Source organism: Hypanus sabinus, chromosome 4, assembly GCF_030144855.1.
Source record: "Hypanus sabinus isolate sHypSab1 chromosome 4, sHypSab1.hap1, whole genome shotgun sequence".
Classification (NCBI taxonomy): domain Eukaryota; kingdom Metazoa; phylum Chordata; class Chondrichthyes; order Myliobatiformes; family Dasyatidae; genus Hypanus; species Hypanus sabinus.
In genome coordinates, this window is record NC_082709.1 from 121,654,296 (window position 1) to 122,231,011 (window position 576,716).

The following is a 576,716-nucleotide window of genomic DNA, read 5'->3' on the forward strand; positions in this document are numbered from 1 at the left end:
GTTGCTGGGACTGGGTAATTTTTGTTCGGTTGGGATTACTTTTTGGAACAAAATTTGAGTGGAGGTGTAATTAAAAACTAACATTATGGGGTCTACTTAGGAATGGACACTTTTCACTTATGGACAGAACAATGAATGAAGACATATATTTAAGATAATTAGTTGAAGAATTAGAGAATGTTTTGAGGAAAAACAATAAGGCACCCAGGAACTGTTAAGTATCTGAATCACCGTGCTTGCAAGGGTTGGGCAGACTGAAATTCTCCTCACAAAGTACCTGGAAGAACATTCAGAATACAAAATAAGTAGTAAGACCGCTCCTTGTTTCGGCTGCCATTTGATGAATAGGCCTCCTTCCATTCCATAAATTCCTATGGATCCCTTCTGAGTCTTTTATAACAGCAACAATGCAGTTCTTCTGTAAATGAATCATGTTTGATTTTCTGCCATACTCATCTGTCCAAAGGCATAGGCCAGTTTTCCAGACACAAAATTATTGCCCATTCCATTAAAAAAACTTGCTTTTGCCAACGCTCATTTGGTCAACTTCCTGGTCGACTGGGCACTTACCAAAATGTGCTGTCTCGCCCTCGTGTGGTACATTTAGGCACTGCAATAACTGTCAGCATTTGCACCAGAGTTAAACCAGTTTCAAGACAAAAGTATTCACTATCAATGTGTAGATCAAAAAGCAGCTTTGGAGAAGTTGTTGTAAAATGCAAAACTTCATAAGTTACTGATGATTTGTGGTACTCCATGGAGACATTTCACTATTAACCACCCAGAAAAGTTTCGAGAGCACAACTACTCTCAAAGACTACCAATCAAACTCTGGCCCAGAAAGAGACTAGTTAAACACATGGAATCTCATTCCATCAAGTGATAACTTATTTTCTGAATTTTAGTGTTGATAAAGAAATCCACTGTCTGGCCTTGGTTGAATATAGTTCACGATGGATTCTGCAAAGTTTCATTTGTTATGGATAGAGCTGGATCTGGCTGGCATTTGACTTGAAGGAGAAAATTTCAATATTCCAGTTATAGTGTAGGAAGTTGGGGAAGTAAGAAGGCCAAGTGTTTATCTATTTTAATTCATTTTTGGGATCAGAATGTTGCCAGAAAAACCAGCATTTAGTACCCACCACCAATTGCTCTTGAGAAGGTGGTAGTCAGACAGCTTCTTGAACTGTTGCAATGCAACTGATAAAGGTATGCCCATCTGTGCTGATGGAGAGAAGGTCTCAGGATTCGGACCCATCAATGATAAGTGATTATATTTCCAAGTTGGCATGGTGCATGACGTGGTGGGAAACGACAGGTGCACCCACTGCCTTATCGTGCTTGGTGGCCGAGGTTCTGGGAATGGCATGTGCTGATGGAGGAGGAGCTTGTGCAAGTAACATCAGTCCACTTTGTACTAAAGTGGCGCACAGCGCAGCCGCAATGTATTGACGATGGGAGAATTGAATGTTCAAGGCGATGGACAAGGTGCTTTGTTTTGGAAGCTATTGGTGCTGCACTCATCCAGGCAAATTAAGGGTATTCCAACACTAAACCATAATGCAGCTTTAGAGGGCAATGAAGGTTTGAAGGGGATGTGGGAATGGGAAGGAATATTTCAGAGAGACTTCAGTTACTATCTTCCTACTGGCTGCTAGCCTGCGATGAGTATTACAAACATGGCCAGTGCTGTGCCCTTCATGAGGGGCAGTGCATGCACATATACTCCTTCCTGTTCATTTAACTCCTGTCTCTGGCTGTATGTCACCTGCCCTGCAATAGAGAGGGATATAGACCACTGAGGCTACAGCCATCTGCTTGGATGAAGTGGCCTGTCAGGATTGCATGTGAGGCTTTTTGTGCCAGAGATTGGTGGGATTCCTGCAGTCACGCTAACTGTGTGAACATGGGATTATTAAATATTAGTCCTTGACAGGGTTAGTATAGAAGTCACAGAGCACCACAATACAGAAGGCCATCCAGTCCATGCCAAACTGTTATGCTGTCTAATGCAATCAACCTCCAACCAGACCATAGCCCTCCATACCCCTCCCATCCACATACCTATCCAACTTTCTCTTAAATGTTGAAATTGAACTCGCACTCACTAGTTCTGCTGGCATCTCAGTCCACATTGTCATCTACATCTGAGTGAAGGATGTCCCCCTCATGTTCTCCTTAATCATTTCACCTTTCACCCTTAACCCACGACCTCTGGCTGTAGTCTCACCCAACCTCAGTAGAAAGAAGCCTGCTGTCATCTACCCTATTATAATATGTATAGCTCTAGCAAATCTCCTTTCATTCTTCTATGCTTCAAGGAATAGAATCCTAACCTATTTGATGTTTCCCTATAATCTGCAGTCCCCAAGTCCTGGCAACATCTCTGTAAACTTTCTCTAACTCTTTCAATCTTGTTGATATCTTTCCAGTAGGCAAGTACCAGAACTGCACACAATTCTCCAAATTAGGCTTTACCAATGTCTTATACAACTTTAGCATAACATCCCAACTCCTGTACTCAGTACTCTGGTTTTTGAAGGCCAATATGCCAAAAAGCTTTCTTTACAACCTTATCTATCTCTGATGCCACTTTCAGGGAATTATGGATCTGTATTCCTACATCTCTCTTTTCTACCATAGTTCTCAATTCCCTCCTGCTCACCATGCAAGTTCCACTCTGGTTTGTTTTGCCAAAGTGTACTTGTCAGCAGTAAATTTCATTAGCCATTTTTCCATCTGGTCTAGAACCTGCTGCAAACTTTGATAACTTCCAAACTTGCTGATCCAGTTACCAGATAGTCCAAGCAGATGTAACAGGATTTGAAGGTTAAAGCTGACAGTGGGAATTAATACCAATCAAATATTATAGTAATTGTGTCCTCTTGCAGCATTGTGTTGATCAGGAACCGTGATCTAGGACTGCTACTCTAATTATCTTCATGCAGATTTCCATATGTGGAGTCCCACAGTTGGCTGCTTTTTTAAATGGACATATCAGATTTTGTGTAAAGTTAAATTCTTTAAAAAAGAGTAGTGTTTATATGGAATGAGCTCCCATTTCCTTTGGCAGATTATTCCACATAACCACCATCCTTTGCATGAAAAAGTTGCCCCTAATGTTCCTTTTAAATCTTCCACCTTTCTTATTTTCTTATCCCACCTCAGAATTCTCATAATTCAAAAGTCAATCATTTCAAGTTGTCACTCATCCAGGAACCGAGTGAGTGGAATAGGGAGTTCGAACTTATAAAATATATGTTCATGTGTATCTCACAGGATGGCCATACTTAGACGAACTCATCTTTTCAATACCATTTCTCCTGGTCAACTCACCTGGCTAGAGAGCTGGCTCAGCTGTGCTCTCATAAACTGTCAATCATCTGACTTTCCTCCACCAAGCTTCTTTCTTCTCCTGTCCCCGACATCATTCCTCCCCCCTCTCTCTCTAGCTAGAATAGTGTCCTTTCAGATTCCATTGAGATTCTTGACATCCTGTTTCTGGCCACAGATCAAATCCCACTGTTAAAACAGAAGCAAACTGCAGTCCAGATGAAGGAACTTCACCTAAAACATCAACTATGCATTTCCTACCAAAGATTCACCTGACCTTCTGAATTCCTGCAGCATCTTGTTTTTCTTTGTGATCCAGATTCCAGAGCCTGCGGTCATTTTGCTGCTCCACTGTGATTTCTGCTTTCCTGTTCTCTGACCAGGTTCTCACCCAGACTTGCTTCCACACCCTCGTGTCCTTCCTCAGTACTCGCCTTTGCCACCATCTTGTCCTGCATGGTTTTCGGCTCTGTTTCCAGCACCGCCCCCCCCACCCCACCATTTGGATCGCAGCCAGGATCTCACAGATTTACACTCTATTCATGTTTTGCCCCTTTCTGCCTTGCATTTTGAAGTAGTCCAGATGAAGGATCTTGACCCGAAACATTCATTATCCATCTCTCTCCACCAATGTGCCTGGAGTTCCACCTGCATTTTGTATTTTGTTTCTGATAATAAATGCCTACACTGTCCCATCCACTTCCTCTCTATCCATTCTGTTTGAGTCCAATCTGATGTACAGCTGGTGCAGGTTATCACAATTATGAACTGTGCTCAAGGAACGTTACTCATCTGCTTTGTCATGATAAGCCTCGAACTGCCTGAACGTACCATCAATCACATGAGCATGTGATCATCAATATGAACCTGTAGCTCGATGCAGATACTTACACTGATTTGTAGTCATACTTGTGAGTAACTGCGTAAAATGCTAAGAGTAATTGGGCACGAGAATTTTCACAGAGAACCTCAATGGGTGTATAAATGCATAGGCATGGTATCATATTTACTTGTTGTACCTGTATACGATGGCTGCTCCTTGGCAACTCTGGCTGACAGCTAATTAAAATGGTTAACATGATCCTTGTAATGTTGATATGCTTTACCCATTTCAGCCATATATTGCTGCAACTTCTGATTTAATACAGAATTACATGTAGCTTGGTTTCCAAAGTAACTTCGGCTTCTTCAGTCTGAAGCACATACCAGAAACGTAAGGGGAATATTCTAGACTACTAAAACAGCAAATTCTTGGTACAAGTAGATTATGCTGCATTAAAATTCAGGTTTAATTCTTTTCCCATTAGTTTAATGCTATTTGTGAGAACATAAAAATGTTCCCAGAATTCTGTCAAACTCACTGCATTGTGTAGTTGATAAATAATGTTATTCTACTGAACAATTTGAAATTTCTTATTCCCTTGTGATACAGAAATAAGCCATTGGTCCATTGTGTCCAGCTAATGGAAAAGATCAAGCCCATCGGAACATAAATTCTCTCACAGTAATCCCTTCTCCCTGCATTGCCATTAACTCTTCTCAGCTTCTATCATTTAGCCGTACCCTAGGGGCAATTTAGTGTAAGCATTGAACCTAACAACCTGCGCACCTTTGGGATGCGGGAGGAAACTGGAACACCTGGAGGAAGCCCAGATGGTTACAGGGAGAAACTGCAAACTCAACATCAGCTGCACCCAAGGAGAGGATTGAACCAGGGTCACTGGAGCAGTGAGACAGCCAGTCTTCTACCTGCACCATCTCACTGCCCTTGGACTTTGAAGTTTCAGTTTTCATTTTTGCTTCAGTTCATTTTTATTCATATTTGGGAATATCAGTTAACTCCAGGTATCAAAAACTTCATTTAAGAGGCACATCAGTTTTTGGTCTCAGTCTTCAAGTCTTCATTTCTCAAGCACAATGCATTGAGAAATCTTCTATAATATGCCATGTTGCTCGATAGTGCAAACTTTCTATGTAAGTATTCCTCACATTCTTATTCTTGCCCTTGTGGAATATGAACATAATTCTTCCAACTGCATTGCTGAATGTCTTATTGCTTTGACCAAGTGCAATGTTATTTTAGCAAAAATACTTACCATCCTTACAAAGCACTGCAAATCATTTCTAAAGAATCTGGTGTGTGTGCATCAATTCTCTTGGTTCTTGGTTCTGGTGGCTTCTTTTTTTTTTGTTATTTTGGGTGAATTTGTTTCGAGGTAGCCTGCAGATAATGAACATTGAGCTGAACTGAAATATTCCTGGACACTTTTGATTTTGTTTTGTTATATTCTGTGTTTCTCAGTCTTCTTTTTGTTGCTACTTGCATGTTTTTTGCGTGTGCGGGGGTTTGATGCTTTTTTCTTTGTACGGGTTGCATGGCTTTCTTTGTTTTCTAGCTGTCTGTGGGGAAGACAAATCCCAGTGTTGTATACTGCATACATACTTTGATAATAAATACACTTTGAATCTTTGAAATAGCTCACCAAGAATTTGATGTGACCTCTGAATACTCTATTCCCTATCAAGATGACGGGGACTTCTCTGCCTCATACTACCTATGCAGTTTGGATTCAGCATCTTTTAGTGACATCTACACTGTTCCAAAGGTTGAGATTTAATATCAAGCATGATATACTGTGTGTGAATGCTCTGAAATCTGATTGCTGGTTTCACACAGAAATGACACTGTACAATGTTTACAGAATGGATTAGGCCTTCCCATCATTATTTCCTTGAAAACATTTCTTTTCTTTTACATAATTGTATGTACATACCTTAACTGGCCCTATTTCCACATCAGCATTCTTTCACCAGCATCAGACCATTGAGCAATGGATGACTCAAGAGTGTAAGTACTATTTTGAAAGTCACTTTCAACACTGAAAACAAAAGGTATGTTCAGCATAGTTGACATTTATTGCCCTCACAGATTTTCACTGGGGAAAAAAAAACAAACTTGACTTTAAAAATCAGGGAGTATTTTTTAACAGTTAAAACTTAATAATTCAATGCTTTCTATACTCCTCACATTTTCCTCAGCTCTATCAAAATTCTACTCCTAACCTATACAGTAGGGTCAATTTTCAGTGACCAATTAACATGTCTTTGGGATGTGCGAGAGGACTGAAGCACCTGGTGGAAACTTATGTGGTCACAGGGAGAGAATGCAAACTCCACAGAGACGGTGCCAGAGGTTTAGATTGTTCTGTTTTATTCTGCCACTCACCCATAGAAGCCTGACATGTTTAAGCAATACAATGATGTATCGTTCCATTGCCAAGAGTCCAAATCCAGAATCTTGTGAAACAAATCACAACTGAGGGGTGATCAAAGTGTAAGCTGCTGATTTCTCAGAATTTCCACAATTAATCACCAAATTAAAGTTGATTTCTCCACATCATTTCTCTTATAAATACATGTAAATAAAGAGAAGTTGCATTTAACTGAAGCAGACATGAATACAAATAGCATATTATAACATGAAATGCAAACACAGTTTCCTCTGCCAATATCCTCCACCTGACTTTCTGATCATTTTCTGCTAAAACAAGTTTTTAATATGCACAGTATTTTGTCCTGGAAGGATGCTTATAAATTTGACTGAGGCGTATTCAGGTTAGAAAGAAATGAATATATTGGAGGTGAAGGACAAAGTTGAACAAGTATAAGGCAAGTAGAGACAAAATAATCACCAATAGAAATTGAGAGCCATTTATATTGATGTTTTCTCAGAGGTGCTGCTTGTCCATCTCTTTTCTGAAATGTGGCAATCACATTGTTCGATTAAGCGTTGACACATTTGATTACCATTTATTCTCCCCTGGCCTGGTGCTGCACATACAATTTTTGCAGAGGATCCTCTGTCTCGGTAGCTCAGGACTGTGCAGATAGCATAGCTGGCAGGAAAAGCCTGCACTGGGTTCTGTTTCCTGGCACAGAACCTGATTGCTTGAAAACACCAGGCTTATAGGCACAGCCAAGGGCCTGACTAATTCAACTGTAGGTAGTGTCCGAGGTCAACTCTTGATAACTTGTATTTCTAACCTGGGCATTGCTTGCTTTATGATACTGTAGATAAATATGTAGTTATGTATTTTATTGTTTCATCATGAGCATTTATTATTATTATTATTTTTTTTTATTGAGCTCAAACAAACACAGAAACACTAAACATATGCTATCAAAGCCAGGGAATCACACATAAGCAGCAACAAATATATAACTATTAACTTTAAAGATAGAAATAAACAAGAAAATCCACTCTCAATACTGTTGGACAGAAGGAACTATATCTACAAGGAGTCACAAAACAGAACCATTTACAGAGATAACCTGAAACGTTGACAGATTTGAACAGTCTTTACTGCTTTCAGGTTATGGGAAGTTTTCAGAGTATTAACGTACAGTTTGAAGTCTGACGTAAAAAATATAAATGAAGGTTTCTTATTGCTGTATTTGCATTTATGGATATAAAATTTGCTGTAAATTAACAAAAGATTCATGATAAAGAAATGATCCATATAAGACTTGGTATTATTAGTAAACCCAAATAAGACATTTTCAAAACAAAAAGTAAAATTCACATTAATATATTGATCTATAAATAGACAAACATCAACCTAAAATGTTATAACATATTCACAATCCCAAAACAGATGAAATAAATCCTCTGGATATAAACCACAAGATGAACAGTTAGTTTCAATATCAGCATTAAACCTTGTCAAATAAACATTGGTTGGACAATATCTATGTATAATTTTAAATGAAATTTCTTTAATTTTATTCCTCAATAAAGATTTATTAAATAAGCCCCAAATACTCCTCCACCTCAGATTCCTCAAGAGACTATTCCAAAAACTAACAGCCATAGGAATAGAAGTAATCATAAGCATTGTTACTTCCTTATCTTTGTTACTTTGCCATGGTTTCAGCTGTTGATCTGTTCGGACCATAAAGCTATAAGAGCAGAATTAGGCCACACGGCCCATCGGGTCTGCTCCACCGTTCCATCATGGCTGGCTTATTATTCCTTTTCATTGCCCATTCTTCAGCCTTCTTCCCGTACCTTGACAACCTGTGCAGTTGACCAATGCCTCATTAAAAGCTTCAACAGCACATTTTTTCTCTTATATTCTAGTCCTCTTGAAATGAATGCTAACATTGCATTTGCCTTTCTTACCACCAACTTAACCTGCAAGTTAACTTTTAGGGAAGTCTGCACAGGGATTCTCAAGTCCTTCTGTATCTCACATCTTTAAATTTCCTCCCCATTAAGAAAATAGTCTAATCCTTTATTCCTTCTACTAAGGTGCATGATCATACATTTCCCTATATTCCATCTGCCACTTCTTTGCCCATTCTCCCAACCTGTCTAAGTCCTTCTGCAGAGTCCTGCTTCCTGAACACTAACTGACCCCTATGGCCTGCCCCTCCACTTGTCTTAGTTTCGCTGCAGAGTCGGCCACAAAGCCATCAACGCCATCAAATCATCCTACAAATAATTGACATCTAACATGACTAGTACATTGCTAGTCACCGGCAGCCAAGTAGAAAAGGATCCCTTTATTTTCACTCTTTGCTTCCTGCCAGTCAGCCAAACTAAGATCCATGCTTGTATCTTTCCTCTAATACCAGGGACTCTTATCTTCTTAAGCAGCCTCGTGTGCAGAATGCTGACAAGAGCCTTGGGAAAATCCAAGTAAACAACATCCACTGACTCTCCTTTGTCTATCCTGCCTGTTATTTCATCAAAGATTTCCAAAAAATTTGTCAGGCATGATTTCCTCTTTAGAAAGCCTTGCTGACTTCGGCCTGTTTTATCATGTGTCTCCAAGTATGCCAAAGCAACATCCTTAATTATGGACTCCAACATCTTCTCAAACACTGAAATCAGGCTAACTGGCCTATAATTTCTGTTCTTTGCCTCCCACCCTTCTTACAGGACTGAAGGTGTTATACTTGGATGCACACAGTATACAGAATAAGGTAAATGAATTGCAGCACAGTTACAGATTGGCAACTATGATGCTGTGGGCATCACTGAATCATGGCTGAACAAAGGTTATAGTTGGGAGCATAACAACTGAGGATACATATTGTTATGAAAGGACAGGCAGGATGGCAGAGAGGGTGGTGTGGCTCTGTTGGTAAATAGCAAAATCAAATCTTTAGAAAGAGTTGACATAGGGTCATAAGGCATTGTATCATTGTGATTAAAGATAAGGAATTGCAAGGGTAAAAAGACCCTGATGGAAGATATAGACAGTAGTAAGGATGTGATCTACACATTACAATGGGAGATGGAAAATGCATGCCAGAAAGCCAATGTTACAATAGTCATGGGGGATTTCAATATGCAGGCAGATTGGGAAAATCAGGTTGGTGCTGCAACCCAAGAGGGAGAATCTCTTGAGTGCCTGCGAGATGGTTTTTTAGAGTAGCTTGTGGTTGAGTTCACTGGGGCACCAGTTATTCTCAATTGGGTGTTGTGCAATGAATGGAATTGATTAGAGGGCTTAAGGTAAAAGAACCCTTAGGAGCAAGTAATCATAATATGATCAAATTCACCCTGACATTTGAGAGGGAGAAACTAAAGCCAGATGCTTCAGTATTACAGTGGATTAAAGGGAATTACAGAGGCATGAGAGTGGAGTTGGCCAGAATTGATGGGAAAAGAACACTGGCAGGTATGATGGCAGAACAGCAATGTTCAGAATTTCTAGAAGCAAATGGAAGGCACAGGATATATACATCCCAAATGAAATATTCTAAAGGCAAGATGACCCAACCATGGCTAACAAGAGAAGTCAAAGCCAACATAAAAAGCAAAGAGAGGGCAAATAATGCTGCAAAAAAATTAGTGGGACATTAGAGGATTGGAAAGTTTTTAAAAGCCACCAGAAGGCATTAGGAAGGAAAAGATGGCATATGAAAGTAAGGTAACCAATAATATTAATGAAGGTACCAAATGATTCTTCAGATACATAAAGTGTAAAAGAGAGGTGAGAGTGGATATCGGACCACTGGAAAATGATGCTGGAGAGATAGTAATGGGTGACAAAGAAATGGTGGACAAACTGAGTAATTATTTTGCATCAGTCTTCAATGTGGAAGAAAATGGCAGTATAATAGAAGTTTGAGAGTATTGGGGACAGAAATGAGTGCAGTTGCTATTACTAGGAAGAAAGTTCTTGGGAAATTGAAAGGTCTGAAGGTAGATAAGTCACCTGACCCAGATGGTGTACACCTCAGAGTCCTGAAAGAGGTGGCTGAAGAGATTGTGGAGGCATTAGTAATGATCATTCAAGAATCACTAGGTTTTGGAGTCATTCCAGAAGAGTGGAAAGTTGCAAATGTCACTTCACTTTTCAAGAAGGAAGACAGGCAGAAGGAAGTAAATTATATGTCAGTTAGTCTGACCTCAGTGGTTGGGAAGGTGTTGGATTTGTTTGTTAAAGATGTGGTTTTTGGGAACCTGGAGACACATGATAAAATGGGCTGTAGTCAGTATGAATTCCTCAAGGGAAAATCTTGCTTGACAGGCAACTGTGATGTTAGCATTCATTTCAAGAGGACTAGAATATATAAGCAACCATGTAATGTTGAGGGTCTTTAAAGTGCTGGTGAGGCCTTACTTACAGTATTGTGAGCAGTTTTGGGTCCCTCATCTTAGAAAGGATGTGCTGACATTGGAAAGGTACAAAGGAGGTTTACAAAAATGATTCCAGAATTGAACAGCTTTTCACATGAAAAGCATTTGACGGCTCTGGGCATGTTTTCACTGGAATTCCAAAGAATGTGTAGTGACCTTATTGAAACCTTTCAAAAACCTCAATAGAGTGGATGTGGAGAGGATGTTTCCTATGGTGGGAGAATCTAGGACCAGAGGACAGAGCCTCAGAATAGAGTGGCGTCCTTTTAGAGCAGCTATGAGGAGGAATTTCTATAGCCAGAGAGTGGTGAATCTGTGTAACTCATTGCCATAGAAGTCAAGTCTTTATGTATATCTAAGGCAGAGATTGATGGATTCTTGATTGGTCAGGGCATGAAGGGATTTGGGTAGAAGTCAGGAGATTGGGACTGAGAGGGAAATGGATCAGCCATGATGAAAAGGCACAGCATACTCGATGTGCCAAATGGCCTAACTCTGCTACTATATTTTATGGTCTTATGGTTTTAAAGAGCAGAGTGCCCTTTGCAATTTTCCAGCCCTCTGGAATCCTTTCAGAATCTAGTGATTCTTGATAGATCACTACTAATGCCTTCACAATCTCTTCAGCTATCTTTCTCAGAACCCTGGGGCGTAGTCCATCTGGTCCAGGTAACTTATCTATCTTCAGACTGTTTAGCTTGCGAAGTACCTTCTCCTTAATAATAGCAAGTACACTCACTTCTGGCTCCAGACACACTCAAATTTCTGGCATACTGCTAGTGTCTTCCACAGTGAAGACTGATGCAAAATGTTTATTAAATTTGTCCAGCATAATTCTTCAGCAGTCAAATATCCATTCTTGCTTCTCTTTTACTCTTTACATATCTGAAAATATATTTTGTATTCTCTTTTATATTATTGGCTAGCTTACCTTCATATTTCATCTTTTCCCTACAAATGGTATTTGTAGTTGTCTTCTGTTGGCTTTTAAGAGCTTCCCAACCTTTTGACTTATCACTAATTTGTGCTATATTACATGTTCTCTCTTTTGTTTTTATGCTGTATTTGACTTTCCTTCTCAACCATGGTTGCCCCATCCTTCTTCATTTTTGGGATATATCTATACTGTGGCTTCTGAATTGCTCCAGAAGCTCCAGGCATTGCTGTTCTGCCATCATTCCTGTTATAGTCCCCTTCCAATCTTTGGCCAGCTTCTCTTTCATGCTTCTGTGATTCCCTTTACTCCACTGTAATACTGATATATCTGAGTTGATCTTCTCTCTTTCAAAGAGCAGGGTGAATTCTATCATATTATGATTACTGTCTCCTAAGGTTTCTTTACCTTAAGCTCCCTAATCAAATCTGGTTCATTACACAGCACCCAATCCAGAATTATCTTTCCCCTAGTGGACTCAACCACAAGATGTTCCAAACTGCCATCTTGGAGGTATCCTACAAATCCCCTCTCTTCAGATCCAGTACCAATCTTATTTTCACAATCTACCTGTATATTGAAATCCCTTTTCATAACATTGCTCTTATCATGCACCTTTTCTAGCTCTTGTAATTTGTATCCGACATACTGGCTATTGTTTGGTGCCCAGTATATAATTCCCATCAGGGTCTTTTTACCCTTGCAGTTTCTCAACTCTACCCACAGGGTTTCTACATCTTCCAATCCGATGTCACTTTTTTCTCAGGATTTGATTTCATATTTTACCAACAAAGCCATCACACTTTCTCTACCTACATGCCTGTCCTTTCAATACAAGGTGTATCCTTGGATGTTGAGCACCCAACTTTGATCATCTTCAGCCACATCTCAGTGATGCCCACAATGTCATATCTGCCAATCTCTAACTGTGCTATAAAATAATCTAACATTCTGTACACTACATGCATTCAAATATACCACCTTCAGCTCCCTTTTCAGTTTTGCTTTCATATTACATCTTAATTCATCGCACATGATTACAATTTTCTTTGCAGTCATAATGCATCAACTTGCATACCAACTGCTCATCCTCAGCCCTATCACTCTCTTTACTCTTTCCTGCTTAGACTCAGAGCCATCCACTGTGCCAGTGGCCTGGCAGCTGCTACTAACCCTGATAGGTCATTTCACAACCCCCCCCCCCCCCAGCAGTACACAAATGGGTATACTTGTTAAAGCTCTATCAAAAGTGCTCCTTTTCAACAAAGTCACAAATGAGAGATTTCATAGGTTTCTGCTTGCCTGTATTTTTGTTAGATAATCGTACTTAGCTTTGAAGAGAAGGAGGGCAAGGAATGATGCTATCTTCAAGGGAGGAGACTGGGAGAAGCTTGGGTAGGATATTGGGTTTGCAGGAAGATAAGTTCAATAGGGAGTGTATAGGAGGGAGCACTTGCCTGAGGGAGCACCATGGGCACACTAAATGGAGGGAGGGAGGGAGGGAGACAGTGCATAAGGGAAGGAGGAAGCATTTATGTTGAAGATCTGGGTGGGAGCAATTAAAATGGAGCACATGATCTTCCATTGGCTTCAGCTAAGAAAGAGAGAACATATGAAAGGGAGGGAGAAGATATATGAGTAAGGGAAGACAAGCTTGAGGATGTGTAGAGACCTTGATGTATGTTCAGTTTGTCTATTCTACAGAAATTCCATAGCATCATCTACATGAACATTGAACCAGGTGATGGAATTTCTGACCCTTATACCAAGCAATATTTTATTGGTTATTTCTATTGTGTTATGTTGTCAATGGGCTAATTTCTGCTTTTCAGCAACATGAATGATTCCACACACACTATAATTCTCTCCTACATGTTGCTATCTTGCAAGCATCAGAGATGAATTAAAGGACTGAAACCAGCATCCTTTTCCTTTGAAACAAAAGTCCTGAGCTGAGATGAAGAGTGATAAAGTTTGATAAAGTTCTTAATTTTGATCTTAAAAAATGAGTGAGTTAGTTTGATTTTGTTTTTCTTCCAGTTCAATTTTATTACATTCTTTAGTAAGAATATTTAAATGTATTTTGATCCATTTTTAAATGCTTCTCATCAAAGATGTTTAGAAACATTTAAAAGGGTCATCCACTACAGAGTCCAGTCAAAGAGCCATCAGGGCATTACAGATTATAGCAGTGATGATCTCTGAATGGAAATGAAAATGCACCTGTTGGGAAGTTGGAACAGGCACATCCACTTACAATTGACGTGGTCCTGCCTGATGTGCTTCTGGCATCAGATAGACCCCTCATGATGTCCAAACTGCTCGGGCAGATGCTGCACCACTTGAGGTCCAGTGTGGTCCACCTTGTAGGGGAGGCTACAATTATATGTTCCCTTCTTTTCTGGTGTAAGTGAAAGTATATAAGTGCAATCTGAAATCATTGTTAAATACTTAGAGTACAGCATTGAGAGCCTTGCGGCATTCATGTCTGTTTAAGGGAATTCTCTGCTCTAAGTGTCAGAAAGAACTGTGTCCTGTGTAAACAGTTTTCAATGTGTTCAGACTAACAGGGACTCCTTTTTTTCAGTATTTACCTGATGAGATTTTCATACCAGGGGGGCCAAAATGAATAAAAGGCAGATCAAGTGGACCAAGGATCCTCTGGGAGGTGGTAAACAACCTGCTTCCTTGGAATCTTTGAGAACTCTCTGTCCTATCTGGACCTCCTGGATGAACTAGGTCGCTGGCTTAGGTTTGCCAAAGCTGTCAAAAGTGAGGTGTATGAAATACTGTGGAAAGGCCTCTAACAGCTCTCTTTATATCTTTAATATCCTTGCTAGAGGATCTTTCCAAGTGGCTGTCACAGATCTTTGGTTTGCGCTACAATGTGCTACTCAGCACTGGATGAGAGCAATCAGTCATGAAGGACACATGATATATTCATCACAAAGTAGTCCAAACCCTTAGGTTTCTTAGCCTGAAGGAGACAGATTCTGGAGGAAAATTACTGTCAGCAATTCCTTTATTTCTTGGACCAAGTTGTTGTTCTATCACTGCAGCTGCAACTGGAGGCACTTTGGTACACTACTGATCTTCTGAAAGAAAGATCCCAGTGCATCAGACCAGAGGAACACCGTAGTACAAGCTCGGCAAGTGCAGAGAATACTCTGCTGTGTGCTGTACCTCCTTCAGCCTGATGATACAAAGGCAGCAGCCTGTGTCAGAGGAGGAGTTGTCCTGTAGCCTTAACAACACGAGACGTGGCGGGAGAGCAATGGGAGCAGGAGGGGGAATCCCAGCAGAGAGCATCCAGCCTCATATCTTAGAGTGTAGAAATCATCTCATATTCCAGCTTGCCTAACTCTCAGCAGAACCCCATCACCCTCATTTCTGCAGTGCAGTTAAAAGATTCCCTGATAGAAAAAGGCTCTTCATATGGAGCCTCTAAGATCATAGTCTGCAACACCCAAACTCGGAACCTTCTCACCAATGTGATCAACCAATATTCAGCTGAGGAAGCCTTGCTGGCACAATAACAAGTTAAAATCAAAGTCAAAGTAAATTTATTCTCATACATACTGTACATGCCACCATACAGTACCTTGAGACTTATTTTCCAACAGGCATTGACAGGAAATTAAAGAAAGACAGTAGAATTTATGGAAAATTACCAAACAAATAAACATGTAATTAACTAATTAATACTGAGAGCTGTGGGCTTGTAGAGTCCTTGAAAGTGAGCCTGTGGGTTGGGGAATCAGTTAAAAGTTGAGGAGAGTGAAGTTATCTACACCGGTTTAGAAGCCTGTTGGCTGAAGAGTCATAACTGTTCCTGAACATGCTGTTATGTTCCTGTACCTTCTACCCAATAGTAGTAGTGAGAAGAGAGCGTGGCCTGGATGATGAAGGTTCTAGATGATGGATGCTGCTTTCTTGTGACAGCACTCTTTGTAAATGTGTTCACTGGTAAGTTGGGCTTTGCTGAATCCATTCAATGGTCTTGGCTGAATCCACTACATTTTGTACTTTTCCATTCCTGAGTATTTGTGTTTCTATACCAGGCATGGTAAAACCAGATATAAAACCCTCCAGTGTCTATCTGCAGAAGTTTGTCAAAGTTTTAAATGACATACCAATTCTAGACAAACTTCTTAGGAAGTCGAGCCTCTGCCATGCCTTCTCTGTAATGGCACTTACATGCTGGTCCCAGGACAGATCCTCTGAAATGATCACACAAAAATTTAAAAGCTACTGACCTTCCCCACTTCTGTTCTCCTAATGAGGACTGGCTCATGGACCTCCAACTTCTTCATCCTGTGGAAAGTAGTCAACTCTTTGGTTTTGCTGACATTGAGTGGCCCCATTCAACCAGATTTTCAATTTCTCTCCTATATGCCAATTCATTACCATCTTTGATTTGGCCAGCAACCGTGGTGATGTCAGCAAACTTAAGTGTGGCATTGGAGCTGTACTTATGCACACAATCATAGTCATAAAGTGAGTAGAGCAGCTGGCTAAGCATGCAGCTTTGTGATGCATCTATGCTGGTGATGATTGTGGAGGAGATGTTGTTGGCAATCTGAACTGACTGGGGTCAGCACATGAGGAAATCTGCACGGGAGGTATCTAGGCCCAGGTTTAGAAGGTTTTGGGCTAACAATCTCATATAGAATTAGCTTGGATGGAGCACCATGGTCAGCTTTCTGTATGAACTCTATGAAACAAATTTCTCAGTAAGAGAGAAAAAACCTGAAAAGACAAGAACCTTACCAAAACTATCAAATAAGCAATTCCTCAAGTGTCATTGTTAAGACAATTGTGCCGTGCTAATAATTGAAAGTCTTCTTTGGCTTTTGTCAACCAGGAACCTGTCTGAAAATGAAAGTGTAATTGAAAAATTTAGTACTGCACAATTCTTCAGTTATATAAAAACATTATAATAGTGCAAGCATTTAAATTTCAACCCCTTGAGAGTGACTTTCATGGATATTTGTACCCTTAAAAGTCAGTCAAGTAAACATCTAAAGAGATGCTCCGATTCCGTTGGAAATATTTATAACTGTGTAACAAGAAATAAATCAGCCTACCTTAAAAAGCTGGGCAGATGATCCAGGTTAAAAACTGTTGATGAGTCACTGATTAACCTGTAAAATTAACTCAGTTTCTCTCTACAGTTCTGTGTTTTCCAGCATATTTTATTTCAGATTTGCAGCAACTTGCTTTTATTGTGACAAATAATGAATATGTTAACAAGGTATTTTTTGTATAGAAATTAATGAGTATTCCAGGTTTGCTGTGAGTCACTCTGAATGATTTCCCTAATGATTCACTGCTGCTGTAACATAGGCATTGATTAATTGTCATAACTCCAAGTCAATGAGCACTGAAGAATGAACAACTGTGGAAAACATAAATGATCACAGCTCAAAGTTCCCAAAAATAGAAGAGCTTGAAAACATAATGGTCACCTCACTTCTAAATAAATTACCAAAATACTTCTGTCTCTGAAAAGCAACCAAAGGGAAGCGGATTAGAGAGTATCAGCTACAAGGGTAAGTTGGACAAACTTGGAAAGCTGTTTCTGGAACGTCTGAGGCTGAGGACCTGAGGGAAGTATATGAAGTCACTAGAAGCTTAGATTGGATAGAGTCTTTATCCAATGGTAGAAATGACTGATACTGGAAGGTGTAGATTTAAGGTGAGAAGGGGAAGGTTTTAAGGAGATTTGTGAGGCAAGTCTTTTTTACACATAGAATGGCAAGGGAGGTGGTGGAAACAGACATGCTAGTGATGGCTGAGAGGTACTTAGATGGACACATGAACAGGCACCTGGAAAGGTAGAAAACGGAGAGGTAAAGATCATGTGCATGCAGATGAGATTAGTTTAAGTTCTCTTCACAGTTAGCACAGACATCAAGGGCCAAAGGGCCTGTTTCTATGCTATACTGGTCTATGTTCTTTGTAATATAAATGATTGATGATCTATTTATTGATACTATTCACTGAAGAAATTATTTTAATCTTGTTAGTATGTCCTTTGGGATACTTCATGCCTATCTGAATAGGGCAGACATGAACCAATTTGCCTTATTACCTGAAGAAGTGTTAAGAATTGACTTAAACATTCTTTTTACAGTTTGACAATTGCTGTGCAATTTTAACAATCTCAAAAGACTTCAAAATCAAGTTAATGAACATAATCATCCACCAAGCTGTTTGATGCCATGGTAATAGTGGTCTGTGAGTACTCTGCCTGCTTCAGTTAGCAGGCCCACTTTGCGGTGCAATGCGAGCAGAAGCACACCAGTGCAGATAGCTCACAGGATGTCTTGCGGCAACTCCCTCAGAATCCTTAGACAACCTTACCTTACAAACCCAACAGCTCGCAGGACAAGGGCAGCAAGAGCACAGGAACACCACCCGATCGAAGTTGCCATCCAAGCCACAGGCCATCCTGATATATCATCATTCCTTCACGGTCACTAGATGGAAATTGTGGACTTTATGCTGGGATTGCTGGTCTATGCACACACGAGGGATTTCAGCCGAACAAGGAAGTTACTCACACCACTTTCTCTGAGGCATTTAGGGGTGGACATAAAATGAATGCCCAGCCTCCGAAGCCCATATTCCTTGAATGAATAAGAAGTGGGAGACGTTGGCACTGATTAAGTCCACTGGTGATTGCATCAAAGAGCTCACATATGTTTGATATTTATTTTTCATTGAAAATAGTTTGGATCATTGCCTCTTGAGGACATCTGCAATCCTATCCTGTTTCTGCATTGGCCTTAACTAATATCATGCAACCAAAAGCTGTCAAAATGAGACAAGTAGTGCAATATTAACGGATACAGGGACGTCCTCTCCCTTTCTACAGTAAACACCTTGTCTTCTTTTATTTGTTGCAGCTACTCTGCTGTACAAATTCCTGCTAAACGGGAAGTTTTGACATGTCTGGAAGGAAACAACTTACAGTGGTTCAGCTGCTTAATAAAAATATAGCTAATTACCCATTATGTCAGCTGACTTTCAAGTATAAGACAGGCCTTCAGCTAAAAATGAATTTTATGTAACTATGCATTTAAGTAAATCACAAAGTCCAAAAACATTTCCCCTAATTATGTAGTTTCAACATTCCTATTAGATGAGAATAATTCCCAATGATTCTTCTTGTAAGAAGTCAAAGGAAATGCCATTATTTAATAGTTCATGATTTGTTCCCAACTCCCCGCCCCAATAATAAGACATGATGAACTGTTTTGTTTGTTTATTGTTTATGTAGTTTGCATCGGTTAAAAAGCATACTTTAAAATTTTAGATAATACTTTATTATTTACAGAGTGATGCAGTATCACATGGGAGACCAGTGTTGTTCTCCTCCCGCCACCCTCAACCCTAATCCCCCCCACCCCCAACCCACTCCATGTTACAGTAGTAGGGGACCTTGACACGTCTGATTTGGGCACTAAATCATTCTGGAGTACAGGTATCATATGAAAAATAACTAAAATTTTTACCATTGCTTTCTATATTTCCTTGCCATTACAAAGGGTTTTTCAATTACATTTCAGTCCTAATAGATAGAGCTGTATAACATCTTAATATCCCACAGGCTCATGGTATAAAACATACTGTATGTACACAAAACCAAGTTTCTTTAATAGCAGTTTCATGTGGTGACCCACACTTACAGTAAACTCTATGTATGGCTTTACAAGGGTACATTTTAAAGTACAATTTGCATGTTATTTATTTAAAAGCGTTTTAAGTGAACGGGTTAGTGTGCTTACGATAGCTGTCATGGTATTTGAATGTCGTGCTAAAACCTTAACATGAGGGTCAACGGGGACTGCCCCAGATACTGCTTCAGCAGCCCTCAATAGACAAATATAGTTCATTACAACTTCGTCTACCTTAGCAACGATTTCCTGTTGCTGTGTTTCAGAATTCATTACTTTAACTAATCGCATGCAGGCTTCTGTTAAGCAACACAGTACTTGAAAGCTGGAAGTCATAGCTAAGAGCATTTCCTCTGGACTCTTTTCCACTGCAGCCATTTTTCTGCAAGCACTTCCCAACTCTCGTGATTCAATTGACAACAGTTGCTTGTACTGGTTAAACCGAAGCTGGTAGTGATCTGGCTTCGCCTGTTCTTTCTCCCCAATGCTTGCTTGCAGGAGAGACAGCAACTCATTGGCATCTTTCTGAGCTGCCAGAAATCCGCCTGGCATCGAGTACACCTTCTCCTTCAGGGTGTTAATTCTGCTGATCTTGATGTCAAGTTCCACCTCACCAAGGCTGGCATCATTCAGCTGAGGCTCTCTGTGGCTACCAGACTCCCTGTAAGGTGCGGCGGTCAGTCCCACATCTCTTCCAGCATTGGCAGGGCGAGAAGTGGTGCAGGTTGCTGTGGATGAACTGGGGAACTGAGGAGTTTGGTCTAAGTAAGTTAATTGGTCCTTACTGCTATAACCACCATCACCATCATCATCAGCATCAACATCCTTATTGAGGAAACAATAGATGAAAGGCCGATGACACTTCCAGTTGCCCATCTCCACCTTCAGGAAAGGCAATTGTCTAGGCTGCCTTAAATCTTTTTGCACTGAAAATGTCTGCGATAGTCTCCGACTCCCCTTACTGTTTGCAGTGGTGGAACTGCATGATGAATTTGTTGTCACTGATCCTTGAGAGTGGCACTCGGATATGCTCTCACCCAGAGGAAGTTCTACTCTCTTCTGTACAAGTTGGGGATTGGGTACCTCGAGGAGATCGGAATATTGGAATCCTATGGAACTCCTTGATTTTTCTAGTTGGGTTTCTGCACTTCTCATTCGTGGTGTAATGCTACTGCTGCAACGCCTCAGCACCTTCTTTCTGGGAGGAATTTTAAGGCTTCCTCCTCTGCCCTCATGGCTATTCCTATGAAGTGATGTTGAATGCCCTTGTCCTTCTTTGAGAAGATTAGGTGACTCTTGGCAGGTAGTTGGCACCTTTGTGTCATTGCAAGTGTTTGATGGCAGGGGAATGTTGTCGCCTTTGAACTGATTACTGAAAGCTGAAGTTGCACCTCCTCTTCCTCCTTGCTCAGGCTCTGTGCAAGCTACACTAGGGGCGGCAGAAAAACACAGAGAGTCATTAAGCATCTCCTTGACAACATGCTGCAATTTACAATCTGGGTTGCACTGCTTGTCCTTAGCAGAGAGCTGCTTCTCCTGAAAACCTCCAGGCAGAGCTTTATCATTCTCACTGGCAGCTCCTTTACTCAGACTGGGACACTGCTCAGAATGCGGGTCTTGTCTTACCTGTCTCTCAGAACAGGCAACTTGTCTCCTTTCCCTGTTAATTCTTTCCTCCAGCTCCCTATCCTTCTGAGTCCTCTGTTTAGCTAACTCATTGTCCCTCCTCAATTTGGATGGTAAAGATGCAAACAATATATTTCTAAAGTTACATCGTGAACTTTTAAGTAACTTATGTTTACCCACTGTAACCAATTCCTGGTGTTTAAATTGATCTAGGTCTTTTGATGTCGAGGCTAATAATGGAAATGTTAATGTGTTAGATCTATGAGGCTTAGAAAAATTCTGATTAACTTTGACACAGTCATTTTCATTTGGGAAAGTGATTGATGTGCTTTTAAGGTGAGGAAATGTGCTGAAAGTAATTTCTTGAGATGCGTTACTACTGTTATCAACTTTGGGTTTACATGTCTCCTTCAGTGTATCTTTATTACAATCTGCAGAGCTAACTTCATGAGATAGACCTGACAAAAGAGGACTAGCTTCTTGACCTTGAACATAATCATTTCCTTTACCCACTACCTTACTTTCAACGACAAAATTATGCGGTTCAACACCTGTGTAAATAATACCGCCGTTTACTAAGGTACCTGTGGTTTCTTTAATCTTGGGTACTCGGTGGCACCCGTCACGTATGGTACCAAATATAGGTTCAGCATTTGAAGGTGCATGCGTGTTATGGGTTGTTCTTCTGTGACACACGGCTTCAGCTTGGGGATGCAGATCTTTATAGGACGTTCCATGACTTTGAAGCAAAAGTGTTCGCTGATCTTCTGAAATGTAACCAAGACTCTTTAGAGAAGACTCTGATAGAATGTGTTTAATTTCAGTGGTACAATGGGGAGAGTCCACTGGAGTGGCGCATGTGCTACTGCTCGTACTGCAGGGTGCATCTACTGAAGAACACTGGGAGCTCTGCAGAGAATAATGGCCCTCACTTTGTAAAGAAGACATTCTTTTTGTCATATGATATTCACAAAGTCGAGTCACACTCTGCTCAGCTTCGGGAAGCTCTGAAGAGTGATCATCAGGGAAAAGCTCAGTATCATCTGAATCAGTCAGGTGCTTGGCGGAAGACCCGTAGGTAGTATCAGAAAGAAAGCTCTCATCACGTCCAAGCCCTGAAGTGCTGGCCAGGGAGCACCGGTCATCCATTTCAGCATCAGTTTCTTTCTCATCAAGTTCAGTTCTAGAAACTAGGCAAGCTTTGTGAAAGTTTTTACCATTAATTAACCCTGGGATGTGCTTATCATTCATTTTTTCTCCTGACACTTGAAACCACCTTTGTGTCTCTTTTCGGAAAGTAGTGCTCTCTAAGTCATAGGTGGTTGTGCGTTGGCTATTCTTTCCGACCAGTGTGTTGTACTTGCTGTTAGTTGACAAGTCATCACCCACTTCCATCTTTTTGTTTGCATGTTGCCTTTTCATTGATACACTACCATCAACTGCTATCTTGATGCTAGTATCACCCACCTTGCACTTTTGCTTACTTGAACATGAATACATCAGAGACCCCACCTGCAGCTTGCTGAAGTAGTCCGTGACAGATTTTGTCTCCATTGTTTCCGGCTCCATTTCAATTTCCTCGGAAGGAAGAATTTGCTTCGAAGGCACAGCTTTGGACTTTGCACTGGTTCCTCGCTGAGTGCTCAAGCAATGCGTGACTTTTGGAATCACTTTGGAAGTGGGCCCTACGTTCTCGCTCTGAGAAATCGGGAACTCAGTTTGCTCTTCTTGAAGTTGTTGATAGCCTTCGCTGGTGGCCACAAGCATGTGCATGGAACCCTCAGAGTGCTTCTGCGCTGAGGCTACCTCAGAGCTTTCAGTCATTTCAGAGGAGTTTGTTTCATTGCCAGAATCCGATGACGACTCAGGACTATAAGCTCTTAATATCACTACACCTGTATACCATAAGAGAATAAACAGTCAATTAATTACTTCATCATAGGCACTTTTGTAATCTCAAAAAAACAGGTTTATTAAACAAAACGTTTAGTATTCTTAAATCTCTGTGCATAATAAGCACCCTGCACATGAAATATCAAACATGATTGCTCCATTAGCATGCCAGATCAGAAAATGGGATGACAAAAACTGATGGTAAAATTTGTTCTGGAATGTTTCCAAGTTGTTAACAAGTTTACAGATGGAACATTATGACAGTCAATGAATAAATGTTACTATGGTGAAAGAACCTGAGCTGTCATCCGTTTGCTGAACAGACTGCTCCTCGGAAGCTGCCAGCTCCTCCAGGGCTTGCAAGGTTGAAACCACAGCGTCATCCAGTGCCTGCTCACCACTCTGCTCTTCAGCCTGCGTAGGAATGGCATCTATGAGTGACACAGGGATGTCATCACTTGTGGAACATTTGCTTTGGCTATCATTTCCTGAGCTTTGTGCCGGCTGATGCTGGCTATCTTCTTCATCCGAGCTGTTGTCTCTGAAGCCAGGAGGAGGGGCAGCTATTGCTACATTCAGAGAATGCAGCAGAAAGTCATCTTCATCGTCATCATCACCCCCAGGGGGAGGAAGTGAAGTTAAGTCAATTATGTCATCACTCGATCCAGAAATATTCAGGATGTCCATTTTGTCCACCTCACCAAGAGGGATATCCTCCTCACAGCTGGCTTCATCTTCATCCTCAGCATCATCTGTGGTCTCTGAGTAGCAGATGTCATGTAACAATGGTTCTTCAATGCTTTCTGCATTTGCAAACATTCTGCTATCATTGATGTTTGCATACACAGCATTTGAATCAATGTTATCTACATCAATCCCTGGGAATGAGAAGTCTTGGCATTTAATGTCGCTTGCGTTGTTCAAGTACATTTGTTGGTCCAAATTGCTGGGACTATCATCCAACAATCTTTCATAACCAAGGTTTCTTGGGTTAAAGATAGCAACATTGTGGTCCTCAAAGACAAAGGATACCTTAGCTCCTCTTGGAGTTTCCTGTACCGTTTTGGTAGACTCTTTCCCAGAACGAGGCATCCTGTTGAAGTTTTTGTTTTCAGCTTCCACAGCGTCCATGTATTCAGCACCTAGATGCCTATGATCATTAACATCTGTGATTTCACTTATTAAAATCCCCCTTGAATCTTCATGGTAAATTGGACTATCTGAGAAATCTACATTTTCATGCTTTGTTTCTCTCATAGACGATGATTGACCATCTTCTTTCTTAGGCCTGTTATAGCATGAACTCTTCGGTAAATAGTTCCATTCTACATTGTGCATGTCATGTTTAGTCTTGTACTCCGAGCCTATTAAAAAAAGATAAAAGAAGGGCAATTATTCACAAATATACAGCCTTGCTAATGATCATGACCGATAAGGGATGTTTAACCGTTAACAAATGGGCATTTTGCCTCACAAATTCATTCAATAAGAGTCAGTTAATTTCAGAAGCAGAATACAAGACCCCAATGCATCTAGAATGATTAACTTCACCAACAGTGGGTAAACCTCTGGGGCTGTAACGATATCTGTGCGATGTTTCTGTCTCTAGCAAAATAAATTTTATGTCATCCATTGGAATAAAAGTGCAAATTTGGGATATATTATCTGTATTGTATTCAATGAAATATCACTTGATCTATGTCCAGATACCATTTCCCATCTGATTCTTAAGAAATTTGGTGAATAAATTCTTTAAATCCTTGATTGAAAATTAACATATGACTAAGCATCTATGGCCACTTACACATGCGAGTTTTAGCTTTAGCTGACTGTATCTTGCTAAGGGATTTAACAAATTCCTTTTGGAATTACGTAAATAACATCCATTGACATTCGCCAACCCACAAACCTGCTTCATACTCATTCAGCATGACTATGCTTTACCAGTTTACGCTGGCTTTCTCTGCTCACTTTGTTGAAAATGGGCAGCCATGCTGTGCAGAGTTCCAGACCCTGAATATTTCCATGACAATATCTGTTAGACCAACTGGTCTATAATTTTTCATTTTCTCCCCTTTTCAAAGTGCAGGGTGATATACATCTGAGGTCAACAGAAATTCAGAGGAATATAGTTCGGGTATGTGCAATGCTCCAACCTATTTTCTTTACAATCCAGGGATGGAAAATATCTGACCTCAAGGACCTGTTGCTCCCTCAGTGCCATTATGTTCTCCAAAGAAAATTTTGCATATACAGATTTTGGTTACTTCCACCTCTGATTAACTATTACTTCCTTTTGATTTCCAGCTAACTATGTGGGGCAAAGCTGAGACAGTGACTCCTTCCAGCTCATCTGCAGAAACAGCTTGATTTCTATTTTTCATGTCTCTCTTTTTCCTTTTTAAGGTGGATGGGGTTTTGTCGTAGACCATCACTGAGAGTTATAATCAGATTTAAAGTATCTTGCAGCGGTGGGTCTTGCTCCTTGGGGCTCAAGACTGGCCGCTTTTCGATAACTCAAGGACGCGGCCTAGAAGACGGCTATGCCTTCGGGGTTTCGAGACTTCACAGGCCTGTGGACAACTCTACACTGGTGCTGCTGACTGAAGCATTGCGGGAGAAAACAGAACATCGGATTGGCTATTGGGGTCCCTGTACTCCGTGAATTGTTCACATTCTCTCTCTTGCTAGTGGGGGAGAGTTTGTTGCCAATTCTGGAGTCGGTGAACTCGAGGAAAAAGAAGTGAATTGGATGACTTTATCATTGCAAATCAGTGAGTTGTTCTGCTATGTCTCTCCTCCCACTGTGAAAGGGTGACACCTCTCTGTCTCTTTATTGGGGAGAGAGAGAGCGCCTGTGGTATGCTGTATTGATGGGGTGAACGATTAGTTTCTGTTGCAGATAATGGTCTCTCTTGGTGGCTTTGCTATTGCTTGCTGAGTGGAGGGTGCCAGTGCTTTTTTGCTGACGCGAGTGGGGAGGGGGAGGGGGGAGTAGGGGCCTTTGGGGTTCCAAAGTTTTTACTGTCATTCATTCTTTGGGGAACTCTTCTGTTTTCAGGGATGTTTGGGAAGAATAAGAATTTCAGGTTGTATATTGTATACCTTCTCTGCTATTAAATGGAACTGTTGAAATCTGCTTTTCTGTAAAAACTGATTCAACACACTCACTGGTTATTCAACATAACCAGCCCAATTTGAACATTTTTTTCTACTGCACTGAACACAAGGATTTTAACCTGTAAATCATACCAGCATCTACTCATTCTGTTCTCTGACCTCCTTAAAATATTTTCAATACAATCCTGCAAGAAGATTTTGTTTTTACTGTTTGCAGAAAACAAAACTGAACTTTCTTCATCTTTCTTCCTTAAACAAAAGTTGTAAAACAATATTCTTCACTTTCCTTCCTCCAGCCTCGCACTAATAACTATGATACTGACATTATTCTAAAAAAGGAATTACGATTTCAATGGATATAAGTTAGACTTAAAGATCTTTTGCTCAGGTAGTCAAATACACGGGCATTGAATTTAAGAATTTCTAAGCTGGAAATTCTGCATCCATATCCACTTAATTTCTTTTCAAGGCATCCCTGTTCAATTACTTCATCAATATCTCACTGTTTTAAATCATGGCATACTGGCTAAGTTACTGGACTATTGATCCAGGGAGCTAAGTCTGAATTCCACCTAACAGTGGTGAATATAAATACACATACAGAAATAAAAACAAAATTGGAAGACGGTAACAATAATGGCCAAGACTGAACTACCGCATGGTTGTATGAAGCCATTTGGTTCCCCAATGTTCTTCATGAAACAAAATTACAGACTTGAACATGATTCCTCACCTACCAAAATCGTTGCTCTTAACCATCCATGCAATAGGCCAGTAAGTTGAGCAAGTTCAGGGACCAGTTTAGGATTGACAGTAATTGTTAGCCTTGCCAACAATGTAAGCATCCTCTTTTTAGCCAGGGCATCAAAGCATTTGGGATGAAGGCAGGGGAGTGGGGATGATTGGAAGAATTGGATCAGCCTATGATTGAATGGCAGAGCAGACTCGATGGGTTGAATGGCCTACTTCTGCTTCTATATCTTATGGTCTTATGGAAATGTTGAATTTCACTTCTATGTCCCATCCTTATGCAGTCTTATACAATACTACATCTTTGCCCATCATCTGTACTGTGGGGGGAAAAAACTACTTTTTCAAGGGCGCATAAACAGTTTCTCAATCATACAGCATGCCAACAAATTGGCACTGTTTCTGTCATTAAAAAAATAAAATGAACATAATCATGTACAGAATATGGTGGTTGAAGGCAAGGCCAACAATTATTTCTGATCCCTTATTGGTATTGAACCATGCCAGTTAGGGTCGTGAGTTTAGGGTCACCGATGTAATAGACTGTATGTTTTTCTATTTTAGAGAGCTGATGATTTTTTTTCTGAAAGTACAGAAAGTTCACAGTCACCATTACCAACCAAACCTGCCATTTTATTATTGGTTGTTATGTATTTATCTGAATTTAAATTCCACAGCTCCCATGGTAGAAATTGAACTCATAATTCCAGTTCATTAGTCCAGGTCTTCCCAGTAACATAACTACTACACTGCAGTCTCCTTGGATAAGGCATGAAAATTAGCAGGATCAATTGATGATAAAATAATAATGCATGAAACTATTAAGATGTGTAAATATAATGGGTAGATTATTATGCACAAGAGGAAGACAGTCAAACCCAGAGGAGTAAACTCACTTAGAATGTAAAATAAAAGCTGTGCTCTGAATTTATTTGCTTGCTAGAATGGTAGTCTTGACATAGAGAACTGTATTTTGTTTGCATTGCTACAGCCATTCATTCTGTATCACGGTCAAATCGCTTCCAAAGAGCTGACTCAAGGCCTAAATAATGAGCCGTAGATTCTAAGGGTATGGGCTTAGTGTTGAATGATTTAAAACGAAAACAAATCTTTGAATGCTTCATAAAACAAACAAAGAAAAAATCAGATGCTGAAAATCTGAAATAAAAGCAGAAAATGACACATACTCAACAGATCAGGCAGCTTCTGTAAAGAACGAAACAGGATTAACACCTCACTTAATCACTTATTGGAATGTGAATTGTCTTTCTTTCTTCAGAGAAACTTCCAAGATTTCTAATATTTTCTGTGTTTATTTCATTGACTTTCTCCTTCCTTGCAATTATGAATGAAACCTGCTGCCAGCATAATGTAACTTTCAGGCATTTGTTTAGTCTCAGCTGTATGTTTGGGACTGATGTTATACTAGAATTATTAAACTCTATTGCACAGAAACAGACCTTTTGGCTCATGATCTGCTTGTAGATTTCTATTCCATTTCTTTTTCTATTCTTTTGAAAGCTAATAGCCTGCACTGGCCCTAAGTACAAGTTACGAAGAGATTCTGTCAGAAAGAATACTCATGAACCAGAAATTTTGGGTGCTAATCCTACTTAAGATGACAGAGCAACAATATATGCAACTGCATCTGTGATATGATGAAACTGCATAGAAGAGGCTTGGTATGACTTGTTCATTAATGCTAGTTGCATTTTGCTCTTAAGGGGATCTGTTTTTATGGAGCAGATATGTAATGAAACTAGATATGCAGAGAAATACTTAGCATATTGATAAAGGCATTCAGAGCCACTTCAAACCATTAAATGAACAGACATAAAAATATAACCCTTAGGGAAAAGGTTAAGTCCCACAACACCAGCACTGGAAGGGCCTCTGAGATTCATGGTAAAAGTTATTTAATTCATACACAGAGTATGAAAGGTTTTGTTTTCTTTCATACATTACAGGAAGCACTACGGATTAAGTTCTAGTTTTACATTCCACCTTAATCTCAGGTTGTAAAGTTTCTAGTTTTAACAAGTAAGAATAAATAACAATGAGGAAAAATCTCTTTTCTTTATTGATAAAATAACATGCTGGCAAAGAACACGTTCCCTTTCATTTTCTTTTAAGAATACGACACATAGTTTTCGAAAGGCTCTTTTTTTGCCACTAACCAATCTTAATTAACTATAAGAAAAGTTAGTTTATTGTGTGGAAATAATAAAAACTGCATAAGTGAGTGGAAAAACGGAAAAATAGGAAAGCCATTCGAATGAATATATGAAAGAAAGTGAAAATTTAGTTAAGAGATATTTAGGGTGCAACTCAGCCAATCTATAATAGTTAGTTCTGGTTCTGATTCAGTTATGCTTTATTGAGATGTTAAGTTAATGCATGAATTGTGTCAATTTTGACAAAAAAGCTAAACTGAAGCAAAAATGAAATGAAATCAGTCAGTGGCGAATGCAATATTGGCATTCATTTCTAGAGGTATAGAATATAAGAGCAGAGATGTGATGTTGAGGCTCCATAAGGCACTTGTGAGACCACACTTGGAGTACTGTGTGCAGTTTTGGGCTCCTTATTTTAGAAAGGATATACTGACATTGGAGAAGGTTCAGAGAAGATTCACAAGAATGAGTCCAAGAATGAAAGGGTTGCCATATGAGGAAGGACTGGCAGCTCTTGGGCTCTATTCCATGGAGTTCAGGAGAATGAGGGTGGATCTCATAGAAACATTCCGAATGTTAAAATGCCTGAACAGATTAGATATGGTGAAGTTATTTCCTATAGCAGGGAGTCTAGGACAAGAGGGCATGACTTCTGGATTGAAGGACGTCCATTTAGAACAGAGATGTGGAGAATTTGCGTTAGTCAGAGGGTGGTATATCTGTGGAATTTGTTGCTACGAGCAGCTGTGGAGGCCAAGTTATTGGGTGTGTTTAAGGCAGAGATAGATAGGTTCTTCATTAGCCAGGGCATCAAAGGGTATGGAGAGAAGGCAGGGAAGTGGAGATGACTGGAAGAATTAGATCAGCCCATGACTGAATGACGGAGCAGACTCGATGGGCCAAATAGCTTACTTCTGCTCCTGTATCTTATCTTAAAAATTGAACCTCTATTGGCAACCTATGAAATAAAACCAGTTTTAAGATGGCATCTTCAACAACATATTAAAAGATTATCAATATATCTGTCATATTTGAAGAAATGTTTGTGCTGCAGCAAATATGTAGTTATGAATTTAAAAGTAAAATTTGGAGTGAATTACAAGAATTTTGTTTCCACCAGGACAGATAGGAGAGGAGGAAGTGCTGGGGAAATTAGCTGGTATGGAGAAATATAGATGGGTAATGATAAAATGAAGCAATCTCATATAGACCAACAATGGGACCATCAAGGTTGAGTGTGATGATAATGTTAAGCAAGTGGTGGTGACTTGATTGTAACACAATCATGATTGAATACTGCTTTGATAATTTAGAAGCCTTGACATGTGGTCTCAAGCAATGCTCAGAGCTGACTGGATCAGCTGTGGAATTTAAACTCAATTACCTAAATAACTTTGGAATAAAAAGTTTGTGTCAGGACAGTGATATATAAAGTCCATCTGGTTTGCAGGTATTCTGGGGTAAGAATCGCTGTTGTCTTTGCCTTCTCACGTCTTGAGCTCACTTCAAGCTCATAGCAATGTGATTGACTGCTGACTTTAGATTCCAAGAGGGAGAATTTGTAGAGTGCCTATGAGATGGCTTTTTAAAGCAGCTTGTGGTTGAGGCCACTAGAGGATCAGCGATTCTAGATTGTGTGTTGTCTAATAAGGCCTTAAGAAATTGGAGCAGAATTAGGCCACTTGGCCCATTGAGACTGCTGTGCCATTCAATCATGGCTGATCCTTCTGTCCCCTCCTCAGCCTCTCTCCCCATAGCCTTTGATGCTGTGTCCAATCAGTCTCCTATCACGATTCACCTTAAATACACCCAACAACCTGGCTCCCACAGCTGCCTGTGTTAACAAATTCACCACACCTGGCTAAAGAAATTTTATCAGATCTCTGTTTGAAATAGACACCAATCTTTCCTAATGCTGTGCCCTCTTGTCATAGACTCCCCCACCATGGGAAGCATCCTTTCTGCATCTACTCCGTCTAGGTCTTTCAACATTCAAAAGGTTTCAATGAGATACCCCCTTATCCTTCTAAATACCAGTGAGTACAGGCGCAGAGCCATCAAATGTTCCTCACATCATATCCCTTTCATTCCTGGAATCATCCTTGTGAACCTCCTCTGGACCCTCTCCAATGCCAGCACATCTTTTCTAAGTTGAGGAGCCCAAAAATGTTCGCAATACTCAAGGTGAGACCTCACTAGTGCCTTATAAATCCTCAGCATCACATCCCTGCTCTTATATTCTAGACCTTTTGAAATGAATGCTAACATGGCATTTGCCTTCCTCACCACTGACTCCAGCTGTAAGTTAACCTTGAGCATGTTCTGCACATGACTCCCAAGTCCCTTTGCATCTCAGATTTTTGGATTTCATCCCTATTTAGAAAATAGTCTGCACGTTTATTTCCTGATCATGCATTTTCCAACATTGTGTTTCATTTGCCACTTTCTTGCCCATTATCCTAATCTGTCTAAATCTTCATGCAGCCTGCCTGTTTCCTCAACACTGTCTCCCCTTCCACTAATCTTTGTATCATCTGCAAACTTGGCACAAAGCCATCTATTCCATTATCTAAACCACTGACACACAGCATAAAAAGAAGCAGTCTTATAAAAACTGCTGGTAGGGAGCCAACCAGACAAGGATCCTTTTATTCCCACTCACTGCCTCCCACCAATCAGCCAATGTTCTAACCATGTTAGAAACTTTCCTGTAATACCATGGGCTCTAAACTTGGTAAACAGCCTCACGTGTGGCACATTGTCAAAGGCCTTCTGCAAGTCCAAATATACATCATCCACTTCATCCCCTTTATCTATCTCACTTGTAACCTCCTCAAAGAGTTTCAACAGGTTTATCAGGCAAGGTTATTCCCTTAAGAAAACCATGCTGACTTTTTCCTATCTTGTATTGTGTCACCAAGTACTCCATAACCTCATTCTTAACAATTGACTCCAACATATTCTCAACCACTGAGGTCAGGCTAACTGGTCTGTAATTTCCTTTCTGTTGCCTCTCTCCTTTCTTAAAGAGTGGAGTGACATTAGCAATTTTCCAGTCCTTTGCCACCATGCCAGAGTCCAATGATGAAGTACTGTGGCTTTATAAGGCATTGGTGAAGCCTCACTTGGAATATTATGGGTAATTTTCGCTCCTTACCTAAGAAAGGATGTGCTGGCATTGGAGAGTTTAGAAAGGATATTCATGATTTCGGAATTGAAAGGCTTATCATGTAAGGTAATGGGGAGAAGGTTGGAGAATGGTGTTAAGAGGGAAATGGATCAGCCATGATCAAATGGCGGAGCAGACTCAATGGGCTGAATGGCCTAATTCTGCTCCAATGTCTTATACTCTTATGGATTAGCAAATGTCCTCATCTGTTGCCAGGCAATACACTCAGCTGTGCCAAACTGTTAGCCAGAAAAGGAGTACCATCAGCACAAGGAATGCAGTGATCAGGTAGTGAGGCTGGCAGTGGAGAATGAGAATTTTAACACAAGAGGCATGGGGTGAGGTGACCACAGGAGCAGAATGTGCTGGAGGAGAGGGAAACGGCCAAGGTACAATTGTGAAAGGGTTATTGCAGCCTGGGCATAAATTAGAGACAAGCTGTCAGAAGCTTCATTTTGTTTCAAACTAGTCTGTTAAACTAGTCCACATTTCAGGATTCTGGAAAAATTCACATGATAGGGTATGCAAAATTACATTTGTCATGGGACTTTACTATCATAGTTCTATGCCACGCTGACACCTGACTAGATATTGAACTGGGTTGTAAATTTCTCTAAGCATGTTTCGCTTATGGGAGAGGCCAGTGATACTGAATCTGGACAAGAACAACATGAAATCTATAGCAACATTTACCTGTGTACACTTCATAGAGTGTAGCAAGTGATGTGGCCAGCAAAATAGCTGGGTGAAGTCAGCTGAAAGCAATATTATGATATAATTTTTTGCCAGGCACGTGCAATTGATCTTGTAAACCATCTGACTGAAAGTTTGCAGAATGTATCCTCTATAGACGAAGTTGTCAGCTTAACATACTTTGAACTGGAAAACTTAACTCTAAGAAGTGATTTGGAGTTTGTTGTGCATTTCTTTGTAAATTCTTTTCGGCACTTTTTTAGATTGATAAAAGTATTAAGTTGTTAACTTGTAAAACTGAATAGAATCCGCAGATCTGTCAGAGAACTCCAGTAATACAGGTAGTGCTCATGTTATTTAGTTGCACACTAGACAGAATATTGAAATTGAGTTAAATATACACAAGCAATGCAAACTGAGTACTTAGCTAGCTCCAGGGTGCATAGCTTTCAGGATCAGATGAGAATTGATAAATGATGAAATAAAGGTTATGTCTAAACAATCTTATAGAGCTTTTCAAAGAAGTTACCAAGAAGAATGATGAAGGGAGGTCAGTGGACATTGTCTGCATGGACTTTAGCAAGGCATTTGAGAAGCTGAAACACAAGGTTAAATTGCTTGCATTCAGGATGGATTCAATGTTGGCTTAGTGGGAGAAGCTGGAGAGTGGTAGTAGATGATCGTCACTTTGACTGGAGGCCTTGGACTATTGGAGTGCCACAGGGATTGCTGCTAGTTCCATTGTTGTTTGTAATCTACAACAGTGATCTGGATAACAATGTAGTAAACTGGATCAATAAATTTGCGAATATCATCAAGATTGGGGGTATAGTGGATAGTCAGGAACACTATCAAGGTTTGCAAAGTGATCTGACCAGTGCAGACCAGTGTGAAGGATGATAATCTAGGATGTGATCTATAGAGTAGTCAAACTCTGAGGTGTGTCGTCGAACAGAAGGACTTGGGAATACAGATACATAATTGTTTGAAAGTGGCATAACAGTTAGATGGGGTCATTGAAGACCCAAGTAACAAGGAAAAGTTGAATAGGTCAGGATTTTATTCCTTGAGACACAGGAAAATAGGGGTGGGGTTGTAGGTCTTACAGAACTATATAAAATTATGAGGGGTATAGATAGGATGAATGCATGTGGGCTTTTCTCTCAGGTTAGGTGAGACTAGAACCAAGGAACATCAGTTTATGATGAAAGGCAAAATATTTAAGGGGAACTTCTTCACTCAGAGGGTGGTATGCATGTGGAGTGATCTGGCAGCAGAAGTGGCAGATGCAGTTCATTTAAAAGAAGTTTGGATATACACATGGATGAAAGGTTTATGGAGGGCTATGGTCTGAGTATAGGTAGATAGGATGTGCAGAAGACCAGGCCAGTCTATTTCTGTGCTGAGGTGCTCTACGACTCTATGACTAAAGGAAGTATAGCAAACGTACAGATTTAAAGTTGATTGATTCAATAGGGAATGGTACATACAATGGGAAGATATTCTGGAGCTTTTAGATACCTTTCACTTTGCATTTGACTAAGTGCCAAATGGTTAGTTGGTTGCTGTTAGGTTAATGAAATTAAACCTACTGTGAAATGTCTGGCTCAAAAATTCAATTGAGTATATTGAATTGACTTCAGTTGAGTATGTGGAGGAACAGATCAAAGCAGCAAGCATATTTCGAGTTACCATTGAGGAACGAGCTTATGGACAAAAGCTGATTAGGCAGACCTGAGTGATTTCAATTCTAGTATGTCAAAAATCATCAACACCTAACAAATTTAATAATAACATCACCATAGGGAGTCATAAACTCATTCACTATTTTCACTGAAGACAGTGCACGAGGAATCTCACTTAATCTCTCAACCTTGGCATAAACCTCTCATGTAAACTTCCATTGCTGCCTTCTCATAATGTATCAAAAGACTATTAGATTATAAGACAAAGGAGCAGAATTAGGCCATTTGACCCATCGAATCTACACCACCAATCAACCGTGGATGACTTATTATCCCTTTCAACCCAATTCTGTTGCCTTTTCCCTGTAATATTTAACACCCTAACTAACCAAGACTCTATCAACCTCTGAGTTAAATGTACTCAATGACTTGGTCTCCAAAGATGATCATAGGAATCAATCACATAGATTTACCACCCACTGGCTAAATAAATTACTTCTCATTTCTGTTCTAAATGGACATCTCTCTATTCTGACACTGTGCCCTCTGATCCTAGACTCCCCAACTACAGGAAACATCTTCTCCACATCCACTCAGACTAGGCTTTTCAATATTTGATAGGTTTCAATGAGATCCCTCCTCATTCTTCTAAACTCCAGTGAGTACAGACCTAGAACTATCAGACGTTCTTCATAAATCAATCCTTTCATTCCTGGAATCATTCTTGTGACCGTCCTCTAGACCCTCTCCAATACCAACACATTTTTTTTCCTCAGATAAGGGACCCAAAACTGATCACACTATTCAAATTGTAGTCTGACCAATGTCTCATAAAGCCTCAGCATAACATCCTTGCTCTTATATTCGAGCCCTCTTGAAATGAATACTACCATTGCACTTGCCGTCCTTTACCGTTGACCCACCTTGCAGGTTACCCTTTAGGACTCCTAAGACCCCTTGCATCTCTGATTTTTGAATTTTCTCCACACATAGAAAATAGTCTATGCTTTTATTTCTTCGACTAAAGCGCATGACCATATACTTCCCTACACTCTACTCCATCTGCCACTTGTTTACCCATTCTCCCAATCTGTTTGCCCTTCTGCAGACTCCCTGCTTCCTCATCATTACTCGCCCTTGCACCTATCTTTGTTTCATCTGCAAACTTGGCCACAAAGCCATCAATTCCATCATTCAAATTGTAACGTGAAAAGAAGCGGTTCCAATACAAACACCACCTGTCTACGGTTGCCAGCCCGAAAAGGCCCCCTTAATTCCCAGTCTGCATCGTCACTCAGCCAATCTTCAATTTCATCGTTTCTCTCCTGATGGCTTTCTTAGTTACCCTTTGTTGGGTTTTAACAGCTTCCCAATCCTCTACCTTCCCACTAATTTTTGCTATATTATATGCCTTCTCTTATGTTTTTACGCTGGCTTTGACTTCCCTTGTCAGCCACAGTTGCCTCATTATCCCTTTAGAAATACTTCTTCTTCTTTAGGATCTATCTATCCTGTACCTTCCATTTCCCCCCAGAAAATCCAGCCATTGCTGTTCTGCTATCATCCCTGATAGTGTCCCCTTTCAAACAACTGTGGCCAGCTCCTCTCATGCTTCTGTAATTCCTTTTATTTAATTCTAAAATTAATATCTCTGATTCTGTCTTCCGTATCTCAAACTGCAGGATGAATTCTATCATGATTACTGTCCCTTAAACACCCTAAACAAATCCGGTTCATTACACAGCACCCAATCCAGAATTGCCTCTCCCCTATTAGACTCAAAACACCCATCTTGAAGACATTTTACAAATTCACTCTCTTCGGATTCAGCGATTTCCAGTGATTTTCTGAATCTACTTGCACATTGAAATCCCCATGACTATCATTGTCCTTACTACATGCCTTTTTCATCTCCCGTTGTAATTTATATCCCAGATCCTAGCTACAGTTCAGAGGCCTGTATATAATTCCTATCAGGGTCCTTTTACACTTGCAGTTTCTTAACTCTACCCACGAGGATCTTACATCTTCCAGTCTTATGTCACCTCTTTCTGTGGATTTGATTTTTACCAAAGAGCCACCCCACCCCCTCTGCCTACCTGCCTGTCCTTTCAATATAAGCTGTATCCTGGTATGTTAAGCAGCTATGTTATCATCTTCTTTCAACTGTGATACCCACAACTTCATAACTGCCAATCTCTACCTGCGCTATGAGATCATCTACCTTATACCGTGTATTGCAGGCATTTAAATGTAACACCTTCAGTGCTGTACTCATCACCCTTTTTAATTTTGCCTGCATGTTACACATCAACTCATCACACATTGCAATTTTGCCCTGTCATCTGCCTGTCCTTCCTCAGTACACACTGCATCGACTTGTATGCCAACTGCTCTATCTTCAGCCCCATCACTCTGGTTTCCATTTCCGTGCCAAATCAGTTGAAATCCTCCCCAACAGTTCTAGCTGTACCTAAAAATATTGCACATTCAGAGTGTATGTGACACTCTGGTATTTGGACATAATAACAAGTGGCTTTCCAGTATCAAGTTTAGAAAGGTTGCATGTTCAGAACTAATACCTGCTTCATTATTTGCAATGCATTTTCCATGAGCCATGTTAAATATGGAGCGACGAGAGTCCACCAACAGCCTGTAATACCCAGCTGTCAAACAGGCAAGGTTCATTGCATCCGTTGACTCCATTAATAATATAATGGGCTGAAAAAAAAGATAATAGTTTGAGAATCTTGCATTGCAGCGTGGAAAATACATTTCAGTTTGTTAAACCACCAAACCCGCCCTCGGTAACCATGAATTATATAGTTCCACGAAGACATCTGGCACCCGTAATGAATAGCAGTTAAAAAGAAAGCTGATGCTGAAAACTTTAATCTGTAAACCTCCTTTAACATCAACAGAAACAATTTTGTGATTAGATTGGCATATTCACTTGTTAAATTCTGTCCATTTGGAATTGCCTGAAATTAAAGCAATTGAAGGTGAATAAAATTGTTAAACACAATCTTCTGTGAAGGTAAGTTAGGAGATCTTACAGTAATATCAAATCTGAGTTGCATGTCTAATTTAATGATGATAGTAGTTGCCTCCACTCTAGAAACTACTAACTGGTCCAAGAGTTTTAAGAGATAGTACCAGAATTTTGTGAATTAATTTGTTGTGGAAAACACAGGATTTTGATTTATTTTCATTTCCCTCTGCCGATCAATTTTCCTCCCATTGCATCTGCCTCAACCTCTTGCTTTGTAAATCAGGTTCCTGATCACTCACCTCACTGACCTTCCTGACACTTCCCAATGAATGATGTTTTCTTACCTTGACATCCAGCACATTCAGTTCAACTCTCACATTGTTTTCCTCTTCCGAGAACATCTCGATCTTATTCACGTGGCTGAAGTCAGCCAGCAGGGCCACCAGGTGTGTTTTTGCATTAATCACATGGCTTATTCCATACCTTGGCCCGACTAATAATGTGACTTCAGAGTGCTTCTCCCCTTGCTGATTTATGTAATAAATAAAGACAAAATGAGGTCACACTCTCTTTTCAACACTTCTTCATTTGTAACTTAATCATACTCCATAATAAGAATTAGGAAAAAAATCATACAATAATTTCCCACTTCAAGAGAATGAGAAAGCCTATCACTTGACTGGAAGAAATGTTGCCTACTGATAAATCCTGGTACATTTCAATTCATTAATTCTCATAATTGCAGGGAAGGTGTTGTGAATAACAATTGTGCGGAGAGTAAAAATAATCTGCTTCAATTGGATGGCTAGTACTTACCATTACCTGTAGTCTGAAATCTTTTTTTTTGCTCAAAATAACAACTGTTCTTTATCTGAACATGTATGTAACTGCTTAAATAAACAATAAACGCAACATGATCCAGGAAAAATTACAGTAAAGTGAGCAACAGAGCAGAGTCAAAATGATCTAGCATGATTGCATTGAAATATTCCCTCTTAAAATATAATTTTTAATGACGTACTCTTATCTATGGCCATGGTACGCCTCTTGTAATATTCTCGTGGCATTTGCTAAGATAAACCCATGGTTATAAGTAGGACTGGGGGGGATTCAAAAACAAACCAACATAAAAATAACTGTACACTAGAAGGAATTGATGCCTCTATTCCCTACACTATGATGAACCACTCTCAGACAGTGTTGAAACTAGTCTTTGAATATTTTTATATGGCAGAATTAGAATCTATCTAAAGAATAATGGAGTTGAAGCTTATTGTAGATAAGTGGGAACAGAGAGTTGAATTTAAATCAGTTCAACCATGATCTTATTGAATGCTAAGATTGACCCAAATATCTTACTCATGTTCCAGTTCACATCTTTGCATGTTTGCATGGTTGAACAATGTGAGCTTAATTACTTTTCCAGAGTTTAATTTTATTATTTATAGGAGCAAACTTCTGATGGTCTTGTCCTTTGTAGATTTCATCAGACATTGGTCAACCCTTGTAAAAGACAAATGGATCAGGGTGCCTGGCCATTAAGTACTTCACGTAGGTGTTACCTTGCTAAAATAAACAGATGATAACCTTACTTAAATAATGAATAAAATAATTTTAAATCTGCTGACGTCTTGGTAGTAAAACGCAGGAATATTTTGTCTGCTGAGTCATTATTTTGGTACCAAAATGAGAGAAATTCCCTGTAGGTTTTTACTGAAGTAGAACTTGCTGAGCTGCATAGCATTTCCACATTCAGTACTTCTCCACCCACGAACCTCGGAAGAGTGATCCACTACTCAGAGATGCAGTCAACCTCTTAGAAGTTCTTACACTACAAACAGTCCCTTGCAAATTTTATCTGATAAAATTTTGGAATATTATAACGTCTTGGGATATTATAATGTTAAAAAATTGTCTTACTAGTTGATAAAGATGAATGCAATTTTGTTAATGACTACACTTCAAATTAGCCACAATGGCTATAAAAAGCTTTGGAATATCTTGAAAGAGATATAAAAATGCTATGTATATAAATGATTTTATTCTTTTATTCTTTTCATAGATACCTAAACAGAAGAATTAGCGACATTTACTTCAACCATGACCTCATTCCATTGTCTGTCTGTCTTTAGAAGTAAGGTAACTATCTTTTAGTTCTTTGAAGCAAGAATCCAACACTTTTTTTTTCACCATTCAGTGTAGCTGGTGAATTAAAACTTCTAAAGCAGGTCAGCAGTATGTACTGATTTTCTCCAAATGGAAATGAATTTTACTCTTTGACAATATGAGGGCTGTCAACTGAGGAGAGAGGTGACCTGACACAGTCTATATAAGCTACATTAGTGACATGTCATGATCAAAGCTGCATTTCCCATTTTCACAAAAGTAATTTCTCAACAGTCTCTTGATAAGGCTATCAAATTCAGTTAGCAGTGAGCAGTCAGCAGAATGTTTTCCAGTATGGACCCGGTCTGAGCCTTTCAATTTTATTTTGACCAGTAGAAAATGTGATGACTATGTTGTCAACCTGTGTTGCAACCAATCTTTGACTTTCCTGAAGTTTCTAATGACAAATGGTGACTAACACATAATAAATGAACATTTCCAAGTGAACCTAATCATGCACTAACATGATGCTTAAACTTATGCCACTGGAAGTTTTCAACCTATTTTGAAGAGCAAATTCACAACTTAAAACTACATAACATTGTTTCTAAACATCTTTGAGTTAATTTTACCCAGCAACCAGTTTTCCTAAACTGTTGTGCAGTACACAAAGATGATTAAATCAAAATCAAGATTTGACATAACTGAATTGTTTAAGTAGAACATATCAGTAGATTACAGCAAAGAGTCAATGAGGTTTGTTTGTAAGCAGAATTATCAGTTCAAGCCAATATATTATCACTGATATTTTTCTTTGTGCCTAAAGCATGTTCATCATGGGATTATAATTACTGACGTTTAAACAGCTCAGATGAACACAATCTTTTTGTTGTAACATATATATATATGTTAGAAGAAAGAGGAAGAAATAAGATACGTTACCATCAGCATAGCTTTAAAAACTCTGCCTCCATACAATCGCAGGTCACTGAGAAACTTTAAGTAGTGCACCTTGGCTTGTAATGCAGAGAGCTGCAATTGAAAGCAAGGTATGAATTAAGGTAAAACATCATTTAAATGGTGATGATAAATGGCTGCCACTGAATGGCACCAAAACAGAATTAACTGCTTAAAATTCACTCCTTTTCCATTTCAAATCAGGTATCCAGATGTTCCCCTCAATATTGAAGTTTGCAGTTGGGTAAATGGACTCAGAATGGAAACACATTTAATTCACAGGTATTGGCTGATCCAGAAGAAATTTTGCCAAAATACGGAATGTATGAGTTATGGTTGAGTATGGAAGAATACAAAAGCAACTCCCAACTTTGAAACTATTCAAGAACTTAGTCAAACAACGTCTGGTTCTTCACTGTCGAACATCGGTTTAGATGTTAGCAAACACGGCCTGGCAAAGATTTCCGGTGTGTAATAGCTGCTTCAAAGAGCTGGAAACCGAGCCAGAAAACAATTCTAGTAATGCAAGGCAAGTGACTGCCAATTAACATAACAGATTTTTCATTTTCTTCTTCAGAGCACATCCGAATTCCATTATTGCTTTATTGCATCTTTATTTCCTTTTAATTGAGAAATTTTATTTCCCAGTCAGTTATGTACTTAAAGAAGGATTTAAGGGAGATTGACCAAGCAGTAATCTCTACTTCATATATCTACCAAAGCCAAGATGTAATATTTAACGCAAGGCAAAGCATTCTGCTAATGAAAAATTAATATTCATTTTCCACTTTGTTGGAGATAATTGTTGTATTAATAGCAGGTTCTGTCTTTTGCACATGCATTATATAATTTGAAATAATAGCATTAGAGTTTATAAAGATTTTCATCTTTAGTAAATAACAGTTGTATTTCATGGTGCAATGTTACCTTTTTGCCAGGAGGAACAAGATTTTGGTTTGCTTTCAGTATGTGGGTAAGTGCTTTCTTAACGTTCTTCTCTTTCATACTTTGTAAAACCATGGGAGGGAGGAAAGTGTCAAGGCCCCATTCTTTCCTGGAAGAGAACTGCATGTCAGACAGAGGGCAAGATTCGTTATTTCTAAGTTATCTCATTATTAATGTGTCAAGTTATAGAAATGAGGAGATTCCAAGATGGCCTTGGGATCCATGTCTATTGTAAAATGTTGTTCTTGCTTACTGCAGAAATAATCCAAACACCAACAAAGAGAGAAAAATAGCACAGGTTTTGGAAATCTGAAAGCAAAAATAGAAAGACTCATCAGGTAGGACAGCATGAATGGGGAGACAGACAGAATTAACATTTCAGTGGAACTAATGTAAGTGAAAAGCTAACAATGTGAAAAGTTAAATCTGCTTCTCTCTCTATAGATGCTGCGTGACCTGTGAAATGTTTCTGGTAGATTCTGTTTTCATTATCACCTAACAAGAACTGTGTGGATAATGTGTCATTGGTAGGTTAAACATTGAGTGACGTAAACTTACTTCTTACTAGTTTTGTTGTTACACACTCAGCCTGGAATTAAACCAGATTGTGTATTATGCCCAATACTTTAAGGAAACACTGGGCCCAATTCTGCAGTTGGTATAACTGACATGAGGAACATTGTTAATAAAGTGGACATTTCTGTTAACTGGACAGATGAAAATCAATATGCTGCTCTATGAAGTGGAAAGTTTTGGTGATATGCAGATGAAACTCACCAGAATGACAGAAAAGTAGAGCACAGAAACAGACCCTTCAGCCCATCTAGTCCATGCCTAGACAAGAAGCCTATCAAAATCTCTTGTTCTGCTGAATTTGTGTTTCTTTCAAAAACTGCTTTATAGCCATTTGATATAATAGGTACATTATTGGGAAAAGAAACACAAACCCCCATACACTATGCCTCATATAATTTCACCCCAACACAATAGAAATTTACTACTTTAGAACAATGTGTTACAATGGTATTCCATACACTTGTTGCAGTAATGTAGCTGGACGTGAACATAAAACATAGGACATAGAAATTTACAGCACATTATAGGCCCTTGGGCCTACAATGTTTGCTTCCATGTAACCTACTCTAGAGACTGCCTAGAATTTCCCTACTGCTTAGCCCTCTATTTTTCTAAGCTCCATGTATCTAAGAAGCTCTTAAAAGACCCTATTGTCTCTACAATAGGTTCTTTTAAGGGTCTTATCCGCAATACGGGGAATTGCAAATTCTTCTACAAGACAGCACCTTAAAGTGGGAATATACTCCTGAGAGCTATGATTTACAATCCTTACCTCTCATGGAAGGTGCAGAACAATCTTCTCTATGACCTAATATAGCACGACATCATTTAGAGCACAATTCTCAAAAATGATATTCTGATGGATCAGCAATGAAAATCCAGAAAGGTGGATACTTTCAATTACAGACAGGAGTAGGGATTATGTGAGGAAATTTTTTATCGAAAACTGATTCTGAGTGACATGAGCTGCCACCCTTTTGGGAATCACACAGCTCAATTTACAAAGGCTAAACCCTAGAATTTTGTGGAAAACAAGTGAAAATACAACAGAACCAGTCTTGATATGTACTGACTCTAATAATGTTAGGAATGCGGTAGAAAGAGATCTTCCTATCTAGTCAGAAACCAGATGGGGAACACACAGAGGTAAACTACTTCCACATGGAAGAATATTTATGAATTATTATTGACTAGACCATTAGTATAGGTGTTACATATCCTAGAACACAGTGCAGCCACTTATACAGCTTCGGAAATCTGAACAAGCAAAACAGGCTGTTGGAATGGACTTTACTTGGTAAGGGGGACCGGATCTTGTTAGTAACTAAGTAACAAATAATCAGGATGATGTTATAAGAATTCTCCAAGATACTACTTAACCTAATTCCAAAGGATTTCCAAAGTGGTACAAGTATGAAGCTGATGGTCAAGGTTAGGTTTGGGAATGCCATGCCAAAAAAGGATAAAAAGCAAATACCTCCTTCCCTCAAGCTCTGATTCATGAAGCCCACCAAGGATTCAGACACAATCATAGTAATCACGGTGGCGAGCAAGTCACCCATGCAAAATTAGCCAGGTTATAATAGGGGCTATAACCAATTGTCATAAATTGTAAAGAATATCAAGCCTATAATAAAGGAACAGTCACAAGTCTCCTATAAGACAAACAAAACCAATCATGTCAATGCAAGTGTGGCAAATTGATTACAGAGGCCCATTTCCAACATCCTAAGGAAATCCACCTTATTGGAAACCTAATAGATATACTCTTGTGACAGTTGATCTTACGTGGCTTGTCTCTATAACTTCTAATAATGAAGCTGCAACTGTCACAGCATTCCAGAACTCCATAATCCCACGTGCTAGCACCCCTGCCTGCATACATGCTGACTTAGGATCTTCTTCCATTGGTAAAGGCTTTCAGACCATGTGTGACAACAAAGGCATACAAAAAGGGTACAGCCCTCCATTCCACCCCAAAACGAGTGGCGTGGTGGAGCGAAGGAACCAGGAGACTAAGCGAGGCCTGGCAAAATTGGTCTACTCTAGAGGCCAAAAGTGGGCTGCACTTGACCCTGAGGAGCAAATGTCCATTAGCTATAGGCAAATTGTGAAAATGGGAATACACAAGAATGTTACACTTTATTTCTTAATGCACAATGTCCACCTAAATACAACCTTGATTGCTAACTCAGTCCAACCATCACCTACACCCGATACAGCTCTCCTCAAGGAATTGAGACTGTATGGGAATTCGAGAGAAAGCAAAAGAACTTGACATGAAAGACTGGATCCCTCAAAAAGGGAACTGGGTCTTTGAAAAGAAATTCAATAAAAATAATTCTGACCCTATTTTATCCTAGATAGAAACCTCCTTGTCATACAACCCAGTTTATCAATGGTAGGACTGTGGTAATAAAGACCGGGAGGGGAAACAAAACTAAAAGTAAAATTGCCTCGCAAGAGGAAATCTGCAGATGCTGGAAATTCAAACAACACACACAAAATGCTGGTGGAACGCAGCAGGCCAGGCAGCATCTATAGGGAGAAGTACAGTCGACGTTTCAGGCTGAGACTCTTTGTCAAGACTAACTGAAATAAAACATAGTAATGGAGTAAAATTGCCTCCATCAAACCAGCCCCAGCAGGATTTATCCCTTTGAATGTGTGGAACCCTTACATTAGACTAGTGTATGGGTTCACTGCAGAACCCTACATCCCGAAGCGAAGAGGGGTGAGATGTATTGAAAAGATAAAAACACGTGTTTAGATCTAAAAACAAATGTAAATATTCATATTCACTTGATGACAATCTCATAGGTATATTGCCCAGGGATAATAGACCCAAAACATGTTTTCAGAGTAAGAAAGATTCAAACGCCAGAAAGAAATGTTGCTCTTTTTGTCCTCTACTTTTAGTATTTCTGCTCATAATAACATTATTCAGTGCTGCACTTCTTTCCATTTGCTCTTTAGCAGAAGAAGTCGCATTTACTGTGCAAATTGTCCCACCTGGCTCGGTCACCTCAAAATTGATTGACTCTGAGAACATTAGACCTGTGAGCAATGATGATTCTAATTTAAACATCACCACATGGCCCGTACCCCTTGGTCATTTGTGAACTACTACCCTGACACCCTTAAAACTTACCTCTGGCAAAGTGATTGTTCCCATCCACTTAAACATTCACTCTGACTGCACTGCAGACAAAATGAACATACTGTTGATACTTGGGAAGGCAATCACTCGCGGAAATAGTAATGATACCCCTACAAAACTGAAAGATCCCAGCCCAGGTACTGAGGGTAGAGGAATCCCTCTACACTCGAATGATTCCACTTACGGAAATATGACATTGAAATGATTAGACTAGGAAAAAAAATTGTGGAAAAAAGCATTTTTTTAATGAAGACACTTCTACATGAGTCTGATGTCTCAATGCATTTTCCCTTTATGGCTAACATGCAATGTGTATGAACATACTAAGCAGAAACATAGGACTGGTCTGCAAAATGCTCACAGTTATTTTTTTGTTGGTTTATTAATCTACCTCTTAGTCTTTAAATTTTTTACAATTTGCTGTACATTGGGTTTTAGACAGTCTTTTTTACATATATGCGGGGTTTGTTTTCTGATTTCTTTGTTTCGTGGTTGCCTGTTAGGAGATGAATCTTAGGTTAGGTTGTATAATGTATCCATACTTCGAACTTTGCTTCCTCCATGACATAACTGGTTAATTTTGTCCAGGAACATAGAAATCACTCTGGTAATCAGGACTGTTACACAGTGAATGCTCAACAAGAGGAGATACACTCCATATGGATCTTCAGGATGGAAGTTTGACTGAGCATTCAAGTCCACAGATAGTTCAGGACTTATGGAGTAAGGAATTGTTCTTTTAATGACCATCTCCACAATCTAGACACTTTGATCTCTGGGAAATTTAGGTTTTGTTTTCATCCGCCAAATGTGTTATTCCCCAATGATGATATTTTTATTATCTTATTACTCTAAGAATCACTAATTTCTGTACTTTTCTTGCTTTACAAGGCCATATAATCCTCAATCTTGATACAGTTACAAAGCTCTTTCTTATAATTTATACCAGAGCAGCAAGCTGAGAGACTGGATCTCCTTTATCGTATTAATTCTGCTGCTTAATTCATGCATAGATATAATTTATAGGCATCAGTTAGTCTCAAGAGACCATGGATTTGCACAGTTTCCAGGGCACAGGCAGTTGCCATGCTGCAAGACACCCCTCTCCACGTCACCGATGTTGTCCAAGGGAAGGGCAAGGGCCGATATAGCTTGGCACCAGTGTCATCGCAGAGCAATGTGTGGTTAAGTGTCTTGCTCAAGGACACAACATGCTGCCTTAACTGAGGCTCAAACTAGCGACCTTCAGATTACTAGACCAACGCCTTAACCACTTGACCACACGCCAACACAAATATATACATAAGCATAAATACACATCCAGTAATATTCCCAGGAAGACACATTTAAATATAAACCCCACATGACGGGAAATGAGTGGTCCTTGAAATGTAAATAATTCAGCATTAAAGAATACCAAACATCAATTGTGCTGCTTGCTACTAAGAAGGGAAATAGCTACTATATCTTTGAGATACAATGCTGCCAATTATAATTATGGAGAATTGGTCATAGCAAAATATATTTTTCTTGTTGGAACAACAGAAATCCAACAAGACAAATATATTTTGCTATGAACAATTCATCTGAGAATTTGAAAAATCAGTACCTCTGTTGCTATTTTCTGATGAAAATGAGAAGTAACATCCTGTTGATATTTGTTTCTTGATATGGTGAACTTTTGATGGAGTTGTGGACTACCATCAAAGGTCACACATCACTAGAATTCTTATTTCAAATCAACTGCAGCATCTTGGGCAATTATATCATCGTATTTTTTTGCCAAGGCTGATTTGACAATTTTGGGAGTTAATTTTTCCATCTATTTTTTTCTGTCTAGGGCCACATTGACAAATTTACATTTAGCACAATCAGTGAGATCTCACTGAGACATACAATATACATGAAAAGGCTTATAAGACGCAGGGAGAGGCTGTTTCCTTGGCTGAGGAATACAAAACTGGGAACAACATCAAAACAGGTTGATCTAAAATGGGGAGAACTTTCTTCACTCAAAGAGTGGCGAATCTTTAGTAGTTGAACACAGAAGAGTTAACAACTGCATCCAAGCCAGACAATTATAGATTTTTGGACTGCAAAGAAACCAAGGGATGTAGAATTAGGAGAGGATAGTGCAGTAAAGAAATTCCTGGAAGATTAGCCATGATTTTGTTGAAAGTGGGGAAGGTCCAAGGGTCTAATTAGCCAATTCCTGTTTCCATTTCTTAAGTATGTCCTGACTGTGTGTGTAGTAACTATCAGTACTAATTCGACAGAACCAATGTATTTTAATACTGTAAAACTATTGCAGTTGAAACCTGCATTGCGATCTTTTCAATGTGATTGTCAACCTGAAGAAAGATGGGGGGGGGGGGTCACCACACTGACAGAATAGACTGTATAATCTTCTCTTCAGTTGCAGGAAACCATTATTAAAGTTAGATAAATATGAAACTATGGATGCTGGAATCTGGGGCAACAAGCAATCAGTTGGAATTAACTGAGCAAATCTAACAGTATCTGTGGGAGGGAAGTAGCTGTTGATGTTTCCGGTTGAAACCCTGCATGTTGATGCAGGTTATGACGCAACAATTCTTTTCCTCCGACTGATGTTGCTTGATCCGTTGAGTTCTTCCAGCAGTATGTTTGTTCCATTAAAATTAGACTTGCTTCCAATGATTAAATGTTCTGCAAGTGATGATCTGAACAGTGGGTAGAAATGGCCAATTAAAAGAACAAGACATAGACAGTGAAAAGACATTTTAATTTCACTATACTTACTTCCAATCATCCACATTGATTGGTGTTCATTCACTATTCTCCCAGTACATTATGGAATGCTTTAACTTTCATTACTTACTCGATGTATTTGAGAGAGACTTTCTGGGATTGCTTGGTGCTGACAGTCAAGATGTACATCTGCAAAGCAGCGAGTCGGAGAGCCACATCATACTTCAGCTCAGGCCCAAACCTCTCCTGCACCACGTCATTGCAGCTCTGGAGGAGAAACAGCAGGGGGAGAAGTATAACCAACCAGTATGCCCTGTAACTGCAATCGGCTCGAGATAATGAGCGTGCTTCTGATCTGTAGGCTCTGATTTGTAGTGCCATTGTCACTGCTATACTCCTCATGCTTGCAGCATTTATTACATTATTTTTCTTCTTCCCCTTTAACAAAAAGATCTATTAAAGCAAATATAGAGTTTTACATGAAGATCAGGTATCATTCTAATTTAGAGTCAGACATGTCACCCTGGTGTACAGTCTACAGCAGGAGTATGGAAAGCTGTGAGAAGATCAATGTTTTGATCTCCTTCTCAATTCTGCACAGTCCATGGACACAGATTGGTTCTAAGCTCCAGAATCAGGAACTCTGAAAGATTGGTTTTCTAACAGGAGGAGTGGTTTACACTTCCCTCTCTTTCCTTGTTCCATTTGTCACGAGAATTAAACAGAAAAGTCTTTTGTGAGTGGGTTCTGGTTAGTTGGGACACATCTATAACAATACATTTTAGTCCAATTAGCGGCTACCCCAATTAGTCAAAGTTTAGGAAATAGTTAAAAAGGTATAAAAAATAAAAACTACCATTTAACAGAGTAAGAAATTATGTACTTAAGCAACATACAGAACAAATTAAAACATTGTCAATATTGTTACAGTATAATAAAACTGTATATTATTTCCTAATTGTTATCGTGAAGGAACTTATTCAGTGTATCTTTTCGTTTGATTGACTGTGAATGAACAAAACCAGTGCAGCCACCTAGTGCCTTCACACAGACCACCTTCATACGATGCTGTCAACAATTGCATTCTCCAAATCTACATTTTTGATGTAACATTCCAGATGATTGTCAATATCTTCAATTGTCAACTCTTCATAGATGCTACCTTGTTGAAGTAGTGAACTAGTTTCCTTTTCATTCCAGGCTGCTTCTGGCATCTCCAAGCCTGAATGCTTGAAACTGCAGTGTGCAGAACAGTTCTGAATTGTCTTACTGCTTATTTCTCACTAACTATCAGTGACAAAAATCACTGCTTTTTGAACACAAGCACACATAACTGGTGCTATTTAAAAACTGTTCATTCTAAACACAGTATAGTGTCTCACAGCCACACAATTGCACATGTCTGACACTAATTGGAAACTGTACAGGAAATGTTCATTTATTTGGGACACTATGACACTTAATTGGGGCAGGAGGCTGTTCCTGACTAGTTTCTAACTTCGGTTGCATGCACATATGTGTTGTTAGACACTACACTGTGCTTACAGCAAACTGCCTACAGTGTCAGTAGTGTGTGTTTCTGTTCAAAAAACAGTGATTTTTGCCACTGATAATTGGCAAGAAATAAGCAGTAAGGCAGTTCTGAACTGTTTTGCTGACTGTGGTTCCAAGTATTTAGACTTGGAGATAGATGCCAGAAATGGCCAGCAGTAAAAATGAAACAATTTCACTATTTCAACAAGTTAGAAACTATGAAGAATTTGAAGGTATTGACAATCATCTAGAATGTTATCATGAAAATGAAGATTTGGAGGATAAAATCATCAATAGCTTTGTATGTAGTCCATTATCTGCAATAGGTGCCATGCTGAATTTGCTCATTTACAGTCAATCATAAGAACATTACAGTGTATGCACATTGATGAATTCCTCTGTCATCAGGCACTAATACACAGTTATATAGTGCCATAGTGTTCTGATTTGTTGTGTATTTCATTTAAATGCAACATTTGATACTCAGTTAATCAGTAGTTTATCTTTTTTATACTTTTTTAACTATTTCCATTGAACTTTGCTGTGTGTGTGTGTGTGTGTGTGGTGATAATGTCAAAGCATTATTTATCCCAGTAGGGTATATGCAATGGCTGTTCTCAGAATGTTGGCAGGGTTTGGAAGCAAAGGGCAAAAGTTAATGACACATTTGAACCTTCTTCAGAAAGTTAAAACAAGTCATCATGATAAATAAAGGAAGAGAAAAATTCCTTTAACCAGTATGTGGGGAAGAAAACCATAGGGCTGAGCGAGGGCTGTGGTGATTTAACATCATGATGTCAAGTCTTGTAGTTCTCAAAGAACTGAATCATGATTGGTGGGTGAATGTGCGTAGACCTTGATTGGCTGCTGTCTGTGTTTTACTCTGAAAAAGGTCACAATGAAGTCTAGCTGCAGAAACCAGTAGTGAGGCCCACTCAGCTCTACATGGAGTCTGTCTAGTCACTGGCAATAATGCTTTGACATATTGTCATTAGCATCTAAATGTAACTTCTCTCTCCTAATTGGTAGGTATCTCAGGAAAGTAGAAGTATTCCTCACAGACCAACTTCTTCATTTTAATACTCATGGAAGACACAGGACTTGAGAATAAGAATGCAGAGAAAAGCACCTTAAAATTGGGAACATTCTTTCCAACTAATTTGGAACCCCATCATCATTATTACTCATTTCCATTCATTCGAAGGGACTATATTGCTTTGAAAATATACTTCCCTATGATAGTCATTTAAAGGTATAATAAAGTTCTACACTTCCATAAAATTTTCTGGGATGATTTCCCTCGTTAAAAGAATTGTTGCTGACCCGTGAATCATATCCCTATTGATGATAACAGACTTTCACATCCCATTTTACTGATGTCAACTGATTTGCTTTCATATAACATGCATTGACCTAGAAATTACATTTGAAGGCATTAGAGAATGATTTTATAATAGGTTAGAATCACATTACAGCACCCATTACTGTAATTCAGTTTTAAATCTCTTCAGTGGAAATTTCACTCCGCTATAAAAGAAGACAAAGATATTTGATAAATGATTCAATAAACTGACTGTGGAATGCAATTTTCAAGTTACAATTCCAGCTGAAAATTGTAAAATCACTGCAGTTTAACAGACACAAGTTAGTCCAATAATATTGCCAATATAAGAACTGCCTAGTACCATCATTAACACCATCAAAAAATTTATCCCTTGTGCATTTATCAATATTTGTTCCCTGAACAATATCTCTAAAGCAAATTATTTGTCCAGAATCAAATTGCTGTTTGTGGAAGCTTGTTGTGTGCCAATTGGCTGTCATGTTATTGTCATCACAAGGCTTTAAAAAGTGCTGCAAAGTGTTCCAAAAGTGAAACAAGACACAGTGAATAACCACAGATCTCTCTCCCTCTCATTTTCTCTCTCTCTCTCTCTCTCTCTCTCTCTCCTTTTCTCACTCTCTCTTTTTTCTGTCTTCAGTTCTGATGGTTAATATTGACAGTGTCAGCTTCCTTTTATTTTACACATCTGGAAACTTACCCTTGCAGTTGACAACAAAAAAACTTTGAAATAATTCTCTGGAAGAAGACATGAATGGACTCAACACAAAGGATGGAGCCATGTAATATATCAGAAACTAATAGTTCAGTATTAGAGTATGAATATACTGCATCGCACACTTACCTGAACATACAAATACTCAAAAGCAACTGCATCTCTCCGTAGCAAATCAATAGGATCCTTCGGGACAAAGCTGATCCGGAAAAGACACTTCATCTTGTGGGATCCTGGTCTCTGTGTTACCTAAAGCAAAGTTATAACAGATGAAGGCCCCTGGACAGAGTTCCCAATATTATCTTTAAGGTCTGTTTGGGCCTGGGGTGAGGGTCTTTGAAGAATCAAGGGCAGTTACCAGTTGGAGACAATACACTCAACCCAATCACGTCCCTGTAAGTATTCAATGGTAACTTGAGCTACTCCAGTGTTACTAGTTGCTTTCCTGTGCACATTCTTAAAGTACCACATCTTATCCCATAATTGTTCCTTGAGGTGGAAAAAAGTGAAAAAATGTTTTCAGTAAAAATTGAAATAAGAGAAAGAGCTGGGAACACACCAGTCAGAAGAATCCTTGTTAAATCCATTTCCCCTTTCATACCAGGTGTCTTGCCTGCTGGGTTTTTCCAACATGGTCTGTTTTCATATGAAAAGTATTCTCTTTTGACATAAAATATTACATAACAAGTTTTGGCATTCTGCATGCAACATTCAGTACAGCCAACATTTATTAAGGCAACCAACCCACCATTTGATCTGGTTCTGGGGTGAGGCTGTTGGGAAAGAGATGTGGTTTGATGCACAGTGCTTGATCAGATGCTGAGCACAGTAATATTTCTGAACTTGCGAAGAGACCATATGCTGAAGAATCGTTCCACTTTAAAAACAATTCAGACTGGATCACTAACTGATCAATCAAATCTTGCATGTAACCTTCATGCTGGTCATATACAGTTTTACTAATATTCATTTGAGATTCCATGTTGTCAGTGATAACTCCAGGTATTTATACATAAGCTCTATGTAATAAAGTGCCAAAGACACTTTGCAGGAACATTATCAAACTAAGTTTGACAAGTCATGGGGGATAATGGAGAAGATGACCAAATACTTGAGCAAAGAGCCAGTTGTTAAGAGAGTCTTAATGAACTGAAAAGTGATAGAGAGAAGGGGACCTTTAGAGAGGGTACTTGAAATTTGTGACTGAAGTTACGGTGACGAATAATGGAGCATTTGAATTTAGAAATGCTCAGGATGAAGAATCTACAGCAGGAGGGGATTACAAGGGTAGAGTGGGTCAAGACCAGGGAGTGAGATACTACAACAAGTGAAAGAATTTTGCTTAACAAGGAGCCAAAGCAGATCCAAGAGCACAAGGGTGATGGGAGTTTTGACACTTGGTGCCAATTGGTCACATGCATTTGTCACATGTACATCGAAACATACAGTGAAATGAGTCATTTTGCATCAATGACCAAAACCGTCTGAGGATGTGCTGGGGACAGCCCACAAGTGTTGCCATCCTTCTGCGCCCACATAGCATCCCCACAACTTGCTAACCCTTACCCATACGTCTTCAGAATGTGAGCAGAAACCAGAAAACCTAGAGGGAACCCACGTGGTCATGGGGAAAACATACAACTCCTTGCTCACAGCAGTGTGAAGTGAACTAGGTTGCTGGTGCTGTAAAGTATTATGCTAACCACTGTGTTCGCGTGCCATCCTGCTAAGCTTCTATGACCCCCACTGGTGCTGTGATTGACATTGTGAACCCCATTGATGGGGAAATTAACTCCTAGCGATGGAGGGGAGCTTCAGCTTCTCGTGAAGTGGAGACGATGACAGAGTTTGTGGCGCTATAGAGGTGGAACTAGGCAGATTTAGTGATGGTGTGGATATGTAATCTGAAGTTCAGCTTGCAATCAAGTGTAATACTAAGGCTGAGAACAACCTGAATCAGCTCCAGAACTGCCCATAATTTTGAAGTTGTCAGCAAACTCTTATTGAATGGCGGTGCCTGAGCTCTTTGGAGAGGCTCATTGGCTCATGGTGGTAGGAGAGGAACTAGGTGTGTATGGCAGAACGATAAATGGAGGAGAGGTGTCTAGAAAGTGGTGGGGGTGGATGAGCGGGGTCTGTGTCCTCGGCACTTTCTCAGGCTTTGCAGGTGCAATGGAAGCGTCCTTCTGCATGAGCGGCCAGGGAGCAGGTAAGTCACTCATTCACCACTGCAAGTCTGAGAAATGGCGTTGAATAGTGTGCTGGATATTGTGCATGTCTAAGTCTTTTCTGAGTGCTAAGCATCATTCATATGGGGGAACTTAAATGGAACTTACACCCTTTATGATCCAATCATTAATCTTTCATTTAACCTTCATGTTTTATTGTTTGTAGAGATTAGATTGCAGTGTATTATAATGAGACACTAAGCCACTCTCTGAGTTGAAAAGTTGAGATTGCACTTTGAGACCAAGTGAACCCCAGGACCAACATAGCTGCCATTAAACCTTAATACTAGTACAGGAGCTTTCAGAGATAACTTCCTCCACTCAGTTGTTGCTTCACTAAAATGTAGAAACCATAACATTACTACTAAGCTTACCAAGTATAATGTTCATTGTTATCTAGTTGAAAGTTATTATATTGATGCCCCACTTGGGCAGTGCAGCCTCTTGCTATTTAGAATAGTGCAGAATGATGGGAAGGACAGCATAGCAGTAAAAAGTGTAAACAATAGTTTAAATACATGCATTACAAAAATATATTGGTTAGAGCAAGCTGAGTAAAAATCCACTGGACCACTGGTTTCAGGCCAACAATCCGCTATTGTAGGTGTAATGTTTTAGAAAATGCCACAAGAATTCACTGTTATTACGCATTCCTACAACTGCAATTTTAATCTTGTTAAACAATATCTATTGCACAATGTGCAGTAATTAATATACAAAAAGACATAAAGGATTTTAAGTGTTTGTCTGCTTAAGTACCAAAGGCACATTTGTTTTTAGAAAAACACTTTGTATTTTATCCAAAGGCATTACAGCTTACTCAACTGGTAATACTTTTTTACTGAATGAAATTGCTTGAGATTAATGTATGAGGGCATAAGTTCCCCAAGTGGTCTGTGTAATTTTAATAAAATATTAATGAAATAAATGTAAATGAAAAGGAGGATTTACTACAAGGTCCATGAACTTCCTAGTTTTCATTCCAGGTCCTCAGTGTTGCTCATACACCGAGGCACATGGACTTGCACATAAGCATGGCCCCTAGTTGGTGTTGGCCCCTCTGGCAAAGCAGGCCTTCGAAGTCACTGCGATGCCTGATTGTTTGTTACTAATGGGCAGTCAGCCTGATCCATTTCCAGTACCGAGAAACAATCTCAGATAAGTCCCCTTCAAATCAACCAGATAGCCCTTGTAAACAAAGGGTTTTCAGAATACAAACCATACAATGCTCATTTTTTTAAGCACACTTGAGCCTCTTGTGATATAAAATTTTGAAGCAGCCAACCCAGAGAAAGTTTCACTTAGTCCTCCTAAAACCATTAATTAGTAAACTTGGGTGCACAAGAGGAAGATAGTTCCACTTGTAGGGGAATCAAGAGCTAGGGTCAATGTTTAAAAGTAATTGCTGTACACTTAACGCAGACAGGAGGTGTTTTTTTTCTTTTAGTTGGTCTTGGGTCTTTGGAACTTCAGCTTACCATCATGAAAGCTACTGTTTACCGGGGCTGAGGACATTACATGATGGCAGGTTGAATAACTTTCTTACGGTGCTACATTTGGAAGATCAAGGAGTATGTAAGGTGATAAAAATATAGGAGATGCGAGTGGGGCAGATACACAAAATAAAAGTACATAATCAACATGGTAGTGAGTCATTTAGTACTAATATCAGAAAATACTTCTTAACGTAACTGTTACAAGGGCAAAACACTGCAGATATTGGAAACCTGGATAATGGACAGAAATACAGGACCCTCTCCATTGCACATCAATGGGTCTGCCATGGAGAGAGTGAAAAACACGAATTTCCATGGTGTGCACAAAATGGATGATCTGACCTGGACCAACTACACCTCCTCATTAGTCAAGAAGGCACAGCAACATCTACACTCTCTGAGGAGATTGAAGTGTGCAAGGCTCCCTTACCCAATTCTAACAACTACAGGAATACCATCGAGAGTGCCCTGTCCGGCTGCATCATTGTGTGGTATGGATGCTGGATAGAAAACCCTATAGAAGATAATAAAAACTGCCGAGAGGATCACCAGGGTCTCCATCCTCCCATTTGTGATATTTACTGGAAGCGTTGTAGCTGAAAGGCCTGAAGCATTGTTGAGGACCCCTATCAACCATCTGACAATTTCTTTGACCTACTACCATCAGGAAAGAGGTACAAGAGCATCAGCACTTGGACTGCCAGACTGGGTAGTAGTTTCTTCCCTCAGGTTGTGAGACTAATGAATACCATGCCACCCCCGATGTCTCATCACTAGGGCACAATGAAAGGGATGATGGAAAACAGTGTAGAAATTCATTCTCAATTTATTAAGCTGAAGGCACAATGGTGAAGTGGCAAGATGGTAAACAGTACCTTGAAAAAGGGTTCAGTCACCACAACTATTTTCACATTTTAAACACAGACACAATGAGATGAGGCTTTCCATTCCAGGACAACTCAAATGTCCTCTTTCTTTAAGAATCGTGGTTTCCCTTCTGCTGCCATCAATGATGCCCTCACCCGCATCTCCTCCACTTCCCGCACTTCAGCCCTCACCCCATCCTCCCGTCACCACAACAGGGACCGTGTTCCCCTTGTCCTCACCTACTACCCCACCAGCCTCCAGATCCAGCATATTATCCTTCGCAACTTCTGCCACCTTCAACAGGACCCCACCACTAAGCAAATTTTCCCCTTTCTACCCATCTTTGCTTTTTGCAGGGATCTTTTCCTCCGTGACTGCCTCCGTGGTCCACATGTCCCTCCCCACAGGTCTCCCACCTGGTTCATATCCCTGCAAGCGTAAGTGCTACACCTGTCCCTACACCTCCTCTCTTACCACCATTCAGGGCCCCAAACAGTCCTTCCAGCTGGGGCAACACTTCACTTGTGAGTCTGTTGGGGTCATCTATTGCATCCGGTGCTCCCAGTGTGGCCTCCTCCAACGCAAATTGGGGGACCTCTTCATCGAGCACCTCCGCTCCATCTGCCACAACAGACAGGATCTCCCGGTTGCCACCCACTTCAACTCCGCTTCACATTCCCATTTGAATATATCCATACACGGCCTCCTCTACTGCCATGATGAGGCCAAACTCAGGTTGGAAGAGCAATACCTCATCTACTGTCTGGGTAGCCTCCAGCCCCTTGGTATGAACACCGAATTCTCCAAATTCCAGTAATTCCCTCCCTCTCCCTTCCCCCATCCCACTTTCACTCTGCCTCCTCTTCCAGCTGCCTATCACCTCTCTCATGATTCTGCCTTCTTCTACTACCCATAGTGCTTTTCCCTTACATTCCTTCTTCACCTCTCCTGCCTATCCCCTCCCTGCCTCCCCTCCCCCATCCCTTGATCTTTCCTCTGATTGGTTTTCCACCTGGCACCTTTCACCCTCCCCCCACCTTCTTCATAGGGCCCCTGCCCCCTCCTTCTTCAGTCCTGATGAAGGGTCTCGGCCCAAAATGTTGACTGCTTGTTTCAACGGATGCTGCCTGACCTGCTGAGTTCCTCCAGCTTGTTTGTACGTGTTTATTTTCATATTTTACTCTCTCAGTTCCTAAATTTAAAATATATTCAAGTTGGATTTGTAAGGGCTAATTTACAGAACATTGTGCATCATATCAAAACAAAAGTTCTAAAACTTGTCAACAATTTATTAAAATTTAAAAACCAAAATTATGAGGTTGAGAAAGTGTTCATCCCCTTTGTAATTACTGCACTAACTTTCCTCTGGTGCAATACTATATTACCTTACCAAATAACACAATATGTTGACGTAGAAAATCGAAGGTTCACCAAAATAAATATCTGCCTTCTCTCTCTGTAAGGTCCAACAGTCTGGAAGATTTTCATCAGACCAAATCAAAATGAAGACAACAGAGCATTCGAGGCAAATCAGGGAAATGATAGAGAAGCACAAATCTAGGGAAGGGCACAAGACCTTATCAAAGGCACTGAACATACCTCAGAGCTCAGTGCAGCCCATTGTGAAAGAGTGGAAAAAGTATGAAACCACAGCCTCTCTGCCTAGGTCAGGTCTTGTTTCTAAACTTAGCCACTAGAGAGGAATGGCACCTGTAAAAGGCTACTGTGATTTCAACAGTCACTCCCAGTAAGCTGCAAGTCAGTGGATGAAACTAGAGATGGAGATGGAGATTTTCATGCTTTACAATCTTCCTTGTTTTTTTGAGTTTTACTGTGAAGAATGTTGCATGTGATTCACAAACCAAAATTCTCAGTTAAATTGATCAAAATCCCTGGTCGTAACACTCATTTATGTGAATACTGCATTGTTTACAGAGTAATGCTGTTTTGTTCGACTTTATTCAAGGATATTCATTACGGTTGAATGTCAGTTGAATTTGAAGAAAGGGTTGGAGGCTGAATACTTTTACAACACACTGTATTCTGCTAGTGAATTCAGTTCTATGGTGGAGTGAACAGAGCATTCAGACCCGTGAACCAATCATCTCTTTCATTCACCTTTCTGCCACATGCTCCTCACTCTACCTCCTCGCTTATTCTGTTATTGTCAGTCGACTGATGACATTACATTCTTTACATGTGTCAATCATTGTATTTATTGCTGCATTCATTATTACCATTTATACTGTTTACTCCCTGTTACCAGCTGTACTGTGATCTCGTGCAAACAATGAATTTCATTGTACCCTAGTGCATATGGCAATAAACAAGGCTACAATATGCAAGTCTCACTGCATGCTTGGTCCATGCAACAGAAATCTGATTCCCACTTTTTTGAATATAGTCCATCAGAACCTGTGGATATTTGAGCAGAGTAGATTTTTTGTTCTTGGTAAGAATTTCAAATGGGGAGAGCCCCAAGCTGATGAAATGATAAAACAGGTTGAACTGTTAATCCAATATTCTTATTTCAGGTGTGAATTTCTCTGTTAAAATCCAAATAGCATGTGAGCTGGTAGTTAGCCTCTGTTATGATGAAAATGGGAAAGTACCTGTAAAGGATATGGTTCCAAGATATTCTATCCTGTTGATCCATATAACAGCTGTGGTTCCAGTCAGCCATTTCTAATGCGATAGTGGTACTTCTCGCACATTTGCTATGACTAGGGTTTTCTAATATTGATCTTTACCTTTACAAAACAACTGTTAAGTTTTGTAACTTCAAAACATCAAACTAATTCAAAGGAAAACAAGAGCGCTGAAGAATGCAAGTCTTAGTTTACGAGGGGTGATTGTTTACGTAGTTTACGTGGCCTAAGGTAGAAGGTGATGAGTTATACAGCTCTCGTTACATGCACATGCAGTTCAACTCCTTGAGTGATTATACAGGAAATTTGAAGTTAATAACCTATCTCCTTCTATCTTAAGCCACAAACTTATCAATCACCCCTTATGCGTTATGAACTGATGAGTTATTAACTTCAAACTTTCTGCATAATCACTCAAAGAGTTGAACTGCATGTGCATGTAATGAGAGCTGTATAACTCCTCTCCTTCTACCTTAGGTCATGAATTTATCAATCACCCCTGCTGTGGACACTTCCTGGAGGTCCAAGATCCGTATGCACCACGACCGCTGGACTAAGTGTGTAAATGTAGGAGGGGACTATGTTAAAAAATAAATGTGCTAGGTTTTCTAAAATTGACTCCTACCTTAGGCCATAAACTTATTAATTACCCCTCGTACTTTAAGCAAGACTTGCACTTATCATTATGATGTATGCAGTTCATGTATTTTTACCAATAATGAAATTATATAAAAACAAAAATGCTTAATCACACAAAATATTTACTATATTACTTAATGATGGGATGACAGGGAGTGGGGGGAGGGTGGGGAGGAAGGGGAGTGAGGGGAAGCTGGGGAGTGGGGGGAAATATTTAATACACTACACTCCTCTTTGCTAGTTATAAACTCCAACTCAATATAGACTGTTTCTCAACTATATACACAGTATACTGTATAATACAACTACGAGGGTTCGTGGCCTAAGGTAGAAGGAAATGAGTAATACAGCTCTCGTTACATGCACATGCAGTTCAACTCTGAGTGATTGTGCAGAAAGTTTGAAGATAATAACTCATCAGTTAATAACTCATTGGGGTGATTGATAAGTTTGTGTCCTAAGGTAGAAGGAGAGGAGTTATTACCTTCAAACTTTCTGCATAATCACTCAAAGAGTTGACCTGCATGTGCATGTAACGAGAGCTGTATAGTTCATCTCCTTCTACCTTAGGCCACAAACTTATTAATTGCCCCTGCTGTGGACGACTTCTGGAGGTCCAAGATGCTGACTTCTACAAAGAAGGATCCGTATATTCCATGACCGCTGGACTAAGTGTGTAAATGTAGGAGGGGACTATGTTGAAAAATAAATGCGCTAGGTTTTCCAAAATTGACTCCTTCTACCTTAGTCCACAAACTTATCAATTACCCCTCTGTCTATTTACAGACATCCACAGCATAGTAAATTTTAAACTGTCTCATTCAGACCAGGCCTAAACATTTAATCGCCGTGGAAGATTTCTTACTCTTGCGGGATAGTGTCCTTCCTGACTAGGGGAATCACTGCTTGGTAGGTGAGACTTGGGGCTCTGAAACACTCTCAGGTTCTGGGGCCTCCTCCATGGTTGTTGCAGTAGTTGATTCCAAGACAGCAGGAAGTGGTTCTGACAGCTCTGGACATCTTTAATCTCCTTCCTTTTTCTTCTTCTATTTGGTGCATCATGATCTTGAGAAGGTTTATTTAGTTCACTGGAGGATCTCTCCTCTTGGTTTCTTCATCCACAACATCATCTGACAAATCCTGTTTTTGTATCTCCATTGACCCATTTCTTTTTGGCCTTCCATTCATCCAGCTATTTGTCTCCCACTTGAAGTTCATGCAATAACCTGAATGCATACAGAGTAGATTCTGAATCTTTATACTCACAAAGGCCAAATGCTTGCAACTTTCCTAAAGCTCCTTGAACTCTCTTCCAGCTTAAAATCAAGCCTCATTTTACAAGTACCTGCCTGATTAACTTATCAGAGGCTTTCTCAGATATGCCGCCTACAAAAACTGTTGTACGCTTGTAGTCAGACCATGACTTTTGTCATTTTCACAATTCCTCTGAGCAGCATGGCCCTTCCTTGGTCCAATATGCTTTCCAACCTGAGGCTCAGAGTTTGGCATCAACACCTGTGTACTGTCTGTTGGGAAATGGTTCATAGTGTTCAGCATGGATACAGTTGTGGCATCATCCGGTACCTTTTTAAATTTGCTTTCAGACTCCATTTCTGGGGCTGTGGCATACAAATGATGGCTGGATCTCCGATCAAGTTGCATTTATCTGAGCCTTTCAAGTCCCCACAATGTTAGCCCTCCTGTTTTACCACATACAAGCTCAATGTTGAATTGGACTGTCACGAATGGCATTCCCACAGGATTTATCCTTTCTCCGGTATAAGTTTGTAATTGGATAGCTGCAGGCATCAGTTCAGTATCTTTGAAATGCTGTTCAAACTCATTTACTGGAATGACTGAAACGGCCAAGACAATGTCCAAATATTTTTAAATAAATTTGCTGTTCACGTCTGGTATAATCCATTTTGCTCGTCTATTGTTAGTTTTCACATTGTAAATCTCAAGGCTAGTCAGTCCTATGTCATTCTATTTCAATTTTCCTCAACAGCATGCAGGTTAGTGCTCTTTTTGACACCGCAATTTGTCTTTTTATCTTTCTCTCTTCCCTGTGTAGACCACTTATTTTTGTCTGTCTGACATGCTCTTTGTATGTGTCCTACTTTGCTGCATTTTCTTTAAGCTTTGCCTTTAAACCTGCATTGGTCTGGTGTATGTGAGTCCCTGCCACAATTGTAAAACTGGTTTCTGTTTAGATTTCGTTCATACTCACTTTCATTCCTGACTGCAACTCAATTACATCTGTCTGCTGTTTCCATCGATATAGTGATTTCAACTGCTCTTTTAAATGAAAGCTGTGCTTCAGTAAGGAGCTATTTTGGAATGCTTTCTTGTTAGATTCCACAGACTAAATGATCTCTCAGTACATCACTCACCCCATTACTGAACTGACAATGCTCAGGCAATCTCTTCAATAAAGCCATGAATGCTGAAGTGGATTCCCCCTCTTTTTGATTCTGAGCATGAAATCTAAAGCAATCAACAATGACTGGTCCTAATGTTCTTGCGTTACTTTCACAATATCAGCAAAGCTCATTTTTGCTGGTTCGATTGGAGCAGTCAAACTTTGAAGCAAACTCATATGACTTTAAACCGAATGCACTCAGCAAAATTGGTACTCATTTCTCATTGGCTGTTTCATTTGCTTCAAAATACTGTTTAATTAACTCAGTATACACAAGCCAGTTACTGATGAGCAATTGAATGCATCTATCTTTCAAATGTAGCCAGCCATTTCTGCTCTTGTTTATAACTATTATCACTCAGTGCTCACTGTTTAACAACTTATGTATAACACTGTGCTTTATTTTAAGCAAAGCGCACATTTATCATGTGGTAGTGTCACAATGTATGCAATTCACACATTTTACATATAACCATACAGAGTTATATAAATAACAAAGAATGCTTAAATATTACATACACAACAACATACACATCAAGAGCATTTACCTGAGTAAGGGTCTCCTGATCATGAAGTAGAAGAAGTTTGTTTGGCTCTCCTTCAATGCGCTGTTCCAGCATCAGTGAGAAATGCTCAATGCATTTAATGGACAGTTTTTCCTGAAGTGTCAGGATCACGTCCTGTTAACACAGACAAAAAACAACTTCAAAAATGACTCTGGGTTTGTTCATCTGCCGAGACACATAGCACCATAGCATGAGATCAGTAAAGGTGAAGACCATTTGGTTCATTGCCCGCAGGCCAGTTCTCTATCAGAGCAATTTCTCAGTTCTTCATACTAGCCCTTTCCCTGCAGACTAGCAAATTGTTTTTCACCATATATTTATCCAATTGCCTTTTGAAGGCCACATCTGCCAGCATTACATGATCATATACAGCATTAAAATTGTTATGTCACTCTTTATTCTTTTTCCCTTTATTCCTCCTTGAGTGGCAGGGGCATGTCTGGAATTCTCTTTGCCAAGCACAGTTGAGGTTAAATCATTGGAGGCTTCTAAAGAGTATGCAGATACACATTTGAAAGATTGGGAAATTCAGGGCAATGGAGAAGAGATGAAGCCAGGGACAAATTAGCCGCTATCAGAGTGACCAGAGAACCAGACCTGAGAGATCAGAAGGCCTGCTTCTTCTCCTTAACCCATCTACTTAACAGCCTCCCACAAACAATCAGGACTATCCTTTTAGATATCTCCAACAAATTTCTACTTGTTCTTTCCTATCCATTCTTTTCATTGTACTCCCTAAGTTCAGGATTCATTCTTACAAATCTTTTCTAGGCCCTCTTCAACTTTGCTGATAATGCTGTTACACATCACAAGGTTTCTGAAGGTGCCTTAATGCTACATTGTCATATTACATTCATCATCTCTATTCATTAGTGTACCAAATATTCTGCCAAATTGGTGAAACCGAATTTAGCCCTGAACTAATATATGTCATCTTGCCTGATTAATCATTTTTCCTCTAGGTGACTACTAATCCCATCCAAATAAATGCTTCTGAAAGCTCTCCCACCATTGAATTTAAATGGACTGAGTGTACTTGCTTGTCTTATCCTTATTTCCATTTATAAACAGAAGATTAATATTCTTCCTGAATAGGTTAGGACTTTTTTCGTAGAAGATTGAAGGGAGATTTGATAGATGTATACAAAATCATGAGGGGTACAGAAAGGATAATGCAAACAGGCTTTTTCCACTGAGGATGGGTGGAACTACAATTAGAGGTCATGAGTTTTGGGTGAAAGATGAAAAGTTTAAGGGGAAAGTTCTGCAGTCAGAGGGTGGTGAGAGTGTGGAATGAGCTGCCAGCACAAGTGGTGCATGTCAGCTTGATTTCAACATTTAAGAGAAGTTAGAATCATTACATGGATGCTAGGGGTTTGGCGAGCTATGGTGCCAGTGAAGGTTGATGGGAGTCGGCAGTTTAACATGGTTCAGCATGGTGCTGCACTTTTCTATGACTCTTGGCCACTCCTCAATCCACTGGTGCAAAGTCTGAATCTAAAGAGAATCTAACAGTATGAATCTAAAGTTATGGATCTTGCTCCTACGATATCATTTGCTTGAAGTTTGAATGATATCAAATTGCCATCAAAACAAACCATCTATTTAGAAATTACTGAAGGAAAACAAAAATTTAATTTGCTCTAAAGGCCCTCAATATAATGAAAGTTTTGATCACAGTGGAAGACAACTGCAGGCCTGATGATATGATGCTTTATTTCAAAGTTTAATCCTTATCAAGCATATCTGGGGACTGTTTCTTATATATGAAATCATTTGAATTTCTACATTAAACTGCAGAGCCTTAGTCATTCAGTACATTTGTGACAAAGATTTCTTAATTCCTAGATATTAAAGGTATAAAGGTGACTTTGTGGAAAGAAAGTAGTGCTGAGATAAGCGATCGCCCATGATGGGATGGGAGTGAGGAACTGGGACACTGTACTTTTAGTTCCTGTTCTTACGTGTTTACTCACTTTAGTGTCTGCTTCATATCTCTTAGCACCCACCAGTTGCCTCCCAGCTAAAGGCATGTTTTGGGAAGGACTGAGTGGTGGAAGTTATAGTGGTCTTCTCTCCTTTCTGACCCAGAGTCTAATCCTGCCCATTATGAGGGGATAAAGAACCGCTGCTTAGGTCTAAAGTGAAAAAAGTTGGTGCTGTGAGTCGGCAAAAGCCTATACGATCAGCAATTAACACAGGCTGAAACAAATGTCTCTCAAATAGGAATATAAAGTTGATGAAAGCAAGGCAGTGTATATTGTCTACATGGACTTTAGCAAGGCCTTTGTTAAGGTCCTGCATGGGAGGTTGGTCAAGAAGTTTCACTCATTTGGCATTGAGGATGAGGTAGTAAATTGGATTTAATATTGGCTTTATGGGAGAAGCCAGGTAGTGGTAGTAAATGGTTGTCTCTCTCTGGAGGCCTGAGACTAGTTGTGTGCCGCAGGGATTAGTGCTGTATCCGTTGGCTGTCATCTATATCATAGATCTGGATGATAATGAGGTAGACTGGATTATCAAATTTGCAGGATGCAAGATGATACTGAGATTGGGAGTGTAGTGGACAACAAGGAAGGCTATGAAAGCTTGCAATGGGATTTGGACCAGTTGTAAAAATAGGCTGAAAAATAGTTTGGCAGACAAGTGTGAGATGCTGCACTTTGGGAGGACAAGCCAGGGTGGGAGTTCCACAGTAAATGGTAGGGCACTGAGGAGTGCCGTAGAACAGAGGGATCTGGGAACATAGATCTACCATTACTTGAAAGTGATGTCACATGCAGATAGGCTCATAAAGAAAGCTATTGACACATTGGCCTTCATGAATCAAAGTACTGAATACATGAGTTGAGATGTTTGTGGAAGTTGTTTCAAACATCGGTGAGGCCTAATTTGAAGTGTTGTGTGCAGTTCTGAAAAAGCACAGGAAAGATGTCAATAATATCGAAAGAGAACAAAAAAATTACAAGCATATTAACAAGACTTGAGGAAATGAGTTAAAGGGAAAGGTTGAAAAAGTTATGATTATATTCCCACAGGCATAGGAGAATGAAGGGAGATTTGATAGAGGTACACAAAATTATGATGGGGATAGATAGGGTAAATGCAAGCAGGCTTTTATTCACTGAGATTGGGTGGGACTAGAACTAGAAATCATGAGTTAAGGGTGAAAGGTGAAAGATTAAAAGAAACATGAGGGGGAACTTTTTCACTCAGAGGCTGGTGAGAGTGTGGAATGATCTGCCAGTGGAAGTGGTGTGTGTGTGTTTGCTTTCAACATTTAAGAGAAGTTTGGATAAGTGGATAGATAGGAGGGATGCGGAGGGCTACGATCCAGGTGCTGGTCTATGTTTCTGGGCAGACTAATAGTTTGGCGTGGATTTTATGGGTCAAATGGCCTGTTTCTGTGCTGTAGAGACCTATGACTCTCTAAAGGTTGGAGATATTGGAGATTTTCAGTCAGGCATGTTGTAACAAAATGCATCAACTCCAGTGCAATGGCTCATTAACACAATGTGTGACCTTGAATTAAAAGACTCCACTTAAAGCTTATTGCAACAGAATAGAGCAGTGTTTAGTGCTAGTATGTTCTGTCCAAAGTTATTCTAATTAATACCAGATCATCAAAATAAGTAACACTTCTTGTAAAGTGAAATTGCAATACAAAAAACAATCATTTTCAAAGTTCATTTCTTATAAAAGTACATGTATGTCACCACATTTGACCCTGAGATTCGCTTTCTTGACTGCAATCATAGTAGATACAAGAGGCACAATGGAATCAATGAAAAACCACACCCAATAGGACAGACAATAACCAATGTGCAAAAAAAACTAAACAAATACAAAAAGAAAGAGGAGAAAAAAAAATAGAAATAATGACAATATTATTTTTCCATGGAAGTCATGCTCGTGATCTGAGCAAACTAGTTGTCGACAAGGAAGCATTGAATGCCTGGCTCAGAGTTGGAAACCTTTTCCCAGAAACAGAGGTGTTCCTTGTGGCAATACAGGAGTAGGTGGTTATCACAAAAAAATATCAAAAATACATCTCAAAAGACAAATAAATTCAAGATGATAAATGGAGAAAATGTGATGGAAAACCAGAGACAATCCAACCCATTACAGGATTTAGCAGCAGGTTAACACATTCTGATTACTTACACAGACATAATCAAGTGCCAAACATCATTCACCGACATCTTGCTTGAAGATACAAACTCATAAAATAAATCATACCTTACTATAAATGCAAGCCTGATCCAGTTTTAGAGTCAGAATCTCACAAATTATATTATGACCGATCTGTTATTTCAGATAGGACAATCCATAATAATTGTCCAGATATAATAATACAGGATAAACAAGCCAGAACAATTTAATTGATATATATAGCCATTCTGTACACACAAAACTTACAGAAATCATTAAGTGAAAAACACCAGAAATATGCTGCATTAAAAGAGCAAACTGAAAGACCTTGGAACATGCACAAGGTATACATACATTGTCCCAATAGTAGTAATATCTACAACTGGAATCATCCCAAAGGCAATACACAATATCATTAAACAATTAGGGCTAAACAGCAATACCTACCATTTATAAACCTTCATAAAGCCACAATATTGAACACCACTAAAATAGTCTGAAATTTCCTAGCAATTGAGAAATGAGCCTGCTTGGCTATGTCCATACCTCAGGTTCTACCAGCCTGAACTGAGAAGAAATATGTTCATATACTGTATGTAAATAAGTTAAATACTTAGAACATGAGATGAAGAATTCCTGAGTGTCAGTCCATAGGTTGTGGGAACAGCTCAGTGAGGGGGGGAGGGGAGTGATATTGAAGTTATCCTTTCTCATTCAAGAGTTTGAGGGTTGAGGGGTACTAATTGTTCTGGAATCTGATGGTGCAGGTCCCAAGGCTCCTGTGCCTTCTTTCTGATGGCAGCAGTGAGAAGAGGACATTGTCTTGATGATGGGTATATTTAAGGCAAAAGTTGATTGTTTCCTGATCGGTCAGCCATGATAGAATGGCAGGGCAGACTTGATGGGCTGAATGGCCTGATTCTGCTCCTATGCCTTAAGGTCTTACGATTGATGCTGCTTTCCTGTGACAGTGCCCCATGTAGATGTGCTCAATGGTGGGGATGACTTTAGCTGTGAAAGGCAGGGCTGCATCCACGACTTTTTGTAGGCTTTTCCATGTTATGCCATGATGTAACCTGTCAATATACTCTCCACTACACGTCCATAGCAGTTTGTCATGTTTTATATGACATGCCGAATCTTGCAAGCTTCTAAGAAAGCAGAGGCAATGCCACGCTTTTTTCATAATGGCAATTATATGCTGTACCCAAGACAGGTCTTCTGAAATAATAACACCAAAGAATTTTTCAGTTGCTGACTCTCTCCACCTCTGATCCCCCGAAGAGAACTGGCTCATGGACAGCTGGACTTCTGATTACCTCCTCCTAAAGTCAATAGTCATCTCCTTGGTCTTGTTGATATTGAGTGAGAGGTTGTTGTTGTGGCATCACTCAGCCAGATTTTCAGTCTTCCCCCTATATGCTGATTCATCACCTCCATTGATTTGGCCAATGGCAGTGGTGTTGATGACAAACTTAAATATGGCACTGGAGCTGTGCTTAGCATCACAGTCATAACTATAAAGTGAACAGAGCAGGGAGGTAAGCACACAGCCTCATTGTGCATCTGTGTTGATGGAGATGGTGGAGATGTTGTTGCCAATCTGAACGGTAAATGAGTAAATCAAGGATGAGGTTGCAGAACTTAGACTTTTATTTACCCTTTGTGTTCGTTTCAATCAATTCTCCTGCGCCTTTCTCTAGTATTTTTGATAAAACAATCCTTGAATTTAACTTCTCTCTCTTTCAGGCAACTCGCACCATTAAATCAGTTATATACCAGCCCAGTTATGTTACTGGGCTGGTAATCCAGCTACTGTGTCTAATATGCCATAGACACAAGTTCAAATCCCATGAGGGTTGCTGGTGGAATGAAGTTGCGTGATTACACTAAATCTGGAATAATGATCTAGAGCCACCGACTGGTATGAAACCTGACCAACCATCAAGAACCAAAGTAGCCTTGGGAGGTGGACACACGCACACACTGCTTTCCAAACTTAAAAGTCCTTCTCACAATCGCCTTGAAATGTCAAAATTGGAAGAGCAAACCCGTAGACTTCTTCCCATTAACAGATCCATCAGAGATAGCAACATAGTCACAATGCAGATGGGAGGGAATGTCTGCTGGGGCTTAACGTTCAATAAAAGGGATCTTTATGATAGCAGCTCACATACAAACAAGGAAGCCCCTGTGTGACTGATGATTATCAGCTGTCCTCACTAAGCACATGAATCAGAAGTGCTCTTGCAAGGAAGAGTCTAACCATTTCATCATGACAGCAATGTCCTGAGATGTTGGGCACAGTCAATATTGACCTTCAAATTATCTGTACCAGTCATTAAACTCCTGTGGTGGGAGGGGTCAGTCAGATTTTCTGCATTCTTTGTCAAATTACCCATTTCTTGACTTTCCTAAGCCCTCTGCAGACACAACTCAGGAGAGTGATGGGAGAAAAATCTATTTACTTGGATGGGTACAACTACAACAGTACTCAAGAATTTGGCATCATTCATGTCAATGCAGACCATTTGAACGGGCAATCCAACCATCACCTGAAACAGCCAAGCTCTGCCACCAGCGCAATGTGAAATATAGACTCTCCCACCATTTCTTAGTAGCACTGCATAAATCTGTGACAACTACACTTAGAAGGAGGCAGGCACCAAATCAAGTTCCCTTCCAAGTAGCAGAATATCTTGATTTGGAAATACAGTGGATTTTGGGTACTGGGACATATTCGGACAGGTATACTTTGGCCCAATAAACCAGCTGCCCCAGTTAGCTGAGGTTTTACGAAAAAAGTATGAAAAGACAAACTACTGTTTAAATGCGTAACGATTTATGCATTTAACTGGAATACATAACAAATTAGAATACTACTATAGTACTATAAAACTGTATTATTTCTTAATAGTTATTGTTGGAGGAATTCATCAAGTGCATGCTGCTGTGCTCTTTTGATTGACTATATATAAACAAAATTAGCGCAGATAATGGACTGCCTTCATCCAATACTTTTGAAGATTGCATCCTCAAATCTTCATTTTCATTATGGTATTCAATATGATTGTCAATACCTTCAAATTTTTTGTAGTTCTGAACTTGTTGAAGTAGTAAGATTGTTTCATTTTCACTTCTGACCGTTTCTAGCATCTCCAAGCCTGACTGCTTGAAACTGCAGTGAGCAAAATAGTTCTGAATTGTCTTACTGCTTATTTCTTGCCAACTATCAGTGACAAAAATCACTGTTTATTGAACAAAAACACATTTAACTGACAGTATTTAGAAACTGTTTGTTCTATGTACGGTGTAGTGTCTAACAGCTGCACAAGTTCATGTGATTGAAGCTAGTTACAAACTGTTCAGCAAGTCTTCTGTCCTAATTAAGTTGCATTGTTTTTCCTTTCTTTGCCTCTTGGTGCATCGGGCAGCAACCTTGCCATTTATTTTCATTTTTTTTTGTCTGCTTTTATTTCAAGCCCAAGTTGCTAGCTTGACACTCAACCCAGGACAGATAGAAAGTGTACAAGGAGCTGTACGGATTTGAATCTGAGACCACTTGCCTCGAAATCCAGTGTGGGTGCCATTACACCACTAGCTGGCACAACTAAGTGGCATAGTGTCCCAAATAAACAAAGGCAATCTCATCTATTTTCTCAATTAGATTTTGTTCTTTAAGAGTTGTCCCAAATAAGTGGCTGCTCCGATTAATCAATAGCCCAACTAACCAAAATTCACTGTAACATCATTCCTGCATCATAGCTGGGTCAAAGTTCTGTGGCTCTCCTCCTAGCACATTAATTTGAGAGAAAATTTGTTGCAAATTAAAACAATTAAAGATTACCACTATCTTTATGATGCCAATTAGAAAGGAGCAGTAAGCGTTGGCTTTGACAGTGGCAGCCATGTATTGTGAATAAAAAAGTAATTTGCAAAAATAACATTAATATAAACTCAATCAAATGTTATTGCACTCTTTATATTGGTACTATTCATTCCTAATTAAGGCATAACTCAATTTAGTTTTTCAGGAAATCTGTGAGCGTTGCACCTCAGCCCATTTAATTACTGGTATATTTAAATTTTATTTTATCAAACTTGACCTTTAGCAAGATGTGATTTAACTTTAAAGACATTTGAAATATCCAGCACTGATTATGCCCATGCTCAAGGCAAGGTGAAAAAAAAAATTGCATTCACAGCTTTAATTGTGTTTGCAGGTTTTTGCAACACAGCTCTCCTGTGATATAGGAGGGATGCTTATTTATGTGACCTTCTCTCGTCTTTCATCTCTAGCTTCTTAATGTTCCATGAAAACCTCTCAGATATTTCTCTACTTACAAATATTGGATTTATAATTATATCCATTAATGCCACTGACTCTGTGGGCTTTTATGTTTGACTTACAAAACAAGGTTTTACCACAATGAATACCAGAACACCCACCATTTTACACTTTTTAAAAATTTTATGAGATTTCAGATTAAAAAACTGCTTTTCAGGACAGTCCACTTTGCAAATTGAGGAATGGCTGTATCCTCTATTTCATTGCCACAAAATGACACCACATGGAATCAGGCCCTTTGGCCAACCCACATAGTCCATCGAGAAAATAGTTCAGACCTGCTTCAACACACAAGACCCGTAGACCCCATGGGCATAAAGCACCTAGTGATATGTGATATCAAAACATTGTTTGGTGTTGCTGCACCCACCCATTGCCCACCATGTGTACGTGAGTCACGTGCAAAGATGACTGGACATAATCTGGAGAAGTGGAGTTAATAAAAACAACACCAATCAACTACAGAACAAAAGGTGGTGTGTAATGTTGTTAAATTTCTAACCACAGTTGTTAAATCTAATCTGGCCTCCTCTCAACTATTACATCTTCATTTCTCTCATTTTCTCCTGAATTTGTTCAGACCTTGCTGTTGTCCTGCACCATGAGCCTGGGCCCTTCATTCTGGATTTCTTTCCAATTCCAAACAAAATTGCACAGCCGTATGCGTGTGCTCCATATAAGCCCCGTCTTAACCCATTTCATTCAAATTGCATCACCACAATTACTTACTTGTCTGTCGTGTAGAATTGTAGAGTCATGGTACTGTAGTGGAATAGGTGGAGACAATTTACCCCATCGAGTCCATGCCAGCTCTTTGCATGGCAATCTAGTCAATCACAAGCCCCTGCACTTTCCCATGGCATCTATTCAATTACCTTTTGAAAGCAGCAATAACCTCTTTTCCCACTACTCTAGGCCAGCAAGTTTTAGGTCATAACCACTAGCACATAGCTGCTCCTCCAACAGATTTGCATTTTGACTATTACATATCACAGCATTGTAACCCAACTCCCAGGTATGAAGTTAAAACTAAATTCCATACAAAGAACAATTTGGACCTTGTCACACTTGGGTCAGAATGCCACCTGTAAGTCTTCTTCAGGCTTTTTTTCTGCTGTGACTTAAGAAACAGCCCAGTATAAGCTCTGCCACCTGGACGAAGCTCCAGGGCAGCCAATAGCCAAGGAGTGTGTGGAGTGGGAGTAATCTTTGGAAACTTCCTGCAGGATGACTAAATTGAATGTACAATCAAGGGATATATTTCAATTTAGTGGTCAGAGGGGTGACATGATTTTCACATAAAATATAAATGCATATGTCTATCATATTACCTGTTACAATTTAAATCCAATAACAATTTGTTACTTTTTTCCAATTATGTACTGTCTCTCAGGAGGTTCAATACAAGTTGCTGTCAGTAAAGATCCTCATACCCTTCATGCTAGAATACAAGCCAAAAATGGCCACAATTTAAGTTAAACATTTTAGTTATGTGTGATTAGCTTTACTTAACTGTGATACTGTTACATCAGAAAGGAGAGATACGTGGATGATAGGGATCTGATCTGGGTGTAAGTAGATGGGACTAGGTAGATCAGGCATGGATTTTATACGCTGAAAGATATTGTAGAGTTGTACTTTATGACTCAATTTAGCTCACTCTCTCAAACTGCAGTGAGAATTTGTCTCATTATGGACACTGTTTCCTTCTGGTCCCTTCACCTTAAACTTCCTGTTCAAGTCTGCCTCAAAACATACCAGCAAATTCAGAATTGTCTGTTTCATAGTGGGTACTTTCACCAGCTGCTTTAAAAATCCATCTCCTAGACATTGCACAAATTCCTTTAATTGCAGTCCACAACCAGCCTGATTAGGGTGGGTCAGTACGTTCTTAGGAATACAAAGGTGAGTAGTGTTGTGGAAAGTGTAGAAGATTGCTGAAGGATATAGTGAGCAATTGCTGATATGGGTAGAGAAATGGCAGATGGCAGACCTTTAACATTGTTACAGTGGAAACTTGGGGTGCAAGTTCATGGCTCCTTGGAAGTAACTGCACTGTTTGATAGGGTGTTAAAGAAGGCATATGATATTCTTGCTTTTATTTTTCAAAGCACTTTCCAGAATTAGAAATTTATGTTGAGCTTTTTGGAAACTCTGGTTAGGCTGCTTCTGGTGTATTGCATTCATCTCTGGTTGTTCCAGAGGTGGAAAAGTTTTGGAGAGGGTGCAGAAGAGGTTTCACTGGATGTTAGAGGGCATGTGCTGTACTGAAAGGTTGGACAAACTTGTGTTGTTTTCACCTGAGTAGTAGATGCTATAGAAGTTCATAAGATTATGAGAGGCATGGATTCAGTAGACTGCTGGTATTTTTTTCAGATGGTTGAAATGTCTAATACTGGAGCATGTATTTAAGGTAAGATAAGGTAAATTCAAAGGAGATGGTGGTTTTGTACAGTGAGCAACGAGTGCTTAGAATGTGTTGCCTGGGATGGTGTTGGAGGCAAATACAACAGAGGCATTTTAGAGGCTTTTAGAAAGGAACATTAATGTACAGAAAATGGAAGGATACAGACATTGTAATTGTGTAAGCAGAAGGGATTAGTTAGGCATTAATTACTAGCTCAATTGCCTAGGCACAACATTGTAGGCCAAAGGACCTGTTCCTGTATTGTACTGTTCTATGTTCTGTCCATCCATTCCTCTAGAATATACTACCTTTTCTAGGTATTACTTTAGTAAACATTGCCTGAATAGCGTCCAATTCATTAACCCATTTCAATAAGGAACCCAATGCTATACAGTATACACAGAACTCCAGATCTCATGGATACCTATATAACTAAAGCATAATCTCAGTATGCTTGCATACAGTTTCCCAGTCAATAGCCAAAACATTGTGGACTTTCACAACTACATTGCTTTTTCATCATTTGAATGTCCTTTCATACTTCTTCTGCCATAAAAGAGTAATGTTACATTTCACACATAATTCTTCCCTCATTTCTGTACAAATAAATTTCACCTGACTCTTTTGCTAATTACTATAAAATCTGTTTCACTTTGTCGCAATGTTTACACCATTGGAAAAAAGAAAAGGGCGGGGACCATCATAAAGGACTCCTTCCAACCTGTGCACGGACTGTTTGAACTGCTTCCGTCTGGTAGGCGCTTCAGATCCCTCCAGACTAAGACTAATAGGCACTGGAGAAGTTTTTTCCCTACTGCGGTCACTTTGCTGAACAGTTAACTGCCGGTTAACTATTGGCTAACTATTACTTGGATTGCACTACTTGTATGTATAATCTATATTTTCATTTATATTTATCATTATTATTGTTATGACCAGAGAGACAACATCTGCCGGAAGTAAATTCTTTGTATGTGCACAGGTACTTGGTGATTAAAGTCTGATTCTGATTCTGATTCTGATTTATTCACTCCATCATGAATTTTATTACTTCTCATGTTTCCAGTTATAGTCTTTGATCAAGTTATGGGTGTTGGCATAGGCTCCTTTGGTGTGCAGGTGTTGAAAAATTGGGTAGCAAGAAAAGAAGGATATTGTTCAGATAGGAATGTTGACAGAGCAGTGGCAGATGGAATTTAATCCCAACATCTGTCAGGCAATACATTTGGGAAAGCAAACAAAAAGATATAACAAGTTGTCTTTATCCCAATGGGGGGTTACTAATAACAAGATCAGAGGCGAGCGATTTAAAGGGACATCACAAGACAGTTTCTTCAAGCAAATGGTGTGCACTTGGAATGGGCTGTCTTAAATAGTGGTTGAGGCAGGCACATAAACAATGTGTAAAAGGCATCTAGGTACGTACATGGGTAGGAGAGGTGTAGAGGGCCATGGCCAAATGCAAGCAGGTGGGACTTGCTCACTGGACAACAGTGTTGGGATGAATGAGTTGGGCTGAAGGGCCTATTTTCCATGCAGTATGAACTATGACTGTGATTCAAATATAAAGCACAGGAACCTTCTGTTACAGGCAGGCTGCTATTTCAGGAGTCAAAGAACATTGGGGTCTAAGTATAGCACAGGGTCAAGCTCTTCAGCCCACAATGTTATGCTGAAGCTAGTAAACTAATGGCATCTAATTTAACTAATCTCTTCTGCCTACACATTGTAATATTTGCTGAATTTACTTGGGAAGTTGGGGCATATTGACATAACAATTTTCACCTTTCAGAGACAGTATCCAATCAATCTTGCAACATTTTTAGAGCTTCTTCTCAACTTCCACACCATCCATGCTTTGCACTATTTTAATAGGCTTCTAGTACAATGAACTAGATTGAGGTAGAACAAGTCCACTTCACACCAAGTCTCCTGTACTACCAGAAAGATCTGCTTTTTAAGGAATGATTGAATATTATTTACTGATTCTAATGAATGTTACCTGTCTTTAAATATTGATAATGGAACTGGGATTTCCCCATTCATCTAGATAGGTGGATCAATATGTTAAATAAATATACACTATTTAAAACACTTTCTTTTTCCTGAAGATAGATTTGCAGGGTTACAGAAGTTCAAGGTCTTCAAGATTAAAAACAATTAAAAAAATAATGCTGTGGGTGGGGGGGCTCATTGCATTATTGAGTCTGCACTGGTCTTTGAGTGGTGCTGTTTAGTTAATCGATATTTCCTTTCACACCCTTCTCCTTCCTCATAACTCTTTACAAGTGCTTATCCAGTTCTCTGCAACAGGGAATAGAGTATAACACTGAAACACGCCATTTGGTCTGTGGTATTATGGCAAATTAATCTGCCCTCACCTAGTTCATATCCCTCCATTCTCTGCATAGTCCTGTACATATCTAGGAGCCTCTTAAATGCTTCTGTCAACCTATCACCACCACAACCCCTGGCAACACATTCCAGATACCCACCACTCTCTGTCTAAAAGTATGCCTCGCACATCTTCTTTGAACCTTTCTCCCCTCACCATAAAGTCTTGCCCTCGGGTATAAGACTTTTCAATACTGGTGAGGGTAGCTTGTCATTGCTAAGGCCCATCTTCCAAGTCTCTGACCAATATTTCCTCTTCCAAAAAGTAAGGGATTCCTCTCTAGGAAACATGGTGAGTGAACAGGTTTGATGTACCAAAGCCAAACATTAGAATCAAAGCTATTGAAAGAGAGGAACAGGAGTGATCAAAAGCCAGAGAGAAAGGAAATGATTCAGAGGGCTTTTTTGTGTAGCTTATGATTAGAAATATTAACTAGTCATGATCTTTCAATCCAGTCACACAAACTGTACACTGCAGCATCGTTCAATATCATTGTAAGTGTACAGAAACTTGTCTGATGTGGCGAATGGCCCACGCGGCAAGCAAACTGGCTCCAACAGTTGCGGGCAAGTCTCTGTGTGCGGGGCAGACCTCGGCCCAGAAGAGCAGGGAATGCTGGGAGCAGGCACTTAAGCGCGTACTAATTGAAATGGTAAAACAGTTCAACCAGACTCTGCTCGACACAGTGTGTTGATTTCACTCGCTGCGTATCAGCACGACCACACTGAGCATTTTATCAACATAAAGTCTAGGAGATCGTGCTGGAAGGGTAAAACAAGGGAAAACACACCAGTCCTCATAGATGGATCAGAAGTGGAGAGAGTGAGCAAATTGAAGTTCCATAGAACCATAGAACATTACAGCACAGAAACAGGCCCTTCGGCCCTTGACTGTGTTGAACCATTTTCCTGCTTAGCCCCACTGACCTGCACCTGGCCCATATCCGTCTCATCCACGTACCTGTCCAAGTTTTTCTTAAATGTTAAAAGTGAGCCTGCATTTACCATTTCATCTGGCAGCTCATTCCACACTCCCACCACTCTCTGCATGAAGAAGCCCCCCCCCCAATGTTCCCTTTAAACTTTTCACCCTTTACCCTTAACCCATGTCCTCTGGTTTTTTTTCTCCCCTATCCTCAGTGGAAAAAGCCTGCTTGCATTCCCTCTATCTATACCCATCCTAATTTTATATACCTCTATCAAATCTCCCCTCATTCTTCTATGTTTCAGGGAAGAAAGTCCTAATCTATTCAACCTTTCTCTGTAACTTAGTTTTTCAAGTCCTGGCAACATCCTTGTAAACCTTTGCTGCACTCTTTCAACCTTACTAATATCCTTCCTGTAATTCGGTGACCAAAACTGCACACAATACTCCAAATTCGGCCTCTTATACAACCTCACCATAACATTCCAACTCTCATACTCAGTACTTTAATTTATGAAGGCCAATGTACCAAAAGCTCTCTTTACAACCCTATCTACCTGTGATGCCCTCTTTAGGGAATTATGTATCTGTATTCCCAGATCCCTCTGTTCTACTGCACTCCTCCGTGTCCTACCATTTACCTTCATGTTCTACCTTGGTTTGTCCTTCCAAAGCGCAATACCTCACACTTGTCTGCATATTATCCTGTGTATCAATATCTGTAATGGCCTTACCTGGACCCAGCATATCGACAAGCTATAAAGAAGGCAAGACAACAGCTGTATTTCATTATTAGTTTGAGGAGATCTGGTATGTCACCAAAGACCCTCGCAAATTTCTATAGAGGTTGAGTGGAGAGTGCTCTGAGTGGCTGCATCTCCATCCGGAATGGTGGGCGCTACGGCATATGATTTAAGTGAGGTTCAGAAAGTTGTAAAACTAGTCAGCTCAATCATGAGCATTAGCCTGAAGGAGTATCCAGGACATCTTCAAGGAGTGTTGGCTCAGAAAGCCGACATTACGGACCCCAAACACCCAGGGCAAAGTTCAAGGTAAAATTTATTATCAGAGTACATACACGTCACCACTTTTCAGCAGGCATTCTTAGCAAATCTATAGAACAGTAACCGTAAACATCAGGAACTGTAAACTGTAAACAAATGGTGCAAAAGCAGATAGAAATAAATATGAGAAGATGCCCTCTTTAAATTGTTCCCAGTACAGGAGCCTGAAGACAGGCACTCAATGATTCAGGAACAGTTTCTTCCTCTCTGTCATCTGATTTCTGAATGGACATTGAACCCATGAACACTACCTCACTACTTTTTATTTCTATTTTTGGATGACTTATTTAACTATTATATATATTTATTTATTTACTGTAATTCGCAGATGTTTCTCTCTATTATCATGTATTGCATTGAACTGCTGCTGCAAAGTTAGCAAGTTTCTCAATATATGCTGGTGATATTAAACCAGAGTCTGATTCTGAAGGCTGGATTATAGTGTTGAAACCTCATGAAAATATTATTACCTTCCACTGTAAAATTCTAAGCAAATCAATGTAAGGTTCTGCTTAGGTGGAAAACTGCCCATAATGCAAATGCATCCTTTTTTTGTGATCGTCTCCACACTTATCTTAGCAGCTCAACTGGAAAATCTACGCTGCTGCCTTTATTTCTGAAGGTTAAATAAAAGAAATACATTAACTTTTATTGGCACATTTTTCTTGAAAAGTCCTGACAGAAATCAAACTGCATCCAAAATGCAGGATTATTTCAAAGTATCATTATTAATCTCCCTGCCAATACACATACTTCATTGCAATTACTGTGAGCTGAGGTCTGACAGAAACTCACTTTTAATTGAATTGATGCAATTTCTCTGGATGTGGCTGCAGATACATGTGACAGAACGCTTCGATCACTGAGGATGGAGATGCAGTAGTGCCTTTTCTGGAGGCTTTTACTTGGGCAGAAAGCAGGATCTGCCTATTTTTGGAACCAAGAGTGAAACAAATCTCTTTTATTTTGGGTAGCCATGACCAATTTCATTCTGTCTGTGCCAATGATTAAGATCCCCAAAATTTTAATCTAAATTAAACCCTTGTGAAATCCAGCCATGCAGTGGAGATTTTGGATATAAAAGTGAAGTGGGGATTTGGGTAATAAACCAGTGGTTTCATGGCTTTTGTCTGGCACTCCTCCCACATCCCACATGTGCGTGTTGGTGAGTTTATTGACCCTTACATGATTTGCCCCACAGTAGGGATGTTATTAAAATCTGGGGGTGGGGGTGGGGTTGATGGGAATGTGAGGAGAATTAGTACAGGATTTGAATAAAAACAGTGCTTAATGGTTGGCATAGATTCGGTGTTGAGGGTGGGAGACTGAAGGACTTGTCTCCATGCTGTATGACTGCATGACTCTTTTGAATATGCCTACTTCCAACCTTCATAATAAACTAGCACTAATCTGATAAAGACCAGAGTTAATGCACCAGTCCTGGTTCCCTCACTAACTGTCCATTGCTAGTAAGGGTGTCAAAGGTTATGGAGAGAAGGAAGGAGAATGGGGTTGAGAAGGAAAATATATCAGCAATGAAGAAATAGTGGAGCAGATTTGAAGTGCTGAAAGGCCTAATTCTGCTCCTATATTTTAAAATCTTATACTACATATCCACAAGGACTTGTCATTAATCCTCGATTAAGATAGGTGGCGTTGTGGATAATGAAGTAGGTTTTCAAAGGTTGCAGAGAGATTTAGGCCAGTTAGAAGAGTGGGCTGAAAGATGGCAGATGGAGTTTAATGCTGATAAGTGTGAGGTGCTACATTTTGGTAAGACTAATCAAAACAGGACGTACATGGTAAATGGTAGGGCATTGAAGAATGCAGTAGAACAGAGTGATCTAGGAATAATGGTGCATAGTTCCCTGAAGGTGGAATCTCATGTGGATAGGGTGGTGAAGAAAGCTTTTGATACGCTGGCCTCTGTAAATCAGAGCATTGAGTATAGGAGTTGGGATGTAATGTTAAAATTGTACAAGGCATTGTTGAGGCCAAATTTGGAGTATTGTGTACAGTTCTGGTCACCGAATTATAGGAAAGATGTCAACAAACTAGAGAGAGTACAGAGGAGATTTACTAGAATGTTACTTGGGTTTCAGCACCTAAGATACAGAGAAAGGTTGAACAAGTTAGGACTTTATGCTTTGGAGCGTAGAAGGTTGAGGGGGGACTTGATAGATGTATTTAAAATTATTAAGGGGATAGATAGAGTTGATGTGGATCGGCTTTTTCCATTGAGAGTAGGGGAGGTTCAAACAAGAGGACATGAGTTGAGAGTTGAGAGGCAAAAGTTTAGGGGTTACTCAAGGGGGAACGTTAAAGAAGTTCCTCAGAGAGTGGTAGCTGTGTGGAACGAGCTTCCAGTAGAAGTGGTACAGGCAGGTTTGATATCGTCATTTAAAAAAAATTGGATAGGTATATGGACAGGAAAGGAATGGAGGGTTATGGGCTGAGTGCAGGTAGGTGGGACGAGGTGAGCGTAAGTGTTCGGCATGGACTAGAAAGGCCAAGATGGCCTGTTTCTGTGCTGTAATTGTTATATGGTTATATGGATTGTCATCTATAAATCATCAATCCACATTTCAAAGCAAAATATATAAAACATTTTCAACACACCTGCTCTGATATAAGAAAAAAAAATTCATGCATGTATGTGTTTTTGCAATTATAATTAAAACCAAACAAGTTGAAATCTTTGTTATGGTCTCCATTAATACCAATCGTACTGTGAAGGCAATATTTCTGATTTCCTAACAGCATTAACATTCTCAAGTTTACAGATGAAAGGCAGCAGAATGTTAAAGTAGGCCACTGCATCACATCTGGGTGTGACAGTCAGAGAGTCAGAGAATTGGCAGCTTGAAAAGTGATAATGTAGTCAATTGTGATCAGTGTAAACACTGCTCCCTGCTGATGTACTTTATTTAACAACACAGCACCCTTACAGATTATACTCACACTAACAGCTCTCTCATGATGTTACTAATAGTAGCTCGGAGTACTTCACCCCTTCATAATAATACGAGTGATATTTTGGAAATATGATATCAGTTGTTGCCTCATTACTGAAGCCTTCTGGAGCTGTTGGTGTTTTTGGTAAGTTGTCCCTTGGGTTTGAGGGTGATTTGTTTCCCCTCCAGTTCTGTGAGTTGTGAAATGGCTGATGAAGTCAGTTTAGGATATGTAAATCTTGACAGGTGACAGCATGTTCTTGATGATATAATTTGAGAGTTGGTGTGTGTCTTCTGCTATTTAAACTGAGCTTCTATGTTTCTCTGGCATAGAGTCTCAACCCCATCTCAGATGTTCCTTTTCCATTCTGAGCAGTCATGGGATTCACTGAATTCCCCTAAATCACTGTGGATGTTACATTTTTTTCCAAGGAGGTTTTGATAACATCATTGAACTTCTTCTGTACACCTGTAAACTGTAGTTGTGACTAGGCTTGGAGTAGAGTCTTGCTTTGGGATCCAATCATGGGCAATTGGCACTCCTTTAAAGCTGACTGTGTGCAATTTAGGTTTGGTGATGAGAAAGTTGGCTCAGTGTCTTTCCAGTGTGCTGAAATAGTGTGAGGGAAGGTCTCACTGCTGCCTGGTAGATCATGGGGCTTGTGCTGGGCTTGAGCTCTTGGTCTTCAACCAACACTTTCCTGTCAGCTGACTTTTGTTGATGATGTCTGCCCTTAGAGAGCTATGGCTTCCATGATGTGGAAAGTCATTCACATGTTTTGCCTTTGATCATTGTTGTCAGGAAACAGCTTTAGAAAATCTCTCAGAGGGAGTCTGGGAGAGATCACTGCAGATGGCAGCTCCCTGACAACATGGACAATAGGACAAAGGCAATGGTTAATGATAGCATCATGCAACCAACTGAAATCTGCGATGGATAGGTAACAAACCTTCTCCTGTCTGGAGGACAGGGGCTGGAGAGTGGGGGTAGGTTGGAGAGAAGGGAGGGCATGAGTTGAGGGCAGGTGGATGGGAAGAAAGGAGAGATAAGTGGAGGAAGAGTGGTGTGACAGAAGACATAGAGAGGAGTGCCTGTTGAGTCTTCTCTTCCATATTGTAAACAATTTGATTCTTGTGTTGCAGATTTCTGTGCTTCTGTGCACTGGTATGCTGATTTTTATACTGGTAATTCTCTGAAAGTACACCTTGTTCTTTCTCTCTCTCTCTCTCTCTCTCTCTCTCAGTCATGTGATTACTTTGGACTGCTCCTAGATAATCTGCCTTTGACTCTAGAAATCTATCTGCTCGTGTTTTGTTGTGTCCAGTTCTGTGCTTTGTAAATTTATATTTTCAGTCATGGGATTAAATCACACAATGCTGCCCATCCTGCCTCGACATGCTAACCCATTTGTCTGCATTAATTCCACATCTACTGTATCCATACCCTGCTCATTCAGGTATTTGTCCAAATGACTTTCAAATGTTGTTCCTGTTCCTGTCTGTAACACCTAGTCTAGCAGCTTATTCCACATGCGAACCAAAGATGGTGTGAAAATGTTACTCCCTCAGATCCCGTTTAAACCTCTTCCCTTTCAACTTAAACCTGTGCTCTCTATTTTAAGACACTAAAATAGTGTCTTAAAATAGTAGGAACTAGACTCAGGCTGCTAACACTGCTTTATATAATTACCTCTTTCATGTTGCTTCTCAGCTTCCTCGCTCTTGGAAAACAACAGTCTCTCCTTATAACTCAAGCCTTTCAATCCAATCCATGTGAATGTTTCCTGTACCAGATCTAACTTTCTTGTAATGTGGTCTCAATACATCTCTCTGGAATTGGATCTTGGACTTCTTGATAGAAAGACGACAGTTAGTCCGCATTAGCAGCAACATCCCTAGCTCCAACGTGTAGAGATCTGCCACCACCCCAGAGCTGTGTGCTCAGCCTGCTGCTCTTCACACATCTGATGCATGACTATACTGCTAGATCCAGTTCTAAACAAGTCATCAAGTTCACGGCTGACACAACAGTAGTTGGTCTCATCAACAATGATGACTAGACATACAAAGAAGGGGTAGAGCGGCTGGTAGAATGGTGCAAACACAACAACTTGAGTGTCAGTGTAAACAGTACTGAAGAGATATTTATGGTCTTTAGGAAGGTGCAGTCTGACCACTCCTCACTGCACATAAAGGGTTGTTTTGTGGAGAGAGTTAGGAACAATAAGTTTCTGAGAGTGCACATAACTGATCACACTTGATCTCTCAATACCACCTCTTTAGTCAAGAAAGTACAGCAGAGTCTCCACATCCTGAGGAGGTTGAAAGAAGTCTCTCCGCCACCTTTATTTTAAACTGATTTTTACAAGAGTACAAGAGCACCATTGAGAGTGTCTTCATCATCATCTGGTATGGAAATTGCAAGGCATCCAACCACAAGTCTGTACAAAGGAATGTGAGGACTGCTGAGGGGATCATTGGGGTCTCTCATCCACTCATTCAAGATACTGTGAGCTCAAGGCCTTTAACATTGTCAATGACATCTCCCTTCCATCCGACATTCATTTTGACCCCCTACCATTGGGCAGGGGGAGGTACTGTACCAACAGGAAAAAGACTATTAGGATGGGAGACTGCTTCCTACCCCAGGCCAAGAGAGTACTGAACTCCCTGCCACCACCCAGGCCTCTACAGGTATGAAGCAGCAGTGAGTATCATTATACTGTTTACTTTATAACTTGTAATGTAAATGTACCTTATTATTTGTTAATTTATTTGTGTTGATAATCACTTTATGTGTTGCATGTGAGCTATGCAATACATACTTAGTTGTGTACCTTGGTTTGGAGGAACATTATTTCACTTGGCTCTTCACATGAGTAGAGTTGAAATGGCAATAAACTTGAACTTGAACGTGAAGACAAATGTGCCATATTCCTACTTCACCATCCTGGTTACCCTGCTGCCACTTTAAGGGACTCCAATATCCTCCCAACCACTGACGTCAGGCTATAATTTTCTTTCTTCTGCTTCCCTCCCTTCTTAAAAAGTGGAGTTACATTTGCAATTTTCCAGTCCTCTCAATCCATTCCAGAATCTAGTGATTCTTCAGTTGGACTCTGGGGTGTAGTCCATCTAGTCCAGGTGACTTATCTTTCTTCAAACCTTTCAGCTTCTCAAGCACCTTCTCCTTAGCAATAATAACTTCACCCACTTCTGCCCTCTGACACTCAAATTTCAGGCCTATCGCTAATGTCTTACACTTCGAAGACTGACTCTGTCACAACCATGGATTCGGCAGCACAGCAGATACGGCAAATGTGCTCATGAATATGCACATGTAAGCTAACTATTATTTCATTGTGATAGCATTTAACTCTATTCGTTCTGTCATAGTGTTTGTACAAACTTGAACCCAGGACACAGCATGCTTTGCTGCCTGCATTCCGCCTTGCCTGAGAAATTGGACAGTCAGGTCAACTGACTCTGAAGACTAGCGGTGTTCATTTAATGTTCAGATGCTCTTTGGAACTGTGCTCTCTGTGCACTCATCCGCGGATAGCCACCTGCACCCTTGTGCTTTTCTTTCCCATCACTTGACTCCGGCTGAGAGGAATTATGATGCTGGGAACCGGAAATTTCTGGCTGTCAAGGAGACCCCTCAGGGTTCTCCATTCTCTCAGTCTGTTGGGGCTCTCAGGCCCCCTCAGGGTTCCCCAGTCTCTCTGTCTGTTGGGGTTCTCATGCCTCTCTCTCATTGCCCAGGTCTCGAGTGTTCAGGTCTTCCTGGGCCATCAGTTGCCAGCTATGGGGGGGAGGGTGGGTCTTGTAGTGACTTCTTCAGGCTTGTGCAGGGCATCAGAGGATTGGGCTCTGAGGTTTTTAGATCACCTGAATTGGGTAATTGTTGCTAACAGTTGGATAACAGTTAATGGTTTGAGTTCCTTGTGTTTTTCTTGAGCTTTGACTCGCTTTGTACAGCACTTTCCTGGTACTTACTGTTTAAGTTTAATTCATTTTAACAGGCTCAGGGATTCTGTGTTGGTTTTATCGTTGAAGCAGATGCCCAATTAGCTCCAATCGGAGGGTCCTCATTATGAGAATGATTTGTCTCACGGTGTCACTCGGTCAGGCTACCTCTGTATAAACTCATGTTTCTGTCTCTACATGGAAGTCTTTGGGTCTGATATTGCCAGTGCACACCATAGCACTTATTACCAGTATCACTGAAGGACATCTTGGACAAGTCCCTCACATGGGACTTCCAGCAGACACAGGTCTGTGGCGCCTCAGGGGCTGTGCCTAGTGAGGGGGGCCTTGTTACAACCATGGATTCGGCAGCGCAGCAGATACAGCAACTATGCTCCTGAATATGCACGTGTCAGCTAATTAATACTGAAATGTATCGTTGGATGATATTTCAGTCAAATTTCAGTAATGCCTGCAACGTCAAACCTGTCGGTCTCCAACTGTGCTACAAAGATCATCTACCTTATTCCGTATTCTGCGTGCATTCAAATATAACACCTCCACTCCAGTATTTATCACCCTTTTCGATTTTGCCCACATGTTAAGCCAGACCTCATTCTACTGATCACAATTTTGCCCCGCCATCTGTCTGTCCATCCTTATAGTCACACTATATACTGCATCGACTTGTATACCAACTGCCCCATCCTCAGCCCCTGATTCTGATTCCCATCCCCCTGACAAATCAGTTTAAACTCTCCGCAACAGCTCTAGCAAACTTACTCACAATGGTATTGGTCCCCCCTTGGGTTCAGGTGTAACTTGTCCTTTTTTGTACAGATCATATCTTCCCCAGAAGAAATCCCAATGATCCTGAAATCTGAAACCCTGCCCCCTGCACTCATTCATCTGTACCATCATCCTATTCCTGCCCTGACTAGCACCTGGCACTGGGAGTAATGCAGCAATGACTACGTTGAAGGCCCTGTTCTTCATCCTTTTCCTCAACTCCCTGTACTCACTGTAAAGTACTTCTTCCCTCTTTCTACTTACCGTATGTCATTGGTGTCAATGTGCACCACGACCTCTGACTGCTCACCCTCCCTCAAGAATCTTCTGTAGTTGCTCTAAGACATCCTGGACCCTGGCACTTGGGAGGCAACACACCATCATGGCTTCTCTTTCATGGCCACAGGTTCCCCTGTCCGTCCCCCTCACTATCGAATCTCCAATCACTACCGTTCTGCCTGACTTTATACTTCCCTAAGGAACCTCAGAGCCAGCCATAGTCCCACTGGCCTGGCTGCTGCCTCTGTGTCCTGATGGGTCACCCCCCCACCCCCCCAGTAGTATCCAAAGAGGTATACATGTTGCAGAGAGGAATGGCCACTACCTGACTCATCTCTCAATGACTTTAAAATTCTTCTATACTTCCAATGGCTAGCTCCTCTGGGCTGGGATAGTTATCCTTGTAGATAAATTTAGAGAGAAATTTGCAGGTATCAATAGTCAGCAACAGGACACAGATCATCAATACATTTCAAATTTTGTTTTGCAGAGGAAGTTCAAATCAATAATAACTCACACACATCATGAATATACCTTAATAACTGAGAATATCAATAGGCATTGAAAATGGTAAAAGGGCTCTTTGGATTCAACTGAAATTCCACTCCCCAAATGTTCACGCTCTTTGGCTTGAGACCTGGTGTATCTTAGGCTTTGGGACTATATACCATTCACATATTTGCTAAGGGGACCTACATTTGCTTTGGAGCAATCAGAGCAAATGCTGAAAGCCATCTCTGCAAGTGGTGAGAAGTAACTGACAGGTTAGGATCCTCTGTTCCCACAGAACTAGAGCCCTTCTCCAAACGGGTGGCACACGCGCCTGCTGTCCTGGTTGCTTTGGCTGCTTTAAGGTCATCTGTTGGCCTTCATACTCCTGCTCTGCACGGTCACCATCAGCTTCAAGTTCCTGGCTGTCAGCATCTCTGCGGACTTACCTCAAGTGCAGCACACGGACACAACCATGAATAAGGTGTACTAATGTTTCTAGTTTTTCAGAAGTTTAACAAGATTTGTCAAATCACTGACATTTTTGCCAAACCTCTATAAACGTATTGATGAATGCATTCTGATCATGGCCTGGTGTGGTAACTCCTACGAAAAGGAATGCAAGAGGATACAGAGAGTGGTATATTCAACTCATTCCATCATGGCCAAAGCTTTCCCACAATCAGGAATATCTATAAATGGAAGGCAATATCTGTAGTGTTATTAAGGACCACACTGTCCAGGCCATAGCCTTTTCTCAATGCTGTCATCAGGAAAATGATACAGGACCCTAAAGAACTGTACTCAAGGTTCAACGAAAGCTTCTTCCCTACTGTCATCAGGTTCTCAACCCAATCTGAAACACCCTAACACTATCTCAGACAATATTTTTTTCTTCACTCTCTCTCAGCATGCACAAAAGTCATTTTTGTTTATTTAGTTGGATAATTTAAGTTAATATTTGTAATGTACCACGCAGCTGCTGCAAAAAAGCTGATTTTCATGGCTTTCATACCCTGGGTATGTGTGACAATATGACAATAAACTTGATAGGAAATGTGAACTTTGGTGTTCACAAAATGCAACCTGAACTCCCCACACACAGCAGGTGACATCAGAAGTGCACTGTTCACAAACTCTGGCATGCTAACCCTAAGGAAGAAAACATAATAGACTTGCTTTTTTGGAATAACTGCTGTGGCCACTCACATCATTTGAAAATGATATGATCACCACTTTCTTTCAGAGAAATCAGCAGTGTTAGTTAATGTGAAATCTTCTTTGATAGCACTCTATATAAAAAAGTTCCACACTAGCTCTACAGGCTTCAATGGTAAGTTAATTTCCCTTGGAACATGTCTATGGTATGCCTGCGAACAGGACCAGGAGAACATTAGTTAGTACGAGTCCATGAATAGATGAGGATTCGAACATTCCTTGTGGTGGTATAGTAGTGGCTGAGTGTGTTAGGATCCCTTGTGCTGCAGGTGTGATGTTGATGATAATTAGGCAGAAATTTCTTCAACCGAGCTTGATTGAAGTTCCCAGCAATGATTTGAAAGGTGTCTCACTAGGCTGTCTCTTGTTTGTTCATTCCGGCACTCAATACATCCAGTGTTTCCTTAACATCAGTCTTTAGTGGAATGTAAACTGTGGTCAGGATTATGGAGGAGAACTCTCTTGCCAAGTTGAGTCGATGTCACTTAATCATTAGATGTTGTAGGTTGGGATAACAAGAGTGTGTTAAGACCACCATGTCTGAGCACCATGACGAGTTTATCATCAAACACAGACCCCCACCCTTTGCCCTCCTCAAATGAGTAGTACAGTCCAGCTGGTGGATTAAGAACCCTTCTGTCAGGACCACTGTATCTGGCATGTCTGAGGTGAGCCATGTCTCCTTGAAACAGAGAATGCAGCAATTCCTCATTTCCCTCTGATGCAGTAATTTTGCTCTTAGGTCCTCTGTCTTATTCTTCAGGGACTGTACATTTACTAACAAGATACTAGGTAGAGGAAGTATCATACCTCTCTGTTTTAGTTTGTCTTGGAGTCCTCCCCCTTTCCTCTCTTCCCACCATGATCTGCATTCCTGGGAGTTGAGTCTGCTGAGTCCTTTAGGATATCGCAAAATCACTGGGTTGTTAAGATGATTTAAAAGTACGTTATTTAAAGGAAAACTAAAGGTTCCAGCTTGCAGTGATAGTACTTCAGAAGAAATATCTCTATTAGTTTGGTCAGCAGCCCACAAAATGTTACCATATATCGCCAATGCCATGTTGATCCTGCTTACCACTCTTGCCAAAGGAGGACAGGAACATCTGATATGTAAAAAGACATGCGGCAATTGCTTAGTTATGTTGTTGTTCTTGAGGAAAATTGGCTAGAAATTCATCCTGAAAAGAAGTATTAAACCTGCTGTGTAGCGATACCAGATATTTAAATGGAACGGACCTCAAAGGAAGAGGACAACACACTTGACTATGTAGTTACATAATACCACAGACATGGAGTGCATGTCATGGCAAATACGTTTCAAACTGCTGGCTACTGTCAGATGTATTCTATGTTTTAGCAACCATTTTCTCTCTGGTATTTTCCTACCATTTTGTAAATTGGTAGTTCTCGTTTATCTTTACAATAAATAACATTTCTGAAAGTTGCCATGGTGATTGCTAAGTCGAGTACAGCAAAACCTCACTTTCTGAATTACACAATGCAGTAAGCTGTCCTCTTCTGTATTCATGTCTAATGTCTTACTCACTTACACCAAGTATTAGCAGCAGACACCTACATCAGGCAAGTAGCTTGAGTCATTAATTGTCGCCTCAGAAAGCAATTACAACGGCACAAGCTTCAACAGCACAGGTTAGCTTTCTATTTCTAGTAATTCTGTAAGCTATTTCTGCCTCATGTTTTTCTTATTTTCCTTCAAAGATTTCTAAGTGCCTGCACCTCACTTTATTTTCAGATTTCAGTAGCATTTATAGGATTAGCTTTGATGGCAGGAAGTGTTGTAGAGTTCTCTGATCAGTTGACAGCTGTGGGAAGTGCATAGAGAAAGGAATGCAAAACCAGAGCAAGGTATAGGTGACCACATAGTTCAATAGTGACAGCCTATGCTAATGAATTCATTGACTATTAGAAAGGTCCAGCTTGAGTATAATGTCTAAAGGTTCTGTAGGAGTACTTTGTTAAACAATGGGCTTGTGCATGGCTTTTGCCCCAAGATTCCTGACCCAGCCTGCATATACCTTCATGCTCATAGCAATACTTCAGCCAGTGGTATCATTGCTGCAGAACCATGAACTGAGAATCTCTGTAGCTAAGTGCTGGACATTTGTAGCAAACTCCGTAGATTTAGCTTCAAATTTCAGCGTTTGAACTTTGAACTGGGCTTTGCAAAAATATTGACATCATTAGGTAAAGGGGATATGCAAATATGAATCACAGCCAAGAGAGTTCAGTTTCATAATCTGTGAGATTTTACACAAAAATAATCACTTCTCTGGGCTGTTCAGTTCACTCCTAATTCTCAAGGGAAAGGACATCACTTCCCATGGCTTGGATGTCCTTTCTAATATAACTCCTTTGGATCGGTAACTAATTTTAATGAATGAATTTTCTCTTTAAACCCTTTCTACGAGACAGGTACCATATAAAAGTTGCACCTGGATTCTGCACGTTGAAGGATTTCATACTGCGGGACATTTTCAGCAGCAAGCAGGACCCAGGGAGATTTATCCTGGATGATAAGACAAGCTTTCTAGTTCCCTGGCTCCACATTCCAATGATCTCTTCAATGATGACTGTCGACATGAGAGCCACATTGGTACCCAAGCTTCAGTGTAAAATGCAAAAGGTTGCTGAGGATACAATTTCACTGCCTGCATCAAATCTGGGGTGCCTTGCACCATGAGCCAAGCAGACGTGCAGACTTCATCAAATGTGCACCTCATGCTGCACAACTTTGCCAACGTGAGAGTAGTCGGTGCCGGTGGGTGTGCAGTAAAGAGTCCTGGAGACTGAGGGCTGTGAAGCCAGAATGCAGACAGAAGAACGGGAGTTGGGAAGGAAGATGACCAGCTCACTGATGTGCTTTTCAGCATCTGCAGCCTCATTTCTCAGCTGACTGAATGAGTCAGCCATCAGTTGCACAGTATATAGTGGTCTCTCTGGTGGAGAAAACTATTTGAAGAAGCCAGTAGTAACATTTCACAAAAAAAAAACAAGGGACTTTTTCCACATTTCGTCCTTAATACAAATATGTTGCATCAATAAATTACAGTTGGCTGTAAGATATGCACAAAGCACAAATGAGAGGAGTTCCTTTCTAGTTTTTGGAAACGGAAAGGGAAAAGAGATCAAAAGATAAATGTTACAGCAAGCCAAAGCTATCTTGTGGTCAGCTGAAAGCGATCCCAGGCTGGCTTTCACTCATTGGCCGTAATCCCACTCAAGGGATCAATTGTTCCGGGGTAAACTGTTTAAATAGGCATACTGGGGAGTGTGAGTTTGAGTTGAGTTTTCAGACTGGTGTAGTTTTACTGAATGAAGGGTTGTTTTCAAATTCCTGTTTGTTTTATTTTCTGGCTTTGGGTCTCATCGGTAGTTATCGGAGAGTGAGCACAACAATGAAGTTCAGCAATTGAGAAATGAAAACACACTCAGTGTCAGTTGGCCAAGTTACCAACATAATCTCTGACATCATTCTGAAAACTTCAGTCACTTCAGATAACCAATGTTACATTAAATGACAAAATTAAGTCTTGTTTAATATTGATTGAGAATAATTATTCAAATATTTCCAGATTAGCAGCAAAAAAAATTGATTGCCTTAAGGTCACTGGGCCTTAAATGGGTCCACTGCAGTTGATACAGTAAATGATTGGCACGAAACTTGCTGGAGTTTTAGTTAATTAAGGCTATAAATTTAGGATCTTTGGCTTGATACTAACATAGCGCCATGTATCAAAGTCAGTTGATGCAAAGCACAGAGAAAGAACTTGAATTTATGAAACAAATTACCACATGCTAAAGGAGTCAAGCAGTTTACAATAAATTACTTTTCAAGAATAATAATCTTTTTATAGCCAAACATAAATGCTAATTTGCATGCAGCAAGTCCTAAAAACAATGATGAAATGGTTAATTAGTTCTTTAGCCTTATGTGATGCTGGTGAAGTGAGCATGACAGGAGTTTTGGAAGAACAGATATTCTGTAAGCACTTCCAAGAAAGGGAGGCATCTACAAACTGACTGTGGTACAGGACACATGTAAAGTAAATTTGTTGCAACCTGCTTTGACATTCAGCATGGTACATTGAATTCAATAATTCATTTGAAACAGTATTGTTGACAATGCTCTAGCCCTTCAACTGTGCACTGAGTGTTCAACCTTAAACTGTGGGCTTGGGTTCCTAGCAAGATTGAACGCATAATCCTGCCTAAGCGCAAGAATGCTTCTCACCGAGCCAGATCAATGATGTTATCTGTCTAACTAAGAACATACAAAACAGGGGCTGGAGAGGGACATTACACACCCACATCTTCTCTGTCATCCAGTCACATCATAGCTGATCTACAGCCTAATTCCACAGGCCAGCGATTTCCCCAAATCTTTGGACGACTAAAATTTATCAACCTAATGCTTCAAATTAACAACCAACCAAGCATTTACTGTGGTTTATGAAACAGAGTTCCAAACTTCTATCATCTTCTGTGAGTAAAAGCATAAACAAAGGTCACTCTTGAGGCCTGGCTCAAATATTCAATCTATTTCCATGACATTGGAACCCGACCTGTTTACACAAAGCCCAAATTAGTCCACTGATGATGCCATAGCCTCCATCTTCCCCAGCTGGACAATGGCGTCTCATATGTCAGAATGTCATTGACTTTGGTTCTGCTTTAAATACAATCATTCCCCAGAAGTGGAAGGGAAAACTGTCCATGTTGGGCCTCAACATCTCCCTCTGTAACTAGATCTTGGAATTCCTGATAAAGAGACCACAAACAGCCTATATTGGCAGCAACGTCTCTGGCTCCATCGTTGGTGACCCTAGGGCTGTGTGTTCACAATGCTAGCATACAAATGTACTGTCAAGTTCAAATCCAACTGTGTCGCCAGTGAACACATCATTAAGTTCACTGGTGACACCAGAGTGGTTGGCCTCGTCAGCAACAGCGAGGAAGCAAGCATACAGGGAGGAGGTGGAGCAGCTTGTGGACTGGTGTGAACATTAACTACCTGAGTTTCAATGTGGACAAGAGATTGCGGACTTCAGGAAGGTGCAGGTTGATCGATCCCTGCTCCATGGCTTCTCCACGGAGAGAATCAGGTGCACCAAGACTCTTAGTGTACACATCACTGACGATCTCACCTGGTGCCTCGATAGCCCATCTTTAGTCAAGAGAGCACAGCAATACCTACACTTCCTGATGAGACTGAGGCAAGCAAGTCTCTTCCCTCCCCCTCTGCCCCCATTCTCACCACCTTCTACTGGCGTGCCATTGAGTAGCCTGATCAGCTGCATTACCAGCTGGTAAAGGAACTGCAAAACATCAGATCATAAGACACAGCAAAGGATAGTGAGAACTATCGAGTTCTCTTCTCCCTCCGTTCAGGACATATATCAGAAGCACTGCTTATGCAGTGCCTCTTGCCATGTCAGAGAACTCCTTCCATCCTTCCCATAATCTCTCCGAAGAAGGTACCACAGCAGAAGAACCAGAACTGTCAGGCTGGCTAACAGCTTCTTCCGCCAGGCTTCCAGCACACACATGCACACCCCCTCCACCACCACAGATTCATTCTCATCCTACTCTGGTCACCTTTCATCTTTTATTACTGCGGCATCACATATTTATACAACAGTTTTATTTTTTATTATAACAGTGCCAGTGTAAGGTAAAGTAATGGGAGAATTGTACATAATTCACAACCACCAAGATTGAGTTGGGGTTTTGCTTTAAGAGGCCGGTCTGACGTGATGATGTTATTACATAAAGAATTTTCGTTCACTTTGATGTTCAGGTTTTGGAGATCATCAAAACGTGTCATGGAATTAATTAAACATAAAATGCCTGACTTTGTTTCATTTGCAAAAACCTACACCAGTAACATTATGTCTTACATAAGCTTGTATCTCGCACTTCATGTCAACCTGTGAACCTTCAGACCAAGCCACTCAGGGACTTGCACTAATGTATATTTTGTGACTGTATGTACTGTGCTTTACATCAAGATACCAGAAGAATAATACTTCGTTCCGCTGTATACATGTGTATGGTTGAATAACAATAAACTTAAACCTTAAGTTGACCTTATTCCTGCTTTTATTCAATTCTTCAGCCAAAGAAAATGCTCACTTTCTACCCAACTGAGTCTACTTAAAGCTCTGAAAGTTGTACCAAATCATCTTCACTTACTCAATTCCATTGATCCAATTCCAGTTTGTACAGCCTTATCTGATAATAGCTTTTAGAGTCAAGGTAATTTCTAACTCTACTCTACATTTTTAATACTTTAATACCTGCCCAAGTATAAAAGTCGATTTAATGATCAACATTTATAAATCTTATTAGACCTTCCAGTCACACACTCCATTTATAAAACAATCAGCCTTATTGTGTCGAGGTTCAAAGTAGATGACCTCACATTTGCCAACAGTGGAAAATCCACTTGCCACTGCCTTGCCTATCCATTCAATCTATTAATACCTCTATAATTGAATGCTGCTGTTTACACTGTTTACAGTGCTACCTATCTTTATCATGCCCATGTCAATGAAGATCTATTATTTCACTTGCAGTTCTAGATACACAGAGGGAAGATGAATTCATGTTGCTGCTCTAGGTGGAGTGAACAAAGAAAAAGTCATGACTCATTTAGTTATTAGCTAAAGATACCTGGTGGTAAGTCATCTCAGCAGTCTCTCTGATTTACTCTTTGCAAAAAAGCTTATTAGTTTACCCTTAATTAAGTAAAATACCAACCAATTGGATGGTGGTGAGAAATGGGAGTGAGACTGGCAGTGTGCAATTAACCTGTACCAGTCTGTGCTGCCGTAGGTCATATGCAAACCCTGTGCTATGACCTCATTAATGTGATTTCAGCAACCACGCAGGGATAAGTACTATATACTGTTCATAGCCTCAGAGGATTCCCACAGGGCCCGATTTCATGAGTGGCCTGGAACAGTTCATGCCAGTGAGTTTACTGGAAGCAATGTATGATCAAAAAGAGATCCAGCTGGCCTGGCGTGCCAAATTCCACTTCTTGAGGTTTGGCTCTAATGTTTCAACCATTCAAATTTGCCCTCCATTTTAAAGGCAGTGTAAATACTCACTTCCTACACAATTGGTTCTACTTATTATCCTGAAAAACTGCAGTGAATCACAGCTAAGCTTTCTAAGTTCCAGGGAATGCAAGGCTAGTTTGTACAACTCTGCATTATAATTTAACTCTTGGAGTCCTGGTAGCATTCCTTCAACTCTACTCTGCTCTTCTCTGGAGGCCTTAATAAGTCAGGTAGTGAGAGGGAGAAACGTAACATCATAAATGGCTGTGATGATCCAGTCCCTGACGAGCAGAAAACCTCTTTTAAACACTTTGAAAGGGAGAAGAATACTATACCTGTGGGAATCCCAGCAGCATCTGAAAATCATGTGATATAATTTGCAGGGGCTGACATCAGAACTTTCTTTAAGAGGGCAAACTCTTGCAAAGTGTTAGGGCCTGATGGTATACCTGCAGGGCACTGGAAACCTGTGCCAACCAACTGGTTGCCATGTTCAAGGACAACTTGCTCACTGCAGTTACCCAATGTTGCAGTCAGAGTTTCCTACCTGCTTCAAAAAGCGATCAGTCAATCATACCAGTGCCCAGGAAGAGCAGGGTGAGCTGCCTCAATGACTATCACCCAGTGGCACTCACATCTACTGTGATGAAATGCTTTTAAAGGTTGGTCATGACTAGAATTATCTCCTGCCTGAGCAAGGACCTGGCCTACCAACACACCAGATCTACAATGGATGCAGTCTCACTCAGCCTTGGAGCACTTGGACAATATAATACCTAAGTCAGGTTGCTGTTTACCGAATACAGCTCATTGTTAGCATCATCATCCCCATAATCAACAAGCTTCAAAACCTGGGCTTCTGCACCTCTATCTGCAAATGGATCCTTGATTTCCTCATCAGGAAACCACAGTCAGTTTGGATCAGAGATAACATCTCTTCGCTGACAGTTGTCACTAGCACTCTCTCTAAAGAGTACTCTCTCTACACTCACACCTGTGTGGCTAGGTACATCTCAAACACCATCTATAAATTTGTCAGTGACAGAAATATTGTTAGAAGAATATCAGATGGTGATAAGGAGGCATACAGGAGCGAGATGAATCAGCAGATTGATTGGTGTCTCAACAACATGGCGCTCAATGTCAGTATGACCAAAGAATTGATTGTGGACTTCAGGAAGGGGAATTTGGGAGAACACACACCAGCCCAAATTGGGATTGGGGGGGGGGTGGTCAGCAGAGGAAAGGTGGAAAGAGTGTGCAGCAGCTTCAAGTTCCTGGGTATCAACATCTTTGAAGATCTATCCTGGGCCAAACACATTGATACAGTCCTGAAGAAGGCATGCCAGTGGCTACATTTCAATACGAGTTTGATGAGATTTGGTATGTCACCAAAGACATTAATAAATTTCTACAGATGTAGTGTGGAGAGCTTACTGACTGATTGCATTGCCATTTGGTCTGGAGGCATCAATGCTTAAGCTCATAGAAAGCTGCAGAGCATTGCAAATGTAGCCAGCTCCATCTACGGGAATGAGTTTCCACACTATCATGGACATCGTCAAAGGAGATGCCTCAAGTATGTGGTATCCATCATGAAGGACCCCCACCATCAATCTTTTCTCATGACTATCATTTAGGAGGAGGTCCAGGAACCTGAAGATGCACACTCAACATTTTAGGAATGGCTTCTTCCCCTCCACCATCAGATTTCTGAATGGTCTATGAACCCAGGAACACTACCTCATTTTTGGTCTCTGTCTTTTTTTGCACTATTTATTTATATTTTTATATAGTCTTACTGTAATTTATAATAATATTGCATTGTAGTGAAGCCACAAAACACCAATTTCATACATATATCAGTGATAATAAACCTGACTCTGATTCTGAATTTTCCTCTCAGGCAGCATCTAGAGTTCTCCAGACTCATGGGGAAGTGGTATTCGGATACAACGCAGGGAAGTGGTACTCAGATACAAAGGAGGGAAGTGAGATTCAGGACTGTACAACCTCACATGCAAAGGTCAACATTTATATCACTCAAACAACTGCACCATGAGTCTTACTCTGTTATTCCTAACATTCTTCAATCTCCATCACAGAAGAAAATTGTGGTCAGTCAGAGACAAATATTTAGGAATAAGTATTTTTGATTGTTGCGTCATCATATGTTTAGTGTCAAACAAATCTTGTATGACCATTTTTGCAACTGTTGAGGGGTGAAGCATGGAGGAACAATTGGTGAAACTTTTGAAATGCCTGTTTTGCTGCTGCTGCTACCGTGCGATCGAAAAATCTCCGGAAGGAAGGCCCGAATCCTCGGCTTTGCCTGTTGCTTGGCGGCCGGGGACGGGGTCAAAGCACTCCGCAGAGATGGTGCTCGGTGTCGGAGGGCTAGTCGGAGGCTCGAAGTTTTTGGACGGACTCAGAGTTGGCTGTGGTCGGAAGCTCTCAAAGTGCTGTATCGGCAAGGTTGCGGCGCTGGAGGTTCATGGCAGGAAGAGTTTTTCTTCCTTCTACAGTCTGCGTGAGATGATGGGCTGTCGAGGACTTTGAGACTTTTTACCGTGCCATGGACTGCTCTTTATCAAATTATGGTATTGCTTTGCACTGTTGGAACTATATGTTATAATTATGTAGTTTTTGTCAGTTAGTCTTTTATCAATTATGGTATTGTCTGCACTGTTGTAACTAAATGTTATAATTATGTGATTTTTGTCAGTCTTTTATCAATTATGGTATTGTCTGCACTGTTGCAACTAAATGTTAACTATAACTATGTGGTTTTGTGTAGGTTTTTGGTTTGTTGGGTGGTAGTGCTGGTCTCTTGACTTGGTGTGTCTGGGTAGTCTTGTTTTGTCTGATGGGTTTGGAGTTCCTTTCTGGGGAACGTGCTAAGACGGTAGCGCAATATCGATACGCAGCAGCCTCTCCGGACTCTGGATTGGGGATTACCAAACATTATGTGGTTTTTCTTGTGTGGTCTGTTTTGTCGTGAGCTTTTTTGTGATATCATTCCGGAGAATGTTGTCTCATTTTTTAACTGCATTGCATTTGTGGTTTCTAAATGACAATAAACTGAATCTGAATCTGAAGTTAAATTCATTCCACTTGAATTGAATTGACTTTATTTCTTGCATTCTTCAGATACACGAGGAGTAAAAATCTTTACGTTACATCTCTATCTAAATGTGCAATGTGCAAGCATATTAATGTATAATAAATAGAACGGTCAATGTAATATAGAGTACACTCAAATCAGCCTGAGCTCATCAGTCGATGGCCTGGTGGAAGAAACTGTCCCGGAGCCTGTTGATACTGGCTTTTATGCTGCAGTACCATTTCCCGGATGCTAGCAGCTGGAATAGATTGTGGTTGGGATGGCTTGGGTTCCCTATGGTCCTATGGGCCTTTTTCACATTCCTGTCCTTGTAAATGTCCTGAATCATGGGAAGTTCACAACTACAGATGCGCTGGGCTGTCCGCACCACTCTCTGCAGAGTCCTGCGATGAGGGAGGTACAGTTCCCAAACCAGCCAGTGATGATTGTGCCCCTGTAGAAAGTTCTTCGGATCTGGGGGCCCATACTAAACTTCCTCAGCTGTCTGAGGCTGGAGTTTATATTCAAAATAACTAATAAAGTAGAATAATAAGATCTGTTATTCAAAGATTTCCACTGGAAGTGTTGGGATAAGTAATGCATCCTTCACCTGCGGCTCCATCAGGACACTCGCACTTCCGAGTCAGAAGACTTTGGGTTCAACCCTCATTTCAGAAACTCTACCATGAACACCTAAAGGTCAGTGCAGTGCCGAGAGAACAATACGCTGTTGGGTGCCTTGGGATTCTGAATACTAATGATCAGATTTATTTCACGTGTACATTGAAACATCAAAACATAGAGTGAGATGTATCAACAACCAGCACAGTCCAAGGATTGTGCTGGGGGCAGCCTGCAAGTGTCCCACGCTTCTGGCTCCAACACAGCATGCCCACAACTCCTGGAATGTTGTTAGAAACTGGAGCACCCAGAGAAAATATACATCATCACAAGGAAAACATACAAATTCCTTACCAACAGTGATCAGAATTGAACCCCAACTGGTGACTGCTGGCACTGTAAAGTGTATGAACCATTATGCTACCATGCCACCCCTAAGATATGAACATGGAGACCTGTTAAACTCAGTCCCTCTATAATGTCTCAAGTTTTTAAAAAAAAAAGCATGGCACCGCTCACACCACTTGTCTTGCCAGTGACACATTGCTATTTCTGTGATGTTGTTGTTTGCAAAGTGACCGCCATGCTTGCAACCTAGAACTGATTGAAGCTATGGAGTAATACTTACTCCATATGTAGCTGATGTCCCTTTAAGAATGCAGACAATAGAAAAGAGCACACTCTTGAACTCTTACAGTCAGAACTAACTGAATTAACTTTGTTGGCCTCAGACTCAGCACAAAGGTATAAGCCACTTGAGGGATATTCAAATGTTTATGTGGATAAAGTTCATTTAAGAACTGCAGTGTAGAACAGCGCAAGAAAATAATTTTGTAAAAAATGTATTAAAATGTACTAAAACACAGGACATACTGTATGAAAAAAAACAAGCATTAACTGTAAATATACAGAATCAGTCAACTCCCATAGTTGCATCACTCCTGGACAGCAAAAACCTGACTGAACACGTTGTTTAGTTGGTCAAATACCCACCTTCATTGTTGTGCTATTGTCAAATCGAAATGATTTAGTTTGCCCATTCTCAAGATAAACTTTCAGAACATTCGGCATGAATAGGAGGGAATTATCTTTGACAGTCTCCTGTGAATAAAAAAGGCAGACATATTACAGTGTAACCTTTTCAAAGCTGCAGTGGCATTTCTGCAGCATACATGATTATATTCCCTCCTCATTAAATTCAGAGACCACATTGAGCTGTCAAACACTTCTAACACTAGACTACTTCGAGCTTGGAATATTCTTTCATCATAAATTTACATGAAATAATTTATGCAAGATATATTCAAGGGTTATCTTCAAGAAATCCTGTTATTTGAAAAACAGAAAATCTGATCTCTTTATTCAAAGTAAAATAAGAACATTGGGCACTGCCTGGTTTCCTTCCCACTTTAATATTTTCTCCATCTTTCTCTGCATCATGGCTTGGTTTTTCATTCTTTCAGGCTTATTTTCCCACTTGTGTCTTTCCTCTCTCAGTGGATTGTCATTTCTGCGATCTAACTCTTACTGTGACCGATACTTTCCCTTCTCACCTCATTTGTTTTCAGCTGTGTCTTTATGCAGCCTTTACAAATGTTCCATTCATGACAAGTGATGTTTTACCAACTTAATAGATCAGGCATGGGGTAATGTGAGAAGGAAAATGTCCCTGGCTGCTACTGAACCAACGAGATTATGGCATGGCATTCGAAGGTTAATTCAGAGAGCAGGCAAGGTGCATAATCCTATAATTAAGTGTTCAAGAAGACAATGTTTGTAGCATACCTTAGATTAGAAAGGGAGTTTTAAAAAAAGCCTTTCCTAAAACCTGAAATTGGGCTGAGAGGAAGCAAGAGGACTTATAGTCAGGGGAACAGATAGGCAACTCTGTTGACGTGTAAAGGAAACACGGATGGTAGTTTGCCTCCCAGGTCCCAGGGTCTGTGATATATCTGAACGCATTCACAATATTCTGAAAAGGGAGAGTGAGCAGCCAGAAGTTATGTACATATTATTGCCAATGGCAACAGTAGAAAAAGGTCCTGAAAACAAATTACAGAGAGTTAGGAAAGAAGCTGAGAAGCAGGACCTCATGGGTAGTAATCTTGGAATTGCTGCCTGTGTCTTGCAACAGTGAGGATAGGAATAGAATGAGTTGGTGGATAAATGTATCGCTGAAGAATTAGAGGAGGGGGCAGGAATTTAGATTTCTGGATCATTGAGACCTCTTCTGGGGCAGGTGTGTGTGGCCTGTACAAAAGGAACGAGTTGCCCTTGAGTCCAAGGGGGCACCAATATCCTTGTGGGCAGGTTTGCTAGAGCTGTTGGGATGGTTTAAACTAATATGGCAGGGGGATGGGAACCAGTATGATAGAGCTGAGGATGAGCCGGCAGGCTTACAAGTAGATGATGTAATATGTAATATGAATGCAAAGAAAAACAAGCCAATGACTGGGTATAACTACAGGCAGACCAAAGAGTTAAGTTGTATCACAGAGGCAAGATTTAAAAGAGTGAAGAATGCAGGACTGGAGATGCTGTATTTAAGTGTACGTAGCATTCGGAATAAGGTGTAAGAACTCGTGGTGCAATTAGAGATTGATCGGTTTGACGTAATGGGTATCACTGAGTCGTGGGTGAAAGAAGGCCATAGATGGGACCTTAACATCAAAGGATGTAGTTTGTATCAGAAGGATGGGCAGGAAGGCATAGGCGGTGGTGTGGCTCTGTTGGTAAGAAATGGAATTACATCTTTAGAAGACGTGACATAGGGTCAGAGAATGTCAACTCTTTGTAGGCAAAGTTAAAAAACTATAAGGATAAAAAAACCATTATGGGAATCACACACAGGCCTCCAAATAGCAGCCAGGATATGGGATTGAGATTACAAAGGGAGCTGGAAAAGGCATGTAATAAGGATAATATCACAATTGTAATGGGGGACTTCAATATGCAAAATTGGGAAGATCAGGTTGGTGTCAGATTGTAAGAGAGGGAACTTGCTGAATGCTTATGAGATGGCATTTTATAGCAGCTTGTGCTTGAGCCTTCTCGGGGAAAAGGCTATCTTAGATTGGGTGTTGTGTAATAACCCAGATCTTATTAGGGAGCTTAATGTAAATGATGCCTTAGGAGGCAGTGATCATAATATGATTGAATTCATACTGCATTTTGAGAGGGAGAAGCATAAGCCAGATGTATCAGTATTGCAATGGAACAAAGAGAATTACAGAGGTATGAGAGAGGAATTTGCCCAGGTGGATTGGAGAAGGGTACTGGTGGGGATGACAGCAGAGCAGAGATGGCTGAAGTTTGTGGAATAGTTCACAAAGTGCAGAGAAGTTCTCAAATGGCTGGGCTAGGTAATTGTGGCTGACAAGGGAAATTAAGGACTGCATAATAGCCAAGGAAAGGGCATATAAGGTAGCAAAAGTGAGTAGAAAGTTGGATGATTGGGAAGCTTTTAAAATCCAACAAAAAGCAACTAAAAAGGCCATAAGCATGGTAAAGATGAAATTTGAGGGCAGACTAGCTGATAATATAATAAAGGTTTTAATAAAAGTTTTTTCAGTTATATAAAGAATAAAAGGAAGGTAAGAGTTGATATTGAACTACTGGAAAATGATGCTGATGAGGTTGTAATGGGGCAAAGAAAAAGCAGATAAACTTAATATGTATTTTTCTTGAGCAAACACGAGGAAATCTGCAGATAATGGAAATTCAAACAACACACACAAAATGCTGGTAGAACACAGCAGGCCAGGCAGCATCTATAAGGAGAAGCACTGTTGATGTTTCGGGCTGAGACCCTTTGGCAGGACTAAGCCCGAAACATCGACAGTGCTCTTCCTTATAGATGCTGCCTGGCCTGCTACAGCCCACCAGCATTCTGTGTGTGTTGTATGTATTTTTCTTCAGTCTTTACTGTGGAAGCAACTAGCTGTATGCCAGAGGTCCGTGAGTGTCAGGAAATAGCAGTGAGTGTCATTGCTATTACAAAGGAAGGAAGTGTTAGGCAAACTCAAAGGTCTTAAGGTGGATAAGTCACCTGGACCAGATGGACTACATCCCAGAGTCCTAAGAGAGGTTGCTGAAGAGATAATGGATGCATTGGTCACGATCTTTCAAGAATCACTTGATTCTGGCATGGTTGTGGAGGACTGGAAAATTGCAAATGTCACTCCACTCATTAAAAAGGGAAGAGGGCAAAATAGAGAATATTATAGGGCAGTTAGTGGTTGGGAAAGCATTGGAGTCCATTTTTAAGGATGAGGTTTTGGAGTACTTGGAGACTAATGATAAAATAAGTCAAAGTCAGCATGGCTTCTGTAGGAGGAAATCTTGCCTGACAAATCTGTTAGAACTCTTCAAGGAAGTAACAAGCAGCGTAGACAAAGGAGAGGCAGTGGATGCCATTTTCTTGGATTTTCAGAAGGCATCTGATAAGGTGCCACACATGAGGCTGCTTAACAAGATAAATTCCTATGGTGTTACAGGATATATGCTGACGTGGATAGAAGAATGGCCTGTGTGGAATATGAATATCTGCATGTATCAGTTGCGCTAAATGATTCGCCAAGTTAGTGTTGTGTTTCCCTATGCAATAAAAAGCTCTGTATTTTGAAAGAAGTAACCAATTCTTTCTAAACCTGTTGCCTCAGTGACAGCCTGTGCTGGAATGAGATTCAAATTGACTACACAGCATTCTGTGCCATAAAGCGGTCACCTAGAGGCTGATGTCAATGCTCTGCTGTCCATGCAAGGTAGCGCATCTGTCAACACTTACCGGGACCTGACCATTGATGATGACTTCCTCAGAGAAGCGTACTTTCACAGGATTAGATCTCAACCTTGCCTTCTTGGCAGCACTCATGAAAGCTGACTTGGGAGACTGAAACATGGGATGAGATTCAGGTATTATTAATGGTACCATTAGCTGGCTCAAGTAGTCAAAATGATATTGACAAACCCTCTAAAGGGTTACCAAAGAGATTTTAACTCGACATGAATTTTAACATGAAATGTAGCAAGTTGTTCTTAACTGTTTTTATAGAGGAACTACTAAGTACACAATGCTTTCTATATCCTGCATTATTAGAGAGAGCATCATAAATTTTAACTTTCTTTGTGGTTCAGACCTTTTAATTGGCTAATAGGTTGGTCAAGTGATTTGAAGCAAGGCCTCTGCACTGAGGCAGACAGAAGCAATTTCTACAATGCAGTGAAATGATCAAGATCAGGAGATCAATGAGCTGTGAATAAAATTCCTTTTATCAGTTCCCAATCATACAAATGTTTTGGGACAGAGAAGCGTATTTAACTGAACAAATTTCATGCTAACAATCTCATCGTCACTGTGCAATTTACTGGCTTAATCCACAGACTTGTTCTATGGTGACAATTATGAGTATGCTCTGGAAGGATATTCTAAAATCTGCTATAGAAATGAAATAACCTACACATTTCTTATATTTGAAGATGGTGTTTAATTTATGTTTTCAAAACTTACACCTATCCCTTAACAATTCCTACCAATACTCAACAATTAGCCCATGACTTGCTAAATTCTTCTTTTAGCATTCTTCTAATTTTTAGCTTTTCTCAAAAAGATGTTTCACAATGTTTTCATGCTCGTGAGCTCATTATCTTCACAATATTTACCAATGGAAATTTCATTCATGTGACATTATTTTAGATACACAATCAGCATCAAGCAGATGTAACTGCAATCTGACACGATTTGTGCTTGACAATTTCATCCAAAATAACAAAAGTATCGGAATAATCAGATCCAAATTAATGCATGAAACATACTGTATATCAGTAATCAAGAACTTTGAATAGATAATGAATGCATTATTTCCACAATGAAATTTTATCATAAGAACAACACAATGGAATCTGCTTCAGAATGTTTGAAAGTGAATGTGATTATAAAGTAAGAATGATTTAGCATATCCTCAAAAAGCTCTTTATCCAATGTCTTCATTAAGAATGACTTTCAACACAATTGTCTGTCTTTTCCCCATTTCAATAAAGTTTGTTGATTAAAATAATCTGGGCTGTAAGCAGGGTGCAGAGGAGATAAAGGAGAACGGCAGATGGAAGGCGACATTGTTGGTGTGGCATTAAAGAAACAACAGTGGAGTCTTGTTGTAATGTTGGGAGATTAAAAGGTGCCGATGTTTAAAAGGACCTGTGTGTTCTCATTCACAGGTCACTGAAAGATGATCTGGAATCGAGAGGGTAAGTGTTACGTTGTCTTCCTGACAAATGGGTACAAGAGTAAAGAGTACTGAAATTATATAGTATCCAGGTGAGACCAGGATCTCTGTGTACCGGTTTGGTCTCCTTACCAGAGGAACCACATACTCATAGCAGAGGGAGGGCAATGGAACCTCACCAAGGTGCATTTGTGATCATGGAACACAGAACAGTACAGCACAGGAACTGGATTATCAGTCCACAAAGTCTGTGTTGACCATGATACCAGTTTAAACTAATCCCATCTGCCTCCACATGGTCTCAGTCCTTCCATTCTCTGTCTGGTCTAAATGCCTCGTAAATATTGTTATTGTATCCACTTTCACCACTTCCCCAGGCAGTGCAGCTAAAGGCCCCTACCATTCTTTGTGTAAAAGAGGTGCCTCAGAGATTGCCTTTAAATTCCACTCCTTTCTCCTTAAAGCAATGCCCTCTAGTATTTGATATTTCTACCCTGGGGAGGGGGGAACCAACTATCTTCTCTATCTCATAATTTTAAATACTTGTATCAGGTCACCCATCAGCCTCTGATATTCCAGGGAAAACAATCCAAGTTTATCCAGCCGCTCCTTAATACTTTCTATACTTTCTAATCCAGGCTCTATCCTGATGACCCTTTTCTACAGGCTCCCCAAAGCTTCCACGTCTTTCCTCTAATGTGTCAACCAGAACTGCACACAATATTTCAAATGTCCCTCACCAAAGCTGCAACATAACCTCTCTCTGTTTATACTCATTGCCCGAACTGATGAATGCAAGTATGAGGCATGTCTTCACTACACCCTATCTACCTGTGTTGCCTCTTTCAGGAAGCTCTACCCTTCGGGCAACTGGTTTATTTTTCTATGTGATTAGGCACATTCAGCTTTTATTTTGAAATGAGCAGTTTCATATCTGTATTAGGTCACTTCCTGTGCAGTCAGGAAGTAGTAAGTAGGAAAGCACACTGGCTGGCATATTGGTCTGTAACACTTAGGAGGCAGTGATCATAATATGATTGAATTCATTCTGCAATTTGAGAGGGAGAACCAGAACTCACAAATCTCAGTATCACAATGGAATAAAGGGAATTACAGAGGCATGAGAGAGGAGCTTGCCCAGGTGGATTGGAGGGAATACTGGTGGGGATGGTGGCAGAGTAGAGGTGGTTGAAGATTCTGAGAATAGTTCACAAAGCACCAGATAGATAGGTCCCAGAGGAAGAAGTTCTCAAATGGCAGGGGTAGGCAACCATGGCTGACAAAGGAAGTTAAAGACTGCATAAAAGCCAATGAAAGGGTACATAAGGTAGCAAAAGTGAGTGGGACATTGGATAATTGGGAAGCTTTTAAAATCCAACAAAAGGCAACTAGAAAAGCTATAAGAAGGGAAAAGATGAAATATGAGTGCCGACTAGATGATAATTTAAAGCAGGATACCAGAATTTTTTTTTTAGTTATATAAAGAGTAAAAGGGAGGTGAGAGTTGATATTGGACTACTGGAAAAGGATGCTGGTGAGGTAATAATGGGGGAGAAGGAAATGTCAGATGAACTTAATGGGTACTTTGCATCAGTCTTCACTGTGGAGGATATTACTAATGTGCCCGAGGTCTCTGAGTGTCAGGGAGCTAGAGTGAGTCCCATTGTTATTACAAAGGAAAAAGAGTTAGGAAAACTGAAAGTCCTTAAGGTGGATAAGTCACCTGGGCCAAATGGTCTACATCCCCAGATTCCTGAGAGAAGTTGCTGAAGAGATAAATGAAGCATTGGGCATGATCTTTCAAGAAACAGTTGATTCTGGTAGTGTCCAGGAGGACTGGAAGATAGCAAATGTCACTCCACTCTTTAAGAAGGGATGAACACAAAAGAGAGGAAATTATAGGCCAGTTAGCCTAACCTCAGTGGTTGGGAAAGTGTTGGAGTCTATTATTAAGAATAAGGTTTCAAGGTACTTGGACAACAGTAAGATAAGTCAAAGTCAGAAGGGTAATCTTGCCTGACAAATCTGTTAGATTTCTTTGAGGAAGTAACAAGCAGGACGGACAAAGGAGAGGCAGTGGATGCCATTTACTTGGATTTTCAAAAGGCATTTGATAAGGTGCCACACACAAGGCTGCTTAACAAGATAAAATCCTATGGTGTTACAGGAAAGATACTGGCATGGATAGCGGATTGGCTGGCAGGCAGGAGGCAGTGAGTGTAATTAAAAGGGGCCATTTCTGGTTGGTTACCGGTGACTAGTGGTGTTCCTCAGGGGTCAGTATTGGGACCACTCCTTTTCACATTCTTTGTCAATAATATAGATAATGGAACTGATGGCTTTGTGGCAAAGTTTGCAGATGATACAAAGATAGGTGGAGGGGTTGGTAGTGCTGAGGAAGCAATGCATTTTCAGCAGGACTTAGACAAATTGGAAGAATGGGCAAAAAGTGGCAGATGGAATACAGTGCTGGGAATTACTTGATAATGCATTTTGGTAAAAGGAACAATAGTGCAGACTGTTATCTAAATGAGGAGAAGGTTCCTCCACCTCTGTATCACCTCTGTCCTTGTCCAAGCCTCCCAGAAGGTTAATTTACAGTTTGAGACTGTAGTAAAGAATCCAAATTCAATTATGGCATTTATTTAAAAGGGAATAGAATATAAAAGCAAGGAGAAAATACTGAGCCTTTATAAGATACTAGTCAGGCCACACTTGGAATATTGTCACCAGTTTTGGGCCCCAAATCTCAGTAAAGATGTGCTGTTATTGGAGAGAGTCCAGAGGAGGTTCATGGGAATGATTCTGGGAATGAAGGGGTTAACATATGTGAAATGTTTGGCAGCTTTGGGCCTGTACACATTGGAATTTAGAAGAATACGTAGGGATCTCATTGAAACCTACTGAATGTTGAAAGGACCAGATAGGATGAATGTGGAAAGGATGTTTCCTATGGTGGGGATATCCAGAACTAGAGCCAGAGCCTCAAAATTGAGGGACAACACTTTAGAATAGAGATAAGGAGGAATGTCTTTTAGCCAGAAAGTAGTAAATCTGTGGAATTGTCTGCCACAGACTGCGGTGGAGGCCAGGTCTGTGGGTATATTTAAAGTGGAAGTTGATCATTTCCTGATCGGTCTTGGAATCAAAGGATATGGTGGGAAGGCAGGTGTATGGGGCTGAGTTGGATCCAGAATCAGCCATGATGGTGCGGCAGAGCAGACTCAATGGGCTGAGTGGCCTAATTCTTGTCCTTTGTCTTATGGTCTTATGGTCAGCAGTTTATATTAGGAGTTTAATAAGTTTCTATCTAAAGCCACCTTGTTGTTTCCCCAAAAGCTGATGTTACGTTGTATAGAAGTTAATCTAAAGGTATCAATAAGATTTTGTTGGAATAGAATGTTAGCTTGCAGTTATTGCTCATTAACCTAGATGCTAATAGTTTACACATAAGATTTACCTGTACTATTTTCTAGTTGGAATCATATAATATTTATGTGCAGGAAAGTTAACTAAGTTCTTACTCATCTGTGTATATTTATTTAGTGAATGGAACAATGTGGTAATTGCACTGAATTGTGTTATTTTTCAGTTTCACTCCTTATTCACTATGTGATGTCATTGATTTTGCAATAAAACCAAGGAGCTAGGAATCTACACCCTGTGACAGAGAGTACACCGACTCTTCCAAATCTAGCCTTTTGTGAATCCACATTTTCCCTCACTCCGTCAGGGTGGCATGGTAGCCTAGTGGTTCGCAAAGTGGCTTTACAGCGCCAGCGATCACTGATTGGGGTTTGGTTTCCACCGCTGTCTGTAAGGAGTTTCTAGGCTCTCCCCATGAGCAGGTGGACTTTGTCTGGGTGCTGTGGCTTCCTCCCACATTCCAAAGATGTGCAGTTAAGGATAGTGAGTTGTGAGTATGCTATGTTGGTACCAGAAGTGTGGCAACAGTTAGCACAATCCTCACGCTGTGTTGGTTGTTGATGCAAAGTGACACATTTCCACATTTCACGGTATATGCTGATGTTCCGATGTAATGTATTTGTGACAAGTAAAGCTATTCTTCTCTTTGATGGCCATCATTTCAGCTCTGGGATTCACTGTGTTAAACACTTGACAATGTTTTTCTACACTTCCTTATCTCGCACTTTCACTCTATTTTGCCTGAGGAAGCTCTCACACAGCATTCTGAGATATTTTTCACTCTAAGACCACAAGACGTAAGAGCAGAATTAGGCAATTTGGCACGTTGACTCTGCTCCACTACTCCACCCTGGCTGATCCATTTTCCTTCTCAACACCATTCTCCTGTCTTTCTCCCAATCTTTGACTCCCTTACTAATCAAGAACCTATCAACCTCCACTTTAAATAGATCAAATGACTTAGCCTCCAATCAATTCCACAGAGTCAACATTTTATTGCGAAATAAATTCCTCCTCATTTCTGTTCTAAAGGAACATCCATCTATTCTGAGGCTGTGCCCTTTGGGCCTAGATTTCCCCACTACAGGAAACATCCTCTCCACAACCACTCTATCTAGGCCTTCTAATATTTGATAGGTTTCAGTGATGTCCCTCCTCATTCTTCTGAACTCCAGCGAGGAAGAATATTCTAAACTGATTTTAGCTTTGTGCGTCTAGAGTAATTTTGCTGTTGCTCTTGTTGATTTCCCTTGAATTTTTTGGTACACTTTCAGTTCTACTTTTAGTATACTTGGTTTCATTAATTAACTATCCTAATAAGCAGATTTTAGGGCAATAATGCCCAAAAGGATCAATGGCACAGCTGTTGCCTCTTAGCTGCAGTGACCCAGACTCAAGCCTCGCCCTGTGTGCTGGACAGATGGAATCTGCATATTTGCCCAATAACCAAGTGAGATTTCTCTGGGTGCTGTTGTTTCCTCACACACTCCAAGCATGTGTGGGTTGAGAGGCCATTATAAATTGCCTTTAGTGTGTAGGTGGGTGATAGAATCTAACAGGAGTTGATGGGTATATGGGGAGAATAAACTTGACTAATATAAACGGGTGCCTGATGGCCAGAGCAGACTTGGTGGACTGAAGGATCTGTTGCCATGCTGCATAACCCTTATCAGCCCAAATGAGCTATTACCTACAGTGCCTATAAAAAGAATTCACTCCCCCGCCCAGAAGTTTTCAAGTGTGACTGTTAATAAAAGATTTGAAAATGAAGTAGCCAGCATTTTTTAAAAGTTATCTTTTTTTCCCCCAACTTATATTTAATTCAGAAAATAGATCATGGGACTTCTTATGCTTGTGGAAATGATATTTTTCTTGGGCAAGTTTTAAGTATCCAGTCAGCACTCCCTCAAAACAATCTTACATGCACTAATGAAGAAGGTTTTTTTTTTGTGGCTAATTTATAGCTCACTTCCTGTTGTCTAGTGACTGACTTTCTAAAAATGGAACCATGATAGCACTTACAATTAATTGAGAAATTGTGGGTGATAATCTAAAGCCTAACTAATCAGAAAATATGAATAAGCATTATTTGACGGGTTGCATTACATTTCTAAGGGCACATATACTTGGAAAAGCAAGTGCGAAATCTGAATGGTATGAAATAAACACAGTGGATGCAAGACTAGAGTTACACTGTTGGATACTAATGTTCAAGCACTTAAACGTGCTGGCCTGCAGAAATATTAACATTTGTAGCAGAGGTGTTAAATAGCAGTGGGAGTCAATTCAGACCAACAAGATAAATGATTATATATTATTAGCCCAACAACTTTGCATCAGCGCCTTTGTGTTTTGGTAAGGAGATTAACTAAATCCAAGGGTGTTTAATAAGTCTGGGGGTCTCTGGATGATTTCAGTGCAGATTAATATCTGAAGCTTTTAAGTGTTTACACACCCATTCACCTTACGTCTCGCATGATCAGAGCATGGATTATATGCTTTGCGAACTTCATTAAACAAATCAATATCACACAACTAGCCCATATGCACTGCTGAGCTGCAGTTAACTTTGAAATGTAATACCAAGAACTCACATCTTCAGGTATTGGTGCGAAGGGTATAATGATCATTTTAATCCAGAGACCTCAAGGGTTTATTATCTTACTGCAAAATTAAAGAATATTTCCAGTGACAGAGAGTAAGATGATTTGTTACAATAGCATAGTGCTGTAAATACATGTTTTGGGATGGGATAATGGTTTACCAGGGAACAACATGGTGAAAAAATATATACTGGTCCAACTTAATTATGATATTAACTCTGTGGCACTCATTGTGATAAACCATGGACCATGTTGTCAGACAGAGCCCTGGGATAACTTGGTTTCAACAGTGGAGTGCGAGACTGGGACTCCCACGAGCTAAGCAAATAAAATATTATTAACCCTTGGCCCACAATGGCCTTACTGCAACACCCAGCCCAACACGTTGCACACAGAAGCTTCTACTTGATTTTATGATTGCCTGTGTCTAGAACTCGACTTCCATCCTGCCAAACTGAGATCCCACACCACCACCTCTCTGTCAATTGTGCGATAGTTCCCTCCACCATCCAGTCTTTGCCAACATCATGACACACTTTCCTAACCATCCAAGCATGACCATAAGACCACTAGACATTGGAGCAGGATTAGGCCATATAGCCCATTGGGTCTGCTCCACCATTCATTCATGGCTGATCCTTTTTCTCTGTCTCCTCCTCAACCCCAGTTCCTGGCCTTCTCCCCATAAATTTTGATGCCATGTCCAATCCAGGACCTTAAATCTCTACCTTAAATACACCCAACGACCTGGCCTCCACAGCTGCATGTGGCAACAAATTCCACGAATTCACCGCCCTTTGGCTAAAGAAATTTCTCTGTTTTGAAAGGCCGCCCCTCTATCCTGAGGCTGTGCCCTCTTGTCCTAGACTCCCCCACTATGGGAAACATCCTTTTCACATCTACCCTGTCTAGACCTTTCAACATTTGAAAGGTTTCAATGAGATCCCCCCCTCATCTTTCCTCACCACTGGCTCAACCTGCAAGTTCACCTTCGGAATGTTCTGCACAAGGACTCCCAAGTTCCTCTGCATTTCAGATTGGAGCCAACTATTGTGTGTAGTTCTAAAGTTCTGGTCACCTACGTACAAGAAAAATATCAATAAGATTGAAAGAGTGCAGAGAAAATTCACAAAGATATTGCCAGGACTGAGGACTTGAGTTATGGGGAAATGTCAACGAGGTTAGGAGTTTTTTTCCCTGGAGTGTAGAAAAAGGGGAGTTTTGATAGAGGTATGCAAAATTATAAAGGGCAGAGATAGGGTAAATGCAAGCAGGCTTTTTCCACTGTGGTTGGGTGAGACTAGACTAGAGGCCATGGTTAACGATGAAAGGTGAACTGTTCAAGGGGAACATGATGGTGAACTTCTTCGCTCAGGGGGTGGTGAGATTGGGGAATGAGGTGCCAGCCAGAGGAAATGCTGGATTTAGGTTAAATTTCAATGTTTAAGAGGAATTTGGGTAGGTACATGTATTGGAAGCATATGGGGGCTATAGTTCAGGTGCAGGTTGATGGGAATACGCAGATTAATAGTTTGGCACAGACTGGATGGGCCAAATGGCCTGTTTCTGTGTGCTGGTGCTCTATAACTCGATAACTACCTGGAGCCTTCCTATAAGCTCACCGTCCTCCTGGCAAAGACCACCTTTCCAGTTACAACACACAGTACATCTCTCCAACATAAACACAAGAGATACTGCTGATGCTAGAAATCCACTGTAACACACACAGAGCTCAGCAATTCAGGGAGCATCTATGGAAATGAATAACAAGTCAGCATGTTGGCCAAGACCTTTCTTCAGGACTGGAAAGGAAGGGGGAAATCTTCAGAATATAAAGTTGGGGAGAGAGGAAGGAGGACTAGGTAGAAGGTGATAGCTGAAGCCAGGTGGGTGGGAAAGGTAAAGGGCTGGAGAAGAAGGAATCTGATGTAAGGAGAGTGGACCATAGGAGACAGGAAAGAAGGAGGGGCACTGAGGAGAGGTGATAGACAAGTGAGAAGAAGAGGTAAGAAAGAGGCCGGAGTGGAAAATAGAAGAAGAGGGAAGGGGAGGGAAAGAACTTACCGGACGGAGAAATTGATGTTCGTGCCATCAGGTAGGAGGCTATCTCGGCACAATATGTGGTTTTGTTTCTCCACCCTGAGAGTGGACTCATCAGAGCAAAAGAGGAGACCATGGACCAACATGTTGGAATGGAAATGGGGATAGGAATTAAAATGGTTGGGCACTAGGAATCTCTGATTTTGGTGAATGAAGCACAGGTGCTCGATAAAATGGTCCCTCAACTTGCATTGGGTCTCACCAATGTGGACGAGGCCATATCAAGAGCACTGGATATGGTAAACGACCATAACAGCTTCACAAGTGAAGTGTTGCCTCATCTAGAAGGACTGAGGGAGGAGGTGAATGAGCAGGTGTAGCATTTCTATTGTATGCATGGATAAGTGTCAGGAGAGAGATTATCTCTCTTCTCTCCATATTCATTTCTCCACCTTCCACACACAGTCTGCCTCTCCAATGTCCACACATTACCCTCCTCCACCACCCACATACAATCGATCCCTCCACCATCCACAGTCTATCTCTCCACTGTCTGTACACAGCCCTCCTCTCCAACTACAAATAGTATGCCTCTCCACTGTCCACACACAGACCATCTCTCCACTGTCTACATGCAATCTCTCACCACTATCCACACACAGACCATCTCTCCTTAATTCACACACAGCCTATCTCTCTCCTCCACCCACACACAGTTTTTCTCTCTCCTCTTTCCACCATTCCATTGTCCACTAACAGTAGAGTCCATCTCTTCCAACATCTTTGCCATGTTGACTTTACTCATTCCTTAACTACGTAGCAAATAGTTATTTTTAATCATGAATCCCACCACGATCCCTCCACAATCCCTCTCTACAAGCCCCAACCTTTCTCATCTAGTATCCACTCTCCTCCTTTAATGATACCATCCTTTCCTGACCCTCCTGCCTCACCTTGAAAATCCCAGGAGAGACAAATCTGTCTGTGGATCAAATGTGATAAATAGTAGCATCCATAGTTTACACAAGTTTACTTCTTAGTCATCATCCCGAAAACATTGATCTGGTCATTGTTTGACTGTTTTTCGTAGCAGCCTATTATGTAGCTCAATTTGTTCCCTGCAATTCCTCAAGAGAAATAAATTACCTACAAAGCTGTTAGATATCCGGATTGGTGAGAAGTGTTGAACCAATCACAATGAAAATTGTGACAAAGTTCCAATATATGCTAGGAAAGTATTAAAGATTTAGAGAAAAAAAAAACCCAAAACACCATGTGTTGCACTGAATTCTTGGAAAGATAAATCTGTATTCCTTCAGTGCCACAAATAATAAATAACAGACTCTAAACAAGGTTTGTACTCACAGGATAGGGCTGAACGACTGTCAGGATGATTGATTCCTTGCAGCTCCTGTTGAGGAAAAGAAATGGGATTTTAGATTATCTTTACCTTTCACAATACATGTAACTTTCCAACCCATATCTAGAGGTAACTAATATTTACTTCTTTTCCGTGATTCATAAGGAGGCCATCAGTTTGATAACAGCCTGCAGCAGCACACTCCATTCCCCCTTTCTTTATTTCTTTAATGCCACACAACTTGGTAATTGGTTTGTTATTGCCATATATACCAAGGTGCAGTGCAAAACCTGGTTTTGCATGCCTTCCATACAAGTCATTTCATCAGATCAGTACACTGAGGTCGCGCAAGTGAAAAGCAAAAATAGAATATCGAGTTGGACTTACAGAAAAAGTGCAGTGCAGGCAGACAACAAGATACAAAGTCCTTGATGAGGTGAATTGTGAGGTTAAGCATCCATCTTCTCAAGAGCTTCATTCAATGGTCTTATAACAGGACAGACCCTGTCCTTGAGCTTGATCGCACATGATTACAGGCGTTCTGAATTCTCCCACATTCCCATTAACTCTCCTTAGATGCATTTGGCACTTACCAACACTAAAGAACAATTTACAGTTACTAACTAACCTACAAGCACAATCATGGGATGTGGTCAGAAACATGAGCATCTGGAGGAAATTCATGTGGTCAGGGGAAGAACGGGTAACCTCTGCACTGGTGGCATCCAAGCACAAAATCAAATGCAGGTTCCTGAAGCAGAGTGGCAGCTGTACCTGACTGCTGCCTCACCAATCGAAGCTCTATTATACCCATCTCTAAATATAATGAACAACTGGCTCTGACCTCTGTAAGACAGAGGCAGTTGTGTTTTTTTTGTTATATAAAACTTTCAACAAAGGTACTTCAGTCAAACTTTTAAGGAAACCATAGTGTTTCTAAGAGTGACATCTGTAATTGACAATGCAGTCAGTTCATATGGCAACAGAAGATGCCATTCCTTGATGGACATGCTTTTGCGTCAACACTAATCTATTTCATTTTGACTCTTTGTAGTTTTGATACATGCTGTTTGCCAAATGACACTGGTGAATAAGCCATTGAAGCTTATTATTTACAAAGTGCTGATATATAGAAATTACTGAAATTACTGATATCTTCACAATAATGGAAGAGCTTATTTAAAAGGAAAAGCTAGTAAAACAATGGTTTTCCTTGGAAAAAGTCACAGATGTTGTCTGTTAGCAACAGTTCTGTTCAAAGACCTGAAGGAGAATTTTATCTGCCAGAGAGAAAGAGTATACCAAGAGTGTGCTTTTGATTGAGGCTTGGCCAATTTTCTAGTAGATATACATCCTTCCCTTTCTCCTACCTCCCTCAAATGTCTATTAACCCTCCCTACCATTTGTATTACCTGCAGCTCCACCACTTTCCCACACCTTTTTACACTGGCTATTTCCCTTTTTTTTTTCACTTCTGATGAAGAGTCCCGCCTGAGACATTGTTGGGAGACATTTATCTCCACAGATGCTCCCTGAGTTGCTGAGTTCCTCCCGTGTCAGGGAGTACTTCATAATGACATACACCTTTCTCTAAATTAGTCTGTTGAATGGAAGCATGGAATTATTGAAGGTAACATTGAAAAACATAGGATAAGTAAACACAAGAGATGCTGGAAATCCAGAGCAACACTCACAAATTGCTGGAGGAACTCAGCAGGTCAGGCAGCATCTTATGGAAATGAATAAACAGTCAACATTTTGGGCCAAGAGCGTTCACCAGGATAGATAAGTCCCTGGGGCGGGATGAAATCTATCCTGGGTTACTACAGAAAACAAGGGAAGAGATTGCTCTGCCTTTGCCGATAATCTCTGCATCCTCACTGACCATGGGAATAATATCTGATTGCTGGAGGGTGGCAAATGCTAGTCCCTTGTCCAAGAAAGGGACTAGGGATAACCTTGGGAATAATAGACCAGTGAGTCTTACTGGTGGGCAAACTGTTAAAGAAGATTCTTAAAGGCAAGACTAAAGAGCATTTGGAGAAACATAGTCTGAGTAAGGATAGTTATCGTAGCTTTGTGAAGGGCAACCCTGATTGAAATATTTGAGGATTTTAGTAAGGTGTTTGATCAGGCTGTCCATGGTGGGCTCATTCAGAAATTCAAGGGGCATGGGAATTTGTGGATTCAGAATATGTTGGCCCATAGAAGGCAGAGGGTGATTGTAGATGGTGTGTATTTTACCTAGAGGTCAGTGACTAGTGCCGTTTCACAGGAGCCTGTTCTGCAAACCCTGCTCACCTTGTGAATTTTATAAATGACTTGGATAAGGAGGTGGAAGGGTGGGTTAGTGAGCTTGCAGATGACGCAAAGGTTGGTGTTGTGGATAGTTTGGAAGGTTGTTGTGGACAGGACATGGACAGGATGCAGATTTGGGCTGAGAAGTGGCAGCTGGAGGTCAACTCGGAAAAGTGTGAAACGATTCACTTCGGAAGGTTGAATTTGAAGGCAGAATACAGGGTTAATGGCAGGGTGGAGGAACAGAGGGATCTTGAGATCCACATCCATAGATCCCTTGAAGTTGCCACACAATTTTAATGGGATGCTAAGAAGGCGCATGGTGATGTTGGCCTTCATTAGTCCACGGCTTGATCGAATTCAGGAGCTGTAAGGTAATGTTGCAGCTCTGTAAAACCCTGGTTAGACCACACATTCTGGTTAGAATATTCTGTTCACTCCTGGTCACATCATTACAGGAAGGAATTGGAAGCTTTAGAGAGGGTGCAGAGGAGATTTATCGGGATGCAGACTGGATTAGAAAGCATGTCTGATGAGGATAGGTTGAGCGAGCTAGGGCTTTCCTCTTTGGAGTGAAGGAGGATGAGAGATGCTATGATGGTGCTGTACAGGATGATAAAAGGCATAGATACAGTAGCATAGATAGCCAAAAACTTTTTCCCAGGACAGAAATGTCTGATATGAAGGGGCATAATTTTAAGATGATTGGAGGAAAGTAGAGAGAGGGGATGTCAGAGGTAAGTTTTTTTAACGCACAGAGGTACCAGGGGTGATGGTACAGGCAGATGTATTACAGACATTTAAGAAACTCCTAGAGGGGCACATAGATGATAGAAAAATGGAAGGCTACATAGAAGGTAAAGGTTAGAATGATTTTAGGGTAGGTTAAAGTGTTGATACAACATCATGAGCCAAAGTATCTGTACTGTGCAGTAATGTTCTACCTTTTATGTTCTAAGTAATGAAAGGATAGGTACAGAAAAGGAGACAGGATTTTAGGGGCTGCAGGAAGAGCTTTGTTAAGTTGTAGAGGGGTGCAATTTGTACTGACAGGGAATCCCAGAAATGTGAGAAATAGGAACATGCTATTGGATTTACTGACTTGTCAATGGTTCAATGTTGCTATTTATCTATTGCATGTATGCATGTTTAGAGAAAGGAGTCTGATTAATGACAGAATGTCCAGACTGACTTGCTTTCTCTCTTTCTCAATTCTGACAAAGTGTTTGGACCTGAAGTGTTAAGTGTTGTTCTTTCCACTGATGCTGCTTCATCTGCTGGGTTTCCAGCATTTTCATTAATGATTTGCAGCGTCTGCAGACTTGCTGATTCTCAGAAATATAAAATAGTCACTAACAAATCTAATAGTGATTTCAGGAGACGTGCATTTGCTACAAGGTGGAATTGAGTGACTATAGTAACTGGCACTGATGTACCCCAGGAAAGGTCTGCTAAGTACAGGAAGGATAAGGACCGGGGGCAATCATACAAGGAAGCCACTCACAGAGTAGACTTTGCTTTAGATTGTTTTGACAAGATTCCTGCAGTTTCTTGTGGTTCATTTCTGTGCTGTACTTTCTATGTTTGTGGTACAGAATTTAAAGGACCCAGATTTAGGTCCAGAAAATTTGGTTAGATTACGAGAACACAGTTCTTGCTGTAAAAAAAAACAAATAATTGGCCAAGAATTCAGAAGTCAACATCTGACAATTTAACAAAGGCATGGTTATATTTTTGCCAAAACACAACAGATTGATATCTGAAAGGTGAAAAGTTGTAATAAATTATTTCAAACTGAAGAGTGAAAATACATACCCACAATATGCTTTGTCATAATTTATTCTGTTGGGAGTGACTGACTATCTGTCTAAAGTACATTCATTATGCAAATAAAAAAAGTCTGACTGTCCCTTTCAAGTAGTGTGACAACAACAAAGATTTGCCTACTTTAAGTCTAAGAAAGTTGCTATGAATATTGACAATATTAAATGAGTGTTCAGCATTACCTGTAACTACTAAACATTAACAAGTGATATGCTTGTAATATAAACCAAAATTTTTAGGTCCTTGCTCTGAAAGTAATTTGTGTACCATGCAAACCATTTATTCTTAATCATTTCAATTATTTAGCCAACACACACTTTTAGAGAATACACTCTGCCCTGTTAAAGGAAAGGTTAGTTTTTTATTTCTCTTTAACTTGAGGTTTTATTGTATGATGACAGTCGAACAAAATACGAGTGCTGAATCATGAACGCAAGTCAGGTTCAATTTCTTCCTGAAAGTGTTACGCAAAATATCACAATTAAAGAAGTTACTTGAACAAAAGGCGTCTGAAGGCAACATACATTCACTTTATTGAACTTGAATCTAACCTGTGGGGTAGATTTTGACAAAATCACAAATTGATGGTATAAAACTCATAAGAGTTGTTTGCTCTTTACACTGTAAACAGGACCAGTGCCTAATGGAAGATAGAATCTAAAACTGTATGGCACAGAAACCAATCTTTCAGCTCATGATGTTGTGCTGGACTATTGAAACCAATGCCACCTCATCCCTTCTGCCTGCACATGGCCCATTTTCAGCATGTTAACATGCTTGCCCAAGAGTCTTTAAAATGCCTCCATTATATCTGGTCCACTAGCAGTCCTGGCAGGACAATCTTTTGAATTTTTCACCTCTCACCTTAAATCCATGTCCTCTAGTCTGAAGGGCATTTCAGGCTGATGACATGTGTCTGCAAAAGTGACACTAAAACTGTCACATCAACATTACTGTTGCATAAGGAAAGAAACCTGCCTTCATCTACTGACTAAGACTTGTATGCAAGTCCAGACCCATACAAGTAACTACCAAACAACTGTCTGGAAAACAAGAATATAACTAAACGGATTGCTGGGCTACTGCCTAGACAGAAACAAATAGGATGTACTGAACTGAAAGGAGGAGAGAGCCTGTTTGCAGACTCAGGAGACCACAGATACTGGAAACCTGGCAGCAACACACAAAAGGAGATGGAGGACCTCAACCCGTCAAGCAGCATCTGTGATATAGGAAGTCAACCTTCACCTTGACTAGAAAGAAAGATGGGAGATTTTCAATATAAAAAGTTGGGGGGAGGTGTGGAGCAAGTGCTGGCAGGTGATAGGTGGATCTAGTCTGTAAAGGCTATTTATAGTGGGCACAATCAGTCACGGTGTACCTCCATAGACTTCCAAGGTATTGGAACAGGGAAACGGAAATGCAGCTATAATAAGGAAGCTGACATTTAGAGCAAAAGGCAGAGTTCTCTATAGCCATTAGTGATTTCTTACCTGAGGGCAGGGGAGGCAGATTTCAAAGTGACAGAACAGATTGGAAGGAAGGCAAAATGCAATTGGCATGATGTTAAATTCAAGTATGGAGTAATTTGATGGTACTGGGGTAAGCATTGATCAGAGTCAAACAGTTTGGTTTTTATCTCTCTCCACATCCTTAATTTTGTGCCAAATATTCACAGATATTGTCATAAGAAAGTAACAGTGAAATATCGGTGACTCCTGCAATCAGGTAACAGAAATTTGCCCTCACAGAATTCATACATCACTAACTAAAAATTTGAGGCATGGAATAAAATTTGCTCTCATGGAATTTATGTAAAAAAGGGAAATAAATATACACAATTTATGTTAAATCCACATTTTTTGATGTATGTGCAGATAACAATGCCTCATGTTACAGAAAATTGCCATGGATGCAAACACAGTCCTGAAAAGCAGGAGGTTGACAAATTGATCAGGCATGAGCTATTCTCGATGGTTTGACATGGGACATGCAATTGCCTCAAACAGAGGACAGAGAAAATTGGTTTGACAGATCCCCCGTATCCTAGACTTTGCCATGGTGTCCCAAGGTGACTAACTGAGCCTCTGGCAGAAGCAGCTATAAGTCTCATCATTCGTCAATATTTCTACTGGTCTCCAATCACCATCGCTCCAAGGAACAGAGTTAAACCAGGGAGTGAAGTTTCTCAATTACATTTAATAGTGTCATCCTTTCCTTTTCCTGAGGATCCTGCCCACACTCTAATGTCATGTGGCCAGTTTGCTCAAATTAAATAGGGGTTAAATCTGAAAATTTTCGGAAAAAAAGTGTGTAGTGATTGCAATGTACAGTTAACCTGGACCTGGTAACTGTAACCTCCAAGAGGACCACAACCTTTTTGTAGGGTTTGGAGGCTTGCATGCCTCAATGACCTGGAGAGCTATGCTGGCTGGAGACAGGGTTTTATGCTTTGGCTCTTGGTAGGGTCACCCATGCAAAACAGGTCAAAGGGCAAAGGCCAGACTAATGGTGGTCCAACAGTCCTCCAGCTATGGGGGTTCAGCTCAAGGCTAACAACCCTGACTGGCAAAACATAATTTTTACAGATACACCAATGAAGAATCCTTTTATATCTGAGTGTGTGGGTATTCCTGAGTCTCCACTTGGGACTTGCATGTCTGACAGTAGTGAAAGCAGAGAGAAAGCTACTGACACGATGAAAGAAGTGCTGAACACCACCAGAGGCGGAGCACCTACAATGCCAGCAGTAAGTAAGTGGTATCCGTAAGTCAGGCAACATGGCAACACTGCACTGCCTGCTCATTGTATTGACTGCAGTCCTTCACCAGCACCAACTACACAGCTCATTTGCTGAGCTCAACAGCAAGAGGTCAATATTGTGACTGGCCAACACCAGTTAAAGCAAGTCTGTTCCTCTTAAAGGAGAGATGTATATTGTGACTGGAACAGATGCTGGCTCTCCCTCGGGAAGCTGACATTGCACCAAAGAGACTGAATGAGTTGTTGGGGAGGTTTGCTAGGGTGGAAATTGCTGGCCAGTCACAGGCCATCAGACTGGATAACATTATAGAGTGCTACAGAGCAGAAACAGGCCACTCCACCCATTAAGTCTGTGCCAACTACTGACACCTATTTACTCTAATCCTTCATTCATCTCATTTTACATTCTGCCCTTATTCCCATCACCTCCCTCCAGATTATATTCTTCACGTACAGACTGGGGCCATTTCACTGTGGGCAATTAGCCTTTCAACCTGCACATCTGGAGACGTGGAGGAGACTGAGCACCGGGAGAACATGCAGACTCCACACTAGCAGCACCTGAGGTGAGGTCTGAACCTGCCCTCCGACACTGTGAGGCAGTGGTTCTATTAACTAGGTGATTCTTCGCCTACTAGGCCCTCCAGCAAGGTTGCATGACTATGCAAACCGATGTCAAAGCACAAGCACCAGGTCCCTAAGGCAGTGCCGTGAGAAGGTCACGCCCTCACAATGGTCGGTATTGGTGAATTCCTCTTTAAATGGCAGAATCTACCCAAGGTGCCTCTAATCTCAGCAACTGTTCTATGTTCAGCATTCACTTCAAAATGGTCATAATCAGTCAGGAACCATAGCTAGCATGCAGAATGTTCTTCTTCAAAATAATTCACATATCTGGAACTCTCATAACCATGCTATACATCACCAACATTTGATTGCTTCATCTACATATTCCACAATATTCACCAGCAGACTTTTCTCTCTCTTGCATGAGAATGTGGTGCACAGCATGAACCAGATGAAGAGGATCAGACAAATCTGTGCACCCTAAACCCAGTGGAGGAGACGCCGGTGCCCATTGCTGAAGTCTTGGTTATTGGAGACATGGACATGCACTTCATTTACTCTTTCCACTTGCCCTTCATTTCACCAAACTCTTCAGCCTTGCAAGCTGCAAACATTGTAAGTGTGTATTTTATCAACCCTTCACCCCTCCATGACCTTTGTAGCTTTTTAAATTTCAGATAATCGAGAAGAACAAAGCCATTCTGAAAAGGGCAGTGTGAACTCTTTGGAGAGAGACCCTTTGAGAAAATGGAGAATGCATCTCTGCTAAAAGTAGCATCAGTTTTCTTGTTTTAGAGGCCGGTGAATATTTTATATATATCACATTCTTTCTCTTTAGTTGTTTTTTTTTGTAATTCTTACCATAGGGTGGCATATCCTATTGCTCACAAAGTTAAAATAACAACTTGATTAAAGAATTACCAATGACAAAGGAACCTAGTTCCTAACTCCAACTTGAGCACACTACATATATGACAAACAGATGAGCAGCATGGATTGTGCTCTGAAAGGCTTAGTTTCCTACCTCTTCCATTTCAAGATAAATAAATAGAAAATGAGAATGATCCCAGCAAATTAAATGTTATCCATTTCTGCAGAATTGATAGGGAAGATGCCCCAATTTTAACTCAACAATATGAACAAGCAAAACTGCTGAATTAAGACATAGGACATTCCTTGCCTCAGTTAAGGTCTTTTAGAATACTCTCAAATTGAAAGTGTCACAGGCATTTGGCTCCAGAATAGTTGCAAAGTTCTTTAGAAAATGATCATTCTCTTAGTAAGTTTAACAGTTAAAACAAAGGCTTTTTTATATCTTAGCAAAGAAATCTGGACCATGTTGCAACCATTTTTCTATTGTAACATGTGACAACTATTAGGGCCATATTTTGTTGAAAATCAGGCATAAAATTCTTCATCAGGTTTATGTACTAATGCTGCCACTGTAATAGCCAAAGTAATGAAAGAGGTATGATACAACATGTGCTTGGTTTTGAACTTGTAGAAGATCTCAGTGGCAAGATACCTTTTGAAGTTGGAAATACAGGATTTTCCAGGCTTTGTCTTGTGAGTTTCCTGAGGATTGAGGATGGATGAACTACAAAATTATTAGAAACATTCCAACACTTGTGACATTAGAAAACAAATAGGTTTTTGCAAATAAAATGAAGTGAGGTATTTTATGTGTAATAAAACTCATAATACGTTTTATTGAACTCCAAAACCAAAGCACAAAGGCGTGCTAAAATTCTTTATGCAATAACATCATCACATCAGACCAGCCTGTTAAAGAGAGCCCCCCCAGTATTCACTGCAAGCCTATCTGGAGCTTGGACACGCTACCTGGCTCAGGTCCTAAGTTCCATGGATGGAGGAACAGCAAGTGCCTCTGTCTTGTCCAGAGGTGCATTGACAGGGTCGTGGTCATGTTGTAGCACCAGGGGCATAGCAGTGGAATACTCCAAATCTTGGTGGGCTGGTGATCTATCGAAATATGTTCAGATTTACCCCTCTCATCAGTGATGAAAGTCTTTTCTCCCTGTTTCAAAACATGGAACAGGCCATTGTAAAGGGGCCTAAGGGAAAGTTGGTGTGCATCATGGTGGGCGAAAACAAATGAGGTGGAATGTAGGTCAACAGGGACCCAGGAGTGCTAGATGGGAGGTAGGAATAGGTGAAAAGGAATTGAATTTACTAAAGAGGGTGAAATGCTCTTGAGAGGCCGACTAGGTGGCCATGGCATTAAGTATGAATTCACCTGGCACTTGTAATGGGTGCCCATGTACCAGCTCTACCACAGATGACTACAGGACATCTTTTGGAGCTGGACCCATGGAAGATGATCATGCCAACACTCATTGGTCAGGGAAACCCTCAGAACAGCCTTTAAGGAGTGGTGAAAATGCTCACATCGGTCAATGGACAGCAGGTGACACACTGTGGTGTGATGTAGCCAAACACTGAGGTTCGGCACCATCGCATCCCGGAGGTCTGAAATAAACTGGGGACCACAGTCAGAGGAAGTATCAGATGTGGTGCCAAACCAAGCAACCCAGGTGCTGAAGAACACAGAGCCACATCTGCAGCCATCGTCAATGCTAGAGGGACAACCTTTGACGACCTGGTGGTACAGTCCATCATGATAAGGAGCTGCATGGAACAATGGGAGAGGAGAAGACCAACAAGGGCCACATTAATGTGGTCAAACTATTGCTCAGGGACCTCAAGAAGTGCCAATGGTGCCTGAACATGAAGGTTGATTTTTGCCCGCTGGTACTCCATACAAACTGCAATCCAATTGCGCACATCCCTTCTGAGACCGTGACACACAAACTGTAGGACAACCAGTTTCTGAGAATCCTTCCAGCCCAGCTGTGAGAGGTCACGTATGGAGTCAAAAACAGTCAATCTCCAGCTTGTGAGCATGCTGGGGCAAGGGTGACCGATTGAGACAGCGCACGGGAGAGAAACCCCAGCTTCCCCAAACTTAATGTCAGCCAACAGCAGGCCCGTGACTGCTGTTCGGTGAGCCTGGACCTCTGGGTCAGTAAATGTGGTTGGCTGCCATGCTGGCAGAGTCACCCCCTATGTGTATGGCCTCAATGTCTGGCCGTGATCAGCCACAGCATTATTATCCCTTTGATATGTTAAATATCCGTTGTGAACTTGGATACGTAGGCCAGGTGGCATTGATGCACATAGACCAAGAGCCTGATATTTTGGCCATCGCATGCATGAGGGGTTTAAGGTCAACGGACACTGTGAAATGGTGACACTGTAGAAGAAAACAAAAATGGAAGACAGCCAAATAGAGGCTGAGAAACTCAATGTGCTGTACTGCCTTTCAGGGGGACGGAGCCGCTGGCTGCAGAAAGTGAGGGACTGATCGTGCACAGCACCCACAGCACAGTCTAGCTGTTAGTAGTAATGGCTATAGGAGTGCTGGGGAGCGGGTATGCTGGTATGGTTGCACTAGAAAGACCACGTTTGATCATGTCTGCTGACCAGTCAAGTATGTGATTAGGAATATTGCATTTAAGAGCACTATAGAGGAGAAGCATAAGTTCAGCATCTCACTAAATGAGGCAGTGATAAAAATTCACCATGCCTAAGTATTTCAGTATCGTGGAGCGGTGGGAAATCCATAATAATGGCTACTTTTGATGAGAGGGGTTTCACACCTTCTGCAGAGATGTGATGGCCGAGAAAGTCAATGGCTGACAACCCACACTGGCATTTAGCAGGGTGAATAATCAGCCCGTGTTGGCTTAAGCTCTCAAAGTGTGCGGAGAGGAGATAGATGTTCAGATTTGGATGCATTGGTGACAAGTGTGTCATCCAGGTAAACAGAAAGAAAATCTAAGTCTTTTAACAAAGAGTCCATCAGCCATTGGAAAGTCTGAGCTGCAATGGTAAGCGCAGAAGATCAGAAAGGCCAAACTGGATTATCACAGTCATTCTGGGAATGTCCTCCGAGCACACAGGCTCTTGATTGGTAGCCCCCCAACAAGATTGACTTTGGAAAAATTAACTTTTCAGCCAAACGTGCTGGAAAGTCTTGGCTGTGCGGGACTGGGTAACAATAGGGGGCAGTAGCCTCGTTAAGGTGCTGGTAATCACTACGTGGGCGACAGCCACCATTGGACTTAGGGACCATATAGAGGGGTGAAACCCAGGGCTATTCAACCAGCATACAATGCCAAGTCTTTCATGTTGACAGACTCAGCCTTCATGGTCGCCAGCTTTTCTGGGTCCAGTATATGTGTGCGGATGTGGACTGGTGGGCTAGTTGTAGAAATGTGTTCGACCCCATGTTTTGTGACTGTAGTCGAGAATGTGGGCTTGGTGAGGTCCGGGAGTTCACCCAGCCCAGCAGTTGAGTAAACTCACGTGCTGAGGTGCATATTCTTGACAGAGTTGTTTTGGGGAATTTACTGGAGGAGCAGGGTAATGACCCAAAGTCCTTGACATCCACAAGCCGGCAGATTTTAAGATCAACTAATGGTCCTTGGGCACAAGGGAAATCCACAGTGAGCAGAGGTCTAGCCACTTTAGCCAGGACGGAGTCCCATGTGTAACATCACCCACTGAAGCAGAGCATCACCCTGAAAGTCCGGATCCTGCTGCCAAAGGTGGGCTCCAGCGAGGTTTTGTTGCTCTTTGCCTTCTGATCAATAGGTGGTGCTGGCAGCACACTCACTTGAACACCTCTGTCACACAGGCAGTGTCACCCTGAAAGGGTGGCTGTAATGAACAGTAGGCAACCCTGGCAGCTGGAACCCATGGTGTTCACAGACCTCTGATGTCCTGATGCATTGGCACTTTCAAAGCTGCAAGGCAGTCAACATTTCCTAGCGTTCATACTAAAATGAGAATGGTAAAAATACAGGCCTGGCCTCATCTGTTTCATAGCCTTGGGCATCCTTCTTCTGGGTGCCTTGCTGACTGGACTTTTAAAGCCAGGAAAAGAGGAGGAATTATGCATCTCTGCCTGGCTGAATGTAGACTATCAGCCATTTTAGCAAGCTCCCTTTATGGGTGCATTTGTGAGTTTGCTGCATTTACTGCATGAAGAGTTCTTTAAAAATAAAACCAGGCTGGTGATTTCCCAGCAAATAAAATGAAGTGAGGCATTTTATGTTGAATGAAACCCTTAACACATTTTATTGAACTTCAAAACTAAACACAAAAGCGTGCTTAAAGTCTTTACGTAATAATGCCATCATGTCAGACCAGCCTCTTAAAATGAAACCCTAACTCAATGTCGGTGGTTGTGAAGTATGTACATTTCCCTCAGTTACGTTATCCTACAACACAATGCACGAATTACCTATAAAAGCTGGTGCCATCACTTGAAAGTCAACGGAGGAGACCGAGGATGCAAACTAACACATGAACACTAACCAAGATAATGTCCTGGTTAATAAGCAGCCCAGAGCCCACAGAAAAGTTTAAAAAGTAGTTTTGTCCCATTTCCCTGCATTTCCAAGGGTGTTTAGGAGCAGAACCCGCCCCTATTTTGACAGGCCTCCTAACCCAAACAGTCGCACTTGAACTGGCATTGATAACTGATGTTCACACAGGCTTAGGTAAATCTTTCTGCACAGGGATGTGTTTTTTTGTGCTGGAGATAAGCCTATTTTAGATTATAAAATCCGAATTGCATTTCCGCTGAGAAAGAATTTTAATGTTTTTCAAAGTCAACAGAAAATGACTTCACACAAAATATGGACGATGTTTAATAAGGGCCAATACATTTTTCAAGCTGGTAACATATATCTCCATGGTGTTAGGTTAGCAAACAGTTGCTGCTTCGTTAATCTTCAGTTGTCTATGGGGACTAGTGCTTCATGCTGACATGGATAATGTAAGATCTGGCATGAATATGGGAGTGTAGTGAAGCTCTGTTGCCATCTGCATATGTCCTAAACAATCATGTATATTGCATCGTACTATGTACTGAACAATTGAATGCAAAAAAAGTAAATATCTTTATATATCTATTTATATATTCATATTTATTTTATTTAAATATATCTGTTCAGGTATTCTGGTTTTCCAGAATAGTACTGTTAATTCTTCATTATACAATAATAAACTGCCTTAAAGGAATTATTGCTAGTTTTATTGTTTATAAAGCTAACTTTTAAAAATATCTTCTCTCTTTTAAATTCTCAAAGCTATTGTTAAAAAAGTCTTAACTCAATTATATGCATTAATTGTCATTAATATCATGTTTATTGCCTGCCAGTTCTTTGAAATCCTTTACTCTCCAGGTGCTAATAAGATATCCGGTCCTGACAGAAGCTATCCATAAAATCAAAGTTTCTGGAATTTCCTTCTTCCATCTGTTCAGTTTCACCTTCCCCTTGCTCATACTCAAACAATCGGTGAGAAAGGTGACCTCTCTTCACATTATCCTTGCATTGATATTTTCAATGTTACAGAACAAGTGATCTCTTGGCTGGAAGTTCTGGCCTAATTCATTAACATCAATATACTTTTTGGCAAGGTTGTCGCATTGGGGATGCCCTGTTGGTAAAGTTGACACTGTGACTTCTAATTAGTTTTCTGTCAATTTACTACCCACTCCTGCAATGCCCATGGCTGCCTTGTTAATTCTCAGGTTATCGTCCATGCTTTGATTGGTGAATTTCAATTAACTTAAAGTTGCCCATGACTTTGCTCTGCTGTTCCTCTTTGTGTCTTTGCCATGTTAATACCTGCCACAATTCATCCCCCAGCCCCTTGTGTTCAGCCTAATACCCAGTGGCTCCATTCTACTGTGTTCTTTATATTGCACAACTTTATTGCGGATAATCTTACCCATGAGTACTGGTAGAGTAGGGAAGATGAAGGATCTTAGGCTGATGAAGGGTCTTAGCCTAAAATGGTTGCTGTTTATTCCTCTCCAAAGCTTCTGCTGTCTTTCTCCGGCATTTTCAGTGTGTTGCCCCAGAATTTGAAAGCTCCCTAATGTAGATGTAGAAAATTCTATCATAGTGCTATGAACTGCTCTATGGTTTTAATTAACAAACCTTCTTCTGAATTTTTATGCAAGCTTGACACTTTGCCAAAGTGGCCAACATTCTTGTCCTGACCACCAATCAAGTCATAGAACTCTAGATTTAATTTCACATCATGAGACTTGTCTGATATCTTCTAGAACTCTGAAAGGTCCCATTTGAGAAGTGTTCTCTTCATTTTTATTACCCCTTTGAATTGTTGGTCGTCTCCACTGTAGGCATCAGAACTTCATTTTGACCTCAGAAAATAAGTAAATTTACAATCTGTGACCACTTTATTAGGTACACCAGTACACTTGCTCATTGATGCAAATATCTCATCAGCCAATCAAGTGGCAGCAGCTCAGTGCATAAAAGCATGTAGACATGGTCAAGAGGTTCACTTCTTGTTCAGGTAAAATATCAGAATGGGGAAGGAATATGATCTAAGTGACTGACTATGGATAATTGTTGGTGATAGATGGGGTGGTCTGAGTATCTCAGAATCTGCTGATCACCTAGATCTTCCTGTACAACAGTCTTTAGAGTACCCAGAGAATGGTGCAAAATGGAAAAAAAAACATCCAGTGAGTGGCAGTTCTGTGGACAAGAATGCCTTGTTAATGGGAGAGGTCAGAAGAGAACAGCCAGATTGGTTCAAGCTGACATGAAGGCGACAGTAACTCAAATAACCACGTGTCACAACAGTGGTGTGCAGAAGAACATCTCTGAATGCACAACATATTGAACCTTGAAGTGGATGGGCTACAACAACAGAAGACCACAAACATACAGAAATACACGATGACCACTTGGTTAGGTACTACCTCTTGGCCACTGAGTGCATATTGCAATTATATACAAAGATATTCACGCTGGACTGACAGCATGTAATGTGCTGCCCATAAAAGTTGCAAATAATGTTGTAGAAACCGCTGAATATGTGATTTCATTGAAATCAAAAATTCTAAAAATAAGAGGACCTTCTATAATAGGCCGCTGATTCATATGTCGGTCATATATCCAGCTTAATGAAGAATGTCTCAGCTTTCTCAGATGTGGAATATCTATTTTAAAAGTATCTGAAGATGACTGGCCCTAGAATTGTGCTTGAGTTGGCTATGAATGCCTCCAGGATCTATGTCCATCTTGCTAAAGCTAACTACATTGTAAGTATACAGTGACAGGATTCTTGATTAATATCACTCCGTAATAATTATGGAGTGGGTTGAATAATGCATCAACGTTCACTAATATTTTGACTTTTACTGTGACAGAATGGAAATGATACTTAATTTTTTATGAAGTCGGACCCTTTCCAGTATCATCAGTCTATTTACACAGAATACTCAAAGTGAGAATAAAATTTGCACAGTAAAGTGTACACGGCATCGTTGCACAATCAGTTTGGTAAATTCTAATGTTTGCTCAACTTGATTCAGATTGACTTAAATACACTACCTGCCTTTGATCTGAGTGGATTCATTACTCTGACATCCTTTTCCGATTTTCATACAGTAGGCTAAATGAACATAACATATAATATGTTATGAATTAATTACCTGGTTATAATGACACCGAGATCTGAATTGAGTTGTAGATTTACTTATTGTACCTCCATCCAGCTGTTTACACACTACTTCAGGACATGCTAATTTTTTTACTATTGGGTGGATGAAACAGCCCACTATTTCAGCTGATGGACACCAATTTAATATGCATGACGGTACAGCATTTAGCAATGCTGCCTAACTTCTCCGTGGTCCCAGGTTTACTGCTGGCCTTGGGTGTTGCCGGTGCACCCTCCCTGTGACTATGTGGCTCTCTGGCTGTGCCAGATTCCATTCACAGCTCAAAGAGGTGCTGATGTGATGTGTTGTGAATTATCTTTCAGTATCGGTCAGTGGCCAAAAACTATTATGTTTTGTAACTTCAAAACATTCAACTCATTCAAAAGGAGACCAAAAATGTAAGTCGAATTTTGCAGTTACCTTAAGTGAGGCACGCATATATTATGTCATAGTGTGATGACATATGCAATTCATGTATTTATGTATGTAACCTGTAATTAATTATTTAATCAAACAAGAATGCTTAATCTACTAATATTTAGGATTACTGAAATTTTACTTAAATATTAAATACATAAAACTCATCCCTGCTTAACTATAAACTCCAACTTAATATAGAATGCATCTCAACTATATAGACAGTATACTATATAATACAACTACATTATACGACCATCCATAGCACTGTAATTTTTAAATTGCCCCATTCAGGCCTAAAGGTTTAATCACTATGGAGGATTTCTTACTCTTGTGGGATAATGTCCTGACTCTGTTTGGCAGGTGAGACTTGTGACTCCGTGGTGGTTGTAGGAATTGGTTCTGAGACTGCAGGAAGTGGTTCGGACAACACTGGACATCTTTCCTCTCCTTCGTTTTTCTTCCTCTAGTTTATGCATCTTCATCTTGGGAAGGAACATTTAGTTAGAAACATAGAAAATAGGTGCAGGAGTAGGCCATTTGGCCCTTCGAGCCTGCACCGCTATTCAGTATGATCATGGCTGATCATCCAACTCAGAACCCTGTACCTGCTTTCTCTCCATATCCCCTGATCCCTTTAGCCACAAGGGCCATATCTAACTTACCAGAGTTCACACCAGAGTATTCTCTTATTAATCCTTCTATTGCTCCCTTTATGATCTGATTTCTCCTCTTGGTTTCCTCAACCACAGCATCATCTGATGAATCATCAGGTCTTGCATCTCAATTGCCTTCTTTCTTTTTGTCTTTTCATTCATCTAGCTGGGCTTTGGTCTTTGCATCTACTTCTACAAGCAACCCTCGTCTCCCACTTGAAGTTCATGCAATAAACTTAATGCACGCAGAGTAGATTCTGGTTCTTTATACCCACAAAAGCTGAATGCTTGCAACTTTCCTGAAGCTCCTTGAACTCTCTTCCAGCCAAAAACCAAGCCATGTTGCACAAATAACAGTCTGATTAACATACCAGAAACTTTCTCAGATATGTTGCCTAAAAAACTGTTATAGTTGGACCATTGCTATTGTTACTTTCATCATCCCTCTGAGCAGCATGGTCCTTCCTCGGTCCAATATGCCTTCCAACCAGAGGCACATTCTCATTGCCACTGGTATGCCTTGAAACTTCAAAAGCTGAACTAATTCAAAGGAGGACATGGGAGTCCAAATTGAGAGTCTACCTTTGGGTTATTTAAGCAAGGCACACATGTGTCATGTGGTAATGCAATGATATATACAATTCATGTATTTATAACATAACTCATAATTAGTTAAATGAACAAGAATGCTTAATCAACCAATACATATACAAGATTACTCAAGTATTACTTTAATGTTAAATACACAACAAAAACCATCAAAAAGGGAAGTTGGCGGGAGTGGGTAAGAGGGTAAGTTGCAGAGCTGAAGAGAATAAAGATGAGGAACTGGAGTGATAGGTTTGCTCTGCAGGTTGATGGCATGGAGCTAATGGGCTGAATGGCCTTCTATATATGTAAACAAAGATTCCAATTTTCCTTTCAGGATATCACTTGCCTCAATGGCACCGTGAAGACTTCAACAATTTATACTGAGGGCACAGCTAAAGAGACCTCAAATGGATCAGGGGCTCAACAGGTGAGGGATTAAACCTCAAAGGAACCAGAGGCAATTCATTCAAAAATAGCTCGAGTTCAGTTGATGAACTTGGTGAAGCACTAATGAGTGCCTATGCCAGGAACAATGCTCAGAGAAGACCAGGCACTCCTGAGAAAGCCACTGGGCTTGCACAGGTGAGTTAGTAATCATTGGTAAGCTGAACAGAATTCCTAATGTTCCATCAACCAAACCTTGCAAATAATGGAATGTAAAAAGACTTGCTTGTCTTTTCAGGCTGTCATATCATGTCCTGATCTGACTTTCACATGAAATCTTCCATTGTGATTTTCATATGAAATTTTCCATTGCCCTTTCATCACCAGGATAGTCTGATGGTGCAGCAGTTGGTGCTGTTCCCTTGCACTTCCAGGGGCTTTGGTTCAAACCTCCCCTCTGGTGACTGTGAAATTATCCCTGAGTGCACACCCCAAAGTAGCAAAATAACTAAAGAGATTGACATGTGTTCCAGAGAATAGGTTGCAGAGAAATGAAGTGTGGGGAATGTGGCAGATGGGACTACAATGTTAGGAACCAACATGAACTCAATAGTCTGTATGGTCTCTATCTGGGTGTGACAAGTAAACATAATCACCTAAAAAATTCAATGAATTCAGGAAAACACTGAATAATTTCTTTCTAATCCTTGAACAGTATAAAGCTTTCTTTCTGAATGACAGCCCAAAGATCACTGGTGAATCACATTAACAGGCTTCTTGCAGCTGATTAACATCATTTGGAAACTCAGTAGAGCTGAGTTTAAAGGAGAATCTTCCTTGACAAGATGTTGATGGAATTTTTACAAGCATTGTGGGTACTGTGAAGGAGTGGCAATCCACATGACGTTTAACTAATAGTAGTCAGTGTTGAATGTAGAATCTCGATCCCTGCACTTTCCAAGCTGGGTTATATTCAAGCATAAGCCGACATTGATAGCAGAAAGACAGATGAAATGTAGAGAAGCCACAGGACTTGATAGAACTTGATGAATCTATGATACAGTAGTGAACCTTCAAGTAAGCCATACCTTCAAAGCTAGAGATTGCAAACCCATCTGAAGGTTTATTGCACAAACAAGGCACAGAGAAATCAGGATCATTTTTATCACTGCAAAAATCTCAATAGAATGCCCCATACATTTACTTTGACAAGCTTTGTATTCTAGTTAAACTCATCAGAGGATCAGCTGACAGCATTTTTATCTGAGAACATGAATAAATGAAATGAAAGTAAGAACAAATTGTTCAGCACCTCCCCACAGTTCCATCATTCATTGGTTCAATGGTTCCATTTAATATCGAAGAAAGTATGCAGTGTACAACCTGAAGTAGCAGCATGACTGATCATTTATCTCAACATAACTTTCCTACGTTAACTCCATGTTCCTTCAGTCTCTCAATATCATAAGATATAGCAGTCTCCATCTGGAATGTATTCAACACTTGAGCCTTCCGATGTGGGGCATTCCGAAGATTCACCAGCTTCTGGGTTAAAACTTCTTCTCACCTCAGTCCTGAATGGACGACCCATTATTCTGAGATTGTGACTCCTGGTTCTAGATATTCCAGCCAGCTAAACATCATCTCCTGCCAAGCACCATGAGGATTTTGTACACTTTAATGAGATCACCTCCCATTCTTCTAAACTGAAGATCCTGTACTCTTAGTTTCTCCTTTTATGACAAGCACGCCTTTTCAAGGCACTTGACTGCGTGCTAAGCCCGTGCATCCACAGGGAGAACTTGCAAACTCCAGACAGGCAGCACTACAGATCAGAATGGAAGCTGGCTGCTGGGGCCATCAGGCAGCAGCACTAACTGTTGCACCTCGCTGTCAGGAAAGGAATATCAAGGATCTGATGAGTTCAAGGCACATTTTGATAAGACAAATCCACTTTCACCCAATCTCATTCCCTAGAAAATGACCAGGAATTTACTTCTGGCATAGCTTAACATGGCTGTGCAGGTTTGTGAATCAACAGAATAGTTTCACAGCAGAATGAGTCATGAAAATAATCGTGTGTATGAATGAGGTATGACTGTGTTACTTCAAACATTTACAGAGGCTATTATAATCAGCACATCCCTCTTCCAGCTATATTTAAGGAACAAAATTATCTATGGTCAGATAATTAACTTTCACACAATCAAAAACAATATTCAGTTCCTTTTATCTATTACCAGTATCTTTGGTTATTCCCCATCCTCAGGAAGACTGTGTTGCTTTGATCACCTAGTAATATAACCAGTAAACTCCTGTAAGTTAATTCTATTACTGTCAACAGATTGTATGACTACTTGCTAGATAATAACTTGGGCAGTCTAGACCCAAAGATCAGCTCTGTAGCTAAGCTAAACTGCACCCGCCTCCTACTATATCTATGCCTGAACACCTTGCTCCTGATTTCCCCTCCTTTTGGGCTGCTTGTCCAATTTTAATTCAATAATTCAATAATGCATAAACAGCATTTGAATATGAGGTAAATGCCAAATCCAGCCCCTGATATGTCACCAAATCCACAAACTAACCTGACTCCATTTCTAGATCTAGCTGATTTGCAGTTTACTCTCTGTTGTGTCCAGCTCATCCATCATTCCTGCCCCATGGACTCTGTCACAGACAGCAAAGCTGAGGAGTTCATACATGATAAGCAATCTTCAAGGATCTATTCTTCTCCATTCCCAACTGTAATGGCTATACTGTAAACTAAATGCTGTGCAATCCAGCTCGGAAAATATGCTTGACTTTGCCAGACAGTATCCAGCAAAACTAAAATGCGTATAATCATTTTGGTACAGTGTAAGCCAATCTTGCTCACATTTCTGTGAAAGCTAAGGCTAGTTATTCATAAATATGTCATCTCTTTAGTGTAAGGATTTCATGCAGCCAGCCACTGTTTTTCTAGGCTCAGCTTGCCCAGATGAATCCACAATTACATTATACACAAAATCCATTTTCTCAATCCCTCTGACAGTGGCGGCAATGAGAAGCACTGACTAGTTCTCCTTGGTGCAGATGATGATGCACTATATCTCAGTGACTTTGAGGCTCCAGTAGCTGTTGTTCTCAGTCACCTGCAGATAGCAATTCCAAATGCAGAAAAGGTTGTTGGGAGACTAACTGTAGATAACTGTAGCTAGGTCTCTGGACAACTGAATTCTCACTAATTTCCCAAAACCCTTTAGCCTCTGAATGTTTACTTACCTCTTGCATGTACTTCATCACCATATTACAATTTTTCAACATTTTCATTTTGGGCACAACCATCAACAGCATGTTTCACAAGTGTACACAGGACGCTGCACCTTATATCCTAGATTAGTTGGTCTTCAGTGAAAATTGTTAAGGGTGGTGGTGCTCCTTTAACCCATACATACTGTTCGCATCAAATTTGACCCATTTTGACATTTGACAGCAGTAAACCCCCCTAATTTCCATTTTTTAAGCTTAAATTTGATTATTTTTCCTAAAGTGACCCAAAATGCACAAAAATGAAAATATTTAAAAATTTTAAACTTTTGTACAGGTGCTACAAATTTTTGTACATTGAGGCTGTTCCGGGTCAAATTTGATCCACATCTATTGAAATGGATTTTAGATCTCTAAAACATTAATTGAGGATTAATTATCTATTTGTTAATGTCAGATGGGCTATTTATACATTCTAAATAGATCTGTGGTTCAAAATTTGGTATGGACACTTGTTATAAAGGGATTCTTGGGCCGGGCCAAAATTGACCTGGACCACATTGTGAAGGTATAGAATATGAACATGTTGCCTGAGTTAACTGATTTTTGTGTGCTTACGTCTTGTAAATGAGTGAATTTTCTGTCTCCTTTAACAAGCAACACCCAACGGTAAACATTTTGCAGCTAAATACTGTATAACCAAGCTCATCAGATTAACACCACACAGAGAATTGAGGACACAACTCAGCACATCACAGAAACCAACCACCCCTTCATGAACTCTGTCTACACTTCCTTCTGCCTCAGTAAACCAGTCAACATAATCAAAGACCTCTCCTGCTCCAGACATACTCTCTTCTCCCTCTTCCATCAGTCAGAAGATACAGAAGCATAAAAGCATATACCAGTATTTACAAGGGCAGGTTGGAGGGTCCCCAGATGGAATATAAGGTTCTGACGTGTCAGTCCATAGCCTCCTCTTGTGCCAAAATGAGGCCACCCTCAGGGTGGAGAAGCACCACATTACATTCTGCCTGGGTGCCCTCCAACCTGATGGCATAAACATCAATTCTGGCATCTTCCAACTTCCTTCTCTGTCCTGAAGAGGGGTCTCAGCCTGAAACGCCAACTATCTCTTAGTTTTCATAGATGCTGCCTGCCCTGCTGAGTTCCCCAACATGTTGTGTCTGTTGCTTTGGATCTCCAGCATCTGTGTTTAGGTATGTGGGTGAGTTAGGTGAGGGATGTAGATCTGTATGATGTCTTGGTACAACAAGTCCAATACCAATTCTTCTGTCTTCTACAAGAAAAGCAGAGGATTTGGGGTGTGTTCTTAGGGAAATGGCATAAAAAGTTGAGATCCTGGTATAGTGACTCTTTAACTAAAACAGTCATTTTAAAAGCTGAATGGTGCTTGAAAATGTGAATCGATGGGGCAGTGTGTGGCTGGCCAGCAGACTTGTTCTCCTGTTCACACTGCAAAAAGTGTTGGTGCATCTGTACTATAGAGGAGGCCTCATTCTCATGGGAAGGCATGCTTGAAAAAGAAAGTGTCTGACCATCGAAGTTGTGGATCTAGGCCACGTTGAAGGTGGGGTTCATGGCTGCTGCTGGCAGGTATCAGGCATCAAGGGTTATGGAGGCAGAGATCTGTGGGAGAGTGAGATGTTGGATCAGTGCAATTGTTGGTCATTATTGGGTGGGGGGCAGATCATTGGAAAAACTGGTGTTGGCTGAGGGTCAAAGTTTAGTATTGGACTGGTTTGTGAATTGGGAAGTTGGATGTGGCAGTGGGGCGTAGGGATCAGGGTCCCAGAAGACTCTGAAAGAGCATTTACCTAAAATAGGTTGTATAACATAGAGCCTCCCTAAACCCTTTAAATGACATTGACACAGGCCAGGCATGCCTCGTGCTATGTGTTCGCTAGATTGGATTGATTCTAACATGTGGGTTTCTCTGTTTATTCATGCGTTAGAAGTGTGCTGTTTTCCTTTTGAAAAAACAGAGCATTTCATGTCACTCTGCAATTTTACTCTGATAAATTTAAACTGAATTAGATAGCGTTCCTCGGTTTTCCTGTGTTATACCTACTGATCTGCAATAAAATGTCCACAGACACATAACTAAGCCAACTCCACAAATTCTGGAACTGAGAAGAATTCTGTGCAGAACCACATATCAATTAAATAAAAGCACACACATGGGAGATGGCTTTAACTGGTGTATTCACATTGCAGTGAGAGAGAGAGAGAGAGAGGGAGAGAGAGAGAACAATGCGCATGTATAGACAACAGATCAACACGTAGTGCCAACGTGGGTGGGGTGGGGGGTTCATTGCTCTAAAAGAAATAGATCCATACATTACATTTCCTCCCCCTTTAGATTAATGCAAAATAAAATGGTGTATTACAAAACATTTAACTTGCGGATACAATATGGTCTTTTAAGAGCCTCTTAGATAGGTACTTGGAGCTTGGAGCTTAGAGGCTTATTCTAGGTAGCTTTTAGAGTAGGTCGGCATGGTCATCACAACATTGTGGGCCGAAGGGCAAGTAATGTGCTGTAGATTTCTATGTTCTATGTTCCCTTTCATAAACCCATGGTCCAACTCCACTCCTCCTCTTTTTTTTCTCCAGTCCTGCTGAAGGGTCTCAGCTGGAAACGTCAACTGTACACTTTTCCTAGATGCTGCCCTGCCTGCTGAGTTCCTCCAGCATTTTGTGTGTGTCACAGTTCTAAAGGTTCAGTTTTTTGAGTGGTGCTTTGTTTCTTTCAGGATAGGAATCAGGTTCAGCAGGTGTCTTGTCAATGATAATGTTCTCGTCATGCCTCCGGACCTGTGGAGTGGTATCAGGTTTAGCAGGTGTCTTGTCTAATACAAAGCTCTCAGTTTCTGATGACACGTTGCTGACAGTGATATCATTACTGAGAGGTAAGTCCAGTGACTGTAATGTGTCCATCTTGTTGGATGCAATAGTCTCAGGTGTGTTCTAGAGTTGTGCATCCACTATCTGGTCCACATTATGTCTCCAGGTCTGATCTCCAACATTCACTGTGTACATCAGTGGTCCAGATCTTGTAGCTATCCTACCAGGTGTCCACTTGTCTTCTCAGTAATCACGTGCTAGGACTTCCTGTCCAATCTCAAGGCTCCTTGCTGCTTCACTTGGCAACTGGCTGAACTTTTAACTCTGTACTTCCCTCCATAGGTCTGGTCTTAGGAGGTCTATTTGAGATCTCAGATTCTTGCTCATGAAAAGCATTGCAGGTATTTGATTTGTCATCACATGAACAGAGTTCCAGTACACAAAAAGGAAATTGTCCACCTTGTGCTGTAGTGGAATGTCCTCCTTGTCATTCACTTTAATGCACTTCTTGAAGGTTTGAATAAACCTTTCAGCTAACCCATTCATTTTTGGGTGGTGAGGAACTGACTTGAAATGTCTCATGCTATTTTTCTTCATGAACAGTCAAAATTCTTCTGACAAGTATTGTGGTCTGTTGTCACTCACAATTTGTTCCGGATGGAGACAGTCTGATGAGGTGATTGACTTCATCGGTATAACCTCAGGCCATTTTGAATGAGCATCCACAGCAATCAGAAACATGGAGTCCATGAATGCCCAGCAAAGTCAATATGTACTCTTTGCCGTGGTGACGACGGCCACTCCCATGGGTGTACCTGTGGGGTGCATTTTAAACTTCTTGGCATTCCAAACAGCTTTTGGCCAAGTCTTCAATCTATTTATACACATAGCTCCAGGTGAGACTCTTCATCTTGACTGTACCCAGGTGTCCTTCATGCAGTTTAGAGGGAACCACACATGAGATCCATACATCAGTGTTCTTTGACATACATTGGCCCTGTTTTGCTGAGAACTCTGGAAACGTAGGGTTACCATGAGCTGGCCATCCTTGCATGGTGATTTCATAGACTTTTGACAATGTGGGGACGTTCCTTTTTTCCCTTTGTATTTCAGAGTTTGTTACCAGCAACTGGTCCACCAATGCGGTGTGGAACACTTCTGCTGATCACAGTATGAAGACTTCTCTTCTTCAGTTGTCAATGGTGGAAGATGTGACTAGCTATCAGCATTGCTATGTTGTTTGGTACCCTTGAACTCTATGTCATAAGAGCACGTTCCTAGGAGTCTGGTGCCCAACATTGGAACTTGGTAGCAGTCATCACTGGAATCCTGGGATTGAAAATGGAAACAAGGTTCTGGTGGTCTGTCACTAGAGTAAACAATTATCCGTAGAGGTAGTGGTGGAACTTCTTTATTCCCATACGTGTTCCCTAAGGGCCTCTCGATCAATCTGTGCATAGTTCCGATCTGTGCTCATTAGTGATCTTGAAGCAAACACAATCAGACATTCAGATCCATCTATCAAAATGTGTGACAAAATGGGTCCAGTGTTATATAGGGACACATGAGCACTGTTGGGCAGGGATGGGCCATAATGGGTGAGCAGTTCATTCGAAATATTAGTCCTCTTTTGCCTGATTCTGTTTTACATTCAGTAACTGCAGGAAAGAAACGCGGATGGTAGTTTTCCTCCCAGGTGCCAGGGTCTGCTCGCGTCCATGATATCTTGAAGTGGAAAGGAGAACAGCCAGAGGTCGTGGTACATATTGCTACCAATGACATAAGTAGGAAAAGGGAGAAGGTGCTGAAAACAGACTATAGGGAGTTCGGAAGGAAGTTGAGAAACAAAACCTCAAATGTAGTAATCTTGGGATTACTGCCTGTACCACGCGACAGTGAGTATTGGAATAGAATGAGGTAGAGGATAAATACATGGCTGAGGGATTGGAGCAGGGGGCAGGAATTCAGAGTTCTGGATCAATGGGATCTCTTTTGGGGCAGGTGTGACCTGTACAAAAAGGATGGTTTGCACTTGAATCTCAGGGGGACCAATATCCTGGTGGTAAGGTTTGCTAAGGCTATTGGGGAGAAATTGAACTAGAATTGCTGGGGGGTGGGAACCAAACTGAAGTGACGGAGAAGAGGAAGGTTGACTCACAAATAGAGAAAGTTGGAGACAGTGCAAAAGGGAGGATAGGCAGGTGATAGAGAAGGGACACACTCAGACCGATAGTTTGAGATGCATCTATTTTAATATGAGGAATACTATGAATAAAGCGGATGAGCTCAGGGTGTGGATCAGCACTTGGAGCTATGATGTTGTGGCCATTACAGAGACTTGGATGGTACAGGGGCAGGAATGGCTACTTCAGGTGCCAGGCTTTAGATGTTTCAGAAAGGTCAGGGAGGAAGGGAAAAGAGATGGAGGCATAACACTGTTGATCAGAGATAGTGTCACGGCTGCAGAAAAGGAGGAAGTCACGGAGAGGTTGTCTACGGAGTCTCTGTGGGTGGAAGTTAGGAATAGGAAGGTGTCAATAACTCTACTGGCTGTTTTTTACAGACCACCCAGTAACAGGGACATCGAGGAGCAGATAGGGAGACAGATTTTGGAAAGGAGTAATAATAACAGGGTTGTTATGGTGGTAAATTTTAATTTCCCAAATATTGATTGGCATCTCCCTAGAGTGAGGGGTTTAGATGGGGGTGGAATTTGTTAGGTGTGTTCAGGAAGGTTTTTTGACACAATATATAGATAAGCCTACAAGAGGAGAAGCTGTACTTGATCATTGGGAAATGAACCTGGTCAGGTGTCAGGTCTCTCAGTGGGAGAGCATTTTGGAGATAGTGATCACAATTACATCTGCTTTACCATAGCATTGGAGAGGGATCGGAACAGACAAGTTAGGGAAATGTTTAATTGGAGTAAGGGGAAATATGAGGCTATCAGGCAGGAACTTGGAAGCATAAATTGGAAACTGATATTCTCAGGGAAACATACAGAAGAAATGTGCAAATGTTCAGGGGATATTTGTGTGGGGTTCTGCGTAGGTACGTTCCAATGAGACAAGGAAAGGATGGTAGGGTACAGGAACCGTGGTGTACAAAGGCTGTTGTAAATCTAGTCAGGAAGAAAAGAAGAGCTTACAAAAGGTTCAAAAAACTAGGTAATGATAGAGATCTAGAAGATAATAAGGCTAGTGGGAAGGAGCTTAGGAATGAAATTAGGAGAGCGAGAAGGGGCCATGAGAAGGCCTTGGTGGACAGGATTAAGGAAAACCCCAAGGCATTCTATAAGTGTGTGAAGAGCAAGACGATAAGAAATGAGAAAATAGGACCAATCATGTATGACAGTGAAAAAGTGTGTAAGGAACCAGAGGAGATGGCAGAGGTAACAAATCGTTTGCTTTGGTATTCACTACAGAAAAGGATCTTGGCAATTGTAGGGATGAAAAGCTTGAGCATGTAGATATTATGGAAGAGGATGTGCTGGAGCTTTTGGAAAGCATAAAGTTGGATAAGTCACTGAGACTGGACGGGATGTATCCCAGGCTGCTGTGGGAAGTGAAGGAGGAGATTGCTGAGCCTCTGGCGATGATCTTTGCATCATCAGTGAGGATGGGAGAGGTTCCAGAGGATTGGAGGTTTGTGGATGTTGTTCCCTTATTCCAGAAAGGGAGTAGGGATAGCCCAGGAAATTATGGACCAGTGAATCTTACTTCAGTGGTGGTAAGTTGATGGAAAAGATCCTGAGAGGCAGGATTTATGAACATTTGGAGAGGCATAACATGAATAGGAATAGTCAGCATAGCTTTTCAAAGGCAGGTTGTGCCTTACAAGCCTGATTGAATTTTTTGATGATGTGACTAAACACATTGATGAGGGTAGAGCCGTAGATGTAGTGTATATGGATTTTAGCAAGGCATTTGATAAGGTACCCCATGCAAGGCTTATTGAGAATGTAAGGAGGCATTGGGATCCATGGGGACATTGCTTTGTGGATCCAGAACTGACTTGACCACAGTAGGCAAAGAGTGGTTGTAGACGGGTCATATTCTGCATGGAGGCTGGTGACCAGTGGTGTGCCTCAGGGATCTGTTCTGGGACCCCTACTCTTTGTGACTTTTATAAATGATCTGGATGAAGAAGTGGAGGGATGGGTTAGAAAATTTGCTGATGACACAAAAGTTGGGGGTGTTCTGGATTGTGTGGAGTGCTTTCAGATGTTACAGCGGGACACTGATAGGATGCAAAACTGGGCTGAGAAGTGGCAGATGGAGTTCAACCCAGATAAGTGTGAGGCGGTTCATTTTGGTAGGTCAAATATGATAGTAGAATATAGCATTAATGGCAAGACTCTTGGCAGTGTGGAGGATCAGAGGGATTTTGGAGTCCGAGTCCATAGGATGCTCAAAGCTGCTGTGCAGGTTGACTCTGTGGTTAAGAAGGCATACAGTATATTGGCCTTCATCAACCATGGGATTGAGTTTAGGAGCTGAGAGGTAATGTTGCAGCTATATAGGACCCTGGTCAGACCCCACTTGGAGTTCTGTGCTCAATTCTGGTCACCTCACTACAGGAGGGATGTGGAAAACATAGAAAGGGTGTGGAGGAGATTTACAAGGATGTTGCCTGGATTGGGGAGCATGCCTTATGAGAATAGGTCAAGGGAACTCGGCCTTTTCTCCTTGGAGCGACGGAGGATGAGAGGTGACCTGATTGAGGTGTATAATTTGATGAGTGGAATTGATCATGTGGAAAGGCAGAGGCATTTTTCCCCAGGGCTGAAATGGCTAACATTTCATAGTTTTAAGGTGTTTGGAAGTAGGTACAGAGTAGATATCAGGGGTAAGTTTTTACGCAGAGAATGGTTAGTGTGTGTAATGGGCTGCCGGCCCTAGTGGTGGAGGCGAATACAATAGGGTCTTTTAAGAGACTCCTGGATGGATACATGGAGCTTAGAAAAATAGAGGGCTATGGGTAAAGCCTAGGTAGTTCTAAGGAAAGGACATGTTCGGCACAACTTTGTGGGCCGAAGGGCTTGTATTGCGCTGTAGGTTTTCTATGTTTCTATGCTTCAACTTTCCTGATTGAAGCCATTGCCACGTTATTTTCACTTTAAATTCAGTGCATCTCTCACTGTTACTGTGCATTGAACTCATGCATTTGTTACCATGTATGACAGCCTTCTTGTGCTCTTTAACACTCACTGTTTTGTCACGTAACTGTTGGTGCAGTTCATGACATTCTCTGACATTCAGGTTCGTACTTGTTGCTTATTTGTTGTGTCTGTCCACAACTACATATCAATTAAATAAAAGCATGTACACAGGAGATGGCTTTTACTGGTGTATTTGGATTGGAGACAGATACAGAGAGGGACAGAGAGAGAGAGAGAGAGAGAGAGAGAGAGAGAGAGAGAGAGAGAGAGAGAGAGAGAGAGAGAGAGAGAGAGAGAGAGAGAGAGAGTGAGAGAGAGAGAGAGAGAGAGATGAGAACAATGCACATGTGCAAATAACAGATCAATAGGTAGTGCTAAGAGTGTGGGTGTGGTCATTACTTTAAAAGAAATAGACCCACACATTACAAGAATGCCCAGGGGTGGTACATCTGCATTGAACTGTCGGCTTGAGTCTAGAATAATTAATGCCATGGGTCGATATGCTTTATTTTTAAATGGCTGCAGCATTTAGCTCAACTGAGGGCCATTAATGTACCATATGGAACCGTGGATGATTTCCCAAATTATATCAGCAAAGTTCAAACCTCTTTGCAATAAGGAGTATGCATGCACCCAGTTCATTGTTAACTGTGGTACAAGGTGGTGCACCGACTCCATGTCCTTTCCTAAGGTGCAGTATGTATCCGACTGAAGATCAATTCTAAAATCAAGGAAACCTTGCATCATCATCATAAATTTTACAGTGCTGATTATTGTAATGATACTGTTACTGTTACTTGGGACATAATCTGCTCATCCTCACTCTAAAATCCCTGTTCAGTGTTTCCAAATTCCTCCATGGCGTCATGCCCATTATCTTTGCATCCCCCCCCCACCCCGCCCTGTTAAATACTTTATTTCTCCATATTCTCATGTCACCTTGGGCAGCACTGCCTTCTCCTACCCAGACACAGTATACTAACATTCCATCCCTGCCACACCCCCGATCCTTTACGATACTCCTCAAAACACACCTCTCCATTAACGGTATTAGTCACCTGTCCTAACTCCTTCAATACTGAATGAGGTATTACAGGTTGAAACTCTGTTGTCCATCATCCTTTGGTGCCAATCCACAGAAAACTCTAATCACTGAAGTTGTCCCTTGTCTGAGCAGGAGAACTATTCTTTGATCTTTTTAAGTACAGGTCAGCCCCAGGTTGCAGCAGTGTGAACTGTTCGTAACACGATGAGTTTGCAAGTCTGAAATGTGATTGCCAATGGATTTCCCAGTTGGGAGAAGATGCCTGCAACACCGAGGCAGCAGGCAAATCCGTACCACTGGTTCCCAGATACTTGAACATATGTCCAAGAAGCTGGGGAGGATCTGCTTAGACATTTTTTGGGTCATGTGTCTGCAAACTGAAGTTACAGTAAATTGGAAACGTTGTTGGCTGAGATTCTGAAAGTGTATTTATTTATTAATTTATTTAGTGATAGTGTGGAGTGGGCCCTTCTGGCCTTGCGAACCACAGCACCCCAGCAACCACCAACAAACCCGATTAACCCTAACCCAGTCATGGCATAATTTAAAATGACCTACCCAGTATGCCTTGGACTCTCGGAGTAAAGCGGAGAATCTGGAGAAAACCCACACATTCCACAAACGCACACAGAGACTCCTTACAGAATGACACCGGAATTGAACTCTGACCTCTGGGACATCCCAAACTGTAATAGTGTTGTGCTATTCCACAACACTAGTGTTGGCACCCATACTAGTTTCACTAGTAGTTTAATTAGCTGCAGATCAATACAGGTCTTAGCTATGTTTACTGTACTGTGCAAAAATCTTGAGCATACAGGGTGCCTAAGACTTTTGCACAGTACTGTAGATGCTAGAATTAGTAAATTACAGGTAGTCCCCGAGTTACGAATGCCCGACTTACGGACAACTCGTACTTATGAACCGAGGAAGCAGAATGCCATCGGCCATTTTAAGTCGGATCCCAACGCCGTCTGCCATTTTAAGTTGTTGCCGTTAACACTGTGTTGAATGTTTAACTTTGTATTTGGCTTAAAATTTTCTTAGTAAGATTCACCTTGACCCCCACCCCCCCCCCCACCCCCGTTCCGGTCGGCTGGTGGCGCAGTGAGATTAGCGCTGGGCTGGAGAACGGGGGTTTCCGAGTTCGAACCAGTGACAGACTGCTCCCGTGCCGGGTTGATGTCGATCCAGTGACTCCCATACCATCCGTGTCGGGTTGATATCGAGCTCGCAACTCGACCTCGTTAAAAAAAACACTGCCACCTCCAGTTTAAATTCCCACGCGGAATATTGTAGAGGATCAAATACCCAAACCCAGCACAGATCCCTCTTGTCCCATTCAGCCTGTCTCAGTGCAGTGGTCGTTAGGACCCAGCGGAGCTCGGGACCCGTTGCCCGCAGAGTTTCTGTTCCGTTGACGGTGTGCAGTGGTCCTTAAGACCCAGCGGACCTCGGGAGCCGGCGGTCGTTGGGACTCGACACCCGCAGTGTTTCTGTTCCATTGACGGGAAGCAATCGCGATTGAAAATAAAATGGAAATAATAAAGCGTTTGGGAAGAGGTGAAATGCCATCAGTCATTAGAAAAGCATTAGGCTACATTCGGTCAATGATCAGAATAATTTTAAAGGATAACAGATATAGTGAGAATAATGGAGCATGTGAAAAGCCCTGCCCCGATGAAAGCTACAATTATTACTAAGCAACGCAGTGGTTTAACTATTGGAATACATACGTTTCTTAAGTGTTTTATATGCACAGAAAGGTAAAATATATACTATATACTAAGACAAACGTTTGACTAACTGACGCTAAATAATACCGGATGTACTTATTCCGATTTACCTACAAATCTGACTTAAATACTGACTCAGGAACGGAACTCATACGAGACTGTAGGGCTGTCTGTAGTATAGTCCTGTGCTATAGGCTCAAAACACACTGGATCATAGAAAATGCTGGATTACAGAACGCCAGACCTGAGAGTTTGACACATGACCTTTAACCTGTTAATGTTCCAGTGAATCTCCCTGTAATAATCAGCTGCTTAAGCTGCTACTCAGAAGCACATTTTTAGATTTGCAAGTGATTGAACTGGTAGATAATGTTGTTGGAGTTGCTACTTAAGTGCAAGGTGGCACAGTTTTGGATTCGCAGATATTCAGGATGCCATATGGGTACAGTTCTCAGCCAGGTAGTTAGCTGCTTTCAGTCTATTTAAACCACAGTAAACAAAAGGCTTTGCAAACTTGGGTGGGGACAATAGGTTCAGAGCCACTGTCAACTCAAATCCACTATTGCACCAAAATGAGTACAGAAACCAACATCACCTCCTGTGTGACGACAGAAGGCATAAGTGCCCTGGGGGATGAGACATCTGCTAGTGGCCTGGTGCCACCTATCCGTCCTATGTTGCAATCCCTTGCCAGAAAAGTTGATGCATCATCTTCCTCCAGTAGCCATGGTAACAAACAACAGTGACAGAGACAACCAGCTGAGCGCACACCAAAAAGGGGCATGTGAGCATTGAGTGGTGGTGTAGATGAGTGCACACAAGTGTATCAAATACTGTGCTGAGTGACCTGCTGTCCGAGGAACGTTTCATACAGTTTGCCAAGACCACAGCAAATGACGAAGGCTGGAGTGCAGATCCACCTTCTGTGCACATCAACAATGTAAGAATCATTGTGGGCAGTTCTTCAGTGATTTGGATGGATATGCTAATATTCCCAACGAAGCACGCACAACCTGATTACACGTTCATAACTACAAGAGATTCTGCTGATGCTGGAGCAACACAAACAAAATGCTGGAGGAACTCAGCAGGTCAGGCAGCATCCATGGACATGAACAAACTGCCGACGTTTCGGGCCGAAAACTTTCAGTTGTCTCCAGGTATTAAGTCTTTCTGCGATACCTTGACCTCTCACTAACACATCACCTTCCTTACCAAAAAATAGATGCTGAAGATCCCCAACTCATGGATAAAGTATGAAATTCAAAGTTCAGAAGCACAAGTGCAAAGAGAAGGTTTGAAAATTCTCAGGTCAAGGGGAGAAAATCATCAGTGTTGATAATATTCTGTCAGGTATCCTGAGTTACCAACAAACGGTCAACAACCTTGTCAAAGGATACCTCAATGACCCAGAAAGCTATGTTGGCTGGAGACGGGGCCTTGTGCTTTGACTCTTTGTGTGGTCACCCAGGCCAAACATGTCAAAGTGTAGAGGCCAGACTAAGAGTGGTCCAGCAGTCCGCTAGGTTCAGTTATTCAGCTCGGGGCCAAGAACCCCGACTGGTCAAAAAATATATTGTTAGGGAAACTGCAATGAGGAAAACCTTTTCAGCTACCCTGAATGCCAGCAGCATAATGGGCAATAAGTAAGGAAGTATCCTGATTCAGGTGCTCAGTTTCATTTGAAGAAGTATTTCTTTTTTCATCACTTCATAATTGAACATCGTTTTGATTATACCTTCAAAACTAGTTCAGTACATTATCACTGGAGCATTGACAGTGTTGGTGCCTCAATGGGTAACCAGAATCTGAGGTTGATTGATTTCTAGGACAAACTATTGATCATTATTCCACTGCTGACATTAGCTATTCCAGGAATAATCAGCTTCTCCAGGGGTAAATAATCTGCAAATACTGGTATTATATGGTCAATTTGGTATTGGATGGGACAGGACCAAGAAAAAGACAGCAGCCTTTATTGGGAAGGAATAAATTTATAAAACATCCCTTTATCATGATTCTCTTCATGGATATCAGGAGGGTTGTTTGTTAAGCCAGTACATTTGCTGTGATTTGCTGATAGTCCTGTGGACAAGTTTTCAGAGGGGCAAGTCTCCCAGTTCCTGAGGTGGATTGGTAGGCAGAGAACCAACAGAAGAAACCTGTCCCCTACGTACCAGGTTGTCCCGGAAGTCACAGCATGTTTTCCACTCTAAGGAGGGTCAGAAATGGTGATTTAAAGAAATGATTCACCAAGCAATTCCCTGAATGAACATGCAGCAATGAGCATATACAACAGCTCTGATACAGTCAATGGGTAATAAAAATTATGTTCTCTCAGTAGGCTCTTGCACGAATGTTAAAAGATGTTTCTAAGAAGTGATAAGGGTTATATACTGTGGAAATTGCAGTGCCTTCTGTGCTCAAAATGAGCTTTTAATCATTTTGGACATGGTTGTCATTGCTGATATTTTATGAACAAATTAAACAAGAAAACATATTGTGGAATTGTCACGGATTCATTGCTGTTTTTGGTTTCCAAGTGAAGTTGCATTAAAGGAACATGGGAGATTCATGTGAAGAAGTATAGTGAGGATAAAGTCCTTTACTGCACGTACAAGGGTTGATGGTTTAGGCGGCAGTCCAGGCATTTTGCATTTGTCATAAGCTAGAGCTCTTCTTCTCACTGTTTCTTCTGTTGCTCTCTTTTGCTGTAGATGACTTTCATGCTCCATTGTATCACCCACTCCATCTTGCTTCATCACCCAGTCGCTGGAAGGACTGCAGTGTTCTGAGAGACAACATCAGCAACAGAAATAGAGATGGTATTTCAAGTGTGGACATGGCCTACAGGGGACCCAAAGGTTCCTTTCAGCATCATTATTGCTTACTAAATTTCGATTTTCCTTCACTAATGAGAGTCACTGCACCTCTGAATAGATGCATAAATGATCCCGCAAAGCCAATGGGCAAGGGAAAGGGGATAACCTTTGTTCCCAGGAGAGAGTGCAAGGACTGTGCTAAACTCTTAAACATAAAACCATAAGATGTAGGAGCAGTATCAGGCCATTCAGCCCATCAAGTCTGCTCCAGCATTTCACCATGGCTGATTCCAGATCCCATTCAACCCCGTACAACTGCCCTCTCACCATATCCCTCAATGACCTGACAAATCAGAAATCCTACCAATTTCCGCATTAAATATACCCATGGACTTGGCCTCCACTGGAGTCTGTGGCAGAGCATTCCACAGATTCACCACTCTTTGGCTAAAAAAATCCTTTTTATTTCTGTTCTAAAAGGTTGCCCCTCAACGTTGAGGCTGTGCCCTCTAGTTCTAGAAACCCCCACCATGGGAAACATCCTCTCCACATCCACCCTATGTTGCCTTTTCAACATTTAATAGATTTCAACGAGATCCCCATGCATTCTTCTAACTTCCAGTGAGTACAGGCCCAAAGTTGCTAAAATTCTTCATACATTAACCCTTTCATTCCCAGAATCATCCTCATGACCCTCCTTTGGACTATCTGCAATGACAATACATCCTTTCTGAGGTAAGGGGCCCAAAGCTGTTGACAATGCTCCAAGTGTGGGATGACTAGTGTTGTATAAAGCTTTAGCATTATCTCCTTGTTTTAATATTCTAATCCCCTTGAAATAAATGCCAGCATTGCATTTGCCTTCTTTACCACGGACTCAACCTGTGAATGAATCTTCTGGGAGTCTGGGCCAAGGACTCCTAAATCCCTTTGCACCTTTGATGTTTGAATTTTCTCCCCATTTAGATAATAGTCCACACTATTGTTCCTTTTACCAAAATGCATTCTTATATGTTTCCTAACTGTGTATTCCATCTTCGTTGTTTGCCCATTCTTCCAATTTGTCTAAGTCCTGCTGCAATTGCATTGCTTTCTCAGCACTACCAATGCCTCCATCTATCTTCATGTCATCCGTAAACTTTGCTACAAAGCCATCAATTCCATTATCTAAATCATTGACAAACAATGTGAAAAGTAGTGATCTCAATACTCAGCCCTGAGGAACACCACTAGACACCGGCAGCCAACCAGAAGAGGTCCCCTTTATTCCTACTCACTGTCTCCTGCCTATCAGCCATTCTTCTATCCATGCCCATCTCTTTCCTGCAACACTATTGGACTTTATCTTGTTAAGCAGCCTCATGTGAGGCACCTTATCAAATGCCTTCTGACAATTTAAGTAAAGGACATCCACTGCCTCTCCTTTGTCCACCTGACTTGATACTTCCTAACAGAATTCTAACAGATTTGTCAGGCAAGATTTCTCTTCATAGAAACCATGCTGACTTTGACTTATTTTATCATTAGTCTCCTTAATAATGGACTCCAACAATTTCCAAATCACTGAGGTTAGGCTAACTGGCCTATAATGTTCTCTCTTTTGTCTTCCTCCTTTATTAAAGAGTGGAGTGATATTTGCAAACTTCCAGTCCTCCGGGACCATGCCAGAATCAAATGATTTTTGAAAGATCATGACCAATGCACTCACTGTCCTCTGGCATACAGCTATTGTATTCCACAGTAAAGATTGAAGCAATGTACTTATTAAGTTTATCTGCCATTTCTTTGTCACCCATTACTACCTCACCAACATCATTTTCCAGTGGTCCAATATCAACTCTCACCTCCCTTTTACTTTTGATGTAACTAAAAAAAACTTTTTTTATTTGCCTTTTGTTTGATTTTAAAAGCTTCCCACTCACTTTTGCTACCTTAGGTGCAGTCTTATCTTATATGGCTTTTATGCCTCTTACCTCATAAGCTACCTTATATAGCTTTTATGCAGTCCTTAACTTCCCCCGTCAGTCATGGTTGCCTACCACTGCCATTTAAGAACAACTTCTTCTGTGGGACATATCTATCCTGCGCCTTGTGAACTACTTCCAGAAACTTCAGCCATCTCTGCCCTGCTGTCATCCCCACAAATATCACCCTCCAATCCATCTGGGCAAGCTCCTCTCTCATGCCTCTGCTATTCTATTGTGATACTGATACATCTGACTAATGCTTTTCCCTCTCAGATTGCACTATGATCGCTTTCTCCTAAGGGTTCCTTTATGTTAAGCTAATTAAGCTGGGTTACTACACAACACCCAATCTTAGAGAGCCTTTACTCTAGTAAGCACAAGCTGCTCTAAAATGCTATCTCATAGGCATTCAGCAAATTCCCTCTCCTGTGATCCGACACCACTGTGATTTTTGCAATCACCTTGCATATTGAAGTCCTCAAATAAAATTGTGACATTACACTTATTACATGCCCTTGCCAGCTCCATTTTTGATCTCATCTGCATAGCTTGGCTGCTCATGGCATCAAAGCTTGACTGTTGTAGTGTAAATAAACTATGGTATTATAATATTGAGGTCAACTGCAGAATGACAAGGGGGAGATGCTTCCTTTTGTGTAATAATGGTAGTCTGAATGGATAGAACAGTGTGTGAGCAACTTTTTCCCCCTTCCACAGAAAAACAAATTGGTGTTTGATGTTCCCACAGTTCACCAATGTTTATCTGTGGGGGGGTTATTTGAATTTTCTTGTGTGGGGGAGTGGGTTGATAGTTTTTTTTCTTTGAAAGAACTCCATGGTTTTCTTTATTTCAAGGCTATCTAGAGAAGACAGATCTCAGAGTTGTATTCTGCATATGTACTTTGATAATAAATGAACCTTTGAACCTTTTGAACCTAAGGCACCAAAAACCTTCGGAAGCATGGCTACTCTGAAGCTAGCTCAAGTTGATTAAGTGCCAAAAGCAAATCCTTAGTCATTTACTGAGCAGTATTAGAAAATTAAAAATACTGGATCTCCAGAGTCTTTTGGATTAAATAACAATACAGCATCTGTGCTCCAAGTTACGGGATATGCTGTTCTCACAACAATCTTTCATTCCATATTTTATCAGCTGTCCTTCTCTCTTTCCCCTACTTAAACAGGCTTATTTACAAAGTGAAGAAATGGCCAATATGTCAAGAAAGATGCTCCACTATTTAGATGCTTGCAATAATTAACTGGGCAATTAACATTTTAGATTATGTTAATACTGTGATGGTTTACTGATTATTTCTAAGGGTCTGCATGAAGCACAATCATCTACTCTTTGGTTTGATATCTGCTACCTCAGTTTTACTGAGTTCCTGAAGGTTTCAAAGGTACACTTAATGTCAGAGAAATGGATACAACATACATCTTGAAATTCTTTTTCTTTGCAACAATCCACAAAAATAGAGGAGTGCCCCAAAGAATGAATGACAGTTAAATGTTAGAATCCCAAAGCTCTCCCAGCTCCCCCTCCCATGCATTAGGAACAGCAAAGCAATGACCCCCCCCCCACTAGCAAGAAAAACATTTGTACCCTTCACTGAGCACTCAAGCGTGCAGCAAAGCATCAATAAAGACACAGACTTGCAGTACCCCAGTTGATATATAGTAGGTGGTTAGTAACTAAGGTCATTATATTGGTGATCAGAGTGTCTTTTAGTCATTCAAGAACTCAATAGTTACATCTGCACATTCATGTAGATTCTGCGGAGACAGGCATTAAAGACAATGTCTGGGATGGAGAGCTTCACTAACATGCAGCTTAGAAACTGACCTACGATGCAAAGAATCACTTCTGCAGCATTGTAGTTTCTCTGTGACTCATGAAGGATGGCAGGTAAGAGGCCTTATTGTGTACCATTCCCCTTCAGCAAGGAGCTTTTGCTCTTCAATAGCTAGGGCAGTTATTTCTGAATATGGTGCAGTAAAGAATAAATTTTCAACTAACGAATGCTTGTGTGCCAGCAACTGATCTTTGATAAATTATGATACAGGCAAGTCACTATTTTTAGGCATGAATAGTTGAATAATTTGGCTATTCAAGTCAGCTTCTGAAAGTAATAAACTTCATTATTTATTCCAGACCTATCTCTGCTTCCACCTATCAACACACAAATGTGTCAATCTCATACAGCAGTGCGAATCCCCGGTCATCGTTTCCTGATTTTGGTTGGCTAATGATCAGTGTCCATATGTAAATAAAAAGCCATTACCTTACAAGGTCAATGACTCTCTCCCTGGGAGCTGTGTTGACAGGTTCGTCATTTATCTTTATTATTTGGTCTCCCGGTATCAGCTTGCCTTCAGATGGCCCACCTGCAAGAAAGTGTTAGATGTGACAAGAGCCTTTAATGTTACATGAGCTGCATTATCCATTGATTTCGAAAACAGCAGCTTGTTAAAGTGCCATAACTTAAGTCAGCCCTGGCTTTCCTTGACATTTTGTACTTCATTTTATTATTCATTGCCCTGGCCAGAAATACCAAGTGGTAGAACTCTGTGACCATCTCCCAGTTCTAGAAGAACTATAGCTAGGTCTTGGGGGAAGGCTAGGCAAAGTATTCAACAGTAAAACTATAATGACACCCAAGTTAATACCACCCTATTCACTTGTCTTTGCCTCATTAACCACATCATTTGATTGACAGAAGGATCAGAGGAGACTAAGGCTTACTTATATCCTTTATTTTACCAAAGTGTGCTACTGATGAAAACAGGGACTAAAGCAAATGCAATGGACTAAAGGATTAGAGAAAATTAATTGGAGAATATAAGTTACATTGTTTATACTCCAAGCAACACACACACAATGCTGGGGAAACTCAGCAGGCCAGGCAGCATCTATGGAAAAAAGTAAGTAGTCGATGTTTCGGGAGGAGGGCAAGTATAGCACTTGTTCCTACACCTCCTCCCTCACCACCACTCAGGGCCCCAAACAGTCCTTCCAGGTGAGGCGACACTTCACCTGTGAGTCTGTTGGGGTTAACTACTATGTTCGGGTCTCCTGGTGTAGCCTTCTTTATATTGGTGACACCCAATGTAGATTATGAGACTGCTTCACTGAGCACCTACGCTCCATCCACCAGAAAAAGCAGGATCTCCCGGTGGCCACCCATTTTAATTTCACTACTCATTTCTGACATGTCAGCCCATGTCCTCCTCCACTGTTGTGATGAGGCCACACTCAGGTTGGAGGAGCAACACCTTATATTCTGTCTGGGTAGCCTCCAAACATCAATTTCTCAGACTTACAGTAATGCCTCTTCCCTTCACCATTCCCGATTCCCATTTCCCTCTCACACCTTATCAGCTCCCTCTGGTGCTCCTCCTCCCTTTTCTTTCTTCCATGGCCTTTTGCCCTCTCCTATCAGACTCACCCTTCTCCAGGCCTTTATCTCTTTCACCAGTCAACTTCCCAGCTCTTTACTTCACCCCTCCCCCTCCCAGTTTCACCTATCACCCTATGTATCTACTTCCCCTCCTCCTCATCTTTTTCTGCAGGCCTGATGAAGGGTCTTGGCCTGAAACATCAACTGGTTATTCTTTCCTATAGGTGCTGACTGGCCTGATGAGTTCCCCCAGCGTTTTGTGTGTTTTGCTTTGTTTATCTCCTTACCTGGTGTCACAGACCGCACAACAACTGGCTTCTCACTGCCCGCAACAAACCCAAAGCCCAGCACTGGATCCCGCTTCATCTCGATCCTCCGAGAAGTTGGCTGTACAACCTGGCTTCCCTCGAGTCGAGGGTCTTCAAAGCTTGTTGACTGGGTCACATGGCTGGAAGAGAACACAAGGAGAGAATTCCTTTTGGTTGCTGCAGCTTTTCTGAGAGTTGATCATTGGCATTGTGATATTAATACAGTGATTAAGATGATGGCATGATAGTCCATTCCAAACCCAAGCTAGAATTCTCATAACCCAGTTCTTACTGATGTTGATATGCTTGAGCTTAAAACACCAAGTTTGATCAAGAACAGAATGCCAGCACTGAATTACAAAGAAAATCATTCTGGCCTGGACAAATTACTGAACCAGGTTGATATGGAACAGTCCAACCCATCTGTTTTATTCCAATATAAGAATTATTTTAACCAGGTCCGACATTTCATCATGAACACAAGAGATTCTGCAGATGCTGGAAATGCAGAGTAGCAGCACATACAAACACACTCCTCAACTACAACCAAATACAAGGGAGAACTCAGGGCAGAAATAGCCATTCACCACCAAGCTTACTCTCCCATTCATCAAGATCACAGCTGATCTGCCTCTGCTCCATTCACCTGCCTGAAACTCATTTCCTTATTGTCTACCTGCACCATACTTCCTCTGTGATGTCATCACTATTCTGTTATTGTTTTCTCTTGTTATGTCTTGATGTACTGATTTGATTTAATGATCAGTATGGACACCATGCAAAACAATGGTTTTTCCCTGTAGATGCATCAATAAGAAACCAATTTGACAACTTAGGCAGAAGTTGCCTGGAGCCTGTCCAATGCACATTCTGAACAGGGCCAATGGTTGGGAAGTGGCCCACCATGTGTCTCAAATGACAGCAGGACCCACAGGAATAGGATCTGTAAAGCCATGTAGAGCGGAAAATCAGATGCACAACCAAATTTTAATGTTTTCCATTGGGTTGGAATGAGTTTGGTGACTACTTTCTTTTTTGGCCTCGGGCCAGAGGGTGGGGTGCCACTACGTTCTGTCCACACATAGAACCATTGAACACTACAGCACAGTACTGGCCCTTCAGCCCTCCATGTTGTGCCAACCTATATAATCCTTAAAAAAATGTACTAAACCCACACTACCCCATAGCCCTCCATTTTTCTTTCATCCATGTGCCTGTCCAAGAGGCTCTTAAATAATGTTTTAGCCTCCACCACCATCCCTGCCAACTTTCCAGGCACTCACAACCCTCTGTGTAAAAAACTTACCCCTGAAGTCTCCCCTAAACTTCCCTCCCTTAATTTTGTACATATGCTCTCTGCTGTTTGCTATTGGTGCCCTGGGAAACAGGTACTGACTATCCACCCTGTCTATGCCTCTCATAATCTTGTAGACCTCTATCAAGTCCCCTCTCATTCTTCTACGCTCCAAAGAGAAAAGTCCCAGCTCTGCTAACCTTGCTTCATATGACTTGATCTCCAAACCAGGCCACATCCTGGTAAATCTCCTCTGCACCCTCTCCATAGCTTCCACATGCTTCCTATAATGAGGTGACTAGAATTGAACACAATACTTCAAGTGCAGTCTCACCAGAGATTTGTAGAGTTGCAACATGGCCTCTCTACTCTTGAACTCAATCTCCCTGTTAATGAAGTCTAGCATACCATAGGCCTTCTTCACTACCCTAACAACCTGTGCAGTGACCTTCAGGGATGTATGGATTTGAACCCCAAGGTCCCTTTGTTCATCCACATTCTTAAGTAACTGACACTTAATCCTGTACTCAGTCTTCTGGTTTGTCCTTCCAAAATGCATCACCTCACACTTGTCCGGATTGAATTCCAGGCAAAATACTTTCCTTCCACAACTACCCTCTGCTTTCTTCCTTTAAGCCAATTTTTTATCCAAACAGCCAATGTTCCACTTATCCCATGTCTCATGACTTTCTGGATGAGTCTCTCATGAGGGACCTTGTCAAATGCTTTGCTAAAGTCCATGTAGACCACATCCACTGCCCTACCCTCATCAATATCTTTTGTTACCTCTTCAAAAAACTCAATCAGGCTCATGAGGCATGATCTTCCCTTCACAAAGCCATGTTGACTATTCATGAGTAGACCGTACTTCTCCAAATGCTCGTAGATCCTATCCTTAAGAATCCTTTCCAGTAGTTTGCATACCACCGACGTAAGACTCACTGGTCTATAGTTCCCAGGTTTCTCCCTATTACCTTTTTTAAACAAGGGAACTACATTTGCCATTCTCCAGTCCTCCGGCACTTCCCCTGCAGTAAAAAAGGATTCAAAGATCATAGCTAATGCTCCTGCGATCTCTTCTCTTAATTCCCACAACAACCTGGGGTGTATCATATCCAGCCCTGGAGATTTATCAATCTTAATGTTTTTAAGAAGATCCAGCACTTCTTCTTCCTTAATCTCCACATTGTCCAGCACACAGGCCTGCTCTACTTCAACCTCATCCTGATCAAGATCCTTTTCACTCGTGAATACTGAAGCAAAGTATTCATTTAGGACCTCCCCAACCTCCTCTGCTTCCAGGTACATGTTGCCCTCTTTATCCTTTAGCGGTCCCATCATCCTATTCTCGTCATCCTTCTGTTCTTCACATATGCATAGAACACCTTGGGGTTCTCCTTAATCCTACATGCCAAGGCCTTCTCATGCCCCCTTCGAGCTCTCCTTTCTTTAGCTCCTTCCTGGCTACCCTATATTTCACATGAGCCCCTCCTGCTTCCTGCTTCTTATATCTAACATATGCTTCCTTTTTCCTCTTGACGAGTTGCCTCACATGTTTCGTCAGCCACAGTTCCCCTTTCCTACCATTTTTTCCTTGCCTTAGTGGGACAAACCTATCCTGAACCCAGCTCAAGTGGTCCCTAAACTTCTCCAACATTACTTCTGTGCTTTCCCCTTTGAACATCTGTTTCCAATTTACTTTCGCTAGTTCCTGCCTCATCCCTTCAAAGTTAGCCCTTCCCCAGTTAAGCACTTTACCATTTCATCTGACTTTATCCCTTTCCATAGCTATACTGAAGCTAAGGGAGTTGTGGTCACTCTCACCAAAATGCTCCCCCACCAAGAGGTCTGTCACCAGACCAGGTTCATTACCCAGAACTGGATCCAGTATAGCCTCTCCTCTCGTCAGCTGGTCCACATACTGTGTCAGGAATCCTCCTTGAACACACCTGACAAATTCAGCCCCACCTATCCCCCCCGCACTCAGCAGGTACCAGTCAATATGAGGGAAGTTGAAATCTCCCATAACTACTACCCTGTATTTCCTGCACCATTCTAAAATCTGCCTGCTCCTCGGTGTCCCGAGGGCTATTTGGGGGCCTATAGACTACTCCCAGCACAGTGATTGATCCCTTCCTATTTCTGACTTCCACCCAGACTGTCTCCGTGGACACTCCTTCTGCAGCGTCCTCCCTTTCTATTGCCATGATACTATCCCTGACCAGCAATGCCACTCCACCCCCTTTTCTATCTCCCATCCTATTCCTTTTAAAACACCTGAACCCCGGGACCTGCATCATCCAATCCTGCCCTTCCTCCAACCAAGTTTCAGTAATGGCCACAACATCGTAGTTCTAAGTACTAATTCATGCTCTAAGTTCATCCTCCTTGTTCCTAATACTCCTAGCATTGAAATAGACACATTTCAACCCCTTTAACTGGCTGCAATTATGTTCTGTCCCCTGCCTGTCCTTCCTCATCAACTCAGAACTCTTAGCATCATGCCCTTATCCTTCTACCTTAATCCCTGCACTCACATTCTGATTCCCACCCCCCAGCCAAACTAGTTTAAACCCTCCCCAAAAGCTGTATCAAACCTGCCCACCAAGATATTGGTCTCCCTGGGATTCAAGTGCAACCCGTACTTTTTGTACAGGTCACACCCACCCCAAAAGAGGTTCCAATGATCCAGAAATCTGAATCCCTGCCCACAGCTCCAATCCCTCAACCACGCATTTATCCTCCACCTCATTCTATTCCTATTCTCACTGTCGCGTGGCACAGGCAGTAGTCCCGAGATTACTATCTTTGAGGTCCTGCTTTTCAACTTCCTTCCTAACTCCCTGTAGTCTTCTTTCAGGACCTCTTTCCTTTTCCTCCCTATGTCATTGGTACCAATATATACCATGACCTCTGGCTGTTCTCCCTCCCACTGCAGGATATCTTGGACGTGATCAGAAACATCCCGGACCCTGCACCTGGGAGGCAAACTACCATCCGAGTTTCTTTCCTGCATCCATGGAATCGCCTGTCTGAACCCCTGACTATAAAGTCCCCTATCACTACTCCCTCCTCTTCCTTTCCCTACCCTTCTAAGCCACAGGGCCGGACTCTGTCCCCTCCCAACAGTACTCAAACAGGAGTACTTATTGTCAAGGGGTACAGCCACAGGGATACTCTCTAGTACCTGACTCTTCCCCTTCCCCGCTCCTGACTGTGACCCACTTGTCTGTCTCCTGTGGCCCCGGTGTGACCACCTGTCTGTAACTCCTCTCTATCACCTCCTCACTCTCCCTGACCAGACGAAGGTCATCGAGCTGCAGCTCCAGTTCCCTAACATGGTCCCTTAGGAGTTGCAGCTCGATGCACTGGGTGCAGATGTATTGCAGCGGTGAATAGGCACAGGAAGCCCCTGTGATCCCATAAGATGGCCCTGATGGGGTATAGACACCCCCCCACCACCAGCTCTCTGTCTATTAGGGTTCCACACCGCTTGCAAAGCCAGACATTTGCTCTTGTGACATTTAATAGCCAAGTAATAGGACCAAGCATACATTGGAAATGCATCTAAAATGTCTGTAATAATGCAAAATTTGGACAATTCTTGAAACTGTATCTCCAAGCCCTCGACTGCTCCTACACAGCACGTTGCAGAAAGGTAGGAGATGAATCCAGATCATTACAATGGGGATGCAATGACTACTAACGAGGCTTATCTTTCCCTGATCCTGGCCTGGATACACCTGAAAACTGATGGAACGTTTACTGTCATCAGTTGGTCTGATCATTTGCAGAAGACTTCGGAACTTGTGTTGTCAACAAGTTCATCCCCTGAATGTCTGCATTTTGCAGTTTTTTTTCCCCTCAGCCACTGTTCAACAACTATGGTAGTGGACTGGAATCAGTAATATCACATTACCATTAACACTCCAGTGAAAGAAAAACTCTTTAACTATTCTTGCATACAAGAAAAAGAAGGAAGGTGAAGTCCCTCAATGCTAGAAAGCAATTTTCACCAACACTGTTGTCACTTTACACTACTAACTCAATCCAGATACACAATTGTCACCCTGTCAGTGTCTTAACAGGCAAACTCGGTTCGGCAGTGTGTCATGCAGCCAGTATATTAAATTCTGTTCCCTTCCTGTCAGAGAAGGTCCAGGAATTAGCTGGCCAGATGGTCAGAGACAACCAGTGAAGCATCCTGTGCAGTCATATTGTGTGGTTGCAACCTGTTCCTGTTGTTGCCTATGGTGACCTACACCTGAGGCCCATTGCCTTACACATATTGCTGCTTTTATTACATATGATCTGCGTTAACCTGAGCAACAGGAGTCAGTTAGAAAGAAATGCCAATGGTACTTATTTATTCACCTATCTATCTATTTAGTTAGGGATACTGCTTGGAATAGATTCTTTCAGCCCTTCGAGCCTTTCCACCTGCAACTCCCAATTTAACCCTAGCCCAATCACAGGACAATTTACAATGAGCAATTAACCTACCGACAGTGGGAGGAAACCAGAGCACCTGGAGAAAATCCATGCATTGCACAGGGAGGATTTACCAACTCATTTCAGCTGATGCCGGGATCGAACTCTGAACTCCGACACCCCGAGATAACATTATGCTGACTGTTACGCTACCATGGTGCCCAATTGTGATTACTAATGGAATAGAATTATTTCATGCTGCTATCAACCGCATGACATTGTTGGAGCTTTGCATGGCTTTTGTTTCCTCCACCTGGACATCGAGGAACAGATATGTAATCAGATTAAGGAAGTGTGTAAAAATAATAGGGCTGTTGTCATGGGGGATTTCAATCTCCCTAATATAAACTGGGACCTTCTTAGTGCAAGGGGTTTAGATGGGGCAGAATTTGTTAAATGTATCCAGGAAGGTTTCTTACATCAATATATGGACAACCTAATGAGAGGAGGAGCTGTACTGAGCTGGTGTTGGGTAATGAGACTGGCCAGGTGACCCACCTTTCAGTGGGTGAGCAGTTAGAGAACAGTGACCACAACTCCTTAACTCTCAGAATAGCTATAGATAAAGATAGGTATGGTCCTTGCTGGAGAGTTTTATATTGGAGTAGGGCAAATTACGAGGGCATTAGGCAGGAACTAAGAAACGTTAATTGGGAACACCCTTTCTCTGGCAAGTCCATAGCAGACAGGTGGAGGGTGTTTAAAGATAAACTGCATGGTGCACAGGAAAGGTATGTTCCTGTTAGAAGGATGAACAAGGATGGAAACATGAGAGAACCTTGGATATCCAGAGCGGTGATTGGGGTGAACTAAATATACCTGTCTGGACAAGCCCACCCCCCCCCCCCCCGCTGACTGCTCCTGTGGCTCCTCCCACAGACCCCTGTATAAAGGCAATTGGAGGCACTGCTCCTCCCTCAGTCTCTAGGATGTTGTGTGATAGTCTCTTGCTGCTGACTGCTCTCTTCCAGCTAATAAAAGCCAATCTCTCACCTCATGTCTCCAAGAGTTATTGATGGTGCATCAATGATGAATTTAGCCAAAAAGAAAAAGGAAAAGTATGTAAAGCTTTGGAAGTCAGGATCAAATGAAGCACGTGAGGAGTATAAAGAAACCAGAAAAGAACTAAAGGAGGGAATTAGGAAGGCCAGGAGGGGCATGAAAAGTCCTTGGCAAGCAGGATTAAGGTGAATCACATGGTATCCTGTACATACATCAAGAGCAAAAGGATAACGAGGGAGAGGGTGGGACAAATCAAGGGTAAAGGGGGGAGTATTTGCTTGGATGCAAAGAATGTGAGTGAAGTACTTTATAAATACTCTCCTTCAGTATCTACCAAGGAAAAGGATATGGAGGACCAGGAGATCAGTGCTGAGTGTATAAATACGTCAGGGCATTTAGAGGTCAAGGAAGAGGAAGTGTTGGCTCTCCTAATGAGTATTAAGGTGGATGTCCCCAGGACCCGATGGGGTTTACACCAGTTTATTGATAGAGGCATATGATGAGATTGCTGGGGCCTTGACCAGTGTCTTTGTGTCCTCTCTAGCCATAGGTGAGGTTCCAGAGGACTGGCAAATGGCTAACACTGTACCTCTATTTAAGAAGAGAACAAGGAAAAATCATGGAAACTATAGACTGGTGAGTCTCATATCAGCTGTAGGGCAATTGCTGGAGAAAATTCTAAGGGATAGGATATATGAGCATTTCGAAACACTATGTCTAATTCGGGAGAGTGAGCATGACTTTGTGAGTGGCAGGTCGTGTCTCACCAAATTGATTGAAGTATTTGACAAGGTGATGAGAATGATGAAGGTAAGGCAGTGGATGTTGCTATGTTGATTTTAGTGAGGCGCTTGACAAAGTCCCTCATGGAGGCTCATACAGAAGATGCATGGGATCCATAGCGAATTGGCAGTTTGAATTTAGAACTGGTTTGCACAGCGAAGACAAGGGGTAGTGGTTGAAGGGACTTATTTGAGTTGGAGGTCTGTAAATAGTAAAGTTCCGCAGGGATCTGTGCTAGGACCTCTGCTGTTTGTAATGTACATAAAATGACGTGGATGAAAATGTAAATGGATGGGTTAGTAAATTTGCGGATACTGTAATACCAAGATCGGTGGAGTTGTGGATAGTGCAGAAGACTGGCAAACAATACAACATGATATATATGCCAGTTGCAGATATGGGCTGAGAAATGGCAGATGGAGTTTAACTCAAATAAATATGAAATGTTGCACCTCGGTAGGGAAAATGCAAGGAGACAGCACACTGTGGGGGCAAGGTCCTTAACAGTGTTGCTGAAAAGAGAGATGTTGGGATGTATTCATAACTTCTTGAAAGTGGCTACACAGGTCAATAAGGTGGTTAAGATGGCTGATGGAATGCTTGCTTTCATTTTTTGAGGCACTGAGTTCAAAAGTCAAGGGGTTATGTTACAACTTTATAAAACTCTAGTTAGGCCACATCTGGAGTATTGCATGCAATTGTAGGAAGGTTATTGAGGCTTTGGAGAGGGTGCAGAAGAGACTTACCAGGCTGCTGCCTGGATTAGAGGACCTGTGCTATCAAGAGAGGCAGGATAAACTTGGGTTCTTTTCTTTGGAGCATTAGAAGCTGAGTGGAGATCTGATAGAGGTTTACAAGATTATGAGAGGTGTAGAAAGAGTGGACGGAGAGTATCTGTTTCCCAGGGTTGAAATGTCTAATACCAGAGGGCATACATCAAAGATGAGAGGGGATAGGTTCAAAAGGGATGTGAGGGGTAAGGTTTTTGCTCAGTGAGTTGTGGATGCCTGGTATGGAGGTACAGGCAAATATATTAAAGACTTTTAGGAGACATGGATGTAAGGAAGGTGGAGAGCTATGGACTTGATTTAGGCAGGAAGGATTAGTGTTTGGGTGCTTTTGATTTGCTTTTTAGCTGGTTTGGCACAACATTGTGGGCTGAATGGTCTGTTCCTGTGCTGTACAGTTCTGTGTTACATGTTTTCTTTCTCCAATGAAGGGCCAGAATCATTACAGGATGAGATGTTCAGTCAGTGCTGGGCACCATCCACAACACTAATCTTGAGTAGTACATAGGGCAGCCTCTCCTCCCAAGAGTCAGCCTAGTAAACCCTTGTTGACTGTCTCTAACTCAAACATATGCTACCTAGATAAGGAGAAAAATTATTGCAGAGTATAATAAATCATTGCCGGGTTTGACCGGAATCCTAACAGCCTTCACATGGCAAGAATGTTCCTGAGATCTACAGATATGGTTACATTCCGAGGACACTTCAACGAACTCCATCAACATTTTTGCTTTATCTAGGTCACCGTTGCGGATAGCTCAAAGCTTTATTATTTCTTATTTCATTTGGTAATTCTGCAGAGGCATAGACATTGTTTTGTACACTAAACCAGAAATGAGCAGCAGCCAAATGCATGCATTGCATAGCATACCTGTCCCTAAGCATATTTTGTGTGCTAAAGGCCTTTCCTTAGAGTCATGGTTGGTGTGTTGAGGGTTAAGGGGTGGGAGTGAAATTGGATTTCCAGTCCTTGGCAGGGTGAGAGGATTTCAAGGGTTGGGGCAAACAGAGAGGTTAGAGGTAACCTAATGTAGATGATTTCAAGCAGATCCCTTTGAAATCTTCCTGAGGCAGACCACACATTTATCATGAAAGCTACCTTTGCGCAAGCCTTACATGCAGGATGGATCTCCAAACATGCTCCAGATACCCATGGAAACACATTTCCATCACCCAAGGAAACTGTTCTGCATTTTTAGGCATTACTGTTAAGGCAGTGCAGGTTAAATATGTAACCTGCAGGCTCATTCTGCATTGAGATCCCAGAACTTTTTAATGGAGCAATTCAATTTTCATCTCAGTTGCAGTAAATTCTCAATTTCTTATAGAGGGGCAACATGATAAAGTTCTGTCACAGAAATGTGTACCACATGAAAAAATTTCTAGGCCAGGTCTTCACTGGTTTAAATGCACTCTGGAGGTCCACTACAACAGGCTAATTATACACAAACTAGACAAAAGACTTTGCCACTGATGCACCATCAATAACTCACTCTGAGACGTAAGGCGAGATATCGGCTTTTATTGACTGGAAGAAGGAACCAGAAGTGAGTGACCATCATACTACGTCCTGGAGACTGAGGCCGAGCATAGGCCTCAGATCGCCTTTATACAGGGGCCTGTGGGAGGAGCCACAGGAGCAGTCAGCAGGGGGCATGTCCAGATAGGCACACGTAGTTCACCACAGCCACAACAATATCCACATTGTGTTTGGGTGTTGCAACATCCAAAATACAAGACACAGGACATAATCCCAACAGGGTGGATTGGCAATGGACGCTGAGAGGTTAACGTGAGGAGCAGAGCATCTGAGACTTGAGTGTGGTGGACAGTCACACCTCAAGGTGTTCAGCCGTTCTTCTACCTGAGGTGAACTACTTGGTTTCTCACCTGACTCTAGTCTAAACATGGACAATGTTCACATTTTGCTGGTTCAGATCACATCATGGGAATGATGCTAATAGTTTTATATGCATAATTAACATGTTTCCCTTATGTTAATTTGTAGGAACAGTTCCCACTGTTGTCTAATTTTGTACATCTCCTGCTTAATGTCAGGTCGAAGTGACAACAAGCTTGTAAGATCCCATCCCATGAATAAAAGGCATGCATAATTCACACATGTAAAAGCCGACATGTTCGGTACAGAATTTGTAATGTTCATTTATTCATTAAATTTTTTACAGCCAAAGTAATTCATCATTTATTTACTGGAGCAGGGCCAACTAAATATTACATAGAAACATAGAAAACCTACAGCACAATACAGGGCCTTTGGCCCACAAAGTTGTGCGAACATGTCCTTACCATAGAAATTACTAGGGTTACCCATAGCCGTCTATTTTTCTAAGCTCCATGTACCTATGCAAAAGTCTCTTAAAAGACCCTATCGAATCCGCCCCCACCACCGTTGCCAGCAGCCCATTCCATGTACTCACCATTCTCTGTGTAAAAAAACTTGCCCCTAACATCTCCTCTGTACCTATTCCAAAGCACCTTAAACCTGTGCCCTCTTGTGGCAGCCATTTCAGCCCTGGGAAAAAGCCTCTGACTATCCACATGATCAATGCCTCTCATCATCTTCTACAGCTCTATCAGATCACTTCTCATCCTCCGTCGTTCCAAGGAGGAAAGGCCAAGTTCACTCAACCTGTTTTCATAAGGCATGTTCCCCAATCCAGGCAACATCCTTGTAAATCTCCTCTACACCTGAAGAAATGGTCTAGTATCCATCTTGAAAGTGTCAGAAGCATTTAAGACAACATAGAAATAAAAGTAAAGTTGAGGAAAGTACCCAGCAGTCTGGGAAGCATCAGTGGGTTGAGAAATTGAAATTAATTTTCAGGTCAAATGCCCTTTGTTAAAATGGCCATTCTGAATAAAACCAAATAATTACTGGAAATTTAACAGTCCTGATTATACTGGAAGACCTGGCTCTGTGTCTCCGGTTATGGATGCCGAGTATTTTCAGTGTTTTCTGTTTCCATTACAGTTTTTCCTGATCCATTTTTCTAAATAACATCCATGCAGACCAACATTATGACTGGCACAGTAAGATAACTGATTTTTTAGATCTTCCTGTCCAAATCTTTGTTAGTTTTACGGCATACGACAAGGTGGAGAACTCCTACAAAAGCTTTTGGTGGAGGGGGGGGGGGTCACAGGAGAACATGGTTAAATTAAAGGCCTAATACTCAAAAGCCAAGACCATCAATCTAATGATTTGAGTACAAGTCCCACCATGACTACCAGAGAAGTTAAATTCAAGCTATTAAGTACAGTAATCTAAGTTTTCAAAGACATATTATGAAGCACCCAAATGATCTTTGTGCTATATGATATAATCTCAACCTCCGTTTAAACCCCTACACCCTCACCCCACACCAAGGTGTTCCTTACTCCCTTTTTTTTCTTGGATCCTGCAAGTTACTGACATATACTACTGCCCTGATGATCGGCAAAAGACACAAGTGCAGATCAATGCGAAGCAGAGTAGTAGTGTGATCATTCGAGTTGAGGGGTTATTTCTTTAATGTAGAATGCCTGTGCATGGCTTCGTTTAACGCAGGGAGGCTGAGGTACAGTGTATGATAGACTTAGCTCAGGATCTAGTGGCATGGCTTGCAATATGACTGGGCATATCACTGTCGCTGTGGCATGTCATCATCTTCCATCAACTCCACCACTGAGGTCGTTCTTTGTCCTGGAGCCTTCGCCTTTACCTTGGCAGCATGAGTGACCTTACCAGGAGCTATGCTCCAGGCAGCATCATTCTCGAGATGACAGGATCTCACCAGCCTTTCCAAGGTGATGATCCTCAGAGAAGAAATATAATAGAGTACCAAACTTATAATAAAATGAAAAATCACTGATCTAATTTGTTCCTTTGGTAAATAAAAATTAATTAACCAAAATGCTTCTGTACAGGCAACGTACTTCTCATATAAAATACATCCATAGAGAAACTGGTTATGCCTGGCTTTACGGCAACTTCATAATTCAGTGGGATCATGTTTTCAGGAAATATTAGATCTTGCACTATATAGGTCTCTACAAAACTAAAGCAGTTCTTTGGCTTATGTCTACTCAGCAATTTAGAATCTTTCTGTCTTGGCTCATACAATAACAGAAAATTTAAATTAACAGCCTTAAGAAAATTATATGCATGCAGTGAGGCCGTTTTGGCATTTTAGACCTTTTTCTATCATAGAGTATATTTCTCTCACTTTGATACAAATCATACTTGACATGTTTGAACAATCTTATTGCACATTGCTTTTTATCATTAATCATGTGGCTCCTAGATCAATTTTTGCAAAAGCAAGTTAAGACAAATCTTAGTTAGAGAATGAACAATTAGCATAATGTGTATTCATTGATATTTAAGTACTAAAACTGCCCTGCAGGAACTAAATTCAGAATGAAATGTCACTAACTCTAAAGCTCCTCATAACCTCAGTGTATATTATTTTCTCCTACTGACCTAACTCAGATCATATATTCTTCTCAAGTATAGATCCAAGTCTGGACGACAAGCCTTCAGCTGTCTTAGCTTCCTCTCTGAATACTTCCTTTACCTACAAAAACCTTCTCAAAGTTCAATGTTTGACAATTATTTTGAAATTGGAATTGGGTTAGTATTGTTACATTGTGAGGCATGGTGAAAAATGAGGTTTTCCATGTCATCTATACATTCCTTTGTGCTACCTCAATGCATTGTTGTAACAAATTAATTTCATTAAAACAATGCATTGAACTTGTACAAGGGAAAATAATAATGAACTGCAGAATAAAGTGTTTCCGTTACAGAGGAAGTGCAAAGCCAGCAAACAGTAAGGCACAAGGCAGAATTATGAGATCAGACCACACCAGGGGACTTTATCATAAAAGCAGGATAGAAGCTGTCCTTGGGCATGGTGCTGTGTGCTTTCAGGTTCTTGTATCTTCTGACCAGCGGGCAATGTCCAATTAACCAAGTTTAAATTCCACAGCTCCCCGAGTGGCAATTGAACACATGAAGTCATCCCTGGATTTCTTAACTAATATTTTTGACCTCTTAGGTTGGTCCACACCAACTTCCCGACATTCAGGGAAGCCAATTTCTAGCAATGGACCTTCTACTTGGAAGTAACAAGCAGTGATAATAAAACCATCAAAAAGAGTAATGAATACAGGCCTGAAGGTGTTATATTTTAGTGAACATAGTGTATGGAATAAGATGATGATCTGGTTACATTGTTAGAGTTTGGCAGGTATGACATTGAGAGCATTGCAGAGTCATGGCTAAAAGAAGATCAGAATTGGGAACTTAACATCTAGGGATACACCTTATATTGAAAGAACAGACAGCTAGCAAAGGAGGGGTAGCTTCACAGTAAAAAATGAATTCAAACCCTGAAGAAGGGGTGACATAGGAACAGAAGATGTAGAATCCTTGTGGGTAGAGATAAGAAATTGCAAGGGTAATGAGACTCTTGATGGGAGTTACGTACATGCCCCACCAACAGTAGCCAGGAATTAGTTAAAGTCTGTCCCGAGTCTTATAGGCTCATCAGGCCCTTGCTTATGCCGGTTTCTGTGGCATGAAGTGACTGAGAGTAAGAGACTCACCCATGCCCCAATAGGACGCCAGTCTATCGTGAGGTTAACCGCGATAGACTTTTGCCAGTACCCATTTACAGCTGGGTGGACTGGAGCAATGTGTGGTTAAGGACACGACATGCTGCCTTTGCTGGGGCTTGAACTCACGACCTTCAGATTGCTAGTCCAAAGCCTTAACCACTTGACCACGTGCCACACAATGGGAATTAGAAAAGGCATATAATAAGGGCAATGTTATGATAGTCATGTTGGATTACAATATGATATGGAAAATCAGGTTGGTACTGGATCCCAAGAGAAGGAATTAGAATGCCTACAAGACGGCTTTTTAGAGTAGCTTGTAGTTGAGCCAACTAGGGGAAAGCAATTCTAGAGTGGGTGTTGTGCAATGAACCAGATTCGATTAAGGAGATTAAGGTAAGGGAACCTTTGGAGGTAGTGATCATATGGTAGAATTCACACTGCAGTTCAAGAAGGAGAAGATAAAGTCAGATGTATTAACATTACAGTGGAGTAAAGGGAATTAAAGAGGCATGAGAGAGGAGCTGGCCAAAGATGATTTGAAGTTGATACTAGCAGAGACAATGGAAGAACATCAATGGCTGAAGTTTCTGGGGGCGATTCAGAAGACGCAGGATGGATACGTTCCAAAGATGAAGAAGTATTTTAAGGAGGATGAGGCAACTGTAGGTGACAAGGGAAGTTAAGGACAGCATAAAAGCAAAGAAGATTGGGACTATTTAAAATCAATGGAAGGCAACAAAAAAAAACATAAAGAGAGAAAAGATAAAATATGAAGATAACCTAGTCAACAATATCAAAAAGGGTACCAAAAGTTTTTTCCAGATATATAAAGAGTAAAGAGAGGCAAGAATGGATATTGAACCACTGGAAAGTGAGCTGCAGAGATAGTCTTGGGGAACAAAAAATGGTGGACAAAATTAATAAGTATTTTGCATCAGGCTTCACTGTGAAACACACTAGCAACATGCCAAAAATTCAAGGGTGCCAGTGGCAGAAGTGAGTGTAGTAACTATTTCAAAGGAGAAGGTGCCTGGGAAGCTGAAAGGTCTGAAGGTGTATGAATCACCTGAACCAGGTTACACTGCAGGATTCTGAAAGAGGTGGCTAACGAGATCGTGGAGGCATTAGTGATGACCTTCCAAGAATCAGTATACTCAGGAATTCTTTTGGAGGAATGGAAAATCGCAAATGTCACTTTGCTCTTTAAGAATAGAGGAAGGCAAAGGAAGGGAAATTATAGAGCAGTTAGCCTGACACCAGTGGTTGAGAAGATGTTGGAGTCCATTAGTATGGATGAGGTTTCGGGGTACTTGGCCAAAGTCAGCATGTTTCCTTGAAGAGAAATCTTGATTGACAAATCTGTTGGAATTCTTTGAGGAAATAACAGGCAGCATAGACAAAAGAGTGTCTGTGAGGCATTGTGTACTTGGATTTTCAGGAGGAAGTGTACAGATGAGGCTACTTAACAAAAGCCTATGGTATTACAGGAAAGGTACTAGCATGGATAGAATGAATATTGGCTGATTGGCAGGAGGTAAAGAGTCAGAAAAAACAGGGTCTTTTATGTTTGGCTACCAGTGTCCAGTGCTGTTCCACAGAAGTCAGTATTAGGACTGATTTTTTCACATTATTTATCAAAGATTTGCATAAGGAATTGCTGGTTTTGTGGTTAAGTTTGCAGATGATACAAACATAGGTGAAGGGGCAGGTAGTGTTGAGAAAGCAGGGTGTCTGCATAAGGACTTGCACAGATTGGGAGAGTGGGCAAAGAAGCAGCAGATGGAATACAGTGTAAAGAAGGTCATGCCCTTTGGAAGAAGGAATAAAGGCATAATTTTTTAAGAAGAGAGAAAATTCAAAAATCAGAGGTGCAAAGGGATTTGGTTAACTTGCAGGTTGAGTTGGTGATAAGGAAGGAAAATGCAATGTTAGAATTCATTTCAAGAGCAATATGATATAAGAGCAAGGATGTGATACTGAAGCTTTATGAGGAATTGGTCAGACTGTACTTATAGTATCGAGAGCAGTTTTGGGCCCCTTTTCTAAGAAAAGATGTGCTAGCATTGGAGAGGGTCCAGGTGAGGTTCATGAGAATGATTCCGGGAATGGAAGGGTTAACATACTTGGAGTATTTGATGGCTCATGGCCTGTACTCACTGAAATTTAGAAGAATGAGGGTGGATCTCATTGAAACCTATCAAATATTGAAAGGCTTAGTTAGAGTAGATGTTTCCTGGAGTGAGTAAGTCCAGGACTAGAGGGCACAGCCTCAGAATAGAGAGGTGTTCATTTAAAACAAAGATGAGAAGGAAAGTTTTTAGCCAGAGGGTAATGAATCTGTGGAATTCATTGCCACAGACAGCTGTGGAGGCCAAGCCATGAAGATGGAGGTTGATAGGTTCTTGGTAAATCAGGGTGTCAAAGGTTTCTGTGAGAAAGCAGGAAAAAGGGGTTAAGAGGCATAATAGATCAGCCATGATGGAATGGCAGAGCAGACTTGATGGGCTGAATGGCCTTATTCTGCTCCTACGTCTTGTGGTCCTATCAGGAACAAAGGTGTGAAAACACTTTTAATGACCTATGTAAGATCTATTCCCATGCCTTGACTGAAGCACCACATTTTCTGGCCAGGTGACTCAGAGAGTCAACAGGCTGTTCAACCACAGGAGTTACTGCATTTGAGCATTATACGCACATTTCCTGCCGGAGTTACAAAATAGCAATCTGGTAGTACGTCCAAGGTCTCCACTATGTTAACTGTGGGGATTGATGCCAACTGTAGCATTCATGTTCACAGCTCAGTTCATACTGGTTAACTCATTGTTGGAACCTCCAGCTCTTGCCATCTCCACTGAGTAATCATACACGACTGAAAATTCATCCTGTTCGGCAGCCCCAACGGGGATGTTTACTGATGTCATCTCATGGTACACTGCCTCTGAAAATCATCTCATTGATTTGTAGAGAATGACTTACAGAGAGAAAAGACAACATGCGAATGCTACTGTATAAAGTATTAGCTGCATCAGAATCTGAATCACAATCACTTACGTTTAATAGCAATGGGATGTGTTGCAGAATTTGTTGTTTTTCAGGCTGTAGTACATTGCAATGTAAATAATTAAAAAAAATTAAATTAAATAAGTCATGCAAAACAGTGGTGAGGTAGTGTTCATGGATTCATTGTCCAATTAGAAATTTGATGGCAGAGGGGAAGAAGCTGGTCCTGAATCATCGAGTGTGTGTCCTGTACCTCCTTCCTGATGGTGACAATGACAGGAGGGATGTCCTGGGTGATAGGGGTCCTTAATAAAGGATGCCACCTTTTTGAAGCATCACCCCTTGAAGATGTCCTAGATGGTACGGACATGCCCATGATGGAGCTGACTGAGTTCCCTACCTTTTGCAGCTTTTTTTCCATCCTGTGCAGTAGCCCTTCCTCCCATACCAGACTGTGACAGGGCCAGTTAGAATACTCTGCACAACATACCTGTAGAAGTCTGTGAGTGTCTTTGTTGACATGCTGAACCTCCTCAAACTTTTAATGCAATATACTCACTGCTGCACTTTCTTTGTAACGGCATCAATATGATAGATCCTTGGATAGAACAGCTCCGATGGAATGCATCCATTATTCCCATTTTAGACTGCTTCAACTGTATCAAGCAGGAATTTATTTCCATTAATTTCTGCCTTAACAAATTGAGTATTTAGAAATATTCATGATCTGGTGTTACTTCTGTGCCTGCTACCTGGCAATACTACTGCACCAATTTAACTTAGGCAAAAAGGTGACCCAAGTGTTTGATTGTTGAATTAATTACATACAAAACTAAGAAGCTTAAGTCTGTTGTCAGTTTTATTAGTTCATGGTTTAGAAAAATTATATCGTAAGTAAAAATGGGTCATAGTAAATAAGGTTGGTCACTCAAAGGACAAGATATCAGGTCAAATATAAACAACTTGGGGAATTTAACAATTATATCTGGCAATCAATATCTCTCTCAAAGTGTATACTTTGACATTACTGTTAATTAAGACAATTTGTTTAGTTTATTATCAACTGGGAACAACAAGGAACATTCAAAATTATAAACACAAGAGATTTCATGGATGCTAGAAATCTTTTGCAAAACACAAAACATTATGGAAAAACTCAGCAAGCCAAACAGCATCTCCAGTGAGAAATAAACAGTTAAAGTTTTGGGCCAAGACTCTTCATTAGTACTGGAAAGGAGAGGTGCAGGTGCCATGCTAAGACCCACATGGGTCCCACGGCCCTAACTTTAGATTGGAGAAAGTGGGAGGAACCGAAGGAGAGATTGTTGAGGGTAAAGATCAGTACCACCAGATGGAAGAGGGTGGTGATGGAGGGGAACTGGTCAGGTCTGCTGTCAAGAACAAAGTGAAGAGCTTTAAGGCTCTCCTGATGAGGGTGCAGGTGAACAGAGACCGGACATCCATCAAGAAAATTGAAATGATGGAGAGAACGTGAAGCGTCACAGATGGGTGGAAAGAGACCAAACTAAGGGGATGAAATGGAGTTACGGCATACAGTGTGAGTTCAATAGGGTAGGAGCAGGAAGAATCAATGGGCCAACCAGGACAGTCAGGTTTGTGGATTTTGGGTAGAAGGTCGGAAGGAGCAGTGCGGTACTAAATGTATGAGGTTGTGGGCAGTGGATTGGAGATCTCCAAACTCAATAAGGTTTGAGATAAATGTGCAAAATTCTTAAACGTTACATTGTAGACAATAATACCTTGATGTATTTCATAACCCAGAATTATTTGATATCCTTGAGATCATGCATTATTTGGAATTGATATTAAGTAATGGCTATTAACATACTTCAAAATCCTAATTAAAAATACTTAATATTTTTATTGGCTTAGAACCAGCAATCTAATCTTTAGAGCTATCACCGAACTGGGATTTTCACCCTGGTGGTTTATGAATGAATACATTGATCTACTGATCTAAAATACACTCCAACTGATCCACTCTTCTCCTTTGTTTTTGCAGAGTGCTTCATTCTTTGGCATGAGTGTGACAAAACTAATGTGCATTAAAATAAAAGTCATTGAGACCACGCTAAGGGCCCAGCTGTTCTCATTTTAGACGGGTCTTATTCCAGTGGCTGGCACCGCACAAAGAGTAGGCAGAGGTCTCAATGTATTTAAACAAAGACAAGATGAAGGAGATATAAATCCAAAGGGATTTGTGCCTCGCACCACTACCATCACGTGTGATTCATCCAGGGGGGTGGAGAGTACAGATCAAAAAAGGGAAGAGCAGTGACATTATTTCAAGGGATTTTGAAGCCATTAATTTTGTAATATTAATTTGCTTGTTTTCTGGTGCCCTTTCCGTTTCCCTGATTCATTCTCCCACCGTGATTCCCTAATATTTTTGTCGGTCCTCTTTAACGGGCTACCTAAATTAATGAAAACATACCAGCCATCCTTTCCTGCCTACGAGTGGTCTAATTAGCATTAAATGAGGCCTGGGTACAAAACCTAAATCTATGAAAGCAATCTGTTACTCACACAATATATCCAAAGAAAGAATTCAAACCCATGGGAACAGGTTCAATGTGTGTAAGGTAGCCTCTGAATTTCCCTTTCTAAAAACAGAGTCCGCACCACAATTTTGCCTCACTGGCTCAACAGCACTATGGGAAACGCTCAGTTCATGAAAGTCATTCTACAATACCACAACACATAGCACAGTGGGCAGCAGGCATAATTAATGGCTCACATATCCACCAACCCAGGGTTCAATCTTGTTCTGTTTCTATGGTTCTTGCACATTCTTCCTATCTCTGCTTAAGCTTTCTCCTGGTTCTCCAGTGTCCTTTCACGTCCCAAAGACATTTAGGTTGGCCGGTTAATTGTTCATTGTAAATTGCCCAGTGAGTGTAGGTGAGCAGCTGAACCCACAACTTTCTGACTCTGAATGAGACGTACAGAACTACAGCCATGAGCCACTGCTTATGCTATGACAGCAAGGCATATTAATGGACCTGCTCTGCACTTCAGAGGCAGATGATTGGCATGAGAAACTAATTTGTTCTGCTTCAAACAAGAGTAAAATAAGCAGGTTTGAAAAAAGAGTTGTCAAATTTGAATGACTGATGAGTAACCATGCAGAATCATTCTTCCTACACTACCAAAGAGTTCATGATTCACCTGTAGCTGACGTGTCATGTGCGGTTTCCCCCCATTCATCCAGCATTTCAGGTGACTCACTAACCATCCTTTATTTACAATATTCCCTGCTTGATTTATTGTGGTTAGAGCTGATTTCATCCAGCTAAAAAAATCTTAGATTTTATACACTAAAGAAAGAATGAAACCTGTTCTCCTATTAGAAAAGTTATCCTATCCTTCAATAATCAGATGCTGTAACTTGCTACTCATTAATTGTAAACATCCACTGTTTTATGGTTCTATCAAGTTAGAAGTAAAATGATGCAGGGGCTTAAGAGGCTGAACAAATTTATTGCTTTCATTAGTTTGAATCTTGCTGTTCAAATTAATGAAATAAATCTTGAGTGACACTGAAGGCTGTTCACCTGTTCAGCCCAGCACAAATCACAGGATGATACCTCAAAGGAGAGAATATAAATTAAAACTGACAAGGATCCTCCAACTCCTCAATATTATCAAGCTATTCCTTTTGTCTTTGCTTTCTTCTTAATCCAATTCTTCCACACCTTGCGAAACACCTGTCAGTGAATCATTCACAGCAGTGGCAGAAATTATTTTAGTTATGTCTCAAAGATCATGGAACAAAGAGCTGAATTACACTGGGCTCTTGCTCCTTGTACTAAACACAACCACTTTCCGAACACCACATGTTACTGAAAGCAAGATTTTTCTGTAGATATGTTGGTAGTAGTCTTCAATATCAGCCAAGATGATTAAATCAGCAGATATTATTGTAACTAAGATATGAAGTCTTTAGTTTTAAATGGGTTCAAGTGTAATTAAAATCACAGACAGAAAGATTTCATATGGCTATATTAACAAGTCTTTAGCAACTCACTCAAAGTAAATTATCAAAGTACATACATGTCACCATATACAACCCTGAGATTCATTTTCCTGTGGGCATACTTAGCAAATCTATAGAATATCATGGCAAAGTTATTTCCCATGGTACGGGAGTCTAGGACAAGAGGGCATGACTTCAGGATTGAAGGACGTCCATTTAGAACAGAGATGCGGAGAAATTACTTTAGTCAGACAATGGTAAATCTGTGGAATTTGTTGCCATGAGTGGCTGTGGAAGCCAAGTCATTGGGTGCATTTAAGGCAGAGATAGATAGGTTTTTCATTAGCCAGGGAATCAAAGGGTATGGGGAGAAGGCAGGGGATGGGGGATAACTGGAAGAATTGGATCTGCCCATGATTTAATGGCAGAGCAGATTCGATAGGCCAAATGGCCTACTTCTGCTCCTAACATCTTATAAACTGCAGAAGACAGCAAACTGTGCAAATGCAAATATAAATAAACAGCAATAAATAATGAGAACATGAGATAATGAGATAAAGAGTTCTTAAAGTGAGATAATTGGTTGTGGAAACATCTCAATAGACGGGGAAGTGAGTGTAGTTATCTCCTTTTGTCCAAGGGAGAGGTAGTAACGGTTCTTGAACATTTGGTGTGAGTCCTGAGGCTCTTGTACCTCCTATCTGATACCAACAGTAAGAAAAGAGCATGGCCTGGTGGTGGCGATCTTTGATGATGGATGCTTCTTTCCTGCGACTCTCTTTGGCTTCTTAACAACTATTATACAGAATTGGCAGAAGCAGACTTTAATGTGAGAGATTTAATTTAAACAGGATTCCTTTGTTATGAAGGTTTCCTTTGGCCCTAGAGAAATCAATCTGCACGGGGACATACATGATGTTTTGATGTCCCAATGACAATTACGTTTCCCCTCAATGTAAATTATTGACCATCATATAGAGATGTTATTACTTCTTTTGATTCTCGAGGCCCAGCAACCATGCAGAATAGTTTAAGAATAGAAAAGATCTGCAAATATTCCCCTGATTCAACCCATTCTTCCCACCAGTAATCTTAAATCCAGCATTACATTTAAAATTAATCTCTCTTTTCTGGGTCTCAGGCTCTGAAACATTGTCTCTGATTCACTTTCCACAGATGCTGCCTGACCAGCTCAGTGTTTCTAACACTTTCTATTTTTATTTCAGTACAGTTATAGATCTGCTTGGAAAATTTAGATGCATGGTAGTCAAGCATAGGTTATTTGGATTCATTTTTCAACCGAAAAGGCGTCTAATGTGTGAGTGAACATAAAGGAAATAAGTTATGCTGAATTTTACCTTGGTGACGACACTGGCGTCCGTATGCCTGACACCCAGCAGGGCTAACCAGAGTCGGGTGACTGATGTCAGTCAGCATGCATTGGTGGTTTTAATATCAGCCCTGGCATTTTGTAGATCAACACACCAGCAAATGTCATCTCTTAGAGGCAGATTTAGCAATGGGACAGACCTCCAGCAGCCCCAGTTAAACAGGCTGAATGATGCTGTGCTGCTACAGTTGTAGAAAAGTGCAGTGCTTTCTCAAACCCTTCAAATTTCTGACCAGTCAATCCATCGGGTTCATGTCGACTCCTAATGGAGCAAACCCACCTGTCCCATTACCACTCTCCCTCTTTCTTGGAATCCTGCAACCTGCTTTTTCTCACACAAGCCTATTAAATCCCCTTTGCTTTTTTTTCCCCATTAAGCCACACTAAAGGTGATTCATATTTGCAAATTAACCTGACCAGAATGTCTTTGGGATATAGGAGGAAACAAGTGTGGTCAAAGAGGAAGTTGAGAAAGCTACACGCAGAGCTCACAAGTCTCTGGATCTGTGAGTAAGCAGCAGTAACTCTGCACCACCATCCCCAGCTCCCCAGCCACCCACCTCCCCTCACTGCTGCCGGTGCTGGAGCTGCTAAAGTCGACAGGGAGTAGCAAATAGTGACAGACAGCTTCTGTCCTCGTACCCTCATTGACATTTCCCACTCGCTGCAGCCACACTGTGCCCTCTCCTTTCGCAAGTACAGGCAGGCTTTGCAGCATGGGGACCTGCAGGTACCCCGACCCCAGCCACCCATATCTAATCCGATTAAAATGGCTGTTTGCGCAGCCTGACACTGACAATGTGTTCAGCTTCCCATCTGAAGTCACGCGTTCAGTTTGCTGCTCTGGAGCTGCATGAAGGAGACCACCCGCAAGCGGTTACCAAATTTTATTAATTCACCATTCTATCTGGATGCACCATCGGTTGGCATGACAACTGCTCTGCACATAACCGCAAGAAGCTGCAGAGAGTTGTAGACACAGAGCACATCATGAAAACCAACACCCCTCTATGGACTCTATCTATACTTCTCACTGCCTGAGTAAAACAGCCACCGTATTCAAAGACACCTCCCAATCCCAGATATTCTCTTTTTCCCCCTCTCCCATCAGGAAGAAGACACGAAAGCCTGAAGGCCCAAACCACCAGGCTTAAGGACAGCGTCTCCCCTGCTATTATCAGACTCTTGTACAATAAGACAGGCTCTTGACCTCACATCTACTACCTCTTTATGATCTTCCACTCTAGTGTTTTCCTGTGCTTTCTCTGTTGCTTTTACAATTTATTCTGCATTGTTACTCTTCTACATTAATGCACAGGGTATTGATTTGATCTGTATGAACAGTTTGTAAGACAAGCCTTTCACTGTGACAATAATAAACTGATACCAATTCCAAATAACTGACACTGGACATTGTTAATATCAAGGCATTTGCTGAGACATGTAGGCACCCAACAATGTACAGTAGCTAACGCTTGACAATCCTGCTAATTAGTACCCAATGCAAAGCCTGCAGATGTAAAGAGGCTGATTAACACAACATCACTGTCCCCTAACTATCTCTTGGGCTTTTAATAAACTTGGCTCCCAAGGTCATGATTCCCACCTTCATCCTCAAAGGCAGTCCCTTGGGATCGAGAATGATTCGGTCTGTGCGTTCTGTGGTGTTTGATGAAGTCAATTTGCATTTTCCGACTTTGCCGCAGATGGGGCAGGAGGTGTCTGACTGAACAAATGGGTGGCTAGTTTAGGGGGAGACACATCAGATTTCTGAATGGCCCATGAACACTAACTGAATATTCATCTTTTACATGAAGTTAAGATGGGACCAAGTGGCTGCCTCTTTGAGCTTAAATTTCTCTCCTTAATGTCTTCTTTTTTTCTTCGGTTGTGGTTCTATCAAGGTCCTGATCTGCAGCAGTGCTCAAACAATGTTTTTTTTTGGAGGATGAATTTATGTACCTGCAGTTTACCGGCTGACTGACTGCTTTCCAACATTTTCCAGGCACCTCTTGGAAGGTGTCCAGGGTGCGGCCCTGTGGACAATCGATTCTAGACCGGTGAGGCATCGTGGGAGAAGGAGCATCAGGATTTCACTGCAGCAAATGTTTGGACGGAGGTTTCTGTAATCAAGTGGTCACATTCTCTCTCTTTCTCTCGATGGGGGGAGAGTTTGCTGCCGATTCTCGTGGTGAAGAATCTCAGAATGAAGAGTGATGCGGTTTACTGTAATATCGTAACAGTGACAGTCAGTCTCCCCTTTATCTCTGAAAATGGATGATAACTCTCTGCCCCTTGTTAGTGAGAGAGAGCGAGCCTGTGGCATATTGAACTGTTGGGTAATCTATAGTTTTTGTTGATTGCAGATCGTGGCCTCTCTTTGGGTGTTTTGCTGTTGCTTGGTGGGTGGTGGGTGCTGATGCCTTCTGCTGAAATAGGTGGGGGTGGAGGCTGATGTGTTGATGCTTGCTGCTGTTTACGTGAGTGGTGGGGAGAGGGGGCTTTGGGATTCTAACATTTTTCTGTTGTTCTGTTTCCTGCGGATGTCTTCCAAGTCCAGTATTTCAGGTGGTATACTGTTTTCATTCTGTGATAATAAGCAAAACCATTCAGTTATTCTTTAAACTAACTGTAATTTTATCCCTTGTGCAGAACTGCCCAATTTTTGCAGCAAACGTCCGTGATAATAAACCTGATCTTGACTTCTGTTTCCTTCACAATTTTCAAATGGCTTTTGTGTGCTCTCAACAAATGCACTCAAGGTTTCTGGTGTCAGCCTCTCCACTTTGAGCAGTCAGGGACAGGCTATTTCTTTGAGTTTTCAAGACAGCTTTGAGAATGTCCTTGGATGGTTTCCTCCGTTTTCTGAGCAGGATGGAAGTTGGAGCAGAGCGCCCCGTTCAGGAGTCTGGTGGCAGCCAGGCCACGGCACACATTTCAGCCAATCAAGAGTAATTAGACGACAAATGACTAAGTAATGAGTCTGAGAGAGAACACAACCAGTTGCTTTGCAGGATTTTGCAGAGAAGATGTTACTGGCGCTTTTACAGGCCTTGAGTTGCCTACAGTAGGTAGCCCACATCTCAGAAAACTGGAATGCCATAGGGATGTACTGAATAAATTGGTGAATTTCATCTTTGCATCTGCCTTCATACAGAGATGTCTCCTGAGGTATGTAAAGTGGTACATGTTTCCAAGATCTTATCATGGAGTTTCATCTAACCATCATCCTTTGACATTCAGTGGCATCATCATCACTGAATCCCCTACTATCAACATCCTGGAGGCTACCATTGACAGGAAACTGAACTGGTTTAGCCATATAGGCTACCAAAGCAGGTCAAAAGCTAGGAATCCTGTGGCGTGTAACTCTCCTGCTGACTCCCCAAAGCCACCTACAAAGCTCAGGTCAGGAGTGTAATAGACTACTCGCCACTCGCCTGGATGAGTGCAGGTCCATCAATACTCAAGAAGCTTGATACCATCCAGTACAAGGCAGCCCACTAGACTGGTACCCTTTCCACAAGCATCCAAACCCTCCACCATTGATGAACAGTTGCAGCCGTGTGTATTATCTACAAGATGCACTGCAACAACACACCAAAGTTCCTAAGGCAGCACCTTCCAGACCTATGATCACTACCATCTAGAAAGACGAGAACCGCAGACACCTGGGAACACCACCACTTGGAAATCCGCCCGCCCCCCCCCCCCCCCCCCCCCACCCCAAGTCACTCACTATCTTGACTTGGAAACATATTACTGCTCCTTCATTGTCGCTGGGTGAAAATCAAGGAATTTCCTCCCTAACAGCACTGGGGGTGTACCTACACCTCAGGGACTGCAGCGTTTCAAGAAGGCAGCTCATCACCACTTTCTCAAGGGCAACTGGGGATGGGCAATAAATGCTGGTTTAGCTGGCGATGCCCACATCCCATAAGTGAATAAATTTCTAAAAATCATTGGAGGGAAGTATTGTGCATTTGAGGCAGAATTGCTGTTCAGTGCAAGCCCATTCCTTTATACATTGCACTGAATGGGTCAATAATCATAGCAGCTCCAACCAGCCAATGTGTGCACATGCAAGCTTTGTCTGCACACTGGAGTTTGATGACCTGAGGCTGGAGCTACCTTAATTCCGGGATGAATCTGATATAGGTGATGAACAGTTTCCAGTATCCTGAGCAGACGATCTCCACTGTGGTGGAAGCCTTGTTGGAAGTGCAAGGAAGACTAAAGGTCAGAGCAAGCATGAAAGGCTGAAGGAACTGTTGGGGCAATGTCACAGCCTTACCTCACTGGAATAAATGGCAAGTGCAGGATTAGTTCATTAATTACCTTGTTTGTAACTATCTTAATGTGCCACTTGCTAGATCTGCCATTTTTTGTAAAACAAATTGTTATTGATTTGGGAAGAAAGTTTAATAAACAAAAGCATAAACGTTAAGGAGGACTTGTTAAACTGAGGCATAAAGCACAGTGAGAAGAGATTTCTTGGATGCATTAAGGTCTAATCAAATGTAAACGCTAAAGGCCAAACAGTACCATTTCATCAACTTAGCAGCTCTATCATGTTAAACTTCTTGCAGTTAACTGCATGTAACATTATTGGCAATAATAGTAATTATGTATGACTGATTCTTAGCTACACCCACAAAATAAGTTTGAATACAATTATTTTGAAGAAACAATCTCCTATAGACAGTATAGTCTGGTATGGCACAACAACAGCCCCTTTGGACCACGATTTCCCTACCAGATTTTTTCCCAGCAATATTAATTTCATTTGACTTCACTAAATATGTATCCTTCTATGCCTTGCCTACTTAAATGTCTGTTTCAATATCTCTTAAGCTTAATGATTGTATCTATTTCCACCACCTTCTCTAGCAACAAGTCCCAGATGGCCTATTCTTGGTCCTGTTATTTTCTTATGTTAAATGTGGCCTAACCACTATTTTGTAAAGATAATGTTCAAACTTTTACATTCAATTCCCTGATCTATGAAGGCAAGCACATTATATCTACCTGGTTTACAACTTTCAGGAAACTATGGACTTAAACTTCACTGAACCACTGCTCTCCAGTATACCTTGGAACTTCACCATTTACTGTATAGGTCCTCCCCTATATGACTTCTCAAAATGCATCACCTTGAAATTGTTGGCATGAAATTCCACCTGCCAATAATCCGCTCAAATTTCCACTTGATCTATGTCATGCTGAAGAATTGGACAACATTCTTCATTATCCACAACACCACCAGTTTATGTGTTCAAAAGTTCATTTATTACCAAATACAACTCTGAAATTCTTCTTCTCCAGATAGCTTTGAAACCAAGAAAGAAAAGAACGGCAACACGATCATCAACCTCCAAATCCCTCCTCCCTGCACAAAAAATGAATCAGAACAGAATAGACACATCAACCATCCCCTGCATACAAAAACCGGGAAAGATTGGATGAAAAACACAGAATACAATAAACTGTAAGACCAAAAAAGGTGCACAGCCCAAGTCCACATGCAAATGCAGAAAATCTGTGCAATATTCTCCCTGTCCGTAGTAGAGCAATCTCACCAGTCATAAAAGGGCAGTCTCCCCTCTCCGGCAGCAGAGTAACTCCCCCAGTGATAAAAAGGCAGGCAGCCAGTGCTTAATCTCCCCTGTTGCTTTAATTGGTGAACAATGAAAGGCTTAATCAGCAAAATGGAGAGTCGAACATTGGCTCGCTTGCTACAAGTTTCTCACATGTTGCCCCTGCCTCCCAGAAACCCTTCAGAGACCGCAGAGTGCTAAAACACCCAAACGATCTCCAAACTGCAAATCCCAGGGTCTAAATTCCAGAATCACAATCTAGATGCAAAACAAATGTAAAGGACATAAAAGGAGTTAAATATAGGGCTTCATGGTCTGTCCAGAAGATGGCGACTGTTGTACACAGGCGCTATATTGACTGGTAGTTCCCAAAATCAGTCTATTATTCATAGATTTACATATGATTTCACATCCGATTCATTGATGGACAGGTTATCACCAACAGGAAGGGTCCCAGCACCAACCACTGGAGAAAGACTTACAATCAGAAAAATATCCTTTTACCAATAGCAGCAAGACAATTTTGTGTCTAGTTAGCCAGCTCACCTTACAGCTCATGTATCTTCACATTCTGGGCTAGCCTACCATGTGGGACCTTGTCAAATGCCATACTAATATTCATATAGACGATGTCTAACAATCTGCCTTCATCAGTCTTCTTAGTACCTCCCACAAAACATTCAAACAAATTAGTGAGGCATGATTTCTGCCATTTGCTATGCTGACCATCCCTGATCAGTTCCTTTCTAAATGCATTGAAATCTTGTCCTTTAGGATTTTCTCCAATAATTTCTCTGCCACTGACTTTTTCATGCTGCACTTGGAACAACATTAGTCATCCTCCAGTTTTCTGGTTCCTGGTCTGTGGCTAACAAAGATGCATAGTCCCCTTCAGGACCCAAGTTATTTCCTCCCCTACCTCTCCTTAGCCTTGGGGACAGATCAGCCCTAGTGTATTCCATGAAATCCAACACTTCCTTCTTCTTAATAATGATCTGCTCCAGATTATCCAAATGCCATCGGGCAGGATGTCTAGGTGCCGTAGGTCTCACACCACCAGGTCCAGGAACAGTTATTATCTCCAACCATCAGGCTCCTGACCCAGCAGGGATAATCTCGCTCATCTCAATGCTGAACTAACTCCATAACCTATAGACCCACTATCAAGAACTATACAACTCACGTTCTCAATATTATTTATTTACTCTTTATATTATTTGCACAATTCACTTTTTTTACACTGGTTGTTCATCAGTTTTTTGTCATTTACAGATTTTCCATAGATCTCATCGTATTTCTTTATTTTCATGTAAATGCCTGCAAGAAAATTAAACTCAAGGTGATGTTCAATATATATACTCTGACTAAAACAATTGCATTGAACTTTGAGCATACTCCTCCTAAATTCTTCTTGGTGAATGCAAATGAGAAACATTCATTTAAGATCTCACCCAAATTTGCTTGGCTCCACACATAGGCCACCAGTTTGGCCCCTAAATGATCCCTAAATAGATCCATCTTTATCCTGACTACCCCTCTGATGTGCTTATGGGATGTCTTGAGATTCTCCTTAATCTTCCACCAAAGATATTTCACAGTAAAGTAACGGCTGCAATCTTCAAAAAGCAATGCTGTTCCTGACCTTTCTGTTCCCTTTGAGATGTCACCAAGTCTTCTAATATACTCAGACTTTGTCCTGTTATTCAGAGACATCACAAAGTCTTTTAACTGATCTTCTTTCATGTCCTGGATGAGGAGCCCATGTAGAGATTCTCAAAACTTTTACAAAATGAAGTGTGTTAAATCAAAGCAGACTTTAGGTCACCTCTGAGTACATGATGCCACGTTGATAGCTATTTTCAGGTATTGCCAGTGGAACGTATTTAAATGAGGCCATCAGACTGTCACTGACATTCACATTGTTGGGATTAATATGCAGGAATTAACCTGAGGCAGGAAACTTGATCTGCACTAATACGAAAGTGCAAGACTTGCACAAAAAAAGCACAAAAGCAGAACAAGTCAGAGAACATCCAAAGCAAAACTTAATATTTGAGGCAAGAATGGAGAAAGACAAAGGTTCTGGAGCAACCTTGTGGAAGCTTTGTACTTCAAATGACCTGCGCTCACCAGAACTCACGTAAAGACCTATGGACTGAGCAAAATCTCACATTCCCCTGTCACGTCATCAATCAGGTTCCTCAAAGCAGACAGATAAAGCTACTTGCATCAACTATGAACAAGATCAGATGATGAACCAAATGTTTATAAAGACTGGCTGCAATAATTATTTGGGCTGTCCTCACTGGCATCCTGGAAACAGTTGTCTTATTTTTTTTATTTAGAAATACAGCGCAGTAACATTCCCTTCTGTCCAATCCATCCAGCCCACCTCGCCCAATTGCACACCTGTGACTAATTAACCTCTAACCCAAATGTTTTTGGAATGTGGGGGGGAACCGGAGCACCTGGAGGAAACCCACTTGGTCATGGGGAGATTGTACAACTTCTTACAGACAGCAGCGGGTCACAGCTGCTGTAATATCATTACTAACCACTACACTACATGACACCCCTTGTGTATTTGTGAAGTCCAGAGCTGGGGTATTGTATATTCATGAAAGGTGATTTCTCTCTGGGAAAATTAACTTGGAGTTGATCAATAAGAAGTTAATAACTTGCTTAAGTATAACAAAATAATTAACAGGGAAAAGGGACTACCGACTGCTAAAACATAGTTTATTTTTAAAGTAGATTGACCAGATGACATACTGTAATGTAGTAATATTCAATGCGTTAGATTCTGGAGTGGCAGGGCACAGAAAAATACCCATTATTTCTCATGAGGTAAATCTCCGCCCTCATAATCAAGAGGCAGGGTGTGACAGAATGGGACAGCTACTTCGACAGTTGTGAGGGAGCTGGACCACCCTAGATTGCCCTGAGTTATCACAACCACAGACTTGGCAGCGCAGTAGATACGGCACTTGCGCTTGCGAATATACACTTGTCAGCTAATTATTGTTTCATTGTGATAGCATTTAACTCCATTCATTCCAATTTGTTGAGACTTGGACACAGCATCACTTCGCTGCATGCTTGCATTCCGCCTGGCCTGAGAAATTGGACTGTCAAGTCAACTGACTCCGAAGTCTAGCCACCTTCATCTTATTCTTAATTGTTATTTTTAGCCGCAGCATAGACTTTGTTTTCCATTTGAGGGTTTTAGTTAATGGCCCTCTTTGGCCTAGCATTTACTGTTTTTTTTTCTCTTTTACACTATTTCACAGCTATTTCAGTGTCACTCACTCCACACTTGGGCCATATCCACACTGGGTGACATGAGACATCTCCCGTTATCCAGCTAAGGAGACAGACAAAAGAAAGTCCATAAAAGGTCCGTATCCTCTTAACAAATTTGGGATGAAAGGCAAAATTAAAGCAAAGCAGACTCTGATAACTTGGTAAAAAGGAGGATCACCTTTCTCCCCACCAGTCTTCGTACTACTTTCAAGCATTCGGAAGAAAAAAGCTCATCACATCGAAGAGAAAAATGTTTTCTCAAGGAAAGATAATTTTTAGTTTAGTTACAGATCTCTGGATATATGTTACAATGACAATCCTTCAATCTGGTAATACTCCACAATCTGAATGGCATCTCCCAACAATGCAAACCATCTGTGAGCAAAATTGGAGGCTTGTTGTGAATCCATTGGTAGTATCCTCTTTCATTAAGGTAACCCTTATAATAAGCCAGGCAAACATTATGATTGAAGCCATATTTAGCTTACGGAGTTACTTATTAATGAGCACGTGCATAGTCTGCAAATGCCAAATACACAAGAGTGTTTACTTCAGAACCGCCTTTTGGGCTGTGTGCATTTTCCCTCTGCATAAATATTAAAGCTCTTTCTATAAATTGTACTGTGAATTCAGCTATTATTTCCAAAGCCCAGTACTGCTGGATAATTTCTTCAGGTGCTTTTGCTGTCATAAGTCCTGTAATTTTGAAACAAGGTTAACTGTGAATTAATCAAGCGGTCTCATTACAAATTCAGTTTGAAGCTTCATCATTATGTTCAAAGCACCAAGTCAGAATCCGCAGATTAATTCTGTTGAAGCAATGAAAAAAATATCAAGGATATTCTTGGCAATGGAGTGAGGAATGGTAACATAATATGTAACAGAAGAGATTATAAGGACAGCTTGGACCTTTGCCTCTTTGCTGGTTTTCCTAATCATTGAGTGAGAGAAAGTTGGACAGAGACCTGTGGGCTTGATATATTTACCAGTTCCAGACAGTAACAATGTTCCATGATGTATCCATGTTTCAAGCGATAACACTAACATTTCTATTATTTTCTTCAGTAATTGTTAATTATATATAATCCATCTTTCAATAAAATCCTAGTTTTACAGAAAAGCGTCTGATGTTACACATTTTCTTATGGAATGAACCTGAGCCACTTGGCCCATCAGGTCTATACTGGTTCACAGAACAATCTTATCAATCCAACTACTCCATGAATTGTCCCTGAAACAACTCTCTCCACAGTCCTGACAATAATATTTACACTAGGGACAATTTTACAGTGGCTAATTAACCCGCCTGTTTGCATGGATTTGGAATGCAGGTGATGCCAGATCACTTGCAGATAACTCACACAGTCAAAGGGAGACATGCAGACTCCACACAGACAGTACCAGAAGACAGGATGAAACCTGGCTCATAGGGCTGCAAAGTGACAGCTCTGCTGGCTTCACTATTGTGCCATCCTTTCTGGAACCATGAGAGAACAAACAATTTAAATTCCCTTAGCACACTATTGAAGGCAACTCTATGGCCTCAGGTGGGTAGCAAGCTTCATTTTAAGATAATATGCAGACACCAAGTTCCTGAGACCAGTGTCCTTCTATCAACATAACAACCTTTCAAGTGCAAACAGGAATACCAAAGGTGTCCTACGCAAAATTCATAAATGAGACAGACCTTGGGAATTTGCTTTTCTGCCTGGGATCAGTTGATTATGTGAGTTCCTCACTATGTTGATGATTCGGGACTCAAGAAAGGATGAGAAATGAAGAAAGCAATCAGACTCGGGAATGAGGGAAGAGTTAGTTAACAGGAGGAGAGAGACCTGAATATGCTTTTACATCAAGAGCTTAAGTTGCAATGGAAATGTCCTAGTTTCTTAAGGTAATATGAAGGATTTTTAATGGAGCAATAAGCCAAAAATGTAAAAAGAGAAAAATCTATGTAAAGGCTGAAATTCAATGTCCCTAAACTTTGAATGTGCAGAAAAACAGAATGAGAGTGTGTTAAATGTAGACTGCTTAATTATTACTGGCAGACTTCCCATAGGTTTCAGAGGACAAGATACTCACTCCTCCTTCACACTCCTAAAGTATGAAGCATAGAAAAAAATCTCAAATGGGAGCACAGTTTTCAGGATGCAGAATATGTAGTGGATGGCAGACCAGTGCAAGTAACCTGAATGAATCGGACAATCTAATCCCAGCTCTGTAACACACACAAAATGCTGGTGGAACCCAGCAGGCCAGGCAGCATCTGTGCAGGGAAATGCATCTTTGGTGCTTCCGGCTGAAACCCTTCATCAGCACTAGAAAGAAAAGGGGCAGAAGATAGGGGGAGAGGGAGGAATACAAACTGGCAGGTCATGTGTGACACGCACAAAATGCTGGAGGAACTCAGCAGGACAGGCAGCATCTGTGGAAAAGGGTAGTCAGTTGACGCTTTGGGCCGGGTCCCTTCATCAGATTTCCAGCATTTGCAGATTTTCTCAAGATGATGTGTGAATCCAGATGAGGAGGGCAGGTGGGCGACTGGAGAAGGAGGGATGATGGGGAATAACGTGAGAGCTAAGAAGTGAGGTGGAAGAGGCAAAGGGCTGAAGAAAAAGGAATCTGACTGGAGAAGTCAGTAGGCCACAGAATAAAGGGAAACCGAGATGGGGAATAAGAAGATGGACAGATCATGAGGGCAGGGGAGGGGTAGAGAAGAGGTGAGGGTGCCACAGGGATTAGGGTAAATAGAGTGGGTGGGGAAAAAGGAAAACAGAGAGGAGTGGTTGTAGAAATCAACATTGATGCCGTCAAGTTGGAGACTGTAATAACGGGATACAAGTCGTTGTGCCGTCAACTTGCATCGAGCCTCACTGCAGCAGAAGAGGAGGCCGAGGACAGACATATCCGTATAGGAATGCAAAGTGGAATTGAAATGGATGACCACTGGGAAATCTGGGTAATTGCGGTGGACAGAGCGAAAGTAATCCCCGAAGTGGTCCCCCGATCTGCATCGGGTCTCTCTGATCTAGAAGAAGCTGCAGTGGAGCACTGGCTGCAGTAAATGACACTGACAGTCTCACACATCAACAGCTGCCTAACCTGGAAGAACTGGTCCCGGAATGGTGGTGAGGGAGGAGGGGTAGGGGCAGGGGTAGTATTTAGCACAGTTGCAGGGATAAGTGCCTGGAGGGTAATCAATGAGGAGGGGCAAGTGGACAAGGGAGTTGCAGAGACAATGATCCATGTGGAAAGCAGAGGAGAAGATGGAAGATGTGCTTGGCAATGGAATCCTGTTGGAGATAGTGGAAGCTGAGGAGAATGGTATGTTGGATGCAGAGGTTTATAAGGTGGAAGGTGAGAAGAAGGGGAACACTACCCCTGTATGTCAGCCAGGGAGGGAACAGGTTTAGAACAGACATGTGGGAAATGGAGGAGATTCTGTGATTCCAAACTCTGTCATAAGATTACCAGGCACATAGAAGAAAGGACTCAGAAATATGCATAAAGCTCCCATGAAAAGATGTAATAATCCCCACTATCCCCTGGGAATGTCCACGAATATTTAAAAAGGAGAAGGAGCATTTGGAGAAGGAGTATTGAGAACTTGGAGATTATGTATTAGGAACATAGGAGCCCGGCTAATGGTAGCACCATACCTCCTCACAACCTGCCCATCTGCTCAGCCTGTCAAGGTCTTCCTGCTCTGTCTGTAGTTCCTACGTTGGCTTCATCATTCATTTCAGAACTCAAAGGGAAATCATCTTTGACTACCAACAGACTGATTATAAAAAGGTAGCAAGTCTTCTCTGATCCTGCAAATTTCTAGTCAGCATAAAAGGATGATCCTGTATGGAGTCCTTACCCATACCCCTATCCTTCTAAGGCAAGCATCCCTCATCATGCAAGACTCTTGGAAATTGGATGTGAGATTGGGGGTCTGGTACCTCCTTGCTCCAACTATTCCCCAGATCTGGTGCTGCATGTTTACCCATTACACAAGTGCATTCATAAGTTTGGGAACATAGCTTTGACTGTGAAGAATTGGATATGCAACAGCTGAAGTTCATTTTCCTTAGCTTATTTGAAACCTGTGTCAAGATCTTTGGATTCAGTACCAATCGCTTCCCCGGCAACAGGATTTTTACCTTTTTAATATGCAGGGCTTTGTCGGACCTCCTTGTTTTACACTGTGTCTAAGGGAGAACCAGCTAACCCTATCCTTGTCTGAAGCACAAAGAACTGTTCAGTGGAGGAGGATTGTGACTCACCTGCAGTAACATATACATATTTTTAAACAAATATTATAAAAATGCTTTCAATTGACTGCACGCTCACAGCTAAATTTGGCATTATATTTATAATTATTTCCAATGTTATTGAAGTGTGTATTTATTTTCTTTTTAATTGCCATCCCAATACTTCATTCCACAACTCTAACTAATGTAAGGAAAGCCTTCTATGCCTCAATGCCTTCTCTGGTTGCTATGATTGTCAAAATATGGAGGAGCCGTCACAAACTCCCACCGCCCCTGAATGATCCTGTGATTTCAGTCTCTGGGAAGCGTAAGATCCATCCCACCTAGAGCACCTGGCCAAGTACTAAAGACCTGTGCTGGAGCATTCACTTAGATCTTTAACCTCTCGCTTTGGCAGTCTGATCTACTCCCGTGCTTCAAGCAGGCCTCAATTTTACTGGTGCCTAAAAAAGAACATGGTGACCTGCATTAGTTATCCAGAAGCACTTACATGCAAAGTGATGAAGTGTTTTGAGAAGTTGGTGATTAAGCATATCAACTATTGCCTGAGAAGTGACTTGGATCCACTCTAACTTGCATACCAGGCTCAACAGGTCCAAAACAGGTGCCATCTCACTTGCTCTTCACTCAACCCTGGAACATCTGGACTGCAAAGGTACATACATTATAATGCTCGTTAGCAATTACATCTCTGCATTCAGTATCATCACCCCCTCAAAACTAATCACAAAGCCCCAGAACCTTAGCATCAATATCTCCTTGTGAGGTTGGGTCCTTGAAAGTGGAATGCGGCCAGTGAAGGAGTGGAGCCTTGCGGCTTTGACTCGGGGAGCAGCCTTGTTGAGGGAAGTGCCTTGTGAGAAAAGTGCGAATCTTTGGCTCCAGAGACTCTTCGGCAAGGAGTCTGAGAGAGGAGACTACGCCACAGTTGGAGAGGGTGAGAGGTGGTGAAGAGATGACAGGTAAACTGATTCAGTGTGATGCTTGCCTGATGCGGGAGGTCAGGGACAGTGTTGGTGCCTCCGGCTGCTACAACTGTGGTAAGAGTATCCAGGTTCAGCTCCTGAAGGACCGTGTTGGGGCACTGGAGAGGCAACTGGTTGACCTCAGGTTCATCTGGGAAAACGAGAGTTTTCTGGACAGGACCTACAGTGATATTGTTACACTGAGGATACCGGAAGAAAGAACAGGGGCAACAATGAGGAAGGGATGGATGTTTGAAGTACAGGAGACCCCGGGGGATGTGCCTCTAGAAAACAGGTTCACCCTCTTGGAAGCTGTCGGGACAGAAGACACTGCCAGTCTGAGAGGCGGACAGGTCTGCGAGTCAAAAATTGGCACTGCAGCAAAGCCGAAGAGACAGACGACAGGCAGAGCCGTGGTAGTAGGGACTCCATAGTGAGAAGTACAGAAAGGGGTTTCTGTGACAACAGGCGGGATTTAAGGATGGTGTGTTGCCTCCCTGGAGCCAGGATCCAGGACATCACGGACCAATTGCCGAGCATCCTCAAGGGTTAAGGTGAATAGCCAGAAGTGTTAGTGCATGTTGGCACAGATGACATCAGGAAGAAGAGGAAAGAAATTCTGCAGTGTGACTTCAGAGAACTCGGAAGAAGGGTGAAAAGCAGGACTTCCAGGGTGGTTATCTCCGGTTTGCTTCCAGTTCCTCGTGCTGGTGAGGGCAGGAACAGGGAGATATGGGATCTCAATGTGTGGCTGAGGAGCTAGTACGACAAGCAGGGTTTTAGATTCTTAGACCACTGGGATCTGTTTTGGGGTCAGGATGAATTGTACAAAAGGGATGGGTTGCACCTTAACAGGCGGGGGACCAGCATTCTGGCAGGCAGGTTTGCCACTGCTACATGGGTGTGTTTAAACAAATAAGTGGGGAGGGGGAGGAGACAAACTGGAAATATAAAGATGGAGTTAAAGGGAAAGAGAGAATAAGAAAAGTTAAGAAAGACAACAGAATTGACGGGGCAGAAAGCTCAGGAAGGAATCAGAGAGTATGGCCAAGTGTGACAGGGATCAATGTGAGAAGCGAGGGGAGTAATGGATTAGAAGTATTATATATGAATGCACAAAGTATAAGAAATAAAGTGGATGAGCTTGAAGCTCAGTTGGAAGTTGGTAAGTATGATGCTGTAGGAATTACAGCGACATGGCTGCAAGAGGACCAGGGCTGGGAAATGAATATTCAAAGATATACATCCTATCAAAAGGACAAGACAGGTGGGCAGAGGGGGTGGGGTGGCTCTGCTGGTGCGGAATTCAATTCAGACCCTTGCGAGGGGTGACATAGAATCAGGAGATGTAGAGTCAGTATGGCTAGAACTGAGAAATTGTAAGGGCAAAAAGACCCTAATGGGAGTTATCTATAAGGCCCCCAAATAGTAGCCTGCATATAGGGTGCAAGTTGAATTAAGAACTAAAATTAGCATGTCGCAAAGGTAATGATACAGTTGTCATGGGGGATTTCAACATGCAGGTAGACTGGGAAAATCAGGTTGGTACTGGACCCCAAGAAAGGGAGTTTGTAGAGTGCCTCTGAGATGGATTCTTAGAGCAGCTTGTACTGGAACCTCCTAGGGAGAAGGCAGTTCTGGATTTAGTGTTGTGTAATGAACCAGATTTGGTAAGAGAACTCAAGGTAATGGAGCCATTAGGAGATAGTGACCATAATATGATGTTTTAATCTACAATTTGAGAGGGAGAAGGAAAAATTGGAAGTGTCAGTATTACAGTTGAACAAAGGGGACCATGGAGCCATGAGGGAGGAACTAGCCAAAGTTGACTGGAAGGATACCCTCAGATAGTATTTCTGGGAATAATTCAGAAGGTGCAGGATCAGTTCATTCCAAAGAGGAAGAAAGATTCTAAAGGGAGTAGGAGCAGCCGTAGCTGACAAGGGAAGTCAAGGACAGTATAAATATAAAAGAGATTAAGTATAACATAGCAAAGATGAACAGGAAGCCAGAGGATTGGGAAACTTTTAAAGAGCAACAGAAGATTACTAAAAAGGCAATACGGGGAGAAAAGATGAGGTACGAAGGTAAGCTGGCTAAGAATATAAAGGAGGATAGTAAAAGCTTCTTTAGGTATGTGAAGAGGAAAAAATTAGTTAAGACGGAAGTTGGGCCCTTGAAGGCAGAAACGGGTGAATTTATTATGCGGAACAAGGAAATGGCAGACAAGTTGAACAGGTACTTTGGATCTGTCTTCACTAGGGAGGACACGGACAATCTCCCAGATGTAATAGTGAGCAGAGGACCTAGGGTAATGGAAGAACTAAAGGAAATTCACATTAGGCAGAAAATGGTGTTGGGTAGACTGATGGGACTGAAGGCTGATAAATCCCCAGGGCCTGATGGTCTGCATCCCAGGGTACTTAAGGAGGTGACTCTAGAAATTGTGGACACATTGGTAATCATTTTCCAGTGTTCTATAGACTCAGGATCAGTTCCTGAGGATTGGAGGATAGGTAACGTTATCCCACTTTTTAAGAAAGGAGGGAGAGAGAAAGCAGGGAATTATAGACCAGTTAGCCTGACATCAGTGGTGGGAAAGATGTTGGTCGATTATAAAAGATGAAATAGCGGCACATTTGGATAGCAGTAACAGGATCGGTCCGAGTCAGCATGGATTTATGAAGGGGAAATCATGCTTGACTAATCTTCTGGAATTTTTAAAGGATGTAACTATGAAAATGGACAAGGGAGAGCCAGTGGATGTAGTGTACCTGGACTTTCAGAAAGCCTTTGATAAGGTCCCACATAGGAGATTAGTGGGCAAAATTAAAGCACATGGTATTGGGGTAGAGTACTGACATGGACAGAAAATAGGTTGGCAGACAGAAAACAAAGAGCAGGGATTAACAGATCCTTTTCAGAATGGCAGGCAGTGACTAATGGGGCACCACAAGGCTCGGTGCTGGGACTGCAGCTATTTACAATATATATTAATGATTTAGATGAAGGGATTAAAAGTAACATTAGCAAATTTGCAGATGACACAAAGCTGGGTAGTAGTGTGAAATATGAGGAGGATGTTAGGAGAATGCAGGGTGACTTGGACAGGTTAGGTGAGTGGACAGATGCAGTTTAATGTGGATAAATGTGAGGTTATCCACTTTGGTGGCAAGAATAGGAAGGCAGATTACTATCTAAGTGGAGTTAAGTTAGGAAAAGGGGAAGTACAAAGAGATCTAGGTGTCCTTGTTCATCAGTCACTGAAAGTAAGCATGCAGGTACAGCAGGCAGTGAAGAAAGCTAATGGCATGTTGGCCTTCATAACAAGGGGAGTTGAGTATAGGAGCAAAGAGGTCCTTCTGCAGTTGTACAGGGCCCTGGTAAGACCACACCTGGAGTATTGTGTTCAATTTTGGTCTCCAAATTTGAGGAAGGACATTCTTGCTATTGAGGGAGTGCATCATAGGTCATGAGGTTAATACCCGGGATGGCGGGACTGTCAAATGTTGAAAGATTGGACTGACTGGGCTTGTATACACTGGAATTTAGAAGGATGAGAGGGGATCTGATTGAAACATATAAGATTATTAAGGAATTGGACATGCTAGAGGCAGGAAAAATGTTCCCGATGTTGGGGGAGTCCAGAACCAGAGGCCACAGTTTAAGAATAAGGGGTAGGCCATTTAGAACAGAGTTGAGAAAAAACTTTTTCACCCGGAGAGTTGTGGATCTATGGGATGCTCTGCCTCAGAAGGCAGTGGAGGCCAATTCTCTGGATGCTTTCAAGAAAGAGTTAGGTAGAGCTCTTAAAGATAGTGGAGTCAAGGGATATGGGGAGAAGGCAGGAATGGGGTACTGATTATGGATGATCAGCCATGATCATATTGAATGGCGGTGCTGGCTCGAAGTGCCGAAAGGCCTACTCCTGCACCTATTGTTTATTGATTTCCTCACTTGCAGACCCCAGTGAGTTCAGATAGGCAACAACACTTCCTCCATAATCTCCATCAACACAGATGCACCACAAGGCTGTGTGATTAGCCCCCTGCTCTACTCACTTTACATTATGTGGCTAAGTACAGCTCCAAAACAAAAGTCAAGTTTGCTGATGACACCACTGTTGTAGGCCAATTCAAGGATGATGATGAATCAGCATATAGGAGGGAGACTGAAAATCTGGCTGAGTGGTGCCACAACAACAACCTTTTACTCAATGTCAGGAAGACCAAGGAGCTGGTTATTGACTACAGGAGAAGGAATCTAGAGGAAACCATGAGCCGGAGGTGGAGACGGTCAGCAACTTTAAATTCCTTGGTGTTATCATCTTGGAGGATCTGTCCTGGGTCCAGTACATGAGTGCAATTACGACGAAAGCAAGGCAGTGCCTCTACTCCCTTAGGAGTTTACGAAGATTTGGCATGACATCTAAAACTTTGATAAACTACTATAGATGTGTAATGGAGAGTATATTGATTGGTTGTTTCACAGCCTGGTATGGAAATACTAATGCCTTTGAATGGGAAATCCTTCAAAAAGTAGTGGATATGGCTCAGTCCATCATGGGTAAATCTCTCCCAACCATTGAGCACATCTACGCAAAACGCTGTCGCATGAAAGTCAGAGACCGCCCCCCACCCCCCAACCATTCAAGATATATTCCCTTCTCTATTACCATGAAGAAGAAGGTACAGGAGCCTCTGGACTCAAACCACCAGGTTCAGGAGCAGTTATCACCCTCAACCTTCAGGCCCATGGACCAAAGGGGATAACTTCACTCAATTTCACTTGCCCCATCATTGAAATATTCCCACAACTATTGAGTCACTTTCAGGGACACTTCATGTCATGTTCTTGATACTTACTGCTTGCTTGCTTGTTTGTTGGTTGGTTGGTTGGTTGGTTGGTTGGTTGGTTGGCTTGTTTGTTTATTTATTTATTATTTTTGTATTTGCTCAATTTGTTGTCTTTTGCACACCAGTTGAATGCCCAAGTCAGCGCAATCTTTCATTGATTCTTTTATAGTTATTATTCTATGGATTGATTGAGTATGCCTGCAAGAAAACAAACTTCAGGGTTTTATAGGGTGACATACATGCACTTTGATATAAATTTACTTGAAAATGAACTTTGAAAGAGTAATAACTGGATGAATATTCTAATTAAAGTGGTGGCCCAGACCCACTGAATCTTTTAACTAAACCATGCTTGTTGCACTGAAAATTGTTGTCATTCCCAAAGATAACTTAAAATTAGATCTCCTTACAAGTTCCACCTTTCTCAGAAAGGTACGTCCATGTTTCTTTTTTAACCCATCATGCCACAAAACTCCCCATGTCTATTTCTCATAGTCCTTCAAAGACCTTGTATTGATACTGAATATTGAGTAAGTGAATGGCACTTTGTGTCCTAGATGGAAAATGGCAATATAACAATATTAAGTTTTGCATGCTAGCTTTTTAGCAAAGCTATTCAGCATCTAGCTTGCCTTTAGTTACTGCAGTTTACCATCACGTTGATAGTTTCACAGTCCCCAGATCAAACTTGCACACACCTCGGCAATTCCCTTCCATATATACACCTTTTACATTGTTTCTTGATGCCACGCCTGCCACATTGCACTTCTTCAGCCTAACTTACACAGTTACCTTGTGGTTGCAAATCCATTGGGATTTGATTTTTTTTTGCTTTTTTTTTACAATGTTTGAGAAGTTGGAAATCAGTTTTATGATATTCTTTTCAAAGTTTTCAATATGTATCTAAACATAAAGCATACAAATCTACATCCGTGAGGCTGGTGCCCATGAAATTCAAAAGATAAATGGTAGACATGCTCAGAAGGTGGTGGATTAAAAGGTAATCTGCTAAAAAACAACAGTTTTCTTTTTTTTTGTATTTGAAGGCATCAAGTCTCCAAGAAATATTCAGCATAACTGATGCTGTGACTTTATCATTGTAGATGAGGCAGCCTATTAATTAACATAGTAATAAGTAGCTATAAACAGACACACCATTGACAGTGAATGTAATTGTGCCAAAGATAATCCAGCCCTCCTCATCACACTCCCACCCCCCCCCCCCCAATCTGTGTGAAGTTGTTGATATGGTTGATGGTCCTTTGCACCACACCATTCTCTCCATTCAATACACAATACATTTGCATCCAGGTCTTGTAATATATTTCTAAGCTATTGAATAAATTTGTTTCTACCTCCTTCAATTACCTTCGCTAAAACATATTCCACAGCTCTTAGCAGCACTTGAAGGCAAACTGAATATCTGGCAGGGCATTCAAGTTCTAATGTGTCCATCACCTCTCTGGATAACTAGACTCCAATCTCCAATTCACTCACTCCACACATATCCATGCAGGAAAAGATTAATCTTCTTAACCCACTGATCAAGCTGGGCTCACAGAAGGCATGTAGGAACCAAGGTGGAATCAAAAAATACTTCGGCGAAATTGATCATTTTGATCAAATATAAGTGGTAGATATGAACTCTATCTGGAATTTGGACCATATGATCCTGAAGCTTGTGTCTGAATTGGATCCAATATAAAGTAGGAAGTTCAAATTTAGAACCAAAGAGTTTAAAAGTAGATTCAATGGCAAATCCTGCAAGAATACAGGAAGACTCCAAAAACAGCAATTGCCTAGCTTTATAATTGCTGTTCACTTAAAGAGAAAGCCAGCTTCGTATCAAACATCCATGCTGTCACTTTTATGTGTGTTGAAAGTGTAAGAGGGGTTTAGCCAAAATGCATTTTTTTCAAAATAAAGAAAATACATTCCTTTCATATTTATATGTGTATTCATACTGTGATCTTGATTTACAAGCTGGTTATGTGAAGTATTTGTTTTAGAATCATGTAACAAAGACACGGCCATTCAATCTACATCCACAGCTTGAAGATTCAACATATAATTAGCTTAAGTGTTCTGCCTGGCAAATATATAACACTGTGCACATCTGCTGTGTCTCAGTGCACTTGTGAAGTTAAATATTCTCCACCATTAGCAACATACCTTTCCAATTATTTCTCACTCAAGACTTTCACCAAAAGACCTCTCTGACAGCCTCTCTCAGAATTTCCAGAGTTCAGCTAATATATCATATTGTAACTCCTGAATTTCATAGATGAAGTATGCGATTTCTTCACCATTTTGTAAGGCTATATCTGTTTGGCATACAACAAGGCTAAGCTTTTATAAGGCGTTGGTCAGATCACATTTAAAATATTGTGAGTAACTTCGGGCCTCGTCATCTAAGGAACGATGTGCTAGCTCTGGAGAGGAGTTTGACAGGAATGATCGAAAAGCTTAGCGTATGAGGAACACTTATGGCTCTGGGACTAAACAATGTCATTCAGAAGGATGAGAGGCAAATCTTATTGACACCTACTGAATACTGAAAGGTCTGGATAGAATGGATGCAGAGTGGATGCTTCCCTTAGTAGGACAGTTTAAGATGCAAGGGCCCAGCCTCAGAATAAACAAATATCACTTTAGAACAGAGATGAAGAGGAATTTCTTCAGCCAGTGGATAGTGAATCTGTAGAATTTGTTTCCACAGTGGCTGGTGGAAGCCAAGTACAAGGTGCACTTAAGGCAGAGATTGAAAGGTTCTTGCTTGGTAAAGGGGCTAACAATTATGGGAAGAAGATAAGAGAATGGTGTCAACTATAACTTAGAAACCATAAAAAACCTACAGCACAATACAGGCTCTTCAGCCCACAATGCTGTGCCGAATGTGTACTTACTTTAGAAATTACCTAGAGTTACCCATAGCCCTCAATTTTTCTAAGCTCTATGTCTCCATCCAGGAGACTCTGAAAAGATCCTATCGTATCCGCCTCCACCACCATCACCGGCAGCCCATTCCACCCACTCACCACACTCTGCATAAAAAATTTACCTCTGACATCTCCTCTGTACCTACTTCCAAGCACCTTAAAACTGTGCCTTCTTGTGTTAGGCATTTCAGCACTGGGAAAAAGCTTCTGACTATCCACACAATCAATGCCTCTCGTCATCTTATACACCACTATCAGGTCACCTCTCATCCTCCGTCACTCTAAGAAGAAAAGGCCAAGTTCTCTCAACCTGTTCTCATAAGGCATGCTCCCCAATCCAGGCAACATCCTTGTAAATCTCCTATGGACTTGGACCTGAAGATCCCTCTGATCCTCCACAATGCCAGGAGTCTTACCATTAATACTATATTTTGCCATTATATTTGACCTACCAAAATGAACCACCTCATACTTAACTTCATCTGCCACTTCTCAGCCCAGTTTTGCATCCTATCAATGTCTTGCTGTAACTTCTGACAGCCCTCCACACTATCCACAACACCCCCAACCTTTGTGTCATCAGCAAATTTACTAACCCATCCCTCCACTTCCTCATCCAGGTCATTTATAAAAATCATGAAGAGAATGGATCCCAGAACAGATCCCTGAGGCAAACCACTGGATTAATGACCTCCATGCAGAATATGACCCATCTACAACCATTCTTTGCTTTCTGTGGGCAAGCCAATTCTGTATCCTCAAAGCAATGTCCCATGCCTCCTTACTTTCTCAATAAGCCTTGCATGGGGTACCTTATAAAATGCCTTGCTGAAATCCATATACACTACATCTTTTGCTCTACCTTCATCAATGTGTTTAGTCACATCCTCAAAAAATTCAATCAGGCTCGTGAGGCACGGCTTACCTTTGACAAAGCCATACTGACTATTCCTAATCATATTATGCCTCTCCAAATGTTCATAAATACTGCCTCTCAGGATCAATCCATCAACATGATGGGCTAAATGACCTAATTCAGCTTCCATATCATATTGTTTTATGGTTTGGTCACTCTGCTACTGGAGTCCTGTAGAGTTTAATGACTGACCCAAACCTTGTTGGGTTTCTCTAGGACTTCACTACTGAAATGGGTTGAAATGCATGTCTGGAGCAGGTTCCAAGACCCACTGATTTCAATACAAACTGTAGGTTATAGTATTAGGAGTTAATGAGGAAGGCAAGTTATTAATTGTAAAACTATTTTTCTTTAGAGTAATGTTTACATTTAGTCTTCTGTGCTTTAGTTAACATTAGTCTCCAAGTTAATGTTTTTTAAATTACTTAATTTTTAATAGCTCAAGTAACTCTAAAATCTGAGATGGTTAAAGCTTGGTTAATGTGCTCAGAGGTTCTGCAGTTCTGTCTCCAGTTTCGCTTGTGTTTAGCAAATGATTCGCATGTGCTCTGATATTTGAGAACTTGTCGCCATCTGGACTGCGTTACTGGATAGAGTGTCATGCAGAGTGTCAGTAAGATGAACACTTCACATCCAGACCAAAGTATGTTTGGACAATGCCCACAATTCTAATCCAGCACAAACCAGCCCTCTACTAATGTAGTGGTAGTAGACTTCCCAATCCATGTAGCACAGACCATCCCTTTGGACATATACCTGGAAAGTTTACATCATAACAGTGCCAATGGAAAATCATCAGTCTAATATATTAATTCAGTTTTCTCTCCACTGCCAATCGTTGCCGGTGTTTTCCATTTTTATTCCAGATATCCTGCCTCCACCGTAATCTGTTGCCCCTGGTGTCGAGATTACACTCTGATGTCTATCCACAACATTGGGGCAAATGCACCCAAAATTAACTGCACCGGTATAGGAAAACACGTCACTCCCCATCCCAAGTTTAAGCTCAAAACGTGGTTGAATGTGGACAGAATCTGCAACAAATCATCAAAATGAGGCAGTGATTTCAAACAATTTTTAAAGTAACACTTCAAAAAGTACTCCTTGATATTTTTAATTCATGTAATCTGATGTACTTGATTAATACAGTTCCAAAGTTGTTTTATCACACGAGAAAAACACTTTAATTAGTGCCTGGTCCAAAAGACATGGGAGGACCACATTTTAGATAATTGAAAATGACTATTAAATTATCACACTGAATCATTTGCAAGATAAATTTGTATACAGTAGTCAGCCGCTTAGTAAATTAAGAAATATATTTTATAGATTTTAAATTGCACCCAAAAATATTTGAATTTAAGAGTCTCGGGAAGTATTGACAAATGCACACTATTGAATGGAAATTCCCAGGTGATGGATCTGGGGATGCGGTCAGCTTGCAGGAGGAGGCATCTTCCAGGATAATATATTGAATCAGCACTAATGACTATAAAAATGTGATTCATGTTGTATGTAATTTGCACTTAACATCCACAATCTTTTCTGCTGATCTGGGTGATTGGGACAAAGTGCACCTTGAGAAGAGTTGCAGCCTTATTTTTAAGGTTTGGCTAAACTTCACTCTGGCTTCTTTTGATTTCCTTTTTACTTCACCTCTGCTACTCAGCCCCACGTCTCCCATAGCCATCCATCCTGGAATGGCTCGATCAGCTTCATTTGATTTCTCTGGCTGAGATGTGCAGCTCACTTGTTAAAGGCTGACAGTTCTCAGTAACACCACACATAATAATCAATTTCAATCAGCAAGGATCGGCAGCTACTATGATATACATTTTTGTTCAACAGAGCTGGTCTCTCTGGTTTTCGGCAACATGCACAACACGCTGGAGGAACTCAGCAGGTTGGGCAGCATCCGTGGAAATGAGCAGTCAATGTTTCAGGCCGAGACCCTTCGTCAGGTTTTCTGCAGCTTTCTATTGGACAATATCAAAGGGTTTGGGCCTGAAACATCAGCTGTTCTCTTTTCATAAATGCTGCCTGGCCTGCTGAGTTCCGCCAGCATTTTGTGTGTGTGAATGTTGAATATGTGCCTGTTTCTGTACCTCATTGGGCAGCTCATGGGTTGAATTTACCTTGGTATCATACATACATATCTTTGCTTCTAACTGGAAAATTTTGTTCCTGACTATATTACCTTCACCTCCAATTCCTGTAAATGTCTAATTATGATTTGGTATTTTCACTAAGCTATGACTCAGCTCTGAATTCAAATTACGCAGAAACACATTAACCTTTTCTGTCTGTTCTTACGAGCTCACACACCTTGCTCTCAAACGTCATGACTTTTGTACAAGCAAGATCTAATTCCATTCCTGCCACTGTCTGTAAGGATTGTAGGTTCTCCCTGTGACCAGTGAGTTGTGGGCATGCTGTGTTGGGTGCTGGAAACATGGCGATACTTGTACAGTGTCTTTCACAATTTGAAGCAAATTGACATGTGTCACTGCATGTTTCAATGTACATGTGACAAATCAAGTTAATCCTTCTTTCTAATTACCAGGCAAATTCCACAGCTTCCTCTGCCATTCTGCATCTGACTTCATCAAGGTCGAATGGTGAACATCTGAAGGTTTATCTCAATGTATCTAATAGAAGATAGATTTTACTATTGTACATGTTTGATTTATTTCCTTTTTAAACCCAAATGCTCCCTTACTCCTTGATGTTCTTTCCAGTTGCTTCCCCCTTTTGGTGAAAATGTGGGAATTCTGTCCCAATTTTTTCCTTCTTGATAATTTAAACTCAAAAGTGGCCCCTATTATTCTTAACATTATAAGCCATCCCATTTTAAATCAACTTCTTCTCTTACTTCCTATCTCTAGAGACTTAGACTTAATTGTTATTTTACCTTATTTCGGAAACTTTGGACTTCACACTGTTTGGAGAATCAGTATCTCTGCAGGCTCTGTAATTTTTACTGCATCACCATAGGAACATCATAAAAGGAGTAGGAGTAGGCTATCCCTTGAACCTGCTTTCCATTCAACAAAATCATGGCTTCAGCATTTTCCTCTCCTGACCCTGATTCCTTTAACTCTAGCAACCACTAATTTGAATGAACTCAGTGGCAGTAACTCCACAGCCTACTGGCCTATTTACTTTGACTCCCAGGTATTGATCCTTAATCAAAGCAAACTTTCTCCATGTATCTACCATGCTTAGCCCTCTTAACGATCTTCTATGTTTCAGCTGGATTATTTCTGTTTCCTCCAAATACTAGAATGAAGTTCACTCATTCAATTTCTCCACATATGACCCAAGTTTATTCAAGTCCCTCGTATGACAGGTTCCTAGTACCAGGAAACTACCTAGTGAACTCTCACTGCACTCCTTCAATGGGAATTGGACTAAGGCATCTTACCCTTCTGCTCAATTCCCCTTCCAATACAAAATGTACATTTGCCCTTTGCATTGCCTGCAGCATTTGCATATTACTCTTCAGTGACTTGTAGAGAAGGATGGTCAGATTGTGCTAAGCATTCACAATAGCATAGAAGGCGTTCAACATTTTTTGTCTTTCCGATTAACCTCATGTCTTCTCCACACTTGATTCATTTGCCATGTCATTGTTTATTCATTCAACTTATTTGTACCTCTTTTGTTGCTCACAATACTCAGAATTCCATTTACCCTTGTGTCATTAGTAAATTGGAAATATTAAATATGGTCACTTCAGCTGAACCATTGATACAGATGAGTCCAAGTGTTGAAAGTTCTGAGTTCAAAGTTCACATGAGTCACCATATACAACACTGAGATTCATTTTCTTCAGTAAATTTAAGAAACACAACAGAATCAATGAAAGACCACAGCCCACAGGAAGGACAAAAAACTAATGGGCAAAAGACAACAAACTGTGCAAATACAAAATGACAAAGAAACTAATAATAATAATAATAATAAATAAATAAGCAATAAACATCAAGAACATGAGATGAAGAGTCTTTGAAAGTAGTCCATATGGTGTGGGAACTGTGCAGTGGTGGGGCAAGTAAAGTTATCTCCACTGGTTCAAGAGGCTGATGGTTGAGGGGTAATATCTGTTCTTGAACCTGCGGCGTGAGTCCTGAGGCTCCTGCACCTTCTTCCTGATTGCAGCTGTGAGAAGAGAGCATGGCCTGGCTTTTGGGGGTCCTTGATGAAGGATGCTGTTTTCCTGCAACAGCGCTCCATGTGGATGTGCTCAATGGCGGGGAGGGCTTTACTCGTCTTGGACTGGGCCATATCCGCTTACCTTTTGTAGGATTTTCCATTCAAGGGCATTGGTGTTTCCTACCTGGCTGTGATAGAAACAGTCAATATACTCTCCACCATGCACCTATAAAAGTTTTTCAAAGTTAGAAGTCATGTCGAAGCTTCACAAACTTCTGAGGAAGTAGGGGTGCAGCTGGACTTTCTTCATACTTGCACTTACATGCTAGGTCCAGGACAGATCCGCTGAAATGATAACACTGAGGAATTTAAAGTTGCTGACCCCCTCCACCTCTGATCCCCCAATGAGAACTAACTCATAGACCTCCGGTGTCCTCCTCCTGAACTCAATAATCAGCTCCTTGGTGTTGCTGACATTGAGTGAGAGCTGGTTGCTGTAAAGTCCCTGAAAGTGAGTTTACAGGTTGTGGAATCAGTTTAGCTTTGGAGCAAGTGAAGGTATCCACACTGGTTCAAGAGCCTGATGGCTGTAGGGTAATTGCTGTTTCTGAACCTGCACAGTGACCCTGGAGCTGACCAATGTAGAAAACTGCATTTGAATTATTTAGCATCATCGCATCCCAATGCTTAACAGGTATTTGAAGAATCTGCAAGACCTCTTCAAAGGATGGACCAGAAATGGAACAACTTCATTCAGGAGGTCCCAAAGCACTTTAAAGCCAAATTCATTTTTTAAAAGCTTGTCACAGCTATACTGGAGGAAACGTAGATACCTGTGCACAGAAATGTCCCTCAGACTGCAAAGTAATATTGATATATTAGAAAGCTCATTCTGGGATAAACCTTAGCAAGGATTTATGCCTCAGTCTTTATTTCAAATATCACCAGGATTATAGTGGTCACTTTAGGGTTTCATAAGCTCCCAGTTTAATATTCTAACTGAAAATTTTCACCCTCAATGCATTCTAATACTCCCTCGGCACTATATACTGCAGCATTGAGATTAGTGTGTTCAGGTCCCTGGATTAGGACAGATACCACAATTTTAAGACTTCGGGGCAGAATTCCACGCACTGAACTAAACTGTAATTCACAGGCACTTTCAGACAATAAAGGAAGGTGTTTTGTTCTCATTCAAATCAGATAAATACTTGAAGAGAATTCTGAGAGAGTCAGGGAATAAAAACAACGAAAATTTATCAGCAAATGCTGTTAGGGATTTAATTTCCTATTCAAGAGACCATGCTGACACCTTCCATGTCTTTGCCAACTGCTTTCCCTGTTCCATCTTCCCATTTCTTTATACCGGTCATAACCCCACTATAGAAAATAAAACCTGCCGTATTGAAGATACAAATTAAATTCTATTCCTTCTTGAAAGTGGTAAATTATTCCTCCTTATTCTTTCCACCCCATCTCCTTCCATCAACGTGACTGTTTACGCCCTCCTCCCCTACATCTCCTTTCCATTGTCCAGCAGGGGTTACTGAAATACGGATCTTCTCAGCTCTGATTATCTGTTGAATCATAGGCAGTGAATCACCTGTAATTGTTTTTCCTTTCATTGCAACACTATTTCCCAGGTCAATTCCAAGGTGTGCCCCCTTCTGATTTATGGATGGTGTAGGAAATTAGCAGAAATAGGTGGTTGATAGTCAGCACCTACTCAGTGGCCTGAAGACCCTGCATCCATTCTGGATGATCTCTCTTTCTCTCTTTCTCTTTCCTCTCTCAATTTATCTCTCTTTCTCTCTCTCTCTCTCTCACTCACTCACTCATTCCTCTCTTTCTCTTAGGTCTCCTTCCTTCTTCCTCTCCCTTTCCCTCTCTCTCAGCCACTCAGATTTGGGCTGATATATAGCAAGCATAGCTGCCCTCAATATGAGGATTCTGAAGTCATCACCTTTATTCCTAACTTAAACATAGTTTGACAGTCACCAGTTCTATCCCACTGAAGTTGCCTCATTAGGGAGGACCATGTCCAACTTGGACACATCTACTCTCACTATAATGCCCAATGTGGATGATGATTGTTCACCATTCCTTACCTAAAAATTTCTACTTGCCTATCTTTTTTTTCCGCATATTTAATATGCAACTTACAACCTGTCTCCCCAATCAAACCAGTGGTCATGCCCTGGAGTCACTGGATCAGCTTCAAAACTTCGTCAAATTGAAACTTGGTATTCTTAAGCAGAATGAGAACTGTCATTCCATTTGAGATAAGAAATGAATTGAAGTTAATGGTGCTGCAAGTGACGTGATTCTCCAACACCTTAAACAGGTCAGATTTACTGATGAGGAGCCTACTCAAAGGGAGCTGTAGTTAAAGTCTTAGACCTACTACAGAAATAAGGACTGAATTCTAAAGACACTGTCATTCTAAAGGTAGCAACACAGCAGCAAATTCAGCAAGTGGGGTAGAATTTAACCTGAAGTGAATTGGGATGGGTAAGGGACAGGGTGAGTGTGGTGGTGGTAACACAGCACTAAGTAAGATGGTTGTGTTGTTGGATGCTTATCTCACAGCATCGAGATATAATTTCATACACTCTCACCAATTTAACTGCTTCTCTATACAGTTGGAAGTGAGACTGGCTTGCTGATAATTAAATCATTTGCAATTCTATAGATAATAAAAGCAGCAGGCCATGACCAACGCTAGTAAAAGAGAATCTGGCTACTCGTCCTGACTTCCAATGGTATCGTCATCGGCATACCTCCCAGTAAATGGCACAGTCGTATCAATTGCATCGCTAACATAGAGGCTCAGAGGTGGGAATTGTGCATCAAGTTCCTCACCTCTTGATCTCGCTAAGCTCTGCCAAAAGCTGAGGTCAGGATGGGATACACTCTGGTCACCCGGAAGGATGCAGTAGTGGCAATACTCAAGAAACTTCACACCAACCAACACAAAGCAACTCATTTGATTAGCACCTATCCAAAGCCTAAGCACCATCTCCCGCATAACATGGGAAACGATGGCTGCAGTGGATGCCATCCACAGAGTACACCACAGCAAATTGCCCTAAAAGCGTTTCATCTGAAAAAGTCAAGGCAAGGGGGACGGAAGAATATCACTTCATTCATCTCTTCCCCAAATCACATGCCATCCTGATTTTGACTGAGTTTGTGTTCTTTCTTTCTCACCGAAGCGAAGTCCCTATCCAGGTGGGGACAATCACTCTACGTGAGGTACAGCAGTTTAACAAGGTTCACCACCAACTACAGATAGGTAATAAATGATAGCCTTTGCCTGTGCTCCAAGAGTCAACAATTTATTTTTAAGGAAACAAGAATTAGCTGAGCTCTGAAATTTACGTGGTCTTTGGCATCACCACGATGAGGCTCCTGCTCTTCCTCAGCGTATCCTACTGAGCAAGGCTTACAAACTCATTAAATACACACGGCTGAGGATTTGTGTGTCAGGCAGACTTGGGAACTCCACATTGTACCCACCCCAGCCTCTGGCTGAGAAGAAGAACAGCCCTTGCAGTGTAAAACAAAAATCCATGCACTTGCAGCAAATGAGCAGGAGCATGCTACTGTAACAGAGGCTGGGCAAAACACCATGGCAGACATGTTGGAGACAGAATAATTATTTGAGGCATTTAGTAACATATTTGCAGAGAAAACCTTACCTTTTATGGCCAGGTTTGGACTGTCAGCCACAGATCACGAGAAAGGTTGCTGTTCTGGGCAGTTTCTAATCCATTTCAACAGGAAAGAATGCAGTCAGTCTGACACAGCTGTCAGGTGAAAATTTAACTGCACATAAGAAAGGCAGAAGGTGGAAGATGTGCGTTGTGTCTGTGATCAGGAGGTGGTACTGCAATCTATGCTGAATAAGTACAACTGTCTTAGCAACACTTCCAGAAGCCGCAGCTACAGGGCTCCGTGCCACTGAGCGGAGCACAGCGCCTTGCTTTTAACCCCTTCAAGAGAATTAAAATAAACATTCCATTGCAGCAAATCTCCAGCACAGCATTGTAACCTGATTTTTATGCTTTTAGGACGTTGAGAGATCTCCTGTGCATCCCCACATTAAATCAGCTCCTGCAGCTCCTGCTATGGTGAAAGCATTCCCTAATCTGAATGCAATGTCAGAGGCACAGCTTCAGATCGGTAAGATTCATCCAGCGTGCGTGTGAAGGGTGAGCAGGCACAGAGTGTGCAGCAAGGCAGTTTTGGCATAATAGTCATCTGAAAGCGTAGACAGCAAAGGTCATTGTTATTTCCCTTCAGTGAATGCAGAAAATACGATTGTCTACTTTATGCTCTGTCCTCTGATTCTGTGAATAACAATGATTAGATGATAATATGCCAAAAGTACTGCTCAGCCAGCAAAGCTATATTGACGGGAGGCTCAAATATCTGGCAGGGTGGACTGGCTGCTTTACTACTGTGTGACCCTTGACACTTCAGTTTTCTCTGTGTTGCCCAGGTGCAGAAGCAACAATATCTGCCTTGATAACGGCCAGGAGCGAATCCATTGCACATGAGAAAGGAAAATTATTATCAGAAATGATAAAAACTTTAATGAATAGCTTTGCAATTTTGCATTCATTTTCATCTGAATGCATTGAACCTGAATGCAATGTGTACAAGTTTCTTTGAACGGCTATTTGGCTTGGTTTTCAGATGTACCCAAGAGTAACTGGGGCAGAGGTTGATTATATAAGGTCAAAGCTTCTGCCATAATTCAAATTTTCTCAACTGAACGTGCACTTAGAATGGATACTGGAAAATGAGAAGTATTGTAATGAGTAAATTTAAATTCAAAGTAAATTTATTATCAAAGTATACATTTCTCAGCATGTACTATGCTGAGATTCATTTTCTTGCAGTCACTCACAGAGAAACAATAGAATCACAATGGAATCAATGAAAAACTACACACAAGCAAAGACAGGCAAACAACCAATGTGAAAGAGATGTCAGACTGCAAATACAAAAAGAAAAACAAGCAATAAATCAATCAATCAATCAATAGATGGATAGATAGATAAATAATGCTGAGACCATGAGTTGTAGGGTCCTTGAAAGTGAGTCTATAGGTAATGGATTCTATTCAGGATTGAGGTGAGTGAAGTTATCCTCTCTGGTTCAGGAGCCTAATAGTTGAGGGGTAATAACTGTTTCTGAATCTGGTGGTGTGGGGCCTAAGGCTCCTGTACCACCTGCCCAATGGCAGCAACGAGAAGAGAGCATGGCCTGGATGGTGGGGGTTCTTGATGATGGATGCTGCTTTGTTGTGGCACCGCTCTTTGCAGATGTGCTCAGTGATGGGTAAAGCTTTTCCTACGACGGACCGGGCCAGATCTACTACATTTTGTTGGCTTTTCCATTCATGGGTACTGCTGTTTCCATACCAGGCCGTGATACAGCCAGTCAGGATATTCCCCATTGTGCATTTAGCTCAAAGCAGGAGATGGGTATTCCTGGGCTTCCAGATAATGTACCTGACGAAAGCTGTGATGGATATTGTAGCGTGATTATTTTATGGCCTATGGGTTCCACTGTGCAACTAGCCCAAAGCTTACAAGTGGCAATAGGTTTCATCATTGGGTTATTAAACACTACAGGCAGGTAATGTTTCATGTTAGTTTAGATTAAGGGCACGAGCTTAAAAGAGATGGATTGGGATAGCATGAGGTCTGGCTCAGAAGGAGAGTTTTATTTATTTATATTTATTGACATATGGCATGGAATAAGGCCTTCCGACAGTTCAACCCACACCGCCCAATTATTCCTGGTTTAACTTTGGCCTAGTCACGGGACATTATACAATGATCAATTAACCTACCAATCAGTATTGCTTGGAACATGGGAGGAAACCGGAGCACCCGGAGGAAACCCATGCAGTCATGGGGAGAACGTGCAAACTCCTTACAGGCAGCGGTGGGAATTGAACCCAGGTTGCTGATCTTGTAAGGCGCTGTGCTAACCACTACACTACTGAGTCACCCCAGACTTGGTGGGGGTGCTGAAGTCTGCTGGGTAACAGGCTTCTGAACTCCAGGCAAATATTAGCCAGTACGTGTGCATAATGTGGTCATGCTCAAAGCACTGCTTCATCTCTCCTTGCAGGCAGTAGTGGATCTCTGGATTCTGTACCCTAGTGAGTCGCAGGGATAGATCATCATAACTATTTAACGTGGAAGCAGACACATTTTTGAAGGGTTGTGGATTTGAGGGTGAGGGTGACCTGGAACCAAGGAGGAATTGCGGCCTGTGTCGATTGAATGGCAGCTTGGGTTTGAGAGACCAGCTAGCTCGCTTTTCCTCCTATTCCCTAGTGTTGCGTTCAAAAGGGTGTAACATTTAAATACCTGCATACATCTTTGCTTGGAGCTAATATTGCTGGTTTAGCATACTAAAGATTAGAGTCAAAATCACTTCAATCTCAGAAATAAGGGGAAAAGCATCATCTTGAATTGATATTCTTTACCTTGACAGGAGGTATGCTAACTGGTAGGTACCCATAAAGAAAATGGCTAAAACTGCACTCTGGGCTTCCTACCAGAACTCACCAATGAGGATTACTCCTTGAAAATTAAAAAGTGGGGAGAGCAGATAATAGTGGGGATGGGGGGGAAGTCAGACACAGAAGAGTGGATTATTCAACTGGGTAAAGGATGACTTTCAGCTAATCAAGCCAAGTCACTTTTATTGCCATTTCAACCATAACTGCTGGTACAGTCCACAGTAAAAACGAAACAACGTTCCTCCAGGACCCTGGTGCTACATGAAACAACACAAAACTACACTAGACTATGTGAGACAGCACAAAATTAGACTTCAGATCTACACACGACTACATAAAGTGGACAAAACAGTGCAAGACAGTACAATAATTAATAAACATGACAATAGGCACAGTAAAAGGCAAATTACAAATTAATAATAAATTACGTAAATGTAAACAATGTAACAATGTTTTAGCAGGAATTGAGAAAGAAATGAGCAAAAATTGCAAAGGGAGTGGAGTGGAGTGTGTGTGTGTGTGTGTGAGAGAGAGAGGGATGGATGGATGGATGGCTTGGGGGAAGAAACTGTCACAGAGTCTGGTTGTGATGTCTAATGTTCTGAACATTTGCTTAATACTTAACCAATGATATGTAGATATTTGGTTTGTCACCTAAACACTTGAAAACTCCTACAGATATATTGTGGAGAGCATTTGGACCAGCTGCATTACCATTTGGTATGGTGGTAGTGGGGGGGGGTGGGGGGGTTACTGCACTGGATCAAAAGAAGCTAAAGAGAGTTGTAAACTTATTCAGCTCCATCATGGGTACCAGCCTCTGTAGTATCCAAGACATTTTCAAGGATGATGCACCATCAATAACTCTCCGAGACGTGAGGCGAGATATAGGCGTTTATTGGCTGGAAGAAAGAACAAGCAGAATTGACCACCACACTACATCCTGGAGACTGGGACCAGGGCTCAGGCTCCAATCACCTTTATACAGGGGTCTGTGGGAGGAGCCAGTCAGCAGGGGGCGTGTCCAGACAGGTATATGTAGTTCACCACAAAGGAACAATGCCTCAGAAAGGTGGCATCCATCATTAAGGACTCCCACCACCCAGGACATGCCTCCTTTTCAATGTTACCATCAGGTAGGAGGTACAGAAGCCTGAAGGCACACTTTCGGCTATTCAGGAACAGCTTCTTCCCCTCAGCCATCTGATTCCTAAATGGACATTGAACCTGTGAACCTACCTCACGAACAAGAGAAAATCTGCAGATGCTGGAAAACCAGCCAGCACACACAGCATGCTGGAGGAACTCCGCAGGGCAGGCAACATCTATGGAAACGAATACAGTCGACGTTTCAGGCCAAGACCCCTCGGCAGGACTTCCTCACTACCTCACTACTTTAAATTTTTTAAGATTTCTGTTTTTGCACTACTAATTTTAATTTAACCATTTTATATACATATAAATACTGTCATCCAGTTTTTTTTTCTGTAGTTATCTCGTGTTGCATTGCGCTGCTGCTGCTAAGTTAACAAATCTCATGACATATGCTGGTGTTAATAAACCTGATTTTGATTCTGACATTTAATGTCAGGTTTACCAGCACATGAAATTGGCAAAGGGAAATCAATGTGCTTGTTAAAGGCAAGGTTTTATTCGCTTTCCCATTAAACTAAAATAAACATATACATTTATTTAAGGTTATGTAAGTGTATATATAGATAAGTGCATGTATTGATATCTGCATCTCACTATATGTGCATGTGTGTGTGGTGAGATATAGATTTTCACATTTAATTCCCATACTGCTGTTTCATACACCATAGGAGTTTGTATCTTTGTTGCCCTTTCTTAGAGCAGCTCAAATTTAATCCAGTTTATTGTCACCAGAGGTGTGGTTCAGGAAGGAGAACTTCCACTTCTGAAGGTACTTGGAGCAGTTCTGGGACAGTAGGGACCTATTCAGGGAGGAGCTGCTCAATGCCTTTCTGGGAATTCCACAAATGTACTTGGGGAAATATTTTAATTTATTGGTGGAGGTGCGTAAAAGAAGATGTCTAAGGCAGCAGAAGACTAGGAAGCAGGATATTGATTACAGACATAAATAGCCCAGATTGGGAAGCAACAACTGAAAAATTGCTCAAGGATAGATGTAGCAAGTTAATATTCCCGTATGTGAGTATTTCAGAAAGATAGAGAAAAAGAAGGAGCTGGTGACAGGGTAGGTTAAAGAAGGTACAGTGAGTGTCTGAGAGAGAAGTTTTTTTGCATGCTAGGTGAGTGCTATCACATTATTGGGGACAGGGGATGGGAGGGGGCAGGGAGTGGTAGGGAGCAGGGGGTGGGAGGGGGCAGGGGGCAGGATAGGATGTATTCTAAATGCTCCCAAATAGTAAGAGGGAGATACAGAATGAATTGGCTGGGAAATCATGGAATGAGGTAGGACTGTGGAGTGGTGAAATTGGGAGGGGGACAGCTTCTGTTGGTGGGGAATGAAGTGAGTCAAATGCTTAGCGCCGGTGGGGAAAATGTTTGGGGAAATTGAATCATTAGGTGTAGATTAGGCAAGGGCAAGGAGCAACCTAAAGTTGAACTTCTCATTTGTAAGAGAGTTAGCTTTGAGGCCTTGTGGGAAAGCAAAGTTAAAACTCTAACAGAATAGTGGCTGAGTGTTAAACAATAAGGTACAAGGTAGACACATTCAAGGATGAGAGTCAGGGACCAAACCGGAGTGCCATGGGTGGCAAACATGCTAGAAAATATGATGAACCAATGAAGTACTGTTGTATATGATATATCCCTGGTGAACGCTTTAAATACAAGCCAAGTTTTATTAAAAAAAGCTGGAGAGAGAAGGCAGAGTGATTGGAATGAGAGGAAATGAGAATAAAAGTGAACCTAAAAAACCCTCTGTGGACAAGTAAATCTTACAAGTGGACAGTAATAGGAGGGGTGGTGTTAATCAGGGAAAGCATGGCCGGTAGAGGCAATGACCATTTTGACTAGCCTTTACCAAGATGTTGCCAAACGCATGTTATTCGAATGACAAGAATGCAGAGCTCTGAGGTGCAAAGGGATATGAGAGCCCGGATAAATGGTTCACAAGTGTGCAGCTAAAACAAACGATTAGGAAGCTAACATATCATTCACTGCTGGAGAAAGGAATACAAATTTAGGGAAGATAATATTTCAATTATGTGGAGCATTGCTATTACCACTTCAGATACAGCAAACAGTGTTGATCTCCTTATAAGGAGGTGGGTTAATGGATTGCGAGCAGCTCAATTAAGGTTTATTAGACTGAAAGGAGAGACATTAGAAACACTAGACCAAGGGACAAAAATGAAACACTAGAGAAACTCAGAGAAGTTTAAGCTGATAAAGGAGAGCAAAACAAGGATGTGATACAGAGGCAATTTGATTTATTAAAATGGATTTTTTAGAGGAGGTAGCAAAGAAGGTTGATGTAAGAAATGCCAAAGCTCTAATCCATATCACAGTTTGGAATTGGTTTGAACAGAAAACAAGAGTTGTGATTCTTGATTCACAGAGAGTGAAAGAGCAGCGCAGCACGGAACCAGACCCGTTGGTACACTAAGACATTGCCAAGCAACAAACACCTACTTTTTATTTCCAATATTTATTGTCTTAGTTCTCTCATCAGTTTCCCCAGATACCACCATTAACCTACACAATAGGTGCAATTTACATTGGCCAGTCAACCTACAGATCTACACATCTCTGGGATATGTGAGGAATCGGGAGTACCTGGAAGACACCCAGGGAGAGCCTGTGAAATCTCCACAGATAGAATACGAGGTACAAGATAGAGTTTAAATAGGACTGATACAGAGAAACCCTTCCCAGTAGTGGATAGGTCAAGAACTAGGAGATAAAGATATAAAATTATGAACAAAGTATGCTGGAGTTATATGTTATGACCTGTAACTTTTTTCCCTATAGGGTGGCAAAAACAGAGTCAATCAGGAGTTTTGAAAAAGAAATGAAATAGCCAATGGGGCAAATGTGGAAAAAGTTACAATTTTTGCAGCAATATTTGGTCAAATAGGACTGAAAAGAATGTTTTACAACATTTCAATGCAAACATGATGGGACATATTACTTCCTGTACAGTAAAGATTTTACAATTCTGTTATGTTCAAAACATACTGTATAAACCTGTGCCAGGTATAGTAGACAAATAACCCTCTGTAAAAACTTACTTTTATCCTGTTCTCCTTGTTCTTGTTCTCCTAGTGATAACTTTAACCAGTTAGCCCCTTTATCACTCAACCAATGGAACGTGCTTTCCCAATTCACTTTCCTACTTTAAAATCTCCAACAAATCTACTTTTAGATTTCTAAGTTGTGGTGCAACTTTTCACTATCTTAATTCTCTCCTTACAATGTTAATTTTGTGTCCTGGCAATGCTTTTTTACAGATTAGCCCAGGTGGAATAATCTCACTGAGGCAAGAATCTATAAGTTCTTGTGCTCATGAATTAAATTCCTCCCAGAGGAAGTTATGAAATTCTGAGCTAGTAAGGAATAAGAATGTGACTATAAACTCTGCTGGAGGTTCTAAAAGCATAAGTGGAAACATAAACCCAATGGGATCGAAATCATGAGTGGTTCCAGTCCAGTTGCTTGCACATCTTTGAAATAATCTAGTAAATGATTAAGGAGCCAGGAAGATGTATGTGGGCAATAAATATTGTCTGATATTGACCTTTAAAGATCTTTGATATATTTTTATTCCTGCTTCCCTTCCATAAAGGTATGTACCCCATTAAAACCACAAATCATTAATAAATGCCTTTTGTGGATCCATCAGTTTTCACTCCTATTTTCAAAATGAGTACTTACTTGAATATTTCAAACATTCACTGTTCAATTTGCTTATCTGTGCTCTTCAGCATGTACTGTCTCAAAACAAGCAAGTCATGGCTCAGATCATCAAACTGCTAAACCCTACTGGAAGCATTGCAAACAGGACCACTGGAAAAGTATAGAACATTAGGCCTTTACACGCCTAACAAAATTTCCATTTGTATAATACACCTTCATGTGTGAGTAGGTAGGGTACCTTGGGATATCCATATAGGCTATCAAATCACATTCCTTAAACACCAACAAAACTAAATCGGTTATTCTTTTCATTGGACAGCGCAGTTGTGGTCATCAATTAACTTTGTAATAGTCCTTCATTCATTTCAAAGGAGAACATGTGGGACAATATAGATTCAGATGCATATACCTATAGAATTTGGCATATAGGTATTGCATCTAAAATCAATTGTGGCACTCAATTTACAGACACTTTTTTTTTGTAATTTCCTCCTGCTGTTGGACGATCCTCCTGTGATCAAATAAATAATTTGTTTCCGCCAGAAGAGCAGAAACATCCCGTCACCATCCTTTAGTGAATACTTCCACCGGATTCAACCAATCAAAACAAACACAAAAACTCCTTTCATCCAGCCTCAAACTTCTCAATGTATTGACCATGGATACTGAAATATAACTGTGTGCTTATCTGAATTAAACCCCCAAGGTCTGGATAAGCACATAGATCAGAGAGGAACTGAGGACTATGATTCTGGTGTGGGTCCATTGGACGAGTCAGAATAATAGCTCAGCACAGACTAGATGGGCTGAAGGGCCTGCTTCTGTGCTGTTGTGCTTTTTGACAGAATGGCTCCAGTTATGGTCAGGACCTGCTCCTGGCTTGAGTGGAGTTTATTGGGGAGATAATTGGTGACTTATGTCAGCCAACCCAACACGTTTGCTAAGAGGAAATTTTAGGTTACTATCTCCATTAAAGTAGTGTCAAGAATAATTGCATGCAACTGCCGGCCATGGCTCTCACTTCTGTATTTGAAAGTTGTAGTCTGAAGTCCCATTTCAGATGCTGAAGCATTTAATCAAAGATTATAGTTTGGCGCTGATGGAACACTACTATCAGAATGGCAGTCTTTTGGTTGAGGCACTATACCATCTGGCTGAACTTCTATGTAATAGTTTTGGATTGAGCGCTTCTTGTGACTTTGAAAATTATATCTTCTCTGCAAATCTCAGCTGCTCTAAACATAGCCCCACCAGCTTGTGTTGGACTGGTTCGAAGAATTTCTTCTGAGTTGAAAGGAATTAGCAATCACAAGAAAAAAAGAATTTAAATTCAGGAAATTACTTTGATTGAACTTAAAGCTGTAGAATTCAAAGAGACTTGGCCTGCTTTAATTTAAACTAAGTCTCAATGCAATGGCATATGGGTAAGTTATGTATTTAACAATGGCATTATGAAATTATAGGTCGCCTGCACTGGTTTCTGACTGATAGCAAATCAAAGCACTTTGATTGATTAAATAGTGTCAGCAGATTTTTATCCAGAATTTGCAAAGCATTTTCAGCATTCTCTGTTTTTATTTCAGATTTACAGCATCTGCAGTTTCTCTTTGCTTTTCATTTGGCCAGCTGGCAGCGCAATAGCATCAGCGAAGCATATCGAGTTCGAATCCAAGTTGGGCCACTCCTGAGCCCGTCTTTCATCCGTACTGGGTTGAGCGTCGAGCTAGCCACTCGGCCTCGTAAAAAAAAACAAGGGATGAGTCAGGAACGTTCATATCATGACCCGGATAATCTCAAAGGAGACCAATCCTGACACCATGCGCCAGACAAGAATGGCTGACTGTCTGGTGTGACATGCTAAAAAAATTTGCAAAAGATCATACTGATACCATGGCAAGCTCTGTACATTTTTTTAATATTTCTTGACAGGATACCAATTTAATATTAGAGAAACATTAAACAGGCACATAAATCAATATTCACCGCCTTATATAGCATCAGCATCATAAAACCTGATAAAAATATGTTTTAATAAAAATCCAGTTGCTTGCTTCGGTGGGCGTGTTGAGTTTCACAGTAAACAAAGAAGCAAAGATTTGGGCTGCATCCTGCATCAGCCCAGTGTTTTCCTATTTTAATTTCAATCCCATACACTTGCTGACTGCAGAAGTGGAGGGCTGAGGTGTTGGGTCATAAATATTTAATTGTTTGGAAGCCTGACTTGTCACAAGTCAAAACTATTTAAAGATCTGTACACACAAAATGCTGGAGAAACTCAGCAGGCCAGGTAACATGTACAGAAAAAAGTACAGTCAAGGTTTCGGGCTAAAATCCTTTGGCAGGACGGTAAAGAAAAACTGAGGAGTAGAATTGAAATGTGAGGGGAGAGAGAAACAACAGGTGACAGGTGAAACTTGGAGGGGGAGGGATGAAGCAAAGAGCTTGGAAGTTGATTGGTGAAAGAGATAGAAGGCCATGGAAGAAAGAAGAAAGGAGGGGTGGGGGAGGAGCACCAGAGGGAGACGATGGGCGGGCAAGGAGATAACATGAGGGAGGGACAAGGGGATGGGAAATGGTGAAGGGCGGGGATTGGAGGCATTACTGGAGGATTTTCTCTTGTTTGTGATTTTATTTAAAGAACTAGCTTGGACTTGTTTTAGGGTTGCTTACAATAGCTATTCAGGATTAGGATAACCATGGATAAATATTAACAGCTGGAACCCTCCTAGACACGGATGCTAATAGCTATGTTAACTTTGCTGATCAAGTCTACCCAATCACCAGCAGTCTCTTCGTTCCCTACCCCACCACCACCCACCGCTGTACTATTTTGTTGTTTTATTCTTCAGATATGTTGTTACATTTTCTTTTTTAAGAACACCTCATGGAATATCTCTCTTTTCAGGTGTGCTTAGTTCTGAGTTCTGCATAATTAATAACAGCAGTAAGGGCCTTGCACACTGCCTCCTCCTCTTCCCACCCCCACTCTCCCCTTGACATCTCACAGGCTCATCTCTGCCCATCTCTCAACACCTTCTCCTTCAGTCCTGCCCCCTCAGTTCCCAACCTCCTTTCATCCACCTCTTCCCACCAACCCCTTCAATCCTCTTTCTCCTTTTGTGATCTGCCACCTTTTGTTCTTCTTACTTTTCTTCACCACGCACCTCCTTCCCATTCCTTCATCTAGAAGTCTCATAACCAACGCCCAATGGTGAAGAACACAATATACTAGCATGTAACCCATAGCCCCAAATAATTGTTGTAACAAATTCTTTTAATTTACATTTAATAAGAAGGAACATATTAATTAACACATAAAACTATAGTGCAGGAACAGTCCCTCCATCTCGTAATGCATGTGATAACAACGATGTCAGTCTAAAATAATCCATTATGCCTGTAAATGATTCATATCCTTCTATTTACTGCCTAATCATGTGTCTATCTTAAACATCACTTTCATATCTGCTTCTACCACCTCACCTGGAAATGCGTTCCAGACATCTGTCACTTTCTGTGTACAAAAACAACTTCCATTGCACATCCTTTACATTTTTACCCCTTCACCTTCTGTTAACACTTCCACCCTGGGGAAGATAACAACACTATCATAATGTTGTATTCTTTCAGGTCACAACATTTTCTTATTTCTGAGACACAAACGTTCTGCATGTGCTCTTTGGCCAAAACCTGATGTTAAGATTTACACTCTGTTATTTCTGTAATTGATCTTTAGAATATTGAGATGTTTCCTGATAAAATTTAATAATTCAGTGATTTTTTACATTAATTTGTTGCCTGCAAAGCCAACACTGAAATTAAATACTGGGCAGTTGCTTACTTTTCTAAATATTTGTTCTAAATCTCCAAACTCTAAGGAAGTGTGCTAATTTTCTATTATCTGATACAAAGGAATATGTGTGTTATTTCAGATATAAGGCAAACAAACATATTCTGCCAGCACATCTGATAAAATGGCCATTGAGCTGTGAGTCAAGTTCATCATCTTAAGAAGTAACATGCAATTACTGTATGAAACAATCCAGGTAGGAGTATTTTTTCAAGTATCTATTGTTACATTAATGAATTATTTAAGTTCTGTTCTGCTCATACCATCGAAATATTTGGATTCTTTTCAAAGTGTGCATTTTAAATGTAATTCATGTCATGCTGAATAGATAGTAATTCTATGGACCAACAGAAAAATTAAGAATTTTGTGTAAGGTGACATCAGGTGGTTATGTGGAGACTCAAAAGACTGGAGTTCCTCTTGACATGCAATTATAGCAGTGTGCAATTTTGCAGAGTGCCATAAAGAATTTTCACACAGGGGGCTAATTTTAACTTCTATTGCCAGCTGTGACTTGGATGTTAAAGGGCTCAGAATGGAGTCAACAATTTTACAGCACAATTAACCTGACAATGAAGCTAATGTCCTTTTGAAAATACACTCTCTGCAGGCCACCAAGAGCCACTGGCTCCACTGATATAACAGGTCCAGCCACAAGACTGTAGACATAGGAGCCTGCTGCCCCAAAACAATCAGCCACTCCACACTCACACTGTATCTCCCCCTCCTCCACCACATTGAATCCCAGGATTGACCAACTCTCCTTGTTTTATGCACCATAATTTGCCTGTTCTGTGTAATTGTTCTCCTTCCTCAAAACCACACCCCATGTCTTCACTGAAGTCATGGGTAGCACCAGAGTCTAACTACACCAAAATTTAACTTTGTTGCAACTATGAGATAGCATTCCTTTAAAAATCAGAAAATTAAGATGTACTGAAATAGATTACCTGTGTGGTATGTTCCATTTTCATTGAGAATGTATACTATCTAATCTGAATGTGACACTATTTAGGTGTGCATACCTCACCCTCGATCCTGGAATGGACAATTTGTCCTGCATCTCCAGGGTCCACTATTGGGAGACGGACACTTGAAAGTTCCAGTGCCCATCAATCGTTGTTGATGGTTCTTAGATCTAACAGGATAAACTCTCCAGCCTAAATGGCAGCAACCAAATCTATGGAGGTTTCAGGAATTGATAAATTCTCTGACTGCCTTCTGTTAGCTCAGTCATTTGTGAGATGTCAAGGTGAATATTCCAATGGAACTGGGTCTTCTCCCAGTTCGTATGCCACCGAGTGTGTTTGTGTCTGCCTGTACACCTGTCCTGAGCAAAAATTTCTGTCAAAAATTTTATCGTTGCTCCAACACTTTTCTTTATCTTTCTCACCTCCAGCAAACTTCCAAAAGATTAGAGCTAAGCTTCAAAACTAATGGGAATCATCCAACCTACAATGGCAACATTCCAGAAGAAATGTCAGCCCAATTGATGCAGTTGAACAGCAGGATACAGGCAGTGCTAATAGTTTATCAGTGCTTCCCGGGCCAACTCCAAACCATGGTTGACCCATTCACTAAAGCACATGAGAAAATGGGCCTTACATTTGACATCCACAAAGTGAAGGTGCCAGCTTAACCCTGCTGGGTACAATAAAGGTTCATGGCAAGATTCTGGAAAATCTAGACCATTTTCCACATCTTGGGAGTCACTTCTTACTGAAAATAAAGATCAATGAAGAATATCACCAAAGCCTTCAATAAGCTGGCACAACCTTTCTTCAATTGAAGAGTATTTGAAGAACAGGAGCTCAGAGCTGGGACAGAACACAGCAATGATCCCTGCCTATCTACAAGCTTCTGAAACCAAAATTACACATAGTAGACACCCCAAAGAACTAGAACATTGTCAACAATCTGCCTTTGAATTTACAGGAAAGATTCTTCTTTTGAATTCATATAAAGAGGTTCTTCCTGTGAATTCAAAGACAGAATTGATATGTTTCCAACACTTCTGGGTGCTTGTTGTATGTAATCTGAGTCTCAGAAGTATGTAGATGGGCAAGATTCAGGGACCAGATTGTCTCAGTAGCACGTAGATTCCAGCGCAGCCAACATTACCAGCACCGAGACCCTTGTTGTGCACATTTAGACATGGTGGGGTATCACGTTGTTAACAATATCAGCACTAGACACCTGAAGCCACCGATTCTGAACTTTATCATGGCCAGACAGAGATAAAGATTCAAAGATGTGCTCAAAGAAATGTGACATCTCCATTGACTCCTGGGAAACTCCAGCCCATGATGATAGACTAAGTAACAGACTAAGGCAAATGTGCTGCTCCAAAGAGCATTGTATAAGGTCATTTTTACCCTTGGCCATTAGGTTCTATAATCACTCACCCTATAGCTGGGGAAATGATGACCCCCCCCCCCCCTCCTGTTAGATTGCTTGTTTTTTATTCTTTCTACTTCTCTTCCAATATTTATATCTGTGCACTTGTAAGGCTACTGTGACACTATAATCTAACCTGGTCCCAACTTATCGATGTAGTTATAAAAAAGGCAAGACAGCGGATGTGCTTCATTAGGAGTTTGAAGAGAATTGGTATGTCAACAAATAAACTCAAAAACTTCTATAGATGTATCATGGAGAGCATTCTGACAGGCTTCATGACTGTCATACGACTGTCACGTATGGGGGGAAGGTGCTACTGCACAGGACCAAAAGAAACTGCAGAGGGTTGTAAATTTAGTCAGCTCCACCTTGGGCACTAGCCTACATAGTACCCAGGACATCTTCAGGGAGCGGTGTCTCAGAAAGGCAGCGTCCGTTATTAAGGATCTCCAGCACCCAGGGCATGCCCTTTTCTCACTGTTACCATCAGGTAGGAGGTACAGAAGCCTGAAGACACACACTCAGCAATTCAGGAACAGCTTCTTCCCCTCTGCCATCCGATTCCTAAATGAACATTGAAACCTTGGACACTACACTTTTAAAAAAATATACAGTATTTTTGTTTTTTCCATGTTTTTAAAATCTATTCAATATATGTATACTGTAATTGACTTATCTATTATTACTATTATTTTTACTACATATATTATTTACATTTTTTAATATTATGTATTGCATTGAACTGCTGCTACTAAGTTAACAAACTTCACGTCACATGCCAGTGATAATAAACCTGATTCTGATTCTAATTTCCTTTGGGATCAATAAAGTATCTATCTAACTATCTATCTATCTATCTATCTGTATAAAATGGCAAAGGAACATCCAGGATGTTATTGAGAACTCCAAGGCCACAATGTGTTGGGAGCACACAGCAGCCTTGCCAAACGAGTGAAAGTAATGCTCTGCCTGTTTGCCCTCCCCATTGGCCACATCCTGTGATATATGTAGCAGTCTGCAATTCCCATTTCAGCTTCATCACTTATCCAGAAGCCACTAATATTAGGGTCACACTCAGTCCTAAATGACTGCCTCAGTGTGTGTGTGTGTGTGTGTGTGTGTGTGTGTGTGTGTGTGTGTGTGTGTGTGTGTGTGTGTGTGTGTGTGTGTGTGTGTGTGTGTGTGTGTGTGTGTGTGTGTTCCTATATTCAACAGCTGAGACTTCAGAGACATTAATGGCAGCATATGTTTAAGTTTACAATGCAAACCATGTGAGAAAACAAATTACTCATACAGCTTCCATTAGCTAATGAGTTACTTTATAAGCATTGTTACAGATTCACTGTGAGAAACATAGCAACCCTTTTGGTGATAACAAACCCTTGCAAACAAGATGAAGATGATAATTAGGTAGCCTGTTCTATTGATGCTAATTGGGGACAAAAACTTGAGGTAAACCCCTTGCTCATTTTTAAATTTACATTCACGTGAGAGAACTTCTGAGTTGTAAAGTGACTCATTTAATTGTGCAGCATTCCCAAAGTATTGCACCGAAGTGTCCACCTTGAATGTTTACACTCAAGTCTTTGGTGAGTCAAAGTGAGTGCACTAGCAACTGAACCAAGATGTCTGCTAATGTCTCCGTTTACTGACTTACCTGGAGTAGAGCGGATTGTGGACAGGGGATATGTGCAATTTATGAGATGTACTTGTGTGTCATTCGCATTCATTTTCATTAGTGATTTTCAAAGATTCTACAGGTTAAGATGGTGAATGTCACCGCTACAGCTAACTGGTCGAGCAGCAGATCCTGGTGCTCAGCCAGCACGGCCCTCGCAGTTAGATTAATTAAATGGTATACATTCATCTTGCAAAGTATTTCCTTGATGGCCTGTGGCTTTCATGTACATCCTGTTCTGTTTTGTTAAAGTTCCAGTTGCAATGGATTTCAGATTAATTCTTTTGAGACAACATGCCTTGGAGCTCTGCCATTTTTTTTTGGAATATTTATTGGCTTCCTTTCTCTCTGAATGCTGTTGCTCATTGGCTTCCAATGAGAGTGAGCGGCTCCTTTTTCATTCCATGAAAAATGTCCCGATGCTAACAAATGTAAAGGAACACATGGACCCGGACAGCAGATTGAGTTGTTCCGATCTTAAATGATGAAAATAGCAACCTTCTACCAGAATATTGTGGACGGTATTCCACCGTGGAAATCTGTTCCTCGCCTTGGACAAACCAGGTGTTAGGACCACAACTGACAGTTCAAAGGGCTATGTACAGCTTTGAAGACCCTTATTTCTAAATGGTACAGTACAGCTTCTTGAGGTGCTCAGCTCTCCCTGCTCTCCCAACAGAGCCCATTACATTTTCTCTGATTCCGTAAGTTATCTCAGGGCATAAACTTCAAACAATGCTAATGGACAGGCTCTTCATTGCTTTAGGTATCTTTGGGAACTATGTACCACTAACCTAAAACCCTGAGAATACTGTGATGAGATGGGTCACCAGTAAGCCCAGCTCCTGTTACAAACATGTCCGAAAACATTTGGCTTTCATTTTTGACAAAATATTTTTTTATTAATAGCTTAGATATATTGACCTTGTTTGTGTAGAATTTGGACAAAATCAGAAATTATGTAATACCTAGCAGCCATTTCCCATCTTGGGTATTCTCAATTTCAGTCAGTAGCAGTATAACATACACGTACAAAATGTTTCACTAGAAACCACTTAGGAATTACAATTCCAACAGATCTCAATGCCATGGAAACCAGTGCATTAATATTGCAAGGCTTTTCATCACATTTGAACAAGCGCACATATGAAAATAAAGAAGAACAAACTTACATAACACCTTTCCTGACCTGAAACACTTTCACCCAGTTCTTGGAGTGAAGTAATTTCAAATTTAAAAATTGCAGCAGCTAACTTGTGCCAAGCAAGTTCCCACTTACAACAGTGTGAAAATGCACAGGTAAGGTGGTTCAGCCGATCCAGGTTGAAAGATGAATATTGAACAGTATACCGAGAGAACTCTATTGCTCTTCTTCAGAATAATGCCCTGGAACCTTAAAATCTATCTAAGAAAGCAGTTTCAATAGACTGAGGGCACATTAAACAGTGCAGTATCTCCTCAGTACTACATGGTATTGTTAAGTAGTTTATTATTGTCAGATGTACCAAGATGCAGTGAATAGACTTTGTACTGAGCACTATCCAGACAGATAATACCATATATTATTATGTTGAGATAGTAAGAGGAAAACACAATGCAGTGTGGAGGAGGCTGAAGCACTTTATACCTTCTGCCCAATGAGAGAGAGGAGAAAAGAGCATGGCCACAGTAGGATGAGTCCTTGATTATGTGGTTATTTTCTTGAGACAGTAGAGTGTGTAGATGCAGTCAGTGGAGGAGAGGTTTGTTTTGTGACCATTGGGCCATGGTCTGCTTCATCAGTTGATTACAAACTTATATACATAATAGCTCAAAAATCACCACAAATTTGGCTGAAACAATGGCATCCAATGCAATTATTTCCAGGCACTTGAGTGCAACTATCTCTTGAATTTGAGCTAATCAATTCATAGATTTAAATTCTGAATGTTTCAGAGAGAAAACTCTTCGACTAAAATAATTGGGGAAAACAAAACATCCACGTTTAAATACCTTTGAGAAAATGCAATGCAAAGAAGGGAAGTTACAGTTTGATTCTGTCTGGATGACTCATAACTGGTTAAACAATTCAAATATTCAAAAGCAGAAATAATTATTTGCCTGGCAGCAGAATGTATTGTTACAAAACTGATTTAGATTTATCCAACACAGCACATGAGAGAAATGTCCATAGGCTGAACAGTTGAGCTCCATGATGCTTACTAGGGTTTTGGGTTTGAGCAGGTGAAGGGCATATAGACTTGTAACATCTGTCTGTGAGAAATATTTTAAACAAGATTTCCTGCCACCTTTCATCTTCCTTGACATCTGTCATATGTGAGGGAATCTAGAAAAGGTAGCAACTGTTTGGTATTGGAGATGGGGGAGAGAGAGAGGGAAAAAGAGTGAAAGAGAGAGAGAGAGAAAGCAAATGTTTGTATGTGCGTGTGTGCGTGTGTGTGTGGGGCACACGTGCACCTGTCTGTGCGTGTGCGCGTGTGCGTGTGCGTGTGCAAATGTGTGTGTGTGTGTGTGTGTGTGTGTGTGTATGTGTGTGTGAGAGAGAGAGAGAGAAAATGGAAAGTGGTCAGAAGTGCTTGGGGACCGGGGTAATTTAGTGCAAGTTTCCTGGAGGGCAAAGAATTGGAACAGATTATTGTACGGGGAGAAACTCTTAGGCAGGGAGAGAAATTATAATAAGATTAAAAAGGCCATGGAGACAGTAATGTTGGTGCTTGTTCACATGTGACGACGATGTTTTACTCCCAGATGAGTTCAATGCTTTTTATACTTGCTCTGACCAACAAAACATAGAGGCATCTTTACGAACTTCCACAGCCCCCAAAGACCCTGTGATTTCAGTCTCTAAGGCCAATGTGAGAGCAGGAGGGTGAATCCACAGAAAAGCTTTGGGACCAGAAAGCAGTCTGTGGTACCCATTAGCTTCAAGCAGGCTTTGGTTATTCTGGTGCCTAAAAAGAACGTGGTAACCTGCCTCAATAACATTGTTCTGTAGCACTTACATCCACAGTGAAGAAGTGTTTTCAGAGATTGGTGATGAAGCATATCAACTCCTGCTTGAGGAGTGACTTGGATCTACTCCAATTTGTCAACCATCACAACAGGTCAATATCTGATGCAATTTCATTAGCTCTTCACTCAAATCTGAAACATCTGAACAGTAAAATACATACATTAGGATGCTCTTCATTGACTACAGCTATGCATTCAGCATGATCTTCCTTTCAAAACTAATCAATAAGCTCCAAGATCTAGGCCTCAATACCTCGTGCAACTGGATCCCCCATCTCCTCACTTGCAGACCTCAGTCAGTTTGAATTTGTAACAACATCTCCACCACAATCTCCATCAGCATACATGCACTAGAAGGCTGTGCGTTTAGTCCCCTGCTCGACTCGCTTCATACTGATGACGGTGTGGCTAGATACATCTCCGATCCCATAGATCAGTTTGCTGATAATGCCACTACTGTTGACCGAATCAAAGGTAGTGATGAATCAGCATATAGGGGGTAGTTTGAAAATCTGGCTGAGTGGTGCCACAACAACAATTTCTCACTCAATGTCAACAGAACCAAAGATCTGATTATTGACTTCAGATGGAGGAGACCAGAGGTCCATGAACCAGATGTATCAGGGGTTCAGCAGTGGAGAGAGCCAGCAACTTTAAATTCCTCAGCATTATCATTTCAGGGGATCTGTCCTGGGTCCTGCACATAACTGCTGTTAAAAAGAAGGCACAGCAAAGCATCTACTTTCTTAGAAGTTTGCAAAGGTTCAGCATGACATCTAAATCTTTGACAAACTTCTACAGATGTGTGGTGGAGAGTACACTGACTAGTTACATCACGGCCTGATATGGAAACACCAATACCCTTAAATGGAAAATCCTACAAAAAGTAATGGATACAGCCCAGTCCATCGCAGGAAAATTCCTCTCCATCATTTAGTACATTTACAAGGAGTGTGGTTGCCAAAAGCAGCATCCATCTTCAAGGAACCCCACTATCCAAGCCATTCTCTTTTCTTGCTGTTGCCACCAGGACAGTAATACAGGAGTTTCAGGTCCCACACCACCAGGTTCAGGAACAGTTATTATCCCTCAACCATCAGGCTCTTGAACTAGAGTGGATAACTTCACTCAACTGCACTTACCCCATCAATGAATTGATTCCACAGCTTATGAACTCAATTAATAGGTAATCATTTCAACCATTGCTCTACAACTCATGTTCTCAATATTTATTGCTCATTCCTTTATAATTATTATTGATCTGTGAGGGCAAGCTTGCTGTCTGTTTTCTTCACAAACCTTGTTTAACACTTTCAGGAAGCTATGAACTCATCACCAAAATCACTCTTTTCATCAACAAACACCGTACTATTCACTATGAATGTCCTATTTCTGAAGAGATTTGGTCTGTCAACAAATACATTCAAAAACTTCTATAGATGTAACTGTGGAGAGCATTCTGACAGGCTGCATCATTGTCACAGGACCGAAAGAAGCTGCAGAGGGTTGTAAATTTAGTCAACTTCATCTTGGGTACTAGCCTACAAAGTACCCAGGACATCTTCAAGGAGTGGTATCTCAGAAAGGCAGCTTGCAGTATTAAGGACCTCCAGCACCCAGGGCATGCCCTTTTCTCACTGTTACCATCAGGTAGGAGGTACAAAGGCTGAAGGCACACTCTCAGTGATTCAGGAACAGCTTCTTCCCCTCTGCCATCCGATTCCTAAATGGACATTGAATCCTTGAACACTATCTTACTTTTTTGATATATATTATTTCTGTTTTTGGCACGATTATTAATCTACTCAATATATGTATACTGTAATTTATTTACTTATTTGTTTATTATTATTTTTCTTCCATATTATGCATTGCATTGAACTGCTGCTACTAAGTTAACAAATTTCATGACTTATGCCGGTGATAATAAACCTGATTCTGATTCTATCCCGATGTGACTTCCCAAAACACAAGATTACAATCTCCTCTCATTCTTAAAAACTCTTGAGAATACCAGTCCAATTGAAGCTATTTCTCCTCATAACACAAAGCTGTCAACCTCGGAGGAAGTCTAGTGGATCTTCATTGCTCTACCTCAATGTTGAGGTTAAGTATGATTAAACTCTGACACAATACTCCATGTGTGGTCTATCAATGTAACTGCATTAATTACTCCTGTAATCAAATTCTTATAATAAAGGCTAATATACTATTTGACCTAATAAGTGCATGCTGCACCTACATGTACAAGCACACAGAAGTCCCTTTGAATATCAATGCTACCAAATAATGTATTCATTTTGCAAACATTCTTCTCCAGTGTCCTGTGTAACATGCACTCATGTGGATAACTTTGGCTTTTAACATTAGGTCCCCCCCCCACCCCCGTCTTGCTCTCACCCACTATCTCAGCCCTGTGTCAGTTTATAATATCAACCTCCAAACATAGAAATTATCCATTTATTCTCACTCTTTGTTTTCTGACTAATAATCTGTTAACAATCCGCATCAGTAGGTTACCCCCATATTTAAATGGATGAAATCTGTTAACTAACCTCTTGTAAAAAGACTTATTAAAACCAAATACATGAAATTAGCATGTTATCATTATTCCACAAGCCATCAACTGAGAGCTCCAGTGGACTAGCCAGACAAGATTTTTCTTTCATAAATCCATATTGGCTTTCTCCACCAAGTGTTCCATTCAGGGTGTTCTGTTACTGAATTTCTGATTGTAGATTCCAGCATTTTCCCCACCATTGATCTTCAGCCAACTGGTCAGTGGTTCCCTATGTGTCTGTTTCTCATCTTTCTTAGTTGTTGGTGTTGTGTTGTATACTTTGCAACCAAAGGCACCAAATCCTTAGGGATTTCCCCAGTCCTCAAGCACTTTTGAAAAATACATGTTAAGGTTTTGCATACATAATAACAGACCTCTTTAAGTACCCTTGGATATACATTAACTGGCCCTGGAGATTTATTAACTTCCAACCTTTCCAGCAGGACATCACTTCCTAAGAGCTTTCAGTCACTTAAAACAACGTTTTAGTATCTGCACAGTTTGTTGAGTTTTGCACACTGGTTAAACATCCAGGTTGGTGTGGTATTTCACTGATTCTGTTATGGTTAGTATCCTATTATGGATTTACTGAGTAAGCCTGCAAGAAAATGAATCTCAGGGTTTTATATAGTGACATATATGCACCTTCATAATAAATTTACTTTAAACATTTTTCTGTAAAAAGTCTATTCTTGCTTTCACTACTTTTTCCTCTTTACTTTCTATTTGAAGCTCTTAACAGTCTACATTTACATTTCACTCCAGTCTGCTCATTTATACTCTCAAGCTTCTTTCTCAGTTCCTCGTTTTTCCTTTGCTTCATTCTAAAGTAATCCAACCCTCAGGCCCAGAGCTATTTCTGGCAATTTTATAAACTTATGTATTGGATTAAATATTATTTTTATTTTTCTCTTGTCAGCCTCGGATGAATCAATTTTAGTTTTGGGTTTCTGTGCCTTGGAGGAATATATTTCTTTTGTAACCTGTGCATTCTTTCTTTAAATGCTGACTTTGCCTGCCTACTCTTACACCCTTCAATGCATCCTCCCCATGCTGCACAGCTAACTCTCCCCCCATACCTTCATAGCGTATGTAGATTTAAAACTCCAGCTTTAGATGATACTGCGTTACTTTCAAGTTAATGGCATATTACCTCATATAAGGGGGATTGGCTGCAGAAGTCAATTATCTGGTCCCAGATACGTCATTTCATGAGTTCCTTGGGGCAGTAAACTGAGTCCAACCACCCTCATTAATAATTTTCATAAGATCAGAAGTGGGGATATTCACCAATAAGTGTATCAATCTTCAATTTTATTCTCAACTCCAGCAAATGCAACAGCCCTTGCCTACATTCTGCAGGATGTACTGATAACAGGTTACAGGTAAAATTTGCATCACTAAAGAACCAGGCATTCACCGTTTCCAAGGGGAACAGAACCAGAAGTATAGTCACATATCTTCAGATTCAGGTTCGTTTACTTGTAACGTATACATCGATATATACAGTGAGATGCAATATGCTCATTAACAACCAACGCAACCTAAGGATGTGCTGGGGCCAGCCCACAGTCTTGCCACACATTCCAGCGCCAACCTGGCATGCCCCTCTTGTTCAGCAGAACAACATAAGCAAGAATGACAACAAAATCAACACAACAAAGCAAAACAACAACAGAAAAATGAGCTCCATTCCCTCCCTCCCACCCACACACATACAGACAGGCTGCCTCTATCTCTCCAAACTCCAGTCATTGGCCTTGGTTTCTCAGACTTGCAGACAATGGGCCTCCAACATCTAGTCCAGGCATGGGCAAACTACGGCCCGAGGGCCATATGCGGCCCGTTAAGCTTTTTAATCCAGCCCACAGAACTTGATGAAATTATATTAATAAACCTTGTTAACGTTTTTTCCCCGCAATTCTGGCATTTTCCCAATAGATGATGCACTCTATATACATTGACCTTTGTTGAGGTGCAGAGTATTACTCCACATTTGCACTTTACTCTTTTTTCGGCTCAACCTATTTGTGTGAACAGGCGTTCAGCGTCATGAACATCAACAAAGCCAGCCACAGATCCAAGTTAACTGACCAACACCTCAGATCCATCCTGAGAATCGCCACAGCAAAACTAAATCCAGACTTTGATGCGCTGGCTAAAAAGGGAGACCAACAACACTGTTCCCACTGAAATTAAAAATAAGTTTCTTCGTTGTGTTATGTAAAAAATGCATTTGAAAATATTTTTTTCAATAAGCCTTACATGTTACATGTCATTTCTGTTAAGTGATGGACATGAGTAGTGTGCAGGTGCACGTACGTTCTCAAAATAAAAAATGCGCTCCAGATCAAATAACGCGCTCCGCAAACTGGCGCGCTGTCATTCTTCTGTCCTTGTGCTGGTCGTTGTTGAGTTTTGGCACAGGGGACAATTGAATAAGAAGGAGCAGGACAAGTAGACCTGCATCTCCTACCGTTTTTGAAATAAAGACAGTCAGGAGGAGAGTGATGATGATAATATCTTGAAGGATAACAGAATTTTCAGTGCTTTAAAATAATACTGTTACTATTAAAAAAAAGCTGTATTTTATTCATTTAATTTTCAGTGTTTTAAAAGTCATTTCAATAAATAGCTAAATACCATGGGACTTCAAAGACAGATATTTTGTTTTAATGCATTTGTTCATTTTCAATTGAAATTAAAGCACATGTTTTCTAAATATCCCATGATATTTTATTTTCTCTTATGAGGTGTATTACCAAAACACTCCGTCCATCTGCTCCTGGTCTGGCCCCCCTGTCAGATTTTAGAACCCTTTGTGGCCCACAAGTCAAAAAGTTTGCCCACCCCTGATCTAGTCCCTGGCCCAGACTCCCAGAGCTCTGATCCCCTGATATTAACAGCAAATGGGTGACTAGGGAGACTGCGGGGCCTCTTAAAGACCATCAGGGCTGCCTTAGTATGGAGCTGCAGGAGGTGACTGAGACTCTTAATACCTACTTCTCCTCAGTGCTTACTAAGAATATTGTAGATGTCAAAAAATGAGGGTAATTAATATGTCTTGGGTCATATGCATATTACAAGGGAGGATATATTTGCAATCTTGAAGCACATTAAGGTGGAAAAATTGCCAGTAACTGACCTAGTATCTTCCCCAGACCATATGGGAAGCCAAGGAAGCAATCATTGAGCCCCCTTTAGAGATACCTGCTTCATCGTTAGCCACTAGTAAAGTTCCAGCAGACTGGAGACTGGCTAACATTGTTCCACTGTTCATGAAGGGTAGCAACTACAGTCCAGGAACTACAGGCTGGTGAGTCTGAAGTCAGTTGTAGGGAGGCTACTGGAGGGATTTCTGAGGGAGAAGATATACCATCTCTTGGATAGTTAAGGCTTGATCAGGAATAGTCTGCATGGCATGTCATGTCTGATGAACCTCTTGGAGTTTTTTGAAGAGGTAATTAAGGGGATGGGTGAAGGTAGGGCAGTGGATATTACCTACGTGGACAGCAGTAAGGTCTTTGACAAGGTCCCACATGGCAGGCTGGTCTGGAAGGCAAGAGATTCAGGGGGAGCTAGCGAGTTGGATTCAGAATTGGCTCAATGAAAGGAAGCCGAGAGTAATGGTTGAAGGTCAATTCTCTGAAGGTTGACGGTTTATTATCACCAGTCCGTGAGTAGAGGGTGCCCCAGGGGTCAGTGTCAGGATCTCCATTATTCATTATGCATGCAAATGAGTTTGATATGAATCATTTACATGGCACAATTAACAAGATTGCTGATGATGCTAAATTAGGGGTTCTTGTTGATAGTGAAGCAGGATACAACAAATTGCAAAGAGATCTTCATCAGTTAGGGAGACGAGCTGAGGAATGGCAAATATATTTCAACTTAGGTAAGTGCAAGGCAATGTACTTTGGACAGGACAGGATGTGTACAGTGAATGGCCAGGGTACTGATGAGCATTATAGGACAGGGGAACCTGGGAGTGCAGGTGTACAGCTTGCTGAAAGAGGCTGCACAAATAGAGTGGTGACAAAGGCATTTAGCTTGCCCGCCATTAACAGTCAGGGCATCAAGCTTAGGAGTGGAGGCATTACGGTAGCACACATAAAATGCTGGAGGAACTCAGCAGGCCAGGCAGCATCTCCGGAAAAGAGTACAGTCAACGTTTCAGGTCAAGACCCTTTGGCAGGACTGGAGAAAAAAGATGAGGAGTCAGAGTAAAAGGGTGTGGGGAGGGGAGGGAGATACACAAGGTGATAGGTGAAACGGGGAGTGGGGACGATGGGGGTGAAGCAAAGAGTCGGGAAGTTGATTGGTGAAAGAGATACAGGCCTGGAGAAGGGGTAATAGACAACAGACAATAGACAATAGGTGCAGAAGTAGACCATTCGGCCCCTTGAGTCTGCACCACCATTCTGAGATCATGGCTGATCATTCACTATCAATACCCAGTCCCTGCCTTGTCCCCATATCCCTTGATTCCCCTATCCATCAGATATCTATCTAGCTCCTTCTTGAAAGCATCCAGAGAATTGGCCTCCACCGTCTTCCGAGGCAGTGCATTCCACACCTCCACAACTCTCTGGGAGAAGGAGTTCTTCCTCAACTCTGTTTTAAATAACTGACCTCTTATTCTCAATCCATGCCCTCTAGTACTGGACTCTCCCAACATCTGGAACATATTTCCTGCCTCAATCCTATTAAATCCTTTAATTATCTTAAACGTTTCAATCAGATCCCCTCTCAATCTCCTCAATTCCAGTGTGTACAAGCCCAATCTCTCCAATCTCTCTGCGTAAGACAGCCCTGCCATCCCAGGAATCAACCTAGTGAATCTACGCTACACTTCCTCAATTGCCAGAATGTCCTTCCTTAAACCTGGAGACCAAAACTGTACACAATATTCCAGGTGTGGTCTCACCAGGGCCCTGTACAAATGCAAAAGGACGTCCTTGCTCTTGTACTCAATTCCCCTTCTAATAAAGGCCACATTCCATTTGCCCTCTTCACTGCCTGTTGCACTTGCTCATTCACCTTCATTGACTGATGAACTAGGACTCCTAGGTCTCTTTGCATTTCTCCCTTACCTAACTCTACACCGTTCAGACAATACTCTGCCCTCTTGTTCCTGCTTCCAAAGTGGATAACTTCACATTTATTCACATTGAATGACATCTGCCAAGTATCTGCCCAGCCTATCCAAGTCTCCCTGTTTTCTCCTAACGTCCTCTTTGCATGTCACACTGCCACCCAGTTTAGTATTGTCAGCAAACTTGCTGATATCGTTTTCAATGCCCTCATCTAAATCATTGACATAAATCGTAAAGAGCTGTGGTCCCAATACAGAGTCCTGTGGTACCCCACTAGTCACCTCCAGCCAGTCCGAGAAACACCCATTCACTGCTACCCTTTGCTTTCTATCTGCCAAACAGTTTTCTATCCATGTTGAAACCCTGCTCCCAATGCCATGAACTCTGATTTTACTCACCAATCTCCTATGTGGCACCTTATCGAATGCCTTCTGAAAATCTAGGTACACTACATCCACTGGCTTACCCTCATCTAACATCCCTGTTACACCCTCAAAAAACTCCAACAGATTAGTCAAGCATGATTTGCCCTTGGTAAATCCATGCTGGCTCGGCCTAATCCTATTACTGCCATCAAGATGTGCCACTATTTCGTCCTTAATAATGGACTCAAGCATCTTCCCCACGACTGATGTTAGGCTAATAGGGCGATAGTTCTCTGTTTTCTCCTTCCCTCCCTTCTTGAAAAGTGGGATATCATTAGCCACTCTCCAATCTTCAGGAACTGATCCTGAATCTAAGAAACATTGGAAAATGATTACCAATGCATCCGCAATTTCCTGAGCCACCTCTTTTAGAACCCTCGGATGCAGACCACCTGGACCCGGGGATTTAATAGCCTTCAGTCCTACCAGTCTACTCATCACAGTTTCTTTCCTAATGTCAATCTGTCTCAATTCCGCTGATATCTTATGACCCTGGCCCATCCATACATCTGGGAGATTGCTTGTGTCCTTCCTGGTGAAGACAGATCTAAAGTATGCATTAAATTCTGTTGCCATTTCCCTGTTTCCCATAACAATTTCTCCCAATTCATTCTTCAAGGGGCCAACATTGTTCTTAACTATCTTCTTTCTCTTCACATAGCTAAAAAAGCTTTTGCTATCCCCTTTTATATTCCTGGCTAGACTGAGCTCATACCTGATTTTTTCTCTCCGTATTGCTTTTTTAGTTAAGATCTGCTGTTCCTTAAAACTTTCCCAATCATCTGTATTTCCACTCATCTTAGCCCTGTCATACTTCTTTTTCTTTAATGCTATACAATCTCTGACTTCCTTTGTCAACCACTGTGGCCCCTTCCCCCTCTTTGAATCCTTCCTTCTCATTGGAATGAACTGCTTTTGCATCTTTTGTATTATCCACAAGAATATCTGCCACTGTTGATCCACTGTCTTTCCTGCCAGGGCATCCGCCCATTTAACTTTGGCCAGCTCTTCCCTCATGGCTCCGTAGTCTCCTTTATTTAATTGCAACACTGACACCTCTGATCTGCCCTTATCCCTCTCAAATTGTAGATAAAACTTATCATGTTATGATCACTACTTCCTAATGGCTCCTTTACTTCAAGATCACTTATCAATTCCTGTTCATTACACATCACCAAGTCCAAAATAGCCTCGTTCCTGGTTGGCTCAAGCACAAGCTGTTCCAAAAATACATCCCTTAGACACTCCACAAACTCCCTACCCTGGGGTCCAGCAGCTGCCTGATTCTCCTAGTTCACCTGCATGTTGAAATCTCCCATAACAACTGCATTACCTTTAGCACATGCCAATGTTAACTCCCTAATCAACTTGTACCCAATATCCACGCTACTGTTTGGGGGCCTGTACACAACACCCATTAGGGTCTTTTTACCCTTACTGTTCCTCAGCTCAATCCACACAGACTCTACTTCCCCTGTTCCCAAGTCACCTCTTGCTAAGGACTGAATCTCATTCCTCACCAACAGGGCCACCCCACCCCCTCTTCCCATATTTCTGTCTCTACGATAGCACGTATACCCTGGTATACTCAATTCCCAGGTCTGATCCCCTTGCAGCCATGTCTTCGTTATCCCAACAATATTGTAGTTCCCCATTTTGATCTGAGCTTCAAGCTCATCTGTCTTATTTCTGACACTACGCGCATTCAAGTATAGAATTCTTAGCCCATTCCTCCTCTCTTTGCTTAAAACACTGTCTATTGTACCTAACCCAGCTCCTTGAACTTCCATCAGGCTAATTGCACCTTGAATTTTGATGACCTTCTCAAGATCACCCAAACCTTCTACACATTTAACCCCATGCTCCTTCTGACCAACCCTCTGTACATGTAGCTTTTCCAACACATGTTCTGTCTCACCTTTCTCCTTTACAAAATTAATATTTGGGAAATGTGTATTCCCCACCTGTCCCTTATCCTTCATCATATCATCTTCTCTCATAATCTGGATCCCTGCCCCCTGCACATCTAGTTTAAACCCCTTAGTAACTCCTATTACTCCTATTAGTAATCTAATAGGAGAACACAGAAGGCCATGGAGGAAAAGAAAAAGGGGGGGGGGAAGCACCAGAAGGAAATGATGGGCAGACAAGGAGATAAGGTGGGAGAAAGAAATGAAAATGGGGAATAGAGAATGGGGGCAATTACTGGAAATGCACACAATTGATGTTCATGCCATCAGGTTGGAGGGTACCTAGACAGAATATAAGGTGTTGCTCCTCCAACCTGAGTGTGGCCTCATCACAACAGTAGAGGAGGCCATGGATGGACATGTCAGAATGGAAATGGGAAGTGGAATTACAAAAGGTGGCCACTGACCCATCCCTCTTTATCTGATGGACATTATGGTGCAGTTTTATGAGTCACTTGGAGTATTATGTACAGTTTTGTTCATCATGTTACAGGAAAGATATTGTCAAACTGGAGAACGTGCAGTATAGATTCATGAGAATTCTACCTGGTCTAGGTTGAGGATGGCCATATTTGATGTTTATTCCTTGGAACTTAGGCTAATGAGGGGTGACCATATAGCTGTTTATAAATTCATGAGGGGTGTCGATAGAATGCTGGAGGAACATTTTCCCAGTTCTGGGGAGTCCAAAGCTAAAGGCAACAGATACAAATGGGGAGAAATATAAAAGAGAGTTGAAAGGCAACTTCATTACACAGAGGGTAATAGAATGAGCTGCTCGAGTAAGAGATTGAGGCAGGTATAATTGCAACTTTTAAGAGGCATGTGGATACATAGAGTGAGAATTTGGAGGGTTATGGGGCAAATGCAGGCAGCTGAGACTAGCAGGAAGGATGCTGTGGCCGGCATAGACCAGATGGGACAAAGGACCTGTTTCCCAGCTGTATTTTTCTAAGATTCTATGATTCTGACTCCTGGGAATTCACAGTTATTATCAATTGCCATATCTCTACTATCAATCAGAAACTCAACTGAACCACTGCATAAGCTGCATGGTTATGGAAGCAGGTCAGAGGCCGGGGATCTCATGATTAGGTAGAATCATAGAGGAGTACAGCACAGATCCAGGCCTTTTCGACCAACGAGCCCATGCTTACCATGAAGCTCACTCGCTAGATCTAAATTCCTGTGTTCCCTCTGAGATCCACTCCTCCACTACCTACCCAAGTGTACCTAACCCAACCACTTCTCTGGCGGCTCCATTCCAGATACTCACACGAGGAAATCTGCAGATGCTGGAAATTCAAACAACAACACACAAAATGCTGGTGGAACACAGCAGGCCAGGCAGCATCTATAGGGAGAAGCACTGTCGATGTTTCGGGCTGGGACCCTTCGTCAGGACTAACCAAAAGGAAAGATAGTAAGAGATTTGAAAGTAGTGAGGGGAGGGGAAATGAGAAATGATAGGAGAAGACCGGAGGGGGTGGGATGAAGCTAAGAGCTGGAAAGGTGATTGGCGAAAGTGATACAGAGCTGGAGAAGGGAAAGGATCATGGGACGGGAGGCCTCGGGAGAAAGAAAGGGGGGGGGGAGCACCAGAGGGAGATGGAGAACAGGCAAACAAGTAAATATGTAAGGTGTTGTTCCTCCAACCTGAGTTTGGATTCATTTTTACAATAGAGGAGGCCATGGATAGACATATCGAAATATGAAACACCTTATATACCGGCTGGGTAGCTTCCAACCTGATGGCATGAACATTGACTTCTCTAACTTCTGTTAATGCCCCTCCTCCCTTTCTTACCCCATCCCTGACATATTTAGTTGTTTGCCTGTTCTCCATCTCCCTCTAGGGCTCCCCCTTCCCCCCCCCGTCTTTCTCCTGAGGCCTCCCATCCCATAATCCTTTCCCTTCTCCAGCTCTGTATCACTTTCGCCAATCACCTTTCCAGCTCTTAGCTTCATCCCACCCCCTCCAGTTTTTTCCTATCATTTCGCATTTCCCCCTCCCCCCACTACTTTCAAATCTCTTACTATCTTTCCTTTCGGTTAGCCCTGACGAAGGGTCCCGGCCCGAAACGTCGACAGTGCTTCTCCCTATAGATGCTGCCTGGCCTGCTGTGTTCCACCAGCATTTTGTGTGTGTTGTTCTCTACATAAAAAAGTTGCCCCTCAGTTCCTCTTAAATCATCCCCTCTCATGCCAAACTTGCACACTCTAGTTTTAGGATTCCCCTCGTCTGGGAAAAGACTGTTACCATCCACCTTATCTGTGCCTCCCTTAATTTTAAACATTTTGATAAGGTCACCCTTCATTCTCCTATGTTCTTTTATTTTCATTTATTTATATATACACACACAGTATATATAAAGCACAAAATAGGTCTTTCCAGCCCTTCTGGCAAAACTGCCCAGCAAGCCCCCGATTTAATCCTAGCCTAATCACAGGATGACTGAGTAACCAAACAGTGGGAAGAAACCACAGCAGGGACGTTATAGGCAGGGACGGAAAATGAACCAGGTTCACTTGTACTGCAAACTGCTGTCCTAACAGCTACGATACCGTGCAACCCTGAAGAATAAATGTAGTAGAATGTGTTGGGGAATAAGAGTAGAGTGAACCGCACAGCATTTTATACATGTGGTATGCACGGGGGGATGAACTGGGACAGGTTGAAGCCAGCGGAAACAGGTGAGAAATGGGCAAGTACTTACAATCAGTATTCAGCAAGGACAAAGATGTGGATGATAGCAAGATGAGAGCATGTGGATATTAAGAAGAAGATGGAACATAGATATCCAGTCTCTTGAAGAAAATTAAAGCAGCTGAAGCCACAGGATGACAGCATCAAGAGGGGAGTGCACTGGGGACTAGACAGAAATCATTGTATCTTATTCAGTAACTGGCAAGGTCACAGTAGACTAAAGAACAATATGTCATCATGAATCAATAAATTTACTAGAAAATGGAGAAGTTGCGAGGAGAGATACATCCTTCCTCCTCTGAAATCTCTGGCTGAATCCAGCCTGGGTACTTGCTTCCCCACATATAATTTGCTAAGGGTAAATTGTGTTTGACTAAACTAATTGAATTTCTTTTCCTGGAACAACAGAGAATGTCAATGAAGGAATTGCAATTGATGTTGCCTTAATGGATTTTCAGAAAGTGTTTGATGAAGTCCCACACAAAAGGACAGTTAGCAAATCTGAGGTCCTTGGAGGTAAAGGGTTGAAAAGGAATTGGCTTAAAAGCAGAAAGGTAAATGACTGTTTGTGAGGCTAGAAAATAGTTGTCAGCAAAGATCAAAAGGAAATTTGATAGACCAGAGAAAACAGAAGGGAGGTCTGTCATGTTTATTACAGGTTGCCATAGTTACAGCTTATTTTAAATGTTTCTTAGCATTGGTAAGTTGGGTAAATTGGAAAATTAGTCTACTATTGTCACCTGTAACAAGGAACAGTGAAAATCTTGCTTTGCATACCAGCCAAACAGACTAATTCATTGTAACAGTCCATAGAGTAGGTACAAGATAAAACAATAACAGAGTGTAGAATAAGGTGTTATCGTTACAGCGCGGCGCAGGTAGATGGAAATCTTATAGAAAGTCACACCAGTGTGCTTTTGTGAGCACTTGAGAGGGAACTTATGCCTGAGGTGGGAGACAGGGTGAGGCTTGGAACCTGCAGAAATGGGAAGCAGAATGTTATGACGTGCATTATAATTTTGTGGTAGTGCCTGTCATAGCATTCCGTTGAATCTCCTTTTGTCCCATCAATGTCTCAAAGCATGGAGTAAAGGCTGATACATAACAACCACTCAGCAAGGAATTCCATGACAGAGTGGGAAGCAGGGTGGTCCACACTTTGTACTGTTCCTATTTAATGATTTCTCATAACCTTACATTTTACATATTTCTCATTATCTTACATACAATTGTCATAACGTGGAGCTAGTACATACATGCAGGTGTGAATGGAATACCCTATGTCACAGTGTAGTGGGTGTTGGGTTGTTTTAGTTCTGCAGTTGATACAAGACATTTCTGACTGGAGGAAGTTTGACAGCAGCACAAAACTCACTCTGTTACCCTCTGCATTCATCTATCACCATAATGAGGATACATGCACAAAAAAGATGGTGGTGTATCTGGCAGTTTTAATGCTGTTAACAGCAAAATACATTACTATCTAAATAATTATCGTTAGCACTAGTGACCAGTTCCTCTTCTAAGCACAGCTTGAAAAGCCAACAAATAAATTGCAAACGCAAGGAACATACTACTCCAACTGAAAGAAAAGCTACTGGGTGGTGTTAATATGCTTTCATCAGCTTTAGGCAGGAAATCTGTCCTACTGCAATGAACTCAGCACATAGACCAGTGATTTGGGAGTGGGAACAGATCCTCTCTGGGGCCCCCTTTCTCCAAAAAAGGGATGAACTCTCTTGCAGCCTCACTTGATGTGGGTTCAATATTGATCAGAATTTAGCCTGGATTCGTTGTACTCCTGTCACATGAAGAAAGGAAAATTTAACAGCAAAGAAGAAAGTTATTTTACCCTCTTGATTTAGTTATTAATAACAAAGTCAGATGAGAGAAGCACTGTGCTTTTGGTTTGGGCAAATTTAATTGAGCTCCAGAGGTTAGATGTCAACAATGGTCTGTGTATCAAAGCTCTTGCTTTCATTAGTATTACACATCACTCTCTCTTCAAATTCCTTATGTTTTTGGAAGTTGTTTCCTCATTCCCTTATGGCATTTTTATTTGATTGCTTACCCTGGGACTGGGTCCTTAATGTTAGTATTTCACATGCTAATTAAAGCCATACCAATCACAAGGCTAGTTGTAATTTATTTCTTCAATGATCATTTTAAACAGACTGGCAGAGCAGCAATTAATTTTTCCTGATTGATTGGAATCTTTGCCTGCAGTATTGGGAGTTCTGGAGATGTGTTGGTACTTGAAGCTACTCAGCTGGACGTACCTGATGAGATGACATCAGGAAAGAGTGAAGTGCACCTTCAAATTGCCCACACCAAATTGCTGCTTTGAAGTTAAAAGTACTGCAATTTACTGAAACAAATTGATGAGTCACAACAACACTGAACTGTGTAAAGTCAATGGGAGGGGAAAACACTTAGATTGTATTGTAAACCAGTGGAAATCTGGAGAATGAAAGGCTATCCACCAACTCCATCTTCTGAAAAGACACCATATAAAATTTACCACTTTATCAACTGTGTTACACATTTTCTTTTCTGAGAGTATAACACTATTAACTCCGTGCACTCAATAGGGTGTCAAGTGTATTATTCGGCTATGGATTATTGTTCACAGAAGCCACTGCATCTCATTAACTGACCGTGATTTTCAATGGAAACAATCCAAGGTCTGCAATTTGCCTATCGTCACAATAGGTCTACAGCAGATGCCATCTCATTGGCTCTTCATGCGGTCTTGGATTATGTGGACAATACTAATACTTAAGTCAAATTGCTTAGCATTTAACAACATCATTCCTACAGTTCTGATCAAAAAGCTCCAGAACCTGGACCTCTGTACCTTCCTCTGCAACTGGATCCTCAGCTTCTTCATCAGAAGACCGTAGTCTGTGCCCATCAGATATAACATCTCCACCTCGCTGATAATCAACTCTGGTGCACCTGAAGGATGTGTGCTTAGCCCACTGTTCTACCCTCTCTACACACATGCCTGCGTGGTTAGGCACACCTCAATTGCCATCTTTAACCTTGCTGATGATACAAGTATTGTTGGCAGAATTTCAGATGTTAATGACCAGGCTTACAGGAGTGAGATAGATCAGCTGGTTGAGTGGTATCACAGCTACCATCTTGCGCTCATTATCAGTAAGACCAAAGAAATGAAAGCGGACTTCAGAAAGGGTGCACATGCCAGTCCTCATCAAAGGATTAGTCAGAATTAGAGTCAGAATCAGGCTTACTATCACCGGCATTTGATGTGACTTTTGTTAACTTAGTAGCAGCAGCAGTTCAATACAATACAAAATATAGATAAAAAGTTAAAAAAAATAAATGAAATAAAAATAGTAATAATAAATAAATCAATCAATTACAGTATACATATATGAACAGATTAAAAAAAACATTCAAAGAACAGAAATACTTTATATTAAAAAAAGTGTGGTAGTGTCCAAGGGTTCAATGTCCATTTAAGAACCAGAAGGCAGAGGGGAAGAAGCTGTTCCTGAATTGCTGAGTGTGTGCCTTCAGGCTTCTGTACCTCCTACCTGATGGTAACAGTGAGAAACGGGCATGCCCTGGGTGCTGGAGATCCTTAATAATGGATGCTGCCTTTCTGAGACACCACTCCCTGAAGATGTCCTGGGTACTTTGTAGGCTAGTACCCACGATGGAGCTGATTAGTGACAGATAGGGTGAGTGATTTCAGGTTCCAGGGTGTTAATATCTCTGAGGATCTATCCTGGCCCCAACGTATTGACACAGCTACAAAGAAGGCATGACAACAGCTATAATTCATTAGGAGTTTGAGAAGATCTGGTATGTCACCAAAGACACTCGCAAATGTCTACAGATGTATTGTGGGAAGCATTCTGCATCACCATCTGGTATGGGGAGGGGGCACTCCTCAGGATTTAAATAAGCTGCAGAAAGTTGTGAATTCAGTCAGCTTCATCATGGGCACTAGCCTCGCCAGCATCCAGGACATCTTCAAGGAACGAAGTCTCAAAAAGACAGCATTCATCGTGACGGACCCCCATCACCCAGGATATGCCCTCTTCTTATTTCTACCATCAGGAAGGAGGTACAGGAGCCTGAAGGCACACACTCAATGATTCAGGAACAGTTCTTCCCCTCTGCCATCCAATTTCTGAATGAACATTGAACCCATGAACACTACCTCACTTTTTCTATTTTTGCACTATTTATTTAATTTAGGTTTTTAAATATATATTTGCTCGACTTTAAAGCCTTTTATTATTACATATTGTGATGTACTGCTGCCGCATAACAACACACTTGCCGACATATTCCAGTGATATTAAACCCAATTCTGACAGGCTATAATGTTCCCACCGCATTTCTCAGCTAAATTACGTCAAAGAAAGCGAGAAAGCTGCAGGCCTTCACCTCTAACTAAAGTTTCCTCACACCTGGCGATCACATCCCTGGTACAGATACTGATCTTATTCTATTGCGAGGTGTCCGAAACTGAAACAACTTATGATGTAAATTAAATTTTGTCCAAATGAGCACTCACTTGTTCTAGCTAACAGAATTAGAGCCCATAGTATAATAACATTAAGCTCTTCACATCTGTTATTAGGAATCTTCTCCAAAGTGCAGCATTAGACCTATTGTACATCAATGATTTCAGAATATTAAAGCATTAATATTGAATGCTTTACTGCAGTTTTATTTTTAATGATATTAGAGTCATACATCACCTAAGGCCCATCAAGACCACATTGACCGTCAAGCACCCAATTGTACTTATTTCTCTTCACTTTCCTTTCAACTCCCCTGAGAACAAATTACTGATGCATACACCAGGGGCAAAACAGTAAAAAGTTAACCCATCAACCCACACGTTTTTGGGACGTGGGTGGAAACCACAGCATCTGGAGAACATACGGACTCCACACAGTCAGGGTCAGAGGCCAGAGGTAAACCCTAGTGCCGGAGTTATGAGGCAGCAGCTCTACAAGCTGCGCCATGGCGCTACCTCAGCGAGAAGCTGACAGCACATGTCTCCAACCGTGAAGAAATCTGCCTACAAACACCTACCAATTTTCAAATGGGTGCACCCAACAGCATTTCTTCTCTTGTTTGCCTAGGGTTCTGTGGACTTACACATCTACTGGCGTGTTTTATCATGAAAAGTATTTGAGATTGACAAAAAAATCAGTTCTTAAGAAGCAAACAATGGATGTTTGCCTGCACCACATTGACAATTAGATAATAGGATTTTAAAGTTATATTTGCAAACAAGGGATATTGGCTGAAGATAGAGTAAGATTGTATTTTACTTTATGCTTTCCTAAGTGTTCTAAAAGGGCTGCTGGAGCAGATAGTCCTGGGAGTACAGGTGCAAAATGTGGTCAGGCAGGTGAAAGAAGTGGGGAATAAGGCAAATGCAATTTCTAGGCTTTTAAAGACCATAAGACATAAGAGCATGCTTAGGCCATTCAGCCCACCAGGACTGCTCTGCCATTTCATCAAGGCTGATTTATTATTCTTCTCAACCCCATTCTCATGATTTCTTCCTGTAACCCACAATATCCTCACTAATCAAGAACCTATCAACCTCCGCTTTCAATATTCCCAATGACTTAGCCTCCACAGGCTTCTGTGACAATAACTTCTACAAATTCACCACTCATCTGGCTAAAGAAATTCAGCCTCATTTTTGTTCTAAAGCGATGACCCTCTAATCTGAGGCTATTCCCTCTGGGCTGAGACTCACCCACTCTAGGAAACCCACTCACCCTCTCCACATCCACTTTAACAAGGCCTTTCAATATTTGATAGGTTTCAATGAGATCCTTCCTTGTTCTTCTAAATTCCAGTGAGTGCAGGCCCAGAGCCATCAAACATTCTTCATACATTAACCCTTTTATTCCCAGCATCATTTTCGTGAAACTCCTCTGGACCCTTCCCAATAACAGCACATCTTTTCTTAGATAAGGGGCACAAAACTGCTCATGACACTCTGAAGATAGTCTGACCAATGCCTTATAAAGTCTCAGCATTACATCCTTGTTCTTATATTCTCGTCCACTCAAAATGAATGCTAACTTTGCATTTGCCTTCCTTACCACTGACCTAACTTGCAACTTAACTTTTAGGGAATCCTGCACAAGAACTTTCCGCATCTGATTTCTGGATTTGCTCCTCAATTAGCAAATGATCTATGCCTTTATTCCTTCTACCAAAGTGCATGACCATACAATATATCCCATCGCTACTTCTTTGCCCATTCTCCTAATCTGTATAAGTTTCTCTGCAACTGCTTCTTCAAAACTACCCACCCCTCATCCTACTTTTGTACTGTCTGCAGACTTGGATGCAAAGCATCACTTGCATCATCCAAATCATTAAGACACATAACATGAAAAGGAGTGGTCCCAACACCGATCCCTGTGTAACACTATTCATCACCAGCAGCCAATCAGAAAAGGTTCCCTTTATTCACACTTTTTGCCTCCTGCCAATCAGCGAATCTTCTATCCATGCTAGGATCTTTCCTGTAATTCCATAGGCTCTTGTTAACCAGCTACATAAATGGCACCTTGTTAAAGCCTTCTGAAAATACAAGTAAACAACATCCACTGACTTTCCTTTGTCAATCCTGCCTGTTATTTCTTCAATGAATTCCAATAGATTTGTCAGGAAAGATTTCCCCTTAAGGAAACTTTGGCCTATTTAACTTGTGCTTTCAAGTACCCCGAAACCTCATTCTTAATAATGAACTCCAATATCTTAATAATGAACTCCAATATCTTCTTAACCACTGTAGTCAGGATAACTTGCTTATAATTTCATTTCCTCTGAAATGGAGTGACATTTGCAGTTTTCCAATCCTTTGGAAACATTCCAGAATCTAGTTATTCTCGAAAGATCACTACTAATGCTTCCACAATCTCTTCAGCTACCTCTTTCAGAATCCCAGGGCATAGTCTATCTAATCCAAGTCACCTTCAGACCTTTCAGCTTTCCAAGCACCTTGCTCTTGGTAATAGCAACAACACTTCAGTCCCGACACTCTTGAATTTCTAGCATACTACTGGTGATTTCCACAGTAAAGACTAATGCAAAATTCTTCTGAAATTCGTTCTCACTTTCAAAGTTTCCCATTGCTACTTCTCCAGTGTCATTTTCCTGCAGTCCAATATCCACTCTTTCTTCAGTTTTACTCTTGATAAATCCGAAAAAATCTTTTGGTATCATCTATTGTAGCTTACCTTCATATCTCATCTTTTCTGTCCTTACTGGTTTTTAGTTGTCTTCTGTTGGTTTTGAAAGCTTTCCAATGCTATAACTTCCTACTAATGTTTGCTCTACTACATGCCCTCTCTCTTGCTTTTATGCTGACTTTGACTTCTCTTGTTAGCCACTGTTGCCTCATACTCTCTTCAGAAAGGGAGATGCCAGAGAGTAGTGGTGGATAATTGTTTATCGGGATGGACTAGCGGGGTGCCTCAGGGATCTGTTTTGGGCCCAATGTTGTTTGTAATATACATAAATGATCTGGATGATGGGTTGGTAAATTGGATTAGTAAGTATGCCGATGATACTAAGGTAGGAGGTGTTGTGGATAATGAGGTGGGTTTTCAAAGCTTGCAGGGAGATTTATGCCAGTTAGAAGAATGGGCTGAACGTTGGCAGATGGAGTTTAATGCTGAGAAGTGTGAGGTTCTACATTTTGGCAGGAATAATCCAAATAGAACATACAGGGTAAATGGTAGGGCATTGAGGAATGCAGTGGAACAGAGAGATCTAGGAATAACAGTGCATAGTTCCCTGAAGGTGGAATCTCATGTAGATAGGGTGGTGAAGAAGGCTTTTGGAACGCTGGCCTTTATAAATCAGAGCATTGAGTATAGAAGTTGGGATGTAATGTTAAAATTGTACAAGGCATTGGTAAGGCCAAATTTGGAATATTGTGTACAGTTCTGGTCACCAAATTATAGGAAAGATATCAATAAATTAGAGAGAGTGCAGAGACGATTTACTAGGACTGGGTTTCAGCACTTAAGTTACAGAGAAAGGTTGAACACGTTAGGTCTCTATTCATTGGAGTGTAGAAGGCTGAGGGGGGATTTGATCGAGGTATTTAAAATTTTGAGAGGGATAGATAGAGTTGACGTGAACAGGCTGTTTCCATTGAGAGTAGGGGAGATTCAAACGAGAGGACATGATTTGAGAGTTAGGGGGCAGAAGTTTAAGGGAAACATGAGGGGGTATTTCTTTACTCGGAGAGTGATAGCTGTGTGGAATGAGCTTCCTGTAGAAGTAGTAGAGGCCAGTTCAGTTGTGTCATTTAAGGTAAAATTGGATAGGTATATGGACAGGAAAGGAGTGGAGGGTTATGGGCTGAGTGCGGGTAGGTGGGACTAGGTGAGATTAAGAGTTCGACAAGGACTAGGAGGGCCGAGATGGCCTGTTTCCATGCTGTGATTGTTATATGGTTATAATACATCTTTCTTGGGATGTACCTGTTCTGTGCCTTCCAAATTGCTTCAGCCATTGCTGTCTATCTTCATCCCTGCTCGTGTCTCCTTCCAAAGAAGTTTGGCAAGCTCCTCTGTAATTTTCTTTACTCCACTTTAATACTGATACATCTGCTCTCAGCTTCTCCATTTCAATATAATTACTGTTTCTAATGGTACCTTTACCTTAACTTCCTTAATCAAATCTTCTTCATTACACAACACCCAATTCCTGAATTGCCTTTTCCCTGGTAGGCTCAACCACAAGCTGCTCTACAAAGGCATTCTACAAACTTCCTTTCTTGGGACCCATCATCAGTTTGATTTTCCCAATCTATCGGTATATTGAAATCTTCACTAACTAATGTGACATTGCCCTCTTTACATGCTTTTTCTATATCCATGGCAATTTGCACTCTATGTTCCGACTACTGTTTGGAAGCCTCTATACAAATCCCATTACCAGCTTTTTACCCTTTGGAGTTTCTTAACTTTACCCACAGGATTCTACACCTTCCAATCCTATATCACCTCTTTCTTTGATTTCATTTTTTAGCAACAGAGCCATCCCACCCTCTCTGTCAACCTGCCTCTTTTTTCAATGCAAGGTTTAACCTTGGATGTTATGCTCCCAACTATGATTAGGTGTATTGCGTCATTTTTGTACAGGTCATATTTTCCCCAAAATAGATCTCAATGATCTGGGAATCTGAACCCTGTCCCCTGCACCAGTTCCTCAGCCAGGCGTTCATCTGAAATTCATCCTACTCTTACTCCCACCTGCGCATAGCACAGGAAGCGATCCAGAGATTATTACTTTTGAGGTCTTGCTTTTCAACCTTCTACTAAACTCTTGATTTTCTCTCTTCAGGACATCTTCTCTTTTCCTACCTATGTCACTGGTGCCAATATGTACCATGACTTCCAGCTGTTTCCCTCCCCCTTCAGAATGCTGTGGATCCGATCCAAGACATCCCTGACTTAGGCATCCTGGAGCCAGCATACCATCCTCTTCCACAGAATCTCCTGTCTGCTCCTTTAACTTTGGAATCCTCTATCACCACTGCACTCCTCTTCTACCCCCTTCGCTTCTGAGCTGAATTCAGTACCAGAGAGTAGTCTCTGCAGCCTCCTCCTGCTAGATCATTCTCCACACCCCCCACCCCTCACCTCCACAAATGTATCCAAAGTGGCATACTTGTTAAAACATTAATTATTTAAACAGAGGTCATGCTAAACATTTTTAAAGCACTGGTCTGGCCTTAACTAGAACATTCTGTTAATGTTAAGTAGCTCTTCTATGATTCTAAGATTCTTCCAGGGCTTTTGGTGGAGAGGAGAATATGCCAAAATGTGTAGCCATTTTCCATTTCATGCACAGAGCAGTATGTATGCAAGTTCATCTATAACCAGTTTGACTCCCAGAGATGAAGTTTAACTCCTGAAACAGGGAAACTTGCAAGACAGGTGGTTTCCAAATAGCCAGCTGGGACCAGGAACTTTGAAAGAGCTGCTGTGATGAGGCACCCAGTCTTTGTTCCATAAAAATATAGAATTGCCCCATTCCGTTTTAATACCAATAATGAATCTGCTTTCACCTCCGTTTTAGACATTGCATTCCAGATGCTGACAGCTCTCTGAGTAAGAAAATTCTCAAGGTTGGGGGTGTTGTGGATAGTGTGGAGGGCTGTAGGAGGTTACAGCGGGACATTGATAGGATGCAAAACTAGGCTGAGAAGTGGCAGATGGAGTTCAACCCAGATAAGTGTGAGGTGGTTCATTTTGGTAGGACAAATATGATGGCAGAACTGTTGGCAGTGTGGAGGATCAGAGGGATCTCAAAGCTGCTACACAGGTTGACTCTGTGGTTAAGAAGGCATACGGTGCATTGGCCTTCATCAATCGTGGGATTGAGTTTAAGAGCTGAGAGGTAATTGCAGCTATATAGGACCCTGGTCAGACCCCACTTGGAGTACTGTGTTCAATTCTGGTCACTTCACTATAGGAAGGATGTGGAAACCATAGAAAGGGTGCAGAGGAGATTTACAAGGATGTTGCCTGGATTGGGGAGCATGCCTTATGAGAATAGGTTGAGTGAACTCAGCCTTTTCTCCTTGGAGTGACGGATAATGAGAGATGACTTAATAGAGGTATACAAGATAATAAGAGGCATTGATCATGTGGATAGTCAGAGGCTTTTCCCCAGGGCTGAAATGGCTAGCAAGAGAGGGCATAGTTTTAAGGTACTTGGAAGTAGTTACAGAGGAGATGTCAGCGGTAAGTTCTTTATGCAGAGAGTGGTGAGTGCGTGGAATGGGCTGCTGGCAGTGGCAGTGGAGGTGGAAACGATAGGGTCTTTTAAAAGACTCCTGGATGGGCACATGGAGCTTAGAAAAATAGAGGGCCACGGGTAAAGCCTAGGTAGTTCTAAAGTAGGGACATGTTCAGTACAGCTTTGTGGGCTGAAGAGCCTGTATCGTGCTGTATGTTTTCTATGTTCCTATGTTGCTATCTCTCCTCTGGTCACTGACATAGCATAGCCTGGTCCAACAGAAGTGATGATTTTCAATGATATATTAACTCACTCTTGTCTCAAAACTAGAATTTATGGGTGGGAAATGGCTGAAATGTCAGTTTTATGTTGGATGACAGTCAACTAAAGAAACTTTTCATAAATAAATCTCTACAATCTGAAGTTTGGCTTTCTTACTAATCATCAGCTCACACTAACACACACAAAATCCTGGAAGAACTCAGCAGGTCATGTCCCTCCACAGATGCTACCTGTCCTGCTGAGTTCCTCCAGAATTCTGTGTGTGTTGCCCAGCATACTCGGTATCTGCATAATCTCCCATGACACACATTACTTTCTTCTGGTCCACAAAGTTTGAACCCCTGTGAATATAGAAACATAAAAAAGGACCAGAAATGGGCCATTCAGCCCTTCAAGTCTGCTGTGCTGTCCAATATAATCATGGCTGGATGAATCAGAAAAAAGGGAGTAAGTCTGCAGCTTGATAAATACTCATTCCATCATGAATAAAATTATTTTGCATAGAAAATGTAGATCCAGCAATCAAGGAACAGATAACATCTTGAATAAATATTAAAGGAAATGACACGTTGCATACATTTTGAATCCTGAGACATCAGGTTCGACATTCTCCTGGATTTCACTACACTGATTTCAAACTCTATACATCCTTCCTTATGTAGGGACACTAAAACTGAATGGAATACTCCAAACATGGTCTCACCAAAGACCCTTAAGAAAGAAATAACTTTTTTTTTGTAACACATGCAAAATGATGGAGGAACTCAGCAGACCAGGCAGCATCTATGAAAAAGAGTGAACAATCAACATTTTGGGCCTAGACCGTTCATCACACCCGAAAGGTCAACAGTTTACTTTTTTCCAAAGAGGATGCTTAGCCCACTAAGTTCCTCAAGCATCTTGTGGGTGTTGCATCAGATTTCCAGCATCTGCAAATTTTCTTAAGTATTTAATCTTTTATCTTTTTATTTTTTTTAAATGTTTTTCTTTCTGAAGCTCCCAATTATATGGTTAGCAACCGTTGTCAGCTGTATTCTTGGGAATTTTATCAAATCACTTCCTGCTTCAAAAAAGCTTAATATTTCCTCCTCTAAGTTTTGTTTGTATTAAAAGGCAGTATTCAAGAGATTGGCTTTTTATTCACAAGATATTCCCGCCAACATGGGAACCACAGTGAATTGGCTTTTTCTATTCATATTTGGCTTGGTCATGAAGACAGATGTTATGGGACATTGTGGCTTGAGTCATTGACTAGTAGTGTGCTGTAGGGACTGTACTGGGACCTCTGTAGTTTATGATACATAGATATGACCTGGATGCAAACGTAGATGGGTGGGTTAGTAAGTTTGAGGAAAATATGAAGATTGGCGGTGTTGTGGTAGATTGAAGACTGGCTGAGGATACAGTGGGATATAGAATCAGGATTTAAGATTGAAATAATGGCTCATTAAAAATCTGAACAGTGATTAATTATATAGTTGTTTTTCTGTTTTGTGCTAGCCTTCCCTTACCACAGGTGTTCTAGAGGCACAGGTGGTGTTTGAAAGGCAGAATGTGAGGAGAGTTTAGGCACTCCAGTGAAGTGTGGAAGATGCTTGAACTCACATAAAAGTTCTTGGCATAACTGATTTGGTACCTTCAGTAATAGAATTCGGTTGGCAAGATTTTTCTGATTTCTGTTAACTTAAATGATGGATATTGGAAATTTGTGTGGTTCCTAGCCACCCAGAGCACACACTTTTTTTTCAATTTTGCCACTTGTTATGTTTCATCTGATGCATCGAGTTGTACATTTTGACTAAGTGGAGATTTTCTTTTTTGGGAAAATAGAAATCATCTTGTGTAGCTTTCCGTTCTAGATTCTTTTCCTTCAAAGGATATTAAAATTTATTTGAATTTCAGTATCAATAGGTCAGAGTCAAACTTGAGAAAATGACTAATTTTTTAAATAACTTGGCATTCTTGAGAATTATGATTTAATATAATGGAGGGAGATAAATTGTGGAATAGGCCCTATCGGCCCTTTGAGCCATATTGCTCTGCAAACCCTGACAACTCTGATTTAACCCTAACCAAATCACGGGACAATTTGCAATGAACAATTTTGGACTGTGGGAGGAAACCAGAATACCCAGGAAAAACCCACGCATTCCACGGGAACGACAGACAGAGACTGCTTTCAGAGGTTGCTGAGGTTGAACTCCGAACTCTGATGTCCCAAGCTGTTATATCATCACGTTATCTGCTGTGATACTGTGGTACCCTGTCCAGCCTTCTTTGTAATTTCATCAATATGTTAGGCCCAGGGTAGATCTTCAGAGATGTTGACACCCAGGAACCTGAAATTGCTCATCCCTTGATAAGGATTGGCATGTGTTTCCTGATCTATCTCACTCCTGTATGCCTCCTTTCTGAAATTCTGCCAGCAATATTTGTGTCATCAGTAAATTTATAGATGGGGTTTGAGCTGGCCGAACCACACAGTCAAGTGTGTAGCGAGAGTAGAGCAGTGGGCAAAGCATGTATCTTTGAGGTGTGCCAGTGTTGATTGTCAGCGAAGAGCACATGTTATTCCCAATCCACACTGACTGATCTCCCAATGAGGAAGTCAAGGATTCAGTTGCAGAGGGAGGTACAGAGGCCCAGGTTTTGGAGCTTGTTGATTAATGTAGAAGGTATGATGGTGTTGAATACTGAGGTGTAATCAACAAAGAGCAGCCTGGTGTAGGTTTGCTGTTTGTCTAGGTGATCCAAGGCCGAGTAGAGAACCAATGAAATTGCATCCACTGTAGACTTGTTGTGATGACAGACAAATGGCATCAGATCCAAACCCTTGCTTAGTCAGGAGTTGATTCCAGCAATGACCAAAGCACTTCATTACAGTAGGTGTGAGTACAACTCCTTGGTGGTCATTGAGGCATCTCATCCTGCTCCTCTTGGACTCTGGTATGATTGAAGCAGGTGGGAACCTTCAAATGCAGCAGTCAGAGATTCAAGATGCCGGTAAGTTCTCAACAGCTTTCAGTGCCTTACCAGGTTTACCATCAGGGCCTGAAAATAGATAAGTCACTTGAACCAGGTGGTGTAAACCCCAGGATTCTGAAAGAGGTGGCTGAAGAGATTGTGGAGGCATTAGCAATGATCTGTCAAGAATTTTAAAAGGGATAGATAAGATAGAAATAGTAAAATTGTTTCCATTGGTAGGTGAGACTAGAACCAGGGGACATTGCCTCAAGATTCAGTGGAGAATATTTAGGATGGAGATCAGAGTAATGAATCTGTGGAATTCTCTGCCCAGAGAAATTGAGCTTCTTCACTAAATATATTTAAGATACAGTTAGATAGATTTTTACATAGTAGGGGAATTAAGGATTATGGGAAAAGGCAGGTAGATGGAGCTGAGTTTACAGACAGATCACCCATGATTTTATTGAACGGCGGGGAAGCTCGATGGACCGCTTCGTCGAGCACCTCCGCTCCGTCCGTCACAATAGACAGGACCTCCCTGTTCCCACCCACTTCAACTCTGCCTCTCATTCCCGTCTAATATGTCCATACATGGCCTCCTCTACTGCCATGATGAGGCCAAACTCAGGTTGGAGTAGCAACACCTCAGCTACCATCTAGGTAGCGTCTAGCCTGGTGGTATGAACATTGAATTCTCCAATTTCTGGTAATTCCCTCCCCCTCCCCCCATCCTAGGCCCCTCTCTGGCCCTCTCCCCTTTCAATTTTCTGCTCCTTTATCTCTACAGTTCTTTCATGCTTATCCCCTCCCCCCTTTATCCTTCCTCTGATTGGTTCTCCAACTGGTGCCTCCAGCCCTTCCCCCTCCCCATCTCTATTACAGGGCTTCCGCCCTCTCCTTCCCCCCCCACCCCCGTTCCTGATGAAGGGTTTCGGCCAGAAACGTTGGCTACTCTTTGCTCATGGATGCTGCCTGACCTGCTGAGTTCTTCCAGCGTCGTGTACGTATTCTTTGATCCACAGCATCCACAGTTGTATTTTAGTGTTTTCTGCAATAGGACTGCCCCTGCAGCCTCGTCACTTGCATCAGTCAACAGGAAGAAAGGTTTCGAGAGATCAGGTGCTTTTAACACAGGGTGGTGGCACAGTATGGTTTTCAACTTCTCAAATGCTTCCTGACAAGGACTGCTCCACTCAAATTTTTCTTCCTTCTGTAGGAGCTTTGTAAGTGGGAGGGCAATATCCTCAAAGTTCTTACAAAATTTTTGTTAGTACCCCACCATGCCCAATACCTTCTCAATGCCCTCTTATTTGTTGGGACAGGAACCTCGGAAATACCCTGTACTTTAGCCTGCACAGGAGCCAACTGCCCCTGTCGTACCACATATCCCAGGTACGTGATCGTGGCATGGCCAAACTCACTCTTTGCGAGGTTCACTGTGAGATGCGCTGCAAACATTCGTTTAAACAGTTTCTCCACAGCCTCAAGGTGCTTGTTGCATGTATCACTCCAAACCACCACACCGTCAATATAAGCCTTTGTGTTTGTTAACCCTTTAATCACGGCGTCAATCATTCTCTGAAATGTCCCTGGAGTGTTTTTCATTCCAAATGGCAATACATTGTATTCATAGAACCCTGATGGTGTGACAAAGGCTAAAATTTCTCGAGCCTTGTCTGTTAAAGGAACACACTAGTATCCCTTTAGCAAGTCAGTCTTGGTGATGTATCTCGCTTTACCCACTTTATCAATACAATCTTCCACCTTGGGGATAGGGTAAGCATCTGTTTGTGTGATGGCATTCACCATCCTGTAATCTGTACAGAATCTTATACTACCTTCCGGCTTCGGTACAACCACGCATGGAGATGCCCATGCAGAGGAAGATTCACGAATAATACCAGCAGCTAGCATATGCTCAATTTCTTTTTGCACTAGCTTGCTCTTTTCCAAATTCATCCGCTAAGGGGATTGTTTAATCGGCTGGGCTGAGGTAACAATAACATCATGCTCTGTTACTTTGCACCTCCTGGGAACATCTGGGCATAAATCTACATGCCGGTTAATTAGCTGTGTCAGCTGCTCTCTTTATTCAGGCTCCAAATCACTGACTTTATCAGCAAAGTTGGCCAAAATAACGGAGTTCTCTAATCTGGTGGGTACTATGCTTATCTTTTCAGAACATTCGGGCCCCTCCTTATCAACCCTTTCTGCCTCATTGATTTTCGTGGCAGCACCGACCACCGTGGGGGTCACGTCATGATAACCCTTTAGCATGTTAATGTGAACCAACTGGCTCGGCTTTCGTCTATCAGGAGTTTCAATCACATAATTCAGAGAGTCTATTTTCTTGATCACTTTGTACGGCCCTTGAAATCTCGTCTTTAAGGGGTTGGTAACTACAGGGAACAGGACCAAAACCTTATCACCCACTTGAAATTCTTGCTCTCTGGCTCGTTTATCATACCATTGTTTCATTTTAGTCTGGGAGTCTTTAAGATTTTGCTTTGCAAGCTTGCAAACCTATTGGAGCCTTTCACGGAACCTCAAAACATAGTCAATCACATTGACTTGCACATTCGGACTAGACCATTTTTCTTTGAGTAAGGTTAAGGGTCCTCTGGGCCTGTGACCAAAAACAAGCTCAAATGGACTGAACCCCAGAGATTCCTGAACTGTGTCCCTCACTGCAAATAACAGAAGTGGTAATGCATCATCCCAGTCTCGAGTGTTTTCCTGACAGTAAGTTGTAATCATGATCTTTAAAGTTGCGTGGAATCTTTCCAATGCTCCTTGAGATTCTGGGTGGTATGCAGAGGCTAGAATTTGTTTAACTCCCATCTGTGTCAACATTTGCTGAAATGCACGGGACGTAAAGGTACTCCCTCGATCTGACCGTATCTCTCTAGGTAACCCTACCGTGGTGAAAAATTTAATGAGTGCCTTTACCACCTCAGGAGTCCTAATGTTCCCCAGGGGCACAGCCTCCAGGAATCCAGTAGCAGCACGCATCATGGTCATGTTGTACTGCCGCCTGCTCGCAGTTCTAGGCAAAGGACCCACAAAATCCATGATGATTTGGGAAAAAGTCTCCCCAAAGGCAGGTATGGGTCTGAGGGGTGCCTTAGGGATAACCTGATTTGGCTTTCCTACCACCTGACAAGTATGGCACCTTTTACAATAGTCAATAATATCTTTCCTTATATTTGGCCAATAAAAATCTTTCATAACCCTATCTACTGTCTTCCTTACTCCCAAATGTCCACGTAGGGGTACCATATGAGCCAGGTTCAAAATTTCATCCCGATAGACCTTCGGAACCACCACCTGGTGTACCACCACCCAGTCCTCATTGACTGGCACCGTGGTTGTCCTCCACTTCCTCATTAACACTCCCTCCTTCAGGTAGTATCCCCCCGTTCCTTATCAATCTCTGCTTCAGAAAGAGCTGATTCTTTCAATGCCACCAGCTCCACATCATGTCTCAGTTCCTTTATAAAATCCCTCCTTGCTAATGGTAGATCTACCTCCTCTCCTTTACTCTCCTTAACCCCACTATCCTTTTCTTCCTCATCCGGTAACTCCTTTTTATACAAGGTCAGTAAAAATGTCTCCGCTAAATCAACACAGGACTCATTTAAACTGGCTCCTGTCTCAGCCGCCTTTCGAGATATGCTCCGAGTTACTGCACATGCGGGATAAATCTTGGAATCTATGGGTGGGTCCTCAGCACTTACAGGGTTACTTGTTAACTTCACTGCTAAATACTCGTCACCACCTGCCAGATTGTTACCAAGTAGGACGTCCACGCCGTTCATCGGTAGTTTCGACCGCACCCCTGTTTCGACTGGTCCAGATACCAGGTCACATTTCAGAAATATCCTGTGCAAAGGTATGGCCTCAGTCCCTTGTCCGATACCTCTTAACACAACCTCCCCAGTCTCAGTCTCAGAACCAAAATCTAACACCTTCCTTAAAATCAATGACTGTCCAGCCCCAGTATCTCTCCAGATCTGCACTGGAACAAAGGTTTCACCCGCCTTCACAGACACTGTCCCTTCCAAGATAAACTTCTCATGCCTCTCTTGGGCTCCATCTAACTTTGCTTTCCTCATTGATCTGTTGACCAGCTCAATGCAACCAGTCGGGATTGCTGTTTCCCTTTTCCTGTCTCCTTCTTTGGAGCAAAACACTTAGATGCTATGTGTCCAGCTTTCCCACAATTAATACACGTAAAGCTAGGAACCTTCCTGTCAGTCCGTTTTTCCTCCTCCTTACCTTCTCCACTAGCTCCTGGCTTATTCTCTACCTTAGCTGGTGGGCTTTCTCTGCCGTCCCTACTGCCTCTCTTGTAGCTCTTATTTGAGGAAAACTTTGTCTTGTGGGTTAAGGCATACTCATCTGCTAACTTGGCAGTTGCAGACAGAGTCTCTGTCTCCTTCTCATCCAAGTACGTCTTCATACCTTCAGGGATACAACCTTGGAACTGCTCCATCAGTATTAACTGTAACAGTTTATCATAATCTCCAACGACCCCTTTTGAGGCGCACCAATGCTTACAATACATTTGCATCTCACGGGCAAACTCTAAATACGTGTGGTTCCACGACTTTCTCAAGTTCCGGAACTTCTGGCATGCCTCTGTTGGTATGCCTCTGGCACCAACACGTAACTCCTCAATACAGCCCTTTTTACTTCATCATAATTCTTAGACTCATCCATAGACAATGTTGAATATGCTTGCTGAGCCTTACCCCTAAGTACACTCTGTAACAGAACAGCCCATTTTCTCTCAGGCCAGTTTTGATTCACAGCCACTTTCTCAAAATGGAGGAAGTACTTATCGACATCCATCTCCTTGAATGGAGGTACCAACTGGATCTCCTGACCAATCTTGAACCCCTTATTTGGGTCTGCTGCCCGGTCTCTTCCCTACGATGCCTTTAGCCTCTCCATTTCCAGCTCATGCTGCCTCTCTTTCCTCCTTCTGCTTATCAGCTTCTTCTCTCTGCCTTTCAGCTTCCTCTCTCCACCTTGCAGCCACCTCTCTCTCTCTCTCTCTCTCTCTCTCTGCCTCCAGCTGCCTTATCTGGAGTTCATGCTCCCTCTTTTTTTCCTCCTCAGCCAACCTTAATTTTTCTATCTGTAACTGAAGCTCACCCTCGACTGGTTTCCTCTCAGGTAACAGTTCCATTGCCCCCAACGGGAACACACCTTGGGATTGATAATACTCAGCTATTGCTCTCTGTATTTCCAACTTTATCATTGCCAGTTTCATTGCGGAGAGATTCAATTGTCTCACAACACTCACTAATTCCAACTTTCTGGCATCCTGTAATGCCCCCGTAGTTGGTTCTTTTAAAAATGTGTCAATTTCCATCTCTGCTGGTTTCCCATCTGGTTATCCACACAACCAGATCAGATAAGGGACTTCTATCCCAATTCACTGGCCCCCCAATTTGGTAATTAAATCCCAGACAAGCCCCCAATTTGTTACGTACCCCGTAACTGGGTGTCAGACCAGCAGAGAAAGAAGAATCCGTTGGAGTCTGGTGGTACCAAAACTAAAGGTGATTATTAGTAAACTACACAATACAATATCAAAAATGCAAATATACATATAAAACAAGTTAGCAGTAATAAACCTAAAAGTGTAGGAATAATAATAAGCAATAATAAACAAGCTCTATCGATGTCTAGGGGTAAATGAATTGTCATAGAAAAGTGTAAAGTTCAGTTCAGTTCATACATGCTGAGGTAGATATGGTTGTTGTGTTGTAATCGTTGGAGAGAGAGAGAGAGAGAGAGAGAGAGAGAGAGAGAGATTGGGCAGCTGTAGCAGGCAAACCTTCTGTGGCTTTCTTAACCCATCGTGTCATTGTGGCCATTCAGTTATGACCCCTCTGTCCTTCAGCTAGACCATTCTTCTGTGGTGGACTCATCACTCTGGCATGAGTGGACACACACACAAGTCCTCACCAGCCCTGCCATAACACTGTGAGCTTTATTAATCGATCTCCTGATTCGGTCTCCGAAGCCCCCATCTTTCTTGTGGGTCCACAACAGTCAGTCAGTGTCCACTGGTGTGTCTGAAGGGTGTTTCTCCAGACCTGTCTTTTATCCCTACTAACGGGGTCTCAGCTATCCATCAACTCTGAATGACTGTGTCCATCAAATCAGGCCACTCCTGCTGTCTCCTGAGGAATGTTAACAAGCAAAGTAAAGTCCTTGTAGTGAAAGGTAAATAATCCAGAAAGAGTCAAAATACAACAAATCAACAGTCTCTCTCTCCCTCTTATCTGCAGCAGATATTCTTGCTTGGGCGTCATCTCTCTCTCTCAGTAGCATCATAGCAACAGCAATAGTTCATAGTTCTTGGGGGGGAGGGGAATGGTTAACTCTGCACCCCATTTCCAACAGGTCTGTTCATCACTCATAACAGTATTCATTGGAATTCAGAAGAATGAGGGGTGACCTTATTGAAACTTCTTGAATGTTGAAAAGCCTTGAAAGAGTGAATGTGGACAGGACATTACCTATGGTGGGAGTGTCTAAGACCAGAGGACACAGCCTCAGAATAGAGGGATGTCCTTTTAAAAAGGAGATGAAGAGGAAATTTCTTTGTCAGAGAATCGTGCATCTGTGGAATTCATTGCCACAGGCATCTGTGGAGGCCAAGTCTTTATGTATATTTAAGGCAGAAGTTGTTAGATTCTTGATTGATCAGGGCCTGAAGAGATATGTGGGGTGGTGGGGGGGGGGGAGGAAGTGCATTTAGTTCACTGGAATATCTCTTATTAATTTTTCTATTGTTTTATAATCTGATCTCTCCTTTTGGTTTCCTCATCCACAACATCATCTAATGACTCCTCTGCTTTTGAGCCTCCATTGACACATTTCTTTTTTTGGCCTTCCATTCATCCAGCAGGGTTTTGGTCTTTGCATCTACTTGTTCAAGCTCTTTGTCTGCCACATGAAGTTCATGCAATAACCTTAATACAAGCAGCATAGACTCTGGTTCTTTATGCTCACAAAAGCTGAATGCTTGCAAATTTCCCAAAGCTCCTTGAATTCTCTTCCAACTTAAATCCAAGCCATGTTTCATAATTAACTGTCTGATTAACATATTAGAAACTTTCTCAGCTATGTTACCTACAAAAACTGTTGAAGTCGGGCAACTGCTTTCTTAACTTTCATGATCCCTCAGAGTAGCATATTCCAATATCCTTTCCGAGCAGAGGCATAGAGGTTGTCAGCAACACCTGTTCATCCTCTGTTGGGCAACAGGTGATGGTGTTCAGCATGGAGGCAGTTGTGACATCATTCAGTACCTTTCTTAATTCACTTTCACTTGTCTCTATTACAGGGGAAGTGGCATGCCAATAGTGGATGGATCTCCAATCAGGTTGCAGATTTCTCAGCTAATCATGCCCCCACGACATTGGCCCTCCTGTTTTTCTCCACATACAAGCCCAATGCGGCTTGTTGTTTGTTGCATTTCACTGTTACAAATGTAATTCCCACAGGAGTTATCTTTTCACCAGTGGAAGTTCTTATTTGGATATCAGCAGGTTTCAGTTTAATATTCTTGAAATGCCATTCAAACTTATTTTGGGGAATGACTGAAACAGCCAAGCCAGTGTCCAATTCTATTTTAATTAATTTGCTGCTCCCTTCTGGTGTAGACTATATTGCTCGTTCATTGTTAGTTTTCACATTGTAAACCTTAAGGCTACACAGTCCTGTGTCACTCTCAGCATTGTCAGATTTTTCATCAACAGCACACAGACTAGTCTTCTTTTTGAAACTGCAATGTATCTCTCAGTTTTTTCTCTACTCTGTACAGTCTGTTCATTTTTGTCCACCTGGCATGGTCTTTGTACATGTGTCCTACTTTGTTGCATTTTCTGCCAGCTCCCCCTTTGCTCTGGTGTATGTGAGTCCCTGTCACATTGGTAACACAATTTGTTCAGCCAGGCTGGTTACTGTTTAGATGCTGAAACTCCATTCATGCTCACTTTCATTACTGACTGCACTCAGTTACATCTCTGTCTGCTGTTTCCATTGATGCACTTACAGTATTTCCGCTGCTTTTTTCATTGCAAGTTGTACTTCAGTAAGATTCCATAAACCAAATGACTTCTGAGTGCAAAATTAAGCCCATTACCCAAATGACAATGCTCAGATAACTTTTTCAATTCAGGCATATATGCTGAAATGGAACCCCTTTCTTTTTGATTCCACTTCTGAAACCTAAATGGTTCTGCAATGAAGAATGGTTTTAGTTTTAAATGTTCCTGCATCACCTTACGTCAGCAAAACTCATTTCGGCAGTTTTGACTGGCACAGTCAAACTTTGAAGCAAACTGTTTGCCTTTAAATCTAATGCACTCAGCTAAGCTGGCACTCACTTCTCATTGGCTACCTTATTTGCTTTAAAATACTGTTCAATTCACTCAGTATACATACTCCTATGACCTCTTGTGCAATCAAACACATCAGTCTTTCCAATGTAGCCAGCCATTTCTGCTCTCTTTTTTTCCTATTTATGATCATTATCACCCAGTACTCACTGTTCATGAACCCGTGGACTTGTCTGCTTTCTGTCTTTTTTTTAAACTCGACTGTGTCTGTCCCTTCTGAAGACCACATGCTGCACTTTTTTTACTCAACCACTTCTCGCTGTGCTTCTTTTGAAAACTTGAACATCTCGCTGCTCTTCAACAGGTAGGTACTCATCTCAGGTTTGCTTAAAACGTCCTTGTCGCCAACGTTTTGTTTTGTAACTTCAAAACATGAATGCTAATTGAAAGGAAAACAAGGGAGCTGAATGCAAGTCTAACTTCATGCTTACTTTAAGCGAGGTATGCATGTTTATGATGCAGTGGCATGATGACGTATACCATTCATGTATTACATGCATATAGAGTGAATTATTTAAATTAATAAGAATGCTTAATCAAGCAATAAATTTATAATATTACTCAAACATTACTGAAATATTAAAAACCAACAGTGGGTGCCTGGAATGTGCTGCCTGGGATAGTGCCGGGGTATTTTTGGGGTTAGAATATAAAGTGAACATTTACTTCAGTCACCAACCTTCAGATTTGAATATGCATTGAAGATTAAATTTAAAATGCAACCCTGAATGATGAGTAGACAACATTGATTTAAATTCATTATTTGTGTGAATTTGGATGTGTGTAATATCGGGTGTGAAGGAGGGTGGTGTGAAAGGGGTATGTATTTCAAAGAAAGCATTGTAAATATGGATTTGTTTGAATAGTCCAGCATTTTTCTTTGACCTTTAGCACATAAAATGTTATGTAGGGCTAGACCAAGCAGATCTTTTTCAACCAAAACCTACCAAAAGTAGAAAGGATTAGATAGGGTGGATGTGGAGAGGTGGTGGTATCCAGAACTAGAGGGCACAGCCTCAAAATGGAAGGCCAACATTTTATATTAGACAGAGAGCAGTGAATTTATGGAATGCTCTACCACAGATTGCAGTAGAGACCAAATCCATGGGTATACTTAAGGCAGAAGTTGATCATTTCCATATCGGTCAGAGCGCCAAAGGATATGACGACAAGGCAGGTGCATGGAGCTGAGGAGGATCTGGGATCAGCTATGATGGAATGGTGGAGCAGACTCGATGGGCTGAATGGCCTAATCCTGCTCCTATGTCTTATGGTCTAATAGGGTCTCCATATGATGCCTGCTGTATCTAGTTTTGCTGAATAAAGGGGCTGCTTCATACCACCAGTACTTTTCTCCAATGACTTCATTCATGCAACAACATTGGTAGTGGAAACAAATATGCCAGGGGCATTGAAAGTCCTCTTACAGTCACAGGAATGTACAGGAAATGCAAGGATATGGAGATTGTGTAGTCAGAAGGGATTAGTTTAGTTGGGAGTTTGATTGCTAATTTACTTAGTTCAAAGTATATATTCCTGTGCTATATGCTCTATGTTCTATATTCTATTGGGGAGTACGGTACCGTAGTACTTAGGATAATTCTATTATAGTGCCAGCAACCTGTGTTCAATGCTGGTGCTGGCTGTAAGGAGTTTGTTCATTGTCCCCATGACTGCACTGGTTTTCTTTGAATGCTGCGGTTTCCTCCAACATTCCAAAGACTTACAGGTTAGTAGGTTAATTTTTCATGGTTGTAATTGGGCAGCATGGGTGCATTGAGCTGGAAGGGCCTGTTACTGTGCTGTATCTCTATATATAGACAAAAATAAACAAAACTATCAACTCTTAACTAAGTAATTCCAAAGCAAATGATGTATTTTCACAGCCAGAAATTAAAGATGAAGGAAGAGAGACTCAAGAAAATAGAAGGATGTGAAATCAACCTGGAAAACCTTCAGCAAAAGCTTTTCTCAGAAATCTGTAAAAATAACTTAAACATCAAAGTACTTTCTTGGAGCATAATGAGTAGGACTGTATTTTGCACTGAAGGGGAATGTTATCTTTTGCAACAAAAATAACTTGAGACCAACTCTTAGAACCAAGCAAGAGGTTGTAATCTGAATATTATGAGAATGTGATATTCGAGTCAACAGCCTCAATAACAATAGTTCATGAGTTAGACAATTCATGTCGTCACACAATGCAGTCTGTCAGAGTGGTTTAGAAAATGATTCAACATCAAATGAAGTCACTCCTGATCTTACAGCAAAAACTATTTATTATTTTGCCATAGAATGGCTCTGTGAAAGAATCATTAGCTTTGTTCATGAGTGGATTGGAGGCAATAGGCAACAAATATATTTAAAAAGAACTTAAACTATTTAAAGAGCAGAAAAGGCAGCAACCTCTTCCAATTAAAACAACGTCCTAAGAAAAATACAGAGATTAAAATAGTATGTGCGGAGAATTAGTCTCAGTTACTATGGTAGTGCGGCAACCAGGTTTGATTGACAGAGGCATTACCCAATTATTGCCTCTCTTCACTGTCAAAGACTTGCCATTTTAATGCATCTTACCAATTATACCCTATATACAGTTTTTGGTAAATATGGCATGTTCTATTCCAGCCATTTCTACATGGTCAAACAAAGCTGTTATTATCTTTTTTTTAATGTATTCTTTACAATCGTGAGATCCTCCTGAACATTTAGAACTTAAAGTACTGTAGGTCTACTTCATCACCGAGTTGCTCATTGGCGGAGAAACTGAAGGAACTGGACTCGGGGTGTATCGTACTGCTGCCTACTTCAGAGAGGCTTTGGAGGAGTTGGTGCGTGAAGGAAGTGTGCAGTCCAACAGCAAGTTGGACAATGGTGGTGTGGAATGTTGCAAGTCCAATTCACTGATATATTGGCGGACAGCGGGGGAGCTGTGCGGCCCAAGTCATAGTGAGGATTAGGCCTCAAGCTGCAGTGTCACCTGTATGCAGCCTCCCAGGACAGAGGCGTTAGAGTTGGTGTACTGCCCTGGAGGTGATGTGATGCAGTGCCCAAGCTGGAGTCGATGCTATTCCCAGTGTTTGCTTGGCAGAAGACAAGCTGTATTGTGTTTGAGTGCAAAATCCTGTAGCATTCATGAACTCATGGTCTTGGAGTATATTGTTTCTTTGTGTGACTGTGTTTTACTGATACAGTGCCTTGTGCTGTGTGTGACTGTTGACACTGTGTTCTGCACCTTGACCCCACAGTAACACTGTTTTGTTTGGCTGTATTCATCGGCACTCATGCATGGTTGAATGACAATTAAACTTCAACCTGAATTTGTCATTTAGAGGGCACACTATATGTTGTTTCAGGATATCCTCAGCCCATACCATAAATTAAATTTTTGTTTATTTGTTTGTATTAACTTCATAATATATTAATAACTGCACTTTCTATCCTACTTCAGAAATTTAATTTTATTAAAATAAAAAAGTCAATAATTTTAGTCAATTCACCTGTGGTAAGAGTGCTATAGAGCATAAAAGTCAGGAAGCCATGTTAGAGTTTTATGAAGACTTAGGGCTTTGGAGTTTTGTGTGCTGTTCTGATCTCCTCGTTACACAAAGAATGTGAAAGGTTTGGGGAGAGTGCTGCCCTGCTTTACTAGGATTCCGCTTGGATTAGAGGGTATGAATAAGGAGAGTTTAGACAGACATAGACTATTTTCTCTGGAGGGGACACCTTGACAGAAGATTATAAAATTATCAGTGGCATAGATAAGGTAGACAACCCAGACAATCTTTTTTGCAGGGTAGAAATGATGAATAGTAGAGAATATAGTTTGAAGGCGAGATGGTGAAAGTTCAAAGGTCGTGTGTGGGGCACAGAAAGTTGAGCAGCATCTATGGAAAAAAGCCCAGTCAAAGTTTTGGGCTGAAATCCTTCGACAGCACTGGAGAAAAAAAGCTGAGGAGTAAATTTAAAAGGTGGGGAGAGGGAAGGGAGAAACAGCAGGTGACAGGTGAAACTTGGAGGGGGGGGGATGAAGCAAAGAGCTTGGAAGTTGATTGGTGAAAGAGGCAGAAAGCCATGGAAGAATGAAAAAGGAGGGTGCAAAGAGCACCAGTAGGAGTTGATGGGTGGACAAGGAGATAACATGAGAGAGGGAAAAGGGATGGGAAATGGTGAAGTGGGCAGGGGGGCAAGGCGTTACTAGAAGTTTGAGAAATCAATGTTCATGTCATCAGGATAGAGGCTACCTAAACAGAATATAAAGTATTGTTCCTCCATCCAAAGTGTGGCCTTATCATGACAGTGGGGAAGCCATGGATGGACATATCGGAATGGGAATAGGAAGTGGAATTTATATGTGGAGATCCTGCTTGTTCTGGCAGACAGAGCAAAAATACTCAGCAAAGCAGTCTCCCAATCTACGTTGGGTCTCACCAATATACAGGAGGCCACACCGGGAGCACCAAACACAGTAGATGACCCCAAGAGACTCACAGGTAAGATGCCGCCTCACCTGGAAGGACTGTTTAGGGCCCTGAACGGTAGTGAGGGTGAGGTGTAGGGGCAGGTGTATCACTTGTTGGGATTGCAAGGATAAGTGCCAGGAGGGAGATCAGTGGGGAGGGACGAATGGACAAGGGAGTGGCATAGGGAGCAATCCCTGCGGAAAGCAAAAAGTGGGGTGGTGAGAGGGAAAGTGGTGGTTGGTGGTGTGATCCAGTTGGAGATGGCAGAAGTTTTGGAGAATTATGTGCTGGATGCAGAGAATGGTGGGGTGGTAGATGAGGACAAGAGAAACCCTATCCCTGATAGGGTGGCAGGAAGATGGGGTAAGAGCAAACTTGCCTGAAATGGAAGAGATGTGGTTGAAATCAATATTGATGCTGGAGGAAGAGAAGCCCCTTTCTTTGAAAAAGGAGGATGCCTCCTGCATTCTAGAAAGAAAAAATTCATCCTGAGAGCAGATGTGGTGGAGACGGAGGAATTGAGAGAAGGGGATGGCATCTGTACAAGTAGCAGGGTGGGGTGAGGTATAGTCCATATAGCTGTGAGAGACATTGGTTTATAATAGACATCAGTAGATAAGCTGTCTCCGGAGACAGAGACAGTGAGATCAAGAAAGGGGAGGTGTCAGAAATGGACCAGGTAAATTTGAGGTCCAGGTTGAAGTTGGAAGCAAAGTGGATGAGGTCGACGAGTTCAGCATGGGTGCCGGAAGCAGCACCAATGCAGTCGTTGATGTAGCATAGGAAATGTGCGGGACGGTCACCAGTGTAGGCTTGGAACACAGACTGTTCCACGTAGACGACAAATGGGCAGGCAGAGCTGGGACCCATGTGAGTGCCCATGGCTACCCCTTTTGTTTGAAGGAAGTGGGAGGAGCCAAAGGAGAAATTATTTAGAGTGAAGACAAGTTCCATTAGGCAGAGGAGAGTGGTGGTAGAGGAGAACTGATTGGGTCTGGTGATGAGGCCACACTTAGATTGGAGGAACAAATACCTTGTATTCCATTTGGGTAGCCTCCAACCTGATGGCATGAACATCAATTTCTCAGACTTCCTGTAATCTCACAATTTCCCAACCCCTTGTCCCTCTTCTGTTACCTCCGTGCCTGACCATTGTCTCCCTCTGGTGCTCCTTTACCCCTCCCCTCAGTTTTCTTTCTCCTATGGTCTTCTGTCTCTTTCTCCAATCAAATTCCTAGCTCTTTGCTTCATTCGTCCCCCTCCAAGTTTCACCTATTGCCTGGCATTTCTCTATCCCCTCCCCCACCTTTCAAATCCACTCCTCAACATTTTTTTTCTCCAGGACTGCTGAAGGGTTTTGGCCCAAAACGTCAACTGTGCTTTTTTCCATAAATGCTGCCTGGCCTGCTGAGTTCCTCCAGCATTTTGTGTGTGTTGCTGGGATTTCCAGCATCTTCAGGTTTTCTCTTGTTTGGGGCACAGAAAGTGGCAGGTCCCTGAAGTGTTCGGCCATGGGTGGAAGAAGATGTCGATACAAAAGTTGTCTTTTAGATAGGCAAATGAATATGCACTGAATGTGGGAATCTTAATCGTGTGCAGGTGGAAGGGATCGGTTTAATGTAGCATCATGGTCGGCACAGACACGCTGGGCAAAAGGATGTATTGCTCGGCTGTTTTCTTCTCTGTAAACAGTTGTTTCCTCTATTCAACTCGAGAATTTACTTCTGTTGTTCATGTTTAGATCAATGATAAGGCCAAATGCTTTTTAGAGAATTAAATATTGGTGAGCAGGTTATTTGTGAAAGGGTTTCTGTTGATAGTCCTTTCGTTATCTCACCCTTGTCGTAAGTGCTTTAATTGCTACTGACAATGAATATCCTGACTCTTCTGTAAGGTGGTGGTGGAATGAATTCTGGAGGCATCCTTCTTGGTAGAGATATCTCCCCCACAATGTACCTCCTGGTGGGAAACAGTCTCTCCTTCCAGACAGTAGCTATTCTCCTCTGAGTGCTTTCTGCCAGAAGGATCCCTTTATCACATTCCATAGTATTCTCTACAGCTTGGTAAGTATTGGAAATCACCAAGTGCTTTTTGTAGCAATAGCTAGGGGGAAAAAAATCACTGGATAATGATCAATAATGATCCCTTTAGGATAAGTCTGATCAGGTCACCTTCTACAATGAAGCACAGGCTGTGCTTTGAGAAGTTCAGGGAAGGGCACACAGATTGCTTCGAAGTTTAACTGCTCCAACCAAACCATCTGAAATTAGCTTTGCTGATATTATGAAAGTAATACAGGAACATTTAGAACTGAACCGTTCTTGACTGCAGAACCCTTTAGGTTTCATAAATTCAATCAAATGTGGCCGAATTGAAGAGATTGCCTGAGTATTGTCACTGCAATCAATGAAGCACTAAGAGGTTGTTTAGTTGTGGAATATTACAAGAAAATTTTCAAAATGGATCCACACTGAAGCATAACTTGCATTTAAAAAGCAGTTGAAATTGTTATATCAATATAAATGTAGACAAAGATGCAAATGAGCCAGGAATGAAAGCGAGTGTGTACAAAATTGTAATATCTAAACAGAAACTGGCATGGCTGAGCAAATTGTGAAACTGTTGTGGCAGCAGTTCACATACACCAGACCAATGCAGATTTAAAGGTGATACTTGCAGAAAATGCCACAAAGTAGGACACGTACTAAGAACATGTTGGGCAGATAAAAATAAATAGACTGCACAGGGAAGAGAAAAATATAAAAAGTCAAATTGCAGTGTAAAAAAGAGTACTGACCTGCATGTTGATGATTTAAAATCTGGTAAGGATGGGAGTGGCACAGGATGGCATAGCTTTGAGATTTATAGTGTAAAAATTAACAAAAGACAAGCAATATGGATGAAGTAAATGGCAAGCTAATTAAAATGGACTTGGACACTGGCTCAGCTGTTTCAGTCATTCTACAAAATGCTTTTCAATGGCATTTCAAAGATAATAAACTGATTCTTGCAGTTATCCAACTAAGAACTGGAGAAAAGATAACTCCTATGGGAATGACATTACTAACAGTGAAATATAACATCAGCAAGCCACATTGAGCTTGTATCTGGTAAAAACAGGAGGCTAGTGATGTGAGATCTTGAATGGCTGAGACAACTACACCTTGAATGGAGACCCACCCACAATTTGCATGCCAAATCCCCAACAATAGAGTGAAATAAAAGCGAATTAAGAAAGTTACTGGATTTTGCCACAATTGTCTCCATGCTGAACACCATGAAATGTTCCCCAACAGAGGACAAAGAGGTGTTGGTGCCAACCTCTGTGGTTGGAAAGCATATTGGACCAAGGAAGGACCATGCTGCTCAGAGGGATTGTGAAAGTAATGAAAGCCATGGTCTGACTACAACAGTTTTTGTGGGCAGCATATCTGAGAAAGCTTCTAATATTTTAATTTAGGCATTTACTTCCAAAGTGTGGCTTGGTTTTAAGCTGGAAGAGATTTCAAGGAGCTTCAGGAAAGTTGCAAGCATTCATCTCTTATGAGTATAAAGAACCAGAATCTACGCTGAGTGCATTCAGGTTATTTTATGAACTTCAAGTGGGAGACGAGGGCTGCTTGTAAAAGTAGATGCAAAGACCAAAGCCCAGCTGGATGAATGGAAGGCCAAAAAACAAGGCAGTCGATGGAGATAAAACAGAGGATTCATCGGATGACGTTATGGATGAAACCAAGAGGAGAGATCAGATCCTAAAGGGAGAAATAGAAGGATTAATAAGAGAATACTCAAGTGAACTAAATGCAACTTCCCAAGATCAAGATGCACAACTAGAAGAAGAAAAAGGAAGGAGAAGAAAGGTGTCCGGAGCTGTCAGAACCACTTCTTACAGTTTCAAAGTCAACTCCTATAACCACCACAGAGGAGGCCCCAGAACCTGTGATCGTTTTCACAGACTCAAGTCTCACCTCCCAAGTGAAGTGAACTCCCTTGTCAGGAGAGAAATTATCCCACAAGGGCAATAACTCCTCCACAGTGATTAAATGCTTAGGCCAGGTTGGGACAACTTAACGTTTACTATGCTGTTTTGTAGTTGTATTATATAGAGCACTGTGCATATAGTTGAGATACATTCTTTATTGAGTTCGAGTTTATAGCTAGGCAGGGAGGAGTGTAGTGTATTTCATAGTTCATTAATATTTGAGTAATATTGTAAATATATTGTGAGACTGATTAAGCATTTTTGTTTTTTTAAATAATTCATTACAAGTTACAAAACATAACACATAGCTTAATGACTTCCTTTATTATCTGCTTCTTCTTTGTCCATTCCAACAGACATTCACATTGTTCTTTGTAATATCTTTATCAAGATGGTATCGATCTCATGCTTGTTGAGATCATGAGGGCAGCCCCAGCTTTCAAAATTAACCTCACCCTTTAACAAATTATACTTCCCAAATGTCACATTAAAACATCCTTTGGAGAAAGGTTAAGACAAAGTTAGGAATCAAAATGACACATTAGTTATTGTAGTCTGTAATGTTAATACATAACTGGATCATTAGTCTGAATAAGCCAGAAAGTAGTTAATTAAATGTGCCGATGATATACCCTAAGTATATCTTACAGGCTGTAAATCTTAATAAGGAAATCACTAAATTTATTTGCATAATTATTTGTTGCCAAGTGTAATTTTATGATAGGTATTCAGCAAGCACAGTGACATAATCCACTATAAAATGGTTCACAATGTGTCACAGGTACGTTATTTATTCATGACATTAGCAAATGTAGAATGTGGATAGAGAAATATAAAGTTAAATATCAATAGTATAATGTTTAAATTCTTTAAATATTAAATGGTTCAGCAATTTAGATAATTTGTTTGAGATGTTGAGATTTTTAATGTTGACAAAATTATAGTGTGTAGACACACACTAGAGAGCATTAAATTAGATTTGTGTTCTAAGGCGCTATTACCACCAACCTTCTCATGTAGTTAGGCATGGGCAATAAATATTGTCAATGAACACACCCCACTGATGGATGGAAAATGGCAGGCGGAAAGGTGGTCTCTCTAGTCAGGTCTCTGTGATAGATTCAGCAATCCTTTGAACACTTTGTTCAATACATCCTGTAAGACAAAATATTATCCCAACACAAACTTACCCTCAGGATAGGATGGCTGTGGGGGGAGATGGGAAGAGATGGTCACCCATGTCTTTGTAGACTATGGATTTGCTAAGAGGATATGGACAAAGATGAAAGGGTCGGTGTCTCGGTTCATCACCAGCAGCTGAAGAGCAGAGGACTCTCTAATTTATAGGTTGTTCCCCGGGACACACATCCAGTAAACATCCAATGTTGCTGTAACGTCATCAAATCGGTAAAAGGCACACTTTGGTCTGCACAAAATTCAATGTTTGCAAGGGCATGCTGCCGACTGGCACATTCTAAGCAGCAGGAGTACATGTTGAGGGATGTACTGAAGCCTGGTGCAGCCAATGTAAAGGTTCTGTGAGGATGAACTCCTTCCGCCACTGCACATGGAGGAGAAGAGTCAAGTTGTGATCCCCTGGAAATACTTAAAGTGTGTATTACTTCAGCAGACCACAGGAGTGGCAATGGTCCTATGGTTTTTTAAAAATAAGTAAACTAAGTTCCTGAATGTCTTGACAATGAATGCAAAAATTTTGCATTTTGTTTTGTGATATGTGTTGAGCAAACCAGGTGGAGATGGGATCCAGAGTTGACCCCCCTGTCAACTATGCTGCTAATGAGAGAGAGAGAGAGAGAGAAGAAGGGGAGGGGGAGGCACCCAGCGCAGATGTGAGAGACAAAGATTTAAAGTTAAGGCTCCATGCCTGATTATTTACTTTTGCTCCAAGGGCACTCATTATGCCTGCTTATGTGAATTCTTGCTGAGACAGCAAGGCGGTACCAGGTGATGGACATGCAGTTGATGGATGGCTGGTACCCCGGCAGGGGAGATAAAAGAAAGTCTGCTGAGACACAGGCAGATTTGTCACGGGACACTGGAAGAGCATCGTACACCCACGCGAAGCTGGGGGTTTGGAGGCTTAATTCGGGGGAATCGATCAGAGGCTCACAGTGTGTGAAGGTAGACCAGTGGGGTCTTGTGTGTGTGTGTCCACCCTTGCCTGGGTGACAAGCTCACCATTGAAGAACGGTCTGGCCTGGTTCCACACTTCTGTATATATTGTTGCTAACCAGTTTTATATATATATTTGCATTTTATAGTACTGTATTACTTCATTTACTAATAAACACTTATAGTTACGGTAATACCAGACTCCAACATTTATTCCATTTCTGCTAGTTTGGTAAACCGGTCACGGGGTACGTGAAAGTTTGCACACATTTATTTATCATGAGCAAGATTTACTTTAAAAATATAAAATGGGCTGGCTGATCCTGCCCCTACCTAGTTGTTCTATTGACACAAGTATGAAGTCTGGGGGTTGGGTGGTTGGACCTTCAAGCCTTGTCTATTGTTTGATATTCTATATGATTCAACATTGGCTCCTTTGCCACCTCACCCTCTCAAATCACACAAATGGTTGTGAAAATATGGATGGAATGTTTCATTGATGCTGGGTTACTGGAAATTTTTAACGGCAATATTAATGGATTGTCGTCAAACAAAATGGAACAAAGGTGGCTGTAGAGTTGAGTTCAGAAGGTTTACGAGATCAGGGCTTAATCCAGTTCCTCGGATTGTGTTTGATACTTCATTACATTTACCTTTCTTTATTATTCTCCCAAGAGGTATTAGCTTTTAAAGTAGCCACTACCTATTACCACTTTGAAAATTTTCCCACTCAGGTTCCCTCCCTGTCACTGACAGACAGCCACCACCTTTCACCACGTTAGCACGAATAAAAATCACACAATATTTTCTCAACTCCAAATAATAGCAAACTGCAGGACAACAGAGTCATTTAACTCCAAGGGATAGAACAAGGCAAAATTCTTTAGTGGACCTAGTCTTATAGGTTCAATAACAGTACCACCTTGTTTGAAGGCTGGCTGTTCCCTGCACTTGATCAAATTTGTAGCAATTGACAAATGAACTGAGGTGCCACATGCTGGGTGAGAAGACCCTTTGTAATAGACATAACGTCCTTTGTAAAAACACTGACTTTTCCTGGTTAAAAGTTCTTTGGTACTGAGTCAAACCAAAGCGGCCGTGGCACCACTTGGAGCACTGCCTCTGTTCCTTCAAGGGATGCAGCAGACATTTTTATCCACCCACAATATACACTGGTTCACACATTTCAGTAGCAAGAATCTTTGCACTTTGGCACAATTAGATACAATATCTGAGTGTGATTTCAGAAATCGTCCCAACTTCTGCATGTAATCTCATGGAGTTTTCAATGGGAATTGCAGTTGTGAAAAGTGAGGCTGAATGGGTTAAGCAAATGCTAAAAGCGAAGGGAGGATTACAGAAGCATGCTGTTTTTCTACTAAATGACTGTATATTATGGTGAAAGAGAACATGATTTGAGAGTTAGGGGGTATGGAGAGAAAGCAGGTACAGGGTTCTGAGTTGGATGATCAGCCATGATCATACTGAATGGCGGTGCAGGCTCGAAGGGCCGAATGGCCTACTCCTGCACCTATTTTCTATGTTTCTAAGTTTCTAAAAGTTTAAGGGTAACACAGGGGGGAATTTCTTTACTTAGAGAGTGGTAGCTGTGTGGAATGAGCTTCCAGTAGAAGTGGTAGAGGCAGGTTTGGTATTGTCATTTAAAGTAAAATTGGATAGGTATATGGACAGGAAAGGAATGGAGGGTTAAGGGCGCTGAGTGTGGGCCAGTGGGACTAGGTGAGAGTAAGCGTTCGACATGGACTAGAAGGGCCGAGATGGCCTGTTTCCGTGCTGTAATTGTTATATGGTGCTGGAACTGGATGCCCTGGTTATAGTTTGGAGCTGTCAGGGCTTCCACATAATTGCTGAGAGCAAAGTTCAAAAGGATCTGGTACAGAGAAGAATCCATTGTCTGCTGCATAAGATGGTCCCTTTAACTTGCACAGAAGACGGGGTTGGTCCCATTACTCAGGCCTGATTTCCTGACTGAGGCCCATGCTGTTTATTCATTGTCTAAGCGTGCTTCAGGATTAAAACTGCAACATTAAATGCGTGCTGCATGCTGCTTGTTGTCACATACCCAGCAGCCTCTGTGCGTGGGTAGCTCACAGTTCTCTTTCCCTTTCTGTGCTCTGTACATTTATCTGACTGGATTTTACACCTCTATTCATTTGTGTAGTTAATTTTTTTTAAAAAAAGAAGTCCTCTCCGCTGAATTCCTAGGTCACGGTCTTCATAATTTTGCTGCTGACTTATCTGGACCATTAAGTCCCACTTAATGATACCTCAGAGCTTTGCGGTATTGTGTTCCGTTAGAGACTAATTTCATGCACATTTGTATTAGTACGAGGCATTTTCAGTTGGAAGAAAAATCCCTTTCAGGCAACCGGAGCTCTGATTTACATGAGGTTCTGCTGTGTCTGCAGGTCTTTACCAGATATAGTCAATTTTGGTTTCTTGGGGAGCTGTTTATTTAAGATGAATAATTTAAAATGAAGAAGAATGCGCTTGCAGATCTCATGAGTGAGGAGTTTCTCCAGGCACACTACCTCAGCAGTACCGTTTTGCACAACCTCTGCATCAGCATCCTTAACAAAAAAAAAAGGCATAGTAAAATAATGCCATTTACAACATATCAAATCAAATTTCAGCTGCCAAATTGGTCTCACTGCTACCAGACAGGAAATATAGCAGTTATAAAGCATCATCAGGTTGTGTGACATAGAAATGGGCTCTTCTGCCCACTTGTCCTCATCGCTCTCTTTGCCTCTCTACACTAATCTGATTTGTGCACATTAGATTTGTTTTCTTTAAATTTTTGCTTGTCTAAATGTGTCTTAAACATGACCATTGTATCCAACTGCACCACTCCTTCTGGTAGCAAGTTCTTGACATCAATCACTCCCTGTAAAAGAAATTTACCCCTCAAATCCCTTTGAAGGTCCTTTCCCTCACCTTAAATCTACACCAACTTGTTTTTGATACCATTCCCTGAGAAACAAGATTCTGCCTCCTATAATCTCTATCAGGTCACCACAGTTTATCTACTGTAGTCTCTCCCAGAACTAAAGTCCCCTATGTGAGCAACATCCTGGTAAATCTCCTCTTTGCACATCCAGTGTGGCAACCAGAAATATACACACTATCAAAGAAGGGCTTTGGCCTGAAACGTAGACTGTTTGTTCATTTCCATAGACTTCGCCTGACCCAGCTGGGTTCCTCCAGCATTTAGTGTGTGTTGCTTTGGATTCTCAGCGTCTACAGAATTACTCACATTTATACACAATATTCCATGTGCTGCTTAACCAAGGTTTTGGAAAACTGACACGTAATATCGCATCTCTCATGCTGTGACCACCACTACAGCAGTTTAGGCAGCAGAAATTCACCCATATGAGATTCACAAATCACAACCAAAAACAGTACAGATCTGTTAACATTTTTTCCAGCTTACACTTCTTAAGATAATGTGGCTTCATCTTATGGAAAGTGGTGACACATTCAGGGGCTGGGCCCTGTGCAGAAACACCTAAAGCACTCAACAAATGTGTTACTTAAGGAGGAAGCAGAAGGAGTGTAAAACACTTGAAGTGTTTTGAAACACAGTCAAATTTTGTGCAACTCCAACTGAGGGATTGAATTATTTTAATAAAAATAACTAAGTCAATACTTGGTCAGTTTCTACATCTCACTTGGCTTGTATGTGTATGCCACGAACAAATTGTTTGGCTCTCCAATCATGAAGGATAACATTTTATTTTATCAAGCAAAATCAAAATACCACAGCTGGTGGAAATGTAAAATATGCTGAAAATGGTCGGCAGTGAGGAAAGAAATAGTTACTGTTCCAGCACAATGTTCAGCATTGAATGCATCATCACTGCTCTCCGATCTGAAACAATAATTCTGTTTCTCTTTCCATAGACACTTCCTGATCTCTGGGTCCTCCCAGTATTTACTACTTTTATACTACTTCTTAAAATTGTTTCCATATTGTGATTCAAAACTACTGTTGTAGGAAGCAATTCACAATCGGACAACTTTTACTGCTGCTTTATAAGACCATAATAAGACATAGGAGCAGAATTAGGTCTTTTGGCCTATTGAGTCTGCTCTGCCATTCCATCATGGCTGATTTATTATCCCTCTCAAACACATTTTCCTGCTTTCTTCCTGTAACCTTTGAAACCCCGACTAACCTATCAACCTTTGCTTTAAAATATATCTAATGATTTGATTTCCACAGCTGTCTGTGGCAATGAATTTCACATTCACCACTCTCTAACTAAATAAATTCCTCCTTATCTCTATTCTAAGTAGACATCCCTCTATTCTGACACTGTGCCATCTGGTCCTAGGTTCCACCACTACAGAAAACATTCTCTGTCTAGGCCTTTCAATATTCAATAGGTTTCAATGAGATCCTCTTCATTCTTCTGAACTCCACCGAGTACAGTCCCAGGGCCTTCTGTTACAAATGATGAACAACTCTGATGGGCAGAAGGGTGTAAAATCACCAATGCTTCCCCCCCCCCTTTTGGAGAATCGCAAATTGCTACTATATCAATGCTGTTATCAAGGAAGTAAGAGAGACAAAAGGGACTCTGCCAGGGCAGTTGTTATTGATAACAGTTCATGAAAGTTAATGACAGAGAGGCACAGCTAAGGTGGAATGTCTCCAGCTAACAAAAGAGAGCGGAACCATTGATTATTGCTATTGTCTTTTGGAGAAGGATTGTGTACTTGGTACTGTTCTATTCATTGAAACCCCTCAGGGGGCAACCAGAGTGGGCTGGTTTGATGGGTTACATCACCCTAACCTGATTGACACCTGAGACCCCGTGAGTGGGGATAAAAGTAAGGTCTGAGGTAACACCCCTCAGATGCACCAGGAGAAATGCTAGTGAGCATCAGAACCCCCACGTGACAGGGTGGGAGACCGGAGACCAAACAAAGGGTCGGTGAATTTTAACTCACAGTGTTTTGTAGCGAGACCGGTGGGGACTTGTGTGTGTGTCCACCCTTGGCTGGGTGACAAGTCCACCACGGAAGAACGGTCTAGCTAAAGGACGGAGGGGTCATACGTGAATGGCCACAACAACAATGCATCAATGGATCAAAATCGTAAAGGACGGTTGGCAAGATAATAGCTATTACTGTTTGCACGTTCTCTCTCTCTCTCCCCCCAACAATTGAAACACAGTGACCAACAACTACCGCAGCCTGCATGAACTGAACTGAACTTTATATTTTCATCCGACAATTCATTATCCCCTAGACAACGATACAGCTTGTTTCTTATTGATTATTATTATACCTGCACTTTTAGGTTTAATATTGCTGACGAATATTATCTGTATATTTGTATTGATATTATTTTTGTATAGTTTTACTAATAAATACTGTTGAAAATAGTATCACCAGGCTCCAACAGACACTTCTATCTTTGCTGGTAAGACACCCAGTTACGGGCTTCGTAACACTTCAAACATTCATGCGTTAACGCTTTCATTCCCAGAATCATTCTCATGAACATTCTCTGGAACCTCTCCAACGACAGCACATCTTTCCCTAGATAAGGGGCTCAAAACTGCTCACGGTACTCCAAGTGCAAACTGGCCAATGTCTTATAAAGCTTCCGTATCACATCCTTGCTCTTATATTCTAGTCCTCTATAAATGAATGTTAACATTGCATTTACCTTCATTACCACCCACACCACCTGCAAATTAGCTTTTGGAGGATGACTCCCAAGTCCCTTTGCAGGTCTGATATTTGAATTTTCTACTCATTTAGAAGCTTGTCTATACCTTTATTCCTTTTACCAAACTGCATGATGATATACTTCCTTAGATTATAGCCCATCTGTCACTTCTCCTGTCCATTTGCCCAATCTGGGTAAGTCCTTCTGCACGCTCTATGCTTCCTGAACACGACCTGACCTTCCACCTGTCTTCATATCTTTCTCAAACTTGGCCAGAAAACCATCAGCTCCATTATCCAAATCATTGACATATAACATAAAAACAAGTGGTCCCTACACCGAACCCTGCAGAATACCACTAGTCACTGATAGCCAAGCAGAAAAGGTCCCCAGCTACAGATTGGCAAATATGATGTTGTGGCCATCTCTGAAACTTGGCTAAAGAATGGCAGCCATTGGGAGCTGAACATCCAAGGATATATGATATATCAGAAAGATAGATTAGTAGGCAGAGGGGCTGGTGTGGCTCTGTGTAAAAGAATTAATATTAAATCATTGGAAAGAGATGACATAGGATTGGAAGGTGTAGAGTCTCTATGGGTTGAGTTAAGAAATGGCAAGGGTAAAAGGACCCTAATGGCAGTTATACAGGCCTACAAACAGCAGCCGGGATGTGGTTTACAAATAACAGCAGGAGATAGAAAACGCATGTCAAAAAGGCAATGCTATGATAATCATTGGGGATTTTAACATGAAAGTCGATTGGAGAAAACCAGGTCACTACTGGACCTCAGGAGAGAGAAGTTGTAGAATGTCTAAGGGATGACTTTTTAGTACAGGTTGTTGTTGAGCCCACTAGGGGATCGGCTGTGCTGGATTGGCTGTTGTGCAATGATCCAAAGGTGATAAGAGAGCTTAAGCTTAAGGAACCCTTAGGGACCAGTGATCACAATATGATCGAATTCACATTGATATTTGAGAGGGAAAAAAATAAAATCCACTGTGTAGGTATTTCAATGGAATAAAGGAAATTGTAATGGCAAGAGAGGGGAACTGGCTGAAGTTGACTGGAAAGGGACATCTGCAGGAAGGACAGCAGAGTAGCAATGACTGGAGATTCTGCAAAAAATGAGGGAAATCAGAGCCAAAGTAAAAGCAAAAGAGATGCACACAAGAAAACCAGAGCTAGTGGGAAGATAGAGGATTAAGGAGCTTTTAAAATCTTGACAAGGTGCCACACATGAGGCTGCTTAGCAAGATAAGTGCCAATGGAATTACAGGGAAGTTATTAGCATGGGTGGAGCATTGGCTGGTCGGCAGAAAACAGAGAGTGGGAATAAAGGGATCCTATTCTAGCTGGCTGTTGGTTACCAGTAGAGTTCACGGGGGTCGGTGTTGGGACCACTGCTTTTTACCACGTATGTCAATGATTTGGACTATGGGATTAATGGATCTGTAGCTAAATGTGCCAATGTTACAAAGATAGGTGGAGGAGCGGGTAGTGTTGAGGAAACAGAGAGCCTGCTGAGAGACTTGGATAGTTTGGGGGAATGGGCAAAGAAGTGACAAATGAAATACAATGTGTATAGTAGAAACATAGGCGTAGGCACAATACAGGCTTTTTGGCCCACAAAGCTGTGCGAACATGTCCCTACCTTAGAAATTACTTCAGGTTACCCATAGCCCTCCATTTTTCTGAGCTCCATGTACCTGCCAAGGAGTTGCTTATAAGGCCCCATCATATCTGCCTCCACCACTGTTGCCGACAACCCATTCCATGCGCTCACCCTCTTTGCATAAAGAACTTACCACTGACATCTGTACATACTCTCCAGCACATTAAAACTGTGACCTCTCATGCTAGCCATTTCAGCCCTGGGGAACAGCCTCAGACTATCCACACTATCAATGCTTCTCATCACCTTATACACCTCTATCAAATCACCGCTCAATCTCCATCGCTCCAAGGAAAAAAGGCTGAGTTCACTCAACCTATTCTCATAAGGCATGCTCCCCAATCCAGGAAACATCCTTGTAAATCTCCTCTGCACCCTTTCTATAGTTTCCACATCCTTCCTATAGTGAGGCGACCAGAACTGAGCACAGTACTCCAAGTGGGATCTGATCAGGCTCCTATATAGCTGCAACATTACCTCTTGGCTCCTAAACTCAATCCCATGATCGATGAAGGCCAATGCACCATATGCTTTCTTAGCCACAGAGTCAAACTGTGCAGCAGCTTTGAGTGTCCAATGGACTCAGACCCCAAGATCCCTCTGATCCTCCACACTGCCAAGAGTCTTACCATTAATACTATATTCTGCCATCATATTTGACTCACCAAAATGAATCACTTCACACTTATCTGGGTTGAACTCCATCTGCCACTTCTCAGCCCAGTTTTGCATCCTATTGATGTCCTGCTGTAACCTTTGATAGCTCTCCACACTATCCACAACATCCCCAACCTTTGTGTCATCCAGTGTGCTTTGTGCTGTATCCTGCTTGAAGACAAACTTCCTCCCCAGTTTAAGTTTTCTGGCATTTTCTCATCAATCCTGACCAGATTTCCAGTTCCTGCTGCTGAAATGCATTCCATTAACATGATGCTACCTCCACCATACTTTCCACTAGGGATGCAGAATTAGGTTTACACTACACGCACTGCTTAGTATTGTGGCTAAAAAGTTCCACTTTATTTTAATATGGCCATGAGACCTTCTTCCACATCTTTATCTTCTAAGTAACACTTTGCAAAATCTTTAATGGCAAGGATATGCTTTTTATTAGTGATACATGTGACTTTCATAAATGACCTGGATGAGGAAGTGGAGGGATGGGTTAGTAAATTTGCTGATGACACAAAGGTTGGAGGTGTTGTGGATAGTGTGGTGGGCTGTCAGAGGTTACAGCAGAATATCAATAGGATGCAAAACTGGGCTGAGAAATGGCAGATGGAGTTCAACCCAGATAAGTGTGAGGTGGTTCATTTTGGCAGGTCAAATATGATGGCAGAATACAGCATTAATGTTAAAACTCTTGGCAGTGTGGAGGATTAGAAGGAACTTGGGGTCTGAGACCATAGGACACTCAGAGCTGCTGTGCTGGTTGACTCTGTGGTTAAGAAGGCATATGGTGCATTGGCCTTTGTCAACTGTGGGATTGAATTTAGGAGCCAAGAGGTAATGTTGCAGCTATGTAGGACCCTAGTCAGACCGCACTTGGAGTACTGTGCTCAATTCTGGTCACCTCACAACAGAAAGGATGTGGAAACCATAGAATGGGTGCAGAAAAGATTTACAAGGATGTTGCCTGGATTGGGGAGCATGCCTTATGAGAATAGGTTGAGTGAACTTGGCCTTTTCTCCTTAGAGCAACGGAGAATAAGAGGTGACCTGATAGAGGTGTATAAGATAATGAGAGTCATTGATCATGTGGATAATCAGAGGCTTTTTCTCAGGGCTGAAATGGCTAGCATGAGAGGGCACAGTTTTAAGGTGCTGGGGAGTATGAACAGAGGAGATGTCAGGGGTAAATTTTTTATGCAGAGAGTGGTGAGTGCGTGGAATGGGCTGCCAGCAATGGTGGTGGAAGCAGATACGATAGAGTCTTTTAAGAGACTTCTGGATAGGTACAAGGAGCTTGGAAAAATAGAGGGCTGTGGGGAAACATAGGTAATTTCTAAAGTACGTACATTTTGGCACAGCTTTGTGGGCTAAAGGACCTGTATTGTGCTGTAGGTTTTTTATGTTTCTATGTGGCTTAAGTCTAATACTGCACATCAGCCAGTTAACACTATCCTTTCTATAAAGGATGGGGATGCTTTTCAGCAGTAGTGGCTTTAAAATCTGGTCTGGATTGACAGGAAGTTGAATGATGCTGAATATGGAGAGATCCTGAATAAAAACCTGCTAGCCTCTGCCAGAAAGCTTAAATGCAGTAGCTATATACTAAGAAAGAAAGAAAGAAAGAAAGAAAGAGAAAAAAGAACTTACTAGAAACTTACATTCTCCCCCTGTTCTCACTGAAGCCTCTTGAGCCACAGCCTCCTACAATGACCCTTAAACCCCACTTCTTTTTATTGGCCATTGCTAAGTTTATAATAACCTAAGAAATCTTCTGCTCAGCAGAAAAATCCCGGTGGGCCTCACTTGCTTTTAAAATCTGGCCATAAGCTCAACAAGGACATGTATCCAACTCTCTCTGCAATCTCCCGTTTGACAGAGAGAGAGACAACGCATCTGGTACACTAACAGCATCTGTGCTTTTTCCTTCACAGAGTACGGGATAGGATGTACAACATGATTTTGAGGAAAAATTATTTTATATGAAGTTTTTTCAGTGCAGTTTCCAGCTTCCATTTAGAAAACTACTAAAATATAAGGACATAAATTTACTGATATGTCATTAGGTTCTTAATAATAATTATAATCTTAGATGCACATCTTCTGATGCATGGTGGTATGCTAACAATCAAAAATATCAAGACTGTATCCTACCCAGCCAAAGCTATCTCAAATATTCATAAATTCCAATGAAAGGATACCTTGCTCACTTCATTCATAAATTGAATTCCCTGTTCATTGGGTAGTACAGATTTGCATGTTTTTTTTAAAACTTTTTTTTATTGCATTTTTAAATGGTTACAAAGTAAAGTATGAAAAAACAATGTAGATAACCCTTACCCCCTCGCCTTAACCCCTCCCCCCTAACTGCCCTATAGAAAAAAAAAGAGAAAGAAAGAAAAAAAAAAGAAAGAAAGAAAGAAAGCCTGGTTGTTGGAAGATCTCCACATGCTCCATGGAATTCGTAATAACTTTAATATGTATATTTATTTCTTTCCCCTAATAACCAATTGTTTCATCTTCAGAGCATCTATATATTTAATCCTGTCTTTTGTAAATAAGGGCTCCAAATTTTCAGAAATGTTTCATATTTATCTCTTAAATTATAAGTAATTTTTTCTAATGGAATACAACCATAGATTTCTTTCTTCCAAGAGTCTATACTTAAATGTGTATCCGATTTCCAAGTAACTGCAATAGCTTTTTTGGCTACTGCCAGTGCAATTGTCTTAAGGGACAGAAAGACCGGGAAGTTGCTCATTTAAAGTCATGTACTCCACCTAGTGGTTATGCTTGCAATCAATGAAGACATGTCAGCATATCTCACCATGTGTCTTATGGTTTGAGCTGTTTCCAGAAAGTGATCATGATACAAGTTTCTGTTCTCATCCTGTAAATAACATGGAGTCTGGGTCTGATTACAAGGGATAAAGGAAACACTTCTCAGGACCATGCATATTGATAACCAATACTTCATGCTATCAATGATTGATTCTGAGAGGATTAGCTACGGCAGACTGGCAAACCAAGGCACAGAATGATTTATATCTGATTAAGTAAGTTCTGAGGCTTTCTGGATTTTAAGGAACACCAAAAAATTACAATTCATTTGTGAGAACTTTGCGCTACTGTTTTAACTCAACTTAAATATTTCTTTTAAACATTTAGGGACCATTTCTGCAGAACAGATCGGTTTGTCTTGTAAGATGCTTCACTTCTGCATTTATTTTTTTCTGATTGAGAGTGTAGTTGCACTGGAAGGAACAGAGTCCAAAATTGGGGACATAGGCAAGGGGAATCCTCCCATATAGCCATCCAATGGAAGAAATGTACAAAAGATTAATGATAAACTGACTTCAGAATTGCTTTTGCCTACACTGAACCTTTAACTATCCAGAATAGAACCCCAGAGAACTAAGTGTCAGATTTCCAAATTTATTGACAATACCAGAAAGAATCCATGTATTCCGGCCAAACTCCGAGTTTCCCAGTCTGAATTAGTAATGGCATCTTCCACCTTGCCGCCTGCACTCCTCTGGTTGGCCCACAGAGTTCAAAGAGGAGGATATTTTCAAAGATAATATTTTACAGTAAATACAACAGTACTCATCTTTCACTATAGTCATTGCTACATCTCTTCAATCCATCCTCTTAGAACGAGTCAATGCCACATATATTTTCTCCTTAAACACTATGCCCAAGTAGCATCTCAGTGGTCCTTACATAGAGCTCAGTCTCTCAGTGTCCAGGACCCGAGACTGTGGTCCTTTCCCACAGAATGACCCTGATGGCTGCACCAAACTTCAGTGCATCCCCCAGCGTGCACTCCAGCAGCCTGGAACTCACTGGTCAGTAGCATTTGCTTATGGACTCCTTGCTGTATTGGAAGACAAATCAATTATAGCAGAGTAAAGTGCACTTTTCACTGAATTAACTTCAAACAATTGTTCAGTACAGTACAGGAACAAGCTTTTCAGCTATGATGTTGTACAGAACTAATTAAAGCTACTGACACCTCATCCTTTCAGTCCATGTCCCTCCATTCTCTGCACATTCATGTGCCTAGCTACGAGTTTTTAAAATGCCTCTAACATTCCTGCCTCCATTACCAGCCCTGGCAATGCATCAAGGCACCCACCACTCTGTGTAAGAAACTTGTCCCACACATCCCCTTTGAACTTTCTCCCCTCTCCTTAAATATATGCCTTTGAGCATTAGGTATTTTGACCCTGTGAAATAGATACCATTTGCCTACTCTCAGTGCCTATGAAAAGTATTCACTTCCCCTTGGAAGTTTTCATGCTTTATTGTTTTACAACATTGAATCACAGCAGATTTAATCTGGCCTTTTTTTGCCACTGATCAACATGTAAAGGGGGTTTCTTCTTTTTTCTTTGTTACTGTGTATGTAATCAAAATGGCTTCTTTGTTTTGTTAAAAGTAGGAATGCTTCTTTGTTGCGAGAGAGTGCTGGAAGTTTGTTTGGGTTAAAATTTACTGATAACGAGAATTGTATTCCTTTGTAAACCAATTGGGATTAATGTTGTTCTTTCTTCTGAGTCTGTAAGCTATTGTTGGCGGGCTTTTGGGGAGATCGGCGCGAGGGGTTGAGAGAGAGGAAGCGATGCTGTAAGCTGGGTGAGGAACAGACCCCAAGCGGGGGTCCGATGCCAGGAGGTACTCCGAGGAGAGGAGATGAAGCTAGATGTGCTTGGTTGACCACTTCGGATGGTCTTAAGCTGCGAGTCGAGGAGTTCGGAGGGTCCTGAGCTGCGAGTCGAGGAGTTCGGAGGGGATCGAATGCTGGCCAGAAGACTTCAGTAATTGAGCTCCAACAGTTGTGCACGAAGTGGTTTGGACTTGGATAAGTTTGGTGCCTTTTCTTTATTTTTTTCTTCATATATACTGTATCGTTATTAATCACTTAGTTATAGTAACCTTTATAAATTGTACTCATTTAATCACTTATGGTGTACTGTCTGTTTTTGGGTGAGGTGGGGACATCACACAGCATCCACACCAGCTGATTACCCAGTTTGGCGGGGCCGAAGGCTGCTCCCCCTAGACAAGAATGAGCTGAGCGAACCTGAGGCGAGCTGGGGGTTACATTGTGGGTGCCCGTCCAGGATTGATTTCTGTGGAAGCTGTGTGATCACCCTCTTTAAATTATGTCTGCGGCGAAGAGCTGGTGTGCCTTTGTGGGTGTGCGATTGCTGGTTATCACTCCGTGTGTGTTGGGTGGGGTGGCTGCTGTTGGTAGCCCGGAGGTTGTTGTTCGAGTTCCGACTAGCGCTGACAAAATGGTGGTGGGACCATGGGCTCTCCGTACTGCTTGGAGAGTGAGGAGTGACAGGTTGGGATGTTTCAGCAGTGGTGGGCTCCGCCCAGTTGTTGGAATATCCGGCCCTAGAGGGGTGGAGGCGTGGGTGGAGCGGACCTCTCAGTTGTTGGGTGAGTGGCAGTGCTTGGCTGACGGAAAGCGACAGGGATTGGTTGAAAGTTTGAGTAGGCGGGCAAGTGGCGTTGTTAGAACTGTCGGGCACAAATACCTCGGGGTGACAGCTGTCAGTTCTGGAAAAGTGTGGGAAAATGCGTGTGGTTTGACTGGAAGTCAAATACCGCAGCTGGGGGCCTTATCATATCCGTGGCAGGAGATTGGTGGAAAGTTTTTAGGGTATCCCTGTTGGCTAGGGGGGCAGATAAATTGCTTGCGGTGATCAGTCAAGGGGATCAGTTGTTCCGTTGATCCGAGAAGTGTCGGGAAACTTAGAGGAGGCCCAGTGGGGGAATGGCTTGGGGTCTCTGGGGGAGCACGTTCCCAGCAATGTACCAAGGAACTCCCGAAAGGAGCAGACCCTATTCCTGAAGGCTTAGAGGGGCCACGCGCACAGGCGTTGTTACGGATGGATGGAAGTCAAGTTAAAGCCATCCTCGGCACCGGGGCGCCGGTTAAGTTGCTGTACAGTTTGTTTCATAACCGTTATTGGAAGCATTTACCCTTGACAACATTGAGGACACTGGAGATTTGGGGTACCAGTGCCGGTGATTATCCAGACGATGGTTGTTGGCAGTGAAAATGGAGTTCTTAGAGGCAAATGTGGAGGTGACTGAGGTTCGTGATTCATTAATGCTGATGTGTCCGGACACTGTTGAGACGGGCAGCGTTTCGGTTCTGGAGAGAACCAATATCCTGCAGGTGCTCTTGGGGACCTGCCTGGAGGAGGCAGGTGAGCGCTGTTTGGAGGCATTGTCGATGCACCCAGAGTTTCGAGCTGCTTGTGCGGATGTGTGTAGCAGCATTGGGCCGATACCAAATTCAAACAAGAGCCAGTGGTGGTACGGCCTGGGGGAAGTATCTGAGGGTGAGATCCTCTTAGTGGACGCTGCGAAATACCACGAGGGAGGGGAGTTGACTGCTGAAGACACCTCGGAGAGAGAGAGGTTGCAGCGATTGGCCCCTGAAGCCGTGGAAGACGTAGGCAGTGTGAGTGTGGATTATATTGCACTGAAGAGGCAGACTGTCAGTGACCAGAGTATGGCCCTGAGGGCCAAAGAGGCGATGGTCTGTCTGAGTGGTGCGAAGTGGTTTAAGGTGCTGGATCTGAGGAGTGGATGTCGCCAGATCCCGATGAGTGGGGCCGACAAGGAGAAGACGGCCGTTATAAGTTCCCTAGGAGTCTTCCGGTCCGAAAAGATGCCACAGAGCATATCTGGAGCCTTTGCAAACTTCCTGCGGGGCAGGTGGAAGACCATAGGGGATGTGGAGGCGTTTGGAGTTTTGGTGTATGTGGATGATCTCTTGGTATTTGGATTTGCCTCAAGAGAATATGAAGTGAGGTCGTTGCAGAAGCAGCTGAGAACTACAGAGTTAAAGTGTTTTCTGGACACGTGCCAGGGCTGGCGAAGGTCGCAGCTTGTGAGTGACTGTCTCTACAGGATCAAGTTTCAAATGAAGACAGAGAAACTGGAGAAAGTTGATCTGGAAGAAGTCATGAGGAAGAAAAAGCTGGAGAGAAGTGCAGTGAATACTGAACAGGAGGCTGAAGAGACTGCAGGAGCAGTGCAGGCCACGTGTTTCCGTTTGGAGAAGATCAAACAGCAGCTACCGATCGCAGAAATGAGGAAGAATACAGATTCGATGGATAATGTGCTGGAAGTGTGGTACATGCTGCCTTTTGCTGACTTTCCCTCGATTGAGGAAGAGACCTTTGGCCCTTCTCCCACTGAGTCAGGTGTAGTGGGGAGGGTTAGCTGTGTGCAGTGGGGGGCATGAGTGTGAGGTTGAGAGAGCAGTTGGTAGTGGGCCCAAGGTATCCCCAGTTGTGTCCTAGCCTGGAGGAATTAGGTGAGGGGCTACGGAGGTCTCAGAAGGGTTAGTGAACTCCCAGATAGTTGGCCTATGCAGCACCTGAGGAACAGGGCACGAGGTTTACTGTGTGGGGTGGAGATGTCACTGTTTTGTGCTTAGGTTACGGTGTGTTGGCAGGAAAGGTGGCGAGTTATTTAATAGTCATAAGGACATGACTTTTATTTGGTGGGGGGAGAGTATAAAGGGGGTTTCTTCTTTTTTCTTTGTTACTGTGTATGTAATCAAAATGGCTTCTTTGTTTTGTTAAAAGCAGGAATGCTTCTTTGTTGCGAGAGAGTGCTGGAAGCTTGTTTGGGTTAAAATTTACTGATAACGAGAATTGTATTCCTTTGTAAACCAATTGGGATTAATGTTGTTCTTTCTTCTGAGTCTGTAAGCTATTGTTGGCGGGCTTTTGGGGAGATCAGCGTGAGGGGTTGAGAGAGAGGATGCGATGCTGTAAGCTGGGTGAGGAACAGACCCCAAGCGGGGGTCCGATGCCAGGAGGTACTCCGAGGAGAGGAGATGAAGCTAGATGTGCTTGGTTGACCACTTCGGATGGTCTTAAGCTGCGAGTCGAGGAGTTCGGAGGGTCCTGAGCTGCGAGTCAAGGAGTCGAGGGGATCGAATGGTGGCCAGAAGACTTCAGTAATTGAGCTCCAACAGTTGTGCATGAAGTGGTTTGGACTTGGATAAGTTTGGCACCTTTTCTTTATTGTTTCTTCATATATACTGTATCGTTATTAATCACTTAGTTATAGTAACCTTTATAAATTGTACTCATTTAATCGCTTATGGTGTACTGTCTGTTTTGGGGCGAGGCGGGGACATCACACAGCATCCACACCAGCTGATTACCCAGTTTGGCCGGGCCAAAGGCTGCTCCCCCTAGACGAGAATGAGCTGAGCGAGCCTGAGGCGACCCAGGGGGTTACAAACAGAAAAAGACTTTTTCATCCTAAGTGAAAACAGATCTCTACAAAATGATCTAAATTAATTACCAAGATAAAACACAAAATAATTGATTGCATAAGTATTCATCCTCTTCAAGCCAGAATTGAGTAAATGCACCTTTAGCAGCAGTTACAGCCTTAGTCTGTGTGGATAGGTCTCTATCAGCTTTGCACATCTGGAAATTTCCCCCATTCTTCATTACAAAACAGCTCAAACTCTGTCAGATTGCATGGGGATTGTGCGTGAACAGCCCTTTCCAAGTCCAGCCACAAATTTTCAATTGGATTGAGGTCTGGACTCGGACTTGGCCACTCCAGGACATTAAATTTGTTGTCTTTAGGCCATTCCTGTGAAGCTTTGGCTTTATGTTTGGAGTCATTATCTTGCTGGAAAACAATTCTTTTCCCAAGTTGCAGTTCTCTTGCAGACTGCATCAGCTTTTCATCCTGGATTTCTCTGCATTTTGCTGCATTCTTTTTACCCTCTCCCTTCACAAGCCTTCCAGAGCTTGCTTCAGTGAAAGGTCCCCATAGCATAATGCAGCCATCACCATTCTTCAAGGTAAGGATGGTGTGTTTTTGCTGATGTGCAGTTTTTGGCTTACGCCAAACAGTGTTAGTCTGATGGGAAAAAAAGCTCAGTTTTGGTTTCATAAGACCATAGAACCTTCTTCCAGCTGATTTCAGAGTCTCCTATATATCTTTTGGCAAACTCTAGCTGAGATTTCATGTCGGCTTTTTTTTCAACAGTGTCTTTCCTCTTTGCCTCTCTCCCATAAAGCTGCAACTGGTGAAGCATCTGGGGCAGTTTTTCTCATCTCAATCACTAAAGCTTGTATCTCCTCCAGAGTTGTCAAAGGTCTCTTGGTAGCCTCCCTCACTAGGCCCCTTCTTACACAGACACTCAGTTTTTTGAGGACGGCCTGCTCTGGGCAGATTTGCTGTGTTAAATTCTTTCCATTTCTCAATGATTGACTTAACTGTACTCCAAGGGATATTCAAGGACTTGGAAATGTTCTTGTATCCATCTCCTGACTTGTGCTTTTCAATAACCTTTTTGCAGAGTTGATTGGAGTGTTCTCTTGTCTTCATGGTGTAGTTTCTGCAAGGATACTGACTCACCAGCAGTTGGACCTTCCAGATACAGGTGTATTTTTACTACAATCAATTAAAACACCTTGACTGCACGCAGAAGTCACTTAACTAATTATGTGACTTCTAAAACCAATTGGCTGCCAAAGTGATGATTTGGTGTGTCATACTAAAGAGAGTAAATACTTATGCAATCAATTATTTTGTATTTTATATTTGTAATAAATTTAGATCACATTATAGAGATTTGTTCTCACTTTGACATAAAAGAGCTTTTTTCTGTCATTCAGTGTCAAAAAAAGCCAAATTAAATCCATTGTAAAACAATAAAATATTGTTGTAAAATTGTAAAATAATATTGCTGTAAAACAATAAAACATGAAAACTTCCAAGGGAGGAGAATACTTTTTATAGGCACTGTATCTACTCTATGATTCTCATTATTCGATAAATTTCGATCAAGCGTTGTAGTGTATTTAATATTTCAGCAATGTTTGAGAAATCTTGTTAATATATTGCGTGATGAAGCATTCTTTGTTGTTTATATAATTCATTATGGTTACATGTAAAAATATGTGAATTGGATCCATATATAACACTATCAATTGTCATACACTCTTGCTTACAGTAAAGAACAAAGACCCACATCACCCAGCTCCTTGTTTTTCTTGTAATTAGTTTGATGTTTTGAAGTTTACAAAACCTAACAGCTGTCTTTTCTGCTTCCACAACTCCAGAGAATACAGCTAAAGTTTACCTTACTTCTCCTTGTAGCACATACCCTCTAATCTAAGCAGAATCCTGCTAAACTTCCTGATGATGAATTGATGATCTTCGAACAGTACAGGATGCTTGACTATGTGTCCCTGGGAACAACCAAAGGTCACAGAGTCCTCTTATATGCTGCTGCTCAAGATGAACTTCAAAAAGGACCGCTTCATCTATTTCCAAATCTATCAAAATAATGCACTGTCATGAGGAGGTGAACGATTATCTTATCCTCAACCTGGCTGTCTCGAGGGGAGCTTTGGGAGTGGGACACCAGCTACACAGGAAGGATCTGATAAGGATGCCCATCTCAATGCTAGCCAAGTGGGGTCCTGGCACTTGTTGGTGAATTATGACTATGAGTCATTCTGACAAGTGCATTTTACGGCCTGCTTGGTTAAATCGTCTAAATGGATCCACCAACTCCTTCTCCTACAGGACATTATATGCTGGCTGACCACTCCCTGTTGAGGGTGTTCCCCTCAGGAACCTTACTCGAAAGGTTGTTCTGCAAGGTCCAAATGGATGGAACACTGAGCGACGAAATGGCCAGGTAGGATATTTTATTGCTCAGCATTCTATCCAGTTGGGCCTTGCAGATCATGAACAGATAGACCCTCAGTGTCCCGCTCAGTTGGACCTTTGCCACTCTGGGGTCTCTGCAACATAGTGACACTTGAAGACTGTGTACTCCAGCTCAGTGGAGAGCTTGACACAATCAACAACTGCACAACTCTCCGGTTGGGATAGCTGCCCCTGAATTGGTGCTGAGTTAAAGCTATTTCAAGCACAGTAGTCTCCATTCACAGAAAAAGGGAGACAGTAGAAAGATACACTATTAACCTTTAATTATTTATTTAATACAGTTTTTAATGACTTAATTCACTTTTACTCCTATTAGTTTTATAAAATTTAAGAAAACACATTCCTCCTTAGATTTTTTTACTGAATATTTTACCTGATTGTGATAGAACAAGTGTGGATGCCTTGGTGGCTTGAGAGTTTTGGCAGATCCTTACCCGGGGTGGGGGCTTCACCAGCTGATAAAGTTGCTTTGTGAGTCAGCCGGCTGCCTGTGCTGCGACTTGCCCTGTTCCCTCACTGGGCCAAACTAATATCATGGGAGGGAGAGGGTCCGTAGAAAGTTGCCTGCTGGAGAAACTTCAACCCTGCCCTTAACCTTACTTGTTCCATTTCTGACATCTCTCTCTTCTTTCTTGATGTCTCTGTCTCCATCTCTGGAGATAAACTACCTACCAATATCCTTTATAAACTTACCAATTCCCATGGCTATCGTGATTATACCTCTTCCCACTTTGTCTCCTGTAAAAATGCAATTTCCCCTTTCTCTGTTCCTTTGTCTCTGCCATGTTTGTTTTCTGGATGAGGTATTCTATTCCAGTACATCAGAGATGTCCTTCTTCTTCAAAGAACAGAGTTCTTTTTCCTTCACCATTGATGCTGTCCTCATCTGCATCTCCTGCACTTACTAGACATCTATACTTATCCCATCTTCCCACCACCTTAACAGTCATAGAGCTCCTTCTGACTTCATCTACCACCCTATCAGCCTCTGCATCCAACAGATCATTCTCTGCAACTTCCACCATCTGTGATGGAATCCTACAAATAAACATATCTTTATCTCTCCTGATGAAGAGTCTCAGCCAGAAACGTTGACAGTGCTTCTCCTTATAGATGCTGCCAGGCCTGCTGTGTTCCACCAGCATTTTGTGTGGGTTCTTTATCTCTCCCACCACTTTCTGCTTTCCGCATGGATGTTCCTTCAAGAATCTCTTGTCCGTCCATTGCTCCCCACTAATCTCCCTCGTGGCATGTATCCCTGCATGCTCAGCAACACCTGCTCATTCACCTCCTCCCTCACTCCAAACAGCCCTTTCAGGTGAGGCAACACTCCACTTGCAAATCTGTTGGGGTCGTTCACTGTATCCGGTATTCCTGATGCAGCCGCTTTTACATTGGAGAGACCCGACACAAATTGCGGAACTACGTTGTTGAGCACCTTCGCTCCATCTGAAAAAAGTGGAATTTCCCGGTGGCCAGGCACTTTCATTCCGATCCCCCTTCTGTTTCAATGTATTGGTCCACGGCCTCCTCTTGTGCCAAGATGAGGCCACCCTCAACGTGGAGGAGAAACCCCTCATGTTCTGTCTAGGCAGCCTCCAAGCTGACGGCGTGAACATCAATTTCTTCTTCTGGTATTTTTTTCCCCTTCCCCCTTCTCCCTTCTTCTGTTCCCCACTCTGACCTCTTATCTCTTCTTTTCACTTGCATACCGAACATGGAGATATGGTTCAAGTGAATGCGTTTTTTTTATCTTAAACAGCAAAGTTGGAGTATTAAGCTACTTAACTTCATATATGAACAGGGCATGAGGTGAATGCAAGTGATATATGTACAAACAGTTCCTGTCCTCTTGTGTGAAGATTAAGAAGACGGATCTTTCATCATATGTAAACTTAATGAGCTCCATCATGAGCACTAGCCTGCGTAGTATCCCAGACTTATTCAATGAGTGGTGCCTCTAAAAGGTGACATTCATCATTACTCAGGACATGCCATCTTCTCATTGTTACCATCAGGAAAGAGGTAGAGAGGTCTGAAGGCACACAGTCAACAATTCAGAAACAGCTTCTTTCCCCCTCTGCCATCTGATCTCTGAATGGACATTGAACCCATGAACACTACCTCGCTATAGATTTTATTTTTATTTTTTGCACTACTTACTTAATTTAACTATTTAATAAATATATATATATCTACTTACTGTAATTCACATTTTTTCTCTATTATTGTGTATTGCATTGTATTGATGCCACAAAGACAGCAAATTTCACAACATATGCTGATGATATCAACAAAGATTTTGCTTCCTGAATACCTTTAGGTGTATCTTATGAATTTTGGGCTACTGATCATGAAAATCACCATGAAATTTCCCTATCACACACCAATTTTTAATAAATTTATGTTTATTATTTCAATTCATAATTCAAGTCAATTAAAATGTTGCCTACAATGTAAGCTGAAAAGTTTCCTATCTTGTCCAGGCATGCTTGGGCATGCTTAAGCGGCATGGCTACTGCATGGCAGGACAGGTTTTAGTAATAATTATTGGGTTCAGGACTGTAGGGATGGAATTTGCTATCACCAGGTATAAAAATTTCTGTGAAGGATTTTGATATTTGAGACAGATGCTTCCCAGAATAACTGATGCCAAGATTAAGTAAAGTATCTTTGTTGCTCCTCAAATCAAACAGGTCAACAATGACAGGCAATTTGAATTATTTCTAGTGGGACTGGAGAAAATCACATGGAAAGCATTCAAGGAAGTTGCTGAAAATTTTCTCAGCATTTACAGAGCACCAAGGTGCATGCAGCTGGTTAAAAGCATGCTTCAAGCATGCAAAACTATGAAATGCAACATGTCACTAAATATTAATTTTCTGCATTCCCATTTAGACTTCTTCCCTGCAAATCCTGGTGCTGCTAGTGATGAGCATGGTGAAAGGTTTCACCAGGATATTTTGTCATGGAGAAGAGACACCAGGGCAACTGGAATCCATCAATGCTGGCGAATTATTGTTGGACACTTAAGCGAGAAGCCTCAGACACTGAGTACAAATGAAAATCATTAACAAAATATTTTTAACTTAGTTGAACTATTGTAAAGCATTAGCACCATTATGCAATTAAACACATTATATTCAATAAAAGTGAATTTGTTGTTTCTCGAAATTCCTACATGATGCAAGTATTCTGAAATTATATTTATGTTCATCTTCAAGCAGTCTATCATAAACAAAAAAAAAAATTCTGAGCAAGCAACATTTTTGAAAAAAAATGTTGTCCAGCATATTAAATCTGATAGTGATGAATCTGATTCTGGGATTTCCATTGGAAAGAACCCTCGATATGTTTAACCTTCTCACCCTCATGTTCTTCTCCTGCTACCTTGTCTCTGCCTCCACCATCATCTTCATAATGTGCTAATTATTCATAATTATGTAATGGCAGACCCTTGCTCCAATATAATGAAGTATGATTTCAATGGAGCAACACAAGCTAAGATACGGAAGTTTTAGATTTTGAAGGTTAAAGTTGCAGAGCAGATTTCAGTGCAAAATTTTTATTTCAATAATACATACTTTAAGGAGTAGTTATACCTCATGAACTATTAGGGAATCTGGCTGCATTTCAGTTTTAAAAAGTACTTGCCATTCATTATTTCAAAAGATCTATAGTGTGGCAGTCTTCTCCCCTAAGAAAGAAGGCCTTCATGTCTTATAAATCAGTTATACGTTTAGCTGCAAAGTAAAAAGCAGAAACTAAACCAAGTGTGCTGTCTTTACGACAGTTATTTAGTTTATAATATTTTCGCTTAGTAATTCATTCAATAGTATTTTCTAGTTAGAATTAGAAGTGTTTAAAGTATATTCATTGCATGTAAAATATATCGGCATGCGATGACGTCACATCCGGTTTCGCCGCGTCTTGTGGGAAAACACCGGTTTGAAATTAGCGCGAGGGTGGGGGCTTTCCACAAGGCTCACCTGAGCAGAAGTAGTTTTGCAGGCATGAGAAATCACAGTGAGAGCAACGCTGTAAGTTAATAGATAATCAATATATTGAACTAAGATGTTAATGCCGATCCTGTTAGAAGTAACGACGGTAGATAATGTTTATGCTTTCGTTAGTTAAAGAGTCGCGGATAGTTTGCATGGAAGTGTATTTAAAGTAGTCAATGGAGCAGGTAAACTCTCCCTGTATACTGCACCTTAGTGTAATGTAGTTATAGTCACCTTTGCAAGTATTTACACTTGAAATGTGATATGAAGGAAGGAACAAATACTGTATCAATCTTGTATTGTTTTATCAACAGTTTTCACCATATGTTAATGTGAAGAGTGAACAGTAAATGGTTAATCTTACTGCGATCTGGTTCTCATTGGCTGTGGTTTATCTCGACGTTGAATTCGACGTTATCAGTTACACGCGAAGGAGAACGTTACAGTGAAAAAGCGGCATTATCAGGTGTTTCAAGTGCTGCAATGTCAGCTCAATCCAGCATCAAGTCGACGCCGCCCAGCGACAAGGGCAGTAAACCGACATCAAGTAAGCCCACCCAGGCGTTATCAGGTGTTCCAAGTGCTGCAATGTCAGCTCGATCCGGGATCAAGTCGATGGCGCCCAGCGACAAGGGCAGTAGAACGACATCAAGTAAGTCCACACAGGCAAGAGCCAAGGCAGAAGCCGCCAAGGTGCGACTGCATTACGCCAAACAAGAAGCAGTTTTGAAAATGAAACAGGCCACCAGAGAAGTCGAAATCCAGAAAGAAAGGGCCGCCAGAGAAGCCGAAAGGGCCGCCAGACAAAGAGAAGAGGCCGCCAGAGAAGCCGAAATCCAGAAAGAAAGGGCCGCCAGACAAAGAGAAGAGGCTGCCAGAGAAGCCGAAATCCAGAAAGAAAGGGCCGCCAGACAAAGAGAAGAGGCTGCCAGAGAAGCCGAAATCCAGAAAGAAAGGGCCGCCAGACAAAGAGAAGAGGCTGCCAGAGAAGCCGTAATCTAGAAAGAAAGGGCCGCCAGAGAAGCCGAAGAGGCTGCCAGACAAAGAGAAGAGGCTGCCAGAGAAGCCGTAATCTAGAAAGAAAGGGCCGCCAGAGAAGCCGAAGAGGCTGCCAGACAAAGAGAAGAGGCCGCCAGAGAAGCCGAAAGCCAGTTGGAAATGGCAAAAATATCGACAGAGTTGCAAGTGCTGCAGCTAGAAAGACAAGAAGAAGCTGCCATGGCGGAAGCAAAGTACATAGAAGAAGCTGAAGGGTCGCGTGATCTGACCGCAGCAAGATCTACTTTAGAAAGGACATGACCGGAACGCACAAGCGACTATGTACAATATCAAATAGACAGGCAGGCTCGTCTCCCCTCTCCATACGTATTCGATAACTTCCCCAGCTACAAGGAACCTCAGAGAGTCACGATTGCATCACATCCATACGAGGAAGGAAATTTACCCTCACGGCTCCGTGATGAAGTCAAGAATGAAAGAACCGTCAACGCTCCTTCACCCCCACAACAGGACGGCGGGGAGGGAGAGGTTCACTCCAAGACAACAATTGTCAGCTCGAACTGTACAGAAGTTTGCGGTCAAACTCAGTCAAGCCGTTCTTGTTCCAAGATCTGCCTCACTGAGGTGTACCCTAAAGAAGCACAACAAGACATTACCAAGCGTAAAGTAACCCACGAGACGCTAGGCCAGTCAGTTTTCGTTCAAACCGAGCATGGAAACAAACTTGCACAATCAGCTCAAGATACCATTTCTTTAAAACCCAAAGACACCAAGGTCTTCGGAGATGAAGCAAATAATGGGGTTGCCCCATTGCCTATCAGAGAACCACGCCAGCGCTCACCAGATAACAAAGAGCAGGCAGTCAAACGGTTCACGTCCTTACGGAAAACCCAGAAAAGGAAACCTGAGATGCAGAAACGCACCCGATTGGCCCACGAGGTACTGTGCACCCTAATGGCAGAGGTCACAGCCATTATAAACGCACAATCATTCCTACCTGTGTCTTCTGACCCAGAAAACCCCTTTATACTTTCGCCATCAACGCTCCTTACGCAGAAGGCAGGAGCACCTCCTCCACCAGGAGACTTTTCAGACAAGGATTTGTACACAAAGCAATGGAGACAAGTCCAGGCTCTGGCAAATCAGTTCTGGCCTCGCTGGAGACAAAAATATCTACCTTTGTTGCAACAGAGACAAAAGTGGACAGAACCCCGCAGGAATCTTCAAGTTGGAGACTTAGTCCTGCTCAGGGACAAGCAGATCACCCGCAACAGCTGGCCAACGGCCAGAATCACTGCTACATTCCCTAGCGGGGATGGACATGTCAGGAAGATCGAATTGAAGACTACCGACCAAGGCGATGTGAAAATTTACCAAAGGCCAGTTACAGAAGTTATTCTACTTCTACCCAATGACTGATTAAGAGACTAAGTTTGTACTCTGCTCATTGTGACCTTACGAAGGTCAAGCGGGGAGTGTGCTGTCTTTACGACAGTTATTTAGTTTATAATATTTTCGCTTGGTAATTCATTCAATAGTATTTTCTAGTTAGAATTAGAAGTGTTTAAAGTATATTCATTGCATGTAAAATATATCGGCATGCGATGACGTCACATCCGGTTTCGCCGCGTCTTGTGGGAAAACACCGGTTTGAAATTAGCGCGAGGGTGGGGGCTTTCCACGAGGCTCACCTGAGCAGAAGTAGTTTTGCAGGCATGAGTAATCACAGTGAGAGCAACGCTGTAAGTTAATAGATAATCGATATATTGAACTAAGATGTTAATGCCGATCCTGTTAAAAGTAACGACGGTAGATAATGTTTATGCTTTCGTTAGTTAAAGAGTCGCGGATAGTTTGCATGGAAGTGTATTTAAAGTAGTCAATGGAGCAGGTAAACTCCCCCTGTATACTGCACCTTAGTGTAATGTAGTTATAGTCACCTTTGCAAGTATTTACACTTGAAATGTGATATTAAGGAAGGAACAAATACTGTATCAATCTTGTATTGTTTTATCAACAGTTTTCACCATATGTTAATGTGAACAGTAAATGGTTAATCTTACTGCGATCTGGTTCTCATTGGCTGTGGTTTATCTCGACGTTGAATTCGACGTTATCAGTTACACGCGAAGGAGAACGTTACACCAAGTACTAGCCATCCTTGGGTTATAAAAGCCTGACTTATTAACCTCCATACGTATGAGAGAGCTTCTATAACATAATAAATAATACATACATATGTTTGTTCCTGCGAATGGCAGAATTAATTTCCCCTCTCTCTCCCTCTCCACTTTTAACAATTGATTTTTCTTCATCATCTTACATGCTTTTGATACCATGCATTACAATACCGTGGAGTTACAATTACCATATTGAATGATTTTTATGTACTTCATGAGTAATGGACAAAAACAACTCTGAACTTGTGTAAAAGTGGAACTCTTTCACGACCTGGGGACATGATATATACAGTATTTGTAAATGCTTTTTTCCCATTACCACACTGAAGCTGCTGAGAATTTAAAATGAGTTGCCACAGTATCATGTCACAAGGAAGAAGGCCACTGGGGCAATTGTCCTTGTGCCAGTTTTTTTGTTGGAGTTATCCAACTTGTCTCATGCCTCTGACCCTCCAAGCTTTTGCTTATTGGCTATATATCAAGTTTCTTTCTACAAACGAAAACCACATCTGTTGTCTGCACCACTTCAAGCAGTAGATCCTAGGTCATCATAAAGAAATTTCTCATAAGCCACTGTTGCTCTTGGCCTCTCTAGTAATTACTGATCTTCCATCCAATTGATCTTTCTTATCTACCCACATTTTAATAGAAAACATCATAAATAAGTAATCATAATAAGAGAAAATATCATAATGGTAAGACTCTTGGCAGAGTGGAGGATCAGAGGGATATTGGGGTTCAAGTCCATAGGACACTCAAAGCTGCTGTGCAAGTTGACTGTGTGGTTAAGAAGGTATGTGGTACATTGGCCTTTATCAACCGTGGAATTGAATTTAGGAGCCGACAGGTAATGTTGCATCTATACAAGACCTTGGTCAGATTCCACTTGGAGTACTATGCTCAGTTCTGGTCACCTCACTACAGGAAGGATGTGGAAACTATAGAAAAGGTGCAGAGGAGATTTACAGGGATGTAGCATGGATTAGGGAGCATGCCTTATGAGAATAGGTTGAGTGAACTTGGCCTTTTCTCCTTGGACCGACAGAGGATAAGAGTTGACCTGATAGAGGTATATAAGATGATGAGAGGCATTGATCGTGTGGATAATTAGAGGCTTTTTCCCAGGGCTCAAATGGCTAACACGATGGGACACAGTTTTAAGGTGCTTGGAAGTAGGTGCTCAGAGAGTGGTGAGTGTGTGGAATGGGCTGCTGATGACGGTGGTGAAGGCAGATATGATAGGGTATGTTAAGAGACTCTTGGGTAAGTACATGGAGCTTAGAAAAATGGTGGGTTGTGGTAATTTCTTGGTAATTTCTAAAGTAAGTACTCGTTCAGCACAGCATTGTGGGCCTAAGGGCCTGTATTGTGCTAAAGGCTTTCTATGATCTATGATAAAAACAAGGGTGTAATGCTGAGACTTTATAAAGCACTGGTGAGGCCTCACTTGGAATATTGTGAGCAGTTTTAGGCCCCTTATCATACAAAGAATGTGCTGAAACTGGAAATGTTCAAAGGAGATCCATGAAAATGAATCCAGGATGGAATGGCTTGTCATATGAAGAGTGCTTGATGGCTCTGAGCCTGAATTCTCTAGAATTAAGAAGAATGAGGGGTCACTTAATTGAAACTTATTGAATGTTGAAAGGTTTTAATAGAGTGAATGTGGAGAGGATGTTTCCTATGGTGGGGGAACCTAAGACCAGAGGACGCAGCCTCAGAACAGAGGGGAAAACTTTTAGAGTGGAGATGAGGAGAGTGGTGAACCTGTGGAATTTGTTGCCACTGGCAGCTGTGGAGTCCAAGCCACTGGGTACATTTGAGACAGAGGTTGATAGATTCATGATTAGCCTACGCATGAAGGGATACGGGGAGAAGGTAGGAGATTGGGGCTGAGGGAGAGATGGATCAGCTACAATGAAAGGGTGGAGCAGACTCGACGGGCCAAATGGCCTAATTCTGCTCCTATACCTTATGATCTTGTGGTATTAGTTGTTCAGAGCTCCATTAATATTTGGATATTCGGATTCGACATATCAGGATGGGAATGGGACGTGGAATTAAAATGTGTGGCCACTGGGAGATCCTGATTCTCTGGTGGACAGAGCATAGGTGTTCAGCAAAACGGTCTCCCAGTATGTGTCGGGTCTCACCAATATATAAAAGGCCACACCAGGAGCACTGGACACAGTATACCACACCAGCCAACTCACAGGTGAAGTGTCGCCTCACCTGAAAGGACTGTCTGGGGCCCTGAATGGTGGTGAGGGAGGAAGTGTAAGGGCAGGTATAGCACTTGTTCCGTTTACAAGGAGAAGTGCCAGGAGGGAGATCGGTGGGAAGGGATGGGGGGGACGAGTGGACAAGGGAGTCGCGTAGGGAGCGATCCCTGTGAAAAGCAGAAAGGGGGAGAGGGAAAAATGTGTTTGGTAGTGGGATCCCGTTGGAGGTGGCGGAAGTTACGGAGAATTATACTTTGGACCAGGAGGCTGGTGGGGTGGTAGGTGAGGGGGGAACCTTATCCCGAGTGGGGTGGCAGGTGGATGGGGTGAGGGGAGATGTGCGGGAAATGGGAGAGATATGTTTGAGAGCAGAGTTGATCGTGGAAGAAGGGAAGCCCCTTTGTTTAAAAAAGGAAGACATCTCCTTCATCCTGGAAAGAAAAACCTCAACCTGAGAGCAGATGTGGTGGAGACAGAGGAAATGTGAGAAGGGGATAGCATTTTTGCAAGAGACAGGTTGGGAAGAGGAATAGTCCAGGTAGCTGTGAGGGTCTGTAGGCTAATAGTAGATATCAGTAGATAAGCTGTCTCCAGAGCTGGAGACAGAAAGATCAAGAAAGGAGAGGGAGGTGTCAGAAATGGACCAGGTAAATTTGAGGGCAGGGTGAAAGTTGGAGGCAAATTTAATGAAGTCATTGACTGGAAAGTGCTTTGGATGCCTTTAGTCCGCTGGTGTGGTATACTGCGTCCGGTGCTCCTGGTGTGGCCTTTTATATATTGGTAAGACCATTTCGTGAAACACCTATGCTCAGTCCGCCAGAGAAAGCAGGATCTCCCAGTGGCCACACATTTTAATTCCACGTCCCATTCCCATTCTGATATGTCTATCCACAGCCTCCTTTATTGTCAAAATGATTCCACACTCAGGTTGGAGGAACAACACCTTATATACCGGCTGGGTAGCCTCCAACCTGATGGCATGAACATTGACTTCTCTAAGTTCCGTTAATGCCCCTCCTCCCCTTCTTACCCCATCCCTGACATATTTAGTTGTTTTTTTCTCTCTTTCTCTGCCCATCACTCTGACTTTTCTCCATCTCCCTCTGGTGCTCCCCCTCCCTCTTTCTTTCTCACGAGGCCTCCTGTCCCATGATCCTTTCCCTTCTCCAGCTCTGTATCACTTTCACCAATCACCTTTCCAGCTCTTAGCTTCATCCCACCCCCTCTGGTCTTCTCCTTTCATTTCGCATTTCCCCCTCCCCCCCACTACTTTCAAATCTCTTACTATCTTTCCTTTCAGTTAGTCCTGACGAAGGGTCTCGGCCGGAAACGTCGACAGTGCTTCTCCCTATAGATGCTGCCTGGCCTGTTGTGTTCCACCAGCATTTTGTGTCTGTTGTTTGAATTTCCAGCATCTGCAGATTTCCTCCTGTTTGCTCGTGCAACACCGAATCTGGGTTGACTATTGGAGACACTATATTTTACAAGCAATATTATCTTAAGAGTAGGCTTTTCAAGAGTAGGTGCATTGTGATTGAAGAGGAACCTTGGGCTGTCCAATACAGGTAACAAAATCATTTTGATTTGCTTCTTTGTAAAAACAGCAATTACATTTAAAGAAATAATTCCTAGACTATGAACTGGTTTGGGATCTAAACAAAGGAAGACATTTATTCACAGAGAATCTTTCAAATCCCAAAGCACTTTCCAGTCACTGAGTATATTTCAAATGCTGTCATGGTTGTCATGAATTGAAAGCTTCTACATTATAAGTTGCTTCTTTCTTGAAGTATTTGGTGATATCAGCAACTCTAATCCTATAGTTTTGTTGCAATCATCTTATGTACCTGAAATAAATTGAGTGAGTGCAGGTCATTATAGAAGAATCAAATACCTAACTCTCATTAACAACTGAAAGGAACATGACTTAAAAGACAAGAGCACTCTTGGTTCCCTGTGGATCTATGATAAATTTGTTCAAAACTAAGTAATGGAAATCTCAGTTCACTGCCAGATCATCTCAGGTAACGGACAGACACTGAGTCACCTCTGAAATCTAATCAGTCTTGTGCAGTTCTGCTTAACATGCATTCATTTCTACAGTTGGGTTTATTCCTCTTCCTGTCTGGCTACATTACCAGCTAGAGGTGACCTAGAGCAGAAAAGGATGCACTCACTATTGCTGGCAAGTAACTGCAGGAAATATTATATTAAATGCACCACCACTGCTACCCAGGAGTGATAATGATTTTCTGAAAAATCTGTTTAGAAAAAAAAACATCATGAATACATAGCTGCTGTGTCACATGGGTTAAGTGTATTTTCAGTGTGCATTATCTCCTTCTGAAAATTGGTTCCATTGCAGTCAATCCAATCAAGGACAGATTTTCCAACAATGCTAATCGAAAACCTGAAGCAAATGTAGTTAGTTGAAGCCACCTTTGTAATAATCAAATAAAAACACACACACACACACACACACACAAAACCAGGAGATTATAAAGCCAATAATAGCACTCTACTTGCTATCTTGTTTCAAGTAACCAAAGGTCACGAACGTGAAGGTCTTTCTGGCTTTTGTGCTTCAGTTATTCTCCACCTCAACCCCTGTGTCTTAGTTAAGAATGCCCAAATCTCTAACCCTGAATGACATTGAAATCCGACTGGGCCTGAACCAAGGATTCTGTACATCAAGTCTTACGGTCAATCAGTTATTCCCAATATAGTTCTCGTTCCAAACCAGCCCTGGGGCAAAAAATTCAATAAATAGCAACATGTCCAAGAGCCGCAATGACACTCAGCAGTCCCATGACAAATCCATCAGGCAAAAAATTAACTAGACAGAGTAATGCAAAGATCGATTTCTTTTGGAGTAATGATAACACCCCCCAGCTCTACGTATTGACCTGTTATCTATGCATGCGATGTTATCTATGCCTGCACGTGGCTCTCTCTCTCTCTCTCTCTCTCTCATTGCAATGTGAATGCACCAGTTATAGCCATCTCCCACATGCGTGCTTTTATTTAATTGACATGTAGCAGTGCCCAGATGCAACAAATTGGCGACAAATACAAATCTGAATGTCAGAAAATATTACAAAATATTACAAACGGCACTGATAGTTATGGGACAAAATAGCGAGAGTAAAACGGCACAAGAAGGCCACCACAGACGCTAACAAAGCCAATGCATAGTAATGGTAAAAAACACGCTGGATTTATAGTGAAAATAGCATGCCGATAGCTTCAATTGGAAAAGTTGATGAATTTGATAGCACTAATGAAGGCAGGGAGTCGTATATCAAAAGGGTTGATTTGTATTGTTATGTAAACAAGGTGGAGGACCAAAAGAAAGCCCCTACACTTCTTAGCATAATGGTGCAAAGATGATCAGTTTCTTATACAACCTGGTAACCCCTGAAAAGCCAGCAAGCAAGATGTTCAAGGAAATTGTTACAATTTTACAAAATTGCTTGAGCCCAAACCACTGGCAATAGTTGAGAGATTTAGATTTTACAGAAGGAACCAGTCACAAGATGAAAGCTTTTCTGAATACATTCCAAAACCATGCAAGCTTTCCCAGTACTGTGACTTTAGAGATGGACTTTCTGATGCATAAATGTGTGCGAGGTTGACAAAAAGCACAACCAAGTGAAAAGTCTCAAACACAAAACTGAGCAAATGCATAAAGTTACCGAATGTAAAACAGAACCGGAGAACACAGAGTCTGACAAAGGTGAACTGTTATGCCTGGAACTGCACAGTATAACTGAAGCAGGTCACAAAATCATTTATATCACAATAGATGTGTCCGATGTGAAACTGAAAATGGAGCTGGATACAGGGTCAGCTTTGTCCATAATTACTGAGGCTGACTACAACAGACTGTTTTCTAAGATACCATTAAAGGCCTCAGTGACTTACATTGGTGAAGTGGTATCTCCCAAAGGCAAACTGAAATTAAATATGATGAATGGATGCCAAACACAATAGTTGGAGCTTTATCTATTGAAAAGTGGAGGGCCAGCACTTTTCAAATGTGAATGGTTGAGAAAAATCCAACCAACTGTCACTAAATCAAAGCTCTCAGTGTGACATCGACAGTCAACAGCAGCCCAAATTTTAGCACTAACTAGGTACTGGCACAGTTTCTTAATGCTAATGAGAAGTTGTTTGAGAAGAGGATTGATAAGTTCAAAGGCATGAGGGCCAGAATTGAACTGGATGAAACAGCAACACCAAGATTCCATAAAGCGTGTCCAGTGCTTTACGCACTACACCCTAAAGTCGACACTGAACTTCAGTGCTTGGAGGCACCTTGAATTCTCTTCAAGGGTGAGTGGACTAATCAGGCCATGCCCGTTGTTCCGCTGATCAAGAAAGGGATGGCCAGAGATGTTCACATATCTGGGGATTTCAAGGTGAGCGAACTGTGCAGTATCCCCTGCCATGAACAAAAGACTTTTTTTTGCTTCTTTGGCAGGCAGGGTGAGGTTTTCAAAGATTGACTTGCCACAAGCTGATCTGTAAATGGAAATTGATAAGTCAAGCAGGAAGTTATTCACAATCAACACTCACAAGGGACTGTTCCAATATAATCATTTCGTATTTGGCTTCGCATCAGCTCCAGCAATTTGGCAAAGAGCAATAGACCAAGTGTTCCAAGATATCCCAGGAACACAATATTAACCTTGATGATATCATTGTTACTGGCAAAAATAATGAAGAGCACCTCCAGAACCTTGGTAAAGTGCTTATCAGGCTGAGTGAGTATGGACTACGTGCAAAGAGAGAGAGAAATGTGAGTTTTTCAAGAATGAAATCTCATATTGTGGACATGTCATTGACAAGCATGGTTACATAAGTCTCAAGAGAAGACTGAAGCAGTGCTACAGGCACCCAAACCAGAAACTGCATCACAACTGAGGTCATACCACTGGTTTCTCCCAACATTGCTATGGTGCTGCACCCATTGAATGCACTGTTACAGACAGGAGCAAAGTGGGAATGGTCAGAAAGATGTGAAAGAACATTCAAGGAAACAAAGAGACAAATAATATCAGCTGAACTGCTCACCCATTATGACTCATCCCTGCCCATCAGACTGGTGTATGATGTGTCCCTTATGGCATTGGAGCCGTTTTGTCATGCATTATGAAAAATCAATCTGAATGCCCGATTGTGTTTGCTTCAAGATCACTGACAAACATAGAATGCTATTATGCACAAATTGACCGAGAGGCACTAAGTCTAGTATGGGGAATAAGGAAGTTCCACCACTACCTCTACAAATAAAAATTTATGCTAGCGACTGATCACCAGAACCTTGTGTCCATTTTCAATCCCAGGAAGGGAATTCCAGTGATGACAGCTACCCGGTTATAATGTTGGGCACCAGACTCCTAGGAACCTGCTCTTATGACATAGAGTTCAAGGGCACCAAACAACGCAGCAATGCTGATGGCTTGTCACATCTTCTACTATTAACAAGTGAAGAAGAGAAGTCTTCATACCGTGACCCAGCAGAAGTGTTCCACACCGCATTGGTGGACCAGTTGCTGGTAGTAAACTCTAAATTACAAAGGGAAACAAGGAATGACCCCACATTGTCAAAAGTCTGTGAAATCACCATGCAAAGATGGCCAGCTCATGGTAACCCTATGTTTCCAGAGTTTGCAGCAAAACAAAGTCAACGTATGTCAAAGAACACTGATGTGTGGATCTCGTGTGTGGTTCCCTCTAAACTGCACACCAGAGTGTTAGAAAATCTGCAAGAAGGACATCTGGGTATAATCAAGATGAAGAGTCTCACCTGGAGCTATGTGTGGTGGCCTGGAAGAGATAAATAGATTGAAGACTTGGCCAAAAGCTGTTCTGGAAGCCAAGAAGTTCAACAAGTGCCCCCACTGCCACAGTTACACCCATGGGAGAGATTATCACCATGGCAAAGAGTATTGACTTTGCTGGGCCATTCATGGACTCCATATTTCTGATTGCTATGGACGCTCATTTGAAGTGGTTGGAGGTTACACCAATGAAGTCAACCAATTTAGCAAAGACTGCCTCCGCTATGAGGACTATCTTCCCCAGAAATGGCTTACCAAAACAAATTATGAGTGACAACGGACCACAATGCATGTCAGAAGAATTCCAAGTCAGACATTTCAAGTCAGCTCCTCACCACCAGCAATGAATGAGTTAGCTGAAAGGTTTATTCAGACCTTCAAGAAGTCCTTTAAAATGATGTACAAGGAGGACATTTCTCTACAGCATCTTCCTTTTCATGTATTGGAACTCCCACCATGCGATGACAAATCAAAGACCTACATTGCTCTTCATGAACAGGAATCCAAGATCTTGCATAGACCTCCTGAAACCAGACCTCTGGAGGGAAGTTCAGAAGAAGCAGTTCAGCCAATTACCAAGTGAAGCAGGAAGGAGCTTTGAGATTGGAAAGGAAGTCCTAGCGCGTGATTACTGAGAAAACAAGTGGATGCCTGGTAGGATAGCTACAAGTACTGGACCACTGATGTACACAGTGAATGTTGGAGATCAGACATGGAGATTTTATGTGGGCCAGATACTGGATGCCCAATGGAAGTCGATTGCATCCAATAAGATGGACTCATTACAGTCACTCTGCTTTCTTTTCAGTGATGATGTCACTGACAGCAAAGTGACACCGGAAACCAAGGAAGTCATCTTAAACAAGACACCTGATGCAACTCTACAGGCCCAGAGGTGCTATCCTGAAAGAAACAGAGCACCACCCAAAAGACTGAACCTTTAGAACTGTGAAGTTAGTTTTGGACTGTTATTGTGAACGCATGTTTATTTGGAATATGGACTTATGAAAGTGTTTATGAGTTTATGAAATTGAATGTTTTGTAAATATACAGTTTTATGTTGCAATGACTTCCATGCCCCACATTAGCATTACGTATTGATCAGTTATCCGTGCATGCATTGTTGTCTACTCATGTGCATTGTCTCTCTCTTTCTCACTGCAATGTGAATACAACATTTAAAGTCATCTCCTGAGTGCGGTCTTTTATTTAATGGATATGTAGTTGGGCACAGACACAACAGATAGCAAAAAAATTTCCAATTTTATTTATAAATCTTTAGGTACAAGCATTAAGGTGTAACACAACAAAGCAAAGTGTGGAATATGTAAAAAGTATCTGTTCTACACTGATACAAAGGATATTGATTAAAAGAAGAATGCTTTCATGTGATAAACAATATTTTCTGTCAAACTAGCACACATCTGCTCACACTGCAATGGGTATCCTACTAATGCCAGTGAGTTCTTTCAAATTTGGGACAGACTTTAGGTTACTAAAGGAATTAGTTTCCTAATCAGCTTTTTATTCTGATCAAATCGAAATTAAAAGCATTGCATAAATCACATCTGCACAGTGCATTACAAATTATTTGTGACTTCAGTTAAACACTGGAAAATCTACAAACTAGACATTTAAAAGATTAAAACAATGCCTTCACCAATTTGACTCAATGGGGTACAAGGATACAGACCTGGAGGGTGGTAGACCTGCCTGCAGGCCAAGTTTCCCTCACTGAAAAGGCTGTTTAAGGATTCATAGTTGTAAGTGGGGAGAGAAAGTAGAACAGAAAACATGTAGCAAAAGGAAGTCTGTAAGGAGGAGGATAGGTTGTACCGTCTACAGCCAAAAAGGAGAATCACAGATAGTGTGTTGATCATAAGGATTATTGTGCAGGACAGCCAAATGAGAAGCTTGGAGACAGATGAGAGAGGTGGTAAATCAGAGAAACACAATTAATACGGGCACTGGAACCTGGATAAAAAAAAAATTCATTCCCCCCCCACAGATGCTGCTCAACCCACTAAATTCCTCCCACCAGACTGTTTGTTGCTGCAGATTCCAAAGCCTACAGTGTCTTTTGTCTCCATTTTACTAATGGAGGAATTCAGAGGGTCAAGCCATATCTGAGGAGGCAAAGCTCTCGTCAATGATTCAGGTCAAGATCCTGCCATAGATCACACCTGACCCAGTTATTACTGTTATGTTTTGTAACTTCAAAACATAAAACTAATTGAAGGGAAGACTGGGACAAATGTGAACTCTTCCTTTTTACTTTTCACAAGACATGCTCATATGACATGGTGGCGTAATGACGTGTCATTCACGTAGCTTTACATTTAATCTGTAATGAATTATAAAAACAAAGAATGGTTAATTGAACAATATTTACAATATTACTCAAAAATTACTAAAATATTAAATACAGAACAGTGGTTGTATATGTTGCTTTGGTAGGAGCTCAGACTCATGAGGAATTGGGCTATGGGTTGAAAAGCAGGATCTCAAAATTAGGAATCTCCACGTTATTGCCTGAACATGCTCATATTGCAGGGGTGTGGACTAATCTTCAGCATCAGCATGTTGCTGAAAGCTGACATAAGAAAGAGGAGGCTCCATTCAAAAAGCCACTGGCACAAGGAGGGAACCATTTCAATAGGACCGACTCGATCTGAACCAGGATGAAACTGGTATCCAAGCAAAAATGACAAAAAGGGAAGGGAAAAGTCTTTAGAGTCATGAAAAGGAATGCACGAGAATCTGATTCAATCTCTATTCGAGGCCCCTGAGATTCTGTGACACATACCTACAAGGATAAAAGCTCCTTTGCCACTGCTTTGAATGAACTTACTCTTCACTAAAACTATATTGAGATGAATTGTCATTGTGATGCAGCCCTGCAAAAGGTTTGTGAATTTTGCCCACTAGGTCATCGGACTCCATAGTTGAGGGAAACATGAGGAGTGAATTTCAGTCAGTTTTATTCAAAATTCCCAAATCTACTCACTCATTAGAGCTTTGCACAGGCTGCATTATGCAGAAAGGATCATCCATTTAACACTCAATTGTACTGAGTAGCTTAGAATATATTTGACTAACAATCTGTTTCTGGAGATATTAGTAAAGGAACCAATAGATACTCTTAATAATTCAAGAAACATTAGCATCCTGTGTGACATGGATGGAATTCTCCAACACTCTGGATTGTGAAGGAAAGAACAGTGAGAGATGAAAGAGAAATTTTACAGCAGCTTGCTCTCTCTCAACTTGCAATATACAACTGAAAGCTACAATTGGAAAGGTAAAGGACTAACCAGTCCTGCCACAAGCTGTGTTCCCTTGCCACTGATTCCATCCAATTCCCTGAACACCATCACATGCAAAACCAGGCTGTTTGAAACCACAGCCTCAAATTTCACCTGTTGATCACTTCCTGGTATCACATCTTCTTTGGACCATAATGAGCTGGTAGGAAACCAAAGTGGGAGCCTGACAAGGCGACCAGGTCCATGTGAGAGAAGAGATGGAAGCAGGACTCTGCAGTCATAAACATGACCAGATAGTGGGAATGAGATTAAAGGGTAAGACAGCAGAAGTTTCTGTCAGGTTTAGAACAGAAATCAAGGAGTCGGACAGAATGGAGAGCCAGGGAAAATATCTTTTTTTGGGCATGGCAGAAGGGAAAGAAGATCTTACTCAATATAACAAAAAAACCTAACCACTCGACGTTAAGGTTTGTAACTTCAAAACATTAAACTAATTCAAAGGAAGACACGGGAGTCTGGAAATGCCGGTCTAACTTTGTGTTCATTTCTTCGTGTGTGGCACAGCTGACTGGTGTGCTCACATTTTTTAATCTTTCCCTCTCCCAGTGTGTAGTGCCCTCCTGCTTCAAAACATCCACTATTGTCCCTGTACCAAAGAAAACAAAGGTAGCATGTCTGAATGGTCAGCGTCCTGTCGCACTCACCTCAATAATAAGCAAATGCTTTGACAGACTGGTCAAGGACTACATCTGCAGCATGCTACCACCCACGCTGGACCCCTACAGTTCGCCTACTGACACAACCGATTGATAGATGATGCCATAGCCACAGCTCTACACGCTGTCCTCACTCACCTGGAGAAGAGAGATGCCTATGTTTGAATGCTGTTTTTGGACTACAGTTCATTATTCAACACCATAATTCTCCCCCAGCTCGACAAGAAGCTCAGAGTCCTTGGCCTGCACACTGCCTTGTGGAGCTGGCTCCTGGACTTCCTGTTGAATTGCCAACAAGTGGTAAGGATGGGGATCCCCACCTCTGCCCCTCTGACCCTCAACACAGGAACCCTTGGGGCTGTGTCCTGAGCCTCCTTCTCTACTCCCTAAACACCCATAACTGTGTTGCTATACACAGCTCCAATCTGCTGAACAAATTTGTAGATGATACAACATTGATAGACCTTGAGAGGGTGAGTAGTTTCATGTTCCTCGGAGTACACATCACCAAGGATCTCACGTGGTCTGTAAATACTGCTGTGTAGTGAAAAAAGCACAACAGCGCCTCTTTCACCTGATACAACTGAAGAAGTTTGGCATGAGTCCCTCAATTCTCAGGACTTTACACAGGGGCACCATCGAGAGCATCCTGACTGGCTGTGTCACTGCCTGGTATGGGAACTGTACTACCCTCAATCGCAGGATGATCGCACAGAGTGGTGCTGACAGCCCAGCACATCTGTGGATGTGAACCTTCCTCTATTCAGGATACTTACAGCAGAAGGTGTGTAAAAAGGGCCTGGACTATTATCAAGGACTCCAGCCACCCCAACCACAAACTGCTTCAACTGCTTCCATCTGACAAACTACTGCAGCATTAAAGGCAGGACCAACAAGGATCTGGGACAGCTTCCTTCACTGGGCCATCAGATTTATCAATGCACACTGATCTGATTGTTATCTGACTGTACATTGTATCTGACTGTACTTACATGTATACAAAACAATTATGTATACTGTCTTAGTGTTTGGGCAATATCCTCTCACATTTCCCTTCCTTGTTGCTTGTACTTTGCAACAGAGATTCAACATAAAGAATTTTATTCCATCACATTGTGAGATGGATGTAAGAAATAAAATTTCAGTTCTAATTCTATATACAAGATTACTGTAATATTAAATACACAACACTGGAAGAATTTGACAGGTCAGATAGCACCTATAGAGGGAACTGGACAGTCAATGTCCCAATCAGACTCCAGTAGTCAGGTTTTTCTTTTGCTCTAGGTTCCAGTATCTGCAGTCTCTTCTATCTCAGCTTATCCAGTGTACATGGGGACATTAGCAGTAGGAAATATTGAGGATAAAACAGAAAACTACTCAAGCATGATGGGTACCCCAGAAACAGCCTGGATAGGGACAGTTCCTTAAACCAGTGCAGAAGCAAGCAGATCCAGGGTTACTGCCATTCCACATTACAGGCTCACAGTCTGTGATGTAAGAATCACTTCAGTGGCATCTGTCAAAAGTTGTTTATGTTACTGAGTGTGTCCATCATTTTTGGATCAGAAGCACAGGGAACTGGAATGGAATACATCTAAAGGTACACAAGACACTTTGGTAAGCATTTAACTTCCAATTACACTTTGTGATTATTTCAGATACAATTTTCTCCTATGTACATAGACACATCATACAGCATGAAAGAGTTTCCAAACTAAAAATAACTTATTCAGGATTTGCTAATCAGTATTAATAAGATATTTGTGCATTATATTGATATCTGTACATTAACTCCCCAGGTTGCGGCTAAGTTCCTTCCGTAAAAGCTGCTTGTAACGTAAGCAGTCAACAGGTAGGAAATGGAGCTGTAAACTGAATTTCCACAGAGAGCAGATGTCTGCAATCCTGCAGCAGACAGCAAATGCATCCAGCAGGTCTCCAAAATGTTTGTTCGCCTTAAATCTCATTCACAAACAAGATACACAGAGACTACTGATTTGAAAATTGCTGTCTTCTTTGGAATATGATTTACTGACCAGTTGGGGGCACCCTTTCTTCTCCATCCCGCAATTCTGTAAAATTAATTTGCCTTGTGCTTTGTTGAGACACTGTTTTTTGGAAGTCATTTTTCATGTGTTAAGGCACAAATATTCAGCAAGTTTCACAAAACTATTGGCAGATGCAAATAAACCTTCTTAGTATCTTCTGTCAGGAAGAGTCTGCATGACAGCAGAGATCCACTGACAGTGATTGGATCATTTCAGCCGAGCATTATGGTGACCTAAGCAAGATTGACAATCAAGAAGGGTACATTTTCTTTAACTTGTTTTAGTATTATTAAGGTTCTTTGTGCTGCTTAGGAGTACTGATTTTTAACTGGCATTATTTTTCTTCAGTGCAGTCACCTTCAGTGCATTAAGAAAAACTTTGGTTAAAAGAGGAACAGTGGTTAGGATTTATTTAATCCAAGTCTGAAGTCTTAAAGCACTTTGTAGTCAATTAAGTACAGTGGATTCTCATTAACTGGGACGTACTGGGACCAGTACATTTTGGCCCCATTAGCTGAAGTTTCATGGAAATAGCTAAAAAGGTATAAACAAAACCTACCATTTAACTGACTAACAAATTGTGTATTTAACTGAAACACAAAAATACTTTAGTACTAGTGCAGTACTATGAAACTGTGTATTGGTTCCTAATAGTTATTGATGGAGGAATTTATCCAGTGAACACTGCTGTGTTCTTCTGAGCCACAGTAAATGAACAAAATCAATGCAGGCACCTGGTGTAGATAATGGACTGCCTTCATACAATCTTCAATGATTCCATCCTCCAAATCTTCACTTTCCTTGTAATATTCAAGATGATTATTGATACTTCTTAAGTCTTCATTGACCCTAACTTGCTGAAGTAGTGAAATTGTTTCATTTTCACTTGCAGCTGGTTCCAGCCTATTCAGGACTGAATGCTTAAAACCAGAGTGAGCAAAACAATTCTAAACTGTCTTAATGCTTATTTCCCACCAGTTATCGGTGACAAAAATCCCTGTTTCTTAAATATAAGCACACGCAACTGACTCTGTTTAAAAACTGTTCGCTCTTTGTACGATGTGATGTCCAATGATGCCAGATGGAAAATGTTTGCCTTATATGTGTCCCATATAAACAAAGGGAATCCCAACTATTTTCTCAATTAGTTTTTGTACTTTAAGAGTTGCTCCAAATAAGCAGCTGCCCCAATTAACCAACGGCCTAATTATCTGGAATCCACTCTACTTTTAATGCTTGGCATAAACAGATTCTCAGAAAACCTTTTCCTAAAATAAGATCTTTTTTATAAATAGCCAATCAACGTTGCCATGGCTGATAATGATCATAACTCAGCTCTGTTAATATCAAACATATGCTAAGTAAAATGAGTTATTTTAGGTTTGTATGCCATGCTTAAGTATTTTAAAAGAGCAACATAATTAGATTATAAAGATAATATTCAGATTCATAACTGAACACAGAATAGTCTTCACCTCTGTACAATTTATGCTGAGCTATTTTTCAAACTATTTGCACATTGAAACATTTTTCATTTACTTTCACTCTGTAAGAAAATGTAAATCAAGGCAGCAACTACTAAACATCCGACCACACCTTCTTCCAAAGGTCACATGTTCGATATATTACATTAAAACACAATCCAACCACAACTGACCAAAAGCTGACCAGAGCCCAAAGAATTACATGGTTTGAACTAGAACTAGACTCATACAATAGCTCCTATCAGCCATGTGAGAGAAAGAAGACTTAACATGAGGAAAATTTGTAAAGTACTAATGGCATTCTGTGCTTCCTAGACCCTTCCAGAGAGTCAGCTCTGTTATGTCCTGAGGCTTAGCACTTCCATCTATACAGAACCAGCCTTATCCAAACTAACTTTTTTTGCTAGCATCCCATCAGCATAGTTTAGAAGACCAAGTTCAATCATATGCAACCTTTCCCCAAAAATGTATCTTTGGAATACCTCAAGACCCATAGCAACAGAGAGATAACATTACTTGAAGTACCTCTCCACATTTAATCCCAGTGCATGGAGGCAAAATAATTCTCTTAAGTTATGAGCATATAGTGATATAGCTAGATCAAAAGCTAGGACCAAAACTGACTGGCCTGGGAAGCCCAGTCATCCCTGAACTAGCCTATAATGTGAAGACTAAAATATTTTATTTCCTCTGGCTTTTGATTATTTATTCTATACATTTCCCAATACAGACTTGAAAGAGTATTTGCTACCTTGTTTCATTGTAACTAATTTCTCTTAGTTTATACTTTTATAACTTTTTCATTCTAATCCATCCAGTATTTTAAATGTCTCTCCCCAGCTTTGATATTCCAAATATTGAGATGTACATAATGATTGAAAGCCAAATTTCATTGGCTAAAATAATCAAATAAGCCCAGACTAATAAATTGGACATAGGTACATCATGGATGTTGGTACACCTGTTTTGCCTCTAATGGCAGTTTTCTTTTCTAAACTGGAAGATCTGCTGGTGGTAAATCAATCGCTCCTGGATGAATCCATCTCTCAACCATGTACAAGCTGATCCCACTTAGTAAAGCAAAGGCCTGAGAGTGTCAAGAAATGCATTTATCTCAACAACCTGAAATTTGTCAAAAGGGAAGAAGTTGGAGAGCCCTGCTGGCAGCCGATGGGGTAAAATCTTTTTGAACTTGCTCCTACCTTATCTATCCTTTTGTTTCCTACCAGTTTTTTGAAACATTATAAATCTTAATATTGCTCTATTATGTCTTTGAGAAAGACTAAAGCCTCTGCAAAAGAAAAAGAAGATGATTCTCCAATCACTTTGGAATCAATTGGAGATTTCCTTAAAGAGCAAAGAACAGAATTCTCTGAGGAATTTCAACATCTTAATGTCAAGTTGGACACTATTCAACAAACTCTAATCGAACATGAAAAGCAAATTAAGGAGAATAAAGAAACTTTGTCGATACTGGAAGAGGACTTAGAAGACATGAGTAAGCTCTGCAAGAAATTATCATTATCTGATGAAAAATTAACAAAGAAGATTACCAACCAGGAGAGCAGAAGCAGAAGGAACAATCTATGTATTCTGGGTCTTGAAGAATCAGTTGAAGGTGCCCACCCCATGGTGTTCTTTGCAAGTTTTCTGAAGCAGCTATTTCTTGATTTATTGTTGTCTGTGCCTAGGTTGGACTGCGCCTGCCGGTCAAACCAAAGTTGGGAGAGCAACCTAGGTCGGTTATTTTATGTTTTCACAGGAGCTTTTAATCCGTCATACCCATCTAGTAGGAATTACGATCGATTACTATGAGAAGATGATCAGATCCCTGGAAGATTATACACCACAGGTAATGGCTGAAGTGCGAAGTACAAAGAGGTCATGTTGCTGCTTTACAATAAAGGGTTTAAGCCTCCCTTTGCTTCCCTGCACGTCTAGGAATCATTCTGAAATATAGTGTGCAGAAATGGCTGGGATCGGTTGAACACGCACAGAAGTTTTTTGAAAGCTGAAGAATAATTGTGTTATATCTCTTACAAGAGCAATTATCCTTTTAATGTTGGATAGAATAAGGTTTTAATAAACTTATATTTTGACCATTTATATATCTTGTTTTTTGATATTTTCTTTGATATTTTTTACTACCTTTTTTGAGGTTTTTCCTTTTTTTTTGAAATTGCTAAAATGAATCCTCTTATGTTTTGGATTTTTGATCGAAGTTTTTTTTCTGTTTTGTCTTGGTAGGAACATAATAACCTTGAATGGTTAGAGTTTTGCCAGCAGGTCTGGGAGGCTTGTCTTTGGGGTTTAGCAAGCCGACTGTCCTTTGGCCGGCTTTTTGGCTTTGGGAGGGGGAGGGGTCTCTTTTTTTCTCTCTTTCTAGAAGCTGGGTTGGGCTACCATCCAAATTTTCTGTTTGAGTACCTCATTTTATGGTTTCTTCTCTGGTTCTAATAATTTATGGTCAGATCTTTTAACTCTTCTGTTAATTAGAATTTATAATGGATCGAAATATTAACTCACTTAATTTTAATGTGGAAGGGTTAAATCATCCTGTGAAACGGAATAAGATTTGTGCTGATATTAAAAAGTTAAGGGCCCCCATTGTTTTTCTACAAGAAACGCATGTATGCAGTTGTGACAACACATGCCTTTTTAATTGGTGGAGGGATCTACAATTTCATTCTTCATTCAGAGCAAAATCTCAAGGGGTCTCCAACTTTATAGATAATACAATTTATTTTGTTCAACGTAAAGTTGTCTCTGATGCACTGATGCACTAATGTCATAGTGTCGGGGAAACTAGATAATAAATTAATTGTATTTGCTAATGTGTATGCTCTCAATGTGGATGACCCAGGATTTTTTGAGTGTTTCTTTTCATTCCTGCCAGATTTGAGTTTTTATTCTTTAGTGATGGGAGGAGATTTTAATTGTTATCTGGACCCAGAATTAGATCATTATTCTCTTAAATCAGGCACACCTAACAAATCAGCTTTATTTATTCAATCCTTTCTAACAAAGTGTGATATTGTTTATGTCTGGTGCTTTTTTCATCCAGCAGAAAGGGAGTATTCATTTTTCTCTCATGTCCATCATTCCTATACCAGGATTGATTTTTTTTTATTAATAGTCAAATAATTCCATTAGTTTGATCCACTGAATATAAAGAAATTACTCTATTTGACCATTCTCCTGTATTTATATCTTCAAAGCTTCCTGGTTTCACTCATATGAACAGATCCTGGTGTTTTAATTTAACTTTGTTATCTGATAAGGACTTCCTAAAATTTCTGGAGAATCAAATTACTCTTTTTTTTTGGAAGAAAATGCGTCGGAAGAGACTTCTAGTCTTATCATTTGGGACACTTTTAAGGCATATATTAGAGGACAAATTATCTCTTATACTGCATATATTAAGAAAAAAGCTAATAAAGAAGGAACTGATTTAGTTAATTAAGACAATTAGACCAGAAATATGCTTTGGTACCAGACCCTGAACTATACAAAAGATATATTGAAGTTTAAACTAAATATAATTTTCTTATAATGTTTCTAATTGAAAGCCAACTTTTAAAAGATAGAAGCCAATTCTATATACATGGAGAAAAAACTGGTAAACTATTGGCTAATCAATTGAAGACCTCTATAGCTAAATGGCAAATTAAAGAAATTTGCAAAACCAGTGGTGATATAACAACTGACCATTTTGAAAAAAATTACAATTCTAGAGAATTTTATTCTAAATTGTATAATTCTGATTTTGTTAAAGATAATACTGCAATAAACAATTTTTTTAGACTAATTAAATATTCCTGGACTTTCGGTTGATGATTGAAAGCAGTTGGATCAACCAATTTCTCAGAAAGAAATCACTGAGGCTATATGTTCATTGCATTCTGGGAAATCTCCAGGACCTGATGGATTCTCTGGAGAATTTTATAAGGCTTTTTCTTCATTGCTTATACATTATTTATGTTCTACCCTTACTGATTCCTTCAAGGTGGGTAGGTTGCCATAGGCTTTTTATGAAGCTTCCATTTCGCTTATTCTTAAAAAGAATAACAATCCCATTGAATGCTCTTCATATAGACCAATCTCTTTACTCAATGTTGATGCTAAGATCCCATCTAAAGTTTTGGCCTGTAGACTTCAAATTATTATACTTTCTATAATATCTGATGATCAGACAGGATTTATTAAAAATCAATTTTCCCATTTTGATATAGGATGACTGTTAAATGTTATGCATTCTCTATCCAAGGAAATATCGGAATGTGTGATTTCTCTGGATGCAGAGAAGGCTTTTGATCAAGTTGAATGGAATTACCTCTTTATAACCTTAGAAAAATTTAATTTTGGGCCCAATTTTATTCATTGGATTAAATTAATTATCTCCCTCTGCTCAGGTAAGCGGACAGTGATGGAGTAAAGATTTGAGGCTTCAACAAGAAGAGGCTGAGGATGAGCTTCACTCTAAGTGAGGCAAGGCTGAGTAAGTTCTTTTCAAAGGAGAAAGTTTCAAAAGTTGAGCCAAGTATTGGGTAGGTCATGGCAGCTGAGATTGGCCCCATGGTTTGTTCATCCTTCAGCATGTGGGAAATCAGGGATACTTCCAGTGTCCCTAACGACTATGTGTGCAGGAAGTGTGTCCAATCGCAGCTTCTGGCAGACCGCATAGTGCATCTGGAGCTGCGATTGGATTCATGCTCGAGTATCCGCGATGCTGAGAAAGTCATGAATAGCATGTTCAGTGAGTTGGCCACACTGCAGGTAAAAGCTACACAGGCAGAAAAGGAAGGGGTGGCCACTAGACAGCATAGCAGTAGGCAGGTAGTGCAGGAGTCCCCTGAGGTAATCTCCCTCCTAAACAGATACACTGTTTTGGATACTGTTGGGGGAGATGTCTCATCAGGGGAAGGCAGCAGCAGCCGAGTTCATTGCACCATGGGTGGCTCTGCAGCACAGGAGGGAAGGAAAAGGAGTGGGAGAGCTATGGTGATAGGGGATTCGATTGTAAGGGGAATAGATAGGCATTTCTGCAGCCACAAACAAGACTCCAGGATGGTATGTTGCCTCCCTGATGCAAGGGTCAAGGATGTCTCTGAACGGCAGCAGGACATTCTGGAATGGGAGGGTGAACAGCCAGTGGTCATGGTGCACATAGGTACCAACGATACAGGTAAAAAAACGGGATGAGGTCCTACAAGGTGAATTTAGGGAGTTAGGAGATAAACTAAAAAGTAGGACCACAGAAGTAATAATCCCTGGATTACTACCAGTCCCACGTACTAGTCAGAGTAGAAATAGGAGAATATTTCAGATGAATACGTGGCTTGAAAAATGGTGCAAGGGGAAGGAATTCAAATTTCTGGGGCATTGGAACCAGTTCTGGGGAGGTGGGACCGATATAAACAGGACGGTCTGCACCTGGGCTGGACTGGAACCAATGTCCTAGGGGGAGTGTTTGCTACTGCTGTTCAGGAGTCTTTAAACTAATGTGGCAGGGGGATGGGAACAAGTGCAGAGACACAGAGGGGTGTACAATGAGGGTAGAAGCAAAAAGTAGTAAGGTTAAAAGTAAAAGTGGCAGGCAGGCAAATCCAGGGCAAAAAGCAAAAAGGGCCACTTTTCAACATAATTGTATAAGGGCTAAGAGTGTTGTAAAAACAAACCTGAAGGCTTTGTGTGTCAATGCGAGGAGCATTCGTAACGAGGTGGATGAATTGAATGTGCAGATAGTTACTCATGAATATGATATAGTTGTGATCACAGAGACATGGCTTCAGGGTGACCAAGGATGGGAACTCAACATCCAGGGATATTCAATATTCAGGAGGGATAGACAGGAAAGAAAAGGAGGTGGGGTAGCATTGCTGGTTAGAGAGGAGATTAACGCAATAGAAAGGAAGGACATTAGTCTGGAGGATGTGGAATTGATATGGGTAGAGCTGCATAACACTAAGGGGCAGAAAACGCTGGTGTCAGTTGTGTACAGGCCACCTAACAGTAGTAGTGAGGTTGGGGATGGCATTAAACAGGAAATTAGAAATACGTGCAATAAAGGAACAGTAGTTATAATGGGTGACTTCAATGTACATATAGATTGGGTGAACCAAATTGGTCAGGGTGTTGAGGAAGAGGATTTCTTGGAATGTATGTGGGATGGTTTTCTGAACCAGCATGTCGAGGAACCAACTAGAGAGCAGGCCATTCTAGATTGGGTATTGAGCAATGAGGAAGGGTTAGTTAGCAATCTTGTTGTGTGAGGCCTATTGGGTAAGAGTGACCATAATATGGTGGAATTCTTCATTAAGATGGAGAGTGACATAGTTAATTCAGAAACAAAGGTTCTGAACTCAAATAAGGGTAACTTTGAAGGTATGAGACGTGAATTAGCTAAGATAGACTGGCAAATGTTACTTAAAGGGTTGACGGTGGATATGCAATGGCAAGCATTTAAAGATCGCATGGATGAACTACAACAATTGTTCATCCCAGTTTGGCAAAAGAATAAACCAGGGAACGTAGTGCACCCATGGCTGACAAGGGAAATTAGGGATAGTATCAAGTCCAAAGAAGAAACATATAGATTAGCAAAAAAAAAGTGGCACACCTGAGGACTGGGAGAAATTCAGAGACCAGCAAAGGAGGACAAAGGGCTTAATTAGGAAAGGGAAAAAAAGATTATGAGAGAAAGCTGGCAGGGAACATAAAAACTGACTGTAAAAGCTTTTACAGATACGTGAAAACAAAAAGATTGGTCAAGACAAATGTAGGTCCCTTACAGTTAGAAACAGGTGAATTGATCATAGGGAACAAAGACATGGCAGACCAATTGAATAACTACTTTGGTTCTGTCTTCACTAAGGAGGACATAAATAATCTTCCAGAAATAGTAAGGGACCGAGGATCTAGTGAGATGGAGGAACTGAGGGAAATAGATGTTAGTAGGGAAATGGCATTAGGTAAATTGAAGGGATTAAAGGCAGACAAATCCTCAAGGCCAGATGGTCTGCATCCCAGAGTGCTTAAGGAAGTAGCCCAAGAAATAATGGATGCATTAGTGATAATTTTTCAGAACTCCTTAGATTCTGGATTAGTTCCTGAGGATTGGAGGGTGGTTAATGTAACCTCACTTTGTAAAAAAGGAGGGAGAGAGAAACTGGGGAATTATAGACCGGTTAGTCTGACATCGGTGGTGGGGAAAATGCTAGAGTCGGTTATCAAAGATGTGATAACAGCACATTTGGAAAGAGGTGAAATCATCGGACAAATTCAGCATGGATTTGTGAAAGGTAAATCATGTCTGATGAATCTTACAGAATTTTTTGAAGATGTAACTAGTAGAGTAGATAGGGGAGAGCCAGTAGATGTGGTATATTTAGATTTTCAAAAGGCTTTTGACAAGGTCCCACACTGGAGATTAGTGTGCAAACTTAAAGCACACGATATTGGGGGTATGGTATTGATGTGGATAGAGAATTGGTTGGCAGACAGGAAGCAAAGAGTGGGAGTAAATGGGACCTTTTCAGAATGGCAGGCAGTGACTAGTGGGGTACCGCAAGGCTCAGTGCTGGGACCCCAGTTGTTTATAATTTATATTAATGATTTAGATGAGGGAATTAAATGCAGCATCTCCAAGTTTGTGGATGACATGAAGCTGGGCGGCAATGTTAGCTGTGAGGAGGATGCTAAGAGGATGCAGGGTGACTTGGATAGGTTAGGTGAGTGGGCAAATTCATGGTAAATGCAATTTAATGTGGATAAATGTGAGGTTATCCACTTTGGTTGCAAGAACAGGAAAACAGATTATTATCTGAACAGTGGCCGATTAGGAAAAGGGGAGATGCAATGAGACCTGGGTGTCATTGTACACCAGTCATTGAAGGTGGGCATGCAGGTACAGCAGGCGGTGAAAAAGGCAAATGGTGTGTTGGCATTCATAGCAAAAGGATTTGAGTACAGGAGCAGGGAGGTTCTACTGCAGTTGTACAAGGCCTTGGTGAGACGGCACCTAGAATATTGTGTGCAGTTTTGGTCCCCTAATCTGAGGAAAGACATTCTTGCCATAGAGGGAGTACAGAGAAGGTTCACCAGACTGATTCCTGGGATGGCAGGGCTTTCATATGAAGAAAGACTGGATCGACTAGGCTTGTACTCACTGGAATTTAGAAGATTGAGGGGGGATCTTATTGAAACGTATAAAATTCTAAAGGGATTGGACAGGCTAGATGCAGGAAGATTGTTTCCGAGGTTGGGGAAGTCCAGAATGAGGGGTCACAGCTTAAGGATAAAGGGGAAGCCTTTTAGGACCAAGATGAGAAAAAACTTCTTCACACAGAGAGTGGTGAATCTGTGGAATTCTCTGCCACAGGAAACAGTTGAGGCCGGTTCAATGGCTATATTTAAGAGGAAGTTAGATATGGCCCTTGTGGCTAAAGGGATCGGGGGTATGGAGAGAAAGCAGGTACAGGGTTCTGAGTTGGAGGATCAGCCATGATCATACTGAATGGCGGTGCAGGCTCGAAGGACCGAATGGCCTACTCCTACACCTATTTTCTATGTTTCTATGTCCTTACTAATTTTCAGATTTCTAAACCAATTAAACTCCAATGTGGAACCAGACAAGGATGTCCATTGAGCCCTTTGCTTTTTGATTTGGTATTAGAACCTTCAGCAATTGTGTTTTGAAAGTCCAAAGATATCACCAGTATCTTAAGGAAAGGTACTATTCATAAAGTCTCGCATTATGCTGATGACCTATTGCTTTTGATATCTAATATTACAACTTCTTTATCCTCTATGTTTCTTTTACTGACTAATTTTAGTCACTTTTCAGGATATAAATTGAATTTACATAAGGGGACCCTTTCTGAACTATTTTAAAAATCTTTGAATTGTTATTATTATTAAAATATAGATCTGGGCTATTATTATCCAGCACTATATGGTAAAGTACTCTTTTTTCACCAACCAGCTTTGTCTTGGTAGTGGGTGTAGATTTTTTAATAATATAATTAACCATATTATTGTATTTCATAATTCAATTTATTTTATTTGATTGATCATAAATATGGGATACCATGATTGTATTAGTGTGATTTATATATAGTGCATTTTGTGCTCTTATTTTGATTTATAATAAGTATCCTTATGAATTCTGAATTTGTGTATATGAAATTTAATAAAAAATATTGGAAAAGGTAAAAAGTTGTCCAAATCAAATCCTGTGCTTTATTATTCACTTATCATTTGCATAGCTCAATACAACTTCTTTTCATCTTTCTGTCTGGGTAGCCTCTAACCTGATGGCATGAATATTGATTTCTCCTTCCAGTTAAAAAAAATTCCTCCCCTCCCCTCTTCTTCCACTCCCCACTCTAGCCTCTTATCTCTTTTCACTTGCCTATCACCTCTCCTTGGGCCACTCCTCCTTTCCTTTCTCCTATGGTCCACTCACCTCTCCTATAAGATTCCTTCCTCTCCAGCCCTGTACTTTTCCCACCCACCTGGTTTCATTTCTCACCCTCCAGCCATCTTCTTTCTCCTCCCCCACCTTTTTATTTTGGTGTCTTCCTCATTCTGTTGCATGGACATGGTGGTGGATCGAAGCCAAGTGCTGAACACAGGTGCGGAGGCTGAGGAGGGAGACGCTGCCGTCATAGAGAGCATGGGAAGGGATCCAAGGGGGATTTTTCCCAGAGTCTTGGCCTTGGTAGATAATTCCAGAACAAGGCTAGACTTAGAACTGATAGTTCTAAACACCATATAGTGAGGTTACTCATACATGAGTTGCCCAACAAACTAGCACCTTCCAGTAGTGGTCACAGGACTCTTATACTACCCTGTTTGATGGCATGCAGGTGCTCGTAATTATTGGAATCTGGGAATAGATTGGGAACTAATGAGGTGTTAATGGCCCAATTCCTGAGTAAGCCAGCCAGGTGCCAGAAGGGACCATGACACCTTCTTTTCCAGTCTTGAAGGAGGAACTCAGCACAAATATCAACTGCTTTTTAATTTCCATCGTTGTTCCCTGGCCTGCTTAGTTTTTCCAGCATGTTGTGTGTGTTACCATTATAGGCACAATCCTCCCCACCATTGAAACATTTTTAAAAGGTGATGCTTCAAGAAGGAGGCTTCATTATTAAGGGACATCACCATTTGGTTCATGCCCCCTTCTCAGCACAATCATCAGGGAGGACATGCAGGAGCCTTGAAACCCACAATAAACATTCTAGGAATAGCTAATTCCCCTCTGCCATCAGATTTCTGAATGGTCCATGGAAACTGCCTTGCTGTTACTACATAGCACTATTTTTTTTAATTTATTTTTATTTGTATCTTATTACCATGTTTTATGCTTTGCCACCAAACAACAGATTTCACATGTATGTCAGTGACAATAAACCTGATTCTGATTCTGATTATTGTTATTCTCCTTGCAAGGTTGGGTGGAAAAGTCTCACTGAGCACCTACATAAAGCATTCTGCCTCTCTGGAACAACAACATTCCATGGGATTAAAGAAGGTAATCATATTGCAAAACCTTCGGATAGAAAATACAAGCCGTGGCTGAAAACATGTTGCAGTTCAACCAGCATCTGTGCAGAACAAGACACACTAATGCCTGACATTAACAACATTTCATCAGAACTTGAATGAGTTAATAACAGATCCTTTTAAGCCACTCATAGAATCAGAAAACATTGAATTCTGCAACTATCAAGACATCCTTTTGTACTAATAGTTGGTAATATTCTCCCTGTTCATAGATATAAAGACCTTACTACTATTGAAGGGACAAATAATATGATGATTGCTGCTTGTAAGAATTAAGAAAGGAGTAGGGAGAAAACTCCAAAACTAAAGAAGGCACTAGCAGAACTAATCACAGTGATCAATATTGTAGGCAGCCCAGACCTGATAAATCAGACCTGATAAGTCTGCAAGTCATGAGAAGATCAAATTTATTTGAAAGAAGTTATATGATTGGGGGCATAGAGCAGTATGTATTTGTCTGTTTTAATTGATCCTTGATTAAAATGTTGTGGATTAAGTTTGGATACAATATCTTGCTCTATTTTTCATGTTGGTTTGTTGTATGATAGGAGGTAGAAGTAAGGTCACACTAATACACATTAGGGAAGAAGATTTAAAATCTACCAAGATTGTATGCATCAACTATAGTCTGCGAAGAAATTAATCGAACATGCATTGTAGCTAGATGCAGCTGCTGATGGTTAGTAGCAATGTGGCATAGCTATTGTACATAACACACACACTTGATGACTGCGTGGCCAGGTGCTGCTCTAATTCCATCTATAAGTTAGCGATGAGACGACCACAGTCAGCTGCATTTAAAATAATGATGGAGTACAGGGGGGAGATTGAGAGGCTGGGGACATGGTGTCATGATGACAACCTTTCCCTCAATGTCAGTAATACAAAAGAGTTGGTCATTGATTACAGGAAGGGGGTTGGTGCATATGTTCCTGTCTCCATCAACAGTGCTGAGCTCGAGAGGGTTGAGAGTTTCAGGTTCCTCAGAATGGGCATCACTAATGCCCCGTCCTGGTCTAACCATGCAGACGCCGTGGTCAAGAAAGTCCACCAGCACCTCTTCTTCCACAGGTGCAGAGGAAGTGTGGCATGTTCCCTGTAACCCTCACCAATTTTATTGATGCAGCAAGAAATGAGGGAAAATAAATCCTGAAGATGGCAGTAATGCATCAGTGTGGATGCCAACTGCCGTAAAAACTCAAGGAAGAAGAAGAAGAAGACAGGATGCACCCATCATGGCCTGGTACGGCAACTGCTCTGCCTTTGACCACAAGAAACTGCAGAGAGTCGTGAACACAGCTCAGCATGTCACGGAAACAAGTGTTCCCTCCATAGACCCTGTCCACACTTCATGCTGTCTCATTAAAGTAGCCAGCATAATTATAGATCACATGTATCGTGGGCATTCATTCTTCTCCTCCTCCAATCAGACTGAAGGTACAAAGCCCTAGAAGCACATACCATCTGCCTCAAGGACAGTTTCCATCTCGTTGTAATAAGATTACTAAACATTTGATAATATGATAAGATAGACCTTGATCTGAAATTTAGTGGTTATAACAGGGCACCTTACCCTGCACTACACTTGCTTTATAACTGTTACACTTTATTCTGCACTCTGTTATCGTTTTACCTTGCACTACCTCAATGCACTGCTGTAATGAATTGATCTGTGTGGACCATATACAAGATAAGCTTTTCACTGTATCATGGTCCATATGACAACAATAAACCAATTTAGCAATTTAGGGTTCCTGTTCCTCCAGAGAAAACTTAATAAATGTATGAAGCACTGTTAGAAAATATATTGAACCTTAAAGGCAAATGTCTTAGGAGTCTGCAGAGATTTGGCATGGCATCTAAAACTTTGACAGACTTCTTTAAACGTGTAGTGGAGACTATATTGACTGGCTGCATCACAGCCTGGTATGGAAACATCGTTGCCTTTGAATGTAAAATCCTACAAAAGGTGGTGTATTCAGCCCAGTACGTCATGGGCAAAGCCTTGCCAACTAGCAAGCATATCTACATGAAACACTGTCATAAGGAAGCAGCATCCATCATCAGAGATCCCCACCACCCAGTTCATGCTCTCTTCTTGCTGCTACCATCAGGTAGAATGTACAGGAGCCTCAGGACTCACACCACCAGGTTCAAGAGCAGTTGCTTCCTCTCAACCATTAGGTTCATGAATGAAAGGGGATAACTACACTCACTTGTACCATTATTGAAATATTTCTTAAAACCAATTACCTCACTTTAAGGACACTTTATCTCATTACCTCATGTTCTCATTATTTATTGCTATTTATTTATATTTTCATTTGTACAGTTTGTCTTCTGAACTCCAGTTAATATTTCATTGATCCTTTTATAATTACTGTTCTATAGGTTTGCTGAGTATGCCCACGAGAAAATGAATCTCAGAGTTGTGAATGCTGATCTGTATATATATACTTTAATAATAAAATTTACTTTGAACTTTGAATTCTGATTTGGCAGTCAAGAAGCTTACCTGGCTTTGTTTACTCTCTGATGAGAGTAATAATGAAATTTCATTAATAATAAAGTTCAGGTTCTCATAGGGAAAGCTGGCATAGCCTTTAGAAATATGTATTTGGAATCCACATTTATCATAACCTGAAAGTTTATCTGATGGTCTCCAAAAACCATCTCCTGTACAGATGTGGAGATGCTGTAGCAGTTGGAAGACTTTCACCAGGGATGCATTTGCACTTTACTTCATATTAGCTGGTAAGTAAACATCACAAATATAAATCAGCAGGACACGCTGGCAGCACCATCATTGATGCAATGATAATTAATACTTAGTACCATTGGACTGGAAATCTTGGAATCAATGAGTGACAGTTGCAGGAACAAGGATTTCACGCAGGATTTAAGTTGGAAAAAGAAAACAGGATAGGCAGCAAAGGCTTTAAAAAATAAACTGAATGCTCCCTTAAAATGTTGATAGTGTTGATTGCAAATACATTCTGGCTCCTCACCCCAAAAAATTACTAAGCCACTGGTTCTCAACGCGTGTGTTTACAGGAGAGAGGGCATGAATAATGCCAGGGAAAGAAATTCCTTGGAGGTATCGAGATAAGATACAGGAAATGAAAGGATTACCAATGAGAGAATTAACTGGAAGCAAATCCCCAATTTCCACTTTATAAAACATGGTTATGCAAGGATTGTGATGCTGATTGCCATTTTATCTGCACTGTCACAGACCAATCTGCCCACAATGAGCAGTTGCTTTATTCTTTATGGACCACTAATCAGCCTTGAGTATAACGAATACAGCAGGAAATAAACTTCAAATGCCAGTCTGTTTCCCTGAGAGGTAATAAAGTTCTATATTGTTCTATATAAAGTTTGTTAGACTGGGCCCTTGTGGAATATAAAGATAGCCGGGAAAGAAGCTCAAAAGAGGGTGTGTAATGTTCTTGGCAAATAGGGTCAAGGATAATCCCAATGCATTTTGAACTTTCAGTATATTAACAACTAGAGGAAAACTAAAGAGAGGGTAGTCCCACTCAAGGATAAAGGAGGGAATTTGGGTTTTGAGCCAGAACAAATATTTGCGGTACTAAATGAGTACTTTAATATTTTCTGAGGAGAGATTGGAGGATAATGCAGGCAGAGTGAGGCATGCTAATGTGCTAGCACATTTTGAGATCAAAAAGGAGCTAGTTCTGGCTCCTCAGGAAAGCATTAAGCTGGATAAGTCATTGATGGCATATATCACACAATATTGAAAGAAGGAAATGAGGAGTTTGCTAGGGTTTTGACAAGGATCTTTGTTGTCTCACTAGGAACAGGTGAAGTAGCAACTGGAGAGTAGCAAACATTGAAGCTTTGTTTAATAAGGGAAATGGGAATAATCCCAATAATTATGGGCCAGTGAGGTTCACATTAGTGGCAAGGAAGCTATAGGAGAAGATACTAAAGAAAAGGATTTTTGCACGTTTGGAAATGCATGATCTGCTTAGGGACAGTCACATAGCTTTGTGCGAAATAAGTCCTACCAGATGAACAACTGAGGTTTTCTGAGGAGGTGACAAAGAGGCTTGATGAGGGTATGGCAGTGGACTTTAGTGAGGCATTTGACAAGATCCCTTAGGAGAGGGTCATTCATAAGATCCAGGGGAAATTGTGAGTTTGGATTCTGAACTGGAACGCCCACAGATGATAGAGAGTAAGGATGCAAGTCGTGTTGGATGTCCCTCACCAGTGATGCTCTGCAAAGCTCAGTCCTGGGACCTCTGTTTGTGAACTAATGCCTCAAAAAAGTATTAATTCCCCAACCCTCTGTTCACCTAAATGAATATTATCATCAGGAATTTTGATCAATTTAACTGATAAATTTTATTTGAGAATCATATTCTTTTTTTCACAGTAGAACCCAAAAGATAGGGATAATTGTAAAGCACGAAAACCGAAAAATTCAAAAACGGAAATGTCAGCAGTTCAACAGTATTCATCCCCCTTTGCTCAGTACTTAGCTGAACCACCTCTTTCAACTGATACAGCCAGTAATCTTTTTAGATGAGTCTCTTTTAGCTTTGCACTATGTGATGGAGCAAGATTTGCCCATTCCTCTTTGCTAAATTGCTCAAGCTTTCCCAGCGTATTTGAGAAGGGGTGGTGGACAACGAACCTTGAGATCTTGTCAGAGATGTTTGAACGGGTTAAGGTTAGGGCTCAAGGACGTCAATTTGCTTCATTTGAGTCCATTCTAGAGCTCCTCTGACAGTGTTTTGGGTCACTGTCCTGCTGAAAGATGAACTTCCTCCTGAGTTAGGTAAAAGATTAGATTTGTGCCATATGTACTGCTTAGTGTTGAGGCCAAAATGTTCCAGTTTAGTCTCATCCAATTACAGGATCTTCTTCCACGTTTTTACCGTATCTTCCAAGTGGCACTTTGTGAAGTCTTTAAGGGCAAGGATATGTTTTTTTTTCAGCAGTACATGTATCTAATACAGCACATCAGCCTGGTAAGACCATCCCTACTATAAAGTATGGTGGAAGTAGCATCATGCCATGGGGATGCTTTTCAGCAGCAAGGACTGGAAATCAGGTCAGGATTGATGGAAAGATGAATGCTGTTAAATACAGAGAGATCCTGGATAAAATCCTGCTAACCTCTGGCAGAAAGCTTAAACTGGGGAAGAAGTTTGTCTTTCATCAGGACAATATCTGAAAGCACACTGCCAGAGCAACCATGGATTAGCTTCAAATGAAGAAAATTAATGCCCTTGAATGGCCTAACCAGTGTCCTGACTTTAAATTGATCTAATGTCTCTGGCAAGACCTCAACATTGCTATCCACTGCTGCTTCCCAACCAACCAGACACAGCTTGAACAATTTTGCAAGGAGGAATAGGTAAATCTTGCTTTATCACATCGTGCAAAGCTAACAGAGACTCATCCAAAAAGACTACTGGCTGCAATAGCTGTGAGAAATGGTTCAATTAAGTACTGAGCAAAGGGGCATGAATAATTTTGAACTGTTGATATTACAGCTATTGATTTTTTAGTTTTTTGTGCTTTACAATTTTCCCTTTTTTGTGCTCTACAGTGAAAAGTGGAGTATATGATTTACAAATAAAAATTATCAGCTAAATTGGTCAAAACCTCTGGTTGTAATAAACATTTATGTGAACAAAAGGTTGGGGCTGAATACTTTTTCAAGGCACTGTATATACTGTATCAGTGATTGGAATGAAAATATAGATGGGTGAATTAGGAGGTTTGCAGATGACACCAAGATTGGTGGATTTGTGAACAGTATAATGGACTATCAAAGAATACAGTGGGAAATGGTAGTTCAGTTGGGAGCTGATTGTCCAAGGTTACATGTTTTATTGGAGGGATAGGAAGGTAGGCAGAGAGAAAATCAGTAGAAATATGTGACACAGGATCAGAAGATGTTGAATCTTTGTGGGTTGAGTTAAGAAACAGCAAGGGTAAAAGGACATTGATGGCAGTTATATACAGGACTTCCACCAGTGGATGGGAAGTGGACCATAGGTTACAACAGGAAATAGAAAAGGCAAGTCAAAAGGGCCATGTTATGGTAGTCATGGGAGATTTTAACATGCAGGTCAATTGGGAAAATTGGGTTGGTAATAGATCTCAAGAGAGTGAGTTTGTTGAATGCCTAAGAGATAGCTTTTCAGAGCATTTTGTTGTTGAGTCTACTAGGGGATCAGCTAATATGGAGTGTGTGCTATGTAATGAACCAGAGGTGATTAGGGTACTTAAGGTAAAAGAACTCTTAGGAACCAGTGATCACAATATCATTGTGTTCAACTTGAAATTTGATAGTGAGAAAGTAAAATCTGATCTAACAGTATTTCAGTGAAGTAAGGGAAATGACAGTGTGAGAGAGGAGTTGGTCAAAGTAAATTGGAAGGAGCTGCTGGCAGGGATGTCAGCAGAGCAGCAATGGTGTGCGTTTCTGGGAAAAACAAGGAAGGTGCAGGACATGTGTATTCCAAAACTGAAGAAATACTCAAATGGTAAATAGTACATCCATGGTTGACAAGGGAAGTCAAAGCTATTATAAAAGCAAAAGAAAGGGTGTAAAACAAGGCAAAAATTAGTGGGAAGATAGAGGATTGGGATGTTTTTAAAAACCTACAGAGACTTACTAAAAATCATTAGAAGTGAAAAGATTAAATATGAAAGCAAGCAACAAATAATATCAAAGTGGTTAGTAAAAGTTTTTTCAAGTATGTTAAAAATAAAAGAGAAATGAGAGTGGATATAGGACTGCTGGAAAATGAGGCAGGAGAAATAACAGGGACAATGAGATGGCAGAAGAACTAAATGAATATTTTGTGTCAGCTTTCACTGTGGAAGACACCAGCAGTATGCTTGATGTTGTAGTGTGTGAAGGAAGAGAAGTGGGTACATTTACTGTTACAAGAGAAAAGGTGCTCAAAAAGTTGAAAGCCCTGAAGTTACATAAGTCATCCAGACCAGAGGAACTGCATCCTCGGGTTCTGAAAAAAGTAGCATTAGGAATTGGTGTGGCAGAAGAAATGATCTTTTAAAATCATTGGACTCTGGCATGGTGCCAAAGGATAAGAAAATTGCAAATGTCATTCCACTCTTTAAGAAAGGGGGGAAGGCAGCAAAAGGGAAATTTATAGGCTGTTAGCCTGACCTCAGTGGTTGGGAAGATGTTAGAGTCGATTGTTAAGGATGAGGTGATGGAGTACTTGGTGACAAGGGACTAGATAGTACAAAGTCAGCATGGTTTCCTTCAGGGAAAATCCTGCCTGATGAACCTGTTGGAATTCTTTGAGGAGATTATAAGTAGGATAGATAAAGGGGATGCAGTGGATGTTGTATATTTGGACTTTTGAAAGGACTTTGACAAGATGCCACACATGAGGCTGCTTACCAATTTAACAGCCCATGGTATTACAGGAAAGTTACTAACATGGTAAGAGCATTAGCTGATTGGTAGGAAGCAGCGAGTGGGAATAAAATAATCCTTTTCTGGTTGGCTGCCAGTGTCTAGTGATCCACAGGGGTCGGTATTGGGACCACTTCTTTTTATGCTGTATATAAATAAATTAAATGATGGAATAGATGGCTTTGGTGCCAAGTTTGCAGATGATATGAAGATCAATGGAGGGGCAAGCAGTGCTGAGGAAACAGGTAAGATGTAGAAGGATTTAGACAGATTAGGAGAATGGGCAAGAAAGTGGCAAATGAAATACAATGTAGGAAAATGCATGGTCATGCACTTTGTTAGTAGAAATAAACATGTGAACTATTTTCTAAATACGGAGAAAATCCAGGAATCTGAGATGCAGAGGGATCTGGGAGTCTTTGCGCAGAACACTCTGAAGGATAACTTGCAGGTTGAGTTGGTGGTGAGGAAGGCAAATGCCATGTTAGCATTCATTTCAAGAGGTCAAGAATACAAGAGCAGGGATGTGATGCTGAGGCTTTATAAGGCACTGGCAAGGTCTCACCTTGAGTATTATGAACAGTTTTGGGCTCTTCATCTTAGAAAAGATGTGCTGGTACAAGGAACGCTTGATGGCTCTGTGCCTGTACTTGCTGGAATTCAGAAGGATGAGTGGCGATCTCATTGAAATGTTTCGGACGTTGAAAGGCCTAGACAGAGTAGATGTGGAAAGGATGTCCCATGATGGGAGAGTCCAGGACAAGAGGGCACAGCCTCAGGAAAGAGGGTCACCCTTTCAAAACAGAGATGTGGAAAATGTTCTTTAGCCAAAGGGTGGTGAATTTGTGGAAATTATTGCCACATGCATCTGTGGAGGCCGGGTTGTTGGGAGTATTTAAGGCAGAGATTGATAGGTTCTTGATTGACCATGGCATCAAAGGTTATGGGGAGAGGGCCAGGAACTGGGGATGAGAAGGAGATTAAAAAAAAAGGATCAGCTATGATTGAATGGCGGAACAGACTTGATGGGCCAGATGGCCTAATTCTGCTCCTAGGTCTTATGGTCTTACAGTCTTATGGAAATAGATCTGTAACAAATTATGAGAAGAAAGATGTCAGATGGAGTTTAATCTGGGCAAGTGTGAGGCAATGCACTTTGGGAGGTCATGTGGAAGGTGAGATCATACAGTTAATGGTAGACCTTTTAACAGTGTTGAGGTAGGGATGGACCTTGGAGTCTAGGTCCATAGTTCATTGAAAGTGGCTGCACAAGCAGCAATATGGTGTCAGTGAACCACTGAGAATATCTAAATGAAGCGTGGTCACAGGAAAGCAGCATCCATCATCAGGGACCCATACCACTCAAATCATGCTCTCCCCTCACTACTTCCATCAGGAGGAAGGGACAGGAGCCTCAGCACTCAGCTACCAGGTTCAGGAACAGTTATTACCACTCAACCACCCGGTGCTTGAACCAAAGTGGATAACATCAGTCAACTTCACTGAATGTTCTCACAAACTATGGACTCACTTTCAAGGACTCTTCATGCCATGTTCTTGATATTTATTGCTTACTTATTATTACTTTTATTTCTTTCTTTTTGTATTTTCAGTTTTTTGTCTATTGCACACTGGTTGAACACCCATGTTGGTGTAGTGTTCCATTGATTCGATTATTATTAGTGTTCTATTGACTTACTGAGTATGCCCTCAAGAAAATGGATCTCAGGGTTGTATACGGTGACTTTGAACTTTGGTGGGGGTAAGGTGGTAAAGATGTAAATGAAATCCTTGCTCTCTTTGGTAGGGGAGTTGAGTCTAAGGCCACTCCTTTATAGGAGGATATGGAGACTGTGGAAAGTGCGCAGAATTAAGTTACAAGGGTTTGCCTGAATTTGAGGGCATGTACTTTAAGGACAACATGGTCACTCTTGGTTTGTTCTCCTTAGAGTGTCAAAGGCTGTGAGGAGACCCAATAAAAGTTAGACTAATGAGAGGTATTGATAGGGCGGACAGTCAGAATCTGTTCCCAAGGTTAGAAATGTCATACAACAGATGTTGGAGAGGGAAGTTGAAATACAACATGAAGGTCCAGTCCTTCTACACAGAGAGTGGTAGGGTGAAGGAAGTGGTGGTTACTTGGGATGACAGTGGAAGCAGACAATTTGCTGGAGTTTGAGAGGCTTTTAGATTAACAAACAAATATGAAATGAATGGGAGGAGATAGATGATACACAAGAAGAGAACATTTGGTATGAACCAGCACAGCAATGAGGGCTGAATGGCCAGGCTCACACTATATTTTTTAACGTTCTATATTAATGGATGTTTATGATAATTGCTTTTTCATGAGAGATTTAATTAATCACTAAGAAAGCAGCAATAATTTACTGAAAATCAATTAATGATTACAGCAACAAACTGGTACATTTCCTTCATAACTGAAAAGACTGAAGCAGTATGTCTGATTTACTGCAGCATGTTTGGAATTTCTAAATTTTCCTAATCACTCACAGCTCCAGTAGATTTGGTATGTAGAAGCCAACTGATGTACGTTGTCCTTTAGTGTCAGCCATTTCTTTTCCCCAGTACAATATGATAAAATAAATCAACATCAAGCAAATGGTTTCAATAGAAATTGCTGATTACTTGGCTTGTTTCATTCGTGAGGTAACAGTGCCCTGTTCATGTGATATAACAATAATTAGAGGTAGCTGAAGTAATGAGTTAATATTTACATTTACTTGTTCGCCAGTTTTTCTGCTAATACCTGATTTGCAACAATCAATTGAACTCTGCTTAAAAATTGGAACTAGGACCGTTAATCTGATTTTTCTTTCAGTTGCGGCATTATCTGCTGCACATCTTCAGATGGGCAACATGTACGCAGAGTCTTGCTTCTTTACTTTACAAGACAGATTGACTTGGTTAACTCAGCAGATGTGGACAATAGCTGTTACCATCAAGAAAATTCCAATGATGGATTTCAACCAAGTTGAAACCATTTCTTGAAAACCTTCCCACATCTGTGCTCCAAAACAAATGCAAAACTGTTTGATAACCTACAAACAAAGAGGGGGTTTCAAGCAACACATACAAAATGCTGGAGGAACTCAGAAGGCCAGGCAGCATCTATGGAAAAAAGTACTGTCAACATTTTGGGCTACGACCCTTCAGAAGGTCTGGAGAAAAAAACGCTGAGGAGTAGATTTGAAAGGTGGGGGAGGGGAGGGAGAAACACCAGGCAGGAGGTGAAACTTGGGGGGGGGGGGGGGGAGAAATGAAGCAAAGAGCTGAGAAGTTGATTGGTGAAAGAAACAAAAGGACATTAAAGAACGAAGGGGGGGGGGGAAGCACCAGAGGGAGGCGATAAGCAGGCAAGGAGCGAACATGAGAGAAGTAAAAAGGGATAGGAAATGGTGAAGGGGAGGGGGTGGAGGCGTTACTGGAAATTTCAGAAACTGATGTTCATGCCATCATATTGGAGGCTACCCAAATGGAATATATGGTGTTGTTTCTCCAACCTAAGTGTGACCTTACCATGACCGTGGAGGAGGCCATGGACAAATATATTGGAATGGGAATGGGAAGTGGAATTAAAATGGGTGGCCACTTAGAGATTCCACATTTTTCTGACAGACAGAGCATAGCTGCTTGATGAAATGGTCTCTCAATTTATGTCAGGTCTCACCAATATAAAAGTGGCCACACTGGGAGCACCAAACACAGTATATGATCCCAACAGACTCACAGATGAAGTGACGACTCACCTGGAAGGACTGCTTGGGGCCCTGAATGGTAGTGAGGGAGGAGGAGTAGGGGCAGTTGTAGCATTGTTCTGCTTTCAAGGATAAATGCCAGGAGGGAGATCAGTGGGGAAGGACGAATAGACAAGGGAGTCACATAGGGAGCAATCCCTGTGGAAAGTGAGGGGGAAGGGAAAGATGTGCTTGATGGTGGGATCTAGTTGGAGATGACAACAGTTTTGGAGAATTATGTGGGTGAAACCAGAGGAACCCTATCCCTGGTAGGTTGGCGGGAGGATGAGCTAAGAGCAGACGTGCATAAAATGGAAGAGATGCAGTTGAGGGCAGCATTGATGGCGGAGAAAGGCTTTACTTTCTCTGTATCAAATTTCAAGTTGAACTCAATCATACTGAGATCACAGTTTCCTAAGGGGTATTTTTACCTTAAGCTTCCTAATCACATCCAGTTCATTATATCACACCCTAACCAGTATAACTGATCCCCTAGTACGCTCAATGTCAAACTGCTCTAAAAAGCCATCTTGTAGGCATTCAACAAACTCACTTTCTTGAGATCTATTACCATCCTGATTTTCCCAATCGACCTGCATGTTGTAAAATCTCCCATGATTATCATAACATTGCTCTATTGACATGCCTTTTTATTTCCTGGTGTAATCTGTGGTCCACATCACAGGTATTGTTAGGAGGTAAAACATAGAAAGGTAGAAAACCTACGGCACAATACAGGCCCTTCGACCCACAAAATTGTGCCGTACATGTCCCTACCTTAGAAATTACTAGGCTTACCTATAGCCCTCTATTTTACTAAGCTCCATGTACCTATCTAAAAGTCTCTTAAAAGACCCTATCATATCCGTAAATCCATAAACACTGCATCTACTGCTCGACCTTCATCAATGTGTTTAGTCACATCCTCAAAACATTCAATCAGGCTCATAAGGCACAACCTGCCCTTGACAAAGCCATGCTGACTATTCCTAATCATATTATACTTCTCCAAATGTTCATCAATCCTGCCTCTCAGCATCTTCTCCATCAACTTACCAACCACTGAGGTAAGACTCACTGGCCTGTAATTTCCTGGGCTAACTTTACTCCCTTTCTTGAATAAAGGAAAAACATCTGCAACCCTCCGGAACCTCTCCCATCCCTATTGATGATACAAAGATCATTGCCAGAGGCTCACCAATCTCCTCCCTCACCTTCCACAGTAGCCTGGGGTACATCTCATCTGGTCCTGGCAACTTATCCAACTTGATGCTTTCCAAAAGCTCCAGCAATCCTCTTTCTTAAAATCTACATACTCAAGCTTTTCAGTCTGCTGCAATTCATCACTACAGTCAGCAAGATCCTTTTCCATAGTGAATACTGAAGTATTCATTAAGTACCTCTGCTATTCCCTCCAGTTCCATACATACTTTCCCAATGTCACACTTGATAGGTCCTATTCTTTCACGTCTTTATCCTCTTGCTCTTCACATACTTGTAGAATGCCTTGGGGTTTTCCTTAATCCTGCCTGCTAAGGCCTTCTCATGGCCCTTTCTGGCTCTCCTAATTTCCTTCTTAAGCTCCTTCCTATTAGCCTTATAATCTTCTAGATCTCTAACATTACCTAACTCTCTGAACCTTTTGTAAGCTTTGAATATAACTGTTTATAACTACTATCAGGGTCCTCTTACCCTTGCAGTTTCTTAACTCAACCCACTAGGATTCAATATCCTCTGATCCCATGTCACATCTTTCTACTGATTCGATGCCAGTCTTTACCAGCTGAGTCACATTATGCCATCCCCCCGCCTAGCTTCCTATCCTTCCAATATAACGTGTAACCTTGGACATTTAGCTAGCAAGTACAACCATCCTTCAGCCACGATTCACAACATCATACCTGACAATCTGTAATAGTGCAACAAGATTATTCACCTTATTTCTTATACACCTCTATTGACATATAATACTTTGAGTGCTGTATTCGCTACCCTTTTTAATCTTGCATCCCTAATGTACTGATACTCATTCTGCTGGCTGTAACTTTGTCCCATCGTCTGCTTGCCCTTCCTGACAGGCAAACTGCATGCTATCTTTGGTTTTTTACCATCTGTCCTTTCCTGAGTCCCTTCACTCTGGATCCCACCCTCCTGCCAAATTAATTTAAACCCTCCCCAGCAGCTCTAACAAACCTACCTGTGAGAATATTGGTTCCCCTTGGATTCATGTGCAACCCATCCATTTTGTACAGGTCATACCTTCCCCAGAGGAGATCTCAATGATCCAAAAACCTGAAGCCCTGCCCCCTGCACCAGCTTCTCAGCCACACATTTATCTACCAAATCTTCCTGTTTCTATCCTCACTGGTGTGTGGCACAGTTATCAATCCAGAAATTACTACCTGGGAGGTCCTGCTTCACAGCTTTCTACCTAGCTCTCTAAATTCTCTCTTCAGGACCTCATTGCTTTTCCTTCCTATGTCATTGGCACCAATATGTACTAAGGCATCTGGCTGCTCTCCTTCCCTCTCCAAAATGCTGTGGACGTGATCTGAGACATCACTGATTCTGGCAGCAGGGAGGCAACATACCATCTGGGTTTCCTGTTCACATTCACAGAATCTCCTGTCTGTTCCTCTGACTATTGAGCCCCCTATCACTAGTGCTCCCCTCTTCCCCTCTTTCCCTTCTCCTCTACGGACCCATGCTCAGTTCCAGTAACCTGGTCTCAATGGCATTCCCCTGGGAGGTTCTTACATACTTATTGCACATTTTTAAATTAGCAAGAAACCTAACATTTCATTCTTGCATTGTCAGGGTAATTACTCTCCATCCTATAAAAACAGAAACAGGACCTTCAGACCACCATGCCAATGCTAACCATCTTTCCAGTTGATGGACATGACTTTCACAATTAACCATTTTGATCCTGTTTTGTTCTAATATAATTATATTACAACTTCATACCTTAAAGCCCTGCTTCCAGTAGCTTTATTAGCTCCTTGGCCATTTCTCTATGGTTAGCCAGATCATGCTGTTTTATCCTATTCTGTCTTCACACCCCATATCCTACATCATTGGAAGCATCAAACATGCTCTTTATCACTCAGTTTAGACTCAATTATTTCTATTCTTCCTCTCCAGCCAATTACTCTTCATACAAATGTTTGTACTTAAGTGGAGGCATTGACAGACCTCTGGCATTTGGCCAAATTTACACTTTGGCATATTTGATTTTAGATGATTAATTTCCACTGACTGCAGTATTCTTTTACTAATGCAGCCAATTACATGTGAAAGATTTGTCTCCCCTCCTTGGCTGGGATTTGGAAGTCTTTTGTCAAATCTCCACTATCATGACACAAAGTGTTTTATCAGCAATCAAACGAACGTGAATGCCCCAAATGCACATCAATTTATTTTTGTTGTCTTTCAGTTGTTACAAGCCAATGGTGGTCCCTCAACTTCTTTCATTGATCCAGATCCAGACACTTTTGCTAAATGTTAATCAATGTGATATTAAATACATCCCTTTGCCTATTATTCTATACATCTATAGAAATAGTGTGCTTCTTGGCTGTGAAGTAGCCTGAGGCAATGAAAGGCATAACATAAAGGTGGTCTGTCTTTGAAGCAATTAGCCACACCTGCTAAGAGAATTAAAGTGCTCACAGTAGTGGAGACAGTTAAAAAGTTAAAAAGCAGCCATTGGACCACAAGTATTTTATTATTTACTGATTTTTGAAATCTGAAGTGATAATATCTCAATACTTCTTGATACTTATCACTTAAGTTCATCGTAACTCCCTACAAGAGAAACTCTGCAGATGCTGGAAATCCAAGCAACACACACAAAATGCTGGAGAAGCTCAGCAGGCCAGGCAGCATGTACAGAAAGATAACAGTCGACGTTTCGGGCTGAAACCCTACAGCAGGACCAGAAAAAAAGCTGAGGGGTAGATACCCTTCTTCCAGCATCAATACTGCCCTTCACTGGAGTAAAGGAAATTACAGTGGGATGAGAGAGGAGAGTAAATTGGAAAGAACTACTGGCAGGGATGATGGCAGAGCAGCAATGGCGTGAGTTTCTGGGGGAAATGAGCAAGGTGCAGGACAGATGTATTCCAAAAACAAGGAAATACTCAAAAGGCAAAATAGTACAACTGTGGCTGACAAGGGAAGTCAAAGCTAATGTAATAACAAAAGGGAGGGCATACAAAAGAGAGCAATAAGATAAAGGATTGGGAAGCATTAAAAACCTACAGAAAACAATTAAAATAATCATTAAAAGGGAAAAAATGAAATATGAAAGCAAGCTAGCAAATGATATCAAATTGGATAGCAAAAGATTTTTCAAATATGTAAAAATTTAAAGGAATGAGAGTGGATAAAGGTCATTAGAAAATGAGGCAAGAGAAATAATAATGGGGGCAAGGAGATGGCTGATGAACTAAATGAGTATTTTGCATCAGGCTTCACTGTGGCAGATGCTAGCAGTGTGCCAGATGTTGAAGGGTGTGAGGGAAGAGAAGTGACTGCAGTTACTATTACAAGGAAGAAAGCGCTCAAGAAGCTGAAAGACCTAAAGGTACATAAGTCACTAGGGCTAGATGAACTGCAACCTAAGGTTCTGAAAGAGGTAGTGCTAGAGGTTGTGGAAGCATTAGCATTGATCTTTCAAAATCATTGGACTCTGGCGTGGTGCCAAAGGACAAGAAAATTGCAAATGCCACTCCACTCTTTAAGAATGGAGGAAGGCAGCAGAAAGGAATGTATAGACCAATTAGCCTGACCTCAGTTGTTGAGAAGATGTTGGAGTCAATTGTTAAGGATGAGGTTATGGAGTACTTAGTGGCAGAGGACAAGACAGGACAAAGCCAGCTTGGTTTCCTGAAGGGAAAATCTTGCTTGACGAACCTGTTGGAATTCTTTGAGCAGATTACAAGTAGGATAGATAAAGGGGATGCAGTGGATGTTGTATATTTGGACTTTTAGAAGGCCTTTGACAAGGTGCCACACATGAGGCACTTACCAAGTTAGGAGCCCATCGTTATTACAGGAAAGTTACTAGCATAGTGAGAGCATTGTATGATTGGTAGGAAGCAGTGAGTGGGAATAAAAGGATCCATGTCTGGTTGACCGTCAGTGACTAGTGGTGTTCACAGGGGTCGATGTTGTGACCACTTCTTTCCATGCTGTGTATATAAATGATTTAGATGATCGAATAGATGGCTATGTTGCCAAGTTTGCAGATGATACATAGATTTGTGGAGGGGCAGGCAGTGTTAAGGAAACAGGTAGGATGCAGCAGGACTTTCATAGATTAGGAGGAAGGGCAAGAGAGTGACAAATGAAATATAATGTTGGAAAATGCATGGTCATGCACCTTGTTTGTAAAAATAAATTTACAGACTAGTTTCTAAATGGTAGAAAATACAAAAATATGAGATGCAAAGGGACTTGGGAATCCTTGTGCAAAACACCCTAAAGGTTAACTTGCAGGTTAAGTTGGTGGTGAGGAAGGCAAATACAATGTTAGCATTTATTTCAAGAGGTCTTGGATACAAGAGCAGGGATGTGATGCTGAGGCTTTATAGGGCACTGGTGAGGGCTCACCTTGAGTGTTGTGAACAGTTTTGGGCTCCTCATCTAAGAAAAGATGTGCTGGCATTGGAGAGGCTCCAGAGGCAGCTCACAAGGATGATTCCAGGAATGAAAGGGTTATCACGGGGGGGAACATTTGATGGCTCTGAGTCTGTATTTGCTGGAATTTATAAGGATGGGGGGGGGGAGAATCTCACTGAAACATTTTGAATGTTGAAAGGCCTAGACAGGGTAGATGTGGAAAGGATGTTTCTCATGGTGGGGGAGTCTAGAGCACAGCCTCAGGATAGAGGGGTGACCATTTAATTGATGCGGAGAAATTTCTTTAGCCAGAGGGTGGTGAATTTGTGGAAAAGGTTACCACAAGCAGCTGTGGAGGCCAGGTCATTGGCTGTATTTAAGGCAGAGATTGATAGATCTTTGACTGGACATGGCATCAAAAGTTATGGGGAGAAGGCCGGGGAATGGGGTTAAGGAAAGGAAATAAAGGATCAGACATGATTGAATGGTGGTGCAGTCTCAATGGACCAAATGGCCTGATTCTGCTGCTATGTCTTATGGTCTTTTTTTGTAAACAGTGACAATTAGCACAAACTGGAACATACAGAAATGATGAGCCTTACGCCAGTAGTGGATAAGCTATTGGAAGGTATTCTGAAGTTTCAGATATATACAGAATGTATTTGGATAGATAGGGACTGCATGGGGATAGTCTGCATGGCTTGGTACATGGTAGGCCGTATCTAACCAATCTTACAGAGTTTTCCAAGGACGTTAGCAGGGAAGTTATAGCCTTGGTTGTAGTCTAAATGAACTTCAGGGGAAAGCGAGGAAGGCTTTTAAAGATTGCAGACAGATCTGGGCCAGCTGGCAAAATGGGCTGGAAGGTGGCAGGTGGAATTTAAGCAGACAGATATGAGATGTTGTGCTTTGGCAGGACAAAACAGAGTAGGACTTACACACTGAAAGGCAGGCTACTGAAGAGTACAGTACAACAGAGGGATACGGCAATACAGATCTGTAATTCCTTAAAAGTACTGACTCAGGTAGATGGAGATGTAAATAGAGCTTTCGGCAAGTTGGCCTTCGTAAATTAAAGTACTGACTACAGGAGTTGGGATGATATGTTGAAGTTACGTAGGACTTTGGTGAGGCCTAATTTGGAGTATTGCATGCAGTTCTGGTCACCTACCTACAGGAAAGATGTAAATAAGATTGAAAGAGTGCGTAGATGCTACATAGTCTCGTCCCTGATGGGAAAGAGACAAACAGTCCATCAGCAGGGTGGGTGGAATCCTTCATGGTATTACTGGCCCTTTTCCAACATCTTTTTGAATATATATGTCCTTGATTGTGGATAGACTGGTGCCACTGATGTGTTAGGCAGTGTTGACTACCCGTTGTAGAGTCTTCCTTTTGGCCACCAGTTTCCATAGTATGCAGTAGTGCAGTATGTTAGGATGCTCTCCACTAGGCTTCGGTAGGAGGATATGAGGTAAATGTGCAGAGTCCAGCTCTCTTCAGCCTCCTCTGGAATTTAAGGCATTGTGGTGCTTTCCTGACAGCACAGGGTGTGTTCTGGGACCACGCAAGGTTGTGTGAGATGTGCACTCCCAAGAGTTTAAAGCTGCTCGCAGTTTCCACTGCCGTGCTGCCCATGTGAAGAGGGGGTGGGAACTCTCCTGAAGCTGATAAGCATCTCCTTTGCAGCAGCTCGCGAGCTCTTCAGCCTCCTCTCTGTAGGCTGACTCATCGTTGTTGGTGGCGAGCCACACCAGTGTCATCAATAACCTCATGTTACATCAGGAGCTGGTCAGGAGGTTGTTTTCAATTGAATGAGATTAAGTAAATTTATCATCTCCCGCTGTAAACTCAGCTCTCAGCAGTCGCTTGCACAGCTTTCTGGCCCAGCCCGAACATGCTCTGTTTCATCCACAGCTGATTTTCAGACTCACAGCATCTTGTAGCAGTTGTCCAATTTTATGAGAAGTGGAGGTGTAGCTGGTTTAGACCACTGGCCTAGGGGCGAGAGCTCATATTCCACTATGCCAGGTGGGCAATTTAAATAGATCTGGGATTATCAGTAACAAATAAAAAAACTGAACTGCTACCTAAAAACCAACCTGGGTCACTAATGCCCTTCAGCGAAAGAAATCTGCCATTCTTGTCTGGCCTTCTAGTGTTACGGGAATAGGCAATATGCTGCCTTGAAAAAGTATTCAGCCCCTAACCTTTTGTTCACATAAATGAGTATTACAAACAGGAATTTTGATCAATCTAATTGAATATATTTATTTGTGAATGACACACTCCTTTATTATGCTTAAAAAAACTTATCCTTGCTTGTAAACACTTTGCAAAGTGGCACTTAGAAGATACTGTAAGGATTGGGAAGAAGGTGTTGTTGCCGGATGAGACTAAAGTGGAACTTTCTGGCCTCAGCACTAAGTTGTACGTATGGTGTAAATTCAATACAGCACATCAGCCAGGTAACACCATCCCTACTGTAAAGTGTGGTGGAGGTAGCATCATGCTATGGGGATGCTTTTCAGCAGCAGGCAAGGGAAATCTGGTCAGGGTTGAAGGGACAATGAATGCTGCTAAAAACAGAGGGATTCTGGATAAAAGCTGCTGGTCTCTGCCAGAATGTTTAAACCGGAGAAGAAGTCTATCTGTCTTTCAGCAGGACAATGACTGAAAGCACCCTGCAAGAGTGGCTTCAAATGAATAAAATTGATGTTCTTGAGTGGCCCAGTCAGAATCCTGACTTTAACTTGATTGAATATCTCTGGCATGACCTCAAGATTGCTGTCCACCACTGCTCCCCAACCAACCAGACACAGCTTGAGCAATTTTGCAAAGAGGAATAGGTACATCTTGCTTTATCACATTGTGCAGAAATCAAGGCTTGGATTTGCAGAGCTCTGGATTTTGACCTTTGGTTTAGCTGTCTGGACCTGGCCGAGCTCTGGATTTTGACCTTTGGTTTAGCTGTCTGGACCTTGCCGAGCTCTGGATTTTGACCTTTGGTTTTTCTGTCTGGACCTGGCCGAGCTCTGGATTTTGACCTTTGGTTTAGCTGTCTGGACCTTGCCGAGCTCTGGATTTTGACCTTTGGTTTTTCTGTCTGGACCTGGCCGAGCTCTGGATTTTGACCTTTGATTTAGCTGTCTGGACCTTGCCGAGCTCTGGATTTTGACCTTTGGTTTTTCTGTCTGGACCTGGCCAAGCTCTGGATTTTGACCTTTGGTTTTTCTGTCTGGACCTGGCCGAGCTCTGGATTTTGACCTTTGGTTTAGCTGTCTGGACCTTGCTGAGCTCTGGACTTTGACCTTTGGTTTAGCTGTCTGGACCTGGCCGAGCTCTGGATTTTGACCTTCGGTTTTGCTGTTTGGACCTGGCCGAGCTCTGGATTTTGACCTTTGGATTTTCTGTCTGGACCTGGCCGAGCTCTGGATTTTGACCTTTGGTTTAGCTGTCTGGACCTTGCTGAGCTCTGGACTTTGACCTTTGGTTTAGCTGTCTGGACCTGGCCGAGCTCTGGATTTTGACCTTTGGTTTAGCTGTCTGGACCTGGCCGAGCTCTGGATTTTGACCTTCGGTTTTGCTGTCTGGACCTGGCCGAGCTCTGGATTTTGACCTTTGGTTTTTCTGTCTGGACCTGGCCGAGCTCTGGATTTTGACCTTTGGTTTAGCTGTCTGGACCTTGCCGAGCTCTGGATTTTGACCTTTGGTTTAGCTGTCTGGACCTGGCCGAGCTCTGGATTTTGACCTTTGGTTTAGCTGTCTGGACATGGCCGAGCTCTGGATTTTGACCTTTTGTTTAGCTGTCTGGACCTTGCTGAGCTCTGGATTTTGACCTTTGGTTTTTCTGTCTGGACCTGGCCGAGCTCTGGATTTTGACCTTTGGTTTTTCTGTCTGGACCTGGCCGAGCTCTGGATTTTGACCTTTGGTTTTTCTGTCTGGACCTTGCCGAGCTCTGGACTTTGAACTTTGGTTTAGCTGTCTGGACCTTGCTGAGCTCTGGACTTTGACCTTTGGTTTAGCTGTCTGGACCTAGCCGAGCTCTGGATTTTGACCTTTGGTTTTTCTGTCTGGACCTGGCCGAGCTCTGGATTTTGACCTTTGGTTTAGCTGTCTGGACCTTGCTGAGCTCTGGACTTTGACCTTTGGTTTTTCTGTCCTAAGAACTCACTTAGGCCTTTGGGTCTTGACAAAACTGACCTCCGGGATCGCTGACTTTTGATGAGGGAGCACCTCAGGCCTTGTCTTCTGGATGCACAGACCTCCGATCCCAGCGACCAGGGATGGAGTGGGGGTAATGTGGAGTTGTTACCGTCCATATGACCCCTGCCCGTAGAGACCTCTGATTCATGACTCACAGACCCAAGGATCACTGTTCTCCCCAATGCCTGTGACCCAACCTCAGGGATCATCGACCTTCAACCTCGCCACATTCCAACCTAGAACCTGAACAATACTCCTGACCCTGACTCTTCATTCTCCCTTACCCTTGATCTTAAACCCTAAACTGACACCTAATTCACCACCTGGTGCACAAAACCATCCCTCAAGGCTAACAAAGACTCTTCCCCTTTAAGAGCTCACTTCTACATGGAATTTCCATGCCAGGTCAAAATGGAATTTAATAGCAAGTAATAATATTCCATGCAAATGTTAGGGAATCATGCATGGTCAGTTAAATCATTTCTCATGCAACACAGGTTGTTGTGGACTGGAAAATCAGCTGGAGAAGTACTTGGACACAACGTATTTTCCTACATTCCCTGTAACCATCCGATACAAGAGACCAAAATAAAACACCTTTAAATGCTTAAGGCACTTCTCCATATTAGCACCGTGTTCCTCGAATAAATATGTAAGTAAGCGGTGAAGTCTTCACCTGTGTGTCCTGGTCTCTCTTCTGTTGATGTAGAATTAATGTCCATCTCCAGTCACTTACCTTTCAGATTCTGATAAAATAACCAGAGCAGTGAAGTGAGCAACTATAAATGTCCAAGATGGATCACTGTGATTTGTACTACACAACTATTTCCGCTTGAGTGAATCTTTCTGTTAGAAGAGAAGCCTAAGGACAGTACTGTCAGTGTATAAAATATTTCTTCCATCTGTGTGATTAAAATAGTTTACCCTCCCATGGAGACTAGAATTCATGTTGCCCCTCAAGCTCAGAGTCACTTTAGAGGCAAGTTGCTTCTTACAGCTTCCTAATTCTTGAAACATTTGGGATAATAATTCAGTCATGATTATAATTTTGAATTACACGGTGTGTATTCTTGTTTTAAGGCTGCAGGCAAAGTATGAAGGGTAACTTTGCAAACTTTTTCTCAGGAGATTAAATGATTGGTGGAGAGACATAATAAAGATGATCATATGAGTTGTCTGGAAACTATGTCCTTTAAAGGCTGAATAACCTTTTCTTGTCAGATAAGTATTTTTTTAAGCAAGTGCAAAGGGAACATCCTAAGGCTTTGCGACCTGTGCCCATTGCATTCTGAGTGGTTGGTTCACTAATTTCATCCTTGTACTCATCTTGAATTGAAACACTTTTCATTCCAATTGCACATTTTAAGATAGCTACAGCCCATATCAGGAATTGGTGTTAGACTCATATTAGTTCAACCTGCAAAAACAACATAACATATATACTAATAAAATGTTTCCATTCCACAAGAAAATTTTTCCCAATATATTGCTAGGAATTGCTGAAAAGATGCAAACTTTTAAGAATCTTCTGTGTCAACATCATTTGCCAGGCTGACATTATTAAAACTATCTGCTCAGGTTTGATTGAGTGGAATGTTTTATTCATTATTTACATATTTAGACAGAAGTACTAACAGGTTCTGGGGAGTTTAGTCACTTCACTTACACCAAATGATTCATTATGTTTCTGCAACGTGTGCCTTTCTGTCATAGAAAAATTATAAGACAGTACGACCACACTGCAAAGGAGCAGAAATAGGCTAATCAACCGATCGAGCCTGCTCCACCATTCCATCATAGCTGATTTATTACCTCCCTCAACCTCATACCCCTGCCTTCTCCCCATAACTTTGAATGCCTGATGAATCAAGAACCAATCAACTCCACTTTAAATATACTCAAAGACTTGGTTTCCATCTGTGGCAATGAATTCCACAGACTCACTTCAATTTGGATACAAAGATCCACTTATCTTTGTATCGTCCGCAAACTTGGCCACAATTCCGATATCCAAATCACTGGCCTATAATGTGAAGAGAAGTGGTCCCAACACCGACTCCTGCAGAACAGCACTGTTCACCGGCAGCCATCCAGCACCAATAATTCCTGATGCCACACAGCCAATGTTCCTACTAATACACATCTTTTGCTACTAGCGCACCAAAGGTTGTCACCCTCTACTTTGGGTGCATGCTAAGTATATCTCATGATCGTACACAATCACATTTCTGAGGACCTCTAACATACTGGGTGGCAGGAGAATTGGGGGTTGATGCCAAACATGTAGGAGAGAATAGACCTCAAGGAAATTAAGGGGAATTGCACTGATGAGATCATTCTTTGAGCTAGGATGGACCAAATACCCTCCATTTATGGGGTAAAACATTAGTTTAAACCGCCATAAACTGCCTATGAATGCATCTAACAAATGGAACAATGAGGTAGATTATGAAGGTATCAAATAAATTGTGAATCAGTTAATAGGGTGTAGCATTCTGAGTTGGTAGTGCCAGTGCTTCCGCTATTATAGAAAAATTTACTCCCTCAGGAGATGGCAAAGAATTGAATAAATAATCGATTGGTCATACTCACTGTGGAGGGCTGCAGGCACTTTCAATACTGGTGCTTTAGAAAGAGAAAAACTATGTAATGTGGTCACAGTATCATTGTTCCTCTGCTTATTTTCAGACCTGATATTAAAAGTAAACAGCAATTAAACAGCATTCTGTTTATTTTATGTTTAAAAAGAGAATTTTAAACTTGGGCTAATTTTCGATCTGTGAACACAGGCTGATTTAATATATCTCTCCTCTGCTCCAGAAATCAAAGTTCCTGGTGCGGTGCTGTGAGAGATCATAGACAACTGGATTGACATGGTGACAGCTCACCGTTGCTGAGATGCCACCCAGGGGATCCTACAGTTGGCATTCTGCCTGGCTTCACTGCAGGTGAGGTATAAAGCCAGCAAAAGAACACTAGGCCAGGCAGCCAAACCTTTGCAGTTCAGTCCTGCGCAATTTCAACAGAAATTGATAGATTTCTGTGGATGCCCTTGCTACCCGCTTAGCGGGGTAAGGGAAGATTAGAAGCTACAGATCCTGACATGCTCCAAAACTTGGATGATTTTGCCTCATTTCTGCTGGGCAGATCAGCTGAAGTTCGTGCCTTTCACTGAAACTGTACAGTTGGGTGGGAAAACTTATCACTCGTCTGCTGGGTTTCTTACAATGGATTGTAAAATCAACAGCATTGACCAATATTCCAATGATCCTGCTGTTCTCTCTCTGTATATGCCTCTGAGAATAATGTAAAATGATTGGATAACTGTTTGACAGTCCCAAATGTAGACTTTTCATTTAGAGCCAAAAGGTTTGAACTGACACAATATGGAAATTTAACTCAAGTGAGGTGCTGTCTTCACCTACCAGTTGCTTAGTTCAATGGTGAATGTGAGCTGCCTCAATATCAAATGCAAGATTGCTGTATTTTCAACTGAACTGTGGGAGAACAGACTGGGAGAAGTGACTTTAGAATACTTGAGACTTTATTCATTTCTTCATGGGATTTTGACATTGCCAACAGTTCATTGCCTTGAAAAAGTATTCAGCCCCCAACCATTTGTTCACATAAATATTACAGCCAGGTATTTTAATCAATTTAACTGAGAATTTTTATTTGGGAATCACATGATCCTTTCTTCACAGCCGAGCCCAAAAGAAACCCCCAGGGAAAATTGTAAAGCATGAAAGCTATGCAGCTCGGGGCATCGGAGTTGGGAGTTCAATTCCAAGGTCATCTGTAAGGTGTCTCTACGTCCTCCTCGTGGAATGCATGGGTTTTCTCTGAGTGTTCAGGCTTTCTCTCACAGTCCAAAGATGTACCAGTTAGTAGGTTAGTTGGTCATTGTAAACTGTCCTGTGATAGGACTAGTGTTAAATCTGTGATTGCTGGGCAGGCAGCTTAAAGAGGCAGAAGGGCCTACTTTGCACTCTTTCCAATAAATAAATAAAAGCCTCAGTTCAGGGTCAAACAGCAAGTCAGGATTTCAAACGATTTTGTTTAGCTTCATCTAATGTCCAATTGAAGTGCTGAGTTAGCAGAAAGGAACAGAGTTTGCAGCTAAAATGAAGGTCAATAGCTTCCATCATCAGAATACTTAACGAACATATTTCCGCACTTCCTGCATTGAGCATAAGGAAAACAAAATGGCAGTTTGGACACACTAAGGGGCCAAGGGAGATGAGATAGTGAAGAGGGTTAGCTGTGCGTATTCAGTGAACACATTGAAATCAGGTTTTGGATGATGTTTCCAAGAGCTGAACATAGATGATCAAAGGACAGATCAAAGCACTGGGCCCTTGGAACTTCAGATGCGTGGAGCATTAGAATGCTAACAGAAACATTCCAGTAAGATGGCAGCGTGTTTGATTGCAGCAGCTTCTACTGGGTCAACCAAATGCATCACTGTCCTTTTTAAACATTTTTTATGACCGCAAGAACCTGCTGGACTCAAAGTGTGGCAGGCAGGTCTACCCCGTCAGTGAGCTGCTCGTTGGCAGGTCTCGGTATGGATCATGCGGCTGCCTGCATCAGAGAGGTGTCGGGACGTCGGCGTACAAAAGAGGGGTGCTGTCTGACAGCGAGTCATCACCTTGGTTGCTTTTCTTGTGATTGCAAGACTCCGCTGGACAACGTTGTTGTGGAATGCTGCAAGTCCAATTCACTGATCTATTGGTATGAAGGCTGCGTGACAAGCCATGCTATCGCCTTTTACTGCTGTCCAGGAGAGAGGCATCAGAGATGATGTGGTCCACTGGAGTCAGTGTGCCATGGGGTCCAAACGGGAATCGGTGCTACCCCCGAGTGTTCACTTAGCAGAAGACAAGCCAAGTTGTGTTCAACTGCAGATTTCAACAACATTCATGGACTCAGTGTCTTGAACGGCATTTTTTTGTGTGACTGTATTTTACTGTTGCAATCTTATGTGCACTATGTGTGCTTTGTGCTGTGTGTGACTGTTGGCACTGTGTTTTGCACCTTGGCCCCAAGTAATGTTGTTTCTTTCAGCTGTCTTCATGGGTATTCATGTATGGCTGAGTGACAATTAAATTTGAACTGAAACCACTGACATGATGGACAAGAATTGGTCTTGATGAATGCAGTCTTTCCCAATGAGATGAATGTGGAGAAGCTCTGGAGGAGATTGGATTGGATCACTTTATCAAAGGCTGCTGTCCAGGTGAGGATGAGGTGCAGTGATAGTTAAACACAGCAGTAGCCACATAAGATGGACTGGTAACTTTGAAAAGCTGCTTCATTGCTTTGACAAGGGATGAATTCTGAATGCTGGTGTTCAGAGCACTTCAGAAAATGGCATCGATTTCAGACATAACAGACTATTTGAATAAATTTGGAAGGCAAGGGTTATGGGCAATAGGGTGGCAGTGTACAAAAAATTATCATTCAGAAGTATAATTTCTGAGGACTATGGTGAGTAAATGTGATGCACCATCAATAACTCTCTCTGAGACGTGAAGGCAAGATATTGGCTTTTATTGAATGGAAGAAAGAACAAGCAGTAGTTGACCACCATACTACATCCTGGAGACTGAGGGCCGGGCTCAGGCCTCAATCGCCTTTATACAAGGATTTGTGGGAGGAGCCACGGTCAGTGGGAGGGGCCACAAGAGCAGGGGGCGTGTCCAGACAGGTAATTGTAGTTCACCACAAAATGGCAGAAGATTTACTTGGATGGAGAAGACAATCGAGGAGATGCAAACTGAAGCAATATTATCTCTCATAGGGTTAGAAGGGGAAGCTGAACTGTTATCATTTTGGTGAGAGTTGAGGTCAAGGGAGGAGGTGGCAGTCCCAAAGACATTTTGAGGAATGGCAGGATGATAAAAAGAAATTCAGAGACCAGGAGTGTCAGGATGAGGGAAGAGAAAACACATCATCCCCATAGACAGAGAGATTGAGTGTCAAGGGGAGAGCTTTAGTCAAGAAATTCATCAAAGTTAGGAGCTCCAGTAAGATATTAAGAGTGCAACTTGGACAGTGAAAGAGTTATAGAAGGATGGGTATGAGGGCATTAGCAAGGGGGTGGATTTATCTTTGAAGAAGATCCTAAAATACCAAATAATTAAAGTCATAGAATTGTTTAGTGTGGAAAAAGGCCCAAATTGTCATGCCAACTAGCTGGTGCCCTTTTCTATCAATCCATCTCTCACCACTTGCTCACTAGCCTTCAGTTTCTATGTGCTCAGCTAGACCCTTGTAACATTTTGTTGGTGATCCAGCACCAACCACTCACTCAGGCAGTGCAGTCCAGGTATTTACCACCCTCGAGGTGCTCCTCATATCCCCTCCATATCCCTTCCCCCTTGCCCTAAATCTATATCCTCCAGTTTAATCAACCTTTGATAATGGGGCAACATTTCACAGAACATAGATCAATACAGCACTGGACAGTTGACTCAGCCCATGATGCCATTTTAAACCAGATGTCCTTCTCCTGTGTATCATCCACATCCCTCCATTCCATTCCCTTCATATTCATGTGTCTATCCAAAAGCCTCCTATCCTCCACCAAACTACAACCGCTGGTAACTCATTCAAGGCACCTACCACACCCTGTATAAAAAATAAACTTGCCTCTCACAGCATCTTTAAACTTCTCCCTTCCAACATTAAAAACATTTCCACCCTGGAGAAAAAAAAAATCTACCCTAGCTATACCTCTCATAACTTTTAAAACCCTTATGTCTCCCTTTGCTTCTAATGCACTTATGAGAACAACCCAAGTTTGTCCAACCTGTCCTTATAAACTCACAGCCCCCAATCCAAGCTGTCTTTATAAACTCACAGCCCCCAATCCAAGCTGTCTTTATAAACTCACAGCCCCCAATCCAAGCTGTCTTTATAAACTCACAGCCCCCAATCCAAACTGCCTTTATAAACTCACAGCCCCCAATCCAAGCTGTCTTTATAAACTCTCAGCCCCCAATCCAAGCTGTCCTTATAAACTCACAGCTCCCAATCCAAGCTGTCTTTATAAACTCACAGCCTCCAATCCAAGCTGTCTTTATAAACTCACAGCCCCCAATCCAAGCTGTCTTTATAAACTCACAGCCTCCAATCCAAGCTGCCTTTATAGCTCACACCCCAATCCAAGCTGCCTTTATTACCCACAGCCTCCAATCCAAACTGTCTTTATTACCCACAGCCTCCAATCCAAACTGACTTTATTACCCACAGCCTCCAATCCAAACTGTCTTTATTACTCACAGCCTCCAATCCAAACTGTCTTTATAGCTCACAGCCTCCAATCCAAACTGCCTTTATTACCCACAGCCTCCAATCCAAACTGACTTTATTACTCACAGCCTCCAATCCAAACTGTCTTTATTACTCATAGCCCCAATCCAAACTGTCTTTATAGCTCACAGCCCCAATCCAAACTGTCTTTATAGCTCACAGCCCCAATCCAAACTGTCTTTATAGCTCACAGCCTCCAATCCAAACTGCCTTTATAACTCACAGCCTCTAATCCAAGCTGTCTTTATGGCTCACAGCCTCTAATCCAAGCTGTCTTTATGGCTCACAGCCCCAATCCAAGCTATTTATAGCTCATAGCCTCTAATCCAGGCAGTTTTAGGTAAATGATTTCTGTGGTTATTCCACAGTCTCTGCATCCTGCCTATAATGTTATTGTATACAATATTCCATGGGTAGGTTTAAGTGGAAGGGTGAACAGCCTGAGGTCGTGGTTCATGTAGGTACCAATGACATGGGTAGGATGAGTGACGAGGAGCTGCATAGGGAGTTCAGGACATTAGGTGCTAAGTTAAAGGGTCTCCAGGGTTGTGATCTCAGGATTGCTACCCATGTCATGTGCTAGTGAGGCCAGAAATAGGAAGCTTATACAGTTTAATACGTGGCCAAGGAGTTGGTGTAGAAGGGAGGGCTTAAGATTTTGGGATCATTGGCTCTCTTCCAGGGAATCTGGTATCTGTACAGAATGGAGAGTTTGCACCTGCACTGGAGGGGAACTAATATCCTAGTGAGAAGGTTTGTTAATGCTGCATGGTTGTGTTTAAACTAGAGTTACAGGGGTGGTGGGTGGGAACCAGAGTGCCAGAAGGATTAGTGAAGAGGTCATGGAGACAGATGTTGGAAAGACCTCAGACAAAGTCAGGAATCATAATGTTGAACATGGTGTGACTTGTGTCTTGAACTGCCTATATTTCAATGCAAGAAGTATTGTAGGAGAGGTGGATGATAGTGCTGAAGATGAGGCAGCTGGTTTACAAACAGAGGCAATGTGTAGTGAGGAGAGGCTGTTGACAAGGCAACATTGCAGTCAACAGGATGAATTGCAATGTTAAAGGTGTACAAAATCAAAAAGGGTGAATACAGGACTGAAAGTGTTACATTTGAATGCGTGCAGTACATGGAATAAGGAGATGAACTTGTAGCACAGTTACAGCAGCAGTCACAGTTGGCATGTATGATGTTGTAGACATCACTGAATTATGGCTGAAAGATTATAGCTGGGAGCTTAAGTGTCCAAGGATACACATTGTATCAAAAGGTTAGGCAGGAAGGCAAAGGGGACGGCATTGCTCTGTTGGTAAAAGATGAAATCAAGTCATTAGAAAGAGGTGACATAGGGCTAGAAGGTGTTGAATCATTGTGGATAGTGTGAAGGAACTGCAAGGGTTAAAAGGCCCTGATGGGATTTGCATACAGACCTCCAAACAATTGTAAGGATGTGGCCTACAAAATAAAACAGGAGCTGGAAAATGCATGTCGTAAGGGCAATGTTACAATAGTCATCCTGGACTTCAAAGGAAGCTCACAAAAATGATTCCAGGATTGAATGGCATGCCACATGAAGAGCATTTGATAGCTCTGGGCCAGTATTCACTCGAATTCAGCAGAGTGAGGAGTGACCTCATTGAAACCTATTGAATGGTGTAAGGCCTTAATAGAGTGGATGTGGAGAGGATGTTTTCCAAGGTGGGAGAGTCTACCAAAGGACACAGCCTCAGAATAGAGGGCATCCTTTTAGAATGGAGATGAGGAGGAATTTCTTTAGCCAAAGAGTAGTGAATCTGTGGAATTCTTTGCCACAGACAACTATGGAGGCCAAATCTTTATGTATATTTAAGAGAGAGGTTGATGGATTCTTGATTGGTTTGGGCATGAAGAGACATGGGGAGGAGGCAGGAGATTGGGGCTGAGAGGAAAATTTGATCAACCATGATGAATTAGTGAAGCAGACTTAATGGGCCACGTGGCTTAATTCTGGTCCAATGTCGAATGTTCTTGTGGTCTAGGAAACAATGGAGGAATCTAAAGGGTACAGATCAAAAGCAGTAAGATAAGATTAACAAGACATAAAGCAACACATACAAAATGTTGGTTTGTCTGGGACTTATACACCCTCTGACAGAATTGGGAACTGCTGAATTTATCAGTTTGCTCTGCACTAGGTTCAACAAGGAGACTTGGGATGCAGCCCATTCTCAATCACATCCTCCAGCATTAATTAAAAATTAATTACCAGTCACTGTAGGCTTTAGAAACCCACAGATGCTAGAGGTAAGAGACAGCAGAAAGAGGTCATAAGTTTTGCATTAGGAAAGAACAGAGTTGGAAGAAGGTGGAGGAATAAAGTGGACGGATAGACTTGTCCACATTCCTGCACTTACAGTATCTCTTACAGATCGGACAAAGCAACCTTGCCTGTTCAATGGTGTGACCTCAGTGGCAACAGGGACACCGCCATTGCAAGATGGCAAAGCTGAATGGGGCTCAACTAGCTGTAAAACCTGTCACTAGCTTTGACATTCTGAGACTTCCAAAATATTAAAATAGAAGCAATTAAAAAATAGTTCAACTTGAACTTTACTCCCTGGAATGGAGGAGGTTGAGGGATGCCCGTATAGAGGTGTATAAAATTATGAAGAGCGAACACACAGAGTACTTTTCCTGGGGGAAGGGAACTACAAACTAGAGGCCGTAGGCCAAAGGAGAAAGGTGAAGGAATTAAAAGGGACCTGAGGGGCAACTGCTTCTCACAAAGGGTGATGTGTTTCTGGAGCAAGCTGCCAAGTGGCTGAGGTAGCTGCAATATCAACATTTAAAAGATATTTGGATAAGGACATGGATGAGAGGTGTTTAGAGGAATATTGGCAAAATGCAGACAAATGGGACTGGCCTGGGGGGTGGGGCACAATGGTTAGCATGGATGAGTTGGGCCAAAGGGCCTGCTTCCATACTCTGTTACCAATGACTCTGACTATAATAGACATAAATAAGGAAAAACATCAAAAGAAAGCAAAATATTAAACCAAGATCCCTTATCTGGTACTTTTTATATCAGGGCAGATACCTCCTGTACCTAATAAGGAATCTGAATCAGGTTTGTTATCACCGGCATATCTCATGAAATCTGTGAATTTTGTGGCAGCAGTACAACATAATATATGATAGTAGACAGAGAAAATATACAGTAAATATATATATATATTACATTGTTAAATTAAATATGGCAAAAAAGATAGAAATAAAAACTGGTGAGGTTGTGTTCATGGGTTCAATGTCCATTCAGTAATCAGATGGCAGAGGGGAAGAGCTGTTCCCGAACCATTGGGTCCATAAAGTGGCCACTGAGTGTTTGCTCATGGTCACTTGCTGCTGTAGCCCATCCACTTCAAGGATCGGCATGATTTACATTCAGCGATGCTCTTCTGCGCACCACTGTTGTAATGCGTGATTATTTAAGGTACTGTCACCTTGAAGCAGTCTGGCTTTTCTCTTCTGGCTTCTCTCGCATTTTTGTTCACAGAACTGCCACCCACTGTATGTTTTTTTTTTGTTTTTCACACTATTCTGCATATACTCTATCGTGTGTAAGTCACAGGGCATCAGCAGTTTCTGAGACAAGCAAACCATCCTATCTGGCACCAGTAGTTATTCCACAGTCAAAGTTACTTTGATCATGTTTTCTCCCCATTCTCATGTTGAACAACATATGAGCCTAATGACCATGTCTCCATGCTTTTATGCATTGAGTTGCTACCACGTGATTGGCTGATTAGATACCTGCATTAACGTGCAAGTGTACGGTATACATAATAAAGTGTATATCTTGACATTTAAATATTTGATTTACATTGTAGATATTTAAAAAGATATCACTCAAGATCAGACAGTCAGTGCTAAAATCAGACAAGTTATTTTAACAGACAGAATATCACTTCTGACATCTGCAGTTCCATGAAATGTTAACATCCCTCTTTATTGCTGAATTGCTGCTCTGGAGTCAAATATAGGCCAAATCTGATAAGCATGATAAACTTCATTTCCACAGTGAACGATAGGTTCTTTGGCTGCCTAGTAGTTTCATGGTTGTCATTACCAATATTTCTCTTTAACTGCAGACTTATTTAGTTACCTCCATTGAAATTTCCCAAGCTGCCAGGGTTAAGGTGGTACTAGTGTCTCTGGCTGAGTGGCTCAGACTTTAGTATACTTGACCAGTAGCCAAAACCCTTTGTTTAGTTACCCCGAGGCTGGTATGATGTTGCATTGTTGCTAAACTGAAAATTCATATATTATCATGGTTGGATATTGGTCATGAACAACTATCCTTAGGTAAATTCAAAGATTTTGCTTAATTCTTTGCTGTAGTACTAATTCAAGCAAACTGACAACAAGAATAATAATCTCAATGAGCTCAATACTTTTATTTATCCACCTCCCCAACACACATTTCCTTCTCAACACCACTGCCATGTGGCCCAAACTTGTGACCTCCATCACCCAGGGGAGTGGAAGCAGAAGGCACCACCACCTCCATTCTCTTTACACAAGTTGCCGTCTCCCATCCATAGGGAAATTCTGACTTTGAAACAAATCCCTGACCTTCCACCATCACTGGATCTGAATCCTGGGACTCCTGACAAAACAGCACTGAGAAAGTACCCTGACCGGAAAGACTGCAACAATTCAAGGCAGTGGCTCACCACCAGCTTCTCAAGGGCTATAATGCATGGCTTTGCCACGGCATCCAGACTCTGATTAATGAATACTGCTTTATTAAAAAAACTATAGAAAACAAAGTCAGAAAATGCATGTTTTTCTACTGTTGATGATGGACTTCAAGTCATGGAGTAATGAGATCAAAGTTTTTAATATTTTGTAGATCATGTCTAACATAGCGAGAAAGAATGCAGCAACCAGAGAAAAGGCTTTAAACCTACTTGATGTAGTAACTTCTGCCGTCCTTATTAGTCGCCATCTCCCATCCATAGGGAAACCCCTGAGAGCAGTTCCAGCTGGGCGAAGAAGGCAACCAGCCTGAAGACTTGCTTCTGTGGCTAAAAATTAAAAAATAGTTTGTTCAAATATCAATTTTATTCACTGCTGATTTCACTCAACAATGGCCATGAAAAAGTCTAATGTAATGATCACCATAAGCTATAACATACTAATATTATTAAGTGGCAGAATAATTTATCAGTTCTTTTCTTGGAGAATATCATTGAATAATCTCAACAAACTTTGCAGTGAACATAAAATTGATGCCTATCAAAAACAGTCCAGAATTGCCAAGTTTGTTCAAATACAACAGAACTACAGAATGCCATACAACTGCAATTTTTTTTCACCATTACATGAAATTACATTACATTTCAAAAACACTTTATTGGTTGTTAATTGCTCCGGGATGGCTTCAAGTTGTAAGTACCATATCTAAACGCAAGTCATTTCTTTCCTTTGAAAAACCTTATCAAAAAATATTTCATGATGTTTAACTAGTTGGTTATTTTTAATAAAGAAAATACCATCTTTTCCAAACCAAATTCATTTTCGTATAATATGATTTCATTAATGTTTTATTACAAGGTTGCTTCATAAGCCTAAGTTCACATCCTTCAAACATAATGGAGTTCAATGCATTTGTCTAATAGGATTAACATGTTTCAGTGGAATTATATGCACAATTGAGAATGATTAATATGTTTGCTTTCAACTTTAGAAACCATTATAAGCCATAAATCAAGCACAGCTTTACTATGCCTTTATGTTATTCCATAGAACTTGATCAGTGTTGGCAGCAACAACCAAATTTCCAGTTTCAACCTCCTTATAAAAATGCTTATGTTATTTTTTGCTTAATTATTATGCAGCCACTGTAACAGATGGAATGAATCTTTGTTCATTATTGGTGTCTGCTATAGGTTTGTGCTGAGGCAGGTTTTAAAACTGGCTCACCATCAGCAGCTGCCTCTAATGTTCTTTTTCAATATTATCATCATTATGTAGGATAACTATATTGTATTAAATAATTAATGATACATACTGCAGTTTAAAATGAATATATTCTACGAATAAAATGTGAATTGATATAAAATGCTCAAAAAGGCAAAATCCATCATTAAAGATCGCCACTATCTGGGCCATGCCATCTTCTCACAGCTACCACTGGGCACAAAGTACAGAAGCCTGAACTACCACAGCACCAAGTTCAAAGTTCAAAGGAAATATTTATCAAAGTACATATATGATACCATATGCTACCTTAACAACACACACAAAATGCTGGAGGAACTCAGCAGGCCAGGCAGCATCTGTGGAAAAGAATACAGTTGACATTTTGAGTCGAGACCCTTTAGCAGGTCCTGCTGAAGAGTCTCAGTCCAAAACGACGACTGTTTACCCAACAGACACCAAAGTTAAAAGCAGGTTTGGAGCTGCACTTAGCCATACATATATAATTATAAATTAACAAACACAGAGTGCCAAACACACAGCTTGTGGCTCACATGTGCTGGTGGTGAGTGTGGAGGAGATGTTGTTGCCAATCCATTCTGACTGGAGTCTGCCAGAGAGGCAATCAGGGATCATTTGTACAGGGGGATAGTAAGACCCAGGTCTTTGAATTTTATGATGAGCTTTGTGGGAAAGATGGTGTTGAATGTTGAAAGCTGTAGTCAATGAAGAACATTCTGATGTATGCACCTTCATTGTCCAGGTGTTCCAGAACAGAGTGAAGAGCCAAGGCATTTATTGTTGACTTGTTATGATAGTAAGCATATTACAATGAATCCGTGTCAGTTCTCAGGAAGGAGGTGCATGCTTCATGACCAACCATTCGAAGCACCTTATCATATTCAAGCTACTTCCCTTCAACCATTCAGTTGTTGAACCAACCTACACATCCCTAACCACTACAGCGCTGTGACCACTTTGCACTACAATAGATGAATTATGTTCTTCTTGTATATATTGTTGTTCTCGGTTAATGTTAGACATGATAAAATGGCACAGTGGAGTCAGTGGGCTGAATAGCATAACCCTGCTAATATGCCTTATGAATTTATGGTCTACTGTCTCATCTCTGATCTTATGTGCCAGTGGTGTGACTGCAAGTAGGTTATTATTATGCATTTGCATAATGTACTTGTGCATATGACAATAAACTTGATTTTGACTTTGAACATAATCTAGCCACAAGGCATGATGGGATACATGAAAGAAAGAAGTTTAATATTTCAGCTATGCCTATAGAAAATGCAGTAGAAAGCATAACATTCAGCCAGTTAAAATCTTGATAAGGGTGGAACATATAGGATACCTTAGTTAAGTTAAAGTTAAAGTCTATCCTGAGCCTTATAGGCTCATCAGGCCAGTGCTTATGCCGGTTTCTGTGCCATGAAGTGACTGAGAGTATGAGGCCCCCTCCCCCGGATAGGTCACCAGTCTATTGCGAGGTTAGCCCCCAGCATTTTGCTGGTACCCATGCTGGGTGGACCCGAGCAATGTGTGATTCAGTGCCTTGCTCAAGGACACAACACATTGCCTCGGCTGGGGTTTGAACTCACGACCTTCAGATCACTAGTCCAATGCCTTAACCACAAGGCCACTCGCCACACAGGATGTCTTAGATGTCTTTGAAACATTGAAATATAAAAAACCTACGGCACAATGCAGGCCCTTTCACACACAATGCTGTGCCAAATGCTGTACTTACTTTAGAAATTGCCTACGATTACCCATAGCCCTCTATTTTTCTAAGCTGCATGTACCTATCCAGAGTCCCTTAAAAGACTCTATCATATCCGCCTCCACCACCGCCGCCGGCAGCCCATTCCACACACTCACTACTCTCTGCGTAAAAACCGTACTCCTGACATCTCCCCTGTACCTACTTCCAAGCACCTTAAAATTGTACCCTCTTGTGTTAGCCATCTCAGCCCTAGGGAAAAGCCTCTGACTATCCACACGATCAATGCCTCTCATCATCTTATACACAGTGAGAGGATCTAGTGGTGTTACTACGGAGAATAAAGGGTTCCTGTTTTAGCCAATCTGAAGTTTTTGATATCATGGAAGGCTAGATAGAAGGGCTAAAGTGATCACCTGTTGAACAGCAGTACTCTTGCTTGTTCATATCAGTATTACCTATGTTTAACTGGTGTTTGCTAGATAGAAGAAAGACATAAAAAGGCATCTATTCTAATATGGGCAAATTGGGATAGTGTGGTGACTCGCTTCCCAGTGCACTCGAACCGGCTCACAAAGCGGCGAGCGCCAGCATTGAGGCCGGTCCCAAAGAGGGTGCCAAGTCTGCTTCACCAGCAAGGGGAAAAGCCCTCGCGCGGGACAGGACTGTGAATACGCATTCCCACCTGGGGAGGACGGGATCAGGAAGGCTTTAAAGCGAGGCCGCGAAGTTTGAAGAAATTGCTTTTGTAACTGCAGCTCACCGACTCCATGTCGTTATTGCAGTGCTGTGTGTAGCACACCGCTACAGTTGGTGACCCCGACGGCCCAAACAATATTTGGGCCAAAGGTGAACGATGCCGCATCTGTTCATGCAGTTTTGTTAAAACTGCCAAGCTTCTGGATGCTGTGACCTCACCTATGGTTCCAGCAAGCAGAAGCCCAATTCCACATTCGGCAGATAACCTCGGAGGACACGCGTTACTACTACGTGGTGAGCTCCCTCAACCAGGAAACAGCGGCCCAGGTTGAGGAGTTCATACAGTCTCCTATATGTGTGATAGCCTCCTATATGTGTGGGACAAGCGGTCGGGACGGCGCTTTTTGGTCGACACCGGTGCCGAGATCAGCGTCTTACCTCCAACGAGTTACGACACCCGCAACAGGGCACCGTGTTCCACCCTGAGGACCGTGAACGGCAGCACAATAAGGAACTATGGCACCCGTACGGTTCGGCTACAGTTCGGCTCCAGCCACTTCACGTGGGACTTCACACTGGCCGCCGTAGCCCAACTGCTCCTGGGTGCGGATTTTTTGCGGGCTCACAGCCTACTGGTTGACCTGCCGAGGAAGAGACTGGTCCACCCAGAGACCTTTCAAACGTTCTCCCTGGGTGAAGCACAGTTGCCAGCCCCACACCTAGACTCCAGCACGCTGTCCGACAACAACTTCACCAGAGTCCTGGCGGATTTCCCATTGGTTCTGGCACCGCAGTTCACGGCAGCCATGCCCCGACACGGCGTAAAGCACCACATCCTAACACAGGGACCACCCCTCCACGCCCGTGCTCGAAGGCATCCTCCGGACAAGCTCCAACTGGCAAAGGAGGAGTTCAAGAGGATGGAGGAATTGGGGATCATACAGCGGTCTGACAGCCCATGGGCCTCCCCCCTGCACATGATGCCCAAAGCATCAGGGGGCTGGAGACCATGCTGCGACTACCGCAGGCTGAACGAGGCTACAACGCTGGACCGCTACCCTGTGCCGCACATACAGGATTTTGCAGCAAACCTGCACGGCGTACCGATCATCTACAAGGTGGACCTCATCTGGGGATACTATCAAATCCCGATGCATCCGAACAACGTCCCCAAAACAGCACTCATCACCCCTTTCGGCCTTTTTGAGTTCCTCTGCATGCCGTTTGGCCTGAAGAATGCCGCACAGACGTTTCAGCGGTTAATGGACGCGGTAGGACGTGACCTGGACTTCGCTTTCATCTACTTGGACAACATCCTCATAGCCAGCAGCAGTCGTCAGGAGCATCTGTCCCACCTCCGTCAACTCTACACCCGACTGAGTGAATACGGCCTGACAGTCAACCTGGCCAAATGCGAGTTCGGGCTCGACACCATCGACTTCCTGGGCCGCAGGATTACTAAAGATGGGGCAATCCCTCTGCCCGCTAAGGTAGATGCGGTCCACCATTTTCCCCGACCCAACACAATCAAAGGCCTTCAGGAATTTGTGGGTATGGTAAATTTTTACCACGGCTTCCTCCCTTCAGCTGCCCGAATCATGCGCCCTGTTCGCCCTGATGTCGGGTAAGGGCTAGGACTTTACCTGGGATGAGGAGTCCGCCGCCGCTTTCATTAAAACGAAAGAAGCCTTGGCAAACGCCGCAATGCTAGTGTACCCCAGAATGGACATCCCTACCTCCATCACAGTGGACGCATCTAACACGGCAGTTGGTGGGGTGCTGGAACAACTCATCGAGGATCGCTGGTAACCCCTGGCGTTTTTCAGCAAACACCCGCAACCACCCAAACTCAAATACAGTGCTTTCGACCGGGAACTGTTGGCTCTATACCTGGCAATCCGGCATTTCAGGTACTTCTTGGAAGGTAGGCCCTTCACCGCGTTCACGGACCACAAACCGCTTACCTTTGCGTTCACGAAGGTGTCCAATCCCTGGTCGTCCCGCCAGCAGCGACATCTGTCCTACATTTCTGAATACACGACGGATGTCCAGCATGTCTCGGGAAAGGACAATGTCCTGGCGGACGCTCTCTCTCGCCCTACCATTCAAGCCCTGTCCCAAGGGGTAGACTATGAAGCTTTGGCAGAGGCGCAGCAGGCAGATGAGGAGATCCAGAGTTACAGAACCACAGTCTCCGGTTTGCAGCTCCAGGACCTCCCTGTAGGCCCAGGTGAGAGGACCCTGCTCTGTGACGTCACCACCGGCCAACCCCGTCCCATCGTCCCGGCAGCCTGGCGGCGGCGCATTTCCGACTCCATTCATAACTTAGCGCACCTCTCCATCAGGACAACTGTCCGGATGGTCTCCCAACAGGTTCATTTGGCATGGACTCCGCAAGCAAGTCAGTGAATGGGCCAAAACGTGCATGCACTGCCAAACTGCCAAGGTGCAACGGCACACCAAAGCTCTGCCGCAGCAGTTCCACCCCACCCACTGGCATTTCAACCACATTCATGTGGATATAGTGGGCCTCCTGCCAGTGTCGCGAGGAGCTTGGCACCTCCTGACTATCGTGGACTGGTTCACCAGATGGCCAGAGGCAGTCCCGCTCACCGACACCACCTCCGAATCTTTTGCCCGGGCACTGATCGCCACCTGGGTATCTCGCTTTGGTGTTCCGGCCCACATTACCTCTGACAGAGGCGCCCAGTTCACCTCCAGCCTGTGGTCAGCTATGGCCAGCCTTTTGGGGACTCAGCTGCACCACACAACTGCCTACCACCCACAGTCAAACAGGCTAGTGGAGCGTTTCCACCGTCACCTGAAGTCGGCTCTCATGGCCCGCCTCAAAGGGCCTAACTGGGTGGACGAGCTTCCCTGGGTCCTGCTCGGAATCTGCACGGCGCCCAAAGAAGATCTGCACACCTCGTCGGCCGAGTTGGTGTATGGTGCACCCCTGATCGTCCCAGGGGAGTTCATACCAGCCCCAAGGGGGCAAGAGGAAGAACCCACAGCAGTCCTGGGCAGACTACGCGAGAAGCTCGGTAACCTGGCCCCCATACCCACTTCGCAGCATGGGCAGAACCCGACCTGTGTACCCAAAGACCTGCTAAACTGTGTTCATTTTTGTACGATGGGGCAGACATCGGGCACCACTACAGCGGCCCTACGAGGGGCCATTTACGAGGGATCAGAAACAATGGGTCCATACTCATGCTGGACATTGGGGGGAGAGAGGAGGTTTTCACGGTGGACCGACTCAAACTGGCCCATGTGGACTTGGCGCAGCCGATCGAGATTCAGGCACTGCGGTGCAGAGGCAGACCTCTCAAACAGAGTCCAGCCCAGAAGACTGTGGACATTGTGGGGTGTATCACCCGTTCTGGAAGGGGGTTATGTGGTGACCCACTTCCCAGTGTACTCGAACCGGCTCACAAATTGGCACGCGCCAGCATTGAGACAGGTCCCAAAAAGGGCATCAAGCCTGCTTCACCAGCAAGGGGAAAAGCCCGTGTGTGGGACGGGACTGTGAATACACGCCCCCTACAGCATTCCCGCCCAGGAAGGGTGGGATCAGCAAGGCTTTAAAGTGAGGCTGCGAAGTTCGAATAAATCTCTTTTGCAACTGCAGCTCATCGACTACATGTCGTTGTTTCAGCGCTGCGTGTAGCACACCGCTACAATAGTGTAAATAAACAAAGAAGTTGGTATACGCATGATGGATCAAAAGGACCATTTCTATGTTGTATGAGTCTAGAACTCTCTGGCTCAGTTATGGAATTAAATCAGAGTATCAGAGATCCTCCATTGCATACTTTTGTCTATGTAATAAATACTTGTATTTATTTGTACCTCTGGACTCTAAGTGGAATCTGCTCCACAGCAATAGTAAGAAATGAAAGTAAAATAAATGCTGACAACCTAACAAGCCAGGCAGCATTTGCAGAAAGAGAAACAGTAATGTTTCAGTCAACAACCCCTTGTTGAAAATGGACTGGGGAAAAGAAAAGAAACAAAACAGTCTCACATTGAGGTGATGGTGGGGTGATATAGACAGGACGTATGTCAGTAAATGGATGGGAGACTTCCCCAGAGCTGCATTTGGTGAGCCAACTTGGAGCTGAACGACCTGGCAAAGAATCAGGTACACGGAGATACCTTGCAGTATTCTAACTGGTAAATTATTAAAACTGACCATTTTACCAAAGTATTAGGCCAGAACAAAACCATATCCTACGATGATTTTTACATTATGCTAAAATCAAAAGCGATAGTTAAAGAGACAACAATAAGTTGTACACTTTTCCAATTAGCATTTGGAACTCCATTTTCTTTGGAAGGCACATCAGATCTTTGGGGCAAGTCTTTCTGGTCTAGTCCTGACGAATGGTCTTGGCCTGAAACTTTGTGAGTTCCTCCAGAATATTATGTGTGTTCTATTATCCCTGTGTTTTACTAGCTTGCAGATGGAAGGTCAATCTCACTGGCCATCTGCATCCTGAAGGGCTATCATGTGATCTCAATGGTTTCATGGACTCGGCCATGTAGTGTAGTGTACAGCCTTTGACAGCCAGCAAGTGCTGGAGTTTTACTAACTGCTTGAGCAGCAACTGAACAAGTAGATTTTAGAAAATCTCTTGCATGCAGAGACTCATAAGGATAAAACAAAAATGAAAAAAAAACATATATAACATATGTAATTAAATCATAAAGGTAATATGAAATGACTTTATAAAATAAAAAAACCCTTTGTTTTCTAATTCCCATTGAAATCAATAGTCATAGATCCTGTGCCTCATCTAGCCAATGCAAGATTCAAGAGGCAAAGTGTTGGGCATGAGTGAGCCTGCCACTGGGCTCCATGTGAGTACACTGAGCGACTGAACTAACAGAACTAGGGTATCACATTTGTCAGTCAGGACCAGGACATTACATTTGACAGCATGTGCACATAGGTCTATAACTTACTTCAGTTTTAATATCTGAAGTTCAAGCTTGAACGAGCACTGTTATCTGGTCCCGTGAATTTCCAACCACTAACCAATAAAAAGTCCGTTTTAAATTCTTATTGCGTGTAACATATTTCATACAGGTTTCTGTACACTCTTTATTAGACTTATTTTTAGCAAGAGCTTCCCAGGTTGTTAAGTTGCCCCTTGAACTGACGTTTGTGAAGTCCATTTCTAACAATTAATTTGTGATAGTCATTGCTTCCTTAACAATATGTAGGGAGGCACCACCTTCTTTTCGGCAAGCAACAACAGACAGCTGAGTATTCTGACATTCGGCTTTGATCATGGTGAAGTTGCACATTAACCCTATTCACTTTAGTTTCATTTTGCTCCTGTGTTCGTTTCATATTAGGTCAGAATAAGATAAGACTTCATTTATCCCTAAGGAAATTATTGTTGCAAGGTTGCACAGTCAGAAATATATATTTCAAAGTATAAAATGTAAAGATTGAGGTATGAAAAAGAATATAAAATGAGCATTAACTGTGAAGTAAGTTTAACATAAAAGGTGAATAAGATTAACTGATTAGATTACAGTGGTATTGAGAGGATCTCCAAGCATCCAGGATAGATAAAACTCAATTGTGATAGAGGAGAAAACAAACTGGACAATTGAAAAAAAAGAAATGTAGTGGATTCCAGTTAATTGGGACATGTCGGGACCAGTACATTTTTGGTCCAATTAAGCCAATGTCCTAATTAGCTGATGTTTCATGAAGATAGTTAAAAAGGTATAAAAAAGACAAGCTGTAATGAATTATGTATTCAAATACAATACAGAATAAATTAAAACACTAACAAAACTACTACAGTCCTATAAAATTATGTATTAGTTCCTAATAGTTTTTGAGGAAGGAATTCACCCAGTGTACCCTGCCGTGTTCTTTTGATTGACTGTAAGTGAACAAAATTAGCACAGGCACCTAACGTAGAGAATGGACTACTGTTACGATTGTGCTGCAACTCTGAGGGGCCGAAGGGTACAAAGCCGGCCCCTCCTTTTTGAGAATCGCAAGATCGCTATTAATTCGTGTCTGGGACCCAGGAAATGAGAGAGAGACATGCAGAATCCACAAGGTTTGGAATGTGTCCTGGCCTCAGCGAAAACAAAGCCACTGATAACGGCCATTGTCTCTTGGAGATGGAATTGTGTATTGAGTACTGTACTATTCATTGAAGCCCCTCAGGGGATGACCAGAGTGGTCTGGTTGAAGGATTGCATCATCCCAACTGGCTTAACATCTGAGACCCCGTGAGTAAGGATAAAAGAGGGTCTGGGGAACAACCCCTTTAGACGCACCAGGAGAAATGCTAGAAATCCCGTGACAGCGTTTAATAGCGATAGCCGGTGGGGGCCCGTGTGCATCCTTTCCCTTTGCCTGGGATTGGCGGGCTCACCACGGAAGAACGGCTTTAGCTAAAGGAGAGGCCACAAGTGAACGGCCACACAACGAGACTCCGATGGATCGAAATCATAAAAGGAAAGCCGGCAAGTTTTTCTCCCAAATCTCTCTCTCTCTCCAACCATTGTAACCCAGCGGTCCCCAAAGGCTGCAGCCTCCATGAACTGAGAGATTTTTATATTTCCATCGGACAATACATTATCCCCTAGGCAACAATAGAGCTATTTCTTATTGATTATTATTATACCCGCACTTTTAGATTTAGTATTGACGACGTATTTTATCTGTATATTTGCATTGATATTAATTTTGTGTATTTTTACTAATAAATACTGTTAAAAACAGTACCATCAGACTTCAAAGGACCTCTCTATCTTTGCTGGTAAGTGACCCAGTTACGGGGTTCATAACACTACGTTCATACTGTGCTTTTTAGGATTGCATCCACCAAATCATTATCTTAATTGCAATATTCAAAATGACTGCTGATACCTACAAATTCTTCATAGTTCCTAGCCTGTTTAAGTAGGGAAATAGTTTCATTTTCACTCCCAGCCCTTTCTAGCATCTCCAGCAAGAAAAACTGTTCTGAATTGTCTCACTATTTATTACTTGCTGTAAGCACAGTGTAGTGTCTAATAGTCAAGTGACATGCACGTGACTGACACTAGTTAGAAAATGTTTGACAAGTCTCCTGCCCCAATTCAGTGGCATAAAGTCCCAAATAAGCTAATGGAATCCCAGCTATTTACTCAATTTGTCTCTGTTCTTTAAGAATTGTCCCAAATAAGCTGCAGCCTGATTAATTGATGGCTCAATTAACTGGAATCCACTGTATTCTGCAAGTTTTGAAGTTTAAAGTTTTGTGCAAACACCACCAAGATCAGCAGACCAGTTCCTCTAAAATCTGCAGCACCTTGACTTCATGAATTTTTACAGCCACCATTTTCAGCAGAGTGGCTGTAGTTTTTTTTGAATGTCCTGAGCCTTGATTTCAATGAACAGAAGGCAATTATGTTGACGGATAGGCAGCACAAAGATCTTTCTTCAACAAGTAAAAAGTAATGTGTGCAAGATTCATACTTTTCAAATTTTCCTTTAAATGTACCCACGTTCTTCTTCACCCTGACTTGGGCCTATATCAGAATCAGAATCAGACTTTAATCGCCAAGTACCTGTGCACATACAAGGAATTTACTTCCGGCAGATGTTGTCTCTCTGCTCACAACAATAATAATGATAAATATAAATGAAAATATAGATTATACATACAAGTAGTGCAATCCAAGTAATATTTAGCTGACAGTTAACCGGCAGTTAACTGTTCAGCAAAGTGACCGCAGTAGGGAAAAAACTTCTCCAGTGCCTATCAGTCTTAGTCTGGAGGGATCTGAAGCACCTACCAGATGGAAGCAGTTCAAACAGTCCGTGCGCAGGATGGAAGGAGTCCTTTATGATGTTCCCCGCCCTCTTCTTCAACCTGGAAGAGTATAGGTCCACAATAGAGGGCAGGGAGGCTCCAATGATTGCCCATCATTGATCACTCTTAGGTCTGATGGCAATGCGGGACTAATTTCAGAAGAAGGACAACAGCTGGCTAAGAGGGTAGCTCACCACCACCTACTCAAGGGCAGTTGGAGAGGAATAAATGAAGACAAGCTGTTCGCATCAATCACTCAATTGTCAAGAGCCCTGTGGCCTCTGCAGTTTGCCACAGAGCCTTGAGCTTCCACAGATCTTGAGCACTTGTATTTACTAATCATTACCTTAACTGGAGTTGATAAGCTTTTGTGCTTTTGGATTAATCTTGTCAAGTTAATTGTTTCCCACAGTCTATGATTATTTAAAGAGGACTCTCGTTCAGTGCCTTAGCGTAGTTATTGTATTGGAGAGAATGAATTGTCTCATGATGTTCCTCAGTCACTCTTTCAAGGCTCTGTTGGTATCCCACTGTCAAACCTCTTGCTTCCTTCTCTTTCTGGGGATACTCTGCTCCTGGGACGAGTTGCGATGCTGTCACCCACAGCTCCTGGGTTCGAGCTGTCCGTGCTTCCCGTGACTGAGAGCCTCTGTTCCTCTGCACTTGGGTCCAGACCTGTCCTCTGAAAGCACACCATGACGTTAACACCATAGCAGGCTTTGCAGCCTCACCACTCTAAGGTTCTCCTGAATTCCTCATTTGATTTATACCTGTGACCTCTGTTTTCGGATGTTACAACTGATCTAAAATGGAAATATGATGATAGAGAGCCTGGTCTTCAGTAAACTGCAAAATATCCCTGTTTGTCCAATGTCTTGCAGTCTGTCAATGAATACGCTGTACATCAATGTAGAGTCTCTCTTCCATTAACTCCGTCTACACTTCCTGTTGTGTATGGAGAGCAGTTAACATAATGAAGGACCCAATAGTGAACCTGATGATTCTCTCTGCTGCCCTCTGCCATTAGGTAGAAGATAGAAAAACTCGAGAACATGTACCATCAAACTCAGAGTCAATGTCTATTGCACAGTTAAAAGGTTCTTGAGTGGAAGTATCATTCGCTAGGAGAGGAACACTTGGTCTCCCAGTTACCTCGTCGTGACTCTTGCACTTCATTTGTTTACCTACATAACACTCTTCTGCAACTGTAATGCTGTGCCCTGCAATCTGTTTCCTTCCATTACATTGATGTAAATATACATGGCACGATCAGTCTGGATAGCATGCAAAACAAAGCTTTTCACTGTTCCTTGGTACACACCTATATAACCTGTAGTTATACAAATACCAAAGCCAATGTCACGCATAGAACAACCAAGTGTGCTTAATATTCCCAATAATTGATTCTAAAGAAATATATTATCAAAATCACAAAGAGGTCCCATCACAAATGAAACAAACAAAAAAAGAATCTTTCACTCTGGGATTGCTGTATCTTGCTACTGCAGGTTACTTCCTAATCTGTTTTTCTTTCACAGACCAGTTGTCATCGGTTTCCAACTCATATGTGACATTAAGTGACAGAAGGCACTGAGCACATCAGTGGTCTTGGATTAACAAGAGGATATAATATACTTTCACATCTGGAACTTGTTATTTTAAAAATCAAACGATATGTCGGCGACGTTACTGCTCTGATTTCTTATGAAGGCAGAAAACAATACTGTAAACCTAAATAAATTTCAAACAGACAAAAATTACATCTCAAGAGGAGTGCAGAATCAATGTGAGTATAAAACCGGCCCAGAGAGGAAGCAGATTTTTTTTGTGCCCAACAAATTAAAGAACTGTACATTTAACCTATTTCCAGAGCTTGAAGATCAACAATTCTCATCATCTGGCATGAATCAATTACATATATCTCGGAATTAGTTTGGTTTTAGCAGTGGACTTTAATGGCTTCATAGTCATTACACCGTCAGCTATCTTAATGGTGTCATCAATCTACATTTTATAAATGAGGTAAAGTGTTCACTGAGCCAGGAGGCAAAAGATAGCCATATCTGTGCACTGATCCTGTGATCTATTGTTACCACCAGCTGCATGTTTAATGCTAGAAGAACCGCTGATGAGGGAACAAGTTTATAGTGGCTCCTTTCCAGAGAACAAATGTAATTATTGAAGCACAAGTGTTTCCAGTTGAAACACTACCACACTTGGGGCCATTTGGTTTTGTAAAGAATGCAGGATAGACATGCCTGACACAAGAACAATGCTGCATCACCTTCCCCAACCTTAACTTTGTCACACTTGATGCCTGGATGGAAATTTCAAAGACTGCTGAAGCCATCATTTTCTTTTGTCAAGGACTGTTGTAACCTTGTCATTGGTCGCTGATCGGTTCCTCCAGCCTGCAGATTCATTCCATTCTTATGGTTATTCTTGATTCTAGGTTGTCCACTTCAGAATCAGAAACAGGTTTACTATCACTGTCATTCAGTCTGTCATGAAGTTTGCTGTTTTATGGACAAAATACAGTGCAATACATAATAATAAAAACTGTAAATTACATGAAGTATATATATTGAGGGCAAAGCTGTGGCTGCGACACCACTCAACCAGCAGATCTATCTCACTCCTGTACGCCTCCTCATTGCTATTTGAAGTGCTGCCAACAATAGTTGTGTCATGGGCTAATTTACAGATGGCATTAGAGCTGAACCTAGCCACAGCACAGTGGGTGCCGAGAGAGTAGAGCAGTAGGCTAAGTATGTATTATTGATGTGTTGATTGCCAGCGAGGAGGAGATGTTATTTTCCATATGATTACTTCCCAGTTCCATCTAACAGAAAAGATTTCCCTGAATTCTATCTTATTCCAACCATTCTTGGAACTTTATTTGACCATCACTCTAATTCTGCAGACTACACAGTCAACATGATTGACCAGACAGAAAATCTTCGCCTTCGTCTACCAATTCTTTCATCCCCAACCAATGTGAATGCACATCAACACTCCTCCCTAATGGTGCCTATGTCCTGCTCCTGGGCATCCTCCGCATCACGTTCAGCCACTGCAGCTTCATCCCGTGCAATCCTCACCAGACACACCTTTGACTCTGTACACATCCTCCAACCATGTGGTATTTGCCTTATAACACACCTCCTTTTAACTAAAATCCCTACCAGGCCTCCAGTAGTTTATTTCCTCCACTGAAATGCACTGGGCTGCACAAGTCTTGACATCCTGAAGTATAGATTGAAGCTAAGAGGTGTGAAGATTTAGAACAATGACATAATTTATTCATTCTGTTGAGGTCTCAACTTCTGTAAGTTAAATAATTTGTTTTGAAAGGGTACAAGTAATTTTCAGATCGCAATGAAAGGAGACTAATACTAATCTGGTAAGATTAGTTCCAACCTATAGGTTCACAGCTTTTACATGATATAATAACAGATGAATGTTGAACTCAAGAAATCCGAAACTGACATGGAACATTCACAGAACTGAAACTGGAGATAAGATCAAGATCATAAATATGTTATGGCTATTATACACTAATGTTATGCACAGATGGATAGGGTAACAGGGAACAGCATTATTTACTATTGTTGTTCAACTTTTAGAATAAAAAACACAGTAACCAAACATCCCCTTTACCCAGTTTTAACCTCTCTCCACTAATGGATTAATTGTTGTAAATTATAACTTGCAGATATGTTTTTTTTATATCTGGATATTAACAACCTAACCTAACTGGAACCTCTTCTTTAATTCCCTGGCTTACTGTTTTATGCCTCACCTGCCTATCTCCTCCTCCTGGTGCCTCTCCTCCCTCCTTTTCTCCCATGTTCCACTCTCCTCTCCTATCAGATCTATTCTACTCCAGCTCTTTACCTCTCTCGCCTATTACCTCCCAGTGTCTTACTTGATCCCCCCTCCTCCACCTACTTGCCTTCACCTAGACTACAGACCGGTGGCATTGCCCTCCCACGTCATGAAATCCCTGGAAAGACTTGTTCTAGCGCAGCTCCGGCCTATGGTTAGGCCACACTTAGACGTCCTCCAGTTCGCCTACCAGCCACGACTAGGAGTTGAGGATACCATCGTCTGCCTGCTGAACCATGTCTACGCCCACCTGGACAAGCCGGCGAGCACTGTGAGGGTCATGTTTTTTGACTTCTCCAGTGCGTTCAACACCATCTCCCCTGCTCCGCTGGGTGAGAAGCTGACAGTGATGCTGGTGGATGCTTCCCTGGTATCATGGATTATTGATTACCTGACTGGCAGACCACAGTACGTGCGCTTGCAACACTGTGTGTCAGACAGAGTGGTCAGCAGCACTGGGGCTCCACAGGGGACTGTCCTGTCTCCCTTTCTCTTCACCATCTACACCTCGGACTTCAACTACTGCACAGAGTCTTGCCATCTTCAGAAGTTTTCTGATGACTCTGCCATAGTTGGATGCATCAGCAAGGGAGATGAGGCGGAGTACAGGGCTACAGTGGGAAACTTTGTCACAAGGTGCAAGCAGAATCATCTGCACCTTAATGTGAAAAAGACTAAGAAGCTGGTGGTGGATCTGAGGATGGCCAAGGCACCGGTGACCCCTGTTTCCATCCAAGGGGTCAGTGTGGACATGGTGGAGGATTACAAATACCTGGGGATACGAATTGACAATAAACTGGACTGGTCAAAGAACACTGAGGCTGTCTACAAGAACGGTCTGAGCCAGCTCTATTTCCTGAGGAGACTGAGGTCCTTTAACATCAGCCGGACGATGCTGAGATATTCTATGAGGCTGTGGTGGCCAGTGCTATCATGTTTGCAGTTGTGTGCTGGGGCAGCAGGCTGAGGGGAGCAGATACCAACAGAATCAACAAACTAATTCGTAAGGCCAGTGAAGTTGTGGGAATGGAACTGGACTCTCTGACGGTGGTGTCTGAAAAGAGGATACTGTCCAAGTTGCATGCCATCTTGGACAATGTCTCCCATCCGCTTCATAATGTACTGGTTAGGCACAGGAGTACATTCAGCCAGAGACTCATTCCACCGAGATGCAACACTGAGCGTCATAGGAAGTCATTCCTACCTGTGGCCATCAAACTTTACAACTCCTCCCTTGGAGTGTCAGACACCCTGAGCCAATAGGCTGGTCTTGGACTAATTTCCACTTGGCATTATTTACTTATTATTATTTAATTATTCATGGTTTTATATTACTATATTTCAACACTATTCTTGGTTGGTGTGACTAACGAAACCCAATTTCCCTCGGGATCAATAAAGTATGTCTGTCTGTCTGTCTAACTTGTACTCCTTCCCCTCCCCCACCTTCTTTTTCTGATGTCTTCCCCCTTCCTTTCTAGTCCTGATGAAGGGCCTCAGCCCAAAACATTGACTGTTTATTCTTTTCCACAGATGCTTCCTAACCTGCTGTTCCTCCGGCATTTTGTGTGTGAAGTCTGAACTTCCAGCATGCTTACTGACAACTTCACCCAACAATGCAGGCTTGGGATTCCTACATAAATAATTAAGCCACAAACCCTCTGCTTGCTCTTGGCCGGGGATTTTCTGACTCTGAAATCCAGGAGTAGGGTAGAAATGTGCAAACATTCCTTCCGTTTCAGGAATCTGCTGATGGTATCTTCATTAGGCACACTGAATCCATTTATTGTAATACTGTGAGACAGCGGGTAAATGCAGAGTAATTTAATTTTTGAATTAATTGAGTTTGCTTAATGGTTTTAATTTTTAAAAAGTACTTATAAGATTTTATCAGTTCATTTTTAATAGTTATTAATGTTTCTGATTATCGAACACGTTTAGAAGCATTCTCTGATATCATTGATGTCACACTCTGTTTGACAGCTGGCAAATCCTGGGGCTTGGCTATGTCAGCTGTCATAGTTTTCTCCAAGTGTGCACAGAAAAACAAAAAATTACCCCACTGCAGCTCCCAGAACACAAACACTGAAATGTAGAATTCTAACAGTGTAACCAATTCAATGTCAGTCTGCATCTCATCTCCTCACTTATATGTTCCTCATTTTACACTGGCCTGATTTTATCTTGATTGACCATCAAAAATGTCTAACCTTCCTGACCAATGTCAGGTCAACTACCTGCCCCAAAACAGCGAGTCACATGAGTGCAAGTGGGGGAATGCACTTGGGGGTGGGCGATCCAGAGCTAGGGGAGGAGAGAGGAAACTTTTACTAGTCCAAGCCCTACAACTTAAAGTTAACATCACTGTCCGCTTTGCCACACTCACCAGTGTGGATGTGTGACCACACTTTGCATTTTAAATGATGCCTGCAACTGTTTCAGCTACAAAGAATAAGCTTGTTTTACATTCTCATCTATTGGATTGGAGATTCTGTCAGACCACATGCGCAACGTCACCACCTTAACAGTGATATTGCCCATTTCCACCAGTGAGTCAGGTTGAAGTCTATTCACTATAAATGCTTTCATTCACCAGTGCCAAATTTGATAAATTATCAGCTAGGTGGTTTTCTTCTAATCTGCACAGATCCAACAGCCCATGAGGTATTCAATGAGATAAGTAGGCCTGCAAATACTCTTAAACCCAGTCAATGAAATCTTAAAGGAAAGGGCAATGCGCAATCTTATTTCCATTTACCGTTCATACGCTTAACAAAGTTCTGAGTCACTCAGGAAGTGATGTAATGAGAACAGAAGTAACAGAGGCAAACATTTGGAAGTTGAAACTTTGACTTAAACTCTGTTGAGAAGCATGGGCTATTGCGGAATGCTCTACACAAAATGAATACAGATATCTGAAGTGTACTGAGAATGCCTTTAACAAGCAATCTGGAAAATATCCTAAGGGATAATAAATACAGAAACAAAATGCCCAAACTGGTTCACTGCTACTGTTTGTAATAGCCTACCAGGGATTTTAGCTACTCGGTGAAAAATAAATTAGTAACATTAATCTCACACGTCAAATTATATCCATTTGAAGCACCACTTCAATGAAACAAAATCTGAAGAATGTGTGAGCATCTCAAGATTCATTTTCAATTTTAAATATAATTAGTTTCTAAGTAATTATGTTTGAATTGGAGTGACTGTCACCATGTTGTGACTATTGTTTCATATGAAATGTGTTAAAAAAAAGTAATCTTTCTCATTTCTTTTTCCTTCCATCCTTTATTGGATACACTGCTAAGATCACCAGTATCCAAGGAAAAGTTCATAAGCTTGATAAGAGCTGACCAAGGAGATTGATATAGAAAATGCTGAAATCAAATATCCACATTCCAATTTTCCCCTAAAAACTTCAGTTTAGCTATTAGGAGAATCTATCTGATTTTCCGTCACCTTTGCCCAATAGACTTTAGGGTTAGGATTGCCCATTTGGTTTCGAGGCAAAATTAACCAACTCAGAAATGCAAAAAAAAAAGAAACTTTCCTGATCATTATGATTCAGAATATATTCACTCAGTGGCCACTTACTTAAGTAATGTTCACTAATGGAAATATCTAATCAGCCAATCATGTGGCAGCAACTTAATGCATCAAAGCATATGGCATAGTCAAGTAGTAATTGTTGGTGCCAGACTGGGTGGTTTGAGTATCTCAGAAAACTGCTGATCTCCTGGGATTTTCATGCACAACAATCTCTTGAGTCTACAGAAAGTGGTGCAAAAGGCAAAGAACATCCAGTAAGCCGCAGTTCTGTGGGCAAAAATGCCTTGTTAAAGAGAAAAGATCAGAGGAGAATGACCAGGCTGGTTCAAGCTACAGGAAGGTAACAGTAACTCAAGCAACCAAGTGTTACAACAGTGCTGTGCAGAAGAGAATCTATGAACACACAACACGTTGAACCTTGAAGTGGATGGAATTCAGCAGCAGAAGATCATACTGGTTTCTAAAGGGTACCCAATAATGTGGACACTGAGTGTACATGGAATTTACTGAGGCTTTGATGGGCCAGATAAATAACTGGGGCAGCTCTTCTTTCTTCAATACACTATGCCAAACAGGCAGACAGAAACAGAATCCCTGCCTCATTTTATCCAGGGTTGGTGAGCTGCAAGGGAAATAATAACCGAGATTTTCATGAAAAATGACTGACATCATGAGTCCGTGCTACTCATTTTTATTCTGTAAAGAGCAAGATAAAAGGAAAATAAATGCAAGTATGAACTAGCCAATGAAAATCATTAGTTTTTCATCATCCTACCTGACAAATATAATGTGACTGTCAATAGAAACAATTATTTAGCTTGAATTGGCTACTACTGCAAGAAAAGTGTGTTTAATCCAATAAATGTTGTAGCCATCAATTCTGAACCTGCACCTTTCCGCATTTTGCAATTGATGAAGGCAAACCAATTGAACAGCAGCAAATATATAAAAAATACTAACACTTGTTGGAATAATGCAAAATAAAGTCAGATATTTGAGTGTTGATTTAAAACCTAATACTCAATCTTACCATGTATTTTCTGAATGGATTTTGTCTAATCCTTCACAAAAAAAAACACTTCTCTATTACCTTTTATTTTGCCATACAAATTGAAAATTAAATTAATTACAAACCCAGTGTTCACTGAATTGGGTTATGTCAGTCTAATTTGATGAATAGCCAAGATATTTTGAGTTTGACTTGGCCTATTCTTGATGCTATTCTCCCAACAGCATCATGGCATGATCTGAATGTGAAGCTCAAGATAAAAGTAACAAAAGATCATTTGAAAAATGTGTGTACATGTAAGTGCAATTGCATGGGAAAGGCAAGGATCTTCATTCATGGTCATTGGATAGGAAGAGGGAATATAACCATATAACAATTATGGCACGGAAACAGGCCAGCTCCATCCTTCTAGTCCATGCCAAATGCTTACTCTCATCTAGTCCCACTGACCTGCACTCAGCACATAACCTTCCATTCCTCTCCTGTCCATATACCTATCCAATTTTACTTTAAATGACAATATCGAACCTGCCACCACCACTTCTACTGGAAGCTCGTTCCACACAGGTATCACTCCCTGAGTAAAGAAATTCCCCCCTGATGTTACCCCTAAACTTTTGCCTCCTAACTCTCAATTCATGTCCTCTTGTTTAAATCTCCCCTACTCTCAATGCAAAAAGCCTATCCACGTCAACTCCATCTATCCTGCTCATAATTTTAAATACCTCTACCTAGTACCCCCTCAACCTTCTAGGCTCCAAAGAATAAAGACTTAACTTTTTCAACCTTTCTCTGTAACTTATATGCTGAAACCCAGGCAACATTCTAATAAATCTTCTCTGTTCTCTCTCTATTTTGTTGACATCTTTTCTATAACTCAGTGACCAGAACTGTACACAATACTCCAAATTTGGCCTTACCAATGCCTTCTAAAATTTTAACATTACATCCCAACTCCTATACTCAATGCTCTGATTTATAAAGGCCAGCATACCAAAAGCTTTCAGAGAATACAGAGAAAGAAATCTTCAGAAGAGAACCTGAGAGGAGTAATAAAAAATATCACAAACCAATCAACTTTACAGAATTTTAATAGCTAAAAGAATGGACAAGTATAAAAACCAGAGGTGAATGATACCCGTTTATGTTGCCGGCCTGTTCTTATTTGATTAACATATCACAGAATTCCATTTACGAATTGCTCAATTTTGATAGGGTGAATGCGCATAGATTTGTTCCCTTAGAAAAGGACACAAAAGCTAGAGGGCAGAGGTTGAAGGTGAGAGGGGAAAAGTTTAAAAGGGATCTGAGGGATAACTTCTTCATGCAGAAGGTGATACATATATTAATTGAGCTGCCATATGAAGAGGTTGACAACAACAACACATGAAATACACTTGGACAGGTACATGGATTGGTAAGGTTCAGTGGGAAATGGACAAAACATGAGCAAGTAAGACTAACTTACTTGCATCCTGGATGACCTGGCTGAACTGGACCAAAGAACCTGTGCCCATGCAATATTATTTCATGACTGACTGAACAAGTCACACTGAAAATCAAAATGAAGTTTGCCACACATCTCACCTTTCGCTTCTCATGACAAATTCTCATATGGATACAACTCTTCACAAATATCCTTTTGAAAGGGACTTTTTGATTCCTGTATAGACTGGCTTACATGCTACTTATGTTAAAATTAAGTGATAGATTCTTAACCATCCAGCAAACTACTCAGTTATAAAAACTGTTTGGTTCTGAGAGAAATTCTTTGAAGGACAACCTCGGATATGTAATTAACATGGACTTGCCAGCACTCTTCATATCCAGAGAGTAAACGGATATCATTGTCGGCTTATTATTTTAAGGAAGAACAGAAAAAGGGTCAGGCCAGGGGGTGCTTCAAGCCTCATCAAAATGGTCATAATTTTCCAGTACCACTTGGTATCATTTAATTCCCTAATGCCCAGAAATGTATCAACCTCCATACTGAATGAACCCAATAACTGAGGCTCCATGGGACTCTGCAGTAAGGAGTTTCAAAGTGTTACTCACCCTCCAAATGAAGAAATTCTTCCCCTTCTCAGTCCAAGCACAAAGATTCCTTTGGACATTAACAGTACCCAGTTGCTCAGCATGTAATAACTGGTTTTCTATTATGCACGCAGGATACTCCATCTTTCACATTCTCACACACTTACTCAGCTGGCCTATATCCCACCAAATCCCCTTTACACTCTCCTCTGTACTCAGAATCCCACCTAGTTTTGCAATGTCAGCAAATCTGGAAATATTAACATTTTTGCCCTCAGTCAATCGTTAATACAGATCATACATTACTAGACCCTACAGTAGTGTACTAGTCGCAGCTTGCCAAACTCAGAACAATAAAGTATATTTTCTTAGGTCATAAAACTCTGGCTGTGGTCTTGCCAAGGCCTTGTATATGAGCATGACACCCCTGTTTCAGCATTCTAAAACTCTTACATTGAAGGCCAACAAAACACTTGCTTTTCTTCTCATCTGCTTAACCATCTGTTTGCTTCACTGGCATGTATTTCTAGTGACAGGTGTACAAAGACAGCTGAGCTGCCTTTTCATATCGACGTTATATCAGCATTTTGTTTCGGACTATCTTTCTATTTTACTGAGGAACAAGAGTAACCTGTAAGTCAAAGCAAGTAGAGATGGAACAAAACTTTTGCTTACAGGTCTGAATTTCAAAGGTTTCAAAGATGGATTTAATGTCAGAGAAATGTAAACAACATACCTCCTGAAATACCTTTTCTTCACAACCATCCATGAAAACAGAGGAGCGCCCCCAAAGAATGAACGACAGTTAAATGTTAGAACCCCAAAGTCCACCCCCCAGCTCCCCTCCCTCCCACACGTAAGCGGCAGCAAGCAACAATTCCCCCTCCCCCCACTGGCAAAAAAAATTGGCACCCACCACCGAGAACTCACGCAAGGCAACAGCAAAGCCACAGGTTTGCAGTATCCCAAAGACTACTTGTTCACCCTCATTGGACAGACCACAAGCTCTCTCTCTCTCTCCCTAATATGGGTGAAAGAGATGTCTCCATTTCACAGTGAGGTGGGGTAACAACTCGCTGGTTTATGGTGTTAAAAGTCTGTTGCATTGCTTTTTCCAAGTTCTGTGCCCAACAATCTCGGGTTTCTTGGCACACAGCCAGAGATCTTCTGTCTCCAACGATATACCGATCTCCTGCAGAGGCACCGACCTCCTATCTCCCCTGTCTCCAGAACCATGAGATCCCGGGCCTCTGAAGGTGAATGGAACTGTTAGGCTGAGCCCTTGGTGTGCTGAACAACAGCCAGTTGTGAAACTCCTAGAACGGGTCCCATTCCCTCAAAGAACCATAGTCAGCATTCCCTCACATGCTCGTAGTCAACATGTAACTCCAGGTCCGGTCCTTTAACTATCACCATGAAATTTAACCCCTATTATCTGTAATGACTGCCATTAACAACATCAGTTTTATATCTAATTCTCTAAATTGCTGCTATATCGGAACCCCATCGTACAGCTATTCGACTGATGTATAGTCCTGCATGATTAATTAATGGCTCTCTACCCTTAAGTAGGAGGTTGTGAGCTGGTGTTTCAGATGGTTGGACAGGATTCTGATGCCTTTTTGCATGAAACAGGAGGAATAGTGGTAAGAATGTGCTGAGAGGCACTTCAATGAAATCTGAGAGCCAGGGGGAGTGGATGAGGAATGATTTCCATAACTGAAACCTCAAGCTATAAGGAGAGGCTGGGCAAACTTAGGCTGTCTTCTCTGGGCTATTGGAGGCTGAGTGCTGACCTGAGTTTCTAAAACTGGGAAAGGCAGAGTGAAGTTAGACAGGTAGAATGTTCTTCCCAGTATAGAAATGCCTAGTACTAGAGAGTATCCTTTTCAGGTGAGGGGGGAAGGTCAAAGGAGAAAGGCAGAGCAGTTTCTTTACTGCTGGAAGATCGTGAATCATGAGCCTGATTGAGTTTTTTGAAGAGGTAACAAAAGAAATTGATGAGGGTAGGGCAGTGGATGTGGTCTACATGGACTTTATCAAAGCACTTGACAAGGTCCCTCATGAGAGACTCATGCAGAAAGTCATGAGGCATGGGATAAGTGGAACCTTGGCTGTTTGGATAAAACATAGGCTTAAAAGAAGAAAGCAGAAGGTAGTTGTGGAAGGAAAGTATTCTGCCTGGAGGTCGGTGACTAGTGGAGTGCCGCAGGGATCTGTCCTGGGACCCCTGCTATTTGTGATTTTTATAAATGACCTGGATGTAAAAGCGGAAGGATGGGTGAGTAAGTTTGTAGATAACACGAAGATGGGAGGAGTTGTGGATGGAGCTGTAGGTTGTCAAAGGTTACAAGAGGATATAGACAGGCTGCAGAGTTGGGCAGAAAAATGGTAGATGGAGTTCAATCCAGACAAGAGTGAGGTGGTGCATTTTGGAAGGACAAACCAGAAGACTGAGTACAGGATTAATGGTCAGTTACTTAAGAGTGTGGATGAACAAAGGGATCTTGGGGTTCAAATCCATACATCCCTGAAGGTCACTGTCCAGGTTGATAGGGTAGTTAAGAAGGCCTATGGGATGCTAGGCTTCATTAACAGACGGATTGAGTTTAAGAGTAAAGAGATCATGTTGCAACTCTACAAATCTCTGGTGAGACGGCACTTAGAGTATTGTGTTCAATTCTGGTCACCTCATTATAGAAAGCATGTGGAAGCTATGGAGAGGATGCAGAGGAGATTTACCAGGATGTTGCCTGGTTTGGAGAACAAGTCATATGAAGCAAGGTTAGCAGAGCTGGGACTTTGGAGCGTAGAAGAATGAGAGGGGACTTGATAGAGGTCTACAAGATTATGAGAGGCATAGATAGGGTGGATAGTCAGTACCTGTTTCCCAGGGCACCAATAGCAAACACCAGAGGGCATATGTACAAAATTAAGGGAGGGAAGTTTAGGGGAGACTTCAGGGGTAAGTTTTTTACACAGAGGGTTGTGAGTGCCTGGAATGACTTGCCAGGGATGGTGGTGGAGGCTAAAACATTATTTAAGAGCCTCTTGGACAGGCACATGATGAAAGCAAAATGGAGGCTATGGGGTAGTGCGGGTTTAGTACATTTTTTAAGGATTATATGGGTCAGCACAACATGGAGGGCTGAAGGGCCTGTACTGTGCTGTAGTGTTCTATGGTTTACACTGAGAGTGGCGTATGCTTGGGACGTGCTTCCTGTGGGAGTGGAGGATGTAACTATGATAGTGGTTTAAGAAGTTGCTATATAAACACATAACTGTGCAGAGAATGGAATGATATGCATCTTGTAGAGGCAGAAGTCATTATGTGTCATGTTTGGCACAAGCATTATGAGCCAAAGAGCCTGTTCTTGTTCTATATTGTTCTATATTCATTGTTTCTATCTTTAGTTCAGGTGTGAGTGAAATCTTTAAACATTTCTGAAGTCAGACAAGGACAATTCATTCAGACAATAGGAAATGAGGATTAAAGGATGTTATAGGCAATGCAGCTTTCAACCCCTGGCACTTGATAACTCATAACATCTGCCTGGCTTCAGCAAAGGAACATAAGAATAAAAGAAGTTGAAGTCAGACTCTGACACTGGTTCCCTCAAGCCTGCTGCAGCACTCAGTACGATTGTGTGCATTATGTACATTGCTCTCCTTCAGATTTGATCACCATATCCTTTAGTTACTCTCATCCAGAAAATTCAGCATTGAATATCCTCCGCATGTGAGCAGAGGATCCATAAAGCATTACATCGTTGCTGCTGGAATCTTTCAATTACATCAGAAAAATGCTGGAGATTCTCAGCAGGAAAGGCCGCATTCGTGGATAAGGAAACAACTAACGTTTCAAGTCTAAAACCTTTTTTTGAGACTGGGGGAAGATCATCAAAATGACACACCACTTGTGGATTGAGAAATAGATTTACCATTTCCAGGTGATTGACTGGAAGCAGTAACTTTCTCTCGTCATAGAACCTACCTGACCTGATGAGTTTTGTTTCAGAGATTCCTCAAGCAACTTTTCTCTCTCTGACCTCAATCCAGATGGCTAATCCCACCATTCAACATGGATGTACCCAATCCCACTACATTGAATGTCAGGCTCTGGGTTGAACTTAATCAGGTTGGAACAACACAAGACGACTGTATTTGTCTCCTTCATGAAACAGAAAAATCACTAAATAATTAACTGTGATGCATTTATCACAAATCAAGACATACTCACACAGGAGGCTCCAGATATCTTGTGCAACTGAAGAGGCACAATTCTGACATAACATTTTATTGATTATGTTTCACCTGAATAGAAAACAGTACTGAGCTCATGAAAACCTCAACCAACTTACAAGTTGCATTGCTTTTCCGTAACACTTACTACCCATGATCCAAACAGCTCATTCTCAACTGAACAATAGCAGAAGCCTAAATCCCAGGGATATGGGCACCATTTACAGTTGGCCACCCTTTATTATGTCCCTCTTTCCCTTTAAAAAATAACTAGAAAGAACTGGTTGCCGTGTTAATACAATTCTACACAAGCAAATTATGACGGGGGTGGGAATAGGCACATAGACTAAATGAGCATAATTATGTGGCCCTTTGAATGTGTTCATTTATATGCAGGCATAATTGGGCATGGTTGAGGGCAGTGTAATGGTATTTTGTATCATGTTCATGCATAACTGGTAAGAAGGTGAGTCATTTCCAAACTGCGAGGGGGAGATTATTGCAGATGCAAATCATACTGATCCGTGTGTTTCATCCTCCCTCCCCTGCTGAAGTCACTGTATTTCTGACACCACTTCAGCACAGTACAAGCCTTGGCCATCGTTCCAGCGGGGAATCGTACGTGAGAAAATATCCATGAATGTGCCTGTGACTGCCACTGGTTCAGGAATCGCTCCATCAGAGGTATTGCGACCACCAGCCCATTGTAATGTATCCATGTTAAAACATTTTGCTTGCAACAGAAGTAAAGGAACATGCACTTATTGAGAACAACAATGTTTTGTCAGGAATAACTACATTTAAAAACCACAGAAACATAGAAAACCTACAGCGCAATACAGGCCCATCGGGCCACAAAGCTGTGCTGAACATTTCCGTATCTTAGAACTACCTCGGCTTACCCATAGCCCTCTACTTTTCTAAACTCCATGTACCTATCCAGGAGTCTCTTAAGAGACCCTATCGTATCCGCCTCCACCACCGCTGCCGGCAGCCCATTCCACACACTCACCACTCTGCGCAAAAAGCTTACTCCTGATGTTCCCTCTGTATCTACTTCCAAGCACCGTAAAACCATGGCTAGCCAGGGCTAGCCATTTCAGCCCTGGGAAAAAGCCTCTAACTATCCACACAATCAATGCCTCTCATATCTTATACACCTCTATCAGGTTACTTCTCGTCCTTCATCACTCCAAGCAGAAAAGGCCGAGTTCACTCAACCTATTCTCATAAGGCATGCTCCCCAATCCAGGCAACATCATTGTAAATCTCCTCTGCACCCTTTCTATGTTTTCCACATCCTTTCTGTAGTGAGGTGACTAGAACTGAGCACAGTACTCCACGTGGGGTCTGACTAGAGTCCTATATAGCTGCAACACTACCTCTCAATTCTTATACACAATCCCACGGTTGATGAAGGCCAATGAACCGTATGCCTTCTTACCCACAGAGTCAACCAGCACAGTAGCTCTGAGTGTCTTATGGACTCGGACTCCAAGATCCCTCTGATCCTCCACACTGCCAAGAGTCTTACCATTAATGCTGTATTATGCCATCATATTTGACCTACCAAAATGAACCACTTCACACATATCTGGGTTGAACTCTATCTGCCACTTCACAGACCGATTCTGTATTCTATCAATGTCCTGCTGTAATTTCTGACAGCCCTCCACACTATCCACAACACCCCCAATCTTTGTGTCATTAGCAAATTTACTAAACCATCCCTCCACTCTCTCATCCAGGTCATTTACAAAAATTGTGAAGAGTAAGGGTCGCAGAACAGATCCCTGAGTCTCACCATTGGTTACCAGCCTCCATGCAGAATATGACCTGTCTACAACCAATCTATGCCTTCTGTGGGCAAGCCAGTTCTGGATCCACAAAGCAATATCCCCTTGGATCCCATGCCACTTTACTTTCTCAATAAGCCTTGCACGGGGTACCTTATCAAATGACTTGCTGAAATCCATATACACTACATCTACTGCTCTATCTTCATCAATGTGTTTAGTCACATCCTCAAAAAATTCAATCAGGCTCGTAAGGCATGACCTGCCTTTGACAAAGCCATGCAGACTATTCCTAATCAAATTATGCCTCTCCAAATGTTCATAAATCATAAATCCTGCCTCTCAGGATCTTCTCCATCATCTTGCCAACCACTGAAGGAAGACTCACTGGTCTATAAATTCCTCGGCTAACTCTACTCCCTTTCTTGAATAAGGGCACAACATCTGCAACCCTCCAATCCTCCAGAACCTCTCCCTTCATCATTGAGGATGCAAAGATCATCGCCAGAGGCTCAGTAATCTCCTCCCTCACCTCCTACAGTAGCCTGGAGTACACCTGCCTGGTCCCAGTGACTTATCCAATATAATGCTTTCCAAAAGCTCCAACACATCCTCTTTCTTAATGCTTACATGCTCAAGCTTTTCAGTCCACTGCAAGCTATCCCCACAATCGCCAAGATCCTTTTCTGTAGTGAATACTGAAGCAAAGTATTCATTAAGTACCTCTGCTATCTCCTCTGGTTCCATACACACTTTTCCACTGTCACACTTGATTTGTCCTTTTCTCTCACGTCTTATCCTCCTGCTTTTCGCATACTTGTAGCATGCCTTGATGTTTTCCTTAATCCTGTCTGCCAAGGCCTTCTTATGGCCCATTTCGGCTCGCCTAATTTCATTCTTAAGCTCCTTCCTGCTAGCCTTATAATCCTCTAGATCTCCATCATTACCTGGTTTTTTGAACTTTTCATAAGCTCTTCTTTCCTTCTTGACTAGATTTACAACAGCCTTTGTACACCACGTTTCCAGTACCCTACCATCCTTTCCCTGTCTCATTGGAATGTACCTATGCAGAAAACCACACAACTATCCCGGGAACATTTGCCACATTTCTTCCATACGTTTCCCTGAGAACATTTGTTTCCAATTTATGCTTTCAAGTTCCTGCCTGATAGCCTCATATTTCCCCTTACTCCAATTAAATGTTTCCCTAACTTGACTGTTCCTATCCCTCTCCAATGCTATGGTAAATTAGATAGAATTGTGATCACTGTCTCCAAAATGCTCTCCCACTGAGAGAACCTGACCAGGTTCACTTCCCAATACCAGATCAAGTACAGCCTCTCCTCTTGTAGGCTTCTCTACATAGTGTGTCAAGAAACCTTCCTGAACACACTTAATAAACTCCACTCCATCTAAACCCCTCACTCTAGGGAGATGCAAATCAATATTTGGGAAATTAAAATCTCCCATCACAACAACACTATTATTATTACACCTTTGCAGAATGTGTCTCCCTATTTGCTCCTCGATGCCCTTGTTACTTTTGGGTACTCTATAAAAAACACCCAGTAGAGTTATTGACCCCTTCCTATTACTAACTTTCACCCACAGAGACGCCATTGACAACCCCTCCATTAATTCTTCTTTTTCTGCAGCCATGACACTATCCCTGATCAACAGTGCCATGCCCCCACTTCTTTTGCCTCCCTCCCTGTCCTTTCTGAAACATCTAAAGCCTGACATTTGAAGTAGCCATTCCTACCCCTGAGCCATCCAAGTCTCTGTAATGGCCACAATATCATAGCTCCAAGTGCTGATTCACACCCTGAGCTCATCCGCTTTGTTCATAATACTCCTTGTATTAAAATAGACACATCTCAAACCATCAGTCTGAGTGCGTCCCTTCTCTATCACCTGCCTATTCTCCCTTTCGCACTGTCTCCAAGCTTTCTCTATTTGAGAGCCAACCTCCCTTTCCTCTGTCACTTTAGTTCCATTCCCACTCCCAGCAATTCTAGTTTAAGCTCTCCCCAATAGCCTTAGCAAACCTCCCCACCAAGATATCGGTTCTCCTGGGATTAAAGTGCAACCCGTCCTTTTTGTACAGGTCACACCTGCCCCTGAAGAGGTCCCAGTGATCTGGAAATCTGAATCCCTGCCCCTTGCTCCAATCTCTCAGCCACGCATTTATCCTCCACCTCATTCTCTTCCTATGCTCACTGTACCGTGGCACAGGCAGGAATCCCAAGATTACTACCTTCGAGGTCCTGCTTCTCAACTTCCTTCCTAACTCCTTGTGGTCTGGTTTCAGAACCTCCTCCCTTTTCCTACCTATGTCTTTGGTACCAATATGTACCACGACCTCTGGCTGTTCTCCCACCCACTTCAAGATATTGTAGATGTGATCAGAAACATCTCGGACCCTGGCACCTGGGAGGCAAACTACCATTCAAGTTTCTTTCCTGCATCCACAGAATCACCTGTTTGACCCCCTAACTATAGAGTCCCCTATCACTGCTGCCATCCTCTTCCTTTCCCTACCCTTCTGAGCCAGGGGGACAGACTCTGTGCAGGAGGTGTTTCCCCCAGGTAGGCCATCTCCCCCAACAGTAGTCAAACAGGAGTATTTATTGTTAAGGGGGACAACCACTGTGATACTCTCTAGCATCTGTCTCTTGCCCTTCCCTCTCCTGACTGTTACCCACTTATCTGTCTACCCAGGCCCCAGAGTGACTACCTCTCTATCACCTCCTCACTCTCCCTGACAAGATGAAGGTCATCGAGTTGCATCTCCAGTTCCCTAACGTGGTCCCTAAGGAGCTGCAGCTCGATGCACCTGGTGTAGATGTGGCCATCCTGGAGGCTGGGAGTCTCCCAGACATTCCACATCTGACAATGAGCACAGAAAACCAGCGTCACACACATACAAACGTTTGTACTTTTAGTCTGTATTCCACACAAGTAACCTACCTCACCTCGACCCTTTATCGCCAAAGCCCTCCTACTCTGTCTCTCTCTACTCCGATGCCCACTTCTCAGACGCCCACTGTATAAATCTGTCTTCTTTTTAAACTCTTCTCACTGTTCTCACTGGCTGACCTCCACACACTTGCGCAGTCATGCCCTGTTCAAACTGCTGAAGGAATAATCAAATTTCATGCAGTTTTAATTTACTCTTCCCATTTATCAGCTTGTAAATCCTTTCCCTGGAGCACTTGCTTGCATTTTCTGCAAATGAGGACTGCGTTTTTGTCCTACTGAAAGTTCTTGGCCTGAAACGTCCACTGTTTACACCTTTCCATCGATGCTGCCCGGCCTGCTGAGTTCCTGCAGAAGTTTCTGAGTGTTACTCGGATTCCCAGCATCTGCCGGTTTTCTCGTATCTTTGTTTTTGTTCAGTGGGTTTTGAATATGTTACGAACATCATATTTTGAAGCACATTTGCATTTTCAATGATCAATTCTGCTTCAGTCATGAGCTCAAGTTTGACTATACTTTCACTTCTGAATATCCTGGCGATCATTTCAGAGACAAGTGAAGGGAAGGCCATTTTCCATTTCAAAATTTTACAGGCTTCGTTTTAAAGTCATAGAAGATCCTTGGATCTCTATACTATATTAAATTGTTGATTCTACTTTGGAGATGTACTTTCCATAATTTGGTTATAGTGAGGGGTTAGAATCAGAACCATGCAGTATGGAGATGGGCACTTTGGCCCATTAAGTCTAAGCTGACCATCAAACAGCCAGTTACATTAAAAGAGTCACAAATTTCACCAAAGCAGATCCATCAGCCAAATTGATCTGTGCCAACAGAGTTGACCACCTGAGCTAGCCCACATCCCTCTAAATCTTTTGTGTCTAATCCATCTAATCTTAGACATCGCCATTTTTTTATTTTCCTCTCACTCCCATCCACTTACCTACACATTAGGGGCAATTGACTGGTCAATTCACCTGACCACCGACCCATCTTTGAGGTGTGGAAGGAAATCCCAGAAGAAATCCATGCGGGTCACAGAGTGAAACATACAAACTCTACACGGACAGCAACCAAGGTCAGGATCGCTGGAGTTATGGGGGAGCAGCTCTCCAAGTCATGACACTGTGCGGGCTTGTTCTAGCCTGGCAAAGGAAAGCCACGTTGCTGCTCAGTTAGCTTTTCAAATGGCACATTTTGCAAGATCCAATAACAAAATTCCTGCTGGGCGGCGTTACAAACATGAGAATAAGAAAACAAAATCATTGGTGTGCAGTATAAAAGGGGGTTCAATTGCAATTTCACAGTCATCCAAAGCCTGGTCAAGATTCAAGATTCAGGACTACTGCATTTTTTTTCTTTTGACTTATATATCTTCTTGTACTCTGTATTCCTTTATGCAGAAACTAATAAAAACATTGAAAGAGGACTGCTTATTGTCATTCTTCAGTACACAAGCGTAAAGAGGAACAAAATGATTGGTCAATGCAGCACAGAAAAAAAAAACACAGTAAGTTTGAAGAACACAGTAAAAAAACAAAATACACAATAAATATAATAGCAATGCTATAAAACTGATTGGTTGCATAAATAGACATCGTATGTACACAAAGTGACACTAGGTGATGTATATGTAGTGCTGGTGTGGTATGGAGGGTGGAAGTGTTGATCAGTCTGCCAGTTTGGGGTAAGTAACTGTCTTTGAGTCTGGTGGTCCTGGTGTGGTTGCCATGCCGCCTCCTCCCTGTTGGGAGTGGGACAAACATTCCATAAGCAGGGAGGGTCAATCATTCATGATATTGCTGGCTCTTATCTGGGATCTTTCTGCATATGTGTCATCATGTTAATTGCAAGAAACTATGTTTGATGCATACATTGATGTTTGCTGTGCCCCAATACAGATGCTTGAAAATTAGAGCACGTGAACATGTTTAATGAAGAGCCCGATAAACTTGGTGTTGGTGGAGCAGAAGAACTTAATGTGGTTCCAAGGGCTCTTCAGAGGAGAGACTTTCCTCTGCCCATTGGTCATGGTGGAAAGGATTTTGATATTTTGCTGCAGTCTACTCAGTACCAACACCCTCCACTTGACTGGATGAGTCACCTTCCCAAATAACACTCAAGATGCTGACCAACAACTGGGGCAAAATTGGCCACTTGTTTGACATCCTCCACCAGGCCACCATAGCCACTGCATACACAATTGATTGAGCTGCTCCTCCACACCCAACAGACATCTGGCAAAGTGGAGTGAGGCCTCAGCCCAAGTAGGTCTCAGGGGGCAAGCTGCAAAATGTACTGTGGCAACCACACCCTTTAACTCTTATCTTATCTTCCCCATTCCCCCAACACCCTCTTCCAGCTATTAGAGAGAGGGAATGTGATAGGCACAACATGGTTTTCCCTCTTCAGCTTACAAACCACTGTGACATGGAAATACAATGCCAATTCATCATTGATACTAATTTGAAATCTGGAAATCATCTATCCAACAACACAAGTGGGCAGTGTCATCCTTTGAACTGCTATTATTCAAGAAAGCAGAAGACCATCAAATTTCCAATATCACGTAGAATGGGCATTAAATGCTGCATACACAATGAAAGCCCACATCAGAGACTGAATAAAAGCATAAGAGATGCTGGACTTTGCAAAACGTTGTTTTAGTTGTACAAGAATGTGCCTTTATTCTACCCAGCTCACACAGCAAAATTTAAATGAATAAGACTGAAAACACAGTAAGGACAAGCAGTAGCTACAGAGTTAAATTTTAACATTATGGGGATTGGAAATGAAATTCCAACTGCCTGCTGGTCTAACCAATCCTTATAGAACAGATTTTATTTCCAACTGATCAGCATGGTAACTCAGAAAGAACAAGAGAAGAAAGGAATCCAGTTTACTGCATACTTCATCCCAATGATTACCAAATCTGATTTATCCTTGCTGTTTGCCTTATTACCTTTCTGCAAGAACCTTGGCACCATTGTCATTAAACACTTAAAATCGGAATCTCACAAGGCTTTGTTCCAATTGTTTAGATGTAGCCAAGAAGTTGGGAGTGGACGGGAGTTGGATTGGGAGAAGTAGGCGAGTGTTGGGTTGAGAGAAGTGGGTGAGTGTTGGGTTGGGAGAAGTGGGTGAATGTTAGGTTGGGAGAAGTGGGTGAGTGTTGGGTTGTGAGAAGTGGGCGGGTGTTGGGTTGGGAGAAGTGGATGGGAGTTGGGTTGGGAGAAGTGGACAGGGGTTGGGTTGGGAGAAGTGGGCGAGTGTTGGGTTGGGAGAAGTGGACGGGAGTTGGGTTGGAAGAAGTGGGCGAGTGTTGGGTTGGGAGAAGTGGACGGGAGTTGGGTTGGGAGAAGTGGGCGGGTGTTGGGTTGGGAAAAGTGGGTGGGTGCAGGGTTGGGAGAAGTGGGTTGGTGTTGGGTTGGGAGCAGTGGGTGAGTATTGGGTTGGGAGAAATGGGCGAGTGTTGGGTTGGGAGAAGTGGATGGGAGTTGGGTTGGGAGAAGTGGGCGGGTGTTGGGTTGGGAGAAGAGGGCAGGTGTTGGGTTGTGAGAAGTGGACAGGAGTTGGGTTGGGAGAAGTGGGCGAGTGTTGGGTTGGGAGAAGTGGGTGAATGTTAGGTTGGGAGAAGTGGGTGAGTGTTGGGTTGTGAGAAGTGGGCGGGTGTTGGGTTGGGAGAAGTGGACGGGAGTTGGGTTGGGAGAAGTGGACAGGAGTTGTGTTGAGAGAAGTGGATGGGAGTTGGGTTGGGAGAAGTGGACGGGAGTTGGGTTGGGAGAAGTGGACAGGAGTTGGGTTGGGAGAAGTGGGCGAGTGTTGGGTTGGGAGAAGTGGACGGGAGTTGGGTTGGGAGAAGTGGGCGAGTGTTGGGTTGGGAGAAGTGGGTGAATGTTAGGTTGGGAGAAGTGGGTGAGTGTTGGGTTGTGAGAAGTGGGCGGGTGTTGGGTTGGGAGAAATGGGCGAGTGTTGGGTTGGGAGAAGTGGACGGGAGATGGGTTGGGAGAAGTGGGCGGGTGTTGGGTTGGGAAAAGTGGATGGGAGTTGGGTTGGGAAAAGTGGGTGGGTGCAGGGTTGGGAGAAGTGGGTTGGTGTTGGTTTGGGAGCAGTGGGTGGGTGTTGGGTTGGGAGAAATGGGCGAGTGTTGGGTTGGGAGAAGTGGACGGGAGATGGGTTGGGAGAAGTGGGCGGGTGTTGGGTTGGGAGAAGAGGGCAGGTGTTGGGTTGTGAGAAGTGGACGGGAGTTGGGTTGGGAGAAGTGGGCGGGTGTTGGGTTGGGAGAAGAGGGCAGGTGTTGGGTTGTGAGAAGTGGACGGGAGTTGGGTTGGGAGAAGTGGGCGGGTGTTGGGTTGGGAGAAGAGGGCAGGTGTTGGGTTGTGAGAAGTGGACAAGAGTTGGGTTGTGAAAAGTGGGTGGGTGCAGGGTTGGGAGAAATGGGTTGGTGTTGGGTTGGGAGAAGTGGACGGGAGTTGGGTTGGGAGAAGTGGGCAGGTATTGGGTTGGGAGAAGTGGGCGGGTGTTGGGTTGGGAGAAGAGGACAGGAGTTGGGTTGGGAGAAGTGGGCGATTGACCACTTGATGAATGATTGACCCTCCCTGCTTATGGAATGTTTGTCCCACTCCCAACAGGGAGGATATTAGTCTCTCTCAAGGTCCCAAACCTGGGGATGTTATCACCTTCATGGCTGAGGTAAATTTATTACTGTTCACATGAACTCTGATCACACTGTTTGAAAACACAAGGCTCTTCCCTTCTTTCACTTAGGAATACATCACAGTTTTAAAATCAATTGTAGCATCTACACAGTCAGAACTGTGGAGCCTTCAGGGTATTTGGAAGAAACTTTTGTAAGTGGAAAAAGCTGCTCATTGCTATCCCAATGCCACTTTGGATAGTTCTGCAGAGAGCACCAGGTTAGGCAATTTTCTGTCCCAATGCCACTTCAGATAGTTTTTCAGACAGCACTAGGTTAAGCAGTTTGCTAGCACCATTTCTTTGCAAAAGAAACATAATACTCTTCGAGTAATATTGCCCATATCACCAAAATTGACCCATTTCAGGGTATTTGCCATGGCTTTGCTGATGATGAACATCGTGTTGTTTTGTTATTCATTCCATTACTTTCAACTCACCATTTACCAGAACACATTGAAAGAATTATCCCTATCTGTTTTGTTCATTAATAGATTCTACTAGCAGAAAATTGGGAGGAGGAAATTTTTTTTATCTGAATTTTGTTAATGTTGCATATGCGCTTAGGTATTCTGAGAAATGAAATGATTTAATTTATTCAGGTGCCATATTTATTAGCAAAGTATCACTGATTCTATGCCATGGAACATCATTTGCAATGATTTTTCTTAAGTGGTGATTGCTTGTTAATGACCCATTTATGAGATTCCCTTTCTCAAGCTGAAACAGCATGGCAAGCTGTGATTTACTTTTCCATTAACTTTGATTTTTTTTCTCCATCTGGTCAATTAATTTACATTAATTATGACAGCCAAACAATGATCAGCTATGGTTAAAACCTGTTTAAGATAACAATACCATATTTCTACTGTTGACATAATAGGATTCTGCGTATTTCAAACACTATACTTCATTTTGAATGTCTTGCGTATTAGGTCCAAATTTATTTTGCCATTATCCATTACTTGTGCACCGAAAGTCATATCTGTGACATTGCGCTAGCAATGGGGTTATAATGAGTCCCTTTTATATCCAGGAAAAGAAACTGAGTTTAGCCATCAGGCTATGGTCTCTCTCCAATAATGTAATTGTTAAAAATCACAATGACAGATTTTAGCAGCCTCTGGACAATTCGCACTGGATACCAAAATACAGTTTGCAATTCTGCTAATAAATCCAAGAAATGATGACCATAAATATTTAAAAAATGTTCCTATACTTGCAGCAAAATATTGCCCACACGCATTACAAGCAAAGCAAACTTGCAAGCTCTTCTCCAGCTCCTCCAGTTCATCCAATTACTAACGGAGCTTTGAACAAGTAAGCAATTCCTAAGCTTGTGTTGTGAGTAAAACGGACACAGACATACAACTGTCTTTTTTGGTGACGGCTGCCTTGGGTGGTCCTGTTGCTAGAGGGGCAAAGATCAGAGCAAATAAAATCATATCTGTGACTGATCTCAACATGTGGCAGGTGGTATTGTAAATGGGCTCCAAGAATATTTTGCATTGAACCAAGGCCCTCTCATCTCCTGGATTTTATACTTCTACCATTATTTTATTACCTAAAATGATAAACAGAAACTGGAAAATAGAACCTGACTTACATTATGCCCTCTAGATATTGATCGTATGTCTAGATCTAGATATATAATCTACATATAAATATCCATGTTTATATATAGCGCAGAGGAGACCATTAAGTTTATGCCAGCTCTCAGAACAATCCAATCAATCGCATTGCTATTTCTTCCCCTGCAGCCTTCTCTCTCTCTCTCTCCTATATCCTGATTTTCCTACCTTTGCTTGGGAAGGTTAATAGGGAGTTGGAGGAGACCAGAACATCCAAGGGGAACTCATGTGGGCACAGCCAGCAGGTGCAATCTTGAAAGCAATAGCAAAAGTAATTAAGTGTTGTTATTCCTTTCACAGGAAGAAAATGCGTTTTATTTAAGCCACCTTAGTGGTTATAATAAAACTGTAAAGCATAAGAACAGAAATAGGCCATTCAGCTCATGGTGTCTGGTCCACCACTCAATTTTCCCTCTCAAACCCATTCTCTTTCCACCTTTACTAACTAACTACCTATCATCCTCCACTTAAAATATACCCAATGACGTGACCCTCAGAGCCATTAGTGGCAGTGCGCAGATTCACCACACTTTGGCAGAAGATGCTGATGCCTAGGTCTCCATCTCTGAAGGCAGCAGCCAACATGGCTAAAAACTGAAGAGCATTGTTGCCCAGATACCACCCTGCTTGACCCCACTTGATACCGCGAAGGAATCGGATCTCTCACCATTGTCCTGAACTTTAGCTTGCATGCCATCATGGAAGTGCTGCCTCATGGGGACGAATTTCCATGGGAATCTGTACTTCGCCATGATCTTGCACAGACCCTCTCTGCTAACAATGTTGGAGGCCTTTGTCAGATCGACATAGAAGAACAGGTCAGTGTTTTGCTCCTGACATTTTTTTTTTTTGCAGCTGCCTTGCAGCGAGCTCCATGTCGATAGTCTCATGCTCTTTTGCAATCCACACTGGCTCTCGAGTGGGAATGCCTGGTCAAGGTGTGATGTGAGATAATTGAGAAGAAGCCTAGTGAAGCTCTTGCCTGCGACAGACAGCAAGGACATTCCCTGATAGTTGTAACAGGACTGTCGCTTCCCCTTTCGCTGAGGTGGATGATGGATGCATCTTTAAATTCGTGTGGAATTATCTCCTGCTTCCTCATGAATTAGAAGAGCTGATGGAGCTTTTCTATTAGCACTGTACCATCTTCCTTGTAGATTTCAGCTGGTATTGCATCTGATCCTTTAGAGAGCTTTCTGGATCTTGGCTAGGCTTTGTGGAACATCCAGTGCTTCATTGACAAGTACTTAGACGGGCAATTGATGGTTTCATCAATTATAGTCAAAAAAAATTCAGAACGCTTTTAAAGTGCTCCGATCACCTATGAAGGATTTTCTCTTTGTCCAAGATCAGCTCTAAGGAGAGGAAATAATCCTGATGATATGGGGCCACAAACTTCTTTTAGTGCAGTGTAGAAGTTCTTTAAATCATACCTATCTGAATACGCCTGGATCTCATCTGCTTCATTGCTCAGCCAGGAATCCTTCATCTCATGCAGTTTGTGCTGTATGGCTTTCCTATGTTATTGAAGGCATCTTTCCTCGAGCTAAGTTTTGTGGAGACAATGTTTCTCATCTAGCAGTGTTCTTTTGTTTGGCTGTAAATGAGCGCAGACACCTAGTGCAGATAATGGACTGCCTTCAGACAGACAAACAGACAGACAGACAAACTTTATTGACCCCGAGGAAATTTGGGTTTTGTTACAGCCACACCAACCAAGAATAGTGAAGAAATATAGCAATATAAAACCATAAATAATTAAATAATAAGTTCATCATGCCAAGTGGAAATAAGTCAGGACCAGCCTATTGGCTCAGGGTGTCTGACACTCCAAGGGAGGAGTTGTAAAGTTTGATGGCCACAGGTAGGAATGACTACCTCTCGGTAGAATGTTACATCTCGGTGGAATGAGTCTCTGGCTGAATATACTCCTGTGCCTAACCAATACATTATGGAGTGGATAGGAGTCATTGTCCAAGATGGCATGCAACTTGGACAGTTGCATTCATACAATGCTTTCCACAATTACACCCTCTAAAACTTCATTTCATTGTAATATTCAAGATCATTGTCAATGCCTTCAAATTCTTCAATATTTCCTAATTTGTTGAAATAGTGAAACGGATTTGTTTTCACTCACAGCCATTTCTGGCATCTCTGAGCCTGAATGCTTGAAACTGCAGTGAGCAAAATTGTTCTGAACTGTCTTACTGCTTAATTTTCACTTAATATCAGTGAGAAAAATCACTGCTTTATAAACAGAAACACACACATCTGATGCTCTTTAAAAATTGTTCACTCTTACACAGTATGGCGTCTAACAGCCTCACAAGTGCCCATGTCTGACGCTAGTTAGAAGCTGTTTGGTAAATCTCTTGCCCCAATTAAGTGGTGTTGTGTCCAAATAGACGAAGGGAATCCCAACAATTTTCACAATTAGTTTATGTTCTTTAAGAGTTATCCAAAATGAAGGGCATGATAACATAGTGATTAGCACAATGCTTAACAGTACAAGTGACCCTGGTTCAATTCCCACTGCTGCATGAAAGGAGTTTGTACATTCTCCCTGTGACCACGTGGGTTTCCTACAGGTGCTCTGGTTTCCTCCCACAGTCCAAAGAGGTACTGGTTGGAGGCTAATTGGTGATTGTAAATTCTGCTATGATTTAGCTAGGGTTAAATCAGGGGATTGCTGGGAAGACCCTGAGGGACCTATTCTGCTCTGTTTCTCAATAAATAGATAAATAAGCAACTGCCCTGAGTAACCAACGGCCCAATTAACTGGCATACAATGAATAATACACAGAAATATTTCCCTGTGCTTTAGCAGTGATAAAACTATCTGCAGAAGTTGTCCTGTTCATGACTTTCTACACGAGACCTGAGTTGCACACGAACAACTGCGTGATTAAGTCATCTACAGCTAATTCTCTGGAATCACTACACTGCTCTTTGTCAGATTCACAGTCATTCCTACTCAGTTTGATACATAACATTTCATGCTTGAACTCAGAGTAAGAAAAATATGACCACTGAATTCGAAAGTGACTGAGCACATTTGGTTGTTCTTTCTTCAGTAAAAAAAAGTATTGTGACAGCACATCAAGGCAATTTTCATCTTTCTTATCAGGTAAAAATAGGCAATTCTTTGTTTCCATAGCACTGTCCTGACACCACATTTTAATTTGTAAATATGTAAGAGAATAATCTCATTTTACATCAACAAAACATGCTCTATATAAAGTTGGCTCCTGGTTTGATGTCAAAATAATCAGAACATAAGATTAATTCATAATTGTCTTTTCCACAGAAGGCAGAAGGTGGTAGTTTATGGAGTGTATTCTGCCTGGAGGTCAGTGACCAGTGGTGTTCTGTTCAGGGACCTTTCTCTTTGTGATTTTTATATATGACTTGGATGAGGCACTGGTAGGGTTGGTTAGCAAGTTTGCAAAAGACATAAAGTTGAACTTTAAGGCAGAATACAGGGTTAATGCCAGGATTCTTAGCAGTGTGACGGGACAGAGGCACCTTGAGCTCCACATCTATAGATTCCTCAAAGTTGGCAGACAAGTTGACTCAGTGGTTGAAAAGGTGCATGCTGTGCTGGCCTTCATTAATCGCATGAGTGTGAGGTAATGTTGCAGCTCTATAAAGCTCTGGCTAGTTAACACTTGGAGTATTATGCTCAGTTCTGGGTGCTTCCTTTTAAGAAGGATGTGGAAGCTTTAGAGAGGATACCGAGGAGATTTACCCAGTTACAGCTTGGATTAGTGAGTATATATTATGAGGAAAGATTGTGCAAGCTAGGACTTTTCTCTTTGGAGCAAAGGAGGATGAGATGTGACTTGATGGAGGCGTATAAGATGATAAGAGGCATTAATCATGCACAGCCAGTGCCTTTTTCCAGGGCACAAATGGCTAGTATGAAAGGACATAATTTTAAGATGATTGGAAAAAAGTACAGGTGGAATACCAGAGGTAGGTTTTCTACACAGAGAATGGTGGATGCATGGAATATTCTCAAAGTGTGGAGGCAGAAACAAATGTATTAGGCACATTTAAGAGACTCTCAGATAGACACATGCATGAAACAATGGGGGGTTATGCAGGAAGAAAGATTTGATTGTTCTTGCAGTAGGTTAAAAAGTTGGCACAACATTGTGGGCCAAAGGGCCTGTACTCTGCTGTACTTTACCACATTCAGTGATCACATTATTAGGTACCTCCTTTATTTAATGAAGTAGCCACTGAGTGTATGTTCATGGTCTTCTGCAGCTGTGGTCCATCCACTTCAAGGTCCAATATGTTGTTGCTCTTCTGCGCAGCACTGCTGTAACACGTTGCTATTTCAGTTATGGGTTGCCTTCCTGTTAGCTTGAATCATTCCAGCCATTCTCCTCTGCATGTTGACTACTCACTGGAAGTTTTTTTTTTGTTTGTTGCACCATTCTCTGCAAACTCTAGAGACTGTTGTGTGTGCAAATCCCAGGAAATCAGCAGTTTAATGACATATTCAAGTCACCCCATCTGGCACAAACAATTATTCCACGGCCAAAGTCATTTGGATCACATTTCTTCCCCATTATGATGTTTGGTCTGACAACAACTGAACCTCTTGACCACGTCTGCATGCTTTTATGTACTGAGTTGCTGCCACATGATTGGCTGATTACATATTTGCATTAATGAACAAGTGTTTTGATGTAGCTAATAAAGTGGCATTGAGTGTATATTCTGTGCCGGGTTAGCAGCTTTGAGGTTGGCCTACAAATTGGCATGTTGTCCAAGCTAAAATGGCTTTTGTTGGAAGTATATCTTTGATTAATTAAGTGGAGGCTTTAAAAGAATAGGTATGATCCAAGATGGCGGCACGACGCAGCTTACAGCGGCCACTCCGGAGCTGATTATCTGTTATTTGTGAAGTGGGGTGCCGTGCGCAATCATAATCGATTGAAAACGGACATGGGAGCACAGAGGAACATCGGGAAATCTCCAGGAAGACCTTCTTCATTGCTGCTGCTGCTGTGAGGTCCGGGACTCTGCTGGGAAGAACAGGCCCCCAGTCCTCAGGGTCGTGTTGCCAATGGCCATTGACCAGGCCGTCTTAATATGGTTGGCAGAGGATGGTGCTCAGAGAAGCTGTGCCGGAGGGGATGGTCGTCGGCTCGGAGGTTCGACAGACTCGGAGTCTGCTGCGGTCAGGTCGCTTTTAGTGTGTGCTGTGTCTGCAAGGCTGGTTTCTATGGGGCTTTCATTGTCTGCTGCGTCTCAGAGGCTGAGTTGGGCGGTGCCTTGGAAGTCCATAGCGGGGGTATTCCCTTCTGCCACCAGCGTGGGATGACAAGTCTATCGGGACCCTGAGGACATGTGGAAACTGTGTGGTGATTTATTTTGAACTTATAGTCCTTTAACATCTTTGGACTACTTTTACTGTGCCCATGGTCTGTTTTTTTTTATCAATTATGCTATTGTTTGCACTGTTGTAACTTTATGTTGTAACTATATGGTTTTGTGCAGGTCTTGTAGCTTTAGTTTTTGGTCGTTTGTCTGGTGGATTTGGAGCTCCTTTCTGGGGAAAGCGCTAAGATGGTAGCGTGATATTAATACGCAGCAGCCTCTCTGGACTCTGGATTGGGGATTGCCAAACGTTATGTGGATTTTCTGGTGTAGTCAGTTTTGTCATTTGCTTTTGTGATATCATTCTGGAGGAATGCTGTCTCCTTTTTTTAACTGCATTGCATTTGTGGTTTTTAAATGACAATAAACTGAATCTGAATTGGAATCTGAATTGTCACTTCTTCAACCCGTGCTGAGTGGCGACGAGTGTTATGCTGAGTCACGGGAAGTGCAAAGCACCAAATTTGCTTCATTCATCAAACTTCAGTTTTATCTGTGCAAAATGTGAGGTAGACCCAAAGAACACATGGAGGGGTATTTTTCTTCCACAACTCTGACTATATCAGAGTTCTTGTGATAGGAACCTTCAGGGCAACAGCTCCCAGAAGCACCATTTCATTATAAGAAGGTAGGGGAAGATTTTGCCTTGTGTGGCAGAGAGGTGGTATGGTTTTGCTAAGACTGTGAGATGGGGACCACACAGAAACAAAGAGCAAGAAGCAAGAACCAGGCCTCATACAGGAACATCCACTGCCATATTCCTAACAGTGGTCCCAGGTAGAAACAATTCATCTCCAACTTAAAATGACAGATCTGATGTCGATCAAGCACTGCCTACAAACACACCCAATTGCTTGCCTGATTAAGTACTTAACATACATGGAAGACAACTTCAAGTTACCCTAGACAAAATAAATAAAACTCGCGTTCTGCTTGCTTTTGCAGTCTGGCAGTCAGGATCACTGTTACTTCATGTGGCTGTAATTCTGCATTCAAAACAATATCATATTACGCTGAATGGAATGAGATGATGACAGTCTCTGGCGAGGTTTGGATGGAGCTTGGCAGACCTGCTCTTCAATGGGAACGTGAGTTCCAGGAAAAGGCAGTAATGTGAACTAAACCATGCAGCCTGGGTAACAATCAAGATGGTTCTGTAACCAGCCAAGTGATTTGGAAGCCTGGACGCTGATCCAGACATGTAAGTTTGTAATTGTCAACAATATCTCAAAACCTTAAAATCTATTGGTGAAATAAATCTAATTTAAAAATTAGTGTAAGAAACAATGACAATGTGACCACTGTTAGTTGTGTAAAGGAAAGAATCTCAGTAACAATATTAACATGTGAGATCACCTTGAATAAATGTCCTTGGAATTCACTGAGGAACTCACTCAGTTGCTTTAGTCAAATTATGTTGAGAAGAACGACAGACAGATCGTAAGAGCATGCTCACCTCAACTATCCCAACCTAGCCTTCCTCACCAGATCTGGGGTTTGCTACCTAAACTTGGAGAGTTCAGACACAATGCAACAGCCTGACAATTAATGCTCGCACCTTTCCATCAATGTCCTGGAACTTGCTATTCCCATCCTTGAAGATGTCCTATGCCATTAGTGAGGCACGCTCACCTGAAATAGTGATGGACTATTTTATAGTCAGGCTCAAGATTTCATGAGGTTTCTTGATAACAAATTAAACATGATCAACTAGCAGTATACCTCCACATTGAAATCCACTTAGATAAAGCTGGAAGAGCAAAATCTGGACTCTTTATTTCAATATCCTTTGCAAGAGTGTACAGAAAGCTTCACCTTTGACAGTACTAATATTATGTGAGCTTTAGTTTTCTTCATATCTGAACACTAACTTTAGATATCTATTTACATGCACTCAAAATATCTTTAGACTTTCACTGCTCTGAACAATTCACCATTTAAATAATATATAGTCAATCCATGGACACATCCTTTTCCAACATCACAAGACAATTCCAGTCTAAGTGCATTCACATTGTCCCCTCTTCATCTTCCACTGTCTTGCTAACTTCTTGATTCACTCAGTAATTTTTCTTCAGTTCTCTTTCATGGAACCTTATTTTTTTCTTTTTTGGAGCCCTCATAACATCATTAGATATTTTGCCAACTATTAATTCTTCCAAACATTCCAAATAGGGTCATTAAATATGACCTTTCATTTGGAAATAGATGATGACTCTCGCTGTACAACCCTTTGAATCAGTGTCTTATTAAAAGGGCACAAAACATTTTCAGATGATGAATTGGTAGAAATGTACGAAGGTTTTCTCTTCTCCTTCCCTGCTACCTCATCACTGTTAGCAGATACCCTCCATATTCAACTCATCAAATAGCAAGATATTGAAAATCCATGTATTTAGCAAGCAACCAGCAAGTGTTGCTCAACAGCATTCAGAATCTAAAAAAAACAACAGCTGTTCTTTCCCACTCTAGATCAGGGGTGAGAAAGATGGTTGGGAGCAGCACCAGTATCTGCAATTCCCTCAGCAGAGAACTGGCCTTGATCTCAAAACTTCATAGTTCAGTTACAAATTGTTTTAATCAATGAAACTATTGGGAACTAAATGTGAGGCTTGTAAGCTGAGCAATAACCATCTACTCCATGTGGCTAAAAAGCAGAAATCTTTTAGGCTGCTTGGACTTCACTATAATTGCAGTTGACATTTGGCCATTCAGATATCCATCATCTGCTTAAAGAAGAAAAATAGTTGAGTGACTATGCTTTCCATTTTACACTGAATAGATTGACTAATTCCTTGTTATCCTGAGTACTAACAAAAGCACTAAAAAAAGTAGAATTGTAAATAGGAATAACACCAGACAACATATAGAGTGATCTTAAAAATAATACATTTCTGTGTATCCAAATCAGTTGTGTTGCCACCAGGATGTTTATTTTAGAAAAGGTTATGGAGTAATAAGTATTTTATTCCAATAATAAATACACATGGTTTCAAATGCTACTGACATGGTCAGAAACTAAATATACAAAAGTGGATTAGAGGTTTAAAGGGGGGAGTCTTGAGAAAACACTTTTATGGTCAACTTTACCTGAACCCAGCTGGTAGTTGTAGTCAAGCTGCATTATATTTTGCTTTTGCCAATTCTTGGTGTATAAAGTGTTAATGAAAACCAAGAGAGATTGCTCCAAAAACTTTGCTGACAGTTCTGTGCTCTAAAGCACAGGGGGAAGAAAAAAACAGCAAATCAATTTTCTGTGGATTCAGCTGCAACAAAAAACGAAAATCATAGGAACAATTCCTGTTTTATTCAATCATTCACCTGCTGCATTGAATCAATGGGTTCCCAAGATTACAGAGTCATCATTTAGTGAACAAAACTAGATAAAATAAAGCTGAACAGCCTGTTAGCTAAGCATAGGCGCAACACAGAGAAATAAGCAATCTGGGAAGAGCTACTGTACAAATTGACAATAACCTTCAAATGTCTTGGTAATGCTCTTGATGTTTTTGCTGCTTCTGCTCACAGGCTTAGGAATTACACTTTTTCCATTGAGTAACAAGGCCAGACAGACAGAAGCAGGCATTTCAGCCCAGCCATGTCCATGCTGACCATTCAGTGCCATTGACCAGCCAGTGGTCTGCAGCCTTCTATGCCAAGGTGAATCTTGTGTTTATTCCGATGCTTCATTAGAAGATTTGAGTACCTGCCTCCCCCTTTTTTTTCCAACAGTAGAGTGGAGTAACTCTATGGGTAAAAACGTCCCCAGATCCTCTCTAAATGCTCACCAGAAACCTATGCTTTTCAGTTTTGGATGTCGCTGAATGAGGAAATTGTTTCTCACCATTCATCATGTCTTTGCCCTCATTATTTTATATAGCTCTGCCTGGTCTCCCTTCAGCGGCCTCCACTCAAAATAAGTCAAACCCAGCCTGTCCCATCCTTCTTCATAACTGAGAAGTTCTACTCCTGGCAACACCATTGTAATTGTCCTCTGCAGTTGCTCTACTGCAGTCACATTCTTCTTGTACTGGGGCGCCCACAAGTGCACATGGTACTCCAGCATGTCCTAACCCAAGTTTTATAAAGCTGTGCCACAACCACCATGCTCTCATATGCCAAGCTCTGCCCAAAGCATTTTTGTTCAATACATTTTCCACTTTCAGGGATCTATGGATTTGTGCACCAAGGTCCCTCTCTTTCTCAACCCTCTTGAGAGTACAGTGTTGTATGTGTCACCATCCCAAAATGCATTACCTTGCACTTCTTGGGATTAAACTGCATCTGTTGTGCTCAGTCCCACTCACCAGCTGATTAATATTGTTCTGTAACCTACGATTACCTCCTCATGATCAACACCACTACCAAATCTTCCAGCTTGTAATCTATACAAGGAAGCCTCCTACATTCATATCTAAGTAGTATATAACAAGTAGTAAGGGTGACAGCAGCAGTCCCTTGGGACACTCCTGCTCACAGGCTTCCAATCACAAAAGTAGTCCTCCACCATCATCCTCTGGATACAGAGAAGACTATTTGCAACTTGTTTTGGATCTCTTGGGTTTTAAATGTTTGTAAGCCACATATATGTTAGCCTGTCAAAAGCACCACAGAAGCCCATATACACTGTATCAACTGCACTGTTCTCATCAATATATTTTGTTGCTTCTTGAAAAAAGTTCAATCAAATTATTTTAGCCCTGATTACTCATCAACTGAGCCATGCTGATGATCCTGGACCATCAGACATAGGAGCAGAATTAGGCCATCTGGCCCATCGAGTCTGCTCCGCCATTCAATCATGGCTGATCGTTTTGTTTTCCTCCTCCTCTACCCCAGTTCCCAGCCATCTCCCCATAAACTTTAATGCCATGTCCAATCAAGAACCTATCAATCTCTGCCTTAAATACACCCAATGACCTGGCCCCCACAGTTGCATGTGGCAACAAATTCCACAAATTCACCACTCTCTGGCTAAAGAAATATTTCTGCATCTCTGTTTAAAAGGGCGCCCCCTATCCTGAGGCTGTGCCCTCCGTCCTAGACTCCCCCACCGTGGGAAAATCTTTTCCACATCTACTCTGACTAGGCCTTTCAACATTTGAAAGGTTTCAGTGAGAGCCCCCCTCATCCTTCAGAATTCCAGTGAGTACAGACCCAGAGCCATCAAACGTCCCTTGTATGATAACTGGTAATTCTCAGTACGATGGCAGCATACTTGAACACTGCAGCCTCTCCAGGGCCAAACAAAGCTGGATTTTTTTTTAATGTAATTTTTTTTACAAGTGCAAGACACTGTTGGACATTAAGAACTTCAGGTACTGCAGGTCTACTCCTTCAGCGAGTTACTCAATAGTGAGGGAGCAGGAAGAGCTGAGCTAATTGTGGGCCGTGTTGCTGCCTGGTACTGAAGGACATCACAGTTGGTGCGCAAAGATGGTGAGCAGTCTAACAGTAGACCATACACCATTGCGGGTCTCAACCAAGACCAATGGAATAGAAATACAACATCCCAACATTCATAGTACATCATTCCTTGAAATGAAGCTCAGATTATATCCTAATTAATCACATGATGACCTTGTGTTTCCTGTCTCAGGTCACCCAGATCCATTTGGACAGCAAATGAAGGCCAAGGTACCCAGTAAAGCCAGTCCCATTTGCAGATATTTAACTCATATCACTCTAAAACTTTCCTATCCATGTAATGTCCTATCCAAATGTCTTTTATACATTGTTACTGAAACTGCTCCATACATTTCCGCTGGGATATCATTCTATTTGTATACAATACTCTGTGTGAAGAAGTTTCCCCTCAGGTCTCTTTGTAATTCCTCCCATCATCCTTCAACTTTGTCTTCTAGTTATCGATACCATTTCCCTGTGAAAATGACTATATGCATTCCCCCTAGCAATGCCCCTTAAAATGATACCTCTACAAGTTCACCCCTCAGACTCCTATCTCCAATAGATAAAGTCATCGCCTGCCCAATGTCTCCCCTATAACTCAGGCTGTCAAATCCTGGCAACATTCTCGTAGATTTTCTTTCCCCTCTTACCAGCTTCGTGACATCTTTCCTCTAAGAGGGGAACCAAAACTGTACACAATGCTCCAGATGTGACCTCACCAGCATCTTGTAGAACTCCAACTCCCAACACCTGTCCTTGATGCCTTGACCGATGAAGGCCAGTGTATCAAATGCTTTTTTTCAACACCCTGCCCATCTGTGACACCTTTTTCAAGGAACTACAGTATGTACTTGTGCACTGAGATACTCTCTGTTTTACAATACACCCCAGGGCCCTACCCATCATTATGAAAATCCTACCCCAGATTTACTTCCCAAAATGTAACACCTTGTGCTGACTTGGATTGAACACCATTTGCCATGTGTCAACCCACTTATATCTAGCTTATCAGGAGACCCTTGTAATTTTTGATTACCTTCATCTTTATCTATTTTAGCGTCAACTACAAACTTAATTAACCATGCCTCATACATTCTCATCAAAATTGTTTATGTAAACGATAAACTTGAATAGACCTAGCAGTGATCCCTATAGCACATTGCTAGTCAAAGGCTTCCAATCCAAAAAATAACTTGAGCATCACTCTCTGCTTTCTACCATCAAACCAATTATAGTAAATCCACTTAGCTCACTCTAGATCTCAGACTAGCCTTCTGTTGTGGAATTTGTCAAAGGTCTATTTTAAAGTACATACGGACAATATCCACCACCCTGTCCTCAGCAATCCTCTGGGTTACTTCTTCAAAGAGGCTCCAATAGAGTTGCGAGATAGTTGAATTCACAACTTTCCACCCTGTTTTTCCCTCTTCAGCAAACTGCACACACTATTTAAGATAGATTGCAAATAGTTATGATCTTTATTCCCTGAGCTCTATTCTCTGTAACTGAACCAATCCTAACCTGCCCTGTGGCATCATACTGAATGCCTTCTATAAATCCAACTCTAAATATGAGGCAGGATAAGTACACAGGTACTGATACTATACTGACTGACTGAAGGAAACTGTTCAGTTAAGACCTCATCTTCATTCGATCATAAAACGACAAGTCTAATTTCCACCTCATTCAACCAATGCCTAATGTAATTATAATAAAACCAACACTGGACGTATTCTGTACTTCAGGCAGTTTCTGTGGAGAGTGCAAAAATATTAACATTACAGCTAGAGACAAAAGATATACTAAGCAGGAGCAAAACTCAAACTGCTAGAGAAACTCAATAGGTCACAGAGCATCTGCTGTGGCAGAGGAATGGCTGACATTGCATTCTGACCAAAAACGTCAACCATTCCTCTGTCTCCACAGATGCTGACTGTTCCGCTGAGTCACCCCAATAGTGTTTTTGCTTAACATTACAGGTTACAATCGCCTGGTCTGCTGAACATAACTCGAGTTTTCCACATTTGTACAATTTTCTTGCATTGCATAATTTTGTTCTGACCTACCTGCATTTGTTCAACTTAAAATGAATAATAAACAACACCCACAATGCTCTTTCTTTGCAAGGAATCACATCTTTTTATCCTCACTTTTCTTTTGGTCTGTGCTGCTGTTTCTCAAGCCTTAGTGTTGAGTTGTCTTCAGTTACATTTTCTCAAATTTATCAAGTCAAAGTTTAAACTATCACTGAAATTAATTATGGCAAGCAATGCTAATAATCTAGTACTTCCATAATTGATCAATTGTCTTAATTGGGAACATTAGCACCGATTTTGAAAAACTAATGGCCTAACAGAAAAAAAAATCCTAATTCATGTCACTGCTCAAATCTGTCAGTAAAAAATTCAATTAATGCTTCAGTTAACACCTACACCCCTATCAACTACCTAGGCTCTTGTACTGCTACAATGCTTTAAGGTTAATTTGAAATAAGAGGCAAAGTGGTCTCTTAATTTATGTATTGTCACTCAAAACCAAGGCCAAAATAAATCCAGGAGAAGGGTTATTGAAATTACATGTAATTTCTCTGGTTATTTATATATTATTCACAAATGCAAAAATAGTGGCAATTGTGCATTAATCTAAGTGCACTGCTGATATGTGATAGTCTCAATCCACAACACAGTTTTCATGTCATCTACAAACTTAATAATCATACCTCCTACATTTACATCCAAGTTGTTAATATATATTACACTTGCCAAGGGCCCCAGCATGAATCCCTGTTGTACACCACTTCTCACGGACTTCTAGTCAGACAAGCACCCATTCACCATTACCTTCGTATCACTAAGCCAATTTTGTATCGCTTTGCCAAGTCACATTGGATCCTATATGTGTTAACCTTCTGCGCTAGCCTGCATGACCTTGTCAATGCCTTACTAATATTCATATAGATAATTCTACCGCCCTGCCTTCATCAATCTCCTCAAAATGTTCAGTCAAATTAGTGAAGCATGATTTCCCCTGCAGAAGTTCATGATGACAATCACTAATCAGTCCCTGTCTTTTGAAATGGAATTTAGAACACTCCCCATTGAGGTAAGGCTCACTGGTGTACAGTAGCCTGATTTGCAAGGCAGTCTCAATTTAAGAAATGATCTGATATTCTACCAGTTTAACAAGTCCCTGGAGAGTCACTCGAAGATGATACTGCTAATTTATAGTTGATCAAGCTTTCAGGTTTTCCTGTTTCTAAAATTTTCTGGGAATTTCTCCTGTGCTTGATTTGTTCAGAAACTCCTGATAAATTTTGTGAAGAATGCAATGGTCTAACTTTTGGAAAGAATAACAGATTATCTTTGAACTAATAAAGTAATTCAGATCTAATGCAAGATTTGAATTACTTTTCAGTTTCATGAAAGTAATTGATGCAACCTTGGCAAAGATGTAAACTGGAGCAGAAACATGAAACTCCCGGGAGTGTGATTAATGTCAGCAGGTTTGGCCTTGCATCAAACTCCACTGCTGAAATAGTGTCCGTTTATTTGTGTCAGATCCTGCAGCAAACGGCGCTTTCTACTTGCAGAAGTCAGTTTGAATGTCTGATGTGCATGTCTGGTTCACTAGAATTTACTTGTCATCTATAACTTCAGATAGCACAAATCTATGAAACAGGCTTAATTGTTGCCAGTTCCTCTCATTTTGTTTCTTGTACAAGTGAATGTTTCTACCACATGTGAATTACTCTCCTACCATCATCTAGATAGTAACCACTCATCAGACACCTTAGCGATCAATGTCACCCTTGAGGCCTAAACATAGGCACAGGGATGTGATAGACAACAGATAATTGCAAAGCAGGCAGTGTGCCAGCTTGTTTCATTATCTAGTTTAAACCAACTAGTCTGCAGTTGCTTGGTTTACCCTTCCTCCCTCTTCTATCAGGAGAATACCATTGTTGGCAGGAGAATGTAACTTAGAAACTCTGACTTTTATTTTCCCTTATCAACTACCTGGGCTGTAGCTCATTCATCACGCCACCTCAAACATTGTAGAAGACCCACTTTCGTTATTCCCAGACATTGCCAGTGACCTGGATTTAATACAATTTAGTAGAAGGATTAGGGGGTTGGGGAGAAAGAGGCCAAAAGACTAATAAGATCTAGAACACACTTTTTGAAAGAGTGGTTAAGGCAGAAATCATTATTGTACATTAAATGTAGCTGGATGGGACAATGGGCCAATTGTGGGAAAAAGGAACTGAGCCAATTTCTCTCTTTGGACCAGGAGAAAGATGGGCCAGGTAGTCTCCTTCTACTTCTTAAATTTTGGACTCCGCCTCCCGGTTACGGACATGTAAGACACAGTCACTTCTTGTCCACCTTTAATCTCTCCCTCTTCTGACTTAAACTTTGAAATTTCAACTTTATTGAGTTGGATCTGTAGAATAACAGTTATAATTATGGCTTCTCTCAGAAGCGCCAAAAGAAATCCGGACCCGGGCAAAGAAAAGCCCAAGAAAGCTGACGAATTCTCAGAGAAACCCCCCTGGGTAAAGAGACTAGAATCTCAAATCAGCAATATCAGCACTGAGATAACTCAACTAAAAGAGAAATTCGAAGGAACAGTTGACTCCTTGAGCCATGATCTTAAAGAAGTTAGTCGAAATGCTGCAGACCTTTCTTCTTGTTTGGAAAAAGCCCAACAATGGATCATTGATCTTGAAGCTCGATCACGTCGGAATAATATCCAAATTGTTGGATTAAAAGAGAAATCAGAATCGGCCGACACACTGGATTATTTCACAAAGATGTTTCAGTCTTTATTTCCAGAGATTTGTTTACAGCCTTCAGATATTGCAATGGCTCACAGAATCAGCACTTTAAAATTTTTGGATCAAGGTAAAAACAGACATATTGTTGTGCATTTTCTCCTTTTCAGAGACAAAGACCATATTATTAAGCTTGTGAGAAAAAAAAAAGACTTTTTCAGTATCAGAATTCAGACATTTGCTTTTTTGAAGATTTTCCACGCAAAATTGTTGAGAAGCATGCTGGATTTGCATCTGTTATGAATCAGTGTATGAAAAAAACCTCTTTCCACTGCTTCAGTATCCAGCAAAAATAAGGATTTTGTCAAAAAGCCTGGCTTTTGTATTTTTGATGATCCAGTCAAAGCATTGAGTTTTATTAACTCTTTATCCAACGCATCTGATGACGAGTCTGAAGCCTGAAGCATGAATGATTTCCAATGGCTTGATTGTCTCGCGGTGTAAAGAGTGATGAGATTGGAAGTTCTGATGGTTACAGAAGTCTTTACCTTAAAATACATTTTTATTTCTGAAAAAGACTGGTTTGGATAGCTTCAATTTCAGAAGACATAAAGGGAGAACTGTTGATAGACTGTAATAAGTTTGAACTATTCAGTATTTTTTTTCTGCAGCACTTAAATGAATTAATTGTTTTTTGTTTTGTATGCTATTGTAAAGATTTTTTAAGTAATTATTTGGATGTCTTTATGTTTTAAAGATGGACTAGACAATTTAAAGATGGCAATTGTTTTTCTTCTGTGCAAATATTTCAAGAATTGTTTTGGATGTGTTTTTCTTCCCTTATCTAATGTTATGAAGGTTACTTTCAATTGAAGGTCATTTTGTTTTACAAGAAAAACACTTTCCTTCCAAGTTAATTATATTGAGATATATATCGACTGTAATGAGTTTTATATTCGGTAGAGGGAGACAGAGATTATTTTTTTCTTTCTCTTTTTTACTTAGGTAGGTGAAGTTTGTATTTGTATTTGCATCTATGCTTTTCTTGGGGGTTGCGTCAATTGATATCGACTTGTTTCTGAGCTTTGTAGCTTGGGTGGGATTTTTTTTCTTTTTTTCCCCATTATGGAATCCTGGAGAGTAGTGATATTATTTTTTCCTTTCTTATATATACTTTTTTATGTTACAGGGGAGCTGGGGGAACTTCGGATCAATTGCTACAGGACTTGCGAGTGTAAACATGGCAATTGCCATGACCCGTACAACGAAGGGGGGTAATGTTGTGTTTTTTTTTAATTCACTACATTAGTAGGGGGTTATTTTGTTATTTTTTTCTTTATAATCTATTTTTCTTTTATCTTTCTTTCTTTGCCTGGACAATCAGGGGGAAGACACATAGCAACATGGAGAATTTTAAAAAGATTCCCCAAGGTACTATGAAAGTTGTAAGGTTAGGGATTACTATAGATTGGAGTAACCCTGTTAAAATAATGACTAAATTACTGAATTTTTTAAGTGTTAATGTTAATGGGCTTAATGGACCAGTGAAAAGAAAAAGAATTTTAACATACATTAAGAAAATGAAAATAGATATAGGTTTTTTACAAGAAACACAATTAACAGAGATAGAACATCAGAAATTAAAGAGAGATTGGGTCGGAAATGTTATAGCAGCTTCATTTAATTCAAAGGCAAGGGGAGTTGCAATTTTGGTTAATAAAGATTTATCAATTAAAATACAAAATGCATTAATTGATTCTGCGGGGAGATATGTAATTATACATTGTCAATTTTTTCAGAACTATGGACTCTTATGAATATTTATGCACCAAATAAAAATGATGTAAAATTTATACAAGAGGCCTTTTTGAATTTGGCTGATGCACATGACAAAATATTAATAGGCGGAGATTTTAATTTTTGTCTAGACACAGTTTTAGATAGATCATCAAAGGTTGTTACAAAATCAAAAGTAGCTAAATTAACTTTATCATTGATGAAAGATTTAAATTTGATTGATATATGAAGAAGAATTAATCCAAAAGAAAGAGATTACTCATTTTATTTAAATAGACATAAAACTTATTCAAGGATAAATTTTTTCCTATTATCAATGAATATTCAAGACAGAGTGAAAAATATGGAATATGAAGCAAGAATATTGTCAGATCATTCCCACCTGACAATGACAATGATAGTGATGGATAAAGAGGAATCGATTTACAGATGGAGATTTAATTCAATATTATTAAAATGTCAAGATTTTTGTGATTTCATGAAAAAGCAGATTCAGTTTTTTTTAGATACAAATTTGCATTCAGTTGATGGTAAATTTATAGGATGGGAAGCAATGAAGGCATATTTGAGAGGCCAGATATTAAGTTGTACTTCTAAAATTAAGAAGGAATACATGGTAGAAATAGATCAATTGGAAAAAGAGATTATAAAATTAGAAAAAGAATCTCAAAGATATGTGACAGAAGAAAAACGAAGACAACTTGTTAACAAGAAGTTACAATATAATACACTTCAGACATATCAAACAGAAAAAGCAATTATGAGAACTCACAGAGATATTACGAACTAGGTGAAAGATCACAAAAGATTCTTGCTTGGCAGTTAAAAACAGACCAGATTTCCAAAATGATAAATGCAATTAGAACAAGTGTAAATAAAATTACTTATAAACCTTTAGAAATTAATGAAACTTTTAAGAATTTTTATTCTGAACTGTATCAATCAGAATCACAAAATGATAATGTTGGGATAGAAAGGTTTTTTATCACAAATAACTCAAGATTGAATTTGGAAGAACAGAAGGGATTAGATATGCCTTTTACATTAAAAGAGCTCGAAGAAGCTCTAGGATCACTTCAGAGTAATAAATCCCCAGGATAAGATGGTTTTCCACCCGAATTTTATAAAAAGTTTAAAGATTTACTAATTCCTCCTTTTATGGAGTTAATATAAGCGGAAAGAATGCATAAACTTCCAGAATCTTTTTCGACAGCTATTTTAATAGTATTGTCAAAAAAAGATAGAAATCTTTTAAAACCAACATCATATAGACCTATTTCTTTGTTGAATACTGACTATAAAATAATAGCAAAAATTTTATCTAATAGATAATCTAAATACTTACCAAAATTAATACATATGGATCAAACAGGATTTATCAAAAATAGACAATCGGCAGATAATGTAACTGGGTTACTTAGCATAATTCATTTGGCATAAAAGAGGGAGGAAATGAGTGTGGCAGTTGCCTTAGATGCAGAAAAAGCATTTGATAGATTGGAATGGGATTTTTTATTTAACGTATTGGAAAAATATGGATTAGGAGTATCTTTTATAAAATGGATTAAAACCTTAAATACTAATCCCAAAGCCGAAGTAGTGACAAATGGTCAAATTTCAACATCATTTCAGTTAACAAGGTCAACTAGACAAGGTTGTCCATTATCACCTGCTTTATTTGAGTTGGCGATAGAACCATTAGCTGAATTAATTAGAACGGACCCAGCTATTATGGGTTTCAGAGTTAACCAGGAAGAATATAAGATTAATTTATTTGCTGATGATGTTTTGCTTTATTTAACAAATCCTTTGTATTCACTGCATAAATTATCTTCTAGATTGTAAGAATATGAGAAAATATCAGGCTACAAAATAAATTGGGATAAAAGTGAAATTCTACCCCTTACTGAAGGAGATTATAGTCAATGTCAACTAATAACTCAATTTAGATGACTGATAAATGGTATAAAATATTTAGGCATAAGAGTTGATAATGATATCAAGAATTTATATAAATTAAATTATTTACCATTATTGAAAAAAATTCAAGAAGATCTTGATAAATGGATGATGTTACCAATAACATTAGTAGGCAGAGTAAATGCTGTAAAAATGAATATATTCCCTAGATTACAACATTTATTCCAAACACTACCAATACAATTACTGCATAAGTTTTTTCAAGAGTTAAATAAATGTGTGAGGAAGTTCCTTTGGAAAGGTAAGATGTCAAGAATATCATTGGAAAAATTGACATGGAAGTTTGACCTAGGAGGGTTACAACTTCCAAACTTTAAGAATTATTACAAAGCAAATCAATTTAGATTTATTGCATCTTTTTTTGATGAAGAGAAACCGACATGGATTAGAATAGAATTAGTTAAAATAGAAGAAAATATATCAGAAGATTTTATATATAAGTGGGAATCTAAATGGATATGGGAAAAGAAAGAATCTCCTATATTAAAACATTTGATTGATTTACGGAATAAGGTAAATGTTGATGATGAGATAAAGAAATCTTTATTAGCAAAGAGACCTTTAATTCAAAATAAACTTATTCCTTTTACAATAGATAACCAACTTTTATACAATTGGTTTCAAAAAGGGATTAGATATATAGGAGATTGTTTTGAAGGAGATATATTAATGTCATTTGATCAATTAAAGAATAAATACAAAATATCAAACAAAACTTTTTTGTTATTTCCAATTAAGGGCTTATTTAAGAGATAAATGGGTCAAACAATGTTATTGCCAAAACCTAATGAAATAGAAACTTTAATTCAAAAAGGAAAAATTAAAAAAATTATTTCTTGTATGTATAGTTTGATTCAGAAACAGGCAATCAAACAAGGAATTCATAAGTCAAGACAAAAATGGGAAACTGATTTGAATATTAAAATTGAAGAAACAAGTTGGTCAAGACTATGTCTTGACAGTATGACAGATATAACAAATGTTCAGTTAAAATTAGTGCAATATAATTTTTTACATCAATTATATATTACACCACAAAAAATAAATAAATTAAACCCAAATTTATCTGATCAATGTTTCTGATGTAATCAAGAAATTGGTACTTTTTTACACTCTACTTGGTCTTGTTTTAAAGTTCAACCTTTTTGGACAAATTTAAGAATTTTATTGGAACAAATTATTGGAACATAGCTTCCACATAATCCAGCATTATTTTTACCAGGCGTTATTGAAGGGATAAAACCGAAATCCAAACTGAATAAATATCAGAAAAAATTCATAAAAATTGCATTGGCAGTAGCCAAAAAGGCTATTGCAGTTACTTGGAAATCGGATTCACACTTAAGTATAGGTCATTGGAAGAATGAAATTTTTAGCTGCATTCCACTTGAAAAAATTACATAATTTAAGAGATAAATAGGAAATATTTCTGAAAATTTGGCGCCCTTATTTACAAAAGATAGGATTAAATATATAGGTGTTCCAAGATAAAATTATTGGTTATCAGGGGAAAGAAATAAATATATATTCTAAAGCTATTATGAACTCCATGGAGCATGTGGGGATCTTCCGATATCCAGGCATTCTTACTTTCTTTTTTTTTCTTCTTCTCTTTTGTTTTCTCTTTCTACAGGGATATGTTAGGGGGGAGGGGTTAAGGGGAGGGGAGAAGGGTTGATAATTTTTTAAAATAATTTTTTTCCTTCTGTAATCTATTTGAAAATTCAATAAAAAAATTATAAAAAAGGAAGAATCTTTAACCATGTACTTCTGACATTTAAAGAAATTATGATTGCTGAACCTTTGCCATCAGAACATAGCAGAGACCATCAGTCCAACAAGAAAAATGCAGTAGGCACAGAAGCAAGTCAGAGGCTTGGTGGCCTGTCGTGATTGACTCAAGTTCAGATACCCCAAAACATTTCCATCATCTATGAGGTATAAGTGGGAAGTGTGATGACATGCTCTCTGCCAGCTAAGATGAGTGCAACTCTAGAAGACTTCAGGAGCTCAGCATCATCCAGGATAGTGCAGTGCAGTTGATGTCTTCCATCAACCAACCTAAATATTCCTTCTTTCTATCACCAACTCACAGGCTGTAGTGTCTTTTTACAAAATGCGCTGCTACTTCAACATTATCTCCCAAATTTGTGCCATCTACCAGCTAGGACAAGGGCATGGGTTTCTTTGGGTTTAATTCCTGGACCTCATGAGCCAACCGTACTGTCAGTACCTTCACAGTAAGGACAAAGGCAATTCAAGAATTTGGTGCCCCACTATCTTCTCAAGGGGAGTTGGGGATGGGGAATAAATAGACACTTGCCGAACGTGCCTGCATCCCAAAGGTATTAAAATATTTTGTTTTGTGTGTTAGTGTTGAATAAATTACTGTTATATACTTTGATTGATGCTCATTGACGAAATACTTTTAAAAAAAAAATCTGCAGGTGTTGCAAATCTGTGCTAAAAACATGTGAACTCACAGCATGTCAGATAACATGCCTGGAAAGAGATCAGTGTTAATATTTCAGATATGACAGCTTTTGTTCAATGAGTGTTTTCCAACTCAATAAGAGAATGCTTGTACCTGGAAACAGAAAATCGTGGATTCAAGTTCCCTTCCAGAGACTGGAGCCCTAAATCTATGAGATGCATTTTTTTCCCACAGTAACCAATCAAACTATCATTGCACAAACTGCCCAAAGTTTGCTTTTGCTCATAGGTCACTAGAAATTGGGAATATTTTTCATATCAGTAACACACACAAAATGTTAGAAAAACTCAGCAGGTCAGGCAACATCTATGCAGTGAAGCAAACAGCCTCTGTTTTTCCCTCCCTGGATGCTGTCTGGTCTGCTGAGTTCCTCCAATATTTTGTGGGTGTTATTCTAGATTTTAGCATCTGCAGAATTTCTTAAGTCTATATTTTTCATTTTGTTATTATTCTCTTGAAATACATTACACATTTCAAGATGGGCAATTTGTCAACACTTAGAGATTTAAAACAATTGATGTTATTTTATGGAGTAATGTGCATGACTGAACCAAGGATAAAAAAAATTCCCATTGATGTTGAAATATATACAGCGAAATAAGAAAATGGGCCATTACTTAAGGAGATTGAAAAACATATGATAATCCATTTTCTCTCTTCTCTGTCACCTTTTTACAACAGCCCTTTGGAACAGAGAACAACTTGATAGCACTCTAGTTTGTTGGTTCTGATGTGACTGATGAAACCAATTTGCGATCCACAGATTCTTCTAGTGATGGCTCAGGACCAGTTAATGGGGCAGCAGAGTGGAGAATTTCAGGGAAGGGACGGTAGAGTGGGTAATTTCAGTGAGGGGACAGCAGAATGGAGAATTTCAATGATGGGGCAGCAGAATGGAGAATTTCAATGATGGGGCAGCAGAGTGGGTAATTTCAGTGATGTGGCAGCAGAGTGGGTAATTTCAGGGATGGGGACGCAGAGTGGGTAATTTCAGTGAGGGGGCAGCAGAGCGGGTAATTTCAAGGATGGAGCTACTTCTTTTCTATTAATGGAGTGTCTATATGCACTCCAGGCGTATGTCTCTTATTATCCCCAATGTTGCTTCAGTTTATTGAGCCAGAGGTCCCCACTTTTTCAGGGAAGTTTTGAGCACATCTTTTGAACCTTTCTGTGTTGCTGCCTGGTAATCTCCTTGCAGGACAGAAGTTGGAAAACAGTGTTGCTTTAGGAAACTGATGTTGGTCATAGAAACATAGAAAATAGGTGCAGGAGTAGGCCATTTGGCCCTTCGAGCCTGCACCACCATTCAGTATGATCATGGCTGATCATCCAACTCAGAACCCTGTACCTGCTTTCTCTCCATATCCCCCCGATCCCTTTAGCCACAAGGGCCATATCTAACTTCCTCTTAAATATAGCCAATGAACCGGCCTCAACTGTTTCCTGTGGCAGAGAATTCCACAGATTCACCACTCTCTGTGTGAAGAAGTTTTTCCTCATCTCGGTCCTAAAAGGCTTCCCCTTTATGCTTAAACTGTGACCCCTCATTCTGGACTTCCCCAACATCATAAACAATCTTCCTGCATCTAGCCTGTCCAATCCCTTTAGAATTTTATACATTTCAATAAGATCCCCCCTCAATCTTCTAAATTCCATGCAATCAATATGGTCAGCTTAATTTGTAGTTAAAAGAAGGATTGGCAATTGACTGATTCTGAGTTGATGGTGTATTCAGCTCTGACTGAGCTCGGGGAAGCATATGGAAATGATTTGTATTACTTGTTTGTTTTCATTTATCCACATGAAGTCAATGAGATGTGGTGGAAAACATCACCTTTTCCAAAACTATTGTAATTAATCATTCATAAACATTGTGGGCCCAATGGGGATCCACTTTAAAAGGAAATACAAATCGTGGTTTAAGATCTGATCCAAAATTCCTTCCAATGCAGCTTGCCACGGGATGTGTTGAATTTATTCGCATAATTTGATGAATGATTCCTCTAGATTTTGATTTCTGCAGCTCTTGTATCCCACAATGGATTCTGGGATTAGTAAACTGAACAAACTGAAGTGATTGATGTGTTTTCCCTGCCTTTGGTTAACAATATTACCCTGGGGTCACACTGATGAAATATTCTGAGAACAGCTCATGTTCTCTCATTTATTGTTGCCAGGAAGTCAGACAGATCAAATAAATCCCTGAAAAACATTGATTAAATAAAATTAAATGTATCTGCAGTTGTTCTGCCAGGTTTTTTTTAAAGTAGGAGATTATTTGAAAAAAGTGATAAACGAAATCAGGATAAAATGTTGGTGATTGTTCTAATATTGTAATGTGTCTTAAATGTATTAATTAATATGTAAATTGGGATTTAGTTGCAAGGGTTTGTTTTTAAGATATATTAACAATTTTAAAAGGAACAAATAAATATATAATGAAAGAAAATGTACTACAAGGAAAAATGAACAAGCATTAGTGAATTATGAAGCTGTTGAGAGTGAGATGGAAAGGGTCAGTTTGAGCTCTGTCCAGATCAATGCTTTTACTTATTCACTCTGAGTTGGAATTGGAAAGGAGTGGTGAACGTGAAGTGTTCCTGTATATTGTTGGGATTATTCAGGAAAATTAGACTAACGGGGATTTAGTTTTTGATTCCCCCATTGTGGTAAATGGCAGCTTTCTCAATAAGGGTTGCCTACAGCTGCAGGAGATGGTTATCCAGTTCAGTGGTATTACCATCGCAAAGGCAAGTAGAGTGACTTATGGCCAAAATTCATCTTGTGAAATGAGGGCTTGACCAGCTGGCATGAAAGAACTCCATCAGATGGAGGGCTCTCTTCTCTAGAATGGGAGATGAACTCAAAATCTTTTGATTCCAGATGCAAGTATTCTAACTGGAATAACTGGAAACATTGACTAAAATCATTCAACAAAATGTTTCTGACTTGAAATGTTAACTGTTTCTCCCTTTTGATAGCTGCTACCCAACTTGTTGAGAGCTTACAGTATTTTCTATTTTTATTTCATATCTCCTGCATCTGCTGTTGTTTTTGTCTTCTACTGATCTTTCTACCTTTTACAAGTCAATCTGACACCCAATAAAAACTGGAAAAGGTGAAGTGGCAATGTGTCCAATATGCCATTTTGATGCTTGGCCAACTTGACTTGTTCTTAATGGGGCAATTCATACCTCCTTAGGAACTGCTGTAAACAGCCTTGGTCACAGCCTGGGAGAAAGGTGGCCACTAGCCCAAGTGCCAGACTTTATAAGTGAATGCATTTAGGTAAGTACTAAATTACAGTTGTATCTCCACTTCCTGAGGAGATTGGGGCAAGTGAGCTTCCCCGCCCCCAACTCCCTCCCCACCATTCTAATCCATTTTTACAGAAGCAATATTAAGAGTTTCCTGACCTGCTGACCAGCTCCATCATCACCTGGTACAGTAATTACAAGCCAACTGATCTCAAGATCCTACAAAGGATTGTGAGAACTGCTGAGAGGATCATTGGGGTCTCTCTACCAGCCATCCAAGATATTGATCAGGAGAGCTGCTTCCGCAAGACGTGGCATTGCCAAGGATCACCTCCCATCTATCCCACAATCCCTTTGACACCTCCTCACCATCAGGCAGGAGGTACCATTGCAATAGGCCAAGGACTGTTAGGATGGAAACAGCATCTTCCACTAGATAGTAGGACTACTGAACTCCCTGTGACTCTCAGATCACATCACTTATGAAGCAACAATAGTGTTATAGTGTTTACTTTTTGATTTGAGTCATAAATACAGCTTATGTTAATTTTTAATTTTCTGTAATATTGGTTATTATTTATTAATTTATTTGTGGTAATATTACTTTACGTGTTGCATGTGAGTTATATTACAGTCTTGTGCACTTTGATCTGGAGGAAGGTTGTTTTGTTTGGTAGTATATATGGTATGTTAAGCGTCGAGTGGTGTAGTGGCACCCACACCGGACTTTGAGGCAAATGGTCCTGGGTTTGAATCTGGCCAACTTCTCGCACACTTTCCATCCATGCTGAGTTGAGCGTTGATCTAACAATTAAGCATCGTAAAAAAAAAATTCTAAAAAAAAAAATGGCAAGATTGCTGTCTGATGCTGCACAAGGCACAGAAAGGAACAACAACAATATGTGGCATGCATGGTAACATGAGGGGATGATAGATGAAGAGTTGTGATTATAAAATTCAGTTAATATACACTTTCAGTACTTAATGTTCTGAGTCAGAAATGCAAAAGACTTTCTGGAAAGTTTTTGAAGATAATTCACAGAAGGGATATTTGGTATTCACTCAAGTATCTTTGCTTCTTCCCTGTAAAAGACCTGAAACAATCACATCACAAAGTCTTAACAATAAAATGAGCATCCGTTAGCACAGTTGAATGTTTTGTGAGTTTTTAATGTTATCAATCAGTTACTCACCATTATGGAATATTATCTCCCAAGTGAAGAGGAGAAAACAGATGGCTTTTTTTGATTAGTTACATGTTCCTTAAAAATTATTTAATTATGCCTGCCTGCGGAGGCTAATTTTTCATTTTGATTTCCAGAGTGAAGATGTACTTAATAGGGTTTAAGTCATGCTTAATTGTTTCTGAAGAAACCATGGGATGAATGATCTTGGTGTTTTGTATAAGACACACAAAATGCTGGAGCAACTCAGCAGGCCAGACAGCATCTCGTAAAAGATTACAGTCAATGTTTCATGCCAAAACACTTTGGTGTTTATGTGTTGTATGATGGTATTGAATTCACTGTCCACAGAGCCCCATATACAAAAGGTGGTTTTAAGCCCTATCTGATATTGACATCTGTAGATACCCTCACTGCAGCGAGGTTATACTGTATGAGCCTACTCTTCAAAGACTAACCTACTTCCCTGTCTGGTCTCTATGGTCAGATTTAGCTGCCAATACCCACTATTTGATTAGTGCCCCCCCCCCCCCAAACCAAGGAGGAGATTCTTCCAGCTAACAATGCAGTTTAATCAGTTGGTTTTATTTTTAATGGTAGTTGAATTTTCAACAAATAGTTCCTTGCACACATATAGCACTCACGGAGCTTTTCTGATTTATGAAAGATATTAAAATTACTGAAGGTTTATAAACTGCAAAAGGATTTCCGAACACAGGCCTAATTGTTGTGAACTTAACGAATGTACCAACAAGCTGTAGATTGTTATGATCCCAGCCCCCTCCTTTGTGAGAATCTCAAGAGCACCCGTTGAGGGGGGGGGGGGGGTCCCAGGAAGAGAGAGAGAGAGACGGCCAAATTGCAGGTACCACCAGGGATACAGAATAAAGCAGAATAAAGACAACAGCAACCATTGTCTCATGGAGACCATGGGAAAAGCCCTCGGGCAAGGTGGGCTGGTTGAGAGAGAGATTGCATCATCCCAAACTGATTGACACCTGCGACCCCGTGAGGAAGTATAAAGGAGAGTCTCAGGGGGACAGCCCCTCAGACGCACCAAGAAGACACGAGAGTGATCCCGCAGCAGCGGGAAGTCATTCTGAAGGAAGCCACGAGCGTTAGATTCCGGGATTGGAATCTGTGGCTGGAATCACAGAAAACTGCTTTAACTAACATTGGGGAGAGGAAACCAACGCTCCCCCGATTTCACGGAAGATTCATCGAGACTCAGCAAGTTCTTTCTCTTCTCCCCCCAATCTCTCTCTCTCGGTCGCCCCACGCAAAAACCAGTGATTTTTCAAAGGGCTGAGGCCCGCAGAGTTTCAGAGTGACTTTCATATTTCCAATGGACAATCTATTAACCCCTAGACACCAGCAGAGCTCACTTCTTAATGATGATGATTACTATACCCGCGCTTTAGATTGAATGTTGATGATGTGCACTAGATGAATGTATGTATTAACCCTACTTTTGTGTCCCTTTATAAATAAAAACGTTTGAAAATAGTGACAACAGACTTCAACAGACCTCTCTATCTTTGCTGGTAAGTTATCCAGTTACGGGATACGTAACAAGATGAACAAGTCATCTATTGCAGAAACCGAAGGTTGAGGGATGAATTCTATTTCTTCTTTCTGTCATTCGCCTTGCCATTCCAAACAACTGCCAATGCTTTCTAACACTTATACTCTTTTGCTACTAGGTGACATTATCTGCATGTGATTTAATTTGCTGGGACAAAGTAATTCACACAGATGGTCTCAAAGCTTCTGGGGTCACAGATCCCAGATACTAAAAATTAATGTTGTAGGTCACAAAAAAACTCAACCATTGATTGATCCACTATAACTGTGACCAGTTTTGATAAGTAAATGACAAAATCAGTCTGATCTGCAACCTTCCTTGAACTCACTCACAATGGTGCAAATAACTTAGCCGCTGTTGTCTGGTTTGATGCAAGCCAATTAATATAACCTCATTTTTTTATGTTGATTGAACATGGGCCTGCAAAGCCTCGCTGTTTATTTGTTTATAACAGAAAGCTGTGAAAACAATTTTTGCTTAGAAGTTTAACTTTGTCACAACAACTCTAAACCTTTTGAAAGGTCATGCTGCAGTGCTAGAAGGCTGACATTGGCAATAACCCCCTTAGGCCCTGGAAAGTGAATATCCATCACATTTGATGATGCCAGTCAGTTAAAAATTCCATTCAGATGCATCAGTGGGGTTTGCAACAAACAGCTGTTTAAGCTGTGCCAGAAAAGTTGCAAGGCATCCTAAAACCCCTGTGTAATTTGCTATATTGTGGTGTATGGAGTTTCATACATAGCCTCCTCTACTCTGCCATCTTCTAAAGCCAGGTTACTGGAAAATAGCATCTATTTGCTTTAACCTGATGATATCTTGATACAGTAAGCCTATGGCACACAGTACAATCCATTGTAACACCTCTGCTGTAAAATAAGAGACAATGATTGATTGCGAAAGGAAGTATGGCTCACTCTTGCCTCTGCACAGGCTGCACTGCCTCTCTGACAAACTTGGAACTGGAGGAATGCCTTCCAGATTTAGACTCTAACAGGTCCACAAAACAAATGAAAATTTCTGAAGACTTTCAGGCATTGAGAACACGTCTATGTGAAGATTTCCCTGTGTATGTGTGGTGCTGGAAGGACTGACACTGCATTGGTATCTAAATCAATAAATACATGACCATAGTCACTTAAAGTGGAACATAATTGGTAGATCAAGTTAACATTCGTACATCTAACTGTTCAACAATGGTACAGCTCATAGAGAGCTTCCGCACAGTTCCACTGATCTCTGTCTGTGTGTTTATACCTTCCTGCCTTGAACATATGGATTTCTCCCGAGTGCCTGAATTTCTTTTCATATCACAAATACGTGTTGATTGGTAGGCTAATTAGCCCCAGTGTGTTGTTCCAAAAGCAGAGGTGAGTGTAGCATTAGGGAATGCTGGGAGAAATAAAATGGCAATTCCATGTGCATACTTGATAGTTGCACAGACTGAGTGGGTCTGAAGGACCTGTCTCCATTCTGAGTGATGCTATGACCTAGACAATAGGAATTATGCATGAGAAAATTTGGAACATCTCCTGTTTCAGATTACTAAACACCCAGAGTAATGTCAGGTTAGAATCTCCTGCAGAGAATAGATCCAGCCTTGAGAATCAACACATATGTAACCCTGGAGCTCTGATTCAGGAAGCTATCAAAAAACAATAAACATAATAGAATCCGGTGAGTAGCAGTTCTGTGGGCAAAAATACTCTGTTAATGAGAGTCCCGAAAAAGTGTCTCAGCCTGAAACATCGACTGTTTACTCTTCTCCATAGATGCTGCCTAACCAGCTGAATTCCTCTGGCATTTTGTGGGTGTTACTTTAGATTTCCAGCATCTGCAGATTTTCACATGTTTGCTATTGAGGGAGATCAGAGGCGAATGGCCAGGGTTTCAAGCAGACAGGAAAGTGACAGTAACTCAAGCAGTCACGCATTGCAACAGCGGTGTGCAGAAGAGCATCTCCGAATGCACACCATATTGAACCTTAAAGTGAAGGGGCCAAGGAGGCAGAAGGCGATGAAAATACCTACACTGAGTGGCCACTTTATTAGGACAGTTGAACACTCGGGAGAAATCCACATGCTCAAAGCAGGAAGGTATGAAGTCCACAGAATTGAACCTGGATCAGTGGAACTGTGACAAAGCTCTCTGTGAGTTGTGCCACTAAGTGTACAGTATATCACTGATTTGGGTGAGAATGTAGATGGGTGGATTAGCAACTGGATGATACCATGATTGGTGGAATTGTGGAGAGCATAAAGGACTATCAAAGCATACAGTAGGACATAGACAACTTACATATATGGGCAGATAAGTGGTAGTTGGAGTTAAATCCAGGCCAATGTGAGGCATTGCACCTTGGGAGGTCAGGAGAAAGGAGAAAAGGTGGCAGCAAGTGGCACTTACAACACTGAGGCTCAGGGGGATCACAGGGCCCAGCTCAATAGTTCACTGAAATTGGCTACACAAGTGATAAAGAAGGCACGTGAGAAGGTTGCCTTCATTACTAGGGGCATTGAGTATAAGAGTAGGGAAGTCATACTGCAGCTGTATAAAACTTGCAGGCTGCACCTGGAGTATTGCATGCAGTCCCGATGGTGGGAGCATCCAGAAACTGCTCACTGGGATGCTGCCTGGATTAGAGGTATGAGCCATGAGGAAAAGTCGGACATGTTGCAAAAAGTTGAAAAAGTTGCAGCGTTGGAGGCTGCACCCCTGGCAATGTGTTCCATGCCCCTACCTCTAACATCCCTCAAAGAGTTTCCTTCAGTCTCCTTAACATTATGCTCTCTTGATTTACCTATTTCCGCCCTGGAAAAAAGCACTGGATGTCCACTGAATCTATGCTTTTTATCCACTTGTATATCTCTGTTGTCATTTTTCATCTTCCTTCGCCCCAGAGAGAAAAGCCCTAGTTTGCTGAATCTTTCCTCACAAGATATACTCTCTAATATAAGCAGCACCCTAGTAAATCTCCTCTGCATTTTCTCCAAAGCCTCCGCATCCGCATCCGTACTATAATGAGGTGATATTAACTGAACATAATACTCCAAATGTGGTCTAACAAGAGGTTGTTTATAGCACCATGACATTACCTCAAGACTCTTGAAATTAATTCAACTAACGAAGGCCAATACACCATGTGCCTACTTAATCTTGCACTGCAACTTTGAGGGATCTATAGACATGGGCCCCAAGATCCTCCTGTTCCTCCACAGTGCTGAGAATTTTGCTATTAACCCTGTATTCTGCCTGCATATTCGACCATCCAAAATGAATCTCTTCAGATTTTTCCAGGTTGAACTCCATCTGCCACGTCTCAGCTCAGCTCTTCATCCTGTCGATGTCCCATTGTAACCTACAACAACACTCCACACTATCCACAACTCCAACAGCCTTTCTGCCAAATGCATACTTACTAACTCACCCATCCACCTCCTCATCCAAGTCATTTATAAAACTCACATAGAGCAGGGGTCCCAGAAGTGATCCCTGCAAAACTCCACTGGTCACCAAACTCCAGGCAGAAATGATGCATCTACTATCACCCTCTGCCATCTGTGGGTGTCAATTCTGAATCCACACAGTCAAGTTTCCCTGGATCCCATGCCTCCTGACTTTCTAAATGAGCTTACTGCGGAGAACCTTAATGCTGCTAACAAGATGTTACTTATTTAAATTCTCATACAATTATTTCCTTATTTGGGCAAATATCTTATGTTGTGTGCAAGATTTCAAAAATAAATGATCAAAAGTAACACAATATATCACTGATAAGGTCGTGCATACTAAGTTCTGCATAAATAAGCATTCTGATTTCGAGAAACAACTTCTGGCTCTCAGTTAGTAATGATCTGTGGAAAATCTTAACCTCTGCTCGTACTAATTGTAGACAGACTCTTTTAAGACAGTTCATGAGGAAAGAACCTTAAATAGATCTTTGAAGGAAATAACACTGTAATAAACATAGCACTTTATAAGCAAACTCATCTAAATTAAAAAGAAATGCACATTGCATTAGCTCCTGATTTTAGGAGACTGTTGAAGTGAATGGTTTCAGCATCTAAGTGTCGAAATGTCACATTGCCTCTGAAAATATCAACATGGCAAAGGAAGTTCTGTCCATATTGGTGATTTTAAGCATTTAGAACAACATGGTTGCATAAGAAAGTCCATTATTCCTGTGAAAGGATTACCTGGTGGCAAATCTGTAACAGACATTGTTATTATGTTTTTTACTTTATGTGCATAAACATTCTTTAATGTGAATTAATGAATTTGGAATTAATTCCACAAAGGAATGCAGCAGGAAATAAGCATAATACAAACTCCAGAGCAACTGCTATGAGCATTATAGTTAATGGCTTGGAGTTGGGCATTCAATTAATCCCACAAGAGATGTGTATCTTTACCTCCACTTTAATCTTCTTTTATTCTTGATTACAGCACAAGAAAAGATTTGCTATTATGTCCATTTTGTGTAACTGACTTCTTGCTAAAATGCGTGATCACCATTTTAAGAATTTCATTACCAGGAAAAACAAAGCAATAAGATCTGGGAAGTAGGGTACAACATGCTGGCAGGACAACGTAACACATTTATTGATTGAATTTTTAGACAAACAGATCTCTAACAGACCAAAAACAGCCAGTGTCTCACTCAGTCCCTCTGTGGATCCAATCACTCTGCTTAACAAACCATACTGACTTACCAGCTAGCTAGCTCTGTACTTAAACACTTTGGTTATTTCCCATCTGAGATCAGCAAATGGCAATGGTTATGGCATGATTCACTGGCAAAATCTGACTGCTGTTTTATTTTCCACCAATTTCTGACATGCTTAAAATTACCTCACCTTTTTTTAAATCTAAGTCATTGGGTGATTCAAATGAAGAGTATTAATTCCAGATAAAAATTTAAATAATCTTAATGCAGTATGTAGGTCATTCAAGTTATTCCTATAGCCATAAATCTATTTTAGTAATTGCAGCTATTTTTCTAAACAAACAGGAAATAAGGACTTCACAACTGTCAACATGGCATCAGCTTCATGCAGAGTGAACAACAGGTTGAAACTATTGTGCCAAGTGAGGCTTGGTAATAAAGTTAAAGGATGACAATATTGTCTTTTACTTTGATTGAAGAATCTAAAACCAAAGAACAGGGAATACAAAGCTTTTTGCTTTGCTCTCTTAATTGCAATCTGCGATTAGTAACTCCTCTCAAATGTACTGGAAGTCCTAAAGGACATCATAAAACTTCCCCAACTGTTTCAAAGTATCCCTGGCTTTTGTGATCAGTTCCATCAATCATTATATACATTTTAGAATAGTCATCAAAATAACTGCAGCACTTACATGATTGTTTTCTCCTGAGGAAAGAGTCAGATTTTCAGTACTTATTCTACGCACACTATCACATCTTCAGTTCAATGTAGGCTAGATCCTTTGACCTTGTGACCTGACCTTTCTCTTCATGCAAGTCACCACTTAATGATAAGTATTAGTAAAAACAGAATAGCTGATTTTGCAGAAGGATTAGCTTGTCCAAAGCAGAGACAGAACTGGGATCCAGATACAAGCCTGAATAATTAATTGTTTCAGTGTCATATCAGCCAGTAAATAATTGATTACCAGTTCCACTGCAGGAAATTAATGACTAGGAGACACAGAAGGATGATAGTGATGATAGGCTGAATTAAATTGTTTCATAAACCTTTAAATATGATGTGAAATTCTCTGAAGATCTAACCTGGTCCCAACATATCAATGTAGTTATAAAGAAGGCAAGAAAGTGGCTATATCTCATTATGAGTTTGAAGAGATTTGGTATGTTAACAAATGCACTATATAAAAACATCTATAGATGTACCATGGAGAGCATTCTGACAGGCTGCATCATTGTCTGGTATAGAGTGGGTACTGCACAGGACCGAAAGAAGCTGCAGAGGGTTGTAAATTTAGTCAGCTCCATCTTGGGTACTAGCCTACAAAGTACCCAGGACATCTTCAAGGAACCGTGTCTCAGAAAGGTAGCATCCATTATTAAGGACCTCCAGCACCCAGGGCATGCCCTTCTCTCACTGTTACCATTAGGTAGGAGGTACAGGAGCCGAAAGGCACACACTCAGCGATTCAAGAACAACTTCTTCCCCTCTGCCATCTGATTCCTAAATGGACATTGAACCCTTGAATACTACCTCACCTTTTAAATACATATTTCCGATTTTGCACAATTTTTAATCTATTCAATATATGTATTCTGCAATTAATTTATTTATTATTAATTTTTTATTTTCTATATTATGTACTGCATCAAACTGCTGCTGCTAAGTTAACAGATTTCACGTCACATGCCAGTGATAATAAGCCTGATTCTGAAATTAAGGAAAGAAGATTAGCAGCACCGTAGTGAAGAGACTGAAAAAGTCCCTGCGTCACAGCTCCAGTGACTGGGTTCCATCTTGTCCTCATGCATTTGTGTGGAGTTTGTGGGTTCTGCTTGTGACCTATGGGTCGCCTCTGGGTATGTCAAGTTGGCAACACTGTAAATTGCCCCTAATGCAATTTGTGAGTGGTAGAACCTAGGGGAAATAGTAATGAGAATGTTGGAAGACTTTTAAAAAAAAATTATATTGGTGTAAATGGATGGTGGGTGTAGATTTGGTAGGTCAAAGGGCATGTTTAAAAGATGTATTTCGCTCTGGCTGCATGACAATTAGGCCCCTGCTCCAACAAAAATCAGGGCTGGTTTTTCAGAATCAGTATCAGGTGTGATATCAACAGCATATGTCGTGAAATTTGCTGATTTTGTGGCACCTGTACAATGCAATACATAATAATAATATGATTTTTTTATAGTAGTTAAATTAAATAAGTAGTGCAAAAAAGTAGTGAGGTAGCATTCATGGGTTCAACATCCATCCAGAAATCTGTTGGCAGAAAGAAAGAAGTCACTCCTAAATTGCTGAGTGTATTACCTCAGGCTCCTGCATCGATGGCAGCAATGAGAAGAGAGCATGCTCTGGGTGATGGATGCCCCCAAAGATGGATGCTACCCTTACACACTGGCTGCTTACCCATTCCCGTTAACATACTTTCTTGGGATCATGGAGGGTGTCCCTTCAGTCACGGAGGACCCTGCAGCCTAGCCATGATGCCCTGAGTAGAAGCTAGGTCTCCAGTGACGCACCTGAGTGACAGGGACGGGACGCTACAGCCCCACCCACAAAACTGCTCTACAAGCTCTGCTCTTAGCTTTGTTGGATCAAACCCTTTCTGTGTTTCTGCTCAGAAACCTCAGTAAGTTTATGTTCTTCCACCGTACTGTCCATGGAGACCAGAGCTGAGAATGCACCTTGAGACAGGGCAGTAAGTGTGGGTGAACTACATTCGTAGCCTGCACAGAACTGCTGGCAAACCAGCAAGCTTTGGGCCATTGTGCCAGAAACAACTGAGTCAGATTTTAAATGCTGTAACATGCTCTGAGTGGTAAACATTTTGATCAACTTAACTGAACTGACGAAACGGAAAAGAACTGGTAATGAATTCTCTGAACCTAATGGACATTTGGCTGTGGTATCCGCCAACTATAATTTGATGCTATCAGGTTTCCCAAACCAGTGTTGAAGAAAGCAAAAAGTCAAATATTGAATTCGCTGGAAATCTGAGATGGACATAGAAAATGCAGGAACAACTTCTGCTGTTTTAGTGCAGGGGTAGGGGACGTGGGAACTGGGTTTAACAGGTTAGATTTAGTTATTCCTAATCACAGGTTATCAGAACTGTTCTGATGAAAGGTTATCACACATCATGTTGGTTCATCTCAATCTTTCAATAAAGTAAATAGGTTAACACAAAACAGGTGAATTTCAGGAGGGGAGAGCGAAATGCCTGCGTTGCAGAAGCAAGTGGTGCTTGCGGAAATGGGCTTGGTTTAGCAAGTTGAGGTGTGTACTATTTTTTAGGTTTTGCTTACGGCTGTTAAGTGGACAGAAGAATAACGGAAGCAGAGGGTGTTAAACCTGAAATATTAACACTTCTTTTCCCTCTACAGATGCTGCCTGGCCAACTGAAAATTTCCAGCATTTACTCTCTCTGATCAGAAGAGGAAAAGATGCTGGAAGTGACTCCTAATGTAGAAGAGCTTGGATTGTTTGGCTGAAATCCACAGAAAACCTTCTGTCAACTGCCTGGCCACACCTTCTCACCTTCGGATTTGTCGCCACCATCTGTGTCATCATGGTGGTGTGAAGGACCTATATGGTGCTGTAGTGTAATGTTTGTTCAACATGCTCATCCTCACCTCGGTGATATTTTCCTTGAAGTGGTGGCTTCATGTACTCTTCCCAATCCATCACAAAGTTCAACAAAGCAGAAAACTTTATCTGCATAGCCCACCCTTCCTTACTTACATATCTAACTTGCTAATCTTGAATTCTCATGGCCACCTCAAAGCCAGTGATCTAAGTTCCGAGGAGTACCAAGCCTCACTGCCTCTCAACATCAAGCATGCCTCTTTTCCCACTTCTCCAGTTCTTTTAAAGGCTAGATCACCTGAAGCATTAATCCTGTTTCTCCCTCCCAAGATCAGCCTGTCATGATACAACAGCATTCTAGCATGAGAGACTTCTATCTTGCATACTTGGGATTCATCTGGTTTGTTGTACTATTAAGACATATAATGCTGAAAGAGAGAACTTCTATGTAATTCAGACTGCAAGCAGATGCTTGAAAAATACATGCCAAAGTTGTATGCAATGATACCTAAAAAAAACCAAAATAGCCTTGTCTGAAGCAAAAAATTGCAGATACTGAATATTTTTAATAAAACAAACAAAACTGTTGGAAATACTTTGCAGGACAGTCAGCATCTAGGGCAAGAGAAACAGTTTTAATGTTTTGGATCAAAGACCATTTTCCAGAAATAGAGAAATGAGTAACATTGGATTTTAAATCATAGAGAGGCAAAGTAGATGAAGAGACTAAAGGCAATGTATATAATAGGGTGGTGTTGGAATTGTTTGTCTTTTTAAATACTTTTCATAAAATATTAGTTGAGTTAATGCAAGACTGAAATCATTGTTTTAATCATAGCTATTTACTGTATAATTTGTATTTTTAGCAATATGTACCTTCAAAAAATTCGTGTATGTACTTTTCGCAGTATGTCCCGACTTAGTGGCAGAAAGCAGCATAGAAATCCCATGTGGTTTATTACCCTTTTTCATTTTTTAAAATTGGAAAATGTTAGCATGTTACCCATGTGCAACCATTGCTTGGTTTATTCTTATCTAAGGAATTTCTGTTATCTGGATTATAAAGGTGTTAGGTTTGTCAAAAGGGCCATATTGAATCTATTGAAGATATTGAAACTCTTTAATCTGCTTTGCTTCTCAGCTCTTCACTTTGTGTCAAATGCTTCATATCTGTGTTTAAATTTTAAAATAAATGATCATGAAGAATCAATGCATCAAACTTTTTCGCTTATTCTCTGAACTCCATAAAGAACCCTGCAATCGAAAATAACTGAGATTTAACAGTGGAGATCAAGGTTCTTCGTTTTCTAAACTTCCCTACATTTCAACATAAAATATGCTTGTTCTGTCACTTCTCCAGTTCTCTTGAATACTTGATCACCTGGAGCATGAATTCTGTTTCTCCAACCGGAGATAAACTGATTCCTTCTTGCACTATTTCACCTTTTCATGCACAATTTAGAGTAGCTGACAAGCAGCCTCTGTAACCCTGACTGGGAAAATGCACTAGTCCCTCAATGAGATCAGGTGGAGCTTGAATTTCCCAACGACGTGGATAAGAAAAATGGTGAGGTAGTTTTAAGCTCACCAGAAATAGGTTTCAAGTTGTACTGGTAGAACTTGTAGAAAAAATAGTAGTCAGACTTTGACAGTGAATCATGGCAATATTGCCTGCTCCCACACTTCCTAAACCAGAAAGCTAGGCATGTTCTATTTCCATGATAAAGTGGCCAGGGAGAACAAATAGCTCCCTTGCTTTTTCTCTGCTTACGTCAAGCCAAGTGCAGAGCTATAATCACCACAAACTTTGTGACTGAGCATTGAAGAAATACTGCTGGAAATCTGAAATCATGAAGAAAAATCCTGGAAACATTAAGCAGGTCAGTCATCTGTGAAAGTGAAATAGTATTAATGTTCCTACTTTGAAGACACATTGTCATCATGGGAAAGAGAATATGATTAGTTTGAAGTCGCAAGGTGAGGGAGAATGAATAGGACAAAGGGAATATCATAAAGTCTGAAAATCTTGCTGAATAGAAATTGTTCATCAACAAATGAACATTATTTCTTCAAGTTTTTAGCTTTCTCTTTCATCCAATTAAAAATAGTGAAAGCAATTTTTCGAAGTGCAAAGCTTCAGAAGTTATGAAATGCCTAAAAAAAAATTGGGAATGACCTGCAAATTTTCTTTGCCTGTTTGGGAAAATGTCAGTTAATACATTGAAATTGGATAAGATTTTCTGCATCAAGGCTTCTGATGACCGGCTGAATTAACAGAGTGAAATTAAATTTGCAATACAGTTGTGATGCATTAATCAAAGGCAATCCCAAATCTGGATGCAACAGAGCCAGCAACTGTAGCCTTATGCTGCAATAATTCTGACTCTGATGAAGTGGAAACATTTCTCTGTCACTTCTAAGTGATGACTAATTCTTCACACAGCAGGTATGATAGCCCTATGTTCATCTCAGCTTATGAGTGCGGCTTTCAAAGACTGTTAACTGTCTGAGAGTTCAATGTGAATTCTCACAACAATGCAGAACAGCCCCCCCAGACTGGAACACTTCAACAACCTCAGCAGCCAGAGATTAAATATTCACAATAGCATGTTTAGGAATTTAAATTTGGCCACTTCTGATGGGCAACTTAAACATAGACATGAAACATTCAGTGATTGATTTGGAGTGTTGTGGGAGTGGCATTGTTTTTCCCATCAACACTGTCTTAGAACATTCACACAGCCCCTTCAGAACATTTTCTAGAACATAACATTTCTCCAAAGGAAAATTGGCTAGATGGAGGAAGGCCAAATTCAATGGGATGAGTGTTAGATCTGACCCAGATATATTGGAACCAAAAACTGACAGGCAAAATAATTTAATAGCTGTTCAAATAGCTCAGGTTGAGGCAACCCTTATGTTTCAGCAGCATTCAATCCCTGAGATCTGTTGATAACCCAAGCTGTTTGTATGTCGAAAATGCCACAGGATCAGCTGTGATGGAAGACCAAGTAGGCATGGGAGGAGTGGCCAACGGCTGGCTACACTCACTCACTGATCAAGGGAGTGAGTCTTCTCAACACTCCCAAACCTGCACAGCTTGACCCAGCCTCTGATTGCTCCCACCAAGCAGGGGATATCTCTAGCTATCCCATAAATCCTGCTGCTCATATGCATGGGCTGCCTTTAAGTCAGGCATTTGTAACATGGGGAGGATCTGTACCGTTAGAGGGCAATCCCACTAAAGACGCAGTAAGAATAAACAAGTCCAAAGCTCCCTAGATAATGAGAGAGATACAGGAGGATGATAAAGTTCTTAAAAAGGCTAGAAAATCCTCAGATGCTGGACATCCAAGCACCACACAGCAAATAATGGAGGGGACTTAGCAGGCCAGGTAGCATCTGTGGAAAAGAGTAAACAGTCAATTTTTCAGGCCAAAATCCTTCATCAGGAAGGTCCTGATTACATTGACTGTTTACTCTTTTCCACTGCTGCTGCCTGGCCTGCTGTGTTCCTCTAGGTGGGTGTGGGTGTGTGTGTGTGTGTGTGTGTGTGTGTGTGTGTGTGTGTGTGTGTGTGTGTGTGTGTGTGTGTGTGTGTGTGTGTGTGTGTGTGTGTGTGTGTGTGTGTGTGTGTATGATAAAAAGGTTGTTTATGGCAAAGGTTGTGTTGTAAATATCAGCAAGGAGCAAGCTGATTGATATAAGAAATGCAAAGAGAAGATGAGAAAAATTAGCTGCCAAAATGAATGAGAATCTGGAAGTATTCTAGAGGCATGTCAAGAGTAAAAGGGAAGTAGTGGAGGAGTGAAGCCTGCCATGGGCAAACATGGGAATGTACATGGTTGCCAAGTGAAGTGTTAAGCTACTCTGTGATGCTTGGTGTTTGTTTTCATCAGGGAAGTGGGTGCTTCCAAGGTGATAATGAAGAGGGAAGTAGTTGAGACAATGAATTTGTTAAGCAGAAGCCCAGAGGTTGAAGAGTAAAATCTGCGAGTCCTGAGGTGGAAGCCTAAAGATTGAAGCCCCTTAGTCAGCTTGTCCAGAAGTCAGAGGCCTGACATCTGCAGGTCTCAGAATCTACGGCCAAGGGCTTTAGGCCCGGAGGTGTCCCGGCCTGGAGTTGGAGGCTTGTCTGTGTGTATGAGAAAGTGGGTGGGCTGGAGGGTAGGAAATGAACTTGCTTTGCTTTGGCTGTCTTGTTTTATTCTGTTGCTGCTGCTTGTGTTGTTCTGCTCAACATTGTGGGCATGCTATGTTGGTGCCAGATTGTGTGGTGACAATTGCAGGCTGCCCCCAGCACGTCCTTGTGCTTAGAGGAAGATGACTTTCCCCAAGCAATGATATTCGGGCTTTTTCTTTCTTTGGTCTTTATTAATAATCTAGAGAGCAAACTACAATTTCTAAATCTGCAAAGACAGAAAACAATAAATTGCATTAGGATATAAATATGTTAGTAGAATGGGTACCTGGTGGCAGATGAAGTTAAATGCAGAGAAACTGGATGCAAAGCATTTGCATTTTGGTAGGAAGAATGAGAGGGGAAAGAATATTGTTTTTAAAAAGCAGAGGAACCTGGGGATATTCATTACTAAGTGTGATGGGGCATATCGAGAAAATAGTCAAAAAGGAATAGAGGCAACCCCCCAGCTACAGGGGGTAGGGAAGGTTAGGTGACAGGGGTGTAGAAAACAGCCTACGTCACAATTAAGCTACCTCATCAGGAAATGTGAGGTGAAAAATAAATTAACTTTTTCGTTGATATAGCCAAGTATTTTCCACACAAAATTCGGGAGAGTGAATTTTATTCTGCACTTCAAATTTATGGGTGGCGATCCATAATGCAGGGAGCACCTGTACACAGTTTTGGGCTTTATCAATAAGGCATGGCGTATAAATACAGAGAAGTTATGCTGAACCTTTACAAAATACTGGTGCAACCTCGACTAGAATATTGTGTTCAATTCTGGACACTACACCATACGAAAGCTTTAGACAGGATCTAGAAAAGTTTTCCAAGAATGATCCCTGGGATAGACACTAAAGTGATAAAGTTGGACTGGAGAGGCTGGAGATGTTCCTATGGAGAAAGGACTGAAGAGATTTGATGGGAGTGGACAAAGTGGGTAGTGCAAGACTGTTCTCTTTGGTGGTGGATCAAGGATTAGATCATGGGTACAAAATAAAGGGGAAGCAAATGAAGAGTGATATAAGGAAATAAGGAACATAAAGTGCACTGCCTACAGAAGTGGCAGAGGCTGGTTCCATTCAGGCTTTAAGGGGATATTGAATAAATGCTGGAGACCAACATGCAAGGCCAGGGAGAAAGGACAGCTGAATGAAACTAGAAACTTGATCTGGTAGAGACCTGGAGAGCACAGAATGAGCTGAATGGCCTCTTTCTTTCTGTGCTCTAAATATTCCCTGATTATGGAATTCAGTGCAAAAAAAAATATTAACTTCAAACACATGACAGTGGACCAACAGTTATTTCAACTATCCAAGAGGAGTTATCTTAAATTTGCCAGAAATGAAGTAATAAATTATAATAGGATGAAGTAATAAATTATGTTAGGAAAGTGTCTCAAGATTAAGGCTTGTTGACAGAGATATATGCAAAATTGTCAAAAGAATAATATAGTGGATTCTTTGTGACAGGAAACATGATTTAAAACCCCTTTTAAACCCATTGGAAGGCAGGTGGGCACAAAAGGCCAGTGCACATTTAAACAGGATTATATGTGTTTAGATTCAGGAAATGATATTTGTCGTAAATCTTTTCTTTATTTCGATCTTCATGAAAAATGACTTTTAGATCACATAACTTGTATGGCGGGGTGGAGATACATCTCTGTCAGAGGAGGTGTATGGGGCTCCTGTGCTCCACTAGCCTGCAGGTCACCCTAGGGCAGAGCGCAGCACTTGATGAACCCTGACTGGGGTCACATAAAGCCATGGGAACAGGTGGTAGATGGTCCTATGAGCAACTGGGTGCATATCGCAAGCCCTGGTTATGCAACTACTGACACCAGGCAGACAATCTCTGTACAGTATTGATAATAGCTGGGGTCACCCATCTTGTAAAGACACTGCCCAGGTGAAGGCAATGACAAGCCAGTTCTGTAGAAAAAATTGTCAAGAACAATCATTGTTAAAGGCGATGATCATCTACGTCATATGACATGGCACATGATGATGGCCATCGGTTTGAGATTTTTAGATCATATGTCAAAAGCATTTATGGCATCTGCACATAACCTCGGGATTTTTTTAATAGTGAATCATCATAGCATGCAATGGGAGAATTCTCTCAGCCCATAATAATACAAATATTCAAGTGAGATAACTAAAGGTATCTGTGAGAGAGAGGGAGTGAGGAGGGGCAAAAGGAAGGAAAGACTCTGAATTGGGAGCCTGAGTAGGCATGATTAATCTGACTGTAAGCTTAATTCCACATTCTCCATCTATCTATCTATACTTTTTGGCTTGTTACCAGTCAGGAATATATCTGCTTCCCTTAAATGAATGGCCACATACTTTAAAGTAAATAACCTCTAACTTCAGATTCCCCCACAACCTGAAACAAGTCCCTTTCACTCACCCATCGGTATCCTCCAACTCCTGTAGCCTAGCCTGTCTACCTTTCCTCACATCCACGTTCAAGGTACCAGTACAGTTTTTGTCATTAGATGGACATTTGTATCAATTAACTTTAAACCTGAAAAGTGACAAAGAATAACCCACAGAAGCCACACACGAGAGGGAAAAGATTGTTGGGCAAAAGAGGAACATGTAAATCTAAAATTGATAATCACTGGACAACAAAGATTTTGCTTCCTGAATACTTTTGTCTGTACCTCATGGATTTTTGGCTGCAGATTATGAAACACACCATGAAATTTCCTTATCACGCACCATAGTTTGAAATTTGAAATGTTTTGTGTTTACATGTATATCGGTTTCCGATCATGTCTATGCGCATGCTCTACTCACAGAGCATATTGTGTGTAATAATAAGTCATTGTACTTTCAGGAGTATTTGAAATAGCAAACTGTCTCTCCAATGTTGCAACAGCTGTGATATTTCTGTTATATTTGTGGCGAGTATATGCTTAAATCTCAAAGATGGAACATGACTCCAGGAATATTTGTCACAATACTTTGGTCAGTACTCTAGACAGCTTTGGGTTTCCGGTATGACCTACGGCAATGGTGTCTTGTTATTGACTCTTCAGTGTTCAGCCTGAAAGCTGTGCTGTTACACAATGGCAGTGCCCACCCTTCAATACTAATTGGCTATGGAGTACACATGAGATTGAACTATTGAAATTTGGAAGTCCTGTTTAAACACATACGGTACAGCAACAACTGGAACATCTGTCGTGATCCAAAAGTTGTAGTGCTGCTGCTAGGAATGCAACTCGGATAAACCAAAGTACTGTTGTTTCATTTGGAAATGGGACAGCCTTGCTAAAGAATCTCATTACATTTAAAAGGATTAGTTACTCTGTAAACAGCTGGTTCTAGGGCAGAAAAGTATGGTACATAAGTCTCTGTAGACCCAACAAAGATATCTTTGCCCCCTCTTCATATAAAACTGGTGCTTATGAAAAATTTTGTGAAAGTGATGAACAAGGAAGATCAAGGATTTCAAAACTTGAGACAGATGTCCCCCTGAATATCCGATGCCATGATCAAGGGAGGCATTTTTTGTGGTTGACTAATCAAACAGGTCATCAATGACAGGCAATTCAAAGAACTTCTAGTGGAACTGGAGAAAATTGCATGGAAGGCATTCAAGGATGTTGTTGAAAGTTTTCCTCATTTACAGAGCACCAAGCAATGTGCAGCTGGTTGACAACAAAACCATGAAGTGCAACATGTCATTAAAGATACATTTTCTGCATTCCTAGTTCAACTTCTTCCCTGCAAATCTTGGTGCCGTCACTGATGAGCATGATGTAAGGTTTCACCAGGACATTGAAGTCATGAAAAAATGGTATCAGGGCAATTGGAATCCATCAATGTGGGATTATTGTTGGACACTTAAAACTAAAAGTCTTAGACACTGAGTACAAATGAAAATCATCTACAAAACATTTTTAGCTTAGTTAAATTATTGCAAATCATCAACACCATTATGCAATTAAATACATTATATTCAATAAAGGTTAATTTCTTGTTTCTCTAAATCTTTAAGTGTTATAAGTAGTCTGAAACTAGATTTGTATTCAAGCCTTCTATCATAACTCCAAAAGATTGCTAAGGAAGCAACACCTCTGGAAAAAAGAACTGCAGTCCAGTGTAATGTAACAGATAGAGTGAGGCAGATGTTTAAGCATTTACAAGATGCTCTCAACACCATGGAACAACTGTGTAATCAGGTACTGTACATCCTAATACAATGTTAAAAAATTAGAGAAATGTACTTAATTTACATCAAATTAAATTAGGGTGATAAAGCATATTCCTGTGATTTATTAAGATTTTCATAAAGTATATTGAAAATGATCAACAATTCTGGATGTGTTGACAACACCATAAGTGCACCACAGTAAGACTAAAAGATAGTACACTTACGCATGCATTGGAAAACAGCAATAAGACATGGAGAGTGGTTTTAAATTGTTTTTGATGTATAGTGTGCACTGGTACCGAGCAGAAAATATCGAGTCAAATCATCTTGGAAAAAGAAACATCAAACTGACGTGAAGAAATTTATGGAAAAGCTAATCACATCAGAATTGCGGAATTGTACCTTGAAAGCATTGACTAAGGAATCAATTATAAAATTTTAGCTTTGGATAATACTAAATGGCAGGGTAAAAATATAAACTTGCAGAGATACACAACTGACAAGTCAGTGATCAAATAAAACCACTGAATAGAAGAGCAGGAATAAGCTATTCTCCTCTACCATTCAATACAATCATTGCCTGTCCTATGTTTTTATATCATTTCCCATGCTTTTATTTATTTACTTATTTATTGATTGAGAGATACAGTGCAGAACAGGCCCTTCATGGTGCACTGTCAATTAAATCCTAGCCTAATCATGGGGCAATTTACAATGACCGATTAACTTACCAACTGTTACGTCTTTGGAATGGGGAGGGAAATCAGAGCTGACAGAGTAAACCCCACGTGACAACAGAAAGAAAGTTCAAACTCCTTACAGGCAGTGGCGGGAATGGAACCCAGGTCGCTGGTACTGTAAAGTGTTGTGCTAACCACTACACTACCTTGCCACCCTACATATCCTTTGAATTGTTTTGCTTCTAGAAATGTATTGACCTCCTCCTTAAACACATTCAATGATTTGGTCTTCATGATCTCTGTGGCAGATAATTCTACAAGCTCACTACCCTCTGAGTTAAGAAGCTTCTCTTCATCCTAATCTTCAATGTTTTAGCCACATTCTAAGAATGTGACCCCCTCCCCCCTTCTAGAACACTGCTCCCAGCAAAGAAAGGAAACATCCTATTCTGTCAGATCTTTTCAAGTTATAAAGAGATCCATTCTCATTTTTCTCAGGTCTGGTAAATAAAGACTAAGTCAGCCCAATCTCCCCTCACAAGGCAGTTATCCAGGAATCAGTCAACCTTCATTACACTGCCTCTATAGCGAGTATATTTGTTTTTACATAAGACTACCAAAACTGCACACAATACTCCAGGTATGATCTCAGCAGAGTGTTCTGTATGTCCTGCAAGACCCCCTTATTCCTATAGTGAAAAATCTTGTAATGAAAGCCAACATACTATTTGGCTTTTCCTCAAGCAGAGAAGCATTTTCCCAGGCTGCAGTCACAGTCTTTTGCAAATGATATTCCAAGAAAAGTAAAATTACTTTCTTTATTCATTATGCTCAGTGCAATTCTAAGCTTATGCCTCCAATAAATTTCTTTCCACAATTAATCATCAGTCAACAGATTTATTTGCTCAGACTTGAAGTGTACAGTACATTCCTTACTGATATTTGCAAGCACACTACTTTGCCCCAGTGGAACTCAAAAACTCATTTCAATATAGTAGAAGTGCAATTTACTTAGAAAATTACATTTTATTTATACAATGACTAGTTCAGGATTAAGTACAGCATCTTATTGGCACTAACAGGTCTCCTGTAGGCCCTGATTAATGAGATGTCAAAAAGATTCATTTAGTTTAAAAGTGAGGATGCTAATATTTATAAAGGTGAGTTGGAGCACCATTAATCTGCTGTTTAATTACACTTCATAAATGGACAGCAAACTGACTCCGTACAGAGAGAATCTGAACTAGTTTCATGGGATACAAGGGAGAATCATACGGCACAAAGGGAGCAAGTCATCCTATCATTTTTGTGAAGGATATTTCAAGGAGCTACTGACTCTGCTCTCCTGCTCTTTCCCCTTAATGCTGCTATGATTCCTGTGAATAGAAAAATGGTGCTAATATTTCAGGTAGATGACCAGCCCGATGAACAATCTTCAATTTGAAACACTGGCATTATTTATCGTTCCACAGTTGGTGCACAACTAAGTGTTTCAACTTCCAATTCTCTAGCTGCTTTTACCACTCAAAGATGATGAGAAAGATGAGAAAACTGCAGTTCCAAACTTTCTAAAAAGTGGAAAATCTTCCCAAAACATCCAGAGTGGAAAGAGTTCCAAGGCTATAATCAATAATCAGTAATCACTAACGTTCGACAGCCATCCACATAATTACAAGCATCACAAGTTCAGACATATAGAAATAGCAATTAATATAAAACAGTTGAAACAGGAAGCATGGCTTCATTTTGTCCTTACAAACGGTAAGATTTGAAATGTTGACCCATTTTCTCTTGTAGCTGGCAATCGACTAGCTGTGCATTTCCAACATATTCTGTTTATGCTTCAATGTGAAGGTCAATACTCGTGATTTGCTTTACTGCTCCGCAATGATATTGAATATCGCCACAGCTCACAAGTTCTTTCTGCCCTGCCAAAGCAAAGTCATGCCCTCTTTGTCTCTTTGCTTACATAAATTGCAGCTCTACAAACTGTCAGTAGGTTTTCTTTACATGTATGGTTGATATTGCCTGAAAATTATGTAACTGTCATATTGATGAAAAACCATTTTATCTTTTTTGCGCAATATCTAATGGTTGATCTTTAGAAAAGAAAATATTCTATTTTTAAAAGTATTCAAAATGTTTATATCTTCAAATAGGCACCATAAAATAATTATCATGAGTTCTCATTCTTATAACTTACTCCACTCTGCATAGTGGATAGAATATAAAGAGCAATTTGCATAAGATTTACACCTCAAGTATAAAACACTTTTTTAGGAACCATAATAACTGAACATGATCTCTGCAAAAAGAGCGAAGCATATTATTTATTCAAAACCAGTTGATAACACCACCTTATGCATTATGGAGACATCTAAGGGAAAACCGAGCATTAAACCATACCATACTTTGATGGAAGACCTCCTTCATGAAGAATCCTCAATTTGATATGTTAACTTTATTTTTCTTTCCATATATGGTGGACAATCAACCAGCCAAGCATTTCTGAAACTTTCTGCTTTTAATTTGAGTTTCCAGCATCTGCAGTTTTATTTCTTCCATTTTGTTAATATATGCATACCAACAAGGTTTGGGCACTCCTTTAAAACTGAGGTGCTGGGGACTTTAAGTGCAGATTTGGAGAATCTAAGGGCATTCTCTACCTAGAGGGTTGTGGTGACTGGATCATTGGGGGAATTTAAAGAGGAAGTAGATAATGTTTTGAAGCGTTGGAGATTTGAGAGTAACATACAAAATGCTGAAGGAAATTAACTGTTCAGCCTCATGATGGAAGACAAACACCTCATAGTCCATCTGGGTAGCCTCCGGCATGATGGAATGAACATCGATTTCTCTAACTTCTGAACATTTTCCCTCTTCCCCTAGTCCCCACTTTGGCTTCGCCTTACTTTTCTCATCTCCTGACGTGCCTGTCACCGACACCTGGTGCCCTCCCCTTACCCCCATGGTCTTCCCACCTCTCAAATACATTCCTTCTTTGGCCCTTTGTCTTTTCCAACAATCACCTCCCGGCTTACTTCATACCCCCTCCCTCATCCACCTACCTTCACCTCTCACCTTTCAGCTTGTGCTCTCCCCCCCCCAAAATTCTGACCCTTTTCCACCTTCCTGTCCAGCCCTAATGAAGGGTCTCAGCCCAAAATGTCAACTGGTTATTCATTTCCATAGATTCTGCCTGACCTGCTGAGATCCTCCAGCATCTTGTACACATTATAGCTAGGGCTGGGAGAAATAGAAGAAACAATTTCAGTTGTCAGGATTTGTTATGTTTATTTTGGAGATTTGAGGGTTTTGGTAACTGGCACACAAGAGGAAATGAGGCCATGTCATATTAAATAGCTGAGCAATTTTGAGAGGCTGAGTGAGCAACCCTTACATTTTTTATGATCTTGTGTTCTATTTCAGACTTAAAACACCTGTATTTTGATAGTTTTCAATTATAGGCCACAGTGTTTCCTAATGTATTATCTTAATGCACAGTTAAATGAAACGGATTGCAAAATGAAAAGGTATGAGAAATTGTTCTGACATCTGCTATTATCTTGTGGAAATGACACCCCAAGGACATTAGGAACACACTCATTAAGACGGAATGCTCAGTTTGGTTCAGAACCTACAATTGTAAGAATGCAGCCTCTATATGCAGGTTATCTTCATTGGGTATAATTCTGCACTCCTGCAGTTACCTGACAAGGAGTGACGTGCTGGTAAAGGTAAGACTTTTTATTACAGAAAGAAAATCACTTCATAAAAAAAAATGTAAGCCACAGTGTAACCCTAAAAATGAACAAATAATTAGTTGAAAACACAAGTTTAATGGAATGTTATTTTCATTAAAAAGTCATACTTACTGGGTAAAACACCACAAGTATAAGTCTTAATAAGCAGTATTTACAAATAAACATTAAACATTTAGCATTACTTCAACAAAGCAAATGTGCCTATTAGTCCTAGCTAATGAGTAATCATTATAATTAATGATCATAAACTCAGAACTCAAACAACTTTGTTACAATACGTCCGCCTGCTTGATTAAAGTGTCTTCTAATCTTTTGTTTCCTTGAGGTTGTTATAGCCAGTGGGGGTAATGGGGACAAGTTCCCACCACCTATTAAATGCTCCCAATGGCATACATCTCAAAATGCCTCTGACGACCAAATCCAGCTCTTGATCTTCATGTGTGGCTTAGCTGCTAAGCTCAACGGAACCGTTTCTACCCACAGAGGAAAAGGTGGGTTGAAACCAGTCACTTCAAGGCAGGTGGGGCTCATGTGCATGGTTGGCAGTTCATCTAGAAGGAAAACTCTGATCTTAAACTTCCGTTGCCTTGCAGTTATACCCACCCACAGGGAAAGGGCTTCAGGAGTAAACCTCACAGAAAAACCTGGAGCTGAAGTCCCTAATGCAGTCCTACATTGAGTTCAACATTGACTGAAAACCCCTGCGATGCCACTGGTGCCAAACTGTATCAGTCTGCCGTTCCTTTGGATTCATCATCTGTGTGGACACAGGGAGCCTGCTACATGGGCAATAGCTTGCTCTCCATATCATAATTGCCTGGTTTGTGTATCATGTAAAGAACTAGGATACAACATTCATAGTTGACCTCGACCAACACAGAGTTTCAATCTAAACTTTTACAAAATGATTTATAACATCCTCTGCCTTCTCAACCCAAAACCTTTAGCAATCCTTATCTATTCTTCTAGTACTTTCCTAGTCTGGGCTCCCTCTTTGGTTTCTGCTCCTTCTGACATTCCTAAAGATTGCATCGAGGCACTTGTTGTATTCTTGAAAGCATCACCCCCTACTCTTTTGCTAAACCTCACCATATAGCTCACAGGTTCAGCACTAACCAGTTCCAGTCCAGCTCACCCCAGCCAGTAACAACCCTGTGGATCAGCTCTCGACATCCTTCTTTGTACCTCCTTCCAGATTGTCCATTAACTCTGTGACCCACTTGTGGATATCCGTATCATGAAGAGAAGGTGAGCAAACTGTGAAGACAGTTTCCCCATAAAGGATGCCTTTCTATAAATTCTGCCATTTGCCCCATGTCATGTCAGCAATGTGGCTTTTACTAGTTGTTACTAGTTGTTTTACTAGTTTTACTAGTTTACTAGCTGCTCTTTCTATCCTCGTCCTTTATGGATCTCATTCTCTAGCAGCCTTCTTGCCTCTCATTGAAAGTCCTCTGTGAGCACCCAAACTTACACGTTTACTCAATAACACATTTTCATTATTGTTTTTCCTCATTCTCTGAGAAATTTCTGACCTTCACTACTCTCTCCCTCCACATCATCCAGTTATCTCACAGCCCCCATCATGTTGGTGTCACTTGAAGCATTTTCTGACCACTGAAATTGTTTCTTCTCTTTCTCCCAGCCCTAGCGATGATGTTACCCTTCTCTGCTTTCTCTCACATCTCCATTTGTACCTCCCCCCCACAAGCTCATCTAGTCCATGATACACATTCCCTGCTCAGTTACTTAATTCCAGATCTGAAAAGGCCATCTTTGGAAAACAATAAACTGTTCCACTTCTTCCCACCATGAGATACAATTCAGGAGTTGGTTGAAAACAAAAGGATTTCAGATTGTAGTAACAATCATAAGGCCATTCGAAACAGAAGCAAAATTAGGCCATTCTGCCCATCAAGTCTGCTCCACCATTTCATCATGGCTGATCCATTTTCCCTCTCATCCCCATTCTCCTGCCATCTCTCTATAACCTTTCACATCCCAACTAATCTACAATAATCAGAGGAGAAAAATCACTGAAATTGCCATCCAGGCTGAAAAGATAGGTGTAACTTTCAGATGAAACATTCATAAAAAAAGCTCAAAAACTCAACACAAGTAACTTTATGTCCTAAACAAAGCAATTATAAGAGCTAATTTACGGCAAAGAAAGATCTGGTAAGATTAATTATGCTTGACACCAGTGATAAACCAATACATTGCATTTGAATACATAATGAGAAATAAACAAAGCACCAATCTGACCCACACAACTCCTATAATTATTGTCTCAGATTAAACAAATCGGAATGCAACTGTTATACTATTATTTTTTTCAAGAATGCAATTGATTCACATCAACAAATCTGCTATAATAGCTCATAATACAACAATCATACTTAAACTTATAGTTGAAAGAAACAAATCTTTTATCATGTACAGTTGATGTCATATTGGCCTGAACTTTACTGAGTGGGGCCCAGGATCTGCGGTCATTGCTGTTGATATTGAACTCTGCTTCATCCATATCAGGAAAGGAAATCTTGCTTCTTGGAGCCTTACAGCAAGACCTTCATGGTGCCAGGACCTCAGCCGGTATAATCAGGCCATGCAGCAGACCGCAATGAACCGGCCCACGTTTTCTTCTGCAACTGACTGATGGCAAAGTCATACACATACCATTGCACATCAAAGCTCGCAGAGGTTTTCAACACTTTTGAATGTCACTGACATTCAGAAGCATTCATAAAAATGAATATAATTTGAAATCACATAAACACCTGAACACTTAAATTGTTAAATAGTTAAAGTATTTACTACCAAAGCAAATAATTAAAATAAATTAATTTACCTGATCTTTTTCTCAGCAGTAAAATGTACATTCAAGAGCAAAACAAAAACGGAAAATGCTGACAATTCTCAACAGGTCGGGCTGCATCCGTAAGAGGACAAAATGAGGTAACGTTTCAGGTTAGAGACCTTTTGTCAGAATTGAAAGTCATCCTGTGTCTCATTTTCAGTTCTAACAAAGAGACTCGAACCTAAAATACTGACTCTATTTCACTTCCTGCTGATGCGGCCCGACTTGCTGAGCGTTTTCAGCATTTTCTGTTTTTGTGTTAGATTTCCAGTATCCGCAGTTTTCTCTTCCGTTTAATTTTTCAACCAAGCGTCTGTGCTCGCAGACCCCTTATCAAATCGAAGAGCAAATTTCCCAGTGTAACGACTGAAGAATTCAATCACTTTTCTGCTTCACTGCCAAAATCCATCCAGAGTCCCACGGTGAAATGCAGCCAGGTAACTCAGAGCTCTGACAGCAAGATCAGGACTTCTATATTCAAATCTGAGGACACTTCCGAGGGTAAATGCTGGCATTATACCAGGTTGCCGCTTGGATGTAGAGGGCATACTAAATGAGGAAAGGTTGGACCAACTTGGGTTGTTTTCTCTGAAGTTGCAGAAGCTGAGGAGAGTTCTGATATACATTGATAAGATTATGATGGGGAATAGATAGAGTGAACAGGCAGCATCTTTATCCTATTGGTGAAATGTCTAACACTACAGGCATTTAAGAGGCTCTAAGATAGGAATACGAATGTGAAGAGAATGGGCATTGCGCAAGCAGAAGTGATTAGTTTAGTTTGCATTTAATTTCTAGTTTAATTAGTTCAGCACAATATTGGGGGCTGGAAGGTCTGTCGCTATGCTATACTGTCCTATATACTGTTACATCTCAGAATTGTTGGTGACATTCTGACAAACGATTAATCCCAATGTGCTTTGGGGTCAGGCTGCTCAGAAGCAAAACCCAAGGCTCGAGCTTCCACTATCCTTCTCAATGCAGTTTTATTTCTGGTCACAAAGGATAAATGGAACACATATTGAATCGTTTCCCCACACCAACACATTCATAAAATAAAGAACATTCCTCCAACATAAAGGAAAGAGGCCAATTTACTTCAGTCAGGCCTCGGACAGGGGTACTGTCTGGAGGGGCTTTCTCAAACAATATGAAGAGATTAACTCAGCTACACACATGGAAAGAATGCTGCACATTGCCTGCTGAGGCACACAGGAATTATTCCTGTACTAAGTCTTGCCAATTCACATTAGACAGCCTCAATGCCTGGATAAGAATCAAAGGGAAAATTTCTATATGATAATAGTGATCACAAAATACCAACTATATACTTAAACACTTCAGCACAGGTCTTAAGCAGATATTTTAAAACAGTGGGTTTCAGTCTCTTCAATATTAATATCATATTCCTCCTCATTGCTACAGTATTGAAAAAGGGCATTCAGCCCCTCTGCTAACAGTGCCTTTGTAAGGATACCACTCCCTGACTTCACTTTAATCTATTCTCTCTCACACATGACCACCAACTCCTCCCTGATCCTCCTGCCAGCCATCTAAACCAGAGGCAATCTATAATGGTGGTGGCATCTGTCGGGCTCGAGAGACCATGGATCTGCGCCTGGAGTTTCCAGGGCGCAGGCCTGGGCAGGGTTGTATGGGAGATCGGCAATTGCCCAAGCTGCAGGCCTTCCCCTCTCCATGCCACTGATGTGGTCCAAGGGAAGGGCACTAGGACCCTTGCAGCTTGGCACCGGTGTCGTCACAGAGCAATGTGTTGTTAAGTGCCTTACTCAAGGACACAAACACGCTGCCTCAGCTGAGGCTCGAACCAGTGACCTTCAGGTTGCTAGTCTGATGCCTTGCCCACTAGGCCACGCGCCAACACAGAGGCAATCTATAGCATCCAATTAATCCCCTAGCATGTGTTCAAGATGAAGAGCACAGGAGGTCCAAAGAGAACACGCACATTTGCAGGGAGAACATGCAATTTCTGCAGAAGTAGTATCTGAAAACAGGATTGAATCTGGGTCATCGGAGTTGTAAAGCTGTGTAAACAATTTACCAAACTTTTCCACTCTTTAGCTGAGTGCTTCTGTTAGAGTTGGCTGGAACCTTCCTTTGCACTTAATTTTCTGGCAAGAAGACCATTAAAGATGGGAAATGACAACCAGCAGTCTAATTTTACGGTAGAAAAATTATTGGTGTAAAATTTGCCAGTAACGTGTTTCATCTTGTCTAAATCCTGAACTAATGACTGCTTTAAATGAAAGACAAAGCCACTGTTCCATTGCACAGAAAGAACAAAAGCAGGAACCGAGCATTCAGGACTAAAAAGGGAAAATGCTGGTCAGGTTGTATCCGGGAAAGAAAAACACAACTCTCAGGCTGGCAGATCTCATTTCCAACCAATGCTTTTCAGCTCCATCACTCGTGTATCTAAATTCTTTAACCCACAAAATGTATACCTGCAAAGCTGGGCTCCCAATCAGAACATACTGTATATGGTAGTGCTAAAGGGACATTGAACCTTGAGTGAGCACAGAGAGAATAGGAGTCTGATCATCCTCCTTCTCTGACTAATTTAGCGTGATTCCATGAAGTCTAGAAGTGAACTCACTTACGCTTTAGCTCTGCTTTCACAGATAGATATCCATGCCATCATTTGCTCAAGAGCAGGTCATGAAAAGGAAACTTTTCTGGGTTAAATGATTGTTTAAAATAAATCACAGAATGACAGAAATGCAAAGTACTCACAAGAAGCTGCAAGATTCTTCAAGTTTGAAGTTCAAAAGTACAAAGTAAACTTATTTATTTACTGAGGTACAGTGCAGAATAGGCTCTTCTGACCCTTCGAGCTGTGCTGTCCAGCAATACCCCAATTTAACCCTAGCCTAATCACAGGGCAATTCACTATGACCAATTAACCCTCTAACCGGTATACCTTTAGACTCTGGGAGGAAACCAGAGCACCCGGAGGAAACCCACGCAGTCACAGGGAGAATGTACAAACTCTTTACGGGCAGCGGTGGAAAATTAACACAGATCACTGGTACTGTTAAGCATTACGCCAACAACTACACCACCGTGCCACCCAAATTTGATAAATCTTATTATCAAAGTCACCATATACAACTCTGAGATTCATCTTCCTGTGGACATACTCAGCAAATCTATAGAAGGTTTTAACAGGATCAATCAAAGATCAACCAGGGTGCAGAAGAAAACAAACTCTGCAAATGCAAATATAAATATTTAGCAATAAATAACAAGAAAATGAGATTATCAGGTAAAGAGTTGGTTGTGGGAACATCTCGATGATGGGTAAAGTGAGTGTAGTTATCCCCTTTTATTCAAGAGCCTGATGGTTGAGGGGTAGCAACTGATCTTGAATGTGGTGGTACGAATCCTGAGGCTCTTGTGCCTTCTACCTGATGGCTACAGCGAGAAGACAGCATGGCCTAGCTGGTGGTACTGCTTTCCTATGACAGCTCTGCATGCAGAGGGCTTTACCTGTGATGTGTTGGCCCAAATCCAATACCTTTTGTAGGATCTTACATTCAAAGTCATTGGTGTTTCCATACCAGGCCATAATGCAACCAGTCAAAAAACTCTGCCCGACCACAGCTATAGAAGTTTGCCAAAGTTTTAGATGTCATGCCAACTCTCTGCAGACTCCTAAGGAAGTAGAGGCACTGCTGTGCTTTCCTTGCCATTGCACTTAACTTGTTGGGACCAGGACAGGTTCTCTGAAATAGAGACACTCAGGAATTTAAAGTTGCTGACTCTCTCCTCCTCTGATCCTCCAATAAGGACTGGCTCATAGATTTCTGGTTTCCCTCTCCGGAAGTCTACAATCACTTCATTAGGCTTGCTGACATTCAGTGAGAGGTTGTTGTAATGACAACACACAGCCAAATTTTCAGTCTCCCTCTTGTATGCTGATACATCACATAAGCAAAAGGAAGTACATAAGGCAACTAATGCTATCTGCTGCAGTGTTTGGGGGTCAATCTTATGTTGTATTGTGATTCTGATCTTAAAGAGCAGGACTAAATGTAACTGCGCGTTTAATGCACAGTAATGTAATTCTACATGTGGAAACATCAACAATTGTTCAAAGGTGGATTTCCAAATGGCCGGGTTAACTAGTGTAAAGATCTAAAAAATATATATTATTGGAAATCTAAAATACAAACAGGAAGTGCTGAAAATACTCAGCTGTGCAGGTGGGAAGTGAATTCTGGTTCTCTTTCCACAGATGTGTCCTGACCCAATGAAGCATTCCCATTTTTATTTTAGCTCATCAGTTTTCTCACTGTGTCAACCTACTATTACTATTTTATTGAATTATATTTATTTAAAGCCACGGTGACTCAGTCACCAAAAGCTATTTCTGCAGTGTTGGTTAGGACTAGTTCAAGCTCAAACTCAAGTTCAAGCTTAACTATCATTCAACCACACAGATAAATACAGCCAAAGGAAACGTCATTCCTCATGACCTGCATACAGCATACATAGAAGAGTTACAATAAAGATATATAAAAATAATATGATAGCCAAAGTTCCTGAATGTATGATCTGTGGATCGATGGTGAATGGATACTCTTCTGAAGCCATGTTTCTGCAAGTGCAAAGCCGTAGCAGTTCCTCATCTCACGCCAGTGCAGCTGCAGATCAACACCATCCAGCTTGTCATCCGCCAAATGAACACTGGAGGGCAGCACCAACCCAGCACAGAATTCAGTGGCACACAGCTAGCTCCGGTGTCTCCTACTCTGATAACCGCAACAAGTGACCCCAAGGCCTGGTTCACACGAGAACCGAGGCCACATATCTCCCCCACACTGTCAGCCTTGCCAATGAATCAGACTTGCAGTATTCTACACTACCAATGTCCAAAAGGGTCTTGCAATTGCAATAAGATCCACTTGTTGGACTGCACACAACCTCCGTGCTCTGCCTCTGGCATCTCCTTCCTTGAGAGGCAATACAATGCACAACAAGTCCAGCTCCACTGCTATCAAGCAACTCGCTGATGGGGTAGACCTGCAGAGCTTGATGTTCTAAATATTCAGCAGACTCTTGCAATTGTAGAAAAGACATAAAGGAGAAACGATTACAAATAAATCAAATTTTCATGACGAAATTGCACTGGAATTTCAAATACCAGGGCCGTACTGCAAATAATGCAATCAATGCCTTCTTATCAGATTTTAGTATTTCCTTGAATAATTAACTAATGAAATATTCTCTCCTAATATGCACATTTATGAAAATGAATACACAGACATATTTCCTGATACTAATTGGCAGAACATAGTCAGCTGCTGAACAATTGCTGCTAAATGGGTTAGTTTAGATGAGTACTTGATGATTGGCATGGACATGATGGGACACAGAGCCTTCTTCTGTGTTGTATGAATCTATGCTTTGCCTTTCAAATCTAGAAGGTGGCCATTGAGCCTACCAAATCAATGGAATACAATCCCCAAATTATTGTCTCATCCCGTAGCTTCCCATATCTGCACATCAAATCCCCTCAATTATTCCACCAGACACCAATATTAGGGGTAGTTTACAGTGGCCAATTAATCAATCAATCATCATGTCTTTGAGATGTGGGAGGAAACTACAACTCTGAGCAGAAAACTCCACGTAGCCAGCACTAGAAGTCAGGATTGAAGCCAGGCCAACGAAGCTCAGAGGCAGCAGTCCTACCTGTTGCTCCACTTCAATGTTCTGGTACAGCCTTTTAAGAGTGAGGGCCCAGGAATTGGAGATAACTGTGATTTTAGTACTTGTTTTATTTAGGACCAAAGAGCACTCCCATTATACCAGTATTTAGCCTTTTCTATTTCCCCTGACAGGACTTGGAGTCTACAGCACAGTGCATGGCTGGAAACCGACTTACATTCCCTTCCCTGTTAGATATAAGTGATGATTTTAAGCTGGTAACAAAAATGCAGCTTTTAAATTCCCTTTTTTTTAAACTATTTGTGCATATATTATCAGATTTACTATATTTAGTTGCATAATTCTCATAAATCCCCTACAGCAAGATCTGAACTCATAAGATCTAGCTTACTGATCCTGCACCTCTGAGCTGACATATGTAGACAGAGAATTTTCATAAGATTGTATTTATATTTCATGTGCAAAGTATATTCAGCAGCTTATTCCATTAAAAAAAACTTTCTTGCTTTTCTAAACCACAAATGTTCAAACGTATAACTATGGGAAGTAGTTTACAGAGACACTTATTTATTAATATGACAATGACTGAGTTCTTAATGGATGAATATTATACTTTAGCAAATCCAGCATTGATACTAGTATCCTTTTATTAACTGAGAGCAGATTAATGAATTTTTATTGTAATGCCACTGACTCTGTGTGCTTTATCTCTGTTTTAATTTAGAAAAGTTTACCACTCTCTGGTCAATGGAATAGACTATCAAGTACACATAACTCATTTGGCCTAGCCTTTTCAACTTACAATATTTCACGTAATGAAATGTAACACTGAACGAACACATCTTAAATCAATAAGTGGATACAGGAAATCGGATGCATACTTAAGTATAGATTGTTGGAAGAAAGAAATTTCCAGTTGTATTCCACTTGAAAAAATTACTTATAATTTAAGAGATAAATATGAAACATTTTTGAAAATTTGGTGCCCTTATTTACAAAAGACAGGATTAAATATATAGGTGCTCTGAAGATAAAATAATTGGTTATTTGGGGAAAGAAATAAATATATATACTAAAGTTATTACGAACTCCGTGGAGCATGTGGGGATCTTCCGATATCCAGGCACTCTTTCTTTCTTTCTATTTTTTTCTATAGGGACGTTAGGGGGGAAGGGCTAAGGGGAGGGAGGAAGGGTATTTTTTTTCTTCTTTCTGTATTATCTGAAAACTCAATAAAAAAAGTTTTTAAAGAAAGTGATACAAACAAAGATTTTCAAATTGTTTTTCAATATATCAATATTGTTAATCGGCTTTCATACTATTTCTTTTCCCATTAAATAGCCACTGAGATTTTCTGTGACATTTTCAATTATTTATATTCGGGTGATACATGCAAATTATATATAAATAAAAAAACAAAATCAACTTTCAGTCCTACTATCTCAGACATTGAAACTGCCTGTTTATTCTAGTGGTATATATCACTATCATAAATGGCAAACTTTTCTGTAATGGTACTTCTTTGAAATTAACATTTGAACTTAGGTACAGAGTTTGGTGTAAAATTTTTGCTTGGGACTTAGGAATGCATCAAAGTTCCCATAAATCCTAAAGAGTGAGAACTTGTTTAGGATAGGCAGAAGACTCTGTGACCTAGGTTGCCACAAATGATATTAAAACAAAAGCTAATCATAATTCAGTCAGCAGACAGCTCCCTATTGAAACACAGTTTGGAAATATTTTAGTTTTTGTTTTCCATGTCTTTCCTTGTGAATGTTGGATTCCTAAATTTCCCTCTGCACCTATTCAAAAGATTTACCAACTGTGCTCCCAAGTTGGACTCATTTTGAAGACAAGGATTGGAATGATAACTTCTTGATGCTTACACTGCCGGTTGATTTGCCAAAATTGATTCAGGTCAGACTTGATACAGGAACAATAACCAAGGAATCCCAAGCAGTCACACAGAGATCAGGCAAACTTTACAATGTCTGCACTAGATGTCAGGATTAAAGCATATGGAATTAGTAGACACTCAATGAAAGCAGATCAATTAGAAGTAAATTAAGCTCTATTGATTGAGGGAAAAAATCTACTTCCATTTAACCCAAAAGAATTACATGCACAAAAATTGCTTTTTCCAACTCCTTGCACTGAGCAATTCTTTGGCAGTCTGGAGCCACCACCTGACACTTTAATTGCTACTTTGAACAGATTCAATCTGGAAATGTAGAGGAAAATCTATCCAGAGTTTTCTTGAAGGTGTACCCCTGCAAACACCTGGATATGAGTACTTTAGGATAAAGAGAAAAGATCAGGAATTAAGTAAGGTCAGAAATTAATGGAATTCTTGATGAGTATGACAAGCGTTGATCTATGGAAGAGATCTCTAAAGATATCAAAGCTGCAGCTCATTAATTATCAGACTGCATGTAAAATAATAAGTTTGGAGATGATGAATTGAATATATATTGGTTGTGATATACTTAGATGCGTGCTATATTCATTTATGCCTCCACTCTCAATATGCTGATTAAAAGACACTGATGAATAGATTAAAACCTTTGCCAGTGCAAAAAGAAAATATTCTTTAAGTACACTGCTATGAGAGTCAGCAAATTGACTTATGTCTGAACCACATCACACTTGGTACTCCCAACACACACAGTATCTGCAACACTTTCAAATTTGCTCAATAAAACTTCAAACAGCATTACTGTCATAATCTGTAAAAGGTCGGTATGTGCTAATTATCAAAGCTGAGTTTGTCTAACGAGTTATGAATTGCATCACCAAATATGACAGAAATCAAAATCTGTAGCAGTTCTTTTTTTTCAGGTTGTTAGGGACCTGCTAATGTTAAATATAGAACAGGACAGCAGCGGACAGCTCATTTGGTCCACAATACGTTGCAAATCCCGATTCCAATTTATACCAAATGTCTTTCTGCTTTGTATCAGTTATATCCTCCCTCCCATTTACTTCATATTCAAGTTCTATCTAAAATCTTCTTGATTCCACTACAATCCTTGGTAACCCTTGCAGGCACGTTCCACACTCTGACTAAAATAAAACTTGCCCCTCAACTCACCTTTAAACTTCCCAACTCTATATTTAAAAGATATCCTCAGATGTTTGACATTTCAACCATGAGAACCAGATTTGGAATGTCTACTCTATTTACATCTCTCATAATTGAAAAAAAAAACTTTTATCAGGTGCCCTATCAGCCTCTGACACTCCAAGGCAAGGGTTCTCAAACTGGAGTCACAACCCTTCAGTTAGCGGTAAGGGTCCATGGCACAAAAATGGTTAGAAACACCTGCTCTAGGGTGAACAACCCATGTTTGTCCAAACTGTCTTTATATTTCATACCCACTAATTCAGACAGCATCCTGGATGCTGTCTTCTGCATCTTTTCTACAACCTCCACATCCTTTCATAAGGGGGCAACCAGAACGACACATAAAACTCAAAGCTTAGTCACAGAGTCATAGAGCAATACAGGCCCTTCAGCCCAAAGACTCCACACCAACCACAGTTATCACCCAGCTAATCCCAATTTGATGCATTCGTCCCATATCCCTTTAAGCCCCACCCTTCCACATGCCTATCGATGCTCCACCTCTCCATGTACCTGTTCATGTGCTTCTTTACTGATACGGTTGTACCTGCTTCAACCACTTGCTCCTTCAGTAGCTCCTTCCACATACTCACCATCTCCTGTGTGAAAACATTGCCCATTATTTCACTTTTAAGTCTTTCCTCTCTGACGTTAAATCAGTATCCCTGATGTTTGGACTCACCTGTACTGGGTAAAAGACTGTTAGCATCCATCTCTGCCTCTCACAATTTTAAATACTGGTTGACCCCTCATTCTCCTATGTTCCAAGGAATAAATTCCTAGGTTTGCCAACCTCTCCCTATAACTTTGGCCCTCTTGTCTTCGCAATATCCTTAGAGAACTCTGCAGTCTTTCCAGCTTTCCCGAGTCTTTCCTATAACTGGGTAACCAAAACTGTTCACAGAACTCCAACTGTGGCCTCATCGACTTATACAACTGTAAGAAAATGTCCCAACTTCTGTACTCACAGCCATAACTAATGAAGGTCAGTGTGTTCAGCTCCTTTTTGTCACTCTGTCTACCTGTGATGCTGCTTTCAATGAACTATGTACTTGTACTCCTAGATCCCTCTGTTCCACTACACTCCAAATTCAAACCAATGCAGGACTTATACGGTCTGACTAAAGTTTTACGAAGTTAAGTACAACTCCCGAAGAAGCATCTTGGCCCAAACGTTAACTGTTCACTCTTTTCCACTGCTGCTGCCTGGACTTCCGAGTTCCTCTACCATTTTGTGTGTGTTGCTTTGGAGTTCCAAATCAATATGATTTTCTTACTCTTATACTCAATACCCCCTCCACTGGAGGCAAGCACTCCAAATGCCTTCTTCACCACCTTATCCACTTGTAAGCACCATCACAAACACTTCAGCATGTTGTCAAAAACTTTGAGAAACTTCTATAGATGCACCATGGAAAGTCTCCTAGCAAGTTGTATCACAGTCTAGTATGGGAACAGAAAGTGATGGATACAGCCCAGTCCATCACAGCTAGTACCCTCCCCAGCATTGAGTACATTTACATGGAGCACTGCCACAAGAAAGCAGCATCCATCATCAAAGACCCCCACCATCCAGGTCATGCTCTCTTCTTGCTTCTACTATCAGGCTGGAGGTACTGAATCCGCAGGTCCACATTAACTGGTTCTGGAAAAGTTATTACTCTGCAATCCACCTGGATTGGTGTGGATAACTTCATTCACTACAACTCTGAAACGATTCTATAACCTCCATTCTCACTTTCAAGGACTCTTTACCACTCTCAGTATTATATATATGTTTTATATGCATGGTTTGTCTTCTTTTGCACATTTGCTGTAAATATTTATGTATGTTATTTATAGATTATATTGTATTTCTTTACTTTTCCTGTAAATGCCTGCAGGAAAACAAATCTCAAGGTAGTAAAATGTAAATATGTAGTTTAGTATAAATTGATTTTGAACTTTAAACTGGCATAGCCAGTTTTAATGAACTATGGACCTGAATTTTATGTTCACTCTCTACCTTAACATTATTAAGGGGCCTACCATTAACTGTATATTCTCCTTCCATTTGACCCTCCAAAGTGCAACACCTTACACTTGTCAAGATAACATCCATCTGCCACTTCTCTGCTTATATCTGTAACTGATCAATATTCTGCTCTCGTCTTTGACAGTCCTTTCCAACTCCACCAAGTTTGGTGTCATCCATAAAGATGCTAAATCCACCCATCTACACTTTCATCCAAATCATTGATATATTTCACAAACAGAGGGCCCAGCACCATCCCTTGTGGAACATTATTGGGCACAGACTTCCACACAGAATAATAGTTTTCCACACCTATCCACTGCTTTCTACAGGTGTCCATTCAAAATCCAAACTTGCAAATTACCCTGGATCCCATTCATCTCTCTTTTCTCAATCAACCTACCTTGAGGAATCTTGTCAATTGCCTTACTAAGGTCAATGTAGATAACGTCCTCTGCCATACCCTCATCAAGCACCTTTACCTTCTCCTCAAAAACTTCAATCGTCTACAAGCAATGATCTTCCCCACACAAAGCTATACCTTTCCAAATATGCATAACAACTAACCTTAATATCCTCCCCAATAGCTTCCCTACCGTTGACATGAAGCCCACTAGCCTCTAATTACCTGCGTTATCCCTATTTACCTTCTTCAACAACATTTCCTATTCTCCAGTCCGCTGACACCTTGCCTATTGCTAGTGTGGAAATAAAAATCCTTGTCAAAGCCTTGGCAATCTCCTCACTTTACTTCTTTCAATATTGTGGGATTTATGCCATTGAACCCTAGAGACTTACCCACCTCAATGGTTTTCAGAAGACCAGCACTACCTCCTCCTTAATCTTAAAATGTCCCAGCACATTAGTATGCCCAGTTTTCATTAACTTCCAATTCTTTCTCCTCCGTAAATACCAACATAAGGTACTCATTTTGTGCCTCAGCCACTTGCTCTGACTGCAAGCAGAAATTCCCTCCTTTATGCTGAGTGGACCTACCCTCTTTTTAATTATCAATCATCTTTCTCTTACTATAAGTATAAAATGCTTTGAGATTATCCTTGACCCTACTTGCCAAGGGCATTTCATGGCCGCTTTTGGCCTTCCTAATTGCTTGCTTGAGCACTTTCCTGTTTATCTTTATATTCCACAGGGGCTTAGTGTGATTTTCCTAAACATTACAGATGCTTCCTTTTCCTTCTTGACTAAATTTATGACCTCTAGGATCATCCAAGGTCCCCTTTACCTTACCATCCTTGTCCTTGCACTTCACTCGAACATGCCAGTTCTGAACTCTGATCAACTGGTTTTTAAACAACTCCCACATGTTAGATGTGGACTCGTCCACGAGCAGCTCCTCCCAATCTGCGCCCAGCTCCTGTCTTATCCTGAAGCGCATTCAGACAGACAGACATTATTGTTCCCGAGGGAAATTGGGTTTCGTTACAGTCGCACCAACCAAGAATAGTGTAGAAATATAGCAATATAAAACCATAAATAATTATATAATAAGTTGTTAATCATGCCAAGTGGAAATAAGTTCAGGACCAGCCTATTGGCTCAGGGTGTCTGACGCTTCAAGGGAGGAGTTGTAAAGTTTGATGGCCACAGGCAGGAATGACTTCCTATGACGCTCAGTGTTACATCTCGGTGGAATGAGTCTCTGGCTGAATGTACTCCTGTGCCTAACCAGTACATTATGGAGTGGATGGGAGTCATTGTCCAAGATGGCATGCAACTTGGACAGCATCCTCTTTTCAGACACCACCGTCAGAGAGTCCAGTTCCACCCCAACAACATCACTGGCCTTATGAATGAGTTTGTTGATTCTGCTGGTGTCTGCTACCCTCAGCCTGCTGCCCCAGCACACAACTGCAAACATGATAGCACTGGCCACCACAGACGCGTAGAACATCCTCAGCATCGTCCGGCAGATGTTAAAGGACGTCAGTCTCCTCAGGAAATAGAGACGGCTCTGACCCTTCTTGTAGACAGCCTCAGTGTTCTTTGACCAGTCCAGTTTATTGTCAATTTGTATCCCCAGGTATTTATAATCCTCCACCATGTCCACACTGACCCCTTGGATGGAAACAGGGGTCACCGGTGCCTTAGCCCTCCTCAGGTCCACCACCAGCTCCTTAGTCTTTTTCACATTAAGCTGCAGATGATTCTGCTTGCACCTTGTGACAAAGTTTCCCACTGTAGCCCTGTACTCCGCCTCATCTCCCTTGCTGATGCATCCAACTATGGCAGAGTCATCAGAAAACTTCTGAAGATGGCAAGACTCTGTGTTGTAGTTCCCACAAAATCTGATTTTATCCTTACTCGTAACCATTTAAAACATAATGAGTTGTGGTCACTTTTCCCAAGATATCATTCACTATCAGGTCTGTCACTTGGTTCAACCCATTTTCCAAAACCAGTGGGATTCTCCATATGCTGTTGCAAGGAGCCTACATAGGTGCAGTGAAGAAATGTCTCCCCATTGAAGCGTTTCATATTAAGGAAGTTTCATTTAATGCTGGAGAAATTAAAGTCCTCAACTATGAAAACGTTGTTGTTTCTGACCCTTTCCATATTCAGTCTATGTGTCTGTTACTCCCCTTGTCAATGCCTGTTGGGGGTCGGTGGTCCCATTTAACCCCTCGCAATAATGTCAGGAATGCTGAGCTATCAGTTTTGCCCTCACACATCCAGGTTTCTGTGACGGCAACAACACCATAATTCCACGTAACAATCCAGGCTGTAAATTCATTTTTCTAACCCATAAAATTCCTAGAGTTCTAATGAGATCATTTTAGTCCATCCATCCATCCCTCCATACGGTATATATTAGCCTACTTTTTGCTGTCCATCCTTTCAACCTGACTGTTCAAACCATCTTTCTTGCCCTCAACCCTACTCCCTGTTGCGGTTGCCACTCCCTGCCACTCTCCTGGGTAGCACTGGCAAACCGCGGCACAAAATAAAATGCATTGGCTTGTTAAGTAGAAATGACAGCTGAGTTATTTCATTAAAAACCCTCAGCAACAAGAAATTGTTGGTAATCTACCCAAGTGCTTTTACTGCATAGTGATACTGAAATATATTAATTTGCATTCCAGTCAGTGGCAAACTCTCATCAGCTAGACTCACAGATCACTGCATTATCATTTGACTTCCTCTTCCACATTACCACTTGTGTTTTGCACCTCATTTTGACTGATTGGTTTGTGTTTACGAAAAGAGCTTTTTGCTCCTGCAAAATATTGCGGTAATAACGAGAATGGCAGATACTTAACTTGCAGATATCAATTAGCACAGATTTTATTCGCAGAATATGCCAGGAGACTGATCAAAATGGATAGTTGGAAAAAAAATAGTTGATCTTAAATGCAGCCCTAGAGGAATTGTCAATGAACAGGTTCCTGCTTTTGGCTGCTTTACATTTAAATCAACTTGCCGAGGTAAAGACTGCTCAATAAGTAGCTGTTGTTAGACCAAATCAAAGCCGAACCTGTACTTAAAACAATGGGGTGTATCTTCTGGCCAGAGACTAGCGTTTATCAGCTTTACCTGTGTTTGTCCATCGGGGTCCTCAAGTCCAAGCTGACGTCAACACATTCTGCCCACTGCCCCAAAGTACCCCCTGTGGAACCTAGTAGTGCAGTGCAAACTCCCACCAGAGAACCTCATTCTCCAGGTGAGGAGATCTGTCCACTGAGCATCTGCCAGGTTAAACCAAGTGTGTGAGTTTGTGTGTCAGTGAGTGCTTTATTTTCTTTACCTGAGAACATAGAACAATACCACACAGAAATACTCTCTTCTACCCACGATATTTGTGTTGACTGTAATGGCAAATTAAGATTAGCCTTTGCCTGTACATGGTCCATATCCCTCCACTCCCTGTATGTTCACATGACTGTCTAAATGCCTCTGAAACACCACTGAAATGCCCCCTTCTACCTTCATCCTGGCAGCCTGTTCCACACACTCACTGCTCTCTGTGTAGAAAAACTCAACCTACACATTTCTTTCAAAGTTCCCCTCCTTACCTTAAAACTCTGCCCTCCAGTGTTTGACATTGGAGAAACCTCAGACTTGACTGAGTACTTTCTCTATGCCTCTCATAGTTTTAGATACGTCCTCCAGGTCGCTGCTGAGCCTCTGACAATCCAAGTTTGTAAAACCTCTTCTTAAAGCTAATTCTCTCCAATCCAGGCAGCATCCTGGTAAAACCCTTCTGCACCCTCTCCAAAAGTGTCCACATCCTTCCTGTCATGCACTACTCCAAATGTGAACTACCCGAAGATTGATACCAACACACCAGTATAATGTTGCTTTGACTTTTTTTTGGATAGGTCAAGCAAAAAAACATAGAACATAAAATGCAAAATCAATATAGTCCAGGAATATTCAATTCAGTCGAGTTCAGATCAATCTAGCATGTGTCACTCATTATCCGTAGGCAGCCCTGATCAAAGTAGCCCAAAATAGCAACAAAAAAGGAGTAACCAGAAACCAGAAACACATCATAACATGAACTATAGAGTCCAATCACAAACCACATTGATTAAACCTTGCCCGAGACCCAGAACTCCAGCATCATTTAATTTAAGCCTTTCTTGAGGAGGTTGTGTCTCTGTTGCTATTGCAAATTGAGCTTGTGTGTACAAATTGTACACATAACAATAAACTCAGGCTATATCCAAGCACGTCTATTGTCATACGCACATGTAATGAAATACCCACTTGCAGCAGCTTCACAAAGTAATAGAGCTACAACATTTAGAAAAAAATCATAAATTACACATGTTATAGACACTTATACAAAGCTTGTACAGGAACACCAGTTGGATCAGAAATGCAATAAACAAAGTGAAAAGTGGCTAAAGAGGTCATAATGTTGCCACACTGAGGTTTTATTCACATAATAATCAAACCAGTCAATAAACCAAACATTGGCCAGTGAGTAATTCCATGAACTCCACCAACGTTATTCATTGTAAAACCGATGTCAAATTACTGGTACAGTATTGTTAATGTTAGTGTTTCCTTTAACATTTAAACTAATGGAACCACAATGCCTTTCACAGGCTTGGCACCATTAAATCTTACAACTCTACCTGCCTGAAGTTTTCAATTATTTTTTCATCCTTTGAGGCAGATTAAAAATTCATTTATTTTATTTCACTAATCCACAACTGTGTGGAACTGCTAAATAAAAAGACCCAAGCACATAAAGTATGGCAGTGGGGCTTGATTTTACATTAATGAAACTGATGAGTAAGCCCATTAAAAACAGATCCCAAAGCTTTAACCACAGAATATTTCAGAAATTAGAACTGAATTCCGGTTATTATTGTTCAGTGAATTAATCCAGGTCAGCAAGTGCCTCCAGCTGTCTACCATCAGCAGTGTGATAGAATTACATTGCAAACTGAGAGACTAAAATATAACCTTACATTGTTTTATTGTTCAATGTGAATCACTAAGTGAGTGAACCACAGAGATTTATAATTCAAACTGGGACCCTTCAGCCTTCTCCCCCCATAAATGCTGGTCAAATACGAGTCCCTTCAGGTTGCTGTAATCCCAAATCTTGGCCTGCAGTCTTAAAGGTTGCAGTTCATTGACTCACTTTTTATTTTAAAGCTGTGGTGAGCTTTGCTGTTTCTGCCTCCCTTTTCGGTAATGAGCTGCAAATTTCCACCTCTCTTCTGGGGGAGAAAGGTTAGTTTTCATTTGCCCCAAACCCCACCTCCCCCACGCTCAAGTGTACAGTTTCATTATCTCACACAAAGTAATCGAGGCATTTGTGCTGATATTCTGGCTATTACTTATCCCTCAATTGTCTGCCAAAAATGACCACTCAAAGCTTTATGATCCAGATTATCATTGTCTTGGTAATCCCACTGCGGGCAGATCCGGCAGTGGATTCTTGGTAATCCGGCAGTGGATTCTGGTAATCCGGCAGTGGATTCTTGGTAATCCGGCAGTGGATTCTGGTAATCCGGCAGTGGATTCTTGGTAATCCGGCAGTGGATTCTGGTAATCCGGCAGTGGATTCTTGGTAATCCGGCAGTGGATTCTTGGTAATCCGGCAGTGGGCAGATCCGGCAGTGGATTCTTGGTAATCCGGCAGTGGGCAGATCCGGCAGTGGATTCTGGTAATCCAGCAGTGGATTCTTAGTAATCCCATTGTGGGCAGATCTGGCAGTGGATTCTGGTAATCCGGCAGTGGGCAGATCCGGCAGTGGATTCTTGGTAATCGGGCAGTGGGCAGATCTGGCAGTGGATTCTTGGTAATCCGGCAGTGGGCAGATCCGGCAGTGGATTCTTGGTAATCCGGCAGTGGGCAGATCCGGCAGTGTTTTCTGTGGCTCATCTTCGACCGGGACAAGGAAGATCAAGATGGCAGAATGACACCTATACCTTAACAGTGTGGTTTCATGACATCTCTGGCATCTGAAGCAAATGGAAGAGGCCAGTGAATGATAGGCTATTTTCCATTGGGAAATCGCTAGATTTTTTAATACAGGTTTGATCAGATCAGAAACAAGTGACAAGAAAGCAGATTCACAGCTGACAGAGCTGAATGAATTTTTGGGAATGGTAGCCAAAGCACTGGTGAGAGAAACCTCCATGGATGATATTTCAATGGAATTCTAGAGAATATTCTATGATGTCCCACTTAAGACTTGTTATCCAAAACTGCAACCAAGTTATTGACCTGGTTGAAACAGTTGAGTGACAACAGCCAGGATAAGAAATATGGAGTGTAAGACTGTAGCAAATGGATTTCATTGTGTGATATTGTAGTCATCTAGCTTTTAATTATGAAAGGGTAGTGTGGGATTATTTGCTAAATAGTGACTAGCTTAAGGACTGGGGATTGGCAAGTGAGCAGGCATACAAGATCAATGCATCTTCAGACATACAAAAATAAATTCTAAAGCAACACACACAAAATGCTGGAGGAACTCAGCAGGTTAGGCAGCATCTATGGAAATAAATAAGCAATCGATGTTTCAGGCCAAGACCCTTCTTCAGGACTGGAAAGGAAGGGGGAAGACACTAGAATAAATAGCAGGGGGTAGGGGAAGGAGGATTAGCTAGAAGGCGACAGGTGAAGCCAGGTGGCTGGGAAAGGTCAAGGGCTGGAGAAAAAGGAATCTGATAGGAGAGGAGAGTGGACAATGGGAGAAAGGTAAGATAGTGGTGCGTTAATGAGAGGTGACAGAGTAGAGTGGAGAATAGAAGGGACAAGGGGAGGGCAAAAAATTACTGGAAGGAGAAATTAATGTTCTAACCATCAGGTTGGAGGTTACTAAGACACAAAAGAGGTGTTGCTCCTCCACTCTGAGAGTGGTCTCAACATAATAGAAGAGGAGGCTATGGACCGGCATGTAGAAATGGGAATGGGAATTCGTATGGATGGCCACAGCTAAATTCCCCTTTTGGCACATGGAGTAGAGGTGTTCGATGAGGCAGTCTTCCAACTTACATTGGGTCTCACCAATGTAAAGGAGACTACTGTAAAATACTGGCCAAGGAGCAATGATACAATACAGTTATAAAAATCCATGGCTAGTACAGGTGGAGGGCTGTGGTCTAGTTATCACGTTACCACATGTTAGGAGGTATGGTACAACCTTGGGAGAGTACAAAATTGATTTACCAGAATACCTGAATCACATGACAAATGTTAGCATTTAGAAATTTAAGGAATGATTTGACTATAGATTAAACTAGATCCTTTGGAAAAGCCCAAAAACGAAGAGGCATATCTATAAATATGAAATAACATTTCCAGAATGATTAGAAAAAAGCCCTCCACAGCAATTGATACCAGATGATTTGTTAATTTTAGAGTTGAGACTGACTAATTAACCAACATCTTATTTCTTAAGACATGGACAGAGAGAAGGATACATGGAGTTATGCTGCAGATCTTCCATGTTCTGAATGAGCACTGAAAAAGCTAAAGAGGCCTTGAACATGACCAACTCTTCTCATTCCCACTTTGAAATGAGTGAAACCTCGACCAACTAACATTTGTCAAAATTCCATAAAATTCTATCATATAAGATATTTGTAATAGATTGAACATTTATTATGCCATCTCTATAAATTCTGCAAACACGATAAGGACATTTATCCGATCACAGAGGATATTTTCTATGTAACAGTCTCATTACTTTAACGATGTTAACATCAATATTTTTGTTCACAAGCAAGCCGTCTTCATATGTTCTCATTAGACATGAATTTTTGTTTCAAATTGATTAAGTTTTACATAGCTGAAATAAGAGGCAGTGCTTGCATAAAATGCCAGAATTGAAATTACTTCCTTTAATTACAAATCTTCCTTACAACCTGGGAAGGTCAAAGGAAAGCAAAATGATTTGATATTTTTAGGTGGCAGACTTATTTTACATTCAGCTGACTAAAACAGAAAACAATCATAATCAATACCCCACAAAGGGCATGGAATCTGGGAGCACCAAATTTCTTGGTGTTCACCTGATGGAGAGTCTCACCTGGTCTCTCAACACCAGCTCCATATCAAAGAAAGCCCAGCAGCGTCTCTAGTTTTTGCGAAGGCTGAGGAAAGTCCATCTCCCACCCCCCCCCCCCCCCCCCATCCTCATCACATTCTACAGGGGTTGTATTGAGAGCGTCCTGAGCAACTGCATCACTGCCTTTTTCGGAAATTGCACCAGCTCAGATTGCAAGACCCAGCAGCGGATAGTGAGGTCAGCTGAGAAGATCATCGGGGTCTCTCTTCCTGCTATTACAGACATTTACACCACATGCTGCATCCGCAAAGCAAACAGCATTATGAAGGACCCCATGCACCCCTCATACAATCTCTTCTCCCTCCTGCCGTCTGGGAAAAGGCTCCAAAGCATTCGGGCTCACACAACCAGACTATAATAACAGTTTCTTCCCCCAAGCTATCAGAATACCCGAAGCTTGGACTGACACCTTGCCCTACTGTCCTGTTTATTATTTATTGTAATGCCGGTACTGTTTTTTGTGCACTTTATGCAGTCCAGTGTAGGTCTGTAGTCTAGTGTAGCTTTATTTGTTTTTTTTTGTTACGTAGTTCAGTCTAGTTTTTTGTACTGTGTCATGCAAACCATGGTCCTGAAAAATGTTGTCTCATTTTTACTATGTACGGTACCAGCAGTTATGGTCGAAATGACAATAAAAGTTGACTTGACTTGAATATGCTGTGGTAGCATGTTATATGTATTGTCTGAAGAAAAAAATATATTTTCTAGCTACAATAGGACCAACATCTTAAATTAATTTCTTCTCCCAGGGTGTGAGGCCTGCTTTCCTTAATCTAATGTTACTTCACATAAGTTACCTGTAGCTGCTGTTTTTGTGGCTTCCTCACCTGCTTGGAGAAGATTGAGATCTGGAGAAGTTGCAGGGTGATCAATACTTAAGCTGGCTATGAAACAGCTACTGCTCACACAGTCTTAGGCATCATTATTTGCAGACTCACAACCAGGTGAGGGGCTACTCACTTTACCAGAAAACTAATGCTCGGAACCCACAAGCACCAAAATATCTTACCATCAAAGGATTATTCTTAAGGTTTACAAACGTTTGTGTGGTTGATCATGCTGGTTACCTGAAATGCCCAACTAATCAATAGGCAACTCAATAGTCTGGGTTGCTTATCTACTGTGTGAAGAATTTTTTGCCAGGGTACTTGCAAGGGCTGCATGCACTTTTCTGAATGTGGCCATGGGATCCTCTTCACCCTCCTTGGTTCAACATTCTCTGCTGGATTGGAGGATCGACCAAGTTAACATATTCAGATCCAAGTGGGGATGAGCTCACATTTTGTTGGCTCAAAAGGTTATTATACAACACACTGAGACACTCTCAGTAGGAGATTTACATTTCTCACATGCACGAATCAATGATAAAGTCTCAAATTTCCCATGCACTTACTCAAACTCCCACCTGTGGCTTTGACAAAAAAAATACTGAGGCGTATAATCCCGTATTAGGCCTGCCTCCAGTGACAAATCACACAGCAACTGCACAACATGCCAGGATAAGGAACAAATGAAACACAGGATGAAGAGGGTAACATGACATACTTGTGCAGGGAAGCAACATTTGTCCCATCTGCTTTCCTCAACACAAATATTGTTAAAGAATATTCTACTGCTCACCATATGAAGCCCAGTCAGAGGGTTCAGTGCCCAACTCTTCTAACGGAGACCAGGACAAGACCGGAGATTAGAACGCAGAGCTTTTGGTTTGTACTCTGGTGCAGCTCTTAGCTAACATTGCCTTGTCAGAAGTTCTGGCTCATGCTGTTAAACACCCTGTCTGGCCTCTCAGGTGGGTGAAAAATAAATATTATTTCTAAGAAGAACCAGAGTATCCCCCCATTTATCCTTCCAGAATTTCTGTCGTGATCACGTTCCATGTGGACATTGGCTATGGCATGCACTGCACTGCAGGGATGACCTCATTGCCTGCAGAGGATAGTCTATAGGTCTGCAAGGCACGATAGAATGTCTGCTCTCACTCTGAGACTGCTTCAGCCAAGATTCATGGGCTTCCTTCCCCAGTTCAATGGACTATTGACTATCCCAAACTCCGGCCATGATAGCCCAGTGGTTGGGTAGGCCACTGCCCAAGATCAATTCACATGAGAAAAATGCAAGGATTACCTTCCCTAGCTGAGGAGACATCTCTCAGAGAAGGCAGATATCTGAGGTGAATTTCACGAGCGTTTCCAATTCACCAGTATAGCTTTTAGCTGACAGAAGGAGCCTGTTCCAAAACCAAGACTTTAAACCCGGCATCAAGCTGATTGTCTGCTGAGCAGCAGGGATCTGCTTTCTATTTTAGAGACATCATCAACCTAACACATATTTGGGTAGGTACTTACATCACAGCATCCTGTCCAGGATAAATTCGCTGACAAATAAAATCTAATCACACTCAAAAAAATTTCATGGATGGCCCACATCACCCACATGCCGGACAGCAGGAGTAACTCCTTTACTCTGAGCTCTCTCATAGCAAGACAAGGCAGAGGAAACACTTCAACCATGTTCCCAAAACCAGCTTGGAAAAAGGTTGTAATAACTTCAGTGACCAATGGGAATCCTGGTCACAAACTGCAAAAAAGAAACACAAAGGAACAAAATGAAGGCCGTGAGCTCCTCTCCTGGACAGGATCAAGTGAGGGTCAGACTGAAATGAAGAATAAGCACACAATATCCCAAGCAACATCAAGCTTCACTAATGGCAAATACTGTGATTCCAGCATAGGATTCTTCAACCTCTTCAGAATCCATGGAACAGAGGTGGAATCATTACACTTGACCCTAAAGGACTGCCTTGTTCACAGATCAACCTCTACCACAGTTATTCTGAACTTTGGTGATCCTGTACAGTCATGACTGTGTGGTCAGATTCTGCGCTAACTCCACCTACAAGTTTGCAGATAATACCACTGTAGTGGGCCATATTACAAAAACGACGATTCAGAGTACAGGAAGAAGATATAAAGCTCAGTAACATGGGTTCATAACAAACTATCCCTCAGTGTCAGCAGAACAAAAGACTGGTCATTGACTTCAGGAAGAGAAGTGGTGCCCAGGTTCCTGTTTACATCAATGGTGTTGAGGTTGAGAAGATTTAGAGCTTTAACTTCCTAGAGTGAACATCATCAATAGCCTGCCCACAGTCAAGAAAACTCACCAATGCCTCTACTTCTTCAGGAGGTTAAAGATATTTGACATGTCCCCATCGACCTTTACCAATTTGCATTGATGCGCCGTAGTAAATATCCTATTTTGGACACATATTGGCTTGGTGTGGTAAATGCTCTGCCCTTGACCACAAGAAGCTGCGCAGAATTGTGGACCCAGCTTCCCTTTCATAAACTCTGACAATTCTTCTTGCTGCCTCAGTATAATCAAAAGATTCAATCCACCCAGACATTGTCTCTTCGTCCCTCCTCCATCAGGCAGAAGTCATGAAAGCCTGAAAGCTTTCATCGGGCTCATGGGCAACTTCTGCCCTGCTGTTATAAGACTATTAAAGGGTTCTTTAGTATAATGAAATGGTGTCTTGATCTTGCACCTATTATTTACCTGCATTATACTTTCACTATAGCTGGTACATTTCATTATGCATTGTTATTGTTTTAGTTTGTTTTGTCTCAATGCACTGTGTAATCATTCTATCTGTATGAACAATATGCAAAAGCAGATTTTCACTGTATCTCAGTACATCTGACAGTAATAAACCAATTCCAATTCCTTTAACTTTGTTGTGTGTAAACATTAATAATCCCCATTGGTGTGGTTGGTGCGTGGAATGCACTGCCTTAGTCAGTGGTGGAGGCAGATACACTAGTGAAGTTTAAGAGACTACTAGACAGGTATATGGAGGAATTTAAGGTGGGGGGTTATATGGGAGGCAGGGTTTGAAGGTCGGCACAACATTGTGGGCCGAAGGGCCTGTAATGTGCTGTACTATTCTATGTTCTATGTTCTATCAGGGCCAGTGAAAACAGGCAGAAGCAAAGTAATAGATACAATGGGATGGATGGTTTGAAGGGTGTGTATTTTAATGCTGGGAGTATCATGGGTAATGGTGATGAACAGAGCATGGATCGGTTCTTGGAACCATGATGTTGTTGCCATTGGGTGCTTAATGTCCTAGGGTTTCAATATTTTAGAAAAGATAGAGAGGGAGGTAAAGGGGGGGAATTATGCTACTAATCAGGGACAATATCACAGCTGCACTCAAAGCAGACATAATGGGGGGGGGGGGGGTCCTGTACACTAAGTATGTATGGGCAGAACTCAAAAATAGGAGAGGTGCAATCACTCTGATGCAATTGTACTAAAGACCCCTTAATAGCCACCAGGACATTGAGAATCAGATAGACAGGCAAATTAAAGAAAGGCGTAAAAACAATAGGGATTTTATCACAGAGAACTTCAACTTCTCTTACGTAAACTGGGACCAGCTGAGTACAAGAGATTTAGATGGGGCAAAGTTAGTTAGGTGCATCCTGGAGGTTTTCTTAAATCAATATATGGATAGACCAACAAAAGAAAGGGCTATACTGGACCTAGAGGAGGGTAATGACCCTGGCCAGGTACTGACCTTTCAGTGAGTGTACTGACCTTTCAGTTAGGGAACAGTGACCACAACTCCTTAATTTTTAAGATATCTATAGATAAGGCTAAGTTTGGACCTTGCAGGAGAGTATTAAACTGGGGCAGGGCAAATTCCAAGAGCATTAAGAAATAACTAGAGAGGGTTAATTAGGAACAGTTGCTTTTGGCCATGTGGAGGGTTCTTAAAGACTGACTGCGCAAACTAGAGGACAGGTATGTTCCAATAAGAAGGAAGGAAAAGGATAGCAAGGAAAGGGAACCTTGGATGTCAAGAGGGGTGATGAATTCAGTCAAGAAGGGAAAGGAAAAGTATGCAAAACTTAAGAAGGTAGAAACAAACAGTGCCCTTCAGCATTATAAAAATGCCAGAAAAGAACTCAAGAAGGGAATTAGGAAAGGCAGGAAGAAACATGAAAAGTCCTTGGCAAATGGGATTTAAGAGAATATCAAGGCATTCTATACATACTCACATCAAGAGCAAGAGGATAATGAGAGAGGGCAGGAACACTCAAAGACAAAAGGAGGAATATTTGCTATGAAGTGAAGGATGTGGGTGAGGATGTAAATGCTGATACTTTACGTCAGCACTTATCAAGGAGAAGGACAAGGAAGATAGGGAGATCAGTGTTAATATGCTAGGGCATTTAGAGTTAAAAAAGGAAGCAATGCTGGATCTCTTAAAGAGCATTAAGGTGGATAAGATCCCCGATGTGATTGTTGAGGCATTGACCAATAAACTTTGTGTCCCCTCTAGCCACAGCTTGAGCTAATGTTCTGTTATTCAAGAAAAGAATGAGAGATCTGATGAGCCTCAGTTCCGTGATAGGAAAGTTACTGGAAAGAATTCTTAGGGATCGGATTTATGAGCACTTGGAAAACCATGGCCTAATTAGAGAGAACCAGCATGTCATTGTGTGGAGCATGTTAACTTTTAATATTTTCAATGAGATGATGAGTGTGATTGATGATGGTAGAGCTGTGGATGTTGTCTACATGGATTTTAAGGCATTTGCCAAGGTTGTTCATGGGAGGCTCATGCAGACGATAAGATGTATAGGATCCAAAGGTGAATTGGCTGTTTGGATTCAGAACTGGCTTGCTCTTGAAGACAGAAGGTACTGGTCAAAAGGATTTACTCTAGCTGGAGGTCTGTCATTAGTGCTGTTCCACAGGGATCTGTACTGGAACCACTGCTGTCTATGATGTATATAATGACCTGGCTGAAAATGTAGATGAGTGGGCTTGTAAGTTTGCAGATGGTACGAAGATTGCTGGTGTTGTGGATAGCATAGAAGACTGCTAAAGAATAAATAGATCATTTGTAGCTATGGGTGGAGAAATGGCAAATGGAGTATCACCCAGCCAAATGTGAAATGTTGCACCTTGATAGGTTGAATACAAAGAGACAGTTCACTGTTAAAGGTAAGACACACTTGAGTTGTTTGCTCTGGATCAGTGGAGGCTGAGGGGAGATCTGATAGAGGTGTATAAGTTTATGAGAGGCACAGATAGACTAGACAGGCAGTATCTTTTTCCCAGTGTTGTAATATCAGAGGGGATGCACTTAAGTTGAGCAGGGTAACTTCAAAGGAGATGTGAGGGCAAGAGTTTTTTTTTACCGAGAGTGGTGAGAGGCTGGAAGGTATTGCATAGAGCGGTGGTAGAGATAGATTAATTAGGGAGTTTTAAGAAACATTTAGATTGGCACATGAATTAGAGGGAAATGCAAGGATGTGCATGTTGTGTAGGCAGAGGGGGTGAGTTTAGTTGGCTATTTGATTACTAATTTAATTGGTTCAGCACAGCATTGTGGGCTGAAGGGCCTGTTCCTGTGCTGTACTCTTCTGTCTGACAAAGCCACCAAAATTATAAAGGTTGCACATTATACATCAGTTGTGGCTGAGTTGTCCCATTTTAGCTGGCTCACGGGCACGGTTCCCTCTGCGCTGCGCGGCCATGCGGTAACTGAAGTACTCCCCTGCAGGCGGCCTTCGTCACCGCGCAGCTGGAGCTTCCTTCGATATAATGTTAAAGTGCCGCGCAGGTTTCAGTCTGTGTAAACATTTCCTTCTCACAGCAATAGTAAATAAAACTGAGGGAACGATGCTCTGAATCTGAATCAAGGACAAAGGGACTTGCTTTGGTCTCAATATCTTCCAGTTGGGAAATAAAAACAAGAACCAAGTTCCCCACTCCTGAATCTGTCCAATATTGCACAATGTGGGAAACACATGTTGGTTGTCACACAGTCAACAAAGATGTCTTAACTCATTTAAACTAACTATCGCTACTTAAAACCGACAGGAACAACACGGATTGCGGTTGGAAGCGCCCATGTAGAACATCACAGAGGAAGTGTGGGTTTTAAACTTCCTATATCGACAATCTTGCTGGCAAACGTGCAGCCTCTGGTGAATAAAATCGATTATCTCAGAGCCAAGGCTTGAATCAGAGGGACATTAGGACCGCGTGTGTCCTTTGTTTCACAGAATTCTGGTTAACCCCTTCTGTACCGGATAAAGCGATCCCGATCGATGGGTATACTATACACTGTCAAGACAGATCTGTAGTCTCTCAAAAGCAGAGGTGGAGGAGTATGCCTCATGATCAGCTCTTCTTGATGCACGAATATACCAGTGCTGTCCCAATTCTGTTCACCAGACCTGGAATACGTAGCAGTAAAGTGCCGTCCTTTTTACCCACCCCGGGAGTTCTCTGGGGTCATTCTGGTAGCAGTTTACATTCCACCTCATGCCAATGTCAAGCAGGCTTTAGATGATCTGAGCAAAGGGATCAACATGCACAAAACAGCACACCCTAACACCTTCACCATTGTTTTGGGAGATTTTAATAAGGCCAGTCTGAAAAAAAAATCACTAAGCAATTACCATCAACAGATCACTTGCAATACCAGAGGAAACAACACTCTGGACCATTGTTACACCACCATCAAGAATGCCTACTGTGCTATTCCACACCCTCACGTCGGGAAGTCTGATCACCTGGCTGTACTTCTAATCCTGGAGTATAGGCAGAGCCTGAAGACTGTAGCACCAGCAATGAGGACCAAGAAGGTTTGGACAAGGGAAGCACAGGAGCACCTACAGGACTGTTTTGAATCGGTGGACTGGACTGTATTCAGGGATTCATCTTCAAACCTGGATGAGTATGGTGCAGTTGTTACTAACTTCATTAAAACCTGTGTGGATGAGCATGTGTCCACAAAAACTTACTGTGCATTCCCAAACTAAAAGCCGTGGATGAACCAGGAGGTACGTTGTCTGCTGAAAGCTAGATCTGTGGCATTCGAGTCTGGTGATCCGGGCCTGTACCAGAAAACCAGGTATGATTTGCAGAGGGCGATTTCAAGGGCAAAGAGTCAATTTGAACGAGGTTGAAAGCAACATCAGATGCACGGCAACTCTGGCAGGGTCTGGAAGACATCACTTCCTACAAAGCAAAACCCAATAGCATGAATGGCAGCGATGCTTCACTACCAGATGAACTCAATGCCTTCTATGCCTGCTTTGAAAGGGAGAACTCAACTACAGCTGTGAAGACCCCTGTTGCACCTGGTGACCCTGTGATCTCCGTCTCAAAGGCCGATGTTAGGCTGTCTCTAAAGAGAGTGAGCACTCACAAGGCAGAAGGTCCCAATGGGGTACCTTTTTAACCTTTTAAAAGGTTTTAAATGTCCTTTAAAAGGACATTTTTAATCTCTCACTGCTACGGGTGTAAGTTCCCACTTGCTTCAAAAAGGCAATAATTATACCAGTGCCTAAGAAGAATAATGTGGGCTGCCTTAATGGCTATCACCCGGTAGCACTCACATCTACAGTGATGAACTGCACTGGAAACTTCTATAGTTGTACTGTGGAGAGCATTCTGACAGGCTTCATCACTGTCTTGTCTGGAGGGGCTACTGCACAGGACCAAAAGAAACTGTAGAAGGTTGTAAATATAGTCGGCTCCATCCTGGGTACTAGCCTACAAAGTATCCAAGACATCTTTAGGAAGCGGTGTCTCAGAAAGGCAGCTTCCATTATTAAAGACCTCCAGCACCCAGGGCATGTGCTTTTCTCACTGTTACCATCAGGTAGGAGGTACAGGAGCCTGAAGGCACACAGTGATTCAGGAACAGCTTCTTCCCCTCTGCCATCCGATTCCTAAATGGATAATACCTCATCTTTTTTAATAGACAGTATTTCTATTTTTTTAAGTCCATTCAATATATTATACCATAATGATTTACTTATTATTATTATTTATTATCATTATTATTATTTATTTTCTCTCTCTCTCTCTGCTAGATTATGTATTGCATTGAACTGCTGCTACTAAGTTAACAAATTTCACATCACGTGCCGGTGATAATAAACCTGATTCTGACTCTGGCTGGTCTCTTACAATTTCAAACAGCTTGAAAGTACATTGAAATGGGTTTCCAAAGCACACCGATTAACACAGAACTGAAGGTATCTGGTTCAGTCTGGAATTCATTACATCATCTTACTTCATTGAGAGCATACAGGTCAGCTTTTATTTCCTGTCCTTAGTTGCCCCCAAGATGGTGGTGGGCTGCCTTCATGAAATTCAATCCCTGTGTTCTTGCAACCTGATGAATGGGTCATCATCTGGAACAATAACCCTTCTTTCTCCATTGTTGCCATCCAAATCACCTGGTATTTCTAGCATTGCCATTTCAGATTCTGATCTTCTGCAGTGTGTTGGTCTTGTGCCTTGTAATCACTGGTTACAACGGTGTGGTTTGTCAGACCAGTTGATCATATTTCAGAATCAATTACATCATTATGTAGTCATTAAACCACACCAAGACAGACCTCCTTTCTTAAAGGACTTGACTGAACCAGTTAAATTTTTAAGACGACATGGTGGGATTTGAAATCTCACTCTATGAATTATTAGCCCAGAAACACAATCACTCCATCACCATACTGTTAACAGTTTTAGTACTCTGAGAGTTACACAGGTCATCTTGAAATATATCTTGAGATTAACTGCATCTATAAAGATACAAATAAGCATATGATATCAAACTTGTGACACATTGAGGATGTTCCGTTTCCTTTGACGAGTTCTCACTTCCAAAGTAATTCTGCATGAGGTGCAATTATTATTGTTACATTAATAAGTATTCACATCCAATCTCAGTTCATTTAAAAAAACATCAAAAACCTTAGGGTTATTTCTGTGCTGTATTATATTTAACATTATTTGTATTTAAATATTCTTGGTATTTTCATAATTCAGAAAAGGTATAATCTGATTACTGGTAAAGCTACTTGATAATAATTCACACCTGAAGTGTAACATAAGCCATTGTAGGGTAATGTAATGGGAGGAAACATTCATGACCACCGATATTGAGTTAGGGTTCACTTTAAGAGGCTGGTCTGACTTAGTGATGTGAAATGTGCTTTTAACACGTTTTATGTCCTGTGTTAGGGGAACAATAAAGGAGTTCTTACCGTTTCCCTTAAACTTTAAAATGCCTCTGCCATTTTATTTGTGAAAACCTACACAATCACCTGACAAGCAATCTATGTGCTTCAGGAGAGTGATAGAGAATGAATGAACTATTGCTGCCTCCATGGTCTACAACATGGGCACTAATATAATATTTCTGAAAAAAAAATCAGTTCATCCAATGGTCCTTTAAGACCATTCTTTCCACTTCCTTTCCCCACAGAGCATGTGTACCCAGTGTTCCAAGAACAAATGTTTGATAAATGAAGAGCAGTTCAAAACCGCCACAAAAGCAGCAACATATTGTTATTAAGAAACACAGTACAAATCCAGGCTCCTTACCACAACAAATCCACTCCGACCATCAACCACCCATTTATAACAAACCTATTTTCTATTTTCCCCACATCTATTCTCCCGCTCTGCCAGGCACAGAGGGGAATTCCTCTGGTTGCTTCAGTTTTCTACCTCGTCTCAAAGCAGATGAATTGGCCAAGGCAGATTAATTGTGACACAGGCAGCACTGGAAATTAGGGTGCCCAGAGTACTAGTGCATTTCTGGTTATGACACGATTAGAAATCTGTGGTTGTGCTGGAAAGATTGCAGAGGAGATTCACTGGAATGTTGTCTGAATTGGACGACTTTAGATTTGGGGGGCCAGATTGGATAAGTTGGGTTGTTTTTCCTGGAGTGAAGGGGGCTGAAGGGGTGATCTAACAGAACTGCTCAAGATAATGAAAAGTGTACTATAGAAAGGGCTGCTGGTGCTTTGAAACTTCAGATCTATTAGCTACATCACTACACCATCCCAATTGTTCTTGATACACTTTAAAAAAAACATCTGCTGATCAAAATCAACAGCAAACTTGGCAAAGGTAGAATATAAGTTTTTCTTACATTTGCTATAAATATCAGCGACAAAGGAACACCAAGGAGAGATGAAGCTAAATATAAAATATTGTGTGACCCAGGCGGCCAAAGGAGTGGCTGGATGTCAAGGGGAGGTAGAGAACAGCTCCTATATCCTCATACAATATAATACCTCCCACTGATCCCACATGAAGACCGTCACATTTGCTAATGATATGCTAACAGTGGGTAACATTGCAATGGGAGGAATGAGTGTTTCTTGCTGATGGTATTTAGTATAGATAAATGAGAATGCAAATTAAATGGCACTGGAACTGATGAAAAATGCATAGAAAAATATCTACATGCCACTTTACATGAAACTCTTAAGGCTAACAACCACTGCAGGACTGCAAGCACCCAGAAAGTGTATGTCTAGATTTCCAAGAATCAAGCACTATAAAAACTTCTGCAAAATATTAAGTTAATCTCAGCTGTAATCTCATATTCTGATTTGGTCCCTGGACACCAGATTGAAATCCAACCTAAATTCCTTCATTACCACGATACATGTAGAGTGGCAAGTTTATTTACTCTGGAAATACATGGAATTCACAATTAAAACCAGGTTTGCTGCCTTTCTGTTGGGACTATTTGAATTATTTAGGCGAGGGATAACAAAAGAAATGGGAACACGCTACGCACAAAGAAAATGAGATTAAACATAAGGAGGTCACTCTGGCTGATTGGCCTTTATAACGAAGCTGGTGATTCCTCCAGCAAGTGTAGACGTGTGACTAACATTCAGCGGAGTAAGTACACTGGGTACAAAAGGTAGGTGGGATACTGAGAAATATATTCTTGGGGGTGGGGTGGTTGTTTAGGTTTTCTCTTTCCCTGAAATAACCTCGAGATTTGATTCCCTTTTATGCCACTTTGGTTTTTGATGGCTGGTTGAGAAGTTTTGGGTTTCCATGCATAATGATTGAGTAGGACATGCTGACCTCTTCTTGTCACTTAATACAACTCTATAACAAACCAATCAAGTTCGAGTTTTAATTGTCATCCAAGCATTCATATGTAACAGCTAAATGAAACATTGTTCCTCTGGGTCCAAGATGCAAGACTTGGTACCTAGTCACACAGCTCACAACGTATCGCTAAAACGGCACATACAGTCACAACCAGAAATAGTATTTGCCCAAGTCCCTGAGTGGCATGGCCTGAAGACTGATGGTGCATGGTATGTTGTCCTGGAGCCATGCTTCTGCAAGAACAAGAATGCAGCAGTTCCTCAACACAAGCTTGTGCGGCTACAGACAAATGTAATCAAGCTCGTCTTGTGAGTGAGCAGTACAGGGCAGCCCTCTGGCCAGCGTGGACGCCAGCACGCCTGCTCTCTCCCACACTGCCACTGGTGCTTCCTCCCCTAGGCAGCTGCAAGGGGCAACTCAGCAGCATGAGGACATGGTCCATGCAGCTACCCCACCATCAGTCTTGCCAGCCACTGACACTACTAATAGATGCAAGATGAGGGAAATTTCCAGTCATGAAATATAATCTTTTAAAACCTACTCGGAAAAGATTAAATTGAAAAACAGCAAACTTTGATCAAAATCTCTTGGTAACCACTTCTGGTATCATCTCGTCTGTGAATTCAGTTGTTCAGCTAAGCTAAATTAAAAGCTATATGACCTTTAAAACTCACACGAAGGTCAATGCTTCAAAGGTCTAATAACACATAATATTCAGAGAGAAAAGGTGTTGCATTTATAATAATTAGGCAGCCAAAGACAGGGAAGGAAAAACAGAGTTTGGAAAAGAGGTTATCTTAAAGTTGAGCTAATGAATGATAATCATTGTGTTGCAATGCATTGAAAGTTTTATCAGTCACTGGACCTTCACACCTGTACGGGGAATTAGCATTATCATCCTTTTGCAGAAGCTCCTGAAGAAATGGATGAGAAATTGCATTGAGTTAGGATGTAAATTGGCTAACAGCTGAAAAAAATTCAGGCTTGTGCTGAGCTTCTCCACCATAAATCTGTATTATATAAACCACAAAGGTTGCAAAAGCAAAAAAGTGCAGATGCGGGAAGAACATAGTTCTCTGACACAAGCCTAATGGGACCTCACTGTACAGAGTCAGTCATATTGTACAGCACCGAAAGAGGCACTTTGGCCTAACCTGTCCACATTGACCAAGCTGCTCACCTAAACCACCACTTTCCCACTTCTGACTCACATCCTTCGAAATCTTTCTTATCTATGTACTTGTCCAAATATCTTTTAAATGTGGTTACTGTGCATGCCAGCTTCAGGTTGGATATAGATTTTGATGAAAACATTAGGGTTGTGGCAGTCTCACCCAATGTTACACCCATATCAAGGGGATTTGCTTTTTGTGAACATCCTATTTAAGAACAGCTCTATTCATAGTTCGGACTATGCTGCATGCGGAAAGAAAACTGTATATGCAAGTGGTTGAGACAGATGTGAATAGGCCAAAGACAGGCTGGGTTTTAATTTTATACCCTGAGCAGATACTGACACGCCAGTAGGATTGCTGTCAATGGATTAACAACTCTGGTCGAGGAGGAGACACTGCTGTAACTAATCTGCCAAACACTTTGGAAGCTGCAAGATTCCTCATAGACAAAGAACATTTACAGTACTTCCTGGCTCATATTGTTATACATCAAGAGAGACATGGGTAAATTGCATTTCAGGAACTTCATTTAGCAAGGAGGAAAAGGGAAAATTATAGAATCTGACTGAATAGTCAGAAATAATGATTTTTAAAAATATTTACACATAGTGCAGAATAGGCCTACCAACCCTTCAAGCTGTACCCACCTAGCAATTCCTGATTTAATCCTTGCCTAATTGCAGGACAATTTACAGTAACCAATTAACCTGTACGTCTTTTGACTGTGGGTGGAAACTGGAGGAAACCCACACTGTCGCGGGGAGACCATACAAACTTCTCGCAGGCAGTGGTGAGAACTGAACCCCGGTCACCTGTACTGTAAAGCGTTGCGCTAACCACTATGCTACTGTGCCGCCCGTTGCGGAACAGAGAACAACCATCTGAGGCGTTACTTGATACTGTCAGCAAAGTTACAGAATGATTGATTTGGAATGAGAGTTTGAAAGTTTGACAGTAAAAAAATACAAGCTCCTAGAAAATGAATATATATCAGTGGCCATTTTTATTAGGAAAACTGTACACCTGCTCATTAATGCTCAGCTGATCACATGACAGCTGCTCAATGTATTGAAACATGCAGACATGGACAAGAAGTTCAATTTTTGTTTGGACCAAGCATCAGAATAGGGAAGAAATGTGATATAAGTGACTTTGATCGTCTAATGATTGCTGGTGCCAGAAGGGTTGGTTGGAGAGTTTCAGAAACTACTGATCTCCTGGGATTTTCATGCACAGCAGTCTCTAGAATTTACAGGGGATGGTTCCGCAAACAAGAGAACATCCAGTGAGCAGCAGCTCTGTGGGTGAAACTGCCTTGTTAATGAGACCGGTCAGAGGAGAATGGCCAGACTTGTTTAAGCTGACAGGAAGGGGACAGTTACAACAGCAGTACGCAGGAGAGCATCTCTGAACGCAGCAGCAGATGACCACAAACATGCACTCAGGGGCCATTACCATTTTATTAGATGCAGCAGGTATGTAATAAATATGTTTTATATAATAGGCAATTTAGCCCCTTAAACTTGTCTTACAGCCAATATTAGTGAGCAAAAATATATTAAAATATGAACATTAAGCTTAAAGTTCACAATGTATCTCTTATCTACCACCATGCTCCAAGTCTCTACTACCCGCAGTATGCAGAATGTTTTGTAACTTCACTCCTGTATAGCATGCCTCTAAACTTTAGAGCAAGCCTCAAAGCTCAAGGATCTCCATCTTCCCAACTACCTTATCATCTACTCACTATATTTTGAAAACTTTAATCAATTCACCTTCTTAATGTTCTGAGCTCCTGGGAAGACAGCAGCAGCTTACACAATCACTTTTTCTGATGAAGCCTCATATTCAGTGGCCGTTCCAGTAACCCTACACTGCCTCTCGCCATGGCCAATATGCTTACTCCACGATAAATGATACAAAAATGAAATGCTTCTAGACTTTCATGTGGGGGGGGGGGGAGTCGTATCTCTGCGTAGGTCTGGTACCCAATAAAGTTTATAATATTCCATGCTTTGGACAGTTGTGCCATTGCTTCAATCCCAATGCTCAAAATCTCAAGAAAGAGCATTCCATTATCCTTTCATTGTTTTCTATACTGGTCCACAGAATTTCAATTACCTAAACAAATATGTCCCCAGTCTATTGGTCCTCCACTGTCTTGTCCATACTGCACCAACCGCTGACTATAAACGTGCAGGAGCAGTGTGTGGTTAAGTGCCTTGCTTCAGGACACACATGTTGCCTCAGCTGAGGCTCAAACTGACAACCTTCAGATCACCAGCCCAAAGCCTTAACCACTTGGCTATGTGCCAACACTGTTTCCAGCTTTCCACCACTTAAATAGAACCTTGATTTATCCCTTTTTAGATATTTCGTGGGGCAATAGTGCTGCAGGAAGAGCAGCTATCTCACAGATGTGATGACGTAAATTTAATATCGATCTCCCTACTATGTTATGTGTCATTGGAAAGCAGCTGTTTGGGATAAACCTAGAAAGGGACCTTAACATCCTTCTCCAAACATTTTTTGGCAATATACAATCCGCAAAGATGTGAGCAACTATCTCACCCACTTGCATCTGTCTCAAAGAGAGAGCCCATCGGGAGCGAGATTTGAATTGTACAAGGAAGATCTGATGGAGTCAGTCAAACTTTGCTCAGAAAAGTTTGCTCAGGTATTGACAGGGGATTCTATAGTCAGGGGGGTGGATAGGAGATCTTGTGGGGAAGATCAGGGGTCTCGGATGGTATGTTGCTTCCCTGTGGCCGGGGTCTGAGACATCTCAGATCGGGTGCAGGTTATTCTGGAGAGGGAGGGCAAGAATCCAGATGTTGTGGTCCATGTAGGGACCAATGACGTGGGTAGGATGAGTGAGGGGGTCCTGCGAAGGGAGTTCAGGGAGTTAGGTGCGAAGCTGAAGAGCAGGACCTCCAGGGTAACAATCTCAGGATTGCTACCTGTGCCACATGCGAGTGAGGCAAGGACCAGAAAGATTATAAAGATTAATACATGGCTGAGAGGATGGTGCAGGAGGGAGGGCTTCAGATTTGTAGATAATTGGGCATTGTTCCAGGGAAGGTGGGATCTGTTCCGAAGGGACGGTTTATACCTGAACTGGAGTGGTACTAACATTCTTGCAGGGAAGTTTGCTAGTGCTTCTTGGCGGGGTTTAAACTAAATTTGCAGGGAGCGGGGATCCAGAATGTGAGGGAGGATAGCGAGAGGAAGAATAAAGGACGTGGGGACTACACAGTTCCGGAATATTAAGTGTGTAGTAGAGGAAGGTGGGACAGAACAAGTGATAAGGAGGACTCATGTACAAAGGGATGGTCTGACGGAACATGGAGTTAAATGTATTGAAAGAATAAGTAAATTCCGGAAGGACAAAATTGTAGGAGTGTATAGCCCAATGGGAGTTCAGGGAGCTGGGTTAAGCACAATAGGCAGTGATTCAAACAGGGAGAGGAGAAATGGGCTAAAAATTCTATATCTAAATGCACGAAGTATCAGAAATAAGGCGGATGAGCTTGAAGCCCAGGTGCGAATGGGTCACTATGATGTTGTTGGGATAACGGAGACATGACTGCAGGGAGATCAGACCTGGGAAATGAATGTCCAATGGTATACATGCTGTCGTAGGGATAGAAATGTGGGCAGAGGGGGTGGGGTGGCCATGTTGGTGAGGAATGAGATTCAGTCCTTTGCAAGGGGGACATAGGGTCAGGAGAAGTAGAGTCTGTGTGGATAGAACTGAGGAACAGTAAGGGCAAAAGGACCCAAATGGGTGTTGTCTACAGGCCACCGAACAGTAGCACGGATATTGGGTGCAAGTTGAATAGGGAGTTAACATTGGCATGTGGCAAAGGTAATGTCGCAGTAGTTATGGAGGATTTCAACATGCAGGTGAACTGGGAGAATCAGGTTGGTGCTGGACCACAGGATAGGGAGTTTGTAGAGTGCCTACGGGATGCATTCTTGGAACAGCTTGTAAGAGAGCCGATCTATTCTGGATTTAGTGTTATGTAATGAACAGGATTTGATAAGCGATCTCGCAGTAAAGGAGCCATTAGGAGGTAGTGATCACAACAAGATAAGTTTTTATCTGCAATTTGAGAAGGATAAGGGCAGCTCGGAGGTGTCAGTGTTGCAGATGAACAGGGGAAACTATGGAGCCATGAGGGAGGAGCTGGCCAAAGTTGACTGGATGGATAGCCTAGCAGAAAAGACAGTGGAACAGCAATGGCAGGTATTCTTGGGAATAATGCACAAGGTGCAAAATCAGTTCATCCCCCAGAGAAGGAAGGATTCAAAGGGAGGAAAGGGGCCACAGTGGTTGACAAAGGAAGTCAGAGATTGCATAGCATTAAAAAAAAAGGAAATATGACAGAGCTAAGGTGAGTGGGAGGACAGATGATTGGGAAGTTTTTAAGGAACAACAGAACTTAACTAAAAAGACAATATGGGGAGAAAAAATGAGGTACGAATGCAAGCTAGCCAGGAATATAAAGGAAGATAGCAAAAGCTTTTTTAGGTATCTGAAGAGACAGAAGATAGTTAAGAACAATGTTGGGCCCTTGAAGAATGAATTGGGTGAAATTGTTATCGGAAACAGAGAAATGGCAGAAGAATTTAATGAGTACTTTAGATCTGTTTTCACTAAGGAAGACACAAGCAATCTCCCAGTTGTATGGATGGGCCAAGGACATAGGATAACAGAGGTAACGAAACAGATTGACATTCGGAAGGAAACGGTGATGAGAAGACTGATGGGACTGAAGGCTGACAAATCTCTAGGTCCAGATGGTCTGCACCCTAGGGTACTAAAGGAGGTGGCCCTGGAAATTGCGGATGCATTGGTAATCATTTTCCAAAGTTCTTTAGATTCAGGATCAGTTCCTGAGGATTGGAGAATGGCTAATGTTATCCCACCTTTTAAGAAAGGAGGGAGGGAGAAAACAGAGAACTATCGACCTGTCAGCCTGACATCAGTGGTGGGAAAGATGCTAGAGTCCAGCATTAAGGATGAAATGGTGGCATATCTTGATAGCAGTGATAGGATTGGGCCGAGCCAGCATGGATTTACCAAGGGAAAATCATGCTTGACTAATCTGTTGGAGTTTTTCGAGGTTGTAACCAGGAAGTTAGACTGGGAGATCCAGTGGATGTAGTGCACCTCGATTTTCAGAAGGCATTTGATAAGGTCCCACATAGAAGACTGGTGGGTAAAATCAAAGCTCAGGGCATCGAGGGGAAGACATTGATATGTATAGAAAACTGGTTGGCAGATAGAAAGCAAAGGGTAGCGGTGAATGGGTGTTTCTCGGAATGGCAGGTGCTGACTAGTGGGGTGCCACAGGGCCTGGTATTGGGACCACAGCTGTTTACCATTTACGTTAACGATTTGGATGAAGGCATAGAAAATAACATCAGCAAATTTGCTGATGATACTAAGCTGGGTGGCAGTGTGACATGTGATGAGGATGTTAGGAGAATTCAGGGTGACTTGGATAGGCTGGGTGAGTGGGCAGATACTTGGCAGATGGCGTTTAATGTGAATAAGTGTGAGGTTATCCACTTCGGGAGTAAGAACAGGAAGGCAGATTATTATCTGAACGGTGTAGAGTTGTGTAAGGGAGAAATACAAAGAGATCTCGGAGTCCTTGTTCATCAGTCACTGAAGGTGAATGAGCAAGTGCAGCAGGCAGTGAAGAAGGCTAATGGAATGTTGGCCTTTATTACAAAGGGAATTGAGTACAAGAGCAAGGAAATCCTCTTGCATTTGTACAGAGCCCTGGTGAGACCACACCTGGAGTATTGTGTACGGTTTTCGTCTCCAGGGTTAAGGAAGGACATCCTGGCTGTAGAAGAAGTGCAGCGTAGATTCACGAGGTTAATTCCTGGGATGTCCGGACTGTCTTACGCAGAGAGGTTAGAGAGACTGGGCTTGTACACGCTGGAATTAAGGAGATTGAGAGGGGATCTGATTGTAACATATAAGATTATTAAGGGATTGGACAAGATAGAGGCAAGAAATATGTTCCAGATGCTGGGAGAGTCCAGTACCAGAGGGCATGGTTTGAGAATAAAGGGTAGGTCATTTAGGACAGAGTTAAGGAAAAACTTCTTCTCCCAGAGAGCTGTGGGGATCTGGAATGCACTGCCTCGAAAGGTAGTGGAGGCCAATTCTCTGGATGTTTTCAAGAAGGAGCTAGATAGGTGTCTTATGGATAGGAGAATCAAGGGATATGGGGACAAGGCAGGAACTAGGTATTGATAGTAATTGATCAGCCATGATCTCAAAATGGCGGTGCAGGCTCGAAGAGTCGAATGGTCTAATTCTGCACCTATTGTCTATTGTCTATAAAACCATCCCATTGGACTCCTTCAGCTGCAGAGCCTTCAGGTGTTCTGTGCTGACCAGTGCCACATGGATTTGTGATCAAATGTGATTTCTTTTTCCTGCAGAAAAACTTAAATACGGGCAGGAAGTGTGACCTGTTCAGCTGAATGGAACATCATATGGCAGTGAGGCCAGGCCCATCCTTAACAACACCAGGGACAGGTCGGAGCTCAGCACACGAGGATGTCCACCAGACCTGCTTCATCTTGGATCTCCAGATGATTCAGAAGATGGCTCAGGTGACTTCCACATTGCAGCAGCAGTTGATGGGCCACAATAGACAATAGGTGCAGGAGTAGGCCATTCGGCCCTTCTAGCCAGCACTACCATTCACTGTGATCATGGCTGATCATACACAATCAGTACCCCATTCCTGCCCTTGACCCCACTATCTATAAGAGCTCTATCCAACTCTCTCTTGAGTGCATCCAGAGACTTGGCCTCCACTGCTTTCTGGGGCAGAGCATTCCACATATCCATCACTCTCTGGGTGAAAAAGTTTTTCCGCATCTCTGTTCTAAATGGCCTAACCCTTATTCTTAAACTGTGGCCTCTAGTTCTGGACTCACCCATCAGCGGGAACATGCTTCCTGCCTCCAGCGTGTCCAATCCCTTAATAATCTTATATGTTTCAATCAGATCCCCTCTCGTATTTCTAAATTCCAGTGTATACAAGCCCAGTCCCTCCAATCTTTCAACATATGACAGTCCCGCTATTCCGGGAATTAACCTTGTGAACCTACACTGTACTCCCTCAACAGCAAGAATGTCCTTCCTCAGACTTGGAGACCAAAACTGCACACAATACTCCAGGTGGGGTCTCACCAGGGCCCTGTACAGCTGCAGAACGACCTCTTTACTCCTATACTCAATTCCTCTTGTTATAAAAGCCAGCATGCCATTAGCTTTCTTCACTGCCTGCTGTACCTGCATGCTTATTTTCATGGCCACTTTCATGCATGCTTTCTTAGCCACGTACCAAGATCACCTTCCACCAAACACCAGGTTCTTGCTTGCCACACAGGAGTACTGCTCCCATGTCCTTGATCTTCATTGGATCTTGTCTTCCTGCAAGTTTATTTTGTATTCCAACATGAAGGGAAAATAATTACTTGGTTATGTACAGCTTCTGTTTTTTCTTTTAAAATCCTTTCTAGTTGCCAGTTATTTGGCACCAGTTTCTGCATTTGGTATTATTGACTTTACTTTTGCATTATTCCTTTGCTCCTATTTTTTATTGATATGTAAAACTTCAGCTTCTTGAGGTTATAATCTGCCTCTGCCAAATCATGAACCTTCTTGAGCACCTCTCAGTGAGAGGCTGTCATTTTATCCTTCAGCTGTACACTCCATATCACATCTATTTCATAACACAGAGATCAGTCCTTCCCAAATTCAGAACCATTCTGTTCCATGCCTCTCCATTTCAAATTCCATATAGAGAATTCGCTCAATAATGATCGAATGATTATTAGATTGGTCTGAATTCAGTGCATTAGGACATCATAGGAAATGAGCACCACTTGGCCAACCGATACCCTGTCAAACATCAAGCTCATATTTATGTTCTATCTACCCACAAACCCAGAAACTCCTTCCAGATTCTGCCACTCACCTACTCAGAGGGGGGGGGGGGGGGGGTCTAAGGCCAGAACAGAGGACACAGCCTTAAAATGAAACGAGGAGAAATTTCTGTTACTTCTGTGAAATTTCCTGCCACAGGCAGCTGTGGAAGCCAAGTCTTTGTGTGCACTTAAGGAAGAGGTTGACAGATTCTTGGTTAGTCAGGGAATGAAGGGATATGGGGAGAAAGCTGGAGACTGGGGCTGAGAGGGAAAATGGATCAGCCATGATGGAATGGGGGTGCAGACTCGATGGGCCAAATGGCTGAATTCTGCTCCTACATCTTATGGTTATGTGTTGGGATAATTCAAAGTGGCTCATTATCTACCAACCTGAATGTCTTTAGAATGTGAGAGGAAACATGGAGGAGACCCATCTGTTCAACAGGAGACCCTGCAAATCCTGACATCAGGATTGAACCGTGGGACTGTAAAGCAGAAGCTGTGCTACAGTGCCACACCAGGCATCAAGTAGCTGTTGAATAGATCCAGTGCTTTACTCATTACTAAATCTAAAGTGACCAGCCATTCGAAGCCTTATGGTGCAGAAAATCATCCTGAACACAGTACTGAATATTGCTAACCTTCAGATTGAGAATAATTGTTTTTCCCCCACTAAACCATGTGAAAACTAAGTACCCTCATTCAAATCATTTTGCTCATGTGACATGTTTGTCTCATAATGCATCTTAAGGACATAATAATCGGACTCATACGCTTGTCTCTTAATTCCTTGCCTATTTTTTAATTCTATTCATAATGTCTGCAATGTCTACTTCTATCCTACTATACCAGTTTACTTCTCTCATCACTAGAATGATCTTATCTGTACTCTGAGATGTTACTCTTCTTGCTATTACTTTCTTTATCTTTTCTCCAGATATAACTTGATATCCTCACTTCCTAGTCCTGCCTTGCAATGGCTAGAAATGCACTGTAGCTCAGGCAGAATGCGAGGAAAGAGAAACAGAGCCAACAGTCCAAGGTGTCCCAACTTTGTCAGCCATTCAATAAAAAATTGCCAGTATCATCCTCTTTGCAAATTAGCTCTTCTCTGACTTTCCCGCCTGGGCTTTGTAACATGCTTGTCCACGAACTGTTCGACCTGCCACTCTATCATCTTTACATATATTTTGAAAGCAAACAACAATCATGATAAAAATAAATGCAAAAGGAACAGCATAAACTCTTACATTTGTGGTTATTACATTCAGCCATGTTCACTTAGTTTTTTTAATAGCACTATTTTCAGTTATGTGGGGTCTCAGGGTGATATACCCTTTCATTGTTTGAGGGGCTTCCCCACTTGACTCAACCCTCCGTGTGCAGTAATGAAAGGCACCTAAACTGTAGTCTTTCTCCACAGAGCCTCAGCGTGGGCTGCCCCAAGCTCCAGTGCACCCCTCAGCACATACTTCAGCAGCACAGACCGTTCCAGTTGGCAGCATTCCCTTACGCACATCAAGCTTTAGCACTAAAGGGCATCTTCCACCAAGCTGATGGCCATCCAGCAGCAGCTAACATCTGTCTCGGTGCAAGCTCCTGCGGACAGCCTGTCAATCAGTGTCCTGTTTGCAGCTGCTGGGGATGAACCGGGACTTGAGGCCTTCTCAAGTCAAGTCACTTTTATTGTCATTTCAACCATAACTGCTGGTACAGTACATAGTAAAAAATGACAACGTTTTTCAGGACCATGGTGCTTCATGACACAGTACAAAAACTAGACTGAACTACTTAAAAAACAACACAGAGAGGAAAAAAAAACTACACTAGACTACAGACCTACCTGGGACTGCATAAAGTGCACAAAACAGTGCATGCATTACAATAAATAATAAACAGAACTATAGGGCAAGGTATCAGTCCAGGCTTCGGGTATTGAGGAGTCAGATGGCTTGGGGGAAGAAACTGTTACATAGTCTGGTCATGAGAGCCCGAATGCTTCGGTGCCTTTTCCCAGACGGCAGGAAGGAGAAGAGATTGTATGAGGGGTGTGTGGGGTCCTTCATAATGCTGTTTGCTATGCGGATGCAGTGTGTAGCGTAAGTGTCTATGATGACGGGAAGAAAGACCCTGATGATCTTCTCAGCTGACCTCACTATCTGCTGCAGGGTCTTGCAATCCGAGATGGCGCAATTTCCAAACCAGGCAGTGACACAGCTGCTCAGGACGCTCTCAATACAACCCCTGTAGAATGTGATGAGGATGGGGGTGCGAGATGGACCATCCTCAGCCTTCGCAGAAAGTAGAGATGCTGCAGGGCTTTCTTTGCTATGAAGCTGGTGTTGAGGGACCAGGGGAGATTCTCCAACAGGTGAGCACCAAGAAATTTGCTGCTCTCCATATCCTCTTAGCAAACCCAGAGTCTACAGAGAGACAGGACTCCTTGGATTCAACACCCAATGTAGGCCACAACATGATTTCCCGAGTTGAAGTGCTACATGCACTCTGTACCTCGCCCCTCAGCTTCACGAGAGGAATGACTTGCAAAATAAAGCAAGCAGAGTGTTACAACACATGGGTTTGACTAAAGGAAAAAATTATCTGGAGTCGCTTAGCACTTCAGTGCAAGGTTGTTTATTTAGTGCGTCAAAAATCAAACCTAGAAAAATTAGTGAAAACAAAACTGTCAATATTAACAAAAAGATACCTACCAGAAAGCACCATTGTAGCTACATACTATTGTGCCCAGTGTGAACTCCTAGAAGCTGGATCTCTCTCTGCTACCGAGAGCAAACCGCCCCTTTTTTCAGGCACCAGGACGTACCTCCTTTAATGACCAACTAAGTTAGCTTAAGACTACACATGAATCAGAATATGATGTTGCCACAGTGTAGTTACAACCATATTACAAAATAAACAGAAGTACCTCCCTTAAATGCAGAAGACAAATGACATATACACATCTGGTGACCCAGGTGCATTTCTCAACACTGCATGTACGGAGTTTATACATTTTCCCCATGACCGAGTGGGTTTCTTCTGGGCACTACGGTTTCCTCCCACAGTCCAAAGATGTACCAGTTGGCAGACGAATTAATCTTTGGAAATTGCCCTCTGGTTAGGGTAGGGTTAAGTTGGGGGATGGCTGGGTGGTGTGGCTTAGAGAGCCAAAAGGGCCTATTCTGTGCTGTAAATCATTAATAAATGAAACAAATCATTTACACATTCCCATTACCAAAGAAATGGAATATTCTATCATATGGTGGGAAAGGCACCGTATAGCCAATCCTTTAAGGGCCTATGAGTAGAACATACAGGCGGGAAGACATTGAAATGCACACACACACAACACAGTGACAGCAGAATAACAATGCGATGTGTGGGAGTGAGAGTGAGAGTGTAAGATTGTGCCTATGTACAGAATTACCGAGCACTCTCTGTTACATAGTAACAAGGTTTCTTTTCTTTTAATATTACTTAATATTAGTGATTAATTTGAAGTTTCTTAAGGTGTCAGATGCTTTCAGCTTTTAATTATTTATGTTTTTAATTATTCAAATGCACTTAAATTGTTTTAAGCCTCTGTATTGATCAGAAGCACTGAATAATTGATCAAAGATTTTTGACAGCAGTGAGTTGTCGAAAGGGCAACCCAACAGCCCAGGGATAGAGTTTTACCAGAGGCCAAATCATCACTTGTGGATCACTGTGCTTCACCAGAAGGTCAGGACACAGCGATCTCCAGATAGAACAGTTCCAGAGGTTTGCAGAATTAAGTGGAGCTGCACAAGGGTTGATTATGGGAGGCAGGTGAGACTGTAAACAAAATAGTCAGCAGGTTAATCTGTTTTTGTTTAATTCTCTGCAGATGCCACCTGACCCAATGCGCATTGCCAGCATTTTATTTTAATTTTTAGTTCATTAGACCATTGAATAAGATATCGGAATAGAATTAGGTCATCCCGTCTGTTGCAGCATTCAATTGTGGCTGATTTTTTCTAAATCCCATCCTTGCAATAACCCTTAACCCCTTACGCAGTCAAGAACCTGTCAATGTCTACCTTAAATACATCCAGTCACTAGGCCTCCACATGTTATCTGAGACACTGAATTCCACAGATTCACCACCCTCTGGCTGAAGGAATTCCTCATCTCAGTTCTAAAGGGATGTCCAGTGATTTGCTTTCACCTCAGTGATGGTCATCAGGTCACTGTCTTCAGTGTTCAACAGAAAACACTGCAAAATAAAGTAGACAAGCAGCATCTGCATTCAACATACTTGCTGTATCATCGTCAAATGATATAAGTTATCTTGAACCATCCAAATGTGATTTCATTCACTATATTACATAGCTTTATGTTAAATCCTAAAATGCCTCAAAGTGATGTTTTTGGATAACAGGCACTTAAAATCTGAAGGATATTGAAATTTACCATCTGGTAAAATGTTGAAGGTTAAAGGCAAGTTTGGAAATACAAAGAGTGACAAAATGCTTTACCATACAATAATGGAAGGCAACTCCTATTTCTTTACAATGCAGTGCATATTTACAACATAGATAATGAGGCAAAGAGAAGATGGCTAAAGGTAGCAGGGGGAACTTGCATAATATCAAAGAATTTCTTAGAGCAAGCATCTCCTGTCCATGCCAAAAGGAAATAAAAATCACACAGCCCAGATAAAAATAAAAAAAAAAATTGTAGATGCTGAAAATCTAAAATAAAAACAGAAAATGCTGCAAATATCCAATAGATCAGGTTGTATCTATGTGAAGGCAAACAGTGAGTTTCACTTCCACAACCACTTCTCTTTCCTTTACCTCTGATTCCAACTCAACCCATATCAAACCTTGTTTGGAGCTGATGTCTGTGGCCATCCCAGATCTATCCTATCAGGGACACCCCTTTCCCTCAGCTTCTTCTATCTCCTCAATTCTGACAAGGGATCGCCAGCCTGAAATGTTGACTCATAGAGCTTAATGCCACTTTCATCACTCAATCCACAGCCTTGCAGGTGATGCTCCTTCACATTTATTTTATTAAAAAGTGGTGATTTTGCCTCTGCCACCCTTTTATGCAGAGAGTTCCACAGTATTTCTGCTCTTTGGGTGAAAAAAAATCCTCATATCTCTAGTTATCAATCAATTGCTGATTGATTACTCTAATCAAGAGTAACAGACCTTTCTCATTTGCTGTGTTTAAGCTACTCAGAAGTTAATTGAATTGAATTATCTTTATTGTTATTATACACAGGTACAATGAAACTCTGTTTGGCTTCTTCTCAGGCAATCAAACAAAGCGGTAGATAAAAACAAGACAGTAATAGAAAAACAGTATTAAATAGATAAGTAGCAGAAAATAAGTTGCAGCAGCACCAGAATGTCACAGTAATGCACAAAGTGCTGTTAGTGCAAGTATTTGAGTCCTTGTGTGTGCAAGTGTGTGCTCACAGTTTCAGTTATTGTTCTGTGGGAGTGGTGTGAGGGAGGCCACAGCTCTGGGGTAGAAGCTGTTCCTCACTCTATTTGTCCTGGCTTTTAGTGTCCTGAACATTTTGCTGGACGGCAGCGGGTCAAACAGGGAGTGGCCGGGTTGTGTGGTGTCTCTGGTTATGCTGATTGCTTTCCTCCTGAGTTTGCTGGAATAGATGGTGTCCAGTCTTGGGAGCTCCATCCTGACAATTTGCTGGGCTGCCTTCACCACACGATGCAGGTCTTGTCACTCAGCGGCTGTGCAGCTGGCATAGCACACTGTGGCGTTGTTGGTCAGGATGGTTTCAATTGAGCTTCTGTAGAAGTTAAGCAACAGTTTTTGTAGGAGTTTGGCCTGTTTCAGCTTTCTGAGGAAGACGAGTCTTTGTTGTGCTTTTTCACAAGTAGCGAGGTGTTGGTGATCCATGGCAGCTGCTTTGACAACATAACTCCAAGGAACTTCAGGTTTTTCACACTTTTCACTACTTCTCCATGTATATGGAGGGGGTGTGTACTCTGTCCTTAGATCTTCTGAAGTCAATGATTATCTCTTTTGTATTAGAAGTGTTAAGGACCAGGTCATGGTCCTTACACCACTCCACTTCGAGCCTGTAGGCTGTTTCATCCTCGTCCGAGAGCAGGCCAACCACTATGGTATCATCCGCAAATTTAATTATGGAGTTGGAGGTGTAGGTGAGGGTGCAGTCATGTGTGAAGAGTGTGTACAGCACAGGGATCAGCACACAGCCCTGCAGGGAGCCTGTTTTTAAGATGGGGGTGGTGGAGGTGTGCTTACCAACTCTGACTTGCTCTGGTCGGTCTGTGAGAAAGTCCATGGCCCACGAGCACAGGGAGGAACCAAGGCTAAGAGTGTTCAGTTTGCTGTCCAGTTTATGGGGGATGATTGTGTTAAATGCAGAACTAAAGTCCACAAATAACATCCTCACTTAAGTGCTTGGTTCCTCTAAGTGAGTCAGAGCAATATGGAGGCTGTTGTGATTGTATCCTCTGTGGAGCAGTTTGCCCGGGAGGTAAACTGATGTTTGTCCCAATCAGGTGGGATTATAGCCTTAATGTGTGAGAGCACAAGTCTCTCAAAGCACTTCATGGCTATGGGTGTCAGCGCTACAGGACGATAGTCATTCAGGCACTTCACAGCTCACTTTTTGGGCTCTGGGATGATGGTGGAGGTTTAAGGCATGTTGGAACAGCAGCTTGTTGCAGTGAGAGGTTAAATATACTTGTAAACACCTCAGCAAGCTGGTTGGCACATGCTTTCAGTACCCGTCCGGGCACTCCGTCTGGAGCTGCATCTCAGTTTAAGTCTTCCTTTCCAAGGATAACATCACCAGCTGGCCCAGTCTTCTCATATTTCCAGTCTTAGCGAGACAATTGTCTTGAAGGTATGCTTGGTGAAGTACAAAAGAAATTAAGTTGTGGACCCACTGGATAACAAAAGAAATTTCATTTAGAAATCAAAGCCTTGACTGCAAGCTTAAAGAAACACAATTAGAGCAAGACATGGTGAAACATGACTTAGGAATTAAGGATCTTGGAGAAGATCCTGGAAAGAGATCTGGAAGCAATTCAGACACATTCCCTCCATTTCTGAACAATGCAGCAAGCTATTCAATCAGCTCACAGCTAGAACAGCAGGGAACTAGCCTTCAGAGTTATACGTTGGAAGTTAGATTGCATTCAGAATGAAATGAAATGCAGTCTTTACAAATGCAAACCCTGCTTTTGCAGGAGGGTCAGGAGATGCCCACACTTCCTTTCTCCAAACTTTCTGCAGAACTAGTGGTAGTTCCATGCAGAAATGGAATAACTGGTCCAGAAAACCTGGAATTTGCTAAAGGCAGGAGTCTGGTAATTCCACTCAGCTGACTACCATAGGCTTTGCAATGGCACTCCGTCATCAGAATACCGGTGGGGTCCCGGGAAGGAGTGTGAAAGACTGCACCAAGCGAGGCCAGTGACCATCAAATCAAGCTGCAGATTCTGGAAGTCTGAAATGAAAAATCAAACACACAGCAAATCAGGCAGGCCTGTGCAGAGAGAAACTGGGTTAACGCTTAGGGCTGGAGACCCTTTGTAGAACTGGTAAAGGGAAACGTTTGAAGTTGCAGACAAGCTTCTAGGGCGGGTGGATAAGGATTTTTCACTTTCAGACGTCATGTTTTCAAACCTGTGACCGGTTAGAGCAGATAAATCCCTCCCGCACTCTCCATGAAACTCAAAACGAACTTGCTTTCTGGGATAGCTTGAGGGATAGGAGTGACTCAGATATTTCTTATTAAATTTACATGAGAAAAAGTGTATTTGACTGTTTTCAATAAATTATTTTGCCTTTTATTTTCAATTTTAAACGCTCCTAGCATTCAATGTCGAAAATCGTAAAAATATTGGCATTTTCAATCCCTTTAATAACGGGTTTGGAAAGGAGGAACTGTTTAAACAGGTCGTCGATGCAATTCTGTGGACTTGGCTTACCTGTTCCTATCAAAAAGACACACTGAGCAGACCGGGGTCTCAGAACTAGTTGAGTGGCAGCTACCCGAACATTTGCTCCAAGCGACCTGCTCTAACAGGCGATTGGCTCATGATTCAGTGGAAGATCTGGACCAATAAATTAAATACATTCCCACTTATTCCGCCGTGGGGTTTCAACGCGTCAGGATCTACAAGCGCGTTTCTTTACACAATAGACAGCTTTTTTGTAACTTTTGCTCAAATAAATTTAAGATAAACTTGAGGAGCAACACAAGCACGAAAAAATATGTCCAGCATTTGGTGTGTGTCGACAATTTGATGAATGTGTGTCTCAGAAACACGTTGTACTGAGGAATATTGACAGCGCTACCCTGTCTCCATCGCATCACTCGGTAAGACGGTGGTGCCAAGGACTACTCTGACCAAAGGCTCGCACCCTGCTGGGAGCTCACGGTACCCTGAACACGCATATGTGCAGCAACACTTCATGTTCGCTTACAGTCGAAGGAAGAGTAGCAAATGTGTCACAGACTGGAGGGAGGAGAACGGCCACTCAGTGGAGAGAATGACGCAGAAGTTATCCAGTGCCCAGGGGTGGCAGTGGGGAACTTGCTGAGAATCTGTTACAGCCACGCTGATCATTGATAGGATCTGCCCGCCAGCTCCGATGGCACCCGTTGGTCGCTTGATGACAAGAGAAACCGTCCCAGGAATTTGCTTCACCAGAATCTCCGCCTGCAGCCTGCATTAATAGAGAAAATGATCTGAACAGGCCCAGGCGATACAGCACTCGGACCCTTTTCCCATCGCAGCAAGGAGCTATCTTCAAAGTGCAGCAGCCTCACCGATAGAAGAGGTGGCATTACTGTTGTCAAAGATTCCAGCAATACCCCAGTCAGTCCCCACTGACCCTCTCCTACTCCCCAGTCACCGACCCTCTCCTATTCCCCAGTCTCTGACCCTATCCTATCCCCATTGAACCCTCCCAATCAGCTGGCGTTGATCGGAACAAAACCTCAATTGCCCTAGCGCCACTCCCCAATAGATCCCATCTATCACCCAGTGTCGATCCTACTGACACTCTTCCTCACCAATATGTGCCTCCACTTACCCCCTTCCCCTCTCATAGTGTCACTTCCCACAGACCCTCTCCTGATGGTCTATACTGATACCCCGCTTCCTCTCTCAGTAATGAGTACCTACTTGCCATCACCTCCTCCTGGTCAGAGTCAGAACCCTTTTCCTCGGAAGGACTCTCTTCCACGTCATCTCAGCACTCATTTTGGGACAGGACCACCCAAAACCCATCTTCTTCTTCCCTCCGCCTCCTTCCCTTGCTCAGAGACGGGCACTCTGCCCTCCCTTAGTCTGCACCATCTCAGATCTTTCTCCCTTCACTCCCCTCCATTCTCCCAGCCACACCTCAGCGTCTGCTCCAGCCCCAGCCCCTCCCCTGGCCCATCCCTGCGCCATCTCCCTCTACCCAGCACATCTTTATTCCTCCCTTCTCGATTTTCTTGATCACTCCACAGATCCCACTCCCTTCTCTCTCTGGCCGCTCCCGTTTACAACTCACACCCTTCTCCTCCCTTTAACTCCGCCCCCAAGCCTTGCTGCGTCCCCTCCACTCCTCCCTTTGTCCGCAATCTGTCTCGCCAGGCTCCTGGTGAAATAGCTCAATATGTTGGTGACCCAAGACATCCCTGCGCGGGAGATGGAATTATTCCGAGCACCGGTCGGTGTGACTGTGTGCTCCGAGTAACAGAGTCGGGCATCAGAGCAGGTAACTGAACTGTTACACGCACCTCGGCTTTTTCCAGGAATGAAGGTGAAAAAGTTAAAAAAAAACACATAACTACTTCAACTTTTCATCGCCGCGAAAGAAGAGAGTTGACGGGCAGAAAATCGATCTGTCGATGTAAAACTAACTGTGTAAGATAATCATTTCACAGGGTGCCGAGAGAGTGTTACACGCACAAGTAGATTCAGATCCTGACACTACATCTCGAGCACACACCAGCTTCCCTTCTCTCCACTCATTCCCTCAGTTCCTCTCCCTTCTTATCGCAAGACTCTGGTAGCTCTCATTCCAGACCTTGTCCAGCCACGGCCACAGCCACCCTTTCATCCCTCCATCACCTCTCCCACTTCTGATAAAAGTTCGTCCCCAACTCCTGCATGTCTCGCGGGTCACCAGCTGGGCGAGTCTCGATCGCCCGGGCTCCACGGAACCTCTGTGTCATGGGCGGGTTTACAGATGACCCGGTCCCAGCTGCCGATGGAACATGGAGCAAAGTTAGAACCCAGATCCCAATCCGCACTCACAGCTGACTCGCTGCTGCCAGTTGAGTTGAGTCGGTTTGTCTCTCCCAGCCAGACAGGGAGCAGTTCTTTGAACAGCGAAGCGCCCAGGTTTCCGCCGGGTGAGTTCCCGCACTGAGTTCCAGCAACAGGCAGCGAACCCGCCGAGACGTCCGATTCCCCGATGATAAACACATGCACAAAATGCTGGAAGAGTATAGACAGAAGCGCCCATACACAATACACTCTCTGTTTCAAATGACCTTCTCCACTCAGACAAATACACCTTACAACGACCCAAGGGAGTTAAATGTCACCGCCGCAGACTGTGAAACACACGCGCACACAGTTACTTTCAACTTTTCTGGCAGCAGATACCACCAGATTCCGAGCACCCACTAAAATTCCAGTGAGCCCAGACTGCTGAATGGCATTTTGACGCACAGAGTCGCATTCAGCATTCCAGCGTTCGCACCATCAGCTGCTTTCTGTGACATGCGAGAAACGCCTTACCTTTGTTCCGCCGCCTTTTTCTTACAAGGGAACACTACAATGGGATCTCAGTGGCAATGCCTTGGCTATTGATTAACGTCTGCTTTGAAGACAGTGCGGAAACTGTGCTCCCCCGAGTTCTGAACCTGCACCCGCTTGCTGTCAACCGAATTCAACGCCGCTCGGTAGGGCTCGGCCCATTTTGTGCACGGGTCCGCTCCGGGTGGACGTTTGAAACTGAGCAGCAAGCGGAGAGAGGCTTGACTTTTGAAGCCAGTGGCGAGTAATGTACCAGTCACTGCGGGGCGGAAGCCGCACCATCCCACGGTATCACAGAGACAGCCCTGACTGCTCGTGGCATCACCGTGGAACAGCAGCTGACACAACTGTGCCACAACTGCTCAGGAGTTGCTCCGTGGAAACATCCAAAAAGAGTTTTCGACCAGCTTGGCGCCAGCGTTTTCACTGAAGGCGCTGCCTTTCCTCGTGTGCCTCGTGGTAGTGGCGGGGAGTGGACGGGCCAGAATGCGAAGCCTTAGCTAATCCTCGCCGTCCGTGGTCGGATGCGAGTCGTTTTCCCCATACGCTGCCAGACCTCCTTTCACGGTGCGACTGTCTGACTGAGATTGGATTGCGAAAAAAAAGAGAACGAGCGCACACTCGCAGTCCAGCCCCTCCAGAGAATAGGATGCATTAGTCGGAAATGTGAGCTTTATTACCACGAGAAGCTTCCCCAAATCCCCGCTGAACTGTAACGCAACCCCAAGGTAATATTAAAAACAATAACTGGAAGAAGTACGATAACAGCAATGTACAAATATTCTATTATTCCCAGAAATAACGATTAAGAGTGTTTTTGTTTTGGATTAATAAGCAGTCAAGCATTCTGGGTCAATGTTATTAATTATGTCCACCCTCCCGTACTCGATGTTTTTGTCATTAGTCTGCTGAAAATAGTTTGTAATTATTGATTAACCTCTTTCTGCCCCAGGCTGGTAGTTATCTACTCCCGAATTGAACATTCCGACTGAACTGATTCTGGAAAGTGCAATGTACTATCGGCTTATTTATTGATCTCTCCCCGCCATGGAATGAATAGTGGCACGATTAATTACTCCAGCTTATCATTTATTATTTAACGGAGCAGCTGTATCATCAGCCGCTTTTGAAAACATAAAGTAAGCTACCCTCCTCATTGAAGTGCCAAACCATGATGGATTTACAGTATAGTTATGTTCTATTTGAAGAACTCAACGCTTTCATTAATCATTTTGCTATTTGTGTGTTACCTTTTCATAAAACATGCCTTTTTCATTTGTTTTTTTTTAATATCAAGTTCACACCATGACCCCTTCTGAACTTGTAGAATAATTTCAAATAACACCATCACTCACACATTACTCCATGGGGTCCTCATTATAAGTTAGTGTGAGGAGTCCACTCAATGCCACGTTACTGCTTAGCCTCATCTATGCTAACACAAAGCAGCATTTTTCCAGTTGATCAGTGAATTGCAGCATACTCTGTACGTCTATCTGTCAGAAGTACAAATCCAAGAAGAACACAAGTGCTGCGGAGAATCAGCTTGGTAGATGCTATACATCGCATTGAGAGGCTTCGGGAAAAGGCAATGGCACCTCACTGTGGACACTGCCATACATCTGAAAGTGCAAAGTAACTCAAGTAAGAGCCCTGTGTAATAAATATACATATATTTTACAATTTAATGATAATGTTGTATAATATATGCAAAACTATTAACAGAAGGCCAGATTGTATGGCAGGAGAAATGTCCACAGGGTGTCTTTGTTCTTGTCTTCTTCGGGAGTTGGAGTTATTAGCATTTGAGGAGGAAGGTGGATAAGTTTGCAAAGCAGGCAAGAAAAACATAGCAGTTCACACAAAATGCTCGAGGAACTCAGCAGGTCAGGCAGTGTCGACATTTCTGGCTGAGGCCCTTCTTTAGGCCAGGGGGAAGACGCCAGAATAAAAAAAAAGTGGTGGGGGGGAGGTGAAGGAGGCTGGCTGGAAGGCAATAGATGAAGCCAGGTGGGTGGGAAAGGTCAAGGGCCGGAGAAGGAGGAATCTGATACGAGAGGAGAGCGGACCATGAAAGAAAGGGAAGGAAAAGGTGACCAAGGGGGAGTAATAGACAGGTGAGATGAGGGGAAAGGCAGGAGTGGGAAATAGAGGAAGGGAGAAATCAAGACGTGCAAACAAGCTGGATGAACTCAGCAGGTCGGGAAGCATCCGTTGAAATGATCATTCAATGTTTTGGGCCGAGACCCTTCATCAGTGCTGACGAAGGGTCTCGGCCTGAAACGTTGACCACTCATTTTAATGGATGCTGCCCGACCTGCTGAGTTCATCCAGCTTTTTGTACGTGTTGATTTGACCACAGCACCTGCAGTGTACTTTGTGTCAAGGCAGAAATCAATACTCATGCCATCAGATAGAATACAAGGTGTTGTTCCTCCATCCTGAGGGTGGCCTCATCTTGGCACAAGAGGAAGTCATGGACCAACATGATGGAAGGGCAACAGAATTAAAATGTTTGGCCACTATGAAGTCCCACTTGTTTATTCGTTTTAGTAGTTATTCAACCACAGCAGCAGAAGCAACTGTAACAGGCAATGACAAATGGCACAACAGAGAAAGGTGATCAGAATTAAACAATAATCAAATTGAGCAAACATATGAGAAAAACAAATGTAAAATAAGTAACAATATTCTGTCATCCTAGCTTAACGACCTTTTAAAGTCTTATTTCCTATATCTGGAATTGTCACCAGAGGCACCACTACCAAATTAATGTCTTAGGAAAACATGTTTTCAATAAAAGTCTGTGTTCCGTGTGTGATTGAATATTATCTGATGCCTACCAGCTTTGACCCTCTTTCAGTCTTCATGCACAGAGAGTAGTCAATTTTCTGCGGTGTATTCAGAATACAGAACATGTTTTCATAGATTATCCCAACCATTGGAAGGGTCAGGCTAAAAGTAATCAGTATTGACACAGCAGGTGATAAGGACACATTGCTTCGTGAAAATGATCTGGCATCAAAAATTTCACACACACTTGGCTGCAATTAAATAGCAGCAATATATTGATAAAGCAACAGAATTTTTAAACTGTGTTCTAACTCAGGAGCATATTGCTGTTTCTTTCCACTTCAAACGTGATGAACATTTTTAAACACAAGAGTCTCGGCAGATGCTGGAAATCCTGAGCAACACACACAAAATGCTGGAGGAACTCAACAGGTCAGGCAGCCTCCGTGCAAATTAACAAACTGTCAAAGATTCAGGCCAAGACCCTTTATCAGGAACCAAATACTTTTATTCAGTTTTTGTCTTTCTGGTAATCTGAATCCAGAACCAAGCAATATTACCAGTGATAGAGGCAAATCTGTGAAAAAGCAGCCAATTAATTAAAATAATAGCTTTATAGAAAAGGCTTTCCAAAGTCTCAAAATCAACTTGAGTTTTTGCTCTTTCCAATGGTGTCTCCAACTTATCAAAGAATAGTTTTAAGAAAATGTCTTGTTGGCCTCAAGACTGATTACTGAGATCCAGTCACACACAATGATGAAGGAACTAACTCTGCCACAGTACAACACAACTGAAGTTCTCAATGCAACAGTACTTGCTTGTAAACAACTTGGAATTAAATACGTAAGTATGGATTTATGAAATTATATTTTGTTAATGAAAGACTTATAAACTCTAGCACAAAGGACATTTTTTTCAAATGAGAATATGGATGGATGAGCTTTAGACAGGCATTTAGTTATATGCACGAGTTTAATGCCATGCCACTTTCACACATGAGCAATCTCTCTTATCCGAGCAAATTTGTGTCATAGATTTCAGATAGAATTTTCGATCTCCAAGTATAAAGTGGATGTTTGAAACAGTGACAGGGTGTGCATATCTTCAAAGTATCAATGTTTCATCCTGTGCAAGCAGAACTTACTGCATTATCCATCCTCATTTGGTGCAAATATGTCAGAATTGCTGTACTGCATAAACATAGAGGAACGTCATTATGAATTACATATTTGACTTTAATCTTTTAAACATGACAAATGCAGATGGTTAATGCTTGTTCAAAGTGACCTAATTCCACAATTGATCCATCACTCTGTTCTCAGCCTTTACTGTACAAGATTGGCTTCCTCTAGCACAATGACACAACTGATCATAGATCAACATTTCTTGGCAAGTTTTCTAAGTGCAATTAATTAAGAATAATTAAAGAAGGTCCTGATGCATCTAAGCAGTGCATGCAGACATATCTTTGTCTGATTGAAGGTCATTTAATTTGATTAAGTTCTCACAAAAAGAAAACAGCACTTTGAAGAGGAGAAATTATATGAAGATACTTCAAAGAAAAGAAAATTCTTTCACTAGCTTCATTATTTTATCGAGATAGGTTGGCTTTGCTGCCTCATATGCTTGGTTCAGCTCTGATACTGGGTGCAATTTGTATGGAGTTTGAACATTCTCCCAGTAGGTCTCCTCTGGGCACCCTGCTTACTTCCTATTTCATAAAGATGTAATTCTTGGTGGGGTAATTGGCTGCTGTACAATATTCCTCATGTAGTCAGTTAAAGGTAGTGGCAGTGATGAAGAGATGGGAAAGTATAAACTGGTGCTTGAAACTTGACATAAACACAGTGATCTAGACAGCATGGCTTGATTCTGTATGGTTCAATGTAAATTCCTACTTTCCATTAAGATGAAGAAATACCATGGTTTCTGAATATAATATCTACACAAATAGTGAGAATGGACTTGCTGTGGCCTGAATAGAACATTACATCTGTACCAGGTAGGTGGTGGCACAGCACTTAAGTTGCAAAATTGGTAATCAGAGGCCTAGACTAGCAATACAGAGACCCAAATTCAAATCCTACAGTAGAATTTAAATTCACATAACAGTCTGTAACTTGAAAGAAGAACAACTATTTATAATAATTATGACAGTAAAAACAACCAAATTTTTATTAAAACCCACCTGGTTCACCAATGCCCCTCTCAGGATGAAATTAGTCAGCCTTACATATTGTCCCAAATCTATTCCTTTATGTCATTGACCCTAAATTGGATCAGCAAGCTGCTCATTGTATCATGGCTGTGGTCAAATATGAGAAAGAATAAATTTGGACAGATCACTTGTTATCAGCTTGAGTAAAGTCCTCCACACAGATATGGGGGTATTGGGGCCTTAATTGAAAGAATCAAACATTACTGAAGAAGGAATGAAAGTAGCAGAGGCACAGAATGTATATGGGGTAGAGGACTTTAATGTTCATAATCAAGACATGCCCAGGACATTTCCTCTTCACACTGTTATCATCAGGTAGGAGGTACAGAAGCTTGAAGGCACACACTCAGTGATTCAGGAACAGCAGCTTCCCCTCTGCCGTCCAATTCCTAAATGGACATTGAACCCGTGAACACAAACTCACTGCTTTTTTATTTCTGTTATTTTGTACTGTCCAACTGAAAAAATTAAAATTAAAAGAAGTCGTGAGGTAGTGTTCATGGGTACATACAGAAATTGGATGGCAGAAAGGAAGAAACAGTTCTTTTGACTCGTTGAGTGTGTGCCTTCAGACTTCTGTACCTCCTCCCTGATTGTAGCAATGAGTACATTTCACAGGGTGGCTCAATTCATTATATGTAATGTCCTAAAATAAACAGTTAAAAGCATCACACACATGTACAACATTCCATCTACTATTACAGATAAACTGTACTTTAGAACCAGCTAAGCCTCTAGTCAAGCTGTTCTAGTATAATTACAACACTGGCACCTATTCCAACAACATGGAAAATTACTCAGCTAATTAAGTAACAACTGATAGTTACTTTTACTTCCAATGAGAAGGAGCAGATCATCAGAATGGGTCATTTATAGTTTACCCAAAATACCAGAGCAATGATATTTTTGGTAAATAATTAAATAAAAATAGATTTGGCATTAAAAATTATAAAAATGTTTCTAAATACAAGAGATCTTGCACATACTGAAATTCCAAAGCAACACACACAAAATGCTGGAGGAACTCAACAGGTCAGATAGCATCCATAGAATGAATAAACAGTTGACATTTCAGGCCAAGGCCCTTCATCATGACTTTTGTTTCCTCATGGTTGTTTGACACAGGACCCATGATAACGTTTCTCACATGTGTCTTCTTTATTTGGAGTGGTAGTAGACACGAGTTCACTCCTACCCCACAAAGAGTGATGAACCTTTGTCACCAAGAGGTTCTAGTTAATGATCCGTCATCAGAGAAGCCAGTCTTTCAGAACTGTGTTTGAAAGGATATAGCCTTTGCCTAAAAGCGACAATGGCACAGCTACCAATTTAACCCCCATCTCTCAATTGATATGATGTGATGGAGTAGTCCCAGTGGTCAATGATGTAGCTGAAATGAAGGAGATGGGGTTCTTGATATGAGCCACTGACTTCCTCAACAAAAGGACATCCATCCACTTACAATGAGACTTGAGAAGAATAACTCCAGCATTGAACATCATCCACAGCACATGTCTCTCTGGACCTCATGGTTAAGACATTCATAACCAGACTTTTCTCCTGAAAACTTCTTTGCAGATATGACTCTGAAAGACTCGCCAATAGGGCTCTGGTCAATCTGTGTATGTTACAAGGACGTGGCGATGGAACGAATCCAAGTGCTGAACACCGGTGCGGAGGCCGAGTCAGGAGGTGTTACAGTCATAGTGAGCGTGGAATAGGTGCCAAGGGAGTCTTTACCCAGAGTCTTGGTTTTAGTAGAGAATTCAGGAATGATGCTAGACTTAGAACTGGTAGTCCTAAGAACCATGGAACGAGATTACTCGTACACAAGTTAACCAACAAACTGGCACGTCCTTGTTGTGGTCACGGGGTTTTTATACTACATTTGCTGATGGAAAGCAGGTGTTTGTAGTTAGTGGAACCTGGGAATGATTGGGAACTAAACGAGGTGACTGAGCCCCAATTCCTGAGAAAGATAGCCAGGTGTCAGATGGGACTATGACAGTGTATGCCAATCCCCTGTACAGCAGCTGAAATGGATTGCAGAAGTGTTGATGAACTCTAACTGTACTGTCAACTTCAGAAGATGATGGAGACAGGAGGTCATCGATGCCCTATGCTCCACCTAGAAGCTAAATGCCCAAGCAGGTATTACTCCACCTTTGATCAGAGTTTGCTCAATCTGAAGGTGCTGTGGTGGGATGGCGTTCTGACCATAGGTACAGAGAGCAAAAAACAAAGCTAATGATTGCTATACATGGGCATACCAGTAGAAACTATTGCTTCCTTGTACCCACTGATCTAGAAAGAAGATTATTTCCTATTTGCAAGGTTCACGGTAAAACCAGATAAGACAGATGCTTCTTGTTATCATGGACATAGTTTTATTTTAATGTATTATATCACTGAAGGCCAACATTACCCAAAGCTCACTGTCATGGGAAGTATGAGAGAACAGCCTGTTACTCCCTTCAGACCCATCCCTTAAGCAAAGTCAAACTGATGGTAACTGTCTAACAAACAGTTGGAATAAGGGCTGTTCCAGACCATTCTGCAGCCACTTACACTGCATAAACAGAAACTCATTAAGTTAATGACTAATAGGTCAGAAAAGTGTTGTTATGTCTTGATTTGCATAAATATGGCTGAATTCTGGCTTACTTATGATGACTGAGATTTCAGTTTTAAAAATGGTCTCCTTTGGAATGAGGGATGCAAACTAAAATCCACAACACAGCACTTTGGACAACGATGCAAGAATTTAACATTCAAATTTAATATTCTCAAGATAATTAATTGGAAACCAAAAGCAGATTGATACCCCTAGTGCTCATCTTCTGTATCAATATTGAATCCTTTTATCTCCAAATGTAAAATTTATAATGAGATCTGACATTTATATGGACAGAATGCAGCACTCGGCTGGATCACACTGATAGATACTGGCAGACAGCTGGTGTTCACCCAGGTCAGTACACGAGTTGGGAACATGTGTATGCAAACAAGGAAGTTTCCAACTTGCTGACAGATTCTTGACAGCAAATCTGTCAGTGCACCTTCCTGCAGGACGTTGGATGCCAGCCACTGATCAAGCGGGGGCATACTCCAGTTTCTCTGCATTTGTCATGGAGGACCAGATGATGGAACCCACATGTCCATTCACCGAAATGAATATGTCACAGACATGAAGTCACAGTTTCACCTTCCTTTTTCTTTTAACTTGCAGTAATGTTTTCAGTTAGGTGTTGACACTCATTATAATTGTTTAGATTTTTATTGTAAATTGTTGATTTCTTTTCTACATCAGGGATGCCCATGAACATTCCAAAGTGTCGACATTGATACATACCTTCCTCAGCTGTTTCCAGGGTGAAACGTTCATTAGCCTGCCAATGTAACCCAATCACGCCTTAGAAAATACCATCACCACTCAGGATAAACTTGGCGCTGAGCTAGTTAAGCCTGGGACTGTGGGTGATGATTGCCAGCGGCTGGGCAGATCATTTCTCCCAATTAGTAACTACAAGGTTCATGCATACTTTCTCTACTCTTATAATTCTGCTTGTAAGTTTAAAGTGCTGCTGCACACGTGAAAGAAATGAAAAATATTCTCCAACTGTTAAGTCACTCCAACATCATCTAGCTTTCAAATGTTGTAATTTCAGAGGCTGCAATTAACTGTCATTTGAATTGAATTATATTGACAGAAATACTGATAATTATCAGCATTCTTCTTAATTAATGAAAAATACAAGGTACTGTTAGCTGTTCAAGCTTTGTGTCTCAAGGTTTCCTACCTACCTCCTCACCTTGAAGTGAACAGTGGCATGTGCCCACTTGTAATCGATCTATCATTGTAGAAGCTTACACCTCAGAAGGCTGTTTAGCCCTTCTTGCCCATCCTAGGTCTGCGAAAGGGTAGTCTCATTTTCATACACTGGTCTCTTGATGAGTAAAAGAGATATCTAATTTACTTCTACACATTCATCTTTTTTTTTCCTTAATCCTGATAATTAATGCACTTCAATGACATGTTCAATTCTCCTTCCAAACACTCTATGCATTACCATTTCAGGACATGTGCTTCAGATTTCAACAACACTCTGTGCTGAGCACTCTCTAAGCACTCTTACCTGAGTGTTTTTGGCAAATGTTTTGAATTAACGTACTCTGGTTACCCATCCACGCATGAGTGGAAACAGTTTCTCCTGACCTGCTTCATCCAAATTCTTCCCCACTCTGAATCTTCTATAAGGTTCATACCATGCCTCCCCAATATTTCCACATAACTCCATTTCCTCAATCTTGATGCAGAACCTGGTTAACTTTCTCTTATTTAGATTTGGCTCTCAATATGTTCATTTTTAAGATGTAGTGTCCAAAATAGAATGGAGCATATTGAATGAATCCAAACTAAAGACCTGTTAAAAGTTTAGCATTGACTGGGTGAAGTGGGGAAGAGGGTTGACACAGAGTGCTTCTCTGCAGTCATACAACACACAGACACATCACTGCCTTCTCCCTTTCTTTCTTCGCCAGTTTAAATCCCAAGTTGCTTTCATCTTGCTAATGCCATATGGCGATGTTCCTAATGTGCTTCTCATAGTACTTTATTAAATGCATCTTGTAAATATATATATATATATATACACACACAAACATGTAGCATTTACTACCACACCTATTAACATCTCCATTACTTCAAAGAAGAACACAGTTAGGATAGTCAGAAACAAGTTGCGTTTAACAAGTGTATGCTGACTGCCTCTTCTCACCCGGCCTCCATGTAAGACTCATTCTGTTCCTCTCACTGGCCTCCATCAATATTCTTATCACTGACGTGAGAACGCACGGCTGTAGATAACAGATTTATCCCTTTCCTTTTTTTTGAGAAACTGCTGTGCAACATTTACAGTCCTTCAGTCCTCAAGGACCACCCTGAGATCCAAAGAGGATTGAAAAAATTGTAATTGAAACTTTCATTTTCTACGCTTCAGCCTCACCGAGTAAGCTAACATCCATCTCTTCATGATCTGGTGACTTTGAGTGACATCGAGGCACCCAGCATCTTCTGTCAGCCTGGTTTTAATATAGTTTGCCATGCCTTCGCCCCCACGCAGCCTCAGCTGTGATGCTGACTTCACCTTGCTTTGTGAAAGCAGTTGCACAGCATTCATTCTGTATGGAAATTATGCCCTTCCCTCTGCTTTCATCATTTTTCTCTAATTATATTTCTGCATTTTATATGTATTAATTATTTTTTTCCTTTGCTGCCACTGAATCTGACAAAATGTTGTAACTATACCAGCCTTTACCATACAGTCCGGCAGTTTGTTCTACTTTAGCTAACCCAATGAGCGTAAAGGGGAATGGGAAATATACACACACTCACCAATCCACCCTAACCACAGACCACAGTCTGGCCCTTGGTGTTCCAGTTCCCAACTCCAGGCTGCATACCCATCCCTGTCAGGCCTCTGCTCTGCATGCACTCGAGAATTCTCTACTCTGGCCACACACCCTGTACACTCTAGGCTCTCACCTCACTCTTTTGAACTAACCAGTGAATGAGATACCCTGAACAACTGGATTATTTGAGCTTTCCTGTAGCTCTGACATTGAGACATTAAATGAAAACTGAAAAAAAACCTAGCAATTTCAGTGGAGCATTAAACAACTAAATAAAAATAAGAGCATAAGACATGGGAGGAGAACTAGGCCATTCCATCACAGCTGATTTATTATTCCTCTCAACTCTATTCCTCTGCCTTCCCTCCATAACCTTTGATTCCCTGATTAATCAAGACCCTATCAATGTCCGCTTTAAATATACTTAATGTCTTGCTCTGCATAGCTATCTATGGCAATGAATTCCACATATTTACTACCTTCTGGCTAAAGAAATTTTTCCACCTCTCTGTTCTAAAGGGACTTCTCTCAAATCCGAGGCTGTGCCCTCAGCTCCTGGACTCCCCAATACAGGAAACATCATCTCCACATCCACTTTATCCAGACCTACCAATATTCAATGGGATTTCACCTCCTTCCATGAGACCCTAAGACATAGGAGCAGACTTAGGCAACCTGGCCCATCGAGACTGCTCTGTCATTCAATCATGGCTGATCCTTTTTTTTTCTCCTCCTCAACCCCAGTTCCCAGCCTCCTCCCTATAACCTTTGATGCCATGTCAAATCAATAACCTATTCATCTCTGCCTTAAATACACCCAACAACCTGGCCTCCAAAGCTGCATGTGGCAACAAATCTCACAAATTCACCACCCTTTGGCTAAAGAAATTCCTCCGCATCTCTGTTTTGAAAGGTTGCCCCTCTATTCTAAGGCTGTGCCCTCTTGTCCTAGACTCCTCCACCGTGGGAAACATCCTTTCTACCTACTTTGTCTAGGCCTTTCAACATTCGAAAGGTTTCAATGAGATTCCCCCTCATCCTTCTGAATTCCAGCGAGTACAAACCCAAAGCCATCAAATGATCCTCGTATGATAACCCTTTCATTCCTGGAATCACTACTTGTGAACCTTCTCTCGACCTTCTCCAATGCCAGCACATCTTTTCTAAGATGGGGGGCCCAGAACTGTTCACAATACTCAAGGTGAGGCCACATCAGTGCCTTATAAAGCCTCAGCATCACATCCCTGCTCTTGTATTCTAGACCTCTTGAAATGAATGCTAACATGGCATTTGCCTTCTTCACCACTGAATCAACCTGCAAGTTAAACTTCAAGGTGTTCTGCACAAGGACTCCCAAGTGTCTGCATCTCAGATTTTTGAATTTCTCCGCATTTAGAAAATAGCCCACACATGTATTTCTACTACCAAATTGCATGACCATGCATTTTCCAACATTGTATTTCACTAATCTGTCTAAGTCCTTCTGCATCCTACCTGTTTCTTTAACACTACCTGCCTCTCTACCAATCCTGCAAACTTGGCAACAAAGTCATCTATTCCATCATCTAATCATTGATATAGAGCAGAAAAAGAAGTGGTCCCAACACCGACCCCTGCAGAACACAACTAGTTTCTGGCAGCCAACCAGACAAGGATCCTTTTATTCCCACTGCCTTCTTCCAATCAGCCAATGCTCTAACCATGTTAGTAACTTGATTGTAATACCATGACCTCTTAACTTGGTAAGCAGCCTCATTTGTGGCACCTTGTTAAAGGCCTTCTGAAAGCACAACATCCACTGCACCCCCTTTAATTATCCTTCTTGTAATCTCCTCAGAGAATTCCAACAGGTTCATCAGGCAGGGTTTTCCCTCAAGGAAACCATGCTGACTTTGTACTTTCTTGTCCCGTGTCACCAAGTATTCCATCACCTCATCCTTAACAATTGACTCTAACATCTTCCCAACCACTGAGGTCAGGCTAACTGGTCTATAATTTCTTTTCTGCTGCCTTCCTCCATTCTTAAAGAGTGGAAGGATATTTGTTATTTTACAATCCTCTGGGACCATGCCAGAGTCCAATGATTTTTAAAGAAAATTTCTAATGTCACCACAATCTTTTATGTTAACTCTTTCAGAACCCTAGGGTGTAGTTCATCTGGCTTGTGTGATTTATGTACCTTTAGGACTTTCAGCTTTTTGAGCACCTTCTGTCTTGTAATAGTAACTGCACCCACTTCTCTCCCTTCATTCACCACAACATCAGGCATACTTCTAGTGTCTTCCACAGTGATGACTGATGAAAAATAATCATTTACTTCATCTGTCATCTCCTTGTCTCCCTTTATGATTTCTCCTACCTCATTTTCTAATGATCCTATATCCACTCTCATTTCACTATTATTTTTAACATACTTGAAAAAACATTTACTATCCACTTTGATATTATTTGATAGCTTGCTTTCATATTTAATCTTTTCCCTTCTAATGATTTTTTTAGTTGCTCTCTGTCAGTTTTTTAAAACTTCCCAATCTACTATCTTCTATCTTCCCACTGATTTTTGCTTTGTTGTATGCCCTTTCTTTTGCTTTTACAATAGCTTTGACTTCCCTTGTCAGCCACGGCTGCATTATTTTACCATTTGAGCATTTCTTCATTTTTGGAATACACATGTCCTGCACCTTTCTCATTTTTCCCAGAAACGCACACCATTACTGCTCTGATGACATCCCTGCCAGCAGCTCCTTCCAATTTACTTTGACCAGCTCCTCTCTCACACCACTGTCATTTCCCTTACTCCACTGAAATACTGCCATGTCAGACTTTACTTTCTCCCTATCAAATTTCAAGTTGAACACAATCATATTATGCTCACTGGCTGCTAAGGGTTCTTTTACCTTAAGCTCCCTAATCGCCTCTGGTTCATTACATAACACCCAATCCAGTACAGCTGATCCCCTAGTAGGCTCAAAGACAAACTGCTCTAAAAAGCTACCTCATAAGCATTCAATAAACTCACTTACTTGAGATCCATTACCAACCTGATTTTCCCAATCGACCTGCATGTTGAAATCTCCCATGACTACCACAACATTGCCCTTTTGACTCGCCTTTAATAGTTCCTGTTGTAACCTGTGGTCCACCTCTCAGCCACTGTTGGGAGGCCTGTATTTGACGGTCATCAACATCTTTTTACCCTTGCAGTTTCTTAACTCAGCACAGAAGGATTCAACATCTTTCAATCCTATGTCACATCTTTCTACTGATTTGATGCCATTCTTTACCAGAACACACCACCCACTCTGACTACCTTCCTATCCCTCCAATATAATGTGTAATCTTGGGTGTTCTACAACCATTCTTCAGCCACGATTCAGTGATGGCTACAACATTATACCTGGCAATCTGTAATAGTGCAACAAGATCATCCACCTTATTTTTTATACTAGGTGCATTTAGATAGAACACTTTGAATACTGTATTTGCTATCCTTTCTGATTCTGCATCCCTAATGTTTTGATACTCAGTCTGTTGGCTGCAACTAAGTCCCGTCACCTGCCTGCCCTTCCTGACAGTCTGACTGCACACTGTCTTTACTTTTTTACCATCCATCCTATCCTGAGTCCTTTCACTCCAGTTCCCACACCCCTGCCAAATTAGTTTAAACCCTCCCCAATAGCTCTAACAAACCAGCCCGCAAAAATATTGGTCCCCCTCGGGTTCAGGTGCAACCTGTCACTTTTGAACAGGTCATACCTCCCCCAGAAGTGATCCCAATTATCCAAGAACCTGAAGCCCTGCCCCCGAACCAGCTTTTCAGCCACGTATTTATCTGCTAAATCATCCTGTTTCTACCCTCAGTGCCGCGTGGCACAGGCAGTAATCCAGAACTTACTACCCGGGAGGTCCTGCTTCTCAGCTTTTTACCTTGCTCTCTAAATTTTATTTTCAGGACTTCATTGCTTTTCCTTCCTATGTTGTTGGTACCAATATGTACCAAAACATCTGGCTGCTCTCCCTCCCTCTCCAAGATGTTGTGGAGGCAACCTGAGACATCCCTGACCCTGGCACCTGGGAGGCAACATACCATCCGTGTGTCCCGTTGACGTCCACAGAATCTCCTGTCTGTTGCCCTCATTATTGAGTCCCCTATCACTACCACTCCCTTCTTCTCTCTCTTTCCCATCTGCACCACGGACCCATGCTCAGTGCCTGTAACCCAGTCGCTGTGGCATTCTCCCAGGAGGTCATCCCCCGCAAAAGTATACTTGTTCTTGAGGGGAATGGACACAGGGTGCTCTGCTCTAACTGCCTATTTCCATTTCTCCTGCCAGTCACCCAGCGACTCGCCTCCTGACTATTTCCCTGTAACTCTGATTGATTATTACCTCACTCCGCCATACAAACCGAAAGTTACCCAGTTGCTGCTCCAGATCCCTTACACGGTCTTCAAGGAGCTGCAGCCGGATGCACTTCACGCAGATGTAGTTCCCCGGGACACTCTGGGCCTCCCAGTTCTCCAACATCCGGCACGAAGAACACACCACAGTCATTAAACTAGTACAGTAACAGAGGAAAAAAAGATAAAAAGGATACCTTAACGGACATTTTACACAGAGCCAATGTCTCTTCTGAGCTGAAGCCTGGTTTGAGCCAAAGCCTGTCGCTTCTACTCTTGCCACTGGCCCACTCCTGCCAATGGCTAGAGATACATGACTCATGGACATGTGGACATCTACAGCACATCCCAATGTTGATGAAGGCCATCGCACCATACACAATCTTAACATGGTCAACCTGTGCAGAAGGCTGACAGTCCTATGGACATGGACTCCAAACTCTTGCTGATCCTCCACATTGAATATAGTTTTACCATTAATATGACATTCTGTCTTCAAAATTGACCTACCAAAATGAACCACTACACACTATCTGGGATGAACTCCAACCACCACTTTTCAGCCCAGTTCTGTATCCAATCGATGTTGTGCTGTAACCTCTGACAACCATCAACACTCTCAATTTTTGTGTCATCAACAAACTTACTAACCCATCCTTCTACTTTCTCATCCAGGTCATTTATAGAAATCACAAAGAGGAGGGGTCACAGAACACCACTGGTCACCGTCCTCCATGCAGAATATGAATAATCTACAACCACCCTTTGCCTCCCCTGGGCAAGCCAATTCTGGATTCACAAAGCAAGGTCTCCTTGGATCCCATATCCCCTTACTTTCTGAATGAGCCTTGCATGGGGAACCTTATCAAGTGCCTTACTGAAATCATATACTCTACATCTTCTGCTCTACCTTCATCAATGTGTTTTGTTACAACCTCAAAGAATTCATTCAGGCTTGTAAGGCATAACCTGTCCTTGACAAAGCCATGTTGACTACCCCTAATCAGATAATGTCTCTCCAAATGTTCATAAATCTTTCCTCTCAGGATCTTCTCCAACAAATTGCCCACCATTGAAGTAAGGCTTACTTGTCTATAATTTCCGGGGTTACCTCTAATCCCTTTCTTGAACAAGGGAACACCATTTGCAACCCTCCAATCCTCTGGTACTACTCCCATCTTATTGATCATGCAAAGATCATTGTAAGAGAGGCTCAGCAATCTCCTCCCTTGCTTCCCACAGTAGCCTGGGATATCTTGTCTGGACCCAGCCATTTATCTAACTTAAAGCTTTTCAAAAGCTCTAGCACATTGTTTTTCTTAATTTCTATACGCTCAAGTATTTCAGTCTGCTGTAAGACATCCCCACAATTGCCAAGGTCCTTTTCCCTGGTGAATACTGAAGCAAAGTATTCATTATCTACCTCTGCTACCTCCTCATGCACGTTTCCACTGATTGGTCTTATTCTCACACGGCTTATCCTCTTGCTCTTCACATACTTGTACAATGTCTTGGGCTTTTCCTTAATCCTGCTCACCAAGGCCTTCTCATAGCCCCTTCTGGCTCTCCTAATTCCATTCTTAAACTCCTTCCTAGCAACCTTGGAATCTTCTAGAGCTCTAACAGTAGCTAGTTTCTTGAATCTTTAGTAAACTCTTCTTTTCTTCTGAACTAGATTCATACACCATGGTTCTTTAACCCTACCATTCTTTCCCTGTCTCAATGGAACATACCTATGCAGAACACCATGAAAATATTCCCTAAACTTTTGCCACATTTCTGCCGTGCATTTCCCAGTGAACATCTGTTCCCAATTTATGCTCCCAAGTTTTTGCCTAATAGCGTCATATTTCCTCCTACCTCTATTAACTGTTTTCCCAATTGTCTGCTCCTATCTCTCTCCAGCTCTATGGTAAAGTAGATAGAATTGTGATCACTATCTCCAAAGTGCTATCCCACCAAGAGATCTGACACCTGACCAGATTCATTTCTCAATACCAGATCAAATACAGCCTCTTCACCTGTTGGCTTATCTACACGTTGCATCAGGAAATCTTCTTGAACACACCTAACACACTCCACCCCATCTAAAACCCTTGCTCTAAGGAGATCCCAGTCAATATTAGGAAAGCTAAAATCACCCATCACAAGAACCCTATTATTATTGCACCGTTCCAGGATCTGTCTCCCTACCAGCTCCTCAATATCTCTGTTACTATTGGGGACTCTATAATAACACCCAGTTGAGTTATTGTCCCTTCCTGTTTCTGACTTCCACCCACACAGACTCAGTAGACAACTCCTCTATGACTTCCTCCTTTTCTGCAGCCGTAACACTATCTCTGATTAGCAATGCCTTGGCCCCACCTCTTTTGCCCCCCTTCCGATCCTTTTTTGAAACACCTAAAGCCCATATCCCTTCTGCATTTTTATTTAATTCCCAGAGCTCTGCTGACGCCGCTGCAATTCTTCTAAACTCCAGCGAGTACAAGCCCAGCATTACAAACACTCCTTATATATTAACCCTTTCCTTCCTGAGATAATTGTTCTGAACTCCTCTGGATCCTCTCCTAGGCCAGTCCATCTTTTCTTAGATAAGGGGCTGAAACTGCTCACAATACTCTGTGCGTTCTGATCACTGCTTTATAAAGCCTTAACATTACATCCTTGCTTTGTATTCTAGTCCTCTTGCAATGAATGCTAAAATTGCATTTGTCTTCCTCACCGTCAACTCAACCTGTAAGTTAAACTTAAGGGAATCCTGCACAAAGGCTCGCTACACCTCTACCTGTCTGATTTTTGAATTTTCTCTCAATTTAGAAAAGAGCCCACCTCTTTATTCCTTCTGCCAAAATACATGACTACACACTTCCCTACACTATATCCCATCTGCCACTTCTTTGCCCATTCCTCCAATCTGTCAGGGTCAGACACCCTGCTTCCTCAATGCTAACTGCCCTTCCACTTACCTCCATATCATCCAAAAATGTGGCCACAAAGCGAGTAATTCCATCGTCTAAATTACTGGCATACAACATGAAAAGCAGTGCTCCCAATACTGACCCCTGTGGCAGACGACTAGTCACTGGCAGCCAACCAGAAAAGGCTTCATTTGTTCCCACTCTTTGCCTCCTTGCCAGGCAGCCAACTGTCTATCCACGGTAGCACCTGTCCTGTAATACCATGGGCTCTTATCTTGTTGAGCAGCTTTATGTGTGACACTTTGTCAAAGCTTTTCTGAAAGCCAAATAAACAGCATCCATGGACTCTCCTTTGTCTATCCTGTCTGTTATTTCCTTAAAGAATTCCAACAAATTTGTCATGCAACATTCCCCCTTTAGAAAACCACACTGACTTTAGCCTGTTTTGTCATGTGTCTCCAAGTACCCCAAAACCTCATCCTTAATAATAGCCTCAAAGAATGGTGTGACATTTGCAATTTCCCAATCAAATCAACTCTTAAGTCCATAAAGCTGTTATATTAATTAAACATTAAGCAGAACCCAAATAATTGACCTAAACTAATTTATGCATCTTTTCCTTTCTGCAGTCTAATATTTCTCATTTCAATTAAGGGAACAGAGAAATTGCATCGATTCTAAGTATATTCAGAAATCCCAGCAAACTCCTGCTCTTCCTTTGGGCTGCAGCTGGGAAATCGCTGAAAAAGTCATGATTGTTTCTTATAATGCTGATAGGTCACGACTGATCTACTGGTGAAATGCAGGGAAATCCAGGAAGCCAGGTCAAAACTGAAAACCCTTTTCCTATCCTTTCTGATGATACTAGAGTTACAGATGTCTTCTACATCCCTCTGTTTTAACCGGTCTTTGTTTGTGAATCAGAACCCAAGAGGTACACTGCATCTGCAGTTTGCCAATATTGTTTTAACACTGAATGAAATTCATACCTCATCTATTAAATTCTTTCAGTATTTTCTCTTATTATTTTACCATGACTTGCCTTATCTCACATGCCTTTCAGCACTGTTTCATGCCATCTTCTGCTCTGTTAATGGTTATTCATCCTAGGCTTTAATTTTCTGGGCTTTTGGGATGTTATTCCTATTAATGTTTCACTGCACTTGAAGTTTGAGTGAAAGGGAACACAGGAAGCAGAATCAGACAGACATACTTTATTGATCCCTTTTTGTTACAGTTTTGTTACAGTCGCACCAACCAAGAATAGTGTAGAAATCACAGTGAATATCACAGTGAATGGCAGTGCTGGCTACAAGGGCCAAATGGCCTACTCCTGCACATACTGTCTATTGTCTATTGTCCAAATATAGCAATAGAAAACCATAAATAAATAATAATAGGTAAATTATGCAAAGTGGAAATAAGTCCAGGACCAGCCTATTGGCTCAGGGTGTCTGACACTCTGAGGGGGAGTTGTAAAGTTTGATGGCCACAGGCAGGAATGACTTCCTATGATGCTCAATGTTGCATCTCGGTGGAATGAGTCTCTGGCTGAATGTACTCCTGTGCCTAACCAATACATTATAGAGTAGATGGGAGTCATTGTCCAAGATGGCATGCAACTTGGACAGCATCCTCTTTTCAGACACCACCGTCAGAGAGTCCAGTTCCACCCCCACAACATCACTGGCCTTATGAATGAGTTTGTTGATTCTGTTGGTGTCTGTTACCCAATAAATGCTACAAATGATTCTGTCTGAAGGGAGCATAGAAACAGAAATCCCTTTAAGTTTCATGGAAGTGCAGGAGTGCCTGGGGAAGAGACGCAGGAGATGGTGCAGGTGAGGCCAGAAGTGAGGCGGGCCCACTGGATTCCATGCTGGCCCCTCCGGGCTGGCCGTTCCCAGAAGACAAGCTGGACTGCCGTCGCCTGCAGCCAACCCAGAATGAAACAGGCTGTTTTGCCTATATCTGAGGCAGATCCAGCACAAGATGAGGAACTGCTGTGTGCTTGTTCTTGCAGAAATGTGGACAACGTCTTATGCCCCATCAGTCTTCAGGCCATGCCATTCAGGGACTTGTGCTAATATTACTTTGTGACCGAATGTGTGATTGTTACTGTACGTAAGTACTGGGTGCAGTGTGTAACTGTAAATACTGTGCTTTGTACCTTGACCCCTTAGCTGTAAACATGTATCTGGGGTTGATGACAATTAAACTTGATCTGAAACTGAAGCCTTTCTATACAAAGGGGAGTGTAGGAATCAATACTTCATAACTTCGTAATTCAAAAGCTGAAGCGACAGTTGATAGCAAATTATCAAATTTTTACTGTCCCTTTCCTCTCCTTGCCGTTTTGTGTTAATGACCTCCTCCCTCCCAAATTAACTTATTATGACTTACCTAATATTAATTTAAAATTGTACCTCAAAGGCAGGTATTACAACTCAATCTTTCAGAATTCAAACGTCCCCTTTCTTTGAATAGAAGTTCCAGTGGGAGAAAAGCTTGTGAATTAAAAAACATTACTGTTCCCAAAAGCAAATAATAAGGAACTACAAATTCCCGCTGCTTCTTCAGCAGCATTCACAGCTAATCTAAATCAAGCAAATTAAAACCCCTTTTGGATCCCCCCAGATGAAGGCAGGCCCAAGCCTGAAATGATTTCAGGCTTCCTGATGGCATTCGGTCAATATTTCTGAGATTCAATACCAACTGCATCTGCTTTAAAGAGATCCTTTATATGCCTAAAAATGTGTCTTTGTACATTAGATAAATACACAAAGTGTGCAGAATGGGAACACATAACATTGAATGGTATTGCGTAGTATGGGTGCTTTGGCCTTAATGTTTATGCAATATTATCCAATAAGGAACCATGCAACTAAAAATAACAATGCTTAATAGTTTTATGAGTAGGAAATGCACTTTCATGCATTAAATCAGTATAAAGGGCACAAAAAGAATCCTGAAAGATGCAAAGATGCACATTTTAATCTATATTTTTATGCATTTGGAGAATCACATAAAATTAATTCAGTTTACCTAATTTTATTTTATCACTTTTTTAACTCGAGGAATTTATATAAAAATATTTGTGCTGATGCAGTGGGATTGAAAATATGTATATGTTCTTAAAAGATTTGGGACAGTCATCAGAGTGGATCAAAGCAGCAGGCATGAAATTCTATTCCCTCCGGGCAGATCATCCACCAACAGCTCTGCAAAATACAGCTCACATTTCAATACAGTTCCCTTTGCTCCTGAGCACTTACGCTGCATGAATCACAAAAGGTTGGTTTGCAGGTGCAGCAGGCTATCAAGATGGCAAATGGAATGTTAGCCTTTATTGCTAGAGGGATTGAATTTAAGAGCAGGGAGATTAATGCTACAACTGTACAGGGTACTGGTGAGGCTGCACCTGAAGTACTGTGTACAGTTCTGATCTCCTTACTTGAGGAAGGCTATACGGGTTTTGGAGCCAGTAAAGAGGAGGTTCACCAGATCGATTCCAGGGATGAGGGGGTTAGACTGTGAGGAGAGGTTGAGTCACCTGGGACTTTACTCACTGGAATTCAGAAGAATGAGAGGAGATCTTATAGAAACATATAAAGTTATGAAAAGGATAAATGAGATAGAGGCAGGAAAACTGTTTCCACTGATAGGTGAGACTAAACCTAGGTATATGGATTTTAGCAAGGCATTTGATAAGGTACCCCACACAAAGCTTATTGAGAAAGTAAGGAGGCATAGGATCAAAGGGGACATTGCTTTGTGGATCCAGAATTGGCTTGCCCACAGAAGGCAAAGAGTGGTTGTAGACGGGTCATATTCTGCATGGAGGCTGGTGACCAGTGGTATGCCTCAGGAATCTGTTCTGGGACCCCTGCTCTTTGTGATTTTAAAATGACCTGGATGAGGAAGTGGAGGGATGGGTTAGCAAATTTGCTGGTGACACAAAGGTTGGAGGTGTTGTGGATAGTGTGGAGGGCTGTCAGAGGTTACAGCCGGACATTGATAGGATGCAAAACAGAGAAGTGGCAGATGGAGTTCAATCCAGATAAGAGTGAGGTGGTTCATTTTGGTAGGTCAAATATGATCGCAGAATATAGTATTAATGGTAAGACTCTTGGCAGTGTGGAGGATCAGAGGGATCTTGGGGTCTGAGTCCAAAGGACACTCAAAGCTGCTATGCAGGTTGACTCTGTGGTTAAGAAGGCATACGGTGCATTGGCCTTCATCAATCATTGGATTGAGTTTAAGAGCTGAAAGGTAATGTTGCAGCTATATAGGACCCTGGTCAGACCCCACTTGGAGTACTGTGCTCAATTCTGGTCGCCTCACTGCAGGAAGGATGTGGAAACCATAGAAAGGGTGCCGAGGAGATTTACAAGGATGTTGCCTGGATTAGGGAGCATGCCTTATGAGAATAGGTTGACTGAAGTTGGAGGATGAGAGGTGACCTGATAGAGGTGTACAAGTTAATGAGAGGTATTGATCATGTGGATAATCAGAGGCTTTTTCCCAGGGTGGAAATGGCTATCACAAGAGGGCACAGTTTTAAGGTGCTTGGAAGTAGATACAGAGGAGATATCAGTGTAAGTTTTTTTTTTACGCAGAGAGTGGTGAGTGCGTGGAATGGGCTGCCAGCGGCGTTGGTGGAAGTGGAAATGATAGGGTCTTTTCCGACCCTGGATGGGTACATGGAGCTTAGAATAATAGAGGGCTATGTGTAACCTTAGGTAATTTCTAAAGTAAGTACATGTTCAGCGCAGCTTTGTGGGCCAAAGGGCCTGTAATGTGATGTAGGTTTTCTAGGGTTCTATGGAGATGAGGAGGAACTACTTTTCCCAGAGAGTAGTGAATCTGTGGAATTTTCTGCCCAATGAAGCAGTGGAGACTACTTCAGTAAATATATTTTAAAAAAGGTTGGATAGATTTTTGCTTTGTAGGGAAATTAAGGATTATGGGGAAAAGGCAGGTTGGTGGAGATGAGTCTGTGACCAGATCAGCCATGATCTTATTGAATGGCGGAGCAGACTTCCCCTCAACAACAGGTACACCACTTTGCATAATGTTGGATACTGTCTGCTCCCATCATCCTTCACCCAAATTATAGTCCTCCATACCCTACCATCCATGTACCAATCCAAACTTCTCTTAACCATTGAAATCGAGCTCGCATGTACCACTTGACTTGCAGCTCCTTTCTCACTCTCATGACCCTCTGAGTGACAAAGATTCCCCTCATGTTTTTCTTTAAAATTTTCACCTTTCACCCTTAACCCATGACATAAGAACATAAGAAATAGGAGCAGAAGTAGGCCATCCGGCCCATCGAGCCTGCCCTGTCATTCAATGAAATCATGGCTGATCTGTCCATAAACTCAGCTCCATCTACCTGCCTTTTCCTCATAACATAGAACATAGAATAGTACAGCACTTTACAGGCCCTTTGGCCCACAATGTTGAGCCGACCCTCAAACCCTGCCTCCCATATAACCCCCCCACCTTAAATTCCTCCATATACCTGTCTAGTAGTCTCTTAAACTTCACTAGTGTATCTGCCTCCACCACTGACTCAGGCATTGCATGCCATGCATCAACCACTCTCTGAGTTAAAAAACTTTCCTCTAATATCCCCTTGAACTTCCCTCCCCTTACCTTAAAGCCATATCCTCTTGTACTGAGCAGTGGTGCCCTGGGGAAGAGGCGCTGGCTGTCCACTCTGTCTATTCCTCTTAATATTTTGTACACCTCTATCATGTCTCCTCTCATCCTTCTTCTCTCCAAAGAGTAAAGCCCAAGCTCCCTTAATCTCTGATCATAATCCATACTCTCTAAACCAGGCAGCATCCTGGTAAATCTCCTCTGTACCCTTTCCAATGCTTTCACATCCTTCCTATAGTGAGGCGACCAGAACTGGACACAGTACTCCAAGTGTGGCCTAACCAGAGTTTTATAGAGCTGCATCATTACATCGCGACTCTTAAACTCTATCCCTCAACTTATGAAAGCTAACACCCCATAAGCTTTCTTAACTACCCTATCTACCTGTGAGGCAACTTTCAGGGATCTGTGGACATGTGCCCCTAGATTCCTCTGCTCCTCCTCACTTCCAAGTATCCTACCATTTACTTTGTACTCTTACTTGGAGTTTGTCCTTCCAAAGTGTACCACCTCACACTTCTCCGGGTTGAACTCCATCTGCCACTTCTCAGACCATTAATTCTTCTCAGAATTAACCCTGAATTCTCCAACTATGTAAAAATCTATCCAACTGTTACTTAAATATATTTAGTGAAGAGGATTCCCTGGGAAGAGAACTTCACAGATTCACCACTCTCTGGGAAAAAAAGTTTCTCCTCATCTCCGTCCAAAATCTTCTCTTGAGGCAATGTCCCCTAGTTCTAGTCTCACCTACCAATGGAAATAACTTTCCTACTTCTATCTTCTCTATCCCTTTCATATTTTTGTATTTTTCTATAAGATCCCCTCACATTCTTCTGAATTCCAGAGAGTTAAGACCCAGGTGACTCAATGGTTCCTCATAGGTTAACCCCTTCATCTCTGGAATCAACCTGGTGAACCTCCTCTGCACTGCCTCCAAAGCCAGTATATCCTTCCTCAAGTATGGAGACCAGAACCACACACAGTACTCTAGGTGCGCCCTCATCTGTACCCTGTATAGTTGCAGCATTACCTCCCTGCTCTTGAGTTCAATCCCTCCAGCAAAGAAGGCCAACATTTCATTTGCCTTCTTAATAAACTGTTGTACCCGCAAGCCAATTTTTGCAAGTCATGCACAAGCACTTCCAAGTCCCTCTGTACAGCAGCATGCTGCAATCTTTCACCATTTAAATAATAATCTTTTCTTCAAAAGTGGATGATCTTGCATTTACCTGCATTGTATTCCATCTGCCAGACCTTGGCCCACTCACTTAACCTATCCATATCCCGCTGCAGACTCTCCACATCCTCTGTACAATTTGCTTTTCCACTCAGTTTAGTGTCATCAGCAAATTTTGCTACACTACAGTCTGTCCCGTCTTCCAAATCATCAATGTAAATGGTAAACAGCTGTGAGCCCAGCACCAACCCCTGTGGCACCCCACTCACCACCAACTGCCAACCGGAGAAACACACATTTATACCAACTCTCTGCCTTCCGCTTTATATATTTATAAAAACTTTTGCTATCTGTTTTTATAATTTGTGCTAATTTACTTTCATACTCTATCTTCCCTTATTTCTTGTTTAGTTGTTCTTTGTTGCCAATCCTCCAGTCTCCCACTACTCTTTGCGACTTTGTACACATAAGCTTTTAATTTGATACTATCTTTTATTTCCTTAGTTATCCAAGGCTGGCTCTCCCCACACTTACTGTCCTTACTTTTGACTGGAATATATTTTTATTGAGCACTGTGATAAATCTCTTTGAAAGTATTTCGCTGTTCCTCAACTGTCCTACCAAATAGCCTGTGCTCCCAACCACATTAGCCAACTCCTCCCTCATCCCGTTGTAGTCTCCCTTGTTTAAGCATAATAGTCTAGTTTCAGATCTAACTATTTCATCCTCCATCTGTATGTGGAATTCATTCACACTATGTTCACTCTTTCCAAGAGGGTCCCTGACTACAAAATTGTTAATCTTACCTGTCTCATTGCACAGGACTAGATCTAAGACAGCATTTTCCCTTGTAGGTTCACCAACATGCTGCTCAAGAAAGCCATCACGGATGCGTTCTATGAAGTCCTCCTCAAGACTTCCTTGACCAACCTGATTCACCTAATCTACGCGGAAGTTAAAATCCCCCATGATAATTGTTGTTACATTCTTACAAGCCTCAGTTATTTCTTGTTTAATCACCTCTGCCACTGCAATATTTTTATTAGGTGGCCTATCGACAACTACCACCGGTGATTTATTTTTCCCTTTACTGTTCTTAATCTCTACCCAGATGGACTCAACATTCTGCTCCTTAGATCTTATATCATCTCTCACAATCGCCCTGATCTCATCCTTAATCAAGAGTGCCACCCCACCTCCCTTGCCTTCCTGCCTATCTTTCCGTATTACCTGATACCCTTGGATATTTAATTCCCAGTCATCTCCGGCTTGCAACCAGGTTTCTGTAATGGCCACTAAATCATATGCCTTTGTACTGCTCTGTGCCACAAGTTCACTAACCTTGTTTCTAATACTACGGGCATTTAGATAAAGTGCCCTTATACTATTTGTCCTTTTAGAGTCTAGTGACCTATGTGATTTTTGCTTTTTATTTTTATGCATTCTATTCTTACTTTTCTCTTCACTAACTCTAGCTTTGGTCTCTGCATAATTTCCCTCTTCTGTGTGGGTTCCTATTTCCCTGCCATATTAGTTTAAAACCTCCCCAAAAGCATTAGCAAACAATCCCCCTAGGACATTGATCCTGGCCCTGCCCTGATGTAGACCTTCTGGACGGTACTGACCCCACCTCCCCCAGAAGCAATTCCAATGCCCCAAGAATCTGAAACCCTCCCTCTTGCAACACCACTCAAGCTACATATACATTCTAGCTATCCTGTTATTCTAACTCTGGCTAGCACGTGGCACTGGTAATAATCCTGAGATTATTACCTTTGAGGTCCTACTCTTTATCTCCTAGCTCCCTAAATTTTGTTTGCAGGACTTCATCCCGCTTTCTTCCTATATTGTTAGTACTTACATGCACCACGACAGCCAGCTGATCACCCTCCCCTTTCAGAATGCCCCGCAGCCTCTCCAAGACATCTCTGACCCTTGTACCCGGGAGGCAACACACCATACGAGAGTCCCGTTTGCGGCCACAGAAACTCCTCTCTATTCCCCTTACCATGGAATCCCCTACCATAACAGCTCCGCCACTCTTTTTCTTTCCCTCATGTGCTGCATCTCCAGCAGACTCCAAAGCAATATATCTGTTTTGGAGGGAGATGACCGCATGAGACTCCTGCACTACCTTCCTGCGACTACTCTTTCTGTTGGTCACCCATTCCCTGTCTTTCCTCAGATGCTTAAACTGCGGTGAGACCGATTCTCTAAAGGTGCTATCCGTCACATTCTCAGCATCTCAGATGCTCCAAAGGGAGTCCATGCGCACCTCCAGTACCGCCATGCAGTCTATCAGGGGCTGCAGCTAGACACAATTCCTGCACGCATCGTCTTCAGGGACGTCAGCCTTCCTGGGTTCCCACATGGCACAGGTCTGAGCTCACCTGCCATGTCAGAGTAACAGATGTTAGCGGGAGGATCATGGGAGAAAGAGAAGTGTCCGCTGGGGAGGCTGAAGGCCGTTATCTGTGAATCTCTGAGAATCAGTTCTTCACTGAAGCCCCATTTGAACCAAAGCCCTATCACTCTGCCACCCTCTCACTCTGCTGCCCTCTGTATATGGCGGTCTGCTTTTTAAAATCTTCCTGCTCTCTACCGGCTGACATCACGCGCCTACGCACTCTTGCTTCTCTTTACCCCAATCAGTAAAATGTCTTCTCTCCAAAAATCCTTTCAGACATTCCACTTGCAGCCTTCTAGCTTCAAATTTAAAACCGGTGAAGAATCCTTGCCCTATTAAACTCTTCCAACTTTCTACTGGCTGACGTTACGCGCCTACACAGTCTTGCCTCTCTTTACCCTGAGCAGTAAAATGCCTTCTCTCCAAAAATCCTTTCAGACGCTCCACTCGCAGCCTTCTAGCTTTGAACCTCTGGTTGTAGTCGTATTCAACCTCAGTGGAAAAAGCCTGCTTGCAGTCACCTTATCTATACCCCTGATAATTCTCTATAACTCTATCACATCTCCCCTCAGTCTCCGATATTCCAAGCAATAAATTCCTAAACTATTTAATCTTTACATATAACTCAGGTCCTCCAGATCCGGCAACATCCTTGGAAATTTTCTCTGCACTCACTCTTTCAATCTTATTTACATCTTTCCTGCAGGTAGGTGACCAAAATGGCACACAGTTCTCCAAATTAGGCCACATCAACATAACATCCCACATCCTGTACTCAATACTTTGATTTATGAAGATCAATGTGCCAAAAGCTTTCTTTGTGACTCTATCTACCTATGCCACCACTTTAAATGAACTATGGATCTGTATTCCCAGATCCGTTTGTTCTTCCACACTCCTCAGTTTCCTCCCGTGCATTCTGGTTGGTCCATCTGAAGTGAAGCACCTCACACTTGTCTGCAGTAAATTCCATCTACTATTTTTCAGCCCATTTTTCCAGCTGATCCAGATCCCACTGGAAGCTCTGATAGTTTTCCTCGCAGACCACTGCACCCCATGTCACCTGTGAACTTACTGGTCCAGTTAACCAAATTATCATCCAGATCATTGACATAGATGACAAACAACAATGGACCCAGTACCAATCCCTGAGGCGAGCCACTAGACACAGCCCTCCATTCGGAGAGGCAACCATCTACTACCACTCTCTGGTTCTCCCACAAAGCCACTGTTTAAACCAATTTACTATCTTATCTTGAATGCTGAGCAACTTAGCATTCTTGACCAACCTCCCATGTGGGACCTTGTCAATTGGCTTGCTAAAGTCCATGCAGGCAACCTCCACTGCATTGCCTTCATCAGCTTTCTTGCTAACTTCCTTCAAAAACTTATAAGATTGGTTAGACATGACTTACCACACACAATGCTACGCTGACTATCCTTCTTCAGCCCATGTCTATCCAAATACTCAAATATCCAGTCCTACTACTGATGTCAGGCTCACTGACCTATAATTTCCTGGTTTATTTTTCAAGCATTTCTTAAACAGCGTGAAAACATTAGCTATCCTTCAATTCTCCGGTACCTCACCTGTTGTTAAAGATGATTGAAATGCCCGGCAGGATAATGGAATGCTATTCTTTCTGGATGTGCGAGGGCAGGGAGACCTCCAGTGTCTCTAATGACTACAACTGTGAGCAGTGCATCCAGTTACAGCTTCTAATAATCCGTGTTAAAGGAGTTGGAGCTGGAATTGGATGAACTCTGGATCATTCGGGAGGCTGAGGGGGTGATATATATGACATGTAGATAGGCAGTTACATCTAAGGTGCAGGACACAGGAAACTGGATGACAGTCAGGAAGACAAAAGGGGTTAAGGAGCCAGTGCAGAGTACCCCTGTGGCCATCCCCTCAACAACAGGTATATCACTTTGGGTATTGTTGAGGGGGATGACCTAGCAGAGGAAGGTCACAGCAGTTGGGTGTCAGGCACTGAGTCTGACTCTGTGACTCCGAAGGGAAGTGGGGAGAAGAGGCAAGCTGTGGTGATAGGGGATTCATTCATTAATGGAACAGAAAGGAGGTTATGTGGGCAAGAGTGAGATTCCTGGATGGTATGTTGCCTCCCAAGTGCCAGGGTCTGTGTCATCTCAGTTTGAGTCCTCAGCATTCTTAAGTGGGAGGGTGAACAGCCAGAGACTGTGGTCCATGTAGGTACCAATGATATCGGTATGATGAGTTGTAAGATTCTGCAAAGGGAGTTCAGGGAGTTAGGTGCCAAGTTAAAGGGCAGGGTTTCCAGGGTTGTGAACTCAGGATTGCCACCTGTGCCATGTGCTAGTGAGGCTAGAACTAGGAAGATTATACAAGTTAATACGTGGGTAAGGAGTTGGTGTAGGAGGGAGGGCATAAGATTTTTGGACCATTGGCCCTCTTCCAGGGAAGGTAGGACCTGTACAGAAGGGTGGTTTGCACCTGAACTGGAGGGGATGAATATCTTAGCGGGAAGGTTTAAACTAGAGTTGCAGGAGAGTAAACCAGAGAGTTGGAACAGTTAGTTGACAGGGTGTGAAGACAGATGCTGGTAAAACATCAAACAATGTCAGAAGTCGAGCATGATTCAACCCATGCCCTGAGCTGTATATATTTCAATGCAAGAAGTATTGAGGGAAAGGTGGATGATCTCAGGTCATGAATCAACACCTGGAATTATGACATTGTCACCATTAGTGAGACTTGGTTGCAGGAGGAGCTGGACTGACAGCTCAATATTATTGGGATCAGTTGTTCTAGATGTGACAGAGTGGAAGGGATTAAAGGAGGAGAGGTTGCATTACTAGTCAGGGTAAATGTCATGACAGTGCTCCGTCAGAACAGACTAGAGAACTCGTTGGTTATTAAGGTTGTTATTGTGGGTGATTTTAACTTTTCACATATTGCCTGAGAATCCCATACTGTAATAGGACTAGATAAGATAGAGTTTGTTAAGTGTGTTCAGGAAAGTTTCCTTCAGCAGTATGTAGAAGTCCCAACGAGAAAGTCTGCATTACAGGATCTGCTATTAGGGAATGAGATGGGGCAGGTGAGAAAAGTTTGTGTAGGGGAACATTTTGCATTTGGTGACCACAACACCATTAATTTCAAGGTAAATAAACAAAAAGATAAGTCTGTTCTGCAGGTGGAGATTCTAATTTGGAGAAAGGTCAAACTTGATGGTACCAGAAATGATCTGGCAATTGTGGATCAGGACAGATTGTTTTCTGGCAAAGATGAACTTGCCAAGTGGGAGGCCTTCGAAAGTGAAGGTTTGAGATTAAAAGGCTTGTACGTGTCTGTCAGAATAAAAGATAAGGATAACAAGTGTAGGCCCTGGCTAAGAGTAAAAAAGAGGTGCATGGCAGGTAGAGACAAATTAGGTGCTTATGGAGTATAAGAAATGCAAGAGTACACTTAAGAAAGAAATCAGGAGGACTAAAAGATGGCATGAGGTTGCCCTAGCAGACAAGGTGAAGGAGAATCTTGAGGGATTCTACAGATATGTTAAGAGCAAAAGGATTGTAAGGGATAAAATTGGTCCTCTAGAAAACTAGAATGGTAATCCATGTGTGGAGGCTAAACAGATGGGAAAGATCTCCAATCAAAATTTTGCGCTTGTATTTACTCAGGAGATGGATATAGAGTCTATAGAAGAGAGGCAAAGTGACATCAATTTCATGGACCCTATGTAAATTACAGAGGAGGAGGTGTTTGCTTTCCTGTGGCAAATCAGGGTGGATAGGTCCCCAGGCCTGACAAGGTGTTCCCTCGGACCCTGCAGGAGGCAAGTGCAGAAATTGCAGGGCCCCTAGCAGAGATGCTTAAATCATCCTTAGTGACAGGAGAGCCTTCAGAGGATTGGACATCAGGCAATGTTGTTTGTCTGTTTAAAAAGAAGTCTAAACACAAGCCAGGAAATTTTAGGCCAGTGAGTCTGACTTCCATTGTGGGAAAGTTAATGGAACATATTCTAAGTGACCAGATGTATAACTACTTGGATAGACATAGACTGATTAAGGATAGTCAACATGGCTTCATGCATGGTAGGTCATGTCCAACCAACCTTATGGTATCTTTCAAGGAAGCTACCAGGAAAGTGGATGAAGGTAAGGTAGTGGATGTCATCTACATGGACTTTAGCAGGGCCGTTGACAAGGTCCCGCATGGGAGGCTGGTCAAGAAGGCTTAGTCACTCACAATTCAAGAGGTAGTAAATTGGATTAGACATTGCCTTTGTGGGAGAAGCCAGAGAATGGTAGTAGATGGTTGCCTCTCTGACTGGAGGCCCGTGATGACCATTGGTGTACCACAGGGATCAGTGCTGAGTCCATTGTTGTTTGTCAACTTTTTCAATAATATGGATGATAATGTGGTTAACTGGATCAGCAAGTTTGCAGATGATACCAAGATTGGCGGTGTGGTGGCCAGCGAGGAAGGCTATTTTAGCTTGCAGAGGAATCTGGATCAGTTGGAAAAATAGGCTGTAAAATGGCAGATGGAATTTAATGCAGACAAGTGTGATGTGTTGTACTTCAGTAGGACCAACCAGGTCTCACACGCTCACTGAACGATAGGGCACTGAGGAGTGTGGTAGAACAAGGGGATCTGGGAATACAGGTGAAAGTAGCATCACAAGTGGATAGGGTCATAAATAAAGCTTTTGACATATTGGCCTTAATAAGTCAATGTACAGAGTACAGGAGATGGGATGCTGTGTTGAAGTTGTATAATTTGGAGTATAGCGTGCAGTTTTATTCATCTACCTACAGGAAAGATGTCAGCAAGGTTGAAAGAGTACAGAGAAAACTTACAGGGACGTTGCCAAGTCCGGAGGACTAGGGTTACAGAGTGGCATGGAATAGGCTGGGACTGTGTTGCTTAGAATGTAGAAGACTGAGGAGAGATTTGATAGAGGCATACACAATTATGTGAGGATATAATTAGAGTAATTGCAAGCAGACTTTTTCCAGAGGTTTGGTAGCACTAGAACAAGAAGTCATGGGTTAAGGGTGAAAGGTGAAATGTTTAAGTGAAATGTGAGGGGTATCTTCTTCACTCAGAGGGTCATGACAGTGTGGAATGAGCTGCCAGAGCAAGTGGTTCATGTGAGCTTGATTTCAATGTTTAAGAGAAGTTTGGATTGGTACATGTATGGGAGTGGTCTGGAGGGCTATGGTCCAGGTGTAGGTCAATGGGAGTAGGCAGTTTAAATGGTTTGGCATGGACTAGATGGGCTGAAGGGCCTGTTTCTGTGCTGTACTTTTCTATGACTCTGAGTCTATGACTTTTTCTCCCTCTCCCTTATATATAGATATAATCAAACTCTAATATTGAATACTAGTGTTTAGATTAATAATGCTATTCCATATGTTGTTGCAAGGATAGTTGGATGAAAATTATTGCTGTGATATTTGACAGAAAAATAATACAGAAAAACTTAGCCAGCTGAGCTCTATTTTGAACTCTTGGACAATGAAGCAGTGAACACTTTAAGCACACTGTGCAAAGAACAGCTAAACATGAATAATGTGTCAGACTCATGAAGGCTAAAATAGAAATTAGCAGCATGACAAGCAAGCAGGAAAATTATGGTTGAATTCAGTTTCAAACTAAATCACTAAGGCTAAGCTACAGACACCAACTCCAGACATATATTTATGACACTGTCAGCAATCTGAAAGTAATTTTTCTGATATTCACTAAGATTTCTGTTGTCTTAAATATCCTAACTATCAGCTTTGGTTGATACTAAGCTATCTGAAACCTTTTCATTAAATCTGTGCTTGAAATCTCACAAGGCAAAAGTATCTTAAGTCAGCTTTACCTATTCTTCAAAAACACTGGACACAACTTATACAACAACTAGGAGGGGTACCCATAGTAAGGTCATCTACAGAAAGCTCAAATTATGAAGAAAACACATGATTAAAAAGTTTGAATACAAAGCTGCACTGAAGGAACAAAACAAAAATCCTCTTCAGCAACAATCTGTAACTCTGGCAATGTCTCATTCAGCTGAATGAAGAGTGGTAGCTTTCCTATCTCTTGGACCTCTAACACCATCAGCAGGTCCAAGGGAGATGAGACCAGAAATATGTTGAACAACCTGGTTCTGAGCCAAATTCTGACAATTTTTAGACAGCTCAAACGGAATTTCTGTGGACAAACAATGAGAAGTTACTGACCTGCTGGTATCCCAAAACCGTTCACAATCTTTAAGGTGCACATCAGGAAAAAGATGGGCCAAGCATCCTGACCAACTCTGTAGCCATCGTACAGATGCAGCTTGTCAAGATAAGATTCTGGCTAATTGTGCCTAGTATGATATAGACTGAGGAAGATTAAAGTTGTTTAATGTAATTTTCTATGTACGAGAATAAAGGAAAACAAAATAATTGTTACTCTGGTTTGAATACAGAACAAAAAGACCTACTAAAGATAAAGACCACAATAGTAAAAATACAATCTATTTAAATACATAAGATAGTTTATCCACATAGATTTGATTGTATGTCCATAAAGTGATGCTTGGCTGTACATAAGGTGACTGACAGGAAATAATAAAGTATTGGTGGAGTTAGTGGCTGAAGATGTTGATCAGCCTTACTGGGAAAGGTATCTGTTTTTGAGCTTGCTGGTCCTGGTGTAGATGCTAAGTAGCCTTCTCTCTGTTGGTAGTGCGCAAACAATCTGTGAGCAGGGTAGGTCAGATCCTTGATGATGTTTCTGGCCGTTTTCTGACACCTCTCTGTGCATGCCCTTGAATGTGGGTAGGCTGGTGCTGGTGATGTATTGGGCAGTTTTGGCTACCCATTGTGCAGCTTTCCTGTCAGCCACGGTGAGGTTTCCATAACCACACTGATGCAGCTTGTTAGGATGCTCTCTGCTGTGTATTTGTAGAACGACATGAGTATGGATGTCTTCAGCTCTCTTCAGCCTCCTCAGAGAGGCATTGACTGTGGAGGATGTGTTCTGTGACCACGAGAGGTTGTGGGTGACATTCACTCATGAGTTTGAAACTGCTCACAGTTTCCATGCTGTGCTCCGATGTACAGGGGAGCAAGTTTTCCTGAGGTCGATAGCCTTTGTCTTGTTGATATTACTGAAGAGGTTATTTGCCTGGCACCAGGACTCGAGCTGTTCCAACTCTCTGTAGGCCATCTCATCACAGTTGGTGATGAGCCTCATTACTGTCGTGTCCTCGGCGAACTTGCCGGTGTGATTGCTCGTGTGTTTGGTTCTGCAATCACGTGTGAGCAGAGCATACAGCAATGGGCTCAGCACGCGGTCCTGGGGGCACCCGTGCCAAGGGTGGTGGGGAAGGAGATTGTGCATACTTACTATCTGAGCTCTTCTCCTTAGGAAGTCCAGCACCCAGTTGTACAGTGGTGTACTTAGACCAAGGATTAGGAGTTTGTTGACCAAGATCTGTGGGTCAGTAGTGTTGAATGCTGAACTGGAATTCAGGTGCATCAGAGCCAGGTGCATGACAGATGCTGTAGTAGAGAGGTTCAGTTGGTGAGCATATTGGTGAGCATCCGATGTGGCAGGAATGGAGTTTTTGATATGTGCCTTATCAGCTGTTAAGCACTTCCTGATGATTGGTGTCACTACCACAGGGCAGTCGTCATTTAGTGCTGAAGGAGAAGTTCTTTTGTACAGGGATGGTAGTGCCTGATTTGAAGCATTTGCGGACAGTAGCTTTAATGAGTGATGTGTTGAAATAGAAATTGGGCTCATGGTATTCAGAGATGGGCTTTGCTGAGCTCCTAGCAATCTGGTTTAATGTACATACACTTAGTGGCCACTTTATTAGATCCTGATGTTCTACCTGGTAGGACACTGAAAACCAGAATAACTAGTTGGAGTGTTGAAGGACATCTTGAACTTCTTGCTGTTGCAGTTGAAGGTTCCCATCTAATTCAAAAGGGCATTAATCATACTGGTGCACAAGAAGAACAGAGTGAGGTGCTCTAATGATGATCACTCAGTATTTTCACATCTAATGGGATGAAGTGCTTTCAGAGGTTGATCATGGAGAGAATTACCTCCTGCTGAGCGAGGATGTAGAGCCCCTTTTACTTGCCTACTGCCATAACAAGGCCTACAGTGGACACAATCTCACTGACTGTCCATTCAGCCTTAGGTCATCTGAACAACACTAGTATCTATGTCAGTCTGCTTTTTATTGATTAGAGTGACGTCCTTCACCATCATCTCCTCAGTATTAATCAACAAGCTTCAAACTCCCAATCTACTGGATTTTTGACTTCTTCATTGAGTGGCCACAGGTTGGTAAAAACATCTCCATCTCACTGACAACCAACACAAGCACAACTTAAGGACACCTGCTTAGCCCACCACTCTACTCTCTCTACACTCATGACTGTGTGGCTAGGTACAGTTCAAAAGCCATCTATAAATCCAGTGATGTACCACTGCTGTTGGCAGAATATTAGATGAGGCGTACAAGATGGAGATAGATTGGCTGGTTGAGTTGTGTCGCAACAAAAACCTTGCACCCAACATCAGCAAGACCAAGGAATTGATTGTGGACTTCAGGAAGGGGTAGTTCATAGAACTCACACCAGTCCTCATTGAGGGGTCAGTGGTGGAAAAGATGAGCAGCTTCAAGTTTCTAAGTGTCAACATCTCAGAGGATCTATCCTGGACTTAACACATTGATGGATTCGAGAAGAAGGTACACCAGTGGCTCTACATCAAAGTTCAAAGTGAATTTATTATCGAAGTATGTCACCATATACAACTTTGAGATTCATTTTCTTGTGGTTTCTTAAAGTTTCTATTATTAAATCCATAATAGAATCAATGAATGACTGCACCACCTTGGGCTTTCAACCAGTGTGCAAAAGACAACAAACTGTGCAAATACAAAATGAAAAAACAGTAATAACAAATAAATACACAATAAATATGGAGAACATGAGATAAAGAGTCCTTGAAAGTGAGTCCAAAAGTTATGGGAACATTTAAATGAAATTGAGTAAAGTTCAAGAGCCTGATGGTTGAGGGGTGGTAACTGTTCCTGAATCTCGTTCTGTGCACCCTGCGAATCCTGGACCTTGTGAATGCAACAGCAAGAAGAGAGCATGCCCTAGGTGGTGAGGGTCCCTGATGATGGATGCTGTTTTCCTGCAACAACGCTTTGTGTAGTTGTGCTCAATAGTGGGGAGGGCTTTAACGTTGGTGGACTGGGCCATAGTCTCTACTTTTTGTAGCTTTTTCCATTCAAATGCATTGGTGTTTCCATACCTGGCTGTGATGCAGCCAATCAATAAACTCTCCACTGCACATCTATAGAAGTTTATCAAAGTTTTAGATGTCATGTCAAATCTTCACAAACTCCCAAGTAGAGGCACTGCTGGGCTTTCTTCTTAATTGTACTTATGTATTCAGCCCAGGACAGGTCCTCCGAAACGATAACACTGAGGAATTTAGAGTTGCTGGTCCTCTCCATCTCTGATCCCGCGATGAGGGTTGGCTCATGGTCCTCTGGTTTGCTCCTCCTGAAGTCAATAATCAGCTCCTTGGTCTTGCTGACATTGTGTAAGAAGTTATTGTTGTGGCACCACTCAGCCACATTTTCAACCTCTCTCCTATTAGCTGATTTGCCACCACCTTTGACTCGGCCTACAACAGTGGTGTTGTCAGTAAGCTTGAATATGGCATTGGAGATATGCATAGCCATTCAGTCATAAGTGTAAAACAAGTAGAGCAGGATGCTAAGCACACAGCCCTGTGGCACACCTGTGCTGACGGAGGTCGTGGAGGAAATGTTGTAACCATTACTAACAGACTGGGATCAGCAAGTGATGAAATTGAATGTCCAATTGCAGAAGGAGGTATTGAGGCCAAGTTCTTGGAGTTTATTGATTAGTTTTGAGGGCATGATGGTATTGAATCCTGATGTACGCATCTTTACTGTCCGGATGGTCCATGGTTGAGTGAAGAGTTGGGATCTGCTGTGGAATCTATTGTTCCAGTCTGCAAATTGGAGTAGACTCAAGTCACTTCTCAGTCAGGAGTTGATATGTCTCATCACCAAACTCTCAAAACACTTCATCACTGGGGATACAAGAGTTACTGGATGACAGTCATTGAGGCAGGTTACCACGTTCCTCTTAGACACCAGAATAAGTGCAGTCTGCTTGAAGCAGCTAAGTACCTCAGACTGGCAAAGGTCTCAGTGGACAGTCCAGCCAGCTGATTAGCACTGGTCATTAGTACTTGGCCAGGTACCACGCCTGGGCCAGAAATGAGGTGTTTGAGAAGGTCTGGTATGCCGCCATCGTCACAAGCAAATTTCTACAGATGTACCCCAGAGAGCTTTCTGACAGATATGGAGGCTCCAATGCACAGGATCTAAGGTGGTTATAGAGTCAGTCAGCCCACCACAGGCACAAGCCCCGCTCCATCTGGCTGTCTTCAAAAGGTGGTGCCTCAGGAATGAAGCATCCACCATTAATGACCTTCACCACCAAGGGCATGTCCTCTTCTCACTACTACCATCAGAGAGGAGGTACAGGAGCCTGAATACCCACATTCAACATTTTAAGAGCAGTTTCTTTCCCTCTGAATGGTCCGTGAACCCATGAACTCTACATGCTAAATCAGTATTCCTTTTCTACACTATTTTTAATGTACTGTACTGTTGTCAGAAAAACAAGAAATTTAACTACAGATGCCAGTGATAATAAATTGATTCTGATTCTGAAGTCAAGAGAAACTGCAGATGCAAGAGTTCTGAACCAGAAACAGAAAATGCTGGAAATGCTCAGATCAGATACTGGTTTTCAAACGGTAACACTAACTCTGCTTTTCTCTGTGTGGATGCAAGCAGACCTGCAGAGTAGATCCAGCATTTTCTGTTTCTACTTCAGAATCTCTCTTAAACGAGGAAAGCCACATTACCCACACTGCACTTTTGCTATTGGGTATTGTATATGTTCATACTGAAAGCAGTGTATGTTAGAGTAGCTTGTCTCATTTAGGGGAAATGGCATTGCACGTTTCCTGTTTGGATACGGTGTAAAACTTGGGATTAACTGCCATTCAAAGACTTTCTGACACACCACCTGTTTCCGCACTTTTTCTGCATTACCTGCCCACAAACCATAGAGCTTCTGAGCAATAAACACATGGTAGATCTACTCATTGAAGAGAGAGGGTGGAGGATGAAATTATGAACAACATCACAGACGAAAGGGGATCTGAGTCAAAACCTCTTAACAGCTCATGTTTTAACAATTTTGATTGTTAACAATCAAAAATCTGAATATTTTAATTACTGAGACTGATTCAGACACAAAGATACAGACAGGCATAGAGACACCAAAGGAAACATTCAGCTAAGGAGAGGGAAAGACAGCGGGAGAGAGGGAGGGAAAGAGAAATTGAGATAGAGAGGGAGAGTGATGGGGAAAGGTGATGGGAGATAGAGAGGGGAGAGAGGGGGAGAGAGAGAGAGGGCGAGTGAGGGGGAGAGTGAGGGTGGAGAGCGAGAGGAGTGGGGATAGTGGGGGAGGTGGGGAAAGAGAGGTGGAGGGGAAAGAGGGGGAGAGAGGGCGAGGGGGGAGTGAGGGGAGAGAGGGTGAAGAGAGGGAGAGGGGAGTGAGAAAGCTAAGCGCCAACATGAGCATCAATCTTAATGTTCACAGAATCAGTTTGGTATAATTTTCTTTAAATAAGATGAGTTCCCATTTGTTTCTAAAGAGAAGATACCTTTCTTCAATTATTCATATTTATGTTAATGAAAGTAAATTACACCTGGTGCTTAATTAATAAAGTTGCAACTCAAGGATTGGAGTTAACTGCTGACGTTCCTGCAAGCTGAAAAACCCAAAGTTCCCCACCTTTTACTTTCATCTCAGCTGTCTTCCATAACAATATCAGAAAGATATTTTTTCAACATTTTTTCATAATGTTGCCAAAAATGAAAAGAAGTAAACCCTGGGGCTTTGCTGCATATAAAGCATTAATCAGCTTCCATGCTGTAGTATTTGTTTTATACATTAAAAACCATAACTTATTTTGATGTTTTGTCAAAACTGGCTTCATAAAGCATATTTAATGTTGATGGACAAAAAGCATCCAAGTTATCTCAATGAAAAGTCAATGTTATTGTGGGCCTATCTATTTTTATAAAGGTTTACATTATCAAGTACAAAATATTAAACAATATCAATAAAATTTTACTTTAAATGATTCCACCCACAGATAAGTAAAATATATATTAAAAATAGGCAACAGAATAGTCATACTTGATGTCATACATTGAAGACTTTTAAGAAATTAACACATTCAGATGTTTCAAGAGCTCGCAGTCTTGAATCGTATTGTTTAAAATCAAAGTCATGATTTAATGAAAAGCTTTACAAAACTTGACAATGAATTTTTAATTAAAATTCCGCTCGGCGGTTCCATCAGAACATTCAGATTATTGTATTCAAAAACAGTGAAAGGGGTTTTGAAGCATCACAGCCATATCTGAATACATTCACACTGCAGGACCTTTACATGAATGATCATGACTCTTCCCAAATTCAGTACACTCAGGCAGGAGAATTCTGCTCCCTGGTACAAATATACAAAATAAGGACTTCTATACCTTTAGAAAATTCTGTGTAATGTTGAGGCACTTGACTTGTGTCTGTAGTTGCTGTGAGTTGTTGTATGTAAACAGGACAGGAGGAGCATTTGTACCTTCCAGCTTCACTGCCAATTTGAGAAACTAGTTTGACTTTAATCAACAAGGGCATCCAGCAAAATATGCCATAGATTGCCAATAATATCCATCAACCAGAATAGTCCCAGATTTGGTAGTGAAACATTGATCAAAGATCTTCCAATGGGCCTCCTATTCCCAGGATCTGCATATCCATTTCTGACCACCATGGACAGCCATAAGTACAGAAGCTTGAAGCCATAATGATATCTGCAGAAGTAATGTTTTATGACCCTACCACTGGCACTGGAAAGTAACAAGGGCATTGGTCTTTTCTTGGGCCCAGAGCAGGGAAGTCTAGGATTTGGCTATTGGTGAGGCATGTGTGGGTATCTGGGTGAGTCAGCAGAGGTGAGAAAAAATGTAACGGAGCAAAAGGACAGAGAAATCTTTCAATGTTACACCGTTGCAGATGTCATATGTCAAATGTTTACAGACCTAACCTCTACACTTCTGAGTATCTACCAGCAGCTTCTCAATTTAAGAGACCTATAGTCTACAACAAGGAATATTAGGGATTATAGACAATAGACAATAGGTGCAGGAGTAGGCCATTCGGCCCTTTGAGCCAGCACCGCCATTCAATGTGATCATGGCCGATCATCCACAATCAGTACCCCATATCCCTTGACTCCGCTATCTTTAAGAGCTCTATCTAACTCTTTCTTGAAAGCATCAAGAGAATTGGCCTCAACTGCCTTCTGAGGCAGAGCATTCCACAGATCCACAACTCTCTGGGTGTAAAAGTTTTTCCTCAACTCTGTTCTAAATGGTCTACCTCTTATTCTTATACTGTGGCCTCTGGTCCTGGATTCCCCCAGCAACATGTTTCCTGCCTCTGGCATGTCCAATCCCTTAATAATCTTATATGTTTTAATCGGATCCCCTCTCATCCTTCTAAATTCCAGTGTATACAAGCCCAGTCGCTCCAATCTTTTTATAAGATATTTTTATAAGTCACAGTTCCATACCCATGGCTTAAAACTATGTTTGCTTGAGGTTTAGGTACATACTAAGGGGTGTCAAGTATTAGAGAGCTTTGTGGGAGAAGACCCAAATGCCTCTCTTTCACCACTGGCAATATTTCTGCTCTCTCGCTTGGGCAGGTAATTGTTCAGATGAGACCAGTCCCAGTCCATGCACACTTTTAGAGTTGAGCAGCATGAGAGAGAAGAAGATGGTGGCGTGGCGGCATCACAGTGGCCACTCCAGGATGAATATCTATTACCTTTCAAGTAGGATGCCATGTACAATCCTGGTCTGATGGAGCTGGACATGAGAAGTACGAAGGAACATCTGGTGAGACTTCTGAAATGCCCGTTTCGCTGCCGCTGCTACTGTGTAATCTCTGGAGAGGAAGGCCCCCAATTCTCGGCTTTGCCTGTTGCTTGACAGCTGGTGCCGGGGTCGAAGCGCTCGGCAGAGATGGTGCTTTCTGTCGGAGGGCTGGTCGGAGGCTTGAAGTGTTTGGACGGACTCAGAGTTGGCTGTGGTCGGGTGCTTCCAGGAGGCTGCATCGGCAAGGATGCGGCGCTGGAGGTTCATGGCAGGAAGAATTTTTCTTCCTTCTACCGTCTGCGTGAGATGATGGGCTATCGGGGACTTTGAGACTTTTTTTTACCGTGTCCATGGTCTGCTCTTTATCAAATTATGGTATTGCTTTGCATTGTTGTAACTATATGTTATAATTATGTGGTTTTTGTCAGTTAGTCTTGGTCTGTCTTGTGTTTTTGTGATATCATACTGGAGGAACATTTCAATGCATGTATTACTAAATGACAATAAACGAGGACTGAGTGTCCTCATAATTCTCATTCACCGAAGATGGCCCTATTGCCACAATCCATCCAAATATGTTTAAAACAATTTAGGATCACCAACATGTTGTTCATACCAGCCTACTTGGCTCTCACCATCATTATATGTTGGCTATTCTGATCAATGTTCCTGGCAGTCTGGCCTGTGACAGATATACAGGCACTACTACTCTCCAGCGGGGGCACACTCGAGTTAATTTGGAGTAAGTTAATTTGTTCATCCCTTAAATTCAACAGAGCTTCTCTTGATTTTCTTTCTTAACTGTTGGCAGTGGTAAAATCTTTCTCCTGGAACTTACCAGCCTCCAGATGAGGGCAACCTTGGAAAGCCATCTAAAATATCTAAAATTTCAGCACTTCATTTGATAACACATCTCTTTAGCCACACATTATCCCATAAAATCATCAATAGGAAATACTAGGCAGATAATTGCACAATTTAGCCTATGATTGTTTCAACAATTGGAGATACAACAGCTCCCTCTCTGTGCCCATCTCCTAGCACGACCTGCTTCTGGCAGCAGGATCAATAGGTTTTCTTTGAGATATCAGCTGGAGGCTTACAAAATTTCATGGTGTCACTTCCATTCTAACCAGCTGAGAAAGCACACACACTGAGGCATTGTCACATGTACAAAGGCACAAGTTGGCTTTTACTCCAAAGATTTTTTACTCATCAGTGGAAAATATAATAAAATGAAGCAATTGCTTTCCAGTTGTTAGCCTTTACTATAACTTGTGAGGAAAATAAATCCAAAGATCCACTTGTGAAGCAGCAATTGCCCATTGGTTTGCTACATCGGACAAAATCGAGAAGACCAGCAGCATTGGGAGCCCTTCTGTGACCACGACTCACATGAATTTGGCACAGATGTGGTGATATACACATATGTTACCGTCAAAATCGTTAGAGGATCAGCCGTAATCCTCATGGAGTTTACTTAGTTCTGAATTCCGTAAGTCAAGCGCACAAGAAAATAGGAGCAGACGTCGGCCGGCCATCAGGGCCCTCAAGCTGCCCCATCATTCTATGTGATAGTAACTAATCTATTCTAGTCTCAACTCCTCGTCTGTACCAGTACCCCACAGCTTCCAGTTCCTTGGACTTTTGAATATTATCTGTTTTCATCTAAAATGCTTCTAATGATCACTGGGACAGAGCATTTCAGAGATTTGTGCTGGTCTGAGACAAAAAATGATTCTGTGCAAGTAGAGCCTCTTCATTTCAATAAAAATAATTTATTTGAAAGTCTGCCCTTTTTTAATTGAAGCTATTTTTATGTGACCTGAGTAGATTAGCTGCCTTTTCTCAGTTGTCCAAAAGCGAGCTATACAAACGATATAACCGCTTGGCTCAGATTGATCATGTTGGGGTTGAGTTCAGGTCAGGTTTCTATTTTATAACTGAGCAGAGGACGAAGTTATTGTCAGCCAATGGTTTAGCAGAGCGGTAAATTAGCCTGAGAGTAAATGAACCACTTGATTTACAAGCAGGCAAAAGTATTATTCAGTGAAAGACAGTCAGTTTAGTCAGAATTTGCCCTTTAAAGAGAGGCAAAACAAATATTTGCAACCTCTTCTAAAAAAAGGAAGAATAATTTCTTCTGAAAATAAGTAGACTTACATAAAAATGTGTGTGTGTGTGTGTGTGAAAATGATGTACATAAAATTAGTTTCAGTCACATTTTAATTTTTTGTTTCAAGATATGGTAAGAGATATAAGTATAAGATCTATGTCATGAGAAAGCCGAGTGTGTATTCCAAATTCCAAGTTCCTGTTGAGTAAGCACAGGTGAACCACAATCCAGTGTCCATCTTTCCTGTTCATTGAAAGCCCCTTGCCCATGCTAGCTAGGGATTGGCCCATTTAAGATTATCGCAGCCCCTCCCACTAAATGCCATTTACGGATGACATCATGGTGCCAACAGAGTATAAATCTAGCTGAAAGCACATGGTCTCTTTTTGGTCTCTGGGTCACCATGGACCAGCTTGAATATGGTGGCATGAAAAGAGAAATGTGCTGCAGTCAGAGGGGCCTGAGTGCTCACTTTAGATAAGTATTTGTAACTGAGTGTAAGCTGAATGGTTTACTGAATGCTTAGTGTTTGTCTGGTCCTGTAAATGAATGGGTAGCTTACTTACCGGTACTGAGTCTCCTCTGTCCCCACTCACTGAACCTGCAAACTTGATTTCACACGATAGTTGGTGTGCCGAGCAGGGTTTGGTGATTAATGTGTGTAAAGGCAAAATAGGAGAGACAATTCCTCACGTGAGCAGTGCTGAATCCCAGGGTGGGCTGGCAACAGTGTGGGATTTGAGACCCTCGCCAACCTATTTGCAGGCCATTGGACACCGGCTGACTGGTCGGACAAGCTAGACTCCCACGGGATCAAAATGGGACAGCACGTTGTGTCTGTTCTTTAGAAAGTCGTGTTCCCCAGAGAAAGCAGAGCCAGAGGACTGCTTTCTGGCTGCTGGCAGCGGAGTGAAGCAGCAATACAAGACAAGCTCACAGAAGGAGAAAGGAACAGATGGCTTGAGGAACAAAGTGGAAGTGCTACACCAGCAATGTGCTACCATCATCAGCACAGACTCTGGCTAAAGGATAAGAGGATAGGAGTACAGAGATGGCCTGTTGGCTAGGAAAGATGCAACAGTTAGAGCCCAGACTACATTAAGGTCCGAGTCCTGATGTTGCGGGGAGAGAACCATGACACACGAATGGAGGATGGGGACATTTGGTATAGTGAGTTTGGGGAACAGAGGTTAGAAGAGAGCCTCACAGTTCCACCCTTCCCCCTATGTGGGTGAGAGGGACCTGGAGAGGATATAACTCAGTGGATCTCACCGAGATGACCCCCATCAGAGAGTGCTCCGCAAAGGAACTGGTGGAGCTGGGAGACAGGTATAGGCAGAACCAGAGGAGCCTCTGACTATGTAGTTGCTGAGGATCTGGGATACGGGCAGTGCTGAAATAAATTTATCCAACAGGGCACTGGGTGTCCTGGGGAGTGGTTGGCTTTCATCCCACCAGGCAATTAACGACGTCCCGAGAATGCCGCCTGCTCCCCACAGGGGTGATGAATTGCAATGGGGCAGAGTGTTGACAGCAATTATGGTCCGGCATTCCCTTTGCTTCGAGTGGGATTTGCAGCCCTGGGAGGAGGGGAGCACAGTAGAGGAAGGGACCAACACGGTCTGACAGGGGGCCTGGCCATGTGTATGATGGTGGCAGTGATCCACTGGAGGGTCAGCGGTTAACCTTCACCATGGTGGAGAAGTTAAAGACTCAAAGCATGCCTGTGTATAGAACAGTCATGAAATGAGGAAACAACAAGGAAACTGTTCAGAGAAAACATCTAACACCCAATGTGTGAAAAAGAGTAAAAAATGTACAAAATGCAAAAGAGTGGAAAAACAGAATATAAAACATCAAACCACAGAGTCACTGAAACAGCTCCATTCAGTTCAATTCAGCACTGTGTCATTCATTGGCAGCAGGCCACAGAGTCAGTCTGCCCTGATCAAAATTGCACAAAATAGCAATAAAGAAAGGGGTCGTCTGAATCACATCATAACATGAACTACAGCATCCAATCCACAAACCGTGTCAATTAAACCTTGCCCAAGAACTTTTGGTTGCACGTTTGCTGCTGCCACCTTCTTATCTCTTAGACCCATGTTTAGCTTCTAGTTAAAGCAGCAGCTCAACACTTAAGGGGTCAGTAACAAAGGATAGCATTGATATTGCCATATGATTACCAGAGGGATGAGACTACATGGAGGATATGGAAATTAGACACATAGACTGGGGGTGGAGGGCCCTGCATGACCCATGAAGAAATGTTCTCAGTGTTGCTCAGAGTTGGGTTCCCGAAGAAGCAGGTAGGAGTAGTTCCACCTCCCACCCTCTACACCATGAGGGTGGAGTACTGGGAGGGGAAAGGAGGCAAGGAGGCTGTTCAGGGAGAAGGGTCATTTTCTCTAAGCATTCCCCCCCCCCCCCCCATTCTCTACAGGATTCCTTCCATTCTGCTCAGAGTTCCCCATTTCCCTCGCTGCAGCCTCTGCAAAAGCACTGGCAGACCTCCAGCGGCAGGAATGGCCGTAGGGTGGCTGGTGCCTTCCTTGGGAAGGTGGGTTATTTGTCCTGTAAACACCACCCCCACCCTTGCCCCACCATAATAAAGTGCGAATGGTTTGAGTTCGAAAAATGTTGAGAGTAGTGGCGAAACATGAGATCACTTGTGTGTGTGTGTGTGTGTGTGTGTGTGTGTGTGTGTGTGTGTGTGTGTGTGTGTGTGTGTGTGTGTGTGTGTGTGTGTGTGTGTGTGTGTACATGAGTGAGCACAAAGTCTGTGAAGTATTTGTTAAATTTATATGGGAAGGGTGTATGAAATAATCCAGAGGGAGATTGTGTCATTTGAAGTGAAATGAATTTGCAGGATGTCTTACCCTAAGTGGCAGTCTCTTTGAGAAGCTATGTGAATGTGTGGGTTCGGGGGTCCCATCCATCTTTTCCCCTGTCCTTTGGAATGTGCTTATTGTATAATAAATGTTTGTTCCAAATGTTTTTCAGTTCATTGAAGCTTCAGAAGGAAGAAAAGTCCAAGCATCGACTTCTGTTTGTTTTATCTGTGTTTGAAGTTTGTCATTATTTCTCAGCTTTGGACTGGGTATTGGAGAGACAGAGATTCAGATTCTATACTGGCCACATGGAATCCAGGTTAAGATAATGAAAGTGTGAGTGTCTCTGTTCCGGATATGAGATTCTCACATTCTAGAAGGAACTGCCATTTTGGGAGATTGGTGATCTGTGCATACTCGAATTGAGGTTTGAAATTTGTTTTTGGAGGAAGATTGGAAAACTTGGGGGAAGTGGGGCTGGGGTGGGGATTTGAACCACAACATTGTTGTTCCTAATAAGAATGTTCTACAGGGCTAAAAAATATTCTGTATATATTTGGTATTGTCAACAGACTGATTGAGTTTTAGTTCTTTTGGAAAGAACTTTGCAAAGATGAGACACAGTCACAGCGTGTGTCTCATAAAATGTAAATTACCATAGAGGAGCAAAGGGAGATGGCTGATCAAGTGAGTCAGTCCACTAACAATCACATCACAGGGAATTTAAATAAGCATCATCAACCTCCTGACTGAAGAAGGCCTGTGAATGAAAAGGAATGGGAAAGCAAAGATAGAAAGCACCAATAGAGTGTGACAGCAAATCATGAATATAATATTGTTAAAATATAACAATAATGTTGCTTTGTAATGAAGGCTGCCACTGGAAGGCAAATGATCAGTCATATAGATCAGAATAAAAAGATATAGGGAAAATAGATGGGAGATGTACAAGTTATCGCAGAGACATTAGGTTCCACCCCTTGTTCGTTCCACAACCTCAATGTCGAGGCAGACTGAGAAAGAGAAGAGATTGCAGGCAGTGTCAGATGGGAGCCAGCTCAGCCAGAATGAGGAATGAACACAACTGAGCTGGGCTTTTCAGTGGCCGGGCTAGCGATTGAAAGGAAGTCCAGGGAGTTCTTGCAGGCATTTAAGTAGAGACCACCCCAAACCCTCCTGGGGATTGATTGAAGAGACTGCGACTGGTTTTCAGATTATTCTGATAATTTTCTGCCATGACATGGAATGAGAACTGTGTGTGTGTGTGAACATGAAACAGGGTCACCTTGCTGTGACCCTGCCCACAGAGTGACGAGCGACAGACACAACCAGAGTTTTCAGAGATTTATGCACGGATAGGAATTCCTGGAACATTTTATTGCCATCCCTCAGCAGTCTTGTTGATAGCCAGTTAGGGATGTTAGAAAGTGTAATGTAGGTGTACATAGGTTAGTAGCTGGCGAAGGGATCAGAACTGAAGGACATTTTTGCTGCCCGACTTAATTAAATCATCCTTAAAGATTGCCTTTCCTGGGACAGATTTCTATTCAAGGATCAAGAGGAAGGTATGTTAAGGAATATTCTGGAGTTGTGTGAAATACAGCAGATATTAAAATTCAAGCAAGAACCAGTCTTCATTTCTTAATGTGGATTGTAGATTGGACGCAGTAAATTGAAGTTAAATGCACACCTTTGCAAAATGATGGATATGAGACATTCGCATATGTATCAGCCAAACGTTAAGACAACGGAGCACTGGGAGTTTGGTGGACTACTGTAGTAAACTACATAGCAACCAGTGGTCTGATAATTCTGTTACATTTTGTATGTAGCGAAGTGGGGTGTCCATGAGGACTGTGGGACTGTCTGTCACAATGTCACATCCTTTGAGGGGTGGGATGTTTCAGGAAGTGTCCATCTTACCTGTTCATCGAAAGCCGCTCCCCCATGCCAGCTAAGGACCGCCCAGCTTAAAGAGCATTGCAGCCTCTCCCACTAGCTTCTGTTTAGCTGACAATGTCAAAGTGCCAGTAGCCTATAAACCGAGCATGTTGAAAGCAACTGGTCACCTTATGCTCTCTGGGTCACCATGGACTAGGTCACAGACGGTGCCATGGGAAGAGGGGAAGTGTGTTGCAGTAAGAGAGGGCCTGGGTGCACACTTTAGATAAGCATTTGTAGCTCAATGCAAACTGAACTGCTTACAGAATGTTTAGTGTTTGTCTTGTCTTGTAAATAAACCGATAATTTACTTACCAGCAGTGATTGTCTTCCAGTCCCACTCATCAAACCCGTGAACCTGGTTTCACACAAAACCTTGGTACTACTGGGTGATGCTGAGGGAGTTGTGATATTTGACTGACCTGGAGGGGAACCTGTCAATGATGATGTTTCTGTATCTTTGGCAGTTCAAATGCTCATTCAAGGTATTGATTAAAAGTTGTGGGAGTGCCTGCCTCAGCCAACCAGTCGGGAAGTGTGGTCTAGCTTCCAACTAAGCTCTGGATGAAAAGGCTACGCCTTGTAGTTTTAGATGTCCTCTGCAGCATTCCTTACCATCTACCCTATCTGTACCTTTTATGTTTTGGATAACTTTACCAGACTCCCCCTCCCGTCACCTTTCTCCACTTCGAGGAGACCCTTTCAGTCTCGATTTTGACTGAAATGCTCCATCCCAGTGAATCCTTTTCAATAGGCACATTTAATGTCACAGAAATGTATACAATATACATCCTGAAATTCTTTGTCTTTACAAACATCCACAAACACAGGAGCACCTCAAAGAATGAAGGACAATTAAAACGTTAGAATGCCACAAGCTCCCCCCTCCCACGCACAAGCAGCAGCAAAGTGATGACCACCCCCTCCCACCATCAGCAAGAAGCACCAATACCCTCCACCGAGCACTCAAGCGTGCAGAAAACATAAATAAAGACAGACTTGCAGTACCCCAAAGATACTCATTCACCTGGTAATTCGACATACCACTGGCTCCCTCTCTCTCTCTAATAAAGGAAAAGGTGTTCCCGTTCAGCACCCTCTGTAGTGAAATCACACATTTCTTATAGTGTAGCAACTTTACGACATACTTCAAGCAGTGCTTTAGCCAATGTTTTATAAAATTATGGCATAACCTCCCTGTTCTTATATTCTATGCACTGGCTAATAAACACAAGTATTTTATATGCCTTTTTATTTTATATGAGAACCTTAGACTTTTATACTGTGGTCCTTCTGTGCAGTAATACTGTCCAGAGCAGTGCCATTCATTGTGTATTCCCTACTCTTATCGTTCCTCCTAAAATGCATCACCTCATATTTATCAGGGTTAAATTCCACCTGCAATTGCTTTCACAGTTTTATAAACTGATTGTCATCCTATAATCAATGATTATCCCCTTCAACAGAATCACTTTTTGTGCATCTGCAGACTTACCAAATATAGTTCCCAGATTCATATCCAAATCATCAATATATATTAGGTAGTAAGTTTCTCAGCTGGTCACAGCCTTTCAATGATAAAATAAACTCTCCACTATCACACTTTGCCTCCTATTAACAAATCAATTTTGGATTCAATATGCCAACTTGCTCTTGATTCTATGGGTTCCAAACTTTGGGATCAATCTCCCATGTGATATTTTATCAAGAGCCTTATTGAAGTGTATGTACACTCAGTAGCCATTTTATTAGGTACACCTGTATGCTTGCTTGTTAATGCAAATCTCTAATCAGCCAATCATGTGTGCATAAAAGCATGCAGACATGGTCAAGAGGTTCAGTTGTTCAGACTAAATATCAGAAGTGGGCAAGAAATGTGATTAAAGTAACTTTCACCATGCTGGTGCCAGACAGGGTAGTTTGAGTATCGCAGAAACTACAGATATCCTGGGATTTTTACATACAACAGTCTCTATAATTTACAGAGAGAGGTGCAAAAAACAAAACAAAAAATATCTAGTGAGTGACAATTTAGCTGATGAAAATTCCTTCTTTTAAGAGATAAGAAAATCTGCAGATGCTGGAAATGGAAGCAACACACACAAAATGCAGAAGGAACTCAGCAGGTCAGGCAGCATCTATGAAAAAGAGTGAACAGTTGATTTTTTAGGCCGAGACCCTTCATCAGTCCCGATGATAGGTCTTGGCCCAAAACGTCGACTGCTTACTCCTTTCTACAGATGCTGCCTGGCCTGCTGAGTTCCTCCAGCATTTTGAGTGTGTTGTTAATAAAAGAGGTCAGAGGTAATAGCCAGACTGATTCAAGCTGACAGGAAAGTGACAGTCACTCAAATAACCACCTGTTACAACAGTGGTGTGCAAAATTGGGTCTGAATACACAACTTGTTGAAGTGGATGGGCTACACAAGAAGACTATGAGCATACACTCAATGGCCACATTACCAGCTGTGGGAGGTTCCTAATAAACTGGTCACTGATTGTGGATAATATTAACTACTCTGCTCTCATCAATACAATTTGTATCCTTGAGTGGTTGTTAAGAGCCCCCAGGCAAGTAAGTAGAAGTATGTTTTGCAGATATTGTTGGTTTAATAAGCCATAGTTGGATGAAGTCCAGGTCAGGTTTTAATTTTATACCCAAGGTTCATGATAGCCTAGAGCACAGAAGATCCGGAGAAGCTAATCAAGTGGTCACCGAGCCTAATTGACGAGAAAAAAACTCAGTTTTTCTCCACTGGCTGTGAATTACACTGACACAAAATGCAACTAGGTGAGTGAGTGGGGATTTGACCAATGCACTTAACATGTTGCAGGATGGAAAGAAACTATTCTCCTGACAAAGGAATCAAAAAATCTCCGGGCATAAACATAATTATATTGCTCAGTTATGAAGGAGGATGCATTTTTCTCAATGCAAAGTTGAGCAAGATATGGAATTTTGCTCTGCAACTATTAGAATATTCAGTACAAATGCAAGGCCTATAAATGGAATTGTGGACCCCACGGATGATGTATAAATGAATGTAAGTGCAGGCTTGTTGGGCCAAATGGCCTTTTCTGATTCCTGTCTTCTCATACTATTGATGATTGTTTGTTTGGAAGTCAAGATCCTTAGACACTGCAAAAGTCAGGCTGGGCCCAACTTTCCAAAGTTGTTTTTGTTAAGGTGAATAAAATTATTTATTTGAAGTAACTTATAATTAATGTTTCATACAGCACTAACATATATCAAACTTCACAAACATGGTACGGATGAGATGCAAACTGCTGTCTCAATAAGTAGTGCTAACTAAAAATTCAGTAAATTAAACCAAATATGAACTATTAATAAACTTGTCAATTTCATCAGAAGAATTCCACATTGAAACAGATAATAACAGCGGGAGTGTTCAATCACTGTCTGAAATTCCGTGGACAGGAATCAGTACAAAAGCAATCACACTTTGCAATTCAAACTTTTTGATTTGTTTGTCATAGACCACAATGAATTCTTTATGCGCCTGCATAAATTTTTATGGAGTTAAAAGGTATATTCACGAGCTCCTCATAGATAGTCAATCTGTGGTTCAGAAGACGCAGCTTTCATTGAGTGATAAATCTCAACATCTCTCTCATCCTTCAATCACATACAGAATGCAAAATACTTTACACAATTACTGGAAATGTGAATCTGTGATGATGCAACCATGTGACTTTATCTTTAACCAATGTGATTTAAACAAAAAAAATGAAAACTGAAAGTGACAAGAGGGTACTTTAAAGTCCAGTGATTAACAAGGTGGATTTCAAAGGAAAAGGTAAGGAGGAGGAGGAAGAAGAAGTACAAAAGAGCACTGTAACTATTTAGGAGTTGTGCTATTAATTCTTGAAATGTTAACTAGCAATAAGTTTCTTGAATAAATCAGACTTTAGCTATGCAGTATAAACAGATGCTTACTTGGATACAACTTTACATAATTATGTTCAGAAAGAACAGTCCAAAAATAAAACAAGAATCTAGGCATCCTGAAAAGGACTGGCTTCTGACACTAGTAGTAGTGTGGACTGTTAGGTTAAAACTATGATGCTGCCAATTAAGATAAAATGAAATAAATAAAACACGAGGTGATATTACAACATGCTGGAGTCAGACTCCAGAGCTCTACATTCCTTTCCTGGGCTTTGAGGTTGAATTCCATGCGAAGGCAATAAATCACATCATTAGCAGGGTTCACATTCACCTGATATATTCTCCCTCCTCCCCCTCACTTGATTTAATTTTATACACCTCAATAAGGTCACCCCCATCATTAGCAGGGTTCATATGACATAAATTACCAGACTTAAATCGAATGGGCTAGATTAATTTGGCATTACAGCATTAATTCAGCAATTTAATTGCACACAATTAATTTAAATGGGGTGGCCAATGGCAAATTTGTAATATTTTTGAGTTTGTTGAAGCCACTGGAGTCATGGCACGGATTTGTCCAGTGAGGTGGAGCATCAATCCTCATGATCCATCTTTCTGACCCAGGCAGCGGAATCTGCCTAATGCATCATAGGCACATCCCGCCCCACCCTAGGTAATATCTGCCGGAGTCACTACTTCAAGAAGCCATCATCTAACATCAAAGACCCCCACCATCCAGGCCATGCCATCTTTCTGCAGCTACCATTAGACAGGTCCTGAAGTCCCACACCACCAGGTTCAAGAACAGTAACTTTCCATCAACCATTCAGTTGTTGAACCAACCAGCAAAGCCCTAATCTCTACAGCACTACGTAAACTCACACACAGTAAAATGCTCATCTGTGTTGTACCAATTGTATTTGCTTGTAAAAATTGTGTATAATTTATGTTTAATGTATGTTTTTCTTGTGAATGTTGCTTGTATGGTTTTATGTGCCTGTGATTGCTGCTGCAAGTCAGTTTTTCATTGCACTTCTGTACACATGGACTTGTGAGGATGACAATAAACTCAACTTTACTTTTAAGGTTGCACAGCTTAAAATGCTGAGAAATGGAGGCCTATTTCTGGACTGCCATGTGGAAATCTCTTCAATGAATAAAATAAGAATTTGTATCTTCTCTAACAAAGATTTAAAAACCTTCCAGTAAAATTGGAGCATGATTCATTTCCAGACGCTTTTGACAAAATAGTCTAAAATAGCACCACAACTTGCTCTTAGCACACCAGTGATTAAATGCATACTGATGATGTACCGAGAACACAAAATTAAAGTGTAATACTCTAAGAATAACACAGCATAAGTTTCTTGCAAAGCAGGTCCTATTTTGATCTATAGGCTTGTGTAAGTATTTCAGGAATCCTGCATTTCATATGAATTACAATGTTCTACCATGCTCTCAATATAGCATTTCTTCATGAGCATATCAATAGCTTTCAAAATGTATCACAAATCATCTACTTCTTGTAGGATTTTCCATTCAATGGCAATGCTGTTTCCTTTCCAGGCTGTGATGCAGCCAGTCAATATGCTCTCCACCACACATATATAGAGGTTTGTCAAAGTTTTAGATGACATGCTAAATCTTCCTAAACTTCTAAGAAAGTAAGGGTGCTGCCATGCTTTTGCAATGGCATTTACAAACTGGACCCAGAACAGATCCTCAAATGATAACACTGAGGAATTCAAAGTCACTGATCCTCTCCACCTCTAATGCCTTCATGAAGACTAGCTCATTGCCCTCTGGTTTCCTTCTCCTGCAGCAGCAATAAGCTCTTTGGTTTTCTCTCTGATTGGAGTCCTATGACTCATGGTGTGGCACAGAGATCAGGCTAAGGGGTGCCACCGCAGCATAGTGGATGGTGCAACACTATTGCACCTCGGAGCATTGGAGTTTGAGGTTCAATCCCAACACTGCCTGTAAGGAGCTTGTGCATCCTCCTCGTGAGTGCATGGGTTTCCTCCAGGTGCTCTGGTTTCCGCTCGCTTTCCAAAGACGTACTGGTTAGTAGGTTAACATGAAGAAAGCTGCAGATGCTGGAAATTCACACAAAATGCTGGTGGAACGCAGCAGGCCAGGCAGCATCGATAGGGGGAAGCACTGTCAATGTTTCGGGCCAAGATCCTTCCTCAGGACTTCGTAGTATAGTCTAATATTAATATAATTTTCATATAATATAATATAGCTTTGTTACACTACTGTCCCTCCTCAGAAACAATTAAGGGTGGCTGGTAAAGGTTGCCCACATCTCCCAAAATAAATAAAAAGACAAATGCACAAGATAACCAGTGCACAAAATAACGGAATAGTTAAAATGTACCAGCACACAAAATAATTAAAAAGCCCTGTGCAGAATGTAAGCATGGGGTGACATGGTAGTATGTTATGGTAGCATGTTAGTACAATGTGAATGTTTGTACCAGCGAACTAGGTTCAAATCCTACCACTGTCTATAAGGAGTTTGTTCTCCCCATGAATGCATGGGTTTCTTCCAGGTGCTGAAGTTTCCTCCAAAAGTCCTAAGATGTACTGGTTAGTAGGTTAATTGATCATTGTAAATTGTCCTGTAATTAGGCTAGCATTAAATTGAGGACTGTGAGGCAGCTGTATCTGAATAAATGCTGTAAATAAATAAACAATGTGTTCTGTCTGCAAAAATATTTCAACTTATAAAAGTATGATTTCTGAATCTGGGATTTATTTTTATTTTTGTTATAGATTTAGCATGATACCAAGCGCATTCGGCCCAATGCCCCCATGCTCTACAGTTACACCCATGTGAACAATTAGCGCACCGACCGATACATCTCTGAAATATGGCAGGAAACTGGAGCAGTCAGAGGGAAAATGTACAAACTCCTTACAGACGGCGGCGGAACTAAACCCGGGTCGCTGGTGCTGTGACAGCATTACACTAACCACTACACTACTGTGCTGCCCTAGTTCTACACTGGACCCATATTGCTAAAGAGTGCAGCCAATACGCTATGCAAACCACAGTCGAGACTGAAACTGAGATCAGACAATCGGTTCAGAATGCTATTTGCTTACGTTTATTGTTTGCATGATTTGTTGTGTTTTCCTCTCTGCACACTGGGTGTTTGACAATCTTTCTTCTGGATTTCTTTGTTTTGTGAATGAATCTCAAGATTGTATAAAATATACATGCTTTGCTAATAAAAGTGAACTTTAAAATTGAACATAATGGGATGAAAAATTAAAATATAGAATGGATTACCAAAGGATAATTAAACTACTACATCAAAACAAACAAATAAGTAGTTGTGCAGATTTACATGCTCTAGAAGGCCAACATAGTTCCTGTTTTCTTTATTGAACCAAGCAACGTCAGCTTTGCAGACTGAGCCAGAATTTAATCCTCCACTCCTAGTCGCCTTTGTAAAAGATGGCGGTGAGCCTTCTGAAATTGCTGCAGCACTGGAGGTGTGGGTATATCCACAAAGCTACCGGGGAGGATATTTCAGGAATTTGACCCAGTGATGGTGAAGGAACAGTGAAACAAGTCACGATGATGTGTGGCTTGGAGGCAACTTCTAGGCTGTGTTGCTGCCATGCTTTCTCTGCCCTTGCCTTTCTATCTGGAGATGGTTGTAGATGTGGACAGGTTGTCTAAGGAGTCTTGGCAAGTTGTAGATGTGGAGAGGTTGTCTAAGGAGTCTTGGCAAGTTGTAGATGTGGACAGGTTGTCTAAGGAGTCTTGGCAAGTTGTAGATGTGGACAGGTTGTTTAAGGAGTCTTGGCAAGTTGTAGATGTGGAGAGGTTGTCTAAGGAGTCTTGGCAAGTTGTAGATATGGAAAGGTTGTCTAAGGAGTTGTTGTAGCAAATTCTGTAGATGGTACAATTTCTATTTCCAGTTCTTATAAAATGGAAATGAATGTATTTGTCATTTAAAAAAAAAACTCAAATGTTTAAATTGGAAGAGAAATATAATTGCAGAGCTTTTGCCCAGCTTATTAACTGTAAAGGTCGATGTGACTGGACAGTTTTTTTTTGAAGGGTCAGAGACAAAGGGATCAAAAAGGAAGCATACTTATTGTGAGCTGAAAAATGCACTGTGATTTTAAAACCAATTTTTTCCAGCACAAATCTGCATGAAAACAATTAGCAGGTAACTTGGATCATTTTGAAATATTAAACAATAATATTTTGTGTTTTGTTATCAAATTATTTTGTCAAATCAGAATATGCACATTTGGTTCAGTTATTTTGTGTCAGTCACTATATATTACTATGCACAATAGTTAGCATATTAATTGCAATCAACCATTGACAGCACATAACTTTTGACATGTCCTTGAGATTTTGGCTTGACCCAAATACATTTCATTCAGTAAATTTTATCAGATTTTGATTTCTTTGAAAGGCAGGGGAATGTAGAAACAAACATGACAAGGAGAATAGAGGAAGAAAGAACAAACTCACTGATTTTTTAAATCACTTTCTGCTACAGTCCAGTGTTTTCGCTTTTGGAAGTAATAAAAATTCTCACTTTATTGTGGACTCTCAAAGTAGCACAGGCGCAGTTCCCTCTGTTGCCTGTACAATGCAACATGAGGGCTACATTCCTGAGTAATTTTAAAACACCTCTCAACTTACTTGTATGAACATTACCTGATGGAAAATGGAAAATGAAAAAAGGGAAGTGAAACGGTTTTGGAGGAATGGGAGGAAAAAAATTCTTTCACAAGGAAACCTTTTCCTTCCTCTTGGAGTCCTTTGGGAAGAAAAAAAATGAGCCTTTAAACAGCAATGTTGGAAGATGAAAATGTGAACAGGCATTCTTTCAGTGTCAATATCCAATTTGAAATATGAAACCACTGTTATGTGGTTAACACTACAGCAGGATGCCTTCTGTTTGTGTATATATGAAATTCCTATTCTTTTATAATTCCCACAGAATTCTCCATATCCCAATGATGCAGGAATAGTTGTAATATTTATAAAGTTTTCTGCACAACATTTACTTTTTCTATCATTTGCTCCATCAATGATTGTTGACAAATTCTTCTTGCTAACAAAATGCTGTTTCTCAGAACCATTGTCACTTTTCCAGCTGAAAAAGAAAACACATTTTTAACACAATTAAAACAAAAAATGGTAAAAAGTAGCTGACACTTGGCAGAGAGTCTTGTGAAAAAAATGTTACCAAATAGCACTGAGTGATAAAAAGTTAGGACAGTAGAGCAACTTGTTCCAGATTAAGGTAAATATACTAACAATGGAGAAGCACTGTGGTAGCTGAGCCTATTGAAGATGGGAGATGACAAAGTGATGAGGTTGGTATCACTGTTTTACAGTTAATTAACAACTGAGCCCATGCCACTGCTGTTCATACAATGGCTACAAATTGACCAGTGTGAGGATCTTGCCAGTCCCTTCGACCTGCATCAGTACTGGAAATCTCCACACGTATAATATTGATCACTCAGTTTGTCGGTGATGTTTTGCTACAATAATGTGCTGTTTATTATTATAATTACATGATTATATTTGATATTACATTGAGGTTAAGTAATATCCTAGGCTACTGCAAACATATTATTGTTTTTTTTCAACAAAGAGATGGCAATCTAAGATTATCTGCATGCATGGAGACTCATACTAAAATGGCACTGTGGAGGAGATCATCTCCATTCACATCCTAGATCACAGGCGAGTGATTTCCTCAAACACATGACTTCAGGGTATCATGAGTATTGAAACATCACAATGGTAGAATGCATCATGGCAGCTCTCAGGCATTTTGCGTCAGAACCTCTTGAACTCATTGCCTCTTTCAGCTCTCAGGACAAAGCAAGAAGATGTATGTGTGTTCCTCCAAGTCAAACACCACCCTCAATTGAATAGATATCAAGTATTTTTGAATGGGGCAGCCTGCGTATAAGGAACACAGAGTGAACTGAAATATCCTTTTTGATTTTGTGCTTTATATCTTGCGTTTTTGCTCAATCTTTGTCGCCATTTGCAAAATTTGTTTTTTTTTTGCACATGGGGGGCGTCGAAGTTTATTTTCTTTGAGTGGATTCCTTGGTTCTTTTTTGTTTCATGGCTATCTGGGGAAGATGAATCTCAGACTTGTATACTGTATACATAACTTGGGAAATAATATACTTTGAAGTATTCTTTCATGGTCATTCAGTCACTGTCTTGAAATCACAAGCATACAGCAGTGAGGGATCATTTCCACTACATGAAACTCTATCAAATAACAGGCTGCTAAAACTCCCTGCACATGTTGAGCCAAACTTCAGCTGTAGGGCTTCATAACAGGCTTCTTGATGTCAATAAAGGATGAGCAATAAATGATAGCCTCAGCAAAGTGTGACTTAAAATATACCTACTGATCATTCCTGTACCAAGTTCATTTGTTTTGTAGTGCAACCGGATGTAAGGGTTATTCCAGCTGAATGAGATGTTAACTTGTAATGAACACTTTTACAGTGTCTAGAGTTAATTAGATTCACGTCACAGATACCATTAATATTATCTGAAAGGTAATATGAGTGCCATCAACCTGTTTATGTGAGGCAATCATGACATCAGTTTTGGCTTATAACAAACTGCCATTGATAATCTCTGTTATGAAGCCACCTAGGTCATAAATGGATAAGGACAATGGAGAAGAGATAGAACAAAAATTCATACAGAATTTGTGAAAAAGTCCATGGTTTTGCAGAGGAATGAACTGACCTGTATTTTGAAGATTTTACATGTCTGTTCTGATTTTTATCTCTCCTCCTGCCCTTTTTTGATTTTTATAAGCAACAGACAGAGACATCCTGCTTTGCAGAGGCTGCCGAGCTCTTAGGACTGGAAGTCAGCTTGAAGAAGACAGAAGTTCTCGATCAGCCTGCACCTCAGGATGATTACCACCCTTCCCACATCACCACTGGAAAGGCAGAGCTGAAGACAGTCCACCAGTTCAGCTACCTGGGGTGCACCATCTCGTCAGGTGCCAAGATCGACAAAGACATTGACAACAGACTGGCAAATGCAAACAGCGCATTCAGCAGGCTGTACAAGAGAGTCTGGAACAACAAGCATCTGAAGAAAGGCACAAAGATCAGCGTGCACAGAGCCGTTGTACTGACCACCCTCCTGTACGGCTCCGTGTCACCTACCGTCACCACCTACGACTCCTTGAGCGTTTCCACCAGTGCTGCCTCTGCACCATCCTTAACATCCACTGGAGTGACTTCATCACCAACACTGGAGTCCTCAAACAGGCGGAGGTCACCAGCATCGAGGCCAGGCTGTTGAAGACACAGTTGTGCTGGGCAGGGCACATCTAAAGGATGGAGGATCATCACCTGTGCTGTATGGCAAACCCTACACTGGCCACCGTGACAGGGGGCACCGAAGATGAGGTACAAGGACTCTCTGAGGAAGTCCCTTAGTGCCTGTCACATTGACCGTCGCCAGTGGTCTACTCTAGCCTCCGATCATGAGGTCTGGAGACACACCATTCATCAGTCTGTCTCCTCCTTCGAGAACACATGCAGGGCTGGCCTTGAGGACAAAAGGAGAAGGAGGAGGAACCGTGACACAGCAGCACCGAACCCAGAACAGATCTTCCCTTGCAGTCACTGCGGCCGGGTCTGCCTGTCCTGTATTGGCCTCGTCAGCGACCAGCGAGTCTGCAGCAGACATGGGCAGCTCCCTTCCTAAATCTTCGATCACAAAGCCAAGCCATGACGATAAGCAACATGGCTCCACTGCCATTTAATATTTACTGACGACATCACTGTTGCAGGCCGAATCAAAGCTGGTGACGAATCAGCAGAGAGGAGGGAGATTGAAAATCTGGCTGAGTGGTGTCACAATAACCTCTCACTCAATGTCAACAAGACCAAGGAGCTGATTATTGGCTTCAGGATGAGAAAACTGGATGTCCATGTGCCAGTCCTTATCAAGGATTCAGATGTGGAGAGGGTCACAGTAAATTTAAATTCCTCAGTTATCATTTCAGAAGACCTGTTCTGCACCCAGCACATAAGTGCAATTACAAAGAAAGTACGGCAACATCTTTACTTCCTTACACTTTGACAGATTTTTAAAGACGTATAGTCTTTAAACTATCCCTTATAGGTCTTTTTAAAGACGTATAACGCATTGACTGGCTGCATCACAGCCTGGTATAGAAACACCAATGCCCTTGAACGGAAAATCCTACAAAAAGTAATGGATACAACTCAGTCCATCACAGGTATATCCCTCGCCACCAATTAGCACGGGCACATCTACAAAGATAGTTGTTGCAGGAAAGCTGCATCCATCATCACGGACCCCCCACCATCCTGGCCATGTTCTCTTCTCGCTGCTACCATCGTGAAGAAGATGCAGGAGTTTCAGTACTCACACCACGAGGTTCAGGAACATTAATTAACCCTCAACCATCAGGCTTTTGAACCAGAGTGGATAACTTCACTTGCCCGGTCACTGAACTGTTTCCACAACTTATGACCCATAAGATATAGGAGCAGCGTTAGTCCATTTGGCCCATCGAGCCTGTTCCGCCATTTCATCATGGCTAATCCATTTTTCCTCTCAGACCCAATCTCCTGCCTTCTCCCAGACTCTGCTCATGCCCTGACTAATCAAGAACCTGTCAACCTCTGCCTTAAATATACATAAAGATTTGTCCTCCACAGCTGCCTGTGACAAAGAATTCCACGGATTCACCACATTCTGCTGAAAGAAATTCCTCCTCATCTCCATTCCACAAGGATGCCTCTATATTCTGAAGCAATGTCCTTGGGTGTTAGACACTACCACCATAAGAAACATCCTCTCTACATTCACTCTATCAAGGCCTTTTACCATTCAATAGGTTACCCCTCATTCTTCCTTTTGAATTCTAATGATTACAGTCCCAGAGCCATCAAAAGCTCTTCATATGACAAGCCATTCAATCCTGGAATCAATTTTGTGAACCTCCTTTGAACCCTCTCCAGTTTTAGCACATCCTTTCTAAGATAAGTGGCCCAAAACTGCTCACAGTACTCCAGGTGAGTCATCACCAGTGCTTTATAAAGTCTCAACATTACATCTTTGCTTTTATATTCTAGACGTTTGAAATGAATACTAACATCACATTTTCCTTCCTCGCCATAGACTCAACCTACAGATTAACCTTTAGCGAATCCTGCACAAACACTCCCAAGTCCCTTTACACCTTGGTTTCCTCTATATTCTCTCCATTTAGAAAATAGTCAACCCTTTCACTTCTTCTACCAAAGTATGACCATAGATTTCCAACACAGTATTCCATCTGCCACTTCTTTGCCAATTCTCCTGATCTGTCTAAGTCATTCTGTAGCCTCTGTGCTTGTCAAAACTACCTGCCCTTCCACCTATTTTCATATGTCTGCCAACTTTGCAATAAAGCCATCAATTCCATCATCCAAATCATTGACATATAATGTAAAAAGAATCAGTCCCCACACTGACCTGTGTGGAACACCACTAGTCACTGGCAGTCAACTGGAAAAGGCTCCTTTTATTCCCACTCCTTGCCTCCTGCCAGTCAGTTACTGCTTTATCCATGCTAGAATCCTTCCTGTAATACCATGGGCTCATAGCTTGTTAAGCAGCATCATGTGCCACCATGTCAGAGGCCTTCTGAACATCTAAGTACACAACATCAACCAATTTTCCTTTGTCTATCCTGCTTGTTATTTCTTCAAAGAATTCTAACAGATTTGTCAGGCAAGATTGAAGAAACCATGCTCTCTACAGCCTGTTTTACCATCTTCCCAATCACTGAGGTCAGACTAACTGACCTACAGTTTCCTTTCTTCTGCCTCTCTCCCCTCTTGAAGAGTGAACAGACATTTGCAATTTTACAGTCTTCCGGAACCATTCCAGAATCTAGTGATTCCTGAAAGATCATTACTGATGCTTCCACACCTTCAGCCACCTCTTTCAGAACTCTGAGGATTACACCATTTGGTCCAGGTGACCTATCTACTTTCAGACCTTTTAGTTTCCCAAAAACCTTCTCTCCAGTAATGGTAACTTTACACACTTCATGCCCCCGACACCTGGAACTTCCACCATACTGCTAGAGTCTTCCACAGTGAAAACTGATGCAAAATACTTACTCAGTTACTACCTCTCCAGCATCATTTTCCAGTTGTACCATATTCATTCTCATCTCTCTTTTACAATTTTGGTATTCTCTTTGATTGATATTACTGGCTAGCTCACTTTTGTATTCTGTCTTTACCTTCTTAATGACCTTTTAGTTGCCTTCAGCTTGTTTTAAAAAGCTTCTCAATCCATTAATTTCCCACTAAGTTTTGCTCTATTATATACCCTTTCTTTGGCTTTTATGTTAAATTCAACTTCTCTTGTTAGTCACAATTGTATTGTCTTACCTTTCGAATATTTCTTCCTCAGGATACTAGTCAAACTAATCAATCACCTTGATGAGTTAAATGAAAAATGAAGACATTATCACTATTGAAGAAAAAGTTAATCAATGGAAGAGCATGACCCTCCATGGAAGACATCCACACAACCTGAGCAGGTTAGATGTTGACAAAGAAGCATTGAATGCCTGGCTCAGAGTTGGAGACCTCTTCCCCGAAACAGAACGGTTCCCTGTGGCAATACAGGGCCAGGTGGTTAACACAAAAAATTATCAAAATACATCATAAAATACCAATAAGTTCAAGATGATAAATGCTGAAAATGCCGAGAAAAAAACAAAAACAATCCAACAGATTACAGGATCCTGTAGCAGTTCAACTCAATCTGATTGCTTACATAGCCACAATCAAGTGGCGAACATCATTCACCAAAATTTGCTTTAAAATACAAACTCATAAATGAAATCACACCTTACTATAAATACAAACCTGATCCAGTTTTAAAGTCAGAATACCACAAATTATATTATGTCTGATTAGTTATTACAGGCTGGACAACCCATAATAACCATCTGGATATAATATTACAGGGTAAACAAGCAAGATCAACTTATTAATAGATATAGCCATTCCACCATACATAAGTTACAGAAATAAATAAGTGAAACACACCAGAATTATGCTGAATTAAAAGAGTTTGGAACATAAACAGGGTATACATTGTCCCAATAGTAATATCTGCAACTGGAATCATCCCAAAGGTACTACATAATAGCATTAAACAATTGGGGCCACACTGTTGGTAAATCTTCAGAAAGCCACAATACTGAACAACACTAGAATAGTCGGAAAGTTCCTATCAATTGAGAAATGAGCATGCTTGGCTCTGCCCGTATGTCAGTTTTCACTAGCTTGATTTGATAAAGAAAAAAAAATAATGATATAAATATCGAGAAAATGAGATGAAGAGTCCTTGAAAGTGAGTCCACGAAAAGCAAGTTGTGATGATAGGTGATCCCTTAGTTGAAGGAACAGACAGGAGATTCTGTGGGCGAAAACATGATTCTCAGATGGTATGTTGCCTCCCAGGTACCAGGGCTCGGGACATCTTGGATTGAGCCTCTTGCATTTTTCAGTGGGAATGTGAAAAGCCAGAGGTTTTGGTCCATGTTGGTACCAATGACAATGGTAGGATGACTGATGAGGTTCTGCACAGGGAGTTCAGGGAGTTAGGTGCTAAGTTAAAGGGCAGGAGTTCCAGGGTTATGTCCGCTTTGATACTGTTTGCTAGCTTGCTTTCATATTTCATCTTTTCCCTCCTAATGATCTTTTTAGTTGCTCTCTGTAGGTTATAAAAACCTTCCCAATCCTCTGTCTTCCCACTAATTTTTGCCTTGTTATATGCTCTTCCTTTTGTTTTTACATTAGCTTTGACTTATCTCATCAGCCAAGATTGTACTATTTTGCCATTTGAGTATTTCTTTGTTTTTGGAATACCTGTCCTGCACCTTCATCATTTTTCTCAGAAACTCATGCCATTGCTGCTCTGTTGTCATCTCTGCCAGCATCTCCTTCCAATTTACTTTGACCATCTCCTCTCTCACACCACTGTAATTTCCTTTACTCCACTGAAATATTAATAAACCAGACCTTAATTTCTCCATATCAAATATCAAGTTGAACTCAATCGTATTGTGATCACTGCCACCCAAGGGTTCTTTCGCCTTAAGCTCCCTAATCACCTCCAGTTCATTGCATAACACCCAATCCAGTATAACTGATCCCCTAGTAGGATCAATGGCAAACAACTCTAAAAAGCCATCTCAAAGGCCTTCAATAAACTCACTCTCTTGAGATTCATTTCCAACTTGATCTTCCCAATCATCCTGCATGTTAAAATCTCTCTTGACTATCATAACATTGCCCTTTTGACACACCTTTTCTAAATCCTGTTGTAACCTATGGTCCACATCCCAGCCACTGTTGGGAGGCCTGTATATAACTGCCATCAGGATCCTTTTACCTTTGCAGTTTCTTAACTCAACCCACAAGGATTCAACATCTTCCAATCCTATGCCACATTTTTCTATTGACTTGATGACATTCTTTAGCAGCACAGCCACGTGACCCTCTCTGCTACCTTCCTATCCCTCCGATACAACGTGTAACCTTGGTCATTTAGCTCCCAATTACAACCATCCTTCCATCATGATTCAGTGATAACCATAACATCATACCCGACAATCTGTAATCATGCAACAAGATCATGCACCTTATTTCTTATACTCCATGCGTTGAGATACAACACTTTGAGTACTGTATATGCAACCCTTTTTGATTCTGCACCACTAATGCACTGATACTCACCCTGCTGGCTGCAATTCTGTCCTGTCATCTGCCTGCCCTTCCTGACAGTTTGACTACACGCTATCTTTGTCTTTTTTACCATCCGTCCTATCCTGAGCCCCTTCACTCCGGTTCTGACCCTCCTGCCAAATTAGTTTAAACCCTCCCCAACAGCTCTAACAAACCTCCGCGTGAGAATATTGGTCCCTGTTGGGCTCAGATGCAACCCGTCACTTCTGAACAGTTCATACCTCCCCCAGAAGAGATCCCAATAATCCACGAACCTGAAGCCCTGCCCCCTGCAGCAGCTTCTTAGCCTCTCATTAATCTGCCAAATCATCTTGTTTCTATCCCAGGAGGCCCTACTTCTCAGCTTTCTACATAGCTCTCTAAATTCTCTTTTCAGGACCCCTGCTTTTCCTTCCTATGTCATTGGCACCAACATGTAGCAATTGATTAGCTTGTGGCCTAAGTTGGAGGGCGATGAGTTATTAACTTCAAACTTTCTGCATAATCACTCAAAGAGTTGACCTGCATGTAACGAGAGCTGTATAACTCATCTCCTTCTACCTTGGGCCACGAACTTAGCAATCACCCGTGCTGTGGACACTTTCTGGAGGTCCAAGATCCGTATGCTCCACAACCACTGGACTAAGTGCGTAAATGTAGGAGGGGACTACATTGAAAAATTAAATGTACTAGGTTTTCTAAAATTGACTCTTTCCATCTTAGGCCATGAACATATCAATCACCCCTCATATATTGAAAGTGTTTATTGTCTTTGTTATATTTTTACTATTGAACTCTGTTTGGCAGATTTACTTAAGCCTTGAAGTAAATTCTGTCAAAAAGTTTTCTTTATCACACTATAATCCATTTCTTTGTCTGTTGATATCCCAGATACTTAAATGCTGCATATTCATCCATCGGTTGTATTGTAAATTGCTGCTCTGTTTTGTATTCTATTAGCTCTATAACACATTTCTTTGTTTAATGTTCTGCACTTATCCAGAACAAAATCCATGTTTATATCTTTCAAAAAGAATTCTATGATTTGAATTAATTGCTTTAGCTTAACTGATGGAGTATATAATTTCAAATCATTCATGTATAGAAGATGTGTTAAGGTATAAGACTTTCACAAGTATTGGGTGTAGTTTATACATATTAAGAGCTTCTAATAACCATGTGTTTGGGACAGAGTCAAATGACTTTTGGAAGTCAATATACTGTGACAACAAGTAAGATTTCTGCTTTTCCGCCAGGCTTGATTTAGAATTATGGAATCAATTATCAGCTGTTCTTCACATCCTTACATACCCTTAAGGCATCCTTCCTGCTCTTCTGTAAGTATATTGTGGTTATCTATACAAGTGGTGATTAGTTGTGAGATGCATGATTTTGCAATTTTATATAGTATTTGTAAACAACTAATAAGACAATATTTTAATGGATCTTTTGTAATTTCCCCTTTAAGAAAAAGACATGTTGTACATTCTATCAAAAGTTCAGGCACTTTTTCAGGATTTTTAGAAAATTGTTGATACGCATTAATATATATGGATGAAGGCAAGTAGTTTCTATACCAATAATTATGAATATTATCACTTCCAGTACCCAGTTGTGGGTATTTTTATAACCTCTTTCAATATTTCCATTGTAACTTCATGTATTTGCATTTCTTCAATCGTGTGTGTATGTTCTTTTTCCTCCCTAATTCAGCTTGCTTCTTGATTTTGCATCACCCAGTTTGACCAGATATTAGACCAAAAGTTTATTATCTCTGTGTTTATTGGTAATTCTGTACTGGGGTTCATGACATTTTGGTGCACCAAATTTCATTTCAATGTCCTATCATTGTTTCTGAACTGATTAATTCTGTTTTTTTTTGTCTGGTGCATTTAATGTATCTGTTTAGGCTGGCTTTACATGCACCAAGCTTCTGTTTTATTGTATCTACAAAGTCTACAGTTGTTTTGTTAGGCTGATCATGTCTTGTGTGGACCTTATTAACTTCAAACTTCCTGCATAATCACTCAAAGAGTTGAACTGCATGTGCATGTAACTAGAGCTGTATAACTCCTCTCCTTCTACCTTAGGCCACAAACTTATCAATCACCCCTGCTATGGACCACTTCTGGAGATCCAAGACGCTGATTTCTACAAAGAAGGGAACCGTATGCTCCATGACCTCTGGACTAAGTGTGAAAATGTAGGAGGGGACTATGTTGAAAAATAAATGCGCTAGGTTTTCTAAAACTGACTCCTTCTCCCTTAGGCCACAAACTTAACAATCACCCTTCATATTTAGTTTTTCTCTCAACTTTCTTGCTCGGGTTACCCTTTTTATACTGCAGGCTACTTCTGCTCTTAAAGTTTCAATTTTGTTTCTTAATCTCCTCCACCATTTCTGTGTTCTCACTTTATTACTCAGTTTTGAGATTCTATTAATGGGTGCCTCTGCTGTGGATCCATTGCACTGCACTGCAGTCAACGCTGCACAGTATGTTATTGTGTGTAGTTCTTCAAAAGTTCCAAGTTTTCCTAATGCTCTAGTAATATAATATTGTTGAAAGTATTAACAATTTTTGCAAATTTTGATGATGTGTTTTGTTTGGTATGTCGGGTCTTTTTGCTGGGTCAATGCCCATATATTCTGTTAATGTGCTCTTAAATATTAGGATAATTTTGTGTGTAAGCTCAGCTTCATTATCAGCTTTCTGCAGAGGTGCAGAATCTGTGCTGTTGCTGTGAAGCAGTTGAAATAATAGTATTTTCATCAGTGCTTTGATGGTTTGGATCTTCGTTATATTCCTGTATAGTATTATCTTCGTCTTTAGGTTGGTTACATTGTGCAACTTTGTGTTTTATTTGGTTCAACAGGTCTATAGGGGTTAAGTTATTTTTTACTATCACTCCTCATTGTTCTGGTTTTGCTGTGCATTTATTTGCATGGGGGGGATATTGTGTGATAAACTGTTGATGAAGTTTGTCCCTGTACATCAGTCTCAAGTTTCGTTACTCAGTAGTATACACACATTATAAATGTGTTTACTCTAATGACCATTTCTTGTGTGCCTTTCTTCTCTTAACTGCTTGAGTCATCTCAGTTGCAAGTGGATTATTATTATTATTATTGTTGTTTTTCTTTCTTTTTGTATTTGCGTAGTCCACTGTCGTTTGCACACTGGTTGTCTGCCCTGTTGGTGCAGTCTTTCAATGATTCTATCGTGGTTGTTGGATTTATTGAGTATGCCGGCAAGAAAACGAACCTCAGGGTTGGATGTGGTGACATATATTTACATTGGTAATAAATTTACTTTGATCTTTGAACGTACAGGTATTTCCTGTGTCCTATCTAATCCTCCCTGTAAGTTACAGCTAACTTGCTTTCTCACCTATGCAGTTCTGTTGAAAAGTCTTTAACCTGAAATAACAACTCTACTTCACCTCTCACAGATGCTGCCTAGACCTGCTGAGTATTTCCAGAATGTATGAACTTATTTACAATAGCTAAGTATTTCTACAGTCTAACTTTGGAATTTAAATAAAAATCCATAAGTTCATTAACTATCCTGCAAACTGAGAGGCTGTGTGATTTTCTGTACTCATAGGAAATGAGGAACATGATATTAATAATTAGTAATGCACTGTGAAACCAGTTGCCATGCCTCCTGGGACACCAATTGACAGTTGAAACTTACTGAAAGGAAAGGATCTAATAAAATCTGCTCCCTCGATGTGAAAAAAAACCTCTTAGTTAATTGCAAATTCAATTTTCAGCTGCTAGAACAATTTCTATAATTTTTAAAGCAGAAAGCTGTGAGAGGAGTCATACTAAGTAACGATGCCTTATATTCAAACAACAAACACATTGACTCATGACTCTTTAACCCAATTGATCCATGTTTCCTCAGTGAACTCCAACAACCAGAAGACACTCACAGTTGATTTGCAGAAAAATATATTTCATGTTATAAAAGTTCTGTATAGGTGATATTCCTGACTTAATCTCTGTAATCGTTCACCATATCTTTGCATTGGCAAAGAAAGTAGTCTTCACAACGTAGTTCAGTCAACCCTCCAAGCCATCCCATCTTCTCACTCATGTAAGGGGTTAATCCATGTGTTTGCCCCCAAGTCCTTCATACTTAACAGCAAGTCCTCCAAACATAACAGCATAAGATGGAGACCCAGTGAGAAACAACCAAGAATTCTTACAATAACGCGGATATGGTTCAGATTTAATTTTGTTGTTGTGAACATATGTTTTCAAACAGTAGTAACAACTCAAGTATAGTCTGTGCTCGACATAAGAAACCAGAGACAATGTGCTGTGCATGTATAAAAAAGTGAACATTTGTTAAATTGATGCCATAATTGATTGTGGGTCCAGATTGTATCAATGAAAAAGTGTCTCTGATTTGAAACACTAATTCCGTTTCTCTTCCACATATCATCCTGACTGTTTTCAGCATTGTTTGTTTTTGCTATGTATAAATCATTATCCAGATAATGAGCAGTATATTCTATAGTCTTCAGTTTTTTCTATATGTTATCCACAAAATCTTCACACATGCATACAAAACCGATAACGCAATCTAAACCAGGAGATTACTGGCACTTCTTTGGGTCAACCAAAGGTTTGCAGATGACAGCACTGTGTGACAAATCTCACAGAACGAGCCAGTGGATAAGAAGAAGATAGAAGCCACAGTGGCATAGTGTCATGACAACAACCTTTTCCTCAATTTAAGCAAAACAAAAGAATGTGTCATTGACTTCAGGAAGGGGAATGGTATACACCCCCATATTTATATCAATGATGTAAACGATGTGCAGGTCAAGTGGGTTCAAGTCCCAAGGAGTGAATATTACCAACAGATGCCAAGAAAGTTCACCAGTGCTTCTGCTTCCTTAGGAGGCTGAAGAAATTTGGCATGTCCTCTTTGACCCTCAGTAATTTTCATCAATGCACCATCAAAATCATCCTGTCCGTTATGTCAACTGCTTTGCCCATGGCCACAAGAAATTGCGCAGAATTGTGGACATCAGAGAAAACAGTCTCCACACCCCATGGACTTTGTGTACACTGCCTCAGCAAAACATCCACCACAAACATTCTCACTTTCGGCCCTCCCATCAGGCCGAAGATACAGAAGCCTGAAAGCACAGTAACACTCAAGGGCAGCTTCTTCCCATTGTTATAAGACTATTGAATGGTCCCCGAGTAAGACAAAATGGACTCAGCACCCTTGTTATGGCCTTACACCTTGTCTGCCTGCTGTGTACCTTCTTTGTAAATGTATCACTTGATTCTGCATTCTGTTACTCCTTCCCTTGCAACACCTCAATGCACTGATGTGACAAAATGATCTACATGGGGGGGGGGGGGGAATTCAAATAAAGTTTTCACTACCTCAGTACAGTGACAGTAAACCAAGTTCCCAACAGGTATTTTTGCTATCAATACTTTATTCCTTTAGTCACTTAATCTCTCCTGATTTGCATCCATTTACCAACCTTTCTTTAATTTGTTCCATTCCTTTAATGGCTTCAGAACTTGCTTAAAACCTGGGACATAATCTTCTTATTCAAATGGAAGGTGATTAACTCAAACTGCTCACTGGTTCAGATCCCACCTGACTCGATGAGCGTTTCCAGAATTCTCTCATTTTATTTTGAAATGAAGCACGTCAATATGTCGAGCAAATCTTTTAAAATGCATCTTTTTCTCAACCTGCTCCTGTATTGTTTGTTGAAGTGACACAGTGGTTGTTATCCAGTGACTGACTGTAAATGGGGTTTTATACATTTCCATTCAGCTTATTGGATTGTTAACTTAAATATGTTTGTAGCTATTTGTGAAAGCTATGACCTACTTTAGACCCTGGCATCCTACAGTGGATATTAAGGTAGTCAAATGCTGCACAAAGCAATGCTATAATGGAAAAGATTTTATGCAGTAGTATATTAAAATGTGTATGACATATTACTCACCATCATCACTCTTAAACACTTAATAACTCCTGTTCAATAATGAAAGGATATTGAAAACCATAAGGAAGAAATCTGTCCCCAGCTGCATAAAGTAAAAGAACTATAGAATCAAAGAAATTACAGCAACAAAACTTCAGCATCCTCTACAGTATTGCATGGTTAATGCTCATCATTAATGGCGTGTTCCTATCTTGCATCCTTCAGATGGGATATCAAGCAGGAGTCTCACCAACTTGTACAGATGGATTTTAATAATCCATTAGAGAGTTCTGACAGGATCTTGAGTAACACTTTGCTTATTTCACTTTCTGGAATCTCAGATAGCCAATAGAGCTATAACAATGGCACTCTTGTCACATCAGCAACTGGATTAATGAGAATTTATTTTGCTCATTGAATAGGGAAATGTGTTCAGAGATGCCTCAGTCACACAATATATTATACCGAACTACAGCAAGACCTGTAAGGTAAAGAGATTCAAACATTATCACAAGGTTTTAGGCAGCGTATCGACAGGAGGGATGGAGAGGGTTATGAGAATTAAGAAAGCAACTCTTTAACTCAGACTGTGGACAGCTGGAGGCTTGTTAGTAAATAAATTGGGGAAAAGGGTTTTAACAGCAGGTAGATGAGGCAAACTGGAAACAGGTGATATAGCAGAGGAACATGCAGGCAGTTTTTGTGATAGAGAGCAAATAAGGTTGGATATTTAGCTTAAAATCACACAGGATTTGAATAAATAATGTCCCCAAACATCCTACGTGGCATGAAAAGGTGCCGCCTCTTTCAAGTCACATCTTTCTGAGTGACAGATACAACGTCATCACTCGCAGGATAAGCCTGGAACTTACACCGCGTCCTTCCTTTATTTTGCATGATGACACTTACTATTGTGAAAAAAGTCAGAAGCATTTGTATTTTTTAAAATGGTACTAAATTGGGATATAACTCCTCTTTTTAGAAAGATGTGGGTGGATTTATTTTATAGATGGATTGGATGTCAGAGCATTGGATATAATAATAACCGGATCGTGTGAGTAATGTGTGGGCAGATTCCCGTTGAGGTGGCACAGACTTTGGACATGTTCCCTTAGTAATATCTGACACTGCAATTTTCATCTGACTACATCATGATTAACATGACTGTTTTCAGTTACTGAATATATAGTTAAAACTTTGTTTATCTTACTAAATTATTATGACTTATAATAAAACACAGCGATTAACGTATTCAAATACTGAGAAATTGTTCATATCTTTGCTTGCAAAGTGTGGAGAAACTTTTGTTAAAGCCTAGTTGTATGGGAACATGGTGGTGGAATAAAAAAAAATATACCTTACTTTAATCAATGAGCAGGGCAAATGCTCTGATTTTAGTACAGGACCCTTACTGAAATACACTTGGTGAAACTTTAGTTTTGAACATGTCCCCTTCCGAGCAGCTCAACAAACCTATTACAAGAAAGAGGCCAGGACGTCATCTTGTGGATTGCTCCAGCGTAAAGGGGGATGTATTTGTCAATACTGCTGGGAACAGTTATCTAAAGGAAACTTCGTTATTTTGAACTGATGACACACTGGAATGCACTTGAAGGCAGAGTAGAAGGAAGCCGCTCCTGAGGACAACCTGGATTGACGACATCAAGAAGTGGACCAGCCTCACCGCCAGAGATGCAAGAGGTTTGACTGCCGACAGATCGCAGTGGAAGAAAGTGGTCGCCGAGGCTCTGACAGAGTATGGCACATGATGATGATTTGCTGTGGAGAGGGCAGGAAGCAGGATTTTTAAGCGGCAGGCGCCAGGCCTGCAGGCATTGCGACAAAAAAATGCAGAAAACTTACCAAACTTTTGAAATGCAAAATCCGCAAATGATCAAAATTAGTAAAGAAATTTCAATTTCTCCAACCAGCTTTCCTTAATCATAATTTTAAGGTGATTGTTGTCTGTAAGTGTAGGGGAATGTCAGAAAGTAAGTTCTTTCCACAGAGAATGTGGATCGATGGAAAATCCTGCCGGATGAGGTGGTAGATGCAGATGTATTAGGGGCATTTAAGAAACTCTTAGATAGGTACATGCATGGTAGAAAAATGGAGGGCTACACGAGAGGGAAAGGTGTGATTGATCTTAGAGTAGATTAAAAGGTCAGCACAGCATTATGGGCCGAAGGGCCTGTACTGTGCTGTAATATTCTATGTTCAATTAATATCAACTAAAAGTTTATTTTTTTAATTAAAATATACTTTATTCAAAATTAAAATTATGTACAATAAACCATTCAATGACTCTCAATCCTTTACAAATGTTTCCATTATGGTCTTTACATTTCCACACTTTTAGCCACCCAGGAGGCACTCTTATTTCACTTGGGTCAAGTGATGCACACATTATTAAATTCAGAATATATTGGACATTGGCTCAGAGCAGAGTTCCCCTTGATCTCTCGCCCCTTAACTTACTGCAAAGTATATACACTTCCGTGGAATACAACAAGAATATAATCTATTGTGGCTTTTTAGCCATGCAAAGGTCAAGCACAACATAGACACAATTAAACAAGTATGTGTAGCACAATTCATTATCCAGTGGAAATATAGAACACAGAACAAGGAATGCACAAGACAGCTGAAGAAAAGGCAGCAGTCAAAAAAAAGGTACATGAGTAATATCTTCCCCCATAAAGAAATTAACATAGATTTGTTACTGTGCAAATTTAAATTAAATCAGTGTACTGCTGCATAGGTGCCGGCAGATTTAAATACATAAAAGGTTACACAGTTCCACTGATAATTAGAATTGCTGTCTAAAAACACAGCTGAACCAACATAACAACTGCACTGATATTGGAAAGTTAAGCATTTATAGCAGAATTTCTTGGAAATAATTAAGTGACTGAGGAAACTCTATTCTTCAGGGAAAAGCTACTTGTAATATCCTACCTATCATTTAATTTCTGTTTTAGTTTAGCCCAGATGGAGCTTTGTAAGCAATTGTAATCCATCCGGTTTGAAGGATCATTGCAGAGTGGCCTGGAGAGTGTAATGATTGGGATGTATTTCTTAGCTGAAGCGGGTTTTGTTGAAACTAAAAGCATTTTGTTATCTCCAAAGCCTTTTTAAGAAGAGATGAATAAGATCTTGTTTTAACTAGTTACATGGAGCAGCAAAATAATTTTTATAATTACAGCAAGGTGTCCTGATTTACAGAGTTTTGGACTAACTCAATGTTATCCTTATGAAAGCACAATCTACTGGAAGAGTTCACGGTATACTCGAGTGGGAAGACGCATGAATTTGGAGATAAATTTATTCAGGATTAGGGGCAGAGTAATAGAGAAATACAACATAGAAATGGACACTTCTACCCACTAAGCCCGTGCTACCCATCAACCATTCATTTACAGTAACCATTTTCTTTTTCTCCCACCCTTCACCCCATATTTTACCATGCGCCTATACACTCGGGACAATTAACCACCCAACCTGCACATCTTTGGGACGGCAGAGAAAACTGGAGCACCCAGAGTTTATTTACACTGTCACAGAGATAATGTGCAATGTCCACACAAACAGCAGCAAAAGTTTGGACAGCAGAATTGTGAGGCAGAAGCTCTACCGACTGCACCACAGGGCTACCCCTTCATTACTTTGGTTACCTCTAGCTCTTGTCTTTTCCCTCTTATTATTTCCTAATCCATAAAGTTAGAAACATTAGTGTACTAATGGAAACAAGATACTTTTGTACTAAAGAAATCTTACAGCTCATTAGTTTGGTTCTTGATTATTTGCTTGTTAGTCCATCAAGTCATAACTTTCTCTAGACCATAGGACTGAAGTCACTGTCTTCTGTCTCACTTTAAACTCCTTTCTACTTTACAGCTGATTCTGTGCCTCTTTCCCAGTGCATGCACCTGAAGGGAATGTCAAAAAGCTGAGTTTGTATGGCACCTTTAAGGCAGCTGAATATCCTAAGAAAACAATCAGACTGATAACAGGAGAAATGACCACAGATCAGTCAATGAAACTGTGGTTTAAAGGAGGCAACAGAGGTGGAGATGGATAAACAGAAAGTTTTCAGGGGGAGAGTTTTGGAGATGCCATTGAAGACATCATCGTGAAGCATGTAGAATCAGTGATGATCAAAGGGCAATCTCGAAGAATGAGTATCCTGCAGGGTCAATGTGATTATATGGATAAACACTCAGAGGGCTCTGGACAGGTTTGAAACAAGCACACTCACTTTAAAATCAAAACATTGCTTAATCAAGAGGTTACCAGTGTGTAGAGTTATTTAACATAAGTAATTGGATGGAGCTTACAATTAGCGAGTGCAGAAGTTGGTAATGGCCAAGATGATCAGGAATGAATAACAAAAGTGTGGTAAAGTCTGGTGAGATGAGGCAGAGGTAGAGCGGCTGACCTCAGAGAGGTGGAATAGGTGCCACAGTGTCACGGGTATCTGGTCTGGGATTCACCACGGCGCTCAGTTTCACCAGTATGGTTGCTTCCTGCTGAATAAGACCAGTTACATCCTTGACACTAAACTAAACTGTAAATGCCAGATTCTATCTAAGATACAGACAATTCACATCCAGCCACAGAATACTGCCTCTTTCTCAATCCCTTGATAGTTCTAGGCTTGTTGTCCTGCCCATTTGTCTCTCCCGAATCTCTAACATCTTCAAGAAATATTCTATTTATCCATTAATCACACAATCATCACCCACTCTTACACCCTCCCTCACCACACTCTGCAATAAGCCTTGCTCAGTTTTACAGCAGTTTCCATTTAAAATCCCCATTTACTGAACCATCACTTACAGAGCCATCATTTACAGTCACCCCGTTCTCACAGGATGATGGACATTGCAAAGGTTTGAAACAGCTTGTAATGCCCCTTTATGTCAAAGTTGCTGCTTAACTGAAGGTGTTCATATTGAATGTAAGCGCTCGGCTGGATCAAAGGATATGAATCGTGAATTTCAAAGAGTAGAGTACCAGACTAGCAGCACAGATTCAACTCCTGCTGGGGATAATTGGGAAGATGAATTCAATCAATCAAACAAGAAACATAACATTGTTAAGGATGTCGTTTCAGGGTACTTGGAGGCACATGACAAAATAGACTGTAGTTAGCACGGTTTCCTCGATGGAAAATCTTGCCTGACATATTTGCTGGAATTTTTTGAAGAAGTAACAAGCAGGATAGGCAAAGAAGAATTAGTTGATGTTGTGTAGTTGGATTTTCAGAAGGCCTTTGACAAGGCGCCACACTTGAGAGCCCATGGCATTACAGGAGAGATACTAGCATGGATAAAGCAGTAGTTGATTGGCAGGGGACAAAGAAAGGGAATAAAGGGAGCCTTTTCTGGTTAGCTGCTGGTGACTAGTGGTGTTCCACAGAGTTCTGTGTTAGGACTGATTCTTATTACACTATATGTCAATGATTTGGATGATGGAATTGTTGGCTTTGTTGCAAAGTCTGCAGATTATACAAAGATAGATGGAAGGTAGGTAAGTTTGGGGAAGTAGAGAGGCTACAAAAGGGCTTAAACAGATTAGAAGAATGGGAAAAGAAGTGGTAGATAATATACAGTGTTAGGAATTGTATGGTGTGGTCATGCACTTTGGTAGAAGAAATAAAAGGGTAGACTATTTCTAAGTAGAGTGAAAATTTAAAAATCTGAGGTGCAAAGGGACTTGGAAGTCCTGCAGGATTTCCCAATGGTTAATTTGTAGATTGAGTCTGTGGTGAGAAAGGCAAACGCAATGTTAACATTCATTTTAAGAGGACTAGAATATAAAAGCAAGGATGTGATGTTCAGACTTTATAAGACACTGGTGAGGCCTCACTTGGAGTATTGTGAGCAGTTTTGGGACCCTTATCATAGAAAGGATGTGTTGACATTGGAGAGGGTTCAAAGGAGGTTTATGGAAATGATTCAAGGATTGAAAGGATTGTCTTATGAAGAGCGTTTGATGACTCTGGGCCTGTAATCATTAGAATTCAGAAGAATGAGGGGTAACCTAATTGAAACTTCTTGAATGTTGATAGGCCTTGACAGAGTGGATGTGGAGGGGAAGCTTCCTACGGTGGGAAAGTCTAAAGCCAGAGGACACAGCCTCAGAATAGAGGATGTCCTTTTAGAACAGAGATAAGGATGAATTTCTTAAGCCAGAGAGTAGTGAATCTGTGGAATACATTGTCATGGGTATCTGTGCAGCCCAAGTCTTTATGTATATTTAAGGCAGAGATTGATAGATTCTTGATTGGTCAGGGCATGAAGGGATATGAGGGCAAAGCAGGAGACTGTGGCTGAGAAGAAAAATGGTTCAGCCATGATGAAATGGCGGAGCAGACTCAATAGGCCAAGTGGTCTAATTCTACTATATTGCATGGTCTTATGGTCTAACTCAGCAGTTGTTGCATCGACAGATGTCAATCAATGCAGTCCTGATGTAGGATCCCAACCCAAAGCAGGGATTTACACCTTTACACTGAAGCTGCTTGACTTTCTGAGTTCTTCTAGCAATCTTTCTTTTTATTTCCAATTCCAGCACCGGCTCTTTCTTGTTCAGTCAATCAAACCTGTCGTAGGTCTGATGACCAGTCAGACTTTGGGTTATAATTGTTCACATGCAGAGGGCCAGAATACAGAAATAAGGGCTGTTATCACTGCAGTTCACCACAAAAACGTACCTAATCACAAATTTGCTGTGTGGATACCTTCCATCTGTGGAAACTATAATGGATAGATTATTCTTTGGAGGCCATTTTGGGGGTTGAGCTCGACAGTTTTATCTTTGGCAGGGCAGCTTTAAGAACAGCTGAGCTCTGTCCTGATAGTGGGCTTGACAGAAGGGAGAAACTTAACTAATGAACATTGGAAGTAGTGTGGGGCGAGTAAATGCTTAGATTGGAAGGTTGTAACAGAAGAGAGAAAAGACGCCACCAAAAGGAATCGTGCAAATACCCAGGACAGTGGACCTTTTGTAGATTAGGGGTATTTAAGACAGATACACCTGGCCATTTACAAAGATATAGTTCCATGTGAAAAATATCTGCCAATTTGTTCAAGGTTAAATGGTCTACTTGAACCTCCCAATAGCTAGAAAATCAATTATCAAAGCAAACCAAAATAATGTCCATAAAAAAAGTTATGTATCTACACAGCAATCGTTTTGGGTAAAATCTATGGAGTCTCACACTCACACATTTTTTATTTGCAAGGCTGATAACCACTGACATCATAATTATGGGTTATCTGTAAAAGTATGTGACTGGCATCTGTCATTACACCACTACATCATATATGTACGTTTCACTTAAAGTATAATGGAGGAGACATGCATTTCCCAGCTCCCGTGTTTTTAATTTCAATAATTTCAGAAGTTAAAAAAACATAACAGCAGTGATGAGTAAGTTTTAAAATGAAGTTTTATTGAAACAGCAGAGAAAGATGCAATTGAGTTACAGTCAGCAATGAAAGTTAGTATGAACAGAATTGCAACATCTAAACAGAAACCAGCCTGGCAGAACGAATTACATTACCATTGTAGCAGAGGCTCAGATGCAGCAGACTACTGCAGGTTTAAAGGCAAAGCTTGCAGAAAATGCAACCAAGTAGGACACATACAAAGAGCATGCCGGGAAGACAAAAATGTATGGACAGTAAAGGGAAGAGAAAAGGACATAAAAATCAAGCTGCATCTCAAAAAGAGCACTAATCTACATGCTGTTGATGAAAAATTTAATAATGAAAGGAGTGACACCAGACTGAAAAGCCTTGAAATTTACAACATTAGAGACTAGCAATATGGTTTACACCAGGAGTGTTGTGATGGAAAATAACTGGTTCTTTGAGTCTCAACAGTAGAGGCCTGGACACACACAGTTTTAATAATAAGGAATTTATTTACAACGGGAAGTCAGGTCAACACAAGCAACTACAATACACAGGAAGCAGTGTGGGGACAGGGTATGGTTACACAAACAAAGAACAAGGGAAAAGCACTACGACAGGATAGCTGTGGCTCCCTTACCAGGACAAACTTCAATGAGGTGGTCTGTAAGAGAGACTGAGCCAGGCACAAGTCTCACCTTTTATAGCATGGGGCTGGATGAGATAATCCAATTAAGGTGACCAATAATTTAAGTGTGCACTGATTAGTTGGGAGGGACCAAATGTTGATTGGTGTGTGGTGTGTCCTCCAACCAGCCAGGTGGC

At 41.4% G+C, this 576,716-nt stretch overlaps 1 protein-coding gene and 2 long non-coding RNA genes across 3 annotated transcripts; 2 read left to right on the top strand and 1 right to left on the bottom strand.

Moving 5' to 3' along the window:
• Window positions 1-17,155: 17,155 nt before the first annotated feature.
• On the top strand, window positions 17,156-41,610 carry LOC132393164 (uncharacterized). Its single transcript, XR_009511769.1, has 4 exons — window positions 17,156-17,473; window positions 25,529-25,896; window positions 39,768-39,844; window positions 40,973-41,610. It is a non-coding gene; the product is annotated as an uncharacterized LOC132393164 (long non-coding RNA).
• frmpd4 (FERM and PDZ domain containing 4) lies at window positions 20,895-357,725 on the bottom strand. Its single transcript, XM_059968060.1, has 16 exons — window positions 357,629-357,725; window positions 154,694-154,854; window positions 153,291-153,393; window positions 114,091-114,136; window positions 103,219-103,323; window positions 99,426-99,533; window positions 62,618-62,749; window positions 51,899-52,018; window positions 48,310-48,446; window positions 41,696-41,822; window positions 40,754-40,843; window positions 38,050-38,232; window positions 37,296-37,434; window positions 23,419-24,486; window positions 21,814-23,124; window positions 20,895-21,032 (listed from the first exon to the last, which is right to left on the bottom strand). The coding sequence occupies exons 1-16, from the start codon at window positions 357,664-357,666 to the stop codon at window positions 21,028-21,030; spliced, it is 3,873 nt and encodes a 1,290-aa protein (XP_059824043.1). The 5' UTR covers window positions 357,667-357,725; the 3' UTR covers window positions 20,895-21,027.
• LOC132393165 (uncharacterized) lies at window positions 41,690-58,682 on the top strand. The gene is made up of 3 exons (XR_009511770.1): window positions 41,690-42,051; window positions 42,158-42,240; window positions 57,824-58,682. It is a non-coding gene; the product is annotated as an uncharacterized LOC132393165 (long non-coding RNA).
• Window positions 357,726-576,716: the final 218,991 nt, after the last annotated feature.

Excerpts from the sequence above, each read along its gene's own strand:
- frmpd4 (XM_059968060.1), bottom strand. The coding sequence starts at position 357,666 with ATGGCGACTAATAAGGACGGCAGAAGTTACTACATCAA. Across the intron at positions 99,534-103,218 it reads TCATCAATGGTCAGGTCCCG|GAGACTGTCAAAGATAATTC; the intron begins GTAAGTGTTGAC and ends TTTTATTCACAG. Across the intron at positions 40,844-41,695 it reads TTGTTCCTCCTGGCAAAAAG|CTCTCTGCATTACAAGCCAA; the intron begins GTAACATTGCAC and ends TTTCAATTGCAG.